The sequence below is a fragment of the Anticarsia gemmatalis genome, chromosome 1 (genome assembly GCF_050436995.1).
Source record: "Anticarsia gemmatalis isolate Benzon Research Colony breed Stoneville strain chromosome 1, ilAntGemm2 primary, whole genome shotgun sequence".
NCBI classification, from domain to species: domain Eukaryota; kingdom Metazoa; phylum Arthropoda; class Insecta; order Lepidoptera; family Erebidae; genus Anticarsia; species Anticarsia gemmatalis.
In genome coordinates this window covers 68,775-580,356 of record NC_134745.1, presented here as the reverse complement: position 1 = coordinate 580,356, position 511,582 = coordinate 68,775, and the positions used below count along the sequence as shown (strand labels likewise).

Sequence of the window (511,582 nt, the reverse complement as noted above, 5' to 3'; positions counted from 1 at the left end):
ACATAATAAAATAACCTGCTTTCCTAAATCACCTTTTCATTAATTCAGTTATGGTGAAACATACGAGGTTTGAAACAATACACCATGTGGATACTATAGCCGTTATCATGGTAATTATACCCATACCCGGCCACCGTGGCTCGATAAATTGACGCCATGGACCACGCAAATCAGGCCTATTGTCTTTTAGAAATTATGTTATCCAAATTCTGATATAATCGGCGTTATATTACTTGCTTTAATTTTGTCTGTATTTAAATATTTTTTGGGCCCAATTTTAGATTATGGTGTTTGAATGTCTTTATTATTTTCCTTCAAAATATTTTAAGTTTCCTGTGTGTTGTTTCTATAAGCATACTATTTAAGTACCGATTTAGATCATAATTTTAATTATAATATTAGTTTGATTCAAACAATCAACAGCAATTACTTTAGTCATCAAATAAATGTAATTTCTGTTACGAATTTCTAACAGATATATTTACCTGTTATCCATACTAATATTATAAATGTATTGGAAAGTGTACTGGAAGCATGATGGGAGCATCTACCTATCATGATCTAGGTAGATGCTCCCATCATGCTTCCAATACACTTGTTATGTTATTAGCACCTTTATATTGATTTAATTTATTTATATTATACCTATGTGTGTTCGGTAGTGTTGGTAGCAGCTCCTTACATCATCAAAAATTTATACCTAATAGAAAGATTGTTAAAATTAATTGGCGATTAAAAAGAGTGGCCTGGAGTTTCTTGCCAGCTCTTCTCATTGGCCCTACCTTCCGAACTGGCGGTAAATTCACTCTCTGTATCATTGACTATCATAAGTGTCAACATTTGACCTATATGAATAAATGATTTGATTTTGATTGATTTTGATTTTGAATGCGAAAGTAACTCTGTCTGTCTGTCTGTCTGCTACTCAATCACGCCTAAACTACTGAACCAATTTGCATGAAATTTGGTATGGAGATATTTTGATACCCGAGAAAGGACTTTTTACCCCGGGAAAATGACGCATTTCCCGGGAAATTCAAGTGGCGATCGAAGTCGCGAATAATCAATATTATAATGACATTGAAATAACAAAATTCCGTTGTCATGGCAACTGTTTTAATGGCGGATATGCCTTAGCGCGACTTCGTTATATTAAGAGATATAAATAATTTTGAGAATATTTTTCGTGAAATAAAAACATATTTTATATCATCACGCTACGACCAATAGGAACAGAGTAACAGTAAAAAGTGTAACAAAAACGTGGAAAATTCTGACCCATTCTCTCTTATGTGACGCAGGCGAAGTTGCGCGGGTCAGCTAGTATCTTTATAGAAAGATAGATCCAAAAAAACATTGTCATGTTAAATGTTACCAAGACAAGACCATATAGCTTGCACTGTCAAAGAGTAATTATATAAAATAGATAAATAACAACCTTCTAGTTTTGAGCTAACACACAGAAACCCCTTATAACAAAATTTGTTTTTCAATACCAACCACACATAACATTCAAACTACGGAGTTTTCATCGTTCAGGCTTATAGCTTACACCGTTTATCTTTATATCAAATATTTAATTTAAAAGCGCCTTTTATTGATATGAAAAATGTAAATAAACGGACCGCTCGTATCTGAAGCGAAGCAATTATTTCTGGTCGTATTGTGAACAGTACAATATTGATTAAAAGTAAAATAAAACAATTGTCCGTTTTCAGTGGACGTTCACTGTTCAACACAGTATGTTATTTTTGAGTTCCATTAACTTTATAATTAATCCTGTTACTATGTTCTATACTTATATAATAAAGCTAAAGCTTGTTTGTTTGTTCGTGGTAATCTCTGAAACTATTCGTCAGATTCAATTAGAATGTTTTAATTTTGACAGTCACTTTAATGAGCAAGGCTATGGGTCATAACAGCTGAGCAATTATCAATATTTTTTCTAGAATTGCGGCACTATCTATAATTACGCTTTTGCCCAAATATACCAATAATTACCAAATAAACTTCTAGGTTTATGAAGGTAGCTACATTATTAAATAGAAAACCTTAAAAAGCTAATATAAGAGAATCTATTACGTTAATATATTATAGACGAGAAGACTACGTCGAAAGCGCGGTTAAGATGGTAGGAACAGCATAGCCATCGATAAGTCACGGGTTTGATTTCAAGTGGCAAATGTTCTACAAAAGGTTGAGTACCTGTCCAAGGTCTTGAGAACACTATGTATATTTTAATATATTTAGAAGTAAATCAGTTGTCTGGTTACCATAGTACCGCTTTGCCTACTCTGTAAATTGAAGGTGATTTCAGAAAAATTGGCTACCTCCACAGGCTATTACAAACTTAATTAAAGGCAAAATGACTGCTAATATCAAAACTACTCAATAGTTATATGAATATAAGAATATCGTTTATTATTCCATTCATACAGTATGTAGTACGAACTAGACCTATAATAACATCCCACGCAGGTATTAGTTATCTTGAATCACATCATTAGGTACAAGTAATGGAGGCGATACGGCCGATATTTTTGTATTCGCGCTAAACTAACCATTATGGTATCAATTGAATTAGAAGTATGGTCAGGGTTTTCTAAGATGAAGAAGAGCGTCTAAATGTCTACTTTGTATGAGGATGTTTCTACTTATCATATTTGTTAGTATTCCTTGCCATGGAAAAAATATGATTTCGAAAGCTTTGTCTTTCAAATTAAAAATATACTGAATTTAATAATATTTTGATAGGTGTTTTATTGTTTACTTAATTATATCCACCGTTTCGGAAAAGCTGGTTACTAGTATGAAGGAAAGAAACTCAGAATTAGATGTATTCGTTGGACAATGTGTCTAAATACTCATGTCTTTTTTAGATTGTAGCGAACTTCTTAACAGGAAATCCATACTAATATTATAAATGCGCAAGTAACTCTGTCTGTCTGTCTGTCTGTCTGTCTGCTACTCAATCACGCCTAAACTACTGAACCAATTTGCATGAAATTTGGTATGGAGATATTTTTATACCCGAGAGAGGACATAGGCTATATATCATCACGCTACGACCAAAAGGAGCAGAGTACCAGTAATTAATGTTACAAAAACGGGGAAAAATGTCACCCATTCTCTCTTATTGGACGCAAGCGAAGTTGCGCGGGTCAGCTAGTAGAGTATATAGGTATACCTGTAGTTAGGTAATTTCTGCTATTTTCTATTAGTCTTTAAAGGAAGGAAAACGAAAATCCACCACCACGCTGGAAGATACACATTAATATCGTGCATAATATTCGTATTATTTTTAGAAAACGGTCACTGAAAGGCTCTTGAATCTGTGTGATCCATTTAATACGGACACGTGAACGCCTACCTATAAAGACTAATTTACCAAGTTGGTAACAGTTAGGGAATACTAAGCTTCGTTGAAGAGGATTAGAAACGACCTCCTGGTATTTCATGCCCTCCTAGTACTAGGCGTCATGTTTTATCGAAGTTTGTTCAGTAATTATACTATAAGTCATACATACATAATTAGGCAGAAATACTCGCTAATATCTAGGTGAGATAGTCTAGACTAAATTGTTATTGTTACTAAGAAATTAATAAGAAAACACATAAGTTTGTTATCGTCAACTTTCTATAAGCCGATGAAAATTCAACAATTACTTGTCAGAGAAACAAGTTGGCGGACCGGCATTTATAATCATTACTTGTAGTTAGAGCGTAAACAATTTGTTCACGAATCACACACCTACAGCCTTGGCCAGAAGTATTAGGCACCCCCAATAAAGTTACTACACACTTGTGCTATTTGAATAATGAATAAATATTCTATTGAAAATTGATCTTGATGTCTTAAATCTCTATTAAAAACAATGAGTGGCAAATTTTTGTGGTCGATTAACAACTGGTGCAACAATGACCAAATATCATAATTTCTTACAACTTTGTTTTTGATGTTTTGTCAGTCTGCATTTGAAAGTCTAAGCTTAAAGCTAGAACATTTGTGGTTTTGTGATTAAAGCGAGAAGAAATCTATTTGAAAATGCCAAAAACAAACGAAATTAGTTTTAAAAATCGTGTTAATTTCGACCTTTACCATGAGCAAGGTAAGATTCAGAGAGATATCGCGCAGTTGGTGAAATGTTCGTGGTGTTCAGTGCAATCAGCTATTAAACGATTCGCTGAGACTAGCATTCACACAAATAAACCAAGAAAAGGCAGAGAACGAGTGCCTACTAGCCGTCAGAATAGGAAACTTATCTGTGGGTCTGTAAAATACAGAAAAAAAACTTCTTTGAAGCTCGCTGCCGCTTTAACTGAAGAGATTGGAAACCCAATAAGCACTCGAACTGCAAGACAGAGGCTGGTAAAAGAAGGCTTAAAAGGTTGCAAAGCCAGGAAGCAGCCGTGGCTTTCAGGAGGCGACAAAAGAAAACGACTCGAGTGGACTCTGAGACACCAACATTTCACGGAGGAGGATTGGTCTAATGTGCTGTGGTGTGATGAATTCCAACTTGAGGTTAGTTTTACTAATTCAGTCTATAACACAATAATAACGATCAATGTAATGCTAGTCTGCAATCTTAAATGTTATAAGAGTTTGTAATATGTGATTTTTTTGTAATTTACAGGTATTTTAAATACCAGGTGTGGCGTTCGTGAGGCGACGCAGAGGTGAATATTATCACCTAGATTGCGTAGTCCCACGCATAAAACACGGCGCAGATAGTGTAATGCTTTGGGGTTGAATGGCTGCTGATGGAGTCGGCCAAATGTTCAATTGCAAAACTCGCATAAAAAGTGAAAAGTACATTCATGTGCTGGAAACTGCTCCCGTACCTTCGTTTTCGTGTTTTTTTTTGTGACACTAACCTAAATGGTGAAATTCCATCAAGGCATTGCTTTGTGTCACAAGTCAGCCACCACATTGCGCTGGTTTACTGATAATTGTATTGATCCATTGGATTGGCTTGTCCAGTCCCTGGACCTAAGCCCTATTAATCATTTGTGATGTATTTTAAGAAGAAAAAATAACAGAACACTCGAAAACATCAAAAACTGCTTCAAAAAACGCGTTAGTGCAAAAATGGGATGCATTTTCAACAGAGGATTGTACGAAACTTGTACGTAGTATGACCACAGAGATGCTGCTGTCATAAAATCAAAGGGTGACTCAACAAAGTATTGGTGTTTTTATAATGTTCTAATGGAAATAAAGTACTTTAAACATTACAATTCGTTTTATTTCTCTGTAATCCTTAAATATGCAGTAATTTATAGGGTGCCTAATACTTTTGGCCAAGGCTGTATTTACATCAAGTATAAAGTTTGACATAAAAAATGTAGAGGCGCTGATCAGATTTTCATACAAAATTTCTCGATAGCTAGTCGGTAGATCATACTCGGTAGTAGTAGTGAATTACGCTTCTTTTTCTCGTGTTTTACCTGGACAAAACCAAAGGCACTTGACCAACAATATAAGCCAACTTTACGCAACTGGTTAGTTTAATATCAAGGGAGAGATACATACATACCATACATAAAATCACGTCTTATTCCCATAAGGTTAGACAGAGACCAGAGAACGCCGCGATACTTACAAACTTCGTGTCATACAGGATCATTATATTGTGCTATATTTTATTTAGAACACTATCAATGACTTTCTTTTACTGTACAAAGTATAAGTTTAAATACAAACAACAGCTCAGTTCCCTTATTCAAGAAACAAAGGTTATCCTCGTGTGAGGGTCCATAACGCGATATTTTCTAAAGGGCTGGTCATCAAACTCAGTGTTACGCACATTACGGTATTCAAACATTGTCACTCGATAGTTACATATAATCATATTGGACCCAACGTTTGCGTTCATATTAAATTTTATGTTAATGGTAGCTCTTTGTTGAGGTAAGTATACATTGGCGAATACGTGATGACACGCTGAGTAATAACAAGAAATTGAGCGAGATATATAGGGTAGTTTTTACAGCCTTAACATACGTAATATACTCCTGAATCATGTGCAATTGATGAACACAGGCCAATGATGATGATGAAAAATATCACGCCTGTTTGATTAGGTAACCACGTGGTCAATAAAGTTTAGACCCCTGTGCAAAATCGCCAAATGTGAGCCAAGTATCATGTATACAGTGCAAAATGAACGCAATACTCTGAGATAAATCAAATACCTATGAGCTTCATCTTCATAACACTAAAACGATACCTCTGGTGTTCGAATAAGAGATTTCACGATCACCATTGAACACTCAGTACTTCTCATAGAGTCTTTAAAATCAATTTTTACTTACTCAACAGTGTACGGTGTAGTCTACCAAATTCGCGTATTACGCCAATGTATAAGTCCCCTTAGCTTATTATAACCGGTTTGTTTTCGGGCGAGGCTGGCTTGTCCCGGGTAATAGCGGTGCTTACGACTCACACTTGCATGCTTCTGCATATATTATCACCTTCATGTATTGTTACATGCTTTACATGTTCTTAGTGATGATGTTATATTGAGCTGCGGGATTAGTAGGCCTAGATTGATGAAAGTCGATATTCTGTTTAGTATGTTAAATCTTGAGTAAAAGTCTGTTGAAATCTAGGGTTTGATATCAAGGAATATTTTATTAACTTTGTATTTTAATTAGGTATATGTAATTTAAACATTTGCATTGGTGGTATTAATGTGATTGCAAAATAAATATTACTTTAGGAGAAGCATACGTACCTTCAATGCGTTTATTGTGAGACGCTACCCAGGGGCAAACCTGATGGGTATTGAAGCGACAAGCTCATGTAGCAATATTTTACATCCGTTCAGCTTAGAGCTTTTAAGGCAATGACCAAACGGAATTATATAAACAAGGAAACGTGATTTCGTCAATACAATCAATAATCCTTTCATATATAACTTTCATATAACAGTATAAATTCTTCAAAATCTACATAAATAAGTTCGCTGAATGCGTGTACTCATCACGTGTAATATGTTATTAACGTAACGTACCTCGGTCCTCGGCTCACAAACTTGGTGTTTCCACCGTCAGTATCGTTAATCTTCGTTGTAAATTCATAACTAAAGTCCAGCCCTCGGGGGCTAGTGTTAAAGGCACAAATAAATACGTAATGAATTAGTTCGGGGCTCGTCCGAGTGGCCGCGCCGGGGGACACCTTCGTGTAACAACTTGGATAGTGATATGAGAAAATATTTTGTGGTCAAAGTGATTTTGTGGAATAAATTGTTTGGTTATTATGTGATGCCCATTTTAAGGGCGGTGGATTTTGAATGGTTTTTTTTAAATACTAGGGCGGAAAGCGGCAAACGTCCATTTCAATTCCCTTAAAGAACTTTCGGTATTCGTACACATTCATTCGTTCTGTATTGCGCTTGTAAATTGTAATACCAGTTACCGTAAGTTTGATTTCCAAAAGGAACAATTTTTTTGTGCAATGTCATATATTTTATAATTGCAATTTCACCCTTTTACTTCTACATTCGTACTACATTCGACAAAATGTCTAAACCAACATTTTATCTTTGAAATCCGGACGTACAAAAATGATTTTAACACATTCTAAACTTTTCATAAGTATAAATATTACATAGATTTCTTGCACCCGAAATTATTATGACAGTAATTAATCAATCCGGATTATATTATTGCCGTTTATCTCAAACCTTTGTTAGCCCTTCTCCCTCAATCCTGACCGCAGTTAAACCACTTTCCTCTTAGTTTTTACTTCAAAATGTTAATTTTTCGCTATCATGTCCCGCTCCACTGAAGCTCACCTGTAATGGGCTGAAAATTAATTTTGTGAAACTAGACAATTTATACCGTCTATCTGGTGAATGGGTGGCAGGAAAGAATTATAACTGTGCTGTAAAGTATTGCACCTGTTCCGACCACGATTATTCATATTAGCTTTTACGAGTATATTCAGTTTCTTTGCTAACATATTCATTATTTTATTTAACTTACTAGCTAAGTAGCTTGTTATTTTAAGTACGGGTGTCCTATTAGTCTATGGATTTATTATCATATTTGTAGGTGTAAGGTATCAGTGGTCAATAGTATCGCAACAAAACAGTATGATTACCAAGGAGAGTAGATGTCAGTCATCAGTCAAATTCTCTTTTTACACCATGTCTACAGTTACAGAAAAAAGTACAACGTTATTATTAAACATGTTGTATTTACTTGGAAACGTGTATTCTTAGTTTTCATAGGCATAAGAGACGTAACGATTTACGGGTTCGCGAGTGTAGCAACACGTTGAATGTTGTCGTAGCAGCGCTACGAGACTACGTAGCTTTGTGCTACGCAATTATATTACCTTCAATGCGATATTATACTTTAAACATTTTATTATTTTAACATTATTATTAAGTACTTTCATTTCTTTTTAATATGATATTATTATGTCCTTTATTTATGTCATTAATGAACAGTATTTGTTCATATTTATATTTGAAAAAAATAATTAAGGCACATTTTGATATTACTTTTTTTATATTGGGACCTAATATAGTATTTCAACAATTTACATGATGCTTATTAAGTCTATAACTGTCAACATAAACGTAATACATAAAATAAGCTACTTGTAAGAAAGATAGAGTATTACAAAAGGTACTCGTGTGCCTCTGACTAAACAATTTAGTTCAATTCATTTTCACTTCGCGTTAATTGTCCAGTGAACTTAAGACCTTCTCTGAAATGTTATAATAAATTATATTATGGTACCTTGTTTAATGTGTTTTAATATAATGTATAGTTAGACAAATGGAAAACTATCTTTGTTTGAAAGTCGGAATGTTTTTTTTGTAAAACTGCTGAATCGATTTTGATAAGTTGTGGATTTTGTCTTGTTAATTAAAGTGCTTCACTGGGCTGTTCTTACGGTAATTCCATGTCATTCAAGCATTATATTTGTTCCCAGCTCCCAGCAATAAATAGAGGTGCATTTCGTTTTATTTTATTGCTTAATTTATATATTTTAAGATTTATGCCTGAATCGGTTAATGTTGCTATCAAAACTAATTTTAACTTACAAAATCGCTAACTAAGACACATACACCCATGTCTGCAATTATAACAATTTGTCATACATTGAACAAGGATTTATAATACTTATTTATTAGTACTGACACCATCAATTTATTGTTAATAATATGTTTACGTAAAATGTTTTTAATAGTGCTGAATATTCCAATGTCCAAGATGTGTAGGCCTAAAATATGACGATTATTAACATAGAAAAGTAATCATTCAATGCAAATTAAAGAGGTTTCATAGGTCATTGCACACACAGTGAGTGAGGGTCTTTTGTAGCGACAGGTCCAAGCAAATAGTTGTATTAGAACTAAACATGTCCATGCTTTAAGGCGCTCGTGGATAGTTGCACTCATCGGTCGGTAAACGATCAGTGGGTAAAGCAACCTTGGCACGGACATTCCATAGATGGCTGGTCGCATAGTGGTATTGGAACTGAGCGCCTCCGTGCTTCGGAGTTTACGTAAAAAGTCGGTTCCGGTTGTTGTCATTAAGATAACAGTTGATAAGCCATGACAAATGCCTTTCGGGTGGCTTGAATAACTTTGACACTAGGTTGACCATTAACCATGCGATAAAATAAATTAATAAAAAATGCAAATTAACGAGGCTTCATAGGTTATTGCACTTACAATGAGGTGAGTGTCCTTTATAGTGTTGGGTCCATGCGAATACTTGTGTTAGGCCTAAACATATTCATACTGTAAGGATACACATACAGAATTATCAATGTAGTGGATTAATGTATGTACAAACTCTAGTACTACTCTACAGATTTCTAAAGTGTTCAGTGAATAAAGCTTGGATCCTAATTCCCCTAATGAAGTTGTATTAATAAACCCTCGTCTATTACAAGCCTATAATTAAAAAGGCTTTATACTTAACAACGTTCCTTATTGCTTTCTAGAAATTCCCAAGCACCTCGCCGGGAATCGAACCCGGACATTTTTTGCTGACTCCTTAATGAGAGAGACGTGGAGCCCGCCTTAAGGAGAGGAAATCTCATTTACTTTTTTATATAAAATTAAAAACTTATCTTTCCGTAGATTGTGTAAACTGTAGAGTCTTAATTATTCGGCTTGCAAGTAAACATTTTAAATAAGTAGTTTTTCAGCAACTTAATTGAAAACTCTGTTTAGTTTCATTTGCTTTTGCTAGTGTTATTTGCAGTTCTTAATTAAAACTACATGTTTACATAATATCACGTTTGTTATACTCGTAGATGTATGTTTGAAATACAGTCACGTTTTGCTATTGACATGATTATTAATTAAAGTAATTAACATTAAAATATTTGAATTGCTGAGTGTATATTGAATATTACAAAACAGATATATTTTAGATTACAAAATTGACAGTAATTTTTTACCCGAAATATCTGGTGGAAAATTACTGTACATTTTTAAACAAAGCCAACAATTATGACGATCAAACGCTGCGAATTATCTCTATGACATCCAAATCCGTTCAGCCGTTTTAGCCTTATGAATGACAAACGCATAAACGCATAAATACATACATATAAAATGACTTCTAAATGACTGATAAACTTCTTTTGCTTTATTCACAACCATATATCTTGTCACATAGGAGCGAGGCTACGAGTACTACGCACCTGACCTTTTGCATAACATACAAAAAAAGTTGTCATAATATAAAAAATAGTAAAAGTTCATCAAAAATTCAGTAAATCTGTGCATTACATACATAATATATGTCCATATATTTGTACAAATCGTGTAAACCTAAACACATGAGTGAGTTGTATTCCCTCCAGGATCTGTACTCAATAATGAGTGCGCCAATAGAGAGGTGTTTACGTTCGGAAATGAGAGTTCCGACTCATTTCCGCCTCACCTCGGTGTGCGCAACCCTAATTATTAAGGCGTCTTTCATTTAACTTGATTGTTATCGTACGTGTGGAAATTGCGTTTAATTGTCTTTAACCAATCATGTTCCGGCGTTCTCGAAGATTTATTTTTTATCTTATTTACATTGTTTACAAAAGTTTGGATGTTTGTTGCTCTGTCACGCAATAACTGCTTACTAGATTTTGATGAAATTTGGCACATTTATAGTTTATATCATGGATTCACAGTCAAGATACTTTTTATCCCTGAAATTCTTTAAACGTGAATGAAGTCGGAGGCCGAAGCTGATGTTAGAAAAGTGAAAGTTTGAATTATATTTTTTACTTAATCACACCTTTTTACTGAACAGATCTAGGATTCAAATCTGAAATCTCTTTGCTTAAGTTACACTCACTATGTAAGCGTCGCAAAAGCACACTATCATTATCTTAAAACTATCATATTCTTCTCAAATCTCTCCCCAATAATTTCAATCAAATTTATATTCTAACCGAGCCTCGTAAATAAATGTTAACAAACAACATGATTTATTTACCCCTGACCCGTTGCGCCAGTTGGCACAAATAGAGCCTCTCTGCCGGCCCCTCGACGGCGCGGCGTGAAGGTCGCCGTGACACCCGTATGGAAATAGACGCTGCTTATTGTGTGAATAAATACTTTGAACTTTGTTTTAACACTAGGTTGAGTTCTCTGCCTGCGTTGTTTACGTATTGAAATTAGTAGTCTTTCGCCGTGACATCGATTATTGTAATTTATCACAAAAGTAGTTTAGTACCCTTGACAAAGACCCTTTAACGTGAAAAAGGGATAAGCAATACACTTATTAGTTAAGTACTATAACTAACTGTTTCAAAATCGTTTTAGTTTGTATAGTTATGTATCTCCAATTAAAAAGATAACAATAAAAAAAGAAGAAAAAAAACCCAGTAAAATCATTTAATTTTAAGGCACAAAAATCAAATTACAATCTCAATATTGTAAGATTTTCTAATCAGCTCTCGATTTGCAATTGTCTTCAAAATTCTTACTCATTTAGTGCGATGTACCGGCGCCTCGAGACTGTCTCGGCACATTTTATTAACAATATCACTTATCTTGATAATAACTTCGAGAGTATCTTCAATCTGAAGTTTCCAATAAAGATATCAATCAATAAAGTATTTTTCTTTAAAGTTTTATCGTCGTAAATTTTTATAGTAAGTCTGGATATAGATTTTTGTTTCAAACTGAGTCTCGCGACTCGATAATAGACTACATTTAAGGACTATCTTTTTCTAAAGTTTTGTCTTATCTCTATGGTCGTTTATGGTACGTCCAACTGGTTTTATTGTAGAAAAAAATATAGTACTACAGCGCAATTCTGTGTAGTCAGTACTGTCAAGTTACTAGAGTTCAACATCTATACTAATATTATACAGCTGAATAGTTTGTTTGTTTGATTGTTTGTTTGTTTGTTTGAACGCGCTTATCTCAGGAACTACTGGTCCGATTTGAAGCCGTTCAGTGTTAGATAGCCCATTTATCGAGGAAGGCTATATAGGCTATATATCATCACGCTACGACCAATAGGCGCAGAGTACGAGCAAAAATGTTATAAAAACGGGGAAAATTTTGACGCATTCTTTCTTATGTGACGCAAGCGAAGTTGCGCGGGTCAGCTAGTTTAAAATATACTGCCATAATAGTTCTTACGGAGCCTGCTAGAGGCGCTAAACCGATTTTCGTGTAAATTATTGATAGCTAGACGGTTGTTGTAATCGGTAGTAGTAGAGAATCGAGTTACAGGTATCCCGTATGTTGAGAAACAAAGGACGAAAAAGCTTATCCATAAATATACATATCATTATTTAAAAGTAAAATTATATATTATAATAATTGCGATTATTGGCACAGTATCAACTCACCAGGTATACCGAGCAATCCCCGTAAAGATTTGCACCGCTCCCTATTTGATGTGATTTATTAAGTCGGGGAAAAAGTCTTTTCGCATTATAGTATGTATGAACTTGTAATAAAATCTTTTCTCTACACAAAAAGGCTCGATATTTGGGTACCCCACGAGCTCACTGAAAGAAGAACTCACCTAATGTACCGTATACTCATTTGTGATTCTTGAAGCCAAAGAGATTTTATTACAAGTTCTTACATTCTATAATGCGAAAAGACATTTTCCCAGACCTAATATTTAATTGCGCACGTTTTGTAGTACTTGTGTATTATACAACTACCAATCAACTAGATGACATATTACTCTCATGTGACGTGAGGTCAATGTCCCCGGAGTACCGAACATATTGTGACGGCTCATCGTTTATTTATGACCACGTATTATCAATCGTACTAATTAACATAATATACACACTACATTAAATTATACCTGTGCCTTCATTATCCAAACTACGCAAAATTATGGTTTTCCGAAAATACATTTTTTTTAATAATAAACGTTTTTATAGTGCAAAGGCTCTAGTAAAACTATATCGCAATGTTTTATGAGAGTACCAATATCACATAAACAATGGTTAACTAAAAATACATTGACACGAGAAATAAAGGTGACATATGGCGAATGACAATATAAAGTAAATAACCTAACGTTAACTAGTTTCTAAAACCTCATTTAAAAGTTTCATTCCGCAAGTCAAATAGATTGTAAACATCGTTGCCGAATACGGAATAAATATCGAGACTTACATTGTGAACTGAAACTGTACGCAGCCAAGTTTTGTTCGACTGTCGTGCCGCTTAAACGAGCTCGTATGTCATCACCGTGTCCCATTTATTTCGGATGCATCTCTGCCAAAATTCATTATTTTAAACATTCTCTTACAAACAAGATTTATGTTGAAAATAAAACTAGGTTGTGCACAAGTAACACAAGAACAGCGATTGTATAAACTAAACATTACCTCTGATTAACGAGCGAATCTAATTTAAAAGGTTTCAGCGTTCTAAACGAGTGGAAACGTTAAACAATGAAGCGTGGTGTATCGGCGCATCGGCGTGGGCGTTCCTGCGCCGATTGCGTTAGCGCGCCGATGTGCGGCCGATAGGCGCCGGCCGGGGCGGCCGCCGGGCCGTGGGCGGTGCGCGCCGGCCCGACGTTTACCGAACATCACGTAACTTTCCTGTTATCTTTCTACAAGTTTTCTTTTCAGCTAAAAAGGTTACTTTGTGGACTCACGAGGGGAAATTTTTAATTAGATCACGTACAGTGTTCGATGTTTTGTTAGTTTTTTAGGTGGAGGTAATGCGATAGTAGGCTTAACCTTGAGCCTCGGCTCCGCGCTGTGTTGTGCCAAGTATTCACCTTTGACGTCACGCTCATTTTCACTGAAAAAAGGATAGATGTTCTATGTTTCGGTAATTATGAGATTAGTTTTATTTATTTATACAAAACGGTTAGCCGTATATTAATTACCGGAATTTATAACTACTGAATTTTAAATATGTCGCCGCTTTTTGCTTCCCGAGTTAACTCCTTCAAAGTTAGTTATTCAAAAAAGACCACACATTTTATTATACTAAAACTTTCAGTCTAACACCTACTTTCTACACACAAAGCTAGCCTAAAGGAATTTGAGTTAGACTTGAAGAGGTCATCTCGAAATGCCTGTCTAACCATTGAGTATCGAAACAGGCACACGCTGCATACTTGGCACGCCGCCTGCATAGCTTGGTACCTTGCTAGCTTGCTAGCTTGCTTGGTAGTCACTCACTAACTTCCAATACTGTACCGAGCCAACTTGATAGCGTTTTCGTTGCTTCATTATATTGAAAGGGTTTTATTATAATAGCCTTATATAGTGTGAGTTTATGATACCTTATTGGTTAAGCTCACGTTTTCATGTGTTTGTTGACGTCGAGTAAACAAATAAGTTTCCATACTTTTAATTTTCAATTTTTACGTTTAAACCAATTATAAAATTATGTGTACAAATTGCCAGAAATTGTTAACTGTAAGCCACCTATGCATTTCGTCACTAAGTTTAGTCGCTTTAACTAGTACCGGGTACGTCGCATGTTTACCAGAAGTTAAAAGATATATAGGTATATTGAATATTCAGTTTTCGTTCATCGAATACTTATTTGTTCTTTAAAAGTAATTTAGAAGATTTCATTACTTATTCGATATGTGTACCTTTGGAATATGTGTACAACTTTACACAGTAAAATATTAAATGTAGCCTTGAGACTGCTCTAAATTTTGATGTTACACCGACATTTTCTTAATAAACGGCTGTTCTAATAACTCGTGATCTAAAATTAAATTAATTTCAAACTTTTGTAATACAATTGAAATCCGAAACAATACGGAATTATAAAGAAGCAGTAAGTTTGATAAACAAGACGGTTTGAAACATAACTTTACGTAATTATCTGTTACCGTCAGTAAGTTGCGATGATGCCGATTGTTGGGAGCTTGTAATTTAAACTTGGTAACACCTTGCACCTTTTGTTGAGCTTGATGCAGAACATGTTCAAATTTAACTTTGTTTCATCAAATCTTTTGACTTTTCCGCGTTTTACTCGAGTTTGTATAGCGTTATTTCTAAAGAAGATTTTTCTAGAATGAGTTTTTCGGATTCGTATTTTTGTATAAATATACCAAACCATTGGCATTGTTGCGATATGACATGGCGAGATACCTGTCTATCTGAACATTCTTATGTCAAGACTAGTTTTTGCCCGCGTCTTCGTTCACGTGTTTTGTGACTTTGGACTTAATTTTCATACAAACTTTCATCTCCTATTTAATCCTCCTGGGGGTAGAATTGATCAAAATTTTTTCTAAGCGGATGCCTACGTCATAACATCTACCTGCATGCCAAATTTCAACCCGATTCGTTTAGTGGTTTGGTTGATAGATCACTATGTCAGTCAGTTATATATATTTAGATTTTTGTGCAATGAGTTTCGGGCCTTTATATTCATGGCACTACGATACTGATTTATGGTAACAGTGACCATTGCACCACGTTCTAAACGTGCGTAAACACGAAATCCACCAGCAAAAATTATCGATTTAGTTTACCTTTCCCAATAAGTCGCATTATTTATGTACTAGTTTAAAAATATATTACAACTGATATGATCAAAACTCCATCTATCTATCTAATTTTTACATTTAACCACCACTTAACCAACGCAATAACCTACACCGCTAGCGAAACTCATTAGAAGTGTTGTATACTCAGCTCACGCGCCAACCACCATGTTTTAATCACTTCGCTACTAAAATCATAACGCACTTTACGACCGAGGTTTGCCCACTTGTGGGCCCACATACGTGATTTAATCATGGCTTTTGTAATACTCGTAAATTATTTTGTCGCGTAGTTTGTACAAAGTTATACGCACCTGTATTGTTTAAGTTTAAGCGTGTGTACTTTGGTAGGTTCGTGGCTTGAATTTGACGGTGGTAATATTTTTAAATTAGTTTTCTGTTTGAGACTGGTTCTAGGGTAACCTAGGCATATAACTATGAGGTCCGAGGGTCTATTTGTGGGTCTGACAAATCAGAGTGCTACATTAGACTATCGTTAACCGGCTACTTATCGAGAAACTTTGCATGGAAATCTAATAAGCAATGTCAAACGCTCAATACTCAATAATGTCGTCTCGAGAATTGCACTACTGTTAGTATTTTTTCAATTTGTGTTGAAATAAAGTCTCTGTCGCCGTCACCCGGAGTTTGTTTCTCTCATTCTTTTCTATCCGTGCTTCTCATTCTTCACCTACTACCCACACCATTAGTATATAAAGCGTAATGTTATAAGAAAAATACTTCATTTCCTAATGTGTAATTATATGGGCTGTCAGTGGAGATTCTATTTCGCTAAAGTCGCTAAAATTCTCAGTAGCTCGATTCTCTATTACTATCGACTACCGACAACTGGCCTGTCATCGAGAAATTTTGTATGAAAAATCTTGCGCCTCTAACGGGCGTCGTAGGAACTATTTTGGCAGTACATTCTAAATGTCAAATTCTCGATACTCGACAGATTTTACAGAATTGTGCTACTGTAGTAATTTGCTTTCGCAAACAAGTGACGATCGCGGCGCTTCTTGTGACAAGATGACGTTTTTCTTACCTTCGCACCGCAGATGTAGCTCAGCCTTTATCCCCTCAATACGTCACACTCCACCGGTCAACAATACTAATTAGCTTGCACAGTTGTCCCACTTCCTCTGCGGCGTAAGCAGATCAATGCTGTATCTAATTAACCTTATATTTGCTTACCAATTACTGATACTACTACTTGATTGAATTAACTAATTAATTCTAGAATATACAGTGGTTATATTATGTTAGTCTAAGGAGTTTGGTGGTGTTATTATATAGACTTCATCTGCTATTCGATGTCGATGGGTAGACCTGAAAACTAGGCACGCATTATTTTCGAAGCTTACTACGCATTCCAAGTGCAGTTAGAAGAACTTGTACTCTTTCAAAAACTGCTTAAAAAATACGCATTTTACTTTGGAATGCCTGACGTTTCTGTGCAAGTTACGTGTGCACAGGCTGAAATATCGGACATGCTTAGGTAAAATTCGTGTTCACGCTAAATCTTGTATTGTCTTTCAAAAAGGTCAGGTGCGTAGTACTCGTAACCGGTAGTCCTGTATAACAAGATATATAGATGTGAATGAAGCAAGGAAAGTTTGTAAAATCCGTACCAATTGCCGTTTTGTAGCTTCTGCCAACCCCGATGGGGACATGGCGTGATTTTATGCATGAATGTCTATTATAAGAGTATCGTTTTTTGATATATTTTAAAAGTGCGCTTCTCGTCATCAAATGTCAAAGTTTGGGGAGTTTACTTGAAATGAACACTAATTTTAATAATATATGTACAAAATAATTTAAAAAAAAAAGATCATAATAAGTAAGTCAGTCCGTAACCATGGTCGATGTAATTCGATCGAAACGTCAGGTAAACAATTAAGGTATCCTAACCTTTAATTTCCAATCGTGTTATAACCCATTGCATTATGACATTATTAGTAAGTAATTTAATTATGTTCGCATTTTCACATGCAGTTACATAATAGCAACATTTACCGCATCGTACCGCATCGCGTCGTGTCGTGTTAGACACGCACTACGCTTCTGATAGAACGTTTTTAAACGTTAGTTTCAGTGATGGATAACAGTTGGCGTTTCATTCTAGTTTTAAATAACAAACGTTCCGTTTCAACTATTACAGATTTGTGTTAGTTTTTTACCAGTGGTTAGTAGTTAACGTAGTGTCAAATTCGTGTAAAGCCCTCGAGAGACTTTGCAACTGCAAAAATATAGAAGCGTTTTAAAAGTATAGTTAGTGTTTGACATTGTTCAAGTCGGTTATTATGAAGTTATCATTGTGTGCGATGATTGGTAGCACTACCTTAGTCCTACTACTTACTAACCTATGATCCATTCTTCTCTTCTACCTTTCTGGTTCTTATGGCATATACTTTCTCAAAAAAATATGCTGTGAAAGAGATTATGCTGATGTTTGTACAACCAGTCGCCTACCTGACGTGAACTCTCCTTAAGAATACCTACGATCCATTATAAGTTCACAGAAAGAAATCCAGTGCCTATCTTTCTAAGAAATATTCTAGTGTAATATAATTTATTCTGCAGCTGTAACTTCTAAGAGCCCTATTAAGTTTAGTGGTTAAACCTACTTACTGAAACCTAAATCCTGTGCCCTACATGCCTTTTGACCTAAATGCTCTATAACAAATGAAGGCTGTCGTCTAGAATCGACTGCGCTATATATTTCATACATATAAATCAATTTTCAGACACTTTTTACAACTGAACCTGAAATAATGTATGATCGTTTCAATTGCTCTTTTAAAATATATTTAATTGAGCGTTATTTTTTGAGTGATGACTCTTGTAAGCGACTTTTAAAAACAGTTATTTTTATTAACTGGTAGCTACCTTTGTAGCTCGATTATCTACTACTATCGACTACCGACAACGGGCTAGCTATAGAGAAATTTTGTATGACAATCGGTTCAGCACCTTTAACGGGCGTCGTAAAAACTATTTTTGCAGTATATTTTAAATGTCAAATTATCGATACTCGACAGTACGGACTGTAGAGAATTGCGTTAGTTACTCGAGTAACATTAAGGCATACGCATGGTTGCTAGGCAACCGCGGCTTTGGTGATAACAAATTAGTTTAAGGGACTTTTACGGATTTACATAACTACGTGACGGTTTAAAGCTTGGCCTTTGGTTTACGTAGAAATGCGGGTACAATCATAATTTATAATTTGTACCATTTCCGAGTAACGCAGGGTAAGCTTTTATTCACTCAGTTAATTTCTAAACCCTGCTTCTAAGAATTTTGAAACAAAATTCACGACACGGATCTCGAACTTGGTATTTCGTGTCCAAAAATTATGTACTTTACTGCGAAGAATTTAATAAAATGTTTGGATATAAACTATAACTTTCAAACTATACATTTTTCGGTAATTCATTATTGAAGCGATTCAGTTCTAAGATTAAAAAGATTGTTATTTTTAGATTAACTTATTGTGATAGTAGTAGAAAAGTAGTAAATAAGTTCGATGTTATTGGTATTATCATTTATTTGCTTGAACTTCTGCTTTTCTATAAATATTACTAAGATTACTTTCGTACTCTACCTGACTTAATGGTAGCACTTACAAGGTTTTTGTACAATAATATCACTAAAAGTAGTACGAGTAAGGCACAAGTGAGAGCTCAAAGTAAACAGTATGTAGGAATAAGTCCTCACAGATGTACTTGTAGCAATTGATTGAGCTATGGAAGCTGGAGTCCTGGATGTTTGCATACAGATAGACACATTTGCATTCTACTGGGCTTTTGAGGTGAAGATATACATCTATACATAAATATCGAAGACTTTCTTCGGAAATTTCCAAGTAAAGGCTTGTATTGAAAACATTATATAAATCAACACTAATCCTTATAGTCACAGATAAAAAGTTGAAGTCTTCAGGAAAAAACAGTTAAGTTCTTGAGTATTTCCACATTTTAAATCGATTTGTGCTTTACGATATTCAAAATTAAATTGTGTTAAATTTATTTGTTTTTGATTAAAAACCTGTAACGTACATTTGAAATAACTTAAATCGTTTAAAGTATTATTTTAACTCATTACAGTATCATCATAACTATACAATTCTCTGTTCTCTTTATTATTACGTGTACAAGCGATAGTTTAAAAATTTGATGAGTTACTTATCTTTGAAATTATTTATTTGTTTGATTATCTAGGTATTCAAACAAATAAATATTTTTTTAAACTTTAAACTCTTGCGATTGAAAATAAAGCTTACAATACATTCTTTGCTTATAATATGGACGTTTCGATCAAATTTCATCAACCGTGGTCAAGAGTGAACTGACACAGACGATATTTCAAAGACTATAAAATAGCTGTATTTAGTTCACCGAGTGTGTTCTAACCCTATTCGTAGTGAGATAACAGAGTTAGTTGTGAGCTTATCAGTCGACGTGCGAGTAAATATTGGAAGCCCCTGTGATGGATTACGTTTGTACCACTCACTCACTCACTCATTCACTCACTCATTTGAACTACTTCTAGTTAGTATTGTTTAAATGTTTATGTTTTAGTAGCTTTTGTCTGCGACTTCGTTCGCGTGGTTTGTGACTTAGGGCAGAATTTCTATACAAACTTTCGTCCCCTATTTTATCTCCTTAGGATTAGAATTGCTCAAAATCCCTTGTCAGCAGATGCCTACGTCATAACATCTACCTGCATGCCAAATTTCAGCTCGATCCGTCCAGTGGTTTGGGCTGTGCGTTGATAGATCACTATGTCAGTCAGTCACCTTTGATTTATATATATTTAGAGATAAACGATTTTAATTATGGTCTGACATCTAATCGGTAATGACTATATAACCATAATAGTGTGAATTGGTTGGTTGGTTTATCAAATGCGAATCATGCTTGAAAAATACTTCTGTGAATTACTAGATTTGATGTTACAATTTATTACAGGCAAGGACGTAAATAATTGTGATTAAAGTAAAGCGAATAGCATCAAGCATTCTATGATTAATTGGGATTTCTATTTTTCTTTTTCATCAATAAATTTTTGTTCACACATCTCTCGAGTTCTGTGCACACATAGATAGCTACACATTTGTAAAACATTGTCCATTCAACACCATTCATCATAATTTCGCTTTGGAAACAAAATTTCCAATATTCATTACCCCCTTTCATCCCGTCGCGGTCGGTTAACCCGAGGGTAACGCACTTTGTCAAAAATAATAAAAAAATCTTGAATTTAGAGAAGCGAAGTGAGTATTTTATGCGTTTCAATCGAAAGTCGTCAACCGCACTCGAATTGTATATAATCTGATTATTTCAAAGGATTCAATTTATTTTCAAGCCTTTTCTTATTTCATTTGAACTAGTGGTTTGACGCGAATTCGTTGACAATTTTGTATTAGAACGTTTCGGGTCGAAATTTTATAAATATACTTTATCTTTTTGAAAATGACACTCTAGGTTCCACAATTTCACGTACGCAATGTTCAGTAGGTCTAATATGGTCACCTATCCACAGACAAACCTCGGCAAGCGTAGTTTAACCTGTGAGATCGAGCCACGCGGCTGTTTATACTTAACCACAAGCTCTCCAATAATGATATAATATACAAACGTACCTATATTACCGACTAGTCTTATAAAGACTTAGTTACTCGATCAATTGGTAATCGTTTTAGGCATAGAGTAAAATTGACTGCCATCTCATTATCTAGGTAAGACCCATAGCTTACAGACTGACGTTATATATGTGAACGTTTGTAGATTATGAGCTTATCTCGCACCTCTACATCAAATAATTGAATTATACATCTTCGAATTCAAATTGAAGATACTAAAATATTATTGCAACTGTTTTTTTTAAAGTGTAGGCAGATATGAATTATATCTTTATATATATAATTCTTCTGTAAGTGTGTATGTCACTGAACTTCTCTTAAACGACTGGACCGATTTTGATGATTTTTTTTGTGTTTGTTCAAGGGGATCTGAGAGTGGTTTAGATTCACAATTTTGTCCGCTGGACAATGTTTTTTTAATTAATTTTTAATTTATTAGACAGGACAACGTCTGTCGGGTCCCCTAGTAATCTTTAATATGAAAATTAATTGCTAAATGTATAATATGTATGTATGACTAGCTGACCCGCGCAACTTCGCTTGCCTCACTTAAGAGAATAAGTCAAAAATTTTCCCCGTTTTTGTAACATTTTTCGTTGCTACTCCGCTCCTAATTACTGTAGCGTGATGTTATATAGCCTATAGCCTTCCTCGATAACTGGGCTATCTAACACTGAAAGAAGTTTTCAAATCGGACCAGTAGTTCCTGAGATTAGCGCGTTCAAACAAACAAACAAACAAACTCTTCAGCTTTATAATATTAGTATAGATAAGCTTAAATCTCGAGAGCTGGTGTTGAAGATGCTGCTAATTCTTTTTTTATATTGTTCCTTGTAGTACAAGGATGGTTTTTACGGAGGAAAACAATAAATAAAAAAAGATAAAATAATCAATAATCGACTTTTAGGCGGTACCAAGTTCGCTGGGTCAGCAAAAGAATGTCGTCATGTGTGTAGCTAAGCTAAAACTTAAGAACGGCTCAACTAATTGGAGTTATTGTTTTGTAAAATGGTCTTTAAGATACGGGAAAGCGTTTTAAGTAGAGAATAAAACAGAAAAATAAAGATAATTTGTGAGCGGAGCTGCGCGGGTCAGTTAATAGCAATTATAAATATTAATCATTATTAACAGTAACCTGTGAGCCAATCACCAATTAATTAATCTGTTTTATTTATCATAACTTTCGTAAAAATGAATTACAGAAATATTTAATAACTATATGATAACATAATTCAATTACACTCAAAACAATAAACTATTTCGAAATAAACGAAACGAGTTTTACAATCGATTTATTTAAGAGTTATCGTTCAATTACAATGATATTAATTTTGAAGTTGTTATTTCATTTATCATTTAGAAATGGGGCAATTAATTTTTGAGCTATTCTGAACATTTTACAAATTGATTTTTGGTACTGGGTCGCTGTTTTAGGCGTTTTTATCGTGCCTGTAGTTTATTGGTCGAAACAAGTGGGTACAAGCGCTTCAAGGTATAATTATAGTGATTATGGGTACAATCTGAAACGAAAGTGGTTGGACTCATATTAAAATAATTTCACACCGTATTTATTTATTATAAATCTCCAAAAAGAAAGACCCACACATAGTTACTTTCATACACTTTATAGTCAGAATAACATTAGCAAGTTAATATTTGTGTATTCTCAATTACAGGAGGTCACAGCATTCAAATAAATAAATTAATTACAAAATAATAAGCAAGTAAAATTGAATATAAAAAATAATAACAAAATTATCAGTTGATAAATTATCTTTTAAATTGATGAATCCTAATGTACATAACAGTAGAGGCTGCCCGCGACTACGTCCGCGTGGAAACCCTTCCCGTGTAAATCCCGATTCCTCGAGAACTCCGGGAAAAAAGTGCTATTCTGGGCTCTAGCTTATGTTATTCTGGGTCTTCAGCTACCTATATACCAAATTTCATCGTAATCGGTTAAGTAGTATTTGCGTGGAAGAGTAACAAACATCCATACATACATACCTTCTCACAAACTTTCGCATTTATAATATTACTAGGATAGTAAGTAGGATTTTTGCTGGTTTTGGTCACGAACACGACAGGATAGTATTACATGTTCCGTTATAATAAGTATGAATGAGATAGTATCCATACACTCTACATACTTGTTTGTTTTATCTATACTAATATAGGTTATTTATATATAGCATAGTAATGCCCGCACATTATCAAAAATACAATTCTAATTGTATTTTTTATAACTATAAAAAACTATCGCTCTAAGAATTAGCAAATAGATAAAAAAAATATTAAAAAAACAAAAGGTTGGTTTGGTTTGTGTTTTTGTTTAGTAGAATCTAAGGTTACAACTTGTTAACGCTGATTGCAACAGCGGATCCCTCCCCTGGGCATCTCCGTCTTCCAACACTGCGACGAGAGACACGCTCGCCCGTGGTGAGGCTCACGGGTCTCTGACGTCGTCAGCTGGCACGAAGCCCCCGGCAATCGCTATAGCCGCCCTCTCTGAGAGAGTGACCTCAAAGCGCCTCAGACGCCTTACTATACCCTATGAGGAGGATTGATATTATATATTTTAGCCGCATTTTATGTACTCTTCGTAGGATAAGTACATACATGGCATCTGAGGCCAGTAAGGATCGACAACCCAGGTGACAGGCCGCGACTGCGGGTCGGTCGATGAAGAAGCCCAGGGGAAGACCGACTGTATAACCGTGGAGCTCGTATATATACAGAGTAGCGCGGAGAACTTTAATAGCGCGATTCAGCACCTCCAATATAAATACGTGATTGTGCTTAAATAACAACACTTTATTAAGTTATATTTGTGTTAGTCTGTGAAGAATTGTTCATTATATCAACTCTCACATTAGTTTGTTATTGTTTAATTTAGTATTTTAAAGATATTTGGGAAAAATAGATTTTAAATTCGATATTCGTGTTAACCAATAGCAGCGCGCTATATCAGGGGAGTCCCCGTTGTGTAACTCAACACAAGAATAGTGTCGACGCGTGCACGGCGCACTGCATCGTAATTAGGTCGTTATTGTAACGACATAGAGATGTAACTCTGTTGACGTTACACTGTAATCAGTAGTTCAACACAAAGTTATTTTAAGTGGATTGTACATTTTTATCAACATCCACTTAATGAATCATAATATTGACATTGAGTGCGGTCTAATCATATTTGGAACGATTCTGTGGAACGAATCATATAGTAAGAAATGTTTAGCCAGTTACTATCCCACTGCTGGGCATGAGGTCCCAGTTTGAATTTTTACGTTAGTGAATTAAGGTTTATTAATCGTTAAATATTCTTACATGAATGAGAAAAGATTATTAACAGAATTTTGCTCGACCCAGGAATCTAGACCATAATCAGTAATCGTATACACTTCCAACCGCAACAGCTTGAGATTGTGATATAGTCAATATATTTTATAGAAGTGGTGCAAAAGCGTTGTTTCTAGTAATTCCTCCAATTATTATAGAGTCGGCTTCCAGTCTTGTCGGATGTAGCTGAATACCACTACCGTCAGAGATCTTCGAAAATAACAGCCGGGACCCACAATATAACGTGCCTTTCGACATACAAAGACACTCGATGTGCATAAGATGGTCACCCATCCGCAGATCACCCTCGGCAAGCGTAGCTTAACTCAGAGATCGATCCGTGCGGCTATTTAATAATTTTCGTAATGACATTTAGAGGCGCCCATAGTCAGTTCTGCTCCCCAGTCGGTAAACGGTTTGTGGGTTAAACAAACCTTGGCACAGTCAATCCATAGATGGATGACAGCGTAGTGGTATTTGAACTGGGCGTCTCCGCGCTTCGGGGGGCAAGTAAAAAGTCGGTCCCGCTTGTTCTCAATAAAGATAACAGTTGCTAAGCCACGTTAAAGGCCTTCGGGCGGCTTGAACAACTTTAACACTAGGTTGACCACTAACCATACGGTAAGAAAAATGATATTTAAATAATATCGTGTTTTAAAGCATTTTGTTAGTGAACATACAACACAGTAATATCAGTGAAGTGTGGATAAGTAAATAAGATTTAGTGCAGTAGGCGTGGACAGATGTGGATAAATGAGTGGGCGCTTGAACACCGCGCACACTGTGATTCATGCTCATAGTGCACTGGCACGGAATCACAGGAAATACTATACTTATGTCTTCAACATACTACTTCTATACTTATTTATTAGACTTGAGTCTGAAAATGTTTTAGTTTTTGGAATAAAATCGACTATGGAAGAGCAGATACATTTATTGAGGGCATGCAAAGTCAAACCCGCACTTGGCCAGCGTGTTGGACTCAAAACCCCTCCCTCATTACGGGAGAAGACCCTTGCCCAGCAGTGCGACAGTAATGGGTTAAATTTATTTATTTATGGAAGAGCAGTGATAGCCGAGTGATATAATTTGTACCTCCCACGCAAGTGGTTGACGGTACGAACCTATGGCAACTAATGACTTTTCAATGTTGTGTGTGTATTAAAATAAGTATCACTTGTTCCAACGGTGAAGGAAAATATATTGATGCAACCTTGCACACCTGAGAGTTCTTTAGAACAGTTCTTAAAGGAATGTACATGGCCAGTGTGATGGATTCAAGGCTCAACCGGGACGGAGAGCCTTGCCCAGCAGTAGGACACTAATAGATTAAATAAATTTATTTAAGGCCTAAGTAGTTCTATTTAATATAATCGTAACATAGTGAGTAATATCGGCGGTCGTCTGAAAGCTGTCACGAACAAACTGCGACGAAAGTCAATTAAAAATTTAATAAATTTTAATGTTTAGTAAGACTTTGTAATTTGATTACAAGCGTTTGAGTAACTTTGACATGTATTTGAAGACATGTGTGGTTTAGTTCTTACTTTATGAATTTATTAAGATTGCTACTTTAATATATGTATTGTACTTTCTTTCGTAGTCTAGTAATTAACTAGTTCTCTGGAACACGTATAATATCACTCTTTAATATGGTATAGTAACTTTCTTTTGAGATTATTACTATTTGACATATTTCAAGTTCTAAGTAATACCACCAAAATCTTACTCACTACTTAGTGTTGACTTATATGTTACGAAGTTAATTTTATTTTCCAAAAATTATAGCTAGATGCAGCGTACTCACTAAATAATAATGTATTTTAATATAATTGTCAATAGGCATGTAGCTTTTATTATTTACATGATACTGGACAAACTCTTTGCGAAATGTTAATAGAAAGGGACCAATATCCACCTATTTTTATTTGGTCTATACATAATAATTTCATTAGATAATCGGTAAATAATAAAACGAGAATTTCTTATTTGATTATGAAAGTAATACGAAAGTAAAACTTCGCAACTTTTACAGTTTCAATAAAGAAAAAAGCATACAAATCTTTTGTACAAACCGAAAAAAACGGAACTCCAAACCGAGCACTTAATGAGAACAAAAAACTTGTATATTTACAGTTTTTCTCTGAAATTGTAAGCGAAGATTTATCCGGGGTGCGAGGTCGTTGACCTTGGCGCGGATTTATCGAGACAATTAATACTTAACTAGCGGCCCGCTCCGGCTTCGCCTGGTTGTCACAGTTATTTTATAAAAAAACCTTTACAACTTTACCCATAAACCGTCCTCTTGAATAACTTATCTAATTAAAACACCGCATCAAAATCCGTTGCGTAGTTTGAAAGATGTTAGTATACATACATACAGACATAGTGACGGACACTAAGTGACTTTGCTTCATACTTTAATACTTAATGAGGTGCGCTTACACTCCACTAGAGGGCAGTAGTCGGTGGTAGAGGGCGCCATTGGTGTAATAAAACGTGAAAGAACAATGTTTTATTGTTTTGTTGTAGTTTTATATCGATATTATACCGTACGTGAAGGTTGCGGTATTGGAAGTATATTCCTCTTATTGATTTGTTGATTTCAGGTTTGTTTTGTGTATTTAAGTGTTACATCTCAGTACCTTGATCTCATCAACACTGCAGCTAAATAGTCTGCTACGTAATAAAGTTTCTAGTTTTATTTCAACTTCTTCAATACATCAAAATCTTTACTCCTTTGTAAGCAGCGGCTTACTGTATGTATAAGCGTATAAATGTGTAGGAAACTCTATAGACATTTATTAGCCCCTAACTGTCCCACTGCTGGTCATGGAGGGAGTCTCCCGAGGAAAGAGTTAGGTCTTGAGTCTATCACGCTGGTAAAATGCAGGTTGGGGACTTTGTATGTATGTCGTCACGAATTGTCATTAAAATAATTATAATTACAAACAGGATCTCAAATCAGTAGGCTTTGGCTCATAAATGGAAAACATGCCTGAGAAAACGGCTGTGCACCACTCACTTCTGCCTACAAATCAAAACAGAATTTTCTAAAAGAAACCTATTTATAAAGTCTAAGATAAAGAGTACAGTTTAAATAAATTCAGTGTAGGCGACGTCATCAAATTAAGTCTATAATTACAATCGTGCCTAGCGCCGTGGAAACTTTGCTGTTAAATGCTAAACTGTTCCAAGAAAATGTCGCGACTTAAATAAACAGCTGGATTTTTATATTTTAACTTTTGTAAGTCTCATTGCTCGATATTTGTTTTTATGTAGCAAGTATGCCTGTGGGTGACTTGAATAAGTTTGACTTTTGCGAGACCGCTAATACTATGAACGAACATGAACCAACTAAGATCATAAGGGTGAAGATAATATTTAGTTCTATTTTCTACAATCACTCGTTTTGAACTCAAAGATGTGTTAAATACTGTGTTCCAAAGTTTCGCAATTTTATCAGTCAATAGCCATTCGCTCGCGATTTTCTTCGCAGGATTGACTGATGAGCGCAGTGCGTGGTCTTTCCTTTCTCCTTGCACACGCTTTACACACGCGCTTTTTCACGCGCGATTGTTATTTTGATAGAGTGTGTGTGTGTGAAGGTGGCTAATAGCAATAGCGAAAACAGTACCATAGAAAAGGAAAAAACGTGATAGCACTGACCGACCGAGTTATAAGCCCTTACCACACCCGTAGCTCGATTCTTTACTATTAACTACCGACAACCGGCTATCAATCGATAAATTTTACACGAAAATCTGTTTAGGGCCTCTACTGGGCTCCGTAAGAACTATTTTGGTAGTACATTTTATATGTCAAGCGCTCGATACTTGACAGTATCGACTGTAGAGAATTGCGCTACTGAGTGGTATCCATACAAGCAACCTAAGTTATACATACACAAACACAAAAATCCGGGAATCGAACTGGAGACCTTAAGTTCAGCAGTGGTATACATTACCGACCGCGCAACAGAGGCAATCATGGATAGTCTTCATTATACAATACATTTATATTGTACTTATTTGGTTTATCCTTTTTTATTGCTAAGGTCCTATAAAAAAGATTAGTACCATCGCTAGAATAAGAATAAAACACAGATTTCTTAGAAATAGTAATTGTAACATGAGAATACAGTTGTCCAATTATTTGTGATCGTTTTGTATTAAACGTTGAGAATATACGAGAAGTATTAACAATGTTTATTGTATTGTGTCAATATGTTGTTCTTGGTGATTGTAACTAGTATATAATTTGTTTATTTAGGTTTCATTCTAGTGCCTTTTTAAACTGGCTTTTGAATTTAAAGATAGATAACAGGCCCAGTGGTTTAAATATCTTGAAGTCAGAATGATTGTACTTAGTATCAATATAAATAATTTTGTTTTTACACTCACATCAAAATACAAAAGTATTAATAGTATGCAATTAGTTAATAGTATGCAATTAGTTTTTGTTAGAATATCATGAAAATAGCTATTTTGCCAATCTGCGTAATTCGCACGCCACCTTGTTTTGCCAGTGCTATCAATTGTCGTTAACTTATTAAAAAAAAGATTTTATTGATATATCTATACTCGATAGCATAAACTATAGGTATATATATCTCCAATCGGTACTATATACTTTCTCAATAACATATTAATTACAAAAACATGTCTATCGTATTATAGATAGGTATTTAGTCTGCCCAAAGCGATATGTGTGTTAGTAATGAATTAACAATGACGTAAATATTTAGCATCAAAGCATGTCAAAATTCGTTTCCAATTGCGTGTAGTTAAATTAACAATAAATCAGTAACGACGTGGGGAGTTACACCACCTTATCATGTATAATGATAAGGCGACTGTTGCACAACTATTGCTAACATTTTCTTACCGATTTTTATATTCTAGGGTTGGTTTTACGGCTTAGACTTAAGTTCCCGATAAGCTATTTCTTAGATAAAGTGTCTAGTCTCCATTTAATAAGGTAATTGTGGTATTTAGGAAGAGGGAAAATAAAAATTTTTGACCGCAATAAATTGGCTATGGTTATGTCTTGGTCAACTGTATAAACGTACTAATTAGAGGCGCCAAGAACATCTCACATTTCATAAGGACCTGTAAATAGGTAGTTGGTGTGTGTCGTATGGAATGCAAATCTAAAAGTAGGAGTCCAAGCAAACAGTTTTACAAAACTGTATGCTTGGACCAAATCTTAATACTCCTACAATCTCTCTTTATCTCTAAGACAATCATACAATTTCAAACAAAGATACAATTGAAATGAATTGCAAAATCAATTGCAATCTAATCTAACCAGAAAGATAAACTGGAGCTTCTGATCGTTTCAAACATTACGGGCTTCACTGCACTTTGAAACATAAATGAACGTAGCTTGTAGCAATCTAAGTCGTTCACTACAAATAAAGTATTAGAACGAGTGGAAAACAAGTGCATTTTTAAATATACCCAGCGACTGTAGTTGTTGAATTGTTAATATGTGCTGCGAGTGTGTTGTTAATTTGTTGCTTTAAGACTTTGTAGTTTCGTTGCTGTTCTAAAACTGATTAAGTAATTAATTAGGATTGTGGAGTTGGCAATTATGCAACTGCACGGTTTCTTTTGTATTTCTCTTACGTTTTGTGTAAATAGTTAATTGATTTATCGGGAGAAATTGCTTTTTAGACGTAATTCTAACTACTGAAATTTGAATCTGTAAATTGATTTTCGCATTGTCGATTTGTTTTGATGTAAGAAGAATTTGACATAACAATATTGGGAATACACTGATCTTAACATTCTTTGTATGGTTCTGAATAGTTCTAATTATAGATCATACAGTTAGTTGATTGGCGTAGGATATTTAGGATAGGTAATACGATGATAATGACAAAACAGTTTAGTGTGTATTTATAATACTTGTCACTAACTAGGCAAATAAGACGTTTAAAATTGGCATCGCATATTACAGCAACTAGCAACCACAGTCGCATTTACACGATAAAGTGTCGCGAGTCGCGGGCGTCAGCGATAATTAGTCGCTCCATGAATAGCGAACTACTTAGTCGCGTTGTTGCGGCCCCCACGGTATATGCTACATTAATTACCAGCAGTACGCTTCACTTGTTACAACTACATTTTAAACAAGCATTTTACTAAAATATATAAATATACACTTTTACTATTCTATTGCTAGGAATTCTCCGACGTAATGAGAAAGAAATACGGCTTAGAGTTCAGCTGATTTTTATAGTACGTTTTTAGTAAGTAATCAAAATTTTCAATAACGCAAGTTTTTCATCACAATAATACACTATCAGACAAGACAAGGTTTTATCTCACTTTTTTCATCCATCAAAGAAACGGCTTAACGCTTGTTTGATGCGTTCGGCCTGAAACACGTTACAATTGCAAGCATGCTAATAGAAAAGACTTAAAGCGATCATGATCGCTGACGCAATATTTCTTGATTAAAATCAAATCGTCGATTAACATATTTAACCAATAATAAACTTAACCAAATATAAAGTTAAGGTGCGATTGATAAAATATTTAGTGACTGTTATTCAAAGAAACAAAACGAATCACAAAGTCATAAACAGAGAGCACGCCGATTGTTTGAGTGTAAAACTCATTGGAGTCAGAACACACGTCGGAATTATTAATATTATAGCGCGAATGACTCCGCATAAAACTCCTTTAACAGCCTTGAGAAGCATTCGGTAGAAGCCTTCAAGTAATACATAACATGCTCTATTGTATTGGTATTTAAGTTTCAAGCTAGGTTTTATTTGCTTTTCGCGTCTTTAGTGGTTCAAGTTTAGTGGTTTCTTGTCCAATTATTGGTCAATAAATAATTGACCACTGAAAAGTTGTCAAAGTTCTCATAGATTTGACGCCCAGTACAACCGTGCGATGGTGGCCGGGTGGCTTATCGGAACCGTACGCATCGAACACAAATAATATAATTATACAATTCTTTACTTGAAATCGTATACAACTTCGCACACGTACCGTGGGAACTTAGAAAAACTCAAAAATCGTATACATTTTTTAAAACTGAAGGTAAATAAATAATATATTTACTTTTACGAATAATATGTTATTTAAAACATTATAACGGGCTTTAAACGCAAACAGATTGGAAAAATTCTAAGAATAATAAAATTATCAGCTTTTCATACGAGTCTACACTTCTAATATAATAATGTTAACTAAAAGGATTTCTAGGAAGAACATAGTATTTTAAAAGGGAGCAGAAATACTCATATGTTATCTATAACAGCAATCCAAAAGCGAAAATCAGTTTGTTTGTTACATTTTCTTGGTTTTTTAAAATACAATACATCGTTTGTTAATGATAGATGATGATGACAAGATGACCCATAAGACGCGAGCGAAACCACGTGCGTCATCTAGTCTTACCTAGTCGGGTCGTAAGTTCTGTCACATTTTTATTGTGAAATAATTGAGACATGTTTGTTTTTAGAATAATCATTTATATATCAAAAGAAACGTAATAAAACATGGATTCTTATTTTAATTACTATTATTCAAAATGAGCTCCGCGATTTTGTACACAAGCCTTCAACCTGCGCGGCCAGTCGTCTACAGCAGCACGCACGAGGTCCATGTCAATATCGGCGGCTGCTTTGATCAAGGGTGCCTTGAGTGACTCCACATTAGGATGGCGTGTTGAGCAGGTCTTTTCCTCTAAGTGTTGCCATATTTTGAAATCCAACGGATTTAAGTCTGGACTGGAGGTGGGCCAGTCTTCGTGCCGGATGAAGTCAATTTCGCGCGCCGCTAGCCAGTCTTGCGTGCGTTTCGCTCTATGAGCTGGTGCAGAATCTTGCTGGAATACCCAGGGTCTGTTATTGAACATTGTATGAGAAACTGGTTCCACAAGGTTTGCTAGGACTGTATTTTGATACACAATCGCGTTTATTTTTACGCCTTTCTCACAAAAATGTACCTCAGTTAAGCCCAAATATGAGATTCCTAGCCAAACCATGAGTGAGGGTGGAAAATGTCCTCGCTGGAAACGCGGAATACGCTTGCTGGCCTCTCCACTGCTGTGGGTGTACAACTTATCATTTTGTATATTGTAGCTCTCCTCCACGGTAAAATTTTATTCGTCCGAAAAGAGAATTTGACGATGCTTTTTTCCCGCGTACCGCTTCAACAAAACGCGGGATCTCTTCAGTCTCATGTCCATTAGACGCGCATCTAAGCGATGTCCTGTTTTTCTCCGATAGGCTCGTAGCCCTAGGTCTTCATTCAACACCCTTTTGACCGTGGTTTTGCTTAACCCCATTTGAAGGGCCAACAGTTTCTGCTTGCGTATGGGATTTCTTTGGATTCGCGCCTTCACAGCTATTATCACTGCTGGCGTCCTAACAGAGCGAGGGCGACCACTTCTTTTTTTATCTTCCAAACTTGAGTCCTCATTATAACGTTTGATGGTACGATAAATGAATCTTTTGGTTAAATTCAATTTTTTTAGTATATCAAAAATCTGAGTTGGCGCGTAACCACATCGATGTAGCGCGATAACCGCAACACAGTCAGTTCTTTAAGCGTCCACTCCATATTTAAAAATACGCCAAATATGAAAAATACACATTCTTATTTTCGCAAAAGATTCTAAATTCTAAATTAAGAAACATTTTTGTGGCCAAAATTCCATAATTGAAAAGTTTTTATTGTGTGACAGAACTTATGACCTGACTAGGTATATATAAAATTCTCGTGTCACAATGTTGGTTCGTACTACTCCGAAACGGCTCGACCGATTCTTATGAAATGTTGTGAGCATATTGAGTAGGTCTGAGAATCGGCCAACATCTATTTTTCATACCCCTATGTGATAAGGGTTGCTTATCTTTTTTTTTAAACGTATATGGCAAAACAAAGTTTGCCGGGTATTTCATATAAAGTATAATCATAATAAGAGAGTAATAATTACACTGCCGGTTTAAAGAGGCAAAACTAACGAATTATTCCGTCATTAAAATAAAGCTTACCATTTTAATTGTGATATATTAAATGTACTTTAGTATTTAATAATAAATTATTTTATGTCAAAAATAGTAATGAGTATGTTATAATTTAACAACTACCTTTGAAGCTGTATCATACAGTACGTAGCTCATTATCGTTGTTTATTAATTATTAAGTAATTATATACTTTCAGATTTATTAAACACTAGCTTGGTAGATTAAAATGTAAATCTATCTCCTATTATATACATATAGCAACAAAAATAAGTAAATAAAAAATGCTGAACAAGAAAAAATCCCAAAATCCTAAATCTAATTTTTATAGGAGCATTCGAAACCATTCCGCATTATAAAAATATATATACCAAATTGAGAACCCCCTCCTTTTTGAAGTCAGTTAAAAAAGTAAAATCGATGCCTCAAAAGTATTGCACAAAATAATACCACATTTTTTAAAACTTAATCTAATAATAAATGTTCGAATAATCTTTGTAATCTTCAAAGCTAACCAAAGATTATCTAAACAATACTTCTCAGTATCACTCATAAACATCCTAACAATGAATAAACCACAGTTAAATAAAGACACCCGGTTATAACCGTGTGTCCTCATAACCCAATAACCGTCGTTAACGGATACACGATTATAAATAAAAAGATCAAAGGGGTTTACACGTGAGCGCCGCGAGATGGCGCAGTCGTCAACTAATTGGTACGGTATATTAAACGAATAGGAGGAGATATTGGTATTTTTTATTTGTAAGATCAAGTTCGTTATACTCAAAGGTGTGCCTAAACTAGTGGCTAAAAGTGGGTACCTAGGTACTATACTCTGCCTAGAGGCGTATGAAAAATACTCACTTTTAGCCATTTACATGTTAGTCTCATGTAATAGGAGGGAGTCTATTGCTATAAAGTGGGCACGTCACTATACAGCTCACTGTAGACATTTCATAATATGGATACGGGAATTAACGCAAAACCAGCATTAAAATTTGAAATGGTACCGAGTTCATAACTTTTAAACTTTCGCGTTGCATGTTTAATGTATAATAGAATACGGGAATTAACGCGAACACGCATTTTACCCTAAAATGCCTAACGTTTCGGCGTGGCCGTGGTCCCAGGCTGACTGAGTGACACGGCGAGTGCAACCTGCACCGAAACGTTAGGCATTTTAAGGTAAAATGCGTGTTCGCGTTAATTCCCGTATTCTATTATACGGTACCGAGTTCAGTTTGCTATTAAGAATATTCTAACACAAATTAAAGACGGATAGCATTTTGCCGCACTCGGGAATCCAACCGAAGACCCCATCATCGGCAATCCTTTACAATAGGTGCTGCTCTGACCACAAATACTAACTTTCATACTCAATTCATATTATTTCGCTAGCCGTCAGTGAGTCGCTATTGAATCGCAACTGAGTAGCCTATAGGTATTAGGTATTACGATAACGGCAATCAATCATCTATTTAAACGGAAAAGTAATTAAACAGCCTGAAATCCAATGTTTCAAGTGAAATCGTTCCCTCGTTATTGATAAGTACCAAATAATTGTAAAAAGGAAATCAATTTGGGCACAACTCCGAAGGAAAAGGGATTAGCATAGCAGAGTGAAATGTTTAGGAAAGGTTTTTAAAGTGAATTTAATGTATTTTTTAAAAGTTGTTTCTAAATTTTAATGATTATGAACATTGTTACTTTTTACTGAGAATTATGGCATTGGATATAAGATCATGAGATCGTTGCAATTCCTGCTACTAGGTTACAATCTTGAACCTACTTTAAACACTACATATAAATGGTACTACGAAACCGTCAATGGCTTTTTAAAACCCATTGCTGTCTCGCTGCAAGGATCTCTTCTCGAATTGAGGATGGGGTTAGGCTGTGATTTCATCAAGCTGGCCAATTAGAGCGGGTTGGGGACTGTTAGTATTTAAAAAAAAATATCAAAGTAATATTCAAGCCGTAGAAACTATAATTGGCACATCATAATGTTTAAAAAGGTATCCTAAGCAAAAAAATACTGCGCTATTGTTTACGATTGTTCTTATCAACATTATCTTCACTAACTTATTTTTATAAAAATCAATATAAAAAAATATCCTTCTCTTTTGATAAATCAATCATAGCTAAACTTAAGTAATTACAGCTCGAGTTTGTGTTGAACTTGACCGACCGACATGGTGACATGATAAATTATCATCTGTATCGATTGTTCAACTTTCTATGGGAAAATACACCCTTGGTTCAAGGTCAGGTCTTTATAAAAAACTTCACCATAATTAATCTATACTAATATAATAAAGCTGAAGAGTTTGTTTGTTTGTTTGATTGTTTGTTTGTTTGTTTGTTTGAACGCGCTAATCTCAGGAACTACTGGTCCGATTTGAAAAATTCTTTCAGTGTTAGATAGCCCATTTATCGAGGAAGGCTATAGGATATATAACATCACGCTACGGTCATAAGGAGCGGAGTAGCAACGAAAAATGTTACAAAAACGGGGAAAATTTTGACCCATTCGCTTAGGTGACGCAAGCGAAGTTGCGCGGGTCAGCTAGTATTGTATAGAAATTGACTTTGCTTGTTTTTGAGAGTAGTATCGTAAACTATATAATATAACGGTTGTATCCTACCCGGGACAAATGTTTGTGTGATGAGCCCTGTTATCTGTTATGAGCCTGATTGTAAACGCATCTATATAGCTATGTAATTAGAAGTGTATAAGTTTATAAGTTGTCTGATTACAGCAGTACAGGTTTAGAGTAAAATGATGATGTGTAAGTAGGGAATGCAATCCCGACTCGAGATCGTCAACTCGAGATCCCTCGCGATCAGAAATATCAATCCCGCGGGATCCCGAGATTTTCGGGATCTCGTCTAGTTAGAAAAAATAATACGATTAATACGGCTTGTTTAATGTAATATGTGTGTGATAGTGTGGTGAATGCAATAAACAATAATAAAATAATAAATACTTATTTGAAAGAAAATAAAAGCCTTTATTTTTGAATATTACTAACAACGTAACATAATTAACAGGTGTAATAACATGACCATAATCAAAAAAGTTGGTGTAGCTCCAGGAGATCAAAATAAAAAGTAATCACATGGCATTTTGAAAGTAGCCTCTTAATAAACAAAGTGTATCAATAGTATGATCTTCTAATCGGCATCTTAAGTCTATTGCAATGTACCCAGCTGCTGAAAATGCCCTCTCCGACAATCCCGAACGGGATCTCGTCATATTATGCTTCGGGATTGATCCCGAAAAAATACACGGGATCTCGCGAGATCGGGATCCCGCGAGATCGGGATTGCATTCACTATGTGTAAGTTGTCAAAATAGATTTATTTTGAAAATTGTTAGTCTGGTAAGCTAGTTATCTAATATATTGTGTATGTGCTTACTTGTGCGTATGTGAAACTGTGGTTTTCTATATGTCGTTTGATTTGAATTTTACCTTTGTCGGTTGTTTAAATATTTGTTCAAAGTGTTCGCTATATAAAGGCAATACCGCATTTTATTTGGCAATCAAATAAATATGTAAAATTCCCTTTTTATGTAGAGCAAAACAATACAACACAATCAAATATAGTTTATTTCTCAGTACCCGAATAGTCGAAAATGTCAAAGATCTTTCAGAGAATTCTAACGCTCTCTCTAAGTAGCGCAACCACTAAATATAAATAGTAATTTGGTGTCCCACTTAAAAGTTGAGACACAAATTAAATACGGTTAGTACTCAATTTACTATTAAGAACGTCTTTGAAAAGTCTCTGAAAAACTAAGGATTTAATCTCTTTAGTCTAGCTACTCTGACCTTCACCCAATATTGTTAGGACGCTATTAGCCAGTTGCACTTAATAATAATTATACTCGAGAACATTATACTATTCGACTATCGATAACCGGTTATTTATCGACAAATTTCGTATGAATAACTGATCAGTGTCCTTAGCAGGAACTAATTTTTAAGTACATTTCAAAGGAAGATTTATCGATACTCGATGGTACTGACTGTAGATGATCGTGTGGTACAGGTAAACTAACTGTTAGTTATATTCTTCGCAAAAAATACTTCATAGATATTAAAATATTGAGTGTTAAACGTTTCACAAAAGACGTATCTCAATTGAAAGTGAGGTTAGCAACTTACAGTACAAACTTAGGTATTACAATGGAGAGCCTCTCGGCCTAAATAAGTACTATACTAAAGCTCTTTATTTCAACCGGTTTTGAACAGAGATTTGGTTGCTACGATACACATCAAGGTTACAGAGATATTAAGAAATCAGTGCACTATTCAGACACCTGTAATAGAATTGATTCCAATAGTTAGGTTCCTAGAAAAAAATCTCAATTTTGCCTCGTAAAATGTCTTTCAAAAAATTAGCTTAGCCACAAAAACCCATTACAGAAAATCAGCTAAAAGCCAATCTAATTCCTAACCATGTTAAGAAAGCGCCATGATATTAAACAATGTTTTCACCAATCCCGTATAGAGGATCCCAATACGTATTTTCTTGCAAACAGGTAGGTAAACGTAATAATTTAGTGTCGGATATACGTGATCTAATTACTGGAACCTTCCTTGGGACGAAAAACATCCAAGAAGATTGTGGCCTACAGAATAAAAGTTTGTGTTACGTGAAAAATTATTATACTGAGGTCGTGCCTTCGAATCCTTGTTAAGTGTGATTGAATTTGATTTGGGAGTAGTGATGATAATACTGTGTTGGTATTTTGGTATTCTGGAGTAAACTTACTGTTAGTGTTTTAGTATATTGACTAAGCTAGTTTTGGATTAAGTAGTGATAGCCGCAAAAAAGTTTTGGATTTATTTTGTTAGGTGAATTTCATTGGGATATAAATATACTTTGCCTGTGGTCTAAGCCGAATTATGACGCTGTATAGTATATATGATATCAAACCATTACTGCCTCACTGCTGTAAATGGTCTTTTTCTCACATGAATGACGGGTTAAGCCTTAAGTCTACTTCGAAGTGCAGTTTGGGAATTACGACTTAAAATTCTTGCTTTACAAAAACTACTTTTTAAGGAACACATACGCTTGAATATAATTTTATAGATGGTAGCTAAGAAACAAGTATGCAGAACTTACGCATGTTTACCGCGAAGAGTTAAAAAACTGTAACATTTACAAATCAAGTAATTTTCACATGAAGCCAGTTCAATACAGAGACGCGTAGTTCAAATAGCAATTAGCGGGCACTCACTTACCGGCCGACCACATCAAAGGCTTTGTTCGTTTGCCGATTACTGATCGTGCTACTGGTTACAGCTTAGTTTCACTCACTACTCTCACACTAGTATAGTGAGTAACTATACTATCCCATGAACGTGTAGTCTTGTTATGAACTAAACTTTGCCTGTGACTTCGTTCATATGGCAATATTTCACGGGCTTAAAAACTAAATTACATACTTCAATTTCATTTCATTTCAACCTCAACGTTAAGAAGTACTTGTTAAGAAGAATGTATAAAATTTTATGAAAATACATTCAGTAGTTTTAGTGTAAAAGAATCACATTTGTATGTTCGTTTTTCTTATCAAAATCTATAAAAACTCATTTAATTCCGCGTTTACCGTTATTTCCAGGCTATTTATATTAAAATCGCTTCAGCGTTCCTGTACCTAGGAGCGTAACAGACAGATTAACACAACTTTTGAAATCAGTAAAATCATTCAGTACTTTCAACATAACAACTACGTTACTAAAAATAAACGCTTTCTATTTCTTAAACACTCCTTGAAGAGCTCGGTCATTGAACTCATCGATAATAATGAATTCACCGATCACTTTGTAAGCATCTCGGCTCGGATTCAAAGAAGGGAAGATGACACCCTGTGGGCCTTAACAACGCAAATAAACAAGCAAATTGACAATTAGTGTAAGTAATTATAGGTATGTAACGTTGAGTTAATTGTGCGACTGGTAGACGCCGTATCAAGAGGCTTTTAATAAGAGCAAGATTTATTGACATACATTTGAGACTCTTCAATTACTTTTGATTAGTTTGTGCCCGAAACGTTCATGTGGCTAGATTTATGTATATCCTAGGACGAAAAGTGATTAGCCAAAATTTTCTAACTCCGTGCAAACTGTGAGGTATTTCTTAAGAGAAAACTCAGAAAATACTTTTTGGCTCGACCCAAGATTCGAACCCGTGAGCTTTGCGCGGCAGTCGCATATACTACTGATTTTACCACAGAGGCAGGTTAGGGGAGCAAACAGTTTATCACGATAGTAAAAATAGGTATAGTATACAATAATATATTATACTTACCTTTACATTCGACTAAGGAGATGAGGTCATTGACCCATAGAACGATGATTAACAGTTCTCCAAGGAAATCATCGTAAGGAAACCACCTAGTAGTTTCCTTATGATATTTTCCTTCTCCTTACATTACACATTGCTTTTCTAAATAGATAGGTCTCTATTAGATAGCCGTAATATGATCTTATTATAAGATATTAACTATGTATAATTCAAGCCCCTAAAGAACTACATCATTGAAAACAACAACCTACGCGTTACCATGGTAACCGATGTTGCCATTCCTCAAAATCTTCCCTGTTTACGGGTACTTTAATTAATTTGGATTACCATTTCTTTTATACTTAGAATGGATGAATATTAATAAATCCGGTTCGGCTTTAATTTAACTTGTATCAACATTTAATTTAAATGCAAATTTTCTATTTTGTTATTTTTTTTGTTTTGATTACTTTTAGCGGTTTTGTTAAGATATAGCTGACCTATTAGCCTCAATATAAAAACGGGAAACAATAAAATTATAGGTTAATATTTATTTTTTTGTTACTTCATATTATTTATTACTTTTCAAATATATGACGGACTGTCAAATATATGACAGAATTGCACATTTCTTTTTCACTTAGAATGTAGAGAATAACTGCCTTGCAAAACGTAGATGATGTCATCTGAAAATATCATACTAAATTGAACATTAAATGACATAAGTACTTAAATAAAAAATATTAAATGGACTGAATTTACATAATATTGTATTTATAGAGGCATACAAAATGAAAAATACCCTAAAATAACTATCATAATCTCAATTAAAAGAAGCACAGTGTAAATCAAATCACGGGTTATTACCATAGGGGTAGGCAGACAGAGTGTAAATTGCTTTTTAGTTTTTCCATTCTCATACATCTTCAAAATAAATACATATTGCAATAATTTAAACTGCGTCCCATTAAGAATCAAATTACATTTTCCATAAAATAAATCAGAATAGTGTAAATAATATTCATAATCTGGCAACTGTAGTCGTACAAATCACTCGTATTGCTGGGGCTACATTAGCGGGCTATGGCGAATATTCGTGTTAACGCGATGAATGTGGCCGGGTTCATCGTGTCATCGTGTAGTATTCGGGCGAAGACGATGTAGTATCGAGGAGCTGTCGGTAAACTGGCGCGAATCAAAGGGATTTGTCGCGCCAATATTCGCTTAGGTGGCTACATCTACGTCAATTCAGTGTCGTCCAGACTTTGAAGCGAGACGGACGTGCATTTAATTTTTTACACTATGGAGTGGAGTAACATTTTTAATTTACCGCTCACGTCTCCGCACAACAAACTGAACAGCACAAGGCACGATGCATCGCGTCAACTCGACACGAATCTTCGCCCGCCTTAATGTAGACAAGAACATCGCCCATACCCGAACACGATGTTTTTGTCGCGCCAACACCATACGAATCTTCGCTCGCTAATGTAGCCCCAGCATATGAACAATTGAGCGTACAAGGGAGGTGTCATGGCCGCCGCGTGACGTCACCGCGGCTAATTGCGCGGTGGAGTTCAGAACAAGTCTCAAGTTAATCTAAGTAACGATGTAAGTTTGCTTTAAGCCGGGATTACTCGTGCTATGGTGTTTGGGGATTTTTGAGTTAGTAATGGCATGGGTTTGTAGTGAGAACTGGGTAGAGAAGTAAAACTATGCACTGAAATTCAGTAAAAGGAAACATTTCCATATTTATTTGAAACATTATAAAAAAAAGTATTTAAAGAAGATATACAGGCGTACTTAATGCCAGAAGCAATTTTTTTCATTCTACCTTGATGGTGATACAGAGATGAAATGAAGTAGGTCTGTGTTTAAAAAGAAAGGAGGGAAAGTAAGTAGTGAAAATTATTTGATTGAGATTACATTATTAGAGAATAACTAGTTCTTGTCTACGTTCAGCAGTTTTGACATCCATCCAGACATCCAAACTTTGACATTTTAAACGTTAGTAAGATACAGAGTAGATCATGTTGAATTAACAAACATATCTTCTGTCCTTTTAAAATTAGTTAAAGACGATGTCTTAAATCACTTTTGCCGGAAAATCTAGGTTGAAACTTTTTACATCTTGACAAAACAATGTTTTTTTAAGACGCAAATGTATCTATCCTTAGTACACACAGTTCAGTTCCCGAATGGTACAGAAACAAAGCTATGTATTTATAGTATCGCATTTGATAACGCTTATAGGGGCCGGCTCAATACCCCATAACAGTTACACTTACCATTTTTATTCAAACTGGAATTTCCATTAGTGATTTTAAGTAAAATTCTTTTAAATAGCTTCAAATGCTTTTTAACGACCCTTTTAGAACTTAGTATTTCAATATTATAGTATTGTTTTTACTATAGTTTGTAGATACATACATAATAATTTCACGCTTTTTTGCCCGAAGGTTTAGGCAGAGGTGTATGGAATACACTCACGTGTTGCCGCTAGCAATGTTAGTCCTATTTAAATAGGGAAAGAACTGTCAAAATTCAGCTGAAAATAAGCAAATCTATCCATGAAATCTTTCCCTACAATCATTTTGATTCAAAAATCTGTTTGTTGCGTTTCCACTCTTAATAGCTGAAGCGATTTCGATGAAATTTCGCAATGATATCGTTAAAGACTAGGGTCAAATACGGGCTAGGTTGCATGTTAAGGACCCTAATAAAGGTCAAAAATAGGCTTTTTTTTAATCTTATTCCACGCGAATGATAGCCAAAGGTCGTGGTCAAAGTTCGTTTAATACAAGTAACGCACAAGATAAGCTCAAAGCAAAATGTTCTAATGCTCGCTAAACAGATTGAAAGGCAAAGGGTAAAAGGTTATGTGAAGAAATATCCAATGACAAAGACATTCCGTTCTATTATGTACAACAAATATGTTAAAAAAGGATATATCGGTATGTGATTATGGCCCTGTTTGAAGATTAAACATGTTGCTACATACTTTGTTGTAGAAGTACTATCATTTATTTATTACCAATATAATGAATTAAATTAAAGTAGTATTATTTGTAAATCTTATAAGCTGTAATATCGATTGATTTTTTAAAAAAGTACATAGAAATAAAAATTGTTTACTTTATTATTCAAATCACAGTGAAATAACTTTACCTACGTGTGGTTACTTGAGAACCAAAATATATAAGTTTTTCTAACCACCTTTGATTTAAGTTAACGATTGTCTAAGTTGTCAATATCGTGCCGGCTCTCAACGCATCATCTGAAGCACAAAGTTGCTACATATAAATAGTTCGCCATAATTTCTCCAGCAAAAGCTTAACCCGCCGATCGTTCAGCGACAAGTAAGTGCAACTAGTCACCAGCGTAAGAGTGTAGCCGAAAATTTTCTGAATCATCAACCTTTTGTTAGCAATTATATCACAACTAGCTGACCCGGCGAACTTCGTACCGCCTAAAATATGCAAAATTAAATGTCTGTTTTTCAATATTTCTGAGAGATTTTCATAATATTTTTTTCCGTAAGAACCTTCTCCTAATAATCCATACTATATTTTAATATTATAAAGCTGAAGAGTTTGTTTGTTTGATTGTTTGTTTGTTTGTTTGAACGCGCTAATCTCAGAAACTACTGGTCCGATTTGAAAAATTCTTTCAATGTTAGATAGCCCATTTATCGAGGAAGGCTTTAGGCTATATAACATCACGCTACGGTCATTAGGAGCGGAGTAGCAATGAAAAGTGTTACAAAAACGGGGAAAATTTAGTAACAAATACAACACAAAAATAATTAGTAAAATCGGTCCAGCCATTCACGCGTGATGCCGTGACCAAGGAAAACGGGTTTAATTTTTATATATATAGATTCATTTTCCAATAGAATATTCATAATTATGTACAGTGAATACAATATTAAAAAATAAAACATATAGCACCAATAATTCATACGAACATAAAATGATAGACAGGCCATCATACACTTTTATTGGACGCATAAATTTACTACATTTTCAATTTACATTTGACGATGAAAAATTTAAACTAGCATTTCTAAACGCTTTAAATTTTCCGTTCAATATACTGTGTTAAGGTATGTGGTGGACCAAGGTCTAATCCCACCCTTCCTTGGGAGGAGACCCTTGCCCAGCAGTGGGACAATAAGGAGTTAAAATAAAAAGTATGTTTGAGTTTATGAGAAAAAGTAATAGAGCACTTTAATAACATTTCTAATCGTCATTCTTTCATTCAGATAGTGATCAAAGTTGCTTAACCCACCTGAAAGTGGCTTAACGACAGATTTCTTAATGGACAACAATGAGACCGACTTTTAACGTGCCATTCGAAGCACGGAAATGCACGCCTCAAATAACACTATGCGGTCACCCATCTAAAAAGGATCAGTGCTAAGGTTGCTTACCCCGCATTACCCTCCAGTGAAGGCTTTGAGCGCATCTATCGCATTAGGATTTTTGTTTCTTTCCTCTGGCTATCCCCACACAGTCCGTTCGTAGACGTGATAGTGTCAGGTGTCCCATGGGCCGAGTGACAACACTTTTTCGGTTCTTTAGAAAACTCCCGTAGCCATCGAGAGGATAAATTTATTGAAAGAGCCCTAATTTGACGGGGTTTTTATGGTATACGTAGTAAGACTCACAGAGAAAAAAATTGTAGTAAACGAATTTTATAGTAAAAGTGAATGCAAATTAAAAAACGTGACGTATTGTAAACCTCCTCCTTTTCCGCAGTCAGTTGAAGTTACAGAAATTGTTAAAATACGTAACATTTTAGATGGTTCTACGACACATTACGATAAAGAACAACCTTAATATCTAATACCTTTTATCAGATAGTAGAACAAACAACCAAAAAGTACACATTTTTATAAAGAGAGGAATATGGTTACAGAATATCAGTATAGATTAAGAAAATACTCGTCTTTAAACTGGCTTTGACAGATAGCGTAAAGGTTCTTTTTCAATAATTTCTGTGCATTCTTAATGAGGTTTTTTTCTCTCATTAACACTGACCTTCGGGTTGAACTCTGAAGGTTTCGCGTTTCTTTGCTTTCATTAATATTATTCGTGGTGACTTTAACTTAATTTCATTAATTTATTTCAATATGGTTTCGTATTAGTCTGATATATGATCCTTCGCCACTATTTGTTTAACGATAAAATGTTTTTACGCATTTTAACTTGTACTTAAATAAATTTGAAATTATTCTGACAGTTGATTAGTTACGTGTTTATTAGGTTTAGAAACTTTTATATTTATTGCGAGAATAAAGTTTTATTGTTACTTATGTTAACATTAAAGTTTTGGCTTCATTTTTAATATACAATTCTTGCATAAATTATGAATGACGTGTAGCGTACAACTTCGAAAACTTATTTAAAAAATGTCTACGTTATTTTAAAATATGATAAGTTAACAATTTTTGGTATGCAATGTGCCCATATTGCAATAAAATTTGCGAATATGAGTTATAAATCTATAAATAGTATTGAGGTTTGATCATAATAATATAATAAATCTCTTACGATATGGAAATAGCGTGTATGGTGTGTGCGGTAGTGTATCGTTCTCCAATGCCCGGTTCGACTCTCAAGTCTGGCAATATACGATACTTACTTTTGTTTTTTAGGATTTCTTCGAGAAAATTAATAAATTTGATATGTGTTTCTCTAGTAAAAAGTAAAATAAACGACCAGTACATTACTTAACACTATAATATTTGTTATTTCACTATATAAAAACAGCAGCTACATTGCAGGGACACATCTGGAGTAGTCTCGAGTGTTCCCCGGCGTTACAAGGCTTAGAGCACGTTACAACTAGTCAGGCACACTGTCTGCTCAAACAGAGCCTTGTTACTAGGTACTATAAAACACAGTTATATTAGAGTAAGTTATTTTATATGACATATTTTGAGGAACTCGTGGCTTAAACAAAAGCCGCGCATATCGACCTTCGAGGATAAGCTACGCTTGCCGAGGTTGTTCTGGGGATGGGAGACCATCTTATGCATATCGAGTTCCTTGGTGTTTTGGACGGCATATGTTGAATATGCCGCATATGTTAATTTGTAGGTCCCCTGGTTACAACTAGTCGGGCACACTGTCTGCTCAAACAGAGCCTTGTTACTACTATGAAACATAGTTATGATATAAAAAGTAAGACATTTTATGTAGTTTTTAGCTCTTGAGTATCTTATGGTCATTTTAAATGCTTGCGTTGCAGTACTGTTAAAACATTGATCCATTTTTAACTAATCGAAAACTTAGATGGCTCTTTTATAAGGAAAGGTGAATCATCAGACGGGAGATGCGTTGGGCGTAATTTAATTTGTATGGGCTTCGCACCGACGCATCATCGGTCGAGTGTTTTTCTATACATTTGTCTGTTCTGGCGATGCGCGACCGATAATACGCGACATATGTTCCGTCAGATATGAACCATTACTAAAATTTCAACTGTGCTTTTTAAAATAATTAGTAGTATCAGTTTTCAGTAATTCAGAATGCCGCTTCTAAACGACTTAGCATCTTAACATCAACAAACACTAACATAGTTTTTCGCCCTGATTCAGTAGTGATCAGGGTTTAAGCAGTTGCTAGGAGTGCTAAGTTTTTGATCTACTACTGACCGACCGGTGAGTGCAATTGCACTCAGATCCAGTAGATCCAGAAGCCAATTGGATATGAGGTTTATACAAGACAAGCTAATTATATAAAAACATAAATTTTATCTCAATAGTTCCTTCTCACATTTGTTTTGTAACCTGATCCTATTCAAGTAGCTACATAATAGCTTATTATCACTTATATGTTATGACGAACACTGCCAAAGGGTACGCCAGGGTATAAATACACCCACAGTATTTTAGTTTGTTGCTATGTAACACACCTACATGGTTTAATATCGTGTTACATAACGGATAACAAAACATTGACTATTCTTGACTAGACAATGTGACATAATATAGTAATTTGAGACGGCATATATAGCTGTCTAATTGCGAATTAATTAGAGGTCGTGGTAAAGTAATTGGGTAACTGTTTATTATACTTATGTTCTTATAAATACATAATTATATGGATAAATTTACATCAAGATTCACAAAAGACACTTTTATATTATAGTAGTCATGACAATGTGATGATAAATAAAACAAAATTACGCCTTTTTCCCATAGGGGTGGGCAGAGATCAAAGAACGCCACTTGGTGTGATCCTTACAAACTTCTGTTGCCTCGCAAAGGCGTGATTTTATGTTGATATGTACATATGATGATGATAAATAAATGTGAATGAAGATTATAATAGATTAATTAGAATTAAGAATTTTAAAGATGCAAGAACTTAAGGATTCTACAGAAAAAATAGGATACTAGACTAGTCCTGTAAAATAGACTCTTACACCCGGTAGTCTCGAGTAAGAAATTAAAAATTACTTGAAAAAAATAGTTAATGCGGTATTTAAAAACATTCTACCGAGTTTACTATTAAACTATTAAAAATATTTATTTTTTAGCTAAATAAGTTTATAAATGGTACCCTTTAAAATCTAAGTAAACAGTTTTATAAACTTTTAATACCCTGAGCAAATACTTAATTTTTTACTAAACTTTTTATACAGATTGGGTAAGTGAAAAATAAACATTTTCGATTTAATTTCAAAAACCTACTACCCCTATCCTCTTAAGCTACCAATTTGGTTTAAAATATAAAGTATGTTAAACACATGGTTCCACTCAGGTTCAATTTCAGGTAGAGTCTATGCCTGACCCCAGTTAGTTGGCCGTAACGTTGCTAAATATAAAAAGAATCAAAATCGTCATTATATCTTTCAGTATCGACACCTCCTTGGCGCAGTGGTTTAGGTCGCCACGCCGAAACCATTGCGTCGGGAGGTCATGCGTTCGATTCCCACACGGAGCAATTATTTGTGCGATCAACAAAGTATTGTTTCGTGTCTGGTTGTGCTTTGTCCGTTGTTTGTATGTTTGTAAAAGTTCCCACGACACAAGAGCAATTCTTAGTGCGGGAGTTTACTATGAATAATTCTAAGTAGGTTGCGTCGAGAAAGGATTACTTTACTTATTGTTTATTATGAATCTATAATAATATTATAAAAACAGATTTCACTGAAATTGAAATTTTCTTTACTAAGAAGCTTTACTTGAATTGAATGAATTGAACATAGTTATTAACAAAGGAAATAGTGGGCAGCTTCCGAAGAATCTCACAATACTTTCAAAGTCAAGGGAAAAAGTAGTAACTAGATAATATAAGTGAGCGCGTTTTCTCAAGAAAACATAATTTTAAATCGAATAAGGATAGTTTGCATGTAAGGAGAATGCTCAAAAAAAACCCAGGCTGTACACAAAAGTTATGTAACTCAAAAAATTAGTTATACTGTGTAATTGAATTCCCAATGTTTACCTCTATCAAATTCGATGGCTGAACATACTATTTTGCTATAACTTTCCAGTAGGGGTTTTCAATATATTTTTATATTTTTTAAATAAGTTTCCTATATAAATGTTTAATCTTTTTTGAGTCACACATTTTTAATATAGGTATGTAACTGAGTTACAAATTAAAAATATTAAAAAATATATTTTTGAAAAATGAGTCATCATCACCAGGTCATATATGTCCCCACCGAGGGGCACGAGCCTCCCCTCTTAACAAAGATCAGGCCTTAGTCCACCACACTGGTCTAATGCGGGTTGGCAGACAATTGGAGGGCTATTATAAGGTAGAAAAGTGTTGTCATGGTGGTAGATTGCTAGCCTATAGCCTATGAAGCACCAAAGCACCCATCCCTCTACTGACTTTTGCAGTATGCACGGGAAGAAATGCAGCTGGCACCTTCTATGTACTATGTAGTGATAGAATATAATTATTTTATTGTTAATTATTTTTTAAAAATCACAGTTCCATTAAAATTAATTATTTATTAGTATTAGATATTTACTTATACAATTATATTATTCAAAAAATAATCATTGTGATGAATGTTTGAAAAATATTTATTTTTTAAATTCACCTTTTAAATAGTAGATAATAGCAAAAATAGTATTTAGCCATCGAATTTGATAGAGGCGAATATCTGGAATTGAATCACTCAGTATCACTAAAATTCTGAGCTACACACCGTTTGTGTACGGCCTGGGTTTTTTTCCCATACATTTTGAGCATTCTCCTTTATAATGGATACACAAAAACAAACAGAACTATACCAACTATGTGTAGCTTTTCCTAATTTCTTCAGCGTAAAAATATATTATAACATTTTTTTAATTTTATCGTATGGTTGGTTGGTCAATCCAGTGTCAAATTGGTTCAAGAGGCTCAAAGGTCTTTGACATGGTTTATTGACTGTTATTTTGTTTGACCACCACCGGGACCGATTTTTAACGTGCCCTCCGAAGCGTCTCCGCGCTCAGTTTAAAAAAGGCTTCGCTAAATACCACTAAGCAACCCGTCTATTGAACGACAGCGTCAAGAGTTGCTTAACCCAGAGATCGTTTAACGACCGGTGAGCGTAACAGGCTACGAGCGCCGCTTAAATTCCTTCTATTTCGAAGTAAATTCCTAGTATTGTTTGTAAAGTAGCCCACAGGTCAGCGAACCACTTTCCTTTACCTAGGATTTTAGCTTTGTCGCTAAACTTAGGTGAAACCTCACACAACTTAGACCTTACAGTTAAGTTTCAAGTTGTAATGTGGAGTATTACAAGTATTGTAGCACGCTTGTAGTTCGTTATAGGGTAAGCAATACTGTATCGATACCTACTGCGAATATCTTGATGGTAGAGCGGTACTAAAAGCGACTGCTAATAGAAGACTTGTGTTAGATAGACGGCCTCAGTGGTGCAGTGGTTAGGATGGTTGCCACGCTACTGTCATTGCTACGTGAGGTCTTGGTTTCGATTCCCACTGGGGACAATTATTTGTGCATTCCATAAATGTAACCCAAGATTCGTAGTACGGGAGTCGTCATTAAGAAAAAAAAAAGATTTTTTTGGTGCAGAAAACTGTTGTCATGTCTACAATGATTAAATTTTACGCAGTATATAAATGACATGGTTTATAGAATTTTACATTTTATATCATTGGAGTAATCCTTATATTACATCTGTAATATCAAAGTTATTAGTAGGTACCGCTCATACACCTTATTACCTTCCCTCTAAAACACTGAAAGGTCAAAACAGAGCTTTAGTGTGATAAAGTGACCACCCATCTATGTACAGGCGGCAACAGATGTCCCTAACTTCACAACTTTCGTGATCATTTAAAATTGACTGCTTGTTTAAGTCGTTGTCAGTTTATAAAACCCATCTTCGTTAAGTTAACTGAACTGAACTTAGTTAAGTTTGAAGTTATAATGACAGTATTAGAACTAGTGGCAGTGAAATCATTGAGTAAGGGTCTCACTGAGGAGTATAACTTGAACTGCAGTTAACGCAATGAGAGCATGGATATGATTATATTTTTGTTGTTTGAAAGCTCATTTTAAATGGATTATTATCCATTCAAACGTCATTGAAACGAAGACATATATGTAGATAGAACCTTAATTATCTTATTAATAAACATTGTGTAACCTAGTGCTTTGCTTTTTCATTCATACATAGTTTCAAAATTGATGGGAAGTTTCATAACACTGTGTTTAATCAGAGCTTACACGATGTTTATTCGAAAGGCAAGTCAATCATGGCAGGGTTTAAGCCGATGTTCTAGTTAAACTAATTCGTACATTCTTACGTACTGATATATTATCAAAACGTACCTTAATACATATACAAGTATCAGTTCGTGCAGAAAAATTAAAGAATTGTGACCTCACAAAATAACTACCGAGGTTCGGATTTAAAAGTAATGCCGATCGAGATTTTCATAAGAAGTAGATATTTCATTTACTTATTAATTCAGTTGGTTAAAAGGCTATTGAATTTTTATAGTCTGCGGCTTAGAACATCTTTTAGCGTTCTAAGTATTTTCAAGTACTTAGTTCGAGAAAGAGAAGTTCTCGAAATTCTGTTATTCAAGTATTATAAAGTGTTTTATAATTCCGAAGACCTATCGATACTTTGAAAAGCTTTCCGAGCAAGAGGACTGAAATCATTCTACAAATATGTTGTGCAAACTGTTGGTTCCTGTTGCTGTCAAGATAACAGTCGTTAAGTCAAGTCGAAAGCTTGGCTTGAACTACGGTGACACTTGACCACAAACCTTACGGAAAAAGAAATGATTCCAAACAAACCACAACGTTAATTTAAAAGCAAAACATTCAGTACGATATCATAATCACCGATTATATAAATGAGAGTTAACTCGCAAGTAGCGGCTAAAACAAAATTAAACAGAGCAAAAAACAGACCAATTTAGCCTCAGGTAGTAATAGCCATTGATTAATTTTAGAGTGTACTTCTAACATCATTTTTAATTTATTACACGGCGAATTCAGCGAAACTCGCGCCTGAAAGGGATTTTCTGGGCGCGGGGTGCGGGGCGGGCGCGGGGGGAGGGTGTAGCGCGGGAGGGGGGCGTCGCTCAGGGCGCCGTCTCCGGCAGTGAGCGAGTGCCGTCCGCCGCGACAGCGCGTGTGTGCACCTGCCCTTACAGCTACTCCTCGCGGCGTCCACATCCGTTCGAGCCGTACGTACGCCGCGTGTTTGTGCTACACTATTAATATGTGTGTGTGAGTGTGAGAATTGCCATCAGTGCTAATTTGTGCTCATAAAGGATGAGTAGTACCCGCAGGTTGTAAGTCGTATGTTTAAGCCATTCGTGATTACTAGTTATGAAGCAATAAATATTATTGTAAATAACAACGCAGATTTACGTTGCGTTCGCGTGATTTAGAAACCAATTAACGTCCTTAAGAAATATATTTGAGTTCGGTGGTTAGGGTTGTCCCGGTGAGAGAACGTGAGGAACAATAAGGCTGCGATAATTGGAATTATTGTCGGTCATTAGTGAACACGACTCGTACATAAGAATCTGATCGAATATTGAAATTACTTTACTCGAAGCTCGAGTGAATGCTTGAATTCTTATACAATGGTCATTGAAAAATTGATTTGACAGTTAAGGTATCGTCCTTAGATACGATCTTGGTATTGGCGTAATACGGGGTTTAGTGAGCGAGCTCGAGTGTTGAGCGTGAAGCCGATCACATTAGAATGTAAGACTTCTTTAATAATATAGGCTTTGCCTTTGTGAGTTTCCTTTTGAAGGATAAAAGCTGACTCGTGGCATGTTATTAAACATGGATCACATTTCCTTAGCTCGCTGGAGTAACTGTTGTAATTGTTTAATGTATTTATGAAATATTATTCATGTTTATCTTGATGGAAAATGAACATATACTACGCGAATATTATGGTAATTATAATATTACCTTTATGTTTATACGTTTACAAAGGATATCAAAAACTGTTTCCTTGAAAGTATTTTCGGCTGTCAGGTTAGCTATGTTTATTTAAACATTTTCATATTTATATAACTTTACCTTAATTTGTATAAAAATATCCGAATGATACGTAAAATAAAATCACACCACAGTACAACCTTTAATTCTTAAAAAATATTAAACAATTGTTAAAAAAACACATTTTACAAAAGCAAATATCCGAATATCCGCAAATATACGCACTGCCAACCCTGGTTCAAAGGTTTATTAGGTTCAGGAAGAATTAGTGGCCCAGTGGCTGGTGGTGAGTGGCACGGCCTGGCCTGGGTACACTTGCCTGCTCCCACACAATACGACAGTTAACAAACGATTGTTCAGCTCAAATACCTACTGTTGGTGGTCCACGCGGTTATGCTACCAATACTACACTCCGATAGCGTATTGTTTAGTAACTATTTACTAACTGTTTCTGTGAATTGAAAGCTGTGCTGCTTTGCAGTTTGGAAACGATCTTGGTATTCAATATTTTGATAGAATAATTATTGCTCTGTGTTCGAATGCTCAAGAAGTGGAAATTGAAGCATTTTGATTAACCTTTTTGCTAATGATCTATAGATAAATATACCCTATTAAGAAATTATCTATATAGAGTTCTGTCGATTGGAGATATATCTATACTAATAATATATAATATAATATTATAAAGCTGAAGAGTTTGTTTGTTTGATTGTTTGTTTGTTTGTTTGTTTGTTTGAACGCGCTAATCTCAGGAACTACTGGTCCGATTTGAAAAATTCTTTCAGTGTTAGATAGTCCATTTATCGAGGAAGGCTATAGGCTATATATCATCACGCTACGACCAATAGGAGCAGAGTAGCAATAAAAAATGTAACTAAAACGGGTAAAATTTTGACCCATTCTTTCTTATGTGACGCAAGCGAAGTTGCGCGGGTCAGCTAGTTATGTATAATAATGATAAAAAAGCTTAATATCCACAGCACTGAAAAATTGTCAGTGCTGCTTTCAATACAGTCAGCGTCAGAAATATGTACACACCGTCACATTTTCAAAGCATTTTTATCAATGAAAATGGTGAAATTACTATTGCATACAAAGTTATAAGGCATTTCAAGGACTTGCTAATTTATGCGTAGTTCTTAATACATCATTTATCGTCAACTGTCGATACACTTCTACTACTTTAGAACGTCTCTCGTGACATTACTAAGCAATATTCAGGTCTATACCATCGTTCCTAGAACAATTCATAGTAATCCAACAAGGGGTAGAGCCATCTGTTCCACCGTCACTCATTCGACGCTAATCAAGCGGTTTGTTAGTCACAACCTTCACAACTGATGGACACTTCATAGTAATTTGAAAGAGTTTTGAAGTTAACTTTATATTTTTTTGCTCAGCTTTTTATATACTTGTAGACACTCCACAATATCTGGAATTGACTTGGTATATTTTGGGTGATCTATTATTCCAGCCAAATGACTTATATTGACTAGTTGAGACAAACTGAATGATTGTATAATTGTATGATGGGTAACCGGTTCCTGTCTAACTGCTTGAGATAGATCCCCTTTCGAATTAGAAAGATACAGGGAAGTCTAATCGAAGAATAACAAAATACGGGCATTTCAAGTATTAGTTATAATATAATTATAATTATAATAATTATAATTATATGATGCGATAGAAACGTGACTTAACAATAGAGTCAGAATGTATCTATTTTAGGTAATAAAATTATAATACCGCCTATCTAACAAACAGCCCTACTCATTCTACAATAAAAGCATAAATAAATAATCAAGTAATAAGTAAATGATATTAATTATTCAGTACAGTAAAGTGAACGACTGGATGTCACAGCGGTCTCGTTGAGTGACCGGTAAATTTAATTTGTTTTAGCGACGTCCTGATTTGAAAGCATCATCACAACGTTTATTTTGAGTTATGAGGAAAACCGCAATCTTATGTTAATTTAAATTGCAATTTAATTTTGTTACTATTTAATTAATTTTGAAATGTAATTTTACCGCAGTAGCTGTGTTTAATTTTCTAATGCTTTCGTGAACTGTACTTAAAGCATAGTTAGTACAAATTTTACCGAAGATGTTGAGAATCTATTTCTCGGCTTTCCCTCGGCTTTTAGGGGTAGGCAAGTACTAAACGTTATGTTGTGATATTGCTCCAAAAGCTATTAGAATACATGTCATAATATCTCAATGTTTTTGGTATGACAGTAAGTTGCGGCGACCTGCGACTGACTGTCATACAAAAAGATCATGGCCACTTTTAATACATCAGTATATTCGGGAATATTGCTTTTATCATATTACTTGTATCATTAGATTTGAGGCGCTCATAGCCAGTTGAACTCACCGGTCAGTAATCAATCTGTGGGTTAAGCAACCGTTGGCGCAGTCATTCTGTAGATGGGTGACCGCTTAGTGGTATTTGAAGTGATCGTCTCCGTGCTTCGGACGGCACGTAAAAAGTTGGTCCCGGTTTCTGTCGATTAAGATAACAGTCGTTAAGCCATGTCAAAGGCCTTTCAGGCGGCTTGAACAACTTTTCAATTAGGTTGACCGCTAACCATACGATAGATAGATAGATAGATTAGTCTTAGATTACATAGAGATCAATACCTTTGTCAATAAGTCTAAGAAAGTCCCATCTTTATCTCGGTCAGTAATAAACAGCCATTGTAATCTTAAACTGTCGACAAGGAGACGTATCTCAACAATCCCATGAGGCACAAATAAATGAACTTTACTAATAACGCCGACAGCTCCACAGTTTCACTTTGTGTTCCTTTCCAAACAACGATTGTTCGCGAAGTGATAAGCAAAGGTTCATCAATATTCACTTTCCAGTGAATTTGTTTTATACGTTTTTAGACTGTTTAATGAAACATCTTTGATTGTTTATTTCACGGCTAAAATTTAACGCAGGAAGGTATAGGTTTAATGAATGAGCTAGATTCTGCCCGCGATTTTGTCGTCGAACGATTTTCCGGGGTAAAAAGTATTCTGTGTCAGTTCAAGTTATAAACTATCTGTGTATCATTATCAAAATCACATCAGTAGTTTGGGCGTGATTGAGTAACAAACATCAAGACCTTTGCATTTATAATACGATACGAGTATATGTAGTCCGATATATACTGAATAGTTTAAAGCCTCGAAAAATATGAAAACTAAGCTATTAATAAGTATTCGAAAAATATGTAACTGTTACTTTCTTTGCTTGTAATAGGAAAACGAGGACCATATCTCTAGTCCTATTGAGTAATCCCGTGATAAGACAAGTGTTATTGCCAATTACCAAACCATGGCCTAACAACGTATTTTCAAAGAAAAATCCATTCTCCATTTTCATAGGTTATACCTTAAATTTAATAACTACATCCAACAAGTATTATTTTGTTCTCCCATCTCAAAGTTGGCTGAGTGAAGCTATATTTGAAGGTTGCTTGCCTTCGCCTCAGGCCTTTGCCAAACTTAATAACAGTTACCAACTAGGTATAACCTGTTTTAAGATAACGTTTAGTTTCGCAAAACTGTTTCTTGAGTAAAGATTAGTTTTTCTACTTGGTGTACATATTTTTTATACTATACTTGTTAATTTCAAGCATTGAGAATCACGCTTTATGCTTGACTATTGCCATTTACTGGGCTTATTATCAAACTCTAGACATAGAAAGCTTTTAAAGATAATCAGTCCTTATCAATATGCTTGTAAAAAACTAGCTAATTGAGTTTTTTTTTATTGTATGGTTGTTGGTCAAGCCAATGTCAAAGCTATTCAAGCCGCCCGAAAGGTCTTTTGACATACCTTAACGGACTTGACAACAATCGGGATACGTTTTTAACTGTTCTTCGAAGCACGGAGGCGTTTGTACTAAATGGCGTTCTCTGGGCTCTGCCTACCTCTTTGGGAAGAAGACGTGATTTTATGTATGTATGTTATTTTACTGTGGAAATGGTCATTAGAACGCGATGGACATGAACTATTATCCCTTTTTGCAGCTGAAACCGCGGGTACGGTGTACAAATAACATTTATATCGTAGTCAGATACTTAAGTATCTGTCCTCAACATTTTCTTTTTAAATGTATAACAATTTGTCAGCTGTGAAACAGCAATTTATTTGAAGAGCTTGTATCGAACGACAAATATCCAATCAACGAGTATAGTAACACATCAACCTGTTTGTTCATTTGTGTATAAAAGACTTTATCATTATGAAAATAAAGTGACTGTTTGCTTATGATTCATGGTGTTAAATTTAATGTGTGATTTTGAGACAATAATGACGATTGATATATAACTATGGTTTGAATCAAATGTGCAACTATGAATAAATAATAAGCGAGCTATCACTGAGTTATTATATTTCGATTATAATCAATGTATGATATGGTTTTAATTAAATGTCAGAGACACATTAGTTTATGGCAACAATATTCGTCATACGTGAAGTTCCAAATAGTCTGAAGAATATAGATCCTTTATTATATCTTCTTTCGTACACTAAAACAAAACAATTTCATGCGAATAAGAATAATTAGAAATAAATTAGTTTATAGAAACATAACAGAATTCTACCCACGACTTTGCCCGCGAAGGATTTCACTCCCTTTGCGGTGAAATTTCAAAAATCCTCTCTTATTGTTCTTCTGCATTTCTTAAGGAATCTTCACACCAAATTTCTACTTTCTACATTGTCCATCAGTCAGTCAGTAAAGGAAGAGTTTTATGAATGATTTTATATACATCATGATTTACGCCTTTTTCCCATAGGGTTAGGCAGAGGCCAGAAAATTATATTATAAGGTAGATACTTTGTTAGTGGTAATGCATAAAATCTTAAAACAATAAAAAGTATTATTAACCTATAAGTAACTAACTTCTTTACATATACAAAGTCAGTTCGTCAATCTATTGTCTCACCTTGAGAATAATAGGAAGGAGCTTTTTCCTTCAAAGTTTTACGAGATACGTGGGACGAGAGCTAACTTGAGAAATGTATAATTTATATTGAGATCGACGTATCCTTATTATGTAGTTCAAAAAGTAAATAGTATATAAATAGGAAATAAAGCTTATAAAAAGGCCTTTGTTATTTTTAACAATACTTATAATAATGTGTATACAAATGATATTCAATTTACTAGCTGACCCGCGCAACTTCGCTTGCGTCACATAAGAGAGAAAGGGTGAATTTTTCCCCGTTATTGTAACATTTCTTACTGGTACTCTGCTCCTATTGATCGTAGCGTGATGATATATAGCCTATAGCCTTCCTCAACAAATGGGCTATCTAACACTGAAAGAATTTTTCAAATCGGACCAGTAGTTCCTGAGATTAGCGCGTTCAAACAAGCAAACAAACAAACTCTTCAGCTTTATAATATTAGTATAGATATTGTTTTCTACATGCGGTAAGGGATTTAACGCAGATACACCCGTGTAACCTGCGCCTAAACGTCGGGTATTCCAAGGTAAAATGCGTCTTCACATTAATTCCTGTAGTATACAATAAGAGTTTAAAAATTATATTTTACATAATATACGACATAAACCACATTTATTGTTTTTCTTTTTTACGGATTTTGAAATGGATTTTAAAAAGTATTTAATTGTAAAATAGAATACTGTACACTGCATAGGCTACATTTCACATAAAAAAAAAACATTTATATTTCTTGTATTTATATATGAAATATATTATCACGTGCGACTGCGAAACAAAGTTAGTTAGCAATAATATACCTTATCAACTACTGCAAGAGTATCTAGAACTTCTGAATAGTGTCTAACAAGACTTCCTGTAAATCAAGGCTTACATCTCAATAAATTACATCTAGTTTCTACTTCACGTGTCAATGACACTGCTAACGAACTGCTACGGTGAAACACTACTTACATAAGATTATTACGGGATTTACAATGATGTACCGTGGTATAAGGCTTGCAACACACATATTCGGTTCGCTTCAGAACGCACGATAGATTGTAGGTCCCGGCTGTCGTTTTCAAAGATCTTTTACAGTCGTCAGAAGCTTGAAAGTCTGACAACCAGCCTGTTTGAGGCGCCCGTAGACAGTTGCGCTCACCGGTCGGTAAACGATATGTGGGCTAAGCAATCCTTGGCGCGGTCATTACATAGATGGGTGACCGCATAGTGGTAACAGAGCGTCTCCGTGCTTCGGAAAGCACGTAAAAGGTCGGTCCCGGTTGTTGTCAATTAATTAAGATAACAGTCGTTAAGCCACGTCAAAGGCTTTCGGGCGACTTGAACAACATTGACACTAGGTTGACCACCAACCATACAACAAGAAGAAGAAGTATCGTGTTATGAGCATGAGATCCGATTGGCAGTATCTCCATGTAAAATACTGGTATCCAGCTGCATCCGGAGAGACTGGTGACCGACACCACCATACTTGGCAGAGAGGCTAGGCTTATGATGACGTTCAGTTCGGCAATATATGTATATCGAACTACGAAACCGACTCGACTCAATTGTTCGGCTTATGCCGATCGGGTTTGTATACACATACACCGATTAATGTCGAACCGAATATGTGTGTATCAAGCCTTACACTATTTACAAGATCCTGCCATGATTTCTAGGAAGTTAGAACTCGAAGCGAGATCAAAGGTTGTGTTTGTGAATATAATTATTATTACGTGTAACTCTTGTGAGTGAATGGAAGGCTTTGAATGAGTTTGATAATGAGATGTATGGATCTACGTGGAAATTTAAGTGAGTTTTTTTCTGCAAGTTATTTTTGAGAAAGAAATTACACATGTTAGTCAAAACTTTATACGTAACCTTTGTACATAGATTGGTAATTTTTTGGGTTTTATTTGCATATCTGATCAACTTTTTACTGTTTTCTATCGACAGTAGTATCACATATAATATTGTATTAATTGTCTATATCTACGTTAGCTACATTATTTATCGTACCCTACCTCATTGGTAAATATGACTTTTATTTGGCGTGTCAAAATCATAAAGGTATTTTAGATATAGAATGGGAAAAAATAATAGTCTAATGAAAAAATACAACATTTTGTGTTATTAGTTCCAACACGTTCAACAGATGGCGTTGCAGTCCAAAAAAGTACACACCCATCTTTTTTAGTTCGTTAGATTTGTACAACTATACTTAAATACATCGTCCCACACTTGCTAGGTCGTGTATTTGTACATGTGAATGACCGATATAAAAGAAAGCGAGAACCTAGAAAAACTAAGCTAAAGAATATTATTGTACTCGAACCTCAAAAAAAATAATGTATATTCATTTATAAAAGTCCTTTAAACTCGTTCACTTGTATAATGTAATATTAAAATTAATTAATGTATAATGTAATATTAGAATACTCCATTATATCGTATTATCATAAATATATTAATGCATAATATCACTCCTGTTATACCCGAAGCTGTAGGCAGAAGTGTATGAAATACACCTGTGTTTCGCCATTTACGTTGTTAGTACGGTGTAATAAGACATAAACTTATACTAATAAATAAGTATTGCTACATAACATGCTCTTTACCAAACTCTAGGTTACTACTTACTATTGATAAATATTCTGATATACCTAAATTAGAAAAGACAAGTAGCACTTTGTCCAGGAATCAAACTCGAGACCCCATGACTAGCAGTCTGATGCACTACGGACCGTGCCACAGATGCGGCTTTATGATATTATAGAAAACTAATTGTTAATGACTTTATAGAAAACTCTTTTTATAAAGTATTGTCATAAATATAAGAACATATTTTAAACTGACATCACAGATTAGATATTATAATCATGTAAATGTAATTTAGTTTTTAAATAACTATTATAATGGAGTAATTCTATTATCTTGCATTTTTGGAGGTGTTCTTAGAAATATGCGAATAATGTAAACGAAAATAGTATTTATATTTGGTTATTTTGTTTAATAGTAGTCGAATTTTGAGATTTTGCAGCGTACACGATAAGAGTTTAGGCAAGATTTTGTTTATTTACGAGCATATAGAGATTGTAAATATAGTGAAGCATTTTAACAAATAAAAAAAAAACAGAAATTAGACCATGTATATCTTTCGTCCCCACATAATATTTAAATAAATAAGCCATTATGGCTATTTTCAGTTTCAAAACGGTAGAATATTTAATTAACTATTTTGAATTCTTCTATATTGAAAGTATAACTAAGTTATCAAAGCCTAGGAATCCAATCAACCTTAATACATACACATACCATATCACTTGAGACGCACGTCCCAAAGATTTTGATAAAATATGCAATTTTTCGTTGAACGATATTGAAGGTAGTAGCTACCTGCTTGTAATAAGGTAGGACGAAGGCTTGCATAATTTACTTGTAGGACACCCGGCTACACTCGGCTACCCGCGTCAATATATTATGAGTTACGGCTTGTCCTCAACTTTAGAAAAATACAAGATACCTAACAGGGTCAGCGAAAACTTAATGTGACTTGTGCGGTACTATACAGTCGGTACTATCGAGTATCGAGAGCTTGACATTTAAAATGTACTGCTAGAATAGTTCCTACGACGCTCACTAGAGGCGCTAATCAGATTTTCATACAAAATTTCTCGATGACAAACGGGTTTTCTATAGTCGATAGTAATAGTCGAGCTACTGTAGCGCGAATCTCTACAGTAGTACACTCTACTGAGCATCGAAAGATACTGCAAAATTAAGTTCCTAAAATTTTAATACGAAATTTGTCAATAGTATAGTTAGCCTATTGAAATTTATCTACCAAAAATGTAAATATTTATCAGTTGCTGATTTTTGTAAATTGTTTAACGATTGATTTGTAAAGTCCAATTCTAGCAGTGCAGTGGGAGTATCTCTTTCAAAGGGAAACAGGGAGAGTTCTATGTATTCCAAAACTAAGCTTAATGTAACATAAATTTTATTTACTAGTTATAATTGCCTATATGTAAACTATCTAGACAAAAAACGAGTTTTTAATTAACACGAAAGTATATATACCTTAGTCAAACAACAATATGCCAAAGAGAAATAAACATCATTATAATCGTAATATCAATATACCTAGCTCTCGCAAAAGCACTAATTTCCATGAACAACGTCATCCTTCAGATATTGAGTTTCAGGCCTTACCTACACAAAGACCTGAATAACAATTAATTGGAGTTTTTAGGGTCCCGTACAGAAAGGCTCAAAACGGAACAGTGTTACTAAGAGTCTATCTACTTGTCATCAGGCTGTATCTCATGGATTGTGACCACTAGAGTAGATAGTAATTTTTACGATGTAAGTATCTATAGTGCCAGTACAACCTATAAAAAAAAAAAACTAAAACTACTGCTTAATATAGAGCTCGCATATGACAGACATGATTTTTTGTTAGGATACCTTATTAGTTTACCCTTACGTTTAAGATCCGTTACATTATACATATACCTGACTCCTCCGGCTTGACCGATTCTCATGAAATTTTGTTACCACATTGAGGAGGCCTGAGAATCGTCCAACACCTATTTTACATACTCCTAAGTGTCACTACTTTTTTTAATTTATATGGCTAAACAACGTGTCCTAGGTCAGCTAGTATTATTTGTAAAAGGTTAAAAAATCGTTAATGATTTTTAGTCATTTTTATAAACAGTACGGGACCCATTGTGTGCGAGTCTGTCTCGCGCTTGTCCAGTTTTTTAGAGCTTTCGTTCGCTTGTCATATAGTCGTATATATTTTGGACAAGGCTTTTGGGAGTCGTTATTGGTGGACACGTTGAATCGAATGTTGAACCAACATGAGTTTTAATTTAAGTGATTTACTTGATGGAGCAGCCAGTATTTGAGAGATGCGAATATGTGTTATATGATAATTTGAAATGGTAGTTCTGATAGTCTTACATGACCAATTATTGTAATACGAGTATAAGACTGCCTTCGAGGCACAGTGGTTCGTGGGTTCGATTACAACACGGAACAATTATCCTCTAATAGTGGTTTCTGGTGTGGTCGGACTATGTTTTAGATGTTAGTATATTTGTAAAAGTCTCCGCGACACAAGAGCAATTCTAAATGCGTGAGTTGTCTTTAGACGCATTTAGTATCACCGACAAAGATGCAGTAAAAATTGTACATTTACCATATAAATATATTTCACTAACAGATATCGAACCCACTACCCTCAAAATTCGTAAAGCTATCACAATAAATTCAGTGCATAGCGTTATGAAACACTATTGAGTTAAAATATTTGTAAAATGTTGGCACCGTGTCAATATAATATGTTTTATTTAGTCTGTTTGTTCGTCTCGCATGTTGTAAAACAGTTTTCCACTTGGATACTAGAAATAACTTTAGTTTCAGCAAATGCAAAAATATTTAGTTATTTTGTGTTTATGATATGTTTATGATATATTATTTTCGGAAATAAATTACTTTAATCGTGATAAGTTTAAAAATTTGGTTTGGTTTTAGAAAACTTTGCTTCATACCAATTAATGATCACCCATAAATTTTCTGACCGCACAAAGAAATACTTCAATGATGTTATACGTAGAGATTATGATATTGATTCATTAATTTAGTAGAAAACTTACAATAATAATATTTTCTGAAATAAATAATTGCTTTCTTGTGAACTATTGGCAGTATTGCAGTAAAGATAACTTATAGAAAAATATAAATGAGTAAGTTAACAGAATAGCGTCATTTTGTTATTTCTGTAGAACATTCATAGACTACGCCGTAGCACGCGTAGGTTGTTTCTACGTAGAACACGTAGCACTGTTTGTAGGCTATATCTACGGCGTAGCTGCTACGTGTCTACGCACGGTCTTTATCAAAACATGATAAAAAAATAAAGGTAATTCCTCAAATATAAAATATTCGTGCCTCTAATATACGAGACTTTATCGTGGTATTTTTTAAACGTGTATTTTGGGTAAACATTTTTTTACCGCAGTTTTACTTGCAAAAAGCCAACCATAAATGTTTGAATATGACTTGAAAGAGTATAAAAATGGCGCTTAAGCACAAAATATGTTCAGTGAATAAAGTATAGCCTTTGTTAGAGATAGTTTAGAAATTTAACTATAACATTTTTATTACTAACGATATAAAAAATATTTTTCTAGGCAGTGTTAGGCTACATCTAGTACGATATAATGGTTAGTTCACAGCGACTACGTTTTATCTGTTTATCTTTAATATTGGAGCGAGCCAGTGTCCTCGTAGTATCGAAGCTAGTCTCATATCAGTCTCAAAAGAATAGCTTACCTTAGAGGAGAGGTTTACTCACCGGTGAGTGCAGCTCTGAGCGCTCATGTAACCCTCTCTCCAGCCTGGTCCCACTGACCCCGAGCTGCGGGTGTTGGCACGCTCCTCGCGACGAAACGTTGCGGCCGCGATAAATCTTTGTGCGGACACTTTTTCTACCCCCTTCCAACCCCCCCCCCACTCACCCCCTATTCCACCCCTTCACTTGTTTGTCGCCGCCTCACGTTTTTGATTTAACTTTTTGTAAAGGCCCGCCTAACAGCAACTTATTGCGTCGATAATCTCCCTATATAAATCTGTTTCAGTGACGCTTTTAAGGTTATATTTCCTGTTTATTTTTCAGCTTGATTCGTATAAAAAAATGTAAAAATCCTGGTGTATTTGTGGTGTGTTTGCGCTTTTAGAAACGATCGGCGGTGGATTTGGTGAGCGCGGTTTTGCTAAAAGTAAATTTTGTTTAGTCACGTTCATTGTGGGACGTTTTACTGAATATATAAAGTACGTTATATATTTTAGACACTGCTTACACAACATTACGTATGTTTTCCCGAAGATATGTGCTTGGCAATATATCAACATTTCACGAAGTGTGTTAAGAGTGTTAAAATACTTCGTGAGAAGTAAGAGTAATAACAGACTTAATACTATTAAGTTAGTTGAAAGGCTGTAACATTGTTGTTTGCTACTAATTAATAGCAGATGTTAAGCACAATGATACCATACATATGCATGAATAGGCGAACTTGCAAGTGCAGGGTGACATTTGCAAAATATACGATAGCCGAGTGATAGTTGATCGCAGCAATAATCTTGATAACTCTACACTCGTTTATCTGTATGTTAAATATCGTAAATAATGCATTAGTCCACTAGACCGTATCCTCAACAAACAAACTTGTAAGAATACTCTCACACATTAGACACAAGGTTGTCCCATTGACCCGCTTCCTTCAATGACATAACAAGTGATCTGTAAGCCGAGTTCATCGCTCGTATCGCCGACCTCGATGCAAATTCAATACCAATGAATATATTAATACATCATAAAAATGTTAATAAGTGCCTCTGCGGTCTTACGTTTGATTCTGTTATTGAGTTTTTTTGTTTGAATGTATCGAACCTTCTCAGAAGTGAACGAAAGTTTCGACAAGTGTCCGGCAAATGGCAATTGGAGCGATGTTTTACGCAGAACTGTGTAGTGAAATTCAGGTCCTTTAGTTTCGGAGAAATCATGCGTGACGTAATGATAAAATATTTCTTATTATTATTATGTTTGGGTCAGTTATCGACCTTGTGACACATTGTCAAGTCGTCCGAATGATATCAGTTGGCTCAACGCCTACTATCGTAATTGACAATGAGGAAGGTCGACTTTTTTATGTGCCATCAGAAGCGTAAGTACCACTGAGCAGTACCGCAATTCTTTACCACTATCGACTACCGACAACCGGCCAGCTATCGAAAAAAAAATTATGAAATTCGGTTCAGCGACTCTAGCGGGCGTCGTAGAAACTTTTTTGCCAGTACATTTTAAATATCAAAACCTTGATACTCAATGGTTCCAATCGTAGAGAATCCTGCTACAGTTATCCATCTATAGGTTGACCTCACAATAAGATGCTTTCCTTGCTTGTAGTTTACTGACTCGTACGTGTATATTGCGTATGTGGAGCGAGTGAGGCAGAGGTATGAGGTAAAGTGAGTAGGCACTCGTGGAGCATGTCCGAGTGGCCGAGTACCGGTTCACGTTGAACCGTCGAGGGTTGATTAAAAAATATCCGGTCTGCAGCCTCGCTTCGGATCCCTATTATTTTGCATAAAAACTCTCAAATAAAATATGGCCGGTCCGCATTCATTGAATATTCAGCATCGCTGTGCCGGATTAAAATAATATTTTATGACGGAGACAGGAAATTAAATCTTTTTCTATTGTTTTTGTCAAAATTTTAAACAAAGGAGGTGATAAAACGAGTGTAAAGCCTGAATACCTTCTGTTAAACGTCTTGTAGTTGAATTCAAGGCTGAACTTCTTTATGCTCGAGTGGCTGAAGTTTTAAAAAACTTAAACAAAAGACGGTACGCTTATTAGAAAAGTTTAGTGTGGATGAGTGTGGAGCGAGAGTGGCGGATAGATTGTATTGAATCGGTGAAACGATGGAGAATACGCGGAATATATTTGATTATTTGGAGTGTGAGTGATCGCAGGGAGTGTTGGTATTGGATGCCAATATGTGGGCACGGCGAGGCACTGTGGGTCAATACTCGAGCGCGGACGGGTAAGGACTGTTCACGTGGGAGTTATCAGTGTAGTCACTCATAATGAAACCTTCTGCTGAATGCTAAAGACTGTATTCCAGGTACCAACTGGAAATTTACTTTGATTTTTTTTTGTATTCGTTTACTATTTGAGATTTATTTTATGACTGAAAAGTAACTCAACTTGGCATTTATGAATAATGAACAGTTTAGTTTAATATTGTTTTACAAAGAAAACGTATTTCTTGAAACTCCTCTTATTTATTTGAACAAAGATTTCTTCAAACGTAATATCGATAGTAACGTCACCTGAAATTCCTTGAAATTTGAAAACGTGTTCGTGTAATAATTCTTAAATAACATTATTTTTTATTTTCCCTATAATTATGGATAATAAAAGTTATTATAATTACAAGAACGTGTTTTTTTCCGTGGAAATAAATATTTCGTGAAGTGGCCAGCGTGATAGCGTTTTGTTAAAGAAATATACACGTTGTAGTATTATACTGTAGTTTGTTATCGTGATTGAATAATCGGTGACATGTTGTTTAATAAAAGTAACGTTTTATGAAATTGCGCTTTTCGAATGAAGTTGTAAAAAATAGGCGGCAATGATTCATAGATTCTAAATTGCACTGTGCAAAAATTATTTTAAAATAATATTTCTTAAAGTTAATGTTTACCCGGTTTAAGACTCTAAAACAATCTGTCGTTTCAAAAATTATTAACTAAAACTCCTTCTTTACCAACCCTCCATCTAAGTAATGTCGACACACAGCAAAAATTCTACAAAAGCCTATCCATCTACAGTCTTAAAGTTTTCTTAATACATAAATTATCATACTTATTCATTTCAATAGTATGTACGCTTCAATGATCATAATATCGTATTGTTTGCCCACACAGCGTGATTACGCACCTGTGAGACTAGCAACGACTGACGACTTGTCGAGCGTGATGCGAGAGTTGAGGCGGATTTGTCACGCTCGCTGGACCTTTCATAGCGGGATAGACTCTGTGTCTCGTGTTTTGTTAAAATATGCTTAATTAGATCATATCGTATTATAGATACGATAAGTAATATTAAAAGTCAAGCAATTGTTTATTTTTGTGACAAAAAGAAAGAACAACCGGTTATAAACATTTATTTTTACGTGTGAATAAAAAACAACTCATTATTTCTTAAGGTAAAGAAAGAAGCGAAGTGATTACCCTGGCTACGGATCTAAAAAAGGGGTCTATTGAATTACTATTTATAAATTTAACAAAATAATCAATCAAAATTAACAATGAACTGTGTGTACAGTACAGAAATGACGCAAAAACGGTAAAAATGTAGCTGTGACCTTTGCCTTCACGCTGTTAAAGTCTTCAGGGAAATAAATTAACGTTACGAATTATATTCCGAATTGTTTAAAACAAATTAATTACGAACATACGAACAAAGCAGTTACGAACATATTTTTATGAAATATGTCTAAATTACACGTTCTAAAGGCTTTCAGAAAGCATTTACAAGTGATAAACATCCAACTGCGTTTGTTTGATATTTCTTTAGCTATTGCTTTCCCACTGCTGGGCAAGTGTCTCCTCCCGAACGAGGGAGGGGTTAGGCCTTGAGTTCACCACGCTGGTCAAGTGCGGGTTAGGGACTTTGCATTCCTTCAAGATATGCTAAAGAACTTAACTATTGTGTTGCTATAAAAAAATGTATCATTTTATAGAACAAAAACATGAATACTTAAAATCAAACAAGCCGGAAACCAAAACGCTTCAAAAACTAACAGGTAAATACAGAAATAAGACCCGAATATTTCTGCCAACATAGCTCATACCAAAATATAAATATTCTAACGTGTAGCAGCCCTAAAATACACACAATTACACAAAGTCCCACGCGGCTCGAACGCGTGAATCGGTCACGCGCGCGGGACGGGAAATATAAAAAATGAAATTAGTAAAAAATCGTCGTTTTCACGGTCACATAGCCCGGGCAGCGTGTTACCGTGTTTGGCAAACAGGTCACGACGTTACACATGGGACAGTTTGCGATTCTACATAATTAGATAGTAGGGAGCGTGAAGGCGCTTGCTTGAGCCAACAGCGTGACAATAGCTTCGTTCAGTGTTTTAAGCTTTTGTTTTACATACAATTCATGTTAGGTATTACACTGTCTCGCTGCCGAGAACGGGTTTTGGTGTGGAAAAGTGAAGTGCAATTTAATTAACTGCTACTGTGGCGTTTTCGGCTGTGTATGCGACTGCCAATCTGGTTATGATCTTGAAATTTAGTTTTTTTTTTCTTTGTAAAATCCATAATAATATACTAAAGTTCATACTTGTATCTTAAGAATGAGATGGATCCGATAAGTTCATTCACATTTCTTAACACGTTTCAATGATTTCAAGTAGATATTAGTTTTCTAATTGCGTTCTGAAACACATGACAAAAAGTCTTTATCTAATTCTAGAAATTAAGGCAAAAAATAATTAATCTTTGCCTTTGAAGATGGCTTTTAGAATTGAAGCATTTACACTGCAATTTAGTTTTTGTACGAATTCAATCTAAACTTTAATACGATTGTAAACGGTTTGAAAATTTAGAAATTTTCTCTAAAATCCCTTTTTACTCTTTAGTTCTAAGTTCGGTTGCGTTTCAACGCTTTACTTAAACGACTTAATTTTACAAGTTTTTCTCAAAATTTAATAAGTGACTTTTAATTTCTTAAAACTTGTATTTTTATTGTTCAGATTGTGTGTAATTCGATTTGTTCATAAAGAAGTTATTGTAGTTGATTCATGTTTAATTTTTAATTATTATAATGAAATAATATTAGTTTTTTACGACCTCTGTTATTGCCTCGAGCCAGGTTATTGACCCTGAACAACAAAAATTGTTATATTACACCAAAATAAGAAATATATTTTTATCTACAAAAAATCCAATTTCTGTCTAAAAGGAATGAAACCTTTTAAACAAATACACGTGACAGATCCTTATCATTGTAAATTCAACTCTATATTCAAGTTATAAGTGTCAAATTGCATGACGATGTTTGATGAACGGCCGTGTTCTCTAGAAGAGTGAGTTGGGAACAAATGACGTCATAAGTCTCGTGCTATCTGCATGGTGTTATGTAATCATGGAGGGATGATGAGTGTGACGTATGTACCTGGGGTTTGGTGAGTGATGGCTTTGTGAGGGGACAAGAGAGGTGACGTAAGTATTTGTGGGTAAAAATGTTTGAACGTTTATATTTAGCCGACGTGGTGGACTTAAGGCCTCATTCGGCCTAAATTTTAGGACCAGATCCATGCTCTAATAATGAAAAAATTGTGGCTTTTTATAATTATTTTTAGTTTTAAGATCTTCATAGCGACATCTTTAGAATACTTTAGATGTTGAACATAGAGCAGTCTTTATTTTTCCCTCTGAAAAGTAGTAACATACGTTATAGGTTGGTATCCAATTAATTCATATCAGTCTTCGTAGTCAAAAGATAGTTTATATGATTACCAATCATTGAGTTGTAAGGTTCAAGGTTAAAAACGTGCTGTTTGATATATCAAACAGCACGTTTTTAGGTTTCCTACCAAGAAGTCCTCTTATCCGAGACGAAAAACATGTTTATCAAAATAAGTTTAACACTATTTGCTCACAAACAGTCATAAAACACAAAAACCAGTTAATATACAAAAGAACACTCCTCACAAATACTATTTCCATTAAGGCTGTATAGATCACATGTCGGTGACACAAAACGCGAGAGAATTCCAATATGAGGCCCTGAGAGGCTTCTCAGGTAAATATTGCGTGCACACTCGAATTTTATCAGAAGGGGGCATAAGGGGTCCTCTAAAGCACCCAAGCACCCCCTATTCTTTGTGGCTGTTAAGGGAGGGGCAGGCTTCCCTGTTCGTTTTGTATGAGAGTTTTTCAATTGAGGTCTTTTGTTTCAGACTGGTATATTGGATAAACTGTCTCTGTTGCTGGGAAGACGTTTCGATTGCTAGGTGGTAGAAGTGTTGAAGTTGAGAAAGTTTAAAGTTTTTAATGCTATCTCGTGATTTGAAATGTATTTGCTTTGTCTTAGGTAAAGATGAATCTTCTAGTGTAGACATAGCATGCTGTGCTCGTCGTTCTATGGGTTACGCAACCTTAGCCGTGGACGCTCTATAAATGGTAGGTGACTTTATACATCAGTTCTAGTTATCATCATCACTTTGATTATTGCATCGTTTCATATTCTGTTCGTGCATTATATATCAGCTTAGCCTTTCTTCCAAGCTATGTTGGAGTCGGCTTCCAGTCTCACCGGACGCAGCTGAATACCAGTACTTTACGTGGAGCGACTGCCTATCTGACCTCCGCAACCCAGTTACCTGGGATAACACGATACCCTTCGGTAAGACTGGTTGTCAGACTTTCAGGCTTCTGACTAATGTTAACGACTGTCAAAGATCTTCGAAAATGACAGCCGGGACCCACAATTTAACGTGCCTTCCGAAACACGGAGAAACTCGATATGTATAAGCTGGTCACCCATCCACAATTCAACCTCGGCAAGCATGGCTTAACCTCAGAGATCGATCCGCGCGGCTGTTGTTAACTAAGCCACGAGCTCCTCCTTTATGAAAATGAAACAGATTCATGCTCATGACTGTACTGTAAGGGCGACACAGTCTACTGTTTAAATTTCGACAGTATGTTCAAAATATTAGAATAAATCTAGAATCAGTAACATATAATGTATAGTAACCATTCCACGTTGGTATAGGAAGTGATGTTCGTTTCCAATGTTGGCGCGTTTCCATTGTTCTATTATTTATTGCGTACGAGTTACAGCGCATTACAGTTCGTTCACCCCGCACGCATTACTACATAACTCTGGGTTACTGTCGGGGTAATTGTTTTGTTTTATATTTAACTAGGGTTTGTTCCTGACCATCGGTATCGTGCAAATAATGTGACGTAACTCATTCTTCTTTAAGATTCAGAAGGCACGTTAAATTATAATTATCGGTCCAGTAGAGTCTCGATCGAGGACAACCGGCTAGCCATCGGAAAATTTAGTACGACAATCGGTTCAGCGCCTCTAGCGGGTGTCGTAGAAACTATTTTGGCAGTACATTTTAAATGTACAAACACTCTATACTCGACAGTTGGCAGCGACTAAATAGAATTGCGATACAAAAAAATCTTTATTTTCATAAATCTTTGACAGTCGTTATCAGCAGGCAAAACCTTGAGAGTCCGATAACCAGTCTTACCAAAGCGTTTCGTATTAGAACCCAGGTAACTGGGTTGCGGAAGTCCGATAGGCAGTTCTCCATGATGGTATTCAGCTGCATCCGGTGAGACTGGAAGGAACATAGTTGGAAAAATGTGATGATAGTGTAATGATGACCGTTACGCATAGTTATTTATTTCAAATTCTCGACTATACACATGCCTACATATATTATTTACAATCTTAGTATGTAATTCATACAAAATTCTCTTTAAAATAGTTTTTATATTGAAATGTAAAGTGTCAGTAGACCGTGACAGTTCCGCGACATATATAAATTAGTACACAAATAAACTGACAGGTCGGAATGTCGTTTGATGTCTTCATGTAATACATTTTTATAGAACTTTACCTTGAATTTGGGCGTTGACACGTCATTCAAGAATGCTTAATTTTTTTTTTAATATAACGAATTTTACAGTTTTAGTTCGTGAATGTTATTTAGATACTGACTATATACTATAGTGTAGACACAGCTGTCAAATGTTATTCGATACATTATTTTTAAAAAGACAACTCCCGTTGTTCCTTGTAGGAATGGAACTCACGACCTCGTGAGGCAATGGTGCCTGGTGGCAAGCTTAACCGCAATTTTATACCAACCAAGAATGAGATCAAAGCACCTCAATGTTTAAGGCAACTTTCTTTGAGAATCAAACTCACACAATAGCAAGCCTATGACTGCACTATTCGTACCACAGGTATTCATTTCTCAAAAATATTACCATTAAAGTTCAATCAATCTAGCAGCTAAAAGAGCTAGGGTTACAACGTCCCAGTTATAAATTGCGAAAGCGGCTGTTTTGTTCCGGCGAGCGGCAATGAATACTATATGAGTCCGCCAGCCCTACGTGCAGGCTCAAGGTTGTTATGTATTATCCTTATATTATATTAATGTGCAACTTTGTGTGTGTGAGAGATTTTTGTGTGTACTCTCCCGTATTTGGATATCAGAAATGAAAGTGTTTTGGTAAATATTTACTGTATGAGTATGCTGAACGTTTCCAAGATGTGAATGGTAGTTTGTATGAACGAATTCTTGCACATTTGATTTTTTTTGTGCCTCCATCATAGATAGAATAAAGGCTAGTTATTTGTGTAAGTTGTTTGCTAGTTAAGAAGGAAGGTATAATTATTTTCTATGACATTTAAACGACTAAAGGGAACATACGTATAGTTATTTAATATTAAACGTTCGCGATTCATGATTTCTGGGTGTATGACATTGAATAAGAATAAAAACAATCACGTATTTTTAGATTGTGTTTTTTTTAAGGTTTTGTAACCAAAGGGTAAAAATGAAACCCTATTACTAAGCCTCCGCTGTCTGTCCGTCTGTCATCGGGCTGTGTTTCATGAACCGTAATAGCTAGGAAGCTGAAAGTTTCACAAATTGTATATTTGTCTTGCTACTATAACGACACATACTAAGGTTTAAGGTATAACGAGTCCAATAAGCGTGTTCTTTTTCGTATTTTTTGGTACGGAACTCTTCGTGCGCGAGTCCGACTCGCATTTGGCCGGTGTTTTAGATCATACTAAATACTCTAAGTAAGTTTTTTGTACGCTCTACTTTTCTAAATATCCTTACAGCTAGTAATAAAAGCAGTTATTCGTCAAGTAATAAACTCCACAATGCTTCAGTTTCACACAGATTGCGTCAACATTGTCACCACAATCAAACTTCGTAACGAGACGCATTAAAAACTTGCCGACGACTGTACATATGAGTATATTACACGAAAAAACTGACACAGTTATGTTTATATGAGTTTTTACAATGTATGACACAATGTAATATTTTTTTCATGAATGTCAGTAAGTTACAAGCAGAAACTCATGGAAAATTTGCTCATTCCTAAATGAATGATCACTCATTTAAGTCTTTAGGAAAGGGATGTACTTACTCTAAGTTGTGTAGTTTCTATCGACTAGATAGTAATAAATAGAATTAGTGATAGATAGAGGCGCTCATAGACAGTTGTGCTCACCGGTCAGTAAACTACCCGTAGGTTAAGCAGCCGTTGGCGCAGTCATTCTATTGATGGTTGACCGCATAGTGACTGAGCTGGTCGTCTCCGTGCTTTGGAGGGCACGTTAAAAGTTGGTCCCGGTGGTTGTCAATTAAGATAACAGTCGTTTAGCCATGTCAAATGCCTTCGGGCGGCTTGAACAACTTTGACATTAGGTTGCCCACTAACGATACGACGAATGAACGATGTATGACTTTGCCTACAGAGAAGAAACGAAGCCTTGACTTTGTCTATACAACCAAAAAATATGTAGTCAGGATTTCCACTCGGTTACTTTAGTATATGTAAAAATGCAAACGAGTGCACTGTATTCATACATAAAACGTAACGAGGTGCACACGGGTCATAACAATGATTCAGTGTTGCAATATCAGGGTAAACTCCCCTAAACTGGGGAGAAGCGGGGAGTATTGCTGCCTTTTAATGCCCCCTACTTAATACTAATGTTATACACAAGTTTCAACTTTATTTGCGAACTGTAAGCTTTTTTGTGAAACTAAAAGTTCCTGAAATAAGGTAATGAAATGAGGTAGTTGATAAAGATTTTGTAAGTTTCACAATTTCTGAGATGAGTTTTTATTTACTACCGTCGGTCGTTAAAAAAGAGGAAGTTCTATATTTTTCTCTATATATTTCTGAATGACTAGCTGAACCGTGCAGCTTTGCTTGCATTGCAAGTTTTACCCCTTATTTTAGCTGTAATATGGTTATTATTTCCAAGTAAGTAATTCATTGCAAAAATTTAAAAAAAACACTGCAGTTTAGTCGTAAATCGTAACAAATAGGCAGACAGATTTACGGATTTAGAATATCTTTATAGACTTTAATTTCACAATTATTGTATTAAAGTCTTCAAATATTTATGTGATAGGTATTCCCTATAACTCCTGCATTTTACTCGCACAAGTAAATACAGCGATAATTCCTTTAAACGGCCCATTGAAGCTCGCTAGTGTCAATTTGTAGTAAAAATGAGATAATCTCGTGTACTACAGGGGATAAATCTATTAGCAACACTTTATGATAATATACAGTGTATCCTTAATGAAAATGTTATTCAATAATGTGCCTTTTTAAATAAAAAATAAATTAACAGGTAGTTTAAAATATGCGAAGTTAATATAAAAACATTAAAAACGAATGTGCTGCGTAAGTGTTTCAACCGAAATTAAAGAAAGAAAATTATGTTCATAAAGTATTGTTGTTTAATAGATGTATAGAAAATAGCATTAAGTATTGCACAAAAAGTACAGTATACTTAGCAAAATATAGCTGTGGAATACATATTTGCCTACATTTAACAGTAATTTCGCATGAAGCAAGGTCGGCGCAAATTTGAATATCAACCGCTTGCGTTTCAATGCGCTATTAACTACTCCAAAAACAATAACACCACATCAAAATAGAACCTGAGACCTCGCCTTCTGTTGACCCACTTTAACAAGAACAACAAGTTTGTTTCAAAGAATACCAAAATAACACCAACAAAGCGACATACGAACCACATTCGAAAATACTCGAAAACTCAATTTGTAAAACAAAAGCTTAAACCACGATTGTACTCAATACAAAGATACTTAATTACACTGTGGTTGTGTTGAAAAACCGCCTTTATTGCTGAAGGAATAAGGTCGAGAGGTTAATATGTAGCTAATGAGGACAGTGATGACGCTTGCAGCGGCTGCAGCGCATCGGTTATTGCATACGTATGTTCTGAAGCGCCACAGCCTACAATATAGTGAGTTGGGAAGGTTCTGGTGTCGAGTAGGCCGTTGAATAAATGGGACTTCTGAACTCGGCGTTGAATGATGATTTTATATTGTTTTCGGTGTTTATTATTTATGTGGATAGTTCAGAGCTGCTCGCTTTCATAATATTGGTAGGCTAGATGTGCTTTTAAGTAAGCTAGTACTGTGATTTTCTATAACTATCGACAATCGGCTAGCGTTCGAAAAGGTGCATTATATGTGTTAAACTCTCGATATTTAATAGTACCGGCTATAGAAAATTGCGGTATAGGTTATACATTTGAGCCAAAACACCTTACAAGTGTTCAACCCCCGACTTTTAAGAGATTTTTTTAAACATAATTCTACCAAATTGAAATAGCGCGTAGTCTGACAGGCAGCGATAGAATATTATTTCAACCTTGTAAATTAAGAGGCTTACATTGTTGCTACGCGAGGCTGCCAATAAACGAGTGTTAGGGTGGAATTTACCTCAGCAACCCTCTGCCATATACCTAAATAAATACCTCGATCACCAACTTTGTAATAAGGTTCGTTTCAACAAAAAAATTACACGTTTAATTTGATATATTTTTCCTCAGGGGACCTTAAATTTTTAACATATTTGTGCGTCAACAGCACCAAACTTTGTTCAAGCGAATTAATCTAATTTCAACATTGTGTTTATTTCACGGAAAATTATCGAAACCCTAAAATTTGAGGGAAAACAGGAAAATATCGTATTTTCCTCAAGTCGAAACATCGAGAAATATTACTAATATATCCTCATTTTTGCCAAGTTTCATGTAAATTATGATAGCGTAAAGGTTGCCAACGTTTTTAATGTGAATATTGTATTTACGCGAAATAAATTGGTGTCATATTTCAAGGTGTTTTTTTTTCTCTGCACTCTGTATATTTCAGAGTACATACAACCACAGACTTTTTGATAATAGGTACAACAAAAAACATTTTTTACACATCCAAACACACTACTTGACATTTAGACTACACCTTCTCGATGCAAAAGTATCAAATGCCCACGATCAGAGATTAGTGAAATATATTTTGCTGCAACACATAACCATTGGTTAATGTACTTTACAAAAGATATCAAAAATAATATTTTTTTAAACATACAATTTTCTCTCAGAGTCCTGTTTCTAATGACTATCCAAGTGTTATTCACCGGAATGTTATTTTTGTATCAATGAATATAATAATTGTGTTAATAAGGTATCAGTTTCTTAGAAATATTCAGATAATACATGTATGTTTCTCGCTTATTATTTTTCCTCAATAAAGCTACTTTTCCTGTAACTCGAAATTTACTGATTCTTTGTTACACAGGTATTTTCCTGGTTATATATTTTTAGTATTTAATATGTAATAGAAAGCGAGGATATATTGTCTTTTATCGAGTACCTTTATTACCGAATTCTACGGATATTATTATTATTGAAGATTTGCGCACAAGTTTTACGGCCACCTTGGTTCATTAGTTCAAATCGCCGCCATGTCATAACTACTGCGTTCATCTTTCGTGGGTTTGATTCCCATACGAAACAAATATTTGTGCGATCCACGAATAGTTGCAGGTCTGGCCGTTCTTTGTGTCTGTGGTTTATAATATGTTTGTAAGTCCCTGCGACACACGATAATTTTAATTCATGAGTAAAAAAAAAATATTTTTTATTGTACAAACAATTAATAGTAGGGACAAACACATTGTCTTAACTTTAGCTTTCACTAAAACATAACAAACGCATATAAATCCTAATTTAAAACTTTCAGTGACAGTCATTGAAAATACACACATACTCACACACACAATATCTTACACAAATGTGTGTGTGTGTGTTATTTACAGAGCAATTATCTGCGCGTGCGACTAAATGAAGTGATTGCGCGGAACGACCGCGTGAGTGCGCTTAATCGCCGGTTATTTTGAGCTTTCGCTGGTGGAAATAGTTTAGTATAAAGGTTAGGTATAATATTATAAAGTAGCAGAGACAATAAGTAGTCAAGACAATAGAAGCTATTTGTAGGCATTATAATATATCCTTTTTATATTATAAATGCGAAAGTTGTTGAGGGTGTATGTATCTTTGTTAATCTTTAACGTAAAAACCACCAGACGGATTTTAATTTTAAAGATTTTTTTTACCCGGGGTATTATTTCACGGGAAAAATGTTGTGGGCAGAAGTGTTATAATAGTTAGCTTATGTATGTGTAAATATAAAAAAATGCGAGAATGCGACCACATAGCAGGCAATTTATTAAATAATTGACTTTATTTATTTTTTTGTAACCAGTATTGTAAATACTGTCATTTGCACTGGTTAATATTAAATATTATTAATAGTAAAATAAACCTTTTATTGCAGTGTTTTAAGCAAAGTACTGAACAAAGGATGCGGTCTGAAATAACGCTCAATATTTGACCGTTTTACATTTTAATATTAATAAATTTAATTGTAATATTTAACTAATTAATAAATAAAATATTAATGATGAAATAATAAGAAATGTCCTGGCCGATTTCGGCTGCGGCGGCCAGTTTCATTGAGACCAGCTAACTGTGCAGGACTTTGTTTATAGTGGCCAAGTGTGTGCACAATACACAGGTACACTCTCTGTTCCTTTACTCTCATAGTTTGGTGGGACGGCTAAACTGACACGACCAGAGAGAGGTCAGGCGCAGGACCGACGGCTTTACGTGCTCTGCGAGGCACGGAGGTTTACGACCTCAACTTGCTAACTCCGGGAAATCTCTGAGATACGTTTGAAATGGTTTTTGATTGTAATACGAAAAACGCAAGTCTAGTAATTAATTATCTAAACCACCTGAAGGGCTTAGCACGACATAGCAAAAGCAGCGCGATTTTCTATGGTTGGTCCTATCAAATTTTAACCGTTTGACATTTATATGAAATTGAAAAAATAGTTCTGACAAAATACAATAAGGGCGCGATCGTGTTTTTTGCTATAAAGATTGTCGTTAGCTACTCGGTTGTCGATAGTGATAAGAAAGCCTCTACTAATAGGAACTGTAAACTTGTTACTAGCTCGAGAAAATGTTGAATTCGAATCACAGCCCTATAATCACACGTCTCTACATTTTAACTACTGTGCTATAGCTGATTAAATGAAAACATAACGATACATTCACATGTTGCATATTCAACAAACTAAAACATTATTATAATTAAAAATGCCGTAATATGATTCACATTTACACGCGATACGACCATTTGGTTCTAGATAATACTTTTATCTTCATACTGACGCCCCGGGGGGTTGGGCAGAGAATACAAATAGCGTTTTAACTTTACAAATATGATTGTACTGATAACTGTGTTAGAAATAAAAGGAAAATTTATGAAAATTGTCTTGTTATTTTAAATGTACGGTATCTGATGTAATTTGACGAAATTATTTAGAAGTTTATTTCATAATGTGTGCCTCTGTGGTGCAGTCGGTAGTGTATTTGACTGCTGATCATGGGTTCTCAAGTTCGATTCAAGGATCGCGCAAATTACTATTAGTATTTTCATATTTGTGATAGAAAATTTCTCATTGGTAACCTCAATATTTTGGTACATGAGACTAACAATAGCGAAACGTTGGTGCATTTCATACATCTCTGCTTACACCTTCAATTATATCAGGCGTGATAATGTATGTATATTAATTTCATACTAGTATGTCCTTTATTTTATAAAATGGTTTAAATATATTATTATGTAAGTGTTATGTTGACTTTATTCAATTTTATAAAACTAAGTTCTACTTTTTGTTTGGCACGATTTCAAATCGAAGTGTTATAAACAGTTTTGTACGATATTGGAACTATTGAGAATCGCATAACGATTATTTTACTATTACCGTTATTTTATTTACAAGATAGTCTATTTGATACTTATCTATAACAGGCTTCAAAATAAGTGTTTTAAAAACGATTTGATGGACTAAGTGAACAGATAATTGCCAATTGGTGCGTTTAGCAACTCTTAGTGCAGTCATTCTACAGATGGGTGTTCTTGTTTGAGCTAAGTGTCACTGTGCTTCGGAGAGCTGGTAAAAAGCCGGCGCCGGTTGTTGTCAATTAAGACAACAGTTAGTAAAGGCCTTTCGGGCGGCTTGAAAAGCTTTGACACTATGTAAACGAAAAAAAAAACACAAATAACAAAAAATAAAATTGCCTAAATTCCACCACCAGCTTATTGACACTTATTCTTCAAATATATTAATCGTTCTAAATATTCTCATTAATTTTGTAATATAATATTCTGTCGCGTTAATTTGTACATATTCCAGTTGCACTCACTTACGGACCAATTCATTTGCGTAATGAGTTATCCAGCGCAATAATTCTTCATGAATGTTCCCATTGATCTATGCGCACCTCGCTCATTTTAATAGAGGCGCTAACGCCAATTCTCATGATTCATTACTACTTAACTTTGTACAATAAAATATATTATTGTTCCGCAATTGAGTCTATTTTTGGAGGCTTTCGTAGAAATGTTTTGTAACTAAAATAGATTTAATAACTTTTATTTAAGGTAGGGATATATTGAGAGAATTTTATGTTGTATTATTAAAAAACGATCCAAACTGTTCTTAAAAATAAGGTTCCTCTGATTGATAAATAAAATGTTATTTTTTTTTATTAAATAGGTCATAATAACATCGTTTTAAATATTATAACTATTTTCAAACATTATCATACTTTTCGGATAAGATTAAAGACTTGACGAATAATTTAATGGTAACAAAAGGTATAAATATCTAAAAACGTTACTATTTTTTCAAATATTATACGTTGTTAAAACAATCAATAATAATATGGTAAGAATTATACGTCAGTTATATTAAAACAATTTGAAATATATTTCCTACCGCAAGTTCCGTGATTCAAGTGTGTAACTATCTCTATAACTCACTAGTTAACGTTATATTAATCTTGGCGTGTATTTCAGTCCGTCCGTCACACAACTGATTTATGTACCTAATTACTGTGTGTTTGTCTTGTTGCCGCGCTCTCGGGAATTCCTTGAAAAAACATCACGGATAGATTAGTTTTACGACTGTACATTGCCTAATTAAGTGGATACAGTTTATAAATAAGTCACTTTTATGTGAGTTGGTAATAGCAGTTGTCATAATATCTTGATTAGGTTTTTGGAAATAAAGTTTATGTAGTTTGTAGTGTATACGACTACGGATATTTTGTGCTGTAAGGCTAAGTGTTACATGTTATTGAAGAATGTTTTCATTGATGATTCTGATTTTAGTGACAAAATAGGGCTTTATATAATAACTAGCTGACCCGCGCAACTTCGCTTGCGTCACTTAAGATAATCATAATTTTCCCCGTTTTTGTAACATTTTTCACTGTTACTCTGCTCCTATTGGTCGTAGCGTGATGATATATAGCCTATAGCCTTCCTCGATAAATGGGCTATCTAACACTAAAAGACTTTTTCAAATCGGACCAGTAGTTCCCGAGATTAACGCGTTCAAACAAACAAACAAACAAACAAACAAACAAACAATCAAACAAACAAACTCTTCAGCTTTATAATATTAGTATAGATAGGATTATTTCGTTATTAACAAGACCAACTTCATATAGGGATTTTTTTTCTAACTTAGGGTACTACTAACAGAAACAATGAGGCTGGCAATAAAAAACGTAAAAAAGCGATTCAAGCTTCAATCTCATTAAATTTATTATTTTTAAAGCTTTAAAACTCTAAAATTATTCTAAACTTCGTCGAAGCAATAACTTACGTCAACACAGAATCAGCCCTTTACATGTTCATAAAGTCACACACTGGAACTAAGACACTAAAATAAAATAATATCACATACAACCACAAACACATTTCCATTGTGCACTCGAAAATTCCTATCACGTGACGTGATCGGTGGAATTCACAGAAATTGTAGGAAATACCGGAGCACAACGCAGAACGTTGGCGCAATTAAAATACGAGGAGAATTGCTCGTTGTGGCTTCTTGGGGTGAATGCAGGTTGGAGTTTACACTTGTAATGTTTGGGCTCTAATGTGTATGTCACTTTTTGAAAATTGGAGTGTTGTGTTTGGTTGTAATGGTATTCTAGGTGTTTTTTTTTATTTATGGTTAAAAAAAGCGGTTTCGTAAGTATTCTTACGGATTTTCTTGTGGAAAGCCTTTTATGAATCTCTTCTTTCATTCCCTTTTTGCGTTTGTTAGTGGGTTTGGTTCTAAAATTCGTCTTACATTTTTGTTTTACTTGTGGATTTTATTCGTCTTGCGTCAAGGTCGTATGCGAGCCAAGACAAAAAAACAGGGAGCATAAACGTGGATATAGAACTACAGCAATAGTTACTATTACATCTGAGTTGAAATAAATTCATTAATATTAGTGCATAATCACGATACAATCTAGCTTGTAATAAATTAATTAGTAAAAAATAGTATTTAATATACCTACTGCAGATGATTAAGGACCAACCAACTAGGTTTATAATAAATGCATTCCTGTAATGAAATCCACAGCTCTCGAGCATTCAGCAAAGCGATACATAACAAGAGCTCTAATGTGTATTAGACTTAATTGTAGTAATATATTGTTGTCACGAATGTCTTGCTGCTAATCCTCGCTAATCTAAAGTGCATGAAGTTAAGTGAAGTTATTTATAGTGCGGCGACTTCAGTGACGTGGCTATAAATATGTTTCAGTTGATTGTAAATCCAGAAATTGTGGGACCAGTGGCTAATATGATCACTTTTGGTATTGCAGGTTCGATTACCATTAAGAACTATGTGTTAATGAAAGTTTACGATCAAATATTGATTTGTGCAAACCTAAATAGTTGAGTAAAATATCTTTGGACAAATCATATGGTTACTTGATTTTAAACTAAGCAGACCTTATTCTATAGTAACCAATGAAAGATCTATTTAATAGACTAGACTGAGAACATTCGCAAGTATTTGTGTCCAGTGGGATTCGAACTTACAACCCCTTACGAAGTTATCAACCTTCTTTAAAACATAGCTGGATATATTTAATACTAATAACAAACCCAAAAAGCGTTATTAGAAATATAACCCAAAGTATATTTCACAAATATCCATTAGTTAGAACGTAGTCGATGCAAAGCGATGTAGATGTTAATAAAATTAGAACTCTCTCATAAAACTGATGGTTATTGGCCCAATAGAGTTTATTACACTAATGCTAAGTTATTTCGATTAGTAATGAAGGCCTTGAGTGAATTCCAACGAGAATGAAAACCGTTCAGAATTTCATTTTAGCTTTAAGCCCGGTTTTTTAGTTCATTTGTGAGTTTTACTACCTCTGTGACGCAGTTAGTAGAGTACGGACGTCCGACTGTTTAACTTGAAGTCTAGGGTTGATGCCCGGGTGGGGTATATTCCTATTGGTCTTTTCTGATTTATATTAGGAGGTTTCTCAATAGTAGTTCGGGGTTTGGAAAATCTCCTCGGAGTTTGGAAACCTGCACTTGGCCAGCGTGGTGGACTCAAGGCCTAACTTCTCCCCCCTTGTTTGTGAGGAGACCCGTGCCCTGAAGAGGGAAAGTAATGGGTTAGAAAAAAGTACAGTAATTACCTCGAGTTGGTTTTGTTATTTGATAAAAAATGCCTAAAAAGTGTATAGTAAGCCTAAAATTCAAGCAATAATTGTCAAAACAGATAATTTTAATTTCTGGTATTAGTATAACACGTATACAATAATCTATTATCAAAATAATAGTGTATTTAATAATACTATTCATAGATACAGGGTGGTATAAAATCCGTCATGTCCGCGGTACTGCGGTCAGCGGTCGTGCTCACTTTGTTGCTAATTGTCGCTCTAATTACTCACTCATTATACTGCTATCATCTATATTATGTAATGTACAGCATTTTAGTTTATTATTTTAACTACGGTGCTTTTATTTTAAATTTTAAGCATGTTTTAATAGTATCAATGGTTGGTAGGAAATAGACGACGATCGAGCCAAGGTGGTGATCTTTTTTTAATTGGACAGTCTAGATTAAAAAAATAATGACAAACCCCCCATAAAGCTCTACACCCTTTCCGAGCTAGTGGTAGAATCAGTAATTGTAACGTCTATCATAAGTGTCAACATTTGACCTAAATGAATAAATGATTTGATTTTGATTTTGAATGTTACACTATAGTTTGATAAAAAAATAAGGTTTTTTTTATCAATTAAAGGATATTTTGGAATTGTTTTAAATGAACTCTACTTTACTGTCCTAAAAATGGACTGTGTCTTGTTTTTCCAGTTAATACTAAAAATAATTAAATTAAGTTGAAGAAGTAAATTACTAAGCTAACATTGGGAAAAGCTTGACCAATGCAAAATAAGTTTAACGGCTTAATAATATAAGTACTGTGTGAAATTCTTACTAAAAATAACCGCATTATCGTACGCAATCCTGTCCTTTAAACCGAAAATACCAAATACAAAAATACTTTACCCAAAAACCGTCAATAAAAGGGATTTAACACACAAAAACGTTTCAATTCTCCAAAAATAACACATACATACATATATTGATTTACCACTGTACAACAAAATAAAAGTCCTTAAATCTTTTAGACTAAACAACAAATACATTCGTGCCACTACATACTACTACTACATACATACAGACAAATACACCCGCGTTTTGCCGTCAACAATGTTTGTATTTTTTAATAAGGTGCGAGCTTATAGCCATAAATCGGGCACGTTATTAAACACCGGGCTACTATTAAAAACAATTTAATGCAATGCATGCCTGGGAAGTGAACCTAGGTCTTCGTGACCAGCAGACGTACATATATACAGTCGTTACAGAGTCAATTATAATTTATTTTCAAATGTAGGGTAAATAACACTACTGCCTATTAAATACTATCATTATCGAACGTAATCCAATGTCTCTCAACCCAAAAATACAATTTTCAAAACATTTCAATTCATCTAAAAATAGCCCATTGACTTAACGGTGTATTCGTTTAATCTTTAGTGAGTACTATACAAATATTTGTAGGCCACTATAACGTTTAATTAAGGCGGGCTTCACAAAAGCAGGTGTAAATCCGAGTGGCTAAACTGCCAATTGAGAGGGCACGAGCCCACGTATGTTAAGTGTTGCAGCGGTGCTCAAAGTTTGGGGTGAATAGTGAGGAGATTTATTGTAGAGGAAAATGGGAGGGATATGCGTGTTTTGTGAAATTCATGTGTCAATTGAAAAATATTATTGTATTATTATTTTTTAGATCATCTAAAAGGAATCTACATTTGGACTTTTCAGCAATTGTTTTGAAAAGTTTTTTTTTTCGAGCATATAAAAAAGAATATTTAAGACAGATAACGATATTTTTAGCCTAGCCTACTTTAAGAACGCTTTGCAATAACGTTATCAAACGATACATAAAACTGCACTGGACTGTCTCCATAAATATAGTGTATTAATATTGCAAATTATATAAGTTAAGTGTTTAATCATATTATTTTTCAAAATAATGTTCAATCAAAGTTTTGTCTCCTACGAAAATGTTTGATTTGGCCACATCCATATGATAAAAGTCACTTATCACTTTTTTATCTGTTTCCGGGAAAATAAACTAGAAAGTTTGAGAGCCAGTGTAACATATAATATACTTTATGTGCGTTCATGAATACAATAATAATTAATTAAGCTGAGTAGCGAGCCTGCGTTCCTACAGTTTTTTCTATGTTCATATAAAATGTGTGTGTTTGTTTAACTTAGTTAGTTAATGGAAGTCTATCTTTGTAGTGGGTTATATTTAGATTTTTAGTTTATTAGAAAGTCTGAAATAGATATGATTACTATTTTAGCTATTTTCAGATATTCTTAGAGGTTAAACTTGTTGTAACGGTTCATCACAAGGTCCGATTCTTAGCTCGGAGTAGTATCATTGGGTATTTTGTTATCATTGGCAAACTGAAACTAGTATAGAATTTGTAAACGTGTTCAGAAAGCAGATGATAATCTCAACGCAAGCATTTCATAAAAGAGGAGTGACGAAATAAAAATAATTTACCTAAAAACTTAAGTGCGACGACACACCTGTCAACCGTTCAACGACATAAGGTGCTACGTTACCCTGAACGCGACGTAATTTCGGCAGATAAGTCATAGACGATTTAAACAACACAGCAAGCGTTTCTTACCGAACGGTCGCTTCGCATGTGTGTCGTAACACTAAGACACTCTACTTGTCTTCATTATGCTAAACAGCTAACACAGATAATGTAATTAGCAGCAACAATGCGCGGTAACAGTCGGTCTGCATAATTATAATAATCAACGATCAATAGTAATAATAACGCTTCAAGGCAACTGCTGTATTAATTTGATATTGCATTCATGTTTCTATAATTATAAGATATTTAATGACTGTTGTACCTACTGCTGTTCAATTATAACTGTGCTTAAATGATTATGCAATATGCAGGCATAATATTTGGATTTTCTTATATGATCTTCTATTGCATTAGAAAGTGTTGTTTGAAAATATTTCAGGACTATGCGAGTAATGGTAGTTATGGCTAGTTAAATCATTAGTATATATTTAAATTGTGACTAATTCAAGAGATATGTCTGTATGTACATATTATTTATGTATATCTAGTAAATCGCGCTACCGTTTGAAATACTTCCAAGTATATAGGTTTTATCATATGCGACAGTTGAGAACCGTACATATTATTATGTTTAATATACTGGTATCGAATTCGTGAATTTTCGATAAGAAGGTAGCATTCTAGTACCTAAAATCTAAAGTGGACATTTGTGTAACACAAAGAGTTTTTGCGTTTTCTTATCTAACTATCAATCGCCCATCTAGCCCTTGACCTTGATGAACTAAACTTAACTTCACTATCATACACAATCCGGCCAACCCCCACAAATATTCATATATCAAAGCGTATCAGTTTAATTGTGTTTATATATCAAAACTAAGTCAATAACATATAGGAACAACTATAATTTACTTCGCAACATACATCATGAATAATACCAGCCCAATTCCATAAATAAACAGCGATCAATGGAATAATTCCAACGAATCTTTGGATTACAATCAAATATTATTACACATAATATGAATGTCTGAAATTATTCTAAGAAATAAAGGAAATTGAGCTTGGTTTTATGCGAAATGTGGTTTTTACATAATTGGATAATGTTTGTCGGTAAAATTCGAGTAAAAAAGTATTTCATACTACTCCACTTCAGTGGGTTCGCTCGCGATTTTTTATATACGGAACTGTTCTTGCGGAAAATGTAACTTTCTACTTGGGAAGTTTTTCCAAGTCATGTTTGCCGTTTCCTAGAAAGCACGATCAAACAAACCTAACAAATTATTTAGAACAGTTTTTGTATGATTCAATTATAAAGTGAATGTGTCTCAGTGGGACTGTTTCAATAATTTGTTAGTTGGTAATAATTTGTTTAATGCCAACCTTTTTATTTGTCACTATTTGTCAAAGGGAATTTATACGGCACATACTTTCCTTGCGAATTTGACTTTATACTGAATGAGACCAACGTGTTTACCTAATTCCCAAATTTTCTGTGTGGTCTTTAACCCTATGGGATAAAGTCGTCATTTTATGTATGTATTGTTCGCCACTAAAGCAGTGAACGAACGTTCAAGAGCAAAGCAACAATCCTATGACGTTTTGAATTTATCGGTGAATTAAAAATAATCATAAAGAAACCATGTACGCTTTTAACATAGTTCTTTAAACTCCCCAACCCGTATTTGCGAGCATGGTTGATTCAAGACCTTCTTTTTTTTTCTTAATGAGCCTGTTTCTATGTCCCACTGCTGAGGAAAGGCCTCTCCCCTGAGTTTCCAGCCCCCTTAGGACCTTACTTGTCTCTTGTTCAATGAGAGACCCTTGCTCAGCAGTGGGACATCAATGGGCCAAATTGATTTACATAGTTTAGTAAAATTTTATACATAATTGCTTACTAGTCTATTTAAATTACTGCATTATATTACAGTTTATTGTTGTACAACAAAATGTATGTTTTGTTGGATATTTACACCGAATAAACACATTTTACGGTCTATTTAATGTAACGTTTCAGTTACATGTTTAGAACAATATTTGTATATAATAATGAGCTTTTATGTCAAATATAATATACGTTTAAATTAGAATTGTGTGATGAAATTTTGATTGATGTAGGTACTTTGATGTGATTGGTAGATTTCAATCACATCAAAGTACACTATAATAATTGCTTAGTTTGACAACTTTTTTATATCTTTATGAATGTAGTTTGAAATAAATGATTTTAAAGTTGACTAGTAGTACCAAGTACATAATATCATATTAGAATCAAAGGATCAATAAACTTATTTTTTAAAAAGTTACGAAAGTTATAATGAAGAAATTAATGTTAAATTTTGGTTTCATATGCAATAAACATTTATAATCTGTCCTCCCTTTCGGATATAACAGACGTGAGAAATTCAAGTTGTTGGCAATCTATCAAAATTATGTGAATGCATTTATTTCTATAGTTATTGATGGGGTAGGATTCTTTCAATGTGCAAATTGTCGCATAGTGCATTGTGACCGTATCTATCTCTCTTAATAAGCTACAAATTCTTTGTAACGGGTTAAAAATAAGTTAAATAACTATCCAGAAAAGCCTACAAAACAATGTATAAATTAACAATTCAGTTACTTTAATAAACATTATGTATTCAGTCACAAATTACTGCTAAGATTTTAAATTCAAATGTAAACTGAAATAAGTTTGTTGTTCATTCCTCTAAGTTATCTCTCAAGATCAGATAGCCGTGAGTCCCGGCCCTCTGTACCCTCCCGGCCCTCTCTGCCGCCTCTCCTAATTAAAATGCTTTAGTGTTTATGTAAATTCTGAATTAAAACTTCTTTTGTTGATAAAAATTGTTCGTTTAAGAGTTTTGCTTGATAAGGAGATTAGGTTTAATAGTGATTAGTGATTTAGAATGATAGAGTATAATTATTATGGTGAATTCAAGGAAGGTTAGTATGATCATTTAATAAAATGGGTGATCAACATAGTACACGCAAAGTTTATCTTTACAAAATGTATACATAAGTCACGTCACAATAAATACAATTTCGTAGAGATAAAGTTCGTTACCTGCATAAGGCCAGCGTGGTGGACTCAAGACTCTATCTCTTCCTTGCACGGGAGGAGACCCCTTGCCCAGCATTATGACAGAAACAAGTAAAAAAAAATGTTCTGCTCACTGAATATAAGCTAAAAATTCTACTGCTTTATGAATTTGAAAGGTTATAATTAGATGAAGAGTTGCTACGAATTAAAACGGTTTATACAAACATATTCAAAGTTTAATATTCCCGGTAACGGAAGGCGTGGTCAAGTTGAACGCTTCCGGGTTGTATAACTAGTTTTATTTCAAGTACTTTCGGTTAGTTTGTTCATCAAGTTTATTTATAGAGCGAGTGGATATTGTAGGGAGTTATTGATTATGTTAGAGTAAAGGTTTAAATAGGAAATTATGTAAGTGAATTACTTTTGTATTTGTATTGCTGGTAATTTTTCAACATTGACTTTCACGATGAAGTTTATCATTTAAAATGGACGCTTTTCTAAAGGTGCTCCCGCACAGCAGTTACATTACGTTATACATCATTGAGTAACACGATATCCAAACAATTCTAATAAAATTTTAAAACAAATGTTATGATTCAGTTTTTAACATTATATAACTGTAGCCCGATTCTCGATTATCCACGGTGTCAATGACTGCATCATGGCAACGTGTATCATTGCGCAACGGAAGCCACCAACATTAGTAATCAAAACACCAGTTATTATATCTCCAAAAAATATTAAAAAATGCAATAAAATCTAAGCACATAAACAAACATCTCCCCAATAAAACCAAACTGGCCAAACACTAAAGCACTCAAGTGTATCTAAAAAACACATTACACAGTTTATAGCACTGTTATACGCGTTTACACTGCAGTGCTTATAAAATATGAAGCAGCAAGGAGGTTGATTGACTGGGAGATTAATGACCCACTCCCGATTATAAATTAATACTTTTATTACGAACCATTTCCGGGATATTAGGGGCTTTTGAAACGAAACAGAAGTCTTGTTTTTATAATCATTTATCTTAAGGTGGGTGTACATTTGAGATTTTATATGGCGTGAACTGTGGGAAGAATTCTTATTACTATTAACTATTTGAAAAACCGGTCAGGGTCTCTAGCGTATGCTGAAGGAACTATTTTTTAAGTAATTATTAAATGTTGGATAGTCGATAGTAACAATTGTAGAAAATTCGTGCACCTGTACGACTGTAAAGTATTATGCCATATTTTTCCAAGAGGAACTCCTGCACTTACCCTTTTTGTGGGGACTATTTAATTATAATCAGACAAACAACGGGCATAACGTGCAACTATACCCGAACAACCCTTGACACATCAGTATATCACAGCGGATGTTCTGTCACAAGATTATTATTACAAAACATATTTCAAAGAATATTTTTCAATAATAAATAAATATTTTCACTTTATAACAGCCATTTCAACTGCCCTGTACATTGAAAAGTTTAATTGAAAATATTTGTTTTAAAATAATACTTTCACCATTTTCCTTTACCGTGGTTAGTGGTTAACCTTTTATCAAAATGTTCTAGTTAGTGACGGCCTTTGATTTGGTCCCACGATTGATGTCTTTCCCCAATTAGTAATCAAATCAAGCCTGAGGTATATCGATAGAGCCACATTGTACTACTTGAGTTAGGCTCAAAAGGAATTGAGGGCATTTGATAGGCAAGGTCGGGTTGACGGTTATACTAGCTTATGCCAACACCCTTCCTGCGTATATTTTACTGTAAAGAGTAGCCTTAGTCGTTTCTCGGGATATAGAGGTAATATAATACAGAGTCAAACTTAATTAAAAATCGGTTCATTACAACCCAATAATAGAACATTCATATCAGTAGGATGAATGATTTATAAAATTTATGATGATTTAAACTCGTAACTTATTTCTGAAAGCTGCTCATACGATCCTTTATACGAAATATTAAAAGAATATTAAGGATTATACAGATTCCACCTATGAAAATGCTTGAAAAAATTAAAGCATGAACTCTACTCACTCTGTATGGTATGAAACTGTAAAAGCTCGTCGAAAATATAATTCACACGCGGCCTTAAAAGTAACGAACTACATTTTTCCAGGAAATTTCGCTCACAAAATGTACTAGTTGATTTTTTATGAATCCTCTCTATATTCATCGCTTGGAGCACAGCAGGTTCGCGGTAAACGAATATCGCTCCAGTCACGAAACTAAATTAATTCTATCGATAGTTCGAGATATATCTACGTTCTTCTTCTCATTTAACTTTGATAAAGAATACAAATCAGAGCAAAACTGTTCGGCTTAACTCGGCTTCAGGCTTTTAAGGCTCTGCCCTTGGTTTTACGGATGCCAATTTTAGTTTGGAAGCCTTTATTTTGTGACGCAAGCCCTCGCTATCTCCTCAGGCATCTAGATTCGAGGCTTTATCACTAGTACGCGTGTTATCTCGCCGCTCTCGGCTCTCGGCTCTCGGCTCGAGTCTCCGCCACTCATTTTAGTCTGAAGACATTCAGTAATTAATCATTATCTTTTATGAGTGTTCAAAAGACAAAGTTTTTCTATCGACTGTCGGAACTCGGACAAGGATTCATTGCTGTATGCGTAAGGCTGGTTTCATACTTTATTGTGACGTCACTCGTGCTATCAATAAACGATGTATTGTCGTTAGGACTGACAGTTCGCGCGTGGGCGCCACTTTTTGTGTCCGCAACTGTAACAATGCGCGAAACAGTTTTCGTACTCACCTGACAATGAAAGCGGGTTTATTGTAGCCCTTCTTGCATGTCAAAAGGGTTGAACCGATTAGATAAAATTTGACAGAGTAATAGGTTGTGGAAAAGGACACATGCTTGCTTTTTCGGTAAAAAATCTTGCGGGTACAAACCGCAGGCAACAGTTAGTATGCTATTAAACTTACACAATTACAGAAAGCTGTTGAACAACATCTACCACTGAAACAATTCTTTAGAGTATTTTTGAGCTACACTTTCTCTTCCTCGTCATTGGTTGCGAGACCCGCTCGCAGCCCTACAAAAATCTTGTCACAAAACCGCGCGATGTCTCACACGCGTGTGTATTCTAAGCCTAAATATAAAACCAGCCTAAAGCAATTTAGTGATGCGACCGTCGTCGCAAGGACATTGGGGTGAAACTTTTAAAAATGATCGTCGTGGGCGCGATATCGTTCTGGTTCGATTCAGCGCCGTAAATTACGGGCTCACTGCATGTTACATTGAGAGGGTTTCGATTAACAAACCATTAAGTGGTTTGTTATTATACTCGTTTGCCAGACCAATAGCGCGATTCTCTACAGTTGGTACTGTCGATTTTCGAAAGTTTGACATCTAAAATGTGCTACCAAAATAGTTTAATAGCGATTTTCTACTACCATACGAGTGGCTATTGAAAACTCTTGTATGAAAAACGGATCAGCGCCCCTACCGTACAGCGCAAGAACTATTTTTGAATGTCAAAACCTAGTACCGAGCAGGGAAAATTGCCTAGTGACTACAGTAATAATTAGTTAAAATACATTTTAAATATTATATCAACAGGCAAATATTCAGCTGTTTAATTTAAAGCCCTATTTAATTCCTGATCAAAATACAAAGTACAAGTCTTTGTTTAGAAACCTTTTGTAGCACTAGAGGGGACATAACAGGTACAATATTTCATATTTTTCGCTTTATCTCTGGCCCTATCTCGAAGCCTAATTTAAAAAGTCTCAACCACGTTTTGTTCTCTCGTAAATTAAACCAAATAACAAAGGCATTTCAAGTCAGAATTTCATAAAGTTTGTATTAAAATTGTAATAGTAATTTATTTGTACAAGCGTATTGGTAATTAACGTTGAATGTTTGAATTTCAGAAAGTTTAAAGCCTTGTATTTTTACACGAATGGTTACTACATTTCAGTAGGTAGGTTTGTGTACAGTCAATACCAGAAGTTGTTGTAGTTGTTTTTTTTTTTTTAATGAAAATTCAATGTTGTATAACTACTATGACATGTGTGTACAAAGGAAAATCAACAAAAAAATGTTTTATTAAATAGCATGTGCTATTATTTATCTTATTTTTTTGGTTAATTATGCAAATAAAGTTTCGAAATAAAATTATTATATGAGTACTAGAATGGAGGTGGCACTGGCTCCAGAGCTTGTACTATGGTAACCAAATAACTGATAAGACTACTTATACAGATAAATTAACGACCAAATTCATTTCAAACGTAAATGCAAGCATTTGTCAAACATTTTATTGTAACGAAATCCTCTAACGCATACTCATTGGGTTCAATACTGTCCATTAAAGATGGTACAAAGTTTCAGTGGGGTGTTTACACATACTTCCCCTTATGTTGGGGGTTGGTTCAAACATTTGCCCTCCAAGGGGAGGCTTCAGGGGTTTTTGTGAGAGCAAAGTTCTGCACCACTGGTAATGTGGGCAATAAAATGCAAAGATTGTGAAATTTTCAAGGTAATATCAGAATGTATGGAGGGGATGGGAAGTTAATCTGTTTTGTTTGTCCCACTGGTAGGGGTGGTTTTGTAATTGAAGGCTTTAAGATTTTCGGGGTTGCTGCTTTCTCCTCTGTGATGATTAAGTCAAGCCAGAAGGAGATAATCACCTTTCTGTCGACCAGCTATTAAATAGTTAATCAGAACTTTCATATGACAAATCGATCAGCGCGGTCTTCTATTATCTATATCGTATATTCTGTAAAAAATGAGAAGTAATTTATTCCATTCACAAATTCTTGAAACAACAAAAATACGGAAGTACCCAGTGTAGGAAATTACGACATATCTCTCACGCTTAACCACTACGGTCACTGCACTGTTTATGTTGAAAACAATCGCGACTCAATTTTAACCTAATCTTAAAATCACATTACCTTCAAACTGCCACTCATTTTTCAGTTTCATCCACCTTCATACATTAATATCATTCATCTGCAAGTACATACCTGTCCACTCAGCAGGATATCACATCAAAATACATAATTCCCCCTCCCCTGGGGACCCCCCACTAACTCCGCGTCCAGAAGCGTAATACCAAGATGCTGTGATAGATGACTCTTTCTACAAGTTTAATTGACGATTTATGAAAGATATCTCCAAAACCGGAGATAAAGTAATGCCTTGCCACTTATCAGCGAATTTCCAGCCTATCTCGCCAATGATAAATCGTGGGAATAAAATTCTTAATAGCAGTCTTCTTTGGGAAGTTTTTGGTAAAAAAATCGTTATCTCTGAAAGTGGAACACCTGGTTTTTGTCAAAGTTTATGTCTCGGAGTTTGCCAGTTACATTTATCAGGTTGTGTTGGTCTTTGCAAGTTCTGCTCCTGAAGTAACGAGGTTTTAGTTTTAATCTATCTTGTTTTGTTAATTCTATGTTTCGATATCAATGTTATGACATTAATCATCAAGAGTGGTGTATGAAAATTATCATCAAGGTGATTAAGGACTTTCGATACTATCATGTGATTTTCTGTATGGAGAACATGGAAACTTACTTAAAATAATAGAACGTCGATGATGAGGCGTCCATTAATTCACCATATAAAATAATAGTCAATAGACACCCAATAATTACGAAATTATGTAACCGTGAGTAACCAAACCACACTGTAATTCAATAATGAGAAATCCGTTTCAAATAATTAATAAAGAGTTTTTTAAAGGTTCGTTCATCATACGCTGAATATATTCGTATGCGTACAAAACTACGCCACCCACATCCACATCAGATCCTTAACTGCACGTTCCGGTAAAAATTAAACCACTCTTTGTTTAGCCCCGATCCGTTGTGACGTCATATCCTGTACATCCAAAGATTAAAAACTTTATTTCGGGAGCGCAACGAAATTGTTTAGTCAAAGCTCCCGTTTTGAGGATAAAAGGAAATGTATGATTGTGCATGTAGAGGTACAGTCGGAAGCAATTGTGAAACACGAATATTCTCACAAATATTCTAAGCTGCTGTCCAAACTGAGTATTGTTATTTTCTTGATCATACTGTAGAAATATATTTACATACGAGGAAATTTTGTGTCAGAAAGCTCAGATTAAAATTTATAGTGAAGTAATTTCCAAATATTGATTTTTTTATTAAAATCCTTACTGGTGTTTGTAGAGGTACATTTAAATAATCAGTTACTTTTATGTTAATTCCACAAAAACAGTATAGCAATAACTAACATACGTACACGTGCAATTTATATATAGTTATGTTTTTGGTCGTAAAAAAGTAGTATACGAAAATTATAATACAAATAATTGTAGTTTTCGGTCTTTTACAATTCACACAATGCTATCACATACAATACATGTACAAATGTTCGTGATCGTAAATAGCATACAACAATTGTTACAAAAATGTACTTTTCACTTTTTTACAGTATTCACACAATCCTATTGCTATTTTTAAAACTTTATCTCATCATCAGCCTAGCCTTTCTTCCAAACTATATTGGAGTTGGCTTCCAGTCTCACCGGAAGCAGCTGGATCCCAATATTTTACATGGAGCGACTGCCTATCGGACCTTCACTACCAATTTAGCTGTGTTATAACACGATACCCGTCGGTAAGACTGGTTCTTAGACTTTCAAGCTTCTGACTACTGTTAACAATAAAGATCTTTGAAAATGAAAGCCGGGACAATTTAACGTACCTTCCGAAACACAGAAAAAATCGACATGTATAAGATGGTCACCCATTCACAGAACAATCTCGGCAAGCGTAGCTTAACCTCAGAGATCGATCCACGTCGTTGTCAACTAATCCACGAGCTTCTCACTAAAACTATCTATAAATAAAAAAATTATATGCGATGAATTTTGTGTCTGACTGTACCGGACACAGAGTAGAGGATTAAAAGTAAATCAACTGTGTTTCTGTTCGCTGTGTTTGACTGTACTGAAGCTAGTTTCACTTGTGTTGCTTATTGGTATGTTGTTTGAAATGAACGACTGCGCCTGTGGTTTGAGTGCTATCGTGGATTTGACTGCTGATAACTTAGTCCCAGGTTCTTTACCCGAGTTTGGAATAGTAATTTAGTTTTTTTATACTTTGTTGGGATATTTTGAATGGTAGTCTTGTTTAGTTACGGATAAGGAAAATGATAAAAAACACACCTTCTATTAAGTTGACAATAGGAACGGCAGAAAGTGGGTGTTTTTCGGTTTTATACAAATATTTATTGTAAAAAACCGGTTAATTCAGAAAAGTAATAAAAATAATTAAAAGCTTTTATTTCACCTTTTAGTTCAGTACTTTTAATTCAGAATTTATTTTGTGTGTTTTAAATAAGCGGGTCTTATTATAATTATGTAAATATGTGCTATAATTTAACTCTTAAACTTATGATAGTAATAAAGTTATAAAAATAAATATAAATTGTAATTAGGATTAAATCAAACTAATCTTATTACAAACACATTTTTCACATTAAGATCTTTTCCAAAAGCAGAAAAATAACGGCCAAGTTGTAAAAGAAAGTCCATTAAGAGGGATTTAATAGCTAATTCACGATTTTCCAATTTTTAAATGTAAATTAAAAATGTTTTCTTGAATTGGTGTGTAAGGCTATAGCCACGATAGGGCGACTGCGGTTAGCGGGGGTGACTATTTCGCGCGAGGAAATTCATTAAACGCGTGAATATGGTCATTTGTCTTCCTAGTCAAGGCTGCGCTAATATAGCACTATCTACGCCATACACTTTGCAGTCTTTTCGGAGTTTCATTGCAAGCTGCATCAATACACTGTATTGATGCAGCTTTCGAGCTACTCTAAAGCATGAAATATTGAATCATAAAATTGTTTTTTCTTTTGACCCATTGTTGTCTCGCTAGTGGGCAAGGGCCTTCTCTGAAACAAGAAGGGCTTAGCTCGCCAAGTGCTGTACACTACTTTAATTAATCTTTCCCGCTCATTGCAGACATAAACCGCGTTGCCCTAGTGTGGCTTTCTACTACGTGTAAAAAAGCAGCGCAAGTTTACAAGCGTTTGTTCAAATGAATCATCAAACCTTTTTCCAAACTATGTTGGAGTCGGCTTCCAATCTCACCGGATGCAGCTGAATACCAGTGTTTTACATGGAGCGACTGCCTATCTGACCTCCACAACCCAGTTACCTGGGATTTAACACGATACCCTTCGGTAAGACTGGTTGTCAGACTTTCAAGTTTCTGACTACTGTTAACGACTGTCAATGATCTTTGAAAATGACAGCCGGGACCCACAATTTAACGTGCCTTCCGAAACACGGAGGAACTCGATACGTTCTGTGGATGGTCACCCATCCACAGAACGCTCTCGGCAAGCGTAGCTTAACCTCAGAGATCGATCGGCGCGGCTGTCGTTAACTAAGCCACGAGCTCCTTTGTTCAAATGAATATGAAATTAAAGTATTTAGTGAAAGAGCATTGAACGCTTTTAGTTCATAATTAAGAGTCGTTAATATACTATTTTATCAACTTTTTAATTTTTTATTACTTTTTTAAGAAAATATGTTTTTTGTAGAATCATGTTGGATTTTTTAAACCTAATTAGTGAGAGATTCCAGAAAATTTTAACACATTTTCAAAGCTTTTCACTCTATTGTTAAACTATTCAATATTTTTTTTGCAGATAATTTTGATATGCCTTCATTTTGGTATTTTAATATTTAATTAAGTAACTAGATTAAGCAAAAAATATTCTTTTACAAGTTCATATGGTTAGTGTCAAATATACTCCAGCTGTCCAAATACTTTTTTCAGTGCTTAGCGACTTTAAACCTAAATGGTAACCGGCAACAAAATAACGGTCCCTGCAAATCACGAAAGGCACATATTAAAGTACCTACGAAGTATTACAAAATATACAGCGTGAATGTTTGAATAGTAGTTTAATAGTACTATCACTAAATATTAGATTCAAAAAAACCTTTATTACAATACATTCTCATCGGAATGGAATGGGAGAATGAAAATTTCGGCTAACGTAACATAGCCTCCGAGGCAAAAAGGCTATACATCATGAAATGTGTGTCGTAGTGTCATGTGCTTTATGACTAAAAGTGCTCCGGTTCTTATTTTTTATTTTAGAACTTGGGTCCAATATTATTAGTTTTAATACGTGCTGTAATGTTATTACAGCCTAAAATATAGGTAGATGTGTGATTATTTAAGTAAATATAGAGAATATCCTTAAAGTGAAAATGTTTCAGAATTTTAATACAGCAAAATAACCGTTCAGTTATTGCTTAGTAACTAAATGCGTCTACGAAGCTATAGCGCCTCTAAATCCGCCTTTAACATACTTAAAGCCTCCTAAACTCAACTGACAGTAGTAGATTACATTAGGTGTTTTAGCATTGTGTTTGTTGATTGTCGTATGGTTAGTGGTCAACCTAGTGTCAAAGTTGTTCAAGCCGGCCGAAAGGCCTTTGACATGGCTTAACGACTGTTATCATAGCAGACAACAACCGGGACCGACTTTTTACGTGCCCTCCGAAGCACGGAGGCGCCCAGCTCAAATACCGGTCAAATGCGGTCACCCATCTATGGAATGACTGCGCCAAGGGTTACTTAACCCACAGATCGTTTACCGACCGGTGAGCGCAACTGGCTATGGGCGCATTAACATCAGACAATACAAAAGTCTCTAATTGTCATCAAATCTTAGTAATAACAATTATCATTTAGCGTTACACCTTTACGTCTATTTCTTCCCAATATCTTGTACTTACAAGTTTGGTACAAGTTTATCGTTTCGCGATAGTTTTCTATTCAGAAGATCACTCTCCAATTTATTCGGCCTTGTATCTTGTATATTTTTTCTGTTGTAGTAAGATACAGTTAATTGGAAGTAATTTGGAGATTTATGAGAATTCTAAAGGATTGTGTAAGGCCGTTTAAAATTTGTATAATTTTTATTTTGTACCAGACTTTGCTCTATTTTGGACTTCCTTCTCGTCCACAGATATAATCTTTCATACTTGTAAAAGAAAATAATGTCATTAATTAGTTCACGGCTTAATGATTAAACCAAATTATAGGGGAGATTTTTCCGTGAAAATTTAGCAAACTACTTTTTCTCAGAAGAAGACCTACCTAAGACCATATAATATTAACTATCCTAAACTTAATCATACACCAAATTAAAAACATTACTAGTAGGCGACGAACAAAAATCCCTACCCGATATGCAAAAGGTCTTACAAACTAATAGGCAAGTGTTGTTAGCAAACAGTTGTGGAGCACAATCGAGCGGACAGGATAGTTGGCGCGATGCAAGCCATTTGTACACGTCCAAACTTACCGAGCTCCAAGGAGCTTGCAACAACTGGTCCTGTGAACACTTGATGGAAATTGAGTGCGTAGAGTAAAGCTATTGACGGGTTAGTTAGTACGCCACTGGTTGGTGTTCTAAAGAGAATGTGTGTAGGAATTGTGTGATTGATCTTTATGATTGGATTTCATTTATATAACTTTTATCATAACAAAAGATTTATAAATATTAGAAAGTTTAAATACGTTGAGTATTTAAACTTTCGCTGCTTGTACACATAATACTAAAATACACAATATTAGACCTTATGCACAGTCTCGCTATGCGTCTTCGTAGGTATTATTAATATTAATAAATTATAAATAAAGTTTTCCAAGTTCTTGCTTATTTCACTGTTCAGTAAAAGGCTCCTTGGCTTCAAACCTCTCTATCATGTGCTATTTTAAAAAACAGTTTTTATATGTAATTTAAGCTAAATTGCTAGAGCAGAAAAAATGCTACACGTATATCCCGAGAAATTGTCAATAATCAAAATGTTTACATCCGATATCTTTATACTAAATGACTATCAAACTACACATTACCCAAAATACATTCTAAAAAACGTTTCCAAAACAAAGCTAACATTTGAGCAACGTTGCAACATCGACCTGATCCCTCTGAACGACTCTCAATGGTGATGGGTCACACCTTCGACTACGAATACCCTCATAATAGATCACTGGACTCAGACTCTACAAATTGAGTCTAAAATTGGGTATTTTGGACTAAGTTTGTTTGTTTTTCTGATGTTTTTTTAAAGTGCTGAAGTGCCTTTCTTGACTTTTGTGAATGGAAATATATATTTTGTGTGAAAGTATAGTTTTGAATATTTATTTGATTTTGAATATTTATTTTATTACCTTTATTATATCTTTAGTTTTATTATAAGGCAGTATATTTCCGTCTTTAAAGTACAGATTAGTTGCTGTACCACTATATAATTATTCGAATAGCATCACGGCATTAAAAATTTCGTAACTATACAGTGTGGAAACGTTAAGGTAGAATACGTCTTACTTGATTTATAAAGAATTCTATACATAATATAATTTGCTATAATGACTACTGAAAATAATATTTTTTTCGACGCCAAAATTGAACAACACCCCTATATATCAATAAAAAAAAATTATACGTACTTGTGTACATAGGATTCCTTTTCAGTTCTAAAAGCAATAAATAATAACAAGTAGGTACTCCATCGTCTTTAAATAAACTAATAAAAGCAACACTTTTAATAATATATGACTGGATTATTGCCAGATACGAAGCCTATAGGATGTACAAATATGTCTAGATTATTAGAAATGCCTTCGGTCTAACATCCATCAGTTTTATGATATATAGCCAGCGTTTGTATCGTAAGTACTTCTCATTGAAGAAATGGGGCTCTTTTATGATTATTCATACATTCAATTTTATATATAAGGTCGTGTAGTATGTAGGCTATTCTATAAAACGTTTGATAGATTTAGAATTATTAGGCTTACTTGATAGTTGCTGACTGCCTACTAACTGCTTCCATGCATGTATCGAGTCAGTCTAATATATTCGCCACTACTACTGGGTCAAATGGTCGTAGCTATGGTTGTTCCATGCAAAAAAAAGGATTTTGATTTTTTTAACCCATCATAGCTAACCCTCAGCTGGGCAGAGGTCTCCACCCGAACGATTGTTCGATATAGAAATTGTGATTTCGGGCCTTATTGTATTTTGCTTTTATTGTTTGTCTGAGTACCCACAAGAAAAACTTAGTAAGTATACTTTTCAATAGCTATTGATTTTCAAAACACGTGTTTTGAAAATCAATAGCTATTGAAAAGATGCTTAGATTAACAGACAGGCATGTAAACACAACGCGGGGGACTTAATTTTTCATTCATTTAGGTTTTTATATTTGCAAAGCTATCATTTATTCCGTTGATACCACTAAAAAGTTTAAAAAATATACCTACCAGACTTGGCTTGTATAAAAATCCACAATCTATACTTAATATTATAAAGCTGAAGAGTTTGTTTGTTTGTTTGTTTGAACGCGGTAATCTCGAGAACTATTGGTCCGATTTGAAAAATTCTTTCAGTGTTAGATAGCCCATTTATCGAGGAAGGCTATAGGCTATATATCATCACGCTACGACCAATAGGAGCAGAGTACCAGTGAAAAATGTTACAAAAACGGGGAAACTTATGATTCTCTTATGTGACGCAAGCGAAGTTGCGCGGGTCAGCTAGTAACTTATAAAAGAATCTTAGTTTGAACAACTTAAACTAAAACCTGTCAGTTGTACAAACGTCAAATATTCACTAAGACTTAGCAAGTAGTTGGTAAGTCTGTCACCGGTGCTCAGGCCGTGAGAGTTATTGAAAACAATGTCAGGTGGCACAACTTTGTTCTGAATACAGAGAATAACTGATTGGGAAATATATTCTTTATAATTTTGTATTTGCTGAAGAAATATCAGGATATTTTTTTCTAAACTGTCGAGACACTGACGTCCCGCTACAGGGTGTGATTTCCATAAAGTAGACCAGCCCTAATTTATTGTTTAACATCTATCTTTAATCGCCGAACTCAAAAGTTTTTCAAAATATCGCATAGTGGCGGATCGCGACGTCTTAAGCTCGATTTCCAGGTCATTCAAGGAACTATCTGTTTTTATATATTTTTAAAATATACTCGGTAGTGGCCGAAGAAGCTAATAATATATTACAGGGGATTAACATTGCAAAATTACGTAAAAGTATTTTCAAAATCTTTTCAAAGCTACAACGTCTGACGCAACCTATAACTAAAAACCTTCGCATACACTATAAATATCCATCAATGGACATGAATTTTCTAGATAGTGCGACGACAAACGACTGCAAAGAAATACGGCTATAAAGTGTTACGCGCCGATATAATCCTTCAACCCCGACACCCTGTCGTAGGGACCACGGATATTTGATACTTATGATATTTAAGCAATTTTATTGTTAGTAATATACCCTAGTTTAAGACGATGGCAATTCTCACACATAGTTTTTAAGGTCTTAGTTTTAAGGTTAAGGAGTATTTTTGGTATGTTTTCTAAAGCTGATTGTCCACATTTACTGTTAGTGGAATGACACAAAGATACGAGATTGTCTGGAACAGAAGCGAATAGCGAATGGTCACTGAGGCCCTGAGGCCTCATGATCATGTATACAATTTATATGCTCGAGATAAATGGCATTTAAAAACTGCAGTTTGACGGATGCAGTTAGCATATGCTCACAGATTTGTAACTAGTTTTAGTGGCCGTGTATAGAAATTTTGTGATGACAAGATGATGATGATCATACTAACTACAGCTATTATTTCCAGGTGGCGCGGTGGTATATGTGATTCGCGTGTGAGTGTGTGTTGCGTGTTGTGTGCGGTCGTCGTGGCATGCGCGTTGGTCGGCGCGCGCGGGGCCCGCCCCGCTAACGCCATGCGCGCTCGACTCGCCGCCGCGCACCTCGCCCTGCTGGCGCTCGCGCATCTCCCGCCGCCAGGTATGTGTGCACACACCTTTACTTTTTTGTTATCAACTTTACAGGTGTAAAGCTAAATGCTCTAAATATTTTTAGACCTTAAATGTTTTATTTTTGATAGCAACGTACGAATAAAAATTAGATAAACACTTTTTTACATAAGTGTTCACAAATGCAGTATCTAAGTCTGGTACGATAAGCTATGAAGTGTTCGTGGAACTCTTTGTTATATAATCGGAGAAAAGAATATGAGTCAAATAGTTTCCTTTAAAAAATAAACTTAGATTATGTTTTTACAAAACTCAGGGTGTTGTTTCTTTTACACGCACTACGATTTCTACTGAAAAAAAGTATTATTTTTCATCAGAAATATTTCCTGTTTACATCGGAGGTTGCTTTTATATTCCCGCGATATTCTGGGGTCCTTTATAATTCGTGCTTGTCAGTTTTCAAATATCTTCCTTGTTCGTTTTCTAAGCATGTTTTTCCTTAGAAAAAATAATTTTCCGACAAAAAAGAAACACGCTCTGTTTACAAAATTACGAAAACCCGCTACATATCATATTACTTTATTACTGTAAGTGTGTATGTTGTGTGTGTGTGTCTGTACAGTATGTATTGTGTGTGCTGTGTATTGTGTGCGTCACGTTATGTGTACAGTAGCATTGTGGCAAGCGATTTATTATCTGCCAGCTGTACAGAGTGTCCTTTACGTCATCACACATGAATATCTAGAATAATAAAAGGCCAAAAAATATGAGTCAGTTTTTTCATATTCACCGGTTTTATTTGTCGTAACGACAAAACACTCGAGCGATAAGGGTTTCATGTTGAAATTTCGCCGAGCACGGCTCTAAAATGGCCAATAAAACGCGGAATTGATGCTCAACCGGCCAAAAATTGTTTTATCTCCAAACTTTCCTCACCGCGCCGATAGAAAGGGCGATCCTTGTTGAAATTGAAAAGCGTTTGGTAGTGGGCCGCTCAGGGCTCGCTCTATGAATAAACTCGATAAAATTTACCTAATCGTAAAAAGTTGGGGACGCGGACCTTAGATACGGCAGAGCCCCGGGGCGGGCCGCCGCGCCGTGTCGCTTACTACCAAACTGGGGACAATAAAATTCAACTGATTACATCGGCAAAATTCGTTATAGCGAACTTTGGCGGATATCATTTTAGTATTAAATCGCAAAATGGGTACTCACTTCGAGGTGTGACTTGTAATCTAATAATGTATCACCATACCACGCTACGTGTAAAAACGCACCCCTTCCATGTACCAATACAGAATTCATTATGATATACGCTTCATGCCTTAGCTTCGGTGATGGGTAATTTGAAAGCAATTTCTAGCCTTACTCATAAGGACTAAGCCCAACAACTATTCTTTTGGCAATGATGTAGCTGTTTAGACCAACGCGACGAAGCGAAAAGCAGTAAACAGCTAAAAATCCTTATTACTAGCATAACTTCGATGTGTCATGGAGCACGTTCGGCAATGTCCGGCAATGTTGATCAATCCGATGTAGGATTCTAATAAATAAGTTATAGGGAAGTTAGTGTAAAGCCTTGCCAGTTGGAAAGTTATGAGGGTTTTAATGATGCAGAATCCCATCAAACGTCACAACATGAAACTGCGCCGCTTGTTTATTAATGGGAAAAGTTTTGCGACTGCCAAAGTATGGGGAACACGAACGAAGACCGCGTTTATGGGAGTATGCTGTGACCCTTAGCATTTGCTTACTGATAGTTTTGACTTAAAGAAATGTTAGAACTTTATTCTTTGTTTTTATGGATAGAGTTTCGTGCATCTACTATGGCCTATGAATCTCTTACTATTATGAAATTTTGTATGATGGATAGATAGATAGTTTAAACATAGCTTACCGGTTTTCAAAAGTCTAGGTAATACAACTATATAGTGGAGGTCTGATAAGCAGACGCTCCATGTAAGATATTGTTATTCAGCTACATTCGGTGAGACTGGCAGCCGACTCTAATATAATAATATGTAGTTCTCATACACGCAAGCAGAGTCGCGCGAGTCAGCTAGTAGTTTATAATAAGTACCTAAAAATTAAATATCTAAGCAGTTTTTTTTATCTTCCGTTAGAGCAGCCATTACTCGAAATTAATTAGATTACCAACAATCTAATTTGATAACCTCTAATTATTTCATAATCTCTTCAAGTAATTAAATTCATTATGAATCATTTCGTCCTTTTAAAATGGAACCACTAACGATTCATTACTCATTATTTTGGTTTTTCTTAAAACATTACCCTTGGTACCCGAAGGTTTGGGCAGAGAAGTATAATATTCCCATGTAATAGGGAACGAGCGTTTTGCCATATAAGACGGGTTACCAAATTCCAGACTACTATTAAGAATATTCCAACAAAAATTGAAAGAACTTAATAGCAGTCGCATACACTTTTTAATCACAAAACTGAGACTTTCTACAGTAAAACGTACTTTTAAATTTAGTTCCTATGGCATCCGCTAGAGGCGCTGATCAGATTTTCATGCAAAATTTGTTGATAACTAGCCGGTTGTCGAAAGTGAAGTAAAAGGCTGTAAAATTAGTTTATACTTTAGGTAGATAACCAAGAGCTGGTCGTGGAAAGTTATTCGAAGGTTATCTAGTAGTTAAACTAGCGGTATCGAACGGTTTGAAGGCTCGTAATAGCTGTAATTAAGCAAAGCCTGTCATATTGTTATTGGGGGCTATTTAAACCGTATGTGTTTTGGTACACAATTAAGGATTTTTATCGATTTGTGGATAGTTTTAGTGTTATTGTCACTGGCGTTACTTTGTAAGTACTATGTTTTTGGTGTATATAAATAGTATTTCTTCGAATCTGCTAGCTTTTTTTTCCTATAGATAACAGTTTTAAAGTCATCAGTATTGTATGGATAGTTATTATGTACCTATATTGGCGATATCAGTGGCGCAAATTAAAGTAGTCATTTTGCTATTATATGACAAAATCACAGTATTTTTTAATAAATCTACGTAATGACTATCATTACTTATTAATTAGCATCCACCCGCTAACACATAACATAACAACATATATTTCTACATCACAATCAAAAATTTTCCGCTAAGTGACAACCTCGATTCTTCACAGCGAACATGCCTTGAACGACAACTGACAGCTATGACCTTTCAAGGTCACTAGTAATGAGCAAACAGCTAAGGTTTCTCTCGTCCACAGGGAAAGACTGAATCCTTAAGAAGTCATACACGTGGTGTCATGTCGCCAAGACGATGAGTTTCCTCGAACTCACTTCATTCTTCCATTGTGTGACGTATTACGTGACAATTACTGGAAATATTTTTCTACCTTTTGGTTGTTGGAAAGTCAATTTCCTAATTTTGAATACTGGTTGTAATGTGATCGTTATTTTTTACCAGAAGCTGCTCGTGATTTTGTCGGCCTGGAATTTCGTTTTCAGCTCCGCTCCTTTTAGCTCAAGCATGATCCTATAGTATTCCTCAGTAAATAGACTATTCAACACAAGATTTTATTCAATTCGAACCAGCCTTCAGCTATATGACATAATCAGAATTTTACAATTAGAACCAGCAGTTTTTGAGATTGGAGCATCCAAACAAGCACACAGACTCTTAACATAAAACAAACTTCATATTATGAGTAGAGAATATAATTTGGTTACGAAAAATGTTTGATTCTAAAGCAACGAAAATCAATACGATAACATTTTATAGCTTTTTTAATTGTTTATAGTTGTTGATTGTTGCTCAATGCATACAAACCGTCAGTAACTACATTTTACTAACAACAAAATTAACTTCTTGCTATTGAAAGTTGTACATTTTATTTTACAAAAAGTAACGTTAGTGCACTTGCCACGTGCGCAGAGCGAGTAAATGACACGGAACGCACACTCATGGGGTCACAGTTTACTCATGATATAAGAGTGCATATTACGATATCACATTTATGATTGATTTTTCAGGCATTTGTATCGATTTAATACTTTTGAGCTTAAGAAGACGTAAAGTATCTTTAGGTTAATTATGAGATGTTCTAAGCTTATTTTTTTGTATTTTTTATAATTAACGCAATGACGTGTAGTGCTACAAAAAGACGAGTACGTTTAAAATTTAGCACTAATAATTTTCGATAGGGAATATTGGGAAAACACATATACACACCATAGGATTCGAATTATATATTTTTTCGATAACCTCGCCACACTTATTGCTATATTGTAAAAATCCTTGAATACAAATGTAACAATCGTCGTACAACTCCCGCACTATCTCAGGGTACAAAAATGCAACACCTACGAACTAATTTGTCATCCTTACAAAGGTTGTTAGTCATCATTTATCAAGATCCTCCAGCTTGGTTTAAACGAACATAACAACGCAGTAATGTACCGGAGCGAAACACTCTACATTATAATGGTTTTTCATAGTCGTTTGTTCAAATATTCTATACAAGATCAAATAATTGTATTTTTAGATAGAAAAATTTTAAAATTGAAAACACATCTGATTATTAGAATGCATATAATGTGGGATTCCGTAGAGGACTGCAGCCCAAAAATTGTACAGAAAACAAAAGTTTCAAGTAATGTTACGTAATAACATTCCTGATTTTCTGAATGTCACTGTTATTTATACCTAGTTGGCAGTTGTCAGTTGTCAGTGCTACACATTCATACATATTTTCCTGTAAGACACTAAATACAACATGTTCAAATCATAAATATAAAATAGATAATCTAACTCAATACACAGCTTAAAGTATCCATTCCGTATAAAAGCAGAAACTATATTATTAGCAAACGACTGCCTGCCGTGCTAAAAATAACTAAAGCCGAAGATAAAGTGATTTATCCAAACTTATTTATATCTTCTATAAATAACTCCCTAGTACAACGTGTTTATTAATAAACACTACTTAATTACGTGTCCTTCTAAATTATAAAACATTATTAAAGATAAGCACCAAAGTATATTATCCGTGAACTCGGCTTAATTAATAACCGACCATTTTGTTTCCAGTTTAATTAAAAACTCGACAGCACTTCAAATGTAGGGGAAAACAAAAATAAGCGAATGAACGAGATGGTCCGATTATTTATTAAATGTTAAGATATATTGAAATGCTGCGGCGGACTGGAGGAAGACAATGCGGTGAAGGATTTGTGAAATTATATCTTGCTTTGATAGTTAATTAAATAACTGGTGGGAATAATTTATTATTGACATAATTTGTGTTAAAATGTGAACAAATGATTTAAATCAATACTGTATGCAAAGAAGTGCCGTGTCATCTGTTGAATGTTTTTAGATGATTTTCACTCAATGACACAGACGAGTGAACAATTTAAGTAAAATCATCCATAGAGTAAAGGCAATAATTTACACATGAGAAACATTTATTCCTTTTATTTTCATGTAATGCGATTCTCTACAGTCGGTACTTTCGAGTATAGAGATTCTGTAATTTAAAATGTACTACAAAAATAGTTCCTGCGGTGCCCGTTAGAGGCACTATTTAGATGATGATCTCGCGATAGCTATCTGATTGTCAATTTTTGTTAGTAGTAGAGAATCGCGCTACTGTTTAGGTGTCCGAAAATAACAGTAAATCCCAAATATTTTTATCAAGGGCAACATAAAATTTAACAATTGTCATTTCAACGAATGTGTATTTTTGAATGGCGTTTAAAATAGGCAGGCACGTACATGAAAGAGCATAATAAGGTGAAATCCGCTTACAGACAAACCGCGAGCCCCGGTATACGAATACCTGTCCTGTCGCCATTATTTGACGGGGAAAGGGATGGGAACCTTGACCGTAAGGATGTAGACACATGTGATGAAATGTCATTGTGTATCTGTGAGGTATTTTTAATTGGGATTATTGATTGTTGTTGTAGGAAGGGTGGGAAATGTATCTGGATATCATCAATATAAAAAGTGTGCTATAGTGCATAGTAAAACACGTTATTTCATATCCACCGATGAAATTGCTTTGGTTTGTAATGCGATATGACATTTATATTTTGATCAACAGAGCATTTGATGATAACCTAATATTCGCATATTTGTTACCAAACCGATTGCAGATTAAAGGGATGGCAATGAGAAAGTGTCAGTCTTAAGCAAAAGAAAGTAAGCGTTGACCTATAAGAAGTCGCCTTTACATTACACAATAGATCCCGGGTCGATTTCCCGGCGACACCGTGACACGAGATAGCAGCGAGACATCCCAACAACATCACAACGACATCACAACATCGAGTCTAGATTGATATGACAGGAGAAAAGACTGTTTAATCAACTGGTGTTATTGATTACGTTTGTTCAGTCTCACTGGGTAGAATTTATTTGATCATGGTTCTGATTTCTGTTAATTTGCCTATCGTTAGTATGTCGCGTTTATGTCTAGATAATAAATAATGACTGGTTTATTAGCTAGTTATGCTTTGAAAGTAAATAATTAAAGGTATTCCTAGACTTTGCGGAATAAGATGCACAGATATGGTGTTCGTTACCGGTCGATAGTAGTAAGGAGAAACATCTCTTTGTATATTTTGTAAATATAACAATTTCAGGATTTCAATTTAGTATTAGTTTGAGAAATAATTAAGTATGAAATAAGCTAAATACTATTTTTAAGGTTCTATTCCACAATAGAATTGAACATGACTTTGATTAGAAACTGTCAAAGATTGCACAACATAAACAAAAAAAATATAGAACGCTGAATCGTGCAATTGAACGTCTAGGGCCGGCATAAGGTATATTATAAACTTTATTCCCACATTGAAAAAAATATACTCGTTCAAATATCGCTCCTTCAATGCAAAAGGGCCACAACTCAAAAAAAAATGAAAATCGTTTTATTGCAAAAATGACACCTGAACCGACTATATTTTATAGTAAAAAAAAAACCCCCATCATTTTTGCTTATATTATGGCTGCACTGACTTACTGCCCTTTTTGCATTAGCTCACTTTGACAGGTAATGTCAGTGCAAAACAGCCACTCTTTGAGTTGCGCCCGGAGATTCAACGCAAATGCTCGTCAGTTGCATGAAAAAGTGCCACAATCCAAAATATGTCTGTGTTGGGTGCAAAATTTCAAGTTAATGTGATTATATTTTACAATACAAAACTGCCATATTTTGGAAAACGTCCTTTTTGCATTCTAACTATAGTATTTGTTACCATATTTTGTAATACAGAAGTGCCATATTTCTGAAAACGACCGTTTTGCATTCAAACACTAGTATTTGTTATTATATTTTGTAATATAACAGTAGCATATTTTGAAATACGTCCCTTTTGCATTAAATTATTGTGGAATAAATAATCATTTTTAGCGTGCTAGAATGGGAAGGCCAGAAATTATGACCGTTTGGTATGATAATAATTTTAGTTTTCGTTACAATTTTAAAAATAAAATAATACATTTTGATGCAGGCAAAGGCAAGAGGCACCCTTTCCTTTCAAATTCCTCTTTCAGGGGCAAGATCCGACCAGTCATTTTCAAATGCGTCTAGGTCATCCCGCCATCTCCATTTAAGTCTCCCGCGTCTGCTATGACCATCTTCTGGCATCCAGTTGGTAGATATGCGGGTCCACCTTTCCGAATGCATATGGATAATGTGGCCGGCTCAGTTCCATTTCAGCCAGGCGGTCTTCTCCCTTACATCGGCTATGCGAGTTTGGGAGCGCAGTATAGAATTTCGGACGTGATCTGTTCTTTTGATGCATAATATACTATGCTCCATCGCTCTCTGGCTCTTTCTGGTTTTCCGTAAGGGACCATGCTTGGGCAGCGTAAGTAAGGACGGGTAGTAGGTATAAAGATGTCGACGAGCTTTCACTTCAGTGACAGTGGAAGGTTACCCTTCATTAGCTCTTTCCTGGACCAGGATCTCTTTCAGGCACTTGTGACACGTTTGTCCAACTCTTTGTCCCGTCGGTTGTTAAAAGAGGTTATCTGGCCCTAGCAAGTGTACTCGTCGACATAGTCTATGACGTGCCCGTCTACCTCGACCCTACGTTTTGTGTTGTTGGTCATAACCTGGGTTTTTGTACGGTTCTTACTCAGTCCAATCTGAAGGTTTGCCGTGCTCAGATCTTTGAGCATTGATTCGAGTTCCGATGCCGAAAAAGAGAAGAGGACTATGTCATCTACAAAACAATGGTTTGTTAACTGTTTACCACTTACAACTATGCTTTTGATTGCCATAACACCGCCAGGCTCCTGAAAATTTATCTGAGGGTGCTGGTAAATAATTTGGGAGATAGCGGGTCTCCCTGTTTCACGTTTCTTTGGATTTGGAATGATATTGTTGTCTATTGCTTTGATGAGTTTGATGTATGAAGGTTCGATTCTACATAGTATCTTTAAGTATGACTTGGATGGAGTGATGATTCTATGGCGGAATGAGTAACGCTGTCAAAAGCTTTGGAATAATCCACGAATGCTAAATATAAAGGCTTATAAAACTCAAAAACCTTTTCTATTATCTTATTTCTTTAATACTCCTGCTGCACTCAGTCTACTCGTCACGTTACCCATTGATTGGTGATGATGATTGATGTTTAATTTTACTAAATAATGAAAGTTACGCACAAAGTTGATCTCAATAATTTTACTTACTTAATAAAAAGTTAAGATTTTTTCATTTAGATTGTTTCATACAATGTTTTCCTGGTCTATTCAGTTATGGTTCTACTTAGTAATTATTATTAAACTTTTTGATACGGTTTTTTTACCAAAAAAGTACAATTAACCATTTTTATTTGTAAAACTGTGTTTAATTTTTGACATATTTCTCATAATATTGATTCAAATTTTGAATGCAAAAGGGACTTATATGCTTTTTTCTCTTAATAGGTTACAGCTATTACAAAGTTTATTTTGTAGATAGATAGAGCAAAAAAATACGCATCTAATGATATATTAACATCTTATATTTAATAAATAAATATATGAAATGTTATAAAAAAACAGTTTCAAAAATTTGTTTTGGCTCTCCTGTAAAATTTATAGATTTCGATTTGTGGCCCTTTTGTATTCAAGGAGCGATATGTCTTTTTAAATTATATTAATCTTCATTAGTGAAAAAGCTTTTTACGTTTTGACTCTATTACATAGGTTATTAGTTAGATTAATACAAAATATAATAGGTAGATTAAGTAATGGTACAAAAAGACCCTGATTTTATTCAACAAGAATTTCATGAAAGTAAAGCCTCCTCAAGTATCCCGTAATGGACTTTACAACGGATTTTAATAAGCAAAAGCCTATTATATTCTTACCTAATTATAATTTAATCTCATTAACCCGATGTTGGACATCGGGCGTCCTACACCGGGCGTCCTTCAACGATCTTTTACTTTTTATTGGTCACCTTTCGGTCATCAGTCGGTCACATTTGGCCATTGTGCTACTTGAGGCTCATTGTCCGGTGTTTAATTAATAGAGATTTTTAAACGATTTTTGGAGAACTTGTTGATTTCATTCTGTCTATTACATGTTTGCAGGATTTTTTTATGTTTTGAGAGCAAAAATTGGAAAACATTTACGATTTTGCGTTTTATATACCGAGATTACCGAGCAATCACGATATTTATATATTTTAAGATGAATAACATTGTTATGTTATGTATAACTTAATAGCAGAGCCGCATTGTTTTTGATGTTCCTCCCATCTTCTGGACAACACTTACAAACGGCTTACACAAAAAAACCTTTAAAAAAACTCGAAAAACACTTATCCCTTGCGTGTCGGTGGAAATACAAAAAGTATCCTGTGAAAAATTCGAAGCCTCTCAGCCACGCACAAAAGCACTCAAGTGCGTGCCCACGGGACAAACACACAATACCTTGCTTTACCGTACCACGGCGGCTTAGCCCTCCGCCGGCTTGCGGCCCTCGTGCCCTCCGTGCCCTCCCAAGCCCTTTGGTGTCCTGTGAGGATCCATCGAGTCGTTTGTGTTGACTGATTGTGTTATTGAGTGTTTCGAGTGAATGTAGCGACCGTTTGAATTAGCCGCTTTTGATAGATTGTTTCTGTTTGTTTTGCTCTTGTGGACTTGTGTGAATGTTGTAAGCTGTACGTGTTAAACAATGTTTTGATGAATTTAAATGATATTTATGTAAAAATTCCGAAAGCACCTCAAATTTTGTTGATTTGCAGTTTTGATAAATACTTCTAATAGGCTGTTGCCGCATGCATGTTTAAATAATACTCCTAACTATGGTTTGATATTTTTAAAATTGGTTACGATATTTAGATATATTAAATATAGTTTTCTGAAATCGTGTAATTTTAATGTGAATCAAAATTACACCTTCAATGGGTTGTTGCCCTGCATGTTTAAATAATACTCCTTGCTATAGTTAAACATTTTCAAAATTGATTTCAGTATAGTAAATAAAGTTTTCTGAAAATCGTATACATTTAATTTTAATGTGAATCAAAATTATAATCACCATTCAAAAACAGTCACGCACGCACACATTATTAATTGTTAATTATTAAAGCAGTATTTTACAAATATTTCCAAGAACCATTATGAAAAGCAACACCATTCATTAATTCACAAAACCAGAGCTATTGTCATACAAACAAAAATGATTTGTATCAAAACACAGGTCGCTGACACCATGACAGTTAACTACAGTTAACGAGTCACGAGTCACGCTTAGTTAACAAAAGGTTTCACGTCATGACGTCACGAGGTTACTACGTTAGTGACGTGTCACTTTCAAACTAATCAATCTAGAAAGAATTATTATTTTGTCAAATGTCAAACGGTGATTAAGTTTTTGAAGGCTTTTGTGCTTTGTAGTGAAGTTAAAATTTAGTTTTTCGCTTTTACTGTTTGATAGACTTTTGTGTAAATTGTGGAGTGTGGGTGTGCTTTATGAAATTTTAATTATATTTTTATGAACAATGGATTAGAAATAATTTTTAACGATTTTTCTAGTGTAGAGTAGTGTTTTAAGTCTGTTTTAACTTTGAGCTATCTAAAGCATTTTTCGTCTATCGTTCTAAGATAAAAAAAATGTGTAATAGTCTTTAGAGCTTAACAAATATACATAGATCGTTTTGGATAATCGTGGCTATATATTTTAATACACCTCTGCCACAACTTTGTCAGTCTCTCTATCATGTAAAACTGCCGGTATAACGTGTATTCTAAAGTCAGGAAATCTAGCCGCCTATAATGATGCATCTCTTTCTATCTCACCCCTTTAGAAAAGGACAGATATTCAAGATCTGAGTCTTTTTCGTTTTAGCTTTATTATTCCCAGGGGTATTGTAAGTTTCTAATTCAACTAGAAAGGACTGTTCCTTCACGGAGACATCGCTATTGACCTAAATAGTTAATTCTTTTGTCTTGGACCTGACACGATGTAGGTAAAATAAACATGGGATATCCTACCTTTTTTTATATTGGTTCTAAATTGTACTGGCCTTGACTGTAGCGTTCTGTGTATATGTTTGAGTGATAGTGTATACAACTGCTGATCAATAGTGGCGTGTTGCATTCCCGAATCGAATAATTCGATTATTTCACTCGCTGAGTTTATTGTCATATATTATGCTTGTAAATACGCTAACAGCTCGCTCCTACTATATGCAAAAAACATTATTTTCATTTATATTGTCGAAAATTGTTCTTTGAGAAAATGCTAGGATCAGAAGCAGGATTGTCTATCACTATTACCTATGGACAGCCACCTAGCTATCGACAAATTTTGCGTTATAACCAGATCAACGCCGTAGGAACTAATATTTTAAATGTTATTATCTCAAAACCCGAAAGTGCTGACTGTAAAAATATGTTACTATGTCACGTCCGTTCATAGTCAATAGCGGTAGAAAATCTCTTTACTCCTCTCTCCGCAGTACAGATTATTCAATCTCTCGAGCTACCAAGTCAGTTTAAAATTATTCTCTACAAACAAAAGCTCTATATAATAATAGTTTATAAAACCGCGTAACGTGCAGTGGGTAGACAGACGCATTCCAGCGCTAGAATGCCTTTGGTCACAGCCTCTATTTGCAGTTAGTTTGCGCTGACCTCGTGAAACTATTTCATAAAGTTATTATCTAGATTTACATGGCCGCTAGTGCCACTACTGCCGCCAGTGGCGTTAGTACCGTTAGTGCCGCTGTAGTACCTAAACATTTAATATCACTTTGACTTCAGAAACAAGATATTTAGTGCCCTGTTTAGAATACATGATTACAATCTATATTTTGACGCTTTTTACCGTGGCAAAGTGATTTGTGTTAATCATAAATAATATTGCACAAACCATTTTACGATCAGTTGCGTGATTTTCTTCAGTTGGGACTTTCCTTTCATCTAACGAGTGTTTGACAATTAAAATCTACTACAAAAATAGTTCCAACGGAGCTCGCTAGAGGCGCTGATAAAATTTTCGTGTCAATTTTTTCGATAGATAGCCAGTTGTCGTTAGTCTATAGTGTTTGAGAATCTCGCTACAGATTATAGCCTATTCCAATGTTCATAAAGCATTTTATTTGGGTTTTTATAGAGTCACGATAATTGGCGATCAACTTTCAAGCTGAGTCTTGAAGTAAACACATAAATACACAATCCGAGATCATTATAAGCCCGTATATAATTAAGAATGTTATGTAAATACACACAGTTGTTGAGAAGTATCGTCGACGTCGACAGTCAAGCAACTTATGAGTCACCAATTTTCCTCATCAGTCCGCCTGTAATCCTCTCGCAACGTTGTTTCGTCAAGATCAATAGTCAAACAAGCCAGCTTCAAACAAACAAACTTCCGTCGTGTTCCCTTTCACCATAATTCGTAAAGTAGAGAGAATGAATTACCGATTTAATTAGCAAGTTAATTGCACCACCCTAATGCTGCCAACTTGAAATTGAAATAAGTTTACGAAGAAAAACTCTGCCAAAGTTCCATCTTAGTGCTAAGTCGAGTCTCTGTTTGTTTGAATATCTGCCGGTTTTGACCGTAGGGGGTAAAGGGGGGTCTAATTAAAGAGATTTTTCGTCGGCTGTTTGTTCGCGTCTCTGAGCTGTGTACACGAGATTGGACTCGCGTTACGTTGTAAATATAATTAGGTTGATTTAAATTATTTGTTGAGAACTTCACGGTGGCGTGAGTTATGCTTTAAGGAGGCAGATTACGAAATTAATCGTTTTGTAACGCTTTGTGTATTTTACTCAATTTGTTTTTAGCTGAGAAGTAATTTTGGGTCAATGTATTAGAATATTCTGAGGCAGTAAATGACAAGTTGGCCTGAACAAAGCCTAAATCAGGCAATATTCATTCTAGACCTAGAGGTTCGTGGGCACGTGTAACCGTGTAACGTAGTTACCCCGAGGCCGCGAGGGACGCACAGTCGTACACTGACAACATCAGCAAGAAGTAATTTTTAATACAAACGGGTTTACGAGCACGCAGGAGCACGCTGATACAATATTGATAGCAAATCCAATTTACGATTGTACCATACATAAGAGAGTGTGACATTTTATTGCGATCCTGTTTTACAACCGACGGTAATTAAAACTGGACCTTGAACATTGCGCGGTCATGGTTTATTTATAATGTTGGCAAACCGTAAAACGGAATGCACAATCAGGTTAAGGCTGAATGGAAAACGGGTCGTTCAAGCCCTGGGGGTCTTATTTCCATCCCCGTGGGCAACAAACAACAAAAAAAAACTCGTTAATTAACGCTCTATACCTTCCCTCCCCCTCCTCGCACCTCCCGACCCCCCTCTCTTCAACTTTAACCCTTTAAAAACTCTCGTAAACACGGGAAAGTAAAATAAACAGAAATATTAACATCTGGCAACGAGAATAAAACCTCCTTAATGAGAGCTGGGGAGGCTGCGAAATAGGTCGGAAATGGTTCACACATTTATTATGGTGATACATAACAAATATCATGTTATATAACACGATAACATTATCTTACACTATAATATTTTGATAGGACAATACTTTCATTTGAAAATGAAGATAGTTTACAAATGCAATGAAAGCAATTGCGGCAGCTTTGACTATTTGTAACATGTTATCTGATGCTACATTCTGTTAATAAAAGTTATCTACCAAATGTTGAACACACAAGTAATGTGTGGCTGTCCAATAGAATTGTAACGACAGATATAAATTATAGCCTTTTTTCAGTGTGTAATAAATTAAAAAAGGTTCTTATCGCAAAAAGTAACGCTCAATAAGGCCCTACAATTTTGCTGTTGAACATTTTTTCGATAATGTCGGGTTGGGTGCTAACCTTTATGGGTTACATATTAAATACGCTCTTACACTCGACACTTTATTTTAGGAAAATTTAGGTATTATTCAAAAGCTGTTTATTGGCATAGGAATGTTTTTGGTGGGTTTGGATCCCTTCCGGAGAAAATGTTTGTGTGATGAGCATGAGTATCTATTCTGAACCTGTTTGTTAATGTGTCTTTACAAGTATGTATTTTAGTAAGAGAGTGAGAGAGAGAGAAACAAACATGTATTTCGAAGTATAATATAGTATGTTTATTTGTTATTTGAATAGATGATATTTAGGTAAGAATTTATAAGTTTTAATAAAGTGAGAAAGGTTTTGTGTGTTAAAATGCATTAATCTCAGAAAGACTACAGCATTGATATTCTCTTAGATTTGAATCCGCGGTAAAATTACTATCAATAAGAAGTTTTTGAAGTTTCGTACGAAGGTTAAATAAATTAGGATAATTTCAATTTGACAGTTAATTTTACAAGTTGAATATCACTTAAAACTAAAAAATTGCTGGGTAGCATGCAATATGGGCTAGTTATTCAATGATTAGGTTTTTTTTCGAAAAAGCTCCCTTGTTTATTGAAGCGAAAACTGTCTGAAATATTTACCAAATATTAATAAGATTTCTTAAAAACTTACACGAAATTTCAAAAGAAAATTGCAAGTGTATTGATACATTGCTTCATACCCTTTTGAAGATAACAGGCGTCAAGTTAAAAGTAATGAATAACATAATATTACTAGAAATGTTATTCACGATGAAAATACAAAGTTTAAAGTCGTTATTTATTTATTTTAAATATAAAAATGCTACCATTACTTGCAGAATGTAGATTTATGCATCTTTGCATTTTTAATATCGTGTTATTTTATTTATTTTTCTTTGCTTTTTTTGATGATAATCCAAATGTCTGCGTAAAATATTCAATTTTGAAATTATGCGAAATAAACTTTAATGCTTAGTCATAAAATTAGTTTTTCGCATAAAGATGCTATAGTAATTTTAGCTAAATAGCTATAAAATTACCGTTGCATTTTCATGTCTGATGTTTTCGATTAGATCAAAGAGAAATATGCAGCTACAAGACTTGAAGTTCTATTCCCGAGTCAGCAAAATTCACCGAGTTAAAATTGCATCTTTTCTAAGAGACTAAGAGACTAATAGATTAGGGAAATCATGCCTGCAGTAAATATAACCAAAAAATGGTTTTGTTATTTGATTTTTATAAAATAATTGCATCCCACTTAGGGGCAAAACCAGACTTTGTAGTAATACCTTTCTAAGAATAGCAGCTAGATAACTGCATCTTACTTTTATAACAGCGATTTCTACTCGCTCTCACTGAGGACCCACCTCAAGCAATTACTTGTCGTTACAAAAACACTTTATTGGTGTGCGTGAACTTTGTTTTGCACAGTAATAAAGTGATATTAATGGCTGTGACGAGGGTGTTTTTATCTTTTGCTTTATACACTCTGTTTTATGTAGTGCTTACAGATTTGTCTGTTTGTTTGTTTGTATGTTTGTACGATGTATGGGGTTTTGTAATTGGTTAGAGAGAGGTGATATTCAATGAAAATGTTTGTTGGCCTGACTTTTTTACTGAAATGTAAAAAACATATTTCATTCTGTAGATTTGTTTGTTTGTATGTTTATTAATACAATGTATGGAGATTTGTGATTGGTTAGAGAGATGTGTTACTCTATAAAATATTTGCCTCTGACTTAAGTAGTACAATGGAAAAAAAAAAAAAACTTGTTTAAGGTGGGACATTTCTTTGTTTGTATGTTTGTACAAAAAATGTATGTTTTAGAATTGTTTACGTGATAGAGGTTATTTTGCAAAGAAATACTTGTTAACCTTTATCTGTGGGATGTCAAAATTAACCTTAAGTAGAGAAAACCGTCAGTTTCGGTTTCACTTTACATTTAAAGGTCAATTTGTACTGTTGTTATTGTTTTGACTTTCTAAAGACGACATTAAACATCCGTTTTAATTGAAAGTATTAAGTAATAAAAATACCTATTTGTTTTATTCAAGTTATTTAAAGTAGGAGAAAATAGGCAAAAATCTTTAGGATGTATTACTTAAGTATACTTAAAATAACCCTTAAAACGAACCTGAGAACATTAAAAATCAATGGTTAGCAATGGACTGGAAAAAATATTCGTGTTTTCTTTTTTATTCTTAAATTGCAATACAAAAAAATCATATATATACTTCAAATTAAACTAAAAAAACAAATCTAATCGGCACACGTCACCGCCATCACATCGGTCATCCCAGCGTTCAATTAAAACGCACCCACTGCGGCGTTAGCGCAAAAACCTGGACAAAAAAACATGCTAGCAAAACCTCTGGCGGTTCTCCGTTTATCCGACCGAGGGAAACCCAATCAAATTGGGTTTAGCGGTTATAATACACACTGCTGCAGTAAAAGGCGGTTTTTTCCCACAGATTTGTCAGGTTTTGCACGTTCCGCCCAAAGATTTAGGGTTAGTTAGCAATAGGATTTTAAATTGAAGGATTTCAGCTTTTTGTTGGCTATTGGGAATGGATTTTCTAGTTTTGGCTTGAATTTGCTCTAGGGTTTTAACTGCTTAGATTGAAATCCGTATTGACGATACATGTGAGTATGGATTCTTCAAGAGTCGTATCAGCTTTGCTGATAGTTCATCATGTACCTAAAGCGCTTTTAAAGTATTTTTTGTGTGATAACTCTGAACCAAGTCGCCTTACCAGGAGTAAACATATAACATAGGATAAGAAGGAAAAGTAAATTACAATTGTCATCCAAATAACTTTTAATTAGACAGAAAACATCAACATTTCCGTAATAAAATCGTCCTTCCTCATATCTGTGACAGTCATTAAGAACTACCAAACAGTCTGAAGGTCACGCTCCCAATTAGTAAGTAATCACGGCGACGTGTTTGTTCAAATGACACGTTATTTGCCTACACTCGCACAAACGACGCGAGTGTCGCGCTGATGAGCACACGCATTATGTCTAATGTTTTAATTCTTCAAACAGAATTTTGTCCAGGTATTGAGCTGTGTGGCCCATTAGGGACATTTTGGTGGTTATTAAGATGTGTGTTTTGTTTTTATGGAAGTAATGGTGTTGATTACTGGTGAATACAGGACTATTTAAGGGCGTGACCTAGATAATATGTATATCAGAATGCTGATTTTTTAGTCTTGAATTTGCAACTTTAGATTTGTTATTAATCAGCAAAAAGTATTTTGCAGGGTGCGTGAAAGATTTGCGTCGAAATATGAGGAAATTACAAGAAAGCCAATTTATTTCAATCGGCAATAATGTCAGATAAGTTTTCGGTAGCTTTGTGGAGATCCTTGGCGTGCACTATTTTTCTATACTACAAATAATAACTCTGTTTATTTCCTAAATAAAGAACCTGTATCAATCAGAGCACTGTTAGCTGCATAAACCCTTTGCGTCATTGATATTCTTAATTCTTACCTTTATATTCGTCCGCCGGCCGCGTACCTTTGTACAAGGCTATCTCCTAAATTATTGAACTATAATGTACTACTATAAATGAAAAAAAAAATCTTCACCAGAGATAGATAGATACGGTCAGATAAATCAAGTGCCCTTTGACCCGAACTTCAGACAAACAAACGTATTCGATGCACACGTAAGAAAACAAGTGGAAAATAAAGTTAAAGTTATTCTCAAATAAAAAGATCTTTGTCTATAAATCTTAGGAATAAATGGCTGTACTACGAAATCGGTTCACTTGTCTCGGTCGCCGACTTTTCTAACAAATACTGTTTTGAGTTATTGCAGTAAAGGTTTAAGTGACAAGCAGTAGCGATTGTGGGAAATAATCGTAGAGAAATGTCATATTAATTAGAAAATTGTATCTGAATATCACATTTTTCTTAAAGTAACGTACGATTTTTTGGAAAACAATACAATTTGCTTTAAACTTATACTTTTAACTGTACTGTCTCTGTACTGACGAGTATAAAGCCGTTTATTCATTGCAGTTTGCTTTTTAGCTCCCATTATTTGTTTATTTATATGTAGAGCAAATTCTAATACGAAAACTTTACTGTACGACTCCACTACGATACCGAACTTGGCTCTTTGTATTCACTACTTCAGTCCTCATGGTTTAAGGTCCACTAAGAAAAGGTAGTAAAATGGGGTCATTTTACTACCTTTTTTATTTTGCAGTTTTTTTTATAGTACAATAATGATCGCTTTTTATCTATAACATATACCACAATATATCCAGTAGTCCAATCTACGGTCACAAAGCTGTTGTTTACCGGCGCGCGTGTGCGCATGCGTGTCATGACGTCACGCCAGAGCCTGCTCGCGCCACTTTCTGACTCAAATCTCTTTGATGCACCGCGCACCGCTCTTTTGTGCACGCTGATACTTATGTACGAGTATCTATAGTTTGATTGTTTGTTTTAGATTTGAATTTTGATCTGATATTTTTGTTTGATTCATTCATTCATATTCATTCATATCGTATGGTTAGTGGTCAACCTAGTGTCAAAGTTGTTCAAGCCGCCCGTAAGGCCTTTGACATGGCTTGACGACTGTTATCTTAGTAGACAACAACCGGGACCGACTTTTTACGTGCCCTCCGAAGCACGGAGACGCCCAGCTCAAATACCACTATGCGGTCACCCATCCATAGAATGACCGCGCCAACGGTTGTTTCACCTACAGATCTATGTCAGACCGGTGAGCGCAACTGGCTATGGGCGCCTCAGTTTGTTTGATGATGTCCCATATCTGTAAAGATGATCTACAAAAGAATTAATATTTGTTAAAATGTCATAATATACTGGATCTGATTGTACAGTTTAACTAATTAAACACAATATTTCCATAAGTCTGCACATAATTCAACATTGTTTCTCTTGCTAGTTCTCATCACTTCGCTTAACCCATTAATGTCTCCTTGAGGGGCGTAAATCGTCTCCCGAATTTGGCGGAGAGGTTAGGATTGAAGTACTGATCATTCCATGTCAGTAAATAGTCACCTCATCGCACCAATCTGGTTTTTTTAGTGTTAACACAAAATCTATCTCACATAGTAGCTACGGGATACCGTAATTCTTGAGGAAGGTTTAAGTCTATAATTATTCAAGGCTATCTAAGTAAAGTTGGGGCTTGCCGCTAGTACATAATAATTCTTTCACGAGTTTATAATACTACAGATTGTTAATGATTACTACTAAAATTACGTTTATTATAATCAGATCATATTCCAAACCTTATAGGTATAATTGGGCTAAAAGTCTTACATAACAATCTTAGAGGATCGTCTGAGACTTACTCTGATTGGAAAACTATATAGAGCTCAAGTGTCGAGCGTTCATTTAGTTTTAGTATAAGTATATGAGATTATTGTTATAATGTGATTTTAGGTATAGCATAAGGTTTTATGACTATGAATAAGTTGCTAAATTAATATTTCTAGGATTTCTTTGGCACGGTGTGACTTGGAAGACAGCATAACTATTTGTTTTTAACTACCTTACTTTACACTAGCTAAGCTAAGCAAGGTTTTCTGTTATAATGCCTTTAATTTTGAAGCTATAATATCAAGCAATTCTTAATTTAGAAAGAGTAATTTATTTCATAGTTCACAATTTTAATACAATCGTAAAATTGTAGAGCTCTCAGTTTAAATTTACCAAGAGATTGGTTTTAATTCGGTAACCGTAATCATGAATGGCATGTATTATATGGCATATGGCCGTAACATGAATTCATGGTACAATATTTCAGAACCAACATTTATAAAAATCCTACTAAAATAACATGAAACCACAAATTAAGCCAATATCAAACAAGTAATAAAACTAATACTATCACAATGGTACCCTGAACTGACAAACTGAAACGGTCATTAGCCTTTCAGAGTAGGGTGGACGTTAAATCTATCGCTATGTGCTACACGGGCGGGGGTTCGAGTCCCGACGGTGACAGGTATTTTGTTTGTTGATTGGGGTCCTGTCTCATGTCACTGTGTTTATGTTGTTACGATATGTTGTAATTATTGGTTTATTTGTCGTTTTGTGGAAATATGGCATTCTTGTTTCATTTTAAATGACATTTCGTTTGTTTGTCATTTCACTCAATTACGTATAGCGCGATTCTGGACAGTCGGTACTGTCGAGTATCGACATTTTGACATTTAGAACGTACTGTCAAAGATTTCCTACGACACACTGATCGCGAGGCGAGGCGAGCGAAACGAGGCGCTGATCACATTTTCATAAAAAAATTCTCGATGACAGGTCGGTTGTCAGTAGTCGATAGTAGTAGAGAATCAACAGCTACAGAAAGCTACAGAACTGAATAGACATCCACAATTCATAGGCGAATGACTGTTCCCACATATTGGACCTCGATACCAAACACAGAATGTTTTTTAAAATATTCCAACAGGAATTGAAAACAACTCAAAACCTGAACCTAAAACCCCTTGAGTTGCAGCTGCATATATCTACTTCTAGTCGGAATAAGAGAGGTATTTGACTGATTACTTTCACTAGGGGGCGATTCCTTTCTGCTAATGACTATCAACAAATGGCTATCAAATGTTTTATTAAAAAACCTGATCAGCACCGGAAGTATATCTTATGTATACCTATATTTTAAAAGTTAAAAATACGTTCACATGTTACGTAAGTATAGTTAAATATATGCGATACTTGACAGTACTTACTGACTATACAAAATTGCGCTACTGTATTTCTCATCATGAAAACCAAATAACACTTTTAAAACTGTATTTTTATTTGCTTTTCAAAATATCCATTGAACTTTAATATTTACTTATCTGAAATTACATATTTTTACGTATAAATTTTCGATCAGAAAATAACATTATTTATTATAAAAAAAACCCATTTTGTGCGTTATAAAAACAATTTTTGAAATTCTTTTATTAAACAAAACTGTTTTTTTCTTTTATTAAAAATGTAACAAATTACTTGTTTAATTGATTATTATAATCAAAGTTTTATAGAATTTTATATATATGTCGGAATATTGAAAGAGTATTACGACTCTTTGGTCGGAATGAGGTCGTATGCAGGAAGCCAACGTCATCTAATGGCGTTCGATGGAGTTAGTGGCGCGCGTTGTTCGAATATGACAGATATGACTCTCTTCTATTTGGACGGGAATGGCGCGTGGACGACACTGAACCATCGCGCATTCTGTATTACGAATAATTACGTTATAACTTTTGTTTACTGTACCTACTTGTAAATATAACGTGTTCAATTGTACGAGTGTGACTTATTATCTATCTGACACTACCCACGACGCCCACAGTCGATGAATAGGTTTATCACAATGAGTACCTATGATGATGGAGGAAGAAAACCCAGGGAACCCACACCCCTCCGTCATATTATCATATCATATGAACCCGCAACGCCGACATATATAATTAATTCATCATAAAATCGTACCTTTTCCCATAAGAGTAGGCTGAGACCACAGAACGCCACTTGGAACCCCCTTTCCGAGCTAGTGGTAGATTCAGTAATTGTAACGACTATCATAAGTGTCAATATTTGACCTAAATGAATAAATGATTTGATTTGATTTGATTTTGTACGATCCTTACAAACTTCCTTTGCTTCATTCACATTCATATATCTTGTCATGCAAGACCGCCGGTAAAATATAAGATATTTGAATGAAAAACCTTTTATAAAGTTGAAACCAATATTTTTAATATTTACTAGTACATCTTAACCACAAAGACACTTAAGTAAATACCCACAAACATAAGAGAAATAGTCCACAGAAATTAACTGCCGCCATTGTAATTCTCTAGAGCAGTTAATACAATTCTATGATTTATGTTAAGTGGCCGTGTTCGATCCCGGAAATTGAACCGAGACCAGATTATATGTACGACGTAGTTTCAGCTCTATATAAATATCTGTTGGAAAGTTTACCCATTGATTGTAGAATTGGTTGAATTTCAAACCTCTTGGGGCCGTTTGGAGTGGTTTATATGAATGTATTGATTGTTTTGTGGTTTCACTGCAATTTAGTTTTATAATATGTTAATTTCTGTATATTTGTGTAGCATGTGTAATGACCGTACATAGTTTGTCAGGTATAAAAAACCTTAGGTTTGTAGAATTTCAATAGTATTTCACATTGCTCTGAAATTAAATTTGTTTCAAGAATAGATAAGTATTTGATCAAGAACCGATAAAAAGATGATACTATCATGTAACCATTAAATAAAGCTAATTGTTCATTGAAAAATACTAGATTTTTTAGTACGCCTGTGTAGTTAACTGTATAATTTATTTATAGAAGTTACAACTTGCTTGTGGGAACAAAACTACTCCTCTGTTAATTAGTGCTTTACAAGTTTATGATGTCATCGCGATATCGATTTCCCTTCTTGTGGATATGATCTAATTATTGATCAACTGACCAATGAAGAAAGATTTAAGATTTTTCACAGATTTCATCCATATAGATAACCAGTGAAACAAAATTAGAACTATTATCTATACTAATATTATAAAGCTGAAGAGTTTGTTTGTTTGTTTGTTTGTTTGTTAGAACGCGCTAATCTCAGGAACTACTGGTTCGATTTGAAAAATTCTTTCAGTGTTAGATAGCTTTTTATCGAGGAAGGCTATAGGCTATATAACATCACACTACGGTCATTAGGAGCGGAGTAGCAACGAAAATGTTACGAAAACGGGGAAAACTTTGACCCATTCTCTTCAGTGACGCAAGCGAAGTTGCGCGGGTCAGCTAGTATTGTATATAACTCTTAATATTAACTTATAAAATTAACAACGCTTTATTAAACCCAAGTCTTAAAGCACTCAAAGCAAAGGCGTTTATACCAAAAGTAATTACATTAATTAGTGTTCATAAAATCAATTAAAATTTATCGTATATTAGACCTTTTCAACGTAAAGTTGTTTTAAAACTTTAGTTCTACAATATAACGTTACGAACCTTTCATAATTAGTGATTGAAAATTGTGAGACCTTTTCCAAATATCGTTGTGGGTAAACAAGTACGTTGTGAATTAAATTTAGAAATAGAATATTTGTTAATTGATTAAATAATAGGTTGTCAGGTTTCTGAAACATTCAATGACTGTTTGAAGGACTAAGGTGTAAGATCGATTTATTTCTATTATCAATCAGAATTGTTTTCGTTACTTCTGAACTTTTGCGTTGCATGTTTATTATTATATTAGAATACGGGAATCAACGCGAAGATGCCTTTTACTTTAGAAATTAATTTAGAATAAGTCCCATATTCTTATATACATATAAGATTTTTTTTAAAGTATTAACGGAGTCGTATTATAACTTTTTTTTACATAATTCGGATCCAGAGTCATAGAAATGAGTAACCGTCATAAATGTTTGTGTAACTGCGGGGCCAAGCAAATATGATTAACACAACCTTTGACATTATTGATGATCTTTTCATGCCTTTAACTGAATCAGTAAATATGTTTATAGGCAATAGTATAGAGTCTTCTTCTTATGTTCTTATCGTTTGGTTAGTGGTCAACCTAGTTCTTCAAGCCGCTCGAGAGGCCTTTGACATGGCTTTACGACTGGTAGTAGACAACAGCCGGGCAGACTTTTTACGTGCCCTCCGAAGCACGGAGACGCCCAGTTCAAATACCACTATGCGGTCACCCATCTATCGAATGATCATGCCAAGGTTTGCTTAACCCACAGATCGTTAAACAATCGCGGAGTTTAGCCCAAAATTCTGTGCCTAGACTTAAGAGCTATAATTTCTGACTAGCTGTATCATGTCCTCTGAGATTTGATTACCGGCTGACCTGCACTTAATCCCACGGCTAGAATAATTAGCAAATGAGCAGAATGATGAGTGATCACGGCAATTACTCATGTAATAGAGATTGATACGTCACTGATAGCGCGGTGATACAGATGCTGTTTGAATTATACATGGTGATCAAGTGACAAGCAATTAGTAGCTTTATTGTATTAGTTGTAAGACTGTATAGATGATGTCAAAAGCTAGATGGAGTTTTACATCTATCTTTCTTAGTAGCACTCCATAAAAATCTACTGATCGTAGAGAACTGTCGTGTGTATGCATTAACGATTTTACTGAATACTTTCTCTAAATTATAAAATTAGTCACCGAGTTTTGCTGGTTTTCTGAAATAGAGTGTATTTTAAACTTCACTGATCATCTCCTTTAGACTTTTAAGAAAGGTGCCATTTGCACAAATCAAAAGTACCATTGTCATATCAGCCCACGAATTCTGAAAATTTAAGACCTAAACCTAATGAAATCATGATAAAAATTACTTAATTTCAAAAGTTTAATCTAAGCCGCGAATACAGACCAACGAACACGTCTCTATATTTCTTCACTCAAGGTTTTTCTGCGTTGATGACACAATTATTATAACTAGGCTAAGCTAAACTAAGGTTTTGTGCTGATAACTCATTGTAAGGAAACCAACTTATAACCTGCATAATGCCATCCTTTAGTAAACCAAACCTAACATAAAACAAATTTTTAATTCCACAATTTTCGCATGTCATATATTTACAATGACACTGATGAGTTTATTACTAGTATCGCTAAATACGTGTGTTAATTACCATCAGTAATGTCCAGCCAAGGCCCTGATTAGACACTCATTGATAAATTGAATTGCAATTAGCTAATAATAGCCGCGACAGCCTTTGATTACTGCACACTAATTACTAGTGGCATATGGTCCACTGAGCTGGATATTATTTTTGTCATATTATAGTCATTCTAATTAAATCTATATTTCCTACTAAATAATGAATGTGGAAGTCTATCAGTCTGTTTCGCTTTTATGGTTAGACTGCTGAAACGATGGTGCAAATTTAGCAAGGATTCCTTGTAACGTTATATATTATAATTAACCACAAACCGGGTGACTATAGACTTGGTTTATGATTTGTTTAAGTATAAGTTTTTATTAATTTATTTCTAATCTTTATATATATAATTCTTCTGTAAGTGTGTATGTCACTGAACTTCTCTTAAACGACTGGACCGATTTTGATGAAATTTTTTGTGTGTGTTCAAGGGGATCTGAGAATGGTTTAGATTCACAATTTGGTCCGCTGGACAATGTTTTTTTAATTATTTTTTAATTTATTAGGCAGGACAACGTCTGTCGGATCCGCTAGTCAAATATAAAATTACTTAAATTTCATTAAAATATTCTATAGCTTATAAATTGTAACTGTTAATTCAACTCGATCTAGTCAGCTATAAAACTAGATGCCCATGCCATAGACCCGCTAAATTCACATCAAATTCCATAAAACTCTTTTAGAAAGGGTTTAAAAAGGGTTGTCGTTATTTTTGTCCAACATATTCACTCAATTTATGTATCCTAAACGGATCATAAGATAATGGGTTTCTATTTTTACGTGAGGTATTCTTAACTGTTCTCGATTAGCAATATAGGTGTGTAAAAAAATTGAGTTTAAAGTTTGAATGTAAATGAAGTAACAAGACTAGTTGTAACTGCTTTTGTCTCTCTAAACTCTAATGTTAATATGGCGTGATTGTTTAATATGTGAAAGTCAAAAGAATACTTTTCAAAAAGTTTCCCTACAACCCTACCCCTCATTACCCCCTAAACATTACATCACAAAATAATGACAACACAGCATGCTTATAAAATAAACAATTTATATTCAAAAGCTTCTTATAACTTTTTTCTCGTAAATATTTCCTCCCCTAAAAGCCACCCCTTCGTAAACAACGTTACGAGGGCATTAGAGTAAAACAAACATAACATATCATTAGGGTCGAACAAGGCAAGCTTCGATCATTTGTACTTATTAGGAGTCTTAATAAATAATAAGCATTTGAAATACTCTGTTGCACTCAGTAGCTCGATTCTCTACTACTGTCAACTATCGAGAACCGGATAGCTACCGAGAAATATGATATGTTCAGCGTTCAATCTGATCAGCGCCTCTAACGGGTGTCGTAGGAACTATTTTACATTTTAAGTGTCAAACTCTCGATACTCGACAGTACTGTAGCGCTACCATGAGTTGGTAACTATAGTCTCCTGGAGACACTGTAGTACTCGTAAAACTCGAACAGCGCCTCTAGCGGATAGTTAAGGTACCAAAATTGCTATCATGGGTCGCCATATTTAATAACGTGTAGTTAAATTAAACAACAGTGAATGTAGATTGGCTTTGTCGTTCATTCTTTCCCTATTTGAGCCCACTGTTGTAGTTGCGTTCTCACGTTAACTACTCTAGTTTTTAACTACGCCAACTCATGGTAGGGCTACTGATTGTAGAAAATCGCGCTAGGTGTGTACTATCGGGAGAAAATGTAATATAGACAGTCTGGACTATGGCCAGTTAATGATATTAGCCTTATTATGATCAAACTAATATTATTTTGTGGAAAATTAACCCAAGAGTCCGCGCAATGACTTTATTCACTGCCCCATTTACGCCGCCAATTTAACAAACTTCGATCACTAATTTGTTTATTGAGAATAGATTATATTAGCATTGAAAATATTACACAAAATTCAGCCCAAATTATGACCATGCTGTAGTTAAAAAAAATAGAATTCCATAATTCGCCATAACACTATACACTAAACGACGTTCATAGGCACATCTCTTATTACCAATATACAAATTGATAACAGAGCTTAAAACAAAAAAGACGTGTTATTTAAAATACAAACATTTGTACGTATGCAAACTGCACAAAGTACTACCAATCTCAGCATTTCAAAAACTTTGACTCCAACTCCCATCAATAGCGAATACAATTTAAAACGAAACCTCCCTCTAGGGTGTACTATACATTTGAACGTTCTCGATGGGTCACTTCAACAGTTTGGGGTGTCCTTTCTTCGCCTCGTCAAAGGAATATGCAACGTTCACTAGACGATATTGTACTCCAGGGTACACTTGTGTCCCGAAACTTCAAGACCTCTTTAAATCATTTTCTTCAATCAAGTATATGATGCCGACCCCGCCCCTAAATTGCAAGTATTTTCTTCTTTCTGTAGAAAAAATGCACCGAATATTCTATTCTAGAAATGTAGTAAATACGAACGTTTGTAGATGTGGGTATATGTATGTATTAAAAACTACTGAACGGATTTTATTATTACGGATTAAATTTGGTACACTGATAGCTTATCACCTGGATTACTGCATAGTATTGCATAGGATACCTACTTATTATTCTGGGATCTTTTTTCTATGGAGTTCTTTAAGAAACTTAGGTCTAACGCGGTTCTACACTAAACCAAAGTAGTTCTGTCTTTTGTTTATAGAGGTAAAATTGCTGAAGCTCAGTTAAAATTTGACATGGTAATAAATTATAACCGGGGGGGGACATTTTTTGTGACAAGTTCTGATAGAATAATTGTCTCGCAAAGCATCAATGCCAGTAATCCTGAAACTTTAAATTTTGTATAGATGCATTGCATCTTAAATACATGTTATGCTATCCCCGTATTACATTTGGGAACACAATTCATTGGAACAGCAAACATTGGTGGAATATTCCCGTTCCAGATTGTAGTACTCGTATTATAACGGTTGTACAGTCGAACGTCCATCGCAATGTAACAACCGATCGAGTAAATTCATACAAAATTGTACAAACTCTATCAACTATCCGATCCACTTCGCGGAAAATTCGTTTTAATTACTTTCATAAAACTGGGTATTTTTTTCCAATAAGTACTACTCTCGTTCTTCGAAACAAAATTTCGTGAATTACTACTAATATTACAAATGAGAAACTATAGATTGACGTATATGTATGTAGCTCTTACATGAAAAACTACTGGACGGATTTTGATGAAATAACGCACGCTGAAAGCTTGTAACGCTGACTGACACCTAGGAGATTTCTTTATCCCGGGACCTTTTTTCACGCGGACTAAGTCACGAGCTGGATCTAGTAACTTTTTTGAAACAAGGCATTTTTCCCTGTATGTCTCGTTCTTCAAATCGAAATTTCATGAATAAATTAAAGTGTTCGTTTACTTTACTGCATTTTATTTTTGTAATAATTATCGTAAGTTCCGTAGCGCAATTCTCTACAGACGGTACTATCGAGTATCTAGCGTTAGACATTTAAAGTGTACTGTAAAAATAGTTCCTACGGCGCCCGCAAGAGGCGCTGTTCAGATATTCAAACATTTGTAAATAGCCGGTTGTCGATAGTCAATAGTAGTAGAGAATCGCGCTAATAAAAAGGATTCAAGACCTAGAGTTACGTTACAGAATAGGTTTTTTCGCTTTTCATACAATACATACTTATATATTTTAGTTGCTGGTTGAAATTTTAAGTTATTATAGACATTATTCGAAAAATATATTTGGTTATTTCCCAACCCAAGTAGGTACCTGGACGTTTTTTACATTGAACCATTAAAAGGGGTTATTAATTTGTATGGTTTCAATGTAAAACGACTCCAGCAGCCTAATGGGCTTGTTCACAATAAATTTAACAAAAAACGCTTGTTAATCGCTCCGATACTAAATGTTTGTTTCATTTAATTGATTTTAATGCTAAGTTATTTATGTACGAATTATTTTTATTATATTTACTCGGTTAATAGACTAGAAATAATGGTTTAATTTATATTTAGTGTAAAAACTAGTTTTTAGTATTTTGATATATCCGTTTTTAATAGTAAAAGCTTATTTTAAATAAATTGTTTAATTCTTTTTAGCGTACAATAATATAGAAAGGTGACTTGTCACAGTTAAATAATAATTAATGGTTGCTTAGAATCATAGTGATGTATAATAATATTAAACATAATAATTATTGCATCTGTGGCATGATCGGTAGATTCGGTAGTGTATCTGACTGCCGACCTCGAGTTCCCGGCTTCGACCGGATGGGATAAAGTATTGGTCTTTTACTAATTTATATTAGACTAGCTGACCAGCGTAACTTCGCTTGCGTCACATAAGAGAGAATGAGTCATAAATTTACCCCATTTTGTAATTTTTTGGTATTGGTCGTAGCGTGATGATATATAGCCTATAGCCTTCCTCGATAAATGGGCTATCTAACACTGAATTTGTCAAACCGGGCCAGTAGTTCCTAAGATTAGCGCGTTCAAACAAACAAACAAACTCCTCAGCTTTATAATATTAGTATAGATTATTCTCAATAGTAGTGCTGATTTTGGTGACGTGCCCAGGCTCATTGCAATAGGTTCCTATTATATGTGAGGATATTAATTGTTAATGGTAAAACGCGGGTGTTTCATACTCCTCTATTTACACCTTCGTGTATTATGCTGTGAAGTTATGTGTGCAACAATAATAATGCAACAAAATGTTGAGACATTTTCCAGGGTAATATAATAACCAAAAATAATTTAGTTGCTCTCTTACTTTTCAAATTGCACACAAAGTTTTATGGAATCTTGAAACCTAAATGTATATAACTGTTATTTGTACAAAAGGTGTATTTTCCTTTGTAATTTTCCCTATAGGTAAAACTCAAGTATAACGGCTTTTTATGGCTTTTTACCAAAATAAAAGGGCCTTATTCCATTAAAAGTAATGTTTAAAAAGCTGTTTTTTTTGCCTCAGGTGTACACGTGCGCTTATAACACACGTGTGCTACGTGCCTGCTATTTTGTTATGCTATTAACTGCTATTACTGTTATTTATTGCTATCTGCTATTGGTTGCGATGCGTTTTATTAAAAATGTCGTTTATAGTACGCGTAAATGGACAAAAGAAACCACTAGTGGATCGTAGATATTTTTTGTAAAATATCACGTCGGTGAAACGAAAAATATTGTCTATAAGGTGCGAATAGAGGGATGCTTGTGTTGTGAAGTATGTTTCAGTTCCTTCATAAGAGGAGTCATGCTATTGAATTATTGTTTGCCAGCAATTTACTGGAATACTAGAAAAGGTACAATGGAGCGCAATACGAAATACATCCAACATCGTTTTGCCCACAAAAACAAACAAGCCATTAAAATTAGCAATCTTATTCGAAACACCAAATAAATATTTTATAAATCATTCGTAAAATAAAGTTAATTTAAAAATGTCCAATACGAGCAAAACTAAAAGAGCAATCCATACAAAATAACAGTTCAAAAAGCGTCCAAATACATCATAGAAACACATAAAAATGTACCAAGTGACTAAGCTGTATACATAAACATTGAAGTTATTTCAAAAATTCCTTCACCCCGAGTTATTTTAAAACAGGGTCGTACTATGAATTATTAAAGCAGTCAAGCCGAGAGTAGGAGGGAGATATTCGCCGTCTCTTTCCCACAACGGAACAATTATAGTTCCTCACACATCATTCATTGTTCTTTCATATGTTCCTTGAAATAGCGAAGTGGAAATAGTTTGCTTGTGGAACTTTATTTAGATTTTGTATGAACGAGTTAGGTAGTTTCGTATGTTCATTTAGAACTGAATGGTAGTGTCCGAGTGATGATTGATGGTAAATGTTGGTAATAAAGTTTTGGAAAACTTTTTGCAATAATATGGAAATGTGGAATAAATGGTAATTAGAAAAAAGGGTTTCAACACATGTAAATAAAAGTCATACAAAAGAGGCATTTTAAAACTAAGGCTTTTAGCTACGGTAATATCATCATAACTGTATATTATTGTATCTGTAAATATTGTCCAATAGTTGAAAATCATATTTATGCATCGAATGTGCCCGAAGTCTTTAATGAATTATTTTCTCAAAAACAAAAGTGTTGTCAAAAACCAGACTTCAGTAATTCCAAGTAAAATAATATTTGGAGAACATTCAAAAGAATTTTAAACACTCATGCCTTTAAGAAATCCTCACGAATATTGCTTTTACTTTAAAATTCCTGCGCATTTTCTCTAACACTTCATGTTTTAAGACTTAAGAAATAACATTTTTTATACATTACACTTTAAACCTTACTGCTATGAATTTAAGGTGGATTTTTCGATGAGACGAAGAAGGTATTTGAGCGTTTAGTGCCGGTGTTTAAGCAAATGCTGGTACCATTTTTGTAGATCTAAGTATAGAGCAATAAAACCGAGTGTAACACATCCTGTTGTTTTAGAGTACATTGTGAGTCATCCTTCGACTGTTCCCTTCACAATAAAAATGAAATAAATCGTTTTATACTGTGTTAAGTTGAACAAGAATGATTTATATTATTGTGAATAAACGCTTGCTTTTTCTTTCCGTTTTTGTTTCAAACGAAATTTAGAGAACTGTAAATCAATGGTATACTTTTTAAAAACAACATTTGTTTGTAAATTGATTGATTCCATTTATTGACTTCGACTTTTAATCAAATAACACATTGGTGTAGTAAAAACTACTGACCGATATCAATTCCAATTACACTACACCATATCGCTATCTGTAAAGCTGTTTCGGAGATCAACTAAGTGTTCCGAATTATAATAACACAGACAAAATTTTGTTACCAATTATATTTTTTATAAATACTTACCCACCATTGGTTCTTTTGTGTCCGTCTATTGTGAAGCTATATCGTCGATATTATAAATAGATTTTTAAAGAAGAATCCTTTTATTTCCTTCTCCTATAGTATTGTAAAGACGTCATCCCCAGCATTATAGATTCTGCTATAGTCTTGTAGTTTTATGTGTATTTACTTGAAAGAATAAAGATGTTTATATACAGTGGGTTGCGGTGAATAATTCATGAGCGCGTTATAAAATGTTCCGCGCGATTCACTCGCACGCGCGCCAATGTCAACTGGCGTTAAGTCGACGAGGAATACTTACGGAGTACGGGGAATTGATGGTTTTGTGAGGACAATTCTATGAAATATCATATCTGAATATAGCTATATTTATACATTTTGGAAGAAAGTTTTAAGTATGCGTCATCTTCTGCGTGATGGGTAAAAGATGAGTGTTGGGCTATGGCTAGATCTTAGACCACCAAATAAATCGGTAGTAATTGGTTGAATTGCCGTGGCTGTTATTTATTCCTACTGCGATTCTTTACAGTCAGTACAATCAAGTATCGAGAGTTTGACATTTAAAATGTATTGCGAAAATAATTCCTACGGTGACCGCTAGAGCTGTGGATTTGTATACAATTTTTTCTGGTTAATAGCTAGCTGGTTGGCATTGGTCAATAGTGGTAGAGAATTTGCGTTACAGAACGATGTTAAAAGTTGCAAGGCAAAGACTAAGGCGTAAGTAAGATAGCTCTGTTTCAATACCACTTAGTGGTCATCCATCTATCCAAAGAATGTACGGTGAGAACGTTTTTAAACCGTTTATCGACCTTAAATTGCAACTGACGAGGAGTACGTATATAAGTGATGTTTCAGTGTTCGATCGTGAATAATGCATTGTCAAGGTATTACGATATAAATGTATCTAATTGCATTTATTGATCGGCAAGCACCTGGCGGACGGCAGTTGTTTCGCGGTCGTGGGACTATTTTGTTTTGTACTTCGACTACTAGTATTATAAAATTCAACAATAGTATTAACGAATTGCTTCTATAGTCCTATTAACTATGTTGAAAACCTCTTCACATTCTATATATATACACAGATACATATGTAAAATCACGCATTTTTCCCATAACGGTAGGCAGAGACCAGAGAACTTGAATCAATATGTTTTATAATTTAGACTAACATTATTAACGGTTGCTTAATGCTCTTGCTTAGTCTACAGAAGCGCGGTTTTCTGTTATTCGGCTTGAATAACTTTTTACCAAATACTGTAAAAATTTGTTAAGCATTTTTCATGAAAGTAGACATTTAAGGGACCTAGTTATCGTGACCTTTAAACGCAAAAAAGTCTAAAAATAGATTTCCTTGGTAACTCATACAGGTCTAAAAATTATTCCTTCTGCTCCATTTGGCATAGTTTCAAGTCCTATAAAATAGTATTCTAAACTCGGTGTTAGGTATTCAGCTGTCACGAGCCGGGGCTCGAATCGCGTACCTTTCACTCGTCACGCGAGCTACCGCCGCCACTGACAAACACTGACACTTAAATCGATCTTACGTTTCTTTGAAAGAATTATTTTTATAATAGCAGTCATTTTGGTTAGCCTTTTTGTTAGATATGATAAGACATGAAGATTAAACGGCACGAATCGTAAAAACCACTTAAGTTGCTTAATACTAGTTTTAAACACTGTTGAAAAATTCCTACTACTCATTCAGTCTTAGTTTGGCACGTCAAATAAACCCGTGGCTAATCGCAAACCATTATTAAATCTATACTAATATATATACTAATATAATATTAAAAAAGCTGAAGAGTTTGTTTGTTTGTTTGAACGCGCTAATCTCAGGAACTACGGGTCCGATTTGAAAAATTATTTTTGTGTTGGATAGTTCATTTATCGAGGAAGGTTTTAGGCTGTAGATCATCACGCTACGACCAAAAGGAACAAAGTACCAGTGAAAAATGTTACAAAGACGGGGAAAATTTTGACCCATTGTCTTTTATGTGACGCAAGCGAAGTTGCGCGGGTCGGCTAGTTACGCATAAATAGTCATAAGCCTTAATACGTTAAGTACCGTAGATCACTTCCCTACCAAATTTAATGATATGACTTGATTTACTTAACTATTAAAATTCCAAAAGAACAAATATAGATCAGTAGGGAATGGGCTATCACGTGTTTCAGTTGACAACGATTTGAAAGTCACTATGCTGTATATTGTTTTCTCGCTTACATAAGAGTGATTAATACTTTACGTTTAAGCACCAATGTACTGAATATAACCATCAACTTGACGTACACTAGTTGTCAACTGAGATACGTGATGAGCCCACAGACCGTTACTCTATCATAGCTAAAGGCTTGACCAATTAGATTTACACGAAAGTATACAGATGACTATCTTTTAAACACAATCTAGTTACAATCTCAAAAGCGACCAAACAATGAAAGCGTTACACAGCATCCTTACCGAAGATTACAAGTATCTTAGCTAAATAGTTTATATCCTCACATTCCTTACGTAGTGGGTAGGAATGGGTAGGAATGCGATACCAATCGGCAACATGATACAGTCAATTGTTCAAACTACCCTTTGTCTTTAAGTTTGTGCCCGCTCTTTGTCACTGTAAATTAATTAGCCAACTCTCCAACTATGTTGTCGTTACAGGTTCTATTGCCGTTTGATGTAAATTGTTTTTAGTTGAGTTATTTTGTGGTATACTCATGTTCATTTTGCGGGTAAACCACTGTTTAATGACTTAGATTTGTAGAGATAACTCTTGTATTATGAATTCAGGTATCACGGAGACTTTTACATACACAAAGTACGTTAAGAAACCCAAAAGAACTCTGATTTGAAACGTTAAAAAAATATTATTAGTGTTCAGCGTGTAAATCGAACCCCCCGCGTAAAGGATTACGAATTTGATTCCTGTTCACATTGCATTTTGTCAAGCTCCTGGACTTAACTAGTGTTAATGCTCGTTATACAACCATCTAGCCTAGAAAATAACCAGAAAGTACTTATCTAATTCGTGTTAACGCAGTGAAAGGCAACGTTTAGGTGCTTGATGGAAATTGACGGTTATACTTCGTACTTCGTACTTCGGACTCATACACACTGTGAGAACTAGTCTTCAAATTTAGGCAAACGCAGCCTTGAACAATTTACACTCTAACTAGGTTTCCACGTGTTCCACCCATCCGATTTGAGTTTCTTAATAATTTCCACGTATCGTCTATATTTAGTGCTCCTATTCGCAGTTCTAGGTCAGCTTTCAAAGCGAATGCAGGCTAAATTGAGTGTTATTGTAAGTTGATAAACACAAATAGCTGGAAGGCTGTACGTCTGAAATAGTCGCTTCAGGCTATTTCGAAAGGCTACTTGAAGGTCTTGTAATTTTGAGCAACAGGTTTGTTTTCTGATAGAATATAGGTAGGTATTTATTTTATACCTACTCTCTCTATGTATTAGAGTGTAAAATCGTTAAAGGTATATAATATTTTTTCGTATATTTGTTTCTTCTCGTATGTGTACTCGTAAGTAACATAAATAATAAAACAAACAAACTACAAATACGCGTTTTCCTTTTTAAAAACAAGCTTATGATAAAAGAGAACAAGTCGAATTCCAGGCTGAAAAAATGTTGATATGTTGGGCACAAGTATCTTCACGGATGAACTCTATTTACTTAATTTTTTATGACGATGTTAAGGTATTTATTCAGTCTTCGAATTAGATTTGCTTTGTTCAAAACCAGATGAGTCAGATGAAGAGTTTCCCACCAAACATGTTAATGTCCCACCAATTTTGTGCTCTAGAATCGAATATGAATAGTACCGAACTATTGATATGTATCAGCCTAGCTTTTCTTCCAACTAAGATGGAGTCAGCTTCCAGTCTCACCAGATGAAGCTGGATACCAGTATTTTACATGGAGCGACTGCCTGTCAGACCTCCACAACACAGTTACCGGGTTATAACACGATACCCTTTTGTACGACTGCGACTACGACTTTCAAGCTTTGGACTGTTGTAGCGCGATTCTCTACAGTCGGTAATGTCGAGTATCGAGAGTTTGACATTTAGAATGTACCTACTGCTGAAATAGTTTCAACGACGCCCGTCACAGGCGCTGATCAGATTTTCCTACAAAATTTCTCGACGACAAGCCGGTTGTCGGTAGTCGATAGTCGGTAGTAGTAGAGAATCGAGTTACTGTTAACGACTGTCAAAGATTTTCGAAAATGACAGCTGAGATCCACAATTTAACGTGTCTTCCGAAACATGGAGGAACTCGGTATGTATAAGATAGTAGTACGAAGCACGAGGTCATAAACACTACGGTACAAGTACATCGTATCGATCTGATTGGGACCAAGTTGAACAACTTGCCCCATCAATAACGACCTAATTGGGAACACCCGATAACCGTGGGGCGAACTACTGTAAAATATGCACCGAGCTCGTCCCATCCGTGGGATTCTTAATGGGGTAGTGCGAGGACAAATATGGGTGGGTGTTTATGAGGAATACAAGCAAAAGATTGTTGAAGTTATTCATTTTCTGTTAAATAATTTGTTTAAGGCGGACATTAGTTGGGATTAGGAATTCATTGCAATGAATATCAGTGCGATTTATCAACATATAAGGTTACTAGCTGTCTCGGGCAACTTCGCTTGCGTTACATAAGAGAGAATGGGTCGAAATTTTTCAAATCGGACCGGTAGTTCCTGAGATTAGCGCGTTCAAACAAACAAACAAAGTCTTCAGCTTTATAATATTAGTATAGATTTTAAAGTGTAGGTATAATTTATAGTAAACATAAACAGCTGTAGAATCAGGTTTTCCCTTATATATATCCCCGTAATCAACAGTATCATTCTGCTATATAATTATTAAATTAACTTAAAAGATCAAATGAAATTCACAATAAAGGACTTAAAAAACCCAAAACCAAATCAAGATTTACCTTAACCAGCCAAAATTAAAACCACCAATAAAAAAGCTATAACTTCCCATCTCCCCCGCCAGATGGCGTCACGGCAACACAAACTTGTTACCAATTAGTTACAAATAAACGCTCAACGAACCACTGCGTTCTGTCAATTACCGTATCTGGAGAATGTCTTGATTTTTTGTCTCTTTCTCTCTTTGAATTAAGTGATGACGTCATAACTCAGGGCTCGTCATAAATCAGTTGCATTAGTCGCAAACAGTCGGGTGTAAATATCATTATGAGTGTAAATTACGAAGTTAACTTTAACAACTTTGACATTATGTTGACAGCCTGTCAATGACAACTGTCAATCTAATGTCAGAGTGGTAAAAGATATTAAAAAAAAATAAAGGAACCAAAAAAAGACATGTCAAATTACAGACTATAAACTAGGTCCATATAAAAACCAAGTGCAGCGACGATAAAGTTTGAAAAAAAATCTTTAAAAAATATCACTTCTCAAACGTGTTTATTTTTAAGATGAAACTAGACTTAAGAGAAGAGAAATGTTTGTTGAAATTGTTTTCTCCTTCTTTCAGAATAAACTTCGATGACGTCACAAATCAGTGGCGTTTTTGTATTAATTTGCGTAAAACAAACTCTTGGCAGAATCGTTGTGTTTTTTGTTCTTAATTACTTTTGTTTCTCGCTTTGTTAATGTTTAGAATTTAATTCGATTTTGTCTTCGCGCTGTTTGTTTAATACAAATTGAAAATGTGGTCTGTTGTGGAGTGATTATTTATTTTTTATTATTTTTCGCTTTTTAGGTGACAATATTATTTCTAATTACATTATTTTGTGTTAAACTGCCTTTGTAATTAAGTGATGTTGCGTTTGGCTGTCTTCAATAAAAAGTCGTGTTTGGTTCCAATTCGTGTAGTTTTATCAAGGTTTAAGAAAACATATTATTATCTTAAAATTACGTAACGTGGTGAGTGTGGCAATTAGCTTAAATTGTATTAAATTAAAGTAAAACTATGAATAAAAATGTGAATTTTAATATGATTCTGTCAACACCTTCGTGCATAACTGGTGTTAAGGATACAAAACATATGAAAAGGGTTATCATTTGTCAAATTACCGTCAAAACACGCTCAAACATCCACAAGCTTATGAAAACCAATTTAACAAACATACAAACAAAAAGTACATAGAAACGTGAGTGTTTGACAGATTAAAGTTGGCTAGACGTCTGTGTTTGTGCAGCTCAGCTATCGAACCCTTGATCCTTAGTTTACGAGCTAACAGTAACATTAGCTTAACTGAGAAAATATTTACTGATTCTTAAACTCACAGCGGCTTTCATAAAATAACATGCTGTAGTTTTATATTTATGAGTATTTTAGTGGAAATAATGATTAATAAAATCTATTTCTATATTGTACTTCTTGTATACTTGGCCGCCGTGCTGTAGAGCGATTTTTTATAGACGGTGTTAACGAATAATAAAAATTAGACATTTGTACAATTACTTCCTACGGTACCTGTTAGGGGCGCTGATGAGATTTTCCAAATTTCTCGATAGTCGAAAGAACTAAGGAATCGACTTTTTGTGGCCAAAATCACTCTTCTTTGATTTCAGAAAAACACCTTTAACCATTAAAGCCAGATTTTAATTTATTTGTATCAACACCCGGTAAAGCAAGTGGGTATTTTACTTTTGTTATCTTATACTAACACGTACACATACTTACTCTTATAATAACACGCACACAAACTTCTACAAAATAAACAATATTATCCTACAGTTTACACAAAACAATATATGCAATAACGCTACTGATAACATTCTCTCCAAAACTGAAAGTCTCAAACAAAAGGCAGTATCGGTGCAATATTCAGTGACATTAGAGAGAATCAAAATAACCGAACGGCACATACCGAGCGACACTAGCCGGCATTCCTCTCACGGCAACTATTCGGGGATTGCACTACTGCTGCGGATAAAGGAGCTACTGTCATGAGCAGAGATTGTTGATAGGTAGTTGAACTGAATTGGGAATATTGGTTTTATTTCTTGTATATTGTATGTCTGTTATATAAAGCTTTGTATTATACTTACTAATGATTTGGCATTTAAAAAGCAAATTTGAAAATTAATATTTAAAATCGTTAACTTCTAAATCATCAAAAGCAGATAACATGAAAAGAAGAAGCTCTACGTATACGTTACTAGATGGCCTTTTTGACTGTGATTATCAAAACATATCTGTTGGTACTGAAAAGAGTTTATTTCTTACTGCTTTTTTATACTGTCCTGTCCATAAATGGCCTAGAGGTGACAAGGGAGTAATACTAGTTGCTTATTTTTTGCTAAATTTGCTTAAACTACACGAGGACATATGACTTTCAGGTTTCGGTATATATTTTTTGGGAACCTCTTTTAAATTAAAGTCAAACTTAATTGTAAAATGCAGGTAACTACACAAAGTGCACATATTATTGCAGGTGATTGTACTCCAGTAGTATCAGAGAGAATCGTCTGCACATAGCAAGATATTAAACCGAGGCTGTGGTCGTCGGCGACGTTTATTATATTATAAGCAATATTTACCTGAAACTGTGAAATACTTTTATTGCTGTTGTTTTAAACGATTTTGGAAACGCTGCGAACTATAACTAAAATTAAGTGTAAGAAACTGTTTTAGAATCGATTTTATACAGCGTATTATGACTGTAAGTTATCGAGAGCTTTTAGTAAAACTTAAAATAAATGAATTCTTTTGAAAAAAAAACATCCTTCATTATAATATATAGTACACAAATCAGATTTTTTTGAAAATATTAGCGTAGTCGTCAGTTATGTTGATGCATTTTTAAATTAATATAGTGGAATATTTAATGGTTTTCCTCTGAAAGCGTTACAAACAGCCTTTCAAATTTGAATATGGGCAAAAATTTTTAAATTTTCACTCGTTCATAAATTCTCGAGTTTTAACAGACACGAGTAATTAAACAATTTTATAAAATAAACCACAGATTGTGCACTCGTACTCACGGCTTCAAACACAGCAACAAATCGAAGCATCGCTGACAATGATGGATGTTGTTCAATGTTGCGCTATGTTTTTTATGTTGCGCAACAGACACACGTTGTGTGAGCTAATGACGCGAGGAGGTAAAACTGATTGATGAAACGATTTGTTTAATTTGGGGTTGAAAGGTGTAAAGTGGTTTTGGGGTGTAATTAAAAAGTTGTAGAGAATTAGAGGTCCGTTTTATTTAATTTTGAATGAAGTTGTTTTTGAATTGATGCGGTTTATTAACTAACATGTTACTAATTATACATTTAAATGGCAAAACAATTAATAGTTGTTACAATGTTTAGTTTGGTAACGTGCCCGATATATGGTAATAGATACTTAGCTAATATTAGCTAATATTGTTAATAGCGAAACGTGGGTGTATTCTATACATCTTATCCTAGACCTTCTGGACACCACACTTATTATACCTACTTAGTTCTAAGTAGGTAAACTAAGTGTGGTGTTACAGGTAAAAGGAGATAAGTAATGTAAAAATTAGCTTCAGTGAATTTTAGAAATACGTTTAGATAAACAAAATAATTAGTTATTTCTATCGCTCAATCAATGTTCCAAAAACTGTGTTAATAGTTTATTCTGAATTCAAAGTTAATAAACAAACAGATCCACCAATTACTTTAATTATTATTTCGCACAACTAAAAACAAAACAATATTGTTTTGTAAACAAAATTTAACTTAACAAAACATTTGTTTTCAAACTCATTCAACCCCTATTAGACTAAGTAGTCGCTAAACACATTTACGGCTGGTGAACAGATAAACGGTTAACAAAAATATCACGTGTGCCTCGCCTGGGGTCAGAACCTAATATAAATCACTCCCAAAACAACAAATAACGAAGTTTTAACTTACAAACTGTTAGAAGTTGGCAACACAAACTGTAACGGACCGTACGCTGGCAACACTGCGACCGAATATGTTATAAACTTTAAGTTTGGAGATTTTTTATTGATTTGATTTAACGCTTTAAATTATGTTACATAGTTAGTTTTTGAACCTTATCGCTACTTTATCTTTTGAAATAATGTTTAGATATTTGGCTTTTAATGATTAAAGAATAGTTAATGCAATAAAAATTAATATCATGTGTTGAGAATAAAAATAAAACAATATCGGTCTTACCTTCGTGCAAAAAAAGTGGATCACAATGAGTCTTTGGATCGTTTGGGAATCAAACCAACGACCTCGGCGCGTAAGGCAATGACGTGATGATCACCTTTACCGCTTTGCATACAAACTAACTATATATCTTAATGATAGTAATTTATCTGGTGTAATCTTAACCTAATTTAAGAAGAAAAAAAAAAAAGATTCAAAAATAAGACGAAGCGCTTTGAAAAAAGGTATGTAACACTCCCTTGCCCGGATTAATGATAAGGAGTAACCTCTCAAAGCGACAATACGAAATGATAAATAATAAAAGTTCAAAGTACAAAAATAACGCAACCAAATAACTCTGTCATCCAATCACATAACACGTACTATTTCTTAACTAAATGTGTTAAGACAAAACACAGACGCGACTAAGTGTCTTGATGTAAACAGCTTTAAGTTAAAAATATCAGAGGGTGGAGGAGTCCTGCATTCGTCATTATCACATCAGCATGTGGGGTTCGAGTGCCGACTGATGTTAGATGATTAGTTAAATAGTGATTTGTTTGGAAGACAAATCTTAAGTTGGTCTTTTCTTTTTTTTTGTTAGTGGTGATTTTAGAGAAATTAAAATGGTTAATAGCTGCTAATATTTATCATGTTCTTTCATTCGCGGAGAAAAAAAGGGGTAGAATTTTGGTATTTTTTAAATTTCAATCTTACTTTTTATCAAAATCAATTTAGTAGTTTTGACATGAAAAATCAAACAAACGTGCTTTTGAACTATTTCATTTATATTTTTACCAGCAACTCAAAAGGCAAATCCCGCAATATGTGTTACCAATATTTGCTTGAAGCATGAATTAGTTTTTTTGTGTTATGATCCAATGCTTGTTTACGTGTATCCTATTCGTTGATGATTACAAGTGTCAATTCAATGTGTAGCTATTGGTATAACATATAAAATAAATTAAAAAATAAAATTACAAAAATATTTGTACAAAAAAGCAATAAAATGCGCAAAAAAACATCAAAACGGTTATCAAAAACTACAAATATTGGAGCGAAAAAAACGTAGAATGAATCGAGTGTTTATCTTTCCGGGTTAGTCCCTAGGGGTTGCTTCCGTTAGGGGCTGCTCACCCCGTCAAACGAATACACTCGCAAAGAGTCAGTTGATGTAATATCGGGAATTCCGCGTCATTGAAAATTGTACTTATCACAAAAGTTTTCCACCACAATGAGCTTAGTTCAGTAAGAAAATGTTACTATTAAAAATTAGTATATTTTCGGTGACTGAGTCGTATTATTATCGTGATACTTATAACATTGAAAAAATATGTTGTTCAGCAGCACGATTTTCTACAGCCGAAACTATGGACAACCGGATAGCTATCGATAAATTTTGTCTGAAAAATTATCAGCGCCCTTTGCCTCTGCCGCAATAACTATTTGCCATAGTGATTAAGGCATAGTAATTTGAGGAATTTGAAATATCAGACTCTAGCTAACGCAAAAGTAATGTCCGAAGCGAATAGCGCTACATAAACTTGTCATAGATTTTAGTAAATAGTTGTCATACAAACGTTATTTTACCGGTAACCATTATACTGAACCAAACACAAAATAACAACAATGCTTTTAAATGTCCATGGCTTCAAGCTCAGGCCACTATTATCGGCCGTTCTCAATAACCTAACTTTAACAAGAGATACTGTTAACCTTTACTGTCACTAGAGTGCAACACTCATAAGAACTACAATTGCATAACGACACAAACTATTTATTTATCGACTGGTGTCATGGCGGCATATAAATAAATCGTCGCGTAACGTGCGTGCTCTTAGTAATGTAGACAGCTTTATAGTTTAGAGGGTAAAGGTTTGTGCTGACTAGAGTGTAATGGGTTCAGATATAAGTTAACTTGAGAAGAATTTAGGAGAGTATATTAGTTTTTATTTAATGAGAAATAAATAAGTTGGGAAAAAATTGTTAGAAGTTAAGTTAAGTGTTGCTGAAAAGTTAGCTAGTTTTGACATATTTTTAGCTATATGCTATTTCGCGCTATACGAAGACGACAGTTAGCAGCCACATTAGTCCACCCGCGACGAGAACCAATGTTAGTCGGTCGAAACGTCGGGTAGCAAATAAAGTATCGTTACCTTTAAAGTTCTCATTACTTATGCTAATATTGTTTCACTATTAGCTTATATTGTTGTGTACGCGTACAACACAATATCACGCATACTCGTGCCTAAGATATTCAATTTGATACAAAACTTTCAGTTGCTTCAAGCGTTCCAAGTGTTGATTAGAAATACAATTATGAAGTTATAGCTTGTTTTGTTTTATTCTGTTATAATAATCAACTACAAAGTTAGTGGGATATATGTACAGACTTTCATGTGTTGTGAATAAAAGTGGGTAAATAGATTTTGTATTAGCGGTCACGAATTTGCAAGAGTTGCTTTGTTGTCGAGTGGATGAGCACCTTTAAGTAATAAGTAAAATATTTTATAATCGTTCTTCTGTGCTTAATATTAAAAACAAACCCAAATCACACGAAATTTAAACTACTGAACTAATTTGAACAATTATTGTACGTTTATTTTAATCTTGGACTAAACAATCGATTGAGTAAAATGAAATCCTTTTACAATCATTATCTATTCATGGTTATACCTTTACGATTGATGAAGTATATAACAGGTTTCAATAAATAACTTAAAATTATGTTCAAAGCATACAAAACCTGGGTTATTTAGCTCCTGAAACGCCAGTTTTTGTCTTCATAAAATGGCATAGAATAAAAATATTATTTCTGCGATATTTTTATTAATTATAAGTTACGTAATACTCTCGCTCATTTTATTGGATCTTTTGTTCCCAAGCGATAGGTTTTAATTGAGTAGGTACGTTGCTCGTTCGTTTCTCGGAAGCAATTTTTTGTCAAATACCTAACTGGCATTGTAAAGAAAATATCAGTGATGCTACGAATTTTATCTGAGTTATACTCCGGAAGGAATTATAATTAAAACGTTTCGTGAAAAATAATTATTCGGTCATCGTATTTGAGATATTATTTTGAAACATTTAGGCGTATAATTTTGTTATTAATGTTGCTTAGTGGTGAAAAGCATTTTAAAACTAACTATAGGTACAATACAGTCAAGAAAACCGATGTCCTTTATGGCACTCATTTATTTAACCTACAAAATTAAATGTTCTTTATAGAAACCCTATTAAAACTTTATCCGACTCGAAAATTTTACCTGAGACCTGATTTTTAGTTGCTCACTCTTCCATTTTGCAATATTAATGCCCGGTTGCTGGGGCACCTTTAGCGGTAGTTTATCTATTGGAACTGTTTTTTTATATGAGTATTCTATTACATAGATAAACTACCGCTAAATGTACCTTAGAAAGCGGAAGTAATACAGCTTATTTTATGTTCCGTATTGTTGAAATAAATCCCCAAAATACTTTAAGCGGAACTACAAGACCAGAATACTCCAAGGAGCTTAGAAAACAACGTACTCTAAAGTGACGTCATAACACAAGAAATTGGGGCAATCACAGAAACGAGACGTACTAGCAAAGGCTAGAAGCTAATACTTGTTCCGAATGCGAACTCAAAGAGCTAGTCACAAGGCAAATAGTGGCGCTGAACGTGGAATGTGCCAATAACCGGGACCCGCCGGTCTAGCTATTGTTTAGAGAGAGAATGCTGCTCCGGTACAGTGTGCCGACTAATTTCTATGTTTTGTGATCTGATAAAGGTTACTGAACTTTGATCAAATTAATTTTGGTTTTGTAATTATTTACTTGATTTTGTGTATGGGAGAACAGTATTATCAACTGTTTCAGTAGGGTAAATATTTTTTTCATATGGTTTGTTTTTCTAAAAGTGTGATTTTACCTGGCTATGTGGCTATTAGTGGAGTCGTCTAGACTGGTATTAATAAGTTTAAAATTAAATAATATTTTACTATGCTTTTGCTTTTCATTTTTTATAAGTGAAATTCTACACATTTCATTTCAAAATTCCTGCTGGTTTTCATAGAGGCCTGTCATATGCATATCGTACAACTGACACAAACCCATTGTTCCTTTCAAAAAAATCCAGAACAATTTTTCCAATTTAGTAACGGATACCTCGTATTAATTAAGCAATCGGATGCCAGTTCTATCAGTTAGACTGTAAAACGAATGTTCGTAATAGTCCAGTAACAGGTGCAAATTAGTTTCTATTGTTTAGCCCAATATTGACACTGGCGTTGTCCGGTCTAGTGGTCGCTTTATCATTCTCATTGCCTCGTCTGCGGCCACAATCTGTTCGCAAATTGACCCAACTATTTTACCGCAACAAACTACCTTATCCACTCGAAAACAAAGTCGAAAATTCTTTGCTCTAAATACGAAATATATCCACTTGCTTGTTGGTAATACAAAGTTTGTTTTTCGTCTGCTATAGGCCGTATTACGATGGGATAAGGTGCATTTTTCTGTGTTAAGTGGTTGGTGGTGTTATCTATTCTGTGTTGCTTAATTAAGGGTACATCCATCATGCGGGCATTGATGGTTCATTGATTAAGTTCGTGTTCCGTCATTTTTTGGCCAAAGCCTGAGATTGATTGGTTCGCTAGTGGCCATTGAAAAAAGCTATTAATTAATATTTATTTATTCTGAACTACGGTGTGGCTTGCATATTCATGCGGATGATACTGTTTTTTTAATTGATAAAATAGTGAATTGGTATCAATACTCCTGAAAATACAGTGTTGAAAAATATGCACCCTATGCTTTTATCATTCAAGCAATAATAAAATGTAAACGTTTACGATTACAAAGTTATTTTCATACGAGATAACTTTGAAATTGGATTTAAGCCTTATCTAGCCTAAAGTCGAAGCAATCGTTTTGAATCAAAATATCAACATCTCGAAAGCTCGCTTTCTTAATTTCTCTATTAAATTCTTTACAAATCACCAGCACATTGAGGATAAGTTGCTTGAAGACAACGTGTCTTAATCAAAAAGTATATTATTATTATAGCCTATTACATCATTAGATAATGTTCTAATTGAAATCTGAAGGCAATATCAATAAGACACATATATTAAAATCAAACATCAAAATTAATCAATCATAATATAATTAAAACGCATATCAATCATTGCAATCAGTAAACTCCGCGCGGAACAAATCCGGAACTAGCGCGGATCTAGCGCGGAACTAACGCGGTTCTAGAGCGGATCTGCCGCAGAGTTCCATAACGCAATAACTGTAGTTGAACTCGAACATCAATCAAGCATTAAAGTGGTGTAGCGTCGAGCGGAATGATTTCCGTTGCGGTTCCGCCTCAGTTCCGCTTGCGTTGCATGAATGTCTTTATTAGACTTGTTTTAAGTGCTTATTAATTAGTTTTTGTGGTGCAACTACTTCTTATTGTTTGTTCGAGTTTGCAAGCAATTGTATTGAATGTGAGTGTAGCAAAAGTTTTTAGTTGCAAGTAGCGTTCTGTGGACTTTGTCTCCCTCTGGTGGCATGATTTTATGAATGTATTTATCGTATACTAGGTGACCCGGCAATAGTTGTTTTGACATATAAATTAAACAATAAAGTAGTGTCTATTAGGGGTATGAAAAATAGATGTTGGCCGATTCTTACACCTATTCAATATGCTCACAAAATGGCATGAGAATCGGTACAGAAACACAACATTACGAAGAAAAAGTAGTGTTTATGAGTGGTTCCTAATTTTTTTTGCCAAGTGTGCTCTTTATTTCACAAAGCTTGCAGTCGAGCTCTTAGTTGTTTCTGATGCTGAATGACTGAGTAGCAGCTTATTAGTTTATTCAGAATTCAAATCAAGATATTAAGACATGCAGGAGATTTCTCTAGTCATTCACATTAAAGTAATAAATAAATCTCCTTAAAAAGAGTGTTCCAAAACAAAAAGAATTAAAACAACGTCATAATTCAAGAAGCTCTCAAACAAAGCGACGTTCAAGTGCGAGGTGTATTTATAAAGCGATATCCTCTTTATATAATTTAATTAAATCTTCTCACAATGAACGCGACTGTCCTTTGTCTTTATGTAATCTCTACTTTGACTACACTACACCGTGTTTTATTTGTTTTGCCAATTTACTTTATGATTTTATGACTAGAAGAATTTTTAATGTTAGGTATTGTAGTGAGAATATAAATAGATTTATTAGGTAGTTGAGAACGCTACCAGAGCTACATCGAAAAAAAATACTGTTGGGGAGACATACAGTACAAACATTTCTGTTTAAAGACCGCCACTGCGCAATGTCTTTCGAAAAGTCTTTAATAACTGATATTTAATATCAGTCAAACTCATATTGTATTTTGTTGTTCGACCACAACGTCCCCTTTTCCCTCATTAAAAGTAATATTACTGAATCAGTACAAAACACCAAGTAAAAGAGAAGTTGGTGTAAAAAGATCAGTATATTCCTAGTTGTCACCCCGGGGTGACAGTGTAAGAGGGGACAACAGGAAATATTATAAAAACTCTTGCACAATTTTCATTGAACATTCATATAATTAACTAGTTCCAAAGGCATTATTCTAAATCTAGTCTTTTTCCCAGGTGTATGCGACGTGGCAGGCGGGGCGGGGTCAGTGAACGCGCTGCCGAGCGGCGCGGGCGCACGACTAGCGCCCTCCTTCGACGCGGCCACCCCGCGCAACGTCACCGCCCTCGTCGGCAAGTCCGCCTACCTCAGCTGCCGGGTGCGCAACCTTGGCAATAGAACGGTGAGCGCCTTTTGATTATAATATAGCGCGATGCTGTACTATAGAGTATCGAGAGTTTGACGTTTAATCGGTGCTACAAAATAGTTCCCGCTACGCCCGCTAGAGGCGCTGATCAGATTTACATACACAATTCAAGATAGTCGATAGTGATAAAGAATCGCGCTACTGATGTTCTGTATCAAAGAAGGATGTTTTTTCTTCTTCAAAGGCACTTCACTACAAAGGGTTGTGAGCACAAATATTATTTTTACAATGGAAGCGGTTATTTGCTGTGTTAACTACATGGTAATATGCTCTACAACGATGCAGAAGGTGATCTCTCTCTACAGCCTCTCCTCTTCTCTCCTCGTGAAATGTGGGATTCTTCTTCGTAGTCAACTTGAATACTCAGCCATTCTTGTTGTGTCTTCTATGCCATTATATTGACCTTCTTTAGAGCTTTAACGAAATATGTCATCATAAATATCGTTCACATGGATTCTCGGTTGAATTTACTGACTACTATCTACTAGTTGAAGTTAGTCAGGATAATATTACAAAGTTTTTTAACTAGTACAGTTTTATCTCATAAGTACCTTTAGGCTATTTACAAAGAGCATTTATACAAACAAAAGTATGTATTCATAAGAATGTATGCGAATAACTTTCATATTTTTAAAGTTTCCCATTAAAGTTTCAAATGCAAATAGTAAAAGTTCAAAAAATTCACGAGCGCTATTTCCGTTTGTACACGAGTTGCTTCAAATACGATACGTTTCTTTTCTTACCAAATATTCCATTTATATTTGTGTTATTGTGACAATTTTAGAAGGAAAATGTGACGCTATTTTTAGTTTCACGGTGAGTTTTTGAAGGAAATGATTTGAAAACAATCGTGTGACATTTTTACATATGATTATATAGGTTAGTTACCTGGGTATCTTTATCGATTGGTTCTTTTGGTCCATAACATTTCTTTTGTACCATCTAATCGGATTTTACTTATTCAAATTAATAAATTGTCTTTACTCATAACATTTATATTTTAAAAATAATATACGTAAACAAGATAATAATTGTACCTACCTTTCATCATGCAAATCGAAAAAAAGCACGATGCAAAACCTAAATCAGATTTTGTGCTCAATAAATACAGCAATTTTAAAAAAGCTTAAGTAATAAAGCTTACGGTAATCAAAAGCCTTACTCAATCGCATACTTTAATATTAATATAACACACGTTTTAATTTGCCAAGTAAAATTTAATTTACGAATTTCTACGAAACTCACGTAATATCATTTTTGATCAACCCCACGCCTTACAGCAAGATCAATGCGTAACCCTTCCCTCAAATATTTGCATATACCATCGCAATTACGAGCATTTAGCGACTGCGACTGCGACGCGACGTCTGCGACTAATTGGTCGCGATAATTGCGTGGTCGCTTCCCGTCGGTAGTCGCTTCCGCCCCGCTGTGGAATGTAAGAAAGGATGCGTTTGTGCCCAGCTCCACGGCTTAGATATATGTTTTATACGTTTAGATGGCTCGTCGGTGAAATTATTGCGAGTATGAGCGAAATGAGGTTCGTATTTCTCTGCATTTCAACGTTTTCAGGCCTTAATATTAGCGATTCAAAATTATTTTAGAGGCTATTCTTGCATCTATTAAAATTTTGTGTCGCGCGGACTTTTAAGGAACATACTAGTATAGATTTAAAGTACAGTTTGGTACAAAACCAATATTTGTGGATGTTCATATACTATAGAATGTTGAAACCTTATCGGCTGACTTTTGCATCACATGCCTTAGCATTTATTAGGCGATGGATATAGTGAAATAAATTTAGAAGGATTTAATAATTTTCTGTGTTCACATTTGGGGGTGAATTATTCATTCAAGATGTATATTTCTAGTTTACTGTCTAACTTGCCGTATTCCTTTTGTCTAGCATCCCAGATATTTTACGACGGTTCCCATATTCCAGAGAAAACTAATTCTAGTGGTCTGAAAGAGAAAATTAGTCGCAGCAAATATCATCAAAGTCTCGACAATTCTTCAGAAAATATTGTAAAAGCTAAAATATTCAAGTTGTTTAGTGATATTCTGTAAACATTGGAGCGTAACTAATAAACGTTAATTAGTAAAGCGCGAATTTATTTACAAATATCTAGGGCTCGACTTTTTAATTTGTCAAAATGATAATTTACGCCGGCTCCTTGCCGCTTCTGTAATGAATTATAACATCTTTCTTACATTATTTTGGCAATTTCGTTTTATTTCTATAAATGTTTAGCGTTTTAGTTTTCGTTCGTACCTACCTATTTTGCGGTTTCGTGATAATGTTTTAGAAAAGTAGTTTTTAGCTGGCGTAATACCTATTCTGAAATTAAAGTTGGTCAAACGTTTAGACTTTTAACTATGTCGTTTAGTAGTTATTTTCTTAATTACTGACTCGTAGTGCAATTTCAAATCGAGTTAATTTTGCTTTTTCACCGACAACTGAAATATGAAAATCTCATGAATTACTTCACCAATTAAAGCCTTGTTTTTTAGTCAGACGTGTAAGAACAAATGAACAATAATATGATAGGAATTTTTCTACACATTATGTTTAAATTAAGTTCTAGAACAACAATAGGAACGCACAGTTCAATAACCCTTATATTATCGGACCTATATTCTATTCTTCTACAATATTTCATAAAAAACCTACAATCAATAATAAATCAAGTCTAAAATCGTAATACCTAATTACTATTCCCCTGCTTCGCACGTGGCACATTTAAATATAACACAATTACTCTTTGGTGGCATAACGAGGCCTGTCAGAGCTGCCCTTGACCGCAGCCCTACCAAATTACTAGCAACTAAGCTGGAACATTTCAACAACTAATGTGAAACTGAGCTTCGAAATACTACAAGTTAAACTTGAATACACACTAGACTTGTAATAACAGTAGCGCGATTCTGTACAGTCAGTACTGTCGAGTATCGAAATTTTGACATTTAGAATGTAATGCCAAAATATTTCCTACGACACCCGTCAGGGGCGCTCATCAGATTTTCATACAAAATTTCTCGATGACAAGTCGGTTGTCGGTAGTCGATAGTAGTAGAGAATTGAGCTACAGAAAGACGAATATAATGTTGAATTAATGCTTAACTTTTGATTATACTCTTAAATTTTCGACTGATTCAACTGAAATTAACCAAGATTCACACATATGATTTTATTTTACTACGGGAACCTTTTCATGCGGACAAAGTCCCGGGCGGAATCTAGTTAAAAATGAAAAGGAAAGTAAAAAATGATTGATGCACTGGAAATCATTGTGTTGGCTTTTGCAACCAGAAATTTACGAAACTTTTATACGAGATTTAGTATACATAGTGGTTAAGGTTGTGAGCAGAAGCTACTTCATACGGAAGCTAAAGATTCGTTTTCCACGCGAAACATATATTTTAGTTTTACTACTATCGACTATCGACAACCGGCTAGCTTTCGAAAAAAGATATTAGTAAATTGGATCAGCGCCTCTAGCGGGCGTCATCTGAACTATTTTTGCAGTACATAAAAGTGGGTTATGTAATTAAGAAATTACAATAAATATTCTACAAACGCAGTGGATACTGGTCTTAACATTACATAGTATAACATAGTCATTTTCATGTTCAAAAGTTAAAGTAAAAGCTCTAATGTGTATTTACTATGTAAAATAGTTGAGCATAGTTCTGAAATACCTTCTCATTTAACAACACATCAGTGGAGAGCGCTTCAGACATGTAACGTACATAGAGGTACTTTCTAACTAGTACATAGGTTTTCGTGTTATATTTAGAATATGTAGAATGTAGATGTGTTAATTAAGAAACTATATTATTTGATATAAGACTTTTAGAGTAAGTAATTTTAGTCACTACATGTTAGCTTCATAAATCTTTCTTTTTATGATTTGGGTTATTTAAAAACATCATTATATAACATTTAAGGTTTATTACGATATATTTTGCCATACTCTAGGAATCCTAATAACAAATCAAAGAATGGCTAAACACAAAACATTTTTTTAGTTAGAAATTCGTACCAAAAATCTGTTGAGCAATATCTCATTTTTTTCGTGATTAAATGCATAATACGTACAGTCATACTAGCACTTAGGATATCTCATTAATACATTTAAACCAAACTCCTACAAAAATCTAAAATTTTCCACTCCAACACAACCATACGCTTTAATATAATCAGTACAATAATAAACGTAACGAAATTAATGCGGTCCATACAATTACACCACCTCTTCACATTGTATGGGGCCCTGGTACTTCCACGCTTCGGCTGAATATTCAACAGCCTCATTATCATACACAAATACACTTTTACATCCTGTTACTGGTTTCTGACCCCCTTCTTCCACCCCATAGGGGGTAAGTATGGAGTCGTGAAAAATATTCCTAAGGGAGGGTTAATTATTATAGTGTTTATGACGTCTTTAGGGGGTGATTTGCTGAATCGTGGTTTTTGGATTGTTGAATTTTTATATTTGCAGTTTTTAATTAATGCAGCGAAGTGACTGGAAAAAGGGAAAATGTGTTAGACATAGCATATATTATGTTTCATATTTGATGTTGATAGCGTGTAAAACTATTTTAGTTAGGTTTTTTAGAACTGGTTAGGGTCATTGTAATCAAGGATAAATTAAAGATCTTCATTTCAATTGCCATTTACGCGAAAAACGTGAAAAAAAGCCAAGAATATGAAATCTTTTAACATTCCGCAAACGTAATCTTAAATAGAATTTCATCATCAATATCAGTAATCGTTTTCCATAATATTCTCAAACTTACTAACAATAGATTTTTATCGTCTAGATAATGACGTGCCCGTTTTAGATGATCACTTAGTGCTCAAGAACTGCCACCTTTTTGTGCCGAGAGGAAATTGGAAGTGGACTCAAATGTTCCAGAACACTTTGTCAGGAAAGTCTTCTGTTCAAATGTTCATCTCAAAGAAAAGGTCATTTAATTGTTACTTTATTTGTAAAAAACGTCCTTTCGAAAGGATTTTAAAATTCCCTGTGACAAAAGGTAGGAGAGGTTTATTACTAAGTAAACTACTTTTTGTTAGCAGCTGATTATTTGCCGGCTTGTAAAGTAAAAGAGACAACAAATGAACAATGTAAAGAGTAAAATAAAAAGCTTTTCGCATCAAAACTGTATCCGTAGCGAGATAGTGTTACTTTGTTTATACTTTGTGCTCGACATTTTTTCCCTTATATTACAAATTGTATAAAATTTCTTTTAAATACAAAACAACTCTCATAAAAAACAAATTGTATCATGCATTTCAGCACGTAACTAGTGTCGTTACTCAGTCTTCATACAACAGCCTCAAACTTAATGAATAAAATCGATTTCAAGATACACTCAGAGCTGTGTGGAGATTTTTTACCATATTCGACTATCATCAACTGAGTAGCTATTAAGAAATCAGCTATTACCACTCGTTCTTTCCGTAGGGATAGGCATTTCAGGATATTTCGTCACTACATCTGGCATATTCGACTTATATGTCTTTGAACCCTCAAGGCCTTTGCCCTACCAACTAGCTGATATAAGACAGCTTCATTCGAAACAAACAATAATAAAACAGTCAGTTATTTAGCATGTGACACGTACAGTCGTAGACAGTCGCACACTTTATGATCTGCTAAATATACATATTCTTTTGTATGAACTGAACAACATTGTGAATACGTGAACATTAGATTAGTGACGGAAATCTGATTTTGGCTTGCTTTTTTACTGCTTTAGCAATGGAGTTTAATGATTAATTTTAATGGTGTTTTAAGGATTTTTTATCAACCTATGCTGTCCCATTGTTAAGTGTATATGTCCCACAGGTCTCTTTTCAAATCTTCCACCTATCTCTGCCCTTGCCTAACCCAGACCGACCATCATATAAGTCCTAGAGGTCTTTCGAACGGTTTCAAAGATTATACACATAGTATAACAAATTGGTTGTTACATACATAATGGAGCTTTTGCGAGTATACACGGCTTTTAGTTATCTTACATAAGATATTCACATAACATTAAAATTACAATGTATGACATATTGACTATAAAATTTTATTATTATTTTATGAACATGAACAGAGGAAGCGGCAACCAATTTGATCAAACTGCGGGTCCAAAGTAGCTAAAGGCAAATTTTATTTTATTATCATCCCCATAAAACGAAATAATTTCCACTCGTAAACCATTTCAATTTATAAGGTAACATTAAAGAAAATATCACAAAGCTAAATCAACCCCCAGAGTTATGCAAATTAAAGTTTTGGAGCGCAAATTATCAACCCCCGGGGGTGCAAACAAACAGTCATAAAGTAAAACGAACCATTATAATTGAAATTCGACTGGGGGTGCGTTAATTTTTAGGCGGCGATAAACAGGAAAGTCACCCTTAGGGCGAGAGCTTTTTGATAAGCGGATGCGAAAACCTCGTTCCCGGATTGTAACCCAAATTTGAATGCCATGCCGTCTATCTAATCAGGCCAATTCTGCTGCTGACGATGTATTTCCTCTACGAGCCCGTGTCAATCTCGCTCAATGGATTTCTGTGAATTAGGCGACAACTTATGGCCATTGTGTCTACATCGTCTATTTTTCCAGTTTTCCAGAGAATTGAATACGTTTTTAAACTCGGCAGTTACAAGAAACTGGCTAATAAGTCTATCTGCAAAATTAATCTTAATAATGTCGAAGCTGATAGGAACCTTCAAATGGAAGTCTGAAATTCAGGCCTATTAAATCACAAGCCCTACATAACATGGTTGTAAAACATATACCAAACAACCTTGCCTACCCTTCAATGTAATAGAGTCGTATATTTTATGTTCGTAAACTAACGCGTGACCACGACAAACACCTATCAATCTGGCCAACAACCATATATCTCTTCAAGACACCAATATTTCCACTTAATCCTGATACAAACATTATTTACCCTGACATTTGGACAAACATTTGATCAAACGTTTGTCCAAACATTTGTTCAAATGTTGGCCTTATTGCCCATAGATTTTGAACAGAATGTGTTGGTGGGGTTTATCTGGTATACATCAGTCTTCACATAAAGAGGTTTGCACATTTGTCTGGGTATCAGCGAGGCCTGCCGACCCTCAGGGATTACGAGGGATGGTGAGGATTATCGGCTCTGTATATATTGTGCGTGCTACGTCAGATGGGCGGTTTGGTGCAAATTTTCAAATGTTATTGGTAACATTTGTAAAATTGTGTAGACGTATTTCAGTGGTTTTGAAGCATGAGTGTACGAAATGACTGGCTTTAATATGAATAGTTACATTTTGAAATAAATATTGCTCTAATTTTAGGTCCAATATAATTACTGAGCAATAAAATAACTGTCAATCACATAAGTTCCGGGTTAGATTCCTGAGTTAAGTATTCTATACTACTTAACTAATGTAAGCTAATATTACGTACGGAAATGTCTGTTTGTCCGTTTGTTACGCTTTCACTGTTAAACCACTCAATCGATTATGACGAAACGTAACTGGAAGACTTTGTTGAAGACTCGACAAATTGGAAGTCATATTTCTGCCTATCACTTGGATGTATGAAGTATTTTGTTATAAAAACATACAAAATAGGAGCTAAACCTATTTTCCTTTCTCTCATGTTATTAGATAGTTGTTTTGACATCACAAGTCCCATACGTTGAATTATTCAGAGGTAACTTAGCATATTTCCCTGTGCCATAAACTGACACTCAATTAATATATCTGCCTAACAGGGGAATTCGCCTTTTTTCTCAGAATTATATCAAATTTGCTGTTCTATGTATTTGTATTGAAGTTTGTTTATGAATAATATATTGTATTTGTGATTGGAGATGAGCCTTTTGTAAGTATCTGAAAATAATAATAAATAAATAATAATAGCTCTCGAAAATTTTCTAGTACTCTTTACAGTCGTCGTACAATTTTATTCAAAAAAATTGACTGATTAGGTACAAATTTTGGTTCCATTTCTCGAATCGTGTACTTGGGTTTTCATGACGTTTCAACGTCCTCAAATACCGTCAAATCTTATAGTTATTGAGACTATGTTTCACCGTCTCTAAATTATCAAAAAGCTAATCAAATGAAATTTCGCAATAGTTGTCCTCATACTTTTACTGTCATTTCATCTTTTTTTTAAAGATAATATAGCACTTTTTTATGTTTATTTAAAGACTGTAAAACGGGCCCTCACTTTTTTAGTACCTAAAATCTATGTAGGGAAGAAAGATTGTATTATATCCTGACAAGAACATTTGACTACGATCCATTTATACAACTACGGTTCAAAATACCTAACTATATCAATCAATAACATGTCAGTCGTCTCACGTCATCCACCATCATCCCTTAGGGCTTCAACGGTCAGGATCCCAACTGTCAGCAGTGTAGGGATGGTTTAAATGTAGTTACACTAGACCAATCTATATTAGAACCACTTCACTAATTAGTTTGCAGACTGCAATCTGTTATAACTAAGATAGTGAATCTTGATGAAAGTTTTCGAAAAATTTTAAGTAGTTTTGACTAACGATTATAATTATGATTTTTTTCAACGTAACGTTCGCTTTAATGGTAAATCTTGTAACAAATATAAAAATTAGATACTTTTCTACATAACAGTTCCAGACAATTTGTTGAAGGCAAAATAAAAGTGGAATTCGAACTCAATCTCTATTATTGCCAGAAAATGAAAATATTGTTAATTATGTAACGCTCCATCCTAAAAATAACCATGCCCTTGTATTAAATTATTTTTATAAGAAGACAAAGCCACACGCAGAGACTAGACTAACAATTCCGTCCCAATCTTAGTAACAAAGAAAAAATACAGTTCCTACCAATCCGTTGTAACCTCATAAGGAAAAACATGTAATCTCGTTCATTTACGTACAAATCAGATGAACCTTGGCCGTGATCCGCTCCCAATAACAAAACCACGCCATAACCGATAACAATCTGAAGGTAAACAATCCTATTTGCTAACTGAGATAGCAAAAAACTGTGATACCAATACGATATTACGAACTAATACTATTTTTTATGAGTCTTTCTTGAGATCTGATAAAAGGGAGAGAAAATTTTGCTGCTAGATGTTAGAAATTGGTACAGTTTTTTTTGTAGTAAGTATGTGAATTGTGATTTTAATGGGAAAGCTATTATTACTGTTTTATGTAAAATTCGTCTTATTTCTATAAAGCCACTGTTCACTGCGAGTTTGTCCGTATGTATTGCAGAATACAAAATTCTATGTATTGCGTCTGGTTACAAGTTCACACAATTTCAAATTTCATCGATTTCACCATTGATAAAGCCTATTTTTTGTCTGATATTAAAATATTATTATGATTGCCACTTTTTGACTGAAATTAGGTTTCATTCATTCAATCTGACATACTTTGCGGCAAATAATAAGCAGAATGAAAATAAAAGAATAAGCAATCTAAAAAATTGTTTGTGTGCCACTTACTATATGAAAAAAATATCTCTGAATATCGTCCAAGGTTATATTCCCCTATTATAAAAAGAATGAAGAGTTTAGTCCTCAATTAATTCTCTCCATTAACATATCAAAGGGATGCATCTTAGGCGTCGTTAGCCTTGCAAAATACATGCATAGTTTAGTGATCATTAACAACGACAGCTTTTTGTTAGTACGTTACTAAAATCCCGTGAAATACTTAGAAAGCTATAGCAGTGGCAAATAATGAAATTTCCATCAGTGGAAGTATTTTAAAAATAGATTAATCCTGTATAAGGATTATTGATAGACCGGGAATGCGAAAGTCTGTACCAAAATATATCTTGTTTGAAGAATAAAAATAATTAAAAACCAGGGATACAATAACCTGTTTGAGATCTAATTAAAATGACAGGCGGAATTTTGTGAACTACAAAACAGAATAAAAGATAATTAGTAGAGAATTTTCATTAAAGACTTTAATTAAGTTTCTCGCACTTTTAAAGTTTCAATCGACTGCAGTAAAATCAATTGCAAAACTTTATACAATAAAAACGACTGTCATCAAACAGCAAATCTTTTGTGACCTAATCCCGCAGTTTATAAGCAAAGCTTTGTTGACTCACACGTCACATAATTCACTCAATGTCAGTCAAAGGTCAGAATCCAACACCGATATTTTGCAAAATATATTTATTGAGAGTTGGCGAAACGCGTAAAATAAAATCACCCTTTTTGATATTTGATTGAATACTGGCAAATTGTCGCTTGTCATGTTAATTTATTGTCCCCGGCGAAATATATATATTTCATTGAAATATGTATACGGGTTAAAGAATGTTCGATATTTCTGTGGCTGTGCTGTTGCCAGTTGGGTAGAGTATTTAAATAAGTATGGTTTTAAACACTGGGTTTATTTCACGGCAATTATGTATCATTGTGAATGTAATATGATAAAGGATAAGCAAAAATTTCGTACCTTTAACTAGCCTCATTGTTTTGAAATTTGTGAAGTTAATAATTATAAGTAATTTTGTTGTTTTGTCCCGATTTATCGATTCAGTGAGTTATGTCTTACGCAATCGAGGAATCAAGCCTGATACCACATAGCATAATCGCGTAACTATAACTAAACTGCGAGTCAGCATATAGCTAAAATTAACCACAAGCGTTTACATTAATATGATTAAATTACAATAATTCAATTGTAGCAGGTGTTGTCACGCAATATTCGAATTAATCACGAATCGTCGATATTTTATCTAAAACCTGCCACTTTTCTATGGACGCCATAGAAACTGAATAATTCATAGCGAAACGTAGCCAAATTAATTTATACGCTGGTTAATTACACGCCTTGAGGGAAACGCCATCTGAATAATATAATTATGACCTTATGCCGAAGAATTATATAGAAATTGTGATTTATTATCCGAGGAAATGGCGAAATATATGAAATGGACGTTATTAATGGTTTATAAGCGGCGGTGAAATAATTGGTAAGGTGTAGGAATTACGATTGTGAGGTGCTCAGTACTAAAGTCATTTCGAGCTAAGTATTTGACCTAGACTCAAAGGCTGGCTATATTTCTATTAGGTGCTGTATGATCTATGGCAGAAAAATCATTAAAAAAGTAATAGACTAACCTGATTGATGTGCTAATGATCATGTTGATCTTAGAGGCAATTTCCTATCAACACTTAGTATTAGCCATGTAGAATTTTTATATGGAAAGTTTGATAAGTGCCTATAATTCCTTCTGGGAGAACTTTTTGTTGACATTTTGACACAATATGTATGTGTAAGTTTCTATTGTAGCAAATCGTGCTACTGATTAGGTACAAAGTCGTAATTTAAAAGTAGTTTATTTTAATTCTTATCGAAATCTGTTGGTAGTTTACAATTCAGAAATATTACATATAAGCCAGTAACATCTATCTATGAAGCTTTTATTGTGTCCTGTAAAAGTCTCACAGTTTCCATCTATATTACTACATAAGCCATGTGTTCAAATAGTGTATATGAAAATACCTTTCGGTACCTGTCTCTGCGAAAAGGTATGATATCCAAGAACTGGTGATTTATGAAAGGAAACAGCGAAATATATTAAATGTATGTTATTAATGTGTTCTCTGTGCGTATTCTACGAGTATTAATCACGTAGTTACAATTAGTGGACAATAGATGGCAGTAGAATGCCAATTGTATTGAAGGTCTGAGGGCGAAATAAGCACTAAGCTGTACCGTGCTGTGTTAAGTAAGTTAGCTTCCTAGTCTTTGGTATTCTAATAAACAGATTTAAGTTATGTGAGCGTGGAAGACAGAAGTACGACTAAAATGTCGATGTGGCAAAAATAAACCTGTCATCAGATTTTTTTGTTTTTGTTTTTACGATTTCCTGTTCGTACTTAGTGCTTTTGATAAATGTTTGCTTTTGATACGTGCCTGGTATTTAGCAATAAACTAGCCTTCTGTTCTATTCTAAAGGTTTTGTACAAAGCTTCGGGGGAGCTGTAGAAATTAAAATTTGTTTCACATGGGAATTGCACCCATGATCTCTTGACATAATGGTAGTGTCATGTCAACCGCATTTTATTACTTACACGTCTTTCTATTTATGATCATCTATAGAGATGCCTATAGAAACGAATTAAATCAGTAAATCACAGCATAGTACAGCTCAGTATCTCTCTCGATATTATTCAGTCACTCTAACACAAGTACTAGTTTCAGTTGTTGTATTCAACAATAGAAACTCGCTGCTATACCTTCTGAATTAGTTTGTTCTTTGAAGTTTAGTTTATTGTTGGTTTGTCGATTCACTACTGGTTTTGTATCGAAACAAGGCCAGACAATTTATCATGGAGTGAAGACGGTGTAAGTTGATCTTAAGACATTTTGCTTCTAAAAGTCGGAACTTTAAAAAACCAATGTTTTAACTCATAATTGGACCCTGTAGGTAGGTACCGGGCTTTAGACTTTCTCCTGCAAATTTTTATCACTTTCTTGTTGGTTTAACCGTGAGAGTGTAACAAAACAGACAGACAGACTTTCGTATAGTAATATTGGTACCTATAGTATGGAACTAGGAAGGTGATATTCATCTTTAAAATAACAAAAGATACTGTTTCATAAAAAAAAAAACATTCGGCTAGGCGTTAATTCTTGTTCTAATATAAATTGCCGACTAAAATAGGCCAACTACTTGACTTCCAACCTTTATTTGAAAACAGGGCTAACTAATAAGGCTTAATTGTAGTGTATCACATATAAACTTATGTACCCTAAGCCTGGTTTAATGGCTTGAGATCAAAGGCCCTTGTTCGGATGCCGGACGAGAACGCGCGCGTACACGTTCAAACTAACCGCGAACGCGGCGGTTTGCGTTAAGCCAACAAAGCTGCCCACTTACATAACAAAACAACAAGAGATGTATTTATGAGAAAGTATTTTAGTTTGTATTTTATGGATGTGGTTGTGGCGCAATTGTTATAGTACTTTTACTAGAGGAAGAACAGGATGGTTCGATTCTGGTACAGGGCTTTTTGTGTAGTTCGTTGTTTTTTCAAAAGTACAGGCTGCGTTTCAACGGGTTATTAAAATCAAAAGGCAGTGTCTTTTAATCAACATCACAAGCTTTCAAATAGTGAAATTTCATACGCATGGCAGCAAAAATCATCCTAGTGGCCAATCTCTAAGCTCGTTGTGAGTACCGCAACACATAGGTATAAACGTAGCTAAGGGCAGTTTTGTAGTTTTGTTTCCTCCATTATAGATTTACTTCCTTTTCAACCATATCAACAAAAATGTTATTTATTTTCATACCCACTTTAAAATATACATAATCTAATAAAGAAAACTCTCACTGCTTAAAACCAGTGACTGAAAAAAAGCTTAGAGAAATATACTCGTACTTAAACACCTAGGAAAGGAAAGCTGATTAGTTTATAGAAATAAAATTATATTACATTTTCCAAGAAATCTCAGCGTTTTCCACCTAAATATTATAAAATCATTCGCACTTAAACAGCATTTACCTTCGCTTAAACTTTAGAATTCGTTTTCAGATATATTTTCGCTAAACTGCTTTGAAAATTTGATCATAGTTTGATGTTCGGTTTAATGATTACTTGGAAACGTCGATAAGTAAAATAAGTTAGATATTATTTTAATATTTGATACGTAAAGGCGTATTTTGAGTAAAAGCCGACACGGTAAAATATCTATCGAGGCGTAGTTTGAATGTTTTGAATCTATGTATATTTATTATTTTTTATGAATTATATTATGAACGAATGATAAACTTTAACATTAATAATCTAAAAGAAAATGCAGTTTTAAAGTCTGCGTCTACAAAAAATGATAAACCAAATTGTATGCATGCGCATATAAACAACAGCCTTACAAAATAACAAAAAAATATTGTTCTCAAGCGTGATAGTTGCTGGGGGATAGGCTACAGAAACTTTGTTGTCTAATTAGGGGCTCTTGTCATAAGGCATCTCTTCAATGTCGTTAAATTCTATGATAACTTCATGCTTTAAAAATAAGTTTCCTTTATCTCTCCTACCGAATATCGACCCATAGTCCACATGTTAGCTTCCATGAAACACGTTGCAAGGCGCCTAGCATATTGTTAACAAAATAAATTATGTATTACGCACGTTTTCCTCTATCTACTAACTCGTAGACACCACAAAGAAAGAGGGGTAATTTTTCTCTGAACATAATCACGTCATTAACCAAAAGGGGGGTGGGTATTATGTAATTGGCCCTTTGTAACCCGGAAAAGGCTCTCACGGACTTTGAGGAGCACTTATTTAGGGCTACATTCTTGGCGCGGAATTTACATTGGCTTGGCTTTATCAAACATCTGGTGGGCAAGATGAACCCGGTTTAATTTGGTAGAATTTGCCGCGTGACCGACTGTCTGATGGGCTCGTGTGGGCTTAGTTTATAGTTAGGGTTGTGGTAATACTAAGCCAGCCTAGACCTTGGTCAAAGATATTTAAAACAAAGGCTACCTACAAGTACTTATTACAAAAGCTGCAAAAACCGTATAAGATATAAAATCAGATATTTTTCGACCTGTTTTATGTTTTGGGTTAAGTAAGGTAAACTTATTGTTCTTGGCCATGGTTAAATGGCCAATTATTAACTTAAATAAACATTTAAGTCCACATACAATATACATACATAAAACCACGCTTTCTTTCCATAGGGGTAAACAGAGAGATCAGAGTCTAAGTCTAAACTAAAGTATATAAGTACCATCATATATGTATAACTTCGATCAGGCCACAAGACACCTCATCCATTGATCCTTTTAACATAAATAAATAGCACAGCACGTTGTTTTGTTCACAAAGTGCCGTAAAACTTGACTTTACGACTTTATACTTGCGAGAACAGATACCAACTAGCCTTGCTTTTGTTTGATAAATATTTATGTATTTACTGTACCTGTGCGTTCTAGTTTCTGTTTAATGTCAAAAACTGCAAGTTGATAAGTTTTTATATAGTTTTATAATGCTAATTTTAATGTTCGAAAATATAGTTTTTATTTGAAGAATGAATCTTAGTGCAGTATCTTCATCAGTTATGATAATTATGACTAATTAAACTTAGTAAGGTGAGGCTTAGAACAAACTTCTGGGTTCTTTGACATTGCAACAATTAAATAATACTGTTAATCTTCGCTTTTCAAAAGAATTTTGTTTACATGTTAATAAACGTCTTTAATTCATATTTTCATTGTATGATAATTTCAACGTCAGATATCACATAACAAACCTGATATGATAGATATCCTTACGTCTCAATAAGTACATTCAAAATATTTTGAATAATCTTCTATATCCAACAATAATTTTTAAAAGCTTCTACAAACGTTTTATTATGAGTCAAACTTTCAACAGAAACATATATATTCATATGATTCTTATATTGACCTAGTCTTTACCCACAGTAAGTCCATAACAACATATCTTGAAAGACTTACCTCCGAACATACATTATAATCTGCACATAAAGTTTAGAAAAGAGGCAATTCGGCCTCGTGTGAACGAAGGAGAGGCGATAATTCAGCGATAGAGCCTCCTAAGGGCGGGGGCTATCGATCCTGGCGGGGGCTGGCCAGTTTCCAATACCTCGGGGCCAGCTGACCAGTTATGTTTCACTACTTAAATACACACTCTTGGACCGAGGGTATGGTTTGCGGATTGTCTCGGTTTAAATCCGAAAAATGGTTAATACACAGTTTAATAGTTGTGTGGTCATTTCCAGTGCCTAAATATTTTGACATGAAAATTATGTTTTGATGACTAGCTATGTTTGTTTTAATATGCGGTATCCAATATTAAATATTGTTGAAGTTCAAGTAGGAAAAAGTGTGTCCTATAGCCAGTCACTACCCAAATAATGTATATTTTAATTAAAAGATCATCCAGTTTCTGCTACAATTTGGATAAATACGCAAATAGTTGTCTAAACCGGTGGTATTCAATCTGTGCTCACCGTTCAGAAAAAAGACGTACATATTTGTACCCCAGTACTTATAGTGAATTTGTATTGCCTGCCTGATGGATGATACTGACAAGTAATAGTCAATTTCTTTAAATTTTTAACGTAGTTGGTAATCCGGTAGCTCTACTCGTGAGGGTAGTTTGAAAAGATATTGTTTTACACGCAGTTGAGAGGGACCCCATTGATTCTGATGTCCTCCTTGTTTTTATTGTTATTGCCAGTGCGATGGAATTGGAACTGAATGGTCATTGTTATAGTTTTTTGTTTATCGCTTAGTACTTTTAGGTTTTTAATTAAATTAGCTAAGTTGATTCAGTTACCTATATAATATGTGTATATTGTATAAGACTAAGTGGTTTTTGCTCGAGAGCTACGTCTAAAAGTGTGGGTCATAGATTCAATTCCCACATGGATCACACTCCCACAATCATCTGTGGAACCTGCAAACAAACTAGCCTTGCCATACTTTGTGTAATTCATAACTCTAGTACTAGGGCTATATATTTTACAGATGATTATTATACCTAAATTCTTCCAGAATTATTGCACTGAAACCTTGTATTATTATTTTTACTTGCATTATTGCTCAAACTGCATCAAAATGTATATTTGCCCGTTTTTCATATAGTACATGTGCTTCAAGCAAGGCTTCTATTTGCTATTTAATATTCGTCGTATCAACAGCACGATTGCACGCTATTGAGAGCTTCATATTAGTAATGTACTAGGTATTTCACAGCGCTTAGCTTTCGAATATCTTTTTATTTTGTACGTGATCAATCTAAAGCATTCGTATTTCTGTTCTCATTTACATTTTTGAAATCAGAGCTGTGTTGTAATTTTATGTATAATTTAGATTTTAAGAGTGGTTAATAACATATTTTTAATATTCATTTGGTTATAATTTATCGACGGGAAAATGTTTACAATTATTGTAGCTATGCGAGACAAAATCAACTCAAAACAGTTTTAGGAAAATATTGATTATTTAAGTGTAAAATTGGTTATAACTAAACAATACCTTTTCAGTAATTCAAAATAGCTTTTGCAAACAAAAACAGAATTCAAAAATCCGTTACATAAAAATTGTAAAACCGCACAAATATAAAAGAAAGCGTCATAGCCGGTACATTGGGCGCTCTGCCCCGCGGCGTTTCCGTTCCACGCACGAATTCCCGTAACTTTAGAAGTCTGCAACCACCGAACCGATTTCAAAAACAGTTTTCAGTTTGCTTTTGACGGTATAGATAGAAAAATTAAAGCATCAATGCTCCGGGAAATATTGAAAATAATGTTATTTTTATTCATACAGAAATAACTAAAGCAAAGATTTTTTGGTTAAGTAAAAGTTGGCACACATGCAAACATGTGAGGTACTGACCACTAAACATACATAAAATCACGTCTTTTTAGGGTTCTGTTACCTGTTCGCTTTCCGTCGGTCTGTCACCAAGCTTTATTTCATTAAATGTAATAGTTGGATAGTTGAAATATTCACAGATGATGTATTTGTGTTACAACGAAACAGCAAGTACTTAAAAACAATGAAATATATTTTTTAGATGGTTTTTCATTAAGGCGTAATGTATCCATAGTCTATAACAAGTCATAACAAGATTTTTTCCAATAACTAACTGACCGAATAACAAAAAAATTCAATGCTCATCGCATGAAATTAAGATTATCCTACTACCACCAAATGTTATTAGCTACAAACATAAACAAATCAATATTAACTATAACAGTTAAGAGCTCAGTTGTATTTATAATTGAGCGTCTTAGAATATATGACCTGATTTCGTAGATGTTGACGTGTGTATCACGTGACAAAACAAACGTAGACGGGACAAATTGAATGCCTCCAAATCTTTGCAATGGAAATATCAGATTCGTCGCCATTTAGAAGATGCTCGTTTAATATTTATTGTGTTTTCATTAAACCTATAGCGTTCGTATTTGTCAGTTTTTGCTGTAGAATTTATTTAGAACTAGCTGACCCGCGCAACTTCGCTTGCGTTACGTAAGTTAAAAAATTTCCCCGTTTTTGTAACATTTTTCACTGGTATTCTGCTCCTATTGGTAGTAGCGTGATGATATATAGCCTATAACCTTCCTCGATAAATGGACTATCTAACACTGAAAGAATTTTTCAAATCGGACCAGTAGTTCCTGAGATTAGCGCGTTCAAACAAACAAACAAACAAACAAACAAACAAACTCTTCAGCTTTATAATATTAGTATAGATTTTGTAGCAGATGATATTATGAATGCTTGTGAAAATTTCATGTGTAAATAACTATATCATCTAGATACACACAAATACTCGTAGCTATGACAACGTTACGTTGTAACTAGAAAGTGTGTTAGTTTATTTCATAATGCCCTTGGATTATGATTAAATTCCATTTTGTGATTAATAAACATAAAAATTAACCGGTAATTAATAGTCACGAAATTTTTCAATGATATAATATTTTCATTTGATGAAATTCTTGTACAAAGTCTAATATAGGCCGATGAGAATTCTAAGCTTTGTTCAACAGTAAACAAGACATACCAAGATCAGCGATTGCCTATTTACCATTCGGGAGACCTCTCGTTCTAATTTCATTCACAATATATTGACCTACTTATTTTCCTTCTTCACACGTCACATATCCAGTTATTATACAGGGTGGAACATAATTATGTGCCATGGATGACAACTTCCCTAAATATTGAAAATACCTGAATTCACTGAGAGGAAGCATGCTTTTAAAAAAGAGACAAAAAACATAAACTAACATTCAAAGAGTTTTGATAAATGCTTTCGTAAACCGTAAATCGAACTTCCAAAAATGAAAAAAAAATACAACTCTCTATTTTATTTTGCCAATCAATAGTCATTAATTAAAATATATTTTTTGCAGGAAACTTAGAAAAATCTTTTTGGCCCGACTCGGGGCTCGAACCCGAGACCTTTTGCGCGGCAGTCGCATACACTACTTACCGCGCCACAGAGGCAGTCAGACAATTTCCTTCAACACAGGAACAAAAATAGTTCAAAAATTTTTGGATGCAGTTTTGAATTTTTTCATAATTAACTCCATGATTCAGTTTCTTCAGTTCTTTCAGTGAATTAAGATATACTCAATATTTAGGATAGTTATCCTCCATGGGTATATGATTCCACCCTATATATCGTTAGCATATAAAGTATACGTACTCATATACACAGTCCCAAAAGTATCTTATGACTGTTTACCCACCAAAGTTTGTGTTTGGTATCTCGCGAAGGTTCCAGATTCAATCCCGCTAGTGTGTTTGTTTGCGATGTTTGTATGTTTGTATTTCTATGTTGACTTTTAACGTTTACTGTCAGGTAATATGCATTGATATTGTGACTCTCATTTAACTGTTAATTGGAGTTTCGTGTTAATTATAAGTGTTTATGTTTCGATATTACAAATCTAAGTAAATTTAATGGTTTTGAAACTTATTCTTGATTGAAACGCAACTTTCAGATCATATAGTTATAACAGAATTTCAAATAATCAAGTAACTGCAAAACGAGTCTATTGTAATTTTTTTTGCATCGTCTGAGCCTTAAATAACGTTTTTTTTTAGAAAACCTTGGGCATAGCACCTAGTTACTTGTAATTGATCAGTGCCTGCAAGCAATGCAATAAATATGACTGTGTGACATTCCTAATAATTTAATTTGAAATAATTCCATCTTCTATTTCGTCAATAAAAATATTACGTTCTAGAAATTACGTGTTAATTTAAGTTTTAATTAAAAACCACTTTCCCATAACCATAGTAATTTACATTGTTATCGCTTGAGATTAAAACGTCAAGTTTGCATGAATTTCACTGCGTAATAACTTGCAATTATTATAATTATATTGCTTTCAGACTCCTTCAGGTTATAAATAAACAATTAGGTCACTGACCTGTATAAGAACAAAAAAAAATAAAAGAAAACATTTTGTTGTAGATCAGATAGGCCATTTTGTATCTCAGTTGACAACTATTTGAGAGCCACCATGCTGTGCATTGCTGTTTCCCTAAAGTAGTGATAATTCATTCGTTACGTTAAAGCAGCGATGTACTGCGAAGTTACTATCATTTTGACATACACTAGTTTTTAGCTGAAACTTGACATTTATTTTTATTATACAACATATTTTGTCAGATGATTGAATGTCAACCAGTCTTACCGAAAGGTATCGTGTTATAGTTCAAGTAATCGGTTTGTGGAGGCAGTCGCTCTATGTAAAATACTGGTATCCAGCTGCATTAAGTGAGACTGGGAGCCGACTCTAACATAGTTGGAAGAAAGGTTAGGCTGGTCATAATGATGATGCCGATAAGAAAGATACAAGTAAATTATCCTGGACACTGTCGTACTCATAATTGAATAACATTTCATAACGCCTAGAATTCTACAGTTTCTTAGAACTAAAAACATATTTTATATTTAACTTAGGAAAAAGTATCCAATATCCATTGTTTTAAAACTAGCTACTATCCCAGTGTTAATAAAGAGTAACATTTACAAAGAAACGCCCCGGGTGATTAGTTTCACGAATTCGTCACGAACACACTTGATACTGCGAACGATCGTTATGACGTCGCTTCCTGGAATATGTAAGAGGAATATTGACAGGGTTGAGCAACGGTATGTTAGTTGATATTGAAATTAGTTTTCATATGAATGTGCTATGTTTTTCTGTATGTTGTTGCTTTTACCCGACTTCAATTAAGAGGAACTTCTCATTATGGTCCTTCTTTTTGTGTTTGTTACCGCATAGCTTTTTACTGGGTGTATAAATTTTGATGATTCTTACATTAAAATATGTCATCGATGTTGTCATGTTTGCGTTAAAGTCCATTTTTATTAAAAATAATCTTTAGTTTTTGTGTGTGGAATAACAAGTAGACAGACTATATAAAGTCGATAAGTAAATCGTCATACTACTTGTCTGACAAAATTAAACATTAAGTTCGTTTGGCGTACGTCTTTTTTGGTAAGAAATTGTAGTAACAAATCTGTAAAATGCCAGAAAAGTCGACCAAGCAGATAAATATTTCTAGTCCCGCTATTTCTAGTCTAAAGAGAAAATAGTCTTCATCTATTTTTGCGACACAAACCAGTTATTTCTATTCCCTAACTCGCGCTAAATTTATACCGCGTAATTGTTTTAATGGAAAAGTTGAAGTGTTTACGCAAACATTAGTTCTATCAGTATGATTTATACATTGTACGGAAGTTTTCTAAGAAAATGCTTTTATCTCCGAACGTTATTCTATTACGAAGCTCCTGTTATAATTCAATTTCTTGCGAGTTTCGTAAAGGACAGTTTTTCGGTCCGGGTCGGTTGGTTAATATTTCAAGCGATTATTTCGCTTTATTCATATCTTTCTGGGAATTTGAAGTTAAGTTGACGGCTGCTTGAGGTGATGTGATATTGTTTCATTTATTTTTGGAGTCAATTGTTACAGACAACTTTGAACTTTGTGTTTTAGAAAAGACATTTACGTAGTACGTCGTACGTAGTCTTTACGTAGTGGTACCTAATATTTTTATTTTCGTAGTGGTTATGCTAGCAACATTTTAACGACTTGACAAAGATATTTGAAACCATAAAATGTTTTAATAAGCTTTATTGTTTCAACATAATCTCCAGAGTCAATAACCATTTACCAATCATATTAAATTCTGAGAATTTCTTTATCAAACACAAATCTTGAATGAGATCTCATGTCCTAATTACATAGATTTTCGCTACATAACCACAAATAACCAAAGACATTCAATCAATAGAAGCGACAACGCGACTGGCCGCAGACTTGGCTGACACGAACGAGCGCACATTGGACGTCGCCGGTAATAAATCTGTCACCTATCAGCCAGACGGTGCCGAACACACGGATAAGAACACACCATTCATTATTCAATGCTCTAAATATATTTGTGTTCAGCTTTCAATATGAACCCAATTCGTATGAGTAATTATAGTTGAAAGAACAATGATTTGTTTCTGAAAAAGGCAGAGATGATCCTGCCTATATACTAGTAACTAAGCGGAAAAGGAAGTAATTATAATATTCTATTTATATTACGGATGTATCTACCCACTTATAAGTATATGGCCTAGGCAGCTACTTGATACGCTCCTGCACTTGTCTTATCGATTGCAGTCCTACACATTTAGTTGGGAGCCTTCCTTGTGACTTTCGCCCATTCCATGGGCGAATGTTACTTCTTTGGTGCATCTTCCATCTTCACGTCTAGCCAAGTGGCCTGCTTATTGACATTATAATTTTTACTAAAATTAAAAGTTTTTCTACTAACAATTATTTCAATAAGCGAAAACATTTTTTAAATGTCATAAAATTAGGCTATATTTTTATAATCTTAGAAGCGGTTCAGTCCACTGTTGGTTTGGTTATATGGGTTTCATTTTTGTACAAACAAATAACTCAGTGTGCCGTGTGAACTGAAAATATACTCATATTATTGTTGTTTAAACTACAAAAATAAATAATTTATTCCCTTCATAATTGGAAGTAATTTGAAATTGCAGTCCATTTGTTTGTAAAACTTAACTCGACCAATTAAAAGCGTAAACTTCCGAGAATCTTACAGATATTAATGATTTTAATTTAAAACACAAACATACATGACATGACTGGGACATTATTTTTTTCGTCTCTCTTTCTCTCGGACCTCTCGCTCTGCCGTGTAAATAGTAAAATGGCGATACAGGGAAAAACTTTCACATAAAATAAATTAAATTTTGGAAATGCTTTTGCAGTATCTTTGTTTTAATTAAAAGTAAAACGTGTCGGTGATTAAGCGGATAACTTAAAAGCAATTAATACGGATTCGCAGTTTTATGAAATAAACGAAATTGATCATCCAATTTTAACGGGAAATGAAAATTATAGGATTCTATACGAAGAAATATTATAACTGAATGATTTTGAAAAACATTATTTTAACCGATTCTAATAATTTAATCAGGATTAATTGAATACTAACAGATTAAATTACCTCTAACCAATTAAAGTTCCGCAAGATATTTTATTGATTAAAAAAATATGAAAATTAAAAACTGTTTATCTTTTCATTGCATCGGTCATCCATTACAAAAGTTATTGACACTTTTCCAAATAGTCATACGTTACAGTTTGACTTCATTTCAATCATTCATTCATAATTTTAACAAATTACTTTACAATATAACATGATAATTATTCCACTAAAATTCCCTAGTAACTAGAGGCGGTCACTCTCAAACTGTCAAGCGAACTTGTTGAAGATAATTTGAAAGTTGTAATGATTCTCGATGGCGAGATACACTCCGACCTAATCTCGTTACCAGTGGACTTTGATGAAGAGGGAATACGACAGATATTTCAAGTTTCGGACCCTATTAGAGCAGCTTTGATGCCTTCAGTCGTAATAGATACTTACTAATGGTTCTAATTATGTTCTATTACATACGTTTTGCGCTTTTGAAGATGTTCTTTCGTTTGAAAGATCTTTAATATAATTTAACTTTTTTGCTAGGGAATTACATTTGGTGCTGTATCGAGCTATCAAATGTTTGTAGACCGTCTTAAATGCTTATAAAATCGAATTATATCAGTTTTATGAAAACATAAACAACACTAGAGAACTTTTAAAAGCATTTTCGTTTAATAAATTCTTATTAAGAAATGAGAGTTACATAAATAACATAGTAATGCAAAAGTCCCACTCTCTTCATAATGCAACGTGGTTGAATTTAACCCCTAACAGGATCTCCCCAAAAAAGGACACACAAGAAGATTTTTTCCCCATTTCCTTTTACATAATGAGTATTCATTCAGCTACCTGAAAAATAAAACGTCTACAAAAATTAGTGAGCGAGATATGACGATGTAAAATAACGTCATGTTTTAACCTAAAAAAACGGTGAACCCTTTCAAAATGTGAAAAGGGTGTAAGTGAAACTGGCAGACAACAGTGATTCAGTGTTTTGTGAGCAGTGTCATCAATCATAAGGCTCTCTCTCCTTAATGATAACCATCGTCTAAAATATCATTATATCACAAATTAAGTGAAATTTCTCACTATGAATTAATTAAGAATTTTAAATGAGATAGCTATTTAAGTTGTTAGTGTTTAGTGGCGCCTCGAGTGACGGTATTGTGAAACTTATTTCTATTTTCCTTTTACCCTATTTTTGGGAGTTTGTTTGGCTTTTATAGAAAGAGTTAAATTGTATTTTACGAAATTACTTGTTTGATTTGAAATGACCTTGGGAAGTGTTAAAATCTTTCAACTATCTTTTTGAGGTCGTTAACATTACACATTTTGAAAAATCCATTCCCAGTGCGAACAGAAACTAAAAAAATCCTTCGTCTAGTTTTTCCTGGATATTTACTATCTAATTGAAATATAATTTCTCTAGAGATTCTTTTACTTATGAACAACATTTTATTATTTCGTTAGAAAAAGGGCTGTATCCATCAATATCAGTGAGTTGACAGGTGACAGTGAAGTGACGTAGATAAACACGTTATCAGTAACCCTTATCACCTCTCAATGTCACCTTTGTATAGATCAATTTTCTTGTATCAAGCCTTGTCTTAGTATGGGACCAGAGACAGAATTAGGACGAAATGGGGCAAAAATAGGGCAGATGTGTTGTTTGTTTGTTAGAATGCCTGTGGTCTGAGTGACTGGAAGTGGCATGTCTTTTCTAATTTATGTTTGGATATATTTTACTCTTCTTATTTTTTTTGCGAGTGAACCTCGCAAATCTTCGGTCACTATCAACGATCCACAGCTGGCTGTTGATAAATTTATAATTAGCGATCCTAAAGCATTCAGTAGCATGATTTTCTACAATTGGAACCATCGAGTATCGAGAGTATAACATATAAAATGTACTGCTAAAATATTTTCTACGCCGCCCGCTGGAGGCGCTGAACCGATTCTCAATAGTAGTTGACAATCAGGCAATATATCAATATGCAAGATATCCTTTTTAAAATAATTAAATGTCAAAGGGGCATTAAACAGGTTTTCATACAAAAGTTGCTAGCCAGTTGTCGATATTAGTAGGAAATCAGCCCTCTGAAAGTACAGTTGTGACGTTTCATCAAGTTGGTTACGATGCGACACAAATTACGGGCACTTAGCTGTACGACCACACAGGACACTTTCCGCTCCAAATATCACCAGTAGCTATTCCCTCGTAATATTATGATAATGCTACGCTTGAAGCCACTGATCTTGTTAAATTTGCACGAATAATGTTGGCTGAATAGAAGTGACCGTTTGGGAACCACTGACCATGATATTCGGTGTTTAAGAAAATTGAGGCAAGTTTTGAAGTGATGTTAACGTTTGAAATGATGAAGTTTACAAGTTCTAAGGTTTGGCTACTACTGGATAAGTACCAGATTGGTTATTAGATGAAATTTGACGAGTATTTATCATAGCGTAAATAGCAGATTTTAGTAAATTACTCTCATAATATGAAAATTCTTACCAGAGATGTCCTACGTCGACTAAGAGCCAAATTTTTTTGTTCTTGGGTATCCGAGAATATTATGGTCCACATTACGACGGGTAACAATATATTATATTATGACTACAATTATAATCAAATTTTAAAGATTTAATTCACCCCACAATGACCTATAGTGTACTTTTCAACTGTGCTCAAAGCATAAAGCCTTTTTATAATAAAAAATGATATTACTGTACTGTAATACATGATCAATCAAAAAAACTGAATTATATTCATCAATTCTATTGCTCTGTCATTGATATAATAATATGAATCATATTAAAGTAAACGAAATCCCAAGATTGATGACACTAGATGTTTTACAATTATAATTAAGTCTGAGTACAGTTGATTCCAATTCAGACTCAAAAAATATTTTATTTTATATTTTTTTACAAGTATTTGAAAGTGGTTTAGTGAATAAGTACACAATGACATAGATACATATAAAATATCACGCTTATTCTACCCGAAGGTATAGATAGGTGTTTGAAATACACCTACGTTTTGCTATTTACGTGTATTATAACGTGATATTATGTACGTAAAGCTTTATTATCTTCAGGATAGTATAAGGAGACTTAAGTTCGACAAATAAAATATTGGATTATATCCATACTAATATTATAAAGCTGAAGAGTTTATTTGTTTGTTTGTTTGAACGCGCTAATCTCAGGAACTACTGGTCCGATTTGAAAAAATATTTCAGTGTTAGATAGCCCATTTATCGAGGAAGGCCATAGATTATATATCATCACGCTACGACCAATAGGAGCAGAGTACCAGTGAAAAATGTTACAAAAACGGGGAAAATTATGATTCTCTTATGTGACGCAAGCGAAGTTGCGCGGGTCAGCTAGTAATACTAAATAATTAAAAGTCAATTTATCTACTTCAAAAATATTGTTTGTGTCTTAGTTAATTAACTCCCACTGCGCATTGCGCTTTAGCAAGTATAATAGCAATATGAGGACGAATTTATTATAATAATTATAAAATATGTTACAATTATAGGTGTTAAAGTTGAATACTTTCTTAAAGCTATAAAATGGCTATGAAGTATAGACTCCTTTAGTGTGAACTAGAGTGTAGTTGGCTTTGCAGTCACAAGTGAGTCTCGTGTGAGCATGTTTGATTGATGACTGCGCTTTCACTGCTCCCTTTCTGAACAGACGATGCTTTTTATCATTTTTACTTACAAGTTTAAGTCAAGTGCACCCACATACCGCTAGGATAAAATGTGCAAGCAAAGTTACTTTTGAAGAGCGTATGAGAATTATTTCACACGAATTTTTATTATTAAAATTAATTGATCGCTTCTGATGAAACTACATTAATGTACAATGATATTTTAATGAATAAGAACTTTACCGCAATTCTCTGCCATTATCGACTACCGGCAACCGACTAGCTGTATAATATTTGCCATAGAAACATTTTTTGTAGTACATTTTAAATGTCTAACTGAGGACTCGATAGTACCGACTGTGCAGACTCGCGCTACTTGTGGCACTCTTTTATGTTGCGATCTAGAATATTATGAGCATAATGTTTCGAGTAAAAAACATCAAACAAATCTTGCACTTGAAGTATGTTATCTTTCTTGTTTAACACTTGAACACGAGCTTACAAAATGTTATTATCGGTTATGTTAACCAAGAAACTCCATTACGCTCAGCAAGCAAAAATTTAAGCGAATTATCATAATAATGGAACAAGTTATCTACATCTACATACACGTAGTACTTACGTACTTCACAGACATTGAGAACAAGGTCGGGACCATTACCCGCACCACGAGCCAGCTCACTGCTCCAACTGTATATCGGAAAAACTTTGATTGAAGAGTTCCATAACCAAATAAAGCAAGTTTCGGACAATGCGGGAATAATCTGGAATTATCTAGAACATTCTGGAAGGCTTTACTTTCAAGGGCGATCCAATAAGTAATACAAACGAGACGAGTTGACGAGCGGCGCACGTTTTCAAATCAACACTTGGGGCCGGTGTAAACGTGTATGGAGGAATGAAAGGGCCGTAACGCGCAGCGCCCCTAAATTGGCGTAGATTGAATGTACAATAGTGCGGCCGACGCAACCAGGGCTGCCACCTACACCATTATACGCTCAGACGAACCACACGAGGATTGCGACCCTAACTGTGGCCAAATTTTTGGGTATATTCTCAAGAGCCGACCCAATTGTAACCTTAAAATTATCTCTGATTTTTGAAATTGCGGCTTTGTTTGCGGTCAAGGTTGTTGGCGTTCTTTGAATTTAACATGTCCGTAATTCTGGCACGGCAGCCCTGGATAGGCTTTTCGGGCACCTCATTATCTGGGCCGGACGTGGATAGCATCGGACGGGACCGCGGCGAATTTCTATCCGCATTTTTACACCCCAACAACCAATAAAAGGCCTCAAATGAAACAAAGCCTCTCGAGATAAAAGTGAACAATGGGCGAGTTTGACGCGCGTTATCGCGGTCTGAACCGCGGCCGCGCGTCTGCACCCGCCCTTTTTAATTGAATGCTGTTTTATTTGGGATGTGTGTTCATTTCCTGTAATGGAACATTGCGAGTCTTGTGGATAAGCAATGAGTTATTGCATGTTTCGCTCGTTTGTTTTAGAATGTATTCGGACCGGCTATCGGATTGATTGTAATTTTATTCGGAGAGGGCACTGCGTATACAATACATTGTACGTAGTCCAAATTTGAGAGATTAATCTGTCTGGTGGCTTTTTTCATTGCAACATTTTTAGAATGAATTTTTATCTGACATTTTGACAGTACTTGGAAATTGAAAAAGAGATTAAAGACAGATTGCTTGCCGATTTCAAATGCTCCTTGCAAGCAATTTGTTTCATACGAACTAGTTGGGGAGCGACCCTAAATATCGTGTGATTTATACAGCGTTGATTGACTTGTAACATATATACTGCGAGTATTATTCGTGGAGGAAAATAAGGCGGAACGGGGGTAACTAAGCCGAGGGAGGGGGTGAAAGCTAACATATTGTAGTTACCAATGAGATTCGAAACGCGTATAATATGTAATGTAACACTCAGTAAAGTTTGTACACGTTTCATACAGTATTGCTTGTGTAAATCAAGAAAATAATGAATAAATCATAGCGAAACTAGCACGTTTATGTTTTCAAGTGCTACTGTCTAGAATTGTTGTTGTTTGAATGTCCTTGGCATGTTAAGTAAGGAATTTGGAGTGTTGGATGTGATTTATGAATGTGACGTTTGTTTTTCGGGTCGGGCATAGTACTATATTTATAATATATTTTTATCATAATTTGTACATCTAAAATGGTTTTTCATGTGTGAATGTCAGTTTATTTGTCTACGAAACTTATTGTGATAAAATTTTGCAGATTAATAGCTAAAATTCTAAGAATTAATAAATTAAAACGGCTGTAATAGTCACAATAAATTATATTATTAAAAAAATATTTAAACATAAATACATCCTTGCTCTCTTAGTAAATAGGTACCACGTAACAATAAACGTTCCTCCAATATCATCAACTGTCGCAGTTGCCATGACAACGCGTAACTTACTCGGTCGTTATCGTAATTGCGCGGATATCGTGGTACGAGGTCACATAAAGCCGTCCGGCCGGTATCGCTTCAAGCGGTGCAGTTGTGAGCCCTTTCACTATCTGATGATGCATGAGTGTCCTTTATGTGTGAGAGAAATTATATGACGTTTATGCTTTAGGAAATGTATAGTGAATGTTATTTTAACATGTACATGAATATATGTGATTAGGTTCCAAAATATATCTAGAAATATGGTCCCGCTTTGTCTTGGACCTGCTATTAAATGCGTTAAAAGGTTGTTGTGTAGAAAGAGAGAGAATTATGTTATTTTTTTTTTTGGAAAGACTAGAAGTCGGCGCAACATAGTTGCAAGAAAGGCTAGGCTGATAAATCTAATTTACAATCAAATTAGTCCCATTACCAACTTAGGTCACAAATCATACGCGAATGCAAGCTGTCCATAAGTCACAGTATCCATGAGTGTGCAATATTAGTGCGTTGTTGCGTCGCGTCGCGAGTAAATCAATTGAACGGAATTATGTCCCGCGTCAACGCGGTGACGCGACGCGACGTTTTGCTGTCTGAGCGATTTTAGACGTGTTAGGTGGAATGGAACGTCTAAGTATGCACTATTGTGGGTATTTTGTTAGTCAAGTGCTTAGTTACAAAGAGCTAAGTGTACTTACTCAAAACATCTGTTATGCTAATCAGATTTCTTCATTTTTTTTCTACTGTTTATATATATGTTACTGTAAAAGCCCGAACTGTGGTAAATCCTAAGATTTTCCGGTAAAACCTAAGATTTACCAACTCTCAATGGTAAAAGTCCGAACAAGCCAGAGTTTAAAAACTATGTTACGATATATAAAAAAATCCTCCTTCATAACTATGTTTATAACTATTGCACGGTGTAATTATATACTGTGACATTGTTATAAAGAAGGAGTTTTGGGCATAGCGACATGGGTAGGTTAGGTTAGAAGGCTAAGGTGGGAGCGAGCGAAGCGAAGCTCCCACCTTAGCCTTCGTGGTTATTTTTTTTTAACCACTCAGAAGGAGGAGCCCCGCGAAGCGGGGCTCCGGCGACATCTCGATATCATCAAGTGAATATAGGTAAAAGTTCGTAATAAAATAATTATTCGGACTTTTACCATTGCCAGTTGGTAAATCTTAGGTTATACCGGAAAATCTTAGGATTTACCACCGTTCGGGCTTTTACAGTAACATATATATATGCATGACAATGTGCGCTTACTGTGACAATTGTATTTACACGTCCAGAGGTAAAGTTAGTTATTACGCCGCTTCCAATGTGCTGCATTTGATTCCTACATAGAACAAACATTATTGTGATTCACAAACATGGCTGTGGTTGACGACAGATCTTTGTATATTTGTCAAAAATCTAGCAAGACAAAATCGTTATCGTGTACGAGAGTTGCTTTAAAAAAAAAAATACTTCATAGGCTTTCTTAGCAACACTCAAAAGCTAAAAAAAGTAGCAAAATCTTTACAAATCCAAATCTCAAAAAGGGAAACTCTAAAAAATGAACATAATTCAATTACCTGTGTATTTGTATGAAACGTCTGTACGTCTTGTGTTGATGTGTTTGAGGTAAGGCATTGACTGTCGATCAATAGGTCGCGTATTCATAGTGAACTGACGTGAACTCATTCATATAATCGTTATTTTTATTACATACTATTTTCTGAAGGAAGTGAAAGTCTATTTTTGTATACCCACTAGTTATTGTCCGCGATTTTGCTCGCATGAAATTTATGTAATGAAAGCCCTTCTATGACTTGATTTTGTCATTTTTATAAGTAATATAAAAAAATATATATCTCTGGTTTAACACGCAATGAAATCATCGTAAAACAACCTTATCTTGCCTGAGAGTTACATATTTGAGTAAATTTTAAAGGAAATTCCAAACCACACTTTGTGGGCGCGATGGAATCAAGGTCCTAATTCTGGGAGAAAATTTTGCCAAACAACGAAACCGAAACAAGTTAAATTAATTATATATTTTTTAAATGTTGAATTGCTAAGCAATTCTATCTATATAATTAGGAGTCACATGTTCTATCTCCTACATAACTCACTGAAGCAACTATTATCTTTGAAGTAGCCCATCTTTAGTTCGTTTTCTACCGGACCTTGTAATAATACCGGTGCCACGTGTATCTTTGTGGATAATCCTTTGGTCTAGAACTTGCTCAAAGTCTAGAACTCTTACACTCGAGTGTTTAATAAACTATGTTATAGAGAATTACTTTGTATCTGCTTGACTGAGTACCTTTGACCGTGTTTTACTCTAGTTACCGGAGTTTAAGAGTGGCTGAAACTGTTGTAAAAACTAGATAAATTAATTCATGATAATGAAAAGTTTTGTCTTAATATTAATTTACAAACGTTTTGGAATAAGTCAACATGTATAGTTCGATGGTTTAGTCGTCAAGATGTCAATGAGCGTTGAAGTAAAGGATTTTCTATGTGCTAAGTTTCAAATCCGGTGATTCATTGATTCCAGTTCTGTTATAATTTATGGCTTTAAATTATTAAAGTAGTATTTGTATAAAACTACTAACGATATGGTCTGTGCCTTCCTCTCCAGGAAATAGGCTTGATATTATGTGAGTAAAATATTGTTTCTTCTTTAATAGTTTCCCAATACTGCTGAGCAAAAGTTTCATTACCAGCCACGTGTTTTCACGAACCTTCCTTAAACCTTCACTAAAAATACTTTGTACATCAAGAATTTTACCCGCAACCGTTATTCAAGTACGACAATCAAACTCTCCACTGAAACAAGAAGACAATAGGCAACAGTTTACACAAAGCTAGACTATACCTACAATACTGTATACTATATAGTCCAACGACTTCGTAGAGAGCCTTGAATAACGATCATGGCTGAAGAATACAAGATTCAGAATTTAGAACATCAGTGACCCGCAGGCTTGTACAGTTGATGGTAGACTGTTTTGAAATGTTTTTGCAAAAACACTGAATTATTTATTAATACCAGCTCGTCCCGACTTAGCACTGGTGGACATTAATTTATTTCTTGTAATTAAAATAGTCTTAATCATTAATCAGTAAAAGAATTTTGAGATGTTCCTGTACATTATAAGCCAATTCCCTGCAAACATACTTACATACAAATCTTTCCTCTTTATAATATTAGTAGAGAAGATATAGGTAACTAGTTTGTGCCAAGGCTCTCTACTAATTTGTCGCACTATATGTACAGTTCGTTGAGAGTAGTTGAGTCAAACCTCAACGGGATAATAAACGGGAAAGGCTCCATTAAGTTCTGTCGTACTAGATATCTTGTTTAATGCTACCTACTTTGTGGCCTGCATTGATCTTAACAATAGCTCCAACATTGTCATTTTAATATTTAGTTGTTAGGAATGGTTCTTTATATTACTGTAATAAAGATAACAGTTGCAAATTTTTGTGTTATATGTTTCCATATACATAAAATATTGGATTTAAATAATGTTTTCCTATTTAAAGGTAAATTACATTATATCTGATCATCGTAGGTTGCAGACAGATAGAGATAAAAGCCGACTCCATATATCGCTGATATGTATATATATTTTTTTGAAGACATTTTGATAGAATGTCTAATTATTGTTCACATAATATATGACTGCCTCCGTGGCGCAGTGGTTTAGGTCACCACGCCGATACCACTGCATCGGGAGGTCGTGGGTTCGATTCCCACACGGAGCAATTATTTGTGCGATCCACAAATAATTGTTTCGGGTCTGGTTGTGCTTTGTGTCCGTTTTTTGTATGTTTGTAAAAGTCCCCGCGACACAAGAGCAATTCTTAGTGCGGGAGTTGTCTTTTTTTAAATAAAACAAATAAAACAAATAAATATGTAAATATGTGTGCTAAATTGGTGAAGCTATTTACTGTTTGTCTAAACTATGCTATCAATGTCTACGCCGTAGCAAACTGATCTGCTACGAAGTAGACATTCGTCTCGTAGATGTTTATGAGCTTGGCAACTGTTGAAAGTACATGGTTAGCAGCTAGTGAATTTTCTAGAAGAATGTGAAAACTTGCCAATTTCCCATTACATTTCAAGGTGGTATTTTTCTCTTTAAAGGAGATTCAAGCCTATTGAAGAAATCTTTCACTTTCAAAATTAATGTCTTTTAAATAAAATGCCAATGCTACCAAATAAAGCGATACGAAATCTTTTATTTTAGCGAAATGAAAGAGGAAACCTTTCATAAATTATTGGACATCGATTTGGAAGATAAAAAATGGATACGTTTTATAATGAGGTAGGAGGATTGCCTGAGGAAGTTCCGTAGGCTACCTATATTTAAAAAATACGGTAACTAGCAAAAAAAGTTCGGGTCGTAATACCTAGGCAGGATTTTCTTCATCTTTCTACCTTATGGTTAAAAAGTGTGGTATTTTTCAGTAGCCAACTGTACTCTTAATTGTTGGCAATCGGACTTGTTTTAACGGCTACTTTTCTGTTAAGCGAAATACCAAGATTTTTTTTGATTTAGCTGCAATAGACAAACATTTCAGCTAGAAATGTATAACAAATATACCAGAAGAAACAAAGAAATTGTATCTCTAGTTAATAAATAGACAGATAATCTACTTAACAGAAGGTCATAGTTTAATAAAGCTCATACAAGCCGAGGTCAACACGCTAATAATTTCATATTTGTAACAATATTCGGCACAAATCCACGATGACCCAGATCTAACTGATATTACTCTAGTACATAATATGTGTCAAATACGTAACATGTATACACTATACAGACTAGTGCAAATTTATTGAGGTTCATTCACAAATACAAAATGGAGACTGACAAACATATTGAAATAGAACCCCTCGTGTGTATTTGCCCTTTCAAAACATAATATAACCCCGACCGTAGAACATAATAGAATGTAAGCAGACAGGATTATAACATCGAGCTCCTCAGCTAATAATTGCAAAGGGATTTATTACAAGACATTATGACGGAGAACCGACGATCCGTCGGCCACACCACAGGGAACCGTAAAACCAAGTGATTTAGATGAATCACTGTATACAATAGACAAAGGAAATACATTATCTGGGAGGGAATGGCGAAACGAGGACGGGGGTAGGCCCCACTACCTGAAAAATCCATTGAAAAGGAAAAAAGCGGGCGCCTTGAACAGGGACAATGGGGTGTCTACTATGTGTACAATTAAGCTAAACGAAGCCAGATAAGTGAGAAATTTATCACTCAGCGAAATGGGCCAGTGAATTGTTTTAGATGTTTTTGTTTAAAAGCTACGAAATTGCTGTAAACATTTTGGACAATAGAGTCGAGTGTTTACTTACCAGAGACCAAGAGGGGGGAGGGGAAGGAGCAATTTACAATTCATTATATGTGTTTCGTTCTTTGGTTGTAGTTTTGTAATTTAAAATGTAAGTGCTGCGAGATTTAACTCACTCTACTGTTGTTATGCGAACGAGACGAGAAGGGTGAAAAGTGACTATTCATCGTGATACCGTGGTAATTACGCTTTAATTATGGTGTTCGAAAAATTTCCCTTTCAACCGTCATTATTTCTGGGAGGCTGATTCAAAATCTCAAGCTCTACCGACATATAAAATATGAACAAAGCAAAGCATGTACACTGTACAGCTAACGATCTCGAAAACTACTCGTAGACTTTGCTTACAGGCTGCAGTATTAATTGACAACGTCCGGGGCCGACGTATCACACGCTCTCCTAACTTTGACATCGAGCTGACGACTAACCTCACAAAAAATGAAAAGAGTGAGAATTTCTGAATTTAAACCGTCAGTGTTCAGTTTGTGTGCATACATAGAAGCCGTGCTCGGCGCTAACATACGCTGAGGTCTGCAACAGCAATAATTTCACTGTGTATTTGTATCACTGTAAGTTTCTGGTGTTTGTCGGCCTCTCCACCTAGGGCTGGCTCGCCAAACTCTACTGTAACTTTCCAAACTTTACTACTTCTCCTGAACGTATATCAAGTGTTATGTTTCAACTTTCTACTTGCTAAACACATTCTCTAAGTGCAAAGTTGAGTGAGCTAAATCTTGATTTAACAATTTCAAGTACCGAAATTTTTACTCTAGAATTTACTTCTTTAAAAATTATTTTAAGTCAAGTGAATTGTAAATCTACTTAAAAACTCATTCAGTAAAATTATTTTGTAATGAAGATTTAAAGATATAATTGGCGAAAATATTTTACGTTTAAAGATAAAACGTTCTACAAAGCTATTGAAATTGTCAAATTATAATAAAAACGTAACGATCCATGGATGAGTACACATTGGAATCGGAACCCGATCTCGATCTGACCAAATATTTGGATCAATTTGGTATCAGCCCTACCCGAGGCCGTGTCAAGTGGCGACCAACCCCTAGTCGGGAGGGTAGTCCGCGGTAATTAAAACGAAGCCGGGCCTCTTCACAAATGGGTCAGGTATCAATCGGCTGCTGATGGTATAACAGGCGATTCCTCCACCAGCCCCAAGAGTCACCTCAAGTGCTATGATTCCATTGTCTGAGACGTTTTTGCATCGGTTTCTGAAGGTTCTTAAAACAAGAGTGCACAAACTCGATATTTTACAATCGTTTTCAATATTGCTTCCGCTTTTCATGTCAGCAGTCAAGCTAGAGGAAACTTAATTTACCGATTCCTTGTTGATTACTACAGCAAACTTGCAATAAAAATACTGTTTGTTATTTGAAATTCTCTACCAAAAATTAGTTCTACATATCTTGCTTTGTTTCTAAGTCTTCCATACATTGCTTATGACGCAATCACGTCATGTGTTAGCCTAACTGATTCAGGCTAACACATGACGTGATTGCGTCATAAGCAAATCTTCACCATCCGCTGCCCTTTAAACACGCCTACGTGCGTCCAAAAAACCCAGATACCTTCAACTGTAATACTAACCGCGACCCATCTATGAGCTGACCGTGTCAAAGTTTGCTAACCACACGGACCGTTTACTAGCCCGTGAGTGTCGACCCGAAATTGGACATTTTGGACAAGTCGATTTATTGCTGGCTTTTTGCAGCAATAGCGGTAAAAATTGGAGCCAAAATCAAAGGCTGCATTGATCTGGCTGAGAATAATTCGTATATAGTGGGCTGAGCATTTTTCAATATTGATGTTGACAAAAAACTCTCTGTAGTCAAAGAGATTTGACTTGGATCAAAGGGAAAGTAGTTTTATGAAAAAAACGTTTTTTACGTTAATTTTATTACTATGTGTTACTTTTGAGATGTTGTTAGATTTGTTTTCTTAGATTTTTTATTAGCTTAGGATGAAAATGGAAATGATTTTCACTTCTATTATATTGATATTGTACGTTTTGTAACTATAGGAGTAGATATATAATATTTAAAGAAAAAAACCCACTGAATACTATCTAGTCATGCATAGCAATGAGCAATACCTGAACTTTAAGATATTTGGTTTTAGACTTTTTAGGCATTGCACGTCTTAAAAGATTGCTATTAATTCTCATTTAGCTAAAATATCTTGTCCAATATAAAGGCACTACATGATATTGATCGATAGAACCACAAAACAAATCATAAAGCAGACATCTTCGAAAAAATACGACGAATCAAAACTCCATAATGAGTCGCAGAGTTGTGACGAGCGTCTGTCGATCGTTAAAAATTCAGGTTGTACCGCGATATCGGTCGGTGCGGTGTCCGTTCTAATGACGTCACTAGGTGCCCATCTTCTAACGGAGGGAGTAATGTCCTTGATAACTGTTAATGTTGCTTCAATTAAGGTCAGTTGCCTTATCATTCAGTTGCGAAAAGTTTGTGTCTGATATTTTTTGTGATGGACGTGTGTTGACTATGAAGGCTGGTCTATGAAGTGTTTCAGTACTTAAATTTATTTGAAGGCCTTCGTGGCGCAGTGGTTGTCGCCACGCTTCTGCTATTATTCGCATTTCCAGTAGTTTCCGTACTTCCATTAACTGTTAATTTCTATCAAATCATGAGAATGCTTCTTGTTTACTAAACCGGCGCTTATCTGTAAGTGCTGAAATAAATGGTAGTTGCATGTTGTCGAGAACATTAAATGATTAAGTAGAGATTAGGTGTTTTGTGTATGATACAAAGTTTACTCATGGTTGGTCTGTATGTCCCATCAAGGATGTTTGTCGTTTAAAAAACTAAACTTATTTTCATTTAACTTTATACTAACAAGTCGTTTTTTAAATGAATGGCTTCATTATGTTGTTTGCGTCACTTCAATTTCATTCAGCCTTGAAGTCATTTTTACATTTTCCATAATTATTTCTGCAGCCTTTAAGTATGCTTCTTTTTTAGGGTTCCGTACGTGAAGGTAAAAATAGAGCCCGATTACTGAGATTGCGCCATGTCTGAACATCTGAATCGTGACAGTAGCACAGTGGACATTTGTAGGTGATGAATTTATGAAGTCGCAATTTAAAAAAAAATACTACAAAACAGAATAAAATAACAATTCATGGGAACTTTTATACAACTAACGTGATATTTTTTCCCGTTTGTATAAATATAAACTCCAACGGAACCCTTCCATGCGCGAATCCAACTCGCACTTAGCCGGTTTTATTTTACAGTACAGTTAATTTGCTAGAATGAGCGTAGGTGTATAAACACTCCCACGATTTAATTTGATGTACAAATATGTTTTGAGTACTATCAATATTACGAGGATAATTTTGTAAACAATATAATTTATTTATGGAAGCAAACCTCTCAAAATATACAATTTAATAAGTAAATGAGACAACATTATAATTACGCAAACACAAATAAGAAATGCAACATTTGACAAAAATAACCCTTATTTTATACTAATTCTATTAATATTATCTTTTTGCTTATTACCTAATACTAACCGTGCAAACATACTAGTTTGTTTCTAACGAACCAAACAAAAAAGACAAGGTCAGACTCTTAAAATGCACGTAGACCAAGTCGCAGACTAAACTTAGGAGATGAACTAAAAGAAAGTATATTTTTGGCAAATTCTTCGCACGTGATTTCCCAACCTAAAAATTAAAGACGAAAATTATGTACTCCGCTGCCCTTTTGATTCGAACCCCGTACCTGCTCAGATAACCATCGGGGCTGTCTCAACAAGTCGGTAATTACAACAGCTGAGTACTTAAAGACCCTCCCGACCCTCCTTGCATTGTTCCTCACACAATTTACTTCGTTAAGTATCCAAATAACCATAAATCTTCAAGTTCGTGATGAATGACGTAAATGTGACATTTATTGTTAACTAAAAGTATTTTTAGTACTGCAATTGTTTTATTGTTAGGGATGGTCAGCATAGGACAAATTAGACAGATTGGAGATTTTATACTCAGCTCTACAAAGTCTATCTATAGATAAGATATGTTTGAAAAGAAAAGCTAGGCCTTTGGCCGGTAGTATAGGATGTTCATACAGGCTAATATAGTAGACTTTACAGAGTTGCATAAAAAGAAATGGCAGGCCTTTCCCCATCAGTTGGACGACCAAACAGGCCAATGCTATGAAGTTTTAAATTCAAACAATTATAAAGTCTTAGTGTAGCTTGACACAAAATTTTGTACATTTTTAGTTTACTGTAAACTTTTTGAATTTATCGAAAAAATTTTTGCTATTTCGATATCAATTTTGTCTATACTTTGATTTATTATTTTTTAATTTATTGATTTGGCTATGCTAAAAGAGCGTATCCTAAAGTTGCTAGATTGTGGAAAATAGTCAGATAGAATCTCGGAAAATTTTCGCGAAAACAAAAACAAGCTGATAAAAAGAAAAACATGCAACTTTAAAACACCGTGACCCAAATACGATGCATTACTTTAAAAGGATATATTTATTAAAATCTGTGTATTCAGCTGAAATATGTAAATGCCAATTCGCCTTTGTTTTTCCTGGGAGGTTGTATCGCTGAATTATTTACAAGGGAATGAAATGTATTAAGAAAGGTTAAAATATAAGAAAGAATAATATTGAATACCTATTAAATTAGTTTTGTTCCATACCGAATAAGTAGTAAGTAATTTATAAAACCGATTAAAATTATAAATCGGAAGAAAAAATCTATCTGCCTATCTCTTACTTTCAAGGCTAAACCGCGTGATGGATTTTGCTGAAATTCAGCACAGAGCTGGTTGAAGACTGAGATTTTATAGCTACAAAACGCAGAAAGCTACGATTTTTTTGAATAAGACCCCTTTATCTCTTTTTTACTATACTCAAATTATACGAGAGCAGAACTTCACGAATCAGTATTTGATATTTCATACAATAAATACGCAATCAGTAATTGCAGCCCCCAAACACAAACCCGCATAAGAATAAAACAAAACCCAAAAACATTACAAACATAACCCACTTCGGTAACGGCCACACAAGCAAAAAACTATCGTGAAACCATTCCGGCTATCGGCTAGCACCTGGCCGGCCATTTGTCTCCCAAATAGAGGCGTAAGCTCGGATTGATAGGCGTGCCATTTAGAAAGTGTCCTTCGTTTCTCTCTTAATTAGTGGTAGGTCAAAACGTGAGCAGAAGCTCCAATTACCTCTAGCTTAGGCGCTGGTCACACTACGGATGGTCTAGCGGTCAGAGTTCTACGTTCATTGTTATGACATATAGTGACAAATATAGTAACATATTTATTTCGCGTCTGTTATACCCGAAGATTTTAGCAAAAGTGTAAAAAGTAAGTCCACATTTTGCAATTAACAATGTTAATCCCATGTTATAGGGATGAGTCTTTTGCTATAATATACCGAGCATGTTTCCTCGGAATATTATTTAAAATATTTTAATACAAACAAAATAAGTCCAATAGCACTTTGTTCGATCGGAGAATCGGACTGCCAGGGTAGGCAGTCCGATTTTCCGATCGAACAAAGTCATGAATGATGAATCATCATCCTTATGGAAAAAAGGCATGTTACTTAAACATGAACATAGAATCCTATTAATATTATCAATGCGAAAGTTTGTGAGTATGTATGTATAGATGTTTGTTACTCTTTCACGCAAATACTACTAAATCGATTACGATTAAAGGCGAACGGCAGGTTTGTATGAAGAGTTCGTACAGCTTATAAAATGTCATGTTTAGGTTTACTTTTTGTTTTAATTGGTAGCTAATATGATAGACAAGCTTATTTTAAAATTCTTATATTTTTTAAAGTTGGGAGGTAAAAGTTATGTCCATTTTAAGAAGCCCCGATAGTTCGCTAAATTGCTCAGATGCTGTCAAAACCACAATCCAAAACAACAACAAATTAGCGGATGCGTAGACGTCAGACTAACAGTGACGTCTCATGAGATTTTCTTTTTCTTTAGTTGTCAACAAATATAAGCCATAGACCAAAAAATATTATGTAATTTATCAAATCTTTCTACCTTAATTATTAATTAATCCGGACTTCTAAAAATAATACTCCCAAATAAAAATAAATGACTTAGCCCCCTTAATAAGTGGTACAAATTCTGTAACGAAACAACACCAACTCTAAGCTGTACGAAATCTGCCGATCTCCTTTGGTATGTAGGTAGCTAAAGACCCAGAATAACACACACATAGGCTTTTTTTATCCCGGAGTTCCCGAGGGATTGGGATTTACACGGGAAGAGTTTCCAGGCGGACTAAGTCGCGGGCGGCCTCTAGTCTTTCATAAATTGACGCACGCAGAACTCGACCGCAGAACGCTAGGTCTATGTGTTCGATGCTTTAACACACTGCACTTGTTTGCCGATTTTCATTGAAACGTAGTTCAGACATGTTTGTTTGCGAACGTTCTGAATGTGCTTTTGATTGAAATTGATGGCTGTCTTCTCGTTTCTTTTGATGTTAGCCTTTGTGATCTGATTCTATTGCAATTTCTTTGAAACGAAATTTTTAAAGTGCTTTCTTTTTCGTGGTGAATAATATTGTTACATTATATTGGATTACATGCAAACTATTTTAGATATTTCATATTGTTAGAATTTAGTTTTATTTTACAACTTATTCGTAAAAAACCTGTTACAGCAAGAATTTGTCTTGCATTGGCGCATTTACAAAGATTAATAAATTTAGTATAATAGTTACATAGGTAGAATAAAACTAGTAGAGGCCAAACGTAGATGTATCATATGTTTGCCTACCTTCATAACAGTTGAAAGAAGAGTTAGTTTTAATAAATAAACAATTTATTTACATTTTTATTCATCAGAAATGACAGCATTAAGTATGCCTAGAAAGTTATCTAGTAATACAAAATTCGAGCCAATACATAGTAATTAACATTACCAATAGATAAATAATTGAAAAGAATGATTAACCTAACACAATTACTGTGAACTAATACGAGTAAGAGCCTTGAACGTGTATTAGTATATAATTACCGAGTACCTAGTCTTATATACTAGTACTAATACTAGTTACAAAGTAATTGGTACATAGATAGTAATATTTATTGGAACTTATTTCGATGTTCGTGTACTAGGTGTAATAGTGTTACATAATGGATGGTCCAATCAGTTTTGAAATTAAAGTTTGCTGAGTAGGTAAATTTTTTTACCTTTACATCTAATATTTATTAATACAGTACTCACACCGTATTATAATATTTTTTGAAAGAACACACAGATTTTTAATAACGATCGCGAACCAACGCTTTTTTATTAATATTTTTTCTTTAATAATATCCGTAGTAGGTACTGTAGTATCTATATAACTAAACCTAATATTGATTACAAAGAATTACGCAATAATCCAAGTAATGAATACTTTTACATTCCAATTGTTTACCTACATACAATAAATAATTCCTACTATATTCTTCTTCTTGCTTCTTGAAAAACCAACCTTAATGTTTACGTTTTAAGATTCAAATTAAATTAATATTACTTTGGTAGTAAAATTTCTTGTTAATAGGGAGTTTGCAGTATTGACAGTTCTTTGCCGGAAGACGTTGTTGATCAAAGGTTAGTATCTTTGAAATGCCATGATCAATCAACGTCAATTAGTGTAACCTTCAAGCCGAAACACAAGCCGCTTGACTTGATTTACGCGACGTGAAGCCGGATTATCTGGTCGAGATTAATAGGTGATAAGTAATTGCAGGTTATAGATTATTGAGTTAATTAGTTACATGGCTGAACTGTATATGGGAGCTTGAGGATAAGTTACAATAGCCGCGCGGATCGATCTTTGAGGTTAAGCTACGCATGCCGAGGTTGTTCTGTAGATGGGTGACCATATTATTCATTCCAGACTCCTCCATGCACGTAGATTTGTCGGTCCCGGCTGTCAGTATCAAAGAGATTTGGTCAGTCGTTACCAGTAGTCAGAAGCTTGAAAGTCTGACAACCAGTCTTGCCGAGGGGTACCATCGTACAACCCGGGTAACTGGGTTGAGGAGGTTCGATAGGCAGTCGCTCCATCTGAAATACAAGCTGAATGCATCCGGTAAGACTGGAAGTCAACTGCTTTTCTGATCTTCATGTCAAAAGTATGATACTGACATAAAATAAAATCTTGTTTAAGCGCAAAGGCTAAGATCCACCATATGCTACGATTACTGTAGATTTCTTTTGCTTCAACTATTATTTCTCTACATATACGTGCATAAAAATTTACTGGACTTTTCAGTAGCGGCACGTAATTTGATAACATTCCTTTAACTTCGACTAATCTTTGAGAAAAGCATGAAGCGTTAAGAATTAGGTGTTAAAAGCTGCCATAAAATATAAACGAGTTCGTCTACCAATTAGAAACGAGCAGGACTTGAAATAAAATACCTATAAACTACGATTAGGTATTAACACGGTTATAAAGATGAAGAAAAACTTTAAATTTAAGTGGCGATTACACTAGTGTCTTAAACTTAGGTTTAATTAGGATTAGAGAGGGAACTGTAGAAGTAATGAAGTAGTAGTTAAATACTAAAAGGTTTACCGAGATGTAAAGATGAAATGTCCAGTAAAAGAACTAAGCCATAACACTTTACACAGAACAACATAACAATAGAACCCAACAAAACTAAAGAATCAAACAAACTCGTTTCACTAAAATTGTCTTTCTTTAAAAGAATAGGGACCTTCAAGAAGATTCAAAAGAATTCCGTTCGTTTTAACTTTTAAAATTTCAGCGAATGCAACTGAATAAAGTCCAAGATCTGTTACCTCATTTTACAGTAAGATTTTTAACGGGAGTTGGCGAGACCGAGGTACCTGTGTGTGCGGGCCCCGGCTCCCGTCCAACCAAGTTTCCTCGTAAATAACCGAAGGAGAACACGGCCCGGGATTCTCCATTGTTAGTTACAAACTTACGATTGCAATCGATACGAACCAATTTGAACTTTAAGTAGAACAACACACCGCTCAGTCGGCGGCAAACCGCCCGCTGCTCAGTAATGGGATACATTTGTTATTGAATACACGTCTGCATTTGTTCGTTAGGTCTTACCTGAGTGTACGCCACTGCACGCTGCACCGGGCTCCGTCTAACTAACTATTACTTTATTAGAGTTCAACTTTGTACAACAGCTATTTGTTCATACTGCCATTACATGATAAGAAATGTTTCCACACTTAAACAACGATTTTTCATTTACTTGCTCCAGTGTAAGATACAATCTTCAATATTTTATTTCTTAGTATTTCATTTATTTCTCTCAGACCTTCAGTACGGTTGCTATGTTTATTCCAAATTTTATTTTAAGAATCTTCGCCTCTTTCGGCTCAAGAGTTGTTAAGTCGATGAAACAAAATTAAACAAGGAATTTGGAGTGATCTGTGAAGCGAGCTCTGAAGCGCTTTTTGTTTTAAATATTTGTGAAGCGTAAGGTCGGGAGTGATGCGCTTTCACGTAACCCTCGTTTATTATCTTATCTTTTAACTGTCCATCAAAGCAGAGCGTATAATTACGAGTTTTATCTAGATAGATTTGAGTTGAGTAAAGCCGTTTAATTATAGTGTGCAGGTCGTAACTCTGCAGTATTTACCGACCGGCGATAAATTTAAAAAGCGTTCTAACGTGAACTAACGGTGGTCACACACGCGGACGAGCCGGACACGACACGCGCGACGCGACACGACCGACACACGCGACACACATGCGACAGACGCGGCCGACATGAACGCGTAACTACCGAATGCAGTGAGTTTTATTGTGGAACATTGAGAGTTTATTGCAGCCATCGATAACGTGGAGCCAATTTTCAGTAGCACCGTTTGCACGGCAACCGTCGCTGCATGCGAGTAAATGTGCTATCGATGGAGCAATGTTTAGGCCGAAAGTGAATTTGTATCGGATGTTTGTACGTGTCCGATCGAAAATATGATTTGGGGTTTGCACGGATTATAGAGATTGTTTGAGCTAATAGTGAAGCAATAACTCCAAATTGAAATTGGATATTAACTTTGTTTTGAATGTTTGATGTTAAGTGGAATTCTATATTAGTTTGTACTTTTATTTTATGAACATTTTGTTGATTGGACATTGCCCTGAAACGTAAAAGTGCAGCTTTATTTTACTTTACTATATTCCTTCCATCTTCTTACGTTGGATGTTTTTTTACGTATTAATACTATGTATAATATTGTAAACTATACGTCCTATGCACAATCTTCTCTCTTCGGGAATATTACACACCAATTCAAGTTTCGAATTATTTTATCCTAATATTATACCACCTTGTAAATCAAGCCACATAGTACAAAAATAAACGATACATACTTAAGATAAAAAGAAATACAATACACTACTAAGTATAACAGTTATTTGTTGACAGTTACGATCTTGGAACTGAACAGGTACACTCTGGTGCACGGTGTACTCCACACGACTCTGGGTTGCAGCCAAGCCTTCATAGATATGAATTCATAAAAGATAATGTATTAGAATAAAAACCAAGCCAGGTACTTACTACACATTTTAATAATTGCTAACAATCTTAGTGCTATATTTTATAACTAACTTTTGCCCGCGTGGTTTGTGACTTAGGACAGAACTATTATACAAATTTCTTTTTTTTTTATAAAGATAACTGCCACATTAAGAATTGCTCTTGTGTCGCGGGAAGTCTTACAATCATACAAACAACGTACATAAAGTACAACCAGACCTGAATCAATTATTTGTTCTTAAACATTAAAAAAAAAGGACTAATAAATCGCCCGCTTCAAATTTATTGACCCAATGGTCAATCTCACTCAAATTAGTTCCTAAGTTTCCAGAAGCTTCCATAATCGTTTGTACAAATAATAATTTTATTACGGTCCATCATCAAGTCTGGATCAAACGTAGTAATACTAAACTCGATCAAGAACACTTAATCAACTCAAACACTCTATCAAAGTTCCAAACGTCTTTGTTATAATAAAATTATTATCCATTTAATGGTGTTTCACTTCGGCCATTCTCCCAAGTGTGCTTCTGATTGGATTTGAATCTAGTTTCAAAATTTACTTGTAGTCATTTTGGAAAAAAAAAATAAATAAATAAAAAAAAAAAAAAAAAAAAAAAAAAGAAATTAATTGGTTTATTTTGATTATGATGTTTTTTCCCTAGGACTTCCTCTGTTACACATGTCCTTAATTCGATTCCCATTTCAGGCAAAATTCTTTCGGTATTTTTGGTTAGAGCCTGAGTAAAGGTAGTAGTAGTTTTTTCTTCAAAACTGTCGCTAAGTGACTCTGACTCTTGACACAATGTTTAATTCGATTCCCAATTCAGGCAATTTTTTTTGGAATTATTCTTTTAAAAATTGAGCAATGGTAGTAGTTTGCTTTTTATATAACAGTCCAGTCACCTTCTAATGTACCAACATATTCAAACGGCAGGTCGTGAGTGTATTTCGATATACTTTATACCTTAACTGTAACAGATGTTATATAACAAAAAACAGCTCAATAACCAATCACAAAATCATACTAAAACACTCAAAAATATAGCACAACCAACTATCAATGTACATAAAAGGTTTAAGGCAGGAAAGGGTCAAAGTGTTCGAACGGTACAAGGTAATTAGGGTCACCTACACATCGCCTCTCTGTCTATTCGTAACAGCTGAGCCCATCAAATGTAATTGTTTTTGTTGAAAACCCTAAAGGGAATCGTTCCTGTCGTTTCCTTTAATTGAACGTGATTACTGGCTGCTGTGGATTATGTAAATTTTGGGGATTTTAAAATTTTGTATGTGTTGGAGGTTACGTATATATTATGCAAGACTTTTAACCTGAAGATAAGGTTATAAGAAAGAAGGTTTTCTATAATAACTTTTTGATGATCAACTTATAAATTCCATAGCTTTAAAAGACCCTTCTAAAAGCACTGACCGTTTGTAAGCAGTTGTTGCCATGACGGGTTTCTAGGATTACTTTTTGATGGTTAACTTATAAATACCATAGTGTCCAAAGAACCGTTTGTAAACGGTGCCAAATTGTTATGGTTTCTTCTATGGCATATTAAAGACCTTATTAATTGACTGCTCTCAATTTGGTAGCAGTGTTTGAAATTTAGTAAGTCGAATGAGTTTTTAAATCTATAGTTTATTCGATATCAGTCTATCAATACGATTATAATCTTGGGACATCATTGAAGAGGTTAACAACGATCGTTGTTTGTGATTAATCAGAATTTTATTTATAAAAAAATGGTGCAATTTTAGTATATTTGTACCTACTTGTACAAAAAAGAAACAAAAGTACAAGTAAATAAGTCCGTTGAGTTTATCTAATAAAACGAAGTCAGTTAGTGCGGGTTAAATAAAACTGTATCACTGAACCAAACTTGGTACAAACTAATTCAAAAAGCAAATAAACCGGGTCTCCTTGAATCATAGAACAGTGTTCAGAGCGAGCAGACAAAAGTTTGTTCTTGAGAAACGTTGTCAAAATTGTGTATAGACTAACTTGATGCAACTTATGTTTGGTGAACATAATGCGCTTGACCGCGTCTTGCGAGTTTTAAGTGAAGAAATGTTACTTGAAAAATAAACAGCTGGATTGTGACTTGATTTTAATTGGCGTTTTCGTCTTTCTGTTTCTACGTAGTTAATGAAATATGTAGAAGAAAATGAAGTATGTTTCATTGTTACTATATTGTATGACGTTTAAGTATATAGCAAATGTTATCAATCGAAATTAATGTAGATACATTAATTTCGAAAAGCGATTTTACGCGTTGCTTAGATGTTTGGTACGAATATATTATTTTTACGCAGACGTGAGATTGATTAAGTGACTCATATATTAGCCTAAGAAATCTAAGTATTATATTGGTGTTGGTAAATACTATAAGAAACTATCAAACAACATGACAACGTCAAACCACAAGCGTCCTACGTTACTGAACAAACTAGTTGCAAACGTACAGACACACAATGTCTTGTAAACTCTTGTGACATGATACGTGAATAGAAATACAATGTGTTATGCATGTTTGACCGATTAGGAATTCGCTGGGATGTTTTAGAAAAACTTAGGTTGAAGAGAAAATTGGTTATGTTTAATGCAATTTTGTATTTTGAAAATTGCGTATGAGTTTTCATTGTAGTGTATTGTTCTTATTGATGCTTTATTAATTACACGTGCTGCAAATTACTGGATTATGCGAATTTGTTATCATCAGTTTGAATTTCAAATGACCTGTCCAATGAATCATCGCTTTTGACTTTTTGCATTAAAAATAGAGAGGACATAAACCTTTGTTTCGAATTAAATTAGGCATATTATTGTTATAGTAACTTCTCAAAACCTGTTACTTGAAGCCAAAATGTAAAGCAATATACAGCCTCTCGTTAACACATTTGATGAGCCTAAATGAACTCAATTACAAATACTAAACAGTTCATATTACAAATAAAGTACCTTCTAGTAAACTAAGTGAATATCCACCGGTATCTAAAGCTCTAATACAAGAACTTCGCTAAGATAAATCTCAGTTCTTTTCCTAACATTATCTAAGTCTAGTTTCAGTCCCTTTTTCAAACTACTTATATTTTTTCTCGATCTTGCGAAATCTTAATGACTTTCTCCACATCCTGCCCGCATCTTTTTGGTCCTTTTGTATAGAAAAAAGAACGGTCAAGTGTGAGTTGGTGTCGGATTTACAAGGTCCCGCATTGCCATCTGATATATGTACACTATATCACACTTCAAAGGTACTAAATATGCTATTTATTTATCTATTATAAGGAATAACAATTTTCTGTTATCAGAAATCAGAATGTTGTACTCTTTTATTATTTAAAACCACTTTTTATCTTAGCTAGCATTAAGTTTCAGATTTAGCGTAAGAGTCATGCAGAGTAATAAAGTAAAAACTCCCAATAGAGTTAAAAAAAAGCAGCTCAGTGATAGCTTTTGGGTCCTGTTTCCATTAGAGAGAGACAAAAGACGTCGCCACGAGAATTTAGAAGAAGTGGCAAGCCAGCAAGGACCCTTTCTGAACGGATCCCTAAAAATATAGAATTGCTTGCTAAGTAAGTACACAAGAACATTTACTTGTGTAACGTATTTCAAATGAAATTACAGAGTTGCTGAATTATGAGACAATCATTGTTTTCACATCGTTATTTTTACGGAAGATCCATGGAACATAATAATGTTGAACGTATTTTTTATAATTAGACATTACGCGAAAATCTTTACGTTTGTAGAAAATATGGAAAAATGCTTATAGTTTAATAAAAAAAACACAATAAACTTGCTCTTTTGTTGATAAAAAATGATATAAATCGATGGTCAATAAAAGACAATTAAGTAAGCGGTGTTTGTTAAAGATAGCTGACCCGCGCAACTTCGCTTGCGTCACATAAGAGAGAATGGGTCAAAAATTTCCCCGTTTTTGTAGCATTTTTACTGGTACTCTGCTCCTATTGGTCGTAGTGTGATGATATATAACCTATAGCCTTCCTCGATATATGGGCTATCTAACACTGAAAGAATTTTTCAAATCGGACCAGCAGTTCCTGAGATTAGCGCGTTCAAACAAACAAACAATCTCTTCACCTTTATAATATTAGTATAGATGCATAATATAACAACTTCTAATATTCCTAACTTTTAAACTCTCGCGTTGCATGTTTAATGTATAATAGAATACGGGAATTAACGCGAACACGCATTTTACCTTAAAATGCCTAACGTTTCGGCGCAGGTTGCACTCGCCGTGGTCCCAGGCAGACTGGAGCAGCGATGACAGGACTTCGTGTATATGAGGCGGACGAATGTCCATCCACCCTCATATTTTGATTTTTCCAACCGCCAACACACACTACACTAACCGTGTCCCTATTCTGTGAGCTAACCGATTGCGAAACATAGCGAGGTTTTGTAACAGTAATCACTGGATTCCACGTCGCGGATAATTTGAAGCCGTCTTCCCGATTGAAATTTGGATGTTTCTTGATTTCGATCGCTTCACGAACAATCCTCGAGTAGAAATGTCGTTCAGTGGAGAGGACTTGAGGGCGATGGAATTCAATCCAGTGATTAGTTCCTGCTTCGAGTAGATGTTCCGCAATGGCTGACTTGCTGATTTGACGGTTCTTAACAGCGGCGATATGTTCCTTGACCCTTTCAGCTATCGACCGCTTAGTCTGGCCTATGTAGGAACTACCGCAGCTGCAGTTGATCTTGTAGACACCTGGTGTTTGAAACGGTAGTACATCCTTCGGTGTGCCCACCATGCTGCTGACTTTTGCCCCCGGCGTGAACACTGTGCTGATGCTGTATTGTTTCAATACATTCCCGATCTTATCAGTCACTCCTCTGACGTAGGGCAAGTAGGCGGGCTGTCTGTTGACCTCCGGATGTTTACTCCGTTTCGTGATCCTGTTCCTTTGTCGACTTACGTGGTATCCGTTCATTCGTAGTACCTCCTGAACATGTTCCAGCTCCTTCCCAACATGTTCAGGGTCACAGAGGTCATGAGCTCTGTTCTTCAGTGACGTCATAACGGACTGCAAGTGACGGGGATGGTGATGTGATGTAGCGTGCAGGTATCTATCTGTGTGTGTCGGTTTCCGGTAAACACAGTGTGATAAGGATCCATCGGGTTTCTAATATTCCCTTACAATTATTTCTAACGTTAAGAACCAAATAATACGTATACACGCATCACTGAAGTACATAAATAAATAAACCATTGTTATATACAATATCTACTATACATAGTTAAGTATATTGTTTCATCTCAATACATCATGAGTATTCTCACGGGACATGGAACTAGGATACCACGTGTAACGATCACTGTAGAAATGGAAAACTGGATCTACAAGAGAAAATAAGCCTTTCAATGAGAGAAAATATGTTTAGTTTTGTATGATTTCATTTGAAAAAAGCTGTTTTTAGTTTAAAAATAAAATAAATAAATTTAACCCATTAATGTCCCACTGCTGGGCAAGGGTCTCCTCCCGTAATGAGGGAGGGGTTAGGCCTTGAGTCCACCACGCTGGCCAAGTGCGGGTTGGGGACTTTGCATGCCCTCAATAAATGTATTAAACAAATTTTAGGCATGCAAGGTTTCCTCACGTTGTTTTCCTTCACCGTTGGAGCATGTGATAATTATTTCTAATACACACATAACTTCGAAAAGTCATTGGTGTGTTGCCTCGGGTTCGAACCTGCGACCACTTGCGTGGGAGGTGCCAACTTTAACCACTCGGCTATCACCGTTTCTAGTTTATTAAGTAAATTTTTATTCTTTAAGTAAAGCTGATAATATAATAGGATGAGGACCTTTACCCTTTGCAAAGTCAAAAATGGGATAAACAAAATGCTATAGAGTCCTCATATTTAACTTTTTTTTCATAATATTAAACTGGTTACTCATTAAGACCAACATTTTTAGTTACCCTTACACCATATTACACAGTATTTTCCAAATTAATTACCAACAAATTTCGACCATACTACTTTGAAAGTCCCTCTCCTTCCTAAATCAATACGACGCGTATTTTTGTATCTATATTCAGAAATGATTCTCAAAATTCACAGGAGTTTGATAAAGTGACATCACCGAGTCGCAGGTACTTTGAGACGAGCTCCACGGCACCTAGTTTTAATTAAACCTGTTCGTTACTGGATAGTTTTTAATCTCGCACCGATCGCCTCCGCAAACTTTAACAACACTATTCCGAGTCGAGTCGAGTTTTTGTCACTTGTTTACTTCCTAGCTTTAAAACAGTCTGTTTTTTGGACTTCAAGTTTGGCTTTACGTTTTGTATTCGTATATAAGCGTGTTATTGCTTAGGTAGACTGTTGGGATATGACAGGCACGATTTCAAATAAAGATGAATGCTCTATAGTTCTCCTATTTTTGTAATTTCTAATCAGTCGTGAAAAGCTAGCTGCCTTCTTCTAATAATTGTCCTAAAATCTACTGTAGTAAATATGCTGTATGTAAAGTCCCCAACCCGCACTTAGCCAGCGTGGCGGCCTCAAAGCCTAACCCCTCTTCTTCTTTTTGTCAGAAACTTCTATCAAATCAAATTTTGGTTACTTTCTGGTCTTGCCCATCTAGAAGGCCTGGCCCAGATTTTACAAATCTAACTGAACATTCTCGAAATAGTCCCAAAACAATACAATTTTACCTAGCTCCTCAATGTTCACCTCTTCTATAAAGTATGGCAGGAATCACCATTCGCCGTCTTCAGAATTTTAAAGTACCGCATCTTCGAAATGTGCCGTTCATGGAAAGCAGCGGTTTTTGGGAAGTTCGCAGCAAAATGGAGTTGCAAAAAGTGTTTAAATGTTAATGAAGTGTTGTACCTCTTCTCATCCCCTTTCCCTGTTTTAAAGGAAAGGTTTACGAGGATAGGCTGGCAAAACCCCGCCTTTAAAACCCTTAAAATAACTGTGGTACTACCTTTCTATAAACACGTTAGTTTATTCGAAAGCCTTAAAAGGAGTGTCAGTAATGAACTGTTTATTGGTCGAGTTCCTTTCCAGTTTGTAAAGTCATTGACCTCTGGATGTGGGTTTTTCTTTATTAATGGCCCGACTTTATTTGCTGAAGGTTTTACACACAATTTGTGGTTTAAAAGCCAGGTTTTCGGTGTTATTTGTGTGTATTTTCTTTTCACTTTTTACGTTTCTATTCAATCTACACACAGACTTACCGTTTCTTTTGATTTTACTACCTAAATTTATGTTTTTATCTGAATTTCTGCTGTTCACTGTAGGTTTTAAAGTAGCGTGATCGTCCAAGGAAGTAAAACAAACTGACCTTACTTATTTTAGGAGTCGATACGACTTAAGGCTCTTAAACAAACGAAAGGGGATCGAAAACCAATTAAAAGCGATGACCCAAACAAAAGAGCTTTAATAAATCAATTTTACTCAGGCGTATTTTTCCGCGATGATTTGTTGAATAAAATAAAGGCTATTGATCGGCTCAGAACGGAATTATACTCAGCAATTCTTGTACCTACGAGTTTTAAGCTCCGGCATTTTGCATAGCGCCGGTAGAACAGTGTCATAACTCTTGAGTTTCCTGAGTGGCGGTTTTTTCCAACATTTTCCAGGTCATTTTAATCGAGAAATATTCCGGAGGGTGTGTTCTTGATCTAGTATTATGTTCTAGAAGTTTACAGACTTTTTGTCGTAATTAGCAAGACCTCGGTTACTGGTGTTCTGTTGTAGATGCTTTGAACAAAAAACAACGTAACCCTGCTACTGAAGATTATGACATCGATATAATATTGCACCGAAAATAATAAAATACATATTGACATAAACTATTATAGAAGGTTGTGCGTAAATCATAGAGACAATCATAGCAAGCCCGCGGAGGACATAAACCTATCCCCCAGCGTGACATACTTACACCGCACATTATTCTTTACATAAAAATCCGTCCAGTCAGAATTAGGTTTTCGTTTTCACCAAAGCCTGAGTGGCTTAACGCACGTAGGTCCCGGAGGAAGCATATCTACCCCTACAATGCGATAAATTTAGTGCAAACAAAGAAAAAAGGCGGAGATGCCCCCAAATATATCATTTGAAGTGATATCAGGGCGTGCCGGGCCCGGGAGGGGGCCGCGCCGGCCGGGAGGGGGGCGACCACGGATAATGCACCAGTATAAACTTTGTGTGCTACTACTACGTTATTATGTGGCGACAGCTCCTGAATTTGTAGACCATTGCGTGCAATGTATGGTAATTCAAATCGATATGACTTGCTAAGAGAGAAATGTATACGGTTCCGCTTTTATGTCTCGATATCTTAAAAGGGATTTGTTTATATTAATGTATGGTAACCCTCTTTGGGGGTTTGGCAAAGGATTTAATACATGATCGATTTAGATGTTTAAATAATGGCGACTCATTGAATTTAAATGGGAAAGCCGTTCGCTCCCTGAAGTGTTTATGGCCCCTTGGTTTGACAAACTGGCTCCAAACTTTAAAATTCCATTACATGACCGAGTTAAATTTCAATAAAACCGGCCGTAAAGTTGCTAAAATGCGGGCTGAAAACTTTTTAAAATTATAAAGGGGCTGGTGAAAAACTGGTTTAAAAATAAAAGCTTGCGTTTTGAACTATGGCTATTTGAGTTAGTTTTATGCTCGATAAAGATCGTCGACATGAAAATCATGTTATATTGTGGTGAACCTAAACTCCACCTAAACTCCTTCTACTCTATGGTAGATGCCATATATTAATCATATAACGATTTGGCATTCTCTGTCAATAAATATATCAAACACGTAATGCTCGTATTTTATTAATACATAATATTGGCGACGAGGAAAAACTGAACCTAAATGGAAAAGCTACGTAAAAAACGGAGCACTCTACGTGGGATGCTCACCAGACTCGATACCTACATCGAGCAGAGGGCGACGATGTCTGACGAGGACATCACCGCTCGCTCCGCAGCCTTGAAGGACACCATAACAGCACTGCGAGAGTTACAAGAGAAGATAGAAAACAAAACCATAGATGATAACGATGAAACAGCGTATTTACACGAACAAAATTACGGCTACGAATTCGAAGAACTTCACACTATTTTAGTATCAAAACTTTTAACAAAAAAAACCATTATTCAAGGTCAGCGACAGGAAGACCAACATAGAATATACCAATACCATAAGATTATACCAAAAATACAATTTAATCCTTTACATGAATCAGAAACGTTCAATAACTTTAAAAAACGTCTGGAAGTGTACTTTAGACTTAATGAAATTACTGAGCCCCACATGAAGACAAATATTCTTCTGTCTACATTATCACCAGAACTCCATGAAAAATTATGTGATTTAATAGCACCAGACGAACCATTGAATAAGACATTTAACGAAATTACTGAAACACTTGACGACTACTTAGACCCAAAACCTAGCAAATGGGTTCTACAACATAAATTTATATCGAGAACTCAAAAATCGGATGAAACAGTAGCGCAATACGCCGCAGATTTAAAAAAGCTCACTACCAACTGCGAATTTAAATGTCAACACTGCCAGAAAAACATTTCAGAAAGCTTTTTATCTCTTCAACTCATAAGAGGATTGAAAGATAGCGACGCACGTACAAAAATTTTACAAGACCGAACAGTATGTACATTTAAACACCTGACACAGATTGCAACATCTATTGAAATGAGTAAAGCAGAAAATACATCAATGCTTCCGAATGAACAACCAAGTAGTGACAATATCAATAAAATTTCCACTGATTCCTACAATAATTCAAAAAAATCTCCTTTTAGAGGAATCACACCAAGAGATTTAAAAGGGAAATGTTTCCGCTGTGGTTTAAATCACGAAACCAAGAAATGTAGCGCTATAAACATAACATGCTATAAATGCAAGAAGGTCGGACACTTAGCTAGTGTGTGTCTACAACGGCGCTCAGATGCGAAGCCCAGTAAGACTACACCGGATATAAATCAATTAAACGACTCAGCGATAAGCGATGATGATGAATGGAATGATATTAATGTTATATCTGGTGAAACATCCGAAAAATACATGATAACGGTACACATTGAACATGCTAAGATGAAAATGGAATTTGACACTGGAGCCACACTTACTTCTATGTCATTACGAGACTACAGAAAATTGAAAATCGGCAAAAGAATCTTTAAAACTAATATAAAACTCAAAACATATACCGGCGAAGTAATCGAACCTGCAGGTGTTGCATACGTTCAATGCAGATGCCAAGGAAAAGAATTCCACGGTAAATTATACCTCATCAACAACAACGTTGACTCCGTTTTTGGCCGGAGTTGGATGAAAGAACTCGAAACTCTAAATTTAGCAGATATAAAAACTTTACAGCAATCAGAAAATCTAGAATTAGACCAGCTTTTGGAACTTTACAAGACATCAGTATTTCGATCCGACTTAGGCGAAATACCCAATTACAGAGGACACCTAAATCTACAAGAAAACACAAGACCAATTTTTATCAAACCACGTAGAATACCGTACGCTTTAAAAACCAAAGTGGATGAAGAGATCGAGCGACTATGCAAACAGGGTGTCATCACGAAAGTCGACCACTCTGATTGGGGTACTCCAGTGGTACCAGTTGTCAAACCGAATGGGAGTATCCGATTGTGCGCTGATTATAAAGTTACACTAAATAAAGTCATACAAGATGAACAATATCCAATACCTATGATAGAAGATATATTTGCAGAGATGAACGGAGGTAAACTATTCTGTACACTCGACATCACCCAGGCATATCTCAACATGACAATGGATGAAGAAAGCGCAATGCTACAAATACTAAGTACGCATCGAGGCACTTTTAAGGTGAACCGCCTAATGTTCGGCGTTAAGGTCGCGCCGAGCCTTTGGCAGAAATTTATGGATAAACTCCTTCAAGATCTCGAAGGTGTAAAATGTTTCTTTGATGACATCATCATTCAAGGCATCAACAAAGAACAATTACTACAGAGACTTAAGCTCGTGTTAGACAAACTAAAAGAAAGTAACCTACGAGTAAACAAAAATAAGTGCCACTTTTTCAAAACAAGCATCGACTATTTGGGACACACTATCGACAAAGAAGGTCTACACAAAAACAGAGAAAAGATTAACGCAATAATTAAAACAGAACGCCCAGTCAACACCGCAGAATTGAGGACATTTCTTGGAATGGCAAATTTTTACAACAAATTTATACCCAACCTATCATCGATCACGAATCCACTGAACAACTTACTCAAGAAAGAATCTAGTTTTCGATGGTCTACAGAATGCGAACAGAGCTTTATACACATTAAAAAAGAAATTCTAAGCGAAAGAGTACTTATACATTTTGATCCCAAGAGGCCCTTGGTTCTTGCAACAGACGCATCTCCACTGGGAATCGGAGCAGTACTATCACATAGACTCCCAGATGGATCAGAAAGACCGATAGCATTCGCTTCCAGAACACTATCGGATAGCGAGAAGAAGTACAGCCAAATTGACAAAGAAGCTACTGCCATATACTGGGGATTGAAGAAGTTCTTTTATTATTGTTACGGTAGAAAATTTATCCTAGTGACAGACCATAAACCACTGACAATAATTTTCCACCCACATCAAACGTTACCAGCAATGAGTACAATGCGATTATTCCACTACGCTCATTTCTTATCTGGATTTGACTACAACATTGAATACAGAACTTCGCCTAACAACTCAAATGCAGATTACCTATCCAGGTTCCCAGTAGAAAACACAAAGGCAAACAAAATGGACCAGAATTACAGCTTTCAACTTCAACAAATACATACCATTGATGTCAACCCAAATATCATAGCGAAAGAGACAAGTATTGATTCCGATTATACACCATTAGTACTCGCATTACAAACTGGCCGATCACTTAAAACGCTCGGTTACAATGATAATGAATTTACTTTACAAGATGGATGTATACTAAGAGGAACGCGAGTCTTAATCCCAAAAACATTACGCGAACGAGTGCTGGACGAACTACACCTCGGTCACCCGGGCATTGTGAAAATGAAGCTACTGGCCCGCAGTTTTGTATACTGGAAAGGAATTGACAATGATATCGAAACAAAAGTTAAGTCCTGTAGAACATGTAGATTACAACAAAATGAACCAGAGAAAGCACCACTACACCACTGGGAACACCCAAAGGGCCCCTGGCAAAGGCTTCATATTGATTTTGCCGGACCTGTTTACGGATACTATCTTTTAATAGTTGTAGACGCATTTTCGAAATGGACAGAGATTATACCTACTAAATCAACGACAAGCTCTTGGTGCATCCAAAAATTGAAAGAACTATTTTGCACCTATGGAACACCTCTACTCCTTGTCTCAGACAATGGCCGACAATTCGTATCGGGAGAGTTCGAAAAATTTCTAAAAGACTGTATGATTTCGCACAAAACCTCTGCTCCATACCACCCTGCAACCAATGGACAAGCTGAACGATACGTACAAACAGTCAAGAGAATCTTACGAAGCTTAGAGGGAGAAAGGGGTAATCTTCAAGAGAAACTTGTCATGGTAAAAACTCGCCTCAGACGGACACCAAACTTGAATGGTCAGACACCTTATCAGTTAATGTTTGGAAGAGAAGTTCGAACAGCATTACACTGCATGTTTAGAAACACCCATAAAAAAACTACATCGAAACATCAAGAGATCAAGGTCAGACAGTTGGAAGTCGGCGAACGAGTACAGGCCCGTGACTACACGAGTGCTAAGCACCATTGGCAGTTTGGTACTATCACAAGACGTCTAGGCCGACTTCATTATGAGATCCGCACCGACAACGGCGATGTCTGGCGCCGACACCTCAACCAGGTGTTGGCTGCATCTTATATTCAGCAGAACAGCTAAGAGGTTAGGAGGGGAGAAATGTGGTGAACCTAAACTCCACCTAAACTCCTTCTACTCTATGGTAGATGCCATATATTAATCATATAACGATTTGGCATTCTCTGTCAATAAATATATCAAACACGTAATGCTCGTATTTTATTAATACATAATATATATAAAAGCGTTGCATGCGCCATTTCTATTTACCGCACAATTTATCATCGCGCTGTTGCAATTTAGCCTTCATCGTCCTTCTGCAGATTAACATAAGGTGGACGTTGTGTAGGGCTGCCACGCGCACCTTACACGCTACTTCACACGTTATGGTTGATTTAGTTTGAGTCAAAATATTTTATGTTCCTTTACACGCTAATCCAAAAACAGCTTCAAACGTGCGTGGGAATCAATTGCAATAATTCACAATTGTTTTCACATTCGACGACTTCAAAATACAAGAATTATAATTTCACGGTGTAAAGATTTACTTAACTTAATATAAGATCTGTGAAGCTAAATTAAAACTTACAACTTGTGTGTGGTAACATACATTTTGACACATATTCCTCCAGTTTTAGTCAGTAAAATTTTCAATCCACAACAAATCCTTTCCCGTCGGTGGTTGCCCTAAGTCCAGCGGTTGATTACGCGGCGTCGGCCGAGCAATTTACGCGCCAGTAAAGAAGCCGTGTCAAAGAAGGCTACATTCGGAGCCCATCCTTTGAGCCTCCATCTACAGCCTCGTTAAAAATAACGGAACATCACTGTTTTATGTTAATATTGCTCATGTTTTTGAGGTTTTCGGCCAGTTTTGAAGAATTCTTTGTGCTAGAATATTATTATTTTTAGTTCCCTTAATGAAGAGGATAAATTAACTAAGGAAAGAAGCAAAAAAGACAAAAATTGAGTACAATGACGAAGTAATCAACCCTCTTTTTGCAAATTACCGCAACTACAGAACCTTGTGTCAAAATTCAATAGAACAGCTTAAACATGGATATGGGATTATCGATAAACTAATAGTAATAAAGTCCTCCTGGCCGATATTCGTCTAGGGGCGGCGGCCAATTTTCAATGAAACTGGCCGCCGCCCCTAGTGTAGAATTTTGTTCATAGTGCTCAAGTGGTATCGATAACACACATCACTATGAAGATAAACTGTATACAGTAAAATATATAAAATAAAATAATTAAAAAAGCTATCGAAGTTTTGACATTTGAACGATAACAGCTCGATACTATCGAAGTGCACGCTACAAGTGACGGAAAATAAATTTGCAATATAATTTTACCTGTATGTAATAAAAATAGTGAAATAGTATAACAGCATCGGAAAGCTTATGGAGTTATATTTTTACAAACACGCGACTAACACGGTGAATTAATTAATTTTATTTTTATAATTTATGATGACTTATATTTAGAATATTAATTATAATTTAAAATAGTTCTTTTAAGGTTGAAAATACACTCGTTTAATTTATTTTTATGAGACGATAGCACAATACCAGATTATTTTTTTAATTATTTCACCAAATTACGTGTTGAATACTGACTTTCTTACAATACTGTGTGTTTTTATTATTAAAAAAAAATATTTTTATGGTAGTTCACCTCTTTATTTTGACCTACATTTTATAAATAATTGTTTGATCCAAAAATCGTAGGCATATATAATTATAAGCCGAAGAAAATGTTAATACCCCATTAATTCTTACTTAGTACTTTACGAGCTGTATTGCATACACTAAGTTGAACACGAACCTAAATATCAGCTTTTCTCTACTACTATCGAGTACCGACAACCGGCTGGCTTTCGAGAAATTTTACACGAAAATCGGTTTAGCGCCTCTATCGGGCACCGTAAGAATTATTTTGGCTGTACATTTTAAATGTCAAACTTTCGGTCACAATCCAGACGATACAGTAGCACGATTCTCTACAGACGCTACAATCGAGGATCGAAAGATTGACATTTAAAATGTACTGCCAATATAGTTCCAATGGCGCCCGTTGAAGGCACAGATCACATTTTCATACACAATTTACCGATAGTTAGTCGATAGTGGTACAGACTCCTGCTACAGAATTGTGCTACTGTACGTACATAACATTGCACATACATAAATTGGATAAGGCATTACAGTTGACAATCAATAGAGTTAACAACGTCGGAACGTCAGCTTGATGCAGTTACAATCAGACGAGCGTATCCGTACTACTAATTTTATTAGCTCTCTGTCTTGGCGTTCATAGCTTGTTGTATTTGGAATATGAGGTACGCATCGTTTGTATCTTAATGTAGCTACATACTGTAGCATAATTTTCTACTGTCGGTACTACTGAGTAGCGGGCATTTGTTGTTTTAAAATACTTGATAAAATTATCAACTTCTGTCCATCCTTTGTCCAGACTATGTAAAAGTTGGCTTCTACTATTTTACATAGAGTGACTGCTTATCGGACCTCAACAATCCTCAAATTCTTGAAATAAATATTTTAGCGAAATATTTATAACTCAGTCAAGTAAGTTACTTTCTTGACTGCCTCCGTGGCGCGGTGGTTACGGTCACCACGCAGCTACCATTGCGTCGGGAGGTCGTAGGTTCGATTCCCACAAGGCACAATTATTTATGCGATCCATAAATGATTGTTTCGGATCTGGTTGTGCTTTGTGTCCGTTGTTTGTGTGTTTGTAAAAGTTTCCGCGACACAAGAGCAATTAGTGCGGGAGGTGTCAAAAGAAAAGTTAACTGTGTCAAAATAATAATCCACGATAACTCGCAGATAAGGGTTGTTTAGTTGACAATCAGTTGAGAAGCTAACGACATTGAAGCGCCTTGTTCGGTACAGTTGCGATCAGAGGAGCATGTTCACGAACTAATTGTGTTAGTACACTGTCTCGATACGCGCGTGTGTGTGGATTAAGGAATTAGTTGGATCCTGTTCGATACTAACATTGGATATTTGATAAGCTCTACCAAATGACTTATAAGAATAGTTGTTTCTCCAATTAAATGCTCATTATGATGGTAACTAGTTGTAGGCACTATGTCTCTAATTTCGAAAGATTTCAAACGCTGGATATTATGCGTGCGTCCACGTTCTCCGTCCTTTACATTTACTTAAAAAGTAGATTTTATGGAATAACATATGCTGCGCCGGCTGATCTTAATATATTTTTTCTTGTTATTCATAGAATTGTGGGGACAATCGCTACTTTAGTCAAGTGATAGTGAATCAGTGGAACAAATTTTATAGTCTGCAGATTAATTCTTACGTTACAATATAAAAGTCACAAACAAAGTTGATATTTCATAATAAATAGTCAACTGTTATGTCCAAGTACAACAAGTCAAAAGTCCTTAAAATAGCTTAGTTTTTTAGTAATAAACCTCCCAAATACTACCATGGGACATCTAGTATTGTTATAAGAAGTCGCAAAACAAACGCGAACTAAACGTTTTCGAATTTTATCTTGAAACTTAGTGGCAAAGGTCATCAACTTCAGTATTTATGATCATCGATTCTTTTTAACTGATATTTTGACCCCAACACAGTGCATTATCGTTAAGTTCGTGCCAGACGTCGGCTTAAGGCGGTATTGGAGTTATTATAGCAATTTTAAAACGAATACTTAGCTATATTCGTTTATGAAACTGCTATTTCATGTATTTCGTTCATATAACATGCTTTTTTATACCTATTACTGTCCCACTGCTCTGCAGTGGGCATTGAGGAAGGAGTTGGGCCTAAGTCCACCATACTGGCCAAAACCTTACCTTGCTTTTGGTTGATACTTCGATTCCATTTTGTATTTTTGTAGTCCTGTAAATATAAACGAATCAAATTTATATCCGAAAGTTTGTAAAAATGTATTAATGTTTTTATATTTGTTACTATTTCAGCCAAAAACTAAGGGATTTAATTTTTTTATTTATACTTTGTTATATTGATAGTTTATATCATTGTACATTCATCTTTAAGTCATTAATGTGCGCAATTTATCTCTATATCATCAAAAAACAAAATTAATATTTATAAATATTTTGCTTTTTATTTTAGCAGCCCTCGTGAGATTATTGATAGTCAACGATAGTGTTTTAATTGGATTCATAAATATATGAGCCTTATATTAAAATATTTCATATCAGATTGTATCAATATAATGCAGAATTGGCAACGAGACAAAATGTACGAATGTGAACAATAAAAATTTAATACGAGTACGTTAAAATTATTATTACATTTCAACTCATTTAGGATTCATTATTATTTTGTTTTTAATACGGGCACGTACGATAGTAATATAAATAATTAAAATTTTAATTACTATAGACATTTTATAAGTAAAATAACTAGTACAGTGAAAAGCAAAAATATGTATACACTGTTTTTACTTTCATCATTTTTTTTGTATGAAAATTGTAAAATACTATTATTTTTTTAGTTAAAATTAAATTTACAGTTATTGGGTAATTAATATTAACAAAGAGCAACAATTTTATTGAAACATTCTCACAAAAAGAAAAGACCGACAATGTGACAATGTACGTCTATTTTTGTTCGCGACTGTACTAATAAAAATAGTAAACAGAATTAAAATTAAGTAAAACCAACTCACGTCTACCAAATAAAAGCCTTATTTAAGTACCTAAAATTATAAAACCCTAACCATAAAACCTAAAAATCCAGCGATAAAATTAAATATCAGCGAACGATCTCAAATAAAAAGCGATTTAAAATAATTGGACTCGTCTCTAAGTGTGATAAAACTGATCCTGTCAAATTGAAAAGCTGAAGCACTGAACTAGTATATCACACTTGTTATACCCGAAAGGTGTAGGCAGAGGCACAGGGCACCAATACATCTACGTTTTACCACTAAAAATGTTAGCGCCATGTAAGAAGGATCTTTTCTATATACTGGAACCCACACCTAACTGCGAGCCTTTATTGATAAATATTCTGTACATTAAAAAATATAAATACTGCTCAACCCGAGAATCGGGACCTTATGGTCAGCAGTCAGATACACTAACGACTGCGTCACAGTGGAGGTCCGAAACTATATCTAATACTTATTAGAGTATTTTATATATTTAGGTCAAAATAGCTAAGGTCGCCTCGTTTGGACAATGTTGGGATATGGACCCTACTTAGGGCTCATTGCTACACTCGACTGGCAGCTTCCTTATTTAATATGTGGAACGAAAGGATTTGCCCATTCATGTGTGTAAGCATCCACGTTTCAATGTAGGGATCTTCGAATTCAGGTAGAACGAATTGTTTGACATACTCGTGACAAACAATTTTGTTCCAAATCTCGATAGAAATTCTATTTTGAAAGGGTTTTTTGTTTGATCTCTTTGTTTGAATAGTGGATTTGAGGTAATTTTGTGACCCACGTAGATTACTGGGTGACGTAGTCTTAACGCTACTATGCACCACGTGATTTAGATTAGATTCTCGACAATTTATTATTTCTCTTGCAACAGCAGTTTGATCTCTTCATAGTGTTGTACTGTAATATTCTGTCAACATCACTCAAATTACTTATTCAAAAATTTAATTCCATTTAAGCCTTCAAAATTCCACGGTCATTTCAAAACAAAAAGCGGTCATTAAGCAAAGAATTTACAAAACAATTGCGAGAATCACAGCTTTTTCACCCGTCAAAGCGCTGCCATAAGGAAAAGTCAACGGGAAAAAATATATTCGATGGTGCGATTAACAATAATGATCTGATCGATTATTCTTTCCTTCTTTTTGTTTCGTTGCCTCTAATGTATTATGTATGTTCGTAATATGATATTTGAAAATGATCGGTTCGCCAGCTGCCGGTGGCTCCTACAATTTGTGGATGAGGAAATGTGGATATATCGTGAGTTGTGGATCAGAACAGAATACGAATTGGATGCATATTGTTTTCTGTCTGATATATGCTTTTGTCGATAGCGATTACTATTCACTAGTGAACGCTCGATTCTTTAATATTGAGATATTATTATATTATCAGTATATGCCAGCCGGCTCCATATGTAGTTGCCAGATACAAGTTGGTTCAGCCAATTTGACGCAAAAGAAGAAAGAGCAAATACTTTAAAAATTCTTTACTCAGTAGACTATATAATTTTTAATTAATATGGTGTTATACTCAACTAAACTATTACTAATTATCAAAAAAGAAAAAAATACAATTATACAGAAGGTATAGAAAGATAAATATACTATTATGTTTAAAGTTGAATAATATAATAGTGAGTTAGTACCAGACGAAAAATAAATTCAGGCGTAAAAATTCGGTGAAGAATAAAAAATCGGCTGTATTATTTTTAAACAGAAAACTCAATTCGGAAAGGACTTTTAAATACATATAAAAGTTAACCTATGATCTTTATAAATCCGCGCGATTCTCTAACGCTATCGACATCGACAACCGGTTAGCTATCGAAAAATTTTGTAGAAAATCTGATCAGCGCCTGTAACGGGCGCTGTAGGAACTATTTTTGCAGTTCATTTTAAATGTCAAACTCTCGATACTCGATATTACCTACCGATTATAGAGAATCGCGCTGCCGCATGCCGTCACAAGTTTGAATATAATGTTATTTTTATTAACATATATCTTTAAATAAAGTAAAGTTATAAATAATTTGTTTCAATAACCAGCACTTAATACATTTTCCACATTATTTCGGCGGCACATTTCCGAACCATTGAATAATAAATATTATCATTCGATTATGTAACACCACATTTATAACACGTGACTGAATTATAAAACTGACGACATTATTTTTATTTCAATTCATACAGTTTTTAAAATAAAGAGTGCTTTTATAATTTGGTTTTAAATACATTACATAGAGTTAAAGTCACATGTGTAGTTGTGAGTGCCCTCGAGAGTAGGCAGAGTGTGTAGGTGTCTGTATTCTTTTAATTAAAAGACATTTTTCGCGCAAAAAAATAGTTTTCCTTGAACTTAATGCAAATAAAAGGTAAAACAATTTGCAAAACGCTATCGGTATAAAGCTAAAAATGATTATCGGATGATTTTTAAATAATGTAGCTTCTGTTGGTCACAAAAATATCATTGCACGCTTTTACACATTGACTCTTACACGTGCCATTACTCAAATACCTCTCACATGAGGAATTCAAGATATTCGTACAAAAATCACGTTAAAAAGATGTTTTAAATTATAAATGAGCGTCCACTTGATGTAAGTACCTCTTAAGTTGATGTCCAGAACTCAAAATGGTTTTCATATGAAAAATGTTGGAATAATTTCGGTATAATTATACCGGCACGGTTAAATGTTCCGTCCTTTCGGTAGAAACGTGAGCATTGTTTAGCCTTCGTGTGGACTATGGAGGAATATATACAGGTAAAATATAAGTAAACTTATTTTGTATGTACATATGTAATGCATCAATTAAAGTCCGAACGCTATAAAAAGAGAATTCATGTATTCACCAAAGTTAGAAATTGTGACATTTCTATCTGTCGTTACCTACAATAGGCGAATCTGTTTCTAGCTCGGAAAGGAGGAGAATAGACTTAAAACAAAACAAAACATTTTTGATGATCATTTGACACTTTGATCTGTGACTTCTCTTAGGTGTAAGTTAATGTGTAAATGATACCGAGGGTATTTCATCAGCAATAAAAAAACATTTTCTAAAACGGGAATGAAAACTTTTGATTGGCAGTAGAATACCTGGAATCATTTTTATACTAAAGGAAGAGACATTGAAGGAAGAATCTAGAAAATTTTCTACAGAATGACGTCACAAGGGTGAATAAAAAGGTGACGTTTAAAATGTTCAATATCCTCTGTGCAATTCTTTTAGTTAAGTTATGGATAGTAAGTAATATGGCGGCAGGTGTTCGCTAAGGATTCGTACCTTACGAGTGAAAAATATTCTTAGGAGCACTTTTTAAATTAACGAATTTGGTTGTGTGCCTAAACCTTTTATTGATTGTTTGTTATTAAATTATAGGTACAAAATATCACGACTCAAACTATTATTATTATAAGTAGAAATGTCTAAAATACATACACGTTTCGCCATCAACAAAATTAGTCCCGGGGACTGATCCGATAATTAAACTAATTCTGGGCTAGTATTGAAAAATATTGTAAACTGGGAAAAGACCAATAGTACTTTGCCTAACCGAGGAATAGAACTCCATACCTCATGATCAACAGTCGAATACTTTACCGACGCCGTGCGTGTTCACGTTAATTCTCCTTTAGCATTACATTCAGTTTTACTAAATATATAATAGTTTCAACTTATTGTATTAAAGTTAATAAAAAACCAATTCAAACAACGTCTATTTTATAAGTAAACAAGTAATAAAAACCTAATTATAACATCTGAACTTATAACAAACGCTTCCTCAGCTCTTAATATAAAAGAAAAAACAATAAAAATATACTAAACGATCAAACAACAAGGTAAGGAAAATATAATTAATTGATAATAAATTAAAGAAGCACTTTGTAACAATATTTTTATAGCGCCTAAGTTGTTGATTGTAAGCTTTTAGTAGAAGTACTCATATTTTTGTAGTTATTACCTAGTTTTACAATTGTTATTATGAAATAGGAACAAAGTAATGATGGTCCCATTTGATTTAATTTTTGGCATGAGTTAACATATTGTAGGTAGAGAGGTATTTAAAACACGCATGAGCATTACAAACTAAAGTTACAAGATTCGGACATATGTATACTTAGCTTGAAAACCTAGCATACACTAACATTATTAGTTTAGTGGGGATTAAACCCCGTACTTTACTATTGTGTGACCTAGTTATGTAGTCGAAACAAAAAAGCATAGCACAATGTATGTAATTAAATAAAAAAAATATCTCCCTTAGACTCCCATCTTTTTCTAAACCTCAGCAACGTTGCTTAACCTGATCGATTGAACACAAACCGTGAGCCACTTGAAGTTTACGTCCAGTTTAATATTCGGTCGAATGTAAAATGTTAATCAGCCATAACGTTTTTATTTGGTGCCTTCCTCAAATTTATTCATTGGTTGTTTTATCGTAAATGCACACAATTTGTGAGTTTAATAGGTGGCTGTTACCTCTCTCGGATACTGTTTGTTGTTCTTAACAGATGTACAAAGATACTAATTGGAAACGGTATCGAAGAACGATCTGTTGCGCGATTCTCTACCCTACAATTATCGAGTATCGAGACACAAAATACATACAAACATAAAAAATATAGAATATATGTTACTGTAAAAGCCCGAACGGTGGTAAATCCTAAGATTTTCCGGTATAACCTAAGATTTACCAACTCGCAATGGTAAAAGTCCGAACAATTCTTTTATTTCGAACTTTTACCTATATTCACTTGATGATATCGAGATGTCGCCGGCTCCTCCTTCTGGGTGGGTAAAAAAAAAATAACCACGAAGGCTAAGGTGGGAGCTTCGCTTCGCTCGCTCCCACCTTAGCCTTCTAACCTAACCTACCCATGTCGCTATGCCCAAAACTCCTTCTTTATAACAATGTCACAGTATATAATTATACCGTGAAATAGTTATAAACATAGTTATGAAGGAGGATTTTTTTATATATCGTAACATAGTTTTTAAACTCTGGCTTGTTCGGACTTTTACCATTGAGAGTTGGTAAATCTTAGGTTTTACCGGAAAATCTTAGGATTTACCACAGTTCGGGCTTTTACAGTAACATATATACTTAAATATAGTATGATATATGTATAATTATAGTTTCAATAGCCCCCACTGATAAGGTGGTATATTCCCAGTTGCCCTTTCTATCACTGTCCCCCGGAATGACAACTGGGAATACAAGTAGTAAGAAAATTCCCAGTTGTCATCATAGTCGAAAATGTAATTTTAACCAGGATTTGAAACTGATACAACTAAGACAGTTTTTCTTCTGCTTTATTGCACATGTAATAAATATTTAATGTAAGATTTACAACAATATTAATATATAAGGAGTATAGTAAATCACGCAAGTGAAACACGTCATGTCTACTCTATCAACTTTAGTCAACTTTACGACCTTTTCAAAATAACACTAACGCCCCCTAACTTGCTAAAATGTCCAAATAATCACCCGTGACACACTACATATTTATCAAACCCATTAATGTACCGTCAAATATCAAATATGATATATCTCGAGAGCTAGACGAATGGTCGAGAGTAGCCGACCCAAGCGATTGTAGTACAAAAGTGTACAGACCGTACGCGTAATTAAGCGCGACCTTTTGTAGGTTGTTCGTGTATTAATTGTCCAATTGTCTTGCCAGTATTATGTATGGGATGTGGGCGTGATGAATGGGTATGTAACTGATATTGCTTTCTTGACATTTCGAGATTAGCTATTAGAGTTAAGGCTTTGGTAGGATATTTGCGATTAATTCTTAGTATACTCTTGTATGGTTTAATTGAGAAAGTGATTTACTTGTCAAGAAAGGATATGGTAGTAAAGTTACAAATGTCAATAGCACACAGATTAATCCAGGCTAGTATGGTACTGCAGTCGCGAGCGAAGACCGCGCTGCTTTCCCGTGCGTAATCCTGTACGCTCCTAACAAAATGCGATACAGTGTGTGTGTAAAGGCTGCTATTGATATAAAACCAATCAAATATAACAACTGCGGTGGATATAAATTAAAATACGTTTTTTGTTTTCTTCCAAAAATTCGGTTAAGCCCACATTATGTGGTTTGATAATGTGGTCACACGCTAATCGAATAGTAATAATTTATTATTTCGCAAATCTATGACATTTGAATGTATTATTTTAGTATTTCAATACGTAATTTTTCACCATCTCATCTAAGTTATGACATAAACCGCTTGTTAAAAGAGCGTTTATAATAGTCTCATCATAGCACTTTACACAAAAGTTTCTAAGAAAAACACCTAATACTTTAAAAGCTTTTCAAATTGTACTATAAAAAATTAAATACGTATTTCCTACGTTTACAATTTTAAATTAGACTTTTCATTGACAGAAGCAAAAAGTAAATTTAAAGTAAGTTTAGAAGTTCCGCAATCGGGGCTGGGAGGAGCCATGCTGTGCGGTGCCTCGCTCTACTTAATGAGCAACGACTGACAAACCAACTTAGTCATACTGAGATCGTTTTAAAATTAAACCTTTGTTTTAAGTAGGGTGAGATACGCTTGAGATTATGTGAACTTTGGTTTAAGTTGGACTGTTGCAATAGATTTAACTAGTAAACCTTTGGGAGAAGAATAATAATTTGCGTGACACGTACAAAACAAGGGGGTTTATCAGTTTTAGATTTTACAACAAAATGTTGGTGCGTCGAGCGATTGCACAATGGTTATTAAAGCATTCGTATTATTACAATTTAAGGGTTGTTAATTCGAATCCCATCGATCAAAATTTACTTTCTGATGTAAGTTTTGCTAGAGATTGTGACAAAAAGGGTTGCAATATAAGAAAACTAAACCTACAAAACTATCCATTGTAATTAAAAGAACCATAAACCTTTACCTATTCTATGTAAGCCTTTATGTTAATATAATGTACAATACATCCTACCATCATAGCCTGTCACTACAGGCTGTAGTCTAAGCCTTCCAAATTCCTTTTGTTAAGTATGCCGTTTCAGTGACTTTTCAGTGAAGATTACTTTCAGCGGATGGAGGGAGGAGGGAAACTTTTATTGCGGACAGTTAGTTATCGCCGAGAGGCGGAGTCGCGGGGCTTTATGTGTTTCTCTAGGACACCCTATTGTTTCAATGGGATGATATTCTAAGCGTTTTTAAGCGCGGATATGCTTTTGTTGGCTTTTGTCTTATGGTGTGTTAGTTTAGGACTTTAAAATAGAGAAAGTGACAAAGTTTTTACTTGTGTACTTAATTTTTTTGACTATTTAGCTGATATAAAAAAGTGCCTTTGTGTGGGCACGGAAACTCCTTGAAAATTTGTTAAAATCGTTTAGTGGTTTCATTATAAAAGTACTGATATGTTGTTCATATAGATATTATAAAAGCGAAAGGTTAAATATTTTGAAGAATATTTTGTAGTCATTACGTGAAAACTACTGAACGGATTTTGATGAAATTCGGTACACAGGTAAAAACTTTGTCACTTTCTCTATTTTAAAGTCCTAAACTAACACACCATAAGACAAAAACCAACAAAAGCATATCCGCGCTTAAAAACGCTTAGAATATCATCCCATTGAAACAATAGAGTACACACCCGGTACACACCCGGATTATGACATAGAATACATTTTATCCCGGAAAACCTTTAACGCGGATAAAGTCACGGGTAGGAACTAGTATAATAATATAATATTAGTATAGCTAGAAGGAAACAGAAGTACCTAGTCATCGTTTTCGTAGTAAAATCAGTGAAGTCAGTTGCCGGGTGTGTCCTAGGCATGGCCTTTACTTTAATTCGCTGAGTTCGCGCCGATCGGATTACTTCGGACCCAAACAGTATTGTTGACCTACTTCTTGTGTATGCTCGATTATCTTTCAGCTGAATTTTCAGATACTAACCCACTTTCCAAGTACCCTTGGTTTCTTACTTCGATGACTTTTATGTAGAAAGGCTTAAGAATATAACGACAAAATATTAGTCTAGTTTATTGTCTTACGGATAAATGCCTATCCTTTATAACTGGTTGTGTAAATATTTGTGTCAAAAATAATAACCTTTTTGGCGTAACAAATCGTTTATGTAGTTATGACAATGGAATGCGGTCATCTCGCCACTTGACAATGCCAGTTGCAAATTAATTTTCAAATTGATTTGAAAAAAATGTTTAGTTAAATTTATATTGGTGAGCACAGACATATATCCTTATTTCGTTTGTACCGATAAAATGTATTAATATTTTAAGAACATTCTAAAATAAACATAACTGTAGCTCAATGGACTACCGACAACCGGCTAGATATCGAGAAATTTTGTACGAAACCCTGTTTAGCGCTTCTACCGGGTTCCGTAAGAACTATTTGGCAGTACATTTTAAATGTCAAACTCTCGATTCTCGACAGTACCTAGAATTGCGCTACTGTATTAGATCTAAAAGGGAGGAAAGGGAAACAAACTATGATCGTTCATTGACTGTCCAAACTGTAACTTGCAACTACAAAGTAAACAGCGAACCAACAAATTACCGGCTGCAACTAATTCAATCACATTCAAACGTTATTCGAGTTGCAAGTGACGTCGCGCGACGTCGCGCAACGTCGCCCGGCGACACGCGACACGCTGCGGTTGCGGACAACTAGTTAGAGGCTTGTTCGCAATCATTCCGCATAGTTCGTGGATGTTTGCTTGTCATTGAAATAGTTGGGAACATTGACTGGTGAGCTTGTAAATTGAATGTTAGTTTAATATCATATTGTTGTGTTAATGTTGTTAGTTAATTGTGAATTTTGATACATATCACGTGAGTAAATGATAGGTAAGGTGTTGTTTAAATAATGAAACAAAAAGGAAATTATGGCTATAGGCTCTCCCCATTTTTTCCCATGTTATGTTTGTATGTAAGTAAAGTTAATTTAGAGTCAACATTTTTGGATAAGTTAACTTAACTAATACAATAAAAGAATATGATTATTCAAACATTTAACCATAGACAATAAAACTCGCGTATTGGTTCCCGTATTAACGTAGACAGTCTATTGTACTAAAAATATAATAAAACAACAATAAAACACCAATATCTAATCTCGCAAACGAGTACAAGCTCAATTACAAACGTATCTCTATAAAACTTGATTTATTTATCAAAAAGTGGTGTTTTTTACACGTCCCTGTGAATTTATAGCGTGTGTGCGTGAGGGCGGTTATTGGTCGGTATTTCCCGCGGCTTGCGTCGAACCAATGAGCAGTGCGTCGATATTAAACTGATATATTGTATGCGTGAACGTACCAAACTTCTCTATATTGTATTTAAGAAATTCATTCATAAAATTTTATTGTTGCGTCCTTAGCACGTAAAAATGCGGTCCCGGTTGGTGTCGTTTCCGGCTTGAACAGCTTTAAAGCTAGTTTGAGACTCTAACCATACTTATTAGGCTTACTACACACATTTTTTTTAATGCTCAATTTACTTATTGCAATAGAAACATTTTATTTGATTCATAAATGACGAAACAAAAACACTTTTTAGATCATTTAACTGTAAATATCGCAGAAGAAGAAAAAAGAAGAATCTTTGGCTGTCTGTGAACTGAACTACGCACAACTACTGGACAAATTCGGCAGTAACAATAATACTATCCAAAAAAAATACTAGGTATTTGAAATTTTTACATAAGATAAGTTGTTAGCTAGTTTAATTTAACAAATCATTTGATGTCATATTACGTTCTTAGTATCTCACAAACATCCCAATCGCAACCTTAATTCCTAATTCATAATGCAAATGAGTACTCGAAGTACTAAACGTAAGTCTGCTTACGTATTTATTAGTGTCCGTTACCTTTCATAATGTTAATTTATATACTACTAAATACCCTCATTTCGGCCGCCCGTCGTAATCGATACGGAACGAGTGTTTGTCGAAACTTTTCCAGAAGGTTTGCTGCCTTTCTCAGTTCATTTGAGATAAAAATGATCTCGATCGGCTCGTTCAGTCGATGTGCCTCTACAGCTTATCGTAAATTATTAAATGAATATCGGTCTCGTTCCCTGATGGACCGCGATAACCTCCCTTTAAATTTTACGCGAAATTTTATGATGAAAAGCACTTTTTTGGGATACGTAAAATTTATATGAATATGTAATTGTTGGGCGTTTCCGCTGCGAGCAGTGTGTTATGGCAATTTAGCTTAACAAACATTATATTTCAATGCACCTGTTAGCTTTATGTTTAACGCGAACGTTTTTGAGTGCTTTTGTAGATTTAATCATTGACGTAATATATTGTACGTATATTTTGTTTGCTTTGTACGCCGCTGATGAGTTATTAGGAAAAATATATGGATTTAAATGAACCAAATAATGGACGAATATGAATTGTAGATTTACATTACAACGCGGATGGATGGAAAAAATAATGATTATGAAATGTAGGTAGATATAAAACAACGTAGAGCTGTAGTTAAGGTAGTTACGGCTGTAACGTGGAGGTTATGGGTTTGATTTCCGTTTAGAGCTATAATGCTTGTGTCATCTATATATATGTTTAATACTTGTCCGCAGTATGTCTATTTGGAAGTTCCCAAAACACAGGATTATTCCTTGAAAGTTCCTAAAAATTTAAACAATATCTCAGCCGGCCCGCATTCTTGTATATTATTCAGCAAAACAACTCTCTCAATCTAAAGGCGATCTCTACAAACTAAACACTAGACTCTACGTAATGAATGTCTGCAGTTTTTCTCCTTTTGTAGAGTCTCTACGTAGAGCAAACTCTAGGTTCACGTACTTGCACTTACTAGAGTCAATTTAAAAGAACCTTTTCTCGGGTCACGTGGAATTACTTACGCTATTTATCACGTTTCCTTTTGTTTTCGCACCTGAATTACTAGGTTTTGTAGATTTAAAAATAGGTGGTTTTTCAGTAGGCTTACTGTTTGTGGCGTATTATCTGCTTAAAATTTTGACGTTATCTTCGGGAGCAAGACTTTTTTAAACTTTTTCTCATTGTCTACTGCTAAGGGTTTAATTAACTATTAGTTACGTTAAGTCAGACAACTTAAAATCAAACAAGCTGATTAAATGTAAATAGGTAAACTTGACAAAAAACAATAATTGTAAACAAAGGATTCAAACTTGAACCTCTGATTACTTTCGCAGATAACAATAAAAAACAAACACAGAACTATTTGAATAGTAGTAAAAATAATCACGTAAAGTAAGCAGCAGATAGTTAGCTGCAAACAATTTGTCCATCCAAACCATTCCTAAACTCAGCGTAGTTGATTTTTCTTTCAATTGAATACAAGAAAAGGTATCGTAAGACCCAAACCCTTGTCAGTGTTTTGTCTTCTTTGTTTATCGTCCATACACAATTGTAATCCAAAAATAATTTCAATACATCACGCTTTCAAACACATTTCGGGTTATGTAGAGACTTTAAAATAAATTGTATGTCGACCTTATGTTAGAAAGGGCATGTGTATATATGAAATTGAGTATTTTGTTAACTTAGGTTACGCTAACTGGTACTCGTGAATTCACCTGCTTGGGATTTTAGGTTTGTCTTGGCAAACGAGTTGCTTGCATTGCATGAAATCATTTTCGTACGCCTCTTGTCCGAGATCTTGGGTTCGATTTTTGTGCAGGGCAATCAGTTTTTGGGTATTTCTAATTTATGTTTTAATACTTGCAGTAGTAAATCTAAAGTTTAGTTATCTACCTTTTTTGGTCATAGGCGCGCTCTCTTTTACATGGGGGGACATTGTAAATTATGACATGTATATTTCATTCACCTCGGCTTATACCTTCAAATACAATAAGCGTGAACTTATAAAATATATACTTTAACACTGCTCACTCCAAGTTCAATGTCCTCTAGAACAATGACGTATGCGCCATTCGTTTGCTTTTGAATATTTAATCAAATTGAAAGTTGCGCTTGAACAGTCGAGTTATTTCAAATTACTTACGTTTTCAAGGTAGCAATGTTATCAAATATTTGTATTGCTAGTGGCAGCTGTGTGCTGTTTTATTCGCAATACTCAAATTTAAGACGAGATGAAAATGAAACAATTGTAGCATAATAACGAATTTTTTTTGCGATCGAAACAATTTTGTATCGAATAATTGTAATTCTTGGCAAAACATGGACGTGAATAATTAATCATGCAACTATTCTATGAGCAAAAGAGAGATACTTTTATGCCTTTACTGTGGTCTTCTTACTTGATAATAGGCTGAAGGGGCAATTTTATCTACTACTATCAACTAACGGCAACCGGCTAGCCACCGACAAATTTTGTATGAAAGTCTGATCAGCGTCTCTAACGGGCGCATTAATAATTAACTTTGCAGTACATTTGAAATGTTAAACTCTCGATACTCGCTGGTTGGTAGTGACTGCAGAAAACATATGAATTGACAGATATGCTTTAATGGTATTAGACTTGTCAAAAATAAACCAATAATGTTTAAAAAACGTATATTATGAACTTTTTTTTACAGAGAACTCAATCACACAACAATAACCACATTCAAAATAAAATCAAAAACAAAAAAGAATCAAATTACAAACGTCCAGACAAATAGGTTGGATGCCGTTTCATCGCCAATAACGGCCAGTACGTGATCGGCAGGCATTCAGAATAGCACGACATTACCCGGCTATTGTCCAACATTACCCGGCTTGAACCGGCTATGCCCGGGTCGTGTGCGTTTTTATCCGTTTGCAAATGGCCGCGCATTTGTCCGCCACTCGCCGGTGGATCAAAGTATTTGTATATTGTTAACTTAATGCTTGATCATATGCTAGGAAACAGGAATAGAATTTTTATTAGGTTTCGTCTATTTTTGATATTTTGTTGTTATTTTTTAACTGACTTTTTTGTATTTTTGTGTGTCACGATAATTTGTGTTGTTTTGGCTTATATCCAGAATTTTATTAAGTTTATTAATTTTCATATTCAATTCCCGGTTTTGTACACTTTTTTGTCCAGTGCTTTACGTTACTCATTTACTGGTTCTCATATAATTTCTTATTATTTTTAGGGTTTTTATGATCTCCACATTTTTATCGGATGATATGATTTGATCTTCTTTATTATACTTAAATGAATATTAGTTACTACTAGATAATAATATATGTAAAAGTGTGTTTATTTTTTGGTTTTCTTCAAAACGACTGAATCGATTTGAAGCAGACTTCAGCAGAGCTTAAACGTAAACTTGAGTTGCTCATATTTATTTAGTTAAAATTATCGATTTACAACAAAGTAAGAAACGAAAGACATTTTAATTCAATGTACAATAGCACTTTAAACATCAAAATAGTATCAAAAGATTTCCACGAATGCCAAGGACATATGGAATCAATACAGCAATGAATAAAACCAAAGTAACAATAGTCTGTGGGAAAATTTATGTTTGTCCTTTATCACGTAGGTTTCCTTGGTGTAAATACATCCATTAGGCGCCGAGGTCGTGACCTTCAACGTGTTTGTATAAATCAAATGTGTAGTGACAGGGATATATTAGTTAGTATAGAAGGTGTTTGAAATAGTGATTTTATTGACAGTTTAGTGTGAAAATTTCTATTTAAGTAAACGAAAATGGTGGTCGTGGTCGACGTCACTGCGTATGGCGATGCGAGTTCCATTTCCACATAGAATAAGTGTTTTTGTGACTCATAAACAGTTGTATTGGCTCTTGTTGTACTTGGTGTCCGTTGTTTGTATGTTTGTAAAAGTACTCATGTTTGTCAAAATACAGCAATATCAAATACTATGTTTAAATTACCAAAAGTAAAGGACGAATACCAACAATATATGATCTATTATGACAACGTAATAGTATCTAAAATGACTTAGCAGTTTAACCAGAAAAACATGACAGATAACAGTCTATAATTCTTATGCACTAGTACTAGGGATTGTACTTCACGTCCAATTCAATTCCAAAAAATATTTAATTTAAAATTTAAATTTAAATATTTTTGGACAACTCACACACGGTTATTTGATTCCAAACTAAGCAGAGCTTGTACTATGGTAACCAAATAACTGATAAACATACTTATATACTTCTAAATACATACTTATATAGATAAATTGACAACCAGGCTCAGAACAAATACTCGTGCTCATCACACAAAGATTTGTTCCGGGTAGGATTCGAACCCACCACACGCGGCGCTACGGTTGTTGCGGCGAGGTGACCGCTTAAACCACTGCGCCAAACGTGCAGTTAATAAGTATTAAGTTTCCTTATCCCATATCCAAAAGCAAGAAACATCCTCATCTTAAAGTTGCTAAAAAGACTATTGCAAAACACTTCACGTATCCATATAAATATATACAAAATACATAGTACATAGCATAATGGGTCATAATGCGTTTACCGTGTCGTAGTGTGTAATAGTGTGTAGTGTGTAGTGGCTAAGATGTCCTCAGTGACCTTATTAGTGCCACTTGATAACGGCTTACCAGTGTTTACACTCACGTTATAGAGCCTGTTTGATTATAGCTAGGTATGACCATCAATGTATAGCTTGAAAACTTTGTCACTATGTAAGCTTATGACTTCGGTTTGTGTCAAAAATGTAGGAGAGTAAGAAGTGTCCTGTGATTCAGATTTTTAAATCTTGTGAGGAGTTTCCTTTTTGTAGTTTTTTGCGTGAAAAACCTACGATACACCTTAGCATTCCTAAAATTTTAAGGATCACAGTTGTTTGTGTATATTAGGGCAATTATGTTGAACTGTTTAATTATGTTGAAAAAATCATTTTCTATCTTTTTCTGTCGTGCCCCTTATATGTAACGAAAAGAAATTGAGCACACTGAACATTTTTTTCAGACAAAGTCAAAAGTATCAAATTAAACCCACAACTCTGTAGACGTAAACAAATCAGGTATAAAATACATAAAAAGTAAACAACACTAGACCTACATTCAATAAAAAGTTAGCAAATATATAACTCGACTCCTACACAATTTCATCACAAAGGACATTTTGTTCAGGGGTCGCTCTCAACGTGTTAAATTAAACCAATAAACATAGTCCTGCATGTATTTAAATTCTAGAACATTCTAGTGCTAAATCTATTAGACCTACAAAACTTTTGTGAGCTGGGTACAGTCGGCAGAAAATATCTCTAGACGATAAACAGATTTACCAAATCCGTTGCATGAACATGTAACCTTTTCATTACAAACATGTTCACTCTTAAAAAACTGATGAAACTTGCAATGCACAGTAATTTATAGTGTTTCGATTCAACTGTCCATGGCGAGCAAACTTATTTAACCGGGTGTTGCAAAGAGCCTAAACTTGGTTTATTTTTTTAAACTATTTGTAAACCCAATTAAGTAACCTTTGGATTACGGTACGTGGCTTCTTTTGCAAAGCTTGTTCTTCTATCACAAACAAGATACAGTAAAATATCCATATAAATCAACAACAAGTACAAACATTCTGAAAACTATAAAAATAGCAATATATATGTCGCCGACTGTACTTTTACAGGTTTACGATAGACATGCCTTAGAGACAACCTTTGGCCATTAACCTTTGAAAAATACTCTGTAGAACGTAAAGCCTTAAAAATTTAGAAAGTACCAAAAGTACCGACCACTGAACGTTTTAGTGTCATATAAAAGTCACGTGAAAACTTAACTGGGAGTAAACTGGGAGATATGTGCGCTATAAACTCTTTCACTCAACGTATCTCAGTATTTTTTAAAGGTATAATAGATAGTTTTAAGATACAGGTTATATAGTTTTATGTGTATAGTGATAAGTATTATCACTCAATATAATACAGATTTTTATATACTTAATCCTGTTTAGCATTAGAAAAATCTCAACTTGGATGAAGCAAAATAAGTTTTCAGGGGCCGAGGCGGCTGTCTTTAATTTCAGACTCTTCTAAAAACAATGTGTGATCTTATTTGTAAATTACAGTCTTTGAATATATGGCAGAATGACAAAAAGTTACAGGTATAAACAAACACTTTGAATTGCTACGCAAAAGTTCAACGTTGGTCGCGAAATATTAAGAAAAAACGAAATAACAGATTTCAATTTCTCGCAAACCTTAATATAAACATTACACTCTTTCCTAAAACTCCTACTCACAACATTCTCCGGTCAATTCACAGAATACATTGTGCGGCGCCGGCAGTAAAACGGTTAATGTAGTTATTACGCCACACGCCTAGTACTTTCAGCCGTGTCTCCTAGAACAATAATATTATGATCGTTTACCTTTAATTATATTTATGGATTTAATTTGATGGAAAATTATTTAGTAGTATGGTTTCTTGTAAATTATGCTATGGAGTGTTTAATCCATCCAAAACCTATGATATGACATATAAATCTGACTGTTTGTTTACATGTATATTTTAATGGTTAAACTACTACTAATAATTGTTTAAATTTAAAATCCTTTTTTGACAAAAACAACATAAAAAAATGCTACACAAGTCTGATTATTTCAAAACGCTTAACAGTAATCGTACAATCTAAATTTTATAACTGATACTTCTAAAATGCTGCAGATGTAGTTCTCAAATACCATTTCATCATAATATTGTAATCAAAACTATTTGATTAAAAGAACGAAGTGCTCAAAAAGCCGGACATTTTGATTATCTCAAGGTAGATTGAGCTAAAATAAAATGAACAAGTTGGGACGACTATAAACCTACTTCCTCGCGTTAGATAACTGAGACACAAATATAAACGCTAGATACAAACTTTATAAGAATAAGACAAGAGACAAATTGTTTGAATTAAACAATCTAGAACAATCTACATACTTTCCTTGTTTTAGGCATTTAGTATACTGTTTTTTCTGGTAAATAAATTGAGCAATGAATATTTAGAACTGAACAAAAGATCTATCTTAACGTTAAGGTAATCACAACCCCGCTGCTACAGAGTCCGGGGATCCCGAGTTCGATTTTCACACGAAAATTTTGTGTTTTATAATGTTGATATGGGATTAATAATAAATAATTCTGATTGAGACAAGTAGGTACAGCACTGTATCAAGTGGCGTACCAAAGAGAATGAGTATTTTCAACAGCGCGTGGAAACGGGCTGAATAGATTGATAGAATCTTAATACAATAATAATACAATAAGAAAGTTAATGCGTAAAAATGAACCCAAAAATATAAAATTCTTTCTAGACAATAAAAGATATACACTGGACAAGAAAACTTCCTAAACACAAAATCATAAAAGTACCCAAAAACAATGAATTCGTGAAAGGCAAATTACACTCCTACACCTATGCCAAAAACATCTATATCGTAGTAGACTACACCAAAGTGTCACTATTAGCTAAAGTAACGGTTACTTTACATAGCAATTTCCTTTAGATTAAAACACACGATGTATCCGTGGAACAAACATCAGCTAAAATGTTGACTTTGTTCCACGCGTTCTGCGTCAAATAACTGATAATATTGGGCTTTAGCACGCACTTTGAAACGATACTGAAATAAAAAATATAAATAAAAGCAAGAAAAATAAGACTACCAAATCTTAGCTTTTAATGAAATTTTGGAAAAGTATTACGATATGTAATTGTAAGATATTTTCTCAAGATATCCCCTTGATAAGCTATTGTATCTACTGTGACAAAAAACAAGCAAAGATCAAAGGTTAAAAAATTGATTCACAACTTTCGACTAACTAACACAAGAAGCTGTTCGGAATGCGTCTATCAGTCTTCAAAGACCATTCTTTGGAGACTGTAGTTGAGCACAAAGAGATAATTTTCGGAAATTCTACTCCGAAGGAATAAAAATTCCACGCGAACAAAGCCGCGGGCAGAAAGCTAGTCCTTGATGAATACACAGCAAATGTACGTAAAATAAACTGTCAAAATTCCACCAAGTTAACTAATAGTTAATCAGGACTGGTTTAACTGGAGATTAGTCTTTAATCACCATCCAGTAATCGATAAATATACTGTAAACATTATTTCAACCGTAATTCTCCGTAACATGTTGATTGGTACGAGTAGAATATATGATTCCAATGCACCATACATTTCATTCTAAAAATTAATTAAAATGTGCTGTAACATATTTCTACTATTTTACAGTGTTGCGTGTTTACAAATGTAACACAAAAACTAATTGCATTCGACACAATTCGTAGAGGCAAATTAAAAATGTACTAGCTAATAGTATTTTTATGTTCAACCGTTGTAATAATAAAATTAGCGTTAAATAGACCGATGTTAGCTAATGGACACACAGACATAAATACATACAAATGTAGGTCGCAGTGGTTTTGCAGTTTAAATAATACTAACTGATAACTGTGACGCTGCTTGTGTGACCTTTTCTTTACAAATTGGAAAACAATTATAAAAACTTCTCTCGAGGGGTTATATATCGTGATACTAGTAAATGGGGTCTGACCACAGTGGCTGTGACCGCGATCTTTTTTGCGGTGGTTTTACGTACCATAACATAAATGTTTCATTGCCCTTTACGTCCCACAACTTGCTCAAAAGGTGTACCTTAATTGGTCAACTAATAATGCATTTAATAAACAAACTAAACATGGTGAGGTAAAACATGTCAGAAAGAGAATAAGTGCTGCTCTACCCGCCTTCAATTATATCTTCTTATTATTCCTATTTATGGGTAAAAAGTATAGCCAAGTATTTCGATAGTCTGTCAATTAATTAGTTACTCCATTAATCAATTCGTCATACAACAATAAACTGTTATAATAAACGCGTATAAAATAGATACATTACCCTATATTCACACCAAAGTATATTAACAGTAATTCAACTCGACTTTAATATTATTTATGCACAAAATAATAAGCTTTGTTAAACTTAGTTTAAGGACAAGCCCTCGGCTTCATCAATCCTGAGAGCGCTCTCCTCTCAACTGTGTCGTTCAATAAATATTTAAATTCAAAAGGCCTCCACATTACAGTTACTCGAATCACTTTTAATTAAACTTGCAAGTTTGATCGAGCCTTCAAAACGCCTCCGAGTAATGGCTTATCACAACTTGATTAATTTGTGATAACTCGCGAGACCCACTTTTTAGTTTTAAAGTTGATTTTAGAAAGTTTGCCTCGGCTTTTTATGACTCGGCTGGGATTTCCTGTTTATGCTTTAAGGGGTTGAAGAAATTAATTAAATTAAAAAAGTATTTTATGAAATACTAAGAAATTGTAAGGCAGCATTGAAGTAAGGGTACAAAACAAACTTTCTATTTATTAAAACTTAAAGATAATATTAACCAACATTGCACTCAATTTCGAAACGTTACAACAAAATATTAATAATCAAGCTTGAAATAATTTACGTTTCACATTAAAATATTAAACTGCCAAAAGCCATTTTAGCTGCCTAACTGTAAAGGATTAAATTACTAAGAAACCTAAAGCCTGCATTCCACATAAATATTTGTGAGCTCGTAATTACTACAAAATTTACGATCCCTAAAATATGAAATAAATGTTGACGCACAACACAAAGCGAAAAAACTTTAGCGCAAAAGACTACATCAAAGAACTTGGAAAAAGAAATATAATTAGGTCTCAAAAGTTTTAGCTTGAAGCCTTTGCATACGAACAACCTACGCACAAACTCATAATTCTTGTACGACTTTAAGAAAAACTTTCAAACATTTTACACTAACATTCAGAAAGAAAGAACGGAAATATTTTTGATCTTGATACTAGAGCAAAAATAATAAAATGCATTAAGGTTTATGTTTGCACTAAAAATGAGAACGTATTGATTGAATTCAATGACCTACATGCGGATGCTTTCAACAATGACGTGCTATTCATCGCAAAAACTAAATAAACATACATCATCAATAATTGTACTATAGTTGCTTACGTTGACATTCATAAATCGCATCTTTTTGCCATAGAAGTAGGCAGAAACCAAAGAACGATCCTCACAAACTTCCCTTGTCTCATTCACATCCATACATCTTGTCATACAGGACCGCCGGGTACGAGTACTAAGCACCGGACCTTTTTTCAATACATCGCCGATGTGATCTTTGTATGTCTTTGTTAAGGTTTATAACTACATAGCTCTCATTATTTAATCGGATTATTCTACTAACACGAACAACTAATTCAATTTATTTAACAAAGCACTAAATTATAAAGCGTAAGTCATATTTCAGGATGTCGCTTTGTCTCGCCGTCTCAGCGAAATTCCTTGTTTACAGATTATTTCATTTGATGTTTTTTTTCTATTTGACTACACTAAAACCTTTGTCAATAATATAAAGAAGGACTTTCTGTCTTTCTATTTTGGACCAGTAAATACCAGCTACTACTTTTATTAAATTGTGATCTATGTCACTGTTGATTTAGTTAGCGTTGACAATCAACTCGTTATGTTTAGGATTTAAGAAAACAAATACGAATAAAAATGTATGTAATATCTCAAAACATGTTTTAGGTAAACATTTTCGACATCAGATTATTCTAGTGATCTTGTTCAAGGGGTCCCTCAGGGCACTACACTGGGTCCGACATTCGACCTCATCTTATATTAAACCTACTGAAAAAAATATTCTACGAGATGGAAAACCTAGTCTAGCGATGATTATATTATTTTTATTTTCTTTTCAAAGACAGCTAGCGTACTTGGAATTAATCTTGTGTTGAGGGCACCAACGAATTTATAAATTACAGACAAAGAAAAAGAAAAACAAGATCTTAGGATCAAAAGAAAACTTTAGAAAAATCATAAAAATCTTTCGCCGACGAAAGACACCCACGACACTATGTACAGTGGTGCAGGAACACTTGGAATAAACAGACAAATTACATATTTTATTAATGACTGTTAGTATATGTGTAAATACATATATAGAGGTATTATTAGCTTTTTGTGTTCTATTATGACGGAAGCTACGTTTTTGTTGTAACTGTTCTTCATTAACAATTAAATAAATTGTAAAACAAGATGGCCTAAATAAATTATTATAGCAATTACTTTATACTTGAGTGCACCGTTGCATAAGTATAGAAATAAAAAAGAAAAGTCAACAGCTGCATAAATTCACAAAACAAAATGTATAAATATTTGAACGGTGACCATAGCAATTATAAAGTTAGTTAAAATACAAGCTATGAAACGTAATATAAGCGTTGTTCCGCCAGAGGGAGCCAGTGGGTGGTCTAACTAACCACATGCAGGTAGTTTACCGTGTATCCGCAGAGCGGTTTCATTATATTTTTAACTTTATGGACGTTCCACGTTGGTATGCCGACTGTATTATTGTATTCTGTGACGCGGACTTAACTACAGGCCGCCGTATTTTCCGCGTACATTGGTTTATGATAATCTTGAACATCTACATTGTTATAGTTTGGGGAAATGATATAGTCTGAGTTATAAGTTACTATGTAGCTTAGGTTAGGTTAGGTTAGGTTTCCTGGGCTTTTTCCGCACTTAGCCTCTTAAATGGGCCTTTGTGCGTGTATCTACCCTCTCTCATTGTTGTGTTGATTCACCCTCACTCCAGCCATCCTAGTTCTTCCCAGAACTTCAGTAGCTTTTTCAAGTTGCTGCAGGCTTCCTGGAGTGTTGTTGTCAATATTTTTGTTCGCGCTCGTTGGTCCGCCACGCTGTTGCATTCCACGAGTACATGTTGTGGTGTTTCCTCTGCCTCCATGCATCCTCTGCACAGGGGGCTGTCCGTCACACCTATTGTACATAGATGTTTGTTTAGGGGACAATGGCCGGTTAGGATTCCTATTACCTTGCGTATTTTGTCCCTTTTTAGACTGATAAGGTTGCGGGCAAGATTCTTAGGTGCCACCGGAACTGCAGCCTTAGTTTGCCTGCAACCTTTGCTGTTGTTCCATTCTTTTAGGTGTTTCGCTTCGGTGTTTCTGTTCAGCCAAGATTTAATTTGTGCTTGGGGGATAGGCAGTAGTGGTTCCGGTCCAAGTACTGTTCCATTTGATCCCCTTTTAGCTAGTTCATCAGCTGCATCGTTTCCCATTGAATTGCTGTGCCCTTTGATCCATTGCAGGGTAACTGTGTTCGTACGTGCAATAGCCTGGAGCGCATTATGGCATTCCAGAACAAGGGCAGATGTTATAACGTTATTTTGTAAGGCTTGTAGCATGGATGCACTGTCCGAGACAATTTTTATTTTAAAGTCTCTGACATCTCTGGCTGCGACTGCTTGTGCTGCCTTAGTGATTCCTATACATTCTGCTTGGAAGATTGTATTTAGTTTGTCTAGGGTGGCTGATATTTTGATATTTAGATCGTTCGAGAAGACGCCGGCTCCTGTACCAAATGCGGTTTTGGATCCGTCAGTGTATATCCTAACTTCGTTGATGCCAGAGTCATCTTTAGATTCCTCTTTGAGTTGGATATTGTATCTTCTGTCAAAAACGTGGTGACATGGCGTTTTATCTGTAGGTGCATCGAGAAGTGGTATTTCCTTCAAGATACATTGCAGAATTTTGGTGTGTGTTGTTTCTGGGTTCTGCTGCCATAGCCCGTTTGCTTTTAGTCTTAAGGCAGCCGCTTGTGCCTCCTCCTGTATAACCAAATCTAAGGGCCTGAGGTTTAGGAGGTACTCAAGTGCATTTGATGGAGTGGTTTTCATGCATCCAGTGGTGGCTACACATGCTAGGCGTTGTGTGCTCTGGAGTTTTGTTTTTACCGTTGTCAGTTGTGTTCTGGGCCACCATACAACTGCTCCGTAGGTGATAGAAGGTCTGATAACTGATGTGTATAGCCAGAGTGTTATGTTTGGGTTGAGACCCCATTTGTTACCAACCATTCTTCTACACTGGCCGAACGCTATGCAGGCCTTCCTAGTTTTTGCTTCAATATGACTCGCCCAATTCAACTTGTTGTCAAGAACCATGCCCAGATATTTCACTTGAGTTGACAGGGTGAGTTTGGTGTTAAATAGTTTTGGTAGTTCGAGGTCCGGTAACTTCCTTTTGTTGGTGAAAAGGATAAGTTCTGTTTTTTTGGGGTTTACTGATAGTTGGTGTTCTTCACACCAGTTTTCTATAATCTGAAAAGCTGAGCGCATTATTTTGCATAGTACGTTTTCAGCTGTCCCATTTATCAGTATTGCTAGGTCATCTGCATATCCAATAGTAGTGTACCCTTTTTTGTTTAGACTAGTTAGGAGGCTATCCACTACTATGTTCCATAGAAGCGGTGAAAGGACGCCTCCCTGGGGGCATCCTCTGACCACTTTTGCTCTTATTGTGGTGTTTGCCACTATCTGTACCGCCCTTTTGCTGACTAGTTCAGTGATCCATCCAGTTAGGACTGGTTCTACTTTAAGTCTACTATGTAGCTTGTAACTAGGGTTTCGCAGAATAAGAAAACAGTATAAGTAGGCAAACTTTCTTAGAAAATAAATGGTGGCAAAGTGGGGATGATTTTAATTGAATGTTTGAAAAACTGCAGTAAATTAACAATGACTTTAAAATACTGCACTACTGTTTTCGACATTTCTATGTTACAAAATGACACTGAAAAAAGTAAAAAATCAGGATCAGATCTATTTTTTGACCGCATTTATGAATACTTAGTATCGTAGCCTAGCATTTCATTAACTAATAAATACATTTACTCATACATACAGCACAATAATACTAACATTTAATAACCACTCATAAACTCTACCTTATTACAAGCAGACACACAAATAAACCTACTTTGTTGATACTTATATTCATTTTTATTTCCAGCTAAAGTATAAAAACTGTTCCCACTGTCCTCAAAATTAAATTTCGTTATGAAAAATATATTTTCCGTGAGCACTGAATAAGATCTCATCTAGCAAGAAAACAGACTATGTTTGTGTAAAGGGGAGGCAACATTTGAGTCGTGACTTTTAAACTAGCACTTATTCTAACAAATGCAGAGGTTGTGTGTATAATCGATAGGTGTGATAACTTTCCTGTTGCAATATCAGCAAAATAGACTTCCTAGGGCGCTATCACGTATCTCAGTTGTCAACTATTTGAAAGTTACTATGCTGTACATTGTTTTCTCCCTTAGATATTTGTAATAAAGACGTTACGTCAGTACAGCAATGTACTTTGACGTGATCCGAAATCAGATAGAGGTTGGCCTTGAGTCCACTACGCTGGCCATTGCTGGTTCTTGCATTTCTTTGCGGGAGAACGAAGTTTAGTAGAAGATTTAAAGTGCATAATATTTGCCTCTTCATCTGTATATGTAACGTTGGTAACATTTCGAAAAACCAAATAATTAAAGACATTAAAATATAACAATTCTGTCCTCCATTGTTACATTTCGTGGAAAGATTCTAATATGTCCTCGTTTATTGTTGCTATTTATTCTAACTTCTGACGTCTATATAGGAAGTCAAATTTAATTACGAATCTGATGTTTTGTGGAAAATGTACCGTAACAATTACGTTTCGAAGAAAACGTTTCAATATTCTTAACAAAATGTTTGGAGAAGATCAATAAATCAGTGAAAATTTCTGTTTGAACAATGTTTAGGAGTACGAAGTTATTATTAGACAAGGAAGAGCCATATTTGGATCGTTTACACACAAATTGTTTCAGTAATAAGGCTTTTATGTGAAAAATTTGACGCTCATGTTATTATAGAACGGATATTTCGAAAATGTTTACTGCCGATTATGAGATTTTCTATACTTTTTATGCTAAAGGAAAAGGATGTTTTCGGTTTTATCTCCCAGTAAAAAATATACTAAAATCAACTTTAAGTTAAATAAAAAAATAGTGTTTTAAAAAATCCTAGCGTAGAACTGCAATGTACATTCAAAATAAGGCTGAGTCTATGTAACTAACGCTAAACCCTACAATCTTCATGGAAGAGGCAGTAAAAGAATGTCATTAATTACCCTGGTCATAGAACAGCCAACTATTAAAAATACTACAGCAATTTAAAAAGCAAGTCATTCATCTATTTTTATTGTACAACTGAAATGAATAATAGTCGCCGTGGGGTTCCGTAGATATGCGTACAAACATTCTACAGTGCTCTAGAGTCGCATAGTTTCAAGAATCCAGCAATAAGCCAGCTCTAAGAAAAATATGTTTTTTTACTGTTTGAAAGTGGAACACGCCGTTAAAATGAGTCTAAGCTGCCAGCTAATTCTGCAGGCGGCTCTCATTCAATTGAATGAAGTTTTTTTATAGCATTTTACCTTACGAAATGGTAGAGGTGAAAAAATATTTTCACGTTTTCTTGAAATTGGTTTAGTTTAAATTGCAAGGACGTTTTATTGCAAAAGACTATGTATATTTAAACTTCTGAGGATATTAACACATATATATCCATTAATTCTGGAAACATAAGGGTAAAGCAGCAATTTTGCAAAATTATATGTGTTCTAGCTTTTGCCCGCGACGTCGTCCGCGTGGCTTGAGACTTATGACAGAAGTTTCATACAAACGTTCATACCCCATTTTATCCCCTTGGGGGTAGAATTGATAATTTTCTTTTCTAAGCGGATGCCTACGTCATAAAGTCTTCCTGCAAGAAAATCTCAGCTCGATCTGATAGTTTGGACTGTGTGTTGATCTGACTCAATGGTGCCTGACTGACATCAATATGTCAGTCAGTCACCATTGAGTTATATTTATTTTGATTTATTTGGGTTTTCTTTCAAGGATGTAACATAGTTATGTAAATTTTTTCAAGTGAATCATATTTTAATTCCAATTGTTCTTTGTTGCAGGTAAGCATGCACGTCACAAGCACTATCTACATCCAAGGCAAGACGTCACAAGAAATTGTTATTCGCACCACCATTTGTTTGCCAACCACATCATGCTTGCGTCACGTTCATAAAGTTTAATTGCACCGCCTTTACGATGCTATAAAAACAAGGTGGGCTATAAATAGCGGGCGTCGCCGCGTGGCAGTACATGAGTGTGCCGTCATAGCGTGTGGAGTGTGCTTCATCATAAATCGCGGTTCATGCCTTCGCGTTATTTAACGCGGGTGTCACGCGATGCATGGCCGACGTCATTTGTCGGCATTTTATTTATACTGTGATAATAAGTGATAGGTTACTGTAGTAGGATTTAGTTTTTAATGTTTAGGTTTGAACTACTGAACGTAAGATTTAGTAAATTGCAAACGGCACGTGACTCAACTGCAGACGTTTTTACATTACAGTAGCTCGATTCTCTACTAATATCGAGTAATGACAATTGGCTGGTAATCAAAAATGATGTATGAAAATCTGATTAGTGCCTCTAGCGTATGACGTAGAAACTATTTTGGCAGTACATTTTAAATGTCAAACTCTCGATACTCGATGGTTCGAATGTCGTGTATCGCGCTGCAGTTTTGATTTGTATGGAACTTAACCCAAACGACGGCTAATTTCGTGTGACAGAACGTCTGAAATTAACGCAGTCGTTCAACTTCTAACTGCCGAAGAAAGTTATTAATAAAAGTGAAGTCATTGCATCTGTTCTGATTTAGTACAGCTCATTCAAGAGAAGATTTTGCTAGATTAGCTTCGTTGACTAACTATGTATATAATCGAAAAAATATTTTTAAATTCTCTAACTAACACTTTATATGTATAAATCTGTCACGAAAGAAAACTAGTGTGGTTTATTCAAATAAATATAAAACTATGCGTCCAAACCAAAATGCTACAAATTAAATATTCCGTCGCTATATATCATAGCGTAGCACTCACGCTGTAAAAACGCCTTTTCATTTTGGACAGGTAACGTCAGCACGTTTATATTTACGAGTGTTTGTAGCGATTGCGTTTGTTGGCAAATAATCGCGTTGACGGTGGGGTTGTACCCTTATCCTGCATCTATTCTATTATTAACCGACTTCAAAAAAGGAGGACGTTCTCAATTCGACTGTATTTGGTTTGTAAAATTGTAAAGTTTGTTTGTTTGGTTGAACGCTCTAATCTCAGGAACTATTGGTGCGATTATAAAAATATTTTACTGTTGAATAGCCTAACTATTGAGGAAGGCTATAAGGTGCATAACATCACGCTACGACCAATAGGAGCAGGGTACCAGTATAACATATTACAATACGGGGAAAATTGAGACCCATTCTCTCTTACGTGACGCAAGTGAAGTTGCGCGGGTCAACTAGTCTGCTACAAGACACATGGCACTTTTATATTCTCCAGAATAATGTTTTGTTTCGCAAACTTTGTAGTTTTTACATCGTAAACTTGTCTTCAATGTGTTAAAAATTAAATAAAGCTGCAGCTGAAACATTGTAAGAATGTATGACTTAGTTTAGCTCACGTTTTTATTTGCGCTGGCAATTTTAATATTGTTTTTTTGTTGTAATTCCCCTGCTTGCTTTAGTTGAATAAATAATGTTTATGTCCTTTTTGCCAATTTGTCTGACATAGTATATACAATGTTGTACGTAGAAACACACATACACTCGTACTATAATTTTTAATACCTACATAATTTTTTAATAGATTTTTAGACAATGTTATTTTGTGAGACCTTGGTTAAATTGAGGCGCTCATAGCCGGTTACGCTCACCGATCGGTAAACGATCAGTGGGTTAAGCAACCGTAGGCACGGTCATAATATAGACGGATGACCGCGTAGTGGTGTTTGAACTGAGCGTCTCCGTGCTTCGGAGGGCACGTAAATAGTCGGTCTCGGTTGTTTTCAATTAAGACAACAGTGGTTAAGACATATAAAAAGCATTTCACGCGGCTTGAACAACTTTGACACTAGGTTGACCACTAACATACAACGAAAAAAATCGTCGTTAGCTAATCGTGGTAGGAAATCGGTCTACTGATCGAAACTAACCGTGTGAGTATACCTCACGCGGTCAGCCTCAATCATTCCGCTTCAAACATATTAGTCCAACCAAAAATCACAAACTCCAGTTAATAAAACTGCCTCAACGCAATGAAAACTAGTGAAATTGCCGCTCAATGTGGCTTCCCTAGTGCAAGTGCAGTTCAGATTTCATTTGAGATATAAACCACTATGACAAGCCATGTAGGGGCGGTCGTTAAGCCTTAATTGTAAAAGTTGAATGAGCCTTTATCATGGTACCACGCGGAAATTTGTTAGCAACACAAATTGGTGTTTAAATTGTATGTTGATTTTTATAATGTGGGGTTAAAATGTTTTTGTACACAATGTTCAGTTTGTTATGAAGTAAAATGTTTGGTTTAAATATTTATTGTGAGTTAAGTCCTTAATCTGATGTTTTTAGTTAAAATTTTATATGTTTTTTGAATTAAATAAAATAATGTTCTATAACAAAGTTGAAATGAAACCATATCCCAGCATTATGTTATATTCAAAAACTAGTTGCCCGTGCTTGCCGCTATGAGTTACTAGTTGCTTCTCATTGTGACAAAAATTAGTCCATTATTGACCTCAGGTCTTTAACTGCCTTTACACCTATTTTGGCAACACTAATCAAGCAATTAAGAAAGCATAACAGAAATAACTGTAGGCTTCTAAATTTATATTACGATTATTGTATAGTAATATGATATGAGAGACGAGCACGCTAAATAGATTCATATAGCCTTTAGATGATTGCCACCGAATCATCTCTGCTATCAAAATTCAATAACATATAAAATAAAAATAAAATTTCACATGACCCTTGAAGATCACTCATAAGTCACAAACAATTTGTTTTTCACATCTATACTAATATTATAAAGCTGAAGAGTTTGTTTGTTTGTTTGTTTGTTTGAACGCGCTAATCTCGGGAACTACTGGTCCGATTTGAAAAATTCTTTCAGTGTTAGATAGCCCATTTATCGATGAAGGCTATAGGCTATATATCATCACGCTACGACCAAAAGGAGCAGAGTACCAGTGAAAAATGTTACAAAAACGGGGAAAGTTATGATTCTCTTATGTGACGCAAGCGAAGTTGCGTGGGTCAGCTATTCTAAATAATGCTCCAGAGAACTCACACGAGTTATGAACGCGTGAATTTTACAATTTGTTTCAAAAAAACTTGCTCTCCCGAACGTAACATAAATATTTATTTAACATGCACCTGTAACCAGATTCTGTGTGTTTTTTAGGGTTCCGTGCCCAAAAGGTAAAACGAATCCTTATTACTTAGACTTCGCTGTCTGCCTGTCTGACTGTTTGTCACTAGGCTGTATCTTATGAACCGTTATAGTAAGATGCTTGAAATTTTACAGATGATATGTTTTTTTTTTCAGTATAAAAAGAGATACTATAAACGGGAATAAAACAAATATTTCAGGGGGCTCCCATAGAACAAACGTGATTATTTAGCTGTTTTAGTATATCCTGCTACGGAACCACTCGTTAACGGGTTCAACTCGCACTTGACCAGTTTTTATCATGTTTATTTGTTTGTTTGTTTGTAGGTGTAAACGTGAGAATTGCATCGTAAAGTGCTTTGATGGAGTGCTACGAACTGTAGATTGAATTATTTTGTTCTAGAAAAATGTTCTGTGTTGCTCTATAGTTATGATGTTATAACTTCCCAGGGCTAAATGTTTGGTAGACTACAGATTTATTTGTTTTGCTATATATTGATTGAGAGCGTTCAGTTGTGCGATTCTCTACAACTATCAACAACGACGACAGTCTAGCTACCTAATTTTTTTTTTATGAAAATCTGATTATCTCCAATTTCGAAGTAGATTTTAGATATCAATTTCTCGATACTCGAGAGTTCTGACTGTATACTACTGCTACAGTAGTATAGCGTTGTGATGTTATATGTGTTGTGCTGTGATGTGACTCCACAGTATGAATGGTTGTGTAAACGATTGTTTTTGACGAGGGCATAGGTATCATTGCAGAAAAAAAATTAAGTGCGATTGGGCTATTCAGAATATTAGAAAATCGCAATTTGGCCACAGATCATGGACCCTGCAATCATCAGGGGTTGGTAAGACGTGTGTTATCGGTATCTGACAGTCAGATAATGTTATCAAGTTTATTGTATGGGGGTGAAAAGACTTGTCTACTACTATCTAATCTAGTCGTTATCTTAACAGCTCGTGCTACTAATGATTGATTAATTGCAAGTCCTATTACAACATGTAGAGGATAGATCTACGTGGTTCTCAATAAGCTATCTCGATCGAAAGGACTACATAGATATTCGTAATATAACATGTGTTTCGTTCAAAATAGCTATGTCAATTTCTCCGTCTCCAGCTATCTCTATGCAATGTTCCATCAAAATCGGTTCAGCAGTTCAGTTGCTATAGCCTTAAACATAGATAGATAGTTATTCCTTTATAATATCATGGAAATGTAACAATTTCATGCACCATCTACACTGCAGTGAATCAATTTCAGTTTACATAATATATTTTCAAACATAGGTCTGTTCGTGACATATTTTCATTATCTTGAAGCCATACGTTGCATTTCTCAAAGCACACGTATATCATGTTTACAAAACTAACCGTCAAAAACAAAATTGTTTCCTCACACTGACGTCTCTTGATATGTCCCCATAATAACTTCTGTGAAAACTGAATTACAGCACCTGCATTCGATAAACGACTTAACTTTAAAGTTCCTAAGGTTTAAATTCATTTTTAAGCATGTGGGATTTGACCACAGCTCTGAGATGAACGACTTAAGTCTTTATTTCAAGGAAATAAGGTTTAAAATTGAGTGTCGACAGTTTAAATTGTGACAATTAGGACGGTTACCTTTCATACAGTTAGAATGACAAGCTCAAAGTTGGCTCAATGTTTTGAACCGGGATTTCAGTTTGTAATATCGTTTCGTCGCATTTTGGCGGTAGTTTAATCGTGGTAAGCTGCCAGTATTATTGAGAATTGTTTGTGCATATTAATTTGGTATAATTTTGAGGTTATGTGGGTCAGTGTGTCGTTTGACGTTTAATGCAGATAATGTGTCATCAGAGATGGGTTATTGTGGTCGGCAGTGTATTTTTGTCATGGATATGGTTATAATGTGACAACTTGGATGTATTTATTGACAATAACTTGCAAAATAGAGGCGCATAATAATAGCTGCACTCGTAAATTTTGTTTCAAAATTCCCTCTGTTTCGTTCGGGATTTTAGAAAAGTATCTCTGGGCAAAATTTCACGAAAATTAGATCAGTATTTTAGTCGTAAAAGTACAGCAGCCAGACAGACTGTCGTAAATATGGTACTGCTTACTTACAATCACGCTTGTTATACACGAAGGTATAGGCAGAGATAACATTACCAATGTTAGTCCTATGTTCTAATAGGGGGCGAGGTAATTGCCGTATACTAGGCACGTTACCAAACTCCGAACTACTATCAATTATAATCTAATATAAATTATAAAAAGACCGACACTACATTGTCCGGACACGGAATCAAACCTAGTGTCTTGTATTAGCCATGATTACAGTTTCTAGTAACATATTAATAAACTTTCCCAGCCATGTATTAGTTAGGTAAACAAACGCACGATACCGGTAGTTATAGCGAGGGGCAGGTCGTAACGGTTATCTCGCCACGCAACTGCATGAGCGTACAATAACGGTGGTTGCGATAACCGCGATCGCGTTATTGCTGTTATATGCTTATTATGTAACCTGTGCTATGCTATTTTGATAGAGCTTAGAATGAAGCAGAAAAATGAATTGGCAACACTGCAAATGTTTAGAAGAAAAATTAAGTAATCAGCAACATCTTTTTGTAATAATTTATCATAACCGTATTTCTGTGCATGTGGTGATAACCTATAAGAAAAAATTCAAGCAAATTGTTTAATACTAATGTTTTATGTAAATAATTGTTGGTTGACTTTAAATAAATAAATTATTAATTAGGTTCTTTTGAGTAATGTGACTTTGTCAATAATGGTGACATAAGACTGTTGATGATTAGGTAACGGTGGAACCAGCGTAACATATGGTTAAAAGTTCCTTAAACAAATAAAGATAAAAAAAGACTGTCGTTGAGGTGTTTCCAGATTTGGTTCTCGAGAAAGACTCTTAGATTTTGCTAATAGAACATTTAGATTATGCAGTGCTTATCAGTATAGTACAAAATACACTTCTGTCCATAGCTAAGAGATAAAGATTTTGAAAATTTCAAGTATTGTGAAAATACCTACAGTCTTGATTTTTGCTATATAGATATCAATTTCATAAATTATTTATATAAAATATTTTTCCAGCTACCAAGAAATTCGAAGCAATTTCTTAACATAATAATTCGATTCAGAACGTTTTATAATCCGATGAAGAGAAGCGTCTTTTAAAATTCAATTTCTATTTAGTTGAAGAAAAATATTATTTTGTGAACAAATTGGTGAAATCAGATGAATTTAAAATTGAATGTAACATAATTGCTTGTATCGTCACGCACACCCCTGGCCTCAGGGATCGTCAACTTTAGGGCGAGTGTGCACGTGAGTGTTAGTACGTATGAGCTTGTAATAGAACACAGCGGGATTGATCTAAAGGTATGCCATTGTAGAACCGAATAGATATTGATTTATAACATTAAGTAAAAAAAAAACATAAAGCCAGGTGCTTTTTATGTAGGTGAAACTATTTTGTTGACATTTGATTATTAAAACTCTATAAAAAAACTCAATTCTAAGATAACTTGTATCTCCGCACCACTCAAAGATAGACTGGCAGATAATGCCTCGTATATTAAATCCGCCTGCATACAATGTAAGTCTAAAACTTCACAGATTTCATTTGATAAATACTTTTGTATGTACACAACTTTACAGTAAAATTCTTTTAGACTTTTTTTACAAAATTCATTTCAACGTTTCACCGCACACCCCTATCACCAGGGCTAGTCAACGTTAGGTTGTTATTCAATTAGATTATTTTCTGTAGTCGTTCCAGCGATACTGCACACGTTGTTGCGCTAACTGTCTGCGATCACGATACAATGCATTCGTGTACATTTGTCGTTACTTATGTTAAGCTTTTTGTTCCCTGGCCGCATTTTGACGTAGTAAACCGATTTAAATAGAAAGATATAGAGCTGTAGAATATGTGTAGTGCTATCCTTTTCTATTTATGGTGAAAATTTATGATACAACTGATGAAAGAAGATAGCGCTCTACAATATGTATAATGCTATCCTTTTCTGACTGTTAATTAAATTGAAATTATTTGTGTATTGAGCATACGAGTATACTTATCTGTTCTGAGCCTGGATGCAATAAATATTACATCAATATGTATTAAGAAGTATACAATTATGTTTACGGTTGTCTCGTTACCATAGTACAGGAATCAGAGAACAGTGTGTAAGTTGCTATTATAAAAATAGAAAAATGTAGTTTTTAGTGTTTTTGTATGTTAAATGCGGCCCCTGAAATATGCATACATAAGACATTATAAAGATATGGAATAGTTTCGACGTGTATTTCAAATGTCTCGCTATAGATTGGTAGTGACACGCGAGTATGTACAATTGTAGACATTTAGTTATTCAATACCGTGACTATGTGACGTTCAAATGTCTTGATAAGGGTGCTTTAATTGTTTTTTGTCAGTACTGTAAAGGGGCTGATTATAATATTAAGTTTCTTTGGAAGAATAACTTAAACGAGGATACAATTTTAGACTGTTTTGGAGAACCTCGAGTTTGTTCAGAAATATTTTTTGCGCATTTAGGTTTAGTCTTTTAATTAATAATGGGCTAGTTGCTTCTAACTCATAATATAGAATTAAAAAATAAAACATCAAAATAATGTCTTATTCCCCAGTTGCAATTTTACCCGAATTTATATAGTGGGCCTTTCACCTGAAAAAATAGTATTCAATCTAACAATTGAAGTAGTAATAGTAGTAATTGCAGTAGGAATCTCTACTTCTAACGCAGATTAATATTGACAAAAGTCACTGAACTGAGAAAAGCAGTAGACAATGTTCTTCATTCATCATAACTACGAATTTAAAAGTTTACAAAAAAATATACAGTAAAAATAATCTCCAAAAAACTTAAACAAAGATACATAAAAAGATTTCTCTTGTATAGTGTTATCAGTGATAGTGGTGTTATCTGAAATGAAGGAACATTTCTCACAGTTAGACAAAAGGTTTGAATGCAGCGGCGACGTCTCAACGCGGCTATCGCGATCTCTGCAATACTTTCTGCTTTTATTGTACTGATACTGAGCGTAATTCATTTAAGATACTTTGTAGGAAGGATAAGGTGTTAGCAGGATGGAATAGGTTCTTTAAATAACTTTAGAAGTTTGTAGGAAGGTGTTTTATAATGGTATCTAATATTGCTAAGTAGCAGGAGTTTATAGTAAAATTTAAGGGTTATTTTGTATGTAGCGTTTGGTATTGTATTTTTATATAAGTGTTGGATAGACTATATCCCACGGGTACCGAAACTTATAATGTTGTTAAAAACTGCCGTATTGAACTTGATTGTAAATCAAACATAACCAACAATGGTTGAGTCAATACATTAAGGATAATTCAACAAAAATGCAGCATTTTTTTCTTTTCCTGTTCCGACTTTTTCTAACATCTAGGCTATCTACATCTTATCTTTTTTTTACTCCCTCCCCCAATTAATAAAAGACGTGATTATATTATGTATGTATGTAGGCTATCTACATCCTTATATATTATGTTGTAAGCCCAGCTGCGTTAAAAATGCATACATACCTAATGTCTAAAAACGTACTTATTTAACTTATTTTGCACGTCAAGTCCAGCCAGTTCAGCATGTAACATCTGTAAGCATTGCATCACAATTAAAGTTGCCGTCACACGCTGTACATACACATACACTCACATAATGTGAGCAACTTACGTCATCAATCTTAGCGGATTCTGTTGTGCGTCCGACTTGGCATCTCCTTTCCATTTTGTTACAAACTCTCTCTGTTTATGGTGTCCTAGTACTTTGCTGAATAACGATGATGGGTAAACATTACAGTTTTTATAGTAGGTTTTCTGTTTTTTCTTGTAATGGGTAAAATTAAGGTGTATTAGTACAAATCATTTGCGTATTTAATTTTAGTTCTTTGCAATTGAAGTGACTTTTCAAATTCAAAATTCAAATTCAAATTCAAAATTATTTATTGCAACAAACATGGTTCAGAGTTCTTATTTATAATACAGTTTCACATATTTGGCCGTCACACGGCATGCAATATTTAATAACATTTTACATGTATTATATACCTAATTCTATTCGACATAATAATTATGGACATCATATCTTTTTATATATATTATATTAAAATAACAAACTGTAAATTAGGAAAACAAAATTAAACAAAATTATATTCTTAAAACTATTTAGATAAATTTTCTGCTATTCTATAGTAATATTTAGTAGTTAATTAAATATTCTCTTAATTTATTCTTAAAAATTTTTATTACACTAATATCTTTGAGATCTTTTGGTAAATTATTATAAATATGAGGTGCCATGCAGAACACACTTTTATGTACTTTGCACTTTCACTTTTGGAGTAGATACTGTAGTAGTAAGCTGTAGATATATGTAGTAAGTGTATAAGTAAGTAGATACATATATGTAGTAAGTAGCTTATGATAAAATAACTGTGAATACACATACTATCATAAAATCACGCCTCTTTCTCAAAGGGAATCTTAATATTATCAAAAAATTATTAACTTCTTGTCTGGCGAAGTCTATTATAATAAAAATTCATATCCTTTCTCAAAAAAGAACTAAATATTCGCTTTACCAAAATAAATGTAAGTATTTATAGTCACCACAATATAGCAGCGATACTTCAAAAGAGCCTAAGTGCCTCCATTTAAAGGCTGAACCTTTGTTTTGTCGTGTGCATTTAAGTGGAAATTCACGGGACACTGCTGACACTGAGGAGCTCAATTTTGTACGGAGACAACGGGACAAAAGTGAAGTGTCGGCGTTACGAGCTGACGATGCAAAAAGCAACGGAATGCAACCCCTCGGTTCACTGGACTTAGAAAAGGCACAAAGAAAATTGTACTGGGAAATTTTCACTCAATTTCACTCGTACTTTTTGCTACGGTTATAGTCAGCTGCGCGGCGAAAAATCGGTAACTTTTGGCAAAGCTGGGATTTGGATGGGTAGTCGCTTAGTATAAATTCGCGCAATATAAATTCTTTCGTTTACACGCCCTTTTTTCTCTTATTATAACTGATAGTATTTTTTTTCTAAGTATTATTTTTTTCAGTACCAGTTTCAGAGATCAAACCACTTCTTTTTTTTTGTAAAGCTTGGGTGCTGCAAGAAGATTCTTATATATTTTTTATCTCAAACTTCTCTATCTTCACGTCTTAGTTTTTACATACATACATAAAATCACGCCCACCCTATATAGTGGTAGGCACTGTAGGCAGAGACCAAAGAACGCCACTCGGTACGAGATCTCATATTTAGCCGTCAATAACAAGTAAATAGCTCCACCAACGCCACGAAGACAATTTTACACTCCATCTATCTTCAAAAGCTCCACACGACGAACTAAGCTCTATTGATAGACTAGTGAGTTATCAAGATAGCGAACAAAGCCGTGTTCCACTAGTTATAGCAATTAGAATTTTGATGCACGGGTCGATGCGCCTCACTTGATAGATAACATCTTGCTTGCCACGTTGGCAACAGTTTAAAGGTGAATACAGATTTTAGTATCAATACAATATCATAACGTAACTTGAATCCGTCAGATCAAATTTTAAGTTTCCACTGCTGTTGGTTTTCCACTTATGTTATTCTATATCGTATACAACAACAGTAAATGGCAATCATCTCGCTTAGACACTAAAGAATAATATAAAAAATTGTAAGACAAAACGTGGTTTTATCGAAGAGCGAATTTGACATTTTAAATTGAAAAAAAAATAGTTCTCACGGATTACGCTAGGGGCGCTGATCCGGTGTATTTTTCAGTAGTGATAGAAAATTGTCATACTGGTTAATGTATCGGTCATAAAATGCGTAGTGTTGAAAAAATCTAGATTCCATATAAAATTCAAATTATATTTTCAAACTATCGCGGGTTGCACACATAATATAAAAATTGCTAACGGGTCTTAAACAGGATGTTTGTATTATAAAACTCATCTGCTATAACAAAGTCAGTTCACATCAATTTACGGTACATTAAATGTAGTTTGAAAGTCACTAAGTTCCGAATATACCAAATATTTCAATGTTCCTATGTGACCTTTACAGTGCACCAGTTTTGAACGGTAGACAGTTAATTTTAGAACGATCAATTAATAGTTGAGTTCGGTCCAGCGCTGATCAAAGCTCGCCTCCACCTGCCCTGTTATTAGTTTAAACGACGGACAAAATTCAACGACAATATTGTATTATTATTGACTAACGTTACTACATGATTTTATTTCATGTCTCAATTACTGATTGAGAGAAATCTGGCCTACGATTTGAGTTAACTGGTGTTTTATCTTAAAACCTTTGAATTTGAGTTGCATGATTTAGTATCGTACTTTCATATTTACAATTTTATTTTTCCATTGCTCAAATTGTATGCTTTAAACAAGCTCTCTCCAGTCCATTAACATTATTGTCTTTATACCAAGACAATATTAAGAAAAGAACAGAATTATATTTTCTCGATCTTCGATTGAATTTAGTCTTCTGTCCTAGGTGAGCAACGAAAGCGATAAAATGCATATTTCAAATTGGTATACGAGTAAGTCAACATTTAAAGAATCATTCAATCTCGTAAACTATACTACAATTAGAATGAGTAGTCCATCCTATTCTAGATCATCCTATTCATTTTGATCGCTTTCGTCGCATGTGCATCTTTGCGGTCACATCAAATCAACGCCTTTCGCATGTGTTTGCAATAACAATCATTTCATCAGTGCAAGTCCCACACAAGAGGCAGTGTGTTGATTAGCGTCGCGTGCTGTGCCTCGCAGCGCGGTCGCCGATCAACGATAGCGTAACGACCAGTCCATGCATTGCGCTAGTGTGTACACCCCCTATGCATCGTGCACAATGTGGAACGATGCTTGATATGACGCGCTGTAATGGGTATTGCAGATAGATGAAAAATGTATGGGGCTTTTGGTTTTTTTTGTTTCGTTTGCGCTGTAGATAACACTAGTATGGCTATTTCCTACGAATTTATAATCGACCATTTTCCGTTATAATACGCTAGGAACGCTGATTAATTCTCATATATTAAATCAAAAATATTGCTACTGAGCTTAAAAAAAGCACCTCAGTGCTTCTTTAAAAAATTGCACACATTAGGTACATAGCAGATATTTTTTTGACAAACGTTAAGTTAAGTAAAGTTAAATCTGCCAATTTTACTTTAAACTGGCACTGCAGGGTTTCATTACTTAAAAATTCCGCCACTCAATCGTCTTATTTTCTAATTTTTCCATGTATTTGAGTTAGGCTAGACACATAAATTTCCTCTACCACTTTTATTATTTTTTCTAAAGATTACTTCACAGGAGAATAATAATCTGCGTAAAATCTAGCTTACCTTACAAATCGCTTACGCACGCTCAAGTGCAACAAGCGACAAGCGCCTAAGTAAGTATGTAAACGTTTTCTTGTACAACTTGTACTCAAGTTACAACAAGTTGGAAACTAATACACGATGTTAAGTTGTTTCTTTTAAACCTTTTGTGATGTTGTAATAACGTTCAGGTTTAGTTTGCTACTAGTTTTCAAGGAGAGCTTTTTAATATTGGTCAGATTCGTCGCAGTGTGGTATGGCGCGTGATTATTTTTGATATTAAGGTAGTAACATCGTTTCCCAAATAAATCTAAATTAACTTACTCTTAATAACCAGCTATTTTGTTATTTATCCAAACCTTTAATTTTTTCATCGCGTTTGAGACCCGTTACATTATAATATTGTGTGTATGATTGGCGAGACTAAGAATCGATAATGTACTTATTTATTCATTATTTCATTATTTTAGTGATTATTTCAATAAATAAACTTAAGAAACCATAAAAAGCAAAACAGTTTTGTAGAATAAATGAAATATTTCCTAGAATCATAAGAAATCTTCAGCAATAGAGCCTCGTAATGGTTTCCTCGTACTCGTTGTGTTTGCTCCGTATTTTCAGCGTACCTCTGTAGCAACAGAGCCTATTATTAAAAGCGAGAACCTTGCCATCACTCAAGCCGAAAACGTACACACATACACACACACACACACACACACACACACACACACACACGCGCGCACACACACACAAATATTACACTACTCTATGTAAGGTTTGAAGAGTAAATTCTGCCCGTAAATTTGAGTGTGTAACACACACCCACACATGTGATCGATGGTATAATCTTGAACGTGTTATTTATCGTCGCCTCAGTGGAGCGAGTGCATCACCCATTTCCCGTGGACATGGACCTCTCCCCCCTCACACCTCCCCCCTCCGCAGCGCAAACACCGCGTGGTTACATGTCATAGAAACATGGATAGGGTTACCGACCGCTTCGATATTTTTGTATGAGGTGATACATTTTTGGTGACAAGAAAACATAATCCTACTTCTACTAATATTATAAATGCGAAAATTTGTGAGAATGTATGTATGTACGGATGTTTGTTAGTCTTACGCGAATACTTTTGAGCCAATTACGATAGCTGAAGACCCAGAAAACACATAGACTTTTTATCCCGGAATTCCCGAGAGATCGGGATTTACACGGGAAGGGATTCCACGTGGACGAAGTCGCGGGCGGTCTCTAGTTTATTATAAGTTTGTACTGTTAATATATTTCTGCAAGTAAGCCTCCTCGGTAGTGCCAGTGGTAAAGGAGATTTCTTGTTTCAGTCAAGGATTCATTTTCCGAGTATTGTGTATAGCAATATTGAAATTGTTGTTTAAGACTTGTGAGAAGCTATTTCGTTCTTAGACCAAGTGCTAGGAAGGCAATTGCTGAGTCTCTTCTTAAGAATTTCTAAATATAAGCCTGCAGTGCGCTGGAAAGTAAGACTTACCTTCCAGCGCACTGCAGTTACTAAGAATTTGAAGTCCGTAGTTATCGCAGAATACTTAACTATCTACTCTGGATGTAACAATTATATACCTATAAAACAAATACAATTTGTCTGTTTTTCTGCTATACGGCTAAACTACTCAATTGATTTTCATGTAGAAAGTTGAAGACCAAAGATCAAACATAATCTTCATATTTTAAGCAACGCCAATAGTATAGTATAGTAATTGCATAATGCCCAGAATTCATCAATTTTGAACTGGTATTGGCAAACTTATTCTGTGAAATTATGGCAGACTCTTCAAAACATTTTCTATCACGTTATCTATCGGATAGGTTACATAAAGTCTATCCGTAATTTATGTAACGACCGTCATTATTCTCAAAGATCTTAATCGGAATCATCGAAGCTTGTACTAAATTCATATAAATCTTAGATAGTTCCTAGTTGCAGGGTAGCCCTAGTGGATGTATCGGCAGGTTGTTTGCGTTGTAGATGACATTTTTTGAAGTGTACCACTGATTGGCCGAGCTCGTGACGTTCGCTAGGAATTTCGATCACTGCCCGCAGCGGCGATCCCAGTTTACTGTATCTCAAATGTGCCCCATTTCCTAGATTGTTTGTCTTTTCTTTACAACTACTACCAATCGGGTTCTTAATATTTTCGATGCGGGTAGAATAGAAAGATTTATTTTTCTGAAATATTCTATTTTCAGTTATTACTTCTTCTGAATTTCAATGACTTCCATGTTCTTTGTTTTAGTTTCATGCAATTGAAGAAATAGTAGCTTCTAGATAACTAAAACGTATTGCTATAGATCCACTAGATTGTGACAATAATCTTAAATCGCATTATACCTTCAATATTAATCTCGGAAAGCTATAAGCTGTAAAAAAACAAGTCTACAGACTTGAATAAAACATAAAACAAGTCTGTCCAATATAAATTTATTAAACAATGAATCCACAAATGAATTAAATTCATCACATTGGTCAATTTGTTTTATTCATTTTAGTTACGGCGATAAAACAAATTGATTGAATTAAAATAACCAAACAGATCTGTCACACGGAACACAATACATAAAATATGTGTACAAATAATTCAGCGGAACATAGAATATTATGATAAATTTACATATTACAGGGCGGAAGTTTGACGCGCCGGAAGTAGCGGAAATGACAGCTAGTTTGTCACGACACTGACTTGACAACGATATAGGCGGAATTATCGATTCAATCAAATGTATGCTGTCTTACGAGTCAACAATTTTTGGTTATATAAGTTTAGTTCCGTAACGATAAAGCGCTTAGGCATGCTTTTTTTCATCCTGCTGTACAAATGTACGTAAAATCACGTATTATTCCTGTAATTTTAATTCCTTTTGTTTACCTCTGATAAGATGTTTGTTTTCAATTGCTTAGAGTCTAAGTTCTAAAGTGCTCAAAGCTTAAGTTCGCAGATTTAGATGCGTTATACGCAATCGAAACATAGAACTAGAGAACAAAACAATAAAAAAATATAATTCAGGATTACCAACTAAAATTTTAATGCAAACGAATAAATCCCACCCACTCGTCCACTTATTCTTGATACCACTACAAAACTGTGTACATTAAATATTTAAATCCGTAGATTACGCACTGGCTATAAATAAACTTGCTTATTATCATTGTCTGGATACCATTACCCCGGCTATTAAGCCTGGGTCCGCTTTTATGTTCCAAATATATGAGTTTTGTGTGTTAACTTGTTGCCACCTCATGCAGGGTAGCTTTCTGGGGCCACATTTGTTGTATGCGGTTCTTCTATGGGGGGTCGCACAGGGAACTGCGCTGGGTCCTTTGTACAATTTTTCGTTTTGTGTCAAGTGAATTATGTTTTTGTTTGTTTCGTTTTGTTTATTGTTTTGTTAGTATTTAATTTATTCTCTCAATAGCACGGACTTATTTATAAAGTGAACGCTACTGTTAAGCGGTTATTAAAACAAAGAACAACAGCACGAAACAATATTTTGATGAAGTAATGTAAGTAATTTCAAGCCTGTATATAAAATGCTACGCGCTCTGTTCATGTGAACACGCGTGACGAATTCATCCAGTTGGTTACGTCCCAATACCTCATTGTCTTCAAAAGCACACCAATTTTGTTCAGCAAACAATCTGCGAGATAACAGAGCAAACGAACGTTTATTTTTTATCCAAATTTCCTTCTTGTTTAAATTAATTTCCTCTCAATGTATATAAACGTAAATTACTTTTTATCAAGAAGTTTCGCTCATCGAAATCTTAATTGAAGATTTGATAAGATTGTTTAACAATGATTCTGGATCAGGAAAACGTTGAAATTGACTACGCAGTTCTGATTTTGTGAAGGAAATATCGCACTAAGATGATATAAAATAATTTTATTTAAATCTGTGAATCCATTATCGAGATATTAATAGAATTGGCTGATCTTACTAATTACTGTGAGTCGCTTCCGTTATATCAGATATCAGGCTGGAGGCGGATGTTGGGGAGTCGCAAGTAAATTAATATAACATGCCGAACTGCTCACAATTCGCATGCCAACACCAGTGATTATCTAAATATTATGTTCAATTTGTATACGCTATGTATTAATGATTTCAATTTCTATTGATGTTAGCTGCTTCCTTATTTAGTTTTGATTCGTATTCACAGGAGCTTTGTTTAAATCTGGAGTTAACCGCATATAAATATGTGTTAAATATAACTATGTATTCATATCTACTTATTTTTACTCTCGTTATTCCCGAATACTCACGTGTAGGCAGAAATGTGTGAACTACACTTGCTTTTCGCCAATAACAATAGTTGTCCCATGTAATAGAGGGTAAGCCTATTGGCATGTTCTGGGCTACTATATAATATTAATTAGAAAAAGACCATAGACTCATTCCGACCCGGGAATTGAACCCGGGACCTCGTGTTGAACGACAAAGTTAAGTCACCAAGCTTTCCTATAATCATTCACTAACTTAACCAAACCTTCCCAATAAAACAACCATAGTAATAACCACTAACCATTGTCCTATCCATGGTTCAAATAAAACGTGTTACTCTCATAGCGTCGCCTTCGTAATTGAGGTTCATAAAAGCGTGGATGATATCGCAATGGGCGCCCAACATCTGTAGCATTTGCACTCTGACATTTATACGAGTAAAGTTCTTTTATGATCATCGGCCTATATTGACATGTTTTCAATGTAGAACGGCAAATGGACGGTTAGATTTTTTGTGATTGCTTGATCGGCTCGTATTTTTTGGATCTTAGGGACTAAATTATGCTTTTTTCGCTGTTATATATTTGATGCTATGCAGTGGAAGATTGTTACAGACTTTTAAAATTATAAGTGTAATTTCTCTTATTCATAATATACGCAATATTAAGCTTCTTGTCTAAGTGTGAAACCAGAACGAGTGTTCATCAAGCAATAAATTCTTTACCATTACTTCTTGTCATTACGTTTTTTTATAACGAATTTATACGAATATTACCTACACATAGCAATTTTTGGGAATAAATGTGTCTTTACTTACTTCTATTTCCTGTTACGAATAATCCACATTTTCCAAACTACCAACCTAATAACAACATTATCAAAACAAACATTTAAAACTTGCGACACAATCAAAACAAAAACCACATCAAAAACTAAACACGAAGATAACCAAACAAAAATAAAACAAACCATTTATGAAAGAGAAACATTTCCATTTACACAAAAGCAGTAATATTTATGTGAAAAGTATATATTAACTAATTTCCCGCCATGCTGCCAATCTTGTGGATTTATGTCCCTACAGTTTTTGTTTTACGGCTTGTAGAACCTTCGGGTAAATGAATAAGATGATCAATATGAGTGTGTTCTGTTGACTCGCTGTCGATTTACGAGTGTGCATGAAAATTCATAATTTTCTGATGATATTATTTGTAATAGTAACTGTGCGGATGTTAGATTGTTTTGATGGAAAATGTAGATGATGTTAATGTATTACAGTCACTGTGAAAACTATCATGCAATTACGTACGTACCTATATAAAAATTAAACTTTTTCCCATGGAATTTTCCAATGGATAAGATCAAATAACGCAACTTATTACATTTTCTACAAACATAGAGGCTATTTTATATTGGTAATAAATTGTCTCGATTAGAAAAAAAAAATTAAGCATCTGATGACGTTACAACGTTGTAATTCATTTCATATTTATCATTATTTACATTACATATCATTCAGTATTTGTTCTATGAAAAGCATGTAAACAGTCTGTCCTAGTTGATATTCAGAAATGTCTAATTCTTTAATATGCTTATACGATTCAGAAATTAGGTCGCCTACATTAAAATCTATTGCATCTAAATGTAAGATGAAAAATCCCAAGGTCAAAGCGAAACCAGTAAAAAACAGTTTTATTATCTTTATCATAATGAACATCAATTCTTCCATTACACTACTTTCGTAGTAAGTTCGCGTGAATCACATATTTTAGTACATATATGGTTATTGTTATGGTTATAGCCCTATGTATATGTCATTACTGATTGGTTGGTCACATTTTATATGGTCCGTTTGGTATCAATATGTTCATTTATGATTTAATCAAAACTAGTGTGATGTTTACGAAGTTTTGTGTTCTGTAGCTAGGTGACTTATTCAGTTGTTTACAGTTTCAACAATAGCTTAGATTTTTCTAACGTTTTATAACTGTGGTCAACTGATGAACTTACTTGCATAAAACTAAGTTATTTTTTTAAATCTATAAGTATATAGTATTTTACTTTTCTGTATATGTTTTTTTTCTTGAGTATGTTGTTAGTAGATACTAAACAATATTTTTTAATTCAACTATTACTATTTATAACGATTTCTGAAAAATATTTTTGAAATAATAATCTAGTGCTATAAAGCCTTTAAAAATAGTAAACAGTACAAAAAAGTATTAACAAGACGAAAACTTTTAGAAAAGGAACAAAATATTCCAAAAAAGGAAAATTAACTAACGGGCGATCTGAGATGAGGAAGGGGGTGGGGGTGAACTTTTAACGTTAAAAACAGTTAATCGCGATTTTCAGAAAAACTATAACTACAGGAATCATGGGATCATAGTCATAATAACAAAAAAGTGAAGTTTGAAAAAAAATATTGGCACTTATAAAATTAACTGACACTTCAAAAATGATGATTTTCAACGACGTCCAGAATGTTGTCAATTTATATGCGTTCGTGTCATTTGCATACCTTGAACCCTTAAACTCCTGAGCCTCAGGGTGTAATACGCAGTACTTAGGAGCAGGGTTACAGGCTTCTATGTACAATCTTTTGAGATTGGTCGTAAGTAGCTTGTTTATCTAGGGTTTGAAATTTCGTTTGGCGGTTTTGTTTTGATTGGATGCAATGCATATTTTTTTTATTATAATTGTTCTAAATTCTTTAATGGAGCGTCACAATTAATTCGCGTAAATAAATTTAACTTATTAATGTCTCACTGCTGAGTAAAGTTCTGCTCCCGGAATAAGAAAGGGGTACGGCCTTGAGTCCACCACGCTAGCCAAGTGTGGGTTAGAAACTTATATGAGAAATACACGGACTAATAAACACGTTACCCTTCTCTTCATCGCTATTCAGGTAAAATATGTAACTCAGATAACCACTCCTCGCGGGAATCATAACTATAAAATCGATGCTCATATTTTTCAAATATTTTCTCTAGGAATATTTTAGTGAAATAAAATCCCATATTAACTTTGAATATAATTCCTAATACGTTCCCATCAAAGCGATTTATCCACCTAACTCCATACAGTTACCTAATTACCGGGATCGCAAGTTCCGCGGCGGCCCACCAGAGGGCGCAACTCAAAGGCTTTGCAAGCCTTCGAGGAGCACAAGTTATTCAACTCACAGCGACAGTCTCAACCGATGTTTATTCATTATGAATTAAATTACTTCCCGACAAGTTTATTTTTATCCTAATTTTCGTGGCATTTATATTTTGTAACACATTTTGAAATGGTAATGTAATTTTGGTAATCCTTGACAAGATTTATACGTTTTTCCTTGAGTGTACTTCAGTGTGTTATTTGGAACATCACACATGTTTAGTATGTAACTTTGTGTGTGAATTAATGCTAACGTGCTTTTATTTTCCGTCTCTTTTATATTTATAGTGTAACTACTTAGCAGTAGTAGTAAACCGGTGTTCGTAAGATTGACGGCTGAAGGTATATAACGTTCAGAATTTTGAACATCAGTGCCTTTGGCAGCTGACAATGGCCCATATGGTATAGCTACTTTCTTTTGGAAATACATAGAATTATTGATCAAGATGAATCATGCCAAGACTCTACTTGATGCCTTGCTGTAAGCAAATCAAGATGAAATCCATAGTCGGTCAAATTATGGGAATATTAGCTAACAATCATAAATACAAGATTTAATTTAATTATATTATCAAGAAATAAAATAAGGCATTTATATGTTAGTTTAGTAGAATCTGGTAGTGTTTTTTCAATCTCATGTAGGTATTATGAGAGCAAACCAATTGCGGCTAACTGGATATGTAACCAAATTACGAGGTGCTTCTGAGAATTCCGTAATAGATACCACCTCGCCTCTGCCGGTATGTAACTAACCTCGAATGATAAGGAAATTGTGTAACAATTTCGGGTTCAATAATAAGAATTAGTGAACGTAACTGGTGAGCATGTATAATAAAATGTATGAATCTAGGAGGCGCACTTTATGGTGTTGAAAAATTTTGAATGAAAATCTGATCATAGTCTGAATAGGCTCGTTAAGTATTCTGCGTGAACTAGTTCTTTTTCTAGGGATCTTTTTCTAGGGATCATAATTAGTGGTGTTTTGGTCTTTGTATATCCCAGTAGGAAAAGCCTGGACTTAATGTATGTGAGTACTTTAAAGAAAGAAAGTAGAAAGTTGTAGTTAGAAGATTTTCGTTTTACTTGTCAAACTCTTGCAAGTTAATAGCACCGATTACGGCTGAAAAAAATACTGCTTAAACTACTATTAAAATTGGCTTTATTTAGTCTTCGCCTACCCGTTGGCAACAAGCTACGTTTTATATATAAAGTAGCATTCGTTTATTAAAACGGCAGAGTATAAATATAATATTTTGTTTTCTCAATTAATTTCCTTTCTTGGTATGTATAAGAAATTATAAATTTATAGTAAAAATAAATGAAAAAACATCCAGAATAGAAGCAAGTTATTTGGTTTCCAAACAGTTTCGCTTCATAATAACGCTTTAATGTTTTCCTTTTATTTTGCCCAAATATTCGCCCCATTCATGAAATTTCGACATAGCGATAAAGTTTCAACGAAAATTTTTACTGACCAATCTGCGGCTACCGATATGGAAACGAAGTATAAATAAATTAAAAAATAAGAGTTATTTTTTAAAGTTATTTATTTAAGCTTTTTGTTTTATAGTCTTTGCGGTGTTTTATTAAATTCCTTGAAATATACTTTGACTAACTTAACTCTTTGAAGTTTTCACCTTATGATACGTTTACACAGTTCAGTATTTCGAATATTTATTTTGTGATACAGATTTATTTTATTTATTCCACTGTAAAAAAAATTAACAATAAAAAAAAATTGTTTGTGCACATTCGCACAAACGTATCTGCACAATTGGCTTACGGCCTGGTCGCTAACTACTTATCCTTGATGATAAAATTATCATATTCACACCAAACATATTTTCTTAACTTTCTTGTTAGTGTTCAAACTTAATTTCATCTCAATCAACTGAACATCAATAACAGACCTAACGTAAATATTCTAACCAACCCTAAAACAAACACCAAACACCAGAGAGGTGGAAAGCAGAAATATTTAACGTGAAATTGTAGCAATTCCGAGCACTGCGCTTCGCCAACGGTACTGAGATCGGACATACGCAAATACATATAAAACGACATGCTGTAATAAAAAGTAAAGGCCAGTAAAAATAAAAGGTGGATTCAACCCCCGCTCGGGTAATTTTATTTCTTTGGCGGTAAAAAGATATTTGCGTCGTTTCAACACGTGCTAAAGTCCAAGGTTGAGTGAGGATTAGTTCACTTTCATACTCGTGTTTTGTGTGACCGCTACGTCAACTGTATACTGTTTTAACTGAAAGCAATTAATGAAATTGACAAACGATATTCATATTTATGTGCAATTATTGCAAAGTTTTCAATTTTATTAGCCTTGTTTTCAATTTGTACATTCTGTGACATAGACATTAGATTAAAATATGTGTATATTTTCTGTATTTTGTTATTTTTTTTTGCATTAGATGGACGTAAAATTGTGTACAACTTCTAAATCAATGTCAACTGCTATGAGCTTTGCCAGAATTGTATCATTATTTAGTTAACTTACAGAACTGCCTTATATTTTACCTAATTCCCTATATGCTAGAAGCGATTGAAGTGACTCTCAAACTATTTTGCCTTCTATTCTAGTAGTCCATGTATTTCAATATCTCCAGCCTGGAAACCGCTGTGAAATACTAAAGCACACAATATGACAACGTTGCGGTCTTATTTGATAAAGGCATGTGCCCATTGCAATTTATAGACCTCGAAACTGAGCGTTTACCGAGAATCCCTAAAAGCAAATCCCAATACGCAGTCCGCTCCTGGAAACCAATACCGCGTGATCCGTAGTCACAAACACAACAACAACTTCAAAATATAATACACGTTTTTGGTTCATTCTCTGAATTTTGTACGCAACTAATCTGCGCAAACTGTAAAGGGTTTAAAGAATTACACTCGTAATAGGTCCGAAACGCTATTGATAAAATATAAACGGTTTGGGAGCAAGGACCGTGTCGAATGGTGAACAATTTCCAGTGTTTATCGTGTGAAAGCCATGACCGCCGCCCGACTGGCTCACGTTAAGCGTCGGATAATTCTCCACATTGGATTATACGGCGAGAGATGAATTTTTAGGTTTCGGATTTACATTTTATTTTTCTATGTATGGGATTGACTGTTAATCCTTTTTGCGAACACAATCCCCCATCACAAGTGGCGCGGTGGTTTAGGTGGCCATGATGCTATGTTCAATTCCCACATGGAGCAATTGTTTGTGCAATCCACAAATACATTTGGGTCTGGTTTTTGTAATATGGCAGGTATATTTGTGAGAATCCCTGCGACACAAAATCAATTCTTAGTGCGGGAGTTGTCTTTTTTAAGGGAATTTCGTTGTTAATGTGTCTGAAAAATGAAACACAAATTATGAAAATTTTTTTTTCTTCGGAATGCGTAAAAATATAATCCATCATAATTCCAAGATACAAGAAACATCGAACAACCTAACGTTAAAGGTATATAGGTAGTTAAACCATTTTGCAAGTTGCTTCGAATAAAAAATGCGACGTAATGTGTTGGCCTCCGGCATACGCTTATCGGCCACCCCGGCCCCGCCCGCTTTATGCACTCATAAACATCGCTCTTCGAAATAATAAAAATAACTTAGTGGTTCAAGTTGCGGGAGGTTGAACGAGCAAAAAATATGTTTTGAACATCGTAGCGAGTGAGGGTCAATTTATTGAGTGTCTGAGGTGTTATGTGAAATTCAATATGTTCTACTACTAGTATAGTTATTGGTTTAAGTTATAAGATTCAGAATATTTATGTAGACGCTTTTAAAGTTTTCCTTACTTCGTACGTTGGTACTTTGTTTATAAAAAATGCGCTACATAATGTAATGTTTCGCTACATCATTATTTTTTCTTAACTAATGCATTTGTAAGGCAACCGCATTTTGGACAACTACCGCTTTAAGAATTGTAGGCAAATTTAACAAAAAAAGCACATTTTGAAAATACATCTAACAGCATAGTAACGTTTCCTTCACCGCTGTTTCGCAATTTCCTAAGAAGGAAGGCTTTTGCCCAACATTTGGAAACTCAAAAAAAACAAGAAAAAAATATTGCTGTAACTCAGCTTCTTCATAAAAAAAAACGCTCTGTTCTCCTCACTTGTACCACACACTCACTGTTTCTAACCAGCATTATTTTTAACGTTCCCGTTTATTATTGGGCGTGTGTTAAATCGCCTCGGTACACACATACGTCTCGGTAATGGACTATCGACTAGGCCCCTGTACCCCGGGATCATCATTAACCTATATTTTGTAAGGCTTTCAAGGACTAGTTTTAGACAAATTTAGGAAGCTATTTCATAATATACGGGGTAATTTGAGCGTTAGTTTTGAGCTAAAATAATCTTTTAAGATAAAATTTAAAAAAATAGATATACCTCTACTAAGGCTCTGCTGTTCCACTGTTGGGCAAAGGCCTCTCCCATTTTTTTCCAGCCACCCCTATTGCCTAATTTCCATGTCCAATCACTATCAGCACTACTATTTCTAGTATTGCAAAGATTTTCTGTCTAGCTCCACAATTGTATTATATGTAATTACGTATAAATAAATCTGTTTTGCGTTTTTACTCATGATTATATCAAAATTCAGGACGTATAAACAAAAATTACACGACCAAAGTCATGCTAATTCATAACCTGGCACGGGTTTTAAACCAACCTTGTACTCTACAATCAAATACAATTTTCTAAGAAAGTAGCAACATAATTCCCTCTACACGTGCAGATATACAATACTTTTTCCTCTTAAATAATTCCATGATAACAATTCTCGAAGATCCCAATAAACCGTCATTATACGATTCGAATATCCCGATAAGTATAAGAGGCAATACAATAGCGGTTTTTTCCTTCAATATGGAAATAGCTTCAACAAAGTTCAGTCATATTAGTTTTGTTGCACTTACAAAAGCATTGAATCTCCGAAGCATCATATTGTAAGATTCCGTATCGGGAGATGACAAAGAGGAAAGAATTCTGCTTTGATATTTTTCGTTAATATTTCCTACATTTTGTGATTTACTTTGCATGTCATTGTATTTTTATGGTAACAGGGTTTATTTTGGTGATATGCTTGATCAGAGCTTCGTAATATAGATTGTTGGAAATAGTATTTTTTTCACTTATCTAGCTGGTATTTCACGTAGGTGTATTTTTGGGTAACAAAGGTGGAACGCAGAAAACAGTTTTTTTTTAAATGCATAACCTATAACAGATTTCATTAATTTATATACTATGCCATTTTAGACTCTACAATACGGGACTTCTTTTTAAAATCGTTTGGCGGAAATCAGTCCATTTTGTATGATATACTAGATGAGGTAGACTAGATTTTTTGCCTCTACTAAACACCTGATCCAATTTGCTTGTATAATATAATTATTTTTACAATTAACTTAGGACCTTCATTTCTTGAAAAAAATAACTGTGCGACTTCAGTAGCTGGAAGAATGTTATTAGATACCTATCATTCAGAAATAAAAGTGAAATGCTTAAGATTCTTCCCGTACTTATCAGAATGAAGCCTCATTACGAAACCTACGCATTATAAACGTGAACCGGTATAAATGCATCGCATTTTCTTTGAAGATATTTTTCTAAGGAAATAATAATAATCCGATTATGTTTGTTTTTCATTGTATTTGTATAAATTCCGTATCTGGAGTACGTAGAATGCAATTGTTACTATAAAAGTTTAAATTCCGACAGCGTAGAAGAGGGCCTTGGTTAGCGACTGATGAAGTATACAACATTCAGATTTTAGAACATCAGTGACCCACAGCTACCTTATTTCGAAAATTATTATTAAAAAATCGCTATATAAGACCCTCTATTGAGTTGTGAGACTATAGGGGCCTAACATCACTAGATAGTTAGACGACCTCGCAATCAGCGAATGAAAGAGAATCCTGTCGTTCAAATTTTAATGTATGATGTTTAGTAACGTTCTGCCATTCCCGTTGATTTCAAGGCACTAGGAAACCAATTAGACCGCCGATTCTGTCAAAGGAATATAGGATTTTTCAAAAATATATTTGGGCTCAAATCAACCGTAAAAGTTTACATGAAAATTGGTATATTCGTACATGATTCGGACTGAACGAAGTTGTGGGTTCAATATAATCAAATATATCAGTGATCCGGCGCGATCCTATTAACCTTTTAGTCTTTTTGGCCGCGCCACCATTCAGCACAAATTAATAGATTGAACGCCTATAACGAGTGACGGTACTTACTTGTGATTGGAAAGATCGCTGCTCAAAAGCTTGCGGAGGTATTCAAAGATGAAATAGGTCTGAAATTATGTAGAATATTTGTGGTAAATATGATATTATATGTATACAGGTAGATATACAAAAAAGGTTTTAGTAGGTAAATTACCAGACATTATTCGATAAAGAAGACTGGTACAGTTGCCCAATTCTCTACTACTATCGACTACCGACAACCGGCTAGCTATCGAGAAAATCTGTTTGGCGCCTCTACCTCCCTTTTTAAATGTCAAACGCTCGATACACGACATTACAGACAATACAGCATTGTTTTGATCATTGTTTTTTTGAGATATTGATTTTGTAAATTGCATTATGCGTTATTGCTGTTAAAGTCTCATACATGTTTCCATAACCCTATCTTTGAATAAATTTATGATACTTCAGAATATACTAGAAGTTGTCATAACGTTTATCCATGTAAAACTTTTATCTCTATCACCAAACATAGTACCATCGCTCCAATTCAAATAAACCACAAAACTTCGACACTACACGAAACGATACACGAACACATAACAATATTCGCGTCCTTGTCTAATACCTGCCAGGGCCGGATTTAAACAACTAAAAGTTCCTTCATTGCTCATTAAACAACACGAGCGTGCCTCGTTCCAATCGAACGCACGTAATCATCCGGCTTATGACTTTCTTTATCATATTAACAAGCATTTCAACTGTATTAACTCCCAACGATCGCCTGTTTGCTATCTCATGAAGGCTTTTGATGAAAATTTAACTGGATGTTTAACTTTTATTGGCTTATCTCGTGTAAATTGGGAGCGCATGACAAAAGTTATTATGTTTCTCGTTACGGACAAGTCTGTGCGTGATTTTAATTTTAAATGCGGTCTGTTTTATAATTACGTGAACGATTGGAAAACGTAAAAGTAGATTGTCTTTTGTGGTTCTTTTGTAATGTTTAATCATGTCGAATGTTTCATGTATTTCCAGTACAAAATTAAAGACATAATGTTACATTCAATAATTTGGTTTCTTTATCTGACGTCTTAAACAATTAGCGAAGGAAACTACAATACAGAAACTTAGACTTTGAATGATTTTGTTTTGAAACATGTTTTCAAAACAAATCAACTCAAAACTATACAACAGCAAAACATCACCACAACTTAACTAACTCTGAACAAATTCAAAACATTAACATTCAACAAATACATTTTTCAATTGGTTCATTTCCATAAGCCTCGGTAACTGCAGATAGTAATAATACACAAAGGACGTCTCGTTAACGAACATTTTTCGTCGGCCGAGCAAAAATTTGAAACGTTAACAAAAAACTTGGTTAACAAGCGTCCGGGAATTACTGCAGTAACAGATACAAAATTTTCTGCCTTTTCGTTCCCTCCACTTAATTTTTCTGCCGAGTACGTACCTGTAGTACCTGCAGTACCTGTGAATCCCGACATGTCCTGTTTTTGTCGTGTATTCTTTTGAATCTTTAATTTCGTTGGAAACGCTTCGTTGCTGTTTTGTTCTGTATACAATTTCGACCGAAACATATTTATTAATGAGACTATAGTTTGTAGATTTACTTCGAAAGAAGATTTACCCACTTACTATACCACTAAACAGTATTGTCAGTTTAGTGTATCTTATCAAATAAAAAAAAATTAATACATTTCGCTATAGTAAGTTAACGATGTCAACACCTAATCAAATCTAAATCATTTATTTGAGATGGATTATGGAGATTAACGTATATTTGCATACCATAATTAGGTCTTGATTGCATATATCTTGGTTGGATCAATGACGAATTTCCTTATAACCACAATAAACATGATCAAAATATAAGTAATATAAATGCTGAGAAACGATTATAATGATTTATTTTTTGTTTCGTTCTCTCATTCTCTAAGTACATACCTGTGCTCGACAGTCACACATACAGTTTTGTTGTAGATATTCTTTTGAGCTGCAAGTGACGGTGCTTGCTTGCCAACTATTTTATTTTTTCACATTTCCATGCAACGTGAAAAATGTGGTTTCATGAGTTTTTATTGTGAATATGAACAAATATAATGGACTGGAATTCGCGATGCCAGACATCTGAAAGGAATTTTTCGTTCAAAAATTTAAATATAGTGCAATTTTTAGTAGCAGTCGGAATATCGCCGTTTATTTCATGGTTCGCTTTGATTAATACTATAAATCGTTTAAAAAAATTCTGTGACGAAATATTCTTGATGGATATAAAGTCCAATAAAATGCCACTGCTGTCATTGCATTTGGTGGTTGTAGATTCGATTACGAGGGTTTGGTAGAAAAAGAAGAGGTCTCTTTGTGCGTCTGTTAACTCCTTTGCTACGGAAGGATTTACTTTTAATGAATAAAATCCTTTTAATGTATAAAATTTCCTTTATTATTCAACCTATATCACATAACATTTTGTACATTCTACAGAGAGCCACAACTAAATCTAATCCCGTTTTAGAATCCCTGAACGTTACACACGGTTAACTATTTAGTTAAATCAAATGAAACGCAGGTGGGTTTAAACCCGTGACGGGTTCAATGCAACCCCCTGGACGTTAATAGAATGTACTGTAAACAACCCTTACTGGGGGTGATTAGTGAATGCTTTACACGCTACAGGGCTGTTCCGTAGACAGGTGGAACTGAATTTAAATCTCTGAAATGTTGAAGTTACTTTACCAAAGGGCGTTTTAGAATTTGGTTTTATAGTAAACTAGGCCGCCCGCAACTTCGTCCACGTGGAAACCCTTCCCGTATAACTCCGGGATAAAAAGTAGCCTATGTGTTATTCTAGGGCTTCAGCTACCTATATACCAACATTTTGATTAACTAAAAGTATCATAATCGTAATATATATCACACTGTACTACCACGTGTACCGATCACTATGACATTATACATCCACATAATTAATTACTAATCTAGCAATAACAAATACACTGACAAATCAGAATATACCGAACACGTTCAGTTATAATAGTCTAATGCTAATGTACCTGTCACTAAACAAACCGTTTGAAATCCATCATTAGTTTCGTACTCATTACACAATGATTAGGGTGATTTGATTGCATTCAAATAATATGGTATTATGTGCTGCTAATTTTGGAAAATGTATTTTTGGCCAATTTGAGAATACGTATGCAACTTTAGTGATACTATTGTATTTGTATGTTCCCAAATTATAGTGTTTTTGGATATGATTTTATGGAGGCCTGTTTGTTTAAATGTAATCACAGGAATTATCTCCTTTCATACATACATACATAACATCACGCTTATAGCCAAAGATATTTAAGACGTATGTGTATGTATGATACTCCTCCTATAGTCATCTCTCTCTTCAATTCTACTTAAATGCGACTGCATTAGTTACCCAGTTTATTGTCCTGTTATTTATTATATTTATATGTTTCTAATGAACTCGAGTTTTTTAACTAACATATTATTATATGTTGCAATGAAATTACTAAAGAATTTGTAACCCAGATTCTTGTTATAAAGCCACTTCCTAAAAGACTCTCATCCGTCTAACGTAGAAACTTGACATGCAATCTTTTCCTCGGAAACAGTCATCCGTCTCCAACAAACTGCAATATGTTAATCATCAGTCTGACACATCCCATACTTACAGCACAATAACAATAATCAAAGCTCCATATTTCATAGAATATTTACGACTAGACAATGAGAGTGACAGTGATGAAAGAATCCACAAATTTCATTACGCCGCTGGTATTTGGAGTGGGTCCAAATCGGCCGGTGCAATCGTCTGTGCTTGACGAATGTTACACTAGCGGACGGACTAATGCTTGCGTGTTTTGATAAGACTTTGTGGTGCGTTTAGAATAGAGTAAGGAATTGTGATATACTTAGATAAAGATGTAATTTTAGTGTTTGATAGGGTAGCAGTGACGACAACTAGACGGTCCCAATGTGGGGTTTATAGATTCGAATCTTACGTGGATAAATGTATACGTTATAAAGTCAATTAGCCCATTATTGTATGATTACAAAAGTGTTGTGGCAATAGTCAAAATAAGAAAATTCACAGACTGGTTGTAAATAGAGAACCATTTTAATGCTATCTACGTAATTAATATTCACACTTGTCTAGTTGAAATAAGAGCAAAACCCACAGTGAATACTACTCAATAACACCACACAATTAAACAGACTCTACAAAATCGCCAGAATACAATAGCCTAAGTTCCAGTTAAAATACGTATAATAAATAAAGTGCGGCTTTCCTCACTCGTCAGCTAGTGATGTACTGCGCCGGCAGTCCCGCGTCCCGGCCCCGTCCCGGCCTCGTCCCGGCCCCGGGAAGCGGCGCGCTTTATTGCCGCGACACACGGAAACGTTCCGTGTAATACGCCTTTTTAAAATGCAATTTGTTTCGTTTTAATATATTCATTGTTTGGCGACTTATCTAGATTTACTCGAGTCGCATGCCGAGGACAACGGACGTGCCCAACAAACTACTTAACGTGACATTCTTTTAAATAAAATAACTATTTAAATTGGTCAAGACTTTCTTGCCAGCTTCTCTCGCTGCCTACCTTCCGGACTGGCGGTAAATTATTGACTATCTTAAGTGTAAGTACTTGACCAAAATTGATCAGATTTTTATTTCTGAAATACTCACGATATTTAGAAATGGAATTCAAAAGGTGAATATGTGGTCAATGTTATGACACTCGTAGACTGGTTTCTGATTTTTAATGTGACGCAAAAATAGTATGACTACATACGAAAATGTAAGTAGGATCACAGACCAGAAAATTATTAAAAACTATATTCTAAATAGTCAGCCGTTATATGTATATAGACAAGACGTTATCATTTCTATGCCGACAGAACACTTTATAAATGACTTACACCCAGGTTTCTTAATTTACATACTAGTTCAAAGCTCTTCTTTTACCATACTAAGCCAAAAAAAATCCTCAAAAAAACAATTTGAAAGTAACCCAACATGAAAGCGGTAATCGTGTGACTAACGCCACTTAACCCGAAACAGTGATACGTAGCGATGGTTGGTACCACGCGAGCTTTCCTCGAGGCGGTCGCGCTTGGCGAGTGATAGAATGACCACCCATTACTGCCTATATCTATGTATACGTTTTATTGGGGTAAAATTTTACTTGTAATAGTTCAGTTTGGTCTTTAACATTCGAGCCAGAAATAAGAATGTTTCCAATATTTTGTGTGTGTGTGTAAGTAGGTTATTTCGGATTTGAATTTTAAATCATATTGCGTAGCAAGTATTATGCTTAGTACATAGCAGTCCAACTTAGTTTAACTGTTTTAGTAGTTAGTTTTGCAGCCATATTTTTATTAATGTCTAAAATAGAATAGAACATTTTAAGTAATCTAGTCATTAGAAAAAAAATAACATTATAGTTTTTTAATATGTTTCTCTAACTAGTATATTATTTAAACTGAATGAATAAAGAGATAAATTATATTTATTAATTTATCTACCTAGAAATGTTAAATGACTAGAATTGAATGAATAGAAAAATGTAATGTAAGTTACGTAAGATTATTAACTACGAACGGAACATTTCCTCGAATTTTATATTACGAGGGAACCTCACATAATACATAGGTATACCTTCTCTCCACTAGACCCTTATAGCTCTTAATGGCAATGTTTCGTATAATCCTGCTGTCCCACTTTTTACGTTCATTTCAAACGATTTAATAGCTCTGTTTTTGACTCGGGTTCATTTGTAATTGAACCCGATCATGTGGAAAACTGGGTTATTAATAGTTCGTTCCGGGTTATAATTCAACTTTATAGTATCATAACTTTAAGTTAGTTTTTGGCTGGGAATAGAAACTGTTTATTGAAGCAAATAACTTTATATTATGAGAAATATACTGGTATTATTTTTATTTCACACTTACGAATAAATAAGCATAAATAATTTATGTGCAATAAAGTCAAAGATACATTTGCAGCATATACTCTCCGATAAAATAAATTTGCACTTCTCATGGGTAGTAAAAACGTAAAATAATTGTTATAGAATGGACCATGTTTGTGAAAAAAAGGAAGAAAAATATACATACTTACTACACTTTCTTACTAAGTAATATTATAGTGTAGCAAAAAGTAGAAAAAAGTATTCATTATTATCATCACACGTAACGAGCTGCAAACATAATATTCTAAACTTGAACTTAATACCTGCCACATTACAGCCACGGCATAGGTGTAAACGTATTATTTCCAACAGAGGAGCAACTTGAACACTTTCCATTTTGACTTTTGTTCAAAACAATAACTATCCCGTGTTCAAACTAATATTAATTTGCGGGAAGAGCTTCAAACGGCTGAGTTCCGTATTTTCCGGGAAAACTTTTATTTAACTTCACTAGTTACTATCGATGTGCAGTGAAATTGCCGCTCGGAATATTTCGGGAGACTTCGGGTCATTTCGTAATTTGATTGTTAATGTCGAATAGTTTGCAGTAGTCCGTGGTTTAATTGTTTATAGAGCCAGTGGTTGGCGGCAAAGAGTTTCGGCTTTCATATTATTCAGTTATATTGGAATGTCGGTAATATTTCGTTAATTTTATAATGGAGGTTAATGGATGGAAGAAAATATTTTAAATATTTTATTACGTAAACGTTTTAATAATATATTTGTTAAATACGTGCGCATTTAAGACTATTTTTCAGAGTACAAAAGAAATCAATAGCATTAATGTTGAATATTTTAAACTTTGCATTTTTAAATCAACATCAACAAAAAACATTTTTATCAGAAAATAAACTCGATTCTTTTCACTTAAAATACTTTAGAAACATTTTAAAAAAGTTAGCACGTTAAACAAGCGCATTATTGTTATTTCAAAACACATTTCACACAAATCGCTTGGTGTAACAACACCGCAAGCTCAGACGTCTACATTTTATCATAACGGCTCTTTACAAAGAGCAAGCAACAATAAACCTTACAAACTGATTCAGTATAAACAGAGGCAAAACATTAACTACAGCGCTCCTATATCTTTATAAGGCGGGTGTTGTATGCCACTTGAATCGCAAGTAACCCGGGATCCATAAATCGGGAATGGCCGGCGTCCCGGGCTGATCCCGGCCAATCCCGCGGCGCATTTGTCACATCACTGGTTTTGCGCACACGCCTAAAATGGCCGCTATGGCTCGGTAAAGTGGCAATTGCCGGTTTTTGTGATTTTAAGTAAAGAGCCTAGAGGGTCATGAAGGCGCTATGAAATGTATGTGGAAAGTTAACACATTTATTTTAGTAAAACGCCGCCTTCTGAAAGGTCGGTGAAGAAGGACGGCTTTTCCTTACAAGTCGCTGTAATGGCTTTGAAGAAATGAAGACCTGTGGCTAATGGTATGAAAGAAGATTCACAATTTCATTGTTATAAAAATAATTTCTTGTAACATTTTAATTACTACGTTTTACATGAGCAATTGCCATTTTATTTTTTGATTGACACAGATTTTGAGGCCCGAGTATTAGTTTTTCACATCTTAAGTATGTTTTTTAACATGAGAGACAAACATAACTATGATTCTATATTTTTAGAACCACAAAAATGTAAAATGATTGCTTCATTGGTAAAGGAAGACACGAAGAAGCCTTCACGGCCGAGAGCTTTTGAAAGTACTTTCAAAGATATTTAAAGCCTGCCAACTCTCTCTCGTTCACTAACTGTCGCCTCGTGGCTTCACTTGAGACGTGTAGAAACGATATACTTGTCGTCTTTTTGGAACTACAGTAAAAATACATTACCAAAATAATATTTTCAGGTGCGTGTGATGACAGAAATCATATTTTATACCTACTGATATTTTAAGAGTAATTTAGAGAAAATAATTCGTGACCGAGGTACGCGGACTAAACCTACACTGGGAACTACATATAAATGAAATAATATACTACACTTTTATAAGAGACTTGGCGACACAAATTTATGGCATGGTCTGTATATAAGAATTATAACACCCAACAAACGCTTTACTTAGAAACCAGTAATGACACGAGCTACAGCTTTATCTGCTAAACAATATAAACTTTATACGTTCTTAAACAAATACAGAATGCGGTATATGTTCAAATATTATATATATTTAACGTTATACTTATTTCATTACTAGCTGACCCGTGCGGCTCTGCTCGCGTGAATTTCGTACTGTTGCTTATTCGTTTGAACACGCGAATTGCGAAGCACTACACACCTTCACATAAAAATGCTAACAACTCTTTTGTCATCTAATGGTTATTTACGAAAGGGACCCGAAGAGCACACAATGTGACACAGGCTCAGGCGCGCCTGATTTCCTGTGGTTACCATCTTTTCCGCTCTCGTCTGTATCCGTACCAGTTTACAGTGTAAAATATAATACTTTATTATACACTGACCATTGCTTACCCGTCTGGATTCAGATTATTATTATAGGTACAGACAGACCTATCTGCGCCGGAGCTCTTCACACGCGTAATAATGTAGGTATACTTGCGATGATACGTCCGAAACCGCGTAACCCGTTATTATTTTTTATATATCATCCGTTGTTTATTTTTTAAAACTTACGACATAGTCTGTTTCATAGCTATCCAATTTATCACCTTGATGCAACCAATTAATTTGGTTACGTGTTACAAACTACAACGCCATCTGTTAGTTGCGGCGAACAACGACAACAAACGAAATTACTCGATTTGCCATCTAGGATATCCCGATCGCACCGGAACCACGTAAACCAACATTTTTGAGTAATATATCATACAACATTTATGTTTGAAAATCTTATAAATGTATAGCCTGTTTCAAAGGTATTTTTTTAACAATAAAGCAATCAAAATAAATTAATTAGGAAAAACATGCTGTGTTTCGGACTATATCGCCATCTATTGGTTGGTGCGAACAGCAGGTATCGATACGGCAGGCACCGCGTTAACTATATGCGAATGTTGTGAAATGGCTTGCAACGCCATCTATGGTCTCTTTAAGGAAACGCAGGTTCAAACGAATTCTACGTATTTTTTTCAATTTTCTAAAAATCTATGAAATTTTATGCGATAAAAAGTATCCCAGTACTTGCTCCACTACTTATTCTATACATATACCAAATTTCAGTGCATTCTATCCGGTAGTTTTTACGTGATAGCGTAACATACAGACGGAGGACAGACAGACAGACAGACAGACAGACAGAAAAGAAAATTATAAATTGCAGATTCGGTATCAGTATCCGTTACTAAACATCCCCCATTGGTTTTTTTTTAAATATATTCAATGTACAGAATTGACCTCTCTACAGATTTATTATAAGTATAGATTATTATGTAACGTACATCATATATTACAAACCTTATCAACATTCGCTTACTTTATACCTCTTAATGTTTTCAAACAGTTTAAACACCCACAAATCTCTCAATTTTAAAGCAATTATTACCCAAAATTACCTTTTAATGGGTAAACAAGTCTTGTAATAGGGTAAAAGTAAGTTAATAGGTGAATTTTATCAAAAACTCGAGCGCTATCTAAACGTTTGCTATTAAGATTTTATTATTTAATGGTTAATTTTAATTAAGTTGATTTGTTTCTATTGCTATTGAAAAGGCAGTTTTAGTTTGATAAAGTTTAGTTTTAACTGTTATAGATAAAGTATAGTTAGCACTAAAAGTCGTTGAAAGTTGATTTCAAAAGTTTTTTTACACCAATAAATTTTTTTGATGCTATTTATATTCGTTTCTTGCGACAATTAGAATCGGTTCGAAACAGTTATACTAAGTCAAACCAATGAGTAAATATGTAAATGTTTAGTACTTAATTTCCTTCATCCACATTAATAAAACAGTCCATGATGATGACTAGCTATTAATAATATATGTCAAAGCAACCCTGCCTGATTGTCAGTCTGTCCGATCCGTGTTATCAAGCATAACAAAACCGATACAGATTAAAGTCACCACACACTAACCCGAATGAACAGCTACATAGACCTTTAACATAGGTAAAAGAAACTTTCTACCATATCATCGGCCAATTAGTTAAGTAGGCCACGATAAGTATCCCATCATTAGCTATCCAAACACCATAATCAGGCACTCAATGTGACCCCGCGATATTATCACCCCCATTAATATGACACGTATACACCCCATAGGTCCTGTTACAAGATAATTACACCCACGGTCCGTGGCATTTGTCATCATGTACAGGCCTGAGGGAGAATAATAATAAGTACCTATATGTTACTGTATAACATGTTATCCATTACCTAAGTTTATTTTATTTATTTAGAGGCTTTTCAACCTTTCGGACATGCGAGCCCCATCGTACCCTAACCTTAGAAACTAAAACAATATGACAATGGGGAATAGGACAATGTTATTTCGGTTTCCATCTACAATAATTTATTTTAAAATATAACTTTTATTCATATTTTTCTCGTAACTGTACTGAAAACGATGATACTCAACCGCTTTGTTTTAAAGCCCTACCTGAAAAGCTTTTGTTTTTACGTAATTGTTGAAGAATCAATTCATTTTAAAACACACTGCAATGGTGAAACTTTTACCAAGAATTTTATACTTCGAAATAAATTGTATATTTTTTGTGGGTTTTCACCGATATAAAATTTATTGTTTCGTAGTTTTCTTTATAAAGTGTTGTAGTTTTCAGAATCCGTTATAAATAAATAATATATTTACATCAATAATCGACTTACAGTCGAATTATAAACATTAACTAACCAATTGTTTAACTTCTATCTCGACTAAAAACACAAAATTGTTCATGACACTAATAAATACATAACTTCAGTCGCATTTTTATATAAGAATCAAGGAAAGATAAGATGCTTCCGTGGCGCATACGATAATGTAACCAACTGCTGATCATGAAGTCTCAGATTCGATTCCAGGGTCGGGCAAAGAACTACTGGTCTTTTCTGATAAATAGTAGTATATTGCTCAACAGCAGCCTGTACTCTGGTTATATACGTGCCCGATATATATGGCAATAGGCTCACTCCCTATTACCTCGGACTAACATTATTAATGGCGGAACGTATTTCATACACCTCTGCCCACACCTTAGGGTAAAGCAGCCGTGATACATGTATATAGGTATCAAGGTAACCGTTTACACCACTCAATTATTCAATAAAACAGCACTAGTTTTATACCCAGTTATTAAACGACGTTCGAGTAGTGTTGTTCCCAAGCTAATTACCCGGCACAAAGTTCACGACGAACTGTAGAAATTACGGCATTAATAAAGCTATTAGGGTTGCTATAACGATATAGCGGTTTATTTTCTAGGTACAACACTAATGGGACCTAGGTATGCTTGTCTACTTTAAAAGCTATAATGGGTATAGTTTTTGAATGTAGCGTTGTATTTGAATAAATAGATAGGTTATGTGTAATTATAAATATAATTTTAGGCTTCCTGTTTAATTAAGTCAAATCAATTCGAATTGATGAATGGTCTTATGAAGTGAAAATGATTTGATCAACATAATAATTGAATTAATGAATACTGCGTGCTGTAGTATCTAGTATATCTAATACATTTTTTGACTTAGCTTGTTTTTAATTTTATCAGTTTACAGCTGAATTTTTCAATTATTTTATAATTAGTTCACTCACGTGAAAAGGGATATTTCGAATTATTTTTTACCAATAAAAATATTTTAGTTTTTATTATTAAATGCTTTCTATTCATTGATAAGATATTCCAATCAAAACAATTCAACATTGTTTCAAAACAACTCAAACGTTTCTTTACTTTTTCAACAAAAAATTTGACAGCGTGTCATATTATTTTACGTTGATCACTTTCAAAAACTGCTCTAATCTTTTTACACTAGCATAAAATATTAAATGCTTTTTATATTAAAATAGCACACATTTTAAAGGTATATTTCAGTTGGATATTCTTTAGGTAAAGTACTTGAGCCATTTCAAGAGAGATTATGTACATATGTATGTTATTATGACGTATTTTTAAAGCTTAAGTTAAAACGCGTAGGTGCTTATTTGAAGCGATGGTCATGTGAGATTTAAGGGATAAATGATGAAAGAAAAAACGTGGGTGTGGAAACATTTTAGTCTATTCTTGTAGAGCTTACTGCAATGTACATTTATAAATAATTTGAATCTAAAGATAAAATACTAGAGTTTAAGGTGTAATTTATAATTATGACATTGTTTTGATATCTTCTACAGTAAGTGGCAGGGCAGGTAGTGCCGAGTTTGTTCTATTCTTGGAACATTATTATATTCAACTTTTTACTAATTATTTATTTTTACACTCTGTAAAATTATTATGACTGTAAAATCAATCCCTATTCTATGAGTTTATGTCCTTAAGTGCAGATAAAATAGTATGTTGTCTGGCTACTATCTTTGTTTGTCAGACACGGTAATTATTAGTTTTCTATTTAAACTTATCTTCAAACAATGAGATCATGAAGTTAAATGATTACATTTCCATATGTTCAAAGTTTTGAAACTGTGTATATAGTAAGTACCCTTAAATAATCGCCCTTGATCCCTTACACGTGCCATAACTCTGTAAGCCCTTTACCTCATTAATTATTTTATTTAACATCACATTTTAAGTAGTTGAAAAGTCGTGAAATTCTGCACACATCGATTCTGAAAAAAAGTGTTTTTCAGAAATTACACAACAAAGATTTGCATGTTCAAACCAAACAAACAAAATATATCTTTAGGTCGATAATATTATATGAAATACACTATAATAACTTATCAAAGCTTTTTCTAGAAAAAATATATTCCGCGATTATACTCGTAACCGTTCCTATAATTAAGACGAGATGCGTGAATGTGAATGAAGCAAGATAAATGTATAAAGGTCGTAGTAAGTGGCGTTCTTTGGCGTTCTCATGGAATAGAAGCTTTCATTATACGTGTGTCTTAATTTATATAAATCGTTTAGTTATTATTAATTTGTAAAAATAACTGTTGACAAAACAGTTAAAGTATCTGTAGACAATTAACGTGTGCATCGTTTATCCGGCGCGGGTATAAATAGCCGCGACTCGTCCCGAATTAACCCTCGCGTGCCACCACACTATTGTTTAAATGATGTAGCCCGAGAGCTTGTAGTAAAGACTTTACTATTGTATGTTCCAGTTATTTAAGTAAACTTATGTAATGTCTTAAGATACATTTAAGTTCTCAAAGAACCGAAAAACAGCTGATCCAAGTGCGTTGCTCACGTGTCGCTCATTAAGTCACTTATCTTTCATCTCGTATCTTCAAGTATAAATTTTAAATAAGTTTAACCCATTAATATCCCACTGCTGGGCAAGGGTGTCTCCATTAAGTGACTCCACCACGCTGGCCAAGTGCTTGTTGGGATCTTTAAGTATAAACATGGACATTTCCGTCACTTCCGTTTCAGCGGCTAAGCTATAGTAGCTCTAGACAAACACACGTTCACTTCTGCAGTATAAGTATGTATACTAATATATACACCCACTCATATATCACTAATACACTCATAATTGTTGAAATGGAATCAAAACATCCACATTGGCATTAAGCCGCTGACAGCTTCACAAGCCGTCGACGGGCCCCATCACCGCGAGGTATAAACCCCATACACTCCATTACAAACGCCCTGATTAATTCTCTACCGATCGTATGGGAACTCACAACTGACGTATATTTGGCTTATATAATGTATATATATTATTATGTATCTATAATGTATACAATAACACGTGTTTGTGTATATTGCTACAAATTACAATATTGGGAAGTGTTTTAGTAACAACATGCAATTTACATTTGTATTGATTAATAAGGATTTAGGAATAATATTATACTGGATTTTTTTATTCAGTTTTAAACTCGATTAATTTTCAACTGTACGGTCCATTCGTCTTTCGATAAACTTATTTCAGAAATTTAAAATTTGACCTTAACCAAAACATTGCCAACAAGGCCAATCAAATATTACGTAAAACTGGTCTACTTACCAAAATCCAAAGAAACAATAATACCTATAAAACGAGCGGCAATGCTCCTAGAAAGTCCAATATATTTCGACATTAAGTCTTCCACGGCAACACATTACACATAATTTCGCGTCGGAACTGTACGCAATAAATATTAAACATAACAGCCTCTTACACATTATTAACAATTCAGACTTGAATATACGTAACGCCTTGTAATAATTTAGGGTAATTAAATGTAACGTGTTTGGGTAATACCGGGTAATATGGGGTAATTCGGTAACGAGTAACAATTTGTGTGCTGCCCCCGTCGCTCGTTTGTGAAATCTGTGAAGGCGCCGTGTGTAGAAGCTGTTATGAATGGGAGACAATGCCGAGGCCCCGTGCGACCCTTGAATATTGATATACTTCATATTTGCCAGGCTTCAGCTAAACTTGTAGACAGGGAAAGCCGTGATGTTGTGGATTTGTAAGCTAAAGTAATCAAGGATTTTCCTAAGTACCAACCCTCCCTGGCCAACGTCTACAATAACACTTTTTTAGCTCTATGATAAATTAGGAGACTTTTCTTTAATAATAACCAAGACTGACGTAACGCCATCCCTGTTCTGAAACCAGATACATTGCTGTTTTGACTGAAACATGAGATCATACCTACTTGGCAATAAACGATCAGTCGGTTAAGAAACCTTAGCCCAAATATCCCATAGTAGAGGGGCGCATAGCGGTATTCTAACTAAGCATCTTCTAACTAAGGAGTTTCGATTCTTAATTTTTTAAAATAACGGTGTCGAGCAGATTGAATGACTTTAACACAATGTTGACCACTAACCATAAGGTAAAATCATAATACCATAATGAATAAGAAAAATACCATAGAAAAATAAAAGAGATATATTTTGATAGATAATTCAAACAGCACGTTTTTCCAGCCAATCAACACACAGCAGGAGGTGTAGGTAAACAAGGCGTGACGTCATCCGTCATGTCACAAACGTCGCGAGTGACGTGACGTGGCGTCTCAAGTGACGGCGTTGTTCTAACAACGAAAATGTTTGCTGCAACTAATATGATTTGAGAATGAGCCGTTTATTTTTGTCTTAAAACTCTTTAATAATTTTTATAAGTATCAAACTGGTTAAGGTAAGCGACATTCTAGAAAATATAATAATTGGTAAATTTTTGGTGGTTGATATGTTTTCGTCACAGCTTTCGTAAAGTTCAAGTTTATTTATTAATACTTTAACGCTTAGGACATACGGAATGTAGATAATATATAACATATACAGAAGTTTGACCAATTATTAATCGTCAGTCATTCTAGTGTAAAATGCGTGTCCGTGTTCATTTTCGGCTATGCACATAACGTCTTTATATCAGTCTGTAAAAAAAATACTATTTGTAGTTGCTTCGTTGTTTATAGCGATGTAAAGGCTATAAGATTGGGGATGGGTACGTAATATTTTAGATATTAAAAACCGGCTCGGGACCTGAATCTAAGACTTCATGATCAGCAGTCGTATACTACTATTCATACCACGCAGACAAAAGCTGTTATTAGTTAGTAACAAAAATATCCAAATATTTTAATTACAACGTGAAACTGAACAATGGCAGCTAGCTCTTCAGCTACTCATAACAGGTACGTTCAAATCGGTTGTCGGCTGTCACCGTACAAGATTGATGGAGTTTTACATACACATACTTCTAACACGACATTATTTCACCTGTTTTGTATTATTGTGATGTAAGCTTGTTATACTATTGGGAAATTAATCTTGCTTCAAGTTATGATTTCTGTTCTACTAATTGGATTATTAACTAGAGTGGGAACATACAGAGATTGTTAAATACGTAGATCTCCTTTGTGTTGTGTAGTAGAGTAAAGACTATTAATAACTTAATGTAATAGAACTTTTTGCTTACGACTTTTAGGAGTTTTTATTATTTGTAAATGTCATCGGTAACTTAAACGTTACTCAATTTTAAGTGACACAGAAAAAAATACTATAATAAGATATCAATTTGCGTGTGTGTGACTTATACGCTTCTGGATTTTGAACTATCTTCATGCTAAATTTCATCAAAATCAGCCAAGCAGTTTAGTCTTAAAAGCATAACAAGCAGAATTGCACATCTATGACATCCGTATGCTAGTATATTAGAAAGTATGAATTCCATAGAACAAAGTAACATTTCAGTGCTATTTAAAACAGTGTCAAGATTACGTTTAGGCTGTCGGCACGCCTGCGACTGGTCGCTTCCTGGGCGGCGTCGTGGCGGCGTCGTCGCGGTGTCGTGTCGCTGTCGCGCTGTTAGATTGATGACATGGCCTCTTGGGCTGTGTCTACACTCGTATGTCTGTGAAACATACGTGGTTTATTTGTTTAGGTCATTTGGACTAGTTTCGAAAGAACGAGAATGTCTCTACCAAAAACGAATTCTTCCATTTAGTTTGGTTAAATATTGAGGTTATTAGGTTATATTTTATGCACTTGTGTCTACACTTTTGGGTACAACAGGCGTGATACTATGTATAACATTTACGTCTATATGTATTGAGACAATAGATTTTCAATTATTTTTATCCCTGGAAATAAATGTCTTAAAACTATAGTGCAGCGGAAAAGGTAATATCAATAGATTGATTTCAGCAGTCCCAGATATGTAATTAATTTCTTTAGGATTAACAAAACAACGGGTTCAGTAGCTCGATTCTCTACCACTATCGACTACCGACCGGTAAAAACCGGTAAAATGTTGTATGACAATCGGTTCAGCGCAGTACACTTTAAATGACAAACTCTCGATACTCGAAAGTACCGACTGTAAAAAATCGCGATACAGATATATAACTTAATCTTTATAAAAAAAATACGCTGACAGTTAAATAAATAGAAAGTGTGTCCTTGGGTATACTCGTATATTATTTTTATCATATCCACATATTCCACCACCATAACACAATACATCATAATGTCTCCGCCACCAAAAAGAAATCATTGACATGATAATTAATAGTCATGTCGCGTGTGCAGTGTGCGCTCGGCCTAACGTCTGAGCGGACGTGTATAGATGACGATATTATTTCAGTTAATTGGCGAGCGGTGTCTCGCTGTGACGTCATAGGTCACTGTACATTAGTTACTTGGTCCTGTGATTTAGGTATTATGTATATTGATAGAAATAGTACGTTAGTAAAAAAGATCTTTTAAACCATTTTCTTGCTGCTTTTGTATAGTACGAGAGGTAGAGTATGAGATTTGTTAACCACAAGGATAGAGTCATGGGTAGAGCTGACAAGCCCCGTATTATATAAGACCTATATTTTTAAAGATAAAGGTTGATTTTATACTCCGCTGTCTAACATTTCTGGTTAAACGGGTGTGATGTTCTTTCTGCAAGACTTTTTAATAAGAAATTCTTTGACTATCATATGATTTCTTTCCAGTGCTAATAATTTTATGCACATTTAACAACCCTGTAATCGAACCTAAAACCAAGAAATTCGCAATCACAAAAACCACGATACAAACATTGACCACAAGTTAAAATTGAATCAAAACATAATATCAATTACAATAACTCTAGAAAAATATAAAGAAAATTACATTTAGTACAAAATCTAGACATCTACAGTAGTTAAACTACATTATACTATACACACTAACGCACATAGGCCCGGAAATGAAAGCAAAACACAAGATACACACTGCCTACAAGTGTATTAGTTAATTAAACCCCTCAGGCTACACGCTAGTTCGACCAGAACATGTGATTCTAAGATATTTTACTACTAAACTTTGACTATGAGCCTATTTCAAGTCAAAGGTAAGGTAAGGCATAGATGATCTTCTGATTGATATTTCGTTTCAGTCTTGTAATCGATTGTGAATCGCAATTTTGAAAGAGTTGACTGCCTCCGTGACGCAGTAGCTTAGGTTGCCACGCCGCTACCGTTGCGCCTGGAGATCGTGGGTTCGATTACCACACGGGACAATTATTTGTGCATTGTACCTTGTGTCCGTCGTTTGTATGTTTGTAAAAGTCCCCGCGACACAAGAGCGATTCTTAATGCGGGAGTTGTAAAAAAAAAGAAAAAGAACGTTAAATTATTTTATTGATTCATTATTAATGAAAGTAAATGAAAATGCAGGGACAAAATACCATAGTGACATGAAGAGAAATGTTAATTTTGGTCGTGTTTTCATCGTGTCGGTAGATATGTGAAGACTGAAGACTAGAGAACGTAGCAAGTGTGTGTTTTTTTCTGTTTTGAAAATCGGACTCAAATTCCAACTAAGTATTTTAATTGATTTCACAAAATTCCATTTAGTATTTTAACAGTGAAGGCAAAGCACAGTCAGAATTGAATCTGGAACCCCGAATAAAGCACTACACCGACCATCCAAACCTACCTATCTATATCTATTCAAATATAGTGTTTCCCAAATCCCGCAGAGTAAGAGATACGCACAAGCTGTAAATATTTAATGTGTTCGACCTGGTTCCTCGGGCGAAGTAATTGTGACCGTATTAGGGTTAATTACTAAGTGTTTTACAATTTGTTACCTTATTGATTCATTGCTGACCTTATAAATAATAAACGATGATTTTATTAGCGAGTAATTAGATTGTTGGTTTTGTAACTTTAAAATTGCTGTTACTCTAGTTGTAACAGTTAGTGTATGCGACTTATAATGAAGTCTAGGGCTTAATTCTCGGGTCGGGTGAAGTGTTATAGAAGCTGTGGTTAACACGCGCCTTTGAGCTTACTGATGAAAAATTAATGGTAACATGCCAATGACTTTTCGAATTAATATGTCCGATATGTCACTTCATTAAACCGTTAACTAAAAGATCGTGATTAAATCATTATTTCTTGACAGTTTTAACACAGTTGTCGAAGGACTACTAAAGCTAGCCTATAATTGGCCAACTAGGCCAAATGGTGAATATAAGATCTATCCGCTTTTTCACCAGGAGACATTGTCCAGTAGTGAGACAAGAACAAATTACAATTTATTGTGACAAATACAAGCGTAATCCTCATAATACTCCATGTAAAACAAGTTACAGTATGAAAAATGTCCAGCGTCACAATATCGCATTACGCACCTTCCATCAAAACCATCGCGAGGTTTCGTTCTAAGTGTCTCCGGAACAAAAACACTCTGTGGTCGAGACAATGAGGGGGCGACGGCTAACGAGCGCATTGTACCACCCCCTACCACCCCCAAACACCCCCTAAACGCCCCCTACCGCGGTCCGAATGTGAAAAATCACAAAGAAAACCCTATTTTAGCGAAGCCACAGTGTACTGAAAGTGAAGTATGTCAACTCGATCAAAGGAGAGTAAATTGAAGAGTACAAAAGTTGTGTGATTCTGATTTGGGACTTTGTGTCATATTGTTGCGGGTCAAATGTGTCAATGTGACGATTGATGGATAATAGAAGCAATTTTAGGTCAAATCTATTTTTGTTGTGTTATGACGTAGTTTTATATGTATTTTTAATATGTCTGGGTTTTGTGACGTCGTTTACATTAGTGGTAGTTGGCTAGATATAGATAGTTTTGTCTTTTTAGTTCCCTAAAACGAGTGACTAGTCTATTACCTTGGGTTGGCCGTATATCCTGGACACCATTGAGGATATCCTGTATTTATTGCATAACATCTAGCCAGTGTTTAGCGAAGCACAAAGCTGTGAATATTTATTCCATGTAAAGAATCTAAGATAAATATTGCTTGCGGGACGCTACGACTACGAATAACAACAACACACCATGGTGTTAGCCAAGGTACCAAACAAAAAAGTCTCATAATAAAAACATGCTCCAAGCAATGATAAGTTCCGGCCTTGAAAGCGCAACTATTTAAAAGCAGCCCACATTTGTCTAGTATCTGGCTCCTAAGCCTAACCTTGACACATAACGAAGACGTATCTACGTCGTCGCCTCGCGACGCTAAACCTAGGGAAATACACACAAAGAACACGATCGTTTACGTTTTTTAATATTATATGGCTTGTGGTTTTTATGTAGAACGTTTTAGTATGATTTAGTTCTGTGGCCAGTAGCGCGATTCTCTACAGTCGGTACTATCAAGTATCGTAAGTTGACATTTAAAATGTACTTTAAAAATTGTTCCTATGACATTTTGCTAGAGGCGCTTATAAGATTTTCTTAAAAAATTATTCGAGAGCTAGCCGGTTGTCGGTATTCGATTGTGGAAGATCGCACTACTGTTCGTATAGTGAAATGATGAGGAATAAGTACATTAATGGACTTTGAAAATGTACTGGTTGTCGCTTAAGACGTTTTAGATCGTAATTTTTCAACATTTGTGTAATCAAAGTTTGGGTACTAGCTACTCAATGTTATAAAAAAGACTGAATGATTTTGGATGATGATAAGTTTCTTTTCTACCTTCGTTCTTAAAATACGTCGATGTAAATATTGATGTGATATAATATTTTTTTTATTTATTATATCACATCGATATGTATTTAGAAGTATGATTATTAGTTATCTGGTTACTCCAACTCAACAAACTCAACTTAACTTGGAGTCAGATGACTGTGTGTGAGTTGTCAAAAAATTTAATAAAGACATGATAAACTCCATATTCCTAATCCTATTATTTCACTAAAAGCTATTAGTTAATTTCAGGAGCTATTTGAGTATATTTTCCACGTGTTTAAGCCTCATGTTCGCTCGTTTAGTGCACGTTTGTTCTGTAAGCATGCTCAAATGAGCTCAAGTCCAATTAACGCACAATTTGATCATGATTTTAGTTCAGCTAGTCGATTCTATTAACAACGAAATTTCGAGTAGAAAATCGTCACATTAATACGTAATAGTCATATGTAATATCACGACTGTTATACTCGAACGTATAGGCAATTGTGTATAGAATATGTACATCCACATTTAGTCCTTGTTAATATCATGATTTTAATTCTTTGTAATAGGGGAGCCTATTGCCGTATTGACTATTGATTTTCAATATTCTCAAATAAAGAGCAGACCAATAGCACCTGGTCCAAACAGGGAATCGAACCCGGCATCGCAAACACGAGATCAGGAGTACACTCAGACCAAAGAGCCTGCCATTCAACTAACTTCATGGAATTAAAGTATTATTTGATGTCTACCTTATGACAGTCACAGATGATCTTTGATTTGAAGATCTTAAATAATATGACCTTTAGATCAAAACACACCAATTTCGCAGGACAGACCACTGGGAAAATAATTCAAATGTATTTTTTTATAATTCTTTTTACATTTTGCAACGTGGGTGTTTCAAGACGTCATATTTCCTCTTTGGACAAGTGCTTCAATGAAACAGTGGGCTATTTTTAGATTTAAATTGAAACTTCCTTTCGTACAAATAGCTCTTAAGAAAGTCGCTTTGTTAGCCTTTGCTTTGTAATTATGAAAAAATGCGTCGGCTTCCTTGTTGATATTGTTAGTGGCTTGGAGTTTGACAACGTGTATGAAGAACGTGACTCTTGATAATTCATTCTCTCTTCTCTCTCTCTAAATTCTCTTGTCAAGGATTTACCACTATCAATGTCAGTACTATTAGCAGAAGCTCTATAATAAAATATTTATCTATCTTTATATTCACCCCACTTTTACCGACTGCTGAACATAGATTTCACCCTCAGTGCGCCATTTTTTACGATCCTACGCTTGTCTCAACCAGTGCAGTCCTACATTTTTCACGATGTAATAAAAAAATCACATCGGACACCATGACATAGGTACAACCTATTTTTAAATATCATACACTTGCTACTCGACTATATCTACCACGGCAATTGCGCTACTATTCAACTTTAAAGGTCAAAAAGTTCCACGTGGGAAAACTAAAATAGTGATACAACACGTGTCGTCTCTGTCTATCCCCCAGTGAACAACAGGCGTGACATTTAAACTTCAGATGAACGTCTAGTATATCACGGTGTGCAGTTTCAGCTCATATTTTAAACACACTTTAATTTGAAACTCTAACTAAACCTCTCTGAACAACATAAACATTGGATGAAAACGGCTTGGTACACACTGTATAGTACAAGTACTATAGTACAAAGTGTATGAGATGCTTTGCAACTATGTACACAGGTATTACATAAATATTTAGAACGGCTTGTCGACATGTATCTAAGCTAGCTATTCGATGTAAAAATCGCTTATGTGATCATCTTTTGTGGTTTTAAGTACTACGTCACTTTAATTTGTCCAGTTGTCATGCTACTTTTGATAAACGTAACTTTTCCTGTCTCAAATTTTTAATACCGTAGATCGCGAACTTCTTGAGTATAGATACCGTTATTCACAGGTTTGATCTCTTGTTGTGCTGATCAGATTTCCATACAACATTTCTCGATACCTATCTGGTTGTCGATAGTCGATAGTAGTAGAGATTCGCCTTCATGTCCTTGCGGCAATCATAATTATGTATTTTTTATGTCATCTCGCTATTTATTTATTTATATATTTATTACCGCCTAATTAATTATCTCGCTATTAATCTTCTAACACTTCGTAATCGCTAATATCAATTCGCCAAAGATGACTTTTCACCAAATATACGTAGTTTATAAAACAAAACATCGTTCATAACCTTATAATTGTGTTTAAAATGTGCAAAATCCACGTGTTTGCTTGTACTAATTGTTTGTGTTGTATCTTCGTGGGGCAGTTGGAGCAACTAACAATATTGGTTCATGAAAGGTTAATATTTCTATAGGTTATAGCCGGAGGAGGTTGTACTTATTGTTATGTAGCAGTTTGTTTCAAGACTCTTTGAGTTTGGGATTTTAGATTTTCTATTTATTGTTGACTGTTTGAGGTTTATGTAATGGTTATATAGGTCTAAAGCGGACCAAAAAGCTGGAGTAGCTCATTAATTTTATAATTTTCTTTTATTCAGTCTGCATCTGGTTTGGACCGCAGTGTATATAATGCAGAGCACCAGGTCTTGTGTTCGATTTCCGGTTCGGGTAAAGCGCTTAATTGGGTTTTTCTAATTTCTGTAGGAATATTCTTAACAGAAGTGCAGAAAATGTGTCGTGTATGAATGCAATAAGCTCACCCCCTTATTACATGAGACTATAATGAATTAATAAGTAACTTTTCATACACATCTATACTCCTGCATACAAAAGCATGACGTATAAAAAAAATATATTTCAATCAAACTACCGCGTAACACCCCCTTATACCTAACTATCAATACAATTTAAAAAAGACTTATCGTCCCATCAACCCTCATTCTTCCACGAAACAATCAAAAAACTTTACAAAAACAATTTATCAGTTAATTAAAACAAGGCACATATGTCGTGGTGTTGTCACGCGACATGCCGTGAGGGTAGTGGGTTCATTATCGGCTGAGGCACTGTCTCAAACGTCTGTGTTTCGGTGCTGGCCTTGTACCAGTTATTGGTAGTAGACACGGTATTTGATTGTATGGTGGTACCATGCGCCATGATTGCTTAGTGTCAATGTGTTTAAAACTAGGTCTGTACCAATTTGAGTCTGCTTTGAAATTTGTTCTTTTCAAATTGCTTTTTAGTTCTAGGCCTATGATCCATTCGAAAAAAGATAAATGGTTTTTTAAACATTTTACGTAATGAAACAATGCTACTCCTACATGGTCTGTTTGGAATGTAATTCACATAAGGTGCTCATCATAGTTATTTGGAGTGCAATTAAATCAGCCCATTTTTAGTCAATGTGGTCGATTCGAGGCCATATATTCTCTCATTTAGGGAAACTCTAGCCTAACAATAGATATATAAGGAGTTACTCTCCTAGCAATAGACAGGCAATAAGGCGCTAAAATTATGGCTCTAAATTAATTACCTGCAGTCCAAAAAATCATATGAAAATGCAATTTACACACATCTTAGCTCTTTTTCAAAGAAATAAATAAGACGAAATAGGTTACTATTACGAATATAAAACTCTATTACAATAAAAACCTATTCTTTTCTCGACTATCATCTTCTAACAAACCAAAGTTTAAAAGTGAAATAAAACAAGTTGTGAATGCAATTTTTAAAGTTCCCAGTATCGCAGTGAGAAGTGGTAACAAACCGCGCTATTAATTCCTATGGGTATACTGCCCTCTACCGCTGGCTGTAGTATCAAAAGTTTTTACTCTGTGGCTTTTGTTAAACGAGTGCGGAACCAAAATTCTGGGAAGCAACGTGATTATGGCAAGTTAAAAGTTTATAACTGCGGAGGTTACTGGGCTCCTGGTGTTTAAATATGTCTAATGAAGCTTTTTTGTGGTTGGTGGACCTTATAAATATTAATAGGAATAAAAATTGCAAGTTACGGTATCGTCAGCCGATGCGATGGTGGAATAGTCATTAGATGGTCTTTTGTTTTGCTTTTGAAAAGTAAGTTCTATTTTTTTATTATAACGTGTCCCAATAAGATATTATAGTTGTGTGATTCGTTGCTCCGATGGACCTATTATTACTGGGATTAACAGATAGCTAGTTGTTTTTTATTGTACTTTGTATTCATTAATTACGATTGATCTTCGCCAAAATGATTATTTCTGACAGTAAACTGGTTTTATTTTTCAACGTTTCACTTCAACATATAAAAAGTTTATTTTTTATTTTTGTGATTTTATTTTTATTGCAAGTTATACAAGTTAAATGTCTTGATCAAGTCATCGCTCGTGTAATGGCGTGCGTGCTCATTTTTCATCAAACAAATAAAACCCATAAAACGTTAATCTTATTGTAACATCTAAACAAATTGCAAACAGATTACAAATAACAGCATTACAGAAAGAATAATTACTTTTAGACACGGCTCTACGCTAAAAAGGTGAAAACATATTAGAGAATTTAGCACAACAAACTTTATGTTTTTTTTTAATTGATGTTCAAATCAGATGGGTACACTGAAAATCTTCATATATAACAAAAAAATGCCAAACACACTACTTGTTCAAATCATATGTTTTCTATTTCTGAGCTTAAACAGCAGTGAGAAGTCTCTGTATCGATACCCTGCGATAGGAAACAGAACTCAAAGTTCACTTCAATAGAGAAACTAAAAAAACGATTTCAAAACATGAAATATACATATTGTTACATAAATTAGACATTTTTAAAACTCAAAACTGTTACACCAACATAAATTAAAATCAAAATCAAATCATTTTTCACTCACGTGAAATGGTGACACTTATGATAGTCGTTACAATTACTGAACTTACTACTAGTTCGGTGAATAAACAACATTTACAACAGTAACAATACACATTAGTACTATAACAGGTTAAATTAAAAGCTCTAAGCATGACCTTAACAGAAGGCGTATTTCATTGAAAAGTGTGAAATAAACGTTGTACTGTGAAAGGTTCCATTAACAAATCTTAATTGCGACCATTTATTTGGCGAATACCTTCAGAACACTCGTAATGGAATAACGCTACAATGCTTTACTGCGTAGGTCTTGTACACTCAACGACAGAAATATGTACACAATGTCTTTGTCTGAGATATTGTCAATTTATTATGGTTTGTTTACAGGTACGTATTGGAAATAAATATATATTGTTCTAAAAGTTAAGGAAATCGTTGTAATAAATCTTACATGCCGAAAAAATCTTTAACACATTTCTTGACGCTGGCCAAGTGAGAGTTGGGGTTTACATGCCCGTAAAGTCCCCGAGTCTCACTTGTTCAGCGTCGTGGATTCAAATCCTGACCACTTTCTCATTCGAGAAGAGACCTTTGCCCAGCAGTAGGACAATACTTAATGGGTAGAATAATAATTCTTTTCGTTAAAAATAATGGTATTTGCATTCTCATAAGAAGAAAGTGTGATTTGTGATTTTGTTACGTATGTATTAAACAATGTTTTTAAAAATGTGTAAGTGTATACATATTTTTGACCCTAAATGTACATTGTTTGATTAAATTATGTAATGTACCACTTAGCTCTCAGGCACGGTATTGTCCACGTGAATCTTATTATTATTTACGTTTTTATATAAGAATGTAATGTTAACCTTGTTTTCGTGTCGTAACTGCTCTTTTTTTTTCTTAAGTGTAATCAAATTTATTGTAATCGTAGCTAGAAAAGTGTAAGGTACCAGATATTTTATGGCAATTTGGTTTAGGCTCGTTGTATTATCAGAATCAGTTTGTAACAAATTTTCTTCATAGCTAGTCGGTTGTCAATAGTTGATAGTGGTAGAGAACCGCGCTACAGAAAGACGTCAGCAAGGAGACTCAACTGATCCTAAGTTAAAAATACAAGCCAGTAAGTGTTCAGCAGTAGCGAACATTTCATCACAGACCCCAATTATAACAATGAAATTTCCAAATATAAATTAATGTTGATACAATTCAGTTTACATCTTCCCTCTCACTCGCACCCATATCTCCATCTCTTTCCACCAACTTAATTAGCGAAAACTTTATGTTTTTAATAGGTTGGCACCCCTGTTTCATTATTATGTTAATAGAATGAGATGAATCTCGCAAGTTTTAATTACTCATCGTTTTATTCTGATGATAACGTTGCAATGTACTTTTTATTGTGTAAAGGATGATTTAATTAATTCAGTTGCAGTGGGATTGGGAGCGCTTTAATAAATAACAATGAGTTGTAAAGCTAAAGTGCTCTTTTGTATTCTATTTGTAGTTTTCTGACAGTAGACTATCAAAGAGGAATAAGACGTTTTAAAAACAACCAATGCTAGGCGTATCGTGTTATAACTAAAGTATATTCCCCACTAGCTGACCCGCGCAACTTCGCTTGCGTCACATAAGAAAATCATAATTTTCCCCGTTTTTGTAACATTTTTCACTGGTACTCTGCTCCTATTGGTCGTAGCGTGATGATATATAGCTTATAGCCTTCCTCGATAAACGGGCTATCTAACACTGAAAGAATTTTTCAAATCGGACCAGTAGTTCCCGAGCTTAGCGCGTTCAAACAAACAAACAAACTCTTCAGCTTTATAATATTAGTATAGATACAAAAGATATTAACGCGACATTGCATGGGTATTAGGGTATTAAAAGTTGAACGCTTCCACGCAAGTTACAATGATTATGTTCGCAAACTGATCTGACTTGTCGTGAACTGACTTGAAATCAAAGTACACATATTCTCGAACGAGTTACAAAAAAAAATGTTAACTAAATGCATTTCACCAGTAAATATTTCAGTTCTTAGGAACAAAAGGATGTTTTGACACAGAAATCAATTACCGTACCACAAATTCCCACTAAAGAAATTACAATTTACAAATTTTTTCAAAGTATGTATGTTTGTTTGTAACTCTTTAACAACAACTATGCAACAAATCTAATTGAAATCTGATATACTAGTTCATATCCTGATTTGACACACCGGACACTTTAAACAGCGAAAAACCTTTTCACGCACATAAAGTTGGAAATAAAAGCTGGTAATATATATAAACCGAAATTACATAAGCAGCTTAAATTAAGGAAACGACTCGATGAAATCCTTCCGATACATTATCCATACAATGGTTTAATCAAGCCGTAATTTACGAGTACGTGGCCATTACAGCGAGAGGCACCGTGACATGTTCATTGACTATAAAGTAGTGCTACAATTATTGATATATTGTTTACTAGCTGACCCGCGCAACTTCGCTTGCGTCACATAAGAGAGAATGCGTCAGAATTTTCCATGTTTTTGTAACACTTTTTACTGTTAGGTACTCTGCTCCTATTGGTCGTAGCGTGATGATATAAAATATGCTTTTTTTTTCACGAAAAATATTCTCAAAATTATTTACATCTCTTAGTATAACGAAGTCGCGCTAAGGCATATCCGCCATTAAAACAGTTGCCATGGCAACGGAATTTTGTTAATTCAATGTCATTATAATAATGATATTTCGCGACTTCGTTGAATTTTCTGAATTTTCCCGGGAAATGCGTCATTTTCCCGGGGTAAAAAGTAGCCTATGTCCTTTCTCGGGTATCAAAATATCTCCATACCAAATTTCATGCAAATTGGTTCAGTAGTTTAGGCGTGCTTGAGTAGCAGACAGACAGACAGACAGACAGACAGACAGACAGAGTTACTTTCGCATTTATAATATTAGTATGGATAGTATGGATAATTAAACTTGCTATTGGTATATTTATTGCTAAGAGTAATGTGCGAGTGTGAAGACTAGTTGGTAATTGTTTTTGTCGTAATAAAATAGTGGTTACAGCTGCTTTTTATATCATTAATGCACGCAGAAATCGGTTCTTGAAGATTAAGTAAAGTGAACAAGCCTTTGGGATATTTAGACACTACAATATATCAAAACTTTAATAAGGATCAAATTAATCTGTTCTCTCTATATAACCATGAATGTCCCCAAATTCGATATTTTTATAAATGATATTACAAACATATGTTCAGGTTATGCCAAAGTAACTAAAAAATACTTTTATGTGCTAATATTCTCTTACACCAAGGTCTATTCCCCATTCCTAAAATTCTGTTGCCGCCAGAGGCAAAAAACTATATCCCACAATTTCCAGTGGTAGGTATAAAACGAAATAGTACACAAGTTTATCAAATAAACCTTCCATTTAATTATTTTGCCTTCATATATGCAAATGCCACTTTATTACACTTTTCTATTTACACCGACCTACATTTGAGTCTAGATTTTATTTTCATCCTACCCTCATATTACGTTCTTGTTTACCGGCTAGCTAGCTTTCTAATCTAGGTAAGCTTGGTGAAGTTAGTGTCCCAGCGTTTGTCCACCGCTGGGATTAACTCAAAGCTGGGCTATCCCACAAGTTAATTGCACGTTGTGGTCAAACGTTATATAAAACTTAGTTTGTGATGTTTTAAAACGTAGGTAAATTGTTTGGCCTTTGTAGAGGGAAATATTTCTAAGCACCTAATTTTCATTTTGCGAGGAGCTGATGTGTTGGTATTATATATAATTAGAGCTCGTTTCTCTACCACTATCGACTACCTACGACCGGTTAGCTATCGAGAAATGTTGGATGAAAATGTGATCAGCGCCTCTAACGGGCATCGTACGAACTATTCGGCAGTACATTTCAAATGTCAAAATTTTGAAAACACCCGACATCTTCTCAAAAACCTTTCGTAGTAAACACTCCATTCGTATTTCATTAAACAAATAGAAACTCAACCCAATTTCTTGTACAGAATTGAGTTGAAACACGTTGTACAACGTTTCAGCGCGTCTCAGAGTAGTGGCTGTCATGTGTGACGTCACCAGTTAACAGCCACACAAAACAATGCATTTAAATGCATTTCACTTGTATGTACGCTACAGTCACCAGCTTAAATACATGCTCTGAAATTTTCGATCGGGAGTGTAACGTGATAGTAGTCGTAATTTTTTTTTGATACAATAAGAAATATTTATAAATGAATACTTTGCTTATGACTAAAAAGCACTTTTTGCTTATAACCAATTCATATTTTGTTGATAATACCTTTGAATTTGGTTTATTTACTCCACTACCGCAGCGACGGGAATAGGTTTGATTAAGACACACACATCTAATGTTTCAATGATTCTAAAGTAATAATAATATTTTATTAGGTTTTAAAATACTTCAAATATCAAGTAAGAAATCTAGTACTCAGAAAAGCACTGTAACTGTTGACTTTAGCAAATGTGACCGTGTTTACATATTCATGCTCGTGGCTGTACATTCGCTATTCGCGTATGCACAAGTATGCATGTGTACGAGTCCCTAGACAAGCGACTGGATTATTTATTTAACATTAAAGAGTTATCTAGTACTGTTTGTTTTGAGATTAAGTGCACTGTTGCTGCATCAAGAGGAACGTGAGATTAAATAAATACATACATATATGCATACATCCATACATAACAATTTACCTTTGGTGGTAGTTTTATCTGACTGTCGATTTCGAGGTAGATTCCCGGGTCGGGCAAAGTACTATTGCCCTTTTCTAATCTTTATTGAAATGACTCTCAATGGTAACGTGTCTAATATTTATTAAATATATATATTTATTACCGCCTCACATTAACAGTATACACTACACATGTAAATTACTAGCTGACCCGCGCAACTTCGCTTGCGTCACATAAGAGAGAATGGGTCAACTTTTTCCCCGTTTTTGTAACATTTTTTACTGGTACTCTGCTCCTATTGGTCGTAGCGTGATGATATACAGGGTGTCCCAAAACTCAACGATAATCCGAGACAGGATGAAAGGCCAAGTCATACCGGCTATAGGAAAAATAAAAAAAAAATCCATATCACTTAGTTCAGCAATAATAGACACTTTTCAAAAAAGTTGAAAATCCACACCCTTGGTCGCATTTTCAAGTCCTGTGATCACCAATGTCACAATTTCGCTGTGTTTTTTTTAATTTCGTGATTATAATTAAATATGCTATTAATCGTATAACAAATTAATGCACAAAACATTGTTAATTTAATAAAAAAAGTTAAGTTTTAGTGAGTCATCTTTTTCAAAAATATCGTTAGTCAACTTTGACGCTTCATACTGAAAAAAAATGTACTACACTACCCTTGGCAAGTTGTTTCAAAAGTTGGCGCATTTAATCAAGATTTCAAAATAGTATAACACTTGCCACTTTTCTTGCCATTAAAAATGTTATTTTTATTTGAACGAAGAGTATCCTCGCAAATAGATCGGACGCAGTGGTACAATTTTATGGCATCCTCGTTCCCCCGATCTAAATCTAGTAGATCTTTTTTACTGGGAATGCATAAAAGAAAAAGTCTATTCAAAATCAATACAAAATCTATCAGAACTTTGCCAGAAAATTTACACAGCGTCAGAAGAAATAAATGCAAGGAATTTTGATTGCCTGGTGAAAAAATCTTTTGTACGTCGTTGCAGAGCCTGTATTCGTGCCAGAGGAAAGCAATTATTTTTAGTAAAGATGTAATTGAGTCAGTCCATAACAAATATTTAATGTAATAAACATAATAGGTTATAATAATTAAAAAAAAAACAATGAACGAACCATCGATCTTATTTAATTATTCTCCTGAAACTAAAGTAATTCCGAATTGTTTTCCTCTAGCATGAATTCAGGCTCTGCAACGCCTTACAAAAGACCTTTGCACCGGTCAATCAAAATTCCTTGCATTTATTTCTTCTGACGCTGTGTCAATTTTATGGCTAAGTTATGATAGATTTTGTATTGATTTCGAATAAACTTTTTCTTTTATGCATTCCCAGTAAAAAATATCTACTGGATTTAGATCGGGAGAACAAGGAAGCCATAGAATTGTACCACTGCGTCCGATCCATTTGCGAGGATACTCTTCGTTCAAATAAAAATAACATTTTTAATGGCAAGAAAAGTGGCAAGTGTTGCACCATTTTGAAATCTTGATTAAATGCGCCAACTTTTGAAACAACTTGCCAAGGGTAGTGTAGTACATTTTTTTTTCAGTATGAAGCGTCAAAGTTGACTAACGATATTTTTGAAAAAGATGACTCACTAAAACTTAACTTTTTTTATTAAATTAACAATGTTTTGTGCATTAATTTGTTATACGATTAATAGCATATTTAATTAAGATCACGAAATTCAAAAAAACACAGCGAAATTGTGACATTGGTGATCACAGGACTTGAAAATGCGACCAAGGGTGTGGATTTTCAACTTTTTTGAAAAGTGTCTATTATTGCTGAACTAAGTGATATGGAATTTTTTTTTTATTTTTCCTATAGCCGGTATGACTTGGCCTTTCATCCTGTCTCGGATTATCGTTGAGTTTTGGGACACCCTGTATAGCCTATAACCTTCTTCGATAAATGGGCTATCTAACATTGAAAGAATTTTTAAATTGGATCAGTAGTTTCTGAGATTAGCGCGTTCAAACAAACAAACAAACAAACAAGCAAACAAACAAACAAACGAACAAACAAACAAACTCTTCAGCTTTATAATATTAGTATAGATAGGTACATTAAAATTTCAATTAAATATGTGGCCATAGGCTTACCGCCTATCACATGGGACTAATATAGTTAATGGTAAAACGTGGACTGTGTTTATAATATAACCTCCGCCTAAACCATCATTTATAAAAGGCGTGATATTAAATATATCATAAGTATAGCCTTTCATCCAAATATATACTAATAATATTTAATTTATGCTCGTTTATTGTGATAGTATATTATTTATTCTTATTTTTATGTTTATATTCATATACTTACCTACATATCTCGGTCTTCCCATAATAAAAAAAACAAAATATTTACACAACCGGGTCATATCCAAAAGTAAATTTAAACCTCACCTTCAGAACACAGGTGAGGGTCCCTCAAGAGGTCCCTTCAGTTTCCTATCAGAGTCCAAGAGGAGGCTTCGTGATTCAGTTTGTGAGTAAACAACCGATCTTTTACAGGTTATTTCTGTTTACACTTGAGATCAAACGTTTGATCTTCCTGCGTGAATGGTGGCGGGAGGTGCCGGGTTTGAAATCGAGAAATATAAATGTATTTGACAGATATCACTGCTTTTGCTTGTTTTTCAGACGCACAAGTTTCTAGCGTTATAAAAACTCGTCCTAGAGTTTCGTAAATATATGTTAGTAAGTTTAAATATTATGTTTAATAGTTCTGGTTAACTATTATATTATTTGTATTTATGACTTACTGCTTAACCATATTTCTGACCAAACTTAAAATAATATGATAAAAAAAATTGTTCTTATTATCCTTAGCTTAATGCCAAAATTTTAAATGTATTCCCTATATACAAGACACTAAATGAAAAACTGAGAGTCTTCCTTTAAACAAAATTATTCTGTAGCAGTTCCTCCCGAAAAATCCCAACCACCTAATCCGTTCTTACAAGTCCTCTTAATAACTTATTACAGTGTTCTCTAAGACAATAACTTTGTAACCGACTCTACACGACACTATCTCCCGCCACCGTCGACCACGTAGCGACCTCGTAGAGACTACGTAGCGACCACGTAGAGCAATTACAGACGGATTGTACACACAATACACTAACACCGATGTGTGTCATTGTACTTCTGTACAGACAGCAACACAAGTGTAGATTGATCAAAACTTTAAAAAGTACTTGGTACTTTTGCTTAGCGATTAAGATATAGATCTTAAGAAGAGTATACTTTTCATCGAGCCTAGGCGCATTGTTGAGCTTTTTGCTATAGGATAAAAAAAACAAAATAATGTTCTCTAAATCTACATCTATTTCATGTCCAAACGTGTAGTCTATCAAGTCACTTAAAAACCTTTCTTAATTAACATTGCACTAAATTAAATAACAAGTATAGTAACACGTTATTTTCGTCAACAACCAAACCTAGAGTCTATAGAAAATTCCTAGGTCACTCATCAATTAACACATGTAAAACTTTACAATTTATATACTTTCCTTATCACTTAGCTACTGGGGAGTGTATTACCCTCTTATGCTGTTGACCGTACATAATAAGTTGAGTCGTCGCCCACACATTGTCGCCGTACAATTTAATGCGGGAACAAATTAGCTTGTAACTCATTTAGTGAGCAATCGAGTCGCGGCCCCCAAGGGACCGATACTCGACTTCCCCCCCACTTCAGTAGGGGGAGCAAATATCCGGCTTTACGAGGATATGTCCGGGTTTTGCATTAAATTATTAACATAATTTACGGTTAATTATTTTGGTAACGTAATTTAATCTTGAAATTAATTATGTGTTTATAGTTTAATTACTTTAAAAAGCGTCTTTTTTTGCAGTTAGTGATGAACTTAGTGTAAAACTTTCCAGTCATAGTGTGATGATTTTTAGTTGCCAAATTTTTAGGTTATATATTTACAGATTAAACATGATTTTAATAAATAATAATGTAAGTTTATGGTGTCGACCTCTACGCTTTTAAGGCTTGATTTGATGTAAGTATGTAACATATTTATTATAAAATATTTAGGGTGTTTAGAATTTCCTTTCAATAATTAGATACGATATTGAAATAAAAATCTGCTTTGCTTTTAAACTTTAGTTTTAAATGAAAGGCTTTATAAAAACAAGGCACGTATCATATCACGGCTCGTTTGCAATGAAGGCTGTGCAGGATTTACTGACAGTTGACTGACTTTGACAGGAAAAATAATTAAAAAACCACCCTCACTCTACGTTTCGATAAAATACCGGAGCTATCAGAAATAACAGCACGGCAAAATGTCAGTCTTTGGAATTGTTTCTTTTAAATAAAGCTACGATTTTTCTTAATTAATTTTCGAAATTAAATGAATCGGATTTTGTTTTTTTCAATATCTGAAATGAATTTTCTGTTTTTGAGAAATCTGCTAACGTAAAACTTGGTCCCAGCAAAAATTAAGTTATAAGTAATATTTACTTATAACTTGTTTTCGTCCTCGTTGATTGTTCTAACTGCACATACCGCATAAATTAAATATTACTAATCGCTAAGAACAATTTAAAATTAATAATAGGCACAAAAAAAAATACTTTTTGTTTAAACGCTCGTATTGTATTTAAGAATTACATTACACATTTACACATTACGAGCTTGGAGCTAATAATGTGTAAATTGTGTATACTGTGTATATTCATTTATTGCTTTTTTTTCTCTCTCTTTCCGACAAATTAGGACAATATCAGAATTTCTGCCCACCATGGTCCCCCTACCAAAGTACACAAGACCTGTGAAGGTATTATTGTTACCCGTACGCGTACGATTGACGACTTTACTTCACAATTGTTTTAGTTTCGCTACACTTCGCGCTGAGGTTTTGTTCCCTAGTTATGTGTCTGTTATGAGTAGTGGGGAGGGGAGGTAGTTAAGGAGTGTTTCTATTGTTTTGTAGTGATTAGACTTTCAATTAGTTGTCTTGGAGTTTTGGCAACACTACTTAAAGGTACATATTAAAAAGTTGTGATTTGTGTTATTTTGTGTCGCATACATTGTAACGACTATCATAAGTGTCAATATTTGACCAAAATGAATAAATGATTTGATTTTGATCATCCATGATATGAATATTATATCAGAAAAATCTTAATGTGACCGTAGCAAAGGGTGTTTGCAAGGATCGTACTAAGTGGCGCTCTCTAGTCTCCGCCTACCTCTACGGGAAGAAGGCGGGATTATCGCTAACGTTTTCTCAATTGTTAGAATTAGTAATAAATGTATTTTGGCTATTAATGACTAGAGCATTTTCTATTATTATCAGGTTGGTTTTACCTGTCTAAAAATGTCTATTAAAAAATGAGTTTATAATTCACAGTTTCTCTGAGAGCGCGACTATCGTAAGTTTATAAAATAATCAATAATATTCTATTTATATAAGACACGTAGCAGGTACATAGTAAATATTGCGCGCTCCGTCAGTCATGATCCGGGTATGACGAGGAAGTTTTTCATTCATCAATATTATAGTAGCACTGAGAGCTGAGACAAAAGGTCAACTACAATACACTATGTATTATGTAAGTGTTTTTATGTACCTAATATTATATTATGATATACTAGTACTGTGATAATACAACCCTGTGACTTCGCTTGTGTTGGTAAATAACTACAACAACTACAACAACTTAATTAAAAGTCAACTTAATGCAGAATCCAGATGAATCGTTCGCTGGATGATGTCTGGACGCCAACGAACGGTTGGCAGAACTATTTTGTTTCGTTGACGAATTACTGATTAGTCGGTTTCATAGCAGAATGTTTCATACAAATAGTAAGTATAATTTACCTGTTCGATTTGTCATGTACTATCGAATCAATGCACCTCAATCAGCAGCCTCTACATTGAGCTTTACTCTGTAGCTGTACCTGCGTCAGAGATTTTTTGAGTGTCAATTATTCTGCTTTAGTGAGGAAAGTTTTTAAAACCTCCAGAGAGTCTGTAAACGGACAAAAACCCACTCATATTTGTTAATACATCTAACCGTAGGTGTATACTATAACTTAGTATATTTGTATCTGTAGGTGTATACTATACCTTACAGTATTTGTGGATGTTTACCTACTATACAGTGCTATGCTGCTATCCGTGGGTAGATTTATAGCAACCCTACAATAAGACAATATATTGTTGATTGAATTATTTTATTATTTAGGTTCGTGTGTATTTTTACCGCGAGTGTAATGACGTCACGTCCGTCGGTCGTGTTTAGTGGCGTCTGCGGTGTATCGATCATAACTGGTTTATGGCCTATGTTCATAGACTTTATCGTTGGATAACAATGTGGAGTAGAATATCGATGATGTAACCTTAGGTTAGGACGAAGTTTTAAGGGAAAGTTGGGTCAATATTTCTGTTAAAGTTGTTATAAAAAAAAATATAGCACGTTGCTTTTGAAGGCATTGCGATGATGTTCATAATATCATGGATAGTTCTTATTGAGATAAGCATATTTTTTAGAATTCCTGTATTTATAGTTCCTTTGCTTCGTTCGTATTATTATTGTCATCACGCTATACTCGTTCAAAATCTTTTGCGTATTTTTTTCTCACGGATTTTCATGCCTAATTCCATTAAAATCGATTCAGTTATTTAGAAGTGAAAGTGCAACAACACTCTTTATAGTATTTGAATATCTATCTGACAGTTCGAAGTAATACGGACCTGTAGCGCGATTTCGTATAAATCGTCCTATCAGAAAATTGATATTTAATTGTATCGCAAAAATTGTTCTTGCGACGCTAACTAGAGGCGCTCCTCAGATTTATCATACAATTTGTATCAATACCTAACCTGTTGTCAAAAGTCGATAGTTGTAGAGAATCGCGCTACTGTTCTTTAGAGAACTTTCATTAGAGAAAAATGTTACCTCGACAAAGAAGAACTGTTGGTTACAACAGTTATCTACAAAATACATTGAAACATTCGTCTGTATATTATTTGTCAGAACAAAACCGAATTCGCTGAAGACAAAACCGAACTTCCAATTATTGTATTAATTCGATATCCTTCAATAACTCACAAACAAATAGAACAGTACGAAAGCCTTCATTTCTAACAATAGTACGAATATAGTGTACTAGTACAGAAGTACCGTATTCGGTACTAATTAGGGTATATGTGATACTTTTAACAGATATTGAAAAGCTTTCTGGCTTTCTGGCATTTTGGCGATGTTTGAATTTTGTTTTGTTTGAAAATCACGTGTTATTGTACAATTGTTATTTGTTAAAATATAAATGATGACAGTCGAATATTCACTGTCTCCGTAGCGCGGTCGTTATTGACGCCACACCGCTACCAATGCGTTGGAAGGTCGTGGATTTGATTCCCACACGAAACAATTAATTGTGCGATTCACAAATAGTTGTGTTGTACTTTGTGTCCGTTGGTTGTAAAAGTCCCCGCGACACAAGAATAATTAGTTGGGTAGATGTCTTTGAAAAACAGGCTTACACGGCGCGTTGGTTAAACTGATTGCTCTATTAGTGCCTTAAAACAGGAGGGTGTGGGTTCGATTAAATAGAAGAAAGAGTACAGTCTACAAATGTTTGCTTTAGCTAATGCAAATTAGTTGTATGTGATTAAGTTAATGATCGTATTCCATTAAATGACTTCTTAGTAACAATAAGTAACTCTTACATAATTATATCTTATAAGTAATATACTCACAGAAGCTTGTTTTAATTATATGAAATATTCAGTAAGTAAGTATTCCAGTACTAAAGCTATAACAAAGCAGTCAGTCATAAATAAATTAATCTGTTCTTTGTAACAGTTCCATTAAATTAACTAAGTACTTAACTCTAGTACTTGTTACTTTTATTGAAGTAATATTCATAATTCTAACGGTACAGCGCCATCTGTCGGGATAAGGATCAAGTTTTTATGTGTCGATGAAAGTTTCATTTCAATACGTTTAATTTTATTTTATTATAAATTAATTCCTTGATATTCGTGATAAACCTTATCGTGTAATATTTAGCGACAATTTGAGATACAAGGTAGATTAAATATTTCTCCTCGTTTTAAGAGTAGATCACTTTGATTACTATAGTAAATATTAGTATATCACAGCAGAATAATAAAATATAACATCGTTTCTCGTAAAACTACCCATCTAAAACTTGACCTAGTCGACGTGTCTTAACTTCCCCATCCTTCATTACCCCAACGACGCTAGGGTAGTCAAACAGCCACATTCTCACGTCCACGGCGTAGTAATAGACAATAAATCCGCGCCACCCCTGTAACGTATTCAATTAGGCTTCGTAACTCGAGTGATGCATCGCACCCCTATTTGCAGAGGGCGAGAATATACTTCATAATTACTCGTAATTTTACCAGTAATTTACGTGAAATTTACCAGCAATATACGTGAAATTTACCAGTAATTTACCGGTAATTTGAGTGTAATTCTGTTGTTCTAATGTGTTGAGACTATTTGTCTTTTGTTTCCGTTCACATCATGAGTGTTGTTGTTAAGTGTGATTACTTGCGGTAATTGATTTTGGGCAATGAGTCACACCAATGATTTTTGTTATGAGCATATTTAAAAACTAGGTACTTCAAGGATAAAAAATCTGTTTTTATTTTTTTCGTATCTTCAAAAATGACCGAGATATTAAACGTCAAAGTATGGCCTTCCCGCCAAACTCCGGCGAAGCGGCCGCACGGACGTGTGACGTCATCTCACGACACTGCTATTTCGTCAGTACTTGCCGATACCTACATAGGCTCGTTGCGCTCTCGAGGTTTCGCTTTAAATAATTTGTTTTGCTTATTATAGTGGACAAACAAAATGGTTAGAAAATATTGTATTGTTCCTATGTGTACTAACTCCAGTGAAAAAACACCCCAAAAATTGTTTTTTTCTGTACCATGTAAACTGTTTTATATTTTTGCAAAAGACACCTAATCTAAAACTTAAAGCCCGGTTCTGATACTGTCAAGCGCAAATGTTAAATAGAAGTTTATTGCCTTTTGAACACTTCCTCAAGATCAAGATGCCATATCATGTTCATACATACCTAGCAATGAACTTCTACCTAACAGTTGATACTATTTAATAAGCAGTTCAATGACCTCACAGGCGGCGGCGAGCCGAGCGCGGCGGTTGAGTTGGCGTTGGTTTTTTGTTTTGAAAAAAGAACCCATGTTTATTAAATCTAATAATATCAAAATTAAAATGTTAGTTTAAAAGTTCTCATTACACACCCAATCATATAAGACTACCTACCTACAGAGTAGATTCATGCGTTCATATGATAGCCATCAACCTGACTAAAGACAGAGGCAGGGGTGACAACTTTTTTTTTTTTTATATAATATTATTTTAAAACTATGTTTTCCAAATTTACACTTGGTAGGTACGTAACACTCATTATTTTATTGTTAACTACACACAAAAATATTATTAGTAGTATACGAGTTCAACTTTCTTTACCTGGGTCTAGTTGATGATTGTGTGCGTGGCGATCGAGATCGAGGATAACTTATTTTACAAAAAACACGATGATTAAATTTATAACACATACACATACTCAGACTCTTTAAATATTAAATGCAAATCACTTTTCAAATCAAAACTCCGCATCACCAGCAGTCGAACAAGCGTGTCTGTTGCGTCGTGACGTCAGCGCATAGCGCGCGAAGCAACGCAAATTTAAAAAAGCAGTGAAACTTTATAACGCTGTAACTTCGGTAATTTTGATCCGATTTTGATAAAACAAAAACTATTATTATCAGCATAAGTACACAAATTAAATGCAGTATGTTTAATAGTCATATTTTGATGTGTTGGTGTGACTCATTGATGGTATTATTTTGTGGTTCTAAGCAATTCTATCGTAATATGAGGCTAACATTTCGTAATGCATATTGTATGGATATTTTCCATCCTAAATTTAAAAGTTTTTAGTTAAAATTCAGGGGATCCAAATAGTTTAAATAAAGTATTAAACAGTGAAGGTAATTTTTTTTTTTCTGGAGACATTTTTATCGTAGTCTCGAGTCTACAGGCTCGCCTGCGTTTACTTAGACATCTTACTCCCCGGCGCGAGGACTTAATTTTATTATATAATTATGAATGTATTTTTGTGATAAAACCCTGCAACAATAGTTATTGCTTAATGAAAAACAACCAATATTAAATAATATAAACCACAAGTAACTTTATTTCATGTGAGTTAAATGATAAATCTTAAATGATCGTTTGAACTCCAACTGCTGGTAGATTGACCAGAAATATTGCTTGCAGTGGTTAATAGCGATACTGTGATATAGTGACTTTGAATCGCTGATGTTTCTAATATAGAGTAACCATGATGAAAGCCGTTTATAATTAGTATAGCAGATACCTTATTATAGCTATTGAAGAATAGAAAAGCTTAAAATATGAGTGATGAGCCCATAACATCTTACAAAAATTACTTTGTTATTAACTCATCAAAATTATTTTTGGTCCAAACATATTTTAAAATCCATCCATTCCTAAAAACAAACCTCGTTTAAAACTTTAAAGAAAGTGTGAATAGTTGTCATTTCTTTCAGTATAACGTGTCAGATTTGTCAGGTTTACTTAAAGCTGATATTTTTACATTTTACATTTTCGTATCATTTGTTGAGACAAATGACGTTATTTTATAAAAGCATTAAAATTAGGACTCTTTTACGCTAAGTTGCAACGATTTACAACTGTTTAAGACATTGTGTTACACAACATTGTTGGTTGGAATAGAAGATACTGTTCTTATGCTTAGTTAGTTATTAAAATTTAGAAGTTATGTATATTCATTTAAATTTTTTTTTAATATCTCAATTTTCTTTCGGTTTAGAAATAAAATTATCTGGCGTCTTATAATAATTTACTTATTCCAGAGTTACAAAATTCCCGTCATTACTTCCAAGGCATCAAATACTGTACCGTTCTAGACGTTTAACAATTACAGATGCTATTGGACATGTTACTCATATCTTACAATACAAAGCATGATACTGAAGGGCTACTAAAGCGACGCAGATTAGTGGGAGATCACCTTAACTTCAAACCCGAGTACATTTCGACTAGTCGCATGAAAGGTCGTTATCCCTTCGAGTGTTATTTGTCACCGCTTTCATTCATTCGTTCTCGGTTATAATAGTGCAGGTCAACGCTCTCTCCTTCATTCAAGTGTATAATGAAGATTAGTGTAAACTTACTCTAATGTAATTTGTCAGAATCACTTCTGGGCATTATTTTTTGTTACATTTTAATCTTTAGAACTTATTTGTTTGCAGGAATGATTAAAGATATTGTTTAAGTCCTACCAGTAAAGAGTTTTACTTCATGCAAGTGCACATCTAGTTATACCTACAGTCCTAACCAAAGGTAGAAAGAAATACATTATGAATGTATTTAATTATCTTCACAAACATTTGGTATTTATTACATTTCATCACTTTTCCCTCTTTTTCTTTTCATGGCTATGTGTCCTGTATGAAGGTGGGATCATTCTTTTTTATACTTTTTTTTCATAACGCCCTACCTTTGATGTCGAATTTGACACCTGGTTAGCCTAAAAAACTTTATATTTTAAATGAAAGTCACCGTAGTGAAGGTTACGTTTTATTACATTCAACTATCTAATAAGATTATACAAAACCCTTAACCAGAACCGTCCAGTGTAATTAGTATATCCTGCAATCAAGCGATACAAATCGCACTGGAACTAGGCCTTTCGTCCTATTATTTCAGTACCTAATACCTTTATCGACAGATGCCAATGAAAAGGGTATTATACTCGTACCTTCCCCGGATCATTCCTCGGAGATTACAGATTCAGGTTATATAAATACCTCGGAGTATCTCCGCTCAATATCTGATCTTAGTCCTAAGTTAGTTTATGTTAAATACTCCACTTTGATCCCTTTGGGAATGTGTTTTATTTTGAAGAGAAGTCCCAGAAAGTTTTTGATGAAATTGGGTTGGGGATCTTGAAAGAAGGGTTTAGATGGCTGACAAATTGTGAAGGTCATTTGCAAACACGATATCTCAGAGATCCACAAACATACCAACTCCTTTTGTACATGGTATTGTAAAGTACTTTATAGTAAAGTTTATAATATAAAGGATAGCTGAATTAAAATATTCAAATTTCGTATTTGTTGTCATTAAAGCATAAACACTTTTTAAAGTCCATATCAATGCACTCCAAAGTTTCTCCCGTTGACTTTCTGACGATTCGACCAATTTTTAATCAAAGCCTATAGTTTTCTTGACAGTGAAATTGATTACAAAATCGAAATCAATACTTCGCTGCAATTATACATTTTATTCCTTACTAAACTATTGAACCTTATCAACAGTCTTACAAGAGCGTAGTAACAAAAGAACATCTTTGCTATCAAAGGCTGGTGTGTTGACAAGAGAGATGGCCGCGCGACATGATAAATAGCGCGACGGAGTTAAGACAAATGGCGCACAGTCGCACGTCGATCACTAGCCGTGAGACTAGACGTGGCGCACCACACGGTACTGGCGATAGTTAGGGTTATACATTACTTACAGATGAAGGGCTATCACGTAGCTCAGTTGATAACTATTTAAAAACCAGTATGATGTACATTGCTTTCTTCCTTGGATTATCGTGATCAACCCGTTACGTCAAAGCAGCAATGTACTGAATAGTGACAACCAATTGACGTACTCTACTTGTCAACTGACATCTTACCTAGACCCCTTTAAAATAACAGCCGGAAGAACGAATATATACAGGTATATAAAATATCAATATACTTCGACCATTTGAAAACGTAGTAAAATGAATTTATGGAAAAAAATAAATTTTCAATTTACATAGTTTATTTTCACTACACCAGCTAGTCCAATATGCAATACACATACATTGTGTTATTGTTTACGAAATTTCCAATTCTCTTTTTATTTTAAATGTTATAAAATAATTAAGCATGCTTACGTTAAAAATAAAATGCTAGATTTTCAAAAGTCAACCAAATTCTAACTGAAATCGCGAAAAAATATTAACAAATATTTTTATTATTGTCATAATCCCCATTGAAAAAAAAAAATGTTTTTTTTTATTATAAATGATTAAACATATCCAAGTATTATTCACTATAATAATGAGTATTAAACCTAACTACTTGAATCAGTTCAATCTCCCCACAGCTCCTAACTAGTGCCTATCGTATTTAAAGTCGATATAAATTGATGAGTACGTCTGAAAGCCTATTTGTCTACACAACGAGTATATTGCTGCTTCAATGGCAGTTCATTTTGAAACTAAATCGGTTGTAATCGACTACCATTGCCTTTATGTATTGCGAATTGTAGATAGTTGAAAGTCTTATGAGGCGTATAGTTTGTAGCTAACTGTTCGCCTATTTTTTTGCAACTAGTAGTTTTTCGTTCGTCATGATATTTATTTAGAGTACAAAGTTTGATATAATTTAGAAGGACTGTGATACAGTGACAACATAACTAGCAATAATAATTAAAATAAATATAAGTAATTAGTTCAAATTGCAAAGAAAAAGAGTAACTTGAAAAAGTTGGTTGACTGATAGAGAATTACTTTGGCTTAAGTCCGCCATTATACCAGTACTTCGTATGTGAAAAATAAAATAAATAAATCAATTATACCAGGTGCTATCTAATTGCCTCCCGGACGGAGAAAGACATCTCAGTCCACTTAATTACATAAACTTAAATTCGTAGCTTACAATTCGCAACAAACTCTACGCCCCATGTGCGTAGTCTCTGCACGTAAATTATATCATTAGTTATAGAGGGCGGCACCTGGTACCTGAGACGCTCAACTATCTGTACAGTAATGTATGGGGCTCGCAAGTGTTTCGTTTGACCCACTACATTCACTGTGGATGTATGGCCTTGTAATTGAACGGGTTTAATAGTTATATGTTATTTATGGGGCCTTTTGAAACTTATCGTACTAAAATAAAGTTTTAGGTCTTAGTTCTTATATGCTGAATTGTACAGACTTTGTAAGACTCCTAACTCCATGGATCAACTAAAACGAAACGAAACAAAACGGCTTCACCGATTTTCCTGAAATTTGTGAGCAAATTGAGTAGGTCTGAGAATCGGCCACCATCTTTCAAACCCCTAAGTGACATGATATTTTTTTTTTATTTATATGGCAAAACAACTTTTGCCGGTTCAGCTAGTTAATAAAATAATATAAATCATAAATAAAAACATACAAATGATAAGTTAAAAATTATAGGGCGTGGTTAGTTTTGAAACATGTTTACAAAAACAAAAATCCCAATTCTGAACAACCACTGGCAAAGTTACCAAAAAAAAAACCTCCTTATTTTTTTCCTCCCAAAATAGCAGCATTTCTCCCCAAATCCTCATTCCTTCAGACAGATGATAGTATTAGGTGCGGAGGACAACAGAGCCTAGATCAGATACAGGCATCAGTCACGCGAGATAACATCAAACGTATCGCCGACGGTGAATGACTGCTGGTGAAGATCCCACTGATATGGGAAAAAGAAGGACTTTTTTTTACCTCCTGTGTGTTTACCTATGTAAATATATTAACCCCCAGTTTCTGAAGTACATTTAGCGGTAGTTTATCTATTCAAGTTTAAGCTGATATAAACATAACAATTTGAATAGATAAACCTCAGAAAAATGTACCCTAGAAACCGAAAAGTTTTGAAATGAATATGAAATAAAATCCCCAACATTCAGCAAAAAACTTTTATTATTTCGTATTTTCATCTCTTGTGTTTAGATTAAAAAACTCAGTTAAAACGACCCTGTTCCAAATAATTCATAGTAGAAAACTACAAGCAAAAGTGCTAAAAGACAGAAAATCCAGACCGTAGTTAGTTTCGTCGTTTGAAAAAGCTAATTTCCTCACAAACCAAAGCCCAAAACACTAATAAACAGTTCAAAACTGTGTGCCCGCAGGCCTGCACCAAACTTTATAATTCAAAGCGCACTTCTGTTTGCGTACACACCGCTTCAGCGCTTTGTAGCCTGCCAACATTGCCCGCCGTCTCGTGGCAGAAGCGCTGCAGCGTCATACGGGTTGTATTGTCAACAATCAGATAACCAGCCGGTTAGGTAAAGGAATCAGGCTCATTGAATTAGTGTTTATAAAGTTTTAAGCAGTAGACGTAGTCTGCCAAATCAAGAGCCAGCTGGCCAGCTTTGAACTACTTTAACGAACTGTGCAAAACAATGCGTTTGTGTTTTGATTCACAGATGCTAGTGAAACTTATGATATCTGTCAAAAACAGTTTCCTCAATTCTATAGATTTTAGTTTATTCTTAGTTATTTTTGCCTTGATGTAAATTTGTGGTAGGATGCAACAAAAATACTGTTATTTAAATTTCCTCACGCAATTCCATTTCAAACGTAATACAAACAAAAATCCCTAAATCAGACGGATTATAAAAGCAAGCCTATTAAAAAGTTGTAATATTTATTAGCGCAGTGAACGTCAGAACTCAGCGCACAAAGAATAAGTCGCCAACTTTGCCAACTGTGCAACTTTGCCCATCAAACGTGTTCTGATAAGCAAGTGCGTTAGTCTTGTAACGACTGTGTAAAGCCACATAGGTGAGCTGATTAGATTTGTAATCACTCAGCTTTATTGCTAGTTTCATTTGTAACAATATAAAATAGTTGTCAGAATCAAAGCTAAAATGTCGATAGGACGCACTAAGCCTTACGGCGTTTCATATTCAGCTATGCGAAGTCAAATCATTGTGGGATTGATATTACGTTTTTAATTTAAAAAAGCCATGAAAATATTTTTTTTCTCGATGTCGACTGTTACACGAATGTCTTTCTAATAAAAATTAAAAAAAAGATTATTCATCAAAAAAGTATTTACTGTATTTCCGTTCACAGTATAACTTCTCTGACTACTTCTTTAAGCTAAATTACATAACAAATAAATACAGTTTCGGCCTTTAAACGACCGCCAGTCATCGGCTTTAAACGTCCATTTAACCGAAAATCCCACAAACAGCGTCCACGTACCAACACAAACTAATTATCCCCCTCGATCTGGCACGAGATCAAAGCGTTTCCTCCGCCGCGCCGACTTCCTGAACCACAGGCACCAGGCTCCTGCTGCAGCCGCCCGCACTTCCCATCACCTTGAACTACTAACACCACTCTTTACTCAAGGACTTTTTGAGATGAGGGACTTGAATTATGGGAAAGTTATTGATTTATTATAATTTATTGTGAGTTAAGTGTTGACCAAAAAATAATCTTGTAGTAAGTGTGAGACTGAGGCAAAAATATATGTGATGGTTATGATATTAAATATTTAACTATTCGTGTGTTGGTTTCTTCTGCAGATATATTGGTTCCTTCTTATCGAATCAAATAGGTACATCCCTAAATAAACGTATTGTTTCATAAAGCAATGCTACTGTTGACAGATTCACCATCACATAGCTGGTCACTGAAGAGGACTTCTCTGGTCTTAGATTATTTATGTAATTCCTAATTTACAAGGTTTTTTAACATTCTGATTTATCTATTCTAAAATATAGATGAACTACTTGATTATGTAAAACCTCTTGCTTTAGTAAACTGTAGTATAAGTAGAACAAGGTAACTAATCCGTTATCTAAGAGCGTTATTATAAAATTATATTATATTCCATCAAAACGTAACGCGTACATGAAAGTTTCGATAACATTAGCACTCAAATTATTCACAGCCAGGGTATGTACACATTAGAACTAAGAAAATTGTACTAAGAAATATTTATGTTCTAGAACTATATCCAAATTTAATGTAGTTTTAATCTCGGTTTAATTATAATCCATGCATTGGGTGGCTTACCCCCGGTTTCTGAGTACATTAAGCGATAGTTTATCTATGCAATAGCATTTTTATAAGAGTTTAAACGCTGTTGAATTGATAAACTACTGCTAAATGTACTCAGGAACCGGGAGGTAGAAGTCTTCAATTTTCGATTATTAGGAAAACCAATAATTTTAATGTTTGTTGGTATATTGTCAACACTTATTACACAAGAATAATACCATAAATATGAAACCTTGAAGTATTTTTGGGGTAAATCAATCACGGTGCTATAAAAAATATTAAGCTAACTTTAAAGTAATTTACAAAGAGCTCTAATGTGTACTCAAGCTCAGAAATTGTGGTGTTCGAGCGTCGCTTAATTTATTAAGATTTGTATGCGCGCGGCAACTTTGCCTGTAATATGGTAATGTTGGTGTTATGCACCCGAGCGAACTTGCTCGCTTGTCAAACATTGCCGCAGAGTGTCGGCTGCTTCAAATACATTCCACAATATTTGATTTTACACTTAAAATACCTCTAACATTTTGGGAGAACAAGTGGTTTTTGAAAGTCACTTGCTTATGTTCGTATTTTCTTAATGTTGTGACTAAAATAATTAAAGATTTTAAATTGATAAAAACTAATACACTTTATTTTTCGGTTAATTTTATATATCAATCAATGAATTAGATATCAAGTAATTGTTAGAAATCATGTTTATGTTATAAAATCGATACTGTAAATAAACAAAAAAAGCACATGGAACACCATCAAGAACCTAACTTACTTTAGTTATCTACTATTTCGTATACTTAGTCACTTACTACCAAACACATCAATATCACCATACTTCAAATCAATAAATTACCAAACTACCCCATAACTCGTATCCCAAAACAAATCATAAAACATATCCCAAGATTAATAGTGTACCTTCCACTGAATGTTATTCCCGTTCCACGGAGCTGAATACGGAAGATATTAGACAGGGCACAGGTGAAAATAACTTACTGGCCACGCCTACAACACTATTAACCGACCCTTTCCTAACTTGCCTTGCAAAATAACACACTTTCTTACACACCTGAGATACGGCGCTGAGAAATCTTGTTGAGATAAAAAAGTAAATATGTTTGCTTAATATTTTACTTGTACACAATCAGTCATAATGTAAAATGACATGTAATAGGTATATAGTGCCTGTGCTATCGCCTAAACTAAATATAAGCTTACGGACAATTCATCAGTTAAAATGTACTTGAAAAATTAGTTCCTTCGGAATACGCTAGGGGCGCTAATCAACTAAGTCGTGTGTAATATTTTCAGCAGCTGTCTCGATAGTAATAGAATGTCTCCTCTCTATACTGTGATTGCTAATTACGTAGTCTGGGGCTCGACTCAGGACGAACAAAATGCTTTTTGCTCGGCAGACATTTTTGTAGCTTAAAGTTTGATTATGTATGCAAAGAACGGCAAAAAGGCTTACCCGTGAATTCAATGTACTAAAGAAAATTGGAAAAATGTTCGTAAGACCAATGCTGTGATAAACAAAACCAAATAAAATGGTTTTACAATACAAATAAATGTAAGGCACTACAGAGCATCGAGTACTGGCACTACACCACTCCGAGTATTGAGTTTGCTTTTTTATTCAACATTGCAGCACTTACAAATGTGTCACTTAACATAAATAAATGAAGGCTTGTATACGATATGTCAACGTAATTTGGTCGTAGTCGCAGACGTCCGAACACCTACGGCATTAAATATCGACGACGGAACATCGAGCGAGCATGAAATATTCAGCGTTTAGCCAGCGACGACGACCCCTCCGCTCCGCGCCGCTCCCGACCCGCTCCCTGCCCGCTCCCGCGCCGCGCCCGGCCCGCTATTCATTGCTCTCTCGAGCCTTGAATTCTGTAGTGGCGAATCTAAAAAGCGATGTGTAGTCAGGTGTGGTGGTCGATTCGTCTCCGAATATTTTATGCGAGAGCTGTCGGTAAGCGCGTGATTGTCCTCACCGCCGTATTTCTTACGCTTTAGTGACGCTTCGTAAGTGGCCGCTGTACTTTATGGTCTGCAAAGGGTTCGCCGATATTGACAACCTTTTGTGGAACTGTCTTACCGAAATGTACGGAGCGATTCGTCGCCCGCTGAAATAAAGGATCGGCTCGGAATCTCGGTAGAAAGTCAACATTTTTTTAACTAAATCTTCGTCGTCCCGCCACGGGCCTGTTTGCCTATTACGGTCCTGGCGACAGGAGGATTATCATTTTATCCTCGAGGATTTTTTTAGTGAAAATGAATTTAAATATCACTTTCGTGGCATACAAATTCATTGTCGGTTTCTCGAGTGAGCGTCCACGTGTCGCTCCAACTTTTCCCATTATTACATTTTCGGGAGCCGAAGGGAGAGTCGATAATATTCTTTATTATGGAGTTTGTGTCAGAAACGCACTTACTGTTAAAATCCTTGAGAGGCGAGAGAAAAAGCAACCGTATTCACGCAACAGATAATAATAACACTTTACAAACTTTTGGAAGAAACAAAAACACAAACAGATAAAAAAATGGTCTTTGTTTCGAAATATTTTATAGAAAACCGTCAAGGAATTAAAGTAATACCTGGCAAGATATGATCAAATTAACTAACGCCTTGAAGCAGCACTGTAAAATAAAGTGAAGCCAAAGAGAATATCTAAAACGAAATGTAAAATATTATTAACAGAGAACAGAGCAAACACGAGGGATAATGTAAAACACAAAGCAGAAGGAATAAAAACTACAATAGTCTTTTATTTGGAGAGTAACTGCGCAGATTCACGCGACGCTTTTTATTCCCCTTCCATGAGTGTTGTGGAGGTCCCGCGATGGTATAACGGGAATTATAAAGTAAGTGGACTGTATAAAGATTTATTGATGTACTCAACAAGTACTGTACATGAACTCGATTTGTTAACCGCGAATTATATAATTTAAATATTTGCGAGAGCGTGCGATACGAGTATGCGTCGTAGGCTTGAACAGCTGACTGGTCTCGAATCACGGAGGTCGATGGCCTGAGCGGTGACGGCGCGCGCGCCCCTCCGTCGCACCTCTGTCGCACCGCTGCCGCGCCCTGCGGGCGCCGTGCCGAGTGTGTGTTAAGATGAATGTCTTAACATACTCCCCCCGTTGAAGTGTCTTCAACATTGCTGGTGGTGTCAACTGGAAGGGGACAAATTGTGTTAAAAGCCCGCCGAAGGACTCCCTTGCGCGTGCGGATGTCTGCGACCCTTGCGATGCCATCTTTGCCAGGTAGCACCCGAACTATGCGACCCAGAAGCCACATCAAGGGCGGCAAGCCCTTGTCCTTTATGACGACAAGTGTTCCTTCCTTCAACTCTCCCGTACTACTACGCCATTTCGTTCTCTCCTGTAGCCATAGGACGTAATCATTAGAGAACCGTGTCCAAAAATGCTGCTTCAACTGCTCGATGCGGCGAAATCGTTGTAGATTCGTGATCTTGAGGTGCTCAATCTGTGGATGTGGCGGCATGATTAAAGATCGTCCAATTAAAAAGTGGGCAGGAGTCAGAGGTGTTAGGTCAGTAGGGTCATGGGACAAAGGAGTAAGGGGTCTAGAGTTGAGAACGGCTTCAACTTGTATTAGGCATGTAGTCATCTCCTCAAAAGTTAAGTGAGTTAAACCTAAAATACGCCTGAGGTGGTGCTTTGTGGATTTTACTGCGGATTCCCACAATCCACCGAAGTGTGGGGTATAAGCAGGTATAAATGAGAAGTTGATGCCTGGATCAACATCGTGAAAGTTAAAATCTTGTGAAAGGAGGTTTGACAATTCATTGAAAGCGCCGACAAATGTAGTACCGTTGTCGGAGAAAATGTTACGAGGTTTACCTCTGCGAGCAATAAACCTACTTAAAGCTGCTATGAATGCCTCTTTTGTGAGGTCTGAGACGAGTTCCAAGTGGATGGCTCTCGTTGCTAAACACACGAACACGCAAATAAAACATTTTATTAGTCTACAGCCCCTCCCCTTTCGGTCAGCAATCAGGATTGGTCCAGCATAATCAACCCCTGTATCTAAAAAGGGAAATTCTAAATGTAGTCTCTGCTCTGGAAGGTTGCCCATGACAGGCTGAATAGTGCTAGCCTTTATTCTACAGCATTTGACGCACTGATGAACAACCCTTTTGGCTAAGTTTCTACCGCCGAGAGTATAATAATTATGACGAATCGTGGCGAGTAAGAGCTGTGGACCAGCATGTAAAAGACGAACATGAAACATTTGAAACAAACGGTTACAAATGGTGTGTTTACTGGATAATAGAATGGGGTGTTTAACATTGTAGTCGTAGAATGAATTGTCCAGTCTACCACCCACACGAATTAGGTCACTAGAAGTATCCATAAACGGAGATAGCGCTAAAAGCTTATTTTTTGAGGGCAATGGTTTGCCGAATAATAGTAATTTGTATTCTTCAGGAAATGATTCCTGTTGACTTAATCGTAACAAAAGATTTAATGAGTTGTCTAGTTCAGTATGTGTGAGTGCGCCACGTTGTGGTGATTGTCCTTTGCAATTGTGTATGAATCTCATGACATATGCCACCACACGCTGTAATTTATTAAAATTAGACAGCCTATTACCCAACAAAGAAATAGGGTTAGTGATAGGTTCTAAAATGTCTGTATGGAAGGCTGATATTATTTCTTGTGAATGTAATTCATTTTCACAATGTGAGTTGGGAAACAGCGGCCACGAGGACGAGTCTCTGTGAAGAAATTCAGGTCCTGTCCACCATATAGAAGAAGTTAATAATTTGTCGGCGCTTAGTCCGCGCGAAGCGAGGTCTGCGGGGGTTTCTTGAGACGGAACATAACGCCAAGGAACTCCTCCTACAGAATCCTGAATCTCAGACACGCGATGACGAACAAAGGTCTTCAGTTGTGTGGGTGGCATCGATAACCAACCTAGAACAATAGTAGAGTCGCTCCACATGAAGACATCATCGATACGTAATGTGAGCGACTGACGAACCTTGACATAAAGCCGTGTACCCAGTAATGCAGCGCATAACTCTAGTCGTGGTATAGTAGTCGGCTTGATGGGAGCTACTTTACTCTTTGCAGTTAAAAGATGTGCATGAACTTTACCGTCCCGAGACACACTGCGAACATACACACAGGCTCCGTAAGCTCTCTCAGAAGCATCAACAAAAACATGCAATTGTAAAGAGCTGGGTGACTCACACGTTATCCATCGAGGTATGTTGAATGTATTCAACATATGTAAAGAAGTTTGAAATATATTCCAAGCGATTTGAATGATTTCTGGGACAGGCTCATCCCAAGAACATTTGGTAAGCCAAAGTTTTTGCATAATAATTTTAGCCTCTACTATGCTAGGGACCACTAGACCAACTGGATCAAAAATTTGAGCTATTGTGGACAATATTTGACGTTTTGTGACTGTGCTACTTTGTGTAATGGGCAAATTAATAACAAATGAAAATGAATCACTTGAGCAGCGCCAATTAAGACCTAGAGTTTTTGACATTTCATCTAGACTCAAATGTACTACGTCAGAGTGATCAGAATCTATACATAAAGCTTGTAATACCTCTGGGGAGTTCGATTGCCACTTCCGCAGATTGTACTGGGCAGAATGAAGAATTTCTACGACTCGACGACATTTTTGCACCACTGCTGAAACAGATACATCACCTGATAAATAGTCGTCAACATAAAAATCATGCTCCAAACTATACCGTTCAACTGGGTCCGAACACTCTTTTGACAATTCAAATAAACATCGAACTGCAAGAAACGGCGCCGACGATGTGCCGTATGTCACCGTATTGAGCGTATAGCACTGCACAGGCAATTCGGGACTGGCTCTCCACAGAATTTTTTGTAGAGTTCGCTGATCTTCTCTAACAAGAGTTTGCCTGTACATTTTCTCAATATCTGCACTAACTACTATCTTGTGTTGACGGAATCGAAGCAGGATGGACAATAAATCGTCTTGAAGTGTCGGGCCAACCATTTGGATGTCGTTGAACGACTTCCCTGAGGTTGTTTTAGCGGAAGCGTCAAATACAACCCGAAGTTTCGTAGTAGAACGAGACTCTTTCAAAACTCCGTGATGGGGTAAGAAATATGAAGGAGTACTTGACTTACCAGAACATATCGACATGTGTCCTAACTTGATGTACTCGTTCATGAAGTCTACATACAGATCTTTATAATGAGAATCTTTGGAAAGACGTCGTTCAAGAGATAGAAATCTTTGTTTAGCCATGATGAGAGAGTCACCTAGTACATCAGGAGACTCTTTGAGCGGGATGTTCACCACAAATCGACCGTCTGGATTGCGAGTGGTGGTGTCCACAAAGGATTGTTCACAGGCTCGCTCCTCAGCTGTAAATTTATGCTTAGAGTCAATTGAATCCAGTTCCCAGAAACGTGTTAACTCAGTATGTAAACTGTCCGTTAACATGCACAACTGTGGGGCTGAACTATGTTGATAATACCCGCCTGATATGAGCCAACCCAACTTTGACTCGAACAAAGTTGGCATGTTTTTACCTAGATCGATACGATTCGCCCCTATAATGCCCCAGAATACCTCCGCGCCTACTAGAATGTCAACTGATGACGGAATGTAGTAATTGGGGTCAGCTAGACGAACGTTCTCAGGTATGTGTATAAGATTGGAATTAACAAAGGTACTTGGAACTGATGATGATACCTTTGGTAGGACAAAGCAGTCAATATCAATCTTAAAATCACTATAAAGCGATTTTAATGAAATTTGACAGCCTAAAGAAGAAGTAGAAGATATTTGATTAATACCTATAACTTTAGAATTGGCATTAAAAGTGGAAATTTGGAGCTTACGTACAAATCCTTCAGAGATGAAGTTTGCCGTACTACCATTGTCCAATAAAATCCGTGCTTGCCGGTGGTTTCCCCTGTCGTCCAGTACCTCCACGAGTGCTGTGGAAAGAAGAACAACTCGAGAAGTAGCGGAGTGATTTGCTGATAGTACAATGTTTTGGATATTAGGGCTAGTATCATGGTCATGTAGTAGAGTGTTGTGTTTTTTAGAACAATACTTGCAATGACCTGATTTACACTTACTGACGTCGTGATCTGATTTTAAGCAATTCACACAAATTTTGTAACTATTGACTTTCTTAAGTCGATCTTGCGGTGAAAGACTTCTGAAGTCTTTACATGAAAATATAAAATGATTTTGCTGACATAAAGGACAGGATATTTGTGTGGATTTATCCTCAGTATGTGTTAAAAAACTTTTACTTTTGGTACCAACACTATGTGTAGAATAGTTAGAGTTTGATGATCTTGACTCTTCAAGAGTTTCAAGCAAGTCAGCTCTACTGCTCAAAAACGTAATAAAAATATTTAGTGTTGGAGGGTCTGTCAGTGTGTTCCTATGCTCTTCCCACTCGCGGTTCGTCACCTGATCGAGTTTACTGGTAACTATATAAATAACAAGAGTATCCCAATGCTGCACCGGTTGACCTAGGGTTGACAATGCCCTGAGATTCTTATTAGTAGTGTCGATAACATAGCGTAATGACTTACTTGATTCATGTTTGATGGGCTGTATATTGAAAAGAGCTTGTACATGATTGTTAACAAGCAGTCTTTTATTGTCGTACCTGTCACACAACAACTTCCAGGCCGCATCATAGTTTTCTGACCTAAAGTCTAGGTTATCTACTACGAGAGAAGCACTACCTTTCAATGAAGCACGTAAATAATGTAATTTATTGATCTTATCGATGCTATCGTTTTTGTGAATAATTGATGTAAAAGTGTCCCTAAATTCTAACCAATCCTGATAACTGCCGGAAAATTTAGGTAAATCAATTTTTGGTAAGCGTATAGTGTTTTGTTTGTGTGTGTGATTAGAACAAGAAACATCGACCTCAGAATCCGTGCGGCGACTCCGAACGCTGCTTATTAGGTGCCGAGCAGAAGCCACCAAACCGTAGTACTGCTTTTCGAATTCCTCGCGTTCAGCATATTGCTCGCTCGGGTCGTCCACTAAAGCTTCCAGGTCCATCTGTAAGGCGTCATATTTTTCGTATAACGTTTCAATTAAGTTAAGGCGATGTTCGACTTCAATGACTTGCACATCACTCAACCGTTCACAAGTTTTTGAAATAAGTAAAAATGCCGAAAATTGCGTAAGCTTAGCTTTAATCGAAGCACGCTTCTTGATTAATGCTTTTGTATCAGACATGTTAATTAAGTATGAAGAATGGAAGTTTAAAGCTTGAAATTTAGAAAAGAAAAAGTATAATGAACCGCTTATATTTGCCTTATGGAAATATACCTATATTAATTTAAGCTAAAAGTGCTTGATTTTAATGAAATCAACGCTTAACAACAGCGAAATGCAGCAGAATACTAGCCTGTGTATTGCAAATATTGACAAATTATCACTACTTACCTGTAATAATAAGCTAAAATGCAAAATTTAATTAAATGGGATGATTAAATGACAGTGAAATCGAGTACTAACTAACTGAATGAACGAATGAATCAATGAAATGTGTCTAATACAAGGTTCAAAGTCCGTGATGACTCAGTTGACAAATGACTTGCAACTTTGACAGAAATGAAATTAGCTGATTCACGTTATAATAACGAAAAATAATGGCACTGATGGGATGAATAAGTGATTGGGTGATAAAATGGGTATGGAATAATGAGAATGAAGGAATTGAAACGATCTTACGGCCTCCTGGAGCAAACCACTATGTAATGTTGATGTGACGCGGAGATGTTGTTGAACTTCTCTTGCACGACGACTATCTGATGTACATAGGTATGTACGTAGATCGCTTCCGATGAGGATTCCTTTGTTCGCAGTCTTGTAATCTTGTCCTAAGTACAGCAACTTCTCGGTAACTCCTTTTCGGTTCAAATTTTGACGGTTGAAGGACCAAAATGTTGTGGAGGTCCCGCGATGGTATAACGGGAATTATAAAGTAAGTGGACTGTATAAAGATTTATTGATGTACTCAACAAGTACTGTACATGAACTCGATTTGTTAACCGCGAATTATATAATTTAAATATTTGCGAGAGCGTGCGATACGAGTATGCGTCGTAGGCTTGAACAGCTGACTGGTCTCGAATCACGGAGGTCGATGGCCTGAGCGGTGACGGCGCGCGCGCCCCTCCGTCGCACCTCTGTCGCACCGCTGCCGCGCCCTGCGGGCGCCGTGCCGAGTGTGTGTTAAGATGAATGTCTTAACAATGAGCTAATTAACTAGTGGGATGCTACGGATTAAAATTATCCTTACATTAATATTCTTTTTACTCTTTGTTTTTAGATTATTCGTATTAAAGGCTGCTTTAGGAATTAAGGAAGTATTTTTCAATATTCTGCATGAATAGACGATAAAATATCCTCTCCTACACCATTATTGTCATGTGTCATGTGAGCTTGCAGTCTCAATTTGGGAAAATATACATTGGCCATGAACGGGTTACGTTAAGTTTGATTTTCTGTGTGACATTACGTTTATAGGTTTAGTCTTTGCTCATGACTTTATTTCGCAAATCTATGTTAAAAAAAGTATAGCCTATTTATTTCACTGTGATACGTGCCGTCCTCGGGCACGTTACCCGAGGACGGCGATGCGGAGATATTTTATGATGCCTTATATTAATTTCATTTATGTTTTATTTCCTTTATTATTATTATTTTTTTTTTCGTTTGTACATATAAAATTATTATTTAATGTGTTAATTTAAGGTTTAGTTTTAATTATTATTGTTCTTACTGTGATACATAATAATAATATGTATATAAATTGTACATCTTGAAAATACGGCTATGTTCAGTAATGAGATACTGAAACAAACAGTAGTTTTCACTTTACAACTCCCACTATTTTGATATCCCACCAAAGTATTGTATGTTTTTATAAATTTCAAGAACTCATATCGAATATCTGGTTACCATATTACAGTCTCGTTACTCAACCGGAATCGAACCTCGTACAAGCGACTAATGATAACAACAATTGAATATTAAACATGATAATGTATTGGATACAAGCCGCTCCACTAAAAGCACGGAGCTAAGCCTTTAATGGTATTACCATAGCTAATAGAGTTCCATTGAAATATATTATGGGGTATAATAATATATCAATACTATATAGAGGCTGTGACATTAAATGCCAGTTCTACAGCTTGTAGATAAGTCTCAGATTACCTATCCGATCGATAGAGGGACAGATAATTAAAAAACAGTGACATAATTATTCCAACTGAAAACTCACTGCGGTTTTTTTATTTAGAAACAGTAAAAATGGCTGAGTCTTATCTTAGCAATTTGATTGACTTCCAAATCAATAATTGTATCGTACATTTAATTGTAAAGTGTTATAGCGATGTGCTTAAGATATATCATATTTCAAGTTATTTTAATTTCCACTACTTATTGTGGAATCAAAACAATATTATCGTGATTTCACAAACTAGTACTACAAACATCATTTCTAAAATATAGGGTTATTTAAAAAATGCGGTAGTTTCTACTTTATAAAAATAGGCATAGTAATTCAATCATGGTAGAATTTATCACTCCTACTTTTGCCAAAGTACAATAATTAATGCATTCCATAAAACTATTAGTGTATCACATTAATTCAACATTTTATGAACTTTACATAGTTTTACAACTCATAAATTTGTCTAAATTGCAACTTTTTAATACGCTTCAAGCAATAAAAAGCAGAGACATTAATTTTATTGGCAATTTGTCATAACTATGCGTGCTAACATTTAATACTGAAGATAAACATCGAATTTCTATTGAAAATTGTTAAGACACTAAGGCCAATTTTAGTATAAAAAACTAGATTACTTTAACTTTATTTACTTTATCATACCTTTTACTAAGATTACATTTCGTATATCAGAAATAGCTTATTACATTTCGTATTAAGTCAAATTAATTTGTAGCAAGAAAGTCTTGCCCTAGAAATCTTTAAACACATTTTAAAGATATATTCCACTCCAGGCCTGCGTGGTAAAGAATAGTAAGAAACATTTACAGGTTTAGTACACAGTACAAGGCATAGCAGAGCCTGCGGCTTCGTACAGTCACCTACAGAATTGCACCAAACATTTCATAATCTAACAAAAGAGTGGCCAAGCTGATAAAAAATAAACATTTCTGTACAAAAATAATAAGTAAAGCAGAATACGAAGCGGGCTTGTATCGGGTCGTCACAGGCCGGCTCAAGCCGCCGCCCGGCCTTAACACGCACATTTACATAAAAGGCCCGCCTCACTCGCTCACCCGCTCACCCGCCTGAGATACGGACTTATTGTAAAGACACTGCCTACACAAATTCGAGAGTTCTCTTATTTACTTTCACCAAATAAGAAATGAAAGTCGACGAAATGAAAGGCTATTTTTAGTGAAAAGGGATATGTATTGATAGGGTTTAGAATACATTTTAATCCCTTATTGTTTTGGGTACATTCAATATTAGAATGAAGAAATCCTTAAAAACCAGTAGGCAAATTCTCAATAACATATTTAGTATAAATGGCTTACGATTGATCAAAATCAGCTTAGTCGTCTATGTGCTTCAATCTTGTATCTTGAAATGTTATATTCAAATGAAATTAGTTTTTTTTTCATTATTTCTAATGTTAGTAAGAATAGTGTAAGTTTTCATTGTTGCATTATTTTTCTAAATGCGTTTGTTGATGTCCTTTTTTAACCTTTTCTGAACTTTTCAGTGTTTTGAACCTTTGTATCACGATCTGTTTAATCTTATCACAGATCTTAGAGAAAGCCAGACGATTTTAGTTTGTTTTATCTGAGGAATTTCACATTGAATAGCCCTTGGGCGGTTTGAATAACTTTGACAAAAGGTTGACCAGCAAAAGATTTTTTTAATAGGTTACTGCCATGCAAAATTGCGGCTGATCAACCCACAGATTAAATTACAATCTTACTATTTGTGTTGAACATCTGTGAATAAAATAAGAACGGGATTTTTTGAGGAAAATAGCCGTACCCAATATTGGGTACAACACTTCACATTTCTGAGGGCAAACAATTTTAAACTTTCGTTGAAAAGAAAACTATAATAAGTCCCGAAAAAACTATTAAAAGAATGTACAAATAATAATTACTTTTTCAGGGAATCAAATCCTTTTCACTCAATGCAGAATGCGAAAAGGCCTATATTTCAATTTGATAAAACAGTAATACTATTATTCGTGTCAAATATAAAACAATTAGTACACCAAACTGATAGTTGTCATAAATGTGATCTATTTCGGTGTGATCCGCAAACAACGCGGCGACATAAAATATTTAGCTATTGAATTGAAATCTATTTTATAAATATTTCATGTGGATATCGCAATATTTTTTGCGATAAAGGTAATTTCACATCGAAAGAGTAGCGAAAGCGAGGCGAAGGCTATTAAGTATTACTATCCAGCATTAAAATCTGCAAGAAGCAAGACTCATATACTAACACGCCTACGTATTGCTTTTCTATGACATCGGGAGGTCGTGGGTTCCTCTCACACGGAAAAATTATTTGTGCACAAATAGTTCTTTCAGATCTGGTAATGCTTAGTGTCCGCTATTTCTAATAAATATAATAAAATATCTACAAATTCAAGCATCGTCTACGCTACGCATCCTTGTAGCTTTCACCATTTTCTACAGTCGGATCTGTAAGCAAGCGTTTGACATTTAAAACTTCTCAAAAAAAATAGTTGCGGAATACGCTAGAGAGCGCTGATCACTTTCTCACACAAGTCACTAGTCCATAATAAAAGATAGAAAAATCACCTCACAGTTCCTTTATAATTCACTTCACTTTGCATACTTCGGGTATATCAATTGAAATACATTGAATAAATATTATTTGATATAGAGCACGCGCTAACATTGGTCCATTAGATTAAAACCTAACGTCATATCGTATTAACGTATCAAATATGAATATTTTATTTGCGGTGGCTCAATATACGATTTCCCGCGTGATTTTTATATAGTCCTATGAGAGGTGACAAATGCAATACAGTTTATTATTTTATTACATGGAGCTGACATGAAACGTGGGCGTATTTTATGCATCTCTACCTACACATTTGGGTATAATAGGCGAGATATTATGTATGTATAACACTTATGTTTGAAAATACAAGGAAGATACCTATCTTGCTTGTATTTTCGATTCCTTTAAAGAAAAATAAACGTAAATGTGTTTTATTTTCTATTAGGTTATTTCAAATCGAAAAGAAAATTTCACTTCTATGCTCCAATTAGCATTATAACAGACATTGTAAAGTTTTATCATATTCCGTTCAGTTCAAAGCGTAACAAACAGTTTGATATCACATCACTCATCTCATTAAACAAACGGGGAGCTAATTAACGAACCAAGCTTTACTCATTTACGAAAGACGACGAAAAGTTACGAACATTTCCGATCTCTGCCGAACAATGCCGAAGAACTTACGAATTCCATCTATCACGATATCGAATTAATACATTTCAATGCTACAAATTATATTCGGATTTTGAACGAATTACTTGAACATTTCCAATCTGTTCGCGAATTTAATTAAGCTAATCATTTATAAGGGATTCCGATAGATCTTTATCGTTACGTCTGAAATTGTTTTTGTTGGAAAGATTCGGATCATTTTGCTTGATATTGAATTGTCGTGTTCATTTAGTATAAAGAAGGGTAAGAATTAATTATCGAAGGACAGAAAGGTTTGTTTTATGAAAATTTTGTTCTATAATGATCTTAACTGTCTCCGCTATGTATAAATTATTAAACCTAGCTCGTTATCTTAAGTCTTGTATTATTTACATAACTAAGCTCAATTAAGTTAAGGAACTTAACATTGTCTGCTATTTAGCTTACTTCACTAAAATTTTAAGAAAAACATAACATTTGTGAGACTTTCAGAGACTGATCAGTAGTATTTTCACTGCAGCTTAGCCCACTGTAGTTATAAGTCTTCGTACATCCCAAAGCTCGTTTATTAATAAAGCGTTAAAACCATATAAGCCTTTAACAGAATTGACACTACATTGACTACAAACTATATAAAAAAAAAGAAATCAACGATTCGATACACTCTCTTTGAATCTGCAACAATCTGTATCACCAATTCAAAGTCAAGCATTCCATATTTGGTGGAAACAAAAGGTTCAAACAGCGGCTACAGTGATTCAGTGGAGAAAAATCAACGAGTATTGCAACCTATTGTAAACAGTATGAGAATTTGACTGTTTGAGTCCGCTATGTGCTGTGAATGTGCCTCCAATGTGCTCGCTACTTGTATTGTGTGTATCCAGTGTAACGTGGAAGGCGAGTGTTTGAGTATTTTTGTACAGTTATGTGTTATTTTCTAACCGATTTTTAAACGGAGGGGTCTGTGTGATATTGCTTGTAACCTCTTAATAAGCAAAATTCGATAATATTTAAAATAAATCCTTTGGGACGCGGTCAGTTGTGTATCTAGCTTCTTGATCAAGCGGTCTCGGTTTGATTTCTGGGTCGACCACAGTCACTATTGGAGCTTTTAATTTGTATTTGAATGTTAATTTAGTTATTGCTCGGAATTTTATAATGTGTCCGGTATATGACAACAGGCCTGCCCCCTATTGCATGGGACTAACTTCGTTAATGGCGAAATGCGAGTATATTTGTCCCTTTGGGTATACCCGGCGTAATAATATTACCTAAGTATCTTAATTCTGCTTTTGTAAACCCGAAATTTCTTAGAAAATCAGACATTTAACCTAATTAACATGATCACAAACTAACTCAAAGTCAAAGGCAAGACTAAGAGCTAGTAATAATTTGATGTGGCATCTCTGTGACAGCTGCTGCTCTCAGGTATATTAGCTGCAAGCCGTGTCCATTTCGCCGGCTGATTTGTTAATAGGTGCACGTTGGCAGTGAATGAAGCTAGGTGCTTAGTACTGACTACTGAGTAATTGGGTAAAGTGGCACGTCTATAAGATCTGGTGAGTGAATGGATTTTGGGAGATGGTTACTGAGAATTAGGTGGTCATTTGTCTTGCAGGATGTGAATCAGTTAGTTATAATTATTTACCTTATATGGGTATAAGATAGGAGAAAGATTGTATTTCGAAAGTCGTGTTTTGTGATGCAAATTTTATTTGAAATAGAATTCTACATTAAGTATTTGATAGATCAAACAAATTAAATATCGAAGATTTTTTAAGGGAAGGACAAAAGACTGCAACAAGTAAGTAATATTCTATATCAAATCAGTTACATATTATTTTGGAGGATACTTATAGCCAGTTTCATAGCTTAGAAATAAGTGTTACCTATTCGCTAGATAAAGTGGCAGCATATGTTTGAAATTGACTGTAGGAAAAACATCTGATTAGCTATCTGATAGTTTCCAGCAGTAATGAAACCGACCTTTAATTTAATAGAACGACTCACATTAATAATAAACACTGCCAGTTTATTTAACAGTCATTCAAAGTCTATACTATAGACAGATTATGGCACGAAACTTGTCAAAAACGGCCACCCATCTCAAATCAAACTTCAATGACGTTCCTTGACCTCCAACCGCACGTAACACGCTGTGGCCACTCAGCCACGGGGCTATCCTAGCTCATTAGTTAAATAGCAGTGTGCATTCACCGTACGGCTCAGTACAACTCTGGTTAAGAGATTACCTACACTGGCTAGTTCGCTTTCAAAACATGTTGACAATTTCTACTCTGTGTAGTTTGTAAATAGACTGAAGGTATTTTTATCTTTTCGAATGTACACTCGGGTTAGTTTGAAGCTGTTTTCTTTGTCTTTTTAGATCTGAGATTGTTCTTTTTACAATGGATTGAGTGCGAAACGATTTTGTGTAATATAAGTTTTTTCTATTTTTGAAAGTTTTTTTAGTTAATTCGTTTATTCGTTGATTTTTTACTTTACGTTTTACTGATTAAAATCATACGTACATGCATAAAATCTCAACTTTTTGAGACTTGAGATCAGATGTTTGTATGTTGTGATTCAATAGTTAAAAATCTATCATCTCTAAGCTTAAAATATTGCACACAAAGGTTAAGGATACACGTAAATTGTAGTTTCGTTTCTCACACATAACAAATATCTGGTCAATTTTCAAGTGTGCTAAAATGGAGATTCCAGTTTATAGTATAACCTAAAAATCACAAAGTAGGTATGTAATAAATTAACAACAGCGGAATTCTATATTTAGTACAAAGAAAAATATCATGACAAAAATTAAACGATGCCATAAAATAAAGTTTACTTCCGAGATAAGCGTCGCGTGCTTTATACGTCGCAATTCATTATACATTTATTAAAATAATTATGAAAGTAAACGATAATAATAAGTTCTTGTTGTACAAATACTAAGCACGGGAATGTCCTCGTAAATATTTGAGATAAACATCTACATGGTTTAAAACTCAAGTACTTCCTTTCAGTGGCCGATGACCTGAAATTCTGAATAAATTAACTTATGTGCACGAAACTATAAAAATATTATAGACCTATTTGACGGAGATTAGTTGGGTAGTAATTTAGAGAGCACTTTGTAAACCTACTGCGTTATTATTTTACATTATACCTAATATGTAGGTCTACAAGTCAATTCAGGTAGTTTTAGTTTCAGGAGGTAGATTTATTCTAGAAAGTATACTTAGATGGGCGTAAGGCACGAGTGAATTAGAACATTATGCTACTACGTCATTCTTTGTTCTTTTAAACCGGCCAAGTGCCAATCGGACTCGTGCACATAGGGTATTTATATAGGAGCCCCTTTAAACATATATTTGTTATAAGGCCGCGACAAACATTCATACCTAATTTCTGAAAATTTAATTTGTCTTACTATCACGGTTCATGAAATTCAGCTTGGGGACGGACAGACAGCGAAACCTAAGTAGGGTCCCGTTTTTTCACATTGGGTATAGAATCCTAAAAAGTACACATGAAAAACGTTATTCACTATTTTAGCACTTTTTTAATGGTATTTCATAACCCAAATTCTGAAATAAAAGCACATTTTAATAAAATTCGCAAATATTTTATAACAAATATCAAAACAAAGATTACTCTAATAAAAATATATTTGTTCGTAAAATTCTAACTCGTACATAATATTTAGGGTTTACGGCTGAATAAAAATCACTGATATTTTACAGTTCATTTTTACTATACATTTTGATTTTTAACACAAAAATGTAGGACAGTTTCCTAGGAACTAACCACAAAAGATTATTTTTAATCGTTTTTCAAATAATATGTATACACAAAATTTGGCCTTTTTCTCTATATGGCTAGACAAAGGCCGAAGTACAAAAAAATATGTTTGTGTTATTTAAAAACATCTTTTTGTAATTATTATATCGTTATTTTTTTGTTTAATCTGATCCCATCCGGATTTAACAAACATAAAAATCTCAAATATTGAAAAATTAATGAATGTATATTTTTAGTATTTTTACATGATTTTATAAGTATCAGAGATGTATTATGATTTCCCATTCTCATGTATCAAACCATTTATTTATTTGTACACACAAACAAACAATTACATTTCAAAAAATTCTTCAATTATGGTCATCCATTTTACCTAAAATGATTTGCAGTTCCACCCAAATTCTATTGACAGTAGCAAAACTAATATTCTTGAGAATTTCAAAGGTTTGTATGACATACTCGCAGTAAAGCTCGCTCCGTATGCATTTGCTCACCTGTTGAAAACTGCACTCCGGGTCCATTCGGAACCGTCCGGGAATAGATCTCTATAAATTAATGTTGATTTAATTGGAACTCAGTTCACAGAAAACGGCTATAACTTATCGGATAGCATATTAAAGCTGGACTTAGATTAAAATGGTATTTCCTGGAATGTTATTTCGCTTTAAATCAAATTGAAAACTGTCCAAGTTAAACTTAATAAAATATAATTAGAACTGATGTCATTTCGTGAAAATGTAAAAATAGACTGCTATAAGTTTTAGTTAACTGACAAAGGCATCCAGTAGATCTCTAATCATAACGCAAAATGATTTAAGCCCCTATTTTTCGATCTAAATTACTGTACCGCATTTCATAAAATTTGCCTTATACTTAGAAATCATACACAGAGACTAACTTATAATGTTAAACTTGGAAAAAATCTTCAAACATTTATGCCAGCGCGTGTTTGAAAGAAGCGTCATAATACGTAGTTACACGCACGCTCTCTACTTGACAACTTTAAACAAATAGCGTCCCCCAGGGAGACGCGCTGGTTCCCTTTTAAAACGCACGTGTTTACTGATGTCAGTGAGTACTGATGAAAGTGCATGGAAATTCTGCATTAGATTTAAGTATTAGGTAAATCTTCAGCAAATACTTATCTTTTTTGACGAGATGTAAAACCTTTGCCAACACCTAGGGGTATAACAGACGTGATATGAAACTATAGGATTACGTAATATTACGGCGATAAAACTTATGCTTTTCGATGTCATGTATCACCTCTCCCTACACTATTAGGCAAAACAAACGTAATGCTATGTTATGTATAACAAATACTTAATAATATTAGTAACATAATAAGTATACAGTTCTTATGAAACATATTAGAAGCTGAAGACTCTTAGAAATTAAAATGATTGTATATCTTCTCATTATAGAGACCAATCTCGAAGCCTTATAAAGCGTAATTGTGGTTTTTCCTCGAAATTCCTATTATAAAATCTATAAGGTATTATAATATAGGTGTAAATTCCTCCAGGTATTAGAGTACGTTGAAGAGGCAGAATATAATTAATATGACTTTGTTAACTTGGCTCAAGTAAAAATATGATTAATATCTTTTTACGAACAAACTTGATGATGAATGTATCCAATTATTGCTCATAATCTTGTTTCTCAACAAATCATTGCTAATTTTTCTTGTATATAAATAAATAAATATCTTCGGTTTACTTGAAAATAAACTCGGGCATAAGACTTGTACAAGACCTGTGTGATGTAACTTTTATTTTTATACTGAAATTGTATCTAAATTTGGGTTATGTTACAGATATTTTTCTATTAATCCTATGTAATATTTAATTGTTGACAGTTCTTTTAATGCTTCTTAAAATAATTTACAGTTACAACTCCTATTTTGGTCATTGACCAGCAAAACTTTCACAGAACTCAGTGCTGAAAGAATTATTAACTTATTTAAGCACCGAATAATAAAACCAAAAAATTATTTATGTTATTCAGCAATTTCGCACGAATTCCTACTTTCCCGTCATACATAATACAAATTTTAGGTCAAATGGATGTTTTAAAATCCATTCGCGCTAACATGCGATCAAACCATTTTGCGAACACATTCTATCAATACATTTTTAACATGTCAGTCTAGCCTTTCTTCCAACTATGTTGGAGTCGGCTTCCAGTCTCATCGGATGCATCTAAATACCAGTATATTGCATAGAAAAACTACCTATTGGATTCCAAAACCCGCTACCTGGTTTATAACATGATACCCCTCGGTAAGACTAATATTCAGACTTTCAAGTTTCTGGCTGTCAAAAATCTTTAAAAAAAGGCAGCCAGGACCCGCAATTTAAAATGTGACCCATCCATAGGACAACCTCGGCAAGCGCAGATAACCTCAGAGATCGATCCGTGTTGCCGTTGTTACTCAGCCATATAAAACAAACATAACATAAACATAGGTATAAAATATTGTGATTGTAGCAATATTTAGCGAAGCGTACATTATACCAATCAAAATGTGACGTGTAATTAAAATACTCGTACATAGTACTGTTTGTTAACAAATTAAAAGCATGTATAAATTATTGTACTGTTTTACCGTTGTATGAAACTAATGAATTATTTTATGTTGTTTCAGGTAAGCAACCACTAAAATTTGGAATAAAATATGTCGTTTGGTAAGTTAAAGTCGAAGATTTTTAAAGCCTTAAAGCCACGTGTTTTGAATAATTTCATTCAGTTTACTTGATGTTTCGGCGCAGGTTATATTAGCAGTAGTCGCAAGCTGACCCTTTTCATTGAAATAATTTAATAATACCAAACATTTTATCGAGTTTTTGGTTCGAAACTACGGCCGTACAATTATACCTACAGTTATAAAAGCAACATTTTGTTACAACTGTAGAGCGAACTTCGTCAAACTCGTTGTCAACATTAAGGCAAATTGTGTCGTTCAACTGAGCACTGAGCAATAATACCAACGAGACATCATTTACTATTTATTTCATTTTGCATTTCAAACTGCCAGTAACAAGCTACAAGCCCACATTCAATTTTAAACCTTATAGCTTAACGAAAGGCTTCAATTTCCAATAACAACTGATTCGTCTGTAGTTGTCATTTCACGAAAACAATAGTGACAATTCCGTAAAATAATAATTTGCCCTTGTCAGAGGTAACAAACAGTTTTTGTGTTGCAAAAATAATTTTTGCTATAAATGATTATGAATTTGTTGTGAATATTCGAAGCTCGTTATTTCGAAACATTGTTTGATTTGAAATTATTTACACTACGTGACTTGATTTATTCAACTGACAGATATTCTTGGTATTGTTTTAATATTTCGGCGCGAGGATTTGAGCTCAAATAATAACAAAGAGTAACGAACTGTTAATTAAAGCTGACAAATTGAAAAAATAACATTTTCGCTTGGTGGTAATAAGTTTGATCATTTACAAAGAAAACAGTGTTTTATGATATCAAAAAAATATGGGTGTCTTAAATAACATTGGAAAAATAAAATTATATCAAAATTAAAGCTAGATTGCTATATTTTCCACAGAGATTTTCATAATTTCAGATGTTTATTTATTTATAAGAATGATACAACTTGTAATCATTATCAAAACTTTATTAATAGCTCATACACACAATGTTGTAAGTAATAAAGGGTGTATGTTATAACATTCAATATCTTCACATCTTTGAACATGTTCTAAGAAATGTACAAATAATTTCTAAGTCACATGACGTGCAGTATACATTAGAGCAGTCATCTGTACAACGCGAACACGCAGTCTCATTAACAAAACAATCTAGAACACATATTGCCCGAATATCAAAACTAACTTTTCTAAAAAGTGTTACTTATGTTATTAGACACTACACAAGACATACACTTGAGAATACACACATAACTATTCTCGATCAAATGATAGGAAAGATTTCACGCATCATATCGCTGTACATATTGAAAAACGAGGACAATGTTTCAAATACACTAATAACATCGACACTTGATCTTTTGTTATAAAGAAAAAAGATAGACAAATATCGGTAGTAATAGATAGAAAAAAATTACCTAAATAATGTTAGACGCAACTCCCACAAAATTACAATATATCAATTAAATGTATCGAACGAGCATTCGTCAGAAACAGAGACGACCATTGGCCGGCACTTGAGTCGAGCATTCGCCAGAACACAATCTCATTGCAACTACATCAACTAATGTATATTCACCTTAGTATTAGATTCCACTAGTCCCATTCCATTGTTCCTCCCCTGAACCAAGTATTTAAGTCTTAAGCTTACTTCTAAGAAGGGATTTAATGAATTTTCTAGCTAATACTCTGTTTTACTAAACTTTAACACTAACACTACTAACACGTAACATGTACTTAGGATAATTAGTGTTATGAATATATTATTAGAGTAATAAGACAAGTTTTAATAAAGCCTGTTTTTGGTAGTATATTTATTATTGAAGTTTAAGACGTATTTGTTTTTAGATAGTTTCATATATTAGGCAATGATTTTAGATGAGTACTTTTATTTCTTGCTAACTTTACTAAACAGTATATATCAATATTTACATATGATGCACATAAACGTTTCTTGTATGATTGTAGGTAAAAAAATCATTGATTTGCCCGATAAGTGAATTTCGTCGATTAGACTTTCGTTGGCAGTATAAAAAGATTCATAAAAAACTACTCTCTTTGACTTGTTACAAATTTTGGGGACAAATAACTCGTAGATGACGCAACTTTAATGACGCAATTCGTTTTGTGTCTACTAAACGGAGACTTAACTAAGAACGGAGTCTCTACTAAACTTATCTAACTACTATCATACAGTGATAACAACACAACAATACCGCGATTATCTACTACTATCGACTACCGGCAATCGGCCTGGTATCGAATAATTTTGTATCGGAATCGGTTTAGCGCCTCTAGCGGGCGTCGAAGAAACTATTTTTGCAGCACATTTTAAATTGCAAACTCTCGATGATTCGTCGAGTAGGGAATCGCGCTACAGAACAGAGTCTCTACGTAAACCTATATAACTACTATACTATACAGTGATAACATAACACAACAGAATTCAAAACATCTTACTAAATCATAGCCATAAACTGCACAAAGACAGTGACCGACCATCGGTCTAAGGAGTATGGAGCAGGTAGTGCGTTGTAAGCAATCAAGCCGTACCTCGGAGTGCACGTCGTCGGCCCATTCACCACTAAATTGCACCCGCATGTACCGGTCCACCTCCATTCAATCTCTTATGAACATACGCCGTTATGGAAATTAATCGCTTCGAGTTCGCTGTCGTTAAATTTGTGTGTGGGAACGGCATTGGGAATAGTCACCCGTTTAGGAATCAGATTAAAATTCCGTTATATAACTATCTCTGTTGTTCCGGCGGGAGGGTATACCATTGCTGATCAGGGGGTCTTGAGTTTGACTCTGATGTTGGTGAAGGTTTAACTGGTATTTTTTAGTTTTATACCTTTTTTATGTACTGTCTCTATAATTAAATTACATAAATACACAAAAACTACTGAGTGAAATCTTACCTTTGGCCGACTTGAGGCTTGCCATGTTGAGTGAATGAAGCAGCTCGACGAAAGTCTAGCGTGTATATTTTTTTTTATTAGAATAATTAAAATCATTCAATCCAGTTATAGTCAAATGTATTGTACAGTCAGTAACAAAATTGATTTTAATATTGTAAAATTCGCGCTGGTTTTGGAAAATGTAAATGAACTATAAACATCTTGAAAACTGCAGAGTACTAAACATTTGTAAACAATTTAGTACAAAGTATATTTTTGAAATGTTGTATGAATTTCATCGCCTCTTGCTCACAGTAGGCACAATCAATTTGTACGTCACGTTGATTGACGAGCCATCGACGCGCTAACGACAAATGATCGAGCACAATCCAATGTTTTTGTTCCACTAACTGGCCTCCCGTCATCAGGCCGGTACTCACTGGGTGATACGTTTTAGAACAGTTATCTGTGATTCACGATTCTAGAACAAGGGGAAGGATCTCGAGTGGCATGTGTGCTTGCATCGCGGGGACCACGTGCACGTCTAGTACGTTTTTGCAGAGCATTTAGGCAGGATGTAGTGGATAGCGAAATGAATAATACCATTAAAAGTGTTTCTTGGACGTTGTAGTCGTCACTAAGACTACTAACAATTCTTCTCGAAGCTAACGCTGACATTAGTTGAGTACATCAGTCGAGCGAAATACCTGACACTATGTTCCACGGGACACTGAACAGTGACACTGACGTTCGCAACGGACTTTCCGTGATACGCGACAGAGTGTAGCGTAAGAAGAAATCAAGCCTTATCAAAGGATTTGAGTTCAAATTACGACTGATTCAAAATTTGTTCCTGAATTAAAAAATCTTCTCAGTGATTATGCTAGCAAGGGTTAAAGACCCCTTGTCTCGGAGAACTCGATATCTATTTATAGAAGAGATTGCGTGATGATGGCTTGTGTATCGATCTGATATTATTCAGTGGTGGTTTCAACTGTTCCTCAAACCTGCACGTTTCCTCAAATTGTATATTTTACAGGTCAAAAGGTAATTTGATTTGTTTTTAAAATATCTCATTTATTTCTCAACTCCATTACTATTTGTTGAATGCGACCACGTATCACGTGTTCCAGATCTGCTTCACGTGGCGCACAGTTTTTTGTTGTATTCTCAGAAAATGTCTGAATGAAATTCATGGTAAAATCATGGATAAATATTTATTAAAAGAAGAGATTTTATTCAACAAGTATTACCATCATATTTAATTTCTCCATACAGAAAAAATACACACACATGTAACTTTACAAAAGAAGACTTGACTTATTATTATAGTAGAAAGAGTAGATAAAACAATATAAACGTAAGTTAAATCGAAAATAGTTAAACCTAGTCTCATCCGAGACAAAAAAGTCTCTCATGAATGAATGTTTTATGTATGTGGCATTTGTTTCTCACCGTAAACTGCTAAGCTGATTTTGATAAACGATTTGCCGTTCGATTTGTCTTTGCGGGAAGGTCGCGGCGTCAGCTCGGTGTTTTTTTATCCTGGCTTATCTTTATAAGGATGGTTCTTATCGTATGATAGTGAGGGTTTTCAAGGGATTGCCAAACTAATGGATAGGGGACTGTGGGTATTCGGCTTGGGGTGACTTGAATAACTATGATATTAGAGTGATTACTAGCTTTAGGAAAAGTATCGTATTTTATTTTGAGACCTTTTATTTTGGTTAAACAAATATGTCACACAAAATAATCACGCGGTCGTATTTTATTTTTTATGAAGTTATAATCTAAACAAATCATCCTAGCGTTACTTTTACATATTGTTATGTTGGAGTCGGCTTCCAGTCTCACTAAATGCAACTGAATACCAGTATTTTACATAGAACGACTGCTTATCGGTCCTTCAGAGCCCAGCAATAATCTGAATAAAATATTTAAAATACCCAATTATATTCTATACTAACTAAACCAACAACCTTAAATTCACAAAGAATAATAGTAAGCTTATAATTTGTATGTTTGCGAAGGCAGTCACGACACTCGCGACGCGGAAGTCTTCTTCACAAAATATAACTGTCATTTTCTAGGAAATAATGTAGGTAATATAATTTGTGAAGCGGCGAAGTAAATTAGACATAATGAAGCAAGCAATTAATTATAATTAAATATATTTGGCCACTCGACCTTAATGTGTGTTTGGCATGATTCAATATTATGAGGAGCGTTTGCAAATGAGTTGTTTATTTCATTATGCTTTATTATTTACAATTTTAAAACACACTTTTGCGAGCTAGCGATGCTACTATTTTATCATGCAAGGGCGTGAATTAGATTTTTTTTGCATATTTGTATGCTTGTAATCCGTTTAATACCAGCGATACAAAACTATAACATAGCGCATTTGAAAGTAAAAAATAAGGTTTTAGTAAAAAAATTATCTCAAAATTACTTTGACTATTCTTGGCTTTAATATTCTAAGAAAAAGTTCATCGAACTGTAACAACAAAATGTAATTACAAAAAATTCATTCAGTAATGTTGACTGTTGACTGTAGAATGTTTTCTATGAAACATGTTCACTTTACAAGACAAACATGAAAGAACATCAAAGTAGAGCATGTTTAAGTTCCATCACAGTAATTGAATTATATACAAGAGTCTAAACTCTACACAAATAGCGCTCATCTTATATCTGAGAGAAAATACGTCGCGTATCTTACGCGTTACGCTAACACATATTTATTCAAGAATACTGACTGAGAAATTATTGAACTGAATCATTGAGGAGTAAAAATTATTAACAAAAGGAAACAATCAAACGGGTGAAGAACCCTAGTACGTTTTTATGTAATAAAATTTTATGTGATAAAGATGATAAATTATTTAATTTTACAATCTGCTTCCATGTTGCATTGGCGAGCCGAGCGTACTAATGGACTACGCTGATGCACAGCGTCTGGTGCTGATCAACCACATCTTAGGATACCAAAAAAGGATCAAAACATGCGTAAAGGCTAAAATATTTTGTGTACATGCCTTATAATAAGATTAAGCCTAAGATTTTATGCGTGTTAGAATCTAAACGTGTAATATTTTAGTAACACACAGTAGGAACAACTGACTGACCTATGCACCGGATCTCGTCAAATGCAACCACCATACAAAAAAATCCATTAAAAAGCCAACAATATAAACATTGGCTCCGCACACTCAAGCCGGCCGTTACCACGATATCCATAACAGTAGAATAAGGAGTGGAATCGTATCGAAATATGTTTGTAAGATATGTTTATTGTCGGCAAGTGAGCGCCACTGAGCACCACTGAGCACTCGCGTCGTAATACGCGGATACTTCACGTTATAACGATGAATGCGTACACATGGGAACGTGTTATGGGGCTAAGACGCAGCCAGTTACAATAAATAATAATATTTGCAGGCATTTAGTCTGTTATAAGACAAAGGAATAATAAGTTATATTTATTTATTTAGTTAAAACACATGAAAATACGAAATATTGCATGAATTAACACATTAATATGTGAATATCTAATATTGTTTTAAGGTTAACACGGGGCTTATTGAAAGTAAAAGGAATAGGTACTGCAGTGACATCCTGATCCTGGTTACCGGACTGGGCAATAGATTTTGAGAGTTCTTATTGACGAATCAGTAAAATTTCGACCTCCTTTTTCACGAGTTCAGCAATAAAAGTGATAAATCACCTTTTGTATAATTACACCTTTATACTTAATAATATCAAGAGCAATTTTATGAAAAGCGAAAGTTTGTGACATTCACATTCAAAAACTGCCGAATCCTCTGTGTTTTCCAACAAGACGCACAGTGTGTTGTGAAAAGAATATCTTATTACAAAAAGGGTCCTTGTTAGCCAACTCTCCGCAAAACAACTGCGAGCCCACTTATTGAATTGCTATGGAAAAAGTTTTCTATGTGAAATTTATCCCTTTCATAATAGAATTCGTATTAGTTTGATAGTTCTCTCTTTTGATTCACGGTCGTGTTTGCCTCGAACCTTGTACTCTGAGTACATGTGGGGGTATTTTCTCAGACTTATGTCAATAGTCGTGATTAATATAGGCTTTTTTATAAGTCTTTTATGTTTTGTAGACACTATTGTTTGGCCTGCTCTGCTCTTGAAAATTGGTGGTGAAATTCTTGGAGTTGTTTATAATTTATGATGTCAACTGGTTTGAGTAAGTGTTTTATGTTATTAGCGTTATACCACAATAAAGAAGTATTGCATTCAAATTACGCATATTTTACTAAAAACACGTTGTCTGCAAATTGTAGCATAATGCTCTCTTTACTCTTATCAATCTTTTTAACTATAATAACAGTTTTTTAGAGCTTATTTATTGAGAAACGGATTACAAAAACAGGCTATTGTTGCTTAATCATAGAAAAATGCCATAGAACCTCGCTACAGAGACTACCTAATTAGTTCAATAGCACTACGTGTCGTAGCACATCACACCCATAGCGTAGATTAACCGTAGCACACTCTACGGCGTAGCAACAGCCTACGAAATTCACGTAACCTAAAATTCCGCCATATAAAATCCCGAACAATTTTAACACACATCACGCACATACATAGAATAAAAGCTTGCCACAAAAACGACCGCAGTGCATGCTGTGGTCTCAAAAAACTGTAATGGCGGCGAGCACTAAGGCCCGGGAGCTTGTAAAAACTAACGCCATGCCTATTTAGCGGACTTTCGCGATAATCTTTATTAATAGAGAGCTTTTATTTGGAGGTTTTTTGCGAAGGCTCTCAGAAGGGTCTGTTTATTGTTGTTATTTGGTTCCTTTGTAATGTTCTTGAATATAAAATCTTGGGTACACGAAAGATTTTTCTGGTTGAAAAACTGAGGGTTTTGGTGTAACATAAATATTTTGATATAAAATCCAGAAAATCGTTGTTGTTGTCACTTGTTTTATTCGTTATTTATTAACATTTGTATGTTTGTACATAGATCGTGACTGAATTACTCATCGCAGATCTAGACCAAAAATTTAAACAGAAGTACTCTGAATGAAAACGAATCAAATCTAAACCTAACAAACATCTATAATATACGGTTCTAAAATAATAAATACCAATGTATAAGTCCCAAAAGAGGTCAAACACAATTCAATAAAACACCTCAATAACACAAAACAAGTCAACGATAAAACGAAGTCCCCACGGAAAAATCACTTTAAAATCAATTTGTTTAAACCAGGTCACTCATTAATGTTTAATTAAATTCAAAGGGCGGCCGTTTGCTAGTCATCATTGAAAGTTTGCCTAAAAACGGCTTAACCCTTCCAATTGGTTCGTTTTACTTTCATTAGTCGTGTCACATAACGATATTAACATACTGGACAAATGTTTTAGACTGTGATTCTCAAACTTTGATGCGATGACCACTAGAATGTGGTTTTGAATGCGTGGTGGTTTGTCATTCTAATATATACTCTTTTGTGGTGTCATATAAAATCACATAAAATCATCTCGCCTTTTTCCCATAGGAACAGGCAAAGATCAAAAACTTGTTTTAAATAATTTTAAATAACTAATGTGATAATAAAAACCATAAACTAATTGTGTGAGATTGAAACTGTTTTGAACTTAACAATATTATTAACATTAAGATACTGCATCAGATCCATGATGTGACAAAAATGTCGTATTTAATGGTCATTCAATACAAAAAGTTGTAAGCCGCTGGCTCAATGTATCGTGACGTCGTTTCACAGTGGTTTGCCGGTGTCCGGCCGAACTGTCGGACAGGTGCAACTTTTAAACGTCCGCCGAGTTGCGTGGAAGTTTTAACAAGCTTCCGCGCGTTTAATCATAGTTTTAAATTGCACCAGTAAGAGTGTGTACCAACTTTGTTTGCCGTTCTGTTGTGAAACAGATGCCTCCCGGTTATTGAATCTCTTGTGTTATAACTTGTGTTCGCGCCATACACACGAGGTTTTGTTTTAAAGATTATGTAGTTTCGCAGAGTTCATTCTATTACTGCTTTATAGCATAGTAATTCGGCTTTAAAGGGCAACAAACATATTTAAAAAAATACAAATCTGTGATGCCAGTTTTTTCAATATAAATTGGAAAAATAGCATTTTTAATCACATGTTCAAAATGACTTGAACAAATGACAGAACGTTGTTTATTATCGCAGTTAAGAAAGTCTTTCAGAACTCTCGATCTAGATGTAGTACTATATTGAGCCACTTAAGACGAGTTTACTCACCAGTAAACTATCAATGAGCCAAGCAAGCTCTGTGCTATTTGACTTGGACGTCTCCATGCTTCGGACGCCAACTAAATCCTAGATAATGTCCACAGTTAAGACAACAGTCTTTAAGCCAGGTCAAACGCCTCTAGTCTAGCTTTGACACTCAGTTCACCTCTACACGAAATATTTAATATATTTCAACATCTTTACAACTTGTGTACCTTTTTCAAGTTCACTGACCATTTGTACAGAAGTACGGATAAAAACAATTTGTAGCGAGCACCTGCACTCTGTCTGTTTGCATTCCATTCCCTTGAATAAACAGATGATAGCCAGTTAAGTGGCAGCCGCTGCCTCTACTGACAAAGTACAGGCGAATTTCATAAACAAACTTATGCAAATACGGCCACTGAAGTAGCTCCCCTTAAATATAAATCCGTGCTCGTTCCAAAAAGACAAATGTACCACTTCCCACCGAACCAATATCAATTTTATTGCTCTGCGGTAAGATTGATTTTCGTTCGCCGGTTGATATAGTAGATGGGTGTCAAAGTTTGGGGTGGAGCGAAGTGTTTACGTGCCGACAAAAGTCGGAGTTGTTTGTTTTTTCTTTGGCAATAATTTCCGGATCGATGGTAATGTGTGAGATGTAATAAATGGGTGGAGGTGCTTTCTCGCAGGCGTCGCGACGCCTGACGTCTGACGGCTGACACACACACACACACGTACACGCAGGCACACACACACTTGACACATATAATCTGCATGTTATTCGGCAGATGACAGTTTTGCATGTTGTTTTGACCTTGGACTGACGTCTGATGTAGAGATAACATAAAAACAAATGGTCGTGTTCACTTCTGCAGATTTTTCCGGAAATTCTGACAAATTCTCGTGTGACTATCGTGATAAACATGCGACAATTTTGTTAACATTACGTAATTGACGTTGCTCACATCTACATACTTTATTACATGAAAAATGCTTTTATCACAAACTCAACAATCCATTATTTGCAATCCCAACTAACCAATGAACCAACAACGAACAAACTTAAAACCTCCAACCAGTGATAAACCATTTATAGTTCCAAGTCATCCTGTCATTTGCCAAGTCATTCACCAATCCGTGTCGTTCTTGCCAGTGCTGTGGGACATCACAGTGACGGGTCATCGTAACCCGGCTTTGAATATGAAATGTTGACGAGTTAACCTCATTGAGGCTCGTTGTTGGGCATCTATCCAGCACTATGTTTCACGTCACACTGTGATGACTGACTCACTATGACGTACTCTGATAGAACCTTCTAGCCCACTCATCTGAGTAGGATTATAGGGTTTACTTGTTATGAAACGTTTAGTTCAATGGTCTCTATTCAGTCATAACTATGCTGACTGTGGTTAGTGTCATATTTTTATAATGGTTTTGTATAATAATCTTTTAGCCTGTATTCAAAATTAATATAAAATAGTACTAGAAAACATGTGTAGGTAGAGTGTACTATAAAATTGTAAACCGACTAACTATACATTTATATTTTGAATTGCTCAGAAAGGCGATTTTCTACTACTATCGACTATAGACAACCGAGCAACTATCAAGTTGTTTGTATCGAGTTTTCAGAGTTTGACAATTACATAAGTATTTCGAAATTAATTCTTTAATTACCCGATAGAGGCGCTGACTGCATTTTCATACAAAATTTGTTGATAGCAAGCCGATTTTTCGATAGTTGTAGAAAATCACTCCACTGATCAGTATCTCAAATTTTTTATGTCAAGTTATTTTAAAATAATTAAACATCAAAGGTTGCTCCTCGATACTGAGTCTAGGAAATCGTGCTTCAATTCTCCTATGCCATTTTAACTTTATTAATATTGAAACACAAACAAGATGTTTCCTCGTACAGCGAGAGTTAGTTTGTTGATGTAGCGAGAGGGTTTTATCTCACGTGCGACATCATTCACTCACTCACTCACTCGCTCGCTCACTCGGGGCAAAACAAGGAATATTGCTGTCTAATTGATTAGCTTTCTGTTTTCATGTTACTTGCATATGAATAACAATGGGAACAAAGGTGGAGATCGAAATAACTAGTTGTATTAATAAACTATTTATCATAACTATACACATTTTAGTTCCATAGTCATACAAGTAGATACAAGTGATAAAATGAAGAGCCTTGTGTTTTAATAAATCTCGTAACATTTTAATTCCACAACCAAACCCTATAATTACAATCAAAATACCTATTAATTCAAATGGCCTCCTAAAACGTCAACAAACATGTTCCACTAAAACATATGTGTGGTAAATCAAGGCTTATGTTAATATAATATGCTTGCGTAGGGTTCATAATAATCAAATAGCTCTCAATCAAGTAAGTTACCCCGCGACGTTTTCCTCCACAACTTTATTACTTCCACCTAATAATAACATCAAGCGTGCACCGATAATTTCCCTAACACGATAACGACATCTACTCGTAGAAGCGTAGCACACGCACACACACAAACTATACGCGTGCGTATAAAATCGTAGCACACGCACACACGTATAAATGTCGCGTAAATGTACAATCGCAGCGCACACATTCTCACAATGTCGTAGCAAGCCAAGAAGCGTAGCATACGCACACATGCATAAACACCGTGTAAATGTACAACCGTAGCACACAGTTTTATACATTAGCGTAGCAAAGTGAAAAACGTAGCACACGCATAGTCGTACATACATGTGTACGGTTTGTGCAGGTGTAGTCGTAGCACTTATAAACACCTTTAGCAAGCCTATGTAGTACACACACAATACACAACATGAGTGTAAAATCGTAGCACGTAGCTGTAGCAGGCCTACGTCGTAGCACACTAACGTAGTATGCAAATGCACACAATGTTAGCAAAAACTCGCATGACTGTTGGCACAATTATTTAAGTGGGCTATTTATTGCATTAGTTACTGTTCTTATGCTAAGCTAGTTTTATTGCTATGAATAGGGCTTAGAAACGTAGTTTCTAGACTGTAAGAATTTAGCAATAATTATTTTGAGTACGAGTATTTGTAAATGTTTAAAGATCCAAGAATTATTGCTACTTACTGGCATCTTAATAACACTATTTTACAGAACAAAATCATGTTAAGGTACCAGTTGCCAAGCCTTCAAATGCAAGACTACCAAGTCGTACCATTACGTACAATAACCGAATCTACTAGCTCGGCAAGGAGGTAGAGCCTTATGAGAAGAGCTAAGGAGAATCTCAGAGCCACTCTTTTCTGTCGCCACATCGTGTGGTTGATACAATAAATTTATCATGCGATCAAGTCCTTAGCCTATGAAATCTACACTATAGTAAAATAAAAATGAACATGTTTAACTTCCCAAATGCGTGCCTATTCTATGAGCGTATGTAAGCGTAAGACCACACACATGTTCCCGTGTGCAAAACATATTGGGTGTGTTGAGAAAACGAGTAAATTAAGTGGCTAATAGATATTGATGAGGCGCGCGAATGATTTATTGGAGGCGAGTACCTCGTACAGCCTCTCACGTGAAGGTGCGTGATAGATGTTTGAACTCATCCCGTTATTATACATTGACGTTACAAGCCAACGTATTTAACATACCCCTTTCGTTCAATATTAGAAAGATGAACCCTTTTTTTGTCAGTCTGATATGTACCGATGTTATCTCAGAAGCCCATAGCCAGTTGCGCTTACCGGTTGATAAACGATCTGTGGGTTAAGCAAACCATGGCGCGGTCATTCCATAGATGGGTGGCCGCATAGAGGTATTTAAACTGGACTTGCTTGGAAAGGCACGTAAAAAGTCGGTCGTTAAGCCACATCAAAGGCTTTCGGGCGGCTTGAAAAACTTTGATGCTAGATTGACCTCTAACTATACGTAAAAATAACATTTAAGTGACAAAACTATGATTAAAAAAAAAGGAGTGTATAAATGTATTTAATTACGCTACTATAATTGTTGTTTATATCAACTACTGATATTTTTAATATACAATTAATACTCCTTCTTAAAACGTAGATTCTAAAGGTCTCTTTATAAACAGCACAGTGTTTTTTTTCCAACAGAATATAAAGACAAGTATGAAAAACACGCAGAGTATTTTAGACAGCTTCATTTATTCTTATTTGAATAAATCTAAGAAAAATCTTTCAAAAAACACTGCAACAAAGAAATCGATGTATCATGATTACCATATTTCTTGCTTTCCAGTCATCGTATGCAGTCAGACGTAAGACGATAAAGAAAAGAAGTATTCATGAATAGATATCTGAAACATACGCGATACCAAACTGTTAACTCATACATTTTAAAATAGCAGCAGTGTTTCTCAAACTTTTGATAAGAAGACCCCCTACTATATTTAAAGAGATTTTTTAAAAGTATTTTCTTGCAATAAGGTCAGGTGTGTTGTACTTGTAACCGGTAGTCCTGTATGACAAGATGTATGGATGTTAATAAGGTAACGGAAGTTTGCAAGGATCATGGCAAGTGGAGTAATTTTGGCCTCCGCCTACCCCTGTAGAAATAGTCGTGATTTCATGCATATATGTCTTTTTCAAAAAAAATATTTTTGGAAAAAATATGAAAGGCATCCAAAAATTGCGCTCAAAACTATTATTTTTACACGAACTAATAACTGTGCATCGATGTAATTAAAATTCATACATGTATCAGAACTACAGCAGTTTCCCCTGTCCGATTGCCCATTTTTTTATATCCCAAAAACCATCGGTCGTGCACCCACATTAAGCAGTCAAAAACGAATGAAAAAATAAAGTACGGAGCCAAAATCCCGATTATTTAAAAGCCATAAACGTCGGGGGCAATTTAAATTGATGGCAGTACCAATCACATGGGTTACACAGATCGTGGACCGACGGTATTGAGGCGTTCACATATGTAACGGTGGTTGTACACTGTCGTTACTGCTTGTTGTACAACATTTTATCACAAAATACATGCTAGTCACAAAGGTGTTTATTTGTCTTTTGTTACATGTCGCTACCCACTGAACCGATTGAGGTAAAATTTTGCAACGTGATAGATTATATTTTAGGAAAATAATCTATTTTTGCAATAAAATGTCACACTTCTTTAGCTAGTATTAAATTTGTTGTAATTACTTCGTCCGTGTCAAAAGATTTCCCGCAGTAAAATAACTCTCTATGTTTATCTAGATAATAAACTATTTATGTATCAATTCTAATTAAAATTCGTTTAGTAGCGTTTTTGTGAAAGAATAACAAATATACATATACAACTTACTATCCTCACAAACTTCTACATTTATCATTTTAGTAAGATAGGATTAACACCGTCACCGGCTGGGACGCGGAGTATCCAATTGGAGGTACCGCGTCCTGGCCACTTTATGGTGACAGTTGAAGGAACACCGTCAGGTTTTTAGTCGGTATGCCCAAATTTTAAAGCCGGAACGCCTAGCCGGCGGGAGAGCCCGACAGACCCCCGCTACCTCCCTGGAGCGGGACATGCAGTAATGCATTTTCCTGACGAAAAAAAAAAAAAAAAAAGGATAGGATTAACAACAACACAAATGGATATATCTGAAAAAGAATATAAAATAAAATAAAGGTATAATAATATCTTACTCAGTAATAGTTGTTTTCGAACTTATGCATTATGGGAGCCCTTAAAAACATCGAACAAAGTACCATATGTGGCGCCATGAGACAATGTTATTGAGTCACATAACATAACAGTAAGTGGTGTGGAAGCGACATCAACTATGACCTTGCCGAAGCAATTAATATGAAAAAACCTTCGACCTTCTAATGTGGAATGAATTGCTACCCTATGCCACATACCCGCCCTCTAACATCAAAACTACACACACACACGTAACACTCTATTTCTAAAGCAATAAGGTTCAATTCCCTTTGTCTCAACTGCACATGTGACATTGCATTGCGTTGACTTTCTACCAAAATGCTGTTATAAAAAAAGAATCTTATGCATATGTTTTCAAGGTTGATATTTGTTTGAACGGAAACGTTTTTATTATTGTAATTTTGGATGGTCGTTTTCCGTTACTCACATTGAAGGATAAGTTTGGTTTTATCTGTGGGTATGTTTTATGTGACGTCATGATGGGTGACCGTTTATGGCGTGGTCTTTGATCGTATATCTGGTGGTAAGTACAGGCCACCAGGTTGAAGATATCGGGTGATTGTTTTTAAGTCAAAAGAGGGGGATGTTTTTCTGTCGATGTGTTTATTTATTGCGTTCACAGTGTACACTGTACATACAGGTAACGTATTTGAATTGTACCATAATAGTTACTTTAACATATTTTGAGTGCGAGCTCTGTGAAAATCTGTTATTGTATTTTATAAATGTATCACATATACGACTAAAAGTAAGCAGGGTGGTTAAATACTAATCTATCCAATTACATACCCATATAGCGCTAGCTAAATAATCCTTAAAACTGGCTCTACATAGAGCTAACTTCCAACGTCCAAATATACTCTCACAAAAAGATGATTTACACTTCAAATGTAGAGTTCTCTAACAAAAATCTATCTCTAGGTATCGGTAGAGCGGTAAGATTATAACGGAATAAGAGCAGACGTAGAGTGTAACGTTTCCCTCGCGTCAAATATATTTTTTCCGCGACAGTAGAGTCGTGTTCCCCGCTTCCCCGACTCTACGGCTCTGCCAACAATAGGGCTGCCTCACAGAATACGTTATTTATTTCTGTAAAGCATATATTCTCGGAGGTTAGCTTGCGTGCTTGTGTATCTGTGTGCTTAGTTTAACAACAGATTTCTAAGAATACGTAAGATATTTTATTTTTGGGTTTTTTTTTGACGTTGTACGTTTATCTTTAGTTCTGAGAAAGTTTGAAATTATTTTAGCAATATGCTTGAGTTATCGCAACTTTTGTTGCTGTGTATTAAATTCTAGTTTTTTTTAGATATAACCTCTATACAACTTTACATTAACAATGAAACAAGACTATTGTCAATTCCTAGAGATTTACAAATAAAAAAATGTTACAAAAGGATCACTTGCCATTTTAACTCCCATTAATAAAACTCATCGTTGATATAAGAGGCAGCCCTGAACGACGTCGTATTCGTGAAGCGGCAGGGGCGTCTCAAATTGACGTCGATCGTGACGTGATGCACCGAACACCTTTTGTCATCCTTATTTTATTGCCAGCCCTATTCCGTTACGATAAAATGTATTAAGTGAATTTTACATGGAGATAACATTAATTTAGAATGGTTTATTGTGCAGTTAGCGTTAAGATGTAGGAATGTTTATTTCTAAGGTTCAATTTAAGATGATCAGCGGGCTTATCACGTATCTCAGTTGACAGCGAGCATATGTACGTCAAATCTATGGTCACTATTCAGTACATTGCTGCTTTGACGTAACGTATGAATCACTATAATCTGAGGCAGAAAACAATGGACAGCATAGTGGATTTCGTATGGCTGTCAACTAAGATACGTGATAGCCCCCCTGAACGTTTTGTAGCTTTTTACTGTTAATTAACGTTAAAAACGTTAAAAACGTTAAAAAAGTTATCTTGGCAAGGGGTTTCAAATAACTAGTTAAAATTTTATCCAGCTTTTACTCATAAAATCAGAAACCAAATTTAGTACAGACAGTAAAATGATTCAAAATTACAAAACAAACTACTTGTTCTATCTGAATAGCAACAGTCTATCAAGATTCTTTTTTCACCTTAACAATTTGGTATAATTATTAAAACTTGAAAAAAGAAATAGTAAATATACACTTTTTTATTTTTAAATCAGTAGATTATCTACGGATAGGCGTTACACACTGTTTAAACTTTAACTTTTTTTTAATTAAAACGACAATACAATTAAACCAAAATATAAGATCGCGTATCTAATATATCCAAGACTTTCTTTGATATACATATTTATTTGAAACCCCTCAAAGTCTAAAGCAATATTCAAAATTGAAACATCACATACACCAATTCAATTAATTTCAAATCACATACAGAGATCATTTTAACAATATTAAGTACATATCAAAATGCCTTTACGAGCTTAAATTTTCTTAACGTATTGCTCCGAATTTATTCAGTAGAAATAAAAATAAAACATAAACTATTGCTTTAGGTAAGAGCGCGAGGCGTTTCAATACACGATTCTTTTATTATTCACATTAAACTAAACTAAAACTAATTGCTACGTGACCCCACTCAGTGACCCCCTAGTATTACACCTGGCGGATAAGTGGTCAATATGCATTAGAGCTTAACTCTAATGTAAAAAAATTAAGAATGTTCGATTCCGAATTTCTTCTATTTACTTGAAATATTTAGTCTATGTGCATGGCAAACATTTTTTTTTCTCGATTTATAGGAACATTGTAACAAAGCATAAGTTCAGATCGTGATAATTTTTTTTATCGTTTGTGAAGGAGGTGTCACTAATACAAAGTGAGTTACCATTCTAAAACTAAAAGAAGCCCGCATGTCGCATATTACAAAGGGAGGCTCCCTTGGAAAAGTACATATTGTTGGACCAAGTTTTAAGCGGTCCATATGATATTGACTTCGAACTGAGACTAAATGATAACGGGTTGAAAACACATCAAATGATGATCAATGATTTATTTATGAAGCGAACCGGTTGTAACCGGTTTTCCTTTACTGGCAATGCTCTAATGTATATTCATGCTAAGTTATTTAGAATAAACCCATAACGAGTGTCGATAAAACTTAGAGTTTTATATTTATACGTATATAAAAGTTTTGTTGTTATTATTCAGTATAAACGTTTATTGAACGTAAACGTAAGATGGCGGGCGATTTTAAATTATTGCATTTTAGCTTAAACTCCGTCAATATGATAAATATTCTAAGTGGCTAGTTAACTTATAAGAGTCGGAATTACGATTCGAAATACATACTCGAAATATAAACCTTAAAATATAGCCACTACTGTCCGATTGCTTGGTATCACGCTGCTATAAATAATAATAAACAATATTAAATTTAACCCGTTACTGTCCTACAACTGGGAAAGGTTCCTTCCGAATTGAGGGAGGAATTAAGCTTTGAGTCCACCATGTTAGCCAAGTGCAGTGAGGAACTTTGTATTAATTCAAGACTGCGTTAGAGAATTATCAGGCGTGAAAGGTTGCGTCACGATGTATTCCTTCACCGTTAGAATCTTAGAACAAGTGTTATTATTTCTAATCCACACATAAGTTCAACACAAAAGAATTTATAATGCTGTGAGATTACCAAATAGTTCCTTAAGCAGACCAACTATAGACTTCTAAGCACATTTGCATAATCTTTTTCACGAAAGTTTTCAGCAATATCATGCTCAAAAAAGAATTAGCATTTATTCTATTCAATAAAAGATGTTGTTCGTCCTTTGTTTGAAGACTAAATCTGCTAATTAAGGCAATGCTCTCGCAATGTCAGATGACGTCACAATCTAAGGATTTACCAAAGCACATGTCATCTTAGATGCGCGTCGCTACTGTTTGCTCCGAGGATTGCACTGAAGATGTACGTATTACCCTGACACACGTGCCAAGTGCAGGCTAAGATGTGCACGTAACACCAGTGTCTTATGCGAAAGATGAAATGAGCCAACCAATTACTTAGCCACTCAAGTTGTGCCCCCAAAAAGCCCATATCTTGTGAATTTCTCATTAATTTTATACTCCTACACACTTAACCTACTAAATTTTATTTTCTCACAAACTAAAACTATAAGCGTCGGAGTCAATAAAAATGAATATGCTTGTATAATACGCTGGTATCATAAAATACGTGGCTTGATCAGACTCGAGTCGAGCGCTCCGACTTAAAACGTTCATAAAAATAACCGTTAAACTTAAGCGTTATCTTTCTTTTAATATCGCTGACAATAATTTTGTGATATCAATTACATCCTAAACGACATCTCGTTACTTGAATTATTCACTCGAAGCATTAAAACATAACTCGCTCTTATGAAACATTCAACTTTTTGAATATTACAACTCGTACGTAATAGTCAAAGTTACGTCTCAAATAATCTCACAACGAGCTCGCTTGTATTCTAACAACGATTCAGATGTTCTACAGTTTACGTAAATACTATTTCTCAGCAAATATTTATATTTAGGGACGAGACGAAGTATCGACCGCCCCTCATCTAGATTCCCTAAGTTGAGCTGCGACGTGCCGTCATAAAACGTTGTATTGCCGTCACGCAACTTTGCCTTTTCGATTTAAGTTGTCAACTCTTTACAGACCAACTTAGTTCCGGAACATTGCGCGGACCTCAAACAAATAAAGCTTATCTCGAGAGATCTAATTCTGGAGCAATAGAGCGGCGAGTCATAAAGCGACTAATTCCGATCGACGCGGACGGCCTGATGTATGAATGCCCTTTTACGTGCGTCCTTCGCTTCGCATTTATTCAAGGCGCACGTTTAGTGTTTCGTTTTATACGAACATAAAGATTAGGCGTAAGAGGTGCGCAGCTATTCCGGCTGGCGTCGTAAAACAGCCCTCAATTCGGTAAATGAGCAATGAAAGTTAACACTGCGAGCGCCGAGGTTGCGCCGCGGCTCGGCGTGGTGGCGGGCGGAGCCGGGCGGCAGCGCTACCGACGCTGCTGGCCGCCAGTATCGGCCGATGTTCGACGGTTCATTTTTAATTTACGATCGTGTAATGGTGTGTTGCGAATCGGCCGCTCGCCAAATTCACTGCAATTAACCCCGTATTGTGTGTATTGAATTGTAACAGCTTATTAACTAGGCATTGTTGTGCGCACGTTATCTCGTGCGGCTATGACCCGCTGCCGTGTAATCTGTATCAATAGAGTCACCACAATGCGTCCGATGTCGTTATAATACAATGAGCCAGTCGCAGATAATTGTACGGACACACAACACGTCGCTACTGGGAATTGATTAAGAACTCCTACTAAGCCTATTCATGTGAATTAATTGGTGTAACTTCATCCGTCTGATACGTCATAAGCTTGAATTAATACATTTCCCCTTTGAATGTTAAAATTTTAAATACAAGCATAAACGTTGAAACCTGAAACAGAGTTGTTTTCAGCTGAAAACAGTTTAATAGCGTTTCAGTGGAGAGAACGAATAAAGTTGAATAAACCGAGGATTCTTTGCTTTTTATTCGTTTAGCGGCTGTTAATTGCTATAAGTAAACAGCTGCGTCTGAACATAACAACCCTGGCACGCACGCAGGGCTGCCACGCTCTGTTCACTTTATACCCCTTTGTGCAAAACTTATTATAAAAGAAAAAAGGAAACATATATTTGAAGTAACAACGTTTTAGTTTTCTGAAGACTAGCTCTGAAACACAAGAATTGTATTATTAAACACTTAAATACAGTATTAAAATGAAATGGTACTAACTTCAATCATAAAAATGCGTATTACGTTTTATATATAATTATAACGTAACATTATGTATATGTTTGTTATTTTCCAGTCGCTTGCTTATCGTTTTTATAACCATATCACTTAATAGTCATAACGCTTACCTCAATTTGTCAGCAATTACCTTCTATTGTAGGCATAAAATCAAGCAGCAAATAACATAACAAATGAAATGAAGTAATATTCCACAAACGAGTCGCGCCAGCCCTAGAATCAGGCTCCATTTGCAAATTTAATTTTGTATTTGCTCTGTTGAAGGAATTCCTGTGCGGGCCGTCATATTTCAATGAGTTGAGAGTTTGTGCCACTCGCGTGCCAGTACGCTCCCACTGTCCTATATAATACGACTGTATACGGCGTACAACTGTACAGTACTGCACAGTGCACGCGCCGCCCGCCACGGTCCGACACTCGGCCCGCACACTCCAACAAACATTGTTCAAACATTCACACTCCACAGACACATCCAAATGAAATGGTTATTGAACCACACAGATATGCCCTATATTAATACCGAGAATCACCACACACACCTATGTACGAAGGTACAATCCAATACCTACTCCATTCATTCGACGAAATGAATTTTATACTCTAACTACTTCGTCAACTTTGTTTTACTAATTAATCCAATTTCAGTTTTTATTTGGCAAAACTGCATGCATAAATTCAATTCGCAAGAATCCCGCCATTCGAAAACTTATTTAATTAAAACTTATCAAGTGCCTCAAACAGAGTAGAGTAGTGGCGCGAGTAGGCGGCGCGGTGTGAACGGACCACCAAACATAAGTTTGCGCAGAACCAATAAGTTGTTCCCAAGTTCCGCCGAGCTCCAGCGACTGACGAAATTGCGATTTGTATCGACTCAACAAATTATAAATCCAAGGACAATGTGACGTTTATTATTTTTTGACAAATGACTTCATGAGTTCCGCAGCGCGAAGTTTAGCTTTACAGCAGTCCGACACGGCCGCCGCGCCCTCGCCCCCCGCCCGGAGCACTCACGAGCGAGTTTTCCGGTATTGCGAGGCGAGTATAAAACTCGCTACAATCGGCAATACGTGCTGAATCCAATATTTGCCAAGCGTTTACAGTGATGGCGGCGTCGCTCGCCGGTTATAATTGCGCGTACTTGTGACAGCCGACACGTTGTGAATTGTGTCGTTTAATAAACTAAGCGTTTGATGTTTGTGCGTACAGTTCGTACGTAATTAGTGCTCGCGTCTGTGTCTGCGGGCGTCGCTTGCACGTGCGGATGACGTCATAATCTCGCGCGAACATCGCAGCAATTCAATTTGTGGCGTTACTTCGCGTTACTTGAGTTTATGAGGCGGAAAGATATTCGGCGCGCGGTGTCGGCGCCGCACACGAGCCGCTCGCGCCGGTAATGTCACACGAACACCGCTCACGCCGCCCGCCGCCGCGCCCGCCCTACGACGGTATAACGTAATCTTAATGCGCTGAAATTAATCTAAATGGGTGTTTAAAACAAGCGACAAATGTGAGCCGATTTATGACGACGAGGGGCTGAGATGAAATCTTAAGATTATATTTTATACAAATTCAAAGACAACTTCAAACGAAATTAAAAGGTGAAACACCTTGAGAGAAAAGGCTGAATTTGTAAGAAATTGAATGGCTTTGCTATTAAGTTACGTTTTAAGACGTAAATTAATTTGTTACTGTGAATTATGGCACTATTTGCGTTATAATTATTTCACTTGTTTACTTTAAATGTGAAATAGTAAATGGAATTTTAATTAACATACCTACAGAACAAACAGAACACAATAAAATACTACTTTGGAATAATTATAAAGTTAATTGTTATAGTTAATTTGATAATGTTATTTCTCTTGATTAGGTACCTAGTCGATCAGACGGAATTAATGTAAAAAATCATTTAGCATCTCAAACTAAGAAAAGCTTCAATATTATAATATTCATTCGAAAACTTTTATAAATACTTGTATCATTGTACCTCTCAATCAAATCAATAATTACTTAATATAACAGCAGACACCTTTCAAACTAAACTTTTATCTAACCTTCAATTCGATTCGCTCTTGAGACTAAAAAATAAAGCACTCAAACAATATTAAAATAACTGAATTGGAAATGAAATCAACGATAGAGTTGAATCAGACGCAATTAGTGGCGATTGAAAGTAAGTTTCAATGAAAATACGAGCGCTGTGAATGGCAAAGTTTTACACTGTAGTTTGTCTCTGTAGAACAAATAGTAAGTTGTGCGAGCGACGCCGATGTTGCCCGATGTTAGCCGATGTTGCCCGATGTTGGCCGATGTCACGGGTGGACGCTCTCTGCATACTCGCAGGCTAAGTTGCAAAGTATCGCCTACCGATATGCCAGTTTTAAAGGAATATATTTTAGTTTTAAACGGAGGCTTGGATATGTTTTCTATCATAAAAGAAATTCGTGTTGTAAATATAAATGCCAGCAAATTGCTTGAGTTTTAGAATAATAACGAAGAAGAAAGTACGAAGTTGTCATCCCGAGGGACATTCTTAGAAGAGGCTACTAGGAATAATCCAGCCTGAAAGGATGTTTCATTTAGCAAACCTTTACTAATTATAATAAAAAGTAATTAAAACCTACATTTGAATGTTTTTAGTTACTACTGTATATTTCCTAAAGGGTACTAAATGTAACAAAACACAGCTTAAAGCCAACTAATACGTAACCACTAACCACGATTTACAACCAACAGTTTAACGTTAATGAGTTCATATAAATTCTAAATCAGTCGGGCGGTTTTTAATCCCTCGTGTAACCCGGGTTCGCCGTACCTACTGGAGGTAGGAGCTACTGTTTAACTGCGATTAGCTTGCAGACGAGCGTGAGAGTGCACAATATTAATATCCGGTTATATCCGGGTGTGTCCGGGCATACCCGGGTACAATTATCGCCCGGTCAGACACGGCCGGACAAGCCCCCGGGGTACTGTGTACTCGTGTATGTTATTGTTGCATTCTCGCAGTGAAACCTGTGTGGGAGACCGTGTTGAGAATTGTAAGATTTTGTAAGATTTCTGCTGTAAGAGTAAGTTTCTTTATGATTTTTATGGTTTATTTTAAACTTATTTTTTTGGTTTCAGCTTGCTTGCATTGCGTTTTTTGTAGATAAATTGGCAAATTTGTCGTGGAATAATAAATACAGGGATATCAACGAAATGACTGATTCTTTTTTTTTCTAATCTTTTGTTCGATAGCATAGAAAAGTTTTTATAGATTCGTATCTAACTATATGAAAGTAGTATGTCTTAAATTTGTAGCAACATAGAAATAAACAAAATATGCTGTACTTAATTTTATATTTTTATTGTTTTCAGGTAAGAACTTTCAACAACCACTGTCTACAAATTCAGGTAACACACACCTACTAAGAATTTCACTCAACATTTTTACACATAATTTACCTAAACGGATACTATTTACCGATATATTAAAATACCTTTGAAAACGCGATGAAAGGTGAAAAAAAAAAACTCCTTTCATCTCAAGCACTTTTCAAGTAATTTTTTAGTCGTTAAATACTGAACTATAAACACCAATATCTTTAAAAAGCTCCGATCTAATTACAGACTTGTTAAAATCTAGCCCCACTCGCCTAATTGCTTTCAGCAGATTTAAGCTTCAAACTAATATCAATTATCGTTAAACTGCGATACAAAAAATACTCCACTTTGACACTTTAAAAACTTTGTTTTAAGTAAAACAGTAATTTGGGTCCTTTGTTGTAGACCTTAATAAAGAAAGAAATAAATAAAAGTGTGTTTGGTTCAAACCAACTAAGAATGGGTCTAGGACTTTGTTATTGACACGTGGAATCAAAGTACCTAATACAAGATGCCATAGTAATTATGGACTTCTATATTGAAGGACTATATGTAATTACTATGTTTACGATCAATATACAAATGAAAAACTGAAAGCGATAATTTCACTCATGAGTACCCAATATCTAAAATTAAAACTATCCCATTAAAATACTTATAGGAACAAAAATATTCAAAACAAAAACTATACATATGTATTAAAAAAAAGTTTATTCCCATTAGCATTAAAATCTAAACACAATAGAAGCGTAACTAAAAATAGAAAATAAAACCTCAAATATGACTTAAAAGAATCAACTTATATTATTACTCCAGTACTTTCTAAAAGATACAGTACAAATAGTACACGAACAACGAGTTAAGACAGGTATCTCAAGACTTTAGTGAAGAGAAAACGGATATCGTCGATATTGTTCCGAGTACGATCGTCCACTGCCGTGCGCTGAACACTTGTTCAACTAATTGATGTATCGAGAAAATATTAACTGATATAGGTGGCCCTTTATGGTGTACTAGCTCACATACGAGAAGGGTCAAAACTTTCCCCAATTTTGTAACATTTTTTACTAGAACTCTGCTCCTGTTAGTCGCAGCGTGATGTTGTATAGCTTTTAGCCTTCCTCTATAAATAGGCTATCCAACAGTTAAATATTTTTTCTATTCGCAGTTGTAGTTCCTGAGATTAGCGCGTTCAAACAAACAAACTCTTCAGCTTTATAATATTAGTATAGTATCGATGAAAAGTGCACAGTGTTAAAATTTTCTCAATATGCTAATCAAACTAGCTAAAGAGTGTTTAAATCCGTAACCTAAGTCTCTACCTTCATAAAATTTTATGTATATTTTGTACTGCCTTTTTTATAATATACAATCCAACACAATTTTATTTAGGAACTAAAAATAGTTTCATATTTTCGCAGCCACTAGTCAGTAGTAATACATGACTTCGTAAGCTCGTTGTTTGATAACCGTCAAAAGTATCTGCGCCAGTGTTAGTCGCGTGTACGGACACCAGGCATCGCGCGTGTACTCCAAGCTTGACCCTATTTCCTCTTCTCATATAACACGAATAATTTGAATATCCCTTTCATACGTAGATCATACGAATTGATATTCCATAAATAAAAACAGTGGCCCAATAACTTACTCCGACTTTTTCATCAATATACTTCGCGGAGGGAAAATGAAAAACCCGTATATGAGCTCTACTTTTTCGCTTCACTCGTCCATTTATCGAAAATGTGCAGCCAAATTAATTTTCACGTTGAATATGCCAATATTTTTCGTAACCAACATTATGTCTTACATTCACTGATTTATTTTTAACGATACCGTGAAAAATGTCGCGTTATTTTGTTGTATTTTTATATTTTTCAGTGGGTTGTCGAGAGTGGGCGCGAGAATATATTTTATGGGCGCACTCGCAAACAGCGTGCTAAGTAATCTAGCATAGTAGCGCAGTGCAGTGCAGTACGTACTATGTACAGTGAGCACAGTCACAGAAGCCAACACTCGACAAACTACTTTATTTACCGCACCCCCGGCTCCTGAAACTAACACAGAATTCAACGCTTCAAATGAAAGAGTGAACATTTCAGTAACAGAATCAATTTAATACAAATTCCTATCTCAATTCTCACAATCGCCACTCAGACATAACATCAGGGCTCGATAGTGGAGCGAGTCGAGGACACCGCTCGGCGAGTAATCGACACTAGAAACATTCGATTCCGATGCAAATCGAGTGCCCGCCTTACATCCAACTTAATTTTATTTCATCTTACACCGCGGTCCCGACGTCCGCACACAATCACTTTACATCACCCGCCCGGCGATCCGGCGATCGGACCTCCCCAATCAGAACCCGGCTATTACGGGGTACATTGCGCGTTCGCTAACGGACCGGTCGAGCGCGGGCCGTGCGGAAGGAGCGATGGAGGTGTCGCCGTGAGGAATAATCGGGAGTCGGTAGGTCTGCGCGCGCCGGCAATCGATAAGGCCGCAGAGTCTGTAGCGACCTGGTTCCCTGCATACATGCACTCGCCTTGTAACCTATATCACTGGCCAAGTCTCGGCCGAGAGGTGTCGATGTCAAAATTTACCGTACAGAACTGTTTTTAATCGTGAAACACGAAAAGTTTTCATGCAGGAAATTGTGAAGTACGCAGCGGCGAAATTTTTGTAAGAAAATATTCTCAGGAGCGGCGGCGGAATATTAAAAATGTTGTTTTACGGTCTGTGGGTACTTTTTAGTGTCGTTGGGAGACGTTGTCGACTACGATTAATTGTTTGTGAACAATGAGGTCGTTCACCTCGCTCTCACTCATAATTTATGCGTCGTGTTCTGTCGCTCGTGGCGCGACGCTCGCGGCTCAATATTGAGCTTCGTTTTGTTTTAAAACACTTCAAGGTCGAATATATTGAGTAATAACTAACGACAATATTAAATATTGGCGTTATTAATTAACAGGCACGAATCCATAATTACGTGGTAATCTGATACAAATTGAATATTGTTCAATTTTAAATTTAATTTCGTTTTATTTGTCTGCAATATTCGTAAATGATAATAAATTGCGTACATTTCCAGAAATGTACATTGCGGTTTTAAAATGACTTTTTCAATTTGTCACGCCTTTTATCGCCTATAAATGCCATAATTAGATGATTTCAATTATACCTACCCTGAAAGTGTGTTTTTCAGTCACGTACAATAAACAACTAGACTAATCCTTTTCTAACCGGGTAACCAAACCCCGGACCTCATAACTATCATAGCAAATCTTACTCCATTTATTTTACAATGTCTTTGCAAATACAATGTAAACTCAGTTTGCATCGTTCGGGACTGGAACCCCGTATAATAAAGTTATCCTATGATAATATTTTTACGTGTGGATGTTACCGGGTATGTTTGAACGATCAGTAAAGTCAATCTACTGTGAGGGTGTAAAGGTATCGTGCTATTTTATTGCAAACATTTACGATTTCAACTTTAAGGTTGCAAGAGTCTTACTATAATATGTTATACTAACTTATTGCCAGTGGCTTCCCACGCACAGTATTTTTATTGATAAAGTATATCATTCCTTGGAATACAGTTTATCCCTCTTCCAAATTATAATGATATCGGTACAGTTGTTTTGGCGTCAAACAAGGACAGGAACACGCAACATTACACAGGAATTTCTTTTGATTTTCCAGACGCTTTGGTGTGGTCGTGGATACCTGTGTCCGTTCCTCGGTACTATAGTATATAGGCTAATTTATCCAAATAGCTACTGCCACGTTGATATTATAAACAAAAAAATAACAGTCGAACAAGCAAACGAACAGTAGCTCGATTCTCTACTACAATCGAATACCGACAACCGGCTCGTCATCGAGAAATTTGAAATGAAAATCTGATCAGCGCCTCTGACGAGCGTCGTAGAAACTTTTTTGGCCGTACCATTCTAAATGTCATAAAGTCGATAGCTAGCCGATTGTCGATTACCGACAATCGGCTAGTGGTAGAGAATCGAGGTACAGACAAACATACTCACGTTCACACGGCCTAGGGCTAGGTTATTAAATATCAAATACTAAAATTACATTAAAAAATTTATGTAAACTGTAACATTTAAACTGTGTCTAATAATAAACGTCGTTTTGTAATAAGAGCGCAGGTTTTATCAGCGAGTTTGTCCTCGTCTTTGTTTTTCAAGTTAAAAAATAAAGATTTTTCAAGCTCTGCCTCGCTTCCTTGGCACCCGATTTAAAACAGTGGCCTTTGTTTTCTCACAGTTTTAGCTTTGTACAGTTTTAAATTATCAACTGAGCTGCAGGAATCTTAACTTAAGATACACACTGAATATTTGGAATATTTTGGAACCTTTGGACATGTATGGAAAAATGTATGAGTGTGGTTGTACTTAATATGTGTATTGCCTTCATTTCCACTACCCCATTAAAATAACTTGTCAAATAGTTCTTGTGAATTACGCTAGAGGCATTTATAACTTTTTCATGTTCAATTTCGACTCCAAGGTCAGAAAAACATAATGTAAACACATACTGAACACAAAGAAACCCTCAATAAATATGTATTTATTTGCATGGGAATCGAACCCACGGTACGACATCCAGTAAGACTTGACGAGCACCTTAACTACTCTTTTACTACAATCTACCTACAAACTAAACTCATATAACAAAAAAGCACAATCTTCAAAACCACAATTCATCAGCCTGAACAAAAAGTAATAGTATTTTATCAGAGAGGGAAAGTTTGAGCCCGAGAGATAACTCCCTGATATGTGGGCAATAGCGGGCCTCGTCTAGACTGTGACCGGCTTTATCCTAGGCGTATCCGCGTGAAACTACTTCAGACCGTGTGCGGCGAGCCTAAAGCTGTAAGGCGGTGGACTTAGGGATGTATGGAGCGGAGAGAAAAGTTTTCTGAAATAGACGTAGTGATTTTTTTCTTGTACATATATGTGTTATTATTAGTGGACATATGCATTATACATATTTATTTATTTACTTGTCCGTCTGAGTATCTATAGCACCACTCGGTGGACATTGTAGCCAAAGCCGACCTTATACGGGAGGTGCGATATTTTGGTGGCAAGAATAGGGGACGAGAGGGAGGAGGCCATTTTTTTTGTATACTAACTGATAATATAATATACCAATCTATACTAATATTATAAAGCTCAAGAGTTTGTTTATTGTTTGAACGCGCTAATCTCGGGAACTACTGGTTCGATTTGAAAAATTCTTTCAGTGTTAGATAGCCCATTTATCGAGAAAGGTTATAGGCTATATATCATCACGCTACTACCAATAGGAGCAGAGTACCAGTGGAAAATGTTACCAAAACGGGGAAGAATTTCACCCATTTTCTCTAATGTGACGCAAGCAAAGTTGCGCGGGTCAGCTAGTTAATTATAATTTAAAGAATTAAAAGTATACATAAAGAATTATTAAAGAACATAAAAGATAAAATCAATATTTTATTGCTTCTTAATTTCAAAAATATTATACAATGTATCGCTCATCGCTCGGTCTGTCCTGCCATCACTACCTTACCAATATCTCAGTGAAGCAATGTAGCCGTTATTTCACAACACGGTCGTCAGCGATACGTGTGTTTCAATACTTTCAATCATTGGTGAGCAGTGTGTTAAATTGTCTCCACAGCTATTCAGTCTGCCTTGAAGTTAGTCAACTTTCTAGACGGCTTTCAGTCTGGATAGATTTGTTTGGTTCAATTCAAAAGACTGGGTAAGACGCCAATAAATTGTATATTGTGAGATCTATGATCGGGTTTCAGGAATATTTAAATGGCTTGTCTATGTTTGTGATGTCAAGTCTTGATTATTGTTTGTAGCTTAAGCAATCGTTAATGTAGTGTTGGTTACGAGAAGTCTCACAAATACTATTGTCAGGCTCTCAAATATTGACATTATTCACATTAGAACTGAACAAGAGCACTTTCTTCTCGAATCTGCATTGTTATAGATCAGTGCAATCTAATAGTTAATTTACTGAACACAAGAGTTGAACATAGAACTCTTGATCAGCAGTCACATCTACTACCACCCAAACAACAGAGACAATTGAAAATATGTACGCCATATAACAGTTCGTAATACACTAATAGAAAGTATATGAGATTGACACCATAACAAAGAGGCATTTCGTGAAGGAATCACACACACTCATTAAACAACAACATAAAGGAACGAGGAAGACAAACGGAAACAAAACAATGCGTGAAAACAATACTCCATTAACACTGTATGTGTATGTGAGGGGGTACAACATTCGTACGTTATGTTTTACGAGAACGACAGCATGTTCAGTGCATAAGCTTTTTATATTAGTAGGTATAAAAATATGAATTCCAGCCTCTAAAATTATTGGGTCAGAAATCTTGCAAAATAAATTATTAGTTAGTAGTTAAATAAGGAACGGTAATGAAATTACTTATTCGAAACTTAGGTTTACAGTTACTGGAAACTACTTTTTATTTTATTTTAATAAAAAACTGTGATTAAAACCACAGTAAAGTAACATTTTTCTAAATTAAAACTGTTATTATTAGATGCGAAGTTTCAACCGACACTTGCCATTACAACAAGCCATAATGAAATCAGCTTTATGGTATCTCCACGTTAAGAACATTAGTAAATTAGCAGCTGTTGACAATGCAGGCGTGTTACATTGTGTCCGAAGTGATTTAACACGTTCTAAGTTATTCGTGGACCAGCGGCGCTAACGCGAGCCCGCTAACTGAATAAGTTTGTTTCGGTATTTCGTTTCAATGGCTGGCTTTACACAACTTAAGTAAAACAAGATATTGCGTAGTGCTAATGAAGGGGTATGTTATAGTTTAGGTTTCTCACAGTTACGTAATACATGGATGTTCGTGAAGCAAAAGAAGTAATGTAAAGAGCGTAACAAAATTTATAGAGATAATCTGACCCTATAGAAGAAAGTGCATTACATTGCTGTATTTTATTGCTGATCTACCTATGCTTAAAGAATAACGTAACTGGAAATTCGGACAGCGTAGTGATGTAAGATCAGATTTACGGTCGAGGGGTCGTAGATTCTTACCTCATGCTTCGTACTATGACCGTGACGAGTATTAACACAAGCACACAATAAACTAACGCAGTTACATAGAAGAAGAATTCTATGACCAATAATAATTAAATTTGATACTTCAAAGCGCAATCATTGAAACATAAAACACTAACAATTGCAAAACTATAAAATAAAATCGGCCTGAATCCATATTTTTACGTACAAAGCATTTGCACGTACAATTTGGTTCAATACCATTGATTGTGCTATTATACCGCGATACGTAAATACACAAATGCAACAAAATACATGCCTTTGTGATCTGCCTGGATTTACATAGATACAACTTATATTATATCATGGCGGCTATTATATTCAAAATTGTGGGCAACCCGTATAAAATGTGAATATATAGCAATTGTAAATGGATATTCATTCAAATAATTACATGGTGTTCAGACTAGGGACGTTAGGGAGATGAAGTTTCGGACATCGATTCGAATATAATAATCACATTTATTCCGTTCCGGATATGAAATTATTTAGGATCATCTGCTAATTTTGTGTGCTAGTTTGGATTTTTTTTGTATACGAATATAAAATTTTGAAGAAGTTGTGATATTAAGAAAAATTCGATAGATAAATAAGACTGCTTTTTATGCGAATTTGTCCGCAACTTTTGCATCAGATACGGTTACGTATAGAAAGTTATTTCAGATATCTAAGAGTTTTGGTGACTGCTGCATAACATGCCTGCTTCAGACAAGTTCAGATACTTCCAAAATATAGTAAAATAAAGCTTTGTTATAAACTTTCATTTAAGTAAAACACACGCTTCATTTCTTCAAAACATTTTACACGTCATTCACACAAAAATACAATCAAACTAACGCCTATGTAATCTTATCGTATTAACATAGTTTTGCTTTAAGTCGTTGTAATCCTAGTTCAATGTGAAGTGTGGATTAGTTCGTATTTTACAAGCTGCCAACAGGTGGGCTAGGAAACGCTGCGTCACTCTCGACGTGGCACAAAGATCTTGATACTGTACGAACTGAATTTGCGCCATGAATGCGGATATTGAAGTGAAATCTGTATGTATGTAAATCTGTGAATCGTCTTACTTTTTTGTACTGCATGAAACACATCTACGATAAAATTTCTAAATCATGAGTTCAGAGCAGATAGTATAGAGCATCGAGCATCGGTGAGAGTATAGAGCATTTTAAGCACTAATTCCTACTCTCGATACTATTGAATAGTTGAACTTTTAAATGATTTGAAAAGGCTTTTGGAATAGGCACTGATCAGTTTTAATACAAAATTTTAACATATTACTCAGCTGTTAATAGTCGGAGTAACTAATAACCCTCTACTTTTTATGACATTTTAAGGAACATTAACGTGAATGTAAAATTAGTTCCAAAATACCTTAAAAATAAGTAATACGAAGAATATTAAACTGTTTAGAAAAAGAAGCTTACTATATAACCCCATATTTTTTTTCAATTGAATTTTCACTAAGCTTCTAGTTAGTCACGCATTTTAGGTTTTCAATATTTATATACGTGCTCATCAATTACATAACAACACATGCCTTCAAATTCTTCAAGCTAACTTCTAAACTAACAATCTATCTACAGCATCTCCACAATTCCCCAGTAATATTTTCTTAAGAGAGAATATCAGCTGTAGGTATCGTTCACAATAAATTTGATGGAGGATTTACGATACAGCACATTAATCCTTTATCGGAACATCGGACGGCCCCGGGGGAAATAACAAAGCGGATGAATTTTACCGGTACATAATTAAAACGACAAATGGACGCCAATTATTGGTGCTGGCGTTGGTTACAATGTTGGACCAACGTTTCAAATGTTAGGATTTCTCGAGTCGTGTTTGCCCGCGTATAGATAATATCAAAAATCTAGTATCTTTATTTATTCTATCTATGAGAGATATTTTATTGTAGTTAACACTCTCAACTACTTACCTGTGCACTATGGCAATAAGTTAAGTTTTGAAAAGTCACACTCATGTGTTCAGAGTTCAGAGAGTTTGGAAACGTTCCCGTTTTATGGCAATATTCAAATTCTATCACATAGGATCAACAACGTGTGTATCTATGTAATCGTAGCTTTGCCTAAAACCTATAAGAAAACAGTAAAAACATTGAATTGATTCAACGAACAAAATGAACATAATGTCCAGAATAAGAAATCAATAGTTTTGTACCAGAGAACGATATGACAGTATCTTTTCTGATTTTCAATCTGTTAGTCGCGATTATTGAACTTAAGTCTAGAAACTATTTAAAAAATTCCCTTGAAACTTAAAAAAACTGTCATTTATCACATACATTTGATATAACAAGTTGGCATATTGGCGTATTGGATGATAAAACTGGTTAAAACCGGCGAGAGCTTAGCTTGCCAATTTTACGAGGCAACAGTACATTGTAATGTTTGTTCGTATATAATGTGCGTGTGTGGTTGTAAACCGCGCAATGTATGTATAATTATGTATGCTACGCCCTGGCGCCATTCCACAAGGTATTTGTAATTGTACAGATTGGATTTCAGGATGTTAGTAATTTATGAAATTGTATAAAGGATGTCTTGTGACACGTGTAGATTAATATTTTAGGTTTGTGTTTGAAATTGGGATAGTTCTAAATTGACAATTTTGTATAGAGATTCCGGAAATTATAATAAATCATCGCATTGAAAATTACTTAAAATGTCGTGTTACATGAATTGGCTTGACTTTGGCGACAGGGTAAAATTTTAAATAAAATTTTATTATTTAATATTCCCAACTAAACGTAGTTTTATAGATTATGGATTACTCTTCACAGTCTTATTCCCTTCAACAACAAACAAGCACTTCACATTAAGGTGTTACAAAAGCAACGATATTTCCGCGAGTTGACATTATTCCATCAAGTAAAAGCGATAGATGGCGCCGCTGTGTTTTTCTTCGATTCCCGACATACACACAATAAAACACAAGAGTACACGGCGCAGTACACAGTGTGTGTGTGTTTGTGTTTCTTCAAACACAAAACAATCTTGAAAACCAGTACATTGGGTGCAGCCTTTGACGTTCCGCTGTTGTTCTAAAATGTAGGTCAATGGATTATTTATTTAAGGAATTGGATTTAGAAATTTGGCTTTAGAAATATCTTACTGCACTACTGCTCCGTTTTTCGCTTTTTGAAAATGTTACAACTGTAAAATAACACAAAGCAATACGATATTTGAGACGATTTCCGACTACTGTCGAACAATTTTGATACAAAACACTGATTGCGCGATTTTCTGTGCTATTGAGTATCAAGGGTTTGATATTTAAAATGTACTGCAAAAATAGTATCTAGGGCGCCCTCTAGAGGCACATATCAGATTTTCATACAAATTCTCGAGAGCTAGCCGGTTGTCCATAGCTAATGTTGATAATGATAGAAAATCGCGCTACAGCACATCTAGGGAATTTTTCAAAATCTCAAACGTTTTCGAGTAATTTTAAATGTCAGTGGTCAATTGTACAGAAATCTTGCTTAAGTAACTATAAGTTACGTTTAAAATTCAGGCAAAATCATCGGTAATATTCGGTCAAGTTCGGGTCCATTCCGCAGTGTTATTCTCATAAAAAGCGTATAAGATAACAAGAGTAAATGTTGTTGATCGCGAGATGAGAAAATAAATAGTTTGAAAGTTCGGTCGTTTGTGCCGCGGGGATTATTTGATGGTGGTACATTGTACTATTGTGTGTGTGTGTGTGTAAAATAAGAGGGTGTGCTTTCTGTAAGGTCTTTTCATTCATAATAATAAAGTATAAGCTAGGGACTATGTACGTATGTGTGTATGTATGTAGGTTGGTGATTGAAAGTTCAGCAGTGACACATAAAGACAAAGAGGCATGAGTAAAACTTGACTATTTCTACGTAGGTATCCCTACCCCTCTGAAAAAAATAGATATACCTAATATTAGGTACATAAAGGTTTTTTAACTAATGTTGTTTCTCGATCTATCTATTTCTAGATTAAGCATCACGTCAACTCTCAAAGGTACCATTTAAAGTATTCTTCTTTTCATACACAACTATTTTCGAAATTCTACTTTTATAACGACTGTCACCGACATGAGCCGAGTGTGTCCGATCTCTGGCGACAATAGCCGAGCGTAGGTGGCGATCCATCACGTGGCGGGGCGATATCGCGACGCAACACATGACAAACGATCGACGTATCGCGGCCGAGGCGCTCGCTCCTCGCTAACAAATGTGTTTGTACTCGGTTACATGGAATGGATACCACTTAATGTATGCCTTAAGGTGTACTGTAGCTAATGGTAGGGTATTACTTGAAAATAACTTTAAAATTGAAGATTAATTTTGGTGTACTGTTACAAAGTTTGTGGTTAATCATACAAATTACAGTACATTCAAAATCTCTTGTTTTGCCATATAAGGATTTTTTTAAGCTAAGCTTAGCTATTTTCTCGAGTCAACAAAGGGAATAGGAAAAACCCACATAAAATACACACATGAAAAAGCAGCCTACATTTATTCCCGCATCTTTCAACAATAACTGCAAAATTTATCAATTCATCCATTTAGGTTAAAACATTTATAATTTTTTCAAATCGCCGTAAAACAAAAACTAAATTTAAGCCCAATCAATTGACAACACTGACTGAGTTCAACATAACATTGTTTGAACCGTATGTATTATACAAAAACACAACACATAATTAATAAACATACCACGTCTACACGTCTATGTATTCTCTGTTCCACCTCTTTCAATGTAATTCCAAGGCCCTCTACCATTCCGGAATCAAATCAATTTGTTCTTTGTAACCCTCGCCTTGGCTTCCAATGATTGGTGCATTAAAACACCCGCGGCTTTCTAATGCAAATGTTACACTTTTCAATTCATTCGTAATCTATTGATATTCATAAACAGAGGGGCCGGTCAATGAAATATTGCTAGTTAATAATGTACTGAGGGAATAGTAGTTTACACTATAATAACATAGCATTTTGCAGTATCAAAGAAGCGTAGCAGTATGAAATTAGTTAATTTCACACTGGAAAGACACATAGCTCCATCAGATGACTAAAAATTACTAACAACACAAGTCAGAGATCGAAAAATTTGCACATTATAAGTTAAAATGCAAATACACTCAGCGGCAGAAAAAGTGGCCCAAGCGCTTATCGTAAATTTGTAAACAAATTAAGTAATATATGAAAGATATATTGTTTTAAGTAGTTGCGAAGTGATCTGTTTAGTGTTATGAAGAGTTGAATTTCAGATTAATTTAAGTGACGGATGACTTTTTCTAACAATGTGTGTTAGAACTGAATTCGGTGTTGATTCGAGAGGTCAGTTGAATTCTGTATTTTGAAATATTGCTGCACGGAAACGATTTTTTTTATGATTTTTATTGATTGTTGGTCTATTTAGATTTTAGAAAAGATTTGAAGATGCCACTTACTGCTGAACACGTGGCTTAAGTGGTCTTGTTGTCCGATCAGGGCCATTACCATAGAGAGGTGGCTACATTTTTCAATGTATCGCATACCTCTTTAAGGTCTGCGATTAGGAGGTATTGTGAGACTGGTCTCTACACGCGGCGACCAGGAAGTGGACGAACACGATGTACATCCGCAAGAGATGATCGATTTGTTAACCTCGAGGTGCTGAGAAACCGCTTTCTGACAGCGTTTGAGATTCACTAGAGGCTTCAAGCGGCACGCGAAGTCATTCTTAGTGAACGGAACATGAGGCAAAGGATAAAAGAACCTAATTTACGGACAACAAGACCAGCCCGAGTACCAGAACTCGAGAGACACCATCGAGTTGCGCGATTACGATTTGCTCGTAAACATGTAAATTGGTCCATCGACCAATGGAGCAAGTTCTTGTTAACCGATGAGTTCTGAGTAGCATTAAGAGCACCAAATGGTCGTGAGAGAGTGTACAGACAACGGTTTAAGAACGGTTTCTTCCCAACACAACACGTCAGACGGTCAGTTACAAAGGTGGGTCTGTTATGGTGTGGGGAGATGTATGTTTGGAGGCACGTACGGAGCTTGTCATCGTAGATCAACGCCTAACAGCAGCCGAGTACATTGAAGAAATCTTCCAAGACCATGTTGTACCACTTATGGATTTCATTGGTCGGGAGGATTAACTCTAATGCAGTTTAATGCGCGCGCTCATAGCGCCCGCGTTGTGGATTCGCACCTTGCTGATATCGGGATTCAAAAACTGGCTTAGCCTGCTCGCAGTCCAGACATCAACCCCGTAGAACATGTCTGGCACATGCTAAAAAAAAGATGTACGTGCACTGCCCAACCCACCAGAATCACTTGGTGAGCTAAGAACCGCTCTAGTCAGAGTGTGGGATTAAATTCTTCAAGAAGTAATTAAAACATCCTCCAAAGCATGCCAGAATGCATGCAGGTCACCATAAATGCTAGAGGAGTTAACACGCGGTATAAACTTGAATTTTTCTTTGATGCAGAATTAGTTTTTTTACGAAAACTTTCAATAAGTGATTTCGAAAAAAGCTGTATTTTTTAATTTTTCCCATTTTTAATAAAAAAAATACGACTATTTAGTGTAAATTGTAACTAACCTTGTGTATAAACTGTTTAACTAATAGTTATAGCCCAAAAAAATAACCATATATTGATATTATAAAAAGTTTTATCGTAGTTTTACTTTGGGCCACTTTTTCTGCCGCTGAGTGTATATCAGGTCATGCTGCAATTGAAGTAACTGAATAGAACTAAAACATAAAAAATCAGTTCACTCACGTATACAAATGAATGCTGCAATACAAGAAATAATAAATTCCATTGAAATAGTGCTCTCTAGTATCGGCGCATTCGGTATTTCTATTTTTCATTCGACTGACCCATTTAAACTAACAATTACGTTTGAAATCAAGTATTTTGACATTAAAAGGTTGAACATCGCGTTGGATGTCGGCCAAAATCAGCGGCTTGCAATAAAAACTATCATTTACGGTTCGGTTGCGCGGTTCACTCGGGCACAGTTCATCGAGCCGGGGCAAAAGCGTCGATGGAATGTAAACTTAATGATACTTCGAGAAACTTAAAACTTAATGCTTCTGATCACGAGGTGGAGGAAAATTTTATCGAATTTTCTTTAAGGAAATTATTAGTCTAAAGTTTGGTGCCGTTTTCCGACAAATGACAATAGGCTTCCTTCTTTATTGTAAAGATGGGACTGGAAACTTACTTGGCAAATTGAGGGCGTATTGATCACTGTTTACCCCTTTAGGGAAAAGAGGGAGATGTTATAGAGTTACTCGAGACACTGGCAAAGTTTTTTGTTACCCACCGTTTCGTACGGGGAAGTAAAATTGCGAAAATAAGTGAAATTTCACGGTTTTACGCACACGTTTGATCTTTTTATGAATTCAATCAGCTAATACGGGTGCGTGGCGTTAGTGTACCTTCACATTTGGATCAAATTACGCTGAAAATTTGCGTCAACCGTTTTGCGTACGGCTGATTGTCACGTAGAGTAACATAGGTGTATATTAGGGTGGTCCAAAAAAATTTTTTTTTAGTTATCACTTTCGCCACGGGCTTAATTTGTTACACGTATTTGAAATAATAACGTTGCAAAATTTGAACAAGGTAGCTTTAGTGGAAGTGGGTGCTCAAAGCAGTTATACTTTAGATTTTTTTGAGAAAAGTGCAAATTTTTCTTTCACTGTTATAGGTCTTTTTTGGGTATTAAACTAAGCTAATTCATTATATATATGACTGTTTAAGTGTTTAAATCTAAAAAATATATTTTAAAAAAGTGTTTTGTTACATAAAATAGGGACAAAATATGTTCAATAACTCGACAAAACCACGATATTTTTCTTTTGGGTTGTTGAGATGTGGAACCCTTATCAAGGCTCAATCAACATCTTACTCTTCGGCAAGTTTTGCTTCTTTATCACCACTTAATTATTGAACATATAAATTTGATAAATTCTGCGCGCGGTCTTATTGAAAATGTGGTGGAAATATGGAAAAAATCGGGAATTTCGACAAGACAATTAGACCATTGCATAGAGAAATTTATTAAAAATCTTCATAATTATAGTCATAATCACTGTGCTTTGGTCAGTCAAGCTCTCCTCAAATACCACTATTCAAGAGATTCAGTGATACATGGGAGACTTTTTCGAAAAAGCAGTATGATAGTCTGATTGATAATTCGGATACGGAAAATTTCGCCCTGAACACACTTGAGACTCTTACCATCGTAAAAGCTGGGGAAAAACAAGTTAGCGATTACTACAAGGAGTTAATTGAACTCACTATGATCGTTTGAACAAACCACCTTCTAAATTCATTGGCTGGCCCCAGGTCCAATACACCACGCTCGATGGATGTCAAAATTGAGTTATGCTATGAAGATTTTTCTTTTCAGGCATTATTTACACAGACAGTTATTGTACAAATAATTCCTTAAAAGAATAATCTAACTAATTAAAAGTTAAGAACAGCTAATAGCTCGATTAATTAGTTTTGGTGCTCATAAATACACCAAGACTTGTATTGAAACGCCTTTAAAAACAGATGCACCAAGAAATGACTTGTTACTTTAAAAGAAGTTATAATTGTACGATGCCATTGATTTTGAAATAAGTAAAGCTGCAAGGAAGGTCTTAAAGCGTCACCTGTGGTATTTGCCTGACGAACTTATTATCTTTGCTCTGTTTTCCGACAAGCTTTTTTGTGGCGAGAAAATGGCCACAGTTCATCAAATGAATGCTGATCGTAGTTCTCGTCCAGTACGAGGTGACAGTCGTTAACTGTCATTTGATACACATTATATACTTTTGCGTCGGAAAGTTCGCTAAAAACAGATTTTCTACTAGATTTAAGGACTTTTTCTTGCAATAACCATCTGAGGTTTGGAATGAAAATGCTGATTATCTTTAAAGCAAAAGTTGCATAATTGCTTGTTATTAAAGAGGCTGCGGAAGGGGGTGTGAAACTATTTGAAGACTACAATAGCTTGCTCACTAAGGACGAGGAAGAAAAACAATATATTATTACATTTAGTTGAAAAAAAACATGCAACTTGTGTCTACTGAAACTTCTAAAAAGGAGTTAACTAACTCAGTTTTAGATTGATCATAAAAGTTTTTACAATAACATAAATTAGTTTTTGCTTTGATCATTCATTTTATGTGCCTTTTAACTAATTATTACAATAAAAAGTCTTACTTTGATGTACCTGTATTGAAATTTTTGCACATACCCTTTTTGAATATTTTACTAAAATTTTAATATTTTCATCGCCGTTGAGCATCCACTATTACATAAGATAGAAAGCTGATTTTTTAAATATATAATAAGTATGATTGGTGCAACAAAATGGGAGGGTGGCGAAACTTCTATTTGAAAAAAAAAAATTTCCCCTATATCGGTGGACCACCCTAGTGTATATAGTACTAGTTATTTATTCTGGTAACATGGTGGTCGGAAATTGTAATTTAATTAAATTAACCGACAATTCTATCAGCGATGGGTATTGTACGTGTAGTCATATAGTCGTAATATCGTCTCGCCGCCGATATAATGCGGCTACATCGTCCATTCGCACTTTTCAAAACTGGAGGCTTGATAAATTAAGAATATATACGTCTTAGGCAACGTTATTTACGAAATCTCTATCCAACTGAACTCAATTCCAACAGCCTCCAAAAAAGCGTTCCACACTTAAGTAATTAAGTGAAAATGACGTCACTTGTGTGCAAGTGACACACATTCTTGTGAGTGCGCGGAGACGCACGCTGTCGCCGGCGGAGACGGCGGAGACCACGGAGACGGCGTCAAGAGGCATTGTGTGCACGAAGCCGCGCCGCTCAGCGGTACATTGAAGCAGAAACACCCGCCCAGTTATTACCATGATTACGCACTGTGCGTTGTTAAGATTCCGCCGTGTAACGATAATGCCGGTGAACATTTTGTGCGTGTCTAACCGTGCGGAAATACCACCGCCGCGCGAAAATACACGTTCTTTTACTTGTTTTTATTAAGTTTCCTTGTTCCTTTCTATTCGTGTAAAGGTTATTCTATCAAAAGGTTTTAAAATACGGCTATTTTAAATGTGTTTCGATATTGAAACCCCTTTTTGTTGACTTAATGTTATACCGCCCACGCATATTCGTACAGAAACAGACACCACTTTATGATCACTTTAACCTTTTCTATTTTAATGCAACATTATTTCAAAACTATTTTTACTTGTAAATTAAATAACACTGCTTCTGAACAATAGTTTCTATGACTGGCCACAATTGCGGACATTTTTTTTTATAATTTTCTTTCGCTCATATAAATGAAGTTCACCTTTATTACACCGCTAGCAAAATGTGGCCTGTTTTCCTTCAAGCACTCTTTAAAAGAAATTAAATTCATTTCGATATATTCTTTCAGCGTCTGATTTTTTTTTATAGAAAAGTAAGGCACTATATAGAATACTACTAAACAACAAAAAACTAGTACCATTAAAGTAGAATATACGTCAAGTAACACAAAACGTGGGTACTACATTACCTTCTATCAAACATACAAAGTAGACTCACAAAAGATTGCCAACTATCACAGCGCCACAGCGGCACAGCACAAACAACATGACGGTATTTATTTCGACAGGGTTCTAACAAAACACATTATTTCAATACGTACGACCCTTTCATGTGTTTGTGACGGATTTGTAATAGATTCCCAGTTCAAGGGTGTCGGTGGAACTGTGTCGCGTTTTGTTGTACATTATGTTTTTGAATATTACGTACGGTGGTTTATGTAGGGGACGTTGTGTAAAATAGATGTATATTATTATTTTGAAATGTTTTAAAGTGATGATCTTTTTCGCATATTTCTAAACTTTATGCGACTATTGCTATCGGTAATACTCTATGCGAGTGATTCCAAATTCTCACTTGAGAGTCAAGTTTTATGTAAAACTGACTTGTGACGGTCGCTAGACACGCATTTCTGAAAATATTTCCTGACACGATACCTTAACTAGTAGTACTAAATGTCCTTAATCTAAGACTATCGAACTTTACTCAATTCAATACAAATCCTCTCCTCTCCTGATACAAATCCTTTTTTTTTTAATTTTAGAACGTTTTGCATAATACAAAACGGTCTCTCTCAAATAATTACAAACGTTTTAAATATACACTTTAAATAGTAAAATCGCAAGTCTTAGTCCGCAACAGTAGCTCGAAGTAAACAAGATATCTATTGTAAGCGAAGCTGTTCGGAAACAAAAGGCTTGTGTTCCCGGCTCCAAGTAATTGATGTTATCTGAAATATCGATGTTTTTCACCAGTAATGAACGACTGAGCGAGTGAGCGAGTGAGCGAGTGAACGAGTGTAGCTGAACGCCTTTGTAAGAGCGCTGTCGACGAGACATTTGCATTGATTGCGAACATCACTCAGATGGACTGCAAACGTTTTAGATGGAGCAACTCATTATTTGGATTTCATTGTAAATTTTGCATCGTGACGGTTAAGGGCCCCTTCACACTAGCGTTTGTCCGGCGTAGGCGTGGACGTAGCCGCAACATATACGCTGCGAAAACTACTACTATCAAATACCAACAATCAGCTAGCTACCGAGAAATTTTACAGGAAAATCTGTTTAGCACCTCTACCAGACGTCGTAAGAACTATTTGGCAGTACATTTTAAATGTCAAACTCTTGATACTCGACAGTATTGATTGTAGAGATTTGTGTTACTGTACTTAATTTAACGCTGTCACTGAGCTATTTTTTTTTTGTGATACTCAAATACTTTTTTCCGTTATCGTTATATTTTGTGTTCAAAAATAAACTAAACTAAGTGTAGCAATACAATGTTGTTTATTATTGGGAACCATGAACGTCTGTTATATAGGAACAAAGGCTTGTAAAACGGTAGTAAAACTAATATAAAATAAAAAACCTAACTCAATTTTCAATCTATGATCTGAAAATTGCCAATCGGCGAGTTAAATAAAAGTGAACAAAAAGTGTACAAAAACAGTGTCGCCACATAAAAATAAAACTGACAAATGGCTGAAAGTATGGCGATAAACGTGTGGGGTCAATGTCCTGACGCATATTGATATGAAATATGAATGATATACTGAATGCCGACCGCAGGTTTTATATGCGGACACATTAGAGCATTCGTGTTTGGCTTTTGCCTATCTCTATATTGAAAAGTGCGTGATTTTATGAACGTTTGTTTTAGAGCAATTTGGTAGGGCAACATAATGTACACATTTGTTTAGTTTTAAAATACAACTCCCGCACTAAGATTTGCTCTTGTGTCGGAGATTTTTATAAATATACAAGCAACGGACAAGCACAACAAGACCCGAAATAACTATCTGTAGATCACACAAATATTTGTCCCGAGTGTGACCAAATGTGTGTTATATTAATTAAATAGTAAGGCTCAGTCTCGATAGCTACTTTTCAACACGAGGTTAAATAAAAGACTATTAGAAGAGGAAACCTTTTGTAGCCCTAATATAAAGTCGTAAATAAATAATAATAAATGAATAATATGAAGTCGTAAAACTAAAAGATATTTTTTTTACTTTTCGTCGACGCGTTACAGCTGTTCATTATTCTGTTACAATTACTCTAATGTGTATCTACGTTTACCTCATTACTGTATAATGTATATCATAGTACAACAGAATAAACATCGCTCTTGTTTATAGAGGATCCGCGGTAAACACATATAAGATTAACTCGCATGTCCGGTCACTAGGTTAAAATATGACTGATGTATGAATATCATTCGTTAATTCGCCGCGTTTTTTAATATTTTAGAAATTCATTTAAACATCGCAGCTACCGGCAGCCATTCGTTACGAATTGTCCATCAACAAACAATACAGCTCGTTAAGAACAACAAACAATATCTAAGAAGGCGGCTCATAATCATCATCGCCGGCTTAATGTCCGCAATGAGCGTTAACAGCCGCATCTTTTAGCCAAACGACCCCCCACCCCTACATCAACTGAAAACACCTCTCATATCGCTACTGTTCGATGTTATCGCTCAACGCGTTGTACATCGCTTGCTGTACTAGTACTCTATATTCCACTGTTATGTCTTAAGTTTCAATGTAATGGAAAATTTTGAAGTTGGTATATTATTGTTTGTGTAAGGGTTGTTGGATTATTTTATCTTTAACGAGAAGATAGGACACTTCAAGAATTGTTTGTAATTAATTGAAATGTTGAAAATTGTAGAAGATTTTAAGAATTGTTTCTAAATTGAAACGTTTCTTTAACGACAACGACTATTTTAAATGGTATACAATTTTACCGGAAAATCTCTCTGAAGCCACTCTCAAATCATTAATCAGTAATTTCAAAGAACGGCCACTTAGTTCATATAACCTGCTTTCTTTACATAAGTCTCATTATTCCAAATTTTCCACTGCGCAGATCGTTTACTGTAATATCGAAAATCAGTCGAAAACTCAAAGATGACATTTTGAACAGAGTATATTATTCGGCCATATAAAGTACATAACATTGTACAAACTTTGGTACCAACAATCAATTAAAATCGCAAATTATCTGACAACACATTATGAGTACAAGTACAAGGCGAAGAGAATCAAAGGCGGCATTACAGGAACTGTGTATTATGTCACCGATACTTGGAAGTGAGCGTCAAAGGCTCTTCTTAGTAACACTCGGTTCAATGACACGGTACATTATGGTATATTTTGAAGTGTTACAATATATCTTGTAATTATGTGTTTCTTTCAAATAAAAAATATATTCTTCTCTGTTTCTCATCTCAATTTATATATTCATATCAATTTTGTAACGCAACTGTGATAGCTACAAAAGTGAATTCTTAACTTTATGCGGGCTGCCTGTGATAAGCAACCTTAAGCAAATATATTTTGTGTTATGTAGAAATTTTATCTCCGCTGCAAAAGTCGGAAACAGATTGATAACGTTCACAATATACTTAAATGACCAAATTAATCGAAAAAATGTTGTAACATTATGAGCATAAATCAAAATCAAATCTTTTTCCACCATAATAATAATTCAAATAATGACTATCAAAATAACAATTACGTAAGTAATTAGAATTTTGTAGCAAGGAATATCTGTAAGGACCTAACCAAGTGGGGCTCTGCGATCTCTGCGTAACCCTATAGTAAAAGGCGTGTAATTGTATGTATTCTTTATGAATTCCTTATGTATGTAATTTAAATATCTTATACAGTATTCTTGTAAAGCAAATCCACAGTTTCAAAGAGGTGTTGTTGCAGCTATAATTCAGCTGAGACAGATGTGTTGTCGTCGTGAAACGAACTCGCTCCACAAACACTCCCATATGTTCCATTTACATACATTTTTAACGCAACATACCGTCCGAGAGGTTCCTTAACATCCATATATACTACTGGCTTTATCCCGCGACTTTGCCAATGATAAAATACAATACAAATTTTGAGATGTTTCACCGTGTTTTCATCCTTATAGAGGGCAGAATTTCCCCAAAAAAACCCCAATGTTTATTTCACAATACGTTTCTTTTCAATTTTTTTTTCTTAGCATAGAGCTAGAAAAGTATTCATAGGCTGTTTAGACCGACAGATTTCATTCTGGTGTAGTTAGTCACGCGGTTGTACAGTTAGTTAATGAAGCTGATTGTTCGTTTAAATTATTTCAGCATTTTGCATGATTGAAAGCAGTCTTGTACAGTTGCGCAATTCTCTACCAATTTTAACTATCGGCAATCGGTTAGCTATTAAGAAACTTTATTGAAAAAAGTGATCAGCGCCTCTAGTGGGCGCCACGGTAGCTATTTATACGGTACATTTAAAATGTCAAACTACGATACTACTCTAAGAAATCGTGCAACTGTTTTTTCCACTTAATTTTTACATCGTAAGGAACAAGCACTACCTTTAAAAGATTAATATCGTACCCTCGATTATTTCGAGATGTGGAACGACGTCGTTTTAGAAAGTAATCGCCTTTGTGCCGGGATTAGTGAGCGGACACGACGGCTAAGACAATAAGCTGAGAGTCAATTGTTTTATTCTATAAATAGTTTTCTTATTGGCTCTAGTAAGGATGTTGGAAACGAATGAAGGAATTTATATCCTGGATTAAAAATACATGCACTGTGTACAGACCATATTTGTTTGTGTGTTATCTTTTCACTGCTAATCTGCTAAAGAGAATGAGATAAACTGGAAATTAAATTTATATTAATAAATAAATTTATTTCGAAATTGTAATGTTAGGCAATCGAAATAAATAGAATTTTCCTGAGCTTAGTTACATTTTCTTAGAAAAATCCCTTATTTTTCTACTTTGCAGTAACAACTCGCGCATCTCGAAAATTTGTGCAATCACGTTGCATCAATTTTAGGCACTAATTTCAGACATAGACTCAAAATTACCGTAACATATTAGTAGAGTTTCCTATACTAAAGAAATTCCAAACTAAATTTATTATTCACAAAAATCGTTGTATAGAAGAACTATCGGTTCAAAATCCTAATAAATCGAAGCGGGCCAGTAGCTGGACATTTAGTAATACGTTTAGGTTGGCTAAGACCGACGGGAGCCGACAGTAGCCGAGAATAGCCGACATCGCACGAGGATTGCGCGGAATTTCATTACCATGACGTCATGACGTCCACCTGAGGACCTGTCTGCCAACTAACATACGATACTGGTGTTTATTGTATTGGGTATTGTAATGTGAACCTGGTTATTTTATGACTAAGAAAACGGTTTAAAAATCCTATTAACGCACTAAGGTTCTTCTTGTCTCTGAAGACTCTACAATGTTACGGTCCTTGATCATGGAATATTTTAAACTCTTCAGTTACTGTTTGTTACAAATAATTATGGGCATTGCGAATCTCAAACCCTCGAACCTCACCATATTATGTAGTTTAATGCGCCGGTGAGCTAACAATATTAACCACTGCATCAGGCACGATTCTTTTGACTCTTACTAATTAACCAGAACACGCACATGTTACGTATACGCCGCGCATATTCCACGCAAATGTCACGCACATGAAAATGTCTGCTTCTCTATTAATAAAAGGACAATCTAATCAACATTTTGCAGGCTAACTTTAAAACATATGTTTGAGTGTTCACTTGAGCACAGAGCACTCGTTACAACATTTATCCTAAACTCCGAGCACACAATGTATGCACAATAACTTCAGTGAACTATTCGTCGCGGCCGCAGTGTGTACGGTCACCAACAAATGCACAAACTGCGCAGATAGTGCAGCTTCAGTTTCTACTCGAGAAAAGTTTGATTGTTCAGAGTTTGGTCACGTCACTAGTTATACTGTGTATTTTTAGGCTAACTGTTCTACGGATTGTTTGTTTCGTTTACGCTGAATAATAATTTAAATACATATCAGCGCCCCTGTTTTACGGCTCATAAGTAGAGGTGTGTGTAAGACAACCACGCGTCGCCATTTACAATGTCAATCCTATGTAATAGGTGGCCAGTCTATTATTATTTGACTTTTAAATTTGATCTCCAGGCTACTGCTATTTGAGAATACTCTAATAGGTTATAAAAGAAGTGAAATGCTTATCCATAACCCGGGAATTAATCAATCCTCCTGTGATCCATCCTGAGATCAACGTGGTCTGTATACACCATCGCCTAGAACACAGAAACAGTTTCTGATTATTAAAAAGGATAATCAAAATAAGGGTTTTGTGGCGAGGACTTACCTTGTTTTTTATATATTCATATTACCTCTTCTTTATTTTGAAACTGACCGTCTGTACTATGACACCATTACTCAAATTATAACTATTCTAAAGCGCAATTCATTTTCGCAAAGATTCAGTGACTTTAGTTGCTTACAGTACATAGGTAGGTGTCCACACATAGTGCGGAGTGCGGACGCTGCGGTGGACGGCGCGCCGGACGCAGGAATTTCATTTCCTGCCTCTCCGCACCTGAGATGTGGACACCCTAATGTCACGCGTATCATGGGAATAACGCCGAACATCTACTGCGTAGTGTGTTTCAAATTGTACCAGTATTCTACTGTTGTAGAATGATGTGTGATGAAACGTTTATTGTATCTTTGTATAGTGCCTATTTTAATATTTTGTAAGTTGCACTATGTTTCGTTGGCGATTCTAGTACGAAGCACGAAAACGAGGATTTATCTACGATACTAAGCGGAATTATTTTAATACGCATTATTGTGACATAATGATATGCGACAAAAGGTCGAAAAAAATCACTATATCGTCGTAAAGTACTGTATCGTAAGTTCTGCAATTGTACAATTTGTACAATTATTATCATATACAATATGTTGAAAAAATGGTAATAAAACAAACCATAAATCATAATTTTCATGGTTAAGTTATGAAAATTGTAAAAAAATAAATAGTATACAATTCTCAAAAACATCAATACAAAGGCATTACACTGTACGATTCTTTTCAACAATGCATTGATCAGTATTTCATAAAAGATTATTAGGACATTTAAAATTGATTCGTTTGTTTCATCTCGTCCGAGCGAATCAGACGCCAGTGGGTTCACTTCAATGTGTTCATAATCATATTTATTGGGTGAATTGTTACAGCTTTTTCTAAGACAGATAATAAACTCTATTTATTTTTAACGTGCTACACTTAAACGTATTGGACATCTATCTGGAGGATTGGCGTGAGACAGCCAATAATAGAAACCGTTGGAAGATTTTGGGGGAGACCTTTGTCCAGCAATGGGGCAGTACAGGTTAATAAAAAAGCGTAACTTCTACTGCTACTACTTTTAAGTTAAATAAGGTCTAACGATAAACTGTCTTCGTACGACTTTGTTTGAACTATAAGGCTAGTTTTTGATACCACTATGCACCGCATATATGTACGTTTAAACCACTTTTTTGTGATTTTATCATCATGCTTTTATGAGGAATTTCAAAGGTTCCCGAGCTCCTCCATTCTGTATTCTAAAAAGACTACAAAAGTAGTCTTCTAGACTCAGCTAAACTAGACTAAACCACAAAGTCATATCTAGCTTCAGAGACCGAAAGAAAAATTCACCCATACAAAAGCACAATGCAAAATAAATGTTGTTCCTCTGAAATAAAGGCTGGTGATTATTTAATTGTGAACTCGGTCGCGTCCTCACTACAAGCTGTAGCTGTGGGTGAGGCTGTAGGTGTAACCGCTTAAACGATGAATCATCCCGACGTTAATGAGAACAAAGTATTTAAAGGTAGCGAGAGAAATACCTCTTATTTGTGTAATTATATTATTTCTTTGTTAACGCGATCAGATAAACGTAATGTGTGGTAATGTCCTATTTAATTAATTAATGCCGACGCCCCGGGGCTTAATATTCGATCTTAATTTGAGTTAAAAGTTTATGAAAATGCGGATTGTACTGTGAAACTGTGTTTATGCTGAGCTTACAATAAAATTGTTGTGGACTGCTATGGTATTATACTCGTTAACTTATTTGTAGCACTGTAGCCCTTCGGCCGGTTAAGATTTTTATAATACAGTAAATAAAGATGTCGCATGATCGTAACATTTTTTTAGTATTATATAATTCTATATAAAACACATACACCTTTACGCTGCACAAATTTGATTTAGAAAGCAAACTAAGCATCGTAAAATCGTTTAAGCGATTAACTTGCGCCAGAAAAGGGCTAATTAAATTTAGGCCAATCAATCCCCGGTAATATTGGTTCTATTCGACTTCTCAACTCCACATCGTAAAAAAAAAATTATGAAAAAATCCCCAAACAGAAATGCTCTTTGAAACTATCGAATATTACTCCATCAATATATCGTATTATAACATAAGGCTGGCTAAACAGCCGTCGGTTCAAATTACCGCTATCTCCAATACTGTAACATGGACAATATTAGATTGACCTACTGCGCCACCTGCCTAGTGTACACCCTACACCTAGTGTCACGAGAAAGGGGGCGAGAGGGGCAGTGTGGGGGGGCGGAGGGGGGGATGTCACCGCAACATGTAGCGGGCTTAAGCGGACGATTTCCATTTGCGAGGCACCACTCTCAACGGTTCTGCCTCACCTTAGTATTGATTTATAGGTTATAGTTTAGGCCGAGGTAATTATTGATAGTAATGGGAAATGGCCGGTGTTACACTGAGTTAATGGAGATTGGAATTTATTTTGCTTTTTATTGTTTTTTGTTTACTGGTTGTAGCGACTGATGTTTTGGTTCAAAATGAATGGGGATGTTTTTTTGAAATGTACTCGGGGTACCGCTTTTGGGTCACTGCTACCTAGTTGTTTAGACTAATTAAAATAATTTGGCATTACAATTTCTCACCCATATGACAATGCGATGAGGTCATAGATGTCATTTCGTCAAGGCAGTGTTAGTGTTTTTATAACGCATCAAAATCATCTTCAAATATTATGAACTCCACACCCCTCACAAAATTCCCGACCTCAGAATCAAACCGTAAACCTCAGTGCTATTAAGATTCAAATCAGTGCGACATTTCAACGCGGCGACATTATAATTATATTCGTAAAGAACTGTTAACACTTGATTGAGGAAAATGGGAGAATTTCACAAAAAAAACAGATGAAGAGAGAAATAGAGCAAAAGTTCTTGTTTTTGGAAGAAAATGACAGTTTTTTGTCGACTGTGCGGAGTGAAGACATGCTCGATGATCCTTCATTATTATACCAATCATAATAACATTGAAATTATACGTCGTAGGACTTTTGTAAAAACGTCGTAAGGTCATTGAAGAAAATCTTGCAGAAATACTACCTCTAGTCGCTAGCTTTTGATTTCAATTTCTACTGAAATTATAACTGCGAAAGCAATTTTATCTGCCTGTTTATGTTCGTGCTTAAAATACTAAACCGATTTGGTTGAAATGTTGTTCAAAGATAGTTTGAGATTCGAGAATTATATCTCACGTATCTTTCCCAGAAGGTTTCTATTCAAGTTATTTAACTCAAAATAAAAAAATACCACTCTTTCGAAAACTCAAACCCTTGACCATATCCAGTGCCATACAGAAATCTTCTACTCAAACCAATAAAAAATTTGAACAAAGCAATAACTTTCATTAAAACCAAACCCTAGACCCCAAACAGCGAACTCCTTCAAGTACTAGAATTCTTAGTCAATACTCGTAAATATCTTTAAGCACTAAATCACTTGGAACTTATCACAGACACTGTAGTAGTGACCTCACTCATATTTCACACGAGCCTGTAAGTCTTTCAGTCATGTAAACCCTTTTATTGCCTATTACTACACTTACTAGTTTTGATAGTCTAGGTTCGACAGTTGCAAAAGCTATCTATCTGTTGTTGTAGTTAGTTAAAGTTATTATATTGAAATGATGTTTAATGACACTTATTTTAAAAGTATTAACGATTTATCATTTTAGGTTTAGGTCATCCAATGTTGCATTTTTTATTAAAATTTTGAATTATTGTAACGTATCTAAAGATTTTGTAATGACAAACGAGCCTTTATTAAAGTACATTAACACATACATATAAATTTTAATTGTCATCGATGTATATAACACCAAATGCCAGAAAGCAAATAAAAATAATGTACCGCTATTTTGGAAATGCTTTGCTAGCAGAAATTGTCTTTTGAACAGACAAAAACAGTGTTACTTTTACATTTATTATATTACTACTTACAGCTTAAAATTGCACAAACAGTATTAACATTAAATTTTCAATAGAAGCAAACTCCTCTGAATATAAAACTAGTTTGGATATTTTATTGTAAAGGTATATACACATTAGAGTACCTACTTGTAACAGAACATTGTAAAGTTATCCTTTAACGCACCGAACACATACTAAAGCATCACGATCACAATAAAGCTCAGGCATTTCGTGGTTAAATGCGTGTTCACGTTAATTCCCGTATTATTGACTGCCTCCGTGGCGCAGTGGTTTAGGTCGCCACGCCGATACCACTGCAACGGGAGGTCGTGGGTTCGATTCCCACACGGGACAATTATTTGTGCGATCCACAAATAATTGTTTCGGGTCTGGTTGTGCTTTGTGTCCGTTGTTTGTATGTTTGTAAAAGTCCCCGCGACACAAGAGCAATTCTTAGTGCGGGAGTTGTCTTTTTAAAAATATAAATATAAATATAAATATATAATAAGCATGCAATGTGAAAGTTTAAAAGTTATCAAACCACAATATTTTGTCACAACAAATGAACACTAAAGTTGTGTATAATTAATAACAAAGGATATGTGTATTTTACATATTCAATTATACATAAGGAAGAAAAATATGTGTTTAAAAACTCTGCATGAAAAGCAAAAGTGCTATCATCATTACAGGCAGTTTTTATTAACCCGCTGATATAAGCCTTCTCTCGTTTAAACCAGTCACTGTTATTCAGGTCCCCGACAATTCTGCGCTGTCATCGACCCAAGATGCAATGAGCCTTTCAACGGAGTATTTTCCTGCTCCCTTCTATCTTAAAAAAGCAGAAAATAATTTTATCGTTAAAAAAACACGCACTATAAGAAATTTAAGGTGATTTTTTTTTTATATTTTGGCTTACTTAAAGCGATTCTTTTTAACGAAATGGTCAAATCAGTCGACAGCCTAAAATATTTACCTTATTGCATTACATTTAATCTATTCATTAATAACGTGGTACCAAAGTAGAACTTACCCTATCAGGCTTTTAAAAAACGAAAACAGTTAATACAACAACATGTGTACAATTGTTACAGAACGTAACAATACAAACAAACGCTCGAATGTGTGGCCACTCTAATATTTAGGAAGGTTTTCATAAGAACGGGGCCGCTGACCTGAAGCGAATGGACGAGTCAGTCCGATTATCGCGAAATGTGAACAACGAAGCAAAAACAAGCAAAAACAGAAAGAATTTTGAACCAGGTATTAGGAATTTTAGTATATTGATTTAAAGATATCTGGGCATCTGTTGTGCAGTTTTTTCACCACGCCTTTTTGCCTCTCATCGGATTGAGCATCGTGTAATTGATCGATTACCATACTAAACCAAATAAAGTAATATAAGAGGACATTATAGTCTAATAACTTAGTCGAGAGTCTTGCATGCAGTGATTGTGGCTATTCAAAATTAAGAACAGTAGTGACTATCCGCAGACTTACTCAGCTGACATTGGTCTGCTCCATACAGCTACACACCTATAAGGTAGATTAATTATGCATGCCAAGGCTTTTTACTAAGTTGTCGGACTATAACGTATGTGTTTCACGAACAAACACGAGTCCACGTTTGTATGTTTCTAAAATTTACCTCGACACAGTATCGTCGTTTTTCATTTTGAATACTGCCAAAAATGCCCGTATATTATTGTATCGTTATACAATGTCAATAAAATAAGCAGCCATAATAAAGTTAATCGAATAAACCTCCCAATGTTGCCATTTCTCCCATAATTTGTCGTTAAAACAACATTATGTTTGGTACGGGGCGCAGTCGTCAAACGAAATATATAAAATATACAAATAATATTGACCTGCAATAAACATACGTGTTGACTTGCAGGTGACTTACTTGTTCAAACAAGTTCCTTTAAACATGAATATTTCTATCAGGTATTTTTTCTTATGTACATAATACATTATAAGGTGTTTGAAATTGTGATAAAAGTGAGGTTCAAATAACACGGCACGGATTTTCTTCTTTTTCAAATAAGAGTGCAATTATAGAATACATTTCAAGACAAATATCCTTCTAGATTTCATTTTCTACTATGAACCTTGTACATCAGTGTTATCCTAAAAACCTATTTTAGTCAGAAGTCAATTTTAAGTTCATAGTGCTCCTTATTTTTTAGTCCTAAGCCCCTCTGGGACGGGACTTAATACCAGAATGTCTATATTTTCCAAAGACATTGAAATAAACTGACAGAATGTTAGTTCACTCACTTTTGTACGTAGAAGGAATAATTTATTCAATCAGACATCACTCGGAAATCCATTATTAAAATTATACTGAACCGATTCTCCGAAGAGTTTGCGAAAATATTCGTGTTTTTATAAAGAAATGAACGTCTGGATACACACCCGAACGGGCAGGCAGCTCGCCAAGACCTTGTACATAAACAAGTAGAGCCCTAACACGATTGTAGCACAATTTGTTTTTTGTAAAGAAGCGCTATTGCATTTGATTTATCACTACATTTGAATTGCCAGCCTGAACCGTATTATTTGTATCAACATAGATCTTATTTCGACGTGTATGAATGGAACAATAACAGATGTTATTAGTATGCATAAAGTGCGATCAGCTGCGATCCGTCATGTATGAGTCGTGTGTGTCGTGTGTGTTGTGTGATACGACGAGTGAATCGTGTCACGGAGGGCAGACAGTCGACCGAGTGACTGACACGCCTCGCCACTCAACTCATAAGCTTACACTCGCTCGAGACACGTTATATGTGGAATATCTTATATCTTATTATACCATTCTCTCCATTCAAGAACGTGACGACTTTTGTCTTTACTAACAGACAGATTTATTACAAATTAGTACGGAGTGAATACATTCGGTGCTCTTATTAATTAGGTGTGCTGTAGAATGCATGCTACACCTGTAAATGAGAGGCCAGTTTCATGCACAGAGTCACACTTGTGTCGCACAGATAAACAGTGTAATGCTATTAATCTCAGTGTTCGCCGACACAAACTATTATTCACGAGTGCTGTAACTGATGTAACTGCTGTAACTGCTGTAACTGCTGTAACTGCTGTAAGTAAAACAATTACTCATAGAAAAGCTTTTACGGCGCACAACAAACTTTTAAGTGACGTCGCTCTTTTTACTTTTTCCTTAAAAAGTTAACGAGGCCTTTAAAACCCAAATGGGGGCTTGTTTTTGACAAAAAGATTCGTAGAGTGAAGCTAGAGCGTCCCGTGTACTAATGCGCACGTACGTTTACTAAAAAATGTAAAACTATTCGTAGCATGTCATCCCGTTATCCAATTTGTCGTGGAATCACCGCGGGCCACTCTTTGGCTTCCACAATTTTCAATTTTGTTTGCGCACGGCATCCAAAACGGCAGTTTAAATTTCGTTTTCCGAATGGAATTTTTATTTTTTAAAATACGCCCAAGGAAACCCGAGGTGCGAAATCAGGGATTCGCTTTGAAATGCTCGAGTGTATTTGGCGAGTGGCTGGCGGCTCCCTCGCCCCCTGCGGGTAGGTGTCGCGTGGCGGCGGCGGGGGCATGCAGTGGCGCGTGCATCTACGCCGGGGCGGGGCGGTGGGGGGCGAGGGGGGATGATAGCTCGAGGCTCGGCTGTAAAGTCATTGAGCGTCGTGAGGTGTCGCGCCGTGGACCGCACCGTCTCTACGTGTTTGCTCAGCGCTCGACGCACTGCTTCACTGAGTTACGAGAGAACAAAGACTTAGCAAGTAATGCGTGAACGAGGCGGAGGTGCTCTTTATTTTTAAAAGACTACATCTGCGCTAGACAAGACTCTTTTACCGCCGCCGCACCGTGGAGTTTAGAACGGAACGTCATGTCTTGGCTACATAACACTTATCACAATCAATAACTATGAATTAGATGCAGCTTAAACGAGTAGTGTTTAGGATATTATCTTGACCAGATCTTATGAGTACTTAAATTAAGATTTAAAAGTCACCACGCCGCGGTGCGAGTTCAATTCCTAGGTCGCACGAAATGCTGTACTTTGAAACAATTATTTGCGAAAGACCACTGGACCAACTGGACGAATTCACAGATCAGGAATTAAAAAGTTAAAAAATGCCCTTAACAGAAATACATTTACGGAGGTCTTAAGAATTTACTGATAACTCGTATTAACAAAACCCAATATAAACCTGATAACCGAAAATTCCAAACCGCCACCGTTCCCTTTTCCCATAAAGCCGGGTGCACATTACAACGGTGTAATCTGTCGAGTTGACAGCGGCAGTGTGACGGCACTCGCGGCATTAAGCCCGTGACACACTAAGCGCGGCGACGGAGGCGACACCTGGCGGATTTGTTCGCAACTCTACAACACTCACTGTTCACTACTCACCTGCTCAGTACTCGGGGAATGCTTTACCACTGATGTTTCAAGGTTAGCTTTGTATACAAATTTGGAGAGAAGTAAAATGTCGTAAGTACCATGTCTTGGGTTTGATTTTGAGACGTTTTCGAACTAGGGACGTTATTAGAAAGCTTTGTCCAGAGACTGACAGTTGACAAGTGTTTGATAGGTGAATGATGTTAAAAGAACTGTAGCGCAATTCTCTACATTCGATACTGTTGAGTATCGAAAGTTTGACATTTAAAATGTACTGCAAAAATTGTTCATACGACACCCGTCAGTGGCGCTGATCAGATTTTCATGCAACATTTTTCGATAGCGAGCCGGTTGTTGAATTTCGATAGTAGTAGAGAATCGCGCTAGCTGTAATTTATGATTATGTTACAATTAGCTTTTTTAGTTGAATCGAACCAATATTTCAGCGAAATATTATAAATAATAATTGGACATAATTTACAGCAAACAGTAGTTAAATAAAACAAATAGGTAAATAGCAAGAACAAATAACCGCATCGACTGACGTGTTGTAACGTTAATATGAAATGACAACAATAGCCACATATCGGTCATACAATACCGACATGTCACTAAATAAATACGTTTTATGTTTTATTTGTTTTTGACCAAACACGGGGTTTTGTATTTAAAATCATATTAAATAAACTATTGGTATATTTTAGGTAAAGCTTTGCACAGAAATGGTAATAACACAAAAGCATTTTTCTTAAGAATTGAACCCTACATTTCGGTATGAGCGATGGCTTACACTATACTCGTAGTCCCATAACTTAGGAAAGGGCCTTGTGTGCAAGGTTCATTGCTGACCTCCATCTGCAAAATGCAGAAATTAGAACATCAACTACATAGATCAGGTATGCAAAGCCTCTCTTATTCGTTGTCGAACTATAAGTCCACAGAGAAGGTAAAATATTTATATTGTTTTTTTTAAACAACCGTCTAAGAGCCTTGAATCTAAAGTAAGTCTATGATTTACTAAAGAATTTCACAAAACAAGCGTTAGTAACACGAGATACAAGATAACAGAAACTATTTTTATCAACAAACACAATGTTTTTTGACATAAAACCTACGAACGTCGTTCTCCGCCCCGGGGACCACCACACATCAACTAAAAGTATTTCAAACGGCTCTTATACAAAAAATATCGTCTCACAAGTATATTAGACATGGAACACGGAGTTCGGCTGACTCTGGGGACAAATTGAGCCGCGGTATACAGCCCGCTATATGACGGGACATTTCTTAGAAATCAAAGATATGTGCTCGCTTTGTTGAATAGAATTATTGGCGTATTATGTTTGAACGAGAACATATAATAGATGGAAAGTAACTGGAACTTGGGAAGTATTTTATTTGGTTTTATTTTGTTTGTAGAGTATGTATTTAGTCCTTTAACTCGGATATGTAAGACAAATAGTAAATCTACGTTACTGCTGGGCACTATATTACTGCTTCATATTGCTATTTTAAAATCATTATATAACAATGGATGAAAAATACATCTCTTAAAAGAATGAAAAAAGAAACACCAATTTGTTACGCTACCTAAGCTAAAACTAAACGTATTTAGTGTTAGACCTTTTTCAACTTAAAAATCTAAGTAGCTACTTATACAAATAAAGCAAAAATCAAATAGACTAAAGTCTAAGATTAGAATAGTAGCTGTTAAAAAAAAGTCACAAAATCATGTCAATACAACTCCTCCCTCGATCAATAAAAACGGAATAAATAGAATTTCAAATAATTCTTAACGTTACCTACAAATTCTATCTGTTTAGGTATTCTAGAACAAGATTAAGGGCCTAGTGATTAGACTCGGTCGTTCGGCAAGCCAGTAATTAGTTAGTACTTGTAATAAGACGTGAGCGGCTCACGCTTAGGGCTATTTCAGACTTACCACAACCACGCGACAGCCATGCATGGAATGGGCTGAAATTTGGCATGCAGGTAGTTGTTAAAAAAAGATTTTGATCAATTCTACCCCCATGGAGATAAAATAGGGGATGAAAGTTTCTATGAAAATTCTGTCCTAAGTCACAATCCACGCGGACGAAGTTGCGGACAAAAGCTAGGTTTCCTATTGAAATGAAACCACCACATTTTGTCGCCGTTATGGACCTCGCGTTTCATACTACCAAATCGCCATCACATTTTGTCGCTGCGTCGTGGTGTAGTTGTGGTTCGTGTAAAACAAGCCTTATTTGCGCTGTTTGTTCAGATGACTGTTGACCTCGCCCGCCAGAGGGCGCTCACTGGCAACTAATATCACTTGGTTTGTTTCACATACCTACACTCTACAGCCAACTGAACTAGGCAATTGATGGAAACTAATTTGAGAACTATTGTTTTAGGTAAACGTGAGTTTTAGAATAATAGTAAAGTCTAACTAATGAATATTAGGGCAATGATCTCTGATTGGTTCGGTGGTCTAGTCAACCAAAAGTAAAAAAGTCCATTACTAATTAATTCAACCATCAAGTAGCAACTATACTCAGTACAACCGAGTCAAAAATAGAATGAATCCTGAGTACTTTCGCTTAGTTAACTGACTTGACTTGCCTACTAACAATTTATAGGAAATAATAATTTGTTACCAAGACCGCAAGAGCTTTGGAAACCGTATACTAAAAAGCGATCCACTTAATATCTTAACATAAATAAAGCCTGATATTATACTAAAGTATCTTATTCTCCTTCTCTCGACAGAACTTTCATCGCTAGTAAGTCATGGTACGGCCCCAATTCATTCTCTTGGTAAATTTGGTTGGAATATTTCCCTAGGTTTATATCACCGAGTGAGGCTAATTAGCAGAAGCCCTGCACTCTTTCTAGGTCGCAGTCGTTTCCTTCACGTTTCGGATTAACATTCATAAGCTGACAATGCCCTGACATTCCGCTTTCTCGATAAGCTAACTACTACTTGGAATATTTGTTCTGGGAAACTGAAATGCACCGAATCGTAGAATCACGCTTTCACTAACTATTACTCAAAAATTTGGGATTAGAATTTCGTCTTTAATACTTTTATTTAAGTCCTTTTAAATGCCTGCTAACTATTGTGTATGTAACGTAAGGAATTTATCTGCTACCTATAAACGAAGCTCGATTGGAACGCTGTTTTGTTATTTTTATATTACTGTGAACATGAAAACGTGTTACTAGACATATATGTCTACATGATAATAGAAGACTTCTTATCTAAACGTAATAATATTTCAATGGCCGGTGACTCTTAATTTAGCATTGGAACATAGCTTATCAGGCGAAATTTAGCCTTTAAATTTAGTTTTTCATACATGTGCTGTCAATTGCTTCTATCGTTAAAATTTTCTCTTTCAGTTTAGCACTTATCTGCCTTGATTCATGTTAATGGAAAAAAAACAAATAAATCTCTTAAAATATACTGTACTTTTCTCAAATATTACTGCTCATTCTGTTCTTCTTCTTGCTGTCCCTCCTCTTCTGCATCTTCTTCTTGTCCCCAACCCTCTTCCCCTCCCTTCTCTTGTACCTCTTCCTCCTCCCCGCTGTCTTTACAGCAGAGGATTCGGCTGCCTTTAGCCGCTACTGCATAAGTCGACGCACTACTCTGTCCGGGTTGGTATTGGATGGTCACCGTGTAGGTATCCTCGTCGTATGTCACCTCTGGTTGCGCGTGGTTGTTCACTACTTGCACCGACACGTATGACAATGAGTAGCATCTTGGCACCTGCAATTGATTTGTTCAATATCATCCTATGAGTGCTTTTAACCTTCCAAGTCTGTTTTATCCGTAAATTTTTATTTTCACTGCACAATTTTGAAATAATAGTCGATCATTCGAGGGTGTGTAAAATTATTTTTTTCATGTATGGATTCCGGGGGCTTGGCCAGATAAAACAGTTATTTACAATAAATCTCAGGGGATGACTGCCTGTTGAACTACAAATGCAATGCACTGCGACAGTGCGAGTATGACAAAAGCTATCAAAACAATAGCATACTTATGTCCTACTAGAGAGTGCAGGATGTAGAATTTCTTCGTATTTCACTGTCGTGTTAAGTCATATCGTATTGCATTGCCTCACGTAGGACAACGTTTCAGTCAAACTGCGCAGACCCACGTTAGTAAAAATCGTGTCCTTCAATATAAAGGTACAAACATTTAATTCTGCCCATGAGATTTCTCAGAAAAAAAATTGTTGATTTCATCATATAAGTGAAAACTTACCTTCAACTTAATAACTTTAACACTCTGCGTGGGTCCAATTTCCCCGATATCGCCGGACACAGTTTTGTGTTCAGGGTAGTCTTCGCCGAAGGTCCACCAGGCGGCCAGCGCGTCGTGAGCCGCCAGCAACAGCAGGCACGCCACGAGACACCTTCGCGAACTCATTGTAATAAACTAACTATACATATTGCTACTTTATTTATAAGTACTTGGGTGAAATGTCTGTGTTTAGTATCAGATAAGGTAGAGATGCATTTGACTAATGTCGAAAACGATGTTTAAATGCTTATAATATATATTTCATTTTATTGCTTTATGTTTGGTTTTTTATTTTGTTTCGATTTGAGTGTGAGATAATGTGATGTGAGTGTAAGATGTGAGAACGATACAAACTACGAATTTTGCCTTTGGTTAAGTTATTTAAAGATCTAACATCGATTTAAAGTTGTAACAAGTTATCGAGCACTACAGTAAGACTTCGGTCACATTAAAAGAGTTGGATGTACTGTTACAAGTAAATGCGCTAATGTAGTCTAACCTTTAAACTTTCTTTTACCGGTGAAATTGTTAAACATCAAAATTGTTATTGACTTACGAGTTCATGGGTTATTGCCAATAAATTGATTCGTTCTAATCACTTCATTAAAATTGGCGATATTTAAAACATATTTACAATTTGCCACTAACACTATCACTAATTGTAACAATATATGTACATACAGCTGGATACATATTTTCAATTTAAATTTCAGTAATGGGTTAAAATAATTGCAATTATTTTCTCCCTAACAGTGGCTGTATTTTGCATTACAGAATGTTGCAATTTTTTGTGTTATTGGTGATTAATTTTTAAAAAACAGGTTTTGGCAATATTTTAGCTGCACAATTTTCCGCTTGCTTTATTAGACAAAATAACCTACCGAAACATAATAACCTACCCGGTGTATACATTCACGATAAGTTGACGCTCAGATAAAATAATAAAAAAAAAATCCACGAATTCCAAATATTCCCATTATTAATTCTCGATCATCAGGCTTAGTCTTCTAAATGTATCGATTGTTGGGGTCGGCTTTCAGTCTTACCAGATGCAGCTGAATACCAGTATTTTACATGGAGTGACTGCCTATCTGACCTCCACAACCCAGTCATCTGGGTTATAACACGATACCCTTCGGTAAGACTGATTGTCAGAATTTCAAGCTTCTGACTACTGTTAACGACTGTCAAAGATCTTTAAAAATGACAGCCGGAGCCCACAATTGAACGTGCCGTCCGGAGAAACTTGGTATGCATAATATGGTCGCCCATCATCCACCTCGGCAAGTGTAGCTTAACCTTGGAGATAAACCCGCGTGATTGTTGTTGCTTAGCCCTAAAAATATATGATTCTCTGATGGAGAGTAATTTAGTGTGTAGCCTAAATAAAAGTGCCGAAAAGCTTGCTCCTATAATATTCTTATGTAACGTACTGAAAACATACTAAACGAAATTTGTGTATATTGGTAATACCCGCCGGCCGAACAGGCGTTATCTTACAAAGTAATAATCTGCTAAGTAAATAGATTTTAGATAATAATGGCCCCAGCTCCCGGCCATGAGTGCTCTAGATAACTGGTACAAATAACTGCTGAATATTTACTCTTACCTACATACCTAGTAACAAGTATAAATACTAGTATTATTAGAGAAATGTTTGGGTAAATTAAATATCGAGTCGTACGGTTCGTGTCTAAACAACGTAGTTGCCTTGCAAACTTATACTCGTGGTACTCATAGCACATATTATTTTTTATTATGAGAGCTTTTATCTGCTCTTCTCCTGTCCTTCTTCATCAGTTTAGAAGGTACGTACCCTACCTTTTGAACCGTTGGTAAATTTACTTACTGTATTTTTGACTATCATTAATCCTAAATGATTCGATTTTGTTGATATTTGTTGATGTTTAAGTCCCCAACAACAGCTTGTAAAGTTTGTATTTTGTGACGAGTAATATAGGTGTGGATCATAGCTTTAGTTTGCCTCGTCGTGTTAACGGGCTGATGATCACGAATCGTCACGTCACAAATGCTTAGAGCTACATAATAATTATGTACTTTGAGTTAAGCTCTTACAGATATAAGATATTCAGACTATCTGTATCCAAGTAAATCTTTGAACCCGAACAATCTTACCGTCTTATTGACACAGTGCGGTGTGAGAGGCAGTACCGGTGGTACGTTGTGACGTCATCGTTCAGGTGCGCGAGGAGACACTACTCACTGAAGAATGTCCGCATGTTACACAGAACAGATTTACTGCTGTACTTTGTTTAAGCCCGTCTAGAAACCTGTCTTAGTTTCAGACTTAAATTTACACTATTGCTGTGCTTAAGTATTTTGCATAAGAGAAGTATTTATTTATTCAGTGACTTAAAACGTTGATATGATTTGAACGTTTGTAATGATCGTACCAATGGGCATTCTTTCCTAACCTAACCCTATGGAAAAAGGCGACATTGTGCATGTATTAAAATGTTAATTAATTACTTTTGACAATATGAGACATAAACAATATGTACTCCAGTGGCGGTAGACTTAAATATAATAGTACAGTAGTGTTATACATTGTATTGGCTTTGTTCTTTGATCAGTCATCTGCAAATCAGACAGGTGCATAAAAAAATACATAATATAATGTGAGTAAAATAATCTGCAATATTTTACAAATATTTAACAGTACCTAATACGCCCGCCTCCACACATACACATTTCATAGACAGTCAGGTGTAAAAAATGTGAAAAAAAACACAAAATCTATGCATCAAATTTTATTTGTAACAAATTTGGATGGCCATTGAGCTCAGTAATCATAGGGTACAGCTACGGGGTTCTTACTGCCGGCGACGCAGGGGAACTGCGGGACGCCGCGGCCGACTATCTCGTAGAGTGCTCCACGGAGCGATATCTTCGGTATGTAGATGCTGACTGTCTGCGCGGGGCTGTAGTACTTGACGTCCTCTCGCGCCCGGCTGTCCACCTTCACCGCCACGTACGTCAACCTGTAGCAGTTCGGTACCTGGAATTAGATTATAATTATATTACATATATATTTATCGTATGGTCAGTGGCCAACCTGGTGTCAAATATGTTGGCGTGTCTTCTAAAACACGTAGACCTCCAGTTAAAATACTTCTATGCAAACATCCATCTAGGGTGTGAATAGGGCATGTAATCCGATATAGCAGCAAGTTCCTGCGAGGACGGCAGAAAAAATTACTTGACTCGTAGAAGAAGAGGGCAGACCGTCGTTACTATATCTTCATTACCCTCTCCTACGTCTGAAGGTTTAACCACTCACCGAAAGGACGACTTGTACCTCAGCAATGGGACTTACTAAAGTTTACCCCACTGCTGGGAAAAAGTCGAAGTTTAAAAAATGATTAGTTATAAATCATACTGTAAGTGATGACTTACATTGAGCTGCACATTCTTGGTTCCCTGCAACGGCTTGATGTCTCCCGTGACTCGGGTCAGTGTCGTGAGCGTGGGGTGGTCTTGGCCGAACTTCCACAAGCCGGCCGCGGCTTCATGAGCCACCAGCACCACGAGGCATGCCACGAGGAACCTTTGACAACTCATTGTACTGAACTAACATTCTGTATCACATGCTCCTGTTTTATACTAAAAACCAATGTCATCTTGATAAAGTTAATAAAGGTATGGACACATGTGATATATTTTTTAAATAGGTCATTTTCGGCGTCCTATAGCGTGTAAGTTCATGGACTTCAAATTTAATTTCAACACTTTGTTAAGGATTTTTAATTTTTAGAAATTATACTTCATATCGGTCGTAACCTGCATAACGTAATCGTGGTAGACTCATGACCTTAATTCTGCCTTAAATTGGGAAGAGACCTTTGCCTGCAGCGGGAAAGTAATGGAGTAATAAAACTATTTTCTTGGACACAGTATCAAACGTTGTGTATGTACCAATATTGTTCGGTTTATCGCAGGTTCGTTATTAAGTAACGAGTAAATACTCTAATGTATACTCACCATAAAAAAATATTTTCTGTTAAGATTACTAAACATGAAAAGTGTGATTAGTATTAGTGCGTGTTATTATTATCGCAAATAAATTGATTCGTTCTATCCCCTTGTAATTCGGTATATTATCGGTATTTAATACATATTTACAGATTTAACTTTGGTTTCGCTTGGTTGATAAATAATAAGCTACAAGGATTAACATGGTCGTGCATTATTGAATTTGAATCGCTCTACATTTTTCACTACCTGTGCCTAAACTATGTATGTACGAGTATGTTCAATGACGTATTTCTCCTTAATATTTTATATTCATATTTTAGACGACAATAGTTGTGTAAGCTATGAAAAGTAGAGATATTTATGCGATGCTATCGCTACAGATGAGGTCATGGTATCTTTGACGTAGAAATACACACAGCAACTCAATATTTTGACAATTTATCTATATAAATTGTTGGTTTTCTTCTTCACTTCAAAACTGATTTTAATGGTTGCAGGGTGAAAGATTATAACGGGCAGAGTAAGGAGGTAGATCTCTTTTTAGATGCAGATTTAAGCTAGGTACGTAAGGCATTACGCGGCACAAGGCTCGCGTGTTACCTTTCGTCGGGTGTCAGTGAAGTGACAAATGTCCCCCCGCCCCCTCGCCCCCCGCTACATGCCCCCTCCCCCTACTTCCTCGTGTTACTCTAGTTTGTTTCACGGTTACATTTTAGCGTTAATTTATTTAGCGGTGATAGCGTGCACGCCGCGGTTATTCTGCCGTGTGTTTTCACGTGAATTACACAAATCGTAATTGTTTACTTTAGTTTTGCGAATATGTGCTGTGGTGATTGTTCTTGGTATTTGCATTTTTGCTCAGCTACAAAATTTTAGGTTTCTGGGTAGAGTGAATTTTCAGAGTAAGGTGAAGTTTTTGAAGCTATCATCAAGTCATACAAATTAAGTGGTAGGTATAGGATGGCTAATTATTATTAGTCCATACTTGTACAATGCTCTAATTATGTCGCTAATCTTGAGACAAATTAACTTGTAGCCTGTTACAAAAGCATCTTTGGCTATCTCATTGCAATACGTACTGTATATTTCCAAGCATCGAGTTATGACTTATAGTCATATTTTAAATGTCATACATAAAAATGTGTTAGTATTATTTGTAACAATGGTATCGCGAGCCGCGCCGCCATTCCGTATGTTGCATGATTTATATTAGTTCAACAAATTATTTATTGCCATACTATTCTAATTTAATTTCCTATCTGGTAACACCGGCCAAGTGGAATTGGTACTTTATTCTGTTAGTACAGATATATGGAGTGTGTGCTACGAATGTATGCAGAATGCACTATTATAGTCATATTTTATTTACGTTTGTATTGAATCTGTATCTGGTTTTGTCTAAAAAGAATAAAAATTTTGCATAACATTGTTTGAAAGCAGGTAACGTAAGAAGATTCATACATATGTATTACTTCATAATTTCGTTAAATATTTGACATTCCTAGAAAAATCTGAAAAATGTCACCTATATACTAATCTTCTTTATAAATAGTATGTTATTGTACTATTTGTTGGCCTTTGTCAAGCAGTGGGACATAGAAACTGGCTAGTAAAAAAATATTGTATTATTACATATAGGTAGTTATAATACTCTTAGAGTTACGTCACAGCTACTGAATGGTTAACCGAAACCAAGTATCTAGTGAGTACCAACAGTGAACAATACTACAATACAGGCTGACACAGTGTAGTTATAAATAGCGATGTCTGTTTCACTCGCCGCTACTATCTGTGACTCCACCGACGCTTTACTTGTGTTCTAATTAGTTTACTGTGTTATGTAAGCTATGAATATATGTAGATACAATACTTGGAAGAAGAATAGAATCGAATGGAAGGTTGCCTTAAGAATAAGAATGAGAACAAATAAATGCAGAAATTACTCTTTGTATGATGTCTACCTACCTGATACATTTTTAGCGGCTGAGTAATAGTTTATAACCTTAATTTAAGGTCTTGGCAAAAGGCAACTATTATTTCTCAAAAAAATACGATGCAAATATGTAAATTATAGTAAGCCTTAAGCTTAAGAACACAAAACATATAATTTTACATTAGCCTCGCTTTGTAAATGAAATACTTTTCTCTTTAAATAACTTACTTTTAGACGTAGGCATATATGGCAAGTGGTCGATGGTTCGAACCCGAGGTAACACACCAATGACTTTTAGAAGTTATGCGTGTATTAGGAATAGATAATTATTCCTTGTTCTAACGGTGAAGGAAAACACCGTGATGAATCCTTGCATGCCAAAAATTTGTTGAGACCCGTACTTAGCCAGCGTGCGGGACTCAAGACCTAATCCCTACCTTGTCTGGGAAAAAACCCTTGCGCAGCAGTGGGACAGTAGTGGGTTATAAAAAAATATATAAATATCTATACGTTCCAAGTTTCGTTAAAACAAATATACATCCTCCAAACATCAACATTGACCTTTATAACTTTAACGTTACCATTCCAGTCCACAAAGAACAAACTAAGTATAATATTTAGTGAACTCAGTGACACAATATACTCTGACTGTCACACACAGTTTGTGTGTCAAGTCGGTCTCAAGTATCAATTCATATCGGACGCGCTATATTTTATTGAAGTCTACTCCTACGTATAGATTCAAGAGTTTTTAGATTTATTGAATTTAGGATGACTAGGTCTAAGATCTAGGTTGTAATATTAAACTATATACAGTCTGATTCAAAAGTCGCCGAACATATTTTTTTCTGAAATATGCGTGTGGTTTCATCGAAATATACTTAATGCGATATTGAAATGTTTAATTTCAAATAATTATACCTGATTTAATTTAAATAATTGCGTAACAAAGGGCTTTTGATAATGTGATGTTGTTAAGCGAATTTTGTAGTTGACCGTACAATATGCCTGTTTGTTTAATATAAAACGTATTTTTGAAAACATACCTACTAAAATATATTTGCGACCTTACCCCCAGTTTATCTATACAAAGTGTTTTTTTTATATGAGCTTAAACGCTATTGAATAGATAAACTACGGCTAAATGTATATCAGAAACCGAGCATTAGACAGATATATAACTCTCTACACACTTCACTTTACGATGGCTTTTCAATCACAGAAGTGTCACACCAGCCATATTAAATATTATTTCTTAGCAAAATCATAATATTTATCTATCGTTTGTTCTCTTGAAATGTGTGATTGTGTGTTATACTTAATACTAATTAAACTTTTTGTTGTTTCAGGTAAGAGACTTAACACATCTACAACCTGACACGGGTAACTAAGAACTAGAATCAATTTAAAAATAAAAAGAAACAGTAGCACGATTTTCTACCACTATCGACTGCTGACAACCGGCTAGCCATCCAGAAATTTTACACTAAAATCTTTTTACCGCCTCTACTGGGCTCCGTAACAACTATTTTGGCAGTACATTTTATATGTTAAACTCTCTATAAGTACTATACACGATGCTACCGTCTGTACAGAATAGCGCGACAGTCCTCTTATTTTTCTGACTTTCAAATAAAATAAAACCAAAGCTCATTCTAATTCAAAAACCGTCGCAATTTTAAAAATGTAGCCCATAAGTTCTTTACAAAGGTTTTCGCGTGCTATCCAGTAATATGAGTCGGAAATCACGACTCCTCGCCCCGCGGCAAATACATTGCGTATCAGTTTACAACTGCACACCACCATTCACGGACACGCCCAGCGATGTATAGCGTGTTCGAACAACGTGTATAATTTTACAAACCATTTTGTTTGTTATTGCGGAATGTTGTAATATTGATTACTTGTAGGTTGAATGTTCGTTTAATTAATTGAATGGGAATAACTTAATTAAGTATGAATAAAATAATTATTTATTAATTTATATAGGCAATTTTAATCAAACCAAACTGAAACCTTGGGTATAAGAATTTAATAACTGCCACTATTTATGCTCTACTATCATTCATAAATTATATGATTTAATAAGTATTTTAACTGCAAGCATTCTTTTGAGATCTTTTCGTTTTTCATAGTCAGTACCAGACATTAGGAACTTTAGTTTAAACCTGCTAAAAGGATTTCAGCATTGAAATCATTTTCTCAAAAGTACTACTGGAGACTAAGTTAAATTGAATGCAACACATTATGTCCCCGAATAATATGTTAATACGACACTTATCAAGCACAAAGTGTGAACAACAATGACCTTATTCGACCACACGAATATCAATACAAATATTTTCACCTCCAACAAACAACAAACGAAGACAAACGAACACGTTGGTAATCTCCGTATTTTCGTCCACGCATTACATGATCCAATCCACTGATAATGTTGGCTGGTAGCAGACGCCAGTAGCAGGAGCTAGAAGCTCCGGCACTAAAGGAAAACACGCGCATTAACTAAATGTGATTACGCGACTTACTTCTGACATAGTCAAATATTTGTACCAACTTGCTTGATGTGTGATCGGGTTTACTGAGATGCAAATAATTTTGGTCTTTTGTTTTACTAGTGGCCGTCTTTGAAACTTTTGACTTCACCTTATGTATGAATTACAGTATAATGCACTTTATTTTACAATATACCTATGTACTAAGAACATTTTCATTTTGATATGTATCAAAATGTTCTACGGATTCTAAGTATGCAACATCATATCATCATCAGCCATGTTGTTTAAATTAATAAGTCTAAAATTGCTTTGTAATAAATGTGCAGCTGAAGACAGAGTGAGTTTAAATGTATGCAAACGAATTTGGTTTAACTACAAGTATTTATGAGTCTCAAAGTAAAGCTAAACTATCTAATAAAAGTGTTCAAGCAGCTCGCTCTAACATCAGCGTCGTGAAACTTCAACTAATCTCAAGTTCTTACAAAATAGTTGATCCTGTAGCGAAATCACTGAGCCTAACAATATATTGTAATCTTGAAAGTAGAAGCCCTAAAACCCTTTGTTTCGTAAATCCTTTCACTTGGCACTAGAGCCCTCACCGAGGGCCGGCCGAACATTATTCCTTTGGATTTAGAAAGCCCTATGACCTTCCAGTGACCTTGCAGATGTTTCTTTTAATTTAGAACAACACCGTCTATCTGAAGTTGAGACGGAACGAGTTTTGAATAACTTTTCCTTTTCCTTATATTTTACAATTAGATTCCGGGGGCTACTCCCAGGTGAGATGTTCAAATCATTTCATTTTACGGTTAACGAAGTTAAGTAGACTCCCGTTGTACTTTTAACAAATTATAAAGGGATATTTTATGTGTATTATTGTATACATAAGCTTGAGTTTGATTCTAGGAATGGAGTGTTCATGAATGTTGTTTCTCTATATTCATAACAGGCAGTATATTACGAGGTACTGAAAAACTCGTTAGGTTTATTCGCAAGCACATACGTCACTCCATCACGGTTTCTATGTTAATAAACAGTGAAATATCCGCATATTTTCACATTAATAAACCTTAGTTTATGAGGTCACGAAATTTTAATAAAAATAACTAAAAGTGTATGTCCCATTTGTATGAAAAATTCACATTTAGCGTGTGTGTGGTGGGGTCACTGACCGGCAACGTGTGGCCACACATGTGCCAACATGTTGCCCATTATGTGCCGTTGTTTACTACCTTCATGTAATTAGTTTACTTTACGAGAACATTTAAAAGTAATTTGTCAACTTTTAATTTACTCTATGTGAACGTAACTGCGTCATGTTCGGCACAAATTACTTGCGACTCAGCTTCATAAAAATATTCTTAACTATAGTATAGTGTATATACTTTTATATAATTTTCTTCCGTGAATAAAGACGTGAAATATTAAAACCGTGTCATTATTTAATAATTGAACAATTTCGTCATGGTCTCCGTTACAAATTGAACAACAACACATTACATTATTAACAGGAGTTATTTACGATAAACGAATAACAAGATTCTTACATAATATTGTAATTAGGTTTTAATGTGAACAAAATGGAATGTTAAGAAAAATATATAATTGAAATATTTTTTCTGAGCGTTCTTATCAAAATTTACTAGTGGTGCATGTCATAACAATAAAACTTTGAACCACTTTACTGAAATTTAGTACCTCAATACTCAACTAGCAATAGATTTGCCCCCTATTACATGGGAATAACGTTGTTAATGGCGAAACGAAGGTGCCTTACGTACATCTCTACCTACACCTTCGGGTATAACAGGCGTGGTACAATGTATGTACTACTTTACTACTATTTTATATAAGAGCAATATTCTCAAGATAGGCTCCAAGCAGGTTGTTATCGAACAAACACAGTCTCATATCACTCTTACTACTTATGTACTTACGTTTACTTACGAGTTTGTGCCCCACTTTACGCACGACACCTACTAGCGTTTTTGTTAGGTTATAAAATATAACATTATAAGTTTTTGAAACGAAAAGAACTTATACTTTCTTTGGCGGCATTAGTAGTGTATAATGTCTAGTAAGACGAGTTTCCTGTTGTTAGTTAATAACCTCTACAACCGCAAATCTATGAAAATATCTCGTTCACCTCGACGGTGATCACTCAGCTAAGTATATTTATATACAACATCATTAATGCAATCACTATGCTTCAGGACTCTGTTTTTTCTTCTTTTGACTAGACTGTCGATTTCCACGAACAAATGAATGTGAGGTGGCCTACACATAGAGCATAATGTAGTCCTAAACGTTTTATATCTCTACTTATAATATGTATGTATAATATGTTGTACCTGCAATATTTGGGTTAATACACAGCTAATACCGGGCACAGTGGGTACGTTATAAAATCTCGTGGCGTCTCTACGGTACACCGTAACAATCCCTACAAGTTAATAGTTAGACGTGGGATCGTCTCTTGAGAGACTATCGTACCGTCCGCAACGAAACTCACTCCATACTAGTTTACTAAACTTCTTTACGCAGAAAAATATTAAGAATGTTCAAAAAAAATGATCAACTTTACTTTATTATCTGCTGCAATTCTTTTGTTTTACTTACCGAAATATGCAGAAATATTTGCTGTTTTGTGAATATAAACGGTCAATTTAACGCAAAGAGTAGACTCGTATATTAGTGTACTTGCTGTTTCATATCAAGAAAATTTTACCAAAAAGTATTTTTGTAATCTAACAACCATCAAAAGCTCCTATTTTCATGACCTCCAAAGCACGAAGAAGACCAACTCAATAAATAACCTTTTAATTTACGAAAATTACTTAGTTACCAAATAATTTAGGCACACACGTATACTTACGTCATGCTTTTTTATATTTTGAAAGCAATTTTAAGTATTATAAAAATCTATAACCTTTCATCGTATGTTGCTGCCATCAGTACGCTTGCTCTTGAGAGGCTATCGCTACGTAGTAGGTAGAAAGTGTTGCATAATCCCCGCGGCGCAATGAACGACGCCCACCGGACCGCGGCCCTCTCCTGCCTACGCCGCACATTACGCCGACAACTTCACAAAAACAACCTCCTCTATAACATGAAGGTGTATTGAACTAGTTTACGTGATTTTGATGTATTTGTTTCAACTAATTGTTATGGAACTTTGAAATCTATATTAAGTGTTTTGCAAGTTTTCTTGCGTAACGAATTGTTCTTACTACTTTCATCTTCTTCGATTTTAAGTAGTAAGGTTCTCAATTCTAATAATATATTGTCGTAGTTAAAAATTGTGTGTATTTTGATCTTTCGATTTGGATGCAAACAGAAAACTGCTTAAAAGCCACTTTTGATTTTGAACCGATTGTTCCGAAATGAAATATTAATACATAGTAACAGATGTATAATCCATACTAATATTATAAATGCGAAAGTAACTCTGTCTGTCTGTCTGTCTGTCTGTCTGTCTGTCTGCTACTCAATCACGCCTAAACTACTGAACCAATTTGCATGAAATTTGGTATGGAGATATTTTGATACCCGAGAAAGGACATAGGCTACTTTTTACCCCGGGAAAATCACGAATTTCCCGGGAAAATTCGAAAGAAAAAACGAAGTCGCAAATAATCAATATTATAATGACATTGAATTAACAAAATTCCGTTGTCATGGCAACTGTTTTAATGGCGGATATGCCTTAGCGCGACTTCGTTATATTAAGAGATATAAATAATTTTGAGAATATTTTTCGTGAAAAAAAAGCATATTTTGTTGTTAAGGAATAATTAAGCTTTGTATTAGTAAAATCGTGAAATAATTCAGTAGTTTTAGAGAAAACCCCACAAACGTATCATACAAAGTTTTTATTAACTTTAATGCAACATTCCATTCTTCATGATTGTTTCTTTCAAACTACCTTCGCACAAGAACTATTGAAAAACTTTGATGAAATTTGGTAGACAGATCCTACTAAAATTGTAAATGCGAAAGTTTGTTAGTATGTATGGATGTTTGTTACTCTTTCACGCATATACTACGCAACAGTACCTACACAAGGCACAATAGGAGCAGATTACCAGTAAAAAAAAATACAAAAACGGGGAAAATTATGACCTCTCTTATGTGACGCAAGCGAAGTTGCGCGGGTCAGCTAGTTAATATTATAAATGCGAAAGTAGCTCTGTCTGTCTGTCTGTCTGTCTGTCTGTCTGTCTGTCTGTCTGCTACTCAATCACGCCTAAACTACTGAACCAATTTGCATGAAATTTGGTATGGAGATAGTTTGATACCCGAGAAAGGACATAGGCTACTTTTTACCCCGGGAAAATCACGCATTTCCCGGGAAAATTCAGGTGGCGAACGAAGTCGCGAATAATCAATATTATAATGACACTGAACTAACAAAATTCCGTTGTCATGGCAACTGTTTTAATGGCGGATATGCCTTAGCGCGATTTTGTTATATTAAAAGATACTAGCTGACCCGCGCAACTTCGCTTGCGTCACAGAAGTGAGAATGGGTTATAATTTTCCCCGTTTTTGTATTTTTTTTTACTGGTAATCTGCTCCTATGGTGTCTTCTGTACTGTTGAGTAGTATATGCGTGAAAGAGTAACAAACATCCATACATACATACTCACAAACTTTCGCATTTATAATATTAGTAGGATCTGTTTACCAAATTTCATCAAAATTTTTCAATAGTTCTTGTGTGAAGGTAGTTTGAAAGAAACAATTGTAGTGTGGCGTGTAGTCACGTACATCACGTAGTTGCTAAGATAATGTAAGATGTTAGATATAAGAAATATGTCACGTACATTGTAGCATATAAAACTTAATAAATGTAAAGAACAAAAAAAAAAAATAAAAAAAATAAATAAAATTGATTTAGTACATAAGAATAGAACTAAGCTGTACTACAAAAAAAAAAAAAAAAAATATTTATATTTTATTTTGTTTTTTTTTTCTCTAAGGGTGGTGGTGTAGTGTGGCGTGTAGTCACGTACATCACGTAGTTGCTAAGATAATGTAAGATGTTAGATATAAGAAATATGTCACGTACATTGTAGCATATAAAACTTAATAAATGTAAAGACGGAGGGCATTGAGTTCGAAGTCTATCTTATGACCGGTTCGGTATTTCATTTCCCGTCCCAACACCACACAATCATGAGAAAGGGAATGTTGCATTTAAGTTAATAAAAACTTTGCATGATACGTTTGAGGGGTTTTATCTAAAACTACTGAATTATTTCACGATTTTTTTTACTAATACAAAGCTTAATTATTCCTTAACAAAATATGCTTTTTTTCACGAAAAATATTCTCAAAATTATTCATATCTGTCAATATAACGAAGTCGCGCTAAGGCATATCCGCCATTAAAACAGTTGCCATGACAACGAAATTTTGTTTAGTCAATGTCATTATAATATTTTGATTATTCGCGACTTCGTTCGCCACCTGAATTTTCCCGGGAAATGCGTCATTTTCCCGGGATAAAAAGTAGCCTATGTCCTTTCTCGGGTATCAAAATTCATGCAAATTGGTTCAGTAGTTTAGGCGTGATTGAGTAGCAGACAGACAGACAGACAGAGTTACTTTCGCATTTATAATATTAGTATGGATAAATAATTTTGAAAATATTTTTCGTGAAAAAAAAAGCATATTTTATATCATCACACTACAACCAATATGAGCAGAGTAACAATAAAAAGTGTTACAAAAACGTGGAAAATTCTGATCCATTCTCTCTTATGTGACGCAAGCGAAGTTGCGCGGGTCAGCTAGTTAAATATAAATAGAAAAAAATATCATCTCAAAATTAGTATCATATGAAAATAGCTTGCTAAATAAATATTGTGCGTTGTAACAACTTGTACAAAATAAAAGAAACACAATCTCAACAATCTTAAAATAAAGCTAACACAGTCAGCAGTTTGCTCACTCGTGTTATCTAACAAAGAAAAAGGCCTACCTTAATCTACATTGTAAGATAGAAAGGCTCAGATATAGACTCAAATGTAGGCAGAGTGTGGCGTCACGTGTGCAAGGAACGGCGGCACGTACCACCTCCGATGGCTACGTATTCGAGCCGCGTCTCGAGCCATCCGAGGGCTTCAAGACTTCTTATAGATAGATCTGTGTTGTGGCAACACTGATAGGTATAAGCCATTGTTTGGCGTACAAATGTTGATAGTTTATTATATTATTATGATTAACCAATAATATAATCTATGCAATCGTTACTTCCATGCTAATATTAGAAAGGTTTCAAAGTTGTTATATGCCTTTTCTTGAGCACTCAGGGTCCAGCAAAGACTACTGTTGTCATAAACATCTAGACTCCTGCAAGGTTAAAATAGGGGTTATAAGTTTTTACACACATAAAGCCGCGGGCATCCGCTAATAAGGAGGTAATTAATATGTGAGACAATGCGTTATTAAAATTTTAAAATAAATTATTGAGGGCTCGCGTAATTCCGTCAAAAGACATACTTGAATGTAATTTTATTCACTAACAGATTTCAGTACCAAACAACCAGTATTGTTTCCACAAAATTAATTGTTTAAAACGCAACAATTAAATACTTACCGGTTGTATGTAATATTTGTGCCGCTGGTTAACCGAACAAACAAAAATGCTGCGTTTTACACGCGCGCCCGCGGCTCCTGAGGTTACTACTCAAACTATCAACCCGCACACAAATAATTACACCAAATAAGTACCGGATTTTAATTCGACTATTTATTTAAATGACTATTGTAAAGAACGGTTAACAGACTTTTCTATGTGACCGCGCGGGAGTCCGCTTTACGCAGTTTTAAGCACGGAAAATTTTAGTGCTTTGACCTATGTACTGAATGTAATGGATTAAATAATAACTTTGTCAACACATTCGGGGAAAACAGGACAAAAGCTTAGCATGATATTTCCACTAACTAATAGAAACCATCTAACAAAACTAATTAGTATTCTATATTTACCTAACGCAAGATAAATTAGCAAACTAATTACCACAATATCAATAACACAAACTTACACAGTAACACATCTCAAGTAATTGAAAATCTCCCGTACATACATTTAATCTCTATTAATACGAAGATAACGACAAAATATAAGGAGCATCCAGTAAAGGGATCTAATGTCAAATCTCGTCGCACAAGGACCCGCGTCAAAGTATTTAATCCTCCCTCGACTTGCGGCTGTCGTAATGAAAAAGCGACAAAGACCTCCGCGGGGGCGGGGAGAGGGGAGTGCGCGGCCGCGGGGGGGTGTTACTAGGCTCTCTCTTATTTCGGCAGCGACAATGAGAAACTCGCGGCCTGCTTATGATGTTTACGTCATGGAAAAAGGAAACTTTTTAACTTGTTTGATGTCGCTGCGGGCCACGCGCCGCCCGCGTCGCCCGCGACACCCGCGCGCCGCCTCGCCGCAACCACAGGCTTTGTTTACAACAAATATACAAGGATACGATACATTTTATTTTCTATTTTAATAAACTTTCTGAAGTAACTGACAGGTAACGCGCAGTCTGAACCGCTGAGCTTATAAACATGAACATTTTAAACTTCATTGAGTACAATACCGCGAAGTTCGGGAATTATTTTCAGAAAAACCTTCGAATCGAGAATCAGGAAGAACAAAGGCGTCGCAACTCATCAGCTAGTCCTTTATCCGGTTAATTCCGTTAACTTTTTACGTTTTTACGTAACGTTCTCAATGCGTCAGAGTTGATTTCGTAATCAGTTCAATTTCATGTTCAATAGCTCGCGATAAATTCAACTCCGACTGATTGCCGTGTTTTACGAGTTGCGATCCAAAAATCTTTGTAGCGTTCCACTGATTGTGTAAGCTGTTTAATTCCGAGTATTATTCTCGCCGGAGACTGAGAATTCCGCCCGTTTCGCTCCAACTACGTACAGCTGTAAGCTCCAGATTTAAGCACCTATCAAACTACACGGAACATTCAATCGGAGCTCACGTCCGCTAGTTCCGTATGCTAATTTTTCCAAACGACGTTACCTTCCCCGCCAAAATTATGAAGGTCTTTACGAACTTCAGTGCAGTTTTAATATCGGCGACGTCGCATTAAAAAACGACGGTTTTTTTCCTTATAACGTCTCAGGAGCGTGACGGCGGGACTGAATTTCCCGGGGATTAGTGACGCGACATCTGGGGGCCCGCGTTCATGGGCTCATTACGTGCCTCTAAGTAAGTGACGTGGTCAAAGTCGGTTTAATTTGGAAGACGCGGAGCGTTGCATATAAATGCGAGTGTTGGAGCGCGCATTATTTAGCATGTATTAGCAACAAAGGTCGGTATGTTAAGTTGCGGTGGTGAAGGACTGTCGGTGTAAATATTTGAGCGTTAATGAAGAATTCCTGCGCTAGTGAGTGAGTGGAGCGATTAGCGCGGCGGCGGAGGTTTTTGTTCGGCTGTGACAAATGGGCGCGGTGCGGGCGGCGCCGGGCGACGGCGGCCCACGCCGAGCGACGCCGGGCCGCGCCGAGCCGCGCCGAGCCGCGCCGAGCGAGCCGGTTACTTATCGCTTAATTATGGGCTCGCATGCCGCGACGTGGAGCGCTTTTTGTAGCTATTTCTGCTCTGCGGAAATTAGCTGTGCCTGCTGACAGCTGACCGGAAGATTATAGTGGACATTGACCGCAAGGTTTTTAGAGAGATTACAAAAGCAGTCTACTTATAACACTTACATAGTTTTTCTACTAAGTAATGTTCAGTCCAGTCAGTCCAATGCACTCCAAGAAACTATGACAATATCATCAATAGTTGTTATACAATACTAAATGGATACCCACAGACGTGGTCACATTATCCTGCCACAATAATTACTATTTATAAGCAATATCATATTATTAATACCTCTGTAACAATGGCGGCCTACCGTCTAAGGTTTGATGCCCGGGCCGGAAAACATAGTAATTAGCAGGAAAAACTGTTATAAATGAACAACATCCTTTTGTCAGAATAATATAATTAGTACGGGTTAATTACGAAGGCGGTCATATAACCATTATATCTTCGAGGAAAATAGTCTCTACACGTACGTAATATTATAGTTTTGCTAGTTTGCTAGTAATTAATAAATCGATCTACAAACATATTGTATAGAGTTGCTCAATCTTTACAAATGGCTTTAACAATAAATAGAAGTTATTCCGTCAGTCCAAGACGACAAATGATCAAAGACTAAAAGTCAAACAATCAGACAACGACCAAAAACTGTCAACAACGACTAGAAACTTTCGACCATCGACTATTTCCCGGCGACTAGCGACTAGCGCGCGTTATCCACGCATCTCAATGATTAATCCCTTCCAAAGTCCCGCGCCATTACCTGCCGCTCGGCTACATAGATCAACTCATATTTTAATCATAATTAGCCATTTGCATGCCCCACACCAATCTCAACCCTTTCATCACAGCGATAAGGATCATATTCCCTTAAATTAATCCACGATTGAGAGATTGAATAATCCTTCCGAGTGCCTTACCTTAGACACAAACAGATACGGGGAATTAGTTCGTCTCAAGCGATTATAACCTCTATGTAACACGGGCTTAAGGCTAATAATCGCATGAATGTTTCACAAAGGACTATGACTTGACCATCTGAAAGTTTTAATTTATATGATTGATGATAGCTTCTAAATGTAAGTGAAATGTTATTTCTCAATAATTATTTAGAGCGAGCGCTTTGAGCGGGAACTGAACTGAGCTCTTTACAAATGTATTTGCTCTTAGAAATAAATTTCATTTGAGAAATGGTTACTCGAGGTTTTGTAAGAGTTCGTACTTAGAATTTCAACGTGGAGTGAAACATAAAGCGCGCGACTGTTGAACAAACACACGTTACTTACAGCATACTTTTTATTTCTGTCACTTTTCACAAACAAGTTAACAAATATATTTCTTAGTATTTTTATTTTATATAGATTGAATGCTGTGAACTACTACACTCATATAAAACGCGATTTTCGTATCTGTAAATATAGTCAGAAAACATCGTATGCCTCTTTATATGGACCTTGATTAACACAAAACTAATACAAAAACAAGTAACAACCTTACCCATTGAACTATAAACACCCCAATGGTAAATGTATTAAAAGACCTTATTAATAAATAACAAAATATTTGGGGTGTAATGCTTATTCATCCATGATAATTCGCACTATACAGGGTGTGTTTCAGCCGCGTGGTGAAAGGACGCAGTGTCCGTGTGGTCCCGCGATACGCTATCGGTCCCGGGCCCGAGCCATGGTCCCAGATTACACCCGCGCCTTACTTCAGTAAAAAAAGGTTAACTTTCAACGTCTATCTGACAGTTTTAGATGTGGTGAGCTTTAACTGCCGACGTGATTAATGTATTTGGGTATTATGAGATTAAGGCGATGTACTATGTGTTAGTATACTTTATTTTACGCTGCTTATGGTGAAATGATTAAGATGGTGGGTAAATTTACTTTATACAAGACTAAATAATTTGTGTGGCACCGGTCGTACTTAGTTTTGTGACCTACTTGATGGTTTTTTTTAACCACTCTCGCACTAAGAATTACTCTTGTATCGCGAGAACTTTTACAAACATACAAACAACGGACACAAAGTACAACCAGACCCGAAACAATTATTTGTGGATCACAGAAATAATTGTCCCATGTGGGAATCGAACAACGACCTCCCGACGCAATGGTAGCGGTGTGGCGACCTAAAGCAATGCGCCACGGAGCCTATCTGATTGATGACTGCTTAGTTTCAAATATTTTAACAATAACCTAACTTAACCTCTCTTCGTCTTTGTTTCAAAAGCGTCAGATTATTCTAATAGTATTCTTGCAGGTGTGTTTTAGTCCCATACATTTTCTTATTGATATAATGCTCATTAGTAAACGTTGTATTTTGAGTCATAATGTAATTCAGCTCATTATGTACAATGTTAGACCTTAAAGCTAATCACTTAGTCATTAGAAAGACCTGGAATTTGAATGAGAAATAATTTATTTTTACGAAACCAAATTAATTTACATACACAGAACCTACTTTACATAATCATTACAGGTATATTTGTAAAATTCGGTTATTAGCAACATAAAAATAGCAATAAGAATTTGAACATGAGAGTGAGCATTTGGTCAACAGTGGCATTATTACCAAACTAACAAACGCTCTCGTTCGAAATTTGGTCCCTTCTTTCAGCCCTGTAAAAGTGCATTAAAAACATAAACGCTTTATGATCCTGGAACCTCGACTATCTCCATGCTAAATATATTTAAAATCGGTGTAACCGCCCCGTGAAAGTGTAAAAAACAGATAGACTAACTTTTCTATTTATAATAATAAATTGTGCGTATATGTATTATATTGTACAACGGTTGCTCTAATATGTAATGACATTGTGCAAGCCGCAAGTAATGTTAACTACAGTGGAACAAATGACACGTACATTGAAACTGCAGCCGATAATGAGCGCTAATTAATCTAACGCGAACAAAACCGCACCCACTGCGGTTATTTTAAACGTACGGTTAGAATTACCCGCGCCGCGTAACACCGGGACTCGAACCCACATTGTGTGTTGTGGGTCACCTAACACAGCCAGTGCCGCTTGTTAGTCGGTAAATAACATACATCGCTACGAAATTACTGTTGCTAGAAAAGACAAAATGCAGCATAATACACTATTGACTATAAAGCTAAGACAATTTTTTGAGTGGAATGAATGCGTTAGACGCTCGGCTGATCACTAGTCAGTGTAAAGAAAGAAAGTACACGGCACATTAACACACGCACGCGCTTCTGTCGTCGCATTCATGCGTGTATCGCAAGCTTACGCTGTGCGACCTTACGTAATGTGCGCTGCGAACTGTCGACAGTTCTACATTTATCGTAGCGCGTAGCCGCCGCGTAGCGCTCGTAGCTGACTGCGTAGCGCTAGTGATTGTATAGCGAGGCATTAACCCTGTTAGCGCCGGGCACTAATTAATCCCGAGTCGCTCAACCATTTCTTATTTTATTTCCAAGTTAAACAAACTACGACTTGAAATATACGAAGCGTTTTATTTATATTCATAAACCGTTTCAAATATTCATAGCGCGCTCGAGTCGCGAAACAATTTGTCGCGACATATATGTGTCGCGAGGGAGGCGGCATTCACTTACCTATATCAGCCACGTGAACATGACGTAGTAAGATATCGCGCCCAATTAATCTTGTTGACGCGTGTGTACAAAAAGGCGGGTGACCTCCGACGTAAACAGATAACTTATCTCAGTCGCCTTCAGCCACAAATTTGAGATGAATTACATGTAGCCGAGAGATTACGAGCTTACGGACATCGCAGCCTCCGCCGCGCGTGGTCTGAATCTCAACCGCACTTTCATTTAACCTTTTTATGTGTTACACTCGCTAAAGGGCAACTCTCTTGATTTTATTCCAGCGTATAATTAAAAGTTTGTCATAAACGATAGAAATAATAAAATGACATTTCCATGAACATCTGATATATAAATCTGGAATGTCGACCTCCATCGCTCTTAATTAAATACAATTTTCCAGTAAAGATGTAAAAGGGAAACGGATTTCGTGTAATCCACACGGACGAAATCCTAGGCAGAGAGAGGACCAATACGTACTTACGTAGTGTACAAATAAAGTGTGTGACAACTGGACAGTGCGCCGCGAGCCGGACACACGTCTCAATGAGCACCGCGAGCCGCACATTATCTGCGCATTCACTTACATTCACTCGTTTATTTTCACTAATATATCTGCAATATCTCCCCACTCATAACTCAACTTAAAACGGCCGGAATAATAATAAAACGTTTCTTGTAAAGTGAACCTAGTTGTTCAAATAGGAACATTGCTTTGGTGAAAGGGAATCCTTTTTAGTGCTCGTACAATAGGAATCCCACTCGCGCAGTCAAAGGGTTAAGTAGAGTTTAAAAGAAAAAAGAATAAAGGGTGAAAATGTTGCATTACGTAGATGTACAACAATGGAGGGTAATGCGGACCCTTCGTAATTTTAACCTAAATATTGTACGCCTTTTTAGGGAAATTACGGACATTTTAAATATATAACGAGCCGTATTATACACCAACCAGTTTACATTCTAAATGTGAAGCCTACCTTTAGCTGCAATGTTTTCATTTTGTTGTACCGTCCGCAATGAAGCTCTTTAAACGTACACAGATTCACGAAACTGTTACACATAGAAACATGTAATTTTCTCTTTGAGATTTTGATAATATTTATTGTTCAATATATTCTAACATTTATTTTTATGTAACGTTTTGACTACGCTGCGTTGTTTGTTTTTAATTCTGGATGTATTTAAAGAGTTTCGGTGTTGACCGTACCCTCGTCAAAACGGAGCAACTTTTTTAAAAGCTAAAGAAGTAAAATCGTTGAGTTTTTTGTTATTCCGTTATTCAGGTCAGTGCAGTAAAACACTGAAAACTTGCAAAGCTTAAAAGTATTACTGGAAAAACTTGGCATCCGACTTGAAACGTAACGCGATGACACAGCACTATTTATACAAACTTGGAATATTTTTACATTTGAAATATATTTTAAGTTACAACGCAGAACGCTGGCATTTCTTAAAGCGACACAAACACATTTAGAACGTAACGTACAAGCGTGTGCTTATTCTGCGTGTAGGTGATAGCGCGGGGTCTCCGTGTCGAAGACAGTTACGTAACACGTGATAACTTACACAAAAATATTTGTTCCGGAAACTGAACTCTTACCTTAGTGTCTGACATGCTAGGAGCCACTCACTGGTTGAAAAACGATCAAATCAATCTTTAGGCTTATTCGCAAAGAGGCAATTGAGCCCTTTGTTATGGTCTTTAATTCTCTTGACATTAGTCGACGCAATGGCTATAGTCTGAACTTATTGATGAATAATTATCAAGCTTAAACAGCTTTGATACTCATATCTAAATATTACGTACTAGAACGCTTTTCAACTCGAAGGTCACACAACATAAACGACAGTAACAAAATCATCCCACGAGTTGAAATGAAGACAGATCTCATGGGGAAGTCTGCTCATTAATCCTACGTCGTTGGGGGCAGCAGGGGGCAGAAGAGGGCAGTAGGGGGCAATAGAAGGTAGTAGGGGGTAGGGGGGGTTAAGTCCGGTCAGTTTTTGCCCGAGACAAATGGCGCGGGCGCACGGTAAATAATTAGCGCGTGGTAATCGTGCAAGGAATTACATAAAGGCAAATACACACATGACAATCTCTTACTTGTATGAGAACATAGTAATATTTAAGTTGTTGGTGACTCGACTAAATAACATCTATCCAGCCCTTTTTCAATTATTAGACTTTTTATTATGATAAAAATCTATACTATAATATAATATATAATATAATATTATAATATATATATATATATATATTATATATTATATTATATAATATTATAAAGCTGAAGAGTTTGTTTGTTTGTTTGTTTGTTTGTTTGTTTGAACGCGCTAATCTCAGGAACTACTGGTCCGATTTGAAAAATTCTTTCACTGTTAGATAGCCCATTTATCGAGGAAGGCTATAGGCTATATATCATCACGCTACGACCATTGGGAGCGGAGTAGTAACGAAAAATGTTACAAAAACGGGGAAAATTATGACCCATTCTCTCTTACGTGACGCAAGCGAAGTTGCGCGGGTCAGCTAGTATTTAAATAAAGTACTATCACGTTTTAATTATTTCGTCGGTCAGTGTTGATCACTCGCTACGATTATAAGGAAGTGAACATGTATACTGACCTTAATACTTACACATCACTCACGTAACGAGCCTACAAACGAGATATCTTATGCGTTAGATTTATACACTTTTTGTCTTTATTGCTGTTTTTGTGGGTGTTTCTTTTTGTTCTTTATGGGTGACATTTGCCACCTAATGTAGTTTTGTAAATATTGTTATAATGTTATTATACCAATTTATTTAATAAAATGTTTTACGGTATAAAACGCATAAATCGATAATATTCCGTACACAACTTTCACTTTAAAACTAAAATAATAAAATTGTTACGTTCTAAACTGATTTACACAAACATAATTTAAACTGATGCTATTACAAATAGTAACAACATCTTAAGACGCAAGCGTATGTCATTTTATATAAAACGTAACATTACTTCTTTACATAAAAAGACCCCCTCCACAAATCCATTTACCCCTACTATAAAAAATAAGAATAAACATACGCATATAGTCATTGAATAACGAATATCAGTATACATTTACTATGGTGAATAATTCCGCTGTTGCGAGGTGAGTGCGTCATAAGTCGGAGGTAAATCGCTTCTCGTTTGTATTTCACGTCTTCACATAAACTATTGCACGTAACACCATGTCTCGCGCTAAACTATTGGTAGGGGACTTTTTGTATGAGGCTGACAGTTTGCTGCAAAGCGTAAAAATACGATGATGCTAAAGTTAACCATTTTCTGTGAGAAGAGAAAAGAGTTGAGTGGTCCGATATGTCTGTGACTAATTATGGGGTAATGGGTTTTATTCCAGAGTCCTGCAAAAAAGTTCGTTTGTTATACAATATTCTATGGAATGTAAAATACGCTATCCTATGGAATGATCCTCTGTCTAGCAAATGGGAAAAAGGCTTACACTATCTGCATGATTTTTGTGAAAGCAAAAATTATATTATTTGTCACACAAATTATATTGGCTACATTTCGTATGCCCGTGCTTAGTTATCCGAATGGCTAACAATTTGCCACAAAGTATACGCATCATACCAAAACAAGCCTAACACATACAGGATACTGAAATATGCACAATATGTTCCATTGAATATCGGAAGCCTATTTATTAAGCCGAATCTTGTTACAACATGCCGCTTACGCCATTCTTGTTCGACACACTACACCACAGCGCCTTGAGATTTGTATGTAAGGTTAATACTAAAACGTCGTAAGCGGGTTATGTTATTTTCACGTGCTAAAAGGTGATAGAAAGATGGGGAAATGTGTGTGTGTGTGTGTGTGTGTGTGTGTGTGTGTGTGATAGTAAACAATGTTATAGACTGTTTGTTATTGAGGATGAAGGTTTATGTTGATGTTACGTTAGAATAAATCACTTGTTTTTGTTTGCTCCTGTCCAAGTGATCGGTGATAAATCTCACAGGTTACGTGATGGGTTATGCGGTTGATTTATAGATGGGTTGATAGAATAAAGTGTTTATATATGTAATATCATTTAAATGTAGGAACGCTACTTTGTATTACGGATATAATCAAGGCGGATTCGATGTAAATAGTTGAAATTGCTTTGCTAACTTGCAAACTACATTTACAGCTCGGCTTCGGAACCGGAACAATTATTACTTCTTACTTTTGTATAACGATCAATTTTAATGACAATTTATGTCCTCTGTCGATTAATTTACTATAATATTATTATGAAATATGTAAGTTTGTAAGCTAAGTAAAACTATGAATCTTTACATTAACTCCTTAACTCCTAAATCCTTTATTCAATGTAAGTTCCAGCATAAATCGTGAGATCTTTTTACATAAGTGATGGCAAGTCTAGCGGCTAACTAGCGCCACCTCCCGGCGGGGCACAAAAACAACGTGAGTAATGTGAGACGTCCGCAGCTTGCGTCCCCGGGCCACGGACCACTGGCTCCTGATTGTGACTAATAGAAATCTTTGCTGACTTAGCCAGCGCTCGGTGGATAACGAGAAATGATTGGTGTGTTTTTGTTTCGATGGAAGGAACGTTTGTGTGTGGTTCAGTGTAGTTAGTAAGCGATGTTGCGGTACTAAAGTACTATAGAAGACGGTTTTTTAAGCTATATTTGACTAAGGCGTATTTAAAGGTTAATGTCGAAGATTACAAATTACAAGACCTTCACATTGCATTATTTATCAATTTTTATTGGTCATATTGCAGGAATAGTATTCGACGATAGTAGCTGATCAACAGGGAGATCGAAGTCATGAATTGTACTCATCATGGATTCTTTTACTGGTTTGGTCTGCTTGTAAACTGTAAAAAAATGGGTAAATCATCAATCATCAGTATAAGTTTAGTAGTAATCATTTTGTAATTTCATTAATTTTTATAGACATTTTAGCCTCAAATTGAAAATAAACTCACTAAACAAAAGTTAGCAGTAGGCGTATTATCAAGAACACTAAATTGACTTCAACTAACTTGTAGCGCCGCGCGGCTGAATTTTTTACTAAGTGCCCTCAAAAAACTGAAATTTTAAAGTAATCTGCTAAAAGGAGATATAAATTCACAATTTGTACATAAATAGGCGAGACGTGAACACTTTGTGCTATGTTTCACCTAACAACTGGTTAAGTTCGCAGCTCCATTTACACTCTCCAAGTAAAAAATAACAAAATACATTATTCTTCGGTACTTTAGTGCTGAAAATTCGGCGAATCTTTAAGTACTGTGAACAAAAATGTGGGTGTTCTGTAACTTGAGTATTTGTTTTACACTGTTCTATTTAAGTTTGCACTATAAATCTTTTAATTGTTAGTGGATAGTATTGCAGCTTTTTCATAAGATTAGGCCTGATATACTCAAAAGTGTGAACTATTCTCTGTCACTATCGAAAACCGCCTACCATTCGAAAAATCTTTGATAAAAACCTGATAAGCGCCTCTAGCAGGCGCCGCCCGTAGCAATAATTCTTGCGGTACATTTTTAATGTCAATGTTTCGATACCCGGTTATACCGAGTATAGAAAATCGCATTACAGTACTTAGTATGAAATGCATCCTAATTTCACCATAAGCGTTGCCAACCACGAATGTATTTTATACCAGTACTAGCTGACCCGCGCAACTTCACTTGCGTCACGTTAGAGAGAATGGGAATTTTCCCCGTTTTTGTAACATTTTTCGTTACTACTCCGCTCCTAATGGTCGTAGCGTGATGATATATAGCCTATAGCCTTCCTCGATAAATGGGCTATCTAACAGTGAAAGAATTTTTCAAATCGGACCAGCAGTTCCTGAGATTAGCGCGTTCAAACAAACAAACAAACAAACAAACAAACAAACTCTTCAGCTTTATAATATTATATAGTATTAGTATAGATTAGTATAGATTTGTCCCATTTTTTAAAAGTAATTTCAATCATGTCACTACTCACAATTAACAAACATAATTTACCACAATTGGTTCAATATATTGAAAACCATAATTAAATTCAACCAACTGACAGTTACGTTTTGTTACAATCTTCGTACAAATAATTACCTCTTAATTGACCCTTCACAAATAAGTCCAGTTATCAAACATGACAGACAAACAAACATCGTCGTGTAGAGCAGCAGTTCTTGGAACCAGTGGGCCGTCATACAACAGCCGACAGTCTCAGACACTTGCGCTAATAAATAAAGTACTGCGCAAATAAAGGGTCACGTTGTTAATGAACTCGTACTATGTTTCTAAGAATTCTGTCTGTCTCTTATTTACACTTGCCGATGACCATGTCTGTCGTAGCTTTGTTTGTGTACAAATCTTATTCTTTTAACAAATTGTTTTAATAAAATTATTATTTGCCCATGTGTAAACGCAGTAATTACAATAACTACTAATTGCTGTTGTTTAAATAGATTGCAATAAAAATTGTGCATTCCATTCAAGCTGTTAATATATTCGATTATTTTAATGATAACTTCTCTACCTTCAAACGATCTATTTGCATCAGATAACTATTATCAGTAAGCACAAACCTTGCAGTCACATTATCAACCAGAATCAGTAGAAACCGACTTTAAATGCCACAAACAAATTCTACACACTATCACACCGTACTCGCACTCAAAACACCATTTTACAAAAGCCATTAAAACATCTCTTCCGCGTAGACGAGACAAACACGTGATGAATGTGTTACACACACACACACACACACACACACACACACACACACACACGCGGCGACACGCGCGGCGACAAACGCTCTCATAGATCATAGAGGCTCCCTCGCGGTGCCTTGTAAGTTGGTGAGAAAAAACCTTTGTGTCTATGTCCCGCGGGACGGAGCCGACACGACGCCGCAACGACACTACATCGATACGAGACTAGATCTTTATATTGTTTACAAAAAGTTCGTTTTGGTTACGCACGTGTTCTGTTTTTTTTCTGTCATGATGTGGTTTTTTGTCTAGTATGTGTTATATCACGCTTGTTGGTGTACACAACTCATATAGGCGAATTATTATAGTGTAAACATGGTTTGGCAAACATCTTTGACACAATACATGTAGCTTTATAAATACCAATAATAATCATTTGAACTTGTAGAAGCCATCATTTATTGGCACAAGTTTACACTTTCATTACCTAGACGTTGGTATTTCAGGGTTTTAACTATTCATTATTCTATTATATAAGTGTTTATTATGAAGTGCCCGTCACTGACAATACGCACATCTCCATGACAAATCACACAATATGTCAATTGATATGTAACTGACAGCTGTCACCAATATGCATTGTAATTCTGACATATACCTGTTAACAACACTCGACATTTGACACATACATACATACACGGAGGTCAGTGTGAGAGGCATCTCCGATACATTCCCTTTGTCTATTACGAGGTTCACGGGAGCACCCTGAGAGCTGCACTTACATACATACATACATACATACATACATACATACATACATACATACATACATACATACATACATACATACATACATGGAGCAGTTATACCGCCTCTCCAGTTGTGAATGAAATACCGAGCGGTACTCACGATACTCAACGTGTGAAGGACTTGTGAAAGGTAACTGACATCGTCACTTACTGTAACTCTCGGACAAAAAGCACTCCTAGCTGCATTCATTGGTTGTCAAACGGACAGTAAGGCATAGACATTTAGGCGGTCACTGTATAGAAGGAGGGTATTTTAATTGAAATGCTACTAGGAAAAAAAAATAGTGCCTTGGTTGCCAATAAGCTTTTAATGCTATGCACTAGGCCAGTATAGATTGGAGTATGATGGCAAAATTAATTACAAGTTTTGTCCAGCCTTAGGTTTATTTTTTTATTTATTAGGTTGACACTGATTAGATCAGCAATAGTTAACAGTCATTCCAAATAAATTCGTTATTAAACTATTGTAATAGATTAGAACTATTGTGCGTAAATTAAAATAATCATATTTGATTAACAAGACAAATTAAATTATTTTTAACATTGACACATGCACAATTACAAAATAAATAATATTGTGTGACCTAAATGACATTTAAAGTCTATTCATTTGACATAAGAGACATTGTTGAAATTCCACAGATAATACACAATGCAAGTTATTTGTGATCGTCCTTTTGAACTAGTTTTCTTTCGTAATAGAAAAATATTCCATAAAAGTATGAAGAATATAGGTGCTTATATTGAAGTGTGTGGAGTAAGCCTTCATTTGTCACCAGCTTTGAAAGGATTGAACTGAAACGATGATCTTAAGTGTCCATTCGCACTAGTGTAATGTCTCTATTTGAATAAAAATCTCTCACTAATGCCGCCTTTATATTTAAGTATAATATGAAAACTTTATCTTTTTAATACACAGCTTTTTGTATGCATAATGATGTGCTAAAATTTAAAGTTCTGCCTAAACGATTTGTATTTAAAATCATTTTTAAATGTTTACTAAAAAACCTATTTGTTTTTAAACGAAGCGCAGTTATGATATAGGTCTATTGAATATAGGTTTATAAAAAAAATTTATCAACTCGCCTAAATTTATCGAGACCGGATCAGTTTACCCGTAAAGGCGTCACAGATAACTAAACACATAGAGATACATTAGCTTTTATAACACAAGTACCTATAATAAATATACTTCATTTTTTTACAACCAAAGTTTTAGAGACTTCTACAATAAATATAAGGTATTGAAAAGTCTCAAAGCCCCGAAGGTCTATGAAGGTGAGCGAAGGTCTGACAAGTCAATAGGTATTGAGTGGCGGCAGATAATTACGGACCACGAAAACCTATCTCATTTGTATTAGCACTTCTATTACGTAGGCAATATGAGAGACTTTATTAATCCCTAATTACTCATTATTTTTATTCATAGTAATGGTTCAATTATTTTCGAGAGGCGCTAGTTACTAATCAGTAATATTAGGTGTGATAAAAACTTTTTCTGAAAATCTCAAGAGGATGTAAATATTAATGGTACTTGCAGTTGGCTATCGACAATCTTGCGTCTTACCAATTTTAATAAAGTTTGGATTGGAGTAACATTCAATTATTCAATCACACTAAAGCTATTGAATCAATTGTGATGAAAATTGAACCGTGTTTGTGTTAGATATTTCATAACATGGATTAACACAGAGTACTTTTTGTGTCAAGAACAGACGGAAAATAGTATAAGCCAAGTAAAAATATTCAATTAGTTTAAACTACTGTCACACAAGCGTATTTTAAACACATATTATCAGGCAAGTTTAATAGAAGCGTGTTACTATGCCCCTAGTCTACTAGAGTTCTATGATGCGGTAACTAGCCGACTTTTTGTTATTTAGCCGACCGAGACCATTAGCAAGCTACCTACAACGCCTTATGTATAAGACAGTTCCGAAACACTGAGCCAGCACCCGGAGATGGCACATTTCATGCGTCACAAACGCTCCTACTATTTAACGTATACTTATACAGAGTACTTACATACGACGTCGCACGATAGTTTGACTCAATCACGAGTAAATATCAATGTGTATAATGAAAAACTCTCAACTAAAATATACTTACGATACTTAACCTTACACTATCGAGCTATAACGTTGTTCATAACTCGAAAATGAATTCAAATTCAAATTCAAATTCAAATCATTTATTGCTTACTAAGTAATATACAAAAGGATCTTATATTAGGGTAGTGGCAACTTAGTAACCTTTTTCAGGCATTGCAATTTTTACAAGGTAGGGTAAGGTAAGTTATTAAAATTTTATCACTATGTCTAGATTATATTATAATGTAACGGGTCTTAATCGCGATTGAAAATTAAAGGTTAGAATACCTTATATGTTCACCCGACGTTTCGATCGCATTACAACGACCGTGGTCACGAGCTGACTGATGTGGCTGCTAAGCGTCGTCTCCTTGCGGCCCGAGTTTCGATGCCTACCCTCACTTGGTTTTCACTGAGTGTACATTGTTCGGAATTGTCGGTACTTCGACACACAACACTAACGACGTCTTTACACTGGCGCGTTACGTCATGCCGGCGACGGCTGCACTTGCTGATGACAGGATTCCACGTAGATGATAAACGGTATCCATCTTCACGGTTGAAATTAGAGTGTTTTTTGATTTCAACCGCTTCTCGTACTATCCTGGAGTAATAGTGACGATCTGTGGAGAGGACCCGGGGTTGATGTAGTTCGATCCAGTGATTGGTTCCTGCTTCCAACAAGTGCTCTGTCTAGTGAGTACGTCGTTTTACTGAAGAACTGCTTAGAAGGAAACTACTTTCTCTATCGTGGACAATACTACCTCCAGACCGACGGAGTGGCCATGGGTAGCCCAGTGGCACCGGTTATGGCCAACATCTGGATGGAACACTTCGAACAATCCTTAGACATGCAGGCATACAATGTGAAGCTATGGAAAAGGTATGTTGACGATGTGTATTGTATCATGAGAGGAGATAAACAGGACGTAGAACGGCTGTTGAACACCCTGAACTCCATTCATCCTAATATCAACTTCACATATGAAATGGAGACAGACAGATCGTTGGCCTTTCTCGATGTCGAAGTAAAGGTGAGAACAGATGGTACCTTGGGCCACACTGTTTACCGAAAACCGACACACACCGATAGGTATCTTCACGCAGATTCGCATCACCATCCGCGACACCTGCAATCCGTCGTGACATCGCTAACAAATAGAGCATACGACCTATGTGACCCTGAACACCTAGACGGTGAACTCTCACACGTTCAGGAGGTACTTAAGCGGAACGGATACAGGAGGACCGAACGGCGTCTGAAGAGGCAAGAATATCAGACTGGTGTTAGCAGAGTACCAGCTTTTATGCCCTACATAAAAGGAGTAACGGATAAAGTTGGAACAGTACTGAAGAAATACTCCATAAAGACTGTATATAGTCCGTTCTCCAAAGTAGCTAACCATTTGCGCACGCCAAAGGATGTAATTCCTCTTCAGACACCTGGCGTTTACAAGCTGGATTGTAGCTGCGGTAGTTCATACATCGGACAGACCAAAAGAACAATAGCTGAAAGGGTCAAGGAACATATCGCAGCTGTCAAGAACCGGCAAGTCAACAAATCCGCGATAGCTGAGCACTTGTTGGAAGCAGGAACCAATCACTGGATCGAACTACATCAACCCCGGGTCCTCTCCACAGATCGTCACTATTACTCCAGGATAGTACGAGAAGCGGTTGAAATCAAAAAACACTCTAATTTCAACCGTGAAGATGGATACCGTTTATCATCTACGTGGAATCCTGTCATCAGCAAGTGCAGCCGTCGCCGGCATGACGTAACGCGCCAGTGTAAAGACGTCGTTAGTGTTGTGTGTCGAAGTACCGACAATTCCGAACAATGTACACTCAGTGAAAACCAAGTGAGGGTAGGCATCGAAACTCGGGCCGCAAGGAGACGACGCTTAGCAGCCACATCAGTCAGCTCGTGACCACGGTCGTTGTAATGCGATCGAAACGTCGGGTGAACATATAAGGTATTCTAACCTTTAATTTTCAATCGCGATTAAGACCCGTTACATTATAATATTATGTGTACAAGTCGCGACAGTTTAAAATCGTTAATGTCTAGATTATAGCTTCTACATAATAAACACACTACTTTAAATTTACATAGCTTAAATATTGTAAATGCAATTTTCATATTTTCCTATAACTTCTTATTTCATATGCTTATTATAATTTTATGACTAAATTAAAACTATAGGTTTATTTTTATATTGCTTGCAATATAATATACTACATTATAGTACAGTAGGTATACTATATACTATTTTATTTCTTATTACTATTGTATCTGTAATTGTAATGCTCGTGGTAATTAATTTTATTTGATCGAGTCACCTTGAGTATAATTCACGTGTCGATCGAATAAACCTATGTGTGAATACGGCGCATAATAAACGAATAAAAAAGTAAACAAAACTGTAGTTGCTAGAAAGACATTGTCATTAACTAGCACTTCTGCGAACTTGTTTAATTCCGCGCACCCGCGACACGTGGCCTGATAAGTTGTCCAACTAGTTGGTGAACAAGTTGCGTGACATGTTGTCTGACAAGTTGCGTGACAAATGGAGCATCGAACACTCGTAAGCCTCTAATGTTCTAACATCAGACAGATACAAAGCTACTAACGATTGATGCTGGACGTTCTCGGCCTTTTTATTGACAGCTATTTGGTGGATCCGAGTGTAATGTGTATTAGAAAATTGACGAGGATAAGTTAAGTTTCAGTTTTATTAATGAAAAGATGTATAGGCTGGCATTAAAATCTGTGACCTGTTATGTGCATTATTATTTAGATAATTCTTACTATTTGAATTAACACTTTATAATCGCGCAACAATGTTCTGTTTCGCTATACATATATTAGCAGATACAAGCGACTTTATATGAGTTAAGCATCCTCAAGTAACAGAAAGTGCTTTCGGTCAAAGTTCAGTTTAGACATAACTATGTAAAAAGAGCCTAAATGACGTGACAAGGTCAATTATACGCTTTTCTCACACGAAACAAGTGACCCACCTAACAGAACCAATAACGAATATCAGAACCACTACCTAATTCGATATCAAAATCCCCTTTCACATATCAAAACCGTTTACCCGTCAAGCAAACATCGTTAACAATTAAAATGCTCGACAAAGGCATAAAGATTAATGTCCCGTTGACCACACGATAATACACGCACTCCCCCCTCCGCCGGCCCTCCCCCGGGCGGCTTACAGGCCTCACCCCCGCCGACACCCGGGAACTATGTGGCCAAGGTCGAGTGAGGAAAGTTCGATGGTGTTAAGTTTGGTATGTGACGGGCAGATAGTTTGCTGGCTGATTGTAACGTTAGTTTAAAAAATATTCTTCAGTGTTTAACTGTTCTGTTGTAGAGGTCAGATTGACAGTCGCTCCGTGTAACATACTGGTATCTAACTGTATCCGATGAGACTGGAAGCCAACTCCAACATACTTGGAAGAAAGGCAAAGCTGGTTGATATAACGGGTTAAACATGATTTAAGAAAAGTGACCGTTTATTTTAACTTCCCAATCTCACAACTATTTATCAATACAACAATTAATGCTTAAATATGCTCACTCGTATTAAAATTAAGTTTTAAAGAAATGATTATATAATTATTTTGTGCTTTTTACGGGTGATATTACAATCTTACATGTATCAATAATACGCCACAAGTAAAAGCAGACGCAACAGTAAGTTTGCAGCAGATTATCTGCTCTTTAAACTCGTAGCCTAAGGGTTAGTATTCCCAGTAATACGGGGCGAGGATCGTCGGCTATTAAAAGTTGCGGGCCGTGTCTTGGCATGTCACGGCTTCCACGAGGGCCGAAATTACAATGGGATTAGCTGTACCGTCGATTGGTGAATAGTTCCACTTGAAATGTTGATGTGGGGACCCTAGCCGGCTTACTATTGCAAATATATGTGTCAGAGTGATGTTATACGTTTCAAATTTGAATATTGCAGTATTAATGGCAATAAAAGTCGTGGTGTATTATTAACTTTGGATAATTAGACGTTACGACAATGTTGCAATGATCTTCGTTTGGCTGACTTGTTCTACATCCAATGCAGACGTTGGGAAACATAGCATTTGCTTCCACGCGATTGGTCGAGCGTCCAAACTTAATTGCTTTTGATATATTTATTAAAATTATAATATTACGTGCTAAATGATAGTGTTATTAACTCTCATGATGTATAAATTTATCCCCTGAATAAAGTAAGTGAAGTTTGTCGGGTTCTTAGCAAATCTTTTACTGTGGTACTTTACCTTTATAAAAACCTCGCGCGATCGTATGCATAAAATTCTGCCGTTTAAAGACTCTGTAAAATATTGACAAATATTTATTTATGTTATAAATAAAAACTATTAAAAATAGCGTTAGGTTTGCCTCAATGGCCCGTCACCCACACTCACACTGATCAGTGATGCAGTCGAACAGTTTTTAATCAACAAAATGTCGATTGATATAAACCACAAACAAGTTGGTTCTAATTTAGCCGGCGTCATGTCGCACTGATCGCTATCAATAATTAACTGTCCATTTATAATGATACTCTCATCAGAGCACAATAGACTAGAGGAATATTTTGTTTCAAATTATTTATTTAGAATATTGTGAATAGTATTTTGTAGTCATGCCTTTTTTTAACGTCGGTAATGCATTAAGCATACACCTGCACTCGGGGTGGAGCGCATGGTTATGTGGGACTCTTCCGCCAGAAGTAATAGCCATGGCCTACCACACAGTCCGTTCAGTGTTAAAACCCGTATATAGCTTAATTGCATAAGTTGAAAATGTCTAACAAGCAATCGTGGATCACAAAAGAATGATCAGCCACATTGTTCCGTTAAGAAATCGAACCCAGATCCGACGCGCGCTGTGGTTGCGTAGTAAGTAGTAACCATTGCACTATGATTCTCGTCAATACATTTCATATTTTGTCACAGATCCTCGCTACTTTAGAGTTCTTTTAAGCAACTTCATTATCGTATCACAATGAGATACACTCGCAATAAACTTTCGACTTCAAAATCAAAGAACAGATCTCGTTAAAACAACTACTGACGCATGACGCATGATGAGGTGCCTCCCCTCCCCTCCCCTCGTAATCAGCCTAGCAGAAAAAATGTGCCATAAATAAACTACGGTTCACGTGTTTTTGTACACAGCCTCATTAAAGATAATGAGACAAAAGTAGAATCGTATGTCTTTGTGTCAAAAATAATGTAATGTATGATATAGCGGTGTTTCAGTACATTGTAAGTTATACGATACTGCGCGTACAAAGAATGAGGCTAATATTATATACATATTATTTAGACCGTTAGGATCGAGTGATCATGGCCAGGAGTGCTATTAGGCATTTTAGTTGATGACCGTTTGATAGTCACTACTCTGTACATTATGTCTTTTCTAAGATGATGGAGAATAATATGTAGTGATAAAGCTGCAATGTACTGCATAGTGCCTATCAAATTGATGTACACTACGCATGCTATTTAATCACACACATCTATAATGAATATTAAGTAATCAAAGATTATGCTTAGTAGCTAAAACTGCTAAGCATTAAGAGGCTCAATAAATCTAATACAATTAAATTAAGTTGAAACATGTGCTATTTCTAGTCTATTTTTAATAAAATGTATACTAGTCGAATAATACTATTCTATGTTTAACGGTGGTCATGGGTAATTGAGCGGTCGCTAGTGTGTGACGCTCATGCTCGGGAACAAATGTATCGTTTAATCGTCATTAAATATGTAAGGCACATTTAACAGTCACGCGCGCCGCACCTGACAACATACTGGCACCTATAAATACTCATATGTACGACTCTGCTGTGAGAGTCATTGAAAATATTATAGTATTGAATATAATGTAACAAAAACAATAGGTAAATAGCTCAATAAAAGTGATGGCTGAATTGTATAGGGTGGTAAGTAAAACGTAAAGATACAGACACTCACGTTAGGGTATAATCAGTCGCTGGTATGATTCTCACAGAAAACCAATCATTGGGCGACCTATAATGTAATGGTTATATCAAGTTAAGCAGCAGATTGTATATTTGTTAATTTTTAATCTCTTTGGTCCAATATTTGCTTCTTAATGTATTAAATATGGCACTGTCTTTGTTTGCTACACCAACAATGTCATATGAACGAACTAAAACCTATATATATTTTCGGACAAATCTATTAAACTGTAATAAACAATTAAGTAATAAATTCAGACTGCAGCTATAAATAACTCGCGGTTCTAATCACCGTGTTCAGTGTGTTGCGTCGGGGCTGATTCAATAGCGCCGATATATGACGCTTTGTTGCAAATAATTAGCGTTTATCATTATCATTGTCAAGTGACGGCTCCAGCGGGCGCCTATCTCATACCCGTATTGTGTAATTAACTGCTCATTTAATTATTTATTAACATAGACCTGTTTTATTAATAATAGCAGTAGTAATAAACTCATAGTTAGTGGTCAACCTAGTATTAAAGATTATCAAGCCGCCTGAAGGCCTTTGACAGGGCTTAACGACTGTTAAATTATTTGGCAAAAAAGGGGACTAACGTTATACGTAGTGCCCCCAGAAGCATGGAGACCCTCTGCTAACTACATACTAACTTCTATGCGGCCACTATAACTTCTTATTTCATATGCTTATTATAATTTTATGACTAAATTAAAACTATAGGTTTATTTTTATATTGCTTGCAATATAATATACTACATTATAGTACAGTAGGTATACTATATACTATTTTATTTCTTATTACTATTGTATCTGTAATTGTAATGCTCGTGGTAATTAATTTTATTTGATCGAGTCACCTTGAGTATAATTCACGTGTCGATCGAATAAACCTATGTGTGAATACGGCGCATAATAAACGAATAAAAAAGTAAACAAAACTGTAGTTGCTAGAAAGACATTGTCATTAACTAGCACTTCTGCGAACTTGTTTAATTCCGCGCACCCGCGACACGTGGCCTGATAAGTTGTCCAACTAGTTGGTGAACAAGTTGCGTGACATGTTGTCTGACAAGTTGCGTGACAAATGGAGCATCGAACACTCGTAAGCCTCTAATGTTCTAACATCAGACAGATACAAAGCTACTAACGATTGATGCTGGACGTTCTCGGCCTTTTTATTGACAGCTATTTGGTGGATCCGAGTGTAATGTGTATTAGAAAATTGACGAGGATAAGTTAAGTTTCAGTTTTATTAATGAAAAGATGTATAGGCTGGCATTAAAATCTGTGACCTGTTATGTGCATTATTATTTAGATAATTCTTACTATTTGAATTAACACTTTATAATCGCGCAACAATGTTCTGTTTCGCTATACATATATTAGCAGATACAAGCGACTTTATATGAGTTAAGCATCCTCAAGTAACAGAAAGTGCTTTCGGTCAAAGTTCAGTTTAGACATAACTATGTAAAAAGAGCCTAAATGACGTGACAAGGTCAATTATACGCTTTTCTCACACGAAACAAGTGACCCACCTAACAGAACCAATAACGAATATCAGAACCACTACCTAATTCGATATCAAAATCCCCTTTCACATATCAAAACCGTTTACCCGTCAAGCAAACATCGTTAACAATTAAAATGCTCGACAAAGGCATAAAGATTAATGTCCCGTTGACCACACGATAATACACGCACTCCCCCCTCCGCCGGCCCTCCCCCGGGCGGCTTACAGGCCTCACCCCCGCCGACACCCGGGAACTATGTGGCCAAGGTCGAGTGAGGAAAGTTCGATGGTGTTAAGTTTGGTATGTGACGGGCAGATAGTTTGCTGGCTGATTGTAACGTTAGTTTAAAAAATATTCTTCAGTGTTTAACTGTTCTGTTGTAGAGGTCAGATTGACAGTCGCTCCGTGTAACATACTGGTATCTAACTGTATCCGATGAGACTGGAAGCCAACTCCAACATACTTGGAAGAAAGGCAAAGCTGGTTGATATAACGGGTTAAACATGATTTAAGAAAAGTGACCGTTTATTTTAACTTCCCAATCTCACAACTATTTATCAATACAACAATTAATGCTTAAATATGCTCACTCGTATTAAAATTAAGTTTTAAAGAAATGATTATATAATTATTTTGTGCTTTTTACGGGTGATATTACAATCTTACATGTATCAATAATACGCCACAAGTAAAAGCAGACGCAACAGTAAGTTTGCAGCAGATTATCTGCTCTTTCAACTCGTAGCCTAAGGGTTAGTATTCCCAGTAATACGGGGCGAGGATCGTCGGCTATTAAAAGTTGCGGGCCGTGTCTTGGCATGTCACGGCTTCCACGAGGGCCGAAATTACAATGGGATTAGCTGTACCGTCGATTGGTGAATAGTTCCACTTGAAATGTTGATGTGGGGACCCTAGCCGGCTTACTATTGCAAATATATGTGTCAGAGTGATGTTATACGTTTCAAATTTGAATATTGCAGTATTAATGGCAATAAAAGTCGTGGTGTATTATTAACTTTGGATAATTAGACGTTACGACAATGTTGCAATGATCTTCGTTTGGCTGACTTGTTCTACATCCAATGCAGACGTTGGGAAACATAGCATTTGCTTCCACGCGATTGGTCGAGCGTCCAAACTTAATTGCTTTTGATATATTTATTAAAATTATAATATTACGTGCTAAATGATAGTGTTATTAACTCTCATGATGTATAAATTTATCCCCTGAATAAAGTAAGTGAAGTTTGTCGGGTTCTTAGCAAATCTTTTACTGTGGTACTTTACCTTTATAAAAACCTCGCGCGATCGTATGCATAAAATTCTGCCGTTTAAAGACTCTGTAAAATATTGACAAATATTTATTTATGTTATAAATAAAAACTATTAAAAATAGCGTTAGGTTTGCCTCAATGGCCCGTCACCCACACTCACACTGATCAGTGATGCAGTCGAACAGTTTTTAATCAACAAAATGTCGATTGATATAAACCACAAACAAGTTGGTTCTAATTTAGCCGGCGTCATGTCGCACTGATCGCTATCAATAATTAACTGTCCATTTATAATGATACTCTCATCAGAGCACAATAGACTAGAGGAATATTTTGTTTCAAATTATTTATTTAGAATATTGTGAATAGTATTTTGTAGTCATGCCTTTTTTTAACGTCGGTAATGCATTAAGCATACACCTGCACTCGGGGTGGAGCGCATGGTTATGTGGGACTCTTCCGCCAGAAGTAATAGCCATGGCCTACCACACAGTCCGTTCAGTGTTAAAACCCGTATATAGCTTAATTGCATAAGTTGAAAATGTCTAACAAGCAATCGTGGATCACAAAAGAATGATCAGCCACATTGTTCCGTTAAGAAATCGAACCCAGATCCGACGCGCGCTGTGGTTGCGTAGTAAGTAGTAACCATTGCACTATGATTCTCGTCAATACATTTCATATTTTGTCACAGATCCTCGCTACTTTAGAGTTCTTTTAAGCAACTTCATTATCGTATCACAATGAGATACACTCGCAATAAACTTTCGACTTCAAAATCAAAGAACAGATCTCGTTAAAACAACTACTGACGCATGACGCATGATGAGGTGCCTCCCCTCCCCTCCCCTCGTAATCAGCCTAGCAGAAAAAATGTGCCATAAATAAACTACGGTTCACGTGTTTTTGTACACAGCCTCATTAAAGATAATGAGACAAAAGTAGAATCGTATGTCTTTGTGTCAAAAATAATGTAATGTATGATATAGCGGTGTTTCAGTACATTGTAAGTTATACGATACTGCGCGTACAAAGAATGAGGCTAATATTATATACATATTATTTAGACCGTTAGGATCGAGTGATCATGGCCAGGAGTGCTATTAGGCATTTTAGTTGATGACCGTTTGATAGTCACTACTCTGTACATTATGTCTTTTCTAAGATGATGGAGAATAATATGTAGTGATAAAGCTGCAATGTACTGCATAGTGCCTATCAAATTGATGTACACTACGCATGCTATTTAATCACACACATCTATAATGAATATTAAGTAATCAAAGATTATGCTTAGTAGCTAAAACTGCTAAGCATTAAGAGGCTCAATAAATCTAATACAATTAAATTAAGTTGAAACATGTGCTATTTCTAGTCTATTTTTAATAAAATGTATACTAGTCGAATAATACTATTCTATGTTTAACGGTGGTCATGGGTAATTGAGCGGTCGCTAGTGTGTGACGCTCATGCTCGGGAACAAATGTATCGTTTAATCGTCATTAAATATGTAAGGCACATTTAACAGTCACGCGCGCCGCACCTGACAACATACTGGCACCTATAAATACTCATATGTACGACTCTGCTGTGAGAGTCATTGAAAATATTATAGTATTGAATATAATGTAACAAAAACAATAGGTAAATAGCTCAATAAAAGTGATGGCTGAATTGTATAGGGTGGTAAGTAAAACGTAAAGATACAGACACTCACGTTAGGGTATAATCAGTCGCTGGTATGATTCTCACAGAAAACCAATCATTGGGCGACCTATAATGTAATGGTTATATCAAGTTAAGCAGCAGATTGTATATTTGTTAATTTTTAATCTCTTTGGTCCAATATTTGCTTCTTAATGTATTAAATATGGCACTGTCTTTGTTTGCTACACCAACAATGTCATATGAACGAACTAAAACCTATATATATTTTCGGACAAATCTATTAAACTGTAATAAACAATTAAGTAATAAATTCAGACTGCAGCTATAAATAACTCGCGGTTCTAATCACCGTGTTCAGTGTGTTGCGTCGGGGCTGATTCAATAGCGCCGATATATGACGCTTTGTTGCAAATAATTAGCGTTTATCATTATCATTGTCAAGTGACGGCTCCAGCGGGCGCCTATCTCATACCCGTATTGTGTAATTAACTGCTCATTTAATTATTTATTAACATAGACCTGTTTTATTAATAATAGCAGTAGTAATAAACTCATAGTTAGTGGTCAACCTAGTATTAAAGATTATCAAGCCGCCTGAAGGCCTTTGACAGGGCTTAACGACTGTTAAATTATTTGGTAAAAAAGGGGACTAACGTTATACGTAGTGCCCCCAGAAGCATGGAGACCCTCTGCTAACTACATACTAACTTCTATGCGGCCACCCATCTATACAATGTCTGCGCCAGGGTTCCTCAACCCACTTGAAAGTTTACTTCTTTGATATGTGCCTGCTGATCACTAAGTTCTGACTACAAATAAGGTCATAACACTGATCCACTACAAACATAATCCTAAATTAAATAACTTTTTAACATACAACGCACACAAAGTACGAAAAAACCACAAGTAACTATTTTATGGAGACTTCGCAACTACGTTCACCACTTCCGCTAAAGTCGACGAATAACTCAGAAGTGGTTGCATAACTCAGGTTCGATACTCGGCCTGGACAAAGTTTCATTGTATGTTTTCTCACTGAAATTTCTCCGTAGAAGCCTTAGAATTCCATTTAGACGAAATATCGGGTAAAATCGAGCTGGAAATATATCGTCATGTCAAGGAACGCCGAACATGACGCCTGCTCATGTATTAAATTTCTATCGAGCGTGTATGAAATGACGTACAGAATTATTTATCACATTAGCCTGGGCCGTTGGTCCCGGGATAAAAAGCTTTCAACTATATTGCGTGACGTCACAGATGGGGTCACCGACCTCAGTACATAGGCACAATCTGGAGCCCTTACCCTAAGTGTATTTTCAGAACATTACGCTTCCTTCGTCGAAAAGGCTGGCTAAGTATAAATGTATAAGAAAGTGAATAGTATAATTATTTAAAAACCGGAAAGTGTATAATAATATGCGAAAGCAAAGTATATTTTTAAGAAGTAGTATACATATATTACTTCTTAAAAATATACTTAATTTTTTAAATAATTGTACATTACTTCAAATAGTCTTCAAAGGCAAAGTCAAACTTTTTGACAATGGCATATTTATTTATATGCAAAAGTATATTTTATAAACACATTAGCATGTTCCCTGAGTGTCACGATATAAAACCTCCCAGCAATATTGCGTGTCTCCGCGGCCGGGGTCAACGACCTACGCACAATCTGTTCCACACAATCACGGGCTAAGTTTCATAAACTTTGTTCATATACAGTGTGTTTGAAGAGTCCCACAATGTGCTTCCGCGAGCCTCCACCCTGTACTGTACATAAGAGGTTAGTATGTATGTTTGTGAAGGTTATTGTGTGAGGGACTATTGATATTATCTTCATATATTTTTTTTGACTGCCTCTGTGGCGCAGTGGTTTAGGTCGCCACGCCGATACCACTGCAACGGGAGGTCGTGGGTTCGATTCCCACACGGGACAATTATTTGTGCGATCCACAAATAATTGTTTCGGGTCTGGTTGTGCTTTGTGTCCGTTGTTTGTATGTTTGTAAAAGTCCCCGCGACACAAGAGCAATTCTTAGTGCGGGAGTTGTCTTTTTAAAAAAAAAAAAAAAAAAAATTGTTATGGTGTAAAAATGTTATATTGCTTTTTAATCTAATATGTGACTCTCTGACTTATTCATTTGTGTGTTAAAGAAGGAACAATATCTAAGACCATCAAAAGATTCAAAATTCAGATTTACTATTTGGAATTATTAAAGTCAGAATACAATTAAAAATACATATTTTATACATACTAACACTTGATTTTCATTTATTACACAAATACGATTAATACACACAGCGCTGCATTGCATATTGTTTCATTAGATGATTTGTAGAATGTCTACGCGAGTGCTACGGTGCTACGAAGCCACTACGGGAATGCTACGAGGTCGCAATCTAGCAGTGTTGCGGTCGCGCGCTCAACGGCAGCCGTCGTCCGCAACTGACTGGGGTTCAGTGCCCGGCCTTTGTGCTACAGATTACTGTATAATTGCTGAATGAATGTTGCTGGTTAGTTTCAGTGCATTCGTATTTGAAGATCAGTGGAAAATGTTGAGTTAGGTATTCAAAAATTATCCGTTATATAATTTTTAGGTTTGGTATTCTGATAAAAAAAATTTGACTTAAGATGAATAAAATGGGTATAGTTATATTTCTGGCCCGTGATACTTTTAACGACAACAACTGAAAAAAATATCTTGTAGCTCAAATTACATCGAGACTCAAAACAATTGTTAGTGAATAATGCTAATCTACCGACGGAAGGCTTATAGTCCTACACTTTGATATTGAAATAAGGCTTCGTCTTACTGACTTTATAATAGAGGGAAACAAACGAACGACAATAAAAGAAAATCACTTAAAAGAAACAAGGCAATGCAGGCAGTTTGTTCGCGCTCGACGACGCCGCGACAGATTCACTGAGATAAAGAGAGATATCTGGCGAGTGCTATGGTGATAACATTGCCATAATCTTGCTTGTATCAGTCCCCTACCAGCGGGGGAGAGAAATACTTAGGCTCGAAGCACACTGACATGGAAGACGAATTGACAAAGAGTGTGATTGTCCGCGTGTTCGCGTTGGCGTACATTAATACGAATAACTATGCGAACACAAAAAACGCATATTTTAGCCTACACACGCCTACCCATAATTTCGTTCAATGCAGTGTTAGTTTGCACCTCTGCAACCTTGTTAGGTGTTTTAGTGCTTAAGAGAGAAAATAGTCATCCTCCACATGAAACCGTAACTAGCAATACAATCAAAAAGTATAAATAGTATCTTAAGAAAAAGTGCGTACAATTCCTTTTTGTCAGTGAAGCTGAATCCTAACACAGAGACAATTTGCATAACAATGGTGTCGTGTAATTCATCAGTGCAGCCGGACTCGGCTCTCTCTGCTCACTCGAGACGCGCCGCTTCAGCCACTTCCTTAATATCATACCACTCATCACGATAATACAATTTTATGGAATTACGCAATGTACTTATACACTTAGCTGTCCTCATTTGTATCCAAGAAGTGTTTTGTTATAGAAATTGTAACTTATACACAAAGCTTTCATTTAGAATTAATAATATCTGGAAACACATACAGATAAGATACTGCGATTTAAAATTAACTCTAGATGGATTTAGTAAAATATTTACCCGATCAGCAAATACATAATATAGCAGAATATATGAATACAGAGGAATCAAAAACTTATAAAGCAGTTCTAGGAAGTGGCGATACAAACTCCCACACAAATATACTTTGTACAGAACTTAGTCAACAATACCCAGCCAAAGTTGCTCCATTATAATACCGAGATATCATATAAGCTCTGACAGTAGATTTACAAGATTAATTTTAAATATATGCTAAGTATTCGGGGCGGTTTCAGCCCCTACATCGCCCTACAACCCCTTGTCTTATTACTTAAGTAGTTAATACGTTTACAAAGGGGCTTGTTTGACATTTTGAAAGGTACCTTTTTCATTAAGTGGCTGTTGACTTTTCCACGATAGCCGCACGCTTGATGACGAATTTTCGTGGAATATTATTTTTGTCTTTGTTTTTTATAGCTAATAGAGATAAAAGTGAGCTTGTTTTTAAAAACAGATCGTAAAAGCGTCGCTTGAGTGCAAAATAAAATTATTTTTTACATTAATATTTAGCAATAACTTAGTTGTACGCAGCTCATAAACATATTTGGTTAGTTTACCACATTTCACAACTAAACAACGTAAATGAAACATCCTATACCATATCCATTCATCTTTGTTAACTAAATTATAAAAACGCCGAAAATTTATGCTAGTACCCAATTTCTCTAAGCGTAATATATAAGAAAACGTTTTTATACTTGGTCGCATTAAGTAATGAGTTTTTCCTCAATACCGCAATTAATCACTTACCCTCTAATTAAATCACAACCACCCGTTTCCAATTGTCAATTACACCACTTACACGTATTGCCGTAGCGCGTACGACGTAGTAGTTTCGTAGCGTGTTCGTAGGCAAACCGTAGCAGTGTTGCGTCTTAGCCGCTTACATGCAAACGAGGCTGTAAACTATTCAGTAATGTGTTTAGGGAACATTTTGTGTGCCTAACGATCTGTCCTGAATCACTGAAACTTGTTTACGCTATTACTTTATACTGCGTACTTTTATTACCTATTCTAAGTTATGTTCCTGGCTTTACTTGTGTAGGAATATTTCCTTAGAATGTTTGACTATTTAGGTTAACAAACTCATGTTATATGGAGATGAAATTAAAACAAACTTAGTTACAATAATGACAGGATACCGTAATGCCCTCGGTCATAAGTTTTTCTTCGAATAAAAGCAAGCTTTAAATTCATTGTTTTTGTAAAAGGTTTTAGAGTGACAATTTACGCGTTCACTTTTGAAGGAAAATTTACCTCTTAAGTATATTTTAAATCAAACGATTTTTTTCTTAATTGGGGAAAATTATGATCGAGTTGTTATTATTTTGGTTATAAAGCATGTTGTTGACAACGTTACTTTGGTGTGAGCTTGAAGGAAAAGTGTTGATGTTATTTCGAAGGTCGTCATCAGATCAATCATACTTAACCGCACGTGACCTGAATACACTGACTTACTGGTTACTTAGTATTTTTCGTTCAACCAAAAATATATACTTATACTTTACATTGATAGCATTTTGAAACACACTCCATTACTAGAATTTATAAGAATTCGGACTTTAATTTGTATCTGGAAAATGGTAATTTGACATAATATATTTTCAGGGATTTGTATCGAAACATTTCTACCCACATTCGTGGAAGGAAATATTCAACCATAGTACGATAAACAACGCAGCCTCCAAAACAATCACTGGTACATTCTCATCACGTCGCGAGTCTTAATACGCGTTATCATGTACTTATCAATACTACTCGTACGTACAGTTACACAGCGCGGTACTCCTCCCACTGATACCGTACAAAGTGTAAAAGATCCCCGATATGCAAAGGGTTAGAAAGGTCGTATCGTTCCTTTATCAGTGTCTGTTCTGTGCGCGTTGAAGGACGCCGCTATCAATAGCTAAAGTTTTAATCTTTTAGTTGCGTGTATCAGTGGCGGGTTTTCTTAAGGTTTATTTTGTTTCGGACGTACCGTCAGTGCCGAGAGTATCATGAAGTGACTTTGTTCAATGTAAGTTAGTTTTACGGATCAGTGACTTGCAGCTCTCGTGTATCGTGAAGTATTTGGCGCGGGTATTGAAAAATGTTTTATTATGTTTGGAAGTTTTAAAAGAATTTTGTGAAGAACTAGTAAGATTTTTAAGTATTTTCTATTACAAACTGCATTGAATTAAGTTCTATTTTTATTCTAAACTTACTGCTGAGATACCGAAAAACATCAAGATAAATTATTACAACAAGGAAAGTTGTCCCTCTTCAAAGAAAACAGGAGTAATATTATAAAATAACAATACAATATTACATTCTGTGCGGTAATAAAGCAAGTTTCTCAATAGTATTGTCTGTTCAAAGCTGTGGCGCGTTCGGCGCGTCCACGTAGCTCCCGTACAATCAGTAGCTGTTCCCGTCTTAATCATAGCGAGTTAGCGCTCACAACAACAACACTTTGTTTTCTTTCAACTCTGGCTTCCTACACTAAAACAATTTAGCTGACTGACGGCTGCGGCCGCCTTTACATAAAGCCGAGCCGCACTGCCCCGGCATTGTGTTTCTAGAGAACCGCGGGAAGAGCGGGGCGTATGCGGGACGGCTGCGGGACGAGTACGGGGCGTCGGCGTTATTTACCACCGATACAACATTATCCACGGTTTTGTTAACTTGCTTTTTAAAATAGAATTCGGTCTCTCAGACGCTTTTCACTATAAAATGTAAATTCAGTGTGACTTCATTATTTTCGACATTGAACGTTTGTAATGTCACTATCATTTGTCTCGCTTTGATCTCTGTGTAACGGCAAGAAGTCTGCGTTAGAACATTACTCGCGACTGTAAATTGCTCGTGACGCATAATATTTAAAGCTCACAGCTCATAGCGCGAGATATTAACGCGCACGGTTCATGGAGCTGCTGCGGTAGTTTAGACTTAAGCCGCAGTCATCTCACACTGGACAAGGTTACACATCAACAATAACGAGTACTTAACGTCTATTACGTCACGGATACTTCGAGAACGCTTATTGTCTATCCGTCTCCCTCACTCCCGGCGCGTGGGAGGGGGAGGCGTAATCACAGCCGGGAATGTCATGCAAATAGTTGGGAAGGGTCCCGTTATGAAGGCTGGAATGACAAGCATGTAAAGTAAATGAAAGCGGTGCGGTGTCCGCGGCGAGTGCCGGCAGTTTACCTCGCCCGCCGGTAGAGGGCGGCACTCAGTTTGCCGCTCGATTTACAACTGGCGGCTAAGTATCAAGTATGCGGCGAGTCTCAGCTGTTTGAAAACTACTAGGACCTGTCTCATGTCGCCACCGTGATTTATAATGGATGTCCACACATTCTTTATAGAACTTTATACCTGCTTTCACAAACAGGGTAGAGAAATTGGCAATAGTTCTAAACGAACACGTTTTCTTATTAATTCAGCCTACTAGTAATAAAAAAGCTTCGACTTTATGCATGCAGGTCCGAAACAACAATAATTGTAGCAATATACCACAACTTAACGAAATATAGGGTAGATATCCGAATAATGACTGAAGATTAAGTAAGTATCGCTAAAACTATAAACTTAACAAAAGAATCTATATTTTTCTATCAAGCATATTTTTGTTATATAATGACATATGTCAACTAAAATGCTGCTAGTATATATATAAGACGAATAACACACAGTGATGTATTCAGCGTGCGGTGCGCGGCGCGGCGGCGCTCTGTTTGTTGCCGGTGAACGTGCTGTTGACACTAGGCGACACTGTTCTTACACACGCGCCGGGATTTACCGCGTGTGCACTCGCCCTTACGATATGTGGATATAACTTTACATATTATGGGATTGCTTGAAGCTTTACAGAATTTAAGTGTAAGTTAATTGAGATTAAATAGATAACGATGTTAGGTGTTATCTCAACTGTACCAATATCTTGCAAGAAATAAATACTTATAAAGTTTAGCTTTAATTCTATAATTACTATATTTGAGTCAAAGGTGGTATCGTAGTTTTATTACTATACTGCTATATACTTAACTTTGATCATTGACACAAAATTCAAAATCATGTCTTCGTGAAGTTTACGAAACAAATTCGTCAACATTTTTTATCCTTTTAGATATCACACAATATTCTAGATTCCCATTTTAAATAAATATCTATATTGTTGCTGGTATAAAGAGTGTTCATCTCAAAATACCGGCCACATAACATTTAGAACAAAGTAATATCGGCACAACAATAAGTGTAAGTAGTTCAAACTACCCAGCGTCGGTGTAAGTCTCTTAAGTCCGGTACTTCGCCTCACCGGACTTAGTTGTCCACCCGTGGGATGCTGGGCACCGGCGCGTTTGAATATATTACTTCCTACGTCCAATATTGAAGGCTTTTGAGCGTTGTTTTAAAACATAAATAGGTCGAATTACAATGAAATATTTTAAATTTATTCATTATATCAGGCTTACGGTCCCTATTTTCGAAATGGTCAGAAAAATACTAGTAGGACGTTTTTATGGCTTGATTCTGCCTTTTAATATAAAGTACTGCATATTAATCCTCTTAGATCTGGTCTTAAGAACTGAAGTCTTTTGATTCTCCTGAATCTTAGCAGGCGTTGTCGTGAATTTTATAAAATTATAACGCTATGCTTATTCTGAGAAATCAATATAAAATAAAATGTTCTGGAAGCAATTACTTTGGTACAGGAAGCAGGAACTCGTCCGTGATCAGAGCACAAACGTAATTAACTCACGGCGGTGTCCCGGCGGAGACGCGCGAGGGACCGCCGGCATATCCTGGATCATATCCGAATATTATTTTATTATTTGTTAACTGAACCGAGTACGCCTAGTATGGAATCCATATAGTCGCTCAATTCTCTACCACTATCGAATATCGACAACCGGCTAGCAATCAAAATTTTTGTATAGAAATCTAATCAGCGCCTCTACCGGACGTCGTAGGAACTAATATAGCAGTACATTTTAAATTTCAAACTTTCGGTGCTCGAAAGAACCGATTGTAGAAAATCGCGCTACAGAAATTTATTTTAAATGTGAAAATTTGTTTGTTTAGCGATCTTCTTTATCTTTAAAACAGCTAATCTGATGTAATAAAATGTAACAGTTTTATTCTTGGTTAGAGTCCAAGTTGTAAACGTTATACAAATAAATTTTATTCGTGAAACGTCCCTTTAATGAGAAACAATTCACGTTGTTATTAACAATAATGGAAGGAAGAACAATCTCGTATGTTAATAATGATTACAAAATAATAATTAAACGTGTATATTTGTGCCACTCGCGCGGTACAACAAAGGTTTCGTACAAAAGAACACTTCAAACGACGCGTATTAATAGCTGCGTCACATCCCTCACTCCGCGTTCACTCACCTATTTACTATATATTATATAATATGTATGTATTTACGTTATATTACTTCTATAAACATTGTTATCTTTGCTTCTGTAAATATGCTATTTATTATCGACGTAAGTCATTTTAATTTTCTTCCACTTTGTTTATATTTTGCCTCAGCTAACGAACTATTCAATGCTTCCAAAGAGAGGAGTAAAATATCCCGATCAGGTAACAACTTGAACCACCGAAGCAGTATCATATTATATTATTTTCAAACCGTTAACATTTTTACAAAGTTAATTCACTGAACGCCCACTTGAGTCCCAAAGGGGTGTAATCACGCGGACGGAACACTGTAAAAATATCTGTATATAGCGCGGCGGCCACGTGTGACCGCGGCGGGCGCGGCCCACGATCCACGATCCACGGTCCAAGGCTCCACGGGCCCACGCCCAAAAACAAACTTTTAAAATAAACTTGTCGGACCCTTTCGCGTAATAATGGAAAATGAATTAATTAATTTCGTTGAAGCTTGTTACTGAAGCTCTATTGTTTATTCATTAAAGTTGACAAATTAATTACCGGATATTCTTAAGGTATTTGCGCGGAAGGCTCGGGATAATTCACTAAATGAATGGAATTTTATCTTGAAAGCTGTTTAGACAGCCGACGGGTTTGTGGCTCTTGTCTGTGTAGTGGCTCACGATAGCTGGCGCTGGAGGCACGGAGACACACAGATTATACTACGGTATTTGGTCTAGATAATTTTAATGACTACAATATTTCAGACTTTATGTACCTTGATTGTTTAGATTAGTGATAATAACCGCACAATAATACAACTGTAGGCATCTCACGCAGGTTTCTTCTTAGGTAATCTAGGCACATCTCTGACTTTTTGATGTTTTCGACATCGTATTATAAGTTAATTAAGATTACAAGTAAAATGTAGGTTAACATTTTCATAATTATTACGATTGTAGTTGTGGTCGTGAGTTAGACGAGTCTCTTAAGCAAGCGCGTGAGAGAAACTAAATTACATTATCCTATTAAACGACAAAATTGCCTTGATTAAGATTTACGCTTTTTATGAACAAAAAGTAGTCCATTGGTTACTAAGGTTACAAGTTAAATTAGTTCTTCATCTTAATTTAATCATATTTTTTTATTTATTTTATTTATTTAATTATGAATTTCGAACATTATAATAATTAAATACAATCTTTGATTATATGTTTAGTTAAATTGAAAGTTGCAATATTGTATTAAATTTAACATATATTTTTAAGATACGAAAAAGGACAGTTTTACTTTTCAAGTCTCAGCTAAACAAATGCCAGCCTCACATAAATATTGTTTTCAAAGCCCATACGCATAATGAAACAAAAGACTCCCGTACATGGGGGTTAAAAATGTTTGTTCCCGTGATTAAAGAGCGCGCGACACAAGCGACACGAGCGACACAACGACACAAGCGGTGCGAGACACAAGCGACACGGGTGGTGTGCGGAGGAGCCTCACACAAATGACACAATAACGTCTTAACGAGAGCAACGCCCACTAAACGTAGACTCAATAATAACGTGTACACAATACAAGTAATCATGTTACTTTACAATCGTGTGTTAGGGCAGCAGCACACTGAGTTAGCAACGAGTATCAGAGATGCAAAATATTTTCAACATAGATATTTTTTCCTGAAGGGTTTGTGATTTTAAAATTTTTGTATAAGGACCCTGAAGTTCAAAATACTGAAGTTGGAAGAGATCTCTCAATACAAGTCCAATGGGAATAAATCCATGTGTTTATAATAGTGTAAGTAAATCTTGGTTTATTATATGTGGTTACTAATCGGGACTTTGGCAGCATTTACATTACTTAACTTTGCCGAATAATCAATGTTATGATGTTTTTACTACAGACTTTTCGGTATTTTATCACTTAAGTTATTCCATTCAAGTATAAAATAATAAAAAAACGGTATATATTGAGCAAACTGATGACGTCACGTTACTATTCAATTTTCCAGTTGAAAAGTAAAGTATGGGAGCGGAGGGTAACGGCTTCATGAACGAGCGCCGGCACGTTACATTATTGAAGTGTTCCTCCACGAACATTGGAAATTGCTCCACTTTCTTTTATATTTCCAACGAAAAATAATTTCACTGAAGTGTATGGTAACCATCTTGAAGCGAAAAACTGGTGTCTGACTGATGATAAGAGGTTTTCTTTTCTTTCAAGTAAGCTTTACTTGATACAAAATACTTCTACGGACTTTCCAGACCCGGAGTAATAATATACTTCAATTAACGTCGTTGAGATTTTAAGCCGTGCAACTTAATGTGTATATTGTAGTTCTACTCATTTGTATAAGACCAACGAGCTTCATATTATTAACAAATACAATTTTGAATCTGTATGGTGTACGTTATAAAGCGAATATCCATTAAATAATCTCTGGAGATTTAGCGAACTCGATACCCAAAGTATTTGAAAGCTCTTAATGTCCAGTTAAGCCTCACTCAGACAGACAAATAAGAAAAAGCCCGCATAATCAGATGGGTACAAAATGTACGAGGAATTTCAACGGGTAAATTAAGTAAAAAAACGTGGAGTTTTAACGCACCCGAGATAATTAAAGAGGCGAAACCGGCAGCTCTACATGCCAACAGTAAATAAAAGGAATGAGTAATAAAGAGCCGTTCGCAATTTTCATAGAGACGGCTGATTTGCATGCCAATGGCCGCCGCGCCTAAAACAACCACCGACGAATATTAATGCCAAAAAATACTTCAAACGAGGCCGCGTAGCGCCCCGTAGCGCCTCGTAGCCTCGTAGCTCCTCGTAGAGGCGTAGAGCCCCGCCGCCCTTTGAGCTCGCATTCAATAAAGCCTTCTCCGAGTGATCGCTCTGACGTTTGTGATATAAATAGCGTCACGACGCGCGATTAGTTTTCTGATGAATTTTTATGAACGTTGAGAGAAATACGCGCCGATACACTACATATTACGTATCAAATAGCTTTTATATTAAACATACTTTTTCATATGGAAAGTTTTTTCTTTTCGCTACATCACACCTGTTACAAGAAATATACGAGTATTTAGAGTCTAATATATCTTACATCTAGGCTGGTATTTGTTCAGTCATGCTGAAAAAAGACAGTTTAGTACCTTTTTGAATTGGTGCTCAAATATATTTTTTAAACCTAATTCCAATCTTACGATTGAGCCTCGACTCGTAATCAATCAGGCAGCAAGGTATTATCACATTAAATTAACTTTAAGTACATATTAATTCAAGCATGTCTGGGAGAGCCGAAACTTCACAATTAGTTTAGCACAAATACTGACTGAGTTGTTTGAACACAACAAAGCTTCAAACGAACTTGACAATCAAACATCTATGCAACAACACTATTGCTTTATGACGATACTAACAAAACAACTATAAATAAGACATTCGTTCAGTTTGTCGTTATTTCCTGCACTTCTTGCTGTAAGTTCGTCAGGCCGTGGTCGCAAACGCTGATGAACTGATCGTGTCTGTTCTCGTGTAATATTGGACAAAAACCATGTTCAACTCGACAGTAGTGGTCTCTAATAGCAAATGTTCCTTGTCTGCAGGTATCATGGATCAGACACCGCGACCTGCACATCCTGACAGTGGGCGGCTACACGTACACGTCGGACCAGCGCTTCCAGGCGACGCACTCGGCGCAGACGGACGACTGGACGCTGCACATCAAGTGGGCGCAGCAGCGCGACGCCGGCGTCTACGAGTGCCAGGTCTCCACGCAGCCCGTCCGCTCGTTCTTCGTCACGCTGCATGTAGTCGGTGAGTGGCTTACTGTACTGATCATATATATTCGAACATTATCATTCACGGTAATGATTTGCAACTGGTGTTACGCAACTAACCCGTTTAAACAACAGCAGCCTAACTGCCTGTTTGTGCCATGATTAATCTCCGGCTATAAGAACAATGGTGTAGGGCACGGACTGCATTAAAATTATTATCTTAAGTAAAATCGTTGCCGAGATAAAATTATAAACGTATAATTTTACAGAATTTGAATACATTATTCCACGCTCTTCGTTTGAGTACACTGTCTAGGATTTACATAAAATTATTGTTAACGTGGTCTGCGGCGCGGGGCGCGGCGTGCGGGGAGTGCGGCGCGCGGGGCGGGGGGGCGGCGCAATCTCGCCGCGAGTGCTTTATCGGCGCCATCGTGACGTCACAACGTCGGCTCTGTCGGATCTGTCGGATTAGTCGCGCGGTTGTTTGCGTTGCGTTCAGCGAAAAAGCGCCCCGCGCCGGCCCTCGCCGGCCCACGCCGGGCCACGCGGGGGCATGCGGAGGAGAGGATCACGCGCGGGGGGAGGGGGCACAGAGAGCGCGAACAATTTCAACAAACGGCGGCGACTCGAAAATGCGATGTGAAATCGGCACCGAGCCATTGTCACGGAACATTTTAACATATTTATTGGAGCGAATGGGCGTGCTTTGAATTAATCGGGTGGCTCGCGCGCCCAAAACACCAATTTGTTGTAAATCCAGAGATAAAAGCGAATGCCGTCCGCGGCAGCACCGCGCCGACACCGCGCCACCCGACCGCACTAAACATTATTCATTAGCAGACAAAATTATACAAATTCAATTCCTAAAACAACGCGCGCCCGAGCGCTCTCCACTCAACCGCCATCGGAAATTAGCTTCTAGGAATCCTAACAAAACACAGCCTACTAATGAAACAGTGAGACCGCACAATATTCCCTGCTTTACTGTATTGTAGCAATCATTCTGCAGATACGAATTCATATTTTACAAGTCGTTTTCATATTTATAAAAACACATTTTTTGTGTCATATCGAGACCAAGACAGTATGCATTCATAGTAAAGTGTAATAATTAAATAGTGCTGCGTCACAAGTATCGACACGCGCGGTGTTTGTGATGCGCGGCGTATCGCTCCGTCGGTCGTTCGACTATAACCGCGTTAACGCTTCGAGCGAATGTCTATCGCCTCTTTATAGTTTCCCTCGCGTTTCGTCAATGCAATTTCGCTAAAGTTGCGTATTCATGTGTAATATTACATAATATTCACGGCTCGATCGTTTAATATACGTACAAATGTTACATTTTATTGTTATATCCCCGATATTGGTCTGTTACGGTTTTCTTACCAATCATATTTTCATAGTATTGATATTTTTTACGTAATAATCGAGATTATGTAAATGTAACGCACGAACTATACTAACTGTAGAACTACGTACTAACGATTATATTATTCGTTATTATAACGTGCCTCGTATATTTAAATAGGCGTATATCCGAAAACTATTGAGTTTCATGCATGTTATCTCCGATACCTTAACACGTATCGTCAAATATTTCTATGCTACGTTAAGTTGAGTGACGTTCTAGTATTTGCACGCCACTGATCTAGTAACAAACTGAGCTATGTTAAGGCTACCAATCCGATTATAAAGTGACCCAACTTATTCTAGAACTTGTAAATCCCAAACACTCCTAACTCTAAACCTACGAGCTTAGTTCCTGTTTATATCCTTTAAGCTATAAAGAGCTAACCTCGGGTGAATAGTGCACCACCTCTGTTTCATATTTCACACAGATTTCCCAGTTTTCCTCTAGGTACCTGGTACAAACACTTAATGGTATAAAATTGTTACTAATATTTCCCGGTGCGTTTCAGCTAAGATTTATAAAATTTCATTTACTTTAAAAGCTTAGCCGTAATTCACTGGCGAGCGTAGATTTTTAAAAGTAATCTTAGGAGTTTTGCACAGAACATTCAGAACAAATTGTATTAAGTGAGAGATGTTGTTAAAGTCAATCCTATTGAACAATTTTATTCGAAATGATTATTTCTGAACGAATAACTTTAGTTAAAAGTTAGTGTTCACTAAACTGGAAGATAAATTAAATCGACAATTGAAACTAACTACTACTTGTACAGTACAGGAAAGAATATATAATTGAATTATAAGTCGACCAGGGGGTCTATCACGTATCTCAGTTGACATTTATTTGAAAACCACTATGCTGTACATTGTTTTCTCTCTTAGAATATAGTGATTAACACATTACGCCAAAGCGGCAATGTACTGAATAGTGACCATAAATTTGACGTTCACTAGCTGTCAACTGAGATACGTGATAAGCCCGCAGGAGGGCTATCACGTATCTCAGTTGACAACTATTTGAAAGCAACTATGCTGTACATTGTATTTTCCTTTAGATTATAGTGATTAAGACGTTACTTCAAAATAGCAATGTATTGCAAAGTGGCTATTTTGACGTACATTAGTTATCAATTAAGATACATGATAGCCATCCAGTATACAACAATGTACAGTAGAAGTTCAGTTAAGTAGGTAACGTTTAGCGCGCGTTGGACACTGCCACCAGTGAGCGATGCTGCGGCGATACGGCCCGACGCACTTGGCGATACGCCAGCGAACCCCCGCGCCGTGCACTCACTTATACACAAACACACTCCCACCGTTTAGTGCTCACGTGTGTTTGTCACTTTCACACACTTATTTATAACATATTTTGTATACAATCTAATATGTGATACACGTTTATAACATTAATTTGAATGAAACATTCATTGCAGTATTATTTTGAATCGTGAGGATTGTGTTTCTTAGTATTGCATCCTTATTCAAGTCCATTGTACAATATAACCGAGACATAGGAGAAGTGCATTGGGAGCTCGAATAGCGCTAATATTTTCTTGAAAAAAAGATGCATTTTATGAACATTTTCGAGTACTTATTTAATTATGCTAAGTTTCTTTTGAGGACTTAAAGGGCGATTTCTTCAACAGAAATCGCCCTTTTCCATCACTATATTAAAAAACTACTTATACATAGAATGACTACTATTTCTAATTTGTATATACAATACAAGATGTTAATGTGTGTCTTGTGGCTCGACAGATTGTGACGAGATCTACCAGAGGATGTTTTCTGACCAAGGTGCGTTGTCGTGTGCCCCCCACTTACATGAGTGCCGTGTGATACTAACTTTAAATCTATTAATATTCAAACTTTAAATTAAATTAGGCGACGCCTATAGCACGATGGCAATTTTTATATTAAGGTGAAAAAGTCAATAACTAATTCACAATTTCACTCTTACGTGAAGGATTCCTTAAATATACAATTATATTAAATTCCCATCTCCAACGTTAGGATTCTGTTTTATTTTCCAAATATTCTCAAAAAGTCTTAAAATTAAACGTTAAACTGTAGTGTTAGTTTAGGCTCCAAAATAATTACACGGCTATTGAGAACTATGTTCAATTATATCTGAAGTTTGTTCACAGTTTTAATCTGAAGGCTTGTAATTAAAATCAAATTGTATAGGAGGCCGTTAACAACACTTTGTTCACTTTCACTCACTAAATACCAGTATTATTCTAGAGATAGATAAACACCTTCCCAGAACACTGTGTTGTTCATGTTAATGTTCAACAAATATTTTTCCTGATTTCTAGAAAAGAAGGTTCTAAGTTTGACTTGTTACTGTTGTGAGTATATCTGTCCGTGTTAATCGCGTTAAGTTCAATTGATGATTATACATGTCAGATTATAGCTTTATGAAACGGCTTTCAATTTAGATCATTTTAAACTATTATTTGTTCTACTAATACTTATGTTCGTTGCTAAACACGTGGTTAGAAAGTGCGAACTACGTCATAACCAAAAGTGTAATTTTGGCAGTTGTTTTCTTACAATTTTCTTCTTCAATCTTTCATTCTAGCAGACAAGCTCTGAGATCTATTACATATCAGCCCTAAGGGTCTCAAATACATAAACATATCCAGATTCCAATGATGCCATGTAATGAAGGACTAGTTAAATCATAGTTCCACGTGACACTGAGTAGTCTGAGTAGCACTAACAAGCAGTGAGAGATGAACCCCCGCCCCCGCGGCTGATTGCCGCCGCTGCTAATCACTGAGCTTAAGTACGTGCGGCGCGTGACTTACTAACTGTGTGCCTACACTACTAACTACTGATATTGACTTGTGTGTCTGTGGTCTGTTTGATGGATTATGACGTCATTTTTTGTGTGACTTTTTTGTGTAAATTGATTTGTTGAAGAGTGTTTATCCTGCTAACTCCATAGTTTATAATAATCTTGCTTTCTAACCTAAGCAGTTTCAACCACGTGATAAAAAGCCAACATGTGTTATAATCACAAGTTACTGTTTATTAACATTTATTTGTATTTACACATGAAATCAAATTATTCTACTTCATAGCGGGTAAATAACCTATGTCCAGCAGCTCCTGATCCCATCATCATTGAGCCGTTATGGAGTGTTAACAAGCAATCATCAAATATAAAGTGACAATTATTAAGCACAATTCATCATTCAATACATCAAACGAGCCCCGAAGCTATTACACGCACCATCACGCCGCGGCGCTGATAAAACCACGCTTAAAACTCACCTCGCGTCTGTATCACATTGCTATCTCACGGAGCCCCACACACACACACACACTCACACACGTTCATCGTGACATCAGGAAGCGACACGCTCGTACAAATCGAATCGCGTTAATTGAATCCCATCCATTGCGATATTAAGAGCCGTCCAGGGCCCCAGGGCCCCCAGGGGACCACCGACCGACGGGGCCCCAACAAACGTTATTACAAGCACTTTTACACGTTCAATATTGTGATTTAAGATTCAGTGCAATAATAACCAATTTATTTTCCGTCGGCGAGGTCCGGACTCAATTTTATCGAGAGCCGTGTCGAGTGGTGTGAGTATCGCGCCGACACTCGCCTGCGAACGTTTTATATCGTCATAGTGGTGTAGTGCCGACGGTTTAGTTCTTGACGTCATTGACAATGAGACGCTATTTCCATTACATTATTATTTATAACCTTTAGAAAAAAATCCCTTAGAGAAGAAAAGATAAAAATACATTGGGCAAAAATGTTATCAGTACCATTTATCTGTTTCAAAACTTTGAGTGTCTCGGAAATTAAGCCAAAGACTTCAGCTTCAGTACAGTTCAAGTTATTTTTACACTGTGAGTGCAAAATTACAACATTTATCAAGATGAAAACTAAAATATTCTCGTCTGAATATATTTTAGGTGAGAATATGAAACAAAACCACGTTCCTTACATAATAGTAGTGCTAGAATGTTCCACACTTGTCCACAATTTCCACTCACTTAAAACCTCGGCGTGCAACGTGTAACGAAATATAAGTGCCACATTTTAGCTAAGAATAAGGATGAATGCACATAAGAGCATTTACTTGAATAAGTATAGCAACGAGCCGCGCTTCTCCATAGCGGTTTGTATTTTGGAACGTAGGAATGCGAGTGACAACACTGTCTCTCATGCAGGTCCTGTTTTAGAGTAATTTCAAATATTATTTAGTGCTCACTATGATATATCTGCCAGAAGTAGTATGTAATGCAATGTTCATAGAGCGAGAGAGTTAAATCCTAAAATCTATGTGTATTTTCTATGCATTTGTGAAAAACACTAGTCCCTTCTAATTTGTAAATTGCTAGAATAACCAAATATCGTAAATGTGTAACATCGTGCTCAACGTTGAATTCGCGTACGAGTGACTTGTTAGACTTGTTAGAACAGCTCAGTTTGAACAATGGACCGCTCTAGTGTGTCCTCCCGTTTAGTTTAGTGTGCAAATATGTGCATAGTGCAGTGAGTTGGCGGCGTATCGCGGCGTGTCGTGGTGTCGCACGGTGGATCGAAAATCGGCTGCAGAAGACATAGAATCTCGATGTCGTGAATGTTATTTTTTTTGATGGGAATGTATTCTGCTGATCATTACTGTTCAATAAAATGTCATATGAAGTAATTGTGTGCACAAATGGAAGAGTTATAATTTTTTTAAGAAAATGTTGTATGGAGCTGACATGAAAAATGAGAATATCTCTGGAATCGCAAGGTTGGCCGTTATATCCTTGCACACTGATATAGTACTATTTATTTGTGAATTTTTGACATACTTCATATTGCGGCATCACTTGCGATTTTTTTTCTAAAAATCGTCAAAGTTTTCAAAAAAAAAATTTTGTTTATGATACATTTTAATGCTTAAGTATGACTATAACAAGTGTAATTTACAATATTTTTAATGCTTAGACCAAAACGTTCTAAGAAATCACAAAATCGTACTACTCCTCCTCGAATGGTGTTCTCTGAACCTCGTATAATCTTTGTTTCGGGCCTCTGAAGCTTCTTCCGAAAGACTTCCGATTGGTACAATAGCATTTACTGCAATTATGTCCCCTCCGTGAATCAACAATTTGTGGACGGTTGATGACATGTAGTACCCACTACCCATCATACAGTTCCATGTATTTTTCAGCGGTTGTTATAGCGTATTCTTTAATTACGGCACGTCTACAAACTCTCCAGATGTGCTAGCTCTCAGAATCACAGTAAACCTGCGTATTCGGTCTTCATCTAATCCAAATACCGTACTTGTTACGACAGGATAAAAAATTGATATTAATATCGAACTGGGGATTAGACGGTGCATCTAATCAAAGTAGATATAAGCAAAACATAGAGAGTGTTCAAGATGATTCCAGCATATTTATGACCTCTTTGGTTCCATTAAGGTTGATAGCTGACGATGATACCGTATAAGTGAATCCAAAACCCCACCCACCTATGTATTACCCTCCAGTCCAGTTTAGTTTTTCGAAAGCATCCAAAGAAATTGTCATAAAGGAAAAAACTGCTATGGATAGCAATATTGAAGCTCTCGTTACGGATAACAAAATTGCAGCTCTCGTTCCCTCAAAATGTCAGGGACATGAAATTAGTCACCAATTAATGATGGAGATGATTGATGGCAAAATTTGTATAGATATGTACAAAGAAGCGAAGTCAATGCGGCCTGCTGCATGTGTTTGACTAAGACGACATAAATGAATAAGTTAGATGCCATTGCGTCGAAAACCATTTCTTCTGGTGTGTATGAGTTCGGATTATCATCATTTCATGCATTCATTTCATAAAGTGATGGAATAATTTTTACACATACCGTATCGTCTCGACTTCAAAAAGTGGTCTGCTAGAGGAGAAGGCCATCAAGAGTTATTGCATCCACAAAAAAAAACTCGTCCAAGACCGATTCAAAGATGATCATTGCATTAGATGAAGACATAATACGCAGATTTGCTGTGATTCTGAGAGCTATCACATCCGGAGAGTTTGTAGACATGCCGTAATTAAAGAATACGCTATAACAACCGCTGAAAAATACATGGAACTGTATGATGGGTAGTGGGTACTACATGTCATCAACCGTCCACAAATCGTTGATTCACGGAGGGGACATAATTGCAGTAAATGCTATTGTACCAATCGGAAGTCTTTCGGAAGAAGCTTCAGAGGCCCGAAACAAAGATTATACGAGGTTCAGAGAACACCATTCGAGGAGGAGTAGTACGATTTTGTGATTTCTTAGAACGTTTTGGTCTAAGCATTAAAAATATTGTAAATTACACTTGTTATAGTCATACTTAAGCATTAAAATGTATCATAAACAAAATTTTTTTTTTGAAAACTTTGACGATTTTTAGAAAAAAAATCGCAAGTGATGCCGCAATATAAAGTATGTAAAAAATTCACAAATAAATAGTACTATATCAGTGTGCAAGGATATAACGGCCAACCTTGCGATTCCAGAGATATTCTCATTTTTCATGTCAGCTCCATACAAAATTTTCTTAAAAAAATTATTACTCTTCCATTTGTGCACACAATTACTTCATATGACATTTTATTGAACAGTAATGATCAGCAGAATACATTCCTATCAAAAAAAATAACATTCACGACATCGAGATTCTATGTCTTCTACAGCCGATTTTCGATCCACAGTGTGTCGTAGTGACGGTGACGTAGCGGCGAGCCGGCGTATCGCACGCGCGCACTACGCCGCGTGCCGCACGTTTAACTACTCTTTGTTTAACTTACTATTATTAGGTGTTGGTACCCTTAAAAGTGACCACGGTAAACTTAAAACTCTTATAATGAAACGTGATCTAAGTTTAAACTAGAGATTTGTAGCAAAATTGCATACAATTTTTTGTATTAAAATGAAGCTTATCGAAATATTAAGTTGGATGATGAATTTCATTGCAAAAACGTCTTAGATTACAGCACATATTCGTACTAGTTTTGAAACTAAGTCAACTTCATTTAAATCCCTATAACCCCTTTTTATAAGTGGTAGTGTGTGTTTGAAAAAGATGTCTTTATTCTAAACACAGACCTACAATTGTTAGTTTTACTTATAGTTGTAAATTATGTTCGTGATTTGTATGTTCATAAAGTGTGTCACAAGGCAGGAATTATGTTCAGTGCGACACTTGACACTACAATTTATGTAAACGCTCGGCTACAAATAGTAATTCCTTAAGAGCTTTAGCTTTATATTATTACAATTTTAATGTGACGTGAGACTTAACATAGCAGAACAGATGGATATTAAACCGTACAGCTACGAGCAAAAATAGATTTACAGAACAGATTCCATCTTATTTTATGAAGGAAATCATTAAAATTACTCTACTCTACTATTCGTTTTATTTCAAAGTAACTGCAATCCGCTTATTCGTCAGCACAAAAAAGTTCCCGGTTGTAATAAGTCGGTGTGCCAATTTAAATCCTTTCAGGTACTTTTGTGTGAATGAGTAACAGTTATTATTAATTACATAAGTCGTCCAAACAAACTCTAGTCTACTCATGTCAAGTACATAGTAGTAGGTAAGATATAATTAATTTTGCAAATAATGTGCATCCGCAAAAGAAACGAGAAAGCCGTTTCATTGAAAAAAAAAACAACTGATAATCCCGTGTCTAGTCGATATGTTTTCAGTGCCAAAATACGGTTTGAGAGTTTGTTATACGAGTACTAGCTTTCAATCACAACGACGTTCACATATCGTTGCCCACGACTATACCTCGCCTCATGATCACTAGTGTCGTGAGTAGCGCGTGGCGTGTGATTCATTACTCGCGTGATTTATGAACCAGCACCGATTCATCCCGCTTTCATTACTATTCAAGTATTCAGCGCACAAACCTAATCACCGCTCTCAATGTATGCTCGATTTCTTAATACCTTTGACTTATAGCGAATAATGTCGTTCAATCATACCAATATTATAGAAATATGTGCAAATGCAAAAGCTTGTTTGCCAGTTACGAGTGTACAGCAAACTGCGAGATTGTTGAAGATCCGAAAATAAACACAGGCAACATCTTCATCTTTTAAATAAATCCTTAATAACTTCGAATAGTTACAGGCAAGTGTAAAAACAAAGTGTCCCATCAACTATTGTCGGGGATGAGATGGAAACTACCATAGTACAGTAACCTAAAACACTATGTTCCGTGCGTAACAAACTTTCGATAATTTAAAAATCGCAAAAAGAATATCACGGTCTACTTTAAAGTTGTATTGTTGATATTTATCATAACTTTTGTTTTCTACATGAACAATGTAGACAATAACACTAATATCATTAACATATCATTAATTATATTTAAAGCAAAACAGTTACTGAGGTATCTTTTACTTATACCCGGAATTATTTATTACTAGCTGACCCGCGCAACTTCGCTTGCGTCACATAAGAGAGAATGGGTCAAAATATTCCCCGTTTTGTAACATTCTTTACTGCTGTTCTGCTCCTATTAGTTGTAGCGTGATGATATATAGCCTATAGCCTTCCTCGATAAATCGGCTATCTAGCATTGAAAGAATTTTTCAAATCGGACCAGTAGTTCCTGAGATTAGCGCGTTCAAACAAACAAACAAACAAACAAACTCTTCAGCTTTATAATATTATAAGTATAGATAATTAGTTAACATAGGTATTTTACTTGTAGAGAATAAGGTGAGTTTGGCGTATCTATACAAAGTCCATGGATAATATTAGGTCGGGGAAAAAGTCTTTTCGCTTTATAGTATGTATGAACTAGTAATACACAAAAAAGCTCGATGTTTGGGTACCTTACGTGCTCACTGAAAGAAACCTAATGAACCGTGTACTCATTTATGATTCTTGAAGCGAAAGAGATTTTATTACCAGTTCATACATTCTATAAAGCGAAAAGATTTTTTCCCCGACCTTAAATCTAATATACATACCTACGGCTAGATTAAAATGTAGATTTATATATTAATTAGATTTATATATGTGTATATATTTCAAAAAGGGCCATCCAGGATTGAAGAATGTTAGACGTGAAGAGTGAATTATATCAGAGTCTATTCCACTTACATACTGAAATGTCCCGTGGCTGAACAACTGGCACTAACAACGATGATCTATAGCACTAGAATAATCTCTACACTTCCAAGGGCACGCAAGCACTAAAACCCTGAGAAAGTTTGGCTTCTACTGTTAAAAACAGAAAAGAACCGTAACAAACAAAAATCCATTAGTTAAAGGTCTACATCCAGTGCGTTCCCGAAGAGTTGAGGTCTTAAAGTGAACTTGCTCGTTATTTGTTAGTAAGGGCTATTTCAGACGTACCACAACCACAGTCACACCACAACGACAACACGTGGTCTAGTGCATATTTTCACGTACAATATAGACGTACTACATTTTGCCACCATTTCATACTACCACGTGTTTCATGCTACCAAATCGCGACCACATCGCAACCACATTTTGTAGCTACGTCATGGTGTGGTAGTACGTGTAAAACAAGCCTAAGACCAATAACAAGTTACACAGTCCCTCGCGCCACCTCGCGCCACCTCGCGCCACTCACTCGCTGTACAAATACATAAGTCTGCGCGGAATGAATCACCATCGTTTTCTTCTGCTTCAAACTTTCTACTCAGACGCTCTAGGGTACTCACATTTACAGTTTCAATAACCTATCTCCTGTTAGGGATTTAACTACCATTGTTTGTGGAAACGAGACCTAACTTAGGCCGCCTATGTGACTTACCGTAATTTTTCGTTTAATCAATGATTCAGAAACACAAACAAATTTATTGTTTAATGTTCAAAATTGTACGACTACTTCCCTTAGTCGCTCATAGGACCAACATAATTAAAGCCTATTTCTCCATAAAAAGCCAATGAAGTATATTTAGGTCACACATTTGGCAGCCCTAGTCGTTTGGTCTCGCACTCATACCAAAGTTGGTGGAGAATTAATCAATTCCGAGCGATAATAAAGTAGAAACGTAGTCGTTTTCACTGCTGCTACACTTTTTATTTGTTGAAGCAAAGCCGCGGGTCGGTAATGAGAGCCGACGTACGAGTCACAAGTTTTTTATGTCGTTTACCAACGCGCATTGATTTGTGAACTTTTATTGCGCTTTACTGAGAGTTCTAAGTTTATTTACACTAAGTTGAAAAGTAACTTCTAATGAAGAGAATAATTAAATGTTATATTTCTTTTAGTATGTATATCTTCTGTTTTTTCGTAATAATCACATCATCATCTTTCTCTTGGTAACACCTACTTTGTTTTATCTCTGCACTACCCTAAGGTGGACTATCAGAGAATGCTTAAATTAAAGCAAAAGTACGCCTTTATACTTTTATATATAAAGTCAATCAAAAATATTTTTCATATTAAATCCATTACATTCACATTTAGCATATTATCATAAGCCTTTTCATTGAAATATATGATCATTAGTAATAACTATTGTACGATGAGATGACATTATGACATCAACATACATACATACATACATACATACAAGTCCCATTGACGCGATTGATGAGCTCATCATAATACGCGCGTCAACAATATCGCGATGTGAATAGATTTAATACGAGTGTGTTCCACGAACGATGACAACACTACAAGCACGCACTATTCCTAGAAACACTGCTTAATTCACATATTACTGTGTTATGTGATTATCATACAGTTAGAGCTAAAGCTAAGCCATTATACGGGTTTATCTGTTTTCAAATTTGACGTCATTAATGTGTCGTTATTAAGTGTTTGTATTTAAATAGAACATAACATAGATTTACAGCGCGATTCTCTTCAATTGGAACCATCGAGAGTTTGACATTTAGAATGTACTGCCAAAATAGTTTCTACGACGCCCGCTGGAGGCGTTTAACCGATTTTCATACATTTTTGATGACTAGCCGTTGGTCAATCGAGCTACATGGGAGCTTTTGTGTATCTCGGTTGACTTTATATGTTGAATTTATATGTTGCACCAAAGGAGCAATATACTATATAGTAATCATCAAAGTGACGGACACTAATTGTTGACTGGGAAACACAAGACTCACCCTGGTCAAAGTTCCAAGATGTTCCCAGAAAATGGTAGTAGACTCACCTATTTCACCCACATAAAGCACGTGATTATCCAACTAATGTATCGTTCTTGTAAATTACTTAACACCTTATGTTCGAAAATATAATTAATTCAAAACTTGATAGTAATTAACATTATTTATTAGATCGCGTGCAGTCGCCAATGTTCGCAATACATCGCGAGTTATGTTCACAAGGTGTTACATTGGCCGCGTGGAATGTGCCGCGTCGCACCGCGCCGCATCGCATCGTCTCGCAATGAATCGCGACCTACTGCATACTTCCCACTATCTCGGTTCAGCTGCGCGACTTGTACAAGTTATTCAAATAAACTTGTGCAACACTTCTAGACGTTTTAATGTTACTTATTATTGTGGTATAAAGGTGAATAGTCTTACAGACTTACACTATGCAAATTGTTTCAGGTGAAATTATTCAAATAAATGCAACTTTTGAAATAGTGGAAGACATTTTAGTTTTTGTTGTTAATTGTTCTTGCGATATTGTTTCTGATTGCACGTGTCACTGTGATGGTGATCTATCTGACACGTTTCGGCCAAGGCGACCACTTCGACCCCTGGTCAGGTTGGCGCTGATGCGCACGGAAATGGCTTATGTAGTCAAGTTTAGCAGAAAACTTACGTGCGGTGAGTTTACCATTAATAGCAATGGCAGCAGCTGGATGGATCTGTAATTCGTCGCATTTTGTGTTGAGGTATGCTTTGCGCTTTTCCTTAAATACGCGCATAAAATACTAGTAACAACTGCGTACTATACTTATCGTTAGACGGTTTCACTAGTCCCTACCATCACATAAATTACATCGATGAAATTTCAAAATTTATTACATAGCGTTTAGTGTACCACTGTCTTAAGTAGTCTTTACAATATTCTAATACAGTCTCAAGCATATTGTCCTTAATTATGCGTGGAGGGATTTTTGTGAGGAGGTCAGGCGCGGGGAGCGGGGCGGTGAGGCAGGCGGGCGCGGGCACGGGGGGGGATGTAATCGCCATCGGACCAGTAATCTCATTAGGGACCATCGCTGCAGATTACACTGAATATAACATTGCCGCTGCGTCTGGTGAGCTTTGACTTCGCCTACAGACTGTGCCTAAATACATATATTCCCTTCAATTTAGTTTGAGATTTAACTATTCGTAGCAACTTTACCAGACCACCCATGGCTATAACTTATAACTACTGCGGTGGTGTCCTAACGCGTCCACGTTGTGACCGCACATTCGTAGCCAAGATTGGTTACGCGAGTCACCTCCGAGCACATCAAAGAAAGGAAGAGCGTGGAGCTCCTCAGTAACTAACAAAGTCCACAATTACAGTCGCTGTCTCTTAAGCCGGCTAAGACCAATATAAGACCAGTTCATGAGAATACCTAGCTTTTGTAAAGATTGATCTCTCATTACATTCATGTTTTGATCACCACACGTTTAACTAACCATGGGGGCGGTTTTCCGAATCTTCATATTCCTTAACCCCCTTTTTATATCTTGACACATAACCATAGAATTATTGAACAGTACAAAAACCTCATATGTCATCACTCTATATTCGAACACGTTAAGGTTTACATTTACTTTAAATAGCGTTTGTAAATCAAATATACGCAATACAATATTCAGCATAATAATACAATATTCAGTTTAAGTGTAGATATTAATATATTACATGCTAGAATACATCTAAGTGTTAATATGTAAAGCTGTTTCATGCAGGAGACGCGATTATGACGCGCGACCACGCACCGACACGCACGGCTACGCTAGCTTTGTCACACTAAATTAGGTGCTACATTTTGAAAGTAAAACATATTTCACATACATGACTTAAAATCATAAAAATCTTTTTTTTACCTGCAGAATACTTTATTACGAAAAATGGAACTCGAAACTATAGAAAGTATTGCTTAGCCTTACAAGTAGTACCTATTCTCATTTCATGGCAAACATTAAAATTGTAAACTTGCATCAAATCTCAACAACTCATTCGCCCCTATTTACGCCAGTCATGATTATCGTTCATTCATTTACAAAAATGTTTACAAAGTCATTGACCCCGACAACAATGCAGAACAAACGTATTATCAATCAAACAAGTGCTCTCTAAAGCTTTCAAAATCATTCCAATCGCCAATAAATCACAACGTAGCCCCTCTTTATCTCGTGGTTGGAGTGTATGAGGAAAAACTCGCACATCTCTCAACGTAATGTAAATCTGTTCGATCTATCTGATTAGCTGACCCCTGATCAATGGCTGCGGTTGCTATGGAAACAGAAAAATAGTTCAGATAACGTTCCTTTTAAAGTGTGGAAGAAAAAAACCATTTCTCATTATTAAAACTATACTGAGAGTAAAAGAATCTCGAACGATTCGTGTGTTTTAAAACATATATTCAAGATTTAACAGTCGAATGTTGATTGTATTACTTATCTTAATTAAAAGTCTGTTTATTTTTTTTAACAACCGGGAAATGAAAAACCGACATTATAGTAAACCAAATAAAGAAACATTACTACAATCATAACCTTCGATATATCATTATACGCAGTGGAAAATCATCTTTACCTATAACATTATGCTATAAGCTTAAATAATAAGGGGTCACTCCCAGGACGCCCTCTGTACCCCGCTGTGGGAACTAAATACCGCATAGATTTACGCAGGCCCGTATATTTAGATAGTTTGATATTTCTACTAGCTTGGTAACTACAGGTCTTGTTTCTAAGCTAAAATACTTTGATAAAAGATGAGGAACTTTAAGGGCCTTCTTAGAATTTAATTCGGTTCAACGATTTGTAAGTAAATAGTTCCGAGTATTGAAGGTAATCCATTGTAAATACAAAAGCAAACAGATTCGAACTTACGACTTCAATTGTGTATTTGAATTAACCCGATATCGAGTATTGAAAAAAGTTTCGAATTTAACAATGAATTATCGCCACTATCTACTGATTCGTCAAACGGTTCTTGAATATTCAGTAATGCAAACCAATTCAATATTATTCTACAAAAAAAACTAGTAGCCAACGAAATAAAAAGCCGTCAAATAATATTCATCAAGTTGAATTCTTCAAATACGAAGTGGAACATTAACAAGAGCGTGAGTGAAATACGTGAATAAATTGAATCGTTGCTCTGTCCAGCTGAAAAATATCAAAAGTCTCTCACTAATGGTCATTGAAACAGCGCCGAGTGAAACCGCACTATCCAAAATCCCTATTCATACCATTAGAGCGAAATACTCAAAGGTTCAGTGGCTCCACACACAAAACCGCAGAATGGACAAGTGGGGCCTTTAAAATATAAATGGAAAAATAATAATGATTGTAAAGTACTTGACGCAACGCTGATAGCTTAATGGAAAACAAATTCACTTTTCAGTACACTAGTGGTATTATTTCAAAAGTAGTAAATATAAATACAGAATTTTCCATGTATGAACACAATTATATAGGAAAACTTTATTTACAAATATAAAAGATAAGTGCAGAATTTTCATTTATAATGTAATTTCTGACGCGCTGTCTTGTACTTAGAACAGAAGGCTGATGTAACATCAAAAACTAGTTAGGTATAATACGAAATAATATATAAGTAACAGAGTGGAAAGAACAAAAATGTCGGTCGACGTACTCTCTTGCTCCAGTTAGTCAATTTAATTTTAATTCGAGCTTTTAATAGCAATTTGTAGGTGGCGAGGCTCGCGGCGGCGGCGGCGGCGGCGCGGCGGGCGCCTGAACAAACGTGCGCTACTCTATTTACTACCTTTTATTTGATATTTCGTACATTTATGCTCCAAAATGAGTTTAAAGAGCATGTTTTGTGATATTTAATATACTTGCGATTTCTACTGGACACTTTACTAGCGATTATGGTCAATGAAATATTCAAAATGATCTTTTGAAGCGACTACCTACTAACATTCAGTATTCAGTTTTTGCCTTCGTAGCAAACGTTGCATTCCTTTAAAAAAATATACTCGTACATATTTTCTTGTGTTTTAAGCGATAAGCTCTCCTTGACATCGACAGTTGTAACTAATAATTTTGATGAATTTTGTTTATAGTAGGTACATTGATATGTTATCTCTATTCAACAGATTAGTATTAGTTCGGTTCCCCACCAAGAGCAGATTGTTCTGAGACTTGGTGTAATTTATCCCTGTGATCTATGTCTAGTCACTACAACAACTATACTCTTTAAAATATAGCTTGATTAAAATGACAGTTCTAGGCAAAACAGATGACACAACTTTGTAATGACGTCTCACGAGTATTACAAATTGAAACACGAAAAATCTGTCTTGTCTAGCATTATAACTATTTTTTAAATACAGATCCTCAATAAGAAATCAGAATAATTCAGTACAATCAGCCTTTAAACTAAAAATCAGTACTATTTTAAATTGTCTTAAAAATAAACCTAATAATTTTCAACCTCTCTACAAGGCTACGTCATGTTGCAAAAATTTTAGTGAGGAGACACAAAAGATAAGAGTAAATCGACTGATTAATCGTTAATCGCGAAGTACACTTTGATACTATTTGTGACAAAGAATTAATAATTAATCTCCAAGATTGTTCCAGCGATTCTGATGATAGCGATGAGAATGATACTGATTTAGGATGCGCACCATTAGCTGCGCATCCTATATTACTATCATCCTCATCCCTATCATCAGAATTGCACCATTAACTGAATAAATTATTTTTTTTAACTGTTTTCATTGTTTTATTTAATTGATCCTAATTAATACTAAACTAGGAGAGGTCTCCGTGCGGTGTTAAAAGTAGGGCTGGTCGTCCTATACGAATTTGCTTAAACAATAAGATTCACAACAACAATTCGTAAAAAGCTAATCTATACTATTATACTATATACTATACTATATACTATAATATTATAAAGCTGAAGAGTTTGTTTGTTTGTTTGTTTGTTTGAACGCGCTAATCTCAGGAACTACGGGTCCGATTTGAAAAATTCTTTCAGTGTTAGATAGCCCAATTATCGAGGAAGGTTATAGGCTATATATCATCACGCTACGACCAATAGGAGCAGAGTACCAGTAAAAAAAGTTACAAAAACGGATAAAAATGTTACCCATTCTCTCTTATGTGACGCAAGCGAAGCTGCGCGGGTCAGCTAGTTCAAAAATAATTGAATCGAATATAATTATTTTAGATTCGATTTTTTCGCTATCGATTTTGTTCAATACTTCTACAACCCTAGTCAAAACAGTTTGACATCTGCCATTCTAATCAAGCTATATTTAAAAGAGTATAGTGACATTACCATTTTACACTTAAAAAAGTGTCAATACTGCACGTTTGGCGCAGTGGTTTAAGCGGTCACCTCGCCGCAACAACCGTGGCGCCGCGTGTGGTGGGTTCGAATCCCACCCGGGGCAAATCTTTGTGTGATGAGCACGAGTATTTGTTCTGAGCCTGGATGTTAATGTATCTATATAAGTATGTATTTAGAAGTATATAAGTATGTTTATCAGTTATTTGGTTACCATAGTACAAGCTCTGCTTAGTTTGGAATCAAATGACCGTGTGTGAGTTGTCCATTAATATTTATTTTATTTTATTTATTTAATAAAAAGAGTAAAATACGAGGAATAAATTGTTTAAGTTAATAGAAAAGCAATGAAGAAAATATATTTTCTTGAACATTATATTCAGAGTTGTGAAATAAAGAAGGCAGTAATCTTCTTGCGAGAAAGCTGAGAACCGCTACTTCCAAGAATATCTACTGTTCTACATAATTGTTATAATACAATAGCAAATTCATTATTTAAATTCTCTGTAACATGAAATGAACACTTCCTAAGATTTTTATTCTTCTCCGAAATAAGAATAATTAGGATTTATAAGTACATGAATACATTTGCTTTTCATTGCCAAAAAACACATACTATTCAGAAAAAATATTCACGTTATCTGTAAACAGTTGTAATCAAAATTTACAGGTTACGGAACTGTTGTTCTTCTTCATACAAAACAATTACCTTATGCGTATCCTGAGGAGCAAGATATAATGTTGAAGGAAAATACAGATTTTACATAAATAATAGGTAGGTAGTATAATCAATTCGTATAATTGGCTTCGTTTCATGTCTTGTATTTTGTAAACCACATGATTATACCGTGTACTCAATTGGAATCACGTAAGTAGATGGTGCCTATTAGCGCGAGCTGAGTGTTCACGGCGCGTGTAGTACAAGAGCCGGCAGATTGATCCACTTATATAATCGTAGTAATCGCGACAACACACACGTTATCGCCCAAACAACTTTTCCATGGTATAACCCGACTGAGTGGAAAGCACCTATAAATTCAACAATACCTTACAACCCGTAGCTCGATTCACTACCACTACAAAGACTATCAACCAAACATTTTATGCAAATTTGATCAGCGCCTCTAGCGGGCGTCGTAAAAACTACTTTTGCAGTACATTTTAAACGTCAAACTCTCGATACTCGAAAGTACCGACTGTACAGAATCGTTCCATTTGTTTCTTAGCTAGGGTTACCTTTTAGTAGCACACGTCCCATCTCCACTAATACCAGCCATGTTTATAAGTCTTACTGTTAGTTTGCCTTGAGGCGATGTTTTAAACTTATACAACTTGTAAATCAAGTCAACTTTAAGATGGCGCCCGCCGATAACTTTTGTCTGACTGCTTGAAATATGGATGAGATGTGGCGACTAGTTCTCAATTTATTTCACTTAACTTCAAGTATTTGTTAGTGTGATTGCTGCATATTATTCTGTGTTGTAGAACATTAGCATCACCCAGTTACCTGGCTTCCACAACCCAGTTATCAGGGTTATAACACGATATCCTACTGATTGTCAGACTTTTAAGTTTCTGACTACTGTTAAAGACTGTCAAAGATCTTTGAAAATGACAGCCAGGACCCACAATTTAACTTGCCTTCCGGAACATGGAGGAACTCGATGTGACTAAGATGGTAACCCATCCACAGAGCAACATCTGCAAGTGCAGCTTAACCTCATAGATCGAACCGCACGGCTATTATTAACTAAGCCAGGAACATAAAACATTAGTGTAGTGCAGTAATCCGCCCGAGGCTGTGTTGACCCGCGCCCGCTGGTAATGAATTGAACTAAAAGATTGAAACACTTAATCCTATTAATTGAGTGATGGAACAATCCGCAGATAATCTGTTAATGTCCTACATTCCACTGATAAATGTTCATGTTATTAACTCTACATTTGTAATTTAAGTTACTCTGAATGTGCATACGACTTTCGAGTGTCATATCGAATTTAGAATCTATTAATTTAGTGAGTAAGATACCAAAAATTTGGTAAATAAAAGGACTGCTTTCAGACATACCTGGAAAATATAGATCGCACATTTCTTTGAGGAAAACACTCGCGACCTTATAAAAAGTAACCAAAATGCTGGAATATTTTTATCATACTGACAATCAATAGCGATCAATCTTAGTGGAGGCGAATAGGTATAATTTGGTATCGTGTATGATACACGGTCACACGATCACACGCCGCCGCCGCTATCAGCACATAAAAGCTAAAAAATGTAAGTGATGAATCAAGAGCGAGGCTTAAGTCGTCCGCATCAATAACACGAGTCCGGCGAAGGCTTCGCTTCCGGCTGATGACGTCAGCTCCTCCACTATACACCGCTTATTTTTTGGCGCACAAATTACACTAAATGTCTTAATAGAGCGCCATTCTTTAGAAGCTGACGGCAAATATTTCAGTGTCGAATACTAAGAGGAATGTTACCGAGAACATTTTATTAGTGTAACGTTTTATTTGCACAAGCGATGTTTTAAAACGAGTCTTTCGATGTTAGCACTCTTATCTTATTTATAGACTTTAGTGATGTGGATATTTTTCAGGGCTCTATTATATGTAAAGCTATTTATAGCTACCAAGTCAATCTTCCCTTCTCAACGGAACAGGTAGCGATGTTAAAAACAATATCCCTAACCCCTAGTTCTCGCTACATAGAATAGCTCCGTGCTTTGCAACAGCTAGCAGCACGCGTCATTAAAGAGCAGTAATATGATATAAGAAGGTGGAGGGTGTGTGCGTGCGGCGGAATATCAATGAGTGCGCGACATAATTGAGCAATACGGTTTATTGCGGGACGTGTCGCGCCCCCACTTCCTACCCAAAAATGTGAGGAGAGCACTCTTTACGACCCGGGTATCGCCCCCCAATGTTCCTGGTCATCAGCCGCCTACGTATGCCGTTTGAACCACTAAAGCATTAGAAGTAAATTAAACTGCAAAAATAGTATCATTAACAAGTAATAAAAATCAAAATAATGTGACAACATGAAAGGCGCATAAAAACATGAATATCGTTCTCTCATCTTCAAAACATAACGCGAAGCAAAATTCTGCTCTGGACAAAGTCATGAAAATCAATTTTTATATGAAGTTTAAAACACGGGCATAATGTAACGTGTGCTGCGACATCGCGACATAAATCAGCGACATGCGACATAAACGTCGCACGCAGCGGTCGCGGCGCGCGTCGAGTGCTCGTTCAACTCGTGACGTCACGCCGTAGCTCACCGTGCACCGCTCCGTATCGCTCGCTCGCTTCACCTTATTAAAACAACCGTAGATACTTATTTCAGTAATGACAATGTTTTTGTAAAAATCTCTGTCATTTCAGAATAAAAAAATATCGTTTACATTCGATTGAATCGGAATATTGTGAAAACGAAATGAACCAAAGAAATGTAACACAAAATTCTTTCTCTGCTTTTTGTAGAACTTTGAATGTATAAAAATTATATAAAAAAGTTACTCTTATTTCGCCAATGATGTTAAGTGGAAGAGACCGACCACTTCACATACTCATACATCATTCGCAAATGTTCCATTATTTCCATTTAAAACATTTGTATGCGTAGCGAGCTCGTTCAGATAGCATCATGCTAGTATTGTGCAGTAGTTGCGACCGCGAGTAGCGACTAACAGTCACATTATGTCGCGGACCGCTCGCCTCGCATTGTGCTCATAATTATGTTTGAAGCGCGTCGAGTGCTCTCACTACATGTACAAACGACATGCGGCGTGCGTAATACGCATACACACGCGACACGTGTAATATCTGCATGTGCATCGGTTTCAGAACTGTTCATAGCCAGTTGTGATCATTGAATCATTAATGCGGCGCTTACTGGCAGGTTTCAGTTAAGCATCCCATAATTAAAAGTGATTTGTAGTCTTTCATCGCAACACGAAAAGTCAGGTTAAAACTACTTTATAAGGCGAATAAAAACTAAAAACAACTTCTTCCAATAAACCGCAGTTGAAATAAATAATATTAGTTTGTATGCGAGCGAGGCTCATCAAGAGACTGAGTATAATGTGTGATCTGAGCGGAGAAGTTCCCGCGTCGCTCGTCCGACTCCAATATAAGCCGAGGGAAACTTTTTTGTATGGCTTTTAGATGACTTATGTCGTCGTTATCCGGTTTTTGCGGGGTTCTTTCCTCCAAGTTAAATGTAGGTCACACAGTGAGAGCGCGGTGTGGCGGGGGACTCGCTACCTAAAGATTAGTTTTATTACAGACGCGCCATAAAACGGCTTAGCGAACTTCTTCATAGTGAGCTTTGTACTTGTTTATTTGTACGTGTTTTGTTACTGCGACACTCTCGACACCCGCCACTCCCGCCACTCTCGCTATATCCGCTATATCCGCTATATCCGCGACACTCGCGCCGCGTGTTATCAAAATTAACGCGAATAAAAATGCGCGTGTGCTCAAGGGGAACATTTGCTTAGAACTTGTGTACGTCGTACAATATTCATAATACACGTCAAACTCGTGAATAACATAATTAGAAGTTGTTTGATAATTAAGAAACGCGGGAGAATACTTTCCGTGAGCGTTGCGTACACTCATTATGAAATAATTTAATGTGCGTATCCACTTACACACGACGCGGTGTGAACTGAGGGAGACACATCAAAGCGACGGAAGCACACAACACACGTGTACAGAACACGATAGACACGGTAGACACGTGTCGCGATACTAACGAGCTTTACACCTCGATTATTAATATTTGTGTTAATTCAATAATTAATTTATTGCGATATATTGAAGCACTCCTACCTGCTTTTCGTCCTAAAATTTGGCAGCGATATTTGCGTAAGGCAACTCCTCGGAATTAATATTCCATTTAAATATAAGTCGATGTATTTATGTATGCCTCTGTGTATTAGGATATGACCTAATAGATTATTTGCTGTCGATAAAGGTTATTATCACGAAGCATTAATTCTTTGAACCATTTTCATCAGAAAGTCAAACAAAAACGCGAGACGTTAAACCGTCGTGTTTACTGCACTTAATGTAGGCACTTAAAGAGCGATGTGGGACGGAAGCCAGCGCTAATAATTCTTTAATCTATGACCGCGGCGTGATGAATGTTCAGCGCAGTTCAGAGCGGCTCACAGCGGTACAGAGTGGTTCAGTGCGGTACACAGCGGTTCAGGGCGGGTCGGGAAGCGGGCTAATGCATCCTCGCTAACATTTAAAAGCAAAACAAATATGATTACACAAGATTGGATGAAAGAGACTGTGCATATACATTAAGTTCAGCAAAGAAACGTGGCATTAGTGTCAACGCCAGCTCGCTACCTCCCTCGCCACTGCCGCTGTAAGCGCGTTTACCTGTACAATACAGACTTTGTAGAATGTACCTAGTACCTAGTCACATTCAATGTTATTTTTCTTATGTCCCTCTGGTGAGCTCTGATGTCTGTTCAGTCTCTTTTCCTTAAGCCATGTCAACTCTTTTAAAGGTCTTATTTTTAGCTTGGTTGATATTCATTTGAGCTTATACATGAGTAATTTAGTTAGCGTAGCGTTATGCTAGGCACAGATCATACACCATAATAAAACAGAAGGTTATAACAAAATCCTATACACACTCCTAGATTTTCATTTGTTTCAAAGGGCTAATCGAAAGTACAATACCAATCGGATTTGTGAAATTGTTTCCATGTATGTACAATATGATAAGTATCAAATACTCTCGGTAAAGACCATAAAGAAATGATGTGTAAATAGTGTAGTTGGCTCATGGCTGGATGTAGCTGAGTATCGCGATATGAAGCACAATGCGCCGCGGTGTTTGCACTGCGAGAGCGAGCGCCGAGCGGCGAGCGGCGATCGTGCGCCCGAATAACCGCCACACCACGCTGTCCGGTACCACTGTATCATTTATTTTTTACACTATGTACTTAGATATACTTCATGCAGTTATTGTAATGGGGCAGCTATATATTTGCGTTTATAATTTGATACAGTGCAAAGCACATAATTATGTCAATTTTTCTTGTTCAGTTTGGCATTTTGAAAAGAATTTGTTGTGAAATTTACTATGAATTTGCCTGAGAAGTGTTTATCGCTGTTTAAAACATGGCGTCTGCAGCATAACAAGTAAAATCACGATGCATAACAAATGCCTGAAAGAAGTTGAGCTCAAAATATGTGATGAAATTTGAATACCCTGCTCCACCTACTAATAGGTTTCATCTTAATCCATTTATTCGTAATTTCAGTAAAATCAATACCGAGTTTGTTATATTACGCTTCTGCAGCGTTCGTAAATTAAATAATAGTATTCTCGAACAATGGTCGCTAGATGGCTCTATGTGTATGTAGGTGTCGGTAGGTGGCGCTAGGGTCGGCACACAAGTCATAAAGTAAATTCGCGCCGAAGTGGCATCAAGTATTAAAGCTGATTATCGTGCGAGCGCAGGTTTTACGAGAGCCAAGGAGCTGCACTGCCTTATGATTATTTCACAGGTACACTGCGCAAAACGAAACGAAACAACATTACTTACTGACAAGAATAATAGAGAGCAAGGACTGTCTGCAACGAAAGTCGTTAAAATGAATAGATTCCTAAAACCTAGGTACATACCGGTGCATATTTTATGTGCAGAACAAGCACACCATAACGAAAATATCAAACTACAGTCCCACATTTGATTCTAGATGAACGACTAACGTGTGTTTGCATAAAAATCAGAAACTTGGTATGTGTTTATTGACTTATGGTGCTCACTGTACAAATGTGAGTGATAAGAAACTAGTTAAGTGTAAGATGAATATCGTTTAGTCTTTAAGTTATTTAAACACTCGCAGGTGTCAAATAGGACGTTAACGCGTCATACAGTCACGAGTATATCTGCAAATTCATCTTTAGTAATAGATCACTCTTGATTTTTACTCTTCAAAATACAACCACTATCGCAGTACCTACTCTTGAAATAGCCAATTATAAGTGAAATTGTTCTACATATTATAATGCTTGTCGCGATAATCGTAACAACTATTACATCTCTGGTGGGAAATTAAGTAAAAATGAAATGTAAAATAAAATTGTAGTCGCACAAGTTTTAATTAAAACTTGGCTCGCGTTATTTTTGTAACGGAAATTCTGACCACATTAATAACATCGTGGAACTAGTGCGTTACTGAACCTTGTAACTTTACTGCTTTTATTAGTGTTTTATCATTTTGTTGTTGCAAATAATACTACGTCGAAGGTAGATTGTAAAATGCGCATATCACTAAAATGAAAGCAACATTGTAAATACAAAGTAAACATTGAAGCAATTTAACATTCACAGTTGGACTCGTTCGCTGTAAATCTGCAATTTGTTCGTCGGTATATTCTCGTATATCGTACTTTAACTGTAGACGATCGACAAATCACGTCGGTGGCGTAAAAATCGATAACTTATGGTATAATGTAACACGTGAAAATGGCAAAAATGGTGGGGTATTAAATAAGGCAGCCTCAGTCTAACGAATGGCGAACATAACTTAGCCTCAGGCGGCGGCGGGCGCCGGCGACGCGACTCGACGCACCATGTACAGCGGCCGCGCACCTATTTACTGATCGTACAACTTGTAGTACTCGAGATCCTATCAACTTTAGTAACTGCGATACAGAATTACAGACAACCTTATTAAAAACTAGCTGACCCGCGCAACTTCGCTTGCGTCACATCATAAGAGAGAATGGGTCAGAATTTTCCACGTTTTTGTAACACTTTTTACTGTTACTCTGCTCCTATTGGTCGTAGCGTGATGATATAAAATTGTTTTTTTTTACGAAAAATATTCTCAAAATTGTTTATATCTCTTAATATAACGAAGTCGCGATAAGGCATATCCATCATTAAAACAGTTGCCATGACAACGGAATTTTGTTATTTTAATGTCATAATAATATTGATTATTCGCTACTTCGTTCGCCACTTGAATTTTCCCGGGAAATGCGTCATTTTCCCGGGGTAAAAAGTAGCCTATGTCCTTTCTCGGGTATCAAAGTATCTCCATACCAAATTTCATGCAAATTGGTTCAGTAGTTTAGGCGTGATTGAGTAGCAGACAGACAGACAGACAGACAGACAGACAGACAGACAGAGTTACTTTCGCATTTATAATATTAGTATGGATAACCAATGTCAGAGCCTTTTGTAATAAATCTAAATGGGTGGATTTCAGAATACTTGATTATAAAAAAACTGATCCAAAACAAAACTAAATTTCACATGACGTATCTAACATTACCTAGATTATTGTTGGTGGCTTCTCTAGCTGATCGTTGTACCTTTACGACAGCCGCATGAGAAATATTTAGTTTAAAGAAGCAAGCAGGTTTTACAGCGGGTGTGATATCTCGTTGTTACGTGGACCGCAGCGCTGAGGTGAACAGAGACTATAAACCGATAGAGCACAATCTCATAGCGTCGTGTGTCGTGTGTCGCATACAGCTAAGACGGCGCACACTCGCGGTGACCTGCGCCGGACGGCTTTATGTGCCGATACTGCCAACTCAGAGGAGACTTGTATATGAGTATTGTGCAATCTGCGTTGTCTGCAGTGGTCGACACTCAAGAAATGGACTAGAAATATCTGCTTTCGCATTCGTAATTTTAAAAAAGACTCAACTCACTTGACAATATAAAAGAACATGACAATAGTCATGACTCTAGTCTATTCACCGGTGCTTGAGTGATGTCAAGTTGATCACTTCCTAACATATCGACCTTTTCCTAACATTTCTTAACCTCATTTATTACTTTTACTTTGAGGACAAAAGCGAAACAGTTAATTTCCTTACAAGATGTCTATCGTTACATTTCTGTATCTGTTTATAGTTAAATATTGTTCATGTCGTGTAAGATATCCACGTTTTACTTGGATTGCTACGGGTTGCGCGACGAATTAAAATGAATTATATGTTTGAAACATGTGTATAATTTTAAAGTCTATACTATATAGATATGAACGTGTCAGTAAGTGAAATATAGATAGGTTTATTTACTACTGTTGAATTAATTTCAGTAATTACTTTGACAAAATATCAATTTTAATCAAATACATTATAATTTAGTGTAAAAGGTTCAATGTGTTATAATGTAAATTGTGGTGAAGTTCAATTATATTTGAATAAATTATTACCATTTAACACTATGGCTACTGCGGTTAGGCTTATTGCATTCAAAAATGTACGTCGATTTAGCTTTTCTCCCCAAGTTAACTATCTATCAATCACGAAGATATCATGGTCTATTTTATTATTCCACTAGCCGACCCGCGCAACTTCGCTTGCGTCACATAAGAGAGAAGGAGTCATAATTTTCCCCGTTTTTGTAACATTTTTTACTGGTACTCTGCTCCTACTGGTCGTAGCGTGATGATATATAGCCTATAACCTTCCTCGATAAATGGGCTATCTAACACTGAAAGAATTTTTCAAATCGGGCCAGTAGTTTCTGAGATTAGCGCGTTCAAACAAACAAACAAACAAACTCTTCAGCTTTATAATATTAGTATATATTTGCATACATTTTCAAACTTTCGATAATAAAATCCGTGGTTTACAAGTTACAACTGGGTGATAGATACTTCCCTTCTTCAAATGTTTTCATACATAAAGTCTGGTCACAAATGTATGTAAGGTTTCACCAGTTTGCAGTGTGTGTGTGTGGCTCCTAGGAACACAATTAGTCACTGTCTCGTGCACTAAGCCGCGCGCCATAACTCCACCTGTCAGATTTGTGACGTCACATCAGCCTGCATCTATGCACACAACCAACTCGCATTAGACCTCGTTAAGAACTTGCTACTTCTAAGAACTGAACCCATGGAAACACCTAACACATGAGAATCGAGTCATAGCCTAGGTAACTGGGTTGTGGAGGTCCAATAAGCAACCGCTGCAAGTAAATACTGGTATCCAGCTGCAACTGGAGAGACATCCAGTCTCATCCAATCGACTCCAACATAAGTGGAAGAAAGGCTAAGCTGAGAGAATTCATTCATTCACGAACTTATTTAAGCAGGAATGTTTTCAAAATCTGATCTATCAGCGATTTTTGTAGTCGTCTGTATCAACCCCTTCCTGAACTAAGGGTGTGAGGTGGTTCAGTGTCGGCCGGCGTCGTCCCTTTGATCTCTAAGGGCGTGCTATCTCGGATTGGCAGATAAACTAAGTTAGAGCCGGTCACCTCCCGTCACTCGCTTGTATTGATCTACTCTATTACTACCGCTTACTAGTGGCTCTATTATCCTGTAGAGTTTCAGTATGTTTATATTATCCTCCTTTCTCCAAGCTAAATTAAAATGTAAAAGTCTTTGAACTGATTTCATTGAACTGTCGAATGGCGATAATTGCAGATTCAATCATAGATAAATTACATGTAGGTAGCGTTAGTCTAGTAGATGCATAGTTTGCAAACCGAACGTCAGCATTCTTTATAACGCCATTCAAAATAAACACACTCAGAACATAAATAGACCATATTGTGGTTGCTCCGAATTGAGGCGTGAAAAGTCATTTGTTTCTCTGAGCCGATTATATAATGTAACGAGTACTTTGTACAAAATCACTACCATTTCAACCGATCAAAATACGACACAATGACGCCGGGACGCTCCCAAACGGTATTTTAATTACGGAACACAGAGTTTATGTCGTATAATATAATATAAGGTAGCGTCACCATGGCTGTCAGTCAGTTAGCATGTGCCGGAGCTATTAAAGCGGCGTTTAATCAAATATTCGTGATAACGAGCGGCGCCGCGGGGCGGTGGTAGCGGGCGGCGACGCTCATTAATCAATGAACGGAACACGTTACGTCTCAGACACTTGTAATATCCTTCGACGTGACGTCACACTGATACTTATTAAACTCTACTTCATATTGTATCTACTGTCATATACCTTTACGGCGAGCTTCATTAGCTGTCATGCTTTAAATGAAAAGTGATCAATAAATTGCTATGGATATAAGAAAACTTCGACACGTGAAGAATAATCGGTAAAGATGTCACAGTTTATGCCCTTTTATGACTCGACACATCGACTATACTGGGGGTTGTACACTTATTACGTGTATACTAGTCGCAATTATTTGTCACCATAAATACAAAAGGGACACTATTATTTTACACGAGACTCCCTGCTATCATTATTTTCCTTTTGGTATGTGACCAGTAGTTTCTTAGCTTGCCTTGTAGTTTGCGTACAATGTCGTGTAAAAGGTACATAGTAGTGTGTAAGCTGGTGTAGTTGTCGTGTTGCGCGGGAAGGTGGTCGTCGGTGGTTCGTCGGTGCATATTAGAGCGAGGCTTGTGGCCGACTCCCCGCGCCGCGCAGATAATGCCCGCCCATCACTTATTCACAAGCACCTTCTTACCTACGCATGCCTACTCTCTACCGCTAAAGTCACTGTACACGCTATCTTGATACTTCCTCCACAAAAACTTTCACAAAAACATACATATACCTGGACCAGGATGTTTTTTTTCTACTATCGACAAATAAGGCGCTATCCTCAATTTTTTTTTTTAATCTAGTCAGCGCTTCTAGCATATCCTACAATATTAATTTTTGAGTTAATGTAAATTTCAAAGTCCCTACTTTGTTTTAAATAGTTTGAGTCACAGTGGGTGTAATCAGTTGGATTACGATAGTGATCAAGATTATCGATGAGATGTCACTTATATTTACATATTGTGAAATAAATTCGGAGCATAAGAAATTATTTATTTTTGAGGTACTCAATAGTTTTCTTTGTAAACGCTTTCTAAAGATATCGACGCTTTGATCTCGATTTGATTAAATATATTTTTTATATTTTGATCAAAAACAATGACAAGTTTTCAAACAATATCAAATATCTTCAGTTTTAAAACACGTCGCGTCGCTCCGAGCAAGTCGCGACGTTTTGACAGATCACTGTTGAAATATTTACATTTTCTAATAAAACTTAGTTAAAACTATAAAAGATATTCACGATAACTTTTAACAGATAATTATTCATTTAAATAAAATAAAACTAAGACTTTTCAAATAAAGTCAAAACATCGTAAAATATACATGTGAAAACTTTTTGTGAAACTACCCTTGTACATAAAATCACGTCATTGTAAATATTTTGCATGTTGTTGTTTTGTTAGCGTCAGTTACAACGTAGATAGAGTGTCGGGAGAGGCGAGTACACCGCTACCTCGCGGCGTGGCGACGCGACACGGGCCGAGGGGCACGCACTAGTGGGTCAAAGTAATTCTCGACATAATCCCGCTCTCCCGGACTAGGAGCAGTTATAAATTGCACGGCGGCCATGTTAATAACTCGTGTAAACGAGTACCGCCATCAACGGGTAATGCTCGTTATTACAATTTTATTTCGGCCACTATTCGGCTCACTTACCCCCCGCGTGCCCCTCGTGCCCCGCCGTGGCCCGCGCTACAACGACACACCAATAAGGGACTCGAATTACGTATTTATTCCCATCCGGAATTCGGCCTACATTCCCGAGTCGTCCCTTTATGGGCGGACGACATGCCGGCGTGCCGGAACCTGCGGCCCGCTAGCCGAGAGGCTTAGTAAAAAATGAATGGGATAAAGTAGACGAGTAATTGAAATCGGGCGAGCGACCCCCGCGCCCCGCGCCCCTCCCCCGCCGCCGCCCGCGCGTCTCACACGCGCTGCCGATACATGCCAAATTACTCTGGGAATAAGGAAGCTTCGAGTGGGCAACGGTGTGACTCTACATCTATCTGCTACGGTTTCGATCTCACTCAAACGGTTTATTCAAATTTTGATTCTACGATGAATACTGTTCCTCGGATTAGTTTACAAGGCAGTCCTCCTTTTGTTTAGTCCGTCCTTTGTTTCTGCTTATAGCGATGGAGTTAGTGCTCTCTTATTGCTAATAAAATTTAACGTCCTTTTGTTCGCACGCATTTTCAGGGCAAACGATCGAACAGAATGTACTCGCAGATGTTAAGCATTATGTTATTGGATTAGCTGAAACTTTGCAACGCGTTTACTTGGAAGTGACTCGTTAGTGTTGCGGCTAGATTAGGCGAGTGCGCATTAGTGACGTGACATTCCACGACATTGTCGCCGACCGCAGCTCCAGTAGGCCCGCGCCGCCGCCGCGCCGCGCGGGGTGGTCGGGGCGGCTCTCGGTGGCCGCGCGCGGATCTGCGCGGGTCGGCGCGGGTCGCGGTAATCCAGCCCTCACATTAAGTCGAGCATCGCCGCTGATCCCGCGGGATAAACGCGGGATTTGATAGCGCTCACCTCACTACTACGCACACCTGAATTATTTACATAATGTTGCCAAAATATTGTACACGTGTAACGTTTCTATGTTTACTTTCTTAGAATAACACGTAAAAGGTTTGGTATCTTATTTAGTGATTGTCATACATTACTTACGGTTCAGTTGAAGCAACTCTATCTCTCTATTGGATTATTGTGTGAGCGAGCAGTGACTGACAGACTTATGTAAACTTGTTACTCACTGTACATTAGAGTATATATATGTTGGGTTTATATTTCTTGCTCGCAGTACACAGTCGTAAGTGCAACACAGTGAAGCAATAACGCAATAGAGGCGAGCGTCAAATGATTGCGATTGGTTGAGTGAGTTCGTTCCGCTGCATCCAGCGACATAATTCACTTTGCACCCTCCGGAGAGGTCCGCAGAGAGGGCGACACAATCTTATGATTCCTCTAAATTGAACATATTTCATACTAAGTGATTTCTTCCTCAATTTATTCATTCGTCGCTTTTCAAACTTTATTCTATGTTGAAACTTGGACCATTCTTAACTGTGAAATATTCATCGAGTCTTATTCAGTGAGGACGTTTATTGATTGTGTGATGCAGCACCGAGTGAGGTAACAGTATAATAACAAGTTAAGTGATATAATGAGTGGTGTGTAGCGACCTCTACCGAATATACTAGATATATACATAGTGGAACCCTCAGGCGATATGGTCTGATATAGACATTCTCGGAATAGTATCGTGTTTCTAGAAGGTTACATAGCCACTGTGTTTGACGACCATATAACTTCTAACTACCAGTTTGATAACCTTTAGATAATGATTAGAATATTAACCGAAGTCAAGATACACTTCGGTCAATAACGAGGCAAGAAATATAAGTGTTCTAATTTAAGTAAGTCATTTAATTTAAAGTAGTGTAGAGTCTTTTCCTACAGTCGGTACTGTCGACTATCGCCAAAGCTAAAGTTTGACATTCAAAGTCACTTCAAGAAAATAGTTCTTGCAAATTACGCTTGGTGCGCTGATCAGCTTTCATACAAAACTTGTCAATAGTTGATGGACGTAGGACATCGTCCCACTGTTTATTTTCTAAAAATATTTATTTATTTCCTTCACATTATAGTTCAAGACAGCTACTTAAACCGAACAGTTCAATAACAATACCAGGAATTAATGGATTAAATAAATATTGCAATGTTTCCAATGTGTCGCGAGAGCCGTCAGATATGAAATATGTAGGGGCGCGCCGGAACACTTCGACAACAACCTAACGTATAGCTCATTGTATTATTTATTGAGGAAGCAGTCCGCATTAGTCCGCGCTAGTCCGCTACAGTCCGCCACTGTCCGCCACAGTCCGCCAGTGTCCGCGACGTGTTGTCGCAGCGTTTTTAACAGATAAGCAATAACACTTAGCGAGTGTTTCGCTAACTGTTACATGTTGTTGTTTGTGTATTGTGCACTGTATTGAGATATGTTATACAGATGAAATAAGCGGAGTCGAACTGATTCATAGTCGTGTTGTATTTGATCCATTTCTGATAAAATTGTGGCATATATATGTATATACTTACACATATAGATACTTGTATAGCAGTTATAAATACAAAAATCATAAAATGACGCTGCAAGTTTATGTGCTCTGAAAGCTTCTTATTAATAAAATCAATTGCAATTATTAAACGTTGGTGAAACTTTGAAAGCATTTTTAACCGTACTTTAAGCATCCTTGACACATTTTGAAGGCGTTGAAATAGATACATAATGAATAACAATTAACAATAGGACATTAACGGTTTAAAAAGCACAGAGTAATTCGTAATCTATTGCTGGGGCTACATTAGCGAATATTCGTGTTAACGCGATGAATGTGGCCGGGTTCATCGTGTCATCGCGTAGTATTCGGGCGAAGACGATGTAGTATCGAGGAGCTGTCGGTAAACTGGCGCGAATCAAAGGGATTTGTCGCGCCAATATTCGCTTAGGTGGCTACATCTACGTCAATTCAGTGTCGTCGTAATTTACCGCTCACGTCTCCGCACAACAAACTGAACAGCACAAGGCACGATGCATCGCGTCAACTCGACACGAATCTTCGCCCGCCTTAATGTAGACAAGAACATCGCCCATACCCGAACACGATGTTTTTGTCGCGCCAACACCATACGAATCTTCGCTCGCTAATGTAGCCCCAGCATAAGGAATATAAACGTAAGCTCGATAAACGATAAGTAGATGAAACAGTTGATAGTCGGGCACCAGTACCGGCACGTACCGCACAGTGCGGATTATCTCCCGGCAGCCGGCTGGCAGCAGCGGCGGCGCTTGAACACAGCCACGCGGCGTCACGGCCGGCCGCCGTCGACTGCGAGCATGAGTCCGCGACTCAACGCTGATCATCTCGCTGTTCTAGCGATACTGACACCGTTACCATATTATGTTCTAATGCGATGAAACTGTGTTCCAGTTTTAGGTGCTAGTTTAGACTAATGCTGTTTGGAAATCTTGTTGTACCTATTTAGGAGTGTATTTTCATGAGTAACCTACTTCCTATTTCTTTCATATGTTTATCAAAAACGTAATACATAGATATTTCAATTAACATATGTTTTTGTTCGTTTTTCATTTCGTTATTAGTTTATCAATTTTGACTGCACTGGTATATTTGCTATCATATTGAGGTTCACTTTCATTTATTCAGTATACTATTACATTATGATCCACTTATAACGTTTAATGCAGCACATAATCAACCCACAATAAATTCGCACAGTTTGCAATCAGCATCAGCTGTGACGTCATTTAAAATCTAATAACGCACTATAGTTCGGTAATGTGCCACTAGATGGCAGCACACGCGCGCTCACTTTGACCACCCATCCGTGAAATGAGCTCAGTGTAACACGCACTACACGGTCTACACAGACTTATACACTGTACGTTAGGGTTGCCAGATCCAGGCTTATCATTTCCTGGACATTTCTGGGGCCACGGACGGAATCAAAGTTTTGGTCTCCGGTGCGAGACTATGCTAAGAAGCACAGACCAAAAAAGAAAATTAAAATTTAGCATCGTAAGTTTGTCAAAAAGACTAGTATTTCTTCATTCTGGTACAGTTAAGTAAAATTACTGGACACGGGACAACACGCAACATTCCGGGACAATCCCGGAAATCCCGAATATCCCGGCCATATGGCAACCCTATTGTACGTCTAGTCGTATACACTCGTACACACTTGTAGACATACGGTGACGATACATTGAAGTTACCCAATCACTAGCACAAAGTACCTTATAAGTGGATCTAACAGTTTGTTCCACTTGAACAGAGGTTCGCTCTAAGTAGCATTATTTCACCACTTGTGCACAACACGTAGCGGTACTGCTGAAAATGTCCCCACAGAATAAATAAATGTTATATTGAACTAGACATCTAAACTAAAAGAACAGCTGCTTTACCTATGCTACATATTTTCTGGATAGTATTATATAGCGGAATATAGTCCATACTAATATTATAAATGCGAAAGTAACTCTGTCTGTCTGTCTGTCTGTCTGTCTGTCTGTCTGCTACTCAATCACGCCTAAACTACTGAACCAATTTGCATGAAATTTGGTATGGAGATATTTTGATACCCGAGAAAGGACATAGGCTACTTTTTACCTCGGGAAAATGACGCATTTCCCGGGAAAATTCAGGTGGCGAACAAAGTCGTCAATAATCAATATTATAATGACACTGAATTAACAAAATTCCGTTGTCATGGCAACTGTTTTAATGGCGGATATGCCTTAGCGCGATTTCGTTATATTATGAGATATAAATAATTTTGAGAATATTTTTCTTAAAAAAAAGCATATTTCATATCATCACGCTAAAACCAATAGGAGCAGAGTAACAGTAAAAAGTGTTGCAAAAATGTGGAAAATTCGGACCCATTCTCTCTTATGTGACGCAAGCGAAGTTGCACGGGTCAGCTAGTACTTAATATAGTAGCGGATAGTCGATTATATCGCGGAAAACAATATGCACTTTCAACAATAAAAATCCACGCAAATAAAGCCGTGGCAAAAGCTTATGCATTTTTTATAAAATCAATAAACAGTGTAAAAAACGCAGAACAATCAGGGATGATTCAAACTAAGGCTACAGAAAATACCGAAACTCCCGAGTGTGTTGAAACTATACAGTTTACGTGTTCATTTTGTACAAAATGTTGTTAGAAGTAGGAAATGTTTGTTACAAGTTAATTTTGATGAATGTGTGCGCGTGACGTCACACACAAGTTGTGACAAGTTTTTACGAGCGACCTCTACCGACATACTTGTGACAACTTGAACGAATGTCTCACTGCGATGCTGTGGGGAGAATAACTTAGTTTACGAGTTATTTTCTCCTTCCTACCTGACTCACAAAAAAAGTGATCTGCATAAAATAAAAAAGCGCAGTTCTAAAAATTATATTCAGCTCTATGAAAAATAGATCTATTAACTAAAACCTGTACCGAAATGCCACAGAATTTTCAGTTGTTTAAACCAACAGCAACTTAAAGTGTAACCTCGTTCAACAAAGTGTTTCATACAAAAAGAAAAATAAAACATTTCATCACAATAATACTTTGGCGACATAAACAATTTGGTGACAAAAACACTTCCATCACGGCGCGGTCATAACGGTGACAAAGAGTCCTCGTTAACTCCCCTGTTTACCCACAGTCCCACAGACCCACAGTCCCACAGTCCCACAGTCTTATGAAACTGCATCGAGTCGCGCTATAAACTTTTAATGCATATCAAAACAGTGAGATTTTGTTATTGTACCTTAACTTTGAACATAAACCATGATTAAATTACGTTTGTGACGTTTCCCAACATAAATAACAGTAGGAAATGAGCTTCTTAAAATATACGTCAACATCATTTGTAAAAGGACAAGGAAGCTTCATTGCTTAGTTGATGACGGTGGCCTAAACTTTATTGCAGAGTACTTTTAATCACTGCAGTCCGATGTGGGATAGTATAGTATGTTTGTTTGCGTAGTTGCTGTCCTAAATCGGATGAAAAATACTGTGAAAAAATATGTATCCATATTTCATCAGCGCACTTTTTGTCAGGAAAAACTGGCTGGATGTAATAAAAAAAAGCAATTCACAGTTCATTTGATAAAAACATTGACAAGTGAGCGTAACAAAGGGGAGGTGTGACGCGAAACTAAACGGACGTTAAAACGATTGTGTGTGGCGACAATAGTGCCGTGTGTCTGTGAGTACCGCGCGGCGACTGGCGGCGAGCGATACATGACACGATACAGACGGGCGGCCGACCGATCGCATCGATGCGCATTGTGCCGGTCGCATTGTCGCGCGACTGCACCTACCCTCTCCCCCCCCCCCTCACCACCATTCACACGCCACTACAATAAAATATTACAAATATTTTCTCATTCCTATGTAGGGCTGCCAAACTTATGTTTTGCTTTATTTCGTTTATTACACGCTTTTAAATTATTCCCAATATCCAATAAATAAATTTAAAATATTCTTGTCAGTTATGAAAATGGAACTGTCACTGATATTTTTCTCACAATATTTTAACCTTTGTATCTTATGCAGCCATACATAAGATATGAGTTTATTAATAAAACGAGCCTACTGCCCATGTTAATGAAAAACAGCATAACAGGAAATCATAACATCTCATTTAAATTCAAGATTTATTCTGTACCCAACTCATTTTAATGATATCAGCAACAACCCTAACTCATCGCACAATCCCAATTTGAAAATTCTAAAACACACATACAATGGCGGGCGGTTATGAAATGTGTTGAAATAACTGCGTTTAATCTGACAATACGCGCGATCTGATACATACATCACATACTCGTACATACTACGTGTTACTGTGCTTCAATAACACTGTTGTACAGTCAACAAACAACATTCCTGAATAAACGTGTAGAGCTATGGTAAAATGCTTGCTTTCCAATGTCCTATGAAACATGCACAGTGTACATTGATTTTCGGACGGGACTGTACTCAGTGTTACACCCGTGACTACCGTCGGGCAAAGGTCTCACACTCTATCGTATAGATACTCAAACGTTAACTTATCCAAAAACTGGCATGTCTTAAACGACCTTTACTATCCACCATCAGGCAATAAAATGTCCTTCAACGGAAACTGTGTCATTCACATCTAACCATCTTCGTCTTAAATAACATTGCAATATTCAATGCTCCTTCTCTCAGCAGAAACAACCTTGAACTTGGCCTTGCGTTGTGTACCTCTTTTATTTATGAGCGAGGGGGACGCGGAAACACGAGATCAGCTCACTTACTACGTACATCGTTTCACCTCCGGCCTCTAATATACAATACATGAGCGATCACGGCCCGACGAACCCTTTCATATTGACGCACAAACTACACCGATGATCCAGCCTGCGTGCAATTTGTTTAGCCCTGTACTTCGCCCCGCACCCCGCGCCCCGCGCCGGGCGGTGAGGATACCATAAAATATCTTATCTACTTTATAAATCCGCTTCCATAATAACCCTCTCTGATAAAACGCGAGATAACATCACCGGATGTACGATTTACGAGGAACCGAACACATGATGCGATCACTACGTGCGCCTTCCACTCTGAATAAAGCTCGTTATCGAACACAGCCATGTTCCAAAATAAAGACAAAACAATATTATCGAGAAATTCCCCTTCGCAACGCGGATTTCCTTAAAAGTTTTCCGTAGATTTTTATGTAAATCACGTTAGCAGTGTGTAGCGGCAACTAGCACTGAAAGAAGGCAATTTGGTGCGAGCGCGGAGCGAGCGCGGCGCGGCGGCGGCGGCGCGGTGGAGCGACGCGGCCCAGATAAAAATCCCATATAGATATTTTACGAGTGTAGCGAAAACGTGTTAGTTGCACGCTAAAAGCGGCGCGAAGAAGCAAACCCGTTTAGTGCACGTGTTGCGATCATTTTATTGGATTTCCGCAGTCGCCCAGTCGTCGCGGCGCGCCGTCTTCCCGCGCCCGCGCCCGCCTCCGCTCCACCACACGTTTATTTTCACAGAAATAACACCGCACTGGCCCACATTTTAGTGTAAGTGCTGTTGTTATGTTAACTAAACGATTTCAGTTGTAGCGGCAACACTTTTTAAAGCTCAGATAACAATGCTCACGTTGCACGTTAGTAGCTGACGGTAACTGCTCACGGCTACATTATTACTGCAATTGGTGGCGATAACAATAACGCTTTTAGATAGTCCAAATAAAAGGCTTATACAAACTGTTGTTAACAAGAACATCAATGGTTGACAGGGTTCACCTGGTCATCCACAAAGCATTAGAGGTGAAACGACGCGAGCTATAATAACGTTGCATGTGTCATGGTAATAACATAATTTATGTACAAGTAAGTTGAGGAGCGAGTAACGAGTGTTTCGCGATCGTTTGAGAGCGAGCAGCGACGAGCGACGTATAAACGTTAATAGAACGCGTTACTAATCGCGCTAACGTGCGCGCTAAATCCGCAACTATAGAACGAATTAACGGATTACCGAGTGTCGAGAACGATGTCTCCTCGCGTCTTTACACCACACTACTCTATGTACAAACAAAAGGCAAAAGACACTGAACACTGAATTTCTAAATTCGTATACATTTACGACGCCTTTTAAATTGTGTTGTCATTCTTGTTCAGCTAGTTACGTATGCTACGGTGCAGAATATTTTGATAATCCCATGTCGATGACTTTCAACTAACTAGCTATACTGGTATACGCTTAATTTAGCAACAGCACTCTATTTTCAGTCCAGATGCAGTTGTTTCAACGATATAATGCTCTGTGTAATGTGAAAGCAAACCGAAGCTCACGCGTAGTTAGATCGCAGATAAACTGCGCGCACTACGCGAGCCGGAGAGCGGGAGTGCGGCAGTGCGGGGCTCCGGGTAACAATGCGCTAGTATTGTACAGTTTGTACGGCGAGAGTATGAGCGAGGTAATTCCAATATAAAAGTGTTACGCTCATACGACACGAGCACATTGCGAAGATAAGAGAATAAGGAACAAACAACTTCTCGTTTTAAAAGATATATATTTTTGAATCAAGCCTTTATCGGCACTTCAGCGCAGTGTTTCGCTCGCATTCAGTAGCGCGATCACGAACACTCGATATAATAGCATCGAGTTCCTATCGAACAAATGTCAAGTGGCATTTGAAGCTTGGACGTGCATACTACCTCTACATACGTTATTCTAGCGTGGAGTTAAGACGCTCGGGATATTGAAATCATGCCCTTGATTATGTCATTTCTGTGAAGTAGTGTAAGTGTTTAGCCATTTAGGTAAGACAAGCAAATAAGTGGATGATCTCAGCAGTAGTTACATTTATAACGGAACAATACAACAATATGTCAGAACAATAAAGTTATTAAAAGCGCCTGTAGTATTTTATACTGAGACGCAGGATGTTTATGTTCTCATATTAGGCAAATTGGTGAAAAATCACGCGTGTGCAGTGAGGCGCGGGAGAGTGCGGGACGGCGCGGGGTCGAGGCGACGACGTGACGGGCACGACGTGTTGTTTTGTCGTCGCACGTGACCGTACACAAGCAGCGCTGCAACACGTCGCCTCCGCCCGTCACGCTCATCACCGCCGTCACGCCGCCGCCGCGCCGTCACGTCAACCTTCCCTGTGATATTTAACTTTTAACTTGTGTCGCTAAGATTAGAGTGGAGGATATTCTGTTGCTTTTAAAAACAAATTAATATTGTACTTGTAGAGTTAAATAATAATAGAGTCAATCGAACATCGCCTGTAGCGTTTGTCAATAAACTAATTTAGAAGTGGAGTATCGAACGCCGGGGGATATTTAGACACGCTTCATTTAATTTTGTTGTTTAGAGAAAGTTTCGATTGGGATGATGTCCAACTAATTCCACTACGTACCGTTGAAAGGTTACACGCTAGATGTTCTAAAAGTTTGTGGTCACCGTATTAAACAATTAGTTACAAAAACCTTTAGAAATAAAAAAAAATACAATAACAATCCGTCGTAGGTGTGCTGTAAATAATTGGTAACTGTAAAGAGTGCAGCAAACGAGCGTTGTTCTCAGCAGAGCAGCTAGTTTCATATCACGTTTAATAAATTCAACAAAACTTAGAGTCCCGGGGGTCGCCGCCGCACCGTCCCCGCACCGCCCCCGCACCGCCGCCGCGCCGCATCACCGCCGCGCCGCTACACGTGAGCTCGTTTACACAATTTACACAAGTTTGTTGCGGACAGCACACACACACACACATATACTGTATGTTCCTAGATATATGTGTGGCGCGTGCAAGTGAATGTAATGCATCTTACGCGAAGGATGCGAACACAAAGAGCGAGGACTCCGCCGCAGATACGCACGGGTACAACACACCGCATTCGAGACTTCGTGACTTTCTCTCATACATCACTTTTAAGAATTAAATTATATAAAGAGATATACTTAACTTAATATTCCAAGGATATCTCTTAAATACACGTAATACGAACAATCAAAAGCTTTTCATCTTTTGGATGCTCTGTGACGCATGGTGTTTGTGAATGTGCGATGCAAGTGGTGCGTATTGTTTGCGTGAGCGTTGCGGCGTGAAACCGCGCACCTCCATTAGTCGTGCGGCTGGGACCCACCGCCGCCGCCGCGGATGCACTTGTCGCCGAGATTGACTCACCAACTCACCGAATTGACCGAACTGACCGAACTGACCGAAGTACACGCGACTCTGTGACTCGCTGTGTCTGACAGACTTACCACACGAGCACTATCTCACGACAGATACATTATTATACTTACACTGACAATAATTGTCTAACAATCATGCAGATACAACTATTTTCTAGTTTAAGACAGATATGGAAGACAGTTGCACTTAACAGTACAAAAAAACTTGCAAGAGAAAGTTAGACATGTATTTTTACTAGCTATCGTAACAGATTAGTTAGAAGAGCTTTAACGAGAGTTAATATCAAGTTATATATTATGCCTTAAGGCAATAACATGAAATAGGTAGAATAACATTTATGAAAGCCAAATTTTACAGAGTTCTCTTTTAATACGTGAGGCATAAGCGTGTGCCCAACAACTGAACATTCACCAACTTATACGATAATAACTATGAGTATAAATACAAACATTGACGCACCCCCACTAACACTCTCTCAGCACTCTGTGCGCGGGGAGAGGGGACCGGGGGGGGGCTAATGTAAACAAAACGGCTATAATCGCCCAAAGTTTGAGCGCGATAACACAAAACATTCGCGGCCGCCATTATCTGCCGCCACCGACACAATCATATTTATGTTACGAATTATACTTTGACGTAGAAAAGGATATTATCACGTTTGACGTCCAGCCGAGCCCGAGCCGCCGCGCCGCCGCCCCTCCTATATGTGTGCGGTTTAAACTAATAATGTGTCACAACTATTTAAGCCTCTCAAAGCTTGTAACTAGGCCTGACATTTTTGTGTGCCGCCCACAACCCGCAAAGGTTTAGCAAATATCACTTAGTCTCGCTAACTTTTATTTTTATGTAATGCTATAATCATACCTAATGTATTAATGTCCAAGACAGAGGTGCTCGGAATGAGAGACATTCATTTAGTAACTGGCCACATAGTCACTAAGTTCTTTTTATACTTCTACGCCATATGAAGTACTTCAGGACGTGACGACACCTGTTTTATTTTCATTAACTTGTGGTTGCGCCATCACGTGAATACCAACTTAACAAAAACTGCAGGAACAAAGTAGAAGGTGTTAACTGTTGACGGCGAGTGAGGGGATGCAGGAGAGCCGGTAGAGTCGGTAGAGGCGGTAGAGGCGGAAGAGGCGGTAGAAGCGGTAGAGGCGGTAGAGGCGGTAGAGGCGGTGGGGGCGCAAAGAAAACCTACTTCACCTTGTTTTTACGGTCACCAGATTTAATAACGAGAATTTGCAGAACGCGCGCGTTTGTCGCCCTCATACTACCGGCAGGTAAAAACTATCTGTATGTTACGGCGTTAAGGTTTAAAATTGTGTGCGAGACGATGCTCTAGTATGTAGTAATGAGTTACCTAGGACGCCGAGGGGGTGATTGTACAAACACTCGCAGTTTCGCTCGACGCGACGCCTAATAATAACCGTGTGTTATAATTGCCTGGAATTATGACAAGTTATTCCAAATAGTTGCGGTCTATGTGCTATATTGTTCACATACCTTTACTATATGAGACATTTTCTTCGAAGTTAAGCTTAGTACTCAATATCTGACGACTGACTGACGTTTCAACTGATATAATATTAACATCTTGAGTTTCGTGACATAGAAAAGTTGGTGTACCGAAGCACTTTCGCCACCACCCACGTCTTAGACGAAAAGTAATGTTATTGGTACTAGAACTAAGTCACTTATAGTCTCATCATCAAATAGTTAAGAGGGTAGGAATGTGATATTTGCGAGTTACAATAGAAGAGGCGTGGGATTGACCCACATGTGTGACGTGTGCGGTAGTCCAATTCTCTACTACTATCGACTACCGGCAATCGGCCTGTCATCGAGAAATCTAGTATGGAAATCTGATCAGCGCCTCTGGCGGGCGTCGTAGGAACTATTTCGGCAGTAAATTCTAAATGTCAAACTTGCGATACTCGACAGTACCGACTGTACAGAATGGCGCTACGGAATGCCGCACGGATACCGCACGCGTACCGCACGGATGCCGCGTATTTATTACGTGACGTTACGTCGACCTGTGTGTAACACTATTGGGGTCATTTTCCTCTAGGTACTTGTGTTATTGATTGGTGGTTATCATAAGCCTCCCACGCAGCTTTGAGTTCACAGATAAGGCATGCACCCCTGACTTTTCTAAGTCATGTGTATAAAATGATCGTTTATATAACGGTGTAGGAAAACATTATGAAAAAGCCTATATTATGTTTGATGTTATTTTACAATTAGAATAAGAGTAATGTTAAGTAAACCTTTTGAGTTATTTTCCGTATTTTTAGCAAGCACTGTTACATTTTAACCTTTTCAATAATTTATTACAATTTTGAGTGTCAAAACTAACTTTTTGATTATCTTCTGGTCAAATCTATGTCGTTTATGTCAGTTATTTGTCACCATCTCCGCTCCGAATGTATGCTTTACGATATTAGGATCTCACGTAAGAACCGCACTACTGACTAGAACATAATAATGAGTCGATGTGCAAACTGTGTCCCCGAGGAATGTGCAATAAATGGCAATAATATGCGGTGATACGCGGCTCCATGCTCTATGCGATACATCGGCTACAGGCTACCGGCTACCGGCTACAGGCTACAGGCTACAGACTACTGGCTACAGGCTACCGGCTACAGGCTACCGGGTACACGGCGCGCCCCGCGTATTGCCATTACCTAATTATCTGATTCAACCGCACAAATTACTGCCCAGTTGTTCACACGGCAAATGTGTTATATTTATTACCTATCTAACTACCTACTTAATATTGCTGGCTCCCGTGGGGATAGGATTACTGTGTAGTGACCCTCGGTGGACTATATGATCTCTACATATCGAACTATTGTGATTTATCAAACTTACTGGAGAGAAGCACCCGTCTTTCTCAAAAAGTCAACTAATTATTTTAGCGTAAGATTTTGTGTCTCATAATTTTCATTTGAAATTATAAATGATTCTTTGTTTAACTGCTAAGCTCATATTTTAGGGCATAATCGAAGCAATCATTTTTAATGTATTTACCATTGCCCATTACATTTGATTTCATAGAACCTACCACTTATTGTAAATTATATTATTTTATACAATACAAATGCATAATCTATCAAACGTATTTCGAACAATAATCTGTCACAGTTGACAGTTTGTCTCAACACAATTACGCGCAAATTGGTCCACAACCTTACCAGCTGTACCAGGGAGTGGTGAGTGAACCGAGAGGCCTCACTGAAAAATTACAATGTCGTCTAAATAATATAACACGTCGACTTTCAAACTAACTCGCTCACGACAAGGACGAAGTGACAACAGACTTGAATTACTAATGTTTACATGCGGTGTCACTAAGTTTGGAACATATTATTATCTGAAAAATCAACCTGCATAGACACCCCGAAACAATTTTGCTTGCATTTCGAATAACACGAGAATTACTTTTCGTTATTGACTATAACACCCATGTTCCTTCTTAAATTTTTGGTGAATATGTAACAAACAGACTGATTTTTTTTTGCACAGTAATACGAGTATTATGTACATAAAATATTCTATTATTCAATCCTCTCGAGATATCACTCCAAAAATATTACATAATTTTGTTCACTTAGCACTCGAAATAATAACAATAAATATCTGTATATTATCACACAAGATAATAACAAAAGTTTAAAGACAAATTGATTTATTCAATTACGCATAATTCATTATAACAAAACAATAAAGTTTTCAATGAATCCATTACTAAGTAATGAGTTAATAACATTAACAATGTGCAAATGCATCGCACAACACTTTCTTAAGAGATGTTTTATTTCATTATGTTTCGCAAGCAACGTAGAAATTATGCATACATTTTAATGCAACAGTTGTCTTATATAATAAGAGAATACATTCTAACACAATTTAAAATAATACAATTGTATTTTATTATGCATACTTAACTTAAAGTAAGGTCACATAAGTCACGATGTCCTTATCAGAATCTAGTCTCATTGTTTCGTTCCAATACTGTGTTGAAAATCAATCCGATACTAATTGAAATGTAAAATATCTGTCGACTGTTGTCCATCAGATTATTTATTAGACGAAGAACTCTCGGCTGATAAACAAGTTCGTGAATAAAATTCATTTAAAATTCTACGAGTAATGGAATAGTGAGACGTCTGCACAAACAAATCACTGACTTTTATATTATTTTGTTTACGCCTTGTTTATTATTAAACAATTGTTATTTTAGTAACTACTTATTTTAAATTATTTCAAGTAATTAAAGTCTGTTACAAAGCTATCGATAAACTTATACTTACTCATTAAATATTCCTATAATATAGTCGACACTGACTCGTTGTATCGTAACACATTTACGTGTGATGAATCTATAATTACCTAAGTTTTTACTTATACTTACTTATCTCAAATGTTTCAGATAACTTTCATGTTAATAACACTGCAAAAGGCTATCTACTAGTATTGCGAAACGTTTAACACACAATATCGTGGGGCGACACTCGACAGGCAAAATCACGACACGTCACCCCGTACCAGCACGTCGTCGAGTGTCGCGCCCACACGAGGGTAAATTTAATATCGCCGTACATCGCCAGTCGTGCACCACTCCGCGCCAACCCGCCGTCTAGACACTCCGCTATGTATACTAAACACGGATTTCCTTCACATGATATCTCGCAAGCTGCGACGAAAAGTGCAATTTAATCCCTCTTGTGTATCTTCCTTCTGTGAGATTTTTCAAAAATTTCAACTCATATTTCATAAAGTGTTTTATTTTAAGTTGGCTTCTTGTAATAAGCTAGATTTTATGTAGAGCTTCAGCTTTTACTTTAATTACGATGCTGTCGATGTCAGATTGTGTCCAAAGAAGACAAACGATATTTCCTGTAGTCGTTCGCCGCGGTACCGGTGCCAGTGCTGGCAGCGTGCAGCGTGCAGCGCGCAGCGTGCAGCGGTGGCAGGCCGCCACGTCGCAGTGTTGCGCCAGACATTGTTTGTGATCAATTAATTGAACGCGTGCCTCCGCCTTACACTCGCCGCCAATTTTTCCATTCGCTGCCAGTAATATTGGATCCAACTAAACTTTTCAATTGTGTTTTATCCGTAGAGAAATTATTTCGATGAACTTTTGCTCCGTAACGAATGGTTCGATTAAATTGAAACTTTGTCTGTCTGTTCGATGATCGATTTCATTTTGTTTTGGAAGCTAACAGTTTGTTCACTGGCGCCAGCGAAGGGAGGGAGGAGGAGGGATTGACTACAAATAAAATGGAACCTCTCCCTGAAAAATTGGAAATTCAATAACAGTGTCGGAAGGAGCGACTTTACCTGACAAACAGCGAGTTTAAAAACATGATAGATGATATACCGTGTAGTTTTTAACATGATGTCAACATGAAAGTCGCGCGGTGTAATAGAGCAGGTGATGTGAACGAACGATCACTTCCATCGGTCTCTCCTTACCAATAATAGAACTCATTCCTTTTTTACCACTTAATCTGTTACTTGTTTACATCAATGGATTTTAAAAGAACTTATAATCAATTAACAATAAGAAGAATGAATTCCTATCACTATTCACCTTCCAGCAAACATCGGGAAGAAATATAACTTTTTTACGTTCTGAATGGTTCCGGACCCCAGTGTGGTGAGTGTTAGTGCCCCGAGGTTATCACGCATTACAACGTGTCACTGGGCGCCCACACGTTCGTAATGAAGCTGCACGTTGAATGTCTGACACGCACCCTCGCTCTCTTACCTCCATTCACTTATTATTTACTTGCAAAGGTGACGTCACACCTCCCTGTACTCAAAGGAACCACGCTGCAGCCACTACGCTAGCAAACACAGCAAAATATTAATCTCTCTCGTTTTCTTTTGATATCACGAAAATAATTATTCAGATGCATGCATTTCTGAAACTCTAGAAAACTCTTTGTAATTTGATAAAGGTTTTTGATGAAACGACAGGTGAAGTTAGTCTATGTTGTGTAACAAGCAAATGTATCGTGGACTCGCTCGTTAAGTATTGTGGAATGTGCACTATGTTAACTATGTGCCGCTCACTACGGGCTAACTGTGACGTCACTAGTATGTGACTATGACGTTATAGTCACGTGACGTTCACATTCAAAAACCTTTAGATCAAAATATTTCAACAAGCCAGCTTCATTTCTGAAATGCTTGTGTTATGCATTCTCGTGTCTTTTTATATAAACATAAAATATAACTAACACTAGATTAGATTAGAAGTCTGAAGACAGTTGCTTTGCGGAACTGTAAATTTTGAGTAAACGAGAAGAAGAATATTTGAAGAAGTTATGTGTATGTGACCGTAGTGTGTCATCGCCAGGGTCGTAAACCCACGCAGCCCGACTACACTCGCCCCCCACAGGTCTGTCACCACACTCCGCAGTACTGAGCGCACGGGATGTACTGATTAACTCGCGTTACAATCCGCCGCGCACTTTTACGACGAGAGTAACGCGCGCCTACTTAACGACACGCGCGTTTATTACAAGTACACACCTCGTATGAAACGGTTTACAGTTTACACATTAAACGTTATGTGCTGAAACTAATTAAATATTTTTACGTGCCCCACATATGTATGTATATTATGTGCCAATTGCAATTTTTGTATTCATACATACATACATACATGCAGAATATCACGCTTTTTTCCCATAGGGGCAGGCAGAGATCAAAACGCTACTTGCTATGATCCCTACAAAGGGGATCATCCAGGCTCCATACATTATTGGGCCTTTTTTCAAAGTTTCAAGGTGTGGCCCCTTAGGTTCGCTAAGGGGGGATGCGCTGACCTAGCGCTAGCCGCTAGTGACCAGTCCAGTGGCGACGCATTGGGGCGCCGAGGGAATCAAACTCGCATCTAAAGGGCCACACCCTCGGTTGTGTGCAACTAACAAACCATCGTCTAGGTAAGAGGTCATCTAGAGTGTTGCTGTTGGGTTGTTATGTCCGACTCATCGGCATGTGGAACAATATTTTGTGCTTCAGGCACCATTTGTGATAAGGGCCATTGTTATGAGGACACATGTTGCGGTTTAGTGGGTATGCCCGCTCTTCTAATGGAATTTGCACATAGCCCCGCACTCCACCCTGGGTGCTGGTGTATGCATAATGCGCATACGCACCACTCCCATCGTCGTGAGCCGGGGCGATCACATAACGATTCCGATAAGTGTGTTACAGTAGGGAATTACATACAAATAATACTGATGAGCTCGAGTTGATACGTGTGCTTACGACCTGAAATCAACTTCAGAGTGGTCGCTTCACAATGAAAATTGCTTAAGATAGTTAATTCTAGCAAAATCAATCATTATTTTATGTTTTACAGCAATTTCAGAAATGAATAAATGTTTGAATATTATGAATCTTCAAACCTGTATAACTCGGTTCATAGCGATCCTACCGGTTTCGTGCCATACTAACTATTGTTTCAAATAGCTAGCTCTATCGATACATGCTACTTTTTTTTGTTGGCCGGCACTTTGAAAAAAGGCCCAAAATGGATGATCTCCTTTCCCTTGCCTTGTTCTCATCCATACATCTTGTAATACAGAACCGCCGGTTATGAGTACTATGCAACTGACCTTTTTTTCAAGACATCGTGCTTCGTCGATGTGATCTGTGTATGTGAGCGTCCCATACCGGCGCTTCCATTTATGTCCGCACAATGAATTCGTCAATCTACATTCATTCATTATCTCTACGCCACCATACCTCCTGTCTTCATTAGGTACGAAGTCATCAATGTGTGTGGCGCGAAGCTTATTGAGACAAGTTATACTACTTTAGTAGATGACTTTACGAAACACATCGTTCCCATTTGTGATATCCTTTGCATAAACAACCACTAGGCACTTGATTTTAGTTTCAATAATTTATTTATTTACATACACATCTTAGGGAGATATGCATTTGGCCTTGGAATGCGGACGTTTATCGGTCGAACGCTACAGACATAACGAACCAAAAAGCGTATAAATACAAATAATGGGAAGTGATTAGTATCTCCGGACACCTGCAGCGCGGGCGGCGCACCCTCGTCACTGTCGCTTAATACACAATAATTAAATCAACCAGTCGCACATCTGACCGCCTAGCCCATTGCTTAGCCTTCTATCTTAATAACAATACCATTTGTGTCTACGAATTCTCCCAGCTTTCGTAAAAATACATAGTTTGCAAAAGGACGCTATATCTCTTGTTTCTTCGATAGATATTTTGTCCATAATTTGCTTATTTTGAGACAATATTAGTATCTATTTAATATTGTGCTCTTCTTCGTTCTCATTATCACACATTTGATCAACGTTGTTACTGGCAACGTTGATCAAATGTTAGTCAGTTATCAGTAAGTTCACCGGTGGCGGTATTATGCGACACTTTACCGAGCGGTATCGGCAACCAGTAATTTCCATTACGTTGTATAATATTAAGTGTACGCCGCCGGAGTGCAGTCGCATGTAAGGCGGACCGAGCGCCTCGTGCTAACCCACCTACACACTAGACCACGTACCTGTAACAAAACAACGAACATTCAGTATGGTCGTTGATAAATCAAATACGTGCTCATTGCTTTTGTCATAATTACGACGTATAAAGAATGTTTTTCACATTTTCACGGATAAAATTTCATATAATTGCTTTGTATGACACTTTATTGGATTACTATGAACAAAAATTAAAAATTAATAATAATATCAGGGAATAGTAGTCTTGTTATGTGCATTCGGTGAACGTTCTTCAATACATCTACTTAAAAGCTGATATTCGAATGTGTATAGATGTTAGGTATATCTCAGGTCTGGCAAGTGGTGCGGGGTGCAGCGCGCGGTGCGGGGCGCGGGGCGGGTGGTGCTCGGTGTGAATACCGACCGTATTAATACTGCTCGTAATATGCACCGCGTGAATTTAAATGAGCTCGCTTAGAATACTCGCGCGAGATGAGACACGGTGCTCGGCAAATATCAGTATCGAACAGTATAGTACTTCATTATTAATTAAATTTATACTATGCATACTTATTCATAGAAGTTTATTATCACATAACTTTTCAAATAAAATACCAACCCGTTCTATGATATGATCTGTCTGTATCATTATTAGTTGCATTTACTGAAGAGTCGACTTACACTTGGCAGTCTACAAACCTCCATATATATATTATCTACTCAGATAATTTGCGCAACCATTCGTGAATTGCAAATAATTTTCACTCGATTCAGTTTTCCATTGTGATATCGTTATTCTTGCGGGATCATCATAAACAGTGGTGAATATTAGCGAGGATCTCCGGCGAGTGCGACACTCGGTAACAACACGCGTGAATAGAACGATATTACGCGTACAGCGACACCTGGCGTTGTTTACAACAATCGCGTCGCGCGGGACCGCCGGGGGGCGGGCGAGGGGGTGCGGGGTGAAGGGTGACAATTACCCTCGTCAAAAATTTGCCCACTTTGCTATATGTTGCCAAGTTTAGGAGTACTTGGTGTTAATGTGCGCGAGTATAAATCCTGAGGTAACACGACATTAGAGAATTTGTTTGTTACATTCTTGTGTATGTTCGGCAATGCCAACCGCATTTCGAAAGTGTGAGATCTATTCTTCTCAGTTTTACTTTATGAAAATTAGAGTAATAAATTGATACCTGCGTCATTTTATAATATCAATATTGTCGATGCCATTAATCAAGCTCCATATTGTATAGTGTATCGTTGTGCAGCACGAAGTTCTGCTACAAGTAAGTGCTCTAATGTGTGATGGTGCTTATATGAAGTTATTGTGATGTGCAGTGATTAGACGCGCGGTGATACACGTTACGATATGATCGTGTGTGTGTTCGTTGTAACTCCTCACGCACTCCGGTATTATGTGTGAGTTTCTCGTGAAGAGAAAATATCTTATTTCCATGACACGCTTCTGCTTACATGTTGTTTGAAAGTTCAAGAATTCAAAGTATAAAACACATGTCATCTAGATTTTTGTACGAAATCTGAGACTTACAGCAAGTTTTATTGTGAGACGATCATAAAATCTCATGTGGCTTTACCTGTCTACAATACATTGTAAACTACTATGTATCCTATAACACATGGTCAAGTACATTCATACAGGTAAATCATTTTAAACGGTCAAGGATTTTTAGACAGCATAAACTAAATAAATAAAAAAAAAGGAATAACATGAAACTTTCAGTCATTCTTTAATTATTTTGTTATCATGCTGAAAGTTAAATAAAAATATAAGTTGTGTTGTTTCTCGTTACTTCCTTAGACACGTGTGTGCGTGTGTATGTGAGGCGTTGTGTCGTTTGTGTCGGTCGTGTGTCGATGTGTGTCGTGTGTCGGTGGCGCGCTGCCAGCTCGGAGCTGCACTTAATGTCCTGCACAATTCAATGGTATTTCCTCCACTATTGATTGCGTCGTTGTTCCCACATTTTGTTCGCGGCGAGTACGGCGTCGAACTGCGGCGCGCTCAGTCGCGTGTGTCGCCCTCACCCGCTGAGCATTCGTTCACACCACACTGCGCACCAAACAACTATATTTAGCAACACAAAAATAAATTGTTTCATAGCAAATTGAATATTTGGAGAGAACAATGACTAGCTTTTCGTTAATCTTACTCATTTTAGAAACTTGTGAAATGTCTTTAGAACTATTATAGTTATAATAACCAGCGTTTTCGTGCTGTTTCCTCGCTTTCTAATTTTTCGCACTTATATAAACGCTCGGAGTTAAACCGCAGTTATTTAATGATAAGTGTTATAAGTCTCTTTTTATAATAATTAAATGAAAGTTGTGCATCTGTGTGTAGCCGCGAGCCGCGAGCTGGTACTCAGCGGTGAGCGAGCGACGCAACAAACAGCCGCCGATTAAAGCGATTACCGCTCGTTGCTCAGACACAACTCCACTAACTAAGTGCACGCCGCGCCCGCTCTCTATTATTCTTTAGCGAACCGCGTAGCACGCCGCTACACTCGTAGCTCGTAGCACGTAGCGCGTAGCGTACTACGAGCGTAGACGCTTCCTTCTACGTACTGTGCTTGCATTGAAACGTCAGTCGGTGTGTCACGTGAATGTTAACTATGTTGATGAATGGTGGTCGGTGTTCATTTGTATTCCGGTCACCGCGACGCTAACGCTAATACACGTTGAGGGTGATATTATTTATTATCGATCTGTCAACGAGCCGATGTCAGTGGCGCAATCTATCTGTAAATGGCAAAATACATCGGAAAGAAAACGTTACCGTTGTAAGGAAATCTCCGTTTAGAAGATTGGAATCAGGATGTTAATCTCACGCACCGAGACGTTGGCAACAAAAGCCTAGTGAAACATAACAAGCTGTCGTTAAACCAATTCGCGTACAACGGCTCAAATGCCACTATTCTTTGTGTTTTCGAGCAACTACCTTCCATAGCTCTCCCCCCTCCCTGTCCCCTCTACACCCCGCGCCTCCCTCGGTGGAGCACCGCCGCGCCGCCGCGAAATATGACGTCATAAAGTAGAGAATTAACTGAAATGGCCCGTGTTCTGAGCGCGAGATCCAATTCTATTATTATTATACGTTTTATTTGAGCAGGCTCGGTACCTACTCTCACACAAGCAACGTACTACCTCATATAAATACTAGTTCCGACGAAACTTTTGGGGATGTTAATGTTTTAATCCGGACTATAAAAAATATGAGTTGAGTAGTTCAGTGGTTAAAGTCCAGCAGCCAGTTATGGAGGCTAAGCTACGGTTTTCCAACTTTAAGAAACAATAATGACAATGATTCATGAGAAGTAAAACCATTCAAAGATCATTAGATTCGGAGCTTGGGAAGTTTTAATACTTTCAATAGGAAAAATCAAGCAATTGAGCAACATAAAATAAGTTAGAACGTATGAGTGAGACGCTCTTGTGCTCGTAACTGGTGTTTATCGCGTATTCATAACCGCGAGGCTCACTTGTAATGTATGTACATGTGTATTAGCGCTCAGTTACATGCCTCGTACGTACATACTTACATACTGCAACATACTATAGTACAACAATTTACTTGTTACAGAACATTGAGCAGCTTTGTGAAATTATTTTAAATTTCAGTCATTCACTAGTTAGAATATTCGTCTGACTAGTTTTCATAACCTGTGACCATTTTTGTCATTTTTCTGGCCCTACGAAGTTACGAATTTGATTCCCACACATAATCAAATAATAATAGATCTGTAATAAAATCTTTATATTTTTAATTCTACATTTTGTTTTCTAATGGTGCTACTTCACAAACTTGGTCACTCGATTATCTATGAAATTCAGACTAACGACTGAGTGCAAATGTATGTACTTAGTCGAGTACGCCCGTATTCAAACAGCCCTCGTTTCGGTTACCGTACGAGTAAAACAATGTAATTAATGCATCGTGTGCCGAAATTCAAGTAACATCTATCGTGCACCTAACGACTTGTGCTATTTTTTTTATAATGAAAAATAATCTCCATACCCGATACAGGCACGTTTAAATGTATTAAATTATCAGATATCCTGCCTCCTCTTACATGCTCAATAACCTATAGAACACGCATTGTCGAAAATCCCATATGATGTAAACGCTTTAGTGTGTAACCTCATAGAGTTGTTTGCAGTGTCAGATGTAGGGCGGCTCGAGGTGCTGTGGAGTGTGTCCCATAACACGTAATGTGCGTACTGTACGAGCGTGGCGTTGTTTGCCGACACTTGATAAACCTGCGCGCTTTATGGCACATTAACGGGACTTTGTTACATGCTAGACAATGACTGTCATAAGCTTGCTCATCATATGCAAGGTTTCTAGTCCTAGGTTAGTCACAGTATTTCTTTTAATTCGTGTCATATCAGATTTTGTTCAAACTGTGAAACCGGCGAACAAGATAAGGCAACATAATGTTATAGTTTTTTAAAAAAGGCAACACAAAAATATAAGTCATTTCTAAAACGTTATTTAGGCCGTTTCCCTAAGACAAAAAATATATCTATAATTTTAGATCTTCTTCGTTTTCAAATTGAATTCAACTGAAGATTCCCGGTCTACGTATTCTTTAACTGTTACTGTAATGTAGCAACAGAAACCTCTCCCCCCTCTGTTCCCTCTCCGTGGTAGACGCAGGTGTCCGGGCGAGCCCCGCTCACTGACGACTCCATTACCAGCACACAAGCAGCCATAACCAAGAGATACGACTACTGTCCTACACACTGTCCCTACACTACGATACTCTGTTAATTGCCCCTATTATAACAAACTCGTAACCGGCGAGGCCCTACTTACATGACAAGATGTATGCAAGTGACGGCCTTTGGTCTCTGTCCACCCCTATGGAAAGAAGGCGTGATTTTGATGTATGTATGAATGTTAACAAGTTAAACAGCGTCACCGAGCAACCAATGCTGGCACCATAGTCGGTGGTTCAGATAGCGGGCGGAATAGTTGATGTAATCTACAGGTGGCTGTTACCATTACACAACACTGTTCGTGTACTGCAACGCGAAGGTTATTCTTGACGCAGTTCTTTATTCATAACAAACTAACGACATTGTCACATATCATCTAAGCAACATAGTTCCTGTCAGTAACATGAGTGAGTTTCAATGAAACACAGCTTGTCAGCCGACATAACTGATTACATCTGTTATTCATGTAAATCATGAAAACGTTTTAAACAGTTATTATTAATGACAAAACTAGTGACATAAAACGTTTTATATTACCCCAGTGGCAGTGTAGGCGTTGTGTTGCGGAATGATGCGACATTAGCGTTTGACAGCGGCATTTCATTACGCCGCGCTTTTAATACATGTGATGCAGTTTCATGCATATGATGTATGGAGGGGCGCCACCAACCGCCGGTTTAATTCACCAGCGTTATACATTATGCAGCGACGTGGGGGGCGGGGGAGGGGAGGGGAGCGGTGTAGAGGACTAGAGGTTAGAGAGTGACACATTTGCAGTTCGGTGTCCTCATTATAGCCGGCTGAATGCACTTAGTTTCAAGTGCACGCCCCGACCGCCGCTTAACCCTGAATAAACGCGCGTGAATCCACTTAATTACGCCGCTGAATGCAAATGGCGGCGTTTAGCGCGGTCGCCGCCCCGTGCCGCTCCGCCTCCCACAGCCTAACGCCATGCGCTAACGTCTGTTTGCGCTCACCGCTAACGAAAAGGCAAATGCGCGCGCGCCTCATTCTTGAATTTTTGACTATCGCCACTACCTAAAAGAAAGTCACTTTCCCCAAAAAGTTAAACCAATCACCTTATTATACCTAAACATCTCGTACATTACCGGTTGAATCACTTGACAGTTAATGACGAGTTACTGAGGATGTTATTTATTGCGTAGTGTGAGGCTATTTTACGAGCGTCGCTGGCCACATCAAGTATGTGTTTGTTCAGCGACCCGCCGCTATTTGCGTACTGTTCTCGGATTAAACACTAACGTCAGGAACGTCTCCATTCTGCCGCCGAGTAATCCTTCAAACCATAAAGCTGGAATTGAATGACGTCACTTGTTTACTCTCGCCAGAGACACTTCGGTTTCATGTTGTCGTAGAAGTGAGGCTATAAACGCGTAGAATGCGCAACTGTTTACATCGAGGAGCGCGCGATAACGTTATTAAAACAAAGGCGTTATTAATGACGTCTCGTAGCCGATGGCGCGACACGTGACGCCGCGTAGACGATGCGTGTATGTGTAGTCAAGCGGGAGCTACGTGTGCTACGAGCGCTACGTAGTACTGTAAACTCCTAAAGTGTGAGTTATTATAGGCACGAGCCAGTGAGCGATGCGCGCATACATTTGGGTACTAATTAATGTATAATTTGATCCTAGATTATTACGAGGAGATTATAAATGATGTAAACGTTTTAGCGCGGAAAGTTCTTGCATCAGCTGATGTAATTACAGATCATTTTCAGATCAGTGAAACGACTACTTAATTAATTATTATGTTTATTAAAATAAATGTGCTTCAAAAGTTAAATGTTAAGTCCTTAACACCATCTACATGATTTTTTTCTGGATAAAATATGGTATTTAAGTGTGAAGAGTAAAGTGAGGCCAGGAGTAAGGTATGTCGGTTGTGGTGTTGCAGTGCCGTCAGCACGGATCCTGGGCGGGCCGGACCTGCACGTGGACATGGGCTCCACCATCAACCTCACGTGCCTCATCCAGTTCAGCCCCGAGCCGCCCGCCTACATCTTCTGGTACCACGAGGACGAGGTGAGCGGACGCAAAGTAATTATACACAACCTTACTATCTTACTATTATATGTATTTTATTTATATCTTATCACATTACTCGAGTACGGCTCCATATCAGTATCGACATGGATCCAGTACATCCCAGTGCCACAGTTTAATCCGGTATTTTTTTATTTATTATAGTCTTAGTTTGGATCGACTCTACAATGGAGCCCTGCTCGATTTATGTTATTCGTACATTATTAAGAGTGGGGTTCAATTCCCTTGCACTGTTGGTTTTGATTTAGATAAGCTGTTTTGTAAAAATTGCAAACCGTAAACCAAGTTTTCCTTCACCGTCAATCCTAGCTACAATGAGTAAATTGCACGCATAAATAAAACGCAATTGACTTAACGAGTGTGTGAGAATACCCCCACAACACGTTGAAAGAATCAAATTACCGTAGCCGAATCAATGAAATGCGTAGCTCGCTACGAGAAGCTACACGGCGCTACGGCGCGGCGTAGCAACGTAGCACGGGGGGAAATACAACAGATATAATTCCACTGCATTTAATTGAAGAAGCATTGAGAAATGCATGCCGTATACATATTGAGCAGCAAATATATTACGTAGACAATATATTATATTAAAATAAAAGCTCCGAAAAAAAATAAAACTTTGATATTGGCTGCTACATCGTAGAGGTGTGCACTTGTTTCTATAAAAAGACAACATTAATCTTAGTAAAGCTTATTAATAGGAATCGATCACGAAATGTGATGACGTCACTTGCCCACACGCACACACACATACACACAGATATTACCAGTTAATTCAGTGAGATGAGGCGTATGTTCGTAATAGAGGAACTTACATAACATGTGTGTATCGCCCGCACGCTGTACACTGCGGCTTATTATCGAAGCGTAGTCATCGTCCACCGATATAACTGGCTATGGTTTGCTAATAATTGTTGGTGCTCATGTACCGTGTCGAATGCAACAAGTTGGATTAACAAGATATATCAACACGCAACATAAGTTAGCAATTATGCAATAAACACAATACATCATGCATAAGACAGTACACAGGATTATATTGTTGTACCAGTGAGAAAGTCGTGTATAAAAACCGGCATTAGAAAAATATGGTTGTAATGTTGCTTTTGGAACCACTTCTCAGTTATTTTACAAAACTACTAGAACAAATACCTAACTTACAAAGACATTAGTTCGTTATAAATGAGCCGCGTCATACAAGAGCGACGCCGCGTCGTTGCGTCGGCCGCGAGCTAATTAGTATTAGTACCGGCGGCGCGACATCACACACTAATTACAACAAACTGTGTCGATGTCGTCCCGCACCGCGCCGTGTCGCGCCGCGTCGTGTCGTGTCGCGTCGCTGCTCGCATATTAATAAAGGACGGGCGCTTTATTACTTCCATAAGTGATTAACACGCGTGAATACTAACGCACTTGTTACCGACCGGCCTTGTACCGTCGCGCCGCGTCTCCTGCGACCCGCACACGTTTCAACTTTCATGTTCAAGTTGTCCTACGAGTTGTCAACTCGTAACAATTTAATACTGATGATGGTATTTTCTACATTCTGTATTTTTTAGAATTTGTAATCTTTAAATACATCCACTGACCATGGTTCGAATGAAAGTTAATTAATTCTATTTCTATGGGCTGCGCCCTGCGGAAATCAAGACAAAGATAATATCGAAGAAAATTATATTTCCGTTTTTTGTCCTCAGGTGCTTTAATACATAGTAATTACTAAGAGCTAGAAGTAAAACCTTCAATCAATACTGTCCTTGAACTCACACATATTCTGTAAAATGTTTGTTGCCATGAAGACTCACAACGTAACGTCTCTATAATGCTCTATATACTTGGGTATTTTCGTGATATGTCTCAAGTGTAGCTTTAGTCTCCTGGGAGTTATCGGTTGTGAAGGCGCGCGCCCGCGGGTCTCGCCGCCATACGCGTATCAATATAGTACTACCATTTGCTTTGACATTCAGTAATGTCATGATAGTTTATGCCAAAAAAGTTGTCAAATCGGAGTGATTAACCGATTGAAATGACGAGTGATTAACCTCAGATAAAAGACGAACGTTCATACGTAATACGTTTAATTCTAGACGCCTGATTATTTATTTTTGTGCCAATGATTACTTGAATTACACATCACAAATTAATTTCTGTCAGCTTCATTACATAGTACACGGTGTGGTTTTTGTGTGGAGGCGCAGGTATCGGGTCTATAACCGAATGTCTATTAGACTGTGTGTGTGTGTGTGTGTGTGTGTATGTCTAGTGGAATGAGTTTAACGGTGATCAATTATGAACGCTAAAGCGAGCTGGTAATGGAGCTATCCGGGTTTCAATCGCGCCGCCGGTCTTTAGGTAATTGGATCGCGTCCAGGTCAGAGGAGCCCGCACACACACACACGCACACACGCACACACACATACACGCACATAAACAAACAACGTTCATTAGCTATTATAGAGACAGGTGCACATCAATGCGATAATAGTCTAAGCTTATGAGGAAATAATTCATGAATTCATGCAGTCACATTATTTTTGATCAATAGCAGACTGAAGCATTTATTTTACCTTGTATTGTTCAAATCGCTAGTGACGGATTGCCTACAACATTTAAAGCATAAAGTTTGCATACAAATTAATAATTTTTAGATACAACATTTAGTTCGACCGTGGATTAAACCGCGGACCGGACTGAAAATACCATTTTCTACGGAGACATTAGACCCGAACTATAAGGGATCACAATACATTAAGGATCATGTCTCTTATAATTGATTGTTAATGTATGTAGTACATAGTAATATGTATACGTATTGATGTTGTGCGTGTTGATGTATTATGTTGAAGACGGATACGTGAATGTATGTGGTCATGTGATGTGAAGCAGGTGATCTCGTACGACTCGTCGCGCGGCGGCGTGTCCGTGGTGACGGAGAAGGGCGCGGCCACCACGTCGTACCTGCTGGTGCAGGACGCCGCGCCCGCCGACTCCGGCCGCTACTCGTGCTCGCCCTCCAACGCAGAGGTCGCCTCTGTCAGGGTGCACGTGCTCAACGGTATGTAATGCACTCGCATACTTTATCAACACACTAACTAGGAAGCTGTCCAGTGCCCGGTTGTTGCTGTAAGTTGTTTAAATTGACAGCTGGAAGTATCTCTTCGTGTGTAGACGTGCTTAAGTTTCAAGATATGTCTTATCTGATAATTTTCCGTTTAAAACAACCAAACCGAAATTAAATTGTAGCCGTAATAGCTCTCTACAAAGTTATCCGGACGCACATTCTACTAAGTATATTCTGTGTAATATTAATCTGTGCTCTCAGATTACCGGCGTTTCTTCGCGGAATCCTCATCAAATTGAGATAAACACGAATTATTAAGTAGCGAATAAAGAATGTTCGCTAATTTGGCTAATCGGTAATTTAAGGGTAATTTAGCGCCATTAAAACTTCTCCATCGCTCTTTGTTACGTTATTACGATGAGTCGCTCTCGTCTGTGTGTGTGTGTGTGTTGACGCGGTGTGTGTGCGTGTGTTGCAGGCGAGCGGCCGGCGGCGATGCAGACGGGGTCGGCGGGGCTGTCGAACAGCGGCGGCGTGATCGTGGCGCTGCTGGCGGCGGCGGCGCTGCACGCGCGGCTGCTGCGCGCACAGCTCGCCAGCTGATCGCGCGCGCCGCCGCCCCGCCGCGCGACTGTGCAGTGACTGTGTCGAACTGCAGACGTGTGTCGCGCCGCGCGTTCTTCTTTACCTATTATTTTACCGCGAAAACTTAGTTTTCGTCTAGATAAGTAAATGAATAAATTATTTACGTAAGTAACGTAAGATTTTTATGAGAAGCGAGTAATGCGTAGCGTCAAATCACTGTGATTCACGTTCACTCTCCGGAACCTCTCTCGAACTGAACGTATGCGGTACGTACAGATATCTAACGCGATATATGAAATTTTAAACGATCGAACTCTTAATATAATAGCGTTTGTTGCGGCGACATATTGTAAATAATATTGTTTTATGATTGTGGAGATGATATATTGTATTGAATACTTATCGTTAGTACGTCACAGTTTATATGAGATCCTCTGTCAGTAGTTAGCTCATTCCCGTACCTAGTTGTAACGTGGCCGGTGTTTGTGAGGTGTCGCGTGACGCACTCCGCTCTCATCACTAGTGCTGGTGTAGTGCTGGTGTAGTGCTAGCAGTGCGCTAGTGTGGCACTACACTGCTAGCGCTGAGTGTCGCGTGTGTCACGTGGCACGGACACGTGTTAATGTAACGTTTCGTCGATGTAAGTACAAGTAACACGAAACTGCTCATCGTCACCCTCACTATATGTCTGTACATTTTATATAAAACGTTCGTTTCTGTTCAATCCACTGTTTAGTTGTGAAGCCCATTGTAAGCAATAAGAAACACAGATTAGATAAATGTATATTTTATCGCTGTAATATATGTAGTAGGCAGACAAATTTATTACTTATAAATGTTATTTTAGTACAATTTGTAACTATTTTAATTTTTATTAATATTATTTAAAACGTAGTCAAATGTATTATTTAATATTGACGATATGTTAATTGTTCTTGTATGAGTTATGTTGATGTAAGCTCATGTCCGCCGGCAGACTGTCGCGACACTACACGCAGTGTGCACACACCCTTAACACGACGTCTCCTGCGACACGAGACAACACTGTGCACTGGTGTCGTGTGTAGTGTGTACGAGGCCTTACACCGCGTGTAATCGCTAGTGCGGTGTAAGAACATGTACACACTATACACATACACACTAGTCAACATTGAATACAGCCTAGCTTATTGCAAACACCAAATAATTATACACATATTTTGAAAGAGCGAATAACAAACAAATGCTATAGAATTGTTTTGATTTATAACAAACAAACGAATTGCATCGTTGAAAGTATTCACATTCAAATAGTGTGACTACTCACAATATTTCAATACAAATGTGGCCGGGATTTTATGCAATATTTAGTGTACGTGCTGTGTGGTTGTGTGTGAGCACATTGTGTGTGTGTGTGTGTGTGTGTCGGGCGGCGTCTCTAGTGTAACATACTAGTGATAATTACGTACTTCTATGATTCACTCACTCGTCGACGTGAAGGGGGCGGCCAACACACACCGTGTATAATGTATATGTATCTACACCAACCTTCATAATTTCATCTAACTTTTATAAACAAACACTATGTCAAATCAAACTCACTCATTGAGACGACAGCTTTCTAACAAATACGATGTAACAGAGGTCAAACGTGACCTCTAACTAATATAACTGTGTATGTGAACAGTTGTGAACTTTGTAAAACATTATCATAGTAATGAACTCTTTGTATACTTAAGCCAGGGATACACTAGGCCGGGGATAAATGTACCTCAATCTTCGATCTTGTTTGACAAGTGATGATGTTTGATATCGAGTGAAGTCTGGCACTCGGACCACTTCACCCGACGTCCCTAGACTATCCCTGACTTTAAATAATATGTAATGTTGCATGTTCGCAGCTTATACGCTGCAACTTCACACTAATCGTCACGAAAATGTACGAAATATATAAATGTTTAAGAAGTGAAGTGAGCCGCCCTCGCTTTAACTATACCTACCTACTATAGTTATATATTGTTCTGACGTTTAGTCAAGTAAGAGCGTAACGTATAGGTAATTGTAAATGACGAACATTCAAAATAAAATGTTTTTGTATAGAATAAATTGTAAATACGATATAGATACAAAGTTTTACAATAAAATTGATCTTAGACGACGGACGTTGTATGATACGGAGACTATATGTATGTAAAACATAAAACTATATGTATACATAAACAGAATAAGTTTGTTTTCAAATAAAATATTTAATATTTAAGTAAAGTTACATTTTATTTCTGCAACTCCCTGAACAGAACAATGTTTCACACCGTTCCATACCTTGTATACTCTGAATCTATGATCTTACATTTTGTATCTCTTCCTTGCAACAACAATACAATATACCTACGCACCACTAAAAACTTAATGAAACATCTGTGTCATAAGGCAGATCATTAAAGCAATAGGTAATAATATAAGTTGTGTGTATCGCCGTAGCACTAACAAGCTCCGGTAACTAATAGCACGAAACATTGAGTCGTCGAAGTTGTGCCATGAAGCGCTTTGAACAACTGGTAACTAGAGTGCGACGAGGCCCCAGCGAGGCGCCGACGAGGTCGCGACGACACTCGATCTCATTAGCACAGAGATGTTCAATGAACACTCGTTACTGCCCCACGCTTAGAAACATTACCTTACCGACAAATCACTTGCTTGCTAATGAACTTTATGCAATCTTTAACCCCTACTTTATCCTCCTGCAAGTTTTTTTAATAGATTGATAATGAGAGAAACAAAGTTGGTAATGGAATAAACATTAGCCATTGGATAAGACAAGAAAAACGAAGATTTCAGAACTAAACAAGGACTCACTTAACCTCTAAGACTATCCGTTATACAAGCAAATGTAGCGAGTGCATTGTTCAGTGAGAATATCCGGCACGTACCGTGACCGGTGACGTCACTACACTCGCCACACAGAGTGCACCGCGCACAGCGAGCACAGGGAGCACAGGGAGGCAGCACTGCGACATACGCTCGGATGTAGCAATTAGTATGAGCCGCATGCACGTGGACCAGCCAGCTGCACTCTACACTGTACAATATACACTGTCGCTTGATAACTGTTGAGAATACTTGCGATGAGCTACATATTCCACTGTCGTTGCCTTTGTCTCTCTGTTCCGTGCCCAATTTACTTATCATAGTTCACTTCTATTTTGTGGACTATGTTTGACGACGGGCAATACTCGTTTTTAGGTAAATTCATTAATTTCACAATATTCGTTCGTTCAGTATTGTCCCTAAAAATAGCACATAGTACTGAAACCATACTTCAAATCATAGAAACTGCTTACTCTCATTTGATTGTTGCAATGAATAATAACTTAACAATATGTGATTAGCTTGTGAAGCTCGTGACTGCAACACAGCAGGTAGACGAGGTCGACATTAGCATACGCTCTTGGTTTTGTTTCGTCTGCAGCAGCAGAGCACCGTGCAGTCACCTGGCTGCCTGTCACTCACAATCGCTCGTATTGGTATCATTCAATATGCAACTACAGACGAAGAACACAATTGTGTCAATAGACGTATACTATATACACTCAGAGATAACATCATAGCTGAATACAATTGAATTTGTTAGTAGTAGAAATATGATCTATCAATCGATTTATATCAATAACCCTTGTGAATTGATTGCAGTATATTTGTCAGATTCCATTTTAACTTTGTGATACAGTTTTATTAAAGGTTGCGTTAGGATCTAACGAAATGAGAGAGAAGATCACAAATTTATTTTGTTTACAAGGAATAATAAAAGTATATAGAGGTGAGATGTTGACGACACACAATAAAACAAGTATGCAAGTTGCAACAATATTGTGAAGAGCGCACACAGCACGGTACAGGTAGTAGGGGCACGTAGAGCAATGAATCAAGTGCAACTACCCTCTATATCGGCGGTGCGCGGAAAAACCGTTTAATTCGCGGTCACGAGTCGTCGCGGGCGGCGGCGATTGATGACGTCACGCTGTATCGCCGTGCTGCAGCCGCCAGCGACTGCGTCCCACGTCACACTCATGTACAGTATGTACACACACCTGCACATTGATGGACACCGCACAATCAAGTAAATAAAAAGATGAAAGACATCAAAAGTTAAGTTACACACATATTATGTTGAATGTCAACTATGTCAAGAAAGATTCCATAGACTTTGTGTCCCACCAACAGCGTTACTCTCGCTCAAGTTTGCTTATTTTGTTTGTCAATTTTTGTAAGCCAAACCAAGGCGGGTTTAGGTTATTCACCTGTCGTGCAGTACACGTTGTTAGACTTTTTGTCGATGTGGAATGGGCGCGTGTAACCCTGGCTTACCGCACACAAGCCGCTCTAATTGTGTCCACGAGCACTGCACAGTTCAGACAAAAGTCACACTGTACAAGTGTACAAGCTGTAAGCTCACTACCCTCACTAATCCACACAGTACAAGATTGAGGATTTGGTGTTATTCAGGGATCATTTTTCACATAAAGCCTACTGCCCCCTATTTAAAGCTATCTAATTACTTAAAACGTACATTCTGATTAAAAACAGGGATTAATCTTTTCTAAACAACTTTGTAACGACTGTATTTTTTGTGCCATAACTTCGTATATTACTATAAAGAACTTGATACTCTTTTAACACGTTGTGTGCAGAACAGGACCTAGAGCACATCGTCTAAGTCGCACTTGCAGTGCGTCAAGGAAAGAAAGGCTGCTTTAGGGCATGGTTCAAAAAGCCTTGAACCGCAGTTAATGGACAGAATAGCAAAAACAGTATCGCTGGGAACGTTTTAAAACAACGCTTACCTACTTCAAATGTGAATTCCACCTGACCAATTTTTAAAAGCATTTATTGAGCTTGTTTTTCAATCAATTCACGCAATAGAGGTGTGGTGTAGTGGATGTAAACCGCTGGTGATTGTAGGCACGTAATAGTTATCACATTTGTCACCGATATTCAAATAGAGCGCGTTTTGTCGCCTCGATGCTGTTTGTATAAATAAAAACAAACTGTGGTTTTTCAGTTACGTGTGAACATTGTATTGTGTTAATTGAATGTTCTGGTCGCGAGCCACTCCGGCACGGGGCGACACAAGCGACACGCTAGACACTGTGCAACAGTGAGCAGCCGAGGTGTGCATGCATCTTTGCTGATATATTTATGCTTCACAATTGCTGGACCTAATTTTCTATTAAATACCGCGGAAGGTAGAAAACTATTGCAAATCGCTGGCAATAATTTTGTTCAGTTCAAAGTTTCTTTCCTTTTTCACTTAACTTTAAAATTTTACATAGAAAAATGAAGAGACTTCTTGGTATAAAACGATCCTGTTTTAACCTCGGTAATAAAACTATCTGTGTACTAAAAATCCATTGAATAGTTTTGGTGTTTCCAAAGCAAGCATCCGAACTTTTGCGTGTATAATATAAGTAAGGTGGTATAGTGTCATAACACAGACATACGTGTCAGTGGCGTCAGTGATGTCAGTGATGTCACATCCGTCACTCGCGTCACCTGGTATCGACACGCGCGACACACGCGACACTCTGCGACACACGGAACAACCGACAACAATAACCGTAATACGCGTCACTACATGACACACGGAACAACAGACAACAATAACCGTAATACGCGTCACTACATGACATATTTCCTTCAACATATGGGTATAGCTGTAGGTTAATAGCCCTACCCATATGTTGAAGGGAATTGGTAAAAAATAGGTAACCAACGAAACTAGAATAATACAAATAAGAAACGCGGTATTATTGCAATATAGAAAATAAGAAAGTACGATAAGTTCCAACAATGGTGATACGTTATGTTATTCTCATTCATAGATCATAGTAGGTAACGTCTGTGCGAGTGACTCGGGAGCGGCTCGCGTGCTCGATAGGTTTTGCCTTCATTCTTCAGTTTAGGAAC

At 35.8% G+C, this 511,582-nt stretch overlaps 4 protein-coding genes across 19 annotated transcripts; 1 reads left to right on the top strand and 3 right to left on the bottom strand.

Annotated features, from left to right (window-relative positions):
- The first annotated feature begins 51,862 nt into the window (after positions 1 to 51,862).
- Positions 51,863 to 507,883, top strand: LOC142984925 (zwei Ig domain protein zig-8-like). Of its 4 annotated transcripts, XM_076132848.1 has the most exons (7): positions 51,863 to 51,949; positions 102,184 to 102,356; positions 149,952 to 150,118; positions 445,524 to 445,734; positions 501,839 to 501,966; positions 504,880 to 505,048; positions 505,533 to 507,883. In XM_076132848.1, exons 2-7 carry the CDS (start codon positions 102,293 to 102,295, stop codon positions 505,655 to 505,657), a joined length of 864 nt encoding a protein of 287 aa, XP_075988963.1. In that variant the 5' UTR covers positions 51,863 to 51,949; positions 102,184 to 102,292; the 3' UTR covers positions 505,658 to 507,883. The 4 variants fall into 4 exon arrangements, with proteins under 4 accessions (XP_075988963.1, XP_075989194.1, XP_075989107.1 ...); XM_076133079.1 differs by lacking the exons at positions 51,863 to 51,949; positions 102,184 to 102,356 and having other exon boundaries at positions 149,980 to 150,118; positions 504,877 to 505,048; XM_076132992.1 differs by lacking the exons at positions 51,863 to 51,949; positions 102,184 to 102,356 and having other exon boundaries at positions 149,980 to 150,118; positions 501,839 to 501,981.
- LOC142984379 (uncharacterized) lies at positions 314,632 to 320,390 on the bottom strand. Of its 12 annotated transcripts, XM_076132321.1 has the most exons (5): positions 320,223 to 320,390; positions 318,638 to 319,832; positions 317,918 to 318,157; positions 317,358 to 317,443; positions 314,632 to 315,254 (listed from the first exon to the last, which is right to left on the bottom strand). In XM_076132321.1, the coding sequence occupies exons 2-5, from the start codon at positions 319,830 to 319,832 to the stop codon at positions 314,892 to 314,894; spliced, it is 1,884 nt and encodes a 627-aa protein (XP_075988436.1). In that variant the 5' UTR covers positions 320,223 to 320,390; the 3' UTR covers positions 314,632 to 314,891. The 12 variants fall into 12 exon arrangements, 9 of the variants coding, with proteins under 9 accessions (XP_075988436.1, XP_075988085.1, XP_075988175.1 ...); XM_076131970.1 differs by having other exon boundaries at positions 318,638 to 320,390; XM_076132060.1 differs by having other exon boundaries at positions 317,358 to 317,440; positions 318,638 to 320,390.
- On the bottom strand, positions 388,622 to 392,360 carry LOC142984259 (uncharacterized). Of its 2 annotated transcripts, XM_076131771.1 has the most exons (3): positions 392,169 to 392,360; positions 391,368 to 391,667; positions 388,622 to 388,768 (listed from the first exon to the last, which is right to left on the bottom strand). In XM_076131771.1, the coding sequence occupies exons 1-2, from the start codon at positions 392,331 to 392,333 to the stop codon at positions 391,380 to 391,382; spliced, it is 453 nt and encodes a 150-aa protein (XP_075987886.1). In that variant the 5' UTR covers positions 392,334 to 392,360; the 3' UTR covers positions 388,622 to 388,768; positions 391,368 to 391,379. The 2 variants fall into 2 exon arrangements, with proteins under 2 accessions (XP_075987886.1, XP_075987968.1); XM_076131853.1 differs by lacking the exon at positions 388,622 to 388,768 and having other exon boundaries at positions 391,348 to 391,667.
- Positions 394,964 to 395,809, bottom strand: LOC142972140 (uncharacterized). Its single transcript, XM_076117030.1, has 2 exons — positions 395,625 to 395,809; positions 394,964 to 395,226 (listed from the first exon to the last, which is right to left on the bottom strand). Exons 1-2 carry the CDS (start codon positions 395,787 to 395,789, stop codon positions 395,011 to 395,013), a joined length of 381 nt encoding a protein of 126 aa, XP_075973145.1. The 5' UTR covers positions 395,790 to 395,809; the 3' UTR covers positions 394,964 to 395,010.
- Positions 507,884 to 511,582: the final 3,699 nt, after the last annotated feature.

Excerpts from the sequence above, each read along its gene's own strand:
- LOC142984925 (XM_076132848.1), top strand. The coding sequence starts at position 102,293 with ATGCGCGCTCGACTCGCCGCCGCGCACCTCGCCCTGCTGGCGCTCGCG. Across the intron at positions 150,119-445,523 it reads GCAACCTTGGCAATAGAACG|GTATCATGGATCAGACACCG; the intron begins GTGAGCGCCTTT and ends CCTTGTCTGCAG. Across the intron at positions 505,049-505,532 it reads CAGGGTGCACGTGCTCAACG|GCGAGCGGCCGGCGGCGATG; the intron begins GTATGTAATGCA and ends CGTGTGTTGCAG.
- LOC142984379 (XM_076131970.1), bottom strand. The coding sequence starts at position 320,012 with ATGTCTGATACAAAAGCATTAATCAAGAAGCGTGCTTCGATTAAAGCT. Across the intron at positions 318,158-318,637 it reads CATCTCTGAAGGATTTGTAC|CTGAGGAGCGAGCCTGTGAA; the intron begins GTAAGCTCCAAA and ends ATAAATTTACAG. Across the intron at positions 315,255-317,357 it reads GGCAATCGAACTCCCCAGAG|ATTGAGCACCTCAAGATCAC; the intron begins GTATTACAAGCT and ends CCACATCCACAG.
- LOC142984259 (XM_076131771.1), bottom strand. The coding sequence starts at position 392,333 with ATGAGTTCGCGAAGGTGTCTCGTGGCGTGCCTGCTGTTGCTGGCGGCT. Across the intron at positions 391,668-392,168 it reads TTAAAGTTATTAAGTTGAAG|GTGCCAAGATGCTACTCATT; the intron begins GTAAGTTTTCAC and ends AATCAATTGCAG.
- LOC142972140 (XM_076117030.1), bottom strand. The coding sequence starts at position 395,789 with ATGAGTTGTCAAAGGTTCCTCGTGGCATGCCTCGTGGTGCTGGTGGCT. Across the intron at positions 395,227-395,624 it reads CCAAGAATGTGCAGCTCAAT|GTACCGAACTGCTACAGGTT; the intron begins GTAAGTCATCAC and ends ATCTAATTCCAG.